Below are 456,323 nucleotides of genomic sequence, written 5' to 3' on the forward strand. Positions count from 1 at the left end.
GAGGGTGCCCTTTCGCTTTTCGCAAAAGGGAAAAGGGATCAGCGGAGTGAGCGGCCATATAGCAGCTGTGGTCGGCCTCAGCCCTTTTGGGGTTAAAAAGTTGAGAGGCGGCTGAATAGAAGTCTCAAGTCCGCCCTGTCGAGACTCTGCAATTTCTAGATCTCCGTTTCCACCCATCTCCCAAGCTAGCACGGACACGCGGGTGAGAGACCAGTCGAGCGAGCCGGGCGCGCCGGACGGAGAAGCCGGGAGGTGGGGAAGCCGCCCGTCGGAAGCGGAGGGAAGGCGGAGCCACGCCCCAGCGCCGGGCTGCCCTCGCTTTTCCGCTCCCCGCACGCTGCCGGGGCGGGGCTAAGGCGGAAGGGCAGGGGAGGAGGTGACGCTATAAGTGAGCGCCGGCGTCGCGGCGGCGGCTCCAAAGGAAGCTTGGTGGCTGTGGCGGCTGCGTGCAGGCCGGGCACCTCCTCACTGACGGGGCTTCCCTAGAACTGGTGAAGGCGGGGCCGCAGGCTGAGCTGCCGCAGTATCTCGACCGGCGGTGCGGCAGGTGCCGGCAGCGAGGGACGTAGGTAAGCAGGAGCCCGGGTGTCAAATCGGAATGAGTGACGGACCGGGCTGGCTGGCCATTCCCGCGCCAGTGCGCGCCAGCTCAGCACCCCGGCCTGGAGGCCTCAAGCGCTGCCCTCCCCCCACGCTCGAACCGGAGGCAGCAAATTTCTCCCTGGGCGCTGCTGTGCTTTTCTGGGGGCGGGCAGGGAGCTCGTCCCGAGGCACTGCTGTGCTCCCCTTTTTCTCCCCAGTCTGAACTGTACGACGCAGAAGCAAAGCTAGCGCCCCCGGCCGCTCCTCCTGAGGCCGGGGAAAGGTTTGAAAGGAAGAGCTGCTGTTAGAGGTCCTGCCGCTACTGGCGTTTTGGAAGCCAAGGGTTTATATTTGTTCGGACCGTTCGGCTTCCTTCCTGCCTTTGGTTCCTTCGCCACGCACTCCTGGGACCTTGTTGTAGTGAATGGGTATGGCACAGTTAAACACTAGGGTGGTGGGAAGCTTGTTTTCTATCATGCTTTCTGTTTTTCTGTCTCTACTAGGCAATATCAACCCCTGTTGCACTGGGCCACTCTGTTGGGGGAGGAGGGACGCGGAGAGGATGTGGGAAATGAGGGTTTTGTGTAAGAGTCGGAAGAGCTGAGTTAAAAATCTTAGCCTGCCATTTGGTAGTGCTTTTAATCTCGTGCTAGATACTTCGACATTTTTAACCACACGTATAGGGGCGCTTTCTTACGCCTATATAAATTGGGAGAATGAAGTGAAGTGAAGTGAAAAAAGCAGAACATCAGTCATTAAATGTTTTGGATTTAAGAATATCTTGGACAGTTAATGGTAGGTTCCTAATTATGTATTTTACGCGGAATAACTAAGCTTGGTATGGAGGAGGGTGTGTGGATAGAACCTAACTGCAGGCTCTGCTTTGGGTTGGGCAGCATTAGGAAGAGGTCAGACTCTCCTAGCCGCCCAGATGGCTCATGTTTATTGATAAAACATTATTGGTATATGAGGAATAAGCGAAATCAGTTTTGCTTCTTCCTCAAGATAGTTTTGCCCAGTGGACCCTTTCTAGGAAGAAAAGCTGGAGGGGCTTTATTTACACCTTGGCCCGCTCTAGAAGGAATTCTTTGCACATATTTCTGAGGACTCCTGCACTGTGCTTCTAACAGAGTTCAATTAACACTTCATGTTAATTGAAAATGTGCAAAGAATAAATACAAGAACTTGACCCTTTGAGTGGCTGGATATTATTATTTGAGGAGCTGCCTTTCTCTGTATTGGAGAAAGTAAAACAACACCACTCTGAAGTTTAATAGACCCTAAGTTAGAGGAGTGTTTGGGGAGGAGGGAGTGGATATGCAGTCAAGTGATTTGAGTGAGTAGCACCTGTTCTTAAAATTGCTTGGTCAGACAAATTAAGGATGCTTTCCTTTCCTCAGTGGAACATGATGATGATGGCTGCCATGCATAATGTAGCCAAGTGCAATCTCCAGTTCCTTTGATACAGAATTGTCAATTGGGAATTTTAACTCATGGACACAATAGGGACCTTGAGGGTCATCTAATCCAGTGGTTCCAAAACCTGGGTGGGCATTGGAATCATTTGGGGCATTAATACAAAACTCTAGGTGCCTGGGCACTATCTCAGGAGATCTCATGTGTGACCTGGGTATTTGTGGTTTTTAAATAGCTTCTCAGGTGATACTCATGTTTTGAAAATCCAGATGTAGAGCAGGTTTCACATATTAGTTTATGAACAAGCTCCGAGATGAAGTGTAATGCCCTTAACAAATAACTTTACTTGAATCAGTAGTACTCTTTCAGGTTTTGTACCACGTTAAGCCCAGAAGATAAGTCCTGTAAATCAGTAGCTCTGTATAATTTTGTTTTTGTAGTTTCCTATGCATTAAAACTTCCTAAAGCTCTTTGATGAAAGTATTAGATTTTACAATAAAGTTTCTTACTGAATATTGCTTAGGTTTGTTTTTTGGCCTAAGTATATAAAGGTTATATCACTTTGTACATCAGTATTTTAGTAGGCTTTTATGCCAAGCTTTCATAAACCATAGAAAAATTCCAATTTAAGACAATTTTGCTTTTGTTTTGGCTTATAAACCCAGTGCACTATATACAGATTGCTTTTTTTTTTTTTTTAAACCCCTTCCTCCATCCTGGTATGCACGACCACTTTGTATCATTAGTCAGCTTCCAGTGGAATACAGTTTGAGAACTGGGCTCTAAAGGTCTCTAATTGCCTATAAACACCTAATTTAACTAGAGGCTTTCAGTATTTAAGCTTGTCCTTGAATTTTTGGTCCCGTTCTCTTCTTGGTTTAGTTGTAATGTGCCACTGATTTAAAGAATATGGTAGATTCCTGGAAAGGATCAACTGATTAGGTGGTAATAGTGCTTCATATGTACTTTTCTTACAGTGGAAAAGCCTCATATATATATGTAATATTTTCAGAATTACCAAGGTAATAGGCCATCAGGCAGAGTTGAACATTCTCTTTAGGGAGATACACTTATTCTCAAATTATTCTTCAATAACCTCCTCAGTGCTTTAGTATTTCTATTCTGTGTTATTAGTAGACAATGGACCCTACTTTACAAATCCTCCAGAGGACGATGCTGAATTATTTTCTAAAAGTGACCCTGTTTATAGTGTGTTACCTTCCTACAACTAGATGACAAAGGGCATTCTAAACTTGCTGATTAAAGAAACCATGTTAGGGGCGCCTGGGTGGCTCAGTCGTTAGGCGTCTGCCTTCACCTCGGGTCATGGTCCCAGGGTCCTGGGATCGAGCCCCGCATCGGGCTCCCTGCTCAGCGGAAGCCTGCTTCTCCCTCCCCCACTCCCCCTGCTAGTGTTCCCTCTCTCACTGTGTCTCTCTCTGTCAAATGAATAAATAAAATCTTAAAAAAAAAAAAAAAAACACATGTTAAAGGGTGCCCAGCTGGCTTAGTCGGTAGAGCATGTGACTCTTGATCTTGGGGTCATGAGTTTGAGCCCCACATTGGGTGCAGAGATTACTTAAATAAATAATTAAAGCAAACAAACCATGTTAACAAATACATAGTCCATGAATTTGAGTCTAGAGAAACATATGATATGTGTCTGAGATGAAAAGCCAGGTCACTGAGTCTCTAAATTTATTTTTGTGTCTCAAATACCCTAATTCTGAGGTTTTAAAAATTGCTGTGTTTCAGATTCTGACAGAGCAAACTTTTCAAGTAGAGGTACTTAAAAAGGGTAAATATGGATCCAGGGTCCCAATTTTAATCTAAACTGATATTACAGATTTAACATAGAAACAGAGGCAGGGTGAGGGTAATAACTTGAACACCTAGTGAAAGTCATTTGCTGGTCCTTGAGGCAGTCTTCTATGTCTGTGAGGACTTGAGACCAAAACTGGATACTTAATCTACTTTATATCCAGTGGCTGAATGTGATGAAAATATTACCAGTAGGGGCTATAAATGTATAAGTCTCCAGTTCTCAGTCTTGGTCTTTTTTATGGTTCATTCATGTTCCCTGATGCCAATGGGCATTATTTTTTTTGTTTTTATTGTTTTTAATCTTGTTTCCTGTAGCCCAAGCCCAAGGTGGCATTGGCCTCAGGTGACAGGCAGAGGGTGAAGCCAACCTTGGGTGTGACTGGGACGGAGTTATCCTGAGTTTATTTGTAAGAGGGGCAAAAACTAGAGCTTAAGCTAAACACGCACATGAAAAGTGTTAAGATCCCCGCTGGAGGCTGCCTGGGTGGCTCAGTCAGTCGAGCGCACCTGACTCTTGGTTTTGGCTCAGGTCCTGATCTCAGGGTCCTCTGATCCACCCTCAGCGTGGAGTCTGCTTGAAATTCTCTCTTGCTCTCCTTCTGCTCTTTCTGCTCGTGCTGTTTCTCTAGAATAAATAAATCTTTAGTGGAAAAAAAATATCTTGTTTCCTACTACAAGCCATTCATTCTCTCATACTTCTGGGATGGGTAACCCCACCCCTATTTATTTGCTATACAACAGCTATGACTGTCTTATTACTTTTGCTAAAAAGAACTTTTTCATAGTGGTGCTTGAGTTAACATGGATAGTGGCTGCACTGCAATCTTTTACCCAAATATTGGGTCCCTTAAGGATTGTTCAGGCTTAGGGCTCTCTTAGAGTCAGTGAGTACCTCATAAAAGTTGAAAGCTCATTTTTTTTTTTAAGGTTTTTATTTATTTATTAGAGAGTGAGTGAGAGAGAAAGCACAAGCCAGGGGGGAGAGGCAGAGGGAGAAGCAGACTCCCTGATGAGCAGGGAGCCCGATGCGGGGCTCCATCCCAGGACCCCGGGATCATGACCTGAGCCAAAGGCAGATGCTTGACCGACTGGGCCACCCACGCACCCCTGGAAGCTCATTTTTGTTTTCCTTGTGTGTGTGTTTTATATTTGAACAAATGTTGGTATTTGGTGAATATGAACACAACAGCAGTGCCAAGAACACTGGGGCAGAAATGTAGAGAGACCCCCTGTGGAGGTTGCTTTTAATTTTAATTACATGTGCTCTGAGTGCATTCTTGGGATTTGTGGATTTTAGGGTGTACTGATGGACTCTTTTATTGGAGAACGTTCAGTAGCAGTATCTTTGGCTTTCCTCTTGAGTTAGATTCCTCAAAAAAGAATCTTCAGATCTTCTGCTTGGAGCTTATAAGCTGGCTTCCGGCAGTCTGGGATAGAGGTCTTAGCCCTTAGAGTGTAAACTCCACTTAATGTTCATTTAACTCAACTCTTTTCAGTATGAGACCCTCATTCTCAACTGGACCAGCTGTTTTCCAGTCCAGGAATCCATTGTTTTACCCTCTTGAGCTGCAGTGTCCAATATGGTAGCCAGTAGCCACATGGTAGCCACATGTAGCAACTTAAATTTAATAATTAAAATTAAAGAATAAGTTCCTCCTTTGCATTAGACACATTTCAAGGGGTCAATAACTGTATGTGTCCAGAGGCTACCATATCGGACAGGGCAGATATAAACTATTTCTATCACTGCAGAAGTTTTATTGGACAGCACTGTTCTAGTATAGAAAATAATGATCCATGTTTCTGCAAGGGTGGGATAGGGGTAGTTGGCTGGTTTTTGTGGAGAGTAGGAGGGTAAATGATTTGACCAATCTTGTTTTAAGCACCATGTTCATATCTCTTTTATAGAACCTGCTGCTGCCAATACCTGACCTGTTTTGGGGCACTGTTGTATAAATTGGATTGCTTTCCTCATTGCAAGCTTGACATTAACTTTCTTCAGTCTCTCTCTCTCTCTCTTTTTTTTTTTTATTAACTTTCTTCAGTCTTTAAGTCAATCTGCATTCCAACCTCCAGAAGGTTTTGTTGTTGTCCTCTCTTCCATTTTGTGTATGGATACTTAAAACAAAACAACAACCCAAACCCTTTGACCTGTACATTTCATTGTATATACATTATATCTTAAAAAATGAAGTTAAAATAATGTTTTATTTTTATCTTAATGGGATTTAGGAGGGAGTAAGAGTAAAACGTGTTCAGTCTGCCATCTTTTTCCATAAGTAAAGTACGCCATCAGCATTTAAATATGTACAACTGTCTCCATTTAAAAAAACTCTGCCTGTTTCTCTCCTATTTACTCGGGCTTCTTGAGCAATTTTATATATTGTCGTCTACTCCATCTGGGTTTTGTCCTCTTCATTCTACTAAAATTTCTCTTACAAATGTCATGAAAATCAAATGGAGACTTTTTAATTTTATTATTTTTTTCATTTTCAGAAAGTTTTTATTGGGATTATGATGGCAGTATATTTGAGATTAATTTTTCTTTTTTCTTTTTTTTTTTAATTCAGTTAGCCACTGAATGTATAATACATCATTAGTTTTTGATGTAGTGTTCAGTGATTCTTTAGTTGCGTATAACACCCAGTGCTCATCACAACACGTGCCCTCCTTAATACCCATCACTCTATTACCCCATTCCTCCACTCCCCTCCTCTCTGAAACCCTCGGTTTATTTCCCGGGGTCCATAGTCTCTCATGGTTCGTCTCCCTCTCTGATTTCTCCCCCTTTGGATTTCCCTCCCTTCACCTATGGTCCTCTGTGCTATTGCTTATATTCCACATATGAGTGAAACCATATGATAATTTTCTTTGTCTGCTTGACTTATTTCAGTTAGCATAATCTCCTCCAGTTCCATCCATGTTGATGCAAATAGTGGGTATTCATCCTTTCTGATGGCTGAATAATATTCCATTGTATATATGTACCACATCTTCTTTATCCATTCATCTGTTGAAGGGCATCTCGGCTCCTTCCACAGTTTGGCTGTTGTGGACATTGCTGCTATGAACATTGGGGTGCAGGTGCTCCTTCTTTTCACTACATTTGTATCTTTGGAGTAAATACCTAATAGTGCAATTGCTGGGTCATAGGGTAGTTCTATTTTTAACATCTTGAGGAACCTCCATACTGTTTTCCAGAGTGGCTGTACCAGCTTGCATTCCCATCAACACAAATGGAGACTTTTTTAATCCTTACCTTTTTTTTTTTTTTTTTTTTGAAGTGATCTCCATGCCCAACATGGGACTCGAACTCATGACCCTGATATCAAGAGTCTCATTCTCTACTGACTGAGCCAGACAGGCACCCAATCCTTATCTTGATTGACTTCTCAGTAGCCTTTGACCATTTCCCTCCTCCTGGAAACTTTCTCTAGCTTTCCTGACACCACACTAACCTAATTTTCTGCCTCTTTCCCTGTTCATTTCTTCTCACTTTCCTTTGCTTAAGTAGTCTTCTTCCTTTACCTCACTGTTACATCCTAGAGTTCCTTAGAATACTTCCGTAGGGTGCGTTTGCTTCTATCTCTTACAGATTCTCCGTAGGTGAGCTTATCAATTTCTGTAGCTTTAGTTACTATAAGCTGATGGCTTGAAGTGGAATTCCTGTGATACCCTCTTTTTAGACTTCCTTACCTGTATATCCAATAGTGTATGTCCACTTGGATTTCCTATGGTCACCTCAAATCTAACATGTCTAAAACTAAAGGCATAGCCAGTATAACTTTGCTCCAATCTTTCTCCATTTGTTCCATATAAATTATGCAGATATACAATAGAATATACAAAATATGTTTATTTTATATAATAAACATCTTATTAATAAGATTTTCCAGTGATTATATTACCTTTAAGTGTTGGGAAGAATAAATTCCAAATCTCCTTTCATGTTGGTAGTACACAATGAGAGTATATTTGAATTTCATATTAAGAAGTTTTATTTAGGGACGCCTGGGTGGCTCAGTCGGTTAATGGTCTGCCTTTGGCTCAGCTCATGATCTCGGGGTCCTGGGATTGAATCCCGCGTCAGGCTCCCTACTTGGTGGGAGTCTGCTTCTCCCTCTCTTCCCCACTCATGCTCTCTCTCGCTATCTGTCTCTCCTCTCTAAATAAATAAATAAATAAAATCTTAAAAAAAAAGTTTATATTAAATGTCCTTTTCCATTGATAAAGAAGTAAAGTAAAATACAGTACCCTAAACCAGAGGTTGCCAGACTTTTTGTTCACTGCCTCCTTAATGTCTTTTTCGTAGTGCCCTCAGGCCCAGTAGTTTATTAAATAATTAGTAATGCTTTAGGTAATCAGATCTAAACAACTTAATAAGTATGTTCTAGCAACCTAAAAAAATACACATAAATTGTATTTTTAAATTTTTTAATTTATTTAAAAAAAATACAGGGGCGCCTGGGTGGCTCAATCGGTTAAGCGTCTGCCTTTGGCTCAGGTCATGATCCCAGGGTCCTGGGATCGAGCCCCGCATCGGGCTCCCTGCTCGGCGGGAAGCCTGCTTCTCCCTCTCCCACTCCCCCTGCTTGTGTTCCCTCTCTCGCTGTGTCTCTCTCTGTCAAATAAATTAAAAAAATCTTTAAAAAAAATAATAAAAAAATAAAAAAATACACATAAATTGAAAGACTATAGTTTTTTTATTTCATTCTTAAATAACCACAATGACTTAATGCACTTGTTGGGCACTACAGAACTTCTCAAACCTTGGAACCATTAGACACTGCCACCCACATTTCCTGTTCCAAATTGATTTTTGCACAGTATTTTTTTTTTAATCATCACAGCAACCAACAAAAAACCAGCTTTGTAAAGATATATCATCAAAAGGAGTATACCAGGATATAATTTGAAACTGAACTATATTAAATTGTTAGTTTGTGGAGTGCTTCACAGGTATGACAGATAAAGAATATCATTTTTTCCCTCTGATTTAGAATACCTTATGACATCCCTGTGAAGTTACTGCAGGGTTAACCCCAGGGTACCTTGGTACACAGTTTAGGAATTTTGGGCCTAAAGTGTTAATAGTTTGTGTAAATTCTTTTTTTTTTTTAAGATTTATTTATTTGCAGGGGTGGAGGGACAAAGGGAGAGAGAGAATCTCAAGTAGACTCACAGGGCTCGATCTTACGATCCTGAGATCATGACCTAAGCCGAAACCAGGAGTCAGATGCTTAACTGACTGAGCCACCCTGTGGCTGAGCCTCTGGTGTAAATTCTTTTAGATGTTTTTTTCCCCTATAAATACTCAAAATATACACACATTTTTTTTTCTTTTTAACAAAAGTGGGCTCATACGTATTGTTTAGCAACTTTTTTTTTCATTCAACAGTGTATTATGGTAAAGAAATTGGGTTGAATGTACATATTTAATTCCACACCAGCCTGAAAACTCCATTAAAACTGTAGAGAAGTGAGGGGTCCCTGGCTGGCATAGTCAGTAGAACATGCGACTTGATCTTGGGGTGGTGAGTTCAAGCCTCATGTTGGGTATAGAACTTACTTAAAAAACTGTAGAATTGTTGTTAAGTTTTTTTGTTTTGTTTTTGTTTTTTCCCCAAATGACAAAGAATGGGAGCTGTGAGAATAACAGCATTCTGGAAGCTGGAAAGCAGAAGAGATTAGTGGTAGCTGGTTAGCAGACTTGAGAAAGCTGAATCCTAAACCAACAAGTGGAGAGAGCCAACAAGTAGTCATGTTTGTGTTTCAGAACCTTTTAAAAGTTTCTAGATCAGCGGTGTCATGTACCGTGGAAGTGAAGGTGAAAGTGAGACCAAAAAAATTTTGTGATTGAAAGTCTTTTTTTTATTTTTAAGTTTTTTTTTTAAAGATTTTATTTATTTGACAGAGACAGCGAGTGAGGGAACACAAGCAGGGGGAGTGGGAGAGGGAGAAGCAGGCTTCCTGCTGAGTGGGGAGCCCGATGCGGGGCTGGATCCCAGGACCCTGGGATCATGACCTGAGCCAAAGGCAGACGCTTAACGACTGAGCCACCAAGGCGCCCCTAATTTTTATTTTTCAAAGATTTATTTATTTCAGAGAGTGCACACGACCAGGAGGGGGAGAGGGACAGAGAATCTCAAGCCAACTTCGTGCTGAGCACAGAGCCTGTTGCAGGGCTCAGTCTCATACCTGGACGTCATGACCTGAGCTGAAACCAAGAGTCAGACGCTTAACTGACTGCACCACCCAGGGCCCCTAAAGATTTTAAGTAATCTCTGCACCCAACGTGGAGCTTGAGCTCACAACCCTGAGATCAAGAGTTGTATGCTCTTCCAACTGAGCCAGCCAGGCACCCCTAAATTACCCTTTTTTATTTTTGTATTTTTTTTTTTTTTAAAGATTTTATTTATTCATTTGACACAGAACACAAGCAGGGGGAGAGGCAGAGGGAGAGGGAAATGCAGACTCCCCACTGAGCAGAGAGCCTGATGCGGGGCTTGATCCCAGGACCTGGAGATCACGACCTTAGCCGAAGGCAGCTGCTTAACCATCTGAGCCACCTAGGCGCCCCTGAATTACCCTTTTTTAAATGTTACTTTTGATTTCCTAGTTTTAGGCTTTATCTATTGACTATGGAAGATAAAGATTTAGCTCTCTTTGACATGTGCTCCTCACTTCTATATACATGTACACATCTTATCTACCTTCTACCTATTCTCATTGTATAGTGATACTGTAATTTTGGCTAGAAGCAATTTTTCTCAGTAGGGGCAGTGTTGTCATTTTGGATGAGACCATTCTTTATCCTATTACATGATATTTAACATTACACTGGGCACTAAATATCAATGCCAACCTGAATTCATTTTAACAACCAAGAATTTCCCACACATTTCCATATGTTAGGTTAAGGTATGATATGGGGTATCTGGTTGAGAACCATTGGGTTAGATCAGTCTTTACCTTCTTATGATTAGGTAAATGGTAGTTACAGCTAAGCTATGTATTACTCTGATTTACAATGATTGTTTTTCCTTTTTTTTTTCTTTTTTCTTTAAAGATTTTACTTATTAGAGAGAGAGAATGAGCAGGGAGAGTGGCAGAGGGGTAGAGAGAAGCATACTCCCCGCTGAGCAGGGAGCCCCATGGGGGGCTTGATCCCAGGACGCTGGGATCATGACCTGAGCCGAAGGCAGACGCTTAACTGACTTGAGCCACCCAGATGCCCCTGTTTTTCCTTTCTTGTACAACTTTTTCTTGTCCCTGAAGTTAGTAGTCTTTTTAGTTCTCTGTACTTATTACTAATTTACCTTCAAGCTCTCTTCCAGTTGTATTTCCTCTTTGTATTCAGACACTTTAGTAATTCTGTCCATTTCACATTTTTGGAGACCTCTCTTCCAAATCCTTTTGACCTCTTTCTTCTGGATTGGTGGCTCTCTAGGACTGAGACACAGTTGTCACTTTGTGATCTTTCTTTGCCTTTTTCTTTAGTATTTCTCTTCCCTGCATATTGTTTTGGATCTCATTTCCTGGGTCTCCGGTCTTTCTTGATTTACTCCCTCATTTTGTCAGAGTACCTCCTCCTCTGGTTCCCTGAGAAAAAGATGCATGGTAGTTCTATATTTTGATAATTTACGTCTCTGAAAACCTTACTTCTATCCTGTTTTGATTGATGATTTGGCTGAGTTGCAAGTTCTGTGTTGAAAGTAACTTTCCCTCAGACCTTTGAAAGTATTTATACTTTCTCTTCTAGTTTATAATCTTGCTATTAAGATCATTGCCCGTCTTATTCTTGATTTTATATACAAATAAAAATATTTACATAAATATATTTATGTAATATATAAGTACATAAATTATATAAGTTAATTCATAGTTATAAACAATGAGTAAATAAGTTTATATGTAAATATATTTTTTTATATTTTTAAAATAATTTTTTTTAAAGATTTTATTTATGTGAGAGAGAGTGAGAGCAGGGGCAGAGGGAGAAGCAGATTCCCCGCTGAGTGGGGAGCCCGCTATATATATTTTTAAATTAATTTTTTAGTTGAAGTATAGTTGACATAATGTTACATTAGTTTCAGGTGTACAACACAATGATTCAACAAGTTTATATGTTATGCTGTGCTCATCAGTGTAGCTAACATCTGTCACCATACATTGCTATTATAATATCATGAACTGTTCCCTATGCCGTACCTTTTATTCCCATGAGTGACTCTTTGCCTAACTGGACACCTGTGTCTCCCACTGCCCTTCACCCTGGGATCGTGACCTGAGCCGAAGGCAGACACTTAATGACTGAGCCACCCAGGTGCCCCTAGGGGGGGATTTTTTTATATGTTTTCTACAATGGCTGTACCAATTTACACTCCCACCAACAGTACATGATGTTTCCTTTTTCTCCACATCCTTACCAACACTTGTTATTGTTTGTTTGTTTTTTCCTAGCCATTCTGAGAGGTGTAAGGTGATAATGTCATTGTGGTTTTGATTTGTATCTCCCTGATGATTAATGATGTTGGGCATTTTCAGATATTTTATTTGCAAATATCTTCTCCCATTCAGGAGGTTGCCTTTATGTTTTGTTGATGGTTTCCTTTGCTGTGCAAAGGCCTTTTATTTTGGTGTAGTTCCACTAGTTTATTTTTGCCTTTGTTTCCCTTACCTTAAGAGACATATCTAGAAAAATGTTGCTACGGCTGATGTCAAAGAAATTACTGCCTACATTTTCTTCTAGGAGTTTTATGGTTTCAGATCTCACGTTTAGGTCTTTAATCCATTTTGAGTTAATTTTTGTGTATGGTTTAAGGAAGTAGTCCAGTCTCATTCTTTTGCATGTGGCTCTCTAGTTTTCCCAGGACTATTTATTGAAGAGACTTTTTTTCCCCCATTGTATGTTCTGATCTCTTTTGTTGTAGGTTAATTGGCCATATAAGCATGCGTTTATTTCTGGGCTCTTGATTCTGGGATTGTGATACCTCTATCTTTGGTTCTTCTTCATCAGAATTGCTCTGGCTATTCAGGGTCTTTTGTAGTTCCACGCAAATTTTACTAGTATTTGTTATAGTTCTGTGAAAAATGCTATTGTTATTTTGATAGGGATTGCATTGAATCTATAGATTGCTTTGGATAGTATGGACATTTTAATAATCTTTCAATGCATGAGCATGGCATATCTTTCCATTGTGTCATCTTTAATTTCTTTCATCAGTGTTTTACAATTTTCACAGTAAGGTCTTTCACTTTCTTGGTTAAGTTTATTTTTAGGTATTCTTTTTCATGCACTTGTAATTGTTTTAATTTCTCTTTCTGCTACTGTTGTTAGTGAACAGAAATGCAATTGATTTCTGTGTGTTAATTTTGTATCCTGCAAAGTTACTGAATTCATTTATTCTAAAAGCTTTTTGGTGGAGTCTTTAGGTTTTTCTATGTATAGTATGTCATCTGCAAATAGTGACAGTTAACTTCTTCCTTACAAATATGGATGTCATTTATTTCTTGTGTAATTGTTGTGACTAGGAATTAACAGTACTGTGTTGAATAAAAGTGGTGAGACTGGACATTCTTGTCTTGTTCCTGATCTTAGAGGAAAAGCTCTCAGTTTTTCACCATTGAGTTGATGTTAGCTGTGGGTTTTTTGTGTATGGCTGTTATTATGTTCTGGTATGTTCTCTAAACCCACTTTGTTGAGAGTTTTTATCATGAAAAGGTGTTAAATTTTGTCAAATACTTTTTCTTTATTGAGATGATCATATTTTTGTCCTTCATTTTGCTAATGAGGTATATATCATGTTGATTGATTTGCAAATATTGGAGCCATCCTTGCCTTCCCAGAATCCATTCCATTTGATCATGCTGAATGAACCTTTTATCATATTCTTTTTTTTTTTTTTTTTTAAGATTTTATTTACTTGAGAGAGAGAGTGCATGAGAGAGAGCACGAGCAGGGGGTAGGGGTAGAGGGAGAGGGAGAAGCAGGGAGCAGCATGTGGGACTTGATCCCAGGACCCTGAGATCATGACCTGGGCCGAAGGCAGACTCTTAACTGACTGAGCCACCCAGGCACCCCTGTATTCTTTTTTTTTTTTAATTATTTATTTGAGAGAGAAAGAGCAAGAGAGCGCATGTACAAGTTGGTTACGTAAGGGCAGAGGGAGAAAATATCCAAGCAGACTCCTGAGCACGGATCCCGTTGCGGGACTCAATATCATGACCCATGAGATCAGGACCTGATTTCAGCTCAGGATATTCACTTAATCGACTGAGCCACCCAGGCGCCCCCCTTTTATTGTATCTTTTTTTTTTTTTAGATTTTATTTATTTGTCAGAGCACAAGCAAGGGGAGCAACAGGCAGAGGGAGAAGCAGACTCTCTGCTGAGCAAGGAGCCCAATGCTGGACTCAATTCCAGGACCCTGGAATCATGACCTGAGCCGCCTGGGTGTCCTGTTTTTATCATATTCTTTTTTTTTTTTTTTGTAAGATTTTATTTATTTGTCAGAGAGAGAGAGCACACAAGCAGGGGGAGCGGCAGGCAGAGGGAGAAGCAGGCTCCCCACTGAGCAGGGAGCCCGATGCGGGACTCAATCCCAGGACCCTGGGATCATGACCTGAGCAAAAGGAAGACACTTGCAAGCCTGGGTGGCTCATTGGGTTCTTTTTAGCATATTCTTGAACTCAGTTTGCTAATATTTTGTTGAGGATTTTTGCAACTATGTTCATCAGGGATATTGGCCTGTAGTTTTCTTTTTCTTTTTTAAGATTTTATTTGAGAGTGAGCATGAGAGAGACAGCATGAGTGCGAGGATGAGCAGGCAGAGGAGGAGGGAGAAACAGACTCCCCGCTGAGCAGGGAGCCCGATGTGGAGCTTGATCCCAGAATCCTGGGATCATGACCTGAGCCGAAGACAGATACTTAACGAACTGAGCCACCTAGGAGCCCCATCTTTGATTTCTTTGTTTATCCATTGGGTGTTTAGTAGCATGTTGTTTAACCTTCACATGTTTGTGTTTTTCCTTTTTTATAGTTATTTATTTATTTATTTATTTATTTTAAAAGTAATCTCTACACCCAGCATGGGGCTTGGACTCAACCCCAAGATCAAGAGCCACATTCTCTTCTGACTGAGCCAACCAGGTACCCCTTTTCCATTTTTTTTGTGATTGAGTTCTAGTTTCATCCTGTCCATTCTGGTTGGAAAAGACGCATGATAGGATTTTAGTCTTCTTAAATTTATTGAGACTTGTTTTGTGGCATCACATGTAATCTGTCCTGGAGAATATTCCATGTGCACTTGAAAAAATGTGTATTCTCTTGTTTTTGGGTGGAATGTTCAGTATATATCAGTTATGTCCCTGTGGTTTAATGTGTCATTCAAAGACATTGTTTCCTTATTGATTTTCTGCCTGGATGATCTACCCATTGATATAAGTAGGGGTGTTAAAGTCTCTTACTATTATTATATTACTGTCCGTTTCTTCCTTTATGTCTGTTACATTTGCTTTATGTATTTAGTGCTCCAGTATTGGACGCATAGACATTTACAATTGTTATATCCTCTTGTTGGGATTGATGTTATCATTATGTAATGCCCTTTGTTTCTCTCTTCTTTTTTCTTCTTTTCCTTCTTTGTCTCTTATTATGGTCTTTTTTTTTTTTTTTTAAAGATTTTATTTATTTATTTGAGAGAGAGAGAATGAGAGAGAGCACATGAGAGGGGGGAGGGTCGGGAGGGTCAGAGGGAGAAGCAGACTCCCTGCTGAGCAGGGAGCCCGATGCGGGATTCGATCCAGGGACTCCAGGATCATGACCTGAGCCGAAGGCAGTCACGTAACCAACTGAGCCACCCAGGCGCCCTGGTCTTTGTTTTAATATCTGTTTTGTCTGATATAAGTGTTGTTGCCACCCTGGCTTTTTTTTCCTCTCCCATTTCCATTTGCATTGAATATCTTTTTCCATCCCTTCACTTTCAGTTTGTATATGTCTTTTTTAATTTTAACTTTAAGATTTTTATTTATTTGAGAGAGAGCATGAGCACGGGGAGGGGCAGAGGGAGAGGGGGAGAGAGAGAATCTCAAGCAGACTCTGTTCCTATCACAGAGCCGGATGTGGGGCTTGATATCATAACCCTAAAATCATGACCTGAGCTGAAACCAAGAGTTGTTCCCTAACCAACTGAGCCACCTAGGTGCCCCTGTATATGTCTTTTTTTTGCGGGGGGGAAAGATATTTATTTGAGAGAGTGAGTGGGGGAGGAGTGGATGGAGGGAGGAGGAAAGAATCTCAAGCGGATTCCTTGCTGAGCGCAGAGCCCTACGTGGGCTAATGACCTGAGCTGAAACCAAGAGTTGGACACCTAACCGACCGAGGCACCCGGGCACCCCTGTATGTGTGTTTAGGTCTGAAGTGAGTCCCTTGTAGGCAGCATATAGATGGGTCTTGTTTTTTTGATTCTGCCATTTTGTGTCTTGTTTGGAGCATTTAGACCATTTACATTTAAAATAATTATTGGTAAGTATGTATTGCCATTTTTTAAATTGTTCTCTGATTATTTTTGTAGTTCTGTTTCTTCTCTTGCTCGCTTTGTGGTTGGTGACTTTTGTAGTGTTTTATTTGGCTTTCTTTTTATTTTTTTTTGTGTATCTGTTATAGATTTTGGGTATGTGATTACCATGAGATTCATATATAAGTATAGCCTAAGTATATAGCAGTGAACATATATTAAGTTGGTCGTTTAAGTTCAGACACATTCTAAAAGAACTTGTTTTATTCTCCCTCCACATTTTATGTACATGTTTTCATATTTTACATATTTTACATCTTTTAATTCATTATTTTCTTACATCTAATTATTGCCTTTTCCACTTAATGAAGTCCCTTTAACATTTCTTGTAAGGTCAGTTTAGTGGTAATGAACTCCTTTAACGTTTGTTTCGGAAATTTTCTCTCTCAATTCTGAATGATCATCTTGTCAGGTAGAATATTCTTGGATATAGGTTTTTTCCTTTCCACATGCTGGCCTGCAAAATTTCTTTTTCTTTTTTTTTTTTTTTTAAGATTTTATTTATTTATTTGACAGAGAGTGCACAAGCAGGGGGAGCAGCAGGTAGAGGGAGAGGGAGAAGCAGGCTCCCTGCTTAGCAGGGAGCCTGATGTGGGGCTTGATCCCAGGACCCTGGGATCATGACCTCAGCCAAAGGCAGGTGCTTAACCGACTTGAGCCACCCAGGCACTCCTGGCCTACAAAGTTTCTGTTGAAAAATCAGCCGATAACCTCATGGGGTTTCCTTTGTATGTAACTTTTTGCTTTTCTCTTGCCTCTTTTAAAATTCTCTCTTTATCTTTAAATTCTGACATTTTAGTTATTATGTGTTATGTTTTGGACCTCTTTGGGTTCCTCTTGTTTGGAACTCTCTATCTTTACTGAACCTGGATGTCTGTTTCCTTCCCCTAGTTAGGAAAGTTTTAACGTATTATTTCTTCAAATAAGTTTTCTGCCCCCTTCTCTCTCTCTCTTCTTTCTGGGACCCCTATGATGTGAGTGTTTGTTTGCTTGATATTGTCCAAGAGATTGCTTAATGTACCTCATTAAAATTTTTTTTTTCTTTTTACTTTTCAGCTTGGGTGCTTTCTATTACCTTGTCTTCCAGATGCTGATCGTTTCTTCTCATCCATTGATTTACTGTTGATTCCCTCTAATGTATTTTTCATTTTAGTTTTACTGTATTCAACTTTGATCGGTTCTTGTTTACATTTTCTGTATCCTTGTTGGAAGTTTTCACTGAGTTCTTTCACTCTTCTCTCCAGTCCATTGAACATCTTTAAGAGAATTACTTTCAACTCTTATCAGACATTTGCTTATCTCTGTTTCATTTAGTTCTTTTTTTGAGCTTTTGTCTTGTTCTTTTGCTTGGAGCATATTCCCCCATCTCATTTTGCTTGACTTCCTGTGTTTGCTTCTACGAATTGGGCAGAACAGCTACTTGTAAACTTGAAGGAATAGTCTTGAATATGGTGTTCCGTGTGTAGACTGTATGTGCCTGGTGACTTGCTGACTGTCTGGAGCTGTGGTTGGTGTGGCCCAGGGCTTGTGGTGCATTCTGCACTGGGGCTGCCCTGGTGGCATGGCCAGAGCTGAAGTGGGCTTGCCTGGGGTGGTCCTGAGGCTTTTTGCACAGAGGGGCCTCTGGCAGGACAGCTGAAGCTGATGTGGGTATAGGCCAGGGGAGTCCTGGGGTTGTTTGTGCATAGAGTACCCAGGCAGGGCAGCTAAAACTGAAGTGGGCATGGCTGGTGCCATTCCTGTGCTTTCTGCACAGAGGGTGCTCTGGTAGAACGGCTAAAGCTGAAGTGGGTGTAAGCTGGGGTGTTCTGGAACTGTTTGCACAGAGGGTACTCTGGTGGGATGGCTGGGGCTGGTGAAGGCCAGAAGCCCGGGGCTCACTGAGGCAGTAAGCCAGTTAGAACACCCAGACCGTGACCCCATCCATGCCATCAAGGTGGAGGGGGGATTGTAAACTGGCACGTGCTAGTCCCTTCAGCTCTGAGAAAGTCCCAGCAACTCCCTTACCTTTTAACAGTGTTGTAGGGCTAGTTCTCTTTATGTTCTAGTTGTTCTTTTATTTATTTATTTATTTTTTGTTTTTTTAAAAAAGATTTTATTTATTTATGTATTTGACAGAGCACAAGCAGAGTGAGTGGGAGAGAGAGAAGCAGGCTCCCCGCTGAACAGGGAACCTGACTTGGTGCTCGATCCCAGGGTTCTGAGATCATGACCCTAGCTGAAGGCAGATGCTTAACCGACTGAGGCACCTGTAAAGGACAGTATTTGTATACAGTCCTTTTGATTCTAGTCCTGTACAGTCAAAATGTTTTCTAAAATTTGGCTAATTTTTCCCTCCTCTACTTTTTTTCAGTGTAGTTAGGTTATCTATTTGTCATACAGTTAGGTTCATTTGTTATTTGTATTTCATTTTGGATTCCTCTTGCATTCTGGTTGATTTTAATTTTATTGGTATATTTTTTAAGTATATGAAGCATTAACATGGTTGCAAAAGTCAGAACTTTTCAAACAGGCATATTTAGAGAGGTGCCACTCTTCTCTCATCCCTCTATCATTTTCCTTTTTTTTTCATCCCATTCACATCTACCATGCCCTATAGGTTACTATTCTCATTAGTTTCTGGTTTATCCTCCTCATATTTATATTTTTATTTTGTCTTTTGAGGGGGTCACAAAAGGGCAGATACATGTTTATTTTCTTATTTTTTCTTTTATGAAAGGTGGCTGCTTGGTAAAGAATTTAACTTTGCCCCAAGAGAAATCCTTTGTCCTTGGCTTCTGGGAGGTAATCTCTCAGCCCTTGGACTGTCATCCCTGATTGGAATGTCTGTATTTGCCTGGGGGCCTTGGATCACCAACAGTCTAACAGAATTTGCGTGGGGGCTTTGGATATCAACAGTCTAACAGACAGCATGATTTAGGATGGGGGTTGGCCATGCCAGAAAGACCAACGGTATGATTTAGGGTAATGACTTTGGCATCAGTGGATCTCCAGAGGGGCTGAAAGACTGAGCTCAGTCATGTGAGCAATCATTTATGCCTAAAAACCCCCAATAGAAACTCTGGATATCAAGGCTCAGGTGAGCCTTCCTGGCTGGCAGTATTGTCACACACTGATATCAGGAGGGTAAAGCTGTCCTGGCTCCATGGTAAGAGGACAACTGGAAGCTCCAACACTTGTTACTTCTCTTGACTTTGCCCTATGTGCTTCTCCACTTGGCTGATTTTAATCCATATTCTTCAGCTTTAATAAGCCATAACTATGAATATAATAGTTTTCAGTGGGTTCTGTGAGTCCTTCTGGCAAATTATCAAACCTGAGGGTGGTTTTGTGAACTCCCTGAGCTTGCAGGTGTCTATGTGCTACCGTCATGGTGGCGCACGATTGATACTGATTTGAACTTTTTTTTCACCTAACCTGGAAATCATTCCATATTAGTTCATGGAGTTCCTCAAATTTTTTTAAGTAATCTTTATACCCAACGTGAGGCTTGAACTCACAACCCCAAGATTAAGAGTTGGGTGCTCTACCAACTGAGCCAACCAGATGCCCCTATCTTTATTCTTTTATAGCTTCACTCATTGTGTGGAAGAACCATACTTTATTCAGCTACGGTCCTTTTAGGTTTTCAGTATTTTGTAATTACAGTGTTGCAGTAAATAACCTTGTATTGTGTATTTTCATTATTATTGGAGGTGTATCTTAAGGATAAATTACTAAAAATGGGGTTGCTGGATTAGAAGGTAAATACTTACCTGGTTTTGTTAGGTATTACCAAATTCCTTTCCAGAAGGATTTTATTAGTTTGTATTCCTACCAGCAAAGTATGAAAGTTTCATTTCTGCCACCAACAGAATGTGTTGTCATTTTTGCCAGTGTTTTTATTGAGGTATAGTTAACATATAGTATTATATCCGTTTCAGTTGTAAAACATGACTTGCTATTTGTATACATTGCAAAATCATCACTATAAGTAAGTCTAGTTAACATTCACCATCATACATGGTAATCAAGTCTTTTTTCTTGTGATGAGAATTTTTAAGATTTACTCTTAGCAACTTTCAAATATACATACAGCATTATTAACTATAGTCACCCTGCTGTACATTACATTTCCATGACTGACTGACTTTATAACTGGAAGTTTGTACCTTTTGGACCTCCTCTACCCATTTTGGGCAACTCCCCAACCCCACCCTTTGCCCATTTTTTTTGAGTGAAGTTGAACATCTTTTCTTGTCTAAGGGCTGTTTAAAAATCTTTATTTGTGAATTGTCTCCTGTCTTTTCCCCATTTTTCCATCAAGCTTTTTTTGTTTTGTTTTTTTTTTCTTTTTTTTTTTTTTTTTTAAGATTTTATTTATTTATTTGACAGAGAGAGACACAGCGAGAGAGGGAACACAAGCAGGGGGAGTGGGAGAGGGAGAAGCAGGCTTCCCGCGGAGCAGGGAGCCCGATGCGGGGCTCGATCCCAGAACCCTGGGATCATGACCTGAGCTGAAGGCAGACGCTTAACGACTGAGCCACCCAGGTGCCCCTGTTTTGTTTTCTTTTAAGATTTATTTTTTTTAGGGGCATCTGGGTGGCTCAGTTGTTAAGTGTCTGCCTCAGCTCAGGTTATGATCTCAGGGTCCTGGGATCGAGCCCCGTGTTGGACTCCCTGCTCGGAGGGAAGCCTGCTTCTCCCTTTCCCACTCCCCCCGCTTGTGTGCCCTCTCTCTCTGTCTCTCTCTGTGTCAAATAAATAAAATTTAAAAAAAAAAATTTTATTTTTTTTAGAGCGCACATGCAGGGGCGTGGGCAGGGGCAGAGAGAGAGGGAGAGAAAGAACCTCAAGCAGATTCCCCGTTGAGCACGGAGCCTGATGTGGGGCTCAATCTCACCACCCTGAGAGCATGACCTGAACCAAAATCAAGTTGGTTGCCCAACTGACAGTCACCCAGGCACCCTCCCCACCTTTAAAAAAAAAAAAAAAAAAAAAGATTTATTTATTTGAGAGAGAGAGCTGGGGGAGGAGCAGAGGGAGAGGGACAAACCCTGACATGGGGCTTGATCCCATGACTCTGAGATCATGACCTGAGCTGAAAAGGATGCTTAATCGACTGAGCCACCCAGGCGCCCCAGCCCTTTACTCTCTATTGAGGTTTTTAATTCTGCTATTTTACATTTCCAAGGTCCTTATTGTTTTTGATTGTTCCTTAAAAAATACAACAGCCTATTCTTTTCTTTCCCTCCCAGTGGACGTATTTTTTTTCTTTGTAGATAGTGTTAGTTTTTTTCTTCCATCTTATCTTTTTAGTGTGTAGGTAAATATAGGTAGCATAACATTTACCATTTTAATCATTTTTAGGTATACAGTTCAGTGGCATTAAATACTTTCACATTGTTGTGCAACCATGGCCAACAGTCCATCTTCAGAACCTTTTTCATCTTAAACTGAAACCTGTACCCATTAAACAATAACTCCCCTCCCCCCCCCTTAGTTTTTTCAAGTTGACACTCTAAAAAAAGCAAAAACTTATTATGAGCTGTTTGTTTTGGTCCACTTTTCAAGCCTTAGAAATCTGGTGAATCTTGGTTATCCTGTTTTTTTTTTTTTTTTTTAAGATTTTATTTATTTATTTGCCAGAGAGAGAGGTGGGAGGGCATAAGCAGGGGGAGCAGCAGGCAGAGGGAGAAGCAGACTCCCCGCCAAGCAAGGAACCCAATGTGGGACTCAGTCCCAGGACCTTGGGATCACGACTGGAGCCGAAGGCAGTTGCTTAACCGACTGAGCCACCCAGGCACCCCTGGTTATCCTGTTATTTTAAAGAACAACCATTAAGAGGTTGCTTGGAAATTGTGAGCATGTCGTGGGACTTGTCAACTTTGGGCGCACTATGGGCCATCCTGGGCCATTTTGTGGGGATACCTGTATTTATGTATTGTCTTGTGGGCTAATCAGATTCTCCAGAGAAGAATCTTCTAATCTCCTACTTGGATGGATAAGAAACTACCAGGGTTCTGAGATGTGAGTGGGAAAGTGTTGGGGTTCATATATTCAGTGTATAATTCCATCTTCATATTATGCCTGAGATCCCCCTGGCTGCAGAGCTTCAGTTTTACTCTCTCTGAAGACTAAACTTCTAGACTTGGGTAGTGAAAGGGCAGTTACTTGCTATGTGGAGTTGGGGGAGGGATTTGGGATCTCACTGCTTCAAACTTTGGGGTACACTGTAGAGTAATTGTGCAGGCCTGTTTAGTTGAGGCATCCCCAAATATCAGTATCTGCCCCCCAGGGCTGATCTCCCACTTGGGGGTATATACCTTTTTTCTGGGATCTAAATGGGGAAGGGGGCTGGGGAGGGAATTCACTGTATAAAGTCATATATCCTGTTGTACTCCTGCCCTCAGTTGTGCATGATGTGCCTGACTATCCTGGTTCATCCTCCCCAGAAAGTAAAACTTTTGAGTGTAAGGAGAATGCGCATCTTGGGGTCTAACTGCTTCTTAATCAGACTTTAAACCAGTCCTTCCTTTTTGAGCTCCCCTCTTATCTTGCCCTTCTTGGGTATTGTTGCTTCTAGTTCCTGAGCGTTTCTGAGGTCCTGTGACTTGCTTCTGGGCTTCCCCTACTGTTGGCTTAGATTTTTCACTTATTTGGCCTCCTGTAAGTCTGTGATCGCTCAACTGTGTGCTTTCTTTCAAAATTGTATTGTTCTAGTCTCCTTTTTAATTTTCTTTGTCCTTGAGAGTTTTTTCCTTTCTTAAAATCCCATTTCTGTCATCTTACTGGGAGTTGGAGAGGGAATGGAGGTAAACGTGTGCTCAGTCCTTTTTTCCCCCCAGAGAAAACTGATGCACAGAAAGGTAATACAACTTTTCTTTCTTCCCTTTTTTTTTTTTTTTTTTTTAATTTTGTTATTTATTTGACAGAGAGACAGAGAGGGAACACAAGCAGGGGGAGTGGGAGAGGGAGAAGCAGGCTTCCCGCCGAGCGGGGAACCCGATGTGGGACTCGATCCCAGAACCCTGGGATCATGACCTGAGCGGAAGGCAGATGCTTACCGACTGAGCCACCCAGGCGCCCCTAGAAATGATTCTTAAAATTTATTTCTGTCAGAGGCAGCTATACCAAGTGGGGTCATGTGAGTGTATTCATGTCTTCCAGTTTTCAATGTGGGGAAAACCTTAATCAGGTAAGGCTTTCATTGTGTCTGATAGTCTGTTATTTTTTATTTTATTTTTTTAAAGATTTTATTTATTTGAGGGGCGCCTGGGTGGCTCAGGTGTTGAGCATCTGCCTTCAGCTCAGGTCATGATCCCAGGGTCCTGGGATCAAGCCCCGCATCGGGCTCCCTGCTCGGCGGGAAGCCTACTTCTCCCTCTCCCACTCCCCCTGCTTGTGTTCCTTCTCTCACTGTGTCTCTCTCTGTCAAATAAATTAATGAAATCTTTAAAAAAAAAAATTTTTTTTTTTTATTTGAGAGAGAGAGCAAGCAGTGGGGAGGGAGAGGCGGACTCCGTACTGAGCAGGGAGCCCAACGTGGGGTTCAATCTCAGGGATCATGACCCCAGCTGAAGGCAGTCGCTTAACCGACTAAGCCACCCAGGCGCCCCTATGTCTGATAGTCTAAATTGAATTTCATATGCTCTTCTTTTTCTTTGAATTTTGCAGCTTATATTGCTGTGATTATATCTTTATGACCTTATTTTTAGGGTAGAAGTGTAACTTTGCTTTCTCTTCTCTTTCTCAGCTTCATCAAGATCTCATTATGCATCAGAAAAATGAAAAAACAGAAGAAAATTCTATGGAGGAAAGGAATCCATTTAGCCTTTTCTGAGAAATGGAATACAGGGTTTGGAGGTTTTAAGAAGTTCTGCTTTCACCAACACTTATGCATTCTGAAAGCCAAATTGGGAAGGCCAATTACTTGGAGCAGGCAGGTGAAGCATTTCCAGTGCAGAAAAAAGGCCCTTCAAATCCAGAAAACGTGGATCCAGGATGCACCTTTTTTTGCTAAGACAAAGTCCAGTGTGGCTGCTCAAAATGTTAGTACTTTGTCCTCTAAAGTGAAAAGACAAGACTCTAAACACTTCATTTCCTCCTCAAGGACCCTCCTAAGACTCCAAGCAGAGAGGCTGCTGTCCTCAGCAAAGAACTCTGACCATGAATACTGTGGAGAGAAAAGTGTCTTGAAGGCAGTTGCTGACTTACCAGCAAGTAATGTTTTAGGTCAGGCCAATGGTCACAGACCTAGGACGGAGCCACAAGCTTCTGACTTTCCTATGAAGTTCAATGGGGAGAGCCAAAGTCCAGGTGAGAGTGGCACAATTGTGGTCACCTTGAGCAACCATAAGAGAAAGCGCTTTTGTTATGGCTGCTACCAAGGTCTGGAGCACCACAGGAATGGGGGACCCCTGATTCCAAAAAAGTTTCAACTTAACCAACATAGAAGAATAAAAGTATCTCCTTTTATGATGTATGAGAAATTATCCATGATTAGATTCCGGTACAGGATTCTCAGATCCCAGCACTTCAGAACAAAAAGCAAAGTTTGCAAGCTAAAAAAAGCCCAGCGAAGCTGGGTGCAGGTCACTGGGGACCATCAAGAGACCCTTAGGGAAAACGGTGAGGGTGGCAGTTGCAGCCCATTCCCTTCCCCAGAACCTAAAGACCCTTCTTGTCGGCATCAACCGTGTTTTCCAGATATGGACAGCAGTGCTGTGGTGAAGGGAAAGAACTCTCATGTGCCTGATGGCCACACTAAAGGAAGCCCTTTCTTGGGCAAGGAGCTTAGTTTAGATGAAGCATTCCCTGACCAACAGAATGGCAGTGCCACATATACCTGGGACCAGTCACCCTGTTCCTCTCCTAAGTGGGAGTGTACAGAGCTGATTCATGACATCCCCTTACCAGAACATCATTCTAGTAACATGTTTATCTCGGAAACCGAAAGAGAAGTCATGACTCTGGGTCAGGAAAATCGGACAAGTACTGTCAGTGATGACAGAGTAAAACTGTCACTGTGTGGGGCAGATCAATCTGTGAGTAGTGTAGATGGGCCTGTGTCTGAAAAGACTGCTCAGAATGAGAGCTCATGCCAGATGGATGAGGATGGATGTCTCAAGCAGAACATTCTTAGTTCTAAGTTGCTGGACCACCCTTACTGTAAAAGTCCCCTGGAGGCTCCCCTGACATGCAGTGGACTCAAACTAGAAAATCAAGCAGGAAGTGGGAAGAACAGTCAGAAAGCCTCTCCAGTGGATGATGAACAGCTGTCAATCTGCCTTTCTGGTATGCACTCTTCCTTTATTCTCCCCCAACCTCCAGCCCACAATTGCTGTCCATTATCTTTTCTAGGAGAGTCCGGTTTTCTCCTTCCACACATAGATTTCCCTTAAAGCAGTTAGACATTCCTCTTTGAAGCCTTCTAGATTGCTGTATGACCTAGATGTTCCATAATTTAAGTCTTAGTTGATAGACATTTGTGTTGCTTCCAGTTTCCTTCTATAAATGAACGTGCAACAAAATTATTCTATATACGTAAACAGTTTTTTTCTGTAAGTTAAATCTGTAGTAGTGGAATCGATGGTGAAAGAACACACTTAAAATTTTAAGAGAATTGTGAAGTTACCCTCCAGAAAGTTGAACTAGTTTACACTTGTTAAACTTTACTAATCTTCTAGATCATGAGAGTTTGGGGTTATTTTTAAGATTTTATTAATTTATTTGAGAGAGGCGCATGTGTGTGCATGGTGGGGATGGGGCAAGGGAGAGCAAGCATGTCAGGCAGACTCCTCGCTGAGTGCGGAGCCTGATGTGGGGCTCAGTCACACAACACTGAGATGACCCAAGCTGAAATCAGGAGTCAGATGATTAACCTACTTAGCCACCCAGGTGCCCCAAAAGTTGTTTTGATTTGCATTTTGTGTGGGTTTTTTGTTTTTGTTTTTGTTTTGATTTGCATTTTTAAGTTTAAAGTTCAAACATCTTTTTCTGTGTTACTTGGCCTTTTTTTGTTTGTATATAATTTTCCTTTGCCTATTTTTCTATTGGATTGGGTTATTTCTATTTTATTTATTCGGTATATGAAAATTTCCTATATGACAGGCACTGTGCTAAAGAATTTGGCAGTGAGCAGGAAACACTGGTTCCTACCTTCCTGGACCTTAGCATCATTCTAAAATGTTAAATTTTAATTATAAATGTCATAAGAGGGGTGCTTGGGTGGCTCAGCCAGTTAATCGTCTGTCTTTGGCTCAGGTCATGGTCCCAGGGTCCTAGGATCAAGCCCTGCATCGGACTCCTTGCTCAGCGGGGAGTCTGCTTCTCCCTCTGCCTGTCGCTCCCCCCCGCCGCTCGTGCTGTCTCTCTCAAATGAATAAATAAAATCTTAAAAAATAAATAAATAAATGTCGTAAGAGTTTAAGTTTTTCCTTCCCCAAAGGTAAAAGTACCCTGACTTTGTGTGTAGTAATTTTGCTTAAAGGAAATTATCAGTTCTTCATTGTGAAACTTACCTGTCTTTATGGCTTCAAGTTTTTACGTCCTCCTTTAAAAAGTCTTCTCGTCAAAATGTACCCCATGAGTAAGCTGATGTAAACATTTTTGGTAGACAGTGTGGCAATATCAATCTTTGACCCATTCCCCTTCTTGGAGTTTATCCCAGATATGAATACATTTGTACAGGGATATTACTTGTAGTATTGTCCTGGTAGTAAAAGACTGGAGACAACTAAAAAAAATTTCTATGGAAGTATAAGTTACAGCACATCCAGGCAATATTATAATATGAAGCTGTTAAAGAAGAAATTCAATCCATATTTTGAAACTGAAAGCTGTCTATATAAAGTGAAAAAAGCAAGTTGCAAAACAGAATGATGCCATTTTGTTAAGAGAGAGATGCATACATGTAGGATAAGTATATGTATATATGTGTGCACGTGCATTTGTATAGGTCATATCTGGAAAGATGTATCAAATTTTTTTTTTTTAATTTTTTAAAGGATTTATTTTAGAGCACACGCACACAAACACACACATGCAGAGGGGCAGAGGGAGGGGAACCAGACTCCCCATTGAGCATGGAGTTCAACCTGGGGCTTGATCCCCTGACCTGAGTGAAACCAAGAGTCAGATGCCCAACCAACTGAGCTACCCAGGCGTCCCTATCAAATTGATATAAAGGGCTTTTTCTGGGGAGTTAGGAGCATTACTTGTTGGTAGTTTAAACAATTCTGAACACTTGTTTTCCTAACCATTAAGTATGTATAAAAAGTTTTTCTCTACAAAAAGACACAAAGTACAGAGTCCTAGCAAATCTTTAAAAAAACAAAACAAAACTATTTCTGATGTTTATACTGCCCTAGAATAGAGAAAGACAAATTTCCCTACCATAAAGTTAGCAGAACCATGATATGATACATAAACCTGAAAAAGTGAGCATTTACACACAGATACCAGTTAACTTATAGAGATGTAGCTCTTCCAAAAGCAGCTGATAAATTGACTGTGGCATACAGTAAAACTATAGCGTGACATGAGGAAATAGGGGATTTTTACAGAATGCACACTTGGTGATCTGTGAAGTAATTAATTATCTTAATAGATTAAAGGAGAAAAGAAGAACCAGAAGAAACCATTTTGGGGATTTGCTTAGCATTTCCATGCCCACTGAGAAGAGTTCAAGGCAGAGCAATAGCTACTGCCCGTCACAGCCCTCCCCACATCAGCAAATTACCCAAGTACAGATAAGCCACAATCAATCACGAAACATCTGAGGAAAGCCAGCACAATGAAAAGGACAAATTCAACAAATAAAGGAACCCGAGTAATCAGGATTAATAGAGCAATTAGAATAGAAATCAGTATGGGACAATTGGTATAGTAGATGCTCCTTTAACTGACTTCTATAGCGTTAGCTAATATTAAGTTCCGTGGAATGCTGAATGCTGGCTCTTCTCTAATGTAACTGCGCATTATGCTCACTGCAGTGGACTGATATTTATCATGAGCCAGTTGTACTTACTACATTTTGTTTATTTCATAATTATATTAAATATTGCATAAAATTGGTTTTGGAAGGAAAAGAAATAGATGCCTATGTTAATATATTCCAGATGGATTAAAAATTTAATTAGAAACAAATACAGACATGCAAACTTGTACATAGTATAGATGAACCTTGAAAACGTGCTAAGTGAAAAAAGCCAGGCACAAAAGGCCACATACTGTATGATTCTATTGATTTGAAATGTCCAGAGTAGGCAAATATAGAGATACAGAAAGTAGGTTAATAGTTGCCAGGGGCTGGAAAGAGGGAGCAATGAGGAGTGACTGGTAACAGGTACACATTTTCTTAGTAGAGTAATGCAGATGTTCTTGAATTAGGTGGTAGTAATGGTTGCACAGCTCTGAATATACAAAAAAAAAAACTGTACACTTCAGGAGTGATTTTTTTTTTTTGTGGATGCGAATCACAGCTCAATAAAGCTGTTAAAAAGAAACAAATATAAGAGGCCATTTTATAATCTCACATTGATAATACATGTTAAAGCATGATAGGAACCTCAGAAGCAGTATACCAGTTTGACTCGATAAACATTACAATCCTGTACATATATGTAACAAGTCATAAAATTTTAAATTTAATTTTAAAATTAAAGCTTGTTGCCATTTCAAGTTTATAAAAATGTTCAACCTTGTTTTCTTCTAGATTATTAATGTGTTATTTTTACATTTTGCTATTTGGAAAAAAGTAAAGATGGATCCCTACCACATTCTTCACATCAAAATGAATTCCGACTGCAAATAAAATTTAGTTAATTGTTCTAATACTATTTATTGAGTAATTCATCTTTTCCCCGTGGTTATGAATTGCTCCCTGTTTTGGGGTCTTTTTCTGGACTTGGTTTTTCTGTTTCTATGTTAGCACTAGTCTGCTTTAATTACAGCAGTTAGGTTTTTTTAAAATTTTTTATTGTTATGTTAATCACCATACATTACATCATTAGTTTTTGATGTAGTGTTCCATGATTCATTGTTTGTGCACAACACCCAGTGCTCCATGCAGAACGTGCCCTCTTTAATACCCATCACCAGGCTAACCCTTCCTCCCACCCCCCTCCCCTCTAGAACCTTCAGTTTGTTTTTCAGAGTCCATCGTCTCTCATGGTTCGTCCTCCCCTCCGATTTCCCCCCTTTCATTCTTCCCCTCCTGCTATCTTCTTTTTTTTTTCTTAACATATATATATTACATTATTTGTTTCAGAGGTACAGATCTATGATTCAACAGTCTTGCACAATTCACAGCGCTCACCATAGCACATACCCTCCCCAGTGTCTATCACCCAGCCACCCCATCCCTCCCACCCCTCCCCCCACTCCAGCAACCCTCAGTTTGTTTCCTGAGATTAAGAATTCCTCCTATTAGTGAGATCATATGATACATGTCTTTCTCTGATTGACTTATTTCGCTCAGCATAACACCCTCCAGTTCCATCCACGTCGTTGCAAATGGCAAGATCTCATTCCTTTGGATGGCTGCATAATATTCCATTGTATACATATACCACATCTTCTTTATCCATTCATCTGTCGATGGACATCTTGGCTCTTTCCACAGTTTGGCTATTGTGGACATTGCTGCTATAAACATTGGGGTGCACGTACCCCTTCGGATCCCTACATTTGTATCTTTGGGGTAAATACCCAGTAGTACAGCAGTTAGTTTTATAATTTGATGGGACTAGGCCTTCCTTCTCTCTTGCCCTCTTTTTCACCTCCCTTCTTTAATCCTTTTAAAAAATTTCTAGGAATTTCTCACATTTTGGTCCCAAGATTTGTTTTTTCAGTTAAATAAAAATAATGGCTTCTGATTGGTATTGCATTAATTTTTAGACGAATTTAGGGAAAATTGCATTCATTACAATACTGAATTTTCCTGTCTAAAAACAAAGAATTACTCCATTTATTGACCTTTGTAGAATTTTGTGCTTTTCACTTAGGTTTGCACATTCCTTTAGTCTTAAGATATTTCATGCCTTTCTTACTTTAAGATTTTGTTTTTAAGTAGTCTCTACACCCAGTGTGGGGCTCAAACCTACCACCCCAAGATCAAGAGTTGCATGCTCTACCGACTGAGCCAGCCAGGTGCCCCATGCCTTCCATGTTTTTGATGGGACCTTTCTGACATGGGTATTGTATTTTGTTGGGAGAACCAAGTGGTTACATTTCTTGTATACCCAACACCGTGAACCCCATTCCACATTCATGGTGGGATGTGACCTGGCAGTTACCTCAAGAAAAAACTGTCCAACACAGTTGGTTTAACATGAGCAATTTAACTTCAGAAATAACACCTCTGGTTTTGTTTTTCATATTATTACCTTCTGTGGGGATTTTTGTTTTGTTTTTAAGTTCTTAGTTTATTAATCCTCTCATGAAAAATCTGCACGGTCACCACAGATAAAGTCACTGCAAAATCTACTCCTTTTTGCCAGCACCAACATTGGCTTTTGCTGTCCCCCTGACTTTCTTCATTCTGTTCTTGTGTTCCTTTTGCTGTTTTCTTGAGGTTTTTTTTCTTCTCATATAGGCCAGGTCTTGCAAGTCTGTCTGGGTTCATTTTTCTTTGCATAATCCAAGGAATCCTAAATCATACCAAAGCCAGTTAACTGTCTTGCCACCACCAAAATGGGTTCTAAATTCAAATACAAAGATGACATCTGGTGTGGTCTTGTACATTTTGGCTAGTGTTTGTCGAATTTCTGTCCTAGGTACTGTGCCTTTCTGGGGTGAAGAACCTCACTGACCCATTTGTTTCTGCTGAAGTAGTAGGTTGGTCATGAACTTCCTGGTCCTGATAGTTACTGTGTCATTCACGATGGCAGCCAAGCTTCATGCCGCCAGTGAGGAAAAGAGCCATATTACTACCTTTTGTACTTGCAGGATGGGCTCTAATTTGAATTGTAGTTTTTGTTTTGTTTTTTCCCCAACATTTTATCCTTTGTTTCTTGGTCACATTGAAGTTTTAGCACTTTGGGAGTAAGAGAAATTGTGTATCCCAGATGCATTTTTCCTTTTTGGTTTATTAGTTTGGTGAATGCAACTGGGTAAAGAATAATGGATTTAATTCTCATTTTAAGAAGTTTTCTGGGTAATTCTTGGCCAGTGGGTATTAAAAGGGAAAGATGAAGTGAAGAACAAGCTGCTTTTGTAGAGAAAAGATAATAGGTATTTCCTGCTTTGGATGTTAATAGGTATTTCCTGCTTTGGATATAGCATAGTGTAATAGTTAATGGTTGGCTTTCTGTGGTCATATAACCACATGACCACAATCAGAATCTTGTCTCTGCCATATGCTAGTTAAGGGTCCTTGGGAAAGTTCCTTAACCTCCCTAAGCTTCCTATCTCCATTTGCAAAATAGAGATGCTATCTTACACAGGGTAGTTATAAGGATGAAATGAGATGTATTAGTGCTTGGTTTATGATAGTGCTATTTGACTGCCATTTTACTTCTGGTCCCAGTGAGATGTGTTTATGTCCGTGAAGGGTTCTCCTAGAAGATCTAGGCAGAGCCTTTCTTTTCTTTTTATAATTTATTTGTTTGACAGAGAGAGACAACAGTGAGAGAGGGAACACAAGCAGGGGGAGTGGGAGAGGGAGAAGCAGGCTTCCTGCAGAGCAGAGAGCCCGATGTGGGGCTCGATCCCAGGACCCTGGGATCATGACCTGAGCGGAAGGCAGATGCTTAACAACTGAGCCACCCAGGCGCCCCTTTATTTCCTAGGACCTTTTTGGGTATGTTTCTTCAGTGGATCCTCTTGGAAGCCACCTGAAGACTATCCTATATTCTGGCCAAGAGGTCACCCTTTATTTCCCCTCTTAAAATGTGCCTCCCCAGCTGTTACCCAGTAAGTTCACCTTATAGGGTTATTCGGTATCAGGAGTATAGTAACTCCACCAAATTATATGATATTAAAAATGCCTTACATTTGTCCCTTGCTATGAGATGTGAAATTCACACACATTTACCAAATAATACAGTGACCGTGATATCAACAATTAAATTGTGATTGTGATTTTTAAAACGATAACTCCTTCAGTTACCAAATGTGATACACATTTAACCAGGTGATTAAACCCTTTAGATTTCACTCTTCGGGTGGTAGGATTCGTCTTCAAGGTTAAGCTATTGAAGGATGTCAGTCTTTTTTTTTTTTTTTTCTTAATTTTATTTTGTTAGTCACCATACATCACATCATTAGCTTTTGATGTAGTGTTCCATGATTCATTGTTTGTGTATAAGTGCCCTCCTTAATACCCATCACCGGGCTAACCCATCCCCCTACCTCCCTCCCCTCTAAAACCCTCAGTTTGTTTCTCAGAGTCCATAGTCTCTCATGGTTCGTCTCCCGCTCTGATTCCACCCCCCTTCATTTTTCCCTTCCTACTATCTTCTTTTTTTTTTTTTTTAACCTATAATGTATTAATTTGTTTCAGAGGTACAGGTCTCTAATTCATCAGTCTTACACAATTCACAGCGCTTACCATAGCACATACCCTCCCCAATGTCCATCACCCAGCCACCCCATCCCTCTCACCCCCCACCACTCCAGCAATCTTCAGTTTGTTTCCTGAGATTAAGAATTCCTCATATCGATGAGATCATATGATACTTGTCTTTCTCTGAAAAATATGGAACGCTTCACAGATTTGCCTGTCATCCTTGCGCAGGGGCCATGCTAATCTTCTCTGTATCATTCCAATTTTAGTATATGTGCTGCCGAAGCGAGCACTGAAGGATGTCAGTCTTTCATTCTAGCTAGCCATTCCCTCCATTTAAGCATCAGTAGCTTAAAAAGCCAAGGTGAAATGATACCTTTGGGCATTTCTCTTTAGATTGGAATGGTGAGGGCCTGATCTATTTTATTTTAGCCTTTACAAAACATAACTTTAAAAAGATTTCTTTATAGCATAATATACAATAATATAGGTTAAATGTGTGGTAAGTGTTATGTATAGGTTAAGTATTGGGACAATGACTTTATCTGGAAATGTTTTTTCCATTGTAATTTTTCTTCCTTTATTTAAGGATTCCTAGATGAGGTTATGAAGAAGTATGGCAGTTTGGTCCCACTCAGTGAAAAAGATGTCCTTGGAAGACTAAAAGACGTCTTTAACGAAGACTTTTCTAATAGGTTTGTCAATAATGCTTAAGTTAAGCCCTTGAAAATAAAATTATTGGCATATAGGACTTTTAATTAAAAAAAGTAGATACTTAGCAATAAATTGAGTGGAATTCATGTTTCTTTTCTTTCAAAATCTTTTTTTTTTTCAGAAAACCATTTATCAATAGAGAAATAACAAACTATCGGGCCAGACATCAAAAATGCAACTTCCGCATCTTCTACAATAAGCACATGCTGGATATGGATGATCTGGCAACTCTGGATGGTCAGAATTGGTTGAATGACCAGGTTAGTATATTGTAGGTTCTTGGTGTGGAAAAGTTGTGGAGGATGTTGGACCATAAAATATAATTAATCTTTGGGTTGGCCTCACAGTTATCTTTTGGAATCAAAGATTCTTTACCCTTACTGAAGTGAGTCATTCACCCCAGTAGCCAAATGTTAACATTGTCAGTGTTACTCATTCTGTGTGAGATGTTATGAATTGTATAGGGTTAGTAAGCTGGTTTTATGTTGGCTTTTTATAGGTCATTAATATGTACGGTGAGCTGATAATGGATGCAGTCCCAGACAAAGTAAGTGAAAAGTTACTCTTCAGGAGAGAATCCTTGTATATTGAGTTTTTTTAACGTTATGTAATTTTTGATATTCCTTAGATTTTTTTTTTTTTTTTAAAGATTTTTTATTTGTCAGAGAGAGAGCAAGCGAGCACATGCAGGGGGAGTGGCAGGCAGAGGGAGAAGCAGGCTCCTCGCTGAGCAAGGAGCCCGATGTGGGATTCGATCCCAGGACCCTGGGATCATGACCTGAGCCGAAGGCAGATGCTTAACCGACTGAGCCACCCAGGCATCCCTTTTCCTCACCTTTTGGTCTATCTTACATACAAGGGTTTTTTAATTTCCATTTTCTTTTGAAGTTAAATCTGGGCACAGCTTAATATAATGTGGATGCTTGTATTTGATGTCTCTTCTAGGTTCACTTCTTCAACAGCTTTTTTCACAGACAGCTGGTAACCAAAGGATATAATGGAGTAAAAAGATGGACTAAAAAGGTATTCCCTTTATTTCTTTTTGATTCTAAATCTGAAATGCAGATAAGCCACTTAGAGTAGAAGGATAACAACTTTAATGTCAATATGATATTAATTAGAAACAGACTCTTTTAAAAAAACTTTAATATGATAGTTGTTTTTAATACGATAGTTCTGGTTTTTTTACATCTTATTGTTTGAAACAGGAGATACTAGTAAAATTCTGAGTCTATCCAGCTGATTGGAATATTCTCTAACTGAAAGCACTGGGCTGGAAGTTCATGGTTCCAGCATTGCTATTAGCTTGCTGTGCAGGTTGGACAAGACAATTTTTCTGGGCTTTAGAATGCTATTTATAAAACAAAATGATAAAATCAGAGTAATCCCTAACCTTAATTTCTCCTTCCAACCTTAATTTCTCTCTGTAGCCATTGACTAATGCCAGAAACATTACTTTAAAAGCCTATTTATATTCTATTTTTGATATTTTGACAAGATTACCAGTGAGTTCAAATTCCAGTCATAGGTCTAGAGATACTGTAGCATTTCACTTTTTTGTACTGGATGGGTTATAGAAATTAAGAGAAAGTCTTGAGTAGCTATGGATGGAAGTAATTTTTTGCTAAGTACAAACACCTGATTGAACACTGCTATTTAGGTAATATGTGCAAAGCATCATCAGTAACTCCAAGATAAATGAAACGTGGTTGAAGAGTGCAAATCTGGGGGAATAGACAGAATGAACTTAGGACTCAGAGCTAGGTTCAGATCCTAGGCCAGCCACTTAACAAGTTGTAAGACCTTGGGCAGATTGCTGAATTCCTCTAAGCTTCAGTTTCCTCATCTGTCAAGTGGTAGTACCATGACTATTTATCTTGTTGAGAGGATTAAATGAAATAATTAGTGTAAACCATTAAGCGCATGGTAAACACACAGTGATGATTATTATATTATGATGGTAGAAGCATGTGAGGCAGCTAGCGTAGCTGGAATGCAGAGAGCAAAGAAGAGAGTGGCGTGAAGTAAACCTGATCAGAGATATAGGACCTTAAGGTCTAGGTTTTGAATTTTATCCTAAATGTATAGGAATCTATTGAAGGGTTTTAGGTGACATCATCCAATTTGTAGTCTTTGCTCTAGCAGCACTGAAGAAAATGGGTGAGTGTGGGAGCAAAGCTGATATGGGTAGAACAGAAGGCCATTGTAAAGTACCGTTGATGGTACTTTGGATTAGAATGGTAGGACAGATGGGATATGTACACAAATGTATGATCTGGGAAGTAAAATTAACAGGACTTGGGTGATAGATTGGTTATGGGAATGAAGGAGAAGGAAATGTGAAAGATGACTTCCAAGTACAGTATATGATCATCTTTCCTCATCGACATCACTCTTCTTGGTTAAGTAGCATCCCACTATATGGGTATCTATTTTTAATTTGAACAATCCCCTAATAGTTATCCTTAATTTTTCTTGTATAAACACCACTGCAGCCCATCCAGTGGTACAGGCCACATACAGGCGTATGTTCTTTTATTGTGCTTCACTTTATTGTGCTTCATAGATATTGCGCTTTTTACAAATCGACTTGTGGCAACCCTGCATCAGGTAATCCTGTTGGCGCTGTGCTTCCAATAGCGTTTGCTCACATTGTGTCTTTGTGTCACATTTTGGTGATTCTTGCAATATTTCAAACTTTTATTATTATATTTCTTATAGTGATCTGTGATCAGTGATCTTTGTTCCTATTATAATTGTCTTGGGGTGCCATGAACTGTACCCATATAAGATGGCAAACTTAATGTTATGTGTGTTCTGACTGTCCCACCCACTGGCTGTTCCCCCATCTCTCTCCCTCTCCTTGGACCTCCCTATTCCCTGGACACAGCAATATTGAAATTAGGCCAGTAACACCAAAGTGTGTTCAAGTGAAATTAACCCTCTAAGTGTTCAAGTGAAAGGAAGAATCACATGTCTCTCACTTTAAATCAGAAGCTACAAATGATTAAGCTTAGTGAGGAAGGCATGTCAAAAGCCAAGATAGGCTGAAAGCTAGGCCTTTTGTGCCAAACAGCCAAGTTGTGAACACAGAAGAAAAGTTCTTGAAGGAAATGAAAAGTGCTACTCCAGTGAACACATGAATGTCAAGAAAGTGAAAATAGCCTTATTGCTGATAAAACAAAAGTTTTAGTTGTCTGGACAGAGGATCAAACCAGACACAACACTCCTTTAAGCCAAAGCCTAATCCAGTGCAAGGCCCCAACTCTCTTCAATTTTATGAAGGCTGAGAGAGGTGAGGAAGCTGCAAAAGAAGAGTTGGAAGCTAGCAGAGGTGAGTTCATGAGGTTTAAGGAAAGAAGCCTTCTCCGTAACATAAAAGTGTAAGGGGAAGCAGCAGTGCTGATGGAGAAGCTGCAGCAAGTTCTCCAGAAGACCCAGCCCACATAATCCATGACGGTGGCTACACTAAGCAGATTTTCAGTGCAGATAAAACAGCCTTCTGTTGACAGAAGATGTCGTCTAGGACCTTCATAGCTAAAGAGAAGTCAAAATACTTGGCTTCAGAGCATAGGCTGGCTCTCTTGTTAGGGAGGGGCTAATGCAGCTGTTGACCTGAAGTTGAAGCCAGTGCTCATTTCCCATTCTGAAAATCCCAGGGCCTTTAAGAATTATGCTAAATCTACTCTCCCTGTGCTCTATGAATGGAACAACAAAGCCTGGCTGATAGCGTATCTGTTTACAACATGGTTTAATGAAGATTTTAAGCTCACTGTTGAGAACTACTGCTCAGAAAGATTCCTTTCAAAATAAGACTGCTCATTGACAACACACCTGATTACCTAAGAGCTCTGATGGAGATGTCCAACAAGATTAATGTTGTTTTCATGCCTGCATAAACTCTGTTCTGCAGCCCATGGATCAAAGGAGTAATTTCAACTGTCAAGTCGTATTATTTAAGAAATACATCTCATAAGGCTGTAGCTGCCATAAATAGATTCCTCAGAGGGATCTGGGCAAAGTTAATTGAAAATCTTCTGGAAAGGATTCACCATTCTAGATGCCATTAAGAACATTTGTGATTCATGGGAAAAGGTCAAAATGGAAACATAAACAGGAGTTTGGAATACGTTTATTCCAACTCTCATGGATGACTTTGAGGGGTTCAAGACGTTAGTGGAAGAACTAACCACAGATGTGGGGAAAATAGCAAGAGAAGTAGAATTAGAAGTGGAGCCTGAATGGGGCACCTGGGTGGTGTGGTCAGTTAAGCGTCTAGCTCTTGGCTTTGGCCCAGGTCATGATCTCAGGGTCATGAGATTGAGCCCCACAGCTGGCTCTGTGCTTAGTGCAGAGTCTGCTTCAGACTCTCTGCCTCTGCCCCTCCCCCCACTTGTACTACTTCTCTCAAATAAATAAAATCTTAAAAAAAAAAAAAAAGTGGAGCCTGAAGATACGACTGAATTGCTGCAATCTCATGATAAAACAGAAGAGGAGTTGCTGCCCTTTTTTTTTTTTTTTAAAAGATTTTATTTGAGACGGAACATAATTGGGGGACGGGCAGAGGGAGAATCAGGCTCCCTGCTGAGCAGGGAGCCCGATGGAGGGCTCCATCCCAGGACCCCGGGATCACAACCTGAGCCGAAGGCAGATGCTTAACTGACTGAACCACCCAGGCGTCCTGAGGAGTTGCTTCTTATGGATGAGCAAAGAAAGTGGTTTCTTGAGATGGAATCTACTTTTGGTGAAGATGCTGTGAAAACTGCTGAAATGACGACAATGGATTTACAGTATTACACCTAGTTGATAAAGCAGCAGCAGGGTTTGAGAGAATTGACTCCAGTTCCGAAAGAAGTTCTGTGGGTAAATGCTATCAAGTAGCATCGCATGCTACAGAGGAATTGTTTGTGAAAGGAAGATTCTATCGATGCTGTAATCTTCACTGTTATCCAATTTTAAGAAATTGCCATAGCCACTCAACGTTCAGTACACTGCCATCTTGATCAGTCAGGAGCCATCAACATTGAGGCAAGACCCTCCCCAGCAAAAAGATTACGGCTCGCTGAAAGCGAGTTAGCACTGATGATGGTTGGCATTTTTAGCAGTATTTTTTAATTGAGATATAATTTATTTAGATATAATACTGCATACTTAATAGACTGCAGTTTGTGTAAACAAGTTTTACATGTACTGGGAAACCATTTGACTCACTTTATTTCAGTGGTCTGTAACTGAACCCAAAATATCTCTGAGGTATGCCCGTATATGCTGTATATAACAAACATAAAATGAACAAGAAAGGTTGGAAATAAAGTGACAGTTAAAGAGGTACTAGGTAAATGTAAACCAAAAGAAAGGAGTGGTAAACAAAAAGAAGGAGTGGCAGTATCAGGAACAGATGAGGTAGATATTAAGGTAAAAGGTAAACTGTGTGATAAAATTTCAATATATAGAAATATAACAAAATTACAGAAGGAGACCTTGATAAAATAGTGATAGCAGGAGACCTGTCATAGTGGGACAGATGAGGTTGACATAAAATAAAATCATAAGTAAAAATAATACAACCAGTACTACATTTGGTTTAATAGATATATACTAGATTTTGTAAAAATTGATCATGCATTTGGCCACATAGAAAATTATTACCTATGTTATTCTTTGATCACAGTTCAGTCAAAAATAATAAAGGTGGCCAAAAAAATCTTAACAATCTGAAAATTTTACAGATATGCATATTACTGAATATAAAACACTTGGATCTAAAAATTAAAAAAAGGAAATTATATACCAACTGTCTAAAAAGGGATGGAAAGGGGGAACACATCTTACCAAGCACTGTGGAACATAATAAAAGCTGGTTTGAGAAGAAAGTTAATGGCCATAAATGCCTTTATCATTAAAGAAAAAATGAAAAATAGAAGAATTAAATACTCACTAAATTAGATTACATCAAGATAAATTACAGAATGACCAAGGATTTGAATGCGACAAAAATAAATAAAACAGGGCGCCTGGGTGGCTCAGTCGTTAAGCGTCTGCCTTCGGCTCAGGTCATGATCCCAGGGTCCTGGGATCAAGCCCCGCATCAGGCTCCCTGCTCCGCGGGAAGCCTGCTTCTCCCTCTCCCACTCGCCCTGCTTGTGTTCCCTCTCTCGCTGTGTCTCTCTTTGTCAAATAAATAAAATCTTTTAAAAATAAATAAATAAAACAAAGTACTAAGAAAATCCATAAAAGAACTTTAAAAAATAATCTCAGGGTAGCTAAGTCTATTCTGTGTACAACTTAAAAGTTTAAAAAGAAAAATGAATTCAGTTACGTAACAAGAAAAATAACTGTATTTAAAATAGGAGCAGTGTAGGGGCGCCTGGGCGGCTCAGTTGATTAAGCATCCCACTCTTGATTTCAGCTTAGGTCATGATCTCAGGGTTGTGAGATCAAGTCCCGTGGTCAGGCTCTGTGCTGGGTGTGGAGCTTGCTTAAGATTCTCTTCCCCTGCCCCCAGTCAGCATGCGCATGCTTGCTCTCTCTCAAAAAAATGAAAACCCAAATGGAAAATAGCAAGGTAAATAGACAAACTGGAAACAAAATTGCCATTAATGTCACAGAACTAATTTTCTTAATATATAAAGGGTTTATACAAATGGGTAAGACAAAGACTCCACCAACTAAATAGAAAAATGGATGGGTGAGGGGCGCCTGGGTGGCTCAGTCGTTAAGCGTCTGCCTTCGGCTCAGGTCATGATCCCAGGGTCCTGGGATCGAGCCCCACATTGGGCTCCCTGCTCAGCGGGAAGCCTGCTTCTCCCTCTCCCACTCGCCCTGCTTGTGTTCCCTCTCTCGCTGTGTCTTTCTCTGTCAAATGAAATCTTTAAAAAAAAAAAAAAATGGATGGGTGATATGAATGAAAAGATTTGTAGTAAAGAGAGGCTTATTACTGTTCTGGATATAAATCCTTTGTGAGGTCTAGATTTTGTGATTTCTCTCTGTGGCTTTTCTACTTATTTTAACCATGTGTTTTGGTAAAGATCTTTAATTTTGAGGATTTCTCCATATGGATATCCAGTTGTTCCAATGTCATTTGCATTGAAAAGACTTCTCTTTCCTAGTTTAGTTGCTTTGGCACCATGGTATAAAGTCAACTGACCACACACATATATATATGGGTCTATTTCTGCACTGTATGTTCTCTTCCATTGATCTCTCTGTTCTTAATGCTAATACCACACTGTCTTGATTACTGTATCTTTATAGTAGGTCTTGAAATCAGTAAGTTGGCCAGCTTTATCCTTTTTCCAGAATGGTTTGGGAATTCTGGGTCCTTTGCATTTTCATGTAAATTTTAGAATTAGTTTGTCAGTCTGTGTTTTTTAAATCTGCTGGATTATGATTGGGATTGTGTTTATATGTTCATTTGGGGAGGATAGACATCTTAGCACTGTTAAATCTTCTAGTCCATGTGGTATATGTTGCCTTTATTTTGGCTCTTTAATTTTTCTCAGCAATATCTTGTAATTCTTAGGATACAGGTCTTACACATTTTTAAAAAATATAACCCTAAGGATTTCGTATTTCTGAAATTTCTATAAACAGAATTTTTAAAATGTTATCTTCTAGTTTGCTGTGAATTGACCTCGTATCCATTGACCTTACCAGACTCACTCATTCTAGGAGCTTTTTTCCTTTTTTAAGATTTATTTTAGAGCATGCATACGTGTTGGGGGAGGGGCAGAGGGAGAAGGAGAGAGAGAGAATCTCAAGCAGATTCTCTGCTGAGCACGGAGCCCCACGCAGAGCTCAGTCCCACAACCATAAGATCATGACCTGAGCTGAAATCAAGAGTCATCCCTTTAACCAACTGAGCCATTCAGGTGCTCTTCTTCTAGGAGCTTTTTTGTAGATGTTAGATTTTCATAGATAATCATGTCTGTAAGTAGTGTTTTATTTCTTCCATTCTAAACTGTATGCCATTTTTTTCTTGCCTTATTGCACTGGCTGGGACTTTGCCTTGTTCTCAATCTTAGGAGAAAAGCATTCAGTCTTTCCCTACTATTTATGATGTCAGTCATAGGGTTGCTGTTGTTGGTTTTTTTAAAGATTCATTTATTTATTTTAAGAGAGCACTCGTGAGTGGGGGGAGGGGCAGAGGGAGAGAATCCCCACTGAGTGCAGAGGCCAGCTCAGGGCGCAATCCCACGACCCAAGAGATCATGACCTGAGCCAAAACCAAGAGTCAGACACTCAACTGACTGAGCCACCCAGGCACCTCTGTAGGGTTTTTTTTGTAGATACTCTTTATCAGGTTAAAGAAGTTTTGCTCTTATTTCTAGTTTGCTGAGAGTTTTTAGTCCTAAATGGATGTTGAGTTTTATCAAATGCTTTTCCTGCATCCAAGGAGATGTTCCCATGGTTTTTCATCTTTATTCCTTAAATGGAACCCAGAGTGAAGGAACAGCATCAATCTTGAGACATTAACAGTCTCAGGGCCACATGATGACTCTTGAAGTTTCAGCTTGATCATGACGTAAGTTCACTTCTGTTTACAGAGCATGGGTTAAAGCAAATCACATGACAGGACTACATTCTTCACCTGGAAGGGACAGTGAAGCTACATAACATCAGGCAGTTCTGTGTACTCCTTTTATAGGGAGGGCAATAAATAATTGGTATCTTCCACATATATCACCCTTAATTATATGTATAAAGTGTGTGTGTTGGGGGAGCTGGGTGGCTTAGTCGGTTAAGCGTCCGACTCTTGGTCTCGGCTCAGGTCATGATCTCAGGGGTCATGAGATCAGGCTCCACGTTGGGCTCTGTGCTCGGCACAGAGTCTGCTTGAGATTCTCCCTTTCCCTCTGCCCCTCACCCCACTCGTGTTCTCACACATGCTCTCTCTCAAATAAAATCTTAGAGGAAAAAAAAAGTTGAGAAAATGTATTAAAAAGAAAAATAATCTGGAAAGATACACACTGAAGTGTATTTTTTCTGTATTTCCTAATTTTTATTTAAAAATTTTTTTAATTAAAAAGTTTCTTTTTGAGAAGAATGTAAATTTGGTCTCATTTAATAATGTATTTTAGATGTGATTCCTTGTTTTAGATACTCACAATTTATGCATTGGAAAGGACCAGCTGTCCTCATATTTCCTTCCGTCCACGCCACTTCTCAGGTTTATGGATGCAGAAATTGGAAAAGTAGAACTGCTAAAGTGCTTTGCTCCAAGATCATGTTGACTAGTAGAAGATTCATCTAGAGCAGGACATTATCTAAATAATCAGAAAGCAAGGAAGGCTTGAGAAATACCTTCTAAGAATCTGATGTAGTTCAAAATAGTCTTGTGTTGTTTTAACCGAAGGAATCAGTAAAAACAAAAAACAAAAAACAAAAAAACTCTCAAAAAATACCTGAAAAAAATTTATTCAGTTTTTTACAGATGTTTATTGAGCACCTACTACTTTATCATCCAATCCACAACTGGGATTCTGAGTGGAAGAGTAAATATTTCTAGATTGTAAAGGATGTGGAAAGAATTATTAAGGATATTTTTCTTAATTTCAACATCTGGGAGACCGGAGGTAGTGATAATGGTAGTAGTTAAGATTCACTGGCTACATATAATGTGTGAAAGCAGTTTTATGCATCTTATATGTATTATCACTCTCAACAGCTTCATAAGGTAGATACTGTTATCTGTAGTTTATAGTTGAGGAAATCAAGGCACAAAGAAACTACAGAAATTGCCAAAGTCATCTTGCCAGTAAGTGGAGGAGGCACAATTTGAACTTGACCAGACTTACTTCTGAGCCCATGATCTTAACTATATGGAGTCTATAAAAAGAAGGCTTATGGTCTGTGCTATTTTCTAATACCATGATTCCTTTTTTTTTTTTTAAGATTTTATTTATTTATTTGACAGAGAGAGACAGCTAGAGAAGTAACACAAGCGGGGGGAGTGGGAGAGGGAGAAGCAGGCTCCTGGCTGAGCAGGGAGCCCGATGTGGGGCTTGATCCCAGGACCCTGGGATCATGATCTGAGCCGAAGGCAGATGCTTAATGACTGAGCCACCCAGGCGCCCCGCATGATTCCTTTTTAAATAAGAATTGAGTCAAGATCAAATATGTACACAAGAAAATTAAGCATAAAAATAAGAAGCTAAGTAATGTTAACTACTTGAAAAGGTGTATGTACAGGTGTATCAGGTTAAATTCGAAATGATGCTTTCTAGATCTTCAGTTTTCTTACTGTGTATTATGGCCTAGTAGTTACAAGCATGGGCTTTAGATTCAGACCTGGGTTCAAATTCTGGCTTCACCACTTGTTTTTTTAAATGGCCGTGGGCAGGTCAAAGGTCAGTAAATGGAAGCTGCTGCCATTGTTGTTTTGGATAGTCTGTGGTGATGGCTGCATTTCTTTCTTCTTCTTTTTTTTAATCAGGTGGATTTGTTTAAAAAGAGTCTTCTGTTGATTCCTATTCACCTGGAAGTCCACTGGTCTCTCATTACCGTGACACTCTCTAATCGAATTATTTCATTTTATGATTCCCAAGGCATTCATTTTAAGTTTTGTGTAGAGGTAAGTTAATATACTGCCTGTATTTTTTCATTTATCTTGTGATCAAATAGTATCTTAGAACAGCAAAAGTCAGTCTCATAGAGGATCAGTTTCTGTCATGCAAACCCTCTAAAATGTTGGCAGGGAAAAGACTACTACAAGAGGAATCCCCAGGTTGGAGGAGGTAGCTGTCTGTGATCTGGATCCCCCCTCTGAGATACATGCCCTATTTGGATTTTGTTACATATTTTCCTGCCTTCCCATAAAGCTACATTTTGAATGTGGACAGAAATCGTTTTCTTTGGTTTCTCTTAGAGCTAAAATTGGCTTTTATCTTCAAAATAACTCATGCAGAATGAATTATAATCAAGAGAATCCGCTGGTAAAATATGAGAGCTCAATTAATGGGAGTTCAGCAAGATGGTGGGAGGCAAAGCAAGAAAAAAATCAATAGGTTTCCTGGTTTTCTTTCACTAGCAAGGACCAGTTAGGAAATTTAGCTGAAAACAGAAGATTCCATTTTCAAAAGCAACAAAGATGTAAACTGCCCAGGAGTATACCCTCGCAAAAATTGTGGAAGTTGTTTAAGATGAAAACTCTATTTAAAGGAACTCTGAGCAGATGGAAAGATAGGTAGACTCAGTATTGGAAAGAGATCAATTCTCCTCAAACTAATATATACCCATTTGTCCTAATTAATTTCCCAAGAGGATTTTGAATGAAACCTGATAAGCTCATCCTAAAATCCATATTGCAGAATTCATGGCATGAACAGTGAAGGAAGGAATCCTTGGTCTACTAGGTATCAAACCGTAACACACAGTTTTAATAATTAAAACCGTATTTATATTGGCTTAGGAATAGACAAATAGATTGGTGGAACAGCACGAGAATCTAGCAATAATTCGTGTATATGAGGGAACCTGGTATATGATAAAATTGGGGAAAGACAGGCTATTCAATATATGCCATTGTGAGAAGCAGCTGTCTATTTGGAAAAGTAAAATACAGCTCCTTCATACTATTTATAAAAACAAATTCCACATAAAAATTCCTAAATATAAAACGCAAAACTGTAAAAGTTAGGATAAAACACAGAAGATGTTAAGTTCTTGGATTAGGGAAGGATTTCCTACATAGAACCATAAAAGCAAAAAAAGACATAAAAGATCAGGCTGATAAATTGGACCATATCATAATTTAAAACTTCTGTATGTCATAAAATTCAAAGATAAGGGTAGACCCGGAGAAAATGTTTGTGACATAGATAATAATCACTACCCAGAATAAATAAAGAACTCCTACAAATGAATAAAAGGATTTAATAGAAATGGACAAACGTTTAAGTAATTTTTAGGAAAAATGCCAATAACCTTTCAACACATGGAGAGATGCTCAGTCTTACCAGAAATACGGGAAATGCAAATTAAAACTACGTTAGGGCTCCATCTTTTGCCTATTAGGCAAGTTTGATGGTATTCAAGTGTTTATGTGGGTATAAGGAAACCAGCTTTCATATTTTCTGATGGAGTGTATGAATTAATAAAGCAAGCCACTTGGGGGAATTGAAATTCTGATCAGTTCTAAGTGTCTTATAAATTTATAAAAGATGTATGTCCTAGGGGCGTCTGGCTAGCTCAAGTCAGTGGAGTATGCACTCTTCATCTCAGGGTCATGAGTTCAAGCCCCATGTTGGGCATGGAGCCTACTTAAAAAAAAAAAAAAAAAAAAGGAAAAGGTGTATTCTATTGCACACCAGTTGTTTCTTGATATCTACTCCATAAAAATGCTTGTGTATAAGGGGTGCCCGGGTGGCTCAGTTGTTAAGCATCTGCCTTTAGCTCAGGTCATGATCCCAGGGTCCTGGGATCAAGCCCCGCATCGGGCTCCCTGCTCAGCGGGAAGCCTGCTTCTCCCTCTCCCACTCCCCCTGCTTGTGTTCCCTCTCTCGCTGTGTCTCTCTCTGTCAAATAAATAAAATCTTTAAAAAATTAAAAAAAAAAAATGCTTGTGTATGTATGTGCACAGTGATAGGGCATACAACCAGGATGTTCACTGCAGCATTACTGATGGTAAAAAGTCAAAACCACCTAAATTTAGCTCTACCAACAGAATAGCTAAATACACTATAGTATATTCATACTATTAAACTGACCATAGCAGTTAAAAAAATATATAGTAGATTTCCATGTCCTAACATGGAAAGATCTCCGAGACATAATGGGTTTTAAAAGGCAAGTTGCAGAATGATACGGTAGAATACGTGTGCGTACATGCATGTGTGCATAAACACACAGTTGTATATATAAATATACTTCTACTCCACCTTCAGGGGGGTTAGTTTAAGTCCTGTAATCTTTGACTTCACCCTTAGATGCAGAGAGAGATAGGCATGGATGTAGAGGGCATAAGGGGAAGTTTGAAACTCTGATAGGCTTCGTTCTGGTAGAGATTTCAGCAGTGGACTTGACTGTATTTAGTATCCAGAATGGGTTTCAGTAGAACTTTCTAGAAACTGCATGATACCTTTACCTGCAGCCCTCAAAATACAGAGGACATCTAAGGCTGGGAATGTTTTTCATTTAGTTCCAGTTACTGATTTCTGCCATGGGTTCCTTCTCTGTATTGAGCATTGGCAGTAATCAAGACTTTCTGTTTTGCCAATATTTATTTAAATTTCAAATTCAGGAAGTTGGCTTACTGCTGGAAAAGGCTGACCATCTTATAAAAAGTTCTAATTAAAACATATACGGGTGTCCACAGCCTATAGAAGGTCTGAGTCACTATGAACTGAAAGGTCAGAAATAAAGTTCAGCTTTAAACTCTTTAATGCAGACTTTGCCCGATGGTGGGGCCACAGCCTCCTCCTTTGCTTCTGTCTGCTGTGGGCAGGTTCCATTTTTCACCAACTGATGGAACACAGCATCTGTGTTGTGGTTTCTTTTTAACCAGAATATAAGAAAGTATTTGCTGACTGAAGCCAGAGAAAAAAATAGACCTGAATTTCTTCAGGGTTGGCAGACTGCTGTTACAAAGGTAAGTATGTGATAAAAATGAAAACTCAGGCATGTCAAGGGGATGGAATCATCTTAGGGGTGGGTGTCTTTAAGAAGCATTTTAAGACTGATGATGGAGATAACCAGTGAGAGTCTGGAGGCTGCAAGGAAGCAGCTGAGAATAAACCTCTGTTTAGTATTGACCATCTAGCCGCTTAGTTTCCCAGTGCTTGTGGGGAACAAATTTACTCATTTCATCCTTGGGGCAGGGGCAGCTGCTACTGATATGGTTGCCATATTGGGGGGAAAAAATAGATATGTAACTTTTTTCTTTTGGTGGCACCTGCCTCTTGCGTCTTTATTTCCAGATGACCCACATAGACCCAGAGAAATGCTGAAATGACCATTTGGATCCACTAAGGGAGGAAGTGCACTAGGCTTCTTACCAGGCATTTGGGGAAGACAGTGCCTTGAGTGTTTCAGTCTGAAAGCAACACTATGTTTGCCCTATAGATACTCAGGCTATATGTGGGGCAGAGTGCCCAGGCACGGCTTCTCCTTGCTGTCACAGATACCAGTGTCTTAAATTTTAGGGTCACTGCTTTATTGTTTTCAAAGTGTTTTTGCATGTGTGATCTCATCTGATCCTTACAACCTGTGAGGTAGGCAGGTTGGTCATTTAGGGATGAGCATCATCTTTATTCTGTAGATAAGAAAACTGAAGTGTAGGTGTGACCTTCCCTAAAGGCCATCAGAACTATTGAGAGTCAGGTCCTTGATCTCAGGTCTGTCTGGAATACTGAACACAGTCTTAGAGGCAGAATCTTGAAACAAACTTTAAGCCAAACCCAAAAGCACCAGATTTATTTGTTCATCCTTGACCTGTCCCAAATGCTAAGGTTTAAATAAACTAAGCATAAATTTTCTTTTACTAACCTAGTCTTTTAGTTTAAACCAGAATTGGACTTGTAAATTTTCTACACTTACCCAACTAGAATATCCAGGTAGTCTAAATGTAGTCAGGATCTTTCATACTCCCACTCTAGGCAGAATACGTAACCAGTTCTTTTGGAAACCTACTGCTTATCTTTATGATTTCTTTCAAAGAGTAAGAGTTGTGTAGGAGGAGATGAAAAGTGGAGACTGCTAAGCAGGATTGTTAGTAAGTATTCAGAGTCCAGGCATATGCTTTTTGATCCACAATTCCATTTTGATTCCATTGTCAATCTGATCGTAAAACTAGTTATCCAAATGGAAGTTTTAAAATAGGATTTTGATTTCCTATTTCTCCCATTTAGGCAAAATGTTCTATAAGTTACAGTTGGTTGCTTGCTCTTTTGATGTGGCTAGATGCCTCCATAAAATCCCATACTTTAAATACCAGAGGTACATACCAGTCCACCAGCTGTCTTGGACAGAGATGGATTTCTTGTCTCTTGCTCATTTTTCCATAAAAACAAATTATCTGAAGACAAGTACTTGGGTTTTATTTTAATGATCATTTTGTTTTTCTCTTTAGTGTATTCCGCAACAGAAAAATGACAGTGACTGTGGAGTCTTTGTGCTCCAGGTAAAGAAATCTGTTTTTCCAGAATTTAGGATGTGTGAATTAAATTTGTTGGGCTTAGACAGATGGGAGCCCCTGTGGTATGTACCTGGCACTAGGAACAGGTAACAGGATTTCCTCCTTCCCTTCCTTTGTTGATGGGGAGCTGTAGATTCTGCATTTTCAGATGTTATCATTAGAAGCACCACCTTCTAAAGCCAAGAATGAACAACTGGTATCCAGCTCTTATCAGAGGTTATTAGTAAGGCACAATAGAGACTGACCTGAATCTGTATTGTAGACCCTTGGCATTTGCAGAATTAACTATATTTTTTTAACCATTGGCAAGTGGTCTTTAACCACAGAGTAAAAAACTAATTACATTTTTATAAGAAAGGGCCACATTCAAAAACTGCTTTCTCCTGCTGTGGGTTCCGTTAGTGGTCTTAACGGGCTACTGAAAATTCTGTTAGACATTATACTTACAAAGGAAATCGTATATAATTCATGAGCTTAGAGATTTGCAGAGATCATGAAAGATGGGCTCATTCCTCTGACTCATTAATGTCTGGGGTTTGTAAACAAACTCAGGTTCCCACTTAAAGACCATGTTAGATCTAGTTGCCCTCTCCGCACATTACACCTTTAGAATAATTGGAGCCTCTTCATCAGTTTCTGCCTTTCACATATTGTGTGGGCAAAGAGGGGAGACCCCAAGCGATATACTTACTGGGAAAGGTGACTATAATTTGGAGGTAAATGTTTTAAAGCAATGTGTTTTACAACCAAACTTTAAAATGCTGCCTTAGACCCTATTCTGTTAGGTCTGCATCTGGGAAAATACACTGGGCTGCTTCCTAGCTCCACATGCCACTTACGTGTTTCTGGGACCTTTGCAGTACTGCAAGTGCCTCGCCTTAGAGCAGCCTTTCCAGTTTTCCCAAGAGGACATGCCCCGAGTGCGGAAGAGGATTTACAAGGAGCTATGTGAGTGCCGGCTCATGGACTGAAACTCAGCAGGGACTCTGGGAGGTCTGACCAAGTTGAAGCAGATGGTTTGTTACTTGAATCTCCAAACACTTATTTGAATTTTTATAGATATTTCAGATCAGTGGTGTTGGGCCACTATTGTTACCTCAAATTTGTTTTTTGCCCTATTCATTTCTCTAGCTACCGTATACTATTTTTTAATGTTCAGTTTGGTTTTATTTTTAATTTTATGGATTCCGTGTGTTTCCCCCATATTTAATATTTATTATCCAAACGCATGCATATAGACAGAGCATGCAGTGCAGAGTATTTAAAAAAAAAAAAAAAAAAAAAAGCCTAGTAGATTTGGTGCGGCTTTTGAAACTTAGACGTGAACTGAATACAGGTTTAAAATTTAATCCCAGAACCTAAAAGCACAGGATGTTTTCAATACAACCTAACTCTGAGAATGATAGTTGTTCCCTGGGGCGTAAAGGGTAGCTAGGAGTGGTGGTTTTGACAAAGCCAGTCCTGTTTTACCTGCTGCACCTTTCACTGACTTCCCTCTCCAAGTGAGTCTTGCCGAGTTGCGTTCCTTTTGAAGGGTGAGAAGAAAGTGGCCAAACCTGACTGGGGTGTTCTGTTTTTAGAGGCACACTTAGAAAGAGCAGTGCCTACTCTGGGAGGAGTGGATGAAGGTGTGAGAAAAAGACAACTTTGGGGGTCCAGTTATATTAACACATGAGAAATTTCGATCTTGGCTTTAAGAAGAATTATAAACAAATTCCTAGATCTTATAAAGGCTTTTGCTGGAACACTGAATTCTCTGGATTTTTGGTTTTGGCCCATTAAAAATGTTAATATCCATTAAACTAGTGGTCAAACACATGAGAATTCAGCCTTTCTAAGTACTTTACAAGTTGTGGTTATCCTTGTGTGATCTCCCATATGGAAGAAATTCAGATTTGCCAAACACCTTTCTTTTTCCAAGGGTGTTTAAAATATTAAATCTTCAAACTGAAGACTGACCAGGTCTTTTGCAGATGGGTGGGGAGGAGAGAAGAGGAAGGGTAACAAGACTTGACTACACAGGAGCATAGCAGATGTTGAGTTTTTTTGCTCTTAACCTCTAGTGATCTCAGCAGCATGCGGGGCTCCACATTTTGTCCTTTGCTTAGCTGCATTAGGATTAAAGTAATGGATCTTACATCTTTATTCTAGCCTTTTGTGATAATTGAAAGGAAGGGGAATCCAGAAAGATGCATGTTAAATTACCCAATTATCTTTTGAACTGGGGCAGAAAAAAACACAAAGGTGTGTGTAAGAATCTCAGAAGCTTACACAGAATACCAAGTTAATGATAGATGATGCTTGGCATTATGCTGGTTAGGTGTGGGGTATTGAAAATAAAAAGCTAAAACGTGCAGTTTAACTTGGCCAGAAGGCGAGGTTGCCAGCAGTTGAGGGTAGAGTCCCAACATGTTTACACGCAGGGTCCCCAACCCCCAGACATTCTAAGCACCAACACCAAGTGTTTACGTTGTAAAGAGCCCCAGCACTCTCCAGAGCCCTCTGGACTTACTGTAAAACCAGGTCAGTATTTCTTACTGAGATCAGAGGCACTTTATGCTGCTACAGTTAGGGTTATGTCAGCATTAGCAAAGATGGCCGTTTAAGTGGGGAGGGCATGTTCTTGAGGTTTTCCTACATGATTACGCAAACGTGAGATTTTTTCAGATCTGCATGTAAGACATTTGCTTAACTTTTGCGGGGGGGAGGGAGGTAGTTATACAAAGTAGCCAGTATAACTAGGCTGTGGATTCACAATATCTTAAACTTTAGAACTCCAGCTCACCTCCTCACCGACAGAACGAGGCATGTAGAAAAGACACACACAACTGTGTTCTGAATCTTCACGCCCAAAACTTGAGTTGCCATTTCCTCCAGTCTGAGAAATGGTCACCCTCTGAGGCAAGCAGGGGTGCGCATAGGTGACTAAAGCGAACTGTCCAAGGCCAGCTTCCCTTTCACTTCCAGTTTAATAAGGCAGCTTGAGGTGCATTGTCCAGCATGCTTTTGCCTAAATGTCAAATATTTTACGAATCTGGTTCAAAATGTTTCTCTGTTCATGAAACTTGGTTTTAGCACACATAGTCGCTTTTCCCCCTATTCTTGTGACTAGGTGTGAACCTCTGTTTAGTCCAAGCCCTACATCAGAAGGGCCTTTGTCCTCATGTTTGCAATAATTTCTTCCTTGCAACAAAGACATTTTTGAAATGTAGTCTGGGCTGCTGGTGGAAGAGGCAGGCATTGTTTTATTGTCACTAGCTTGGCACTGAATTGTTTGGGTGCCCACAAGGTGGGCAGCCCTTATGCTTTGGGGGTTGAGTGCAGGCCTTGTACAAACTAAAAGCTGCTTACGATGTGCCTTCAAGCTGTGCCCAGTCCTGTCCATCAACAAACTTACTAGTCTGTAGTTATTTCTTTCCAGTGATTTGTCCTTATGTTAAATCTGTAGCAATGAATGTAGATTTAATTCAACTTTTAGTTGAGTTCTCTTAAGAAAGGGGACTTCTTAAGGAAGGGAAAAGCAGCAGTTGCTGCCAAAAGTCCCCAAATCACTTTTTGGTTTTGCATCGTATTTTCTACTTATCACTGAATATGAGTGACACCAGTCATGCTGGATTCATAGTTGGAACAGAACAACAGCCCTAACTGGGACACAGCCAGCACTAGTCTAGAGCTGCCCTTTTTCTCTGCAGTTTTGGTTCACTGCTTCCCTGGGTTAGAAGTGCTGACTGGGAGAGCTCTGGGTGAATCAGACCCTTCAAGCGTGTTAATAGTGTGAACTGAATATACTGACTACCTGCTCTGCTTAATTATGTTAAGAAACCGAACTAATCAGCAGTTGTAAAGCACCTGCTTTTCTTATGTGTGAGGCTCTGCCTCCTGGCCTATAGATAATTAAGACCTAGGGACTATACCATCAGAGAAGTGCTAATTGTATTTGGGTGTTACAGAAACAGCCTAGATAAGCTGTTCACTTAAATGGTACCTTTTGGTCAGAAAAAGAATTTATTTAAAGATTGTGATCATCATGTAAAATTACTCAAACCTTCTAGCAAAAATATTTTTTTGAAAAATAAACTAAATGCCTTTATAAATGTGTGTTCTCTTGAATAACATGTACTGTTTGGTGAGTAGTTTCTCAAAGGGATGCTCTTGTCAGGACAAGGCTCATTTATGAACAGTGACCAGCAGCCTACCCTTAAATAACACCACCCAACAGAGTTTTCTGCAATGATGGCAGTGTTCTCTGAGCATAGCTAGTGGCTACCGTGTCAGGTAACTGTCAAATCAAAACGGACATGCGCAAATTCACCTCACTCACGGATAGTCCAGAGTACGAGTTCCAGTGTCACTGCTGTATAGGTGAGGCAGTGGGCAGAGACAAAAAAAACCTGGTCTGACAATGCAAACAGGAACCACGGTCTGTGGTTTTAAGGCCTGTAGAAATCTGAGTTCTATTTTACTACAGAATTCTAAAATACATTAATTCAAACTACAGTGTAAAAGAAATTTTCAAAATGATTATGTCCTCATTAAACATCTGCAAATGGTTCTTTCCTAAGCACTTAGAACTAGTTATAGCTCTTAATCCAAATAATCAGCTTGAACTTAATGAGAGAACCTGTACTTACTGTAATGTGAAAGATGTTCACATTGAGATACTTCAGCCCCAACTTTCAAAAACTCTAGTGGAAGTTAGGAGATACTCTGTTGCTAGATGAAAAAATTTCACTTATGTAAGGGAAAATTATATTAGACTAAGTTTAATGAGCAACAGTTGATATATATTAGAGAAATCACCTTGTGCCTTACAAATGCAAAATAAATTTGTAGACCCCCTTCACCACAGAGACTACCAGCTCACTATACAGGCTCTGAAGCTCGGTAAGCACAATTAGGGGAAAAAACAAGACAGACTTCAAATGAAAATTGGCTGAAACACATTTCCTGTGGGAAACAATTCTGATTTTTCTTGGTAAGTGTTCTCTTGATTTTTCAAGCTCTTTTTTAAACCCAGTCCATTCCTGAGATCACTCTGAGAATGAATCTTTAAGTAGAACACATCTTTTGAAAAATGTGTACAGTAAATACTAGTCAAGTCTTAATACATAAAGCACATAAACTGGTGGTATCTCCTAGGACAGTCTAAGGCTTACTTTTGCATCAACAATTTAGGGAGTTCCCTTGACTCCTCTAAGTTTGCCTTTAGAGATTAGAACTCAACACAGAAAACAAACTCAGTTGTCAAACATCTTACTAATTCAGAACAATACAACATAGCAAAACCCCATTTATTACATTTTTATTTCCTGCAAACTTAAAATTTTTGAGGCCCCAATGAAGACCACGAACCTATTATCAATTTTTAAAATTTTCCAACTTCCTAAAAAAAGTGTGGTGTTTTGGGCTGATAAATCAAATCTGTTGCCACAGAACACAAATTCTGACCTGGTGACATAAAATCATTCCAGCAACCTGACGTATGGCCAAGATTCTAAGACTACAGAATAAAGGCATTCTTTTGGATTCTGTCCTTTAATAGTTTTCAAAGGACAACCATGAAATGGCTTCGAGCTCAGTAGAGACCTTGATCAAAGCATGTTAAAAGTGGGCAGGTTTGCAGACCTTGGGTAATGCATGGCAAATTCAACAGGCCAAAGGAGTGAGTTTTCATGATGGGGCTCTCACCACTCACTGGTTTTGGGCCAGTTTTCCATAGCCGCCTCTCCCAGCATCATAGTCCTGCCGATACTCATCTCGTACCTTAATTGAAAAGAACATAAGTTACATTATAGAGGAGATTGGTGTAATGAATATGCCTCCCACAAACACATCAGCAGGCAAAAACTGTTCAGCCTTTTCAGGTGTCATAATGTGAACATTCAAGCAGGACCTAACATTTTTTTGAGCAACGGATGTAAAGCTCAACTGCCTTGCAAAATTAAGATTACGTGGGGCGCCTGGGTGGCTCAGTCGTTAAGCGTCTGCCTTTGGCTCAGGTCGTGATCCCGGGGTCCTGGGATCGAGCCCCGCATCAGGCTCCCTGCTCAGCAGGAAGCCTGCTTCTCCCTCCCCACCCTGCTAGTGCTATCTCTCTCTCTCAAATAAATAAAATCTTAAAAAAAAAAAAAAATTATGTAATGGTTTTGTTTGCTTACTTAATTAATAAAACTCTACACCCAACATGGGGCTTGAACTCGTGACCCCGAGATCGAGAGTCACATGCTCTACCATCTGAGCCAGCCAGGCGCCCCTGCCTATGTTTTTTTTTTTTTTTTTTTTAAACCAAACATCATGCTCATACTCAACAGCATTCAAAAGTAGCATATTCCAAAAAATAAGTACTTAAGCTATTTAAAAATTAAAAACTTAAAATTTATTTCAATGCATTTTCCTTTTGTTCTAGACACAGGTACAAAATGCCCCTAGCAGAAGTCCAATAATGGTTGCTTGTGAAAATGTATAGAATCTATAATTTACCAATCCTAATGGGTAGTTTTCAGAGTCACTTCAAGCGAACGGTTATAGGCACAAAATTATTTTCTAAAAGAGCAAACACAAAGTCACAAAGCCCTTGTCACTAGGACTGAGATACCAGGCAAAGACTGAGCCAAGAGAACCTTCCTGCATACCTGGCCCCCAGATCGCCCACGGCCATACTGCCTTCCCTCCTTAAAGCCTGCGTCCCAGTCTGTGCGAATGATCCGGTCATCCAGACGAGTTCCGTTTATGTACCTCATGGCATTTTCTGCATCTGCTCTTGAATAGTATCTTAAGTGTAAGTATTAAGGAACACTATATAGCATTTCTCCAAACATTTTTGGAAATACAGAAAACAACATCTAAATGAAGCTGAGTTAAGAAAGAGTACAAAAACAAATCCAACCAGATGGATTTCAAAGATAGTAATTTGGTTTGCACAAGCCTGTTTGAGGTTGGTCCAGAAGCACTTAGAGAGTCAACTATGATTTATCCAAGGCTACTGATCGTGATTTCCTAGATAATCCTGCTGATAATTATTTGGTCCCATTGTCCCCATATTTTGGTTTGTAAAGTATAAATATGTTCAGTGCAGGTTTAGAGCACAAAATGCACACTTCTTACCCAAGGAAACAAAAGCATCCAAATTTGGAACTGTATATTCAACCTTAATAAAAAGAGAAGGTTACAGTGCATATGGAATTGCCATTGCATTTCATTAGAAGGAAAGACTCAGTATCCTATTACTCAGGTTAGGTGTTCCCAAACCTATTTAATCAGATCCACTCAATCTACCTTTGGAGTGATATTAAAATCTATAAGCAATTATCATTAGCTGGGTTCAGGGAAATGCTGAACTCTACTGTCTTCAATTACACAGGTGGGGAAGCACTTGCTGAAATTCCAGTGTCCAACACCTACACGATGCCTAGCACATAATGGACATTCAGTAATTTTTTGCTGGATGAATGACATGATAAAAGGGCAAAGTGAGAAAAAACAGTGGCAATGGCAGCCTCTCTTGGCAATCATCTGCTATTATGATTGTGGATCTCTGACACACATGACAAATGCAGAAGCATTCAGTTCTCAGAGACTGAGTATTACCTACAAGGTGGACTTGCTTTGTGTCTTCTCGTTCTCCCTGTACCCTCTGAACTTTAATGCTATTGGCACCTGAGGCGGATGTAAAATCTGGGCACTCTTGTCCCTCGTGTCTGAAGGGGATGGAAGAAGCTTGTAGAGCCCAGAACTCAGACCCCAAAATCCAAAGTTTGGAATAGGTTCGAAAGTAGGGCTTCTAGTTCAAGCTAACAGAGTAAGCACATTTCTCATTTCCTTTTCAAGACCCCATTAAAATGACAGAAAAGATATATACAGCCAAAGAACAGAAGAGGCCCTCAGCAAACTAGAGGTTCAAGAAAGTGAAGGAAAAGTGCTAATGGATGAAACAAAGTCACAGTTTGAAATATTCTTGAAGGGGCTTAAAGGAGACAGCAAATAGGGTTTAATTAAAGGTCTGTATGTGGGAAGATGACCTGCTAGCAGGAAGGCATTTAAACCCAGGCAAATAAAAACAGAACGACAGAGTTTTGAACAAACCAACTGGAGGAACCCTATAGGGCAGTGTCTTTGATGTTAGTAAGTCAAAATAAAATCCCTTTTCATTCTGGCATTTAGGAAACCCACATTTACCAAAGGCGGGGCAGCAACTTGAGAGTTGCCTGGGCCCACAAAGTTAGCCTTCTTTTCCCTAATTATGTCTGGGAACCCAGGGATCACCAGATATTTAAGGAAAATTTACAGCATAAATACAACCCACCCCCCCCAGAAAAGAAAAAAAAATCCCCAGTAATTTGGGGCACAAACAAAATTTTTTGAAACATGTTAGATGAGGTCTGGGAAATTTCTCAGAAAATAAGACAAAGTGACCAAAAAAGAAAATGTTAGGAGAAAAAAACCCCAAGCAAAAAATCCAGGAGGTCCAATATTTACAGAATTTTCAGGGAGACGATAGTTTGGTTTTGACCTTATATAAAATCAAGCTATATACATCTACATAATGAAATACTATACAGCCATTTAAAAAAGACCTATGTGTGCTAACATAAAACAATCTCCAAGGTGGGGAAAAAGTAGTACATTCAGTATGCTACCGTGCATCCACAGGATCACTGCTGGAAAGATACCCAAGAGACTGGTAACTGTCTGGGTTTGGAACAGTACAGAGATTTTATTTTCCCTATACCCTTTGTACTTTTGTAAACACCATGAGCATGTATTTTCAAAAGATTGTTTCTTAAAGAATCAATTCTAAACAAAGCATGGATTTCAGAACAGAATGTAAATGTTAGCAGCTTTTACAACACAAGAGGGTGGACACTGGGCAGAAGGTAAGAGCTAGATGAAGGAAGGAGAGGTAAAGTACAGGGATGCTAATTACTGGATGGCCTCACTCATTTTTTTAAACTAGCCACTCCTGGCCCCACCCTCACCCAACAGCTACACCAGACACACAGGAAGGATACTCCACAAAGCAGAACCCACATGCTGTTTTCTTCATCTTATCCAGGCCCATAATGATTTTCTTTATGTCACCACTTTTGCTGAAGAGTTCATAGATTTGTTCTTCAGTTGTGTAAAAGGAAAGATTTCCAACATACAATGTACAGCTCTTCTTCAGTAATTTTTCCTGTTCTTCATTGTCACCCTGGAATGTCAAATAGAGAAAAAGTTCAGCAACACAATCTAAGAAGAGTCCTCCTTAAATAGCATTCCCAAGTATGGCAAAAACTGTCATTAATTCTAATTTGGGAATCAGCTTCTCTCGTCAACCCAGTCTACCACAAATCCCTTGCCAGAGAAAGAGAGAGAGACAGGTGTTCAGATTCTGTGACGCACTTCTGCAGGTCCAGACTGCCTTCAGGAGACAGCCACAGCTTAAGGGTCATGTTGCATTAGCCTTCCTCCTGTGCCATACTGTCATGCAGATGGCATGCCTTTTCTCCGCACGCTCCATATCCTCAGCACTGGAACCTTCTCCCGTTGCTTGAATTTAACTTCCGCATCTTGAACCAATATACTAGAAAGGATTTTTTGTACTGAAAAATAAATGGATTTTCAGAGATAGGGTATCCCTTATAATAATCCCATAGAGAATGTTCAAAACAACTGCTTAGATGGTTTACATGCTCATATATTTTTCTGAGTTTAGGAGAAAATGTAGTGATCACTAAAAATGAGAGATTATGGTTTTTTTTTTTTATAAAAAGGTTCCCTTACCTTTTATTTTTTTTTAATTTACTTATTTTTGTGAGAACAAGAGAGCATGAGAGAGAGAGAGAGCGTGCACAAGTGCACAAAAGCAGGGGAAGGGGCAGAGGGAGAAGCAGGCTCCCCACTGAGCAGGGAGCCCGATGCAGGGCTCGATCCCAGGATCCTGGGATCATGACCTGAGCTGAAGACAGACGCTTAACTCACTGAGCCACCCAGGTGCCCCGAGAACTTATGTTCTTGACAGGCTTCCTAATTTGGAAGACAGGATGAAGCCAGAGACAGGAATATAATTGGGCTTCAGCCAACCTACCTGACAATCCCTGGGGCTCGTCATGGGCTAGATACAGTATTTTACATGCCTGCACAGAAACTAGTTGGTCGTCCTCGGACCTTCTCTTCTGGCCTCCACATTGGGGAGGACAAATGCTAACTAAATAGAACACCTACCCACTGACCTGCTCTCAGGCTCTCAGGTTAAGGCTCTAACATCAACCATACAGTGGTATTCCAGTTTGGAAAGGAGCTGAATAGATCTACACTCAGGCCCCTAGAGCATTTCCCAAGAGACCTCCCTTCTTCATTTACTACTCCATATATAATGCTGATCCAGTTTCCTTCACTCTGAGAACTAGACTTTGCACTACTTGTCTTTGAAAGCTTTGTAGCACAGAGCCCAGACTAACAGGTCTCATGTGATCACATTCAGTGGCAGAATGGAGGGATAGAGAAACCGTCTAAAGGAAATCACAATAAAGGAAAATGATGAAATAAATTATGGTACATCAATAAATAATGTATACGCATATGCACATGCAGTTACAAGGAACATCTCTTGAGACAGTGATGACCATAGTGAAAAAAGGTACAGAGCAACGTGAAGGGTATGCTCCAAAAGAAAAATTTTTTTTAAAGATTGTTTTTTTAATCTACTTATTTTACAGAGAGAGAGAATACAAGCAGGGGAGCGGCAGGCAGAGGGAGAGGGAGAAGCAGGCTCCCCACTGTGCAAGGAGCCCGATGCGGGGCTCGATCCCAGGACCCTGAGATCATGACCTGAGTCGAAGGCAGTTGCTTATCCAACTGAGCCACCCAGGCGCCCCTCCAAAAGAAATTTTTTTTTTTTTTAAAGATTTTATTTATTTATTTGACAGCGAAAGAGGGAACACAAGCAAGGGGAGTGGGAGAGGGAGAAGCAGGCTTCCCGCCGAGCAGGGAGCCCGATGTGGGGCTCGATCCCAGGACCCTGGGATCATGACCTGAGTCGAAGGCAGACGCTTAACGACTGAGCCACCCAGGCACCCCCAAAAGAAATTTTTTTTAAAGTGTGAATATAAAGGTCTCATACACAAGAAATAGGCACATGTTCCTCTAGGCAGAATCAAGGGGTCGCAGGTCAGAGACTTCCACGTATGAAATTGCATTTAATTCTCAGAAGTGAATGAGGTAGATCCTAATTTATTAACTTTTACAACTGAGAAGGCAGTTTAGTAACTTGTTCAAGGTCATACTGCTACTCAGTAGTTGTAGCTGGAATCCAAACCCAGTCTCCCCACCACCACCCCCAAACTCAGTCTTATGCCCAATCCCATACTTCCTTGAAAAGTTCACAGGATAAAGAGTCATTCTACATTAAAAACAAGTTTTCAGAACTTTGGAATGAGACATTACATAAAGTAGATTCATCTTATTTATATCCCTGCTGTTAATGATTTATTAAAATTAACCGGGAGGCCTTTTCTTTTTCTTCCCGCTTTTCTCACACATGTAAGTAATCCAAACAGACTATTCCAAACAAACAACTTATAGCTTAAGACAACTGTGGTGTTAAGTCCTTACTTAAGGTATATTAACCTGGATTTCACTCAGAGAACATTAGAAGTTCCTCATGACAGTATCTTACTACTATCTAAATAAAGCTACAGGCCTTAAACTACATAGATGAATAACAGGTTGAAGCCTTTCAGTTTTACTCTCATAGGATGCCTGAAATTCAAGATGGTAATGATGTGGAACTTTCTAAAGTAATGAGAACTGTAGAAGTGATAGAAGTGAAAACCGTGCTTGGCATATAGTAAGCACTTAAAAATGGCTGCCTTAGCGAACGAATTTCAGGTCTTCCTCAATTTGGCCTCAAACAAAATTTCCGTTCCCCTACCCCGCTAACACGTTGTACGCACTCTCCACGCCCACCCTCTTCTACACGCGCTCCTCCTTTCCCATCACAAGCCGTCTCCCTTTTCTGAATCCTCACAGGACTCCCTTTCCCCTCACCATTTCTGCTCTAGATCATGATTACTTGCCGCCGTTTACAATCCCTACTGGAAAATTATAAACTCTTAGGGTGCGGAAACCGTCTTCCCTCTCCCTCTAGGACTTAGCAGGTTTAAGCAACAGTACTCAATAAAAGTTACCTAATAATCAGTGGTTGACGAGTGTCGCTCCACCTCGTCCCCAGCTTTGCTGAGACTGAACAGCCTACCTTGAATATTTGCTGCCTTCCCTTTTCCCACATAACCTACAATGACATGGGCCAAACTAAAACCTCCCTCTTCTGAAACCCAGCAGTTCTCTGAACTTGACACCTAGACTCTTAAAGTGCCTAGCTTGGACAGTCCACCTGCCCACTCCGAGGACTCCCTATGGTTGGAGTCAAGGCTCAACTTTGTGTCTCCCAGCCACCGCGTAGAACTCTGTAGGACGGTTCCACTAGACCAAGAAGGAAAGGGCTCCACGCGCCACAGGGCAGATCTAATTTGAAATTAAAAAGTAATACAAAGTATCTGGTTCAGGAAGACGCCCCCTTTCCCCGTACTCCAGGTGTCAAAAGGACACCCCTGCCCCTCATATCACAAAGTCACCTTCCCAAGGCATAGCCTGTGCAAATGCAAGCCACCACTACTACTGCCCCCGGAACCCCTCTGCACTGGCCTGGGAAAGGGAGCAGCTGCAAGGGAATGGGAAAGCGAGCCTCAAATTCTCTACGAGATAAGGGGATTCAGTGGTATCCAAACGCCCTTTCAGCTCCGTTCCCCAGCAGGCACCGGGGCCTCACTTCGCGTTTCGGGAAACCAAAGAACGGAAAACGACACAATGAGACAAGAGCAAGCCGATTCTCAGCGTTCTGGCCCTGGGCCTTCCCTTCTCGCGGCCCGGCCTCCCTCACCCGGAAGTGCTGGTCCCGGTACTGGCTCAGCTCCACGTAGGAGTCGCTGCGCAGCGCCTTCAGAAGGCCGCCGGACATAGTGCAGACAGGTGGACGAAGACACCGCCACTCCGGGAACAACGAGGCTGCCGCGGCGCTGGCGGAAGCGGAAACGAGCGGAAGCGGCTGCAAAAGGTGGGCATCCTGTGGACCAATCCAAGCGCAGCAGTGTCGTCAGCGGACGGCGCGGGCGCAGACGTGGTCCGTCTTTATTTGTCGCCCGTCGGAAGCGAGAGTGGCGTGCTGCGGGTTCCGGGACGTTCGGAGGATGGTTCTTCGGCGGCTGCTGGCCGCCCTGCTGTACAGCCCGCAGCTGGTGGAGCGTCTGTCCGAGTCTAAGCCCATCCGGCGTGCGGCGCAGCTCACGGCCTTCGCGCTGATGCAGGCCCAGCTGCGCGGCCAGGACGCAGCCCGGCGTCTTCGAGCCCTCGCGGCTGGGCCCGCAGGCTCCCTAGGTCGCCGCGCTGCCCGCTTCAGAGACACCTTCACTCAGGAGCTGCGCCGCGGCCTCCGGGAACGCCCGGGGTCACCGCGAGGTAGCCAGAGGGGCCCGGGCGCCAACCCCTAAACCCAGGCTGGGCCGGGCCAGGGTCGCCAGCTTTCCCTTCTGGGCTCGACGCGGGCCTCGGCGCTAAGCAGTCATCCTGGGCACTGAGCACGGCTTTGAATCCTGAGTCAGACTGTCGGCTTTCAGAGGTCTCGTTCATCAGAGAGCCCAGGCCAAACCGACATCCCCGGGGAAGCCCTGTGATCGGATTGGGCACGGCGTGAAGAAAGCCCCCCAAGCCCGGGCCCTGATACACCACGTAGAGAGAGCCATGACCCGAACCACAGCCCGAAGGAGTCTGCCCTGTGCGCATGGGACTAAAACTCGTGTTCAATGAAGCCGCCTCTGCACTGATAGAGCAGCGCGCTACTTCCAGGGGAGAGAGCATGGATGGAAAGACACAGCTGCCAAAATCCTCTGATTAAATGTGTGAGCCGAGTAATGGGTGTGAGTGTGGTACTTCTCCAGCGAGATGGGTTAGGGTTCCTGGGGACTGTAGGCCCACGGTAATACTCGTTAGCGCATTTGGAGTGCTTACTCTGTGCTGGTACTTGGTAATTGCACTCCGTGCGGGTTATCTCACTCCTTACAATCACTTTCTTTTCTTTTTTTAAGGATTTTATTTATTTGAGAGAGAGCACAAGCAGGAGGAGCGGCAGGCAGAGTAGGCAGAGGGAGAAGCAGGCTCCCCAGTGAGCAGGAAGCCCGATGTGGGGCTCAATCCCAGGACCCTGGAATCATGAGCTGAGCGGAAGGCAGACGCTTAACGACTGAGCCACCCAGGTGCTCTTACAATCACTTTCTTTTTTTTTTTTTTTTAAAGATTTTATTTATTTATTTGAGAGAGAGAGAGAGCACATGAGAGGGGGGAGGGTCAGAGGGAGAAGCAGATTCCCTACCGAGCAGGGAGCCCGATGCGGGACTCGATCCCGGGACTCCAGGATCATGACCTGAGCCAAAGGCAGTCGCTTAACCAACTGAGCCACCCAGGCGCCCTACAATCACTTTCATATGAGGAAGTGTAGGCCGCATCCTTGCAGAGTTGGGATGTGAATACATGCGTTTGACTCCAAGGCCTAAGTCCTTAACCACAAGTCTTTGCAGCATTTGCCCTGACCTTTAATGCCGGTCATTCATGTCCCCCACCCCGTTATCACCACTGGGCGTTGGACCTGCCTATTACGGAACAAGCTACCCGGATTCCTATTATCAGTTTTAGAGGGTCTGGGATACAATCAAGATAGCTAATGGACCCATGAGTAGGAAATCCATAGTATACAGAAATGCCTTGTCATGTGAAGCTTCTGACTGATTTTCTGATCACCTCTAATTAGGCTCCACAATTAATTGTGCAATCTAGAAAGCTTGAAGCCATGGGAGATGCTTTTAGGCTGGTGACCAACCAGAATTTATATCCTGGCCTTTTTTTTTTTTTAAGATTTTGTTTATTTATTTGACAGAGACAGATAGCGAGAGCAGGAACACAAGCAGGGGGAGTGGGAGAGGGAGAAGCAGGCTTCCCGCGGAGCAGGGAGCCTGACGTGGGGCTCGATCCCAGGACCCCGGGATCATGACCTGAGCCGAAGGCAGACGCTTAACGACTGAGCCACCCAGGCGCCCCATATCCTGGCCTTTCTGATAATTACAGAGAAGGAGCTGGATAGGGCCGGAGAGACCTCCTGTGGGGATGGAGAAGCTAAAGTAACATTCCTAATGTTCATACTTCTGATTTGATATCCCATCAGAGGTGCTGCTGTTTAATCCTCTCTGAGGCCCAAAGTCCCACTCTCCGAATGACCAAAGTCCTGGTTTGGCATCCTACCCTTCTGTCCTACCAAAGGACAAATACTCCTCCCAGACCATAGGCAACTCTGGATTCTCCTTTGAGGCTGGCAGTGAGGAGCCTGAGGAGCTTGTTCCTTCTATGACCTTTCTGCCACGTTTGTCTCTGGATCTCAGCGGCAGAATATTAGCAGTCCCCAGCCTGACTCCCTACCCTCAACATAGGTAAGCACACTCACTGGTAGGTCTTTTCTCCAGATGGGCAGGGACAAAAAGGGAAGCAGTGCTGGAAGCAATGAAACTACTGGACAAATTGGTCATTTTGGTAAGGAAGGAGAGAAAGCAAGAGAAGGGGGCAATTGTTTGTTTCTCATGGAGGAAGTGTGTAAGAACTAAGTTCCCTCCATTTTTTAGAGGGAGTCGGAGCAGAGAGAGAAAACGGTCCTTTCTGCTCCAGCTACAGGTCATTTGGATGCCTCCTGCTTCACTGGAGAAGCCTCCAGTGATTGTAGTCGCTGGCTTGCCATCCCATCAATTACCCTATTACTAAAGAGAAACATCAAATTCTTCCCACCACCCCCAGTGGCAATCTCCCAGCAAGATTTTCAAGCTTTTCTAAGTTCTGCCAGAAAGCGAAGCAGGGAAGCAACTTACCCTGCTATCTTGCAGGGCAATTCTGATTCACCCCTGGATGCTACATAGACCTAGATATCAACACTTCATGGACAAATTTATTAGAGGCCAGACCAACAATCTACACGGACTGCTACAACCAATTCCCTGGAATTCCTCCAGGGAATTCTGAGATTGTGGATGCAACTGGGGGAGAGAAGAGGCAAAAGTCCCAAGAAGCTTTGGGACCCTAGAGTCCGGGGTGTCTCCAAGATGGCACTTGGGCAGAAAAGCCATCTTTGGCTGCAAAGTAAACAGTGTTTACTGTGTGCCAGAGATGATGCTAAGCTCTAGGGATAGGAAGACAAATCAGAGGTTCATAGAAACATAAACCACAAGAGCAATGCATTGACATGAACGGGTACTACGGAATTTAAAAGAGGGAAATGTCCAGTGGTTTGCTGGAGCCAACATCTACTGGCTCCTGAGAGCAGATCTTTGGCATCTCCTCCCAACTTGGAGTTCAGTAGCATCATTTTGGTAGTTTGAAATCAGCCAAGGTGGGAGTATTTATGCCACAGAAATCGGCCAGTGCTACACATGGGGGCTTTTCTGCCCCCAGAGAGTGGGCTGTTGAGCACTGACCGGCATATCACTGACTCTGCTCTTGCTCGGGGCTGGAGTCCGGAGGAGGGCGTGGCGCCAAGATGAGCAGCTGCCCCAGAGCAGCACGACCGGGCGCCGTTGCTCCCAGTTGCCCCAAACCTCAGCCAGCAGAAGGCAGGACTAGAAGAGTGCTCAGGCTTGGTCATTAGTATCGGTTTGGTCTCCAGCTCTGCGCTGATTTCCAGCTTGCTGATTTCTGGGGCCTGCGTGCCGCTTATTTGCAGGAGGCGGTAGGGATTTGAGGAGGGAGGATGAGGACAGGTCGAGTGCCGTGGCTCCTCACGTTGCCAGTGGATTGGCAGCGGTGCCCCAAATGTGGGGAGCACTGCGCCTGGGCTGTGATGCCTTTCACCAGAGCAGCAGGTGCTCCGCTCCATCCTGTGAAGAGGTTTCTGAGCTTAGACAGTGACCAGATCGCATTTAAGAAGCCTCTGGGAGCACCAGAGTTCTCAAGTGCAGCCAGCTAACAGCATTGTGTGTTCTCCATTCCCACTCGGGCAGGCTGAGGAGGGAGAACATCTGGGTTCCCCAGTCCCAGAGAATGACCCTTAAAGGGTGAGATGCAGAAAGGTCCCACCCCCTCTCTCGGGGACAGGCGTAGAGGAGGATGGGGAGAAAAGTTCCAGAACTACTTGTTTTGGTAATAACCAAACGCTGAGACGGCAGGCACCGGAGGGCCACACCCATGCTGCTTAAAGAGCTTCGGGACAGATGTGCCTGTTTAGCCAGGGGACATGTGCTGCAGACCAGGGCAGGACGCAGTGTTAGCTGGCAGACACCTCTTAGATGCTTTTATCCACTGGAGAGATTGGGAACTGAAGCTAGGTGAGGGGAAGGGGCTTTCTTAAGACCACACAGCCAGGGAGTGGCAGGCAGACCAGGGACTAGACGTCGGGTCTCTGGAGTCGGAGCTGCGTGCTCTCTCTACATCACCACACTGCCTCCTTCCCGGTGACCCAGGAAGCCGGAGGGTTATCATGACAGCAAGAGGTAAGGCGTCCTGGAAGGTTTGAGAGAGGTCATTCAGGAATGTCATTAGCAGATCTCTCTCCTTTCATAACCAGGTGCTCTTACATACCCAAACATCACAGTGGCTAGAAGGGATAGGGCAGGAACAGACATGGGGCTGTTCACCAGACATTGGTTACACCAGCTTCTTTGGGGACCCTGGCCAGATCTTTGCTCTGTAAGGGGAAAAGGGTGCCAGCTCACCCAGAGGGCAGAGCAGCCAAAGCCTAGGCACAGGAGAGGCAGTAGTGGGAATTGCGGAAGGGAAAGGAAAGGAAGAGAACCAGGGCTCTGCTCCAGCCCAGCTACCCACAGAGAAGGTAGAGTGGTGCCTTCCCCTATGGCTGAATCGTGGGCGGTGGCTTTTCGGTCACATTGTCAGGCTTCTCCCCTAGTTCCAAGATGTGGAGGCTGAGATGGTCCCTCCAAGCCCCGCTCAGCAGTGAGGACAGGGCTGGTGGGTCTTCCAGGGTCAAGTGGGGAAACAGGAGTGTCTCACTCTTGAGAGGGAAGTGGCACTTCTCCATGGCAGGCCTGGCGGTGCCGGGGGTCACCACAAAAAGGCGGCAGAGCCACGGCCCACCAGCCACCTGGCAGGCTGGTTGTCTGGTGAAGTTGTTCAGGGCTCGGCACAGGACCCAGTCCTCGGTCCCGCCCATGTCCACCACCTCCACGGGCGAGCCCAGGCCCGGGAGGTGGAGAAGGTGCCGGGGGGGCATGTAGGTGTGGGTGAAGAGGAGTGTGTAGTGGGTGGGTAGGCTGGGGGGCGCAGGTGCATGAACCACCTGCTCCAGGTGCCCCAGGCCGGGCACTAGGCCCCCCTGATGCAGGCAGCCAAAGAAGAGGGCACCCAGGACATTGAAGAGGACCAGGGAGCCCTTGCAGGGCACAGGCTGGGTCTGTGGACTACAAAGCAGGACGAGGGGGACCAGGAGGGGGATCAGGAACCGAGCCTCCTGGTGGCTAAAGGCAGATAGCAGGGCCAGAGGCGTGAAGTAGAGGAGCAGGAGGTGAGACCCGGGGCCAGACAGCAGGCTCCGGCCCCCCAGGGCCCTCCGGAAGCGCATTTGTGCAAAGGCCCGGAGGCAGCCTCGCAGCTGTTGCCACGCCGCGCGCAGGGCCCGGGCATGCAGCATCCCGAAGAGCAGGAAACCATTGACTGCCAGGTGAGTGAGCCGCAAATGTGTGCCGTGCCTCGCCAGGTTCTGAGGATCCAGGTTGTAGTACAAGAAGTTGGCAGGTGTAAGAACAAGGGCACTGGATCTAGAGGGACTGGAGAAATACCAGCTGTCCACAGCCACAAACACGGCCGCCACGAGGCACGCCCCGGGGAGCAGCGCCAGGGCTTCTTTCGCCAGCGACCTGAAGCCAGGGTCTGCGGCCCCACCGGTGCTCCAGAGGAAGAGTGGGACCAGAGCAAAGGCCAGAAACGTGGGCCGGTTGAAGAAGCCAGCAGCCACGATGCCCCCCAGGAGCCAGCTGTGCGCCCACGGGCCCGGAGCAGGCTTCCTGGGGGTGGGGCTCCAAGCTAACCGGGGGGACACCAGCACCAGCAGCCCCGCGAAGAGCAGTCCCTCGATGGCGTTGGAGAAGGTCCTCGTGTAGAAGACCAGGGTGACGTAGGAGCCAGACAGCAGGACCAGGGCGTTCCAGCGCTCCGCCCCCCACAGCGGGGCCAGGCGGTACACGGCCAAGTCCAGGGCGAAGGAGAGGGCAGTGAGGAGGAGTCGGGGCCCCACCAGCAGCAGGTAGCCACTCATGGGGCCCGGCCACGGCCCCCACCGTTCCCAGAGCCGGAGCAGCCAGAAGGCGGAGCCGGAGGTCAGCAGTGGGAAGAGCACGGTGCGGCAGGAGCTGCGGGAGTGGAATTCCCAAGGCCGCGCAGCTTCGACGCCCAGGATGTCCTCTGCGGACAGAGAAGCGGAGGTGAGCCAGGTCCAAGCGCAGGGGATATGGCCCCAAGATGCTCCCACCCCCTCGTGAACGTGCCCCGCACAATCCCCGGGACTCTGGAGACGATGGGTTTTACTCCGGTGCTTAGGTTATGTGGCAGAGGACAGCGACCATTAGATAGAGGGTAACCCAGTGTGGGCCCGATGTAACCACACGAGCCCTTTAAAAGTGGAGAATTTTTTCAGCTGGTGGCAGAAGAGGACGTCAGAGATTCAAACCGTGAGGACTTGATGCATGTTGCTGGCTCAAAGGCGGAGGGACCCCTGGCAAGGAACATGAGTGGCCTCTAGGTCCACAGCAGCAATAAGCCGAATTTGTCCAACAGACGAGAATGAGCTTTGAACAGGTTCTCCCCCATAGCTTCCAGACAAGTACTCAGCACAGCCCAGACCTTGATTTCAACCCTGTGACACCCTGAGCAGAGAGCGCCTACCTGACCTCTGATTTGTTAGGCAGCAATAGAAATGAATATAGGAGAGCTCAGCCCTTCCTAGGTCTCCCTGTGGAGGGGGGCCGGGGGAAGCACGCCTGGGAAGTGAGGGGACTGTGTGCCCTGGGCAAGGTGTGTGGGGGGAAGGGGCAGGAGGAGGCTCCAGTCCCCTCCGTGGAGTGCTAAAGACTCCAAAGTCAGAGTCAAAAACCCATCCCTGTGATGATGGTTGTTATTCAGGACAGGCGCATGAGGCCGGGGAAGGGAACGAGCGATGACGGTTATGGTCAGAAGCGACTTTGGTGTTGTCTGTGATACTTAAGATGTTTAGAAGAATGTATTCAAGCAGTACTCATGTAATTAAAAACCTGCTTGGCTTCCTGGGGCTGGTCTGGGCTCCTGTCCCGCAGTGTCTCAGAGCTCTGAGGGGTGGGGTGAGCGAACCCAGCTCTTAATTTCTGCATCTCAGCTCCAAGCCCCACATCTCAGGCTTGATAACACTGCTGGCTGCTTGGGGCTCTTGACTTCTACTTATTCCTACAGCCTCTTCGCTGTCTTCTCTTTCCATGTCAGAAGGTGAAGGGGAGCGGCGCCTGGGTGCCTCAGTCGGTTAAGCATCTGACTCTTGATTTGGGTTCAAGTCATGATCTCAGGGTCCTGAGATCCAGCCCTGCTTGAGGCTCCGTGCTCAGCGGGGAGTCTGCTTGAAATTCTCTCTCTCTCCCTCTGCCCCTTGTGGCTAAAATAAATAAATAAATAATAAATAAATAAATACCTTAAAAAAGGGAAGGTGAAAGGGAAACAAAATCAAGGTCAGATCAATCTGTCTTTTTTTTTTTTTTTTTTTTACTGGCTCAGGTTAAAAAAACTGTGGCAAAGACTGGACCTTTCACCTGAAGAAACAAATCCAGCTGTGAGCCCTGTGGCAGGGCCAGTTGCATGTCTCCCCAGTATCCATTGCTTCCTTCCTTCCTTAGTCTCTTTAGTTGGGCATTTGGTCAGATATAAAGACTATTTTTCAGCTTCCTTCACAGCTAGGTGTGTTCACGTAATACATTCTGACCATCGGGATGGAAATGAGCAAAAAGTATGTGACATTCAAAATACGCCCTTAAAGAGGTGTCTGGCTCACTCAGTCAGAGAAGCATGTGACTCTTGATCTTGGGGTTGTAAGTTTGAGCCCTACGTTGGGTACAGAGATTACTTAAAAATAAATCTTAAAAAATATATATATGCCCTTAAAGAGAGCAGGCATGCCCATCTCCTCTCCAGTGGCTGGAAAGACTTCATTTTAGACTTGATGGCTGGAGCTCAAGCAGCCATTTTGAACCGTGAGGAGGAAGCCATGTGCCCACAGCATCTGAAAAGCCTCACAGTCCCTGGCAACCATTCTCATGATGTATCCTACACCCCTCTGCAGATAAATTCTAACAAGTGAGCATTCCAGGCCTGGATTCCCTTACACCTCAGATGAACCTAGAGAAGAAAAGTTTCAGTATCTCAGACCACAGGCCTGTGTAAGTTTCCCAAGCACCCAGGAAGCCCAACTCTAACATCTCTCCACTGAGAAGCCCGAAACAGCTTTCACTATGAATAACCTGTACTGTTGGTCCAAGCAGGAAAACATCAAAAGAGGCTGGCATTTCATTAGTATCATCCAGAAGGTCAATGTCACCAGTCAGGAAGGAGATGTGAAATCCCCACACCCAAGTTCTTATTCCAGAGAGGCGCATGGATTTACTGCTCAATCACACAGACGTAGTTTCTCCCTCCCCCTGAATATCCAAACAGCAACAATCCAGACTTTGCTGCAGCTTAACTTAACCGCACGCAGGGAATTTACCTGCCATGACCTCAGGTGATTGGAAGAACTCATCCGGGTGCACGTAGCCTGTCTGTGGCAGGAGGCACCACACCAGGCGGAGCAGGCTGAGGCTGCCCCACAGCGCCCGGACTGCCATCTTCAGCTCAAACTGCTAGCCAAGACCCCACGCCAAGAGCCTAGAATGGCTTCTCAGTCCGCTACAGATGCTGTTCTGGTTCCACGGACCTGCATCTGCTGAGGACAGCATTTGTTAGTTGTTATAAGATGAATCATAATATGTTCAGTTGTCTGAACCAACTCAAAACTCTACATACAATACGAGCTGCTATTTATAAGTGCCCACTAAGTAGCAGAACTTCATGTGTGTATCTCATTTCATCCTTTCTACATTCTGGGGCCGTGGGTCTTACTATCGCCATTTTTAAAAAAGATTTTATTTACTTATTTGTCAGAAAGACAGAGAGAGACAGAAAGAGAGAGAGAGAGAGAGAGCAAAAGCAGGGTGGAGCTGCAGGCAGAGGGAGAAGCAGGCTCGATGCGAGACTCGATCCCAGGACCCTGGGATCATCACCTGAGCCGAAGGCAGACACTTAGCCGACTGAGCCACCCAGGAGTCCTTTACTATCTCCATCTTACATACAGGGAAACTGAGGCCTCTGTTGAATGACCTAGTTACTTGCTAACCGTATTTGCTAGTGTCTAAATATGATATCTGCAAATAGGATTTAGGGTGGCCTCCAAATACAGGTCTCACAGCCCCATCCTGTTCACCAGCTCCTGTCCACAGGCAAGCATGGCAGCCTGTCTCTTGCACTTCTGAAAACTTTGGGACCTCAATGCATTCCATCCATTTCCCCACAAAAATAAACTACATTTGACCCCACTGTCTCCAGTCACTCCCTCCAACCTTCACACGCCCTGCAATTTACCTTTGGAAGGTGATGAGAACTTACTGCAACGGTCAGAACGTGTGTGCCCCACCCCATTAAGATGTTGACATCCTAATGACGGATGTGATGGTGTAAGAAAGGGGAAGCCTTTGCGAGGGAGCCTTTCTGGGTGGAGCCCTCATGAATGGGATTAGTGTTCTTAGAAAAGAGGCCCCACAGAACTCCCTCATCCCTCCCATCCTGTGAGGACAGAGTGGGTGTGCTCTGTGCCAGGAAGAGGGCCCTCACCATGCCAGCGCCTTATCTTGGACTTCCAGCCTCAAATCTGTGAGAAATAAGCACCCAGTCTGTGGTATTCTGTGATAGCAGCCTGAGCACACGAAGACACTTCCTCATCATGGGGATTCTTAACCCGCCCCCCGCCCCCCACCCCGGACTCAAAGATCAGGAGGAATCTGAGCCCATTGCATGATGGACCTATATCTCAGATATCAACACCCTCATATCATCTCTGGTGAACAGAAAAACAAGTTTGACTCTCCTCCAAGAATACATATGGTGACTGTTTCCTGACTTTGATATTTTAAAGCCTGACCTTAAACAGCCGTTGTTCTCAGGTGGAATACGTCACAGCAGAGGAGAGGAGAGAGAGTGAAGCAACATGACAGGAATCCAGCAGATGCTGACAAGGAGCATCTGGATACTAATACCTCAAGAAGTTTGAAAGATAACTTTTGCAGTCTCTGCTCGAGCTTTTGGACTGAATTATACAGACTCTTTTTCAGTGCCAGTGAATGAATATCCCGACTTTTAGAGAGAGAAGATGAGGCTACATTTGGGGCTGGGATGCAAGCAAGGATCCCATTCCTCCCCAAGCAATGCCTGAAAGAGGACTTCAATTTCCTCCATTTTGGTCTTAGTCTGTACTTCATCACTGATTAAATTCTTCTTTCCAGCTTATCTCTTAATTCAGGCAAAAGACCCTGCAGGCAAAGCATCCCCTGAGGGGAACCAAACCTACCGCTTCAAGCAATTAGGACTGCCCTGAGCCAGCAAGCCCCATGGGACTGACCCCAAGACAATGGCCGACCTGACCTTTCCTGCCCACCTGCATAGTCCCATGTCTTCCCGGTGTTGGCCTCCCTGAAATAAATTCCTTTCCTCTTTCACCACCACTTGTCTCTCTGCCTTTGGATTTTGTCAGCAGCGAGTGGCTGAACTGGTCTATTGGGGACCCTGGGAGTCAGGGGCTTGCACCTCTGTGCCCGCTCACATGCCCTCACTTTAACTTTCCTTCCAGGCTAGGATTCAAAGTGCATTGTAATTTAGCAGCTCACATGATGAGATTATGAGTTTGGTTTCCAGCAATTTCAGCCCTGCAAGTAACAAGAGAGAAGGGTCTCTTTCGGGGCACACACAGGTCATTTTATGAGGACCTTGAGCTGGGAATTTGAAGCCCAGCAAAGGCATCATATACATGGTCACCCAAAACCTTGCCTGGGGTATCTCAAATGCCACATCACTCCATGGACTACCAGTGCTCTCTTTACCACTCAAAATAGGGCCTTTAAATCTAATCAGTCTAGAGAACCAATTCCAGAAAACCCAGAACCTCTATTCAGAAAACTCATGAGATTCTGTTCCTCTAGAACCACTTACAGTTATAAAGTCTGTATTAGTCAGGTTCAGCCAGAGAAAGAGAAACCAAACCATAGGATATATACATTAAGATTTATTGCAAGGAATTGGCTTATGCATTTGGGGGCCTGGCTAGGCAAATCTGAAATCTATAGGGCATTAGGAAGGGCAGGCCACTTGGGCAGGAGATGAAGCTGCAGTCCACAGAAGGAAGTTTCTTATTCAGGAACATCTTGGTTCGTTCTAAAGTCCTTTCAACTGATTCTATCAGGTCTACCCAGATTATCTAGAATAACCTCCCTTATTTAAAGTCAACTGAGGGGCACCTGAGTGGCTCAGTAGGTTAAGCATCTGCCTTCAGCTCAGGTCATGATCCCAGGGTCCTGGGATCAAGCCCCACCTTGGGCTCCTTGCTCTCGGAGAGTCTGCTTCTCCCTCTCCTCCCCGCTCATGCTCTCTGTTGCTCTCTCTCTCAAATAAATAAATAAAATCTTTAAAAGGGCGCCTGGGTGGCTCAGTCGTTGAGCGTCTGCCTTCGGCTCAGGTCATGATCCCAGGGTCCTGGGATCGAGTCCCACATCGGGCTCCCTGCTCGGCAAGAAGCCTGCTTCTCCCTCTCCCATTCCCCCTGCTGTGTTCCTGCTCTCGCTGTCTCTCTCTCTGTCAAACAAATAAATAAAAATCAAAAAAATAAAAAATAAAAAATAAATTAAAAAAAATGAAGTCAACTGATTGTGGACTTGCATTGCATCTACAAAATACCTTCACAGCAACATTTAGATTAAGTTTGATTAACTGGGGACTATCGCTTAGTCAAGTTGACAAAAAAACCCTGACCATCACACTCTAGAGAATTCAGGGTTTATAACTGTGTCTGAATTTTATTTATTATTTATTTTTGTAAAAGATTTATTTATTTATTTGAGAAAGAGAGAGAGAGAGAGTGGTGGGAGGGGCAGAGGGAGAGAGTCTCAAGCAGACTCCACAATGAGTGTGGAGCCCGACGTGGGGCTCAATCTCATGACCCAAGATCACAACCTGAGCTGAAACCAAGAGTCCAATGCCTAACCGACTGTGCCACCCAGGTACCCTTCTGTGTTTGAATTTTATTTATTTTTTATTTTTTTAAGATTTTATTTATTTATTTGACAGAGAGAAAGAGAGCAAGAGAACACAAGCAGGGGGAGCTGTAGAGGGAGAGGGAGAAGCAGACTCCCTGCCGAGCAGGGAGCCCGATGCGGGACTCGATCCCAGGACCCTGAGATCATGACCTGAGCCGAAGGCAGACGCTTAACCAACTGAATGACCCAGGAGCCCCTGTGTTTGAGTTTTAGATCAATGGGATAATTCTTCATGTAACCTACCAGTGACTCGTGTCTTTTATTCAAGATTCTGGTGATGGTGTTCATGCTGTTCCCTGCAGCTGCAGTCCCTCTTCATTGCTCTGCGGTATTCCACTGGATGAATATACTAAAATTTATTTATCGTTCTGACTGTTGTTTATCTGCTAGAGCATCTCCAGGTGTTGACAAATTTTTCTATTCCTAAGAATGCTGCTGTAACATTCTTATACAAGAGTTCTCTGAACTACATACCTAGAAATGGAATCCCTGAGTCTTGGGCATACATAATCTTAACTTCATTAAACAATGCCCAACGGTTTTCCAAAGGTCCTGCCAACCAGCAGATATTACAGTGTCCCCTGCTTCATATGCTGATTTATGCTTGGGATTGTCTAACATTTGATTTTGTGAATCTTGGGGATATTTACATGCATTTCCCTGATCACTAATGTGGTCAAACACCTTTTCAAATGCTTGTGGAACATTTTTGTTTCTTCCATGGGATTCCTTCTGGCCATTTTTCTTACTCTGTGTAGGAATTCTTTATATATTCTTTATATTACCTGCATGACAAATATCCTTTTCCAAATTGTGGCTTGTATTCTTAACTCATTTCTATTCCTGTAATATTGGTTTCTTATGCTTTATTTTTGTTTCTTGATCCTTTTCACCAGCATTTTTTCAACTTTATGAATCTTTTTGAAAAATTGCGGGTGCCTGGGTGGCTCAGTCAGTTAAGCGGCTGCCTTCGGCTCAAGTCATGATCCCAGGGTCCTGGGATCAAGTCCCTTGTCAGGCTCCCTGCCCAGCAGAGAGCCTGCTTCTCCCTCTGCCTCTGCCTGCAGCTCCCCCTGCTTAAGCTCTCTCTCTGTCAAGTAAATAAATAAAATCTTAAAAGAAAAAAAGAAAAAAGAAAAATTGACTTCTGGCTTTGTTCATCTCCTTTTAATTAATTTTTCTTAGCTTTATTTTTTCCTTCCATTTACTTTTTTTTGGAGTATTATTTTGCTGTTTTATTTCAAACCTTTTGATATGGACACTTAGCTCATTAATTTTGAGCCTTTAACTTTTGAGCCCATTAATTTTTGAACCCCTTCATATTTAAGATAATACATATTTGTGTATATATATACCACATCTTCTTTATCCCTTTAAATACTGTATTAACTGCATCCCACAAGTTATGCTGTATAATCTTTTCATATTTTCATCACCTGTGGTTATAAATCTTTTCTAATTCTGAGACAGAGCAGGGACTGGACTGGAGTCCCCTCAATCCTGACCAGGAAATCCACTGTTCCTTGATAGCTGAAACCCTATGCCTCTTGACTAGCATATCTTGCGGGAATGCAGAAGCAGGATGCCTACCAAAGGAAGGGTTCAAACTAGTCTGCGCCAGGATGGACCCCAGCGCTGGCCTATCACTGACCTTTCCCCTCGTTATAATACTAAAAACCACACCCGGGGGTACAGATTTCACATACTAATGAGACATGCAACGCATAAGGAAGCATGTGCTGTCCATTGCGTCTGCGCACATGACTTCCTCTGTCTCTCTCCACCCTGCATACTCAGACGTCACTCCTTTCCTGCCACAATCTCTTTAAAAACTTTCCCCTGCTTTTGTTTGGAGGGCTGGCATGAAAAACACTTTCCTTTGTGCTGTCTCCCTGGTGCTGGAGCATAAACCCCCATAAAAGCCTTGCCTGGAACTTCCTTTTGCCTCTAGTAAACTTGACTCTAGTAAATTTCCATTGCTCGGAGAACCCAAGGACCCTAGTTGGTAAAAATTCCATTGTAATTTCTTCTTTGACTAATGCTTTATGGTTGAAGAATTTGATTTTTTTGATCAACACTTAATTTTTTATAGCAGTTTCATGTTCACTGCAAAATTGAGAGGAAGGTTATAGAGATTTCCCATATATCCCCCTCCCCCACACATGCATAGTGCCCTCCTCATTATCAACATCCCCCACCACAGCAGTACATTTGTTATAACTGATGAACCCACCTTGACACATCATCATCACCCGAAGTCCACAGTTTACATCACAGTTCCCACTCTTGATGTTGAACATTCTATAGGTTTGAACAAATGTATGATGACATATCTACCATTACAGTATTGTAATGAGTATTTTCACTGCCCTAAAAATCCTCTGTGCACTGCCTATTCATCCCTCTCCACCTCCAACATTTAATGTTTAATGGTCCATTTTTGTAGACATTCCATGGATGCTTGAGAACACCATATATCCTATAGTTACTGGATATAGAGTTCCATGCATGTTTGTTAGATCAAGTTTAATTGTGTTGCTCAAACCCTTTATATCCTTAATAATTTTCCACTCCTTATTCTACATATCACAGAAATCTGTGATGAAATAGCTCATATGGTAGTGAACTTGTCTAATTTTCCTTGTAATTTTGTCATTTTAGCTCATTTTTAAAGCTATGTCATTGTTTTTATAAAAGTTTAGAACTGTTGTACCTTATTGGAAAATTGAATATTTTATCATTATACAGTGTTTTTTCTAAAAATTTATTTATTTTAGAGAGAGAGTGCTTGTATGGGGGTGGGGAGGGGACGAGGGAGAGAGAGAGAGAGAGGGAGAGAATCTCAAGCAGACTCCCCACTGAGCGTGGAGCCCAATGCAGGGCTCCATCTCATGACGCTGAGATCATGACCTGAACTGAAATCAAGAGTCGGACGCTTAACCGACTGAGCCACCCAGGTGCCCCTATACAGTTATCTTTTTATCTCTAATGTTTTGTCCCTAAAATATCTTCTCTGATATTAATATAGTTATACGAGCTTCCTTTTATTTAGTATTTACTAGTATATCATTTTAATACTTATTTTTTATTTTTATGTTTTCTGTTGGAACCATTTTTAATATTTAAATACAAAAATTGAGCACTTTTTTGTTTCAGACACACACACACACACACACACACACACACACGCACACACGTCTCTAACAGCCAAAATGGGCAGAGAAAACGAGCTCCTGCTCCGCCGTCCGCAGTCCCCACCCTGTGGTTCAGACTGCCCGCAGCCCGCCCTCCTTGCCAATACAGAAATCACAGCGGCTGCTTTACAACCACAGCTGTAAAGCATTGTGCGCATGTCCCTTCCCGACATCTCCGCGCTTAAAACAGAAATGGCCGGGGCTGCATCCTTCCCAGTGGTATCAGTTCCTATGCCACAATGGGATGGTGAGGCGACCTTCCCGTCACGAGTTACTTAGTGAAAGGGTGGGATGGCCAGAGCTGGAGGAACCGTCGGCATTGCTGCGCTCTGCTGTCAGAGTGAGGACGGCAGAAATGGGACCGCGTGGAGGGCACAGCTGCAAGTTGGGGGTCTCCGTGAGGCACTGGGGAGCGTTCTCCACAGCAGGTGTCCATAGATCAATGTGCCAAAGTTAAAAAAAAAAAAAAAAAAAGAATCCAAATAATCAGCAGTTCCAACACTGTTGAATTTTCAAACTTGTCCCACCAAGACAAGTCGTAGAGTAACAATCCAGATGTTTCCCGGAAGTGAAGGTAGAGCCCCTGGCACGCCTCCTGAGAAGCCTACGTCAGGCACCACGAAGTATCTGCCGTTGCCGTAGCTGCCGCTCCATTTGCAACTTCTCGGTCTCGAGGACAACAGGGAGAACGGGGATCATGAGGGAGGTGGTCCCAATCCACAAGGCTGCCCTGGGAAATCTCTGTGGTCTTCGAGCCACAAAGACGGAGAAGATCAAAAGCGGCCCCAGCCCCAGACGGGACCCTCTCTGGGAACATCTCTGTTAGTCCCCACAGTCTCTCCAACCGGGTCTCATCTAGCTCCTCGTCATCTTCCTCCTCCAGCTCCAACTCAGTCTTCTTGGCATCGCTCTTCGACAGCAATTCATCCGGGGACGGGGCACCTCAGGGCTGCCGGTGGGGGCCAGTACTCTAATATTCAATACATTGTGTTCTCTGCTTTCACCATGTTATGATTCGGGGTGTCCATTTCTTTTTAGCATAATTGGAAACTTTTTGGCTTCCTGACTATGTGGATAAGGGTCCTTTTCCATCTATAGAAAGTAATCTTCCATTGTTTTTTTTCAAATATTACCTCTTCTCTCTTTTTTATTTATTCTCCCTCTGGAAGTATGATTAAATGTATGGTAGACCTTGTTGGTCTGTCTTCTGTGTCATTTTAACTTCTACTTTATATTTTCTGTGTCTTTGTCTGTCTGGGCTGTTTTCAACTAATTTCTTCTGTTCTATCTTCTACATCCCTAATCGTCCTTTCAGCTGTAGTTAGCCAGCTGTTAAACCTGTCTATTGAGGGGCGCCTGGGTGGCGCAGTCGGTTAAGCATCTGCCTTCAGCTCAGGTCATGATCTCAGGGTCCTGGGATTGAGTCCTGCATCAGGCTCCCTACTCAGCCGGGAGCCTGCTTCTCCCTCCCCCTTGTCTCCTCCCCCCAACTCATGCACGCTTTCTCTTCTCTCAAATAAATGATTTTTTTTTTTTTTTTTTTAAAGCCTATTGAGGGGCGCCTGGGTGGCTCAGTCGTTAAGCATCTGCCTTTGGCTCAGGTCATGATCCCAGGGTCCTGGGATCGAGCCCCGCATCGGGCTCTCTGCTCGGCCGGGAGCCTGCTTCTCCCTCTCCCACTCCCCCTGCTTGTGTTCCCTCTCTAGCTGTCTCTCTCTCTCTGTCAAATAAATAAAATAAAATCTTTTAAAAAAAAAATAAATAAATAAAAATTAAAAAACCTATTGAGTTTTACATTTCAATTTTATATTTTTCTTTCCTATGAGTTGTTTGATTTTTTCCACATTTGTTGCTCTTTTGTCATATTTTCAAGCCTCTTTTATTTTTTTTAATTTTTTTTAAGATTTTATTTATTTATTTGACAGAGAGAGACACAGCGAGAGAGGGAACACAAGCAGGGGGGAGTGGGAGAGGGAGAAGCAGGCTTCCTGCAGAGCAGGGAGCCTGATGCAGGGCTCGATCCCAGGACCCAGGAATCATGATCTGACCTAAAGGCAGGCGCTCAGTGACTGAGCCACCCAGGTGCCCCTAAGCCTCTTTTATTTTTATATTACATTAAGCATACTTATTTGATATACCATATCTGATAATTCCAACATCTAAAGCTTTTTAGGTCTGAATCTGCTGTCTTGTTTCTGCTGGTTCTCACTCATCATGCCCTGTTTACTTCTATGTTTACCAAATTATTTTATTTTATTTATTCCTTGGACATAACCTGTGGGAATTATTTGAGGCCAGGAATGAGGGCAAATTTCTGAATTCCACTGAAATGGATTTACACTTGCTTCTGTCAGGTACCTGGGGGCATCAAAATCTGGGACCAATTTTGGTCATATTATTGGCTCCATGTTTTTGTTTTTGTTTTCTTTTAGGGAAGGTGGTGCCTAATCATGTGAATTCAGGCTAAAAATCTATATGAGGGCAGGCTCGTGGTTACAATCTCAGAAACAGAGATTCCCCCACCTGCACCCTAATTCGATTAGCCTCAGGATCCAAGAAAGGCAGTTTTCCTTACAGTCCTCTGGGGATGGAATAGTTTATTTCTAGGTCCCCTTTACATTGAGAATGCAGTCCTCTGGAGTCCCAGCTTTGAGAGAGTCTCCTGTTAGGCTTCTCTCTCGAGTGGGCTTCAGGATTTATCTTCTGTCCTGCCAGTGTTGAGAGATCACAAAAACCCATGCTCATGTGCACTGGGTTTTGCATGTGTCCTTAGTCCAAATCTGGCTTCAAGGCTCTACATACCTCTCTTAGCCCCTACTCTGGTGCCTTAGCATTCCTTACCTTTTGCTCAGCTCACATATTATTATATTATAATTGATTTTATATAAATAATACAGAGGATTTCAAGAAAAACTGCCTTTCTTGGAATCTAATGCTAATCAGATTAGGGAGGGCACAGGTTCTCCCCTGAGAATGTGCAGCCATGAGCCTACCCTCAATATAGCTCTTCAGCCTGAATTCACATGATTAAGTACCCCCTCCCCCACAAGAAAAAAAAAAAAAACCCAAGCCTGGGGCCAATAATGATTAGAAATGGTCCCAGACTTGGGATGCATATATAGTAATAATACCAGATAGATTATATATGAATTATTATTTTATATTTATATACAGAGGGGTTGGCATAAGAAATAACCATGTTGAGAGATAAGATGGGGGTTGTGAAAAGCTAAGTTAGTTTAAACCCTGTCAGCTTATTTTCAAGGAAGTCACGCACTTAGGAGTCAGCCTTGGTCAGAGAATCTTGTCATTATTTGAGGGGAAACAGGAAACGTGAGGGGAACATGCTGCAAACACATCAGTGCTTTTTCAGGATGTGCCCCAAACTACTATGGGGAGTTTGGGTGTCTCCACAATTATTGAGGGTAGATGGGATGGGAAGATGCTACGTCTAGGCCTCTGAAGCTGGTTCTAGAACTGCTGAAGGCTGCTCCTCAGTGCATGGGAGGGTGGGCGACCATGGGACCTTTGGGACAATGACTTGAACATGAGGCCTCTGGAACAAGCCAGCCTGTGGCCATACGGCCTACAGGAGTAGAGGTCTGCTTCCCCCATCCCAGCCGAGCCCTCTCTCATCCTGCCCCTCTAGTTCCCACACGGTCTGCCCACGCCCGTGCCATTGGCTGGGCTGCTCCATTAGGGGTGCGGCTTGCACCCCTGGAATCGAGTTTGGTCTCTATGAGGGCTGTTTGACAATTCAGTGCGAATTGTTAGTGTATCTAATAGACTTTTAAGCAGGGAAGGAACCACACAATGTTTGTTTTATATGCTTTTGTCACTTAGCAAAATATCAAGAGCATCTTTCCATACATTGTGAGCGTCCCCTCCCACGAGCCACAATCTCTCCATCCGTTCCGTATCTCCTTGCTCCCTCTGTTCTCTGCAGTTGGCACCCTCCCTTCGTCATAAACATGTCTGATTCTCTACCATTCCTAGAAAAACAACCAACCAAAGCTCTCTCTGAAGCTGAGGTGTCCCCTATCCGCTGTCCCTCTCTCCATCGCCCTGCACAGGATTCCTTAAACCATCCACGTTCACCGAATTCGCTCCTCACATCGTGTTGGCCATTCAACCCGACACAGTCTGGCTTTGCCCACCTCCACTGTGCCGACACAGCCCCCTCAAGAGCCTCCTTGCTTTTCCAGTTGTCAAACCCAATGGGCACTTCAGGCCCCTACCCCGCATGCCATTTGACAACAGGGAGCCCTTCCACAATTCCTTCCTACACTATAAGAGGCTGGGAAACAAAAAGCTACCTTTTGTAGATCCCCTTGAGGTTGGGTTATGCAAATTAGGTTTTAGGAATTGAGAAAGCAGGGGTGCCTGGATGGCTCAGTCGGTTAAGTGGGGTTAAGCGTCTGCATTTGGCTCAGGTCATGATCCCAGGGTCCTGGGATAGAGTCCCCCTGTCGTTGAGCTCCCTGCGGAGGCTGCTTCTCCCTCTCCCTCTGCCCCTCCTCCCAACTCATGCTTGCTCGCTCACTCTCTCTCTAATAAATAAATACAATCTTAGAAAAAAAAAAAGAATTGCGAAAGCAGACGTGAGACAGGCCATATTTCTGCAGTTGGCATTGTCTTCTCTGGGCAAAGAAGGTTATGGAGACATGGAGTTTTTCCTGCAGCAGCCTTCCAATGTCTGTCCCCAGCTGTGGGGACAGAGACACAGCTGCAGTTAGGGTGGTGTCCTGCTCCTCAGCAACTAAATTTGCCTGAGTTCCAAGGGAGCCTTTACACCTGCCTGATTGTCACACAAATGGTGACTCCTCTAGTGAGTTACTCCTGGGTGTTCGAGAGTCTTCCTGGAGGCCCAAGCTACAACCCATCCTTCCAATGCACCTGATGATTTTCAGTCCCTGTATAAATTCCTTTTCTGCTGGCTTCTATTTCCCATACTGCACTCTGGTCATTTGGTACCAGAGGTAGCCGTAGGCAGTAAGCCCGCAAGGATGAGGACATGCCTATGCTAAAAGAAAATACCTCTGCACTGGCAGCAGGGGACACCTGGGCCCTGCGTAGGCCTCCCGGGCAGCGGGTGCTCTGGGCCATGGCTCTGAGAAGTGCAGCCTCCCCTTGTGCTTGTCCCCACGGCTCTCCAGAGCTTTGCAGTCCACCAGCTCTGTCACACCAGCGAAACCATCCCACACTCACCTGCTTTTCCAACTTGACCACGCATCTCATTCTGATTTCATCTAGTGCCTCCACGTCGAAGGGCCCCTTGTCACCCTTCTTCTGGACCTTCTGGGCCCCAGGCCCCAGCCCACAACTGGGTCCACCCTGTGGGGAAAGGGAACAGTAAAAGGGCCCAGACACCTGCTACCCTCCCTCCCACAAGAACATACATACATACATACATGGGGAAAAAAAAGAAAATGAAGAAAATAACTGGCAGTCTACCTTCCACATCCAAAAGTGTTTTTAAGAATGAGGGCAAAACAAAGATATTTCCTGGCAAATCAAAACTGAAAGATCTTCACAAGCAGACCCTCAGAATTTTCTAAAGGATATATAATATATATATTAGGCAGAAGGAAAAATGATGCTAGAGAGAAGATCTGAGATGGAAGTAGGAATAAGGAGCAGAGAAGTTGGTCATTAGATGGGAGATATTTGGGAAGTAGAAGCCAAGTAAAAGTCATCCTCCCTCCTGCTGTTTTCTTCTGGCAAGTAAGGTCAAGGCGATGGGTAAGTTTTCTTTCCTTCTTTCTTTCCTTCTTTTTTTTTTTTTAGACTTTATTTATTTATCTGACGAGAGAGAGAGAGAGAGAGAGCACAAGCAGGGGGAGCGGCAGGCAGAGGCAGAGGGAGAAGCAGGCTTCCCGCTGAGCAGGGAGCCTGATGCGGGGCTCGATGCGGGGCTCGATCCCAGGACCCTGGGATCATGACCTGAGCGAAGGCAGCCGCTTAACCGGCTGAGGCACGCAGGCGCCCCAACGGGCAAGCTTTCTGCCGCAGTGTTCCATGCTAACGCACCAGCTCCGTGGGTGCTGGCAGGCAGCTGTGGTGGTTTGGCCACGGCTGCCCGATCGTCGCTTTGCAAACACAGCACCGTGCTCTTGAAGTCAATGTGCCGGTGGCAGCCTCCTGTGTTGCCTTCTCCTGATAGAGCCACGGAGGCAGCAGCTCCTACAGTGGGTCAGTTTCGCAGTATTCTAGAAGTCCTTTCTGGAGGTTCAGCTAGACCCTGACCATCCAGCGCCTTCCAAGTTTCATAAGCAGCTACTTCCCTATATTTAACCCCGTGGTGATTAAAGTTCTTAATTGTTTGCAAACAAATCAACGATGAAAGCTCTGACTCACATAGGCTTAAACAATTCATCACATCATAAGACAAGACCACCAGAGCTTGGAGCTGATGGGGCTCCTTTGCTATTTCCCAGTGATCCTTCTGATTTCTGCCTCTCTCTTTGTGTGGACATCAGCCTCATGCTGGAAGCAAGATGGTTAACTCAGCCATTCCATCCAGACACAACACTGAGAGGAAGAGTCTATAGATTCTTTGTGTATCACTTTTTTTGTTGCTTCTTTCGAAACAGTTTTATTGAGATATAATTAACATACAACTCATTCATTTAAAGTGTTCACTTCAGGGGCGGCTGGGTGGCTGGGTCAGTTAAGCCTCTGACTCTTGATTTTGGCTCAGGTCATGATCTTAGGGTCGTGAGATCGAGCCCTGCATTTGGCTCTGTGCTCAGCACAGAGTCTGCTTGTCCCTCTCCTCTCTATCTCTCCCTCAAATACATACATACATACATACATAAAATCTTTAAAAAAAAGTGTTCAATTCAATAGCTTTTAGTATATTCACAGTTATGTGCGACCATCACCCCTTATCAATTTTAGAACATTGTGATCACCTCAAGAAGAAAACGCATACCATTTACTTAATCATCTCCCAACCCCCTGCCACCACCTCAGCCCTAAGCAACTGCTACCTACTTTCTCTCCATAGATTGCCCGATTCTGGACTTTCATTATGCAGTATGTGGCCTTTTGTGGCTGGCTTCTTTCACTTAAAATCATGTTTTCAAAGTTCATTCACAGTATAGCCCGGGTCAGTACTCACTCGTTATTATGGCCAAATAATAATAATTCCACTGTATGGATGTAGCACACTTTGTGTATCCATTCATCTGTTGATGAACATTTGAGTTGTTTCCACATTTTAGCTATTATGAATAATGCTACTACAAATATTTGTGTATAAGTTTCTGTGGGACATAATTTTTTCATTTTCCTGGGTATATACCTAGGAGTAGAACTGCTGGGTCATAATGGTAACCCTATGTTTAATTGTTTGAGGAACTGCGAGATTGTTTTCCAAGTGGCTGGTCCTTTTTATGGTCCCACTGGCAGTGTATAAGGGTTCTAAGTTCTCCACATCCTGGCCAACATGTGATGTTATCTGGCTTTTTGATTCTAGTCATCCTAGTGAGTGTGAAGTGGTATCTGCTTGTGGTTTTGACCTTCATGGGTACCTTTTTTTTTTTTTTTTAATCAAAGAAATTTTTTCCAGAAGTCCCTCAACAGACTTTCCATCAAGTCCCATTGGTCAGAAGAGGATCAAATAGACTTCATAAACCAATCACTGGCAAGTGCAATGGGATTACCAGGGGCGACCCAGCCGCTGGTTTGGAGCTGGGGCTGTGGGCTACCTCCTCTGAGATGCACAGAATCCAGAGGGTGCTTACCCTAACAACATCAGGTTCTGTTAGGAAGGAGGAAGGAAGACAGGGGATCAGCGGTGTGGCTCCTACATGTGGCTTCCACGGCACCAAGCTCTGGTGGTTTTCCTTCTTCTCTAACCATTTATTTTTAGGCTGCTTTTCCTCCGTCTACCCCTGAAATGTCAGGGCTCCTGGTCTTCAACTTTCACCTTTCTAAGCATCTACACTCTTTTTGGGTCATCTCATTTATTCTCCTGGTTTCAATTTCCATTTGATGACTTTAAATTGCTTCTTCTCTGAGCTCCAGATTTACTGATAATAAATAATAACAATGATAATAGTGTTGCCATTTTTCGATACTTATTTTGTTCCAGACACTGTACATTGTCTCATTTATTCTCATTTTATAACAACCCTAAAATTCTATTACTGTTCCTATCTTATGGATGAATTAACAGGTTTAAAGAGATCAAGTTTCTTGCCCAATGTGACAGAACTAGTAGGTTGATGAATGTAGGTGTTGGACCCAGTCTGTTTGACCCCGGAGCCCTGAGCCACTGCCTATTAGGCTTCTGCCCCCACCTCAAACACAGGGCAGCCAGCCAGAACTCATCGCTTTCCCATGCACCAGCCCTGCCCCCACATCCCCTGCAGCAGGGAGGGAATGACAGTTTGTCCAATTATTCAGTCCAGAAATCCAGGGGTCATCTTCCTTCTTCACCCCTTCACTAAGTGATACTAACTTTGTTTTCTAATTCTTTCTTTCTTTTTCTTTTTCTTTCTTTTTCTTTCTTTCTTTCTTTCTTTCTTTCTTTCTTTCTTTCTTTCTTTCTTCCTTCCTTCCTTCCTTCCTTTCTTTCTCTCTTTCTTTCTCTTTCCCTCCCTCTTCCTCTTCCTTCCTTCCTTCCTCCCTTCCTTCCTTTCTTTCTCTTTCTTTTCTTTCTCTTCCTTCCTTCCTTCCTTCCTTCCTTTCTTTCTTCTTTCTCTCTTTTTTTGTAAGTAATCTCTATATCCAAAGTAGGGCTCGAACTCACTGAACTCACGACCCCACAATCAAGAATGGCATGCTTTACCAACTGGTAACAGTTGGCTTACAAGGCTTACAAGTCCCACCAGTCCCCACTGGCCCCACTCTCCCCCACTGACCCCACTCTGTGCATGCAGAACTTGGCGCTCCAGAAACATGACGTCTTTCTGTAGTCGCCTCTTCTGTCCTGCCTTCTCACCCCAGCGTCTTTGCTCACATTGCTTCCTTTGCTGGATGTGCTTATAATATAAAAGTTAAAACCCTCTTTGGCGTGGTAGGCCCGGTTTCAAATCCTTGCTGTCACTTGCTCATGGTGAAAGGGCACTCAATCTGTAAACTGAAGTTAACAATAGTACCCACCTCAGAGCTCTTGTGAAGACAACATGAAAAAACAAACAAGGATGCCTGGGTGGCTCAGTCAAGTGTCTGCCTTCCGTTCAGGTCATGATCCTGGGGTCCTGGGATCGAGTCTCGCATCGGGCTCCTTGCTTAGCGGGGAGTCTGCTTCTCCCTCTGCCTGCGGTTCCCCCTGATTGTGCTCTCTCTGACAAATAAAATCTTAAAGAAAAAACAAACATAACAGTGGTTTCTTTCATTATTCATTTTGCTTCAACTGCCGAGATCCCCTAGAAGCCCTCCCCAACCTCATTTCCACAGAACCCTGTGCTTCGCGGAACACGGACCCCTGGCGCTGTCTGATTGCTTCTCAGCCTCGTCTGGTTGAGATTCCCCCAGGTGTGGGATCCGTTCGTATCTATCTCAGCCCCTCGAATCCACCTGATGGGCCTCCTGTGGGGCCAGGGCCAAGGACAGAGTCGGAGGTCCCCAGAGGAGGTGACAATATAAGAGGACACTGAACTTTACAAGTGCGGGAAATTCTCCAGAAAGAGCCAAGCGCCGCAGCCCTCGGTCCCGGGGCTCCAGGGGGCGGAGCCAACAGGACGGGGTGTGGCAACTACTCACCTTAACCCAATCAGGATACGAGGCTGCTAATGCCTGCACGGGAGCACGCTAAGCTACCTGCGTGGAGATCCAGTCCTGCGGCCACCGCTGGGTGGCCGTCTCCAGGACCGGGATGGAGGGAGGGTTGGGGGAGATGGGGGGCGGGGTGACTGTCTCCAGGAGGGCAGTGGAGAGGCAGGTTCTAGAATAAAGTGACAGCGCCCAGGTCACGGAGCTTTGTGGGGCCGGGGAGCGGGCGCTGATAGCCACAGACAGGGGCATTCCCAGCGCGTGTGCGGGGCTGGTGTGGAGGCAGGCAGCAGGGAGAGACCATCTCGGTGGCAGGGGTACTGCGAAGCGGAAACCACTGCGCTGGGCGCGGGGGGGAAGCTGGGGAAGAGATCGCTTTAGTGGGGCGAGAGGACGCGAAGGGAGGCCGCGCGGCTGCGGCGAGCCGCGGGTGTGCGGAGACACTTGTTTTTCTCGCTGAGTCAAGGGCGGGGCCGGCTCTCGGTGCCCCCCCCCCTTCCCTCAAGGCGCCAACTGTGTGCGCAGCCCAGAGTTGGCCCTGTGGACACAGCTGTGAGCCAGCGTGGCCCACAACGGCAGCCATTGTGTGGTGGCTTCTTCCAAGGAATGTCCCTACCTTCAAACTTAAACTCCCTGACAAAGCTCTGGGGCACTGCTTTCGGGGGTGGGGGTGGGGTGGTGATCCCATGGTTCGGCCGCTTCTGGGGATCCAGCATTTGGAACAGGTTTTGAAGACAGCAGGGTCGAGAGTGTCAGAGGCGGCGGCCCCGGCGCAACAGCCAAAGGCATCTTCACATAAGACGCACAAGGACCATGTCCGTCAAGGCCAAGATCTTGTGCCCAACTCTGAAGTCCATCCCAGGGGCAGAGGGTAAGAGTGGCTCTCCTGAGTCCTTTTGCCTGTTTGGCGTCAATTTCATCCTCATATCGACCCTGATGGCCACAGTAAGCCCTGCAGGGCGCCCCACCCTGGAAGCATAGGAAGGCCTGACTCTGGCTTCCCCCTTCCCCAGGTTGGCCAAACGTGCCCATGTTTATCCTTTCATTAACAGAGAATGCAACACACAGCACTGAACACACCTAAGGGAGAGGGGAAGACAGTAAGGTACGTCCACTAACTGGCATGTATCTATTAACTATCTGTGACGCAGGGCTCCCATCTGCAAAATGGGAACTCTGCTCTATAGCGGGAAGTTTCTGGGTGTTAATTCTGACAAAGGTTCCCAGTTTTATGAGTCGAAAGTGTCTGAGGGTGAAGAATGACGTTCAGAAGTGACGGTGAGGCATGTCTTCCTTAAGGAAAACTACAACCATCTCTGCCATACTGTGTGTTCACCATCCCCCTCCCCCGCAAAGGTCCGGACTGCCACCAACCAGAGCAGTAGGGGCTCGCCCGCAGGGTTGCCTGCAGCATCCTGGACGACAAGCTTCTGCCCTTGTCCCTGCCCCCATGCAATTCCTGGGCAAGGAGCCCATCTTCCCAGTCTGTGAAAGGGCAGGCATGACCTGAAGTGCACCTGGCAAGGCCGGAAGTGGAGATTCTTCTCCGCTGAATTAATGCAGATCTATCTGTGCTTCACAGACTTAGTGCTCAGCACTTTGAAGCGTCTTTTGGGTTCGTCCTCACAGGGACCCTGAAGGTAGCGTATTCCCATTTTATAGATGAGGAAAGCGAGGCTCAGTAAAGTTGCAGAACCACGCAAGAACACGAGCTGGTACCAGGAGAGGATTCAAGCCTAGGCCTTGGTCTGGGTCCAAAGCTAGCGCTCTAAAGTATACTCACAGCCTCGCCTCCCTTTCCCGAGAAAGCGTCACCGCAAGCCTCCTGACTCTCCTAGGTTGGGGCAGGTCAGTGCTCAGAGCCCGCAGACCCGGGTCTGGGGGACAGTGCCCGCGATGATGTGGGCTCCGCTGTCTGCCTCACCAGTCTCCAGCATCTGCTGGCCTCTTGGCAGCTAGCAAAAGTAGGAAGGGAAGCAACTGCCTGTCCTCCCTGCCTGGCCCTCCTACCTCCCTGACCCGCATCAACTCTCTGGAGCTGCTCGGGCCGACTCACCGGCGCGCGGCCTCTGGGCTGCACCTGCGGCGCTGGCGGCGTCCGCACCCCCCACCCCGAGGGCCTGCACTGGGGGTGGACCCGGAGCCGCCCCGACCAGAGGGCGGGAGGTGTGCGGTGTGTCCTCAGCGCAGCCGCCGCTCTGCCCGGTCCGGGGAACTAGGCGCACCACGCAGTGCGCCAGGAGGGGCGGAGAGGGCTGGAGACGAGTGCGCCGGCGGGCGGGGCTGCCCAAGTGCGTCCCCTGAGGTCCCGGGGTGGGCTGTGGCCGCGGGGGGGGGGGGGGATTACGGAGGGTCCGCGTGTCTCCCGGGCCTTGGCACGCCGGGCAGTGATTGCGCCCTCCCCTCCCCGCATTCCGGCTCATTCCCCTAGCAGCCCCGTACTTGGCGCGCCACGCCAGGGGAGCGCCCTTTTTAGCACGAGGGACAGTGAAACAAAACATCTCTAGGCCACACTTCGTTTGTCCTTCAAAATGACAATTTCTGAGTTGGGGGGGGGGATTTGCTAAGGCTATGATGACCTGCTTGGAAAGGAAGAAGGTCGGAGGAGAGGCGCCGCGGCGTCTTTCTGCGGGCCTTGTCGCAGAAGCGGCGCCAGACAGGCAGAGTCAGTTTCACCCGGGACGCAGCTCGGTCCCGGCAGCCGCCAGCTGGAAGCAGTCCCGCGGCGGGCGCCGCTATCCCCTCCTGCGTTCCGCCAGTCGGGGCCAGAGGGCTGGCCCACGGTGCCCGACAGCCAGGGCTGGAGGGGGCGGTCATCGTGCGCCCTGGGGCCCGGGCTCCTCTCTCGGACTCCAGGCCCTCGGAGGTGGCGGAGCAGAGTGTGCGGGTGCGGGTGCGGGTGCGGGTGCGGGACTGCGAGCCGGCCGCAGGGGGGCTGGGCGGAGGGCGTGCAGGCCCCATCCGCGCAGTACGCGGCGCGGGCACCACCTCTCCCGGCCCCCGCGGGGGAGAGAGCCCCCAACCCGCGGGCTACGGGGCGGAGCTCGGCGCGTCCTGGGGGTCTTGCGGCCCCTGGGCCCCTGCGGGCGCCGGGGGGGCTGTGGACGCGCGGTGGTGGCTGGCTGACTACGACACTGCCCCCTAGCGGGGGGAATGTTTCACTAAACCGCCCGGTGGAGGCTGAACCGGCATTGAAGAGAGCCTCCTTCCTTCTTTTCCAAATCAAATGCTTTCAGGAAGGTCTTTAGCAGAATCCCTGCACCTGTGTTCTCCATGCTTCCCAGCAGCTCTCTCATTAAAAAACAAAGCAAAACAAAAACCTACTTTATTGAGATATTCTTTACATACAGTAAATACCAGAAATTTTACATACTGTATACAGTTCTATAATTTTTGGCCGATGAAAACACCAGACTAACCACTGTCCCAGTTCAAGATGCAGCACATTTCCATTACCCCAGAAAGTTCCCTTCTGCCCCTTTGCAGTCAATCCTTTACCCTCTCTTCCCTGGCCTCAGACAACCACTCATCTGATTCCTATCGCTATACTTTCTTTTCCCTGGCATTTCATATAAATAGGACCATACAGGATGTGGTCGTTTGTGCCTGGCTCCTTTCCACCTAGCACACTGCTTCTGAGAGGCAGCCACGTGGTTGTGTGTATCCGTGGGTTCCCTCCTTTCATGGGTGAGTAGTACTGGGTTGTGTGCATTGACACAAACTGTTTATCCATTGGGACATGGGTGGGTGGATAGGGGAGGCATCCTCTGAGGACCCCAAAGGACATTTGGGTTGTCGTTGGACATCTGGGCTGTTCCTGGTTTTGAGATTTAGTGAATAAAACTGCCTTAAAAATTCCTATAAAAGCCTTTGTGTGGGGGCCCTTTGGCGGCACAGTCAGTTGAGTGTCCAACTCTTGATTTCGGCTCAGGTCATGATCTCAGGGTCATGACCTCAGGGTTCAATATCAAGCCCCATGTTGGGCTTGACACTCAGTGGGGAGTCTGCTTCTCTTCCTCTGCCCCTCCCCCTGCTCGTGAGTGCTCTCTCTCTGGAATAAATAAATCTTTAAAAAAAAAGTCCTTGTGTGGATCTGTGTTTCCATTTGTCTTGGGTAAAATACCTACAAGTGGATGGGATGGCTTGGTTGTATGGCGTTTTTAACTTTTGAGGAAGCTGTGTGTCATGAGCACACTATAAGGTGTACGCACGAGTTGTGTCTTTCCACAGTGTCAGCTTTATTCAATCATAAAGCAAGGTTACCGTAATTATAAAGCAGGTTCAGGATTCCAAACTCAATGACATTTCACCATGTGATTAACTTGGCTTCTTACACAGCACACAGAGCAGAACACAGGACAAGCCACACAACGAACAAGATAACAGAAGGGTGTAGGAAGTAAACAAACCAAATGCGGAGTCCGTCTGTGGGTGTGCAGTTGAGATAAGGCCTCGGGCTGGTGCAGGTCAGCTCTGGGCACTCACTGCTTCTTATGTTCAAGCAGGAAGGATCTCAGTTCCCTCCGGAGAGCAATCGGGCAGAGGCGTGGGCAGGAGCTGCCTTTTTTAAGTGGGCAGACATAAAGGGATCAGGTCTGAAGAGTCTGACAGTTTGCTGCAAAAATCCTCCCCCTTTTAAAGGAAATTAATGTGTTGGGCTCCTGCACATGTCCTCTGGTTCTGCTCATTATCAGTTCTGGGGTGTCAGCTGACGCTGGTCTCAGCAATATATCCTAGCTGCAACACCCTTAACTGCTTGCGTCATTGCTTGACCCAGGCTTCTGCTTGACATGAGTGACCCCATCTTGCTCTCTACACTGTCAAACTGTTTTTCAAAGTGGTTATACTATTTCATTTTAATTAATTAGTTAAATTAACTAATTAAGTAATTTTTAGAGAAAGAGCGCGTGTGAGGCTGGCAGGGTGGGGAGGGGAGGGTGGAGGGGGAGAGGGAGACGGAGAGAGAGAATCCCAAGCAGGCTTCATGCCCAGCAGGGACCTCAACCCAGAGCCAGCTCCATCTCACGACCCTGAGATCATGACTTGAGCTGAAATCAAGATTCGGCGCTTAACTAACTGAGCCACCCAGGAGCCCCGGTTATACTATTTTAATATTACCACGAGCAAATGTTTGAAAGTCCATTGTAGTTTATTTCTGCATTTTCTTAAAGGTAAAAAGCCAGTTTCTAATTATGACTGTGTCTAATTTATCAAAAATTTTTCTTGGTGGTTTATGTTTTGTGCCCAAAGAAGTCTTTGCCTACCTTAAGGTGAGGTCACAAAGATATTCTCCTAGAATTGTATAGTTTTAGCTTTTTGTTTAGGTCTTTGATACATTGGAATTGATTTTTATTTTCATATACGATGGGAGGTAAGGATCAAGGTTCGTTTTTTACCCCCACATGGATATCCAATTTTCCAGCCACCATTGAGGACCACTGGTCCAGGATGATGGCAGGTCTCGGAGACCTAGGCAACTGGTGAATGAAGTTTCCAGTCCCTAGAGAGGGAATATGGGAGGTGAGCAGATTTAGGGGGAAGATGTTAAGTTTGGTTTTGGCTACCTGGCACTTGGGAGATTTCCAGGAAGGTTTGAGGAATGCAGTTGAACGTTTGAAGCTCAGAAAAAAAGGTTCTGGATTGGAAAAACAGTCTGGTTGGCCATCAGCATGTGGAACAGTGGTTTCTAACTTGGGGTCTCTATACCCAGGAAATTATATGGAGAGTTTTGTGTGTATGCATATATCTGTATTGTTTTTCCTGGGGTGCATAATGGTTTCTAATTTCAAAAGGGTCCGGGGCCTGGTCTTTTGGAGCACAACACATCTGTAAATGGAGAATTTACTCCTTATTATAGTTGAGAAATTCTACAATTAGTCCTTGCAGAGTTTTAAACCACTTGGCAATAATAACCACACAATTTATAAATGGAGTGTTATAGCTGAAATGCAACCAAGAGAGCCCCTATTTTGAACCCCTCATTTTCAGATGAGGAAACTGAGATCCAGGAGGTAAAGGCAGTTTCTCCAAAGGTGGAGCCAAATTAGTCAGGGCAGGCTAAATGCTTTATCAAATAACCCCAAATCTCAGTGCTTTACCATAATAAAGGTTTATTTCTCTCTCATTGTCACAGTCCATTGTGGGTCAGTGGGTGAGAGGGGAAGGGCTCTAAATATACTAAAAACTATTACATCGTATACTTTAAATGGGTGAACTCTATGTTATGTAAATTATGTCTTGATAAATGTTTAAAAACAAACAAACAAAAAAACAAAACAAAACCAAAAAACCCCAAAAGGGTCCGGGACCCTACAAAGGCTAAGAACCACTGGAAGACAGTGGTGGATCCATGGGAACACTGTCAGGACAAGGGAGACACGGGCTCATGTCCCCCCTTGTGGCCCAGCTGGAAGGTACCGTCTGCCCCTGGGATCTTTGGCTCTCTAGCTGCCAGGGTAATGCTTTGTCATCCTTCGGTTTCTTTGTGTCTCATTGAAGTCCTTCCTGCTTTAATGTAATTTTTAAAAAAAAGATTTTATTTATTTATTTGACAGAGAGAGAGCACCAGCCGGGGAGCGGCAGAAGGAGAAGCAGACTCCCCGCTGAGCAGGGGGAGCCCAACGCCGGACTCAACCCCAGGACCTTGGGATCATGACCTGAGCGGAAGGCAGTCACTTAACCAACTGAGCCACTCAGGCGCCCTTTAATGTACATTTTTAATCAAAGTAATATACATGTACAGTTCACAAAGTTCAGATAGACACCCAAAGTTGACATGAGAAACAGCAGCCTGGTATGAGAGCCTTTCCTAAGCCTGAAGATGAAATGGAGTAAGCCTGAAGCCTTCTCTTCCCTGGGTCAGGGCTCAGCCTCCCATCTTCCCGTCCTCCAGTCCCCTGCCTCTTCCTTTGTCCCCCCTCCTCTTTCATCTCCTTCCTCCTCGCCGCCATCTTGGATCAGGGAGACTAGAAGGTAGGTGCGGTGCCTGTGCTGAAACCATTCCCCCGTTCTTGGCCCCCATGGGGTGGGACCAGAGTTCTCAGGTTGTGCGGGCTCGGGAAGAGCTGAGGTCTTGGCTCAGGTCCTCCTGTGGTTTTCCCAACTCACAAGTGGCAGGTCCGCTGTGCAGCAGTGCTTCTCAGGTGGTCAAGGGGCCGGAGTCGGTGCCTGGGGATGGAGCTGGCTCCGCTGCCAGCGAGCCGTGTGCCCCGGAGCAGGCTGATGATCCCCCTCTCTGGCCATCCCAGCGCGCCCCCGACTCTTGCACCCAGCGCGCAAGCCTTCAGTGATGGCGGACCTCCTGCCTGCTCTGTCGTGTCCTCAGCCGCCTAACAAAGCAGCTCATTCTCCTGTCCCCACGCGTCTCACGGGATGGAGGAAGCAGCCACGGCATCAGGGGAAGGAATGTTTGGACCTTGTCGTTCGGACATACCATTTGATTCAGGGGACATTTTTACCCCCAAGGAAGATTTGAATCAACACATTTAATCCAGATTACACAAATATTGGTTAATGTTTGGACAGAAAATTTTCCAGAGCAAACTTCACTAAGCTGACAATTACTTGATCAATGTTCTTTTTAGCACACAGTTTTCTTTTTTATTTTAATGAACTACTTTTTCTAAGTTTTTTTTTTTTTAAGATTTTATTTATTTATTTGAGAGAGCGAGCGAGCGAGCACATGAGCGGTGGGGGGGGGGGGGGCAGAAGGAGCGGGAGAAGCAGACTCCCCAGCCAGGACCCCGGGATCATGACCTGAGCCAAAATCAAGAGTGGGATGCTCAACCGACTGAGCCACCCAGGCGCCCCTTAATGAACTATTTTTAATACAGCTTTTAAAAACTACTAATTTAATGGCCTGTTTTTGTTCCACTAACATCTCCTGTTCCTGTGTGATGCAAAGTGCTCAGACATTAGGCGTGTGTACCTGGAACAGCCTGAGCTGGGACCTCCGAGGATTTGGATCTCCAGCGCGGGAGCCTCATCGTCTGTCTAAAACGGGAAGGGGAACCGCTGGATGTGAAGAGCGTGACTCTGAGTCAAGACTCAGCTCAAACCTGGGTGGGCCTCCCTCAGCTGTGCCATCTTGCATTCCTCACTTCAGTCCCCTGGGCCTCATTTTACCTCTAAAATGGGGATAAATACCTATCGCCTACCTCAGAAGAGCTCTTTGTGGTGCATCAAAATAAGTAATTATTGCCATAAATCCTAGTAGCATTCAATAATCACTTGTGCAAAGCTCCTAATCCCAGCATGTTGTGCGAGCTCCAGGAACGTCAGTTACCGTGTTGTTAACCGCGTCCTCCAGGAAACGAGTTCTGTATTTGCTCTGACCACTGGGTGGCACCACAGATTTGATTCTGTGACTGTTTCCTTCTCAAAGGCAGCTTTTGTATTTGAACCACAGCCGTTTTCTGGTAGGTCAAAACCAACGGATTATCAGCAGTTTCATCTAGTTCTACCTTAAGCTTGCGGTGCGGCTTGCCCTGGGCTGTTTTCATTTTGGCTTTTTTTTTTTTTTTAAGATTTTATTTATTTGAGAGCGAGAGTGTTTAAGAGAGAGATCATGAGCAGGGGGTAGGGGTAGAGGGAGAAGCAGACTCCCACTGAGCAGGGAGCTTGGAGGCAGGACTCATCCCAGGAGCCTGGGATCATGATCTGAGCCCAAGACAGACGCATAACCGACTGAGCCACCCAGGTGTCCCTCATTTTGGTCTTGTCTCAGCTAAACCCTGACCCTTTTCAGGGACTCGCCCACTAAAGCTTTTAGGAAGACTGGGCTGTGTCCCTGTTTGAGCCTGTCAAGAACTCCCACTCGCCATCAGCCAGGAATTGCTGCTAGACATTTCGGGGGTCAAGGACTCATCCAAACTGGAAAGAGAGAGCCAGAAAGATAGCATCAGAGTTAAGGACAGAACCAGACACACAGAGAAGCAGTAGGCTGGTGATCACAGGATCTGATTTGCAGAAGCAGAGGTTCCCCGTTCTACACACCATGTCCAGGTGACCCTGACCTCTGTTCCTTGCTTCCTGTTACCTCTCTCTCTCACGAGGGATGCTGGCCTTGTACCCCCAGGATTGTGAAAGAAGTTGAGAAACAAAGATCTCAGATCATTAACAGAATTGACTGGTGACCCTAAGAAGTGGGAGTGGCTCACCTGAAGGCTGGGTGAGGCTCCTGGCCCAGTACTCCTGGGCCAGGGGGCAGGTCCTCAGGCAAAAGAGCACATCTTGTCTGACCTAAAGCTAAGCAACGCTCCATATTTGTACGTGGGGCGGAGGTCCTTTGGGCCATCTGTCTGTGGCTCTCCAGCCAAAGGGACCCCAGGTTTTTCTGGGGTTTTTCTATAGATGAACTTGGATCTGTTGAAGGAATAGGAGCACTTGAAGAGTAGCTTTTCCATATTTGTGCATTTAACAATTTTTTCAGAGACAAGGGTTCAGATGAGAAAGTTTTTGTGTGTGTGAAGAATTCAAGTGGATTTCTTAAAAAGTGGCTATCTTCCAGAAATATAAAAATGGTTTACTATTAGGAAATCTATCACTATAATTTTTCATATTAATAGATCTAAAGAGAAAAATCATATGATAACCGCCATAAATGCTGACAAATTCAACAGTTTAATCTTGGTGAACACTCTTCAACAGTAGGAGTAGGTGTATACTTCATTTACATGATAACAGATATTTATTTTGGTATCAAAGGCAGCATTGTGCTTAATGGGACACACCAGAAGCTCTCCCCAACTTGAAGTCAGGAACAAGAGAGATAGGTCCCTTTTTACAGCTATTATTTAACATTTTTGTGGATGTAATAACCAATGTGATTTGATAAGAGTAGAACACAGAGGCACAGAAATTGGGAGAGGAGGAGGAACCATTATTATTTGCAGATGGCATAATTTTATACCTGGAAAACCCAAAAGATCTGACTCAAAACATATTAAACACCAAATGCTGGTGAGGACGTAAAGCAGCAGGAAATCTCATTCATTGCTGGTGGGAATGCAAAATGTAACAGCCACTTTGGAGGACAATTTGATGGTTCCTTACAAAACTAAACAAAGTCTTACATCCAGCAATTGTGCTTCTTGGTATTTACCCACATGAGTTGAAATGCCACACAAAAACCTGCAAGTGGATGTTTATAGCAGCTTTATTTGTAATTGCCAACACTTAGAAACAGCCAAGATGTCCTTCACTAGGTGGACAGAGAAGCAAACCGTGGCACATCCAGACGATGGAATATTATTCAGAGCTAAAAACAAATGAGCTCTCAAGGCACGAAAAGACAGAAGCAGCTTAAATGCATATCGCTAAGTGAAAGAAGCCAATCTGAGAAGGTAAATGTATAGCATTCTCAAAAAGGCAAAACTTCTTAGAAATAGTAAAAAGATCAGTGGTTCCCAGGGGCTCATGGGGAGGGAGGGAGGGATGAATAGGTATATACAGGATTTTTAGGGCAGGGAAACTATTCTGTATATTATAAAATAGATACATGTCATTATACATCTGTCAAAACCCAGAGAATATACAACACACAGAGTGACCCCTAATGTAAACTATGGACCTTGGTTGGTAGTATGTCAATGTTGGTTCATCAGGTATAATAAATGTACCATTCTGATGTAGGATATTGATGGTGAGGGAGGCTGGGTGGGGTGGGGGAGGGGAGGAGCGGAGGGTTTGTGGGGACTCTATACATTCCATTCAATTTTCCTATGAACCTAAAACTGCTCTAAAAAAAAAAATCTATGAATTAAAAAGAAAGTATTACAAACAGCAAAATGATTCAGTAAGATGTCTGATTTAAAATTAGTATTCAGTGGGGTGTCTGGCTGGCTTAGTTGGTAGAGTATGCAACTCTTGATCTTGGGGTTGAGTTGGAGCCCCACGTTGGGTGTAGGGGTTACTTAAAAATAAAATCTTTAGGGGCATGTGGGTAGCTCAGTTGGTTGAGCGTCCAACTCTCCCTGGTTTGGGCTCAGGTCATGATCTCAGGGTGGTGGGATCCACCCCATGTTGGGCTCTGTGCTCAGTGTGGAGTCTGCTTGTCCTTCTCCCTCCCTCTCTGTCTTTTGGCACTCTCTCTCTTTCTCTAAGTGAATAAATAAAATCATAAAAAAATAAATAAAATAAAATCTTTTTTTTTTTTTTTTAAGATTTTATTTATTTATTTGAGAGAGAGAGAATGAGAAAGAGAGAACACATGAGAGGGGATAGGGTCAGAGGGCAAAGCAGACTCCCTGCCGAGCAGGGAGCCTGATGTGGGACTCGATCCAGGGACTCCAGGATCATGACCTGAGCCGAAGGCAGTCGCTTAACCAACTGAGCCACCCAGGCGCCCCAATAAAATAAAATCTTTTAAAAAATTAATATTCAGAAACCATAGATTGCACATTTACAAACAACAACTAGTTAAAAAACTAATGGAAGAGGCAGCGCCTGGGTGGCTCAGTCGTTAAGCGTCTGCCTTCGGCTCAGGTCATGATCCCAGGGTCCTGGGATCGAGCCCCGCATCGGGCTCCCTGCTCAGCGGGAAGCCTGCTTCTCCTGCTCCCACTCCCCTTGCTTGTGTTCTCTCTCTCGCTGTGTCTCTCTGTCAAATAAATAAACAAAATCTTAAAAAAAATAAAACAACAACAGCAAAAAAACTAATGGAAGAAAATAATCTATATATAATAACAAAAACAAACAATAACAACCACAAAATGAAACAGCTGGGAATAAACCTAATGAGATTCATGCAGTACATTTATGACTAAAATTTTAAAATTTTACTACGGGATACAAAAGATGATCTGAACAAAGGGAAAGACATAGCCCATTTTTAGAAAGTCCATTTATTCTAGGTTGTATAAATTTAACGAGTCCCATAAAAATAGCAACAGGATCTTTTTTTGATAACCAAACAACTAAGAATATCCAGGACAAATGTAAAGACCTCAGACTTATTAGAGATTAGAGTGTCTTATCGAGCTAAAATAATTAAACTAGTGTGATACTGGGCCAGCAGTAGACAGATGAGTGGAACAGAAGAGAAAGTACAGGAATAGATTCAAATACAAGGGAATTCAGGATATGATAAAAGTTTTGCCGAACAAACAGGGTGGTCATCTGAAAAGCAGGGTTATATCCACACCTTCTACTTCACAGCAAAATAATTCCGAGACGGACCAAATATGTAAATGTTAAAACATGAAACCACAAAATAGTGGAGCAGCAAGGGGAGAATGAAAAAATAACTGTGGGCATGGGGAAGCACTTCTAAGTATGGCACAGAACCTGTAAGCTTTGAAAGAAAAGGAGAAAACAGCGCTACATACAAGGAAAGAAATTCACTATGCGAAAGACACCATAGTCACAGGCAAAGTCAAAAAACTAGGAAGGAGAAGAACCATGAGAGACGATGGACTCTGAGAAACAAACTGAGGGTTCTAGAGGGGAGGGGGGTGGGGGGATGGGTTAGCCTGGTGATGGGTATTGAGGAGGGCACGTTCTGCATGGAGCACTGGGTGTTATGCACAAACAATGAATCACGGAACACTATATCTAAAACTAATGATGTAATGTATGGGGATTAACATAACAATAAAAAAATTAAAAAAAAAACTAGGAAGGAATCACAAACATACCAACAGATTCATACTAAGAGAAATGTAAATCAGAACTCAGTGAAGTACCATTTTTACCTATTTGTTTAGGAAAAATCATAAAGTCTGGCAATAGGTGGTCAGAGAGAGGAGAAATGAGTATTTTCATATGTTGGGGGTGGTTTTGTCAGGGCAATCTCTGAGGGGCGCAATTCCGTAATTTCCATAACAATGATTATTATTATTTGTAAAGACAAATTTTGGTTTATATACGTTATTTCCATACATTTACTCAGCATTCCCTCCTTTATCTTCTCTCTTAGACTACTCTTCTGAGATCATTTCTGCCTGCAGTGCGGGTCTCTTGATGGTAAATCCTCAATTTTTACCACCCTCCAACTTGGAAGATAGTCTCTCAGAGTTCATAATTCTACATTGACAGTTATTCTGCATCTGTATTTGCAAAATTGTATTCACTAGCTTCTGACTTTTGCTGTTGAGAAGTTGGCTGTCTGCCTAGTTGTTCTTTGCAGGTGACCTGTTCTTTCTGGCTGTCTTTTTTTTTTTTTTTAAGATTTTATTTATTTATTTGACAGAGAGAGACACAGCGAGAGAGGGAACACAAGCAGGGGGAGTGGGAGAGGGAGAAGCAGGCTTCCCACCGAGTAGGGAGCCCGACGACGCGGGGCTCGCTCCCAGGACCCCAGGACCATGACCTGAGCCGAAGGCAGACACCCAATGACTGAGCCACCTAGGCTCCCCTTTTTCTGGCTGTCTTTACCATCTTATCCTTGTCCTTTTGTTTTCAGTTTTCGGTTTTCCTGAGCTGTGTATGGATTTATTTTTATTTATCCTGCTCAGTATATCCTGTTTTCCTTCCTAGACCTCTGATATAATGTTTTCTACCAGTTCTAAAAATCGGCCATTCTCTCTTTAAATACATTTTTTCCCTTCATTCTCACTATTCTCCATTCTTGAGGTTCTGGTTATGTACATAGAATTTATTAGAGCATTGTACTCTCACCTTCCTGTCTCTTACTCAGTGCCTCCTTTATGTTTTCCCTCTACTTGTCTCCTTGTTGCTTTTTGCTAGTTTATTTACTCCCAGGTCCCCCATTCTTTCTTTGTGCCTAATTGGTATTTTATTATGAGAATTAGATTTTCATTTCAAAAATTTTTTAAAAATCTATTCATGTCTGATCATCTCTGACTGCTTTATTATCTCATCTCTGTGATTGCTTTAAACTTTTCATATATAGCTGTATTTTAAAACTTTTATTTAAAAATAACTTCACATTCGCAGAAGAATCATAAAGACAGTACAGGTAGTTCAGCATCCCTTCATGCTAACATCTTATATGACCATGGCATATTTACCAAAACTAAGAAATTAACATCAGTGTAACACTATTAACCGAACTGCAGACTTTATTCAGATTTCACTCACTTTTTGTTCCAGGATCCCATCAGGATACTGTGATGTACTTAGTCATCATGACTCTAGATTCTTACACCTATGATTGTATCTCAGTTTTTCCTTGTTTTTCATGACCTTGACTTTTGAAGAATACTGGCCAAGTATTTCTTTTTTCTTTAAAGATTTATTATTTATTTGGCGGGGGGAGGGGCAGGCTTCAAGCAGACTCCCAGCTGAGTGCAGAGCCCAACGCTGGGCTCGATCTCGTGACCCTGAGATCAGGACCTGAGCTGAAACCAAGAGTGGGCACTTAACCAACTGAACCACCCAGGCTGGTCAGGTATTTCATAGAATATCTCTCAATTTGGGTTTGTCTGATGTCTTCTCATGATTAGACCTCAGTTTTGGATTTGGGTGAAGAATATCACAGAGTTGCAGTGCCCTCCTCATCACATCCTATTGGTATCAACCGTCATGATATCACTGATAGAACCATGATTTATTACTAGTAACATTAATCTTGTTTATTTGGTTAAGATGGTGTCTGCCTGACTTCTCCACTGTAATATTATTTCTCCCTCTCCAAATTCTATTCGTGAGAAGCCAGTCACCGAGTCCAGCCCACCCACAAGGGGAGAGGAATTAAACTCCTTACCCCAGAGGGAAGAGTATCAAAGAATTTGTGGATATATGTTAACACCGATGCAGTAATTAACAATATTTTGGAGGAAATACTTTGAGTCTTTGCAAATATCGTGCTTCTCCTTAGAGTTTGGCTCACTAACATGAGCATTTGTTTGTGGATCTTACCTGCAGGAATTATCACCAGTATACAAATGGTGATGTTCTATTTCACTCATTCCTTCTATAGCTATTATTTGAAATTCTTCTGTAAGGAAGATTTGCCCCTTTCATTCACAGATGTGTATTTTACATGGTTATAAAAAAAGACTTTCAAATCAGCAGGAAAAAATTGGACTGTTAAATTGAAGGCAGGAGAGGAAAAACCAACAGTAAAATGTATGGTAAATAGAATATACAAAATAAGATAGAAATAAGTCCTAATACAGCAGTATTTTTTTTTTTTAAAAGATTTTATTTATTTGACAGAGAGAGCACAAGCAGAGGTAGAGAGAGGGAGCAGATTCCCTGCTGAGCAAGGAGCCCAATGTGGGACTCGATCCCAGGACCCTGGGATCATGACCTGGGCCGAAGGCAGCCGCTTAACCGACTGAGCCACCCAGGCGTCCCCCTAATACAGCAGTATTAACAATAATTACAAATAAAATGGGGGCAGGGCAGAGAGAGAGAAAGGGAGAGGGAGAGAACCTCAAGCAGACTCCCCTCTGAGTGTGGAGTCAAACACGGGGCTCGATCCCACGACCCTGAGATCATGACCTGAGCTGAAATCAAGAGTTGGACACTTAACCGACTGAGCCACCCAGGTGCCCCATAGTTTGATTTTAATGAAGCCACTTCCTCAGGAAGAGATGTATCGAAGCAAAGCTATAGATGATTTGATTGACTCAGTTAATAATCTCAGGAGTGAAGATGTATCGAGAGATGGAGGCACCGGTTTCCATGTCCCAGAGGTGAAAGGCAGGATGGAATCCTCCGAATTAGAAACACGCAATGGATATGGATTGGTTTGTAAAACATAGTGTTAAAGATAAAGTGAGTAGGAGAATGAGGTTTATTAGTCCCGGACAAGGTTTGTTAGTTAAAGCCACGTGCACACAAAAACCTGCCTGCCTTGCAAAGATGCAGTGTACCCCTCAAACATATCAGAACGGATACCCAAGGTGGGGCTGGGGAGGGGTCCCCCAGGAATTGGGCCAAAGGATAAAGGGAGATGATAAATAAGTAAAACAGGAGAAAGGCCTTGTGGGCTGATGGTGTTAAACTCTGAGCTGAGGCCCATGATAAGCTCAGCCCTGTCCTTTCCGGACACACACCTGATGGCAGATCTTGCCTATCAGCAGAAAGGTTTGTGTGTGTGTAAATGATTCTAGTGGTCATGTGGCCTTTGGATAGGGAATTTCCCCCGGAAAATCGCAGGTAACTGGGGCCCGACGGTAGCTCCGGGGGTGGGCACTGCCCATTCATGGCACCAGGCACTGGGTCAGCTGCCCTCCCAGCCCAGGCAAAGTCCCTTCAAATTGCATCTCTCTGTCTTGGGGGAGCCACACCTGCTGAGCTGGAGCCATCCAGAAACTGACTCCAGCTCAACGTGAGCTTCTGTATTTCTTAAGCAGTAAGCGTGAAATCCTCCAGGCCGGCTTCCCAGGTGGGTGAGGTTTCTCCCTGCGGCTCCCTCTCCCCCTCACCTCCTGTTCCCACAGCAGTGTATGGCAGGGGAACAGGTCCAGCAAGAAATCTCAGAGAAAAATGGTCCCAAATGGCAACTTGCAGAGCATCAAGGAGTTTTTAAAAAATGTAAAATTGCTGAAGGACTTGAATAGACATTTTCCCAAAGAAGTTATACAAGTGGCCAGTAAGCACAGGAAGAGAGGCTCAACATCCCTGTCAGGGAGATGCAAATCCAAACCACAATGAGACAGCACTTCACACCCATTGGGATGGCTAGTCCAAAAAAGAAAAAGAGAAAAAAATAACAAGTGTTGGAGAAGATGTGGAGAAATTAGAACCATTGTGCATGACTGGGGGCAGTGTGGAATGGTGCAGCCACTGTGGAAACAGGAGGGCAGTTTCTCAATAAATTAAACATAGAATTACCATATGGATCCAGCCATCCCACTTCTGGGTATATACTCAAAAGAACTGAAAGCAGGGGCTTGGAAGAGATATTTGTACACCCACGTTCACAGCAGCATTATTCCCACTGGCTAAAAGGAGACAACCCAAGGGCCCACCGACAGCTGAACGGAGAGGCAAAATGTAGTATGTACATACAGTGCAATATTATTTACCCTTAAAGTGGAAGGGAATTCTGCAATACGCTACCATAAGGGGGGAACCTTGAACACTGCATGCTAAGTGAAATTAAACTCGTCACAAAAGGACAAATACTGTATGATTCCACCTATAGACAGTAACGAGAGTAGTCAAACTCGTAGAGGCAGGAAGTCGAATGGTGGTTCCCAGGGGCTGGGGGGAGAGGGAAACGGACAGGTAGTGTGTAACGTGCACAGAGTTTCAGTTGGGAAGATGGAAAAGTTCTGGACACGGATGGTGGTGATGGTTGCTGAGCAATGTGAATGTGATCATTGCCACAGAACTGTGCACTTAAAAATGGTTGAAATGGCAAATTTTTATGTCATGTATATTTTACCACAATAAAAAAATACAAAGGTGACTAAGAGGAGACTGTGCCAAGCAGATGCGTTTCAATCAATGCCACCTCCACCCTACCCCTCGGGGGTCCTTCTCAGTCTAGGAGGAAATCCTCGCCTGAAGCGAGGAAGCCTGGCTTTTAAAAGGTGGTTTAGGGGCGCCTGGGTGGCTCAGTCGCCTAAGGTGTCTGACTCTTGATTTCGGCTCAGGTCATGATCTCAGGGTCCTGGGATCGAGCCCCATGTCAGGCTGTGCACTCATCGGGGAGTCTGCTTGAGAATTCTCTTTCCCCCTCTCTACCTCTCTCAAGTAAATAAACAAATCTTGAAAAAAAATTAATAAAATGTTGTTTAGCCTCTGATGGAAATGGAAATGGGAAGAAGAATGAGGGCTTCAAAAGCTTGTGGTCCTGGGTGAGGATATTTCCTGTCATCCTCTGCTGAGCAGGACCCAGCTCCTCTGTCCTGTTGCAGGAAGAAGGGCTGGCAACAGGGGTCGGTGCTTACATTTGTGACGGCACATCCATAATGTATGCATGGGTGCTCGCACACACACTCATTCAGAGCTGGCGTCTTGCTGAAAGAAATCAGCTAATCAAACCGATCCTGGGTCTTAGGAGCGGGGGCATGTATCAGCCTGGATGCTCCTCCTCCCGAGCCATCTCCACTCTCCGCTGTGGGGCCAGAGACTCCTCAGCCAGGAGGGCTGATGGCCGAGCACATCTGCAGGCAGAAGGTGCTCTGCGCTCTTGGTACCCCCTGCAAGAGGAGGAAGGGACTTCATGCCCTGAACGGAGCTCAGCTGAGCAGCCAGCAGGCTGAAAAGGCTTTGCTGCAGAATTCCGACCTCCCCAAGATAAGCTCAGAGCCCCACCCGTCTCCAACCTCAGCAGGGCCAGCACTTCTGTTATCATGGCGAGTGTGGGCTCTGACAAGTGGTGACCCCGGCCTCCTGCTCTGGGTCAGGGGCCCACCTGACCAGGGCCCTGAGAAGATGATGGGGCTCTGGAGCACCGGAGATAAGGACAATTGCGCCTGGACTTTGGCTGGGGTGTCCTGCAGCCTGCAGGCCGGCTGCCCAGGCAGAACGTGGGGCAGATTCACTCCGACTGTGGTCTGACCCTTGCAGACTTGCCCCCTCCGTGCTCTGCAGCTGGTTGTGTCTGTGTTCACATCCCACCGAGCCCCTTGATTCTCAGAGCCTCCACCTGCCTGTCCTGTAGAATGGGGGCAGCACTAATAGCTCCCCTGGGAGGGAGAAGTTGAGGTGACAAGGAATGTTGGTGACTGATCGTCAGGACGGGGGTAGACACTGGCCAGCCATGATGCCAACAGTAACCCTTTCTTTGTCAGGCTATCTTTAACAGTCTGGGAGTTTCAGGGAGGACCAGGCCACTCAGCTCTCCTGGAGCTCCCTTGGGAACGGTCTGCCTTCCAGAATGCAAAATTAACATCGTATCTCATTCATTCATTCATTCATTCACCCAGCAAATCCCTTATTGGATCCCAGCTATGTTCTAGGTGAAGCTTGGCCCTGGGCATGCAGTTGGCAGAGGGCAGGCTCAGTCTCTGCCTTAAAGGGTTGTTTGGGGAGGCAGACCCTTCCCAGATAGAGACGCGTAACCGGGCGGGACGGAGAAGAGCCAGGCTAGCAGGCTAGCGCACGGTGTGTTTGTGCAGGTCAGGCTTTCCCGTGCAGCTGCGGGCTCTGGGACACGGGGCTCCGGGTTGCCATCACAGCCTCTCACAGGCCAGGAGGGTCCCACCCGCCGCAGGGCGGACTCATGCTGCTCTGAGGAATGTGGGGTAGCTGGCTGTCAAAGATTAGCTTCTGTTGGGACTGGTGGTGTTTGCAATGTGTATTATGAACATTTTTCTCCAGCAGCCTTTGCAAAGAGACCCAGAGGTGATGATAGCAATGAGCTGCTGTTTACAGCTCAGTAACCGAGGCTCCTAGACTTGTAGGCAGGGCTCTGCGGAGATCATGGGGCCGAAGCCCAAGCCTCCTGGTTGGTGGAGCTGCTCCGCGCAGACCTGGGCTGTGAGCAGGGCTGAGGGGTCAGGCTCCTCCAGGTGGGGCCGCACTCCCTGAGCATGGGGGGGGGGGGTCTCTGAGGGCTTAGAGCAGGGGCCTGTGGGGCGGCACAGCCCCGAGGCAGGCTCAGCCTCCTCCGTGGGCTGTCACTGCACACCAGTGGACAGCTTGTGGAGGTCAAGGTTCACCATGCTCTCCTCTCCAAAAAGCACTCAAAAAAATGCATTAGCCATGAGCTCCTGCGCAAGGCAAGGGTCCAGCTTGTCACCATGGCCTTATCACGTAGTGGCTCTGGGATCAAACTGCCTGGGCTCAAGTCCTCGCTTATCAGCTGAGTGACCTTGAGCAAGTTACTTATCATTTCCGAGCCTCGGTTGCCTCATCTGTAAACTGAGGCTATAACACTAATACCTCCTTCTGAGGGTGGTTTGAGCGGTAGGCCCCGGAACTCAGAGTCAGTGCCTAGTACCACAAGCAGCACAGTAAACACACCCTTAAGTGTTAGACATTCATAGGATCATTGGGATTAAACTGGGGGCTTTGGCCGGCTGGATTCGAATTCACTCCATCCTTTACTCCATGTGATCTCCGGCACATTGCTTCCCTTCTGTGTAGTGGCCACTGTGGTCTGCTGCCCAGAGTCCCCCGACCAGGACTAAGGGTCTCGTTCCTCTCCTGCAGCTGGCCCCGCTGAGCCTCGATTTTCGTCTACGTCCTTCAGGATGACCTTGGCCTCATAGACTTCTCTTTCTTCCCCCCAGGTCTATCCACAGGCTGGCAGGAAGCTGTGGGCTCAGGGTCACATGGAGTTACAGAAATTGGAAAAGTCAAAACTACGGTCCACACTTTAATCCCAATAATCATACAAATGTCTGATGCTTAAGGCTTCTGTTTCTGGTCTGTGAGGCCTTGGGTTCGAGTTCCTCGGTTGGCCGGGGCAGGCAGGGGCCTCAGTCTCTCCTTTCCAGAAGACTGTGTGGGCTCTTGGCCTGCCTCTTAGTCACGGCTCCCAAGCAGCCCAAGAAGCAGACACTCATGGAGGAAGCGGAGGCTCTGAACAGTTAAGTGGCTTCTCGGTGGTCTCACAGTTCGTGGTAGAGCCACATCCACATCCTGGAGTGCGTGGCTCCAAGCCTGGCTCCCTCCGCAGCCCTGCGCCGCCTCCTGGTTGGGGCCTCCTCACAGCTGCATGCCTGAGATGAGGACACGGGAAACATTAGGACGGTGATCCGGGCGGGGGACGGTTTTACCTTGTTTTTTGTTTGCTTGTTATGTATTCATTCCCAAGTGAAAATGATTCGTTATCTTGAATGCTTTAGATGTAAAATATAGAGTTTAAAGAAGAAAGTAAAAATTACCCTAAATTCCACCAACTAGAGATACTGTTAACAGTTTGGTGAACAGATTTCCAGACAGCTCTGTGTGCGTGTGTGTGTGTGATTTTATAATGGGATCCTATACTGTTTCATAACCTGCTCTTTTTACTCAACAATATGTCATGGGAATCTTTCCACATCAGTAAATATAGCTCTATCCTTTATTTAATGGCTGCAGACTATCCACTGTATTTCATTGCAAATAAAAGTATGTACCATCTTTTATTGATCCAACCCAGTATGGCTGGGCATTTAGATTGTTTCCAGTATTTTGCTGTCACAAAAACTCTAGGTCGAACACTATTGCATGTCCACCGACCGTCTTTGGGCACATTCTAGCAGGCTGATCTTAAAGAAAAATTCCCACAGCCCTGGCCACTGTTCTGCCGCCTCATTCCAGCAGCACATTCTTGCTTTCCAGGGCCTTCTCCCTGCGGGGCCAGCGGCCTTCCTCCCAGGTGGTCCTACAGCAGGCCGGCAGAGACATGTGCTCAGGAATGCCCCTTTATCCTTGGGTGGCTCTGGGTAAGAGGCAGGGATGTGCCTTGGTCTCCTAAGCTGTGAAATTCCCAAGTCCAACTCCAAAGACACAGCCAGTCTACAAGTTATCAGTCCTGCTGGAGTCTGGTGGGGCTTCTGATGGCCTGCAACTCTGAGGGGCTTAGATCTGCCCTCAAGGAGGCAAACGGGCCAGGCAGGGGCTGAAGAAACTCGGGCCGAAGGCTGCCAGCGGGCCAGCGGGGTGCCTGCCAGGAGGGAGGTCTGGGTTCAGTTCTCCATGGATTCATGCGTTTATTCATTCTTGTACTCAGCACTAGCCAGGTCTGTGGTCGGGGCTGGTATGTGGAATCGAAGAAAACAAGGTTCACAGATGGTAGGGGAGAGACCACAGTCAGATAACCATAGGGTGACAGACAATTCTCATGTGCTTGGCAGGAGAAAGGAGGACTGGAGGATTATTGGGGGTAGCCACTCCATTATCAGACTTTCATCCAGACCTTAGCCGGGCAAGGCCTGTTTTTTTAAATCTACTCTTCTTCTTCTTTTTTTTTTAAAAGACATTATTTGAGAGAGAGAGAGAGAGATGCCTCAAGTTGACGCCTAGCTGACTGAGCCACCCAGGTGCCTCAGAGAGAGAGAATCTTAAGCAGGCTCCATGCCCAGCATGGGGCTGACTTGGGGCTCGATCTCACAACCCTGAGATCATGACCTGCCCTGAAATCAAGAGTCGGATGCTTAACCGACTGAGCCACCCAGGTGCCCCTTATTCTGTATTTTAGGCTCTCCCTTTGGCTGACCACCGATAAGACCCCAGGATGTCACCATTCCCAAGGTGACTTCCTGCCCCATCACTGAAGTGTCCCCCTTGTGCCCAGCCCTTTCACCTAGGAGAGGCTCAGGGTCTTGATTCTGAGCCACAGAAAGGCATAAAGAGACCCTGAAGACTGGGTGGTTCATCCCCACAGATGAAGAAACAGGGGCCCAGAGGGGGCCCATGACTTTCCCTGAGTCACACAGCCTGAGGTCCCAGGGGCCCATCTCGTGGTCTTTCCACCCTTTCCACTGATATCAGGTAGGAATACATTCAGCTGAAACAACAGAATACCGGATTAACAGTCAGGGAACTGGATTAGGCCCGTGCAGGCCTGAGTACTTCCACTCGACCCTAGGGTTTCAGTCTTTCTCCTTTGCTCTGCTCACCGTGCCTTTCTCTGCTTGCTTGCTACCTCACACGGCAAGGCGGCCACTCCATTTTCCAGCTTTGGCCTTTGCTTTCTGGGCAGGAAAGGGGAAAGCCTGTGCTAGCCCCGTTCCTTTTAAAATGCCTCCCTGAAATCCATACCCTGGAACTTGCTCTGAGATTTCATCAGCCAGAACTGGGTGGTGTCACCCACAGTGAATCTTTGTGGCTGGGCACATTGCCGTCCTGAACCAAACTGCCAGGAAGGAAGCGGGGAGAAGGATATGGGGTGACCACAGGCACAGTCTGCCATGAAGCTGCCTGGATTGGGATTTTTCCCAGTAAGTCACCAGACCCTCCTCTTCGTCCCCCAGGGTCCCAAAGGTCAGCTACAGTAGAGAATATAAAGTGGGTTTTCCCCTGCTTTGGAGGTTTCTGGGGACATCAGCAGCTGGGAAGAAGAAGTGTATTCTGGCCACACAGGGTCCTTATGCTAATCTTGCAGTCTTCTCTTCCAGAGAGCCCTCCTCAGAGATGCCTGGGGCGGGCTGCAGGGCACCCAACCCGTGGGAGGACGGAGCCATGTACTGGGCAGGAGAGTGAAGTCAGATTGCTGCCCCAGTCCCTCAGCTACCTAGCTGGGACCCCTGGGCTAGGTGTATCGGCATCATCCTGCATATCCCACCTCTCCGCATGGACAGCACGGGGCCCGGGTCACACGGGCCTGCTCCTTCCTCTGGGCTGGGCCCAGCTTCCTCCATGAGGACCTCCCCTCCACTCACCCTTCCCACCCAAATCCTCAACTCCACTGGGCAGGCACTTCTTACGTTCTCCTGCGGTATGAGCTCACGCTGTCTTTAACAGTGGTCTTCAAAGCGAGGTGGCCTGATCAGCAGCATCAGCATCACCTGGGAATTCGCCAGCAATGCACATTCCCAGCCCTTGGAATCAGGGACTCAGGGCGGGGGCAGGACTCTGTTTTAACAAGCCCTCCAGGTGATTCCGATGCACTCAAGTTGGAGAACCACGGGCACATCATGACACTCAGGCTGTGAAACAGTTTCTGGCCTGTTAGTGGCAACACAAAGACAGCTGGGAAAGGCAGAAGTAAAAGAAGGGCTTTCCCGGCCCCTCTGCACTTCGGCACAGACCAGGCGATTATCCTGCAAAGACGGAGACGTTGAGTCTGAGAAGAACTGTGGGAACTCGGAACCACCGAGGGGCTGTCCAAGATTTCCCAGTGTGGATTTGGGAGCTGAGGTTGAGGCAGGAGAAAGTATTTGTGAATAGCAAGAGTGGAACTACAAGGCAAGTTTCCGGAACCCTTGGTAAGTGATCCATTCTTTTTTTCCAAATTGAAATATCTTTAAAAAAATAGTGATGGCTTTTATACGTAATGCATGCACTTTTTACAAGAACATGGCCCTAAGGAATCCATCCTCATCATAAACATGTAAAGCAAGACCGGGAGAGGAGTCTGAAGGTGGGGGTGATGTCTCATCTGTGATATGCTGTGGGGGCCAGGAGGACCTGCCTGTCCATGTTGGGGGGGTGGGGGGGGTCACTCACCTTGTCACCATTGTTGCTTCCACCACACATGCCCAGTGGCCTCCCCAAATGAGACCAAAGGCAGGGGCAGTGGACCTTAACCTGACTTCTTTTTGTCTTCCAGAGCCCTGAGAACAGGACTGTCAGCGCTAACAGCTCTGTGCACGGCAGGCTGGCCCACCCCAACCCTTTGTTGGGCCCAGGACAAGAGTACCAATGGAGGCTCACCTCCCATGTGGCTACAAATTTAGAAGTTACAAATCAAGCTAAAAAACTTAAAGAAAATGTGTCCTGTCCTTCTACTTTGACTGATGAACCTTTATAAAGATGTGGTGGACTGGAATAGGAGATGCAGAGAGAACAGGCTCCCATCTCATAGCTTCCCTGCTTCTCTTCCCATCCAGGCTCCATCCCATACTTTGAGGACCTCATGCACAGAGCCTCTTCATCAAGCTCATTCTACACCTCCTGTGGACAGCACCCTCCTGACCACCTTTTGGAGGCAGGACCTGAAGAAGTCCAAACCTGGAAGCTGGCTCAGGGCTCTTTGGAATGAGAAGCATGGTCTAAAAGATGCATTATGGGCTTTGGGCGAACACAGCCCCTTTCCCTGTGACTCTTCCCGCTGTGGGTGGGCTGTGGTCAGAAGAGGGCTTCAGCAGAGGCCTCTGAAGGCTTGTTTCTCAAAATGTGGTCCCGGGACCAGCTGTGTGGGCCCCACCTGAGTGCTGGTTAGAACTGCAGCCTCACTCCACACCTCCTGAATCACGATCTGTTTCTAACAAGATCCCTGGGAGATTCATGTGCACATCGAAGTTTAAAAAGCACTGCTCTAAAGCACAAAACCCAGGGCCAGGGTCCCTGTTGCCCCTGTCTAGGGGTGCTGACAGCAGATATCAATAAGCGGGTGCTCAACAAATGCCAGCCATCGCCTAAAGCAGGCCTGGTAGTTACCAGTTGGGGATGCTGCCTGGCTCACGGTGATTTCATTTGCTCTTTCTGTGGGGCCTCAGTGGTCCGTTTCCGCTGATGGCCCTGATGCTTGCCTGAGCTGAGTGGTCCAGTAGAAGACACCTGGCCCACATTGGGCCAATCAGGTGATTCTCCCAGGAATTTGACACTTAAGCCCCGCAAACGAGCTCTCGGAGTAATAGTAATAGCAGTAGTGATGGTGACCGTCCTTCCTGCACCTGGGATGTGCCAAGTGCGGTGCGGAGTGTTTTACATACGGTAGAATCCGATCTGCGCAACCACCTCACCAGGTGCATACCGTCCCGCTCCTGTTTCAGATGCAGGGATGGGGCTCGGATGCTAGGTAACTCTCCAAAAGCTTCGAGCCGGGAGCGGCAGCCCTGGGAGAGCCGTATGGCGCACAGACCGTGTGCACTATTTCTGAGGCCCAGGTCCCCGCCCAGCTTCATGGGATAGGGCAGACCACCCAGTTACAGGGCTGAGGGCTGTGGGAGTGAGAGGGCTGCAGGGATGGGGGGAGGGGGGCCTGGGGCAGCAGAGGAGGAGCAGGGGAAGGGGGGAGGCAGGGAACCTCCACCTCCCCAGCCAGAGCAGGGCGCGTGGACCAAGACCGGCCCGCTGCACCCTTCAGGAGAGGCAGAGGACGGCAGGAGGTCTGACTTCCCTCCCCTTCCCTCCTCCAGTGAGTTAGCAGCCAACTTGCCAAAGCAAAGGTGTGGGCTGCTTATTTTGGAGACACAGGGCATGGGTGGGTGCAGAAGTTTGCACCCTCCTCTGTATCTGGTCTCCAGAATTGCTGATCCCCAAGAAGGTATGGAGGTGGCTGAGATGTGCTGGGGGCCGGTTCGGAGAGGAGTAGGGAGTTGGGGGCCTCACCGGCTGGAGGCCTGGGCTGGTGCCCGACTCTGGCTCTCAGGGAACAGGGCTCTGAGGGGAAACGGCCATTCTGGGCAGGGGAGTGGTGTGGGGCAGGTAGGCCTCTGACCACCTAGGTAGACAAATCAACCCGCAGCAGAAAGTTTCTGTCAGATTCCAAGCGTCAGCAGGTACAGGGTTGTTTGGCTTTATTTAAAAAACAAACCAACATCTTTGATTAGCACGAACAGAGGTGGCCCCGTGCTGTCCCCTGAAAACCCCACATCACAGAGCAGTTACACAGGTCACACTTTCAGTGGCTTATAGTTACTGGTGTCACCCTAGCCCGGGGTAGCCAAACACACACACTCCTCCTGCACAATCTCCCTTAAACAAAACAAAACAAAAAAATCAAACAATCATCAGGTCAGAGAATCACTCAGTCCCCTCAGTGAAGAGGGTACAAAGCTTGGCAGCGGAGGCCGCTCCCTCCGGCCCCTCGGGGCGGGCTGTAGGCCCCCAGCATGGTGACGAGGACTCCTCGGGACGGCAGGACTGGGGCCAGGATGCTGCCAGGGCCTCCTTCGCGCCTGGGAGCTGGAAGGTATCTGCCCCCACGGATGGGGGCGAAGTACCAGGAACCAGCCTGTCATCGGCGTCCCCGAGGCCCCCGCAGATGGAGCCGCAAATAGCTCCAGAGCCACGCGGCTCCCAGTCTGCTGACAGGGTGGCTTGCTCTTGTTTCTTCTCTTTTTGCTTTTCTCGGGGAGCAAAATTCAGAGGCAGAGCTGGTATTTCCGGAAGCTTTTCTGGCTCCACAGACAACCGTGGCAAAAACGGAGTCGAGAAGGCCCTCTGACTCACAGGGGATGCAGGGGGGCCCTTCCCCCGCTGGTACGGGCCTGGGGGAGGAGAGCTGCTCACGCCGAGGCGGTGGGGCTCCCCACCCGTGCCTGTCCCCGGCCGGCGGCTCCTCAGAGGGCCACGGCCCGCTGCCGGCCTGGAGCTCTCTGGGCAGTCCCCTCAGGCTGGGGGCGACTGCTGTGCTGGATGCGCAGGCTGGCTGAGGCTGGCGGGGGTCACATGGGGGTCACATGGGTCACGTGGGGGTCGGGGACGAGGAGAATCTGAGATGGAGACTCGGGAGGGGATGCTTACGAGGAGCATCTCCTGTGTCTGAGGACCCCGTGAGGGCTGCACCCCTGTGGTCTTGGGCCGCCGCCTCCCTCCCCGGGCCAGCCCAGCACAGTCAGGCGGCCCGGGGTCTGGGCCAGGCCAAGCCACGGAAGCCAAGGACAAAGGGCCGCCTGTGTCCAGCAGCGTCACCTCCTTGGCAGGCCTGACTGTGGCCTCGTCTGGTGGCTGCCTCCCCGGACACACCCCGCGTCCTCAGGAGGGAGGCCGGTAGGGGGAGTCTAGAGCCGGGGCTGACAGGAGGCGGGGGGCTGTGCAGGAGGGGGACCCGCAGGGGAGGGCCCCCCGGGCAGCTCGGCAGGGCCAGGGCCGGCTCCCGCGGAGAGGGCCGTGTGGGAAGCCGGCCTCAGCCTGTTGCCTTGGGAACGGGCCTTTTCCAATGCGGGGCCCCGGGGCGGGGGGCGGCGCTGCCAGCCTGTGGGTGGGGGCGTGACTGGGAGGCCGGCCAGCGGCCGCCTCAGGTGGCTGAGGGACAGCTGGTGCCGGGGAGGCAGAGGCAGGCTTCGGGCGGGAGCCCGCTCACGTCCAACTCCACTCGAGCCGGGGGCCCTTTCCTTTCACGTTCATCTTTATTCCGGTTCGAAGCGGTCGCAGCAACTTCTCTTCGGTGTCGGAGTCGCAGCTCTCAGGAGCTCCGGGGTTTCTCACACCTCCTCTCGCGTCACACGCGGCGCCGAGGGGAAGAGCCTCTTCAGAGAGGGTTCCGAGCAGGCTCCCCGGCAGCGAGGGCCGCGGCCGCCCGGCGGCTTCAGAGCGCGGGCTGCAGGACGCCGGCCGGGAGGCCCAGCAGCAGCGCGGGCAGCAGCAGCGGGGACAGCCCGGGGGCCGCTGAGGGCGCAGACGCAGGCACTTAGGGCCCCGAGCGGCCGCCTGCACCTGCGCTCAGGCCGTGGCCCTGGGGGGGTTTCTGTGCGCTCGACCCCCCCAGGCCCCCTCTTTCTGCCCCATTACAATTCGTCTTTCCCCGGCTTTCTTTCCATACTCATTCCTTTCCAAATGAGCCTTCCCGTCTATGTCTGTAGCTGCCTCAGTCCTTCCCGGGCCATTACTTGCAGCATTCGCATCCTTTATCCTGGTGTGTCGGGGTTACACAGCCAGGTCTGCAGCCTTCCCGTGGGGACCACCCTCCCACCCCCACCTCACCCTGATGGTCTGTAACCACCCAGAGCATCCCTCAGTTCGCTGGAGGATTGGGGGTGCAAGGCTGGGAGGGATGCCGGGCGGGGGAGGGGGGACGTGGCAGGACCCCTGCTCTCCCGCTGGAGGGGTGAACCTGCCCGCCAGCAGGGCCTACCTGCGCCCGAGCACTGCTGAGACAGCATCCCTTCTAGAGCGGCCACGTAGTCGGGGCCCAGCCACGCCTGGTACGTGGTTTTCTCCCCGACGGGCACCGCCCGGATCGTGGCATCCTTGAAAAGCAGGTCTTGGCCATGATAGTTGGAGGAGTCGAACATTTTGAAGCCATTCTTATTGTAGTCATCTCCAAACAGGTCCTGAAAGCACCACGGCCACTCAGTGGCTGCTTGCTCTCCGGGGCTTTTATTCAGCGAACCAAGGAGCAAGGAATTTCAGGGCACCCAGGCTGACTTGACATCATAAGCCCAACAACTCATTGAGCTGTCATCAAAGGGGATTTGGAGTAAAGCTATGATGACAGCTACCACAGTAAGAAGGATCAAAGTGGCCACCAATCTTTTGGGGGGCTCACAGATGCTCGAGGATCCAAGGATCCGAGGATCCGAGGACCCGAGGACAGGTCAGCCTTCCCTCCAGGAAAATGCCACATTGCCACAGAGTTCTTCCCCATGTCACTTCCGAGGGGAGAAGGGGAGATGGGAGAGAGGAAGGGAGATGGGGAGGTGGGGGGTGGGGGGTGGTTGGGAACTGAGGGCCCTGTTGGCAGACAGTCTGGGTTCCTTCTAGATGTATATGGAAAGTACAGCCAACGGGATTCGTAGAGGGGCTAGCTGTAGAATGCGGGAGAAAGACAGGAGTTCAAGATGACTCCTGAGGAAATGGGAAGTCTGAAGTTGCCATTCAGAGCGGGGGCTGGGGGGGTCTGAGGGAAGCAGGGCAGGCCAGCTGAGGGCTTGTTCGGGCCGAGGAGCCTGTTAGAAATCCTAGTTGAAATGTTGTTCAAGATGGAGGGTGGGATGAAGGCAGGGCTGATGATGTGTTTGGAAGCTGTCAATATATAGATGGCTGTTAATGACATGGGGCTGGGTGATCAACAGGCGTGTAGGTGCAGGTGAAGAGGGTTTAGAATGGAGCCCTGGGGCAGTCCGTGGATAGAAGCCAGGAGAAATGAGGAGGAGAGCCAGGCAGGTGTGGACCCAGGAGCCAAGGGGAGAAGCTCCTCCAGCAGGCGGGAGCTGTGGCCAGTGCTGCTAAAGGGTCAGGGACATGTGGGCTGAGAAACGGCCCCTGGACTGAGCACCACGGGCCACTGATTTTGTTCCGGGCAAGTTCAAGGCCCTGCTGGGGGCCTGTCTAGAGCGGAGAGACCAGAAGGAGAGGAATTGGTGACGTGAGTAGAGATGACCCTTTGAAGGAGTTTTACTCTAAGAGGGGTGGGATTAGGGCTAAAATTAGATGTGGAATCAAGAGGGGGCTCATTTGTTTTTTAAAGATGATAGAAACAACAGCAGGTTTGTATGTTGGTGAGAACGGTCCGGCTGAGAAGGAAACAATAATGCAGGGCACAGAAGGGATAGTTAGAGGAATGGTTTGACTAAGTGAAAATCTCAGAACGTTCCCCCAGCCTTCCCCGGTTTGCTCCAGGTAGAGTGAGGCACCCAGGGCCCTGGCTCACCTCGTCGCCCACCCCGCAGTGACGAAGCCCCTGCCCTGGCTCACCTGGGCCTTGTCCAGCAGTCCATACACGGTGAAGATGTTGGTGTCCGGCCGGACCATGACGGCATGGGATGGCATCTGTGCCAGATTGCAGGCTGCGAACTGGGACACCTCGGCCCGGGCCCCATTGGGACAGAGCAGCTCATAGTCCTCTGACCTTAGTTCAGCAGCCCAGGGCTCAGAATTATGGCCTGAGGGGAGGGAGCAGAAGGACAGAGGAAGAGAGGCTGCTTTCCTCCTGGGACCCCAAATCCTTGACCTGGGAGAGGTGGCCATGTCTGGCCAGCTTCCCAACTCCATTCCCCAATCGCTCTGCTAACACTGGTCGGAGCGTCTGCGGGTGGGGAGCAGGGAGCACCTAGAACGGAGCAGGCATTTTACAAGCACCTGCTCTAGCCTCAAGACAGTAACACCAAGTGAGTATGATCACCCCCATTTCACAGGTGGAAAAACTGAGACTCTTAATCACTCCCAGGCAAAGAGCCCCATCTAGGTGTTCCAGGTCTTGGGCCTGAGGTGAGGTGGGCTTCTGAAGGTGGTGGGTGACATCTTCCCCTAATGGTTAAAGTTCTCAAACCGGACAAGGTAGAACAACATCATGTGTTGATCTGTGAGAGGCAGTTTCAAAGGTACGGCTAGGGTGGGGCCCAGGAATCTGTGTTTTAAACCAGCAACCCACTGAGGCTGAAGCAGGGGGTTGGCCCAAGGGCTTCCTCAGAAACACTGCTCTTGGGAATCCCATTAGTTTTGTGTCTTCGGGTATTCACTTAGTATCCACTCTCTTCCCATTTCCAAAAGGAATTCCAGGTGGGCCGCAAGTAGAGATAAAAATAAAGGGAAAGGAGCAGCCCTGGGAGGTGGGGGTCTTGGTGCAGGTGAATCTTGAGAGGGCCCCTCCAGCACCGGCCCCTCCCCTAGCCCTATCACAGAGGGCTGGGGCCAGACAGGGCTCATTCCCCCTCCCCTTTGGAACACATTATGCCTTTCTGCACTGAGTTTTTGGGAAGAATTTCTGAGTGGAGAAGACTGTGCCTCCAGCATTTGGGGTTTCAAAGCCTGGGTAGAGGCAGGGTATAGAGAAAGAACAAACAATAGGTGTTGGGAGGCAAAATGGAAGGAGGGAAGTGAGGCACTCTCAAGGGCCCTGCACCCTGAAAGGATGCAGGTGTGGGCTTAGGGGGGCCTGGGGCATAGAGTTTCGGGGCTCTTTTTCCCAGGTAGGGCCCAGGAAGGTGACTGCAGAGAAAAAGCCACCCATGTGATGTGAATGGGGGTGTGCCCTGCCTCGCATGGCTTAGGAGCTGCACAGTGATTTCCCCGCACGAGGCATTGACCAGCTCAGGACCAAAGCCCAGATGCCCACATGCACTGATGACCCTGCCACTCCCACCATGCACCTCGGTGCTACATAAATGCCCCAGAAGGAGTCTCTCCCAATTGACTGAGGTGGAGTTTTACCATTTTGGTGGAATGGAAATTTTGGTTTCTAGACCAGTAAAGACTGTCATGTGTCCTATGCACCTGGACATGTGGCCTGAGGTCTGTTCTTACTGAGAGGACCCTGGAGTCCCGGGGGGCCCCCCAGGGGCAGAGCCTTCTAGCCCCTCTTTCCCAGCTGCTGCTTCGCCCCAGTCCTAGCAACGCCCAGTGCCTGGACCATGTTGGAGATGGGGAAGAGCTCCCGGAGAATCTGGCCCCGCTCTGGCCCCAGCCCCCCTCACGTACCATTTGTGTTTTCGAAGACAGTCGTGTGCTTGACAAAGGCGACGTCCCCTGCATTCTCAGCCAGGCACCTGCCGCGCGAGAGGCCAAGGCCGGTGTTGGAGGGTGGCCCCGGCCCCTGCGCCGGCCCCGGGCCCCCCTGCCGGGCCACCGGAGTACCTGAAGGCGCCACTGTAGCCGTAGAACCTCTCCTGGCTGTTGCCCACACACTTGTTTCGGCCCCGCTCGTCCCCCACACACAGCGCGCACAGCGAGGACGGGTAGTTCTTGGCATTGTTCACGGGCACGCAGCTGGCGCTGAAGAACTCGCTCACGGCTGGGGCGGGCGGGGGGCAGGGCTGAGTCAAGGGGCCCGCCGAGGGAAGAGCAGCAGGGGGAAGAGGGGAGGGCCGCCCCCCACAGGTCTGCCCACTCTGCCTAGCCCTGCGGCTCAAGGCCACCCATCTGTCCACTGCCCACCCAGCTCAGGCACATCTCCTCCTGTGAGAATTGCAGGGATGAGGGAGTACAGAGGCTGTCCTGATACAGTAACCCCATGGACAACCTCTGGTTAGTCGTCACCCAGCCTTCCCTTGGACGCCCTCAGGGATGGGGAACTCACTACCTCATAAGCTCTTCTGTTCCAGTCAGGGCAACTGCCCAGCTGTGTAGGAGTGGGAGCAGCCGACCCTAACACTCTCTGTGTGCTCGTGGAGGTGGTTAGAAAGAAATGTGGTTTTTTCCTGAGGTGCCAGACAGGACAGAGGTGTGTGCACAGTCAGCCCAGGATCTTGCCAGCTTCCTACTGCCTTCCTTTCATCATGACTGTGTGTGATTTAACACGTAGGGAGGGCCCTGGGTACGGCATATGGTGGCCGCTTGGTAAATGCGTCTTCTTCAGCACTTATACAGATGGCTGGCCACTTTCCATAAAGGTCCCCCAGATGCCCAGAGGCTGCCGGGATATGGGGACAGCCCCATGACCGGACGGTGATCCAGCCAGGCCCACAGCCCACGCACACCCCCTGCTCCTCATGCCCACTGGAGCCAGGTCCACGCTGGGTAAGTGGGTTAGGGGCACCATGGCACCCTCCACAGAACAACCAGACACCCCACAGACTGTTACAAGTGTAGCCAAGAATATTTCCCAACCTTCCCAAGAGAATGGGGCACATCAGGAAGGAAGAGGAAACCTCTCTGGGCTGCTCTGTGGGACCCTGCTGGGGGGAGGGCTCCCAGACCCTCAGACCCAGCAGACCCCCAAAAAAGAGTTTGCACGTCTGTGTCCCCGCAGAGGGTGGTACCTGTGAGGACGTCGCAGTCCTTGGGCCGGATGAAGCCCCTCTGCACCAGGGCGCCCACGGGGACGTCCCAGCCCGCGGGGCTGCGGAACGCTGGGTGGCAGGAGCGCTTGCCCCGAAGCTCGTCCAGGGTGAAGGCGTAGGAGCTGTTCCGCTTCACGACGGCCACCACAAAGTAGGAGTTGCTGTTGTCCTCCGCTGTGGGGAGGGGACGCCAGTGAGGCCCCTCATCTGTGCTGGCCTGGCCTGGCCAGGCAAGAGCCCGGGGCACGTCCCCTCGTGCCCTCAACCCATTCCGTCAGCCGGCTCCTGCCTCAGAGCTGTGGTCCCACCCCGAACACCTCTCCCCGCTTAGTGTCGGGGCCCCGGCTGCACATCCAGCCGTGGGACCCCTGCTTGTCCCCCCCAAGGCTGAGTTCTGTCTCCCCCAACCTACCCCCTATCATTCCTCACCCAAAGGGACTTTTCTTTCCTTACACCCAGGTGGTACATTTCTCACTTCCTGGGAGAAAGGCGGGGGCACAGCTAAGGACTGCAGAAGCATTTTTCGAAAGCCCAGAGATTTTTCACATCCAAGTGGAAGGACCTGAGGTCACCACTTAGGAGGACAGAGCGCCAAGGTCCCAGCCCAGGCCACTGGAAGGGGGGTCCCCAGGGCCACCTTCTGTGAGCCACAGTGGGTAGGCGGGAAGGGCAGAGGAGGCCCTCTCGTCGAGGGGTGGCAAATACTCAGCCTGTTTTTGTACGACCTGGCTTAGAAGCATAAAACGGTTTTTATATTTTTAAAGGGTTGATTGTAAAAAACAACAACAACAAAACTAACAAGGAATATGTGGCCTGCAAAGCCTAAAGTGTTTACTCTCTGGCCTTTTACAGAAAGTTTGCCCACGCCTGCCAGACTTTTAATGACTCAGTGGGAAAACTGAGGCCTGAGGCAGGAGGGCTTGCCTGTGACAGACAGCAACCCGCCCCGGGAGACAGGCCGTGATGGGGAGCTTTGGAAAAGGGCCCAGGGGGGACACGGATACCCAGATGAAACTATCAGCTGCCTCCTAGCAGCGGCCAGGGCCCAGCCCCCGCACTCACGGGCATAGTGCTCCCCCGCTGCTGGGACCAGGCCGTATTTCTTTCCTGCCATGTAGATGTCTTCGCCCTTCAGGGTCACGGCGTCGATTTGCCCAGCCTGAAGGGGGACAGAAAGGGCGACCGGGCAGGGGAGGGGTCGGGACCTGACAGAGATGCCAGGGTTGGGTCTCTCGGGCTCTCTTCCCTGGGGGCCCCCTGCCCCGCACCCCTGTGAGATTGTGGGCCAGAGAGGGGTTTGGAGGACCAGAGGTGAGAAAGCCGCCAGCACTAATGCTCCATCCGGGGGGTCTGCCGCTCCTGTTGCCGGGCCCTGTTCTGAGCAGACCTGTGCACCATCCCTGCCCTCCCTGGGGACTGCGGCCCGCAGAGGCCTGGGCCATGGGCTGGCGCATGACACAAGGGCAATAGGTATTTGCTCAATGTGTGTGCGAATGTATGAACGAGCCAGGCCTCAAAAGACAGCAGTTTCGTGGTTAAAGCTCTGCCCCAGGAGACAGCAGGAGGGGCCCAGGGCCGCCTTCTTTCCACCCTCCTGAAGCGCCCCAGGTCTCCCCTGCTCCACCCATCTTGTCCATTCCGAAGCCTCTGGACAGGTGGCCCCTCGGACCCAAGCAGGGGTTCACTAATAATCAAGACACAGTAGTGTGACAAACCCCAGGGAAAGGGGGTGGGGCGGGGGGGGAGAGAGGGGACAGCTGCCCCCAGGAAGGTGCCCCACGCCGTTCAGGCCCAGGGGCATGAAGTTGTGATGCTGGAATAACAGGCAGGGATGTTGACTTTTGAGCCTGGAGCGTCCATCTCGGGGGGCCTTCTCTTCCCCCGACCCAGACCTCCTAGCCGCTGGGGGGGCACGGCAGAACCCAGTCTAGCTGACACCCCGTTCCCTGGGCCCCTGTGGCTGGGAAGGAGATGGGGGTCAGAGCTCCATTGGACACCACCCCTGAGAGCCTGAGAACTAAGCATCTCTGAGCCTTTTGCTGGGGTTCTCGAGGAACCCCCAAGTCCGCTCCTCTCCTCCCTTGGCCCTGTTTGAGTTTAGACAGAGAGAAGGCTCTTGCCTGTAGGGAGCTAAACCCTCCCTCCTGCATCTCTCCCTGTTCTGCAGCCCGTGGACCCAGCCACCCCACACAGGACGGCCTGCCCTCTACCTCCAGTCTCCCCTTCCTCCATTCCAGCTGAGCGCCCCCTCCCTCAGCACTACCCGTGGTCGGGGTCGAGGCCCCTGGCGCGAGGGGCTCCCCCACCCTGAGCTGGGTGACTGTGGGCAGTTGCTTCTCCAGCCTCTCCCAGCTTCGGTTTCCTGACAGTGATCACAGCACCCCAGAGTGCTGCTGTGAGGATTAAGTGAAGGGGTCCTCGGGAAGTCTTAGCGCAGCGTGCGGCACACGGCACACGCATGCTCGTGAGGCTGTCCTCTGTCGTGATCCTGGCCTCCTGTTATTCCTGCCCACTCTCCTCCTCTTGGCCTTTAAGTCAGTGTGGTTGCCTGGCTGGGGCAGTGTGGACACTCCCGAGGGGCAGTGGTCTGGCCTGCACTCGGGGATTGCCCTGATAGGGTTTCTGACCGGGCACCCTGGCTCTAGCTAGGTTTGCCCCATCCGTGCCACCTACGTGGCACGTGCTGTCTGTCACAGGCAAGCCCTCCTGCCTCAGGCCTCAGGCCCCACCTACGGGCTCTTAAAAAAGAGGAGGGAGGGGGCGCCTGGGTGGCGCAGTCCGTTCAGTGTCCCACTCTTGCTTTCGGCTCAGGTCATGATCTCAGAGTGGTGAGATCGAGCCCCATGTTGGGTTTAGCACAGAGTCTGCTTGAGATTCTCTCCCTCTGCCCCTCCCCCTGCTCGTTCGCTCTCTTTCTCTCTGAAATAAATAAAGTCTTAAGAAAACAAAAGGGGTGCCTCGGTGGCTCAGTCGTTAAGTGTCTGCCTTTGGCTCGGGTCATGGGATTGGCTCGGGTCCTGGGATCGAGCCCCTCGTCGGGCTCCCTGCTCCACGGGAAGCCTGTTTCTCCCTCTCCCACTCCCCCTGCTTGTGTTCCCTCTCTCGCTGTGTTTCTCTCTGTCAAATAAATAAATAAAATCTTAAAAAAAAAAAAAAAGAAAAAGAAAGAGGAGGGAGGAGTCCAGGAAGCCAGAGGCCGCTGGGACACCTGTGACCAGGGTAGCACGCTTGCCTGCAGGGCCCCGGGGCCACCTCCAAGCTCTGCCTCAGACTCCAGTAAGAGAAGCAAAGCAGGGCAGGGCCCTTAACTGCAGCTGGGGAGCGGCATAGTGGATGCCAAAGCAACGTAATGGGCCATGACAAGCTTAGAAACAAAGACTAGGACGGAATACGATGGACAGTGTCAGGGTACATTGTACTCAGTGAGGGTCAGTACTGTTTTGTTTCATGCCTTTCTACTGGAGACCACAGGACGAGCAGTGCCCAGCTGGGCTGGTCTCCTGATGTTCCTTCTGCTCTCAGCTCACCCACTCAGCGAGGAAGGGTTCCTGGGTTCCCTGAAAGGAAAGAGCCCACCCCCCCACCTCCAGCCCTGTCCACTGGGGTGGGGTGGCTGGTCCCTGCCGGTCCTTCCTCCTCCCTTTTCTCTGTGAGGTTGTCACGGGAGACTGCGTCCCCAGGCGGCCTCCTTCAGACCAGGTGGCACAGGGGAAGGGCTGGTAAGGACCGTCCCGGGCACGGCCCCCACCTGGATCCATTCCATGCAGCGCTGGGGAGACTCAGCCGACACGCACTGGATCTCTGGCTTGAGCCTCTGCCGGCTGAAGGCCACAGCCATGTCTCCACACTTCTGGATCTCGGGAGTGGACAGCACACACCAGCGTAGGTAGTGAGGTAGCCCTGTGTGTGTACGAGCTCGTGGTCACCACCACACTCACCTGCTCAGGGGCTAGCCCCGAGCATGGCCCGTGGGCTGGGGTCATGGGGACTAGTACCTCAGTAGGAAGAGCCTGAAGTCAGACCCAAGGGAAATTCTGGCTCTTTCCCTCATTAGCTATGAGGAGTAAGTTATTTAACCCTCTGATCCTGTTTCCTCTCACAGAAAGGGGATAACTGTGCCTCTTTCACGGGGCTGTGAGGTGGCTTGAGGCCAATCATGGCTGTCGTGCGTCTAACTGGGTGGCAGACCATGTCCCTGCTGTAGGGGGCAGGAAGCAGGAAGCCCATTTGTAGACCACTGCAATGGTCCAGCCAACACACAACGCCTGAGCCAGGGCCTTGGCTGTGGGGTGGGGAGGAGGAGGCGTGAGGCCCTGAGGGAGCATGCGGGGACTTGATGACTTCTGTGTGGAGGGGCAAGGAGACGCTTCCCAAGACAGACCCTGATGGTCTGGATCCCACCCCTTGGAGCAGATGGGGCATCCAGGGTACCGCAGGCCAGGCAACTCTGGGACAGCTGCCTCCCTACACCCCCAGAGGCAGGGAGGTGGAAGTCATCGGTTCTCATGGAGGCCGAGGGGCACAGCTCCCGGGGTGAGTGTCCTTTCCCAGCTGCCTCCCCACAAAGCACTGCCGTGCCTGTGCCCAGGCTGGCCCAGAGCCCGTGGGACGAGAGACGGGTGGACTTACGGTTGGGATCACAGAGGAGACCCTTCATGGCATGCAGGTACTCGCGGCCCAGCCAGGCCTCATAGGTCTGCGTGGCGATGGGCACCAGCTCGGAGGTGGAGTCTTTGAAGAGCAGGTTCTTCTGGCCGTAGGCCTCAGAGCTGAACATCTGGAAACTGCTGCTCTCATGGCTGAAGAGACGCTGTGTGTCCGGGGATGGGAGTGGGGGCTGGTGAGGTGCTGCTGGCAGGGAGGGCAGCACATCCCTTCCTCCCGGGCCAGCAGGCAGCTCCTTCTTCCTGCGCCCCCTGGCCGGGCGCCCACTCTGAGGACCAGGTGCGGCACCACCCCCCTCCGTCCTCCGTGCTCCCCCAGTGCACTCCGCCTTGTCATCCTCACGGCCAGGTGTGGAAGGGACTGAGGGTGCGGGACGGGGCTCGCCGTGGTGGCACGGATGGGGCAAACCTAGCTAGAGCCAGGGTGCCCGGTCAGAAAGGTGTTGTTCTTGTGAATAGTGATGGCAGCCCGACATTATTCACATTTAATTAATGGTGTACTTTGACGTTTGTTGGCTTTGTCATTCTGTTTATTCGCTCATATACTCTGGTTTTACTTTTAAGAGCCACAGACACGAGCAGCTTTCTCTGAGCGGTGCCTGCGTCCCTGGTCTGCCTCTCTGGCTGGCCCTCCTCGCTTCCCGAGGCCGGGCTCTCCCCTCTCTGGCTGCCAGCTCACACAGTTGGTCCCCCCTTCACACCGAGGTTGGACACCACAGAGACCTCCCCAGCTGTGGTCTGGCCCAGGGGAGGGTCTCTGAGTCCTGCCCCTCTTGGCCTGGCTGGCCCAGCCCCATGATGGCTCTAGCCCGTGCTCCCACCCTGGCGAGAGACAGGAAGGTTCGGTCCCATCTGGGAAGCTGTACGGGGTGGGGTGGGGGGGCTGCCCTGAACTCACCTGGCCGTCATTGAGCAGCCGGAACATGAGGCCCCCGTCAGTGTCGGCCCGGACCACCACGGCGTGAGCAGGCACGCGGGCCAGGTGACATCGCCTCCATTCGGTGACATCGGCCCGGCTGCCATCCCGGCATAACAACTCAAAGTCCTGGGACAGCAGCGCCTGGCCCCAGGAGGGAAGAGTTTTCCCTGGGAAGATGGGAAGCCTGTGGTGAGCCAACTTCTGTCCTGGGAGGGGTTTGGGAAGGGCCTCAGGAAGGCCCAGGAAAGGGAGCTGGGCAGGGGCTAGGGTGGAGAGGGCCACAGACTCATGGTGAAAAGAAACTCTTCCAGGAGGTGAAGACCCAGAGCTAGGAATGACAAGGAGCTTGGGGACTGCATTCCACAAGACCAGGTGTCTCAAGAGACTGTCATTATTGACTTGCATTTCCGACCTCTCACCAGTTTCTATAAAGCACATGGCTTGGAGGTATCTGACAATAATACAGCACATATAAACAGGACTGTTCATTAACGTTAAGAAGACTAAGAGAATCAGGGGAGCTCAGGGAGAGAGAAATGTACCAGGGGGTCCCTGCTGTCCTTGGGCACTCGATTTGGCTCTGAGCAGTGGGCAGGGGCCACACTGGGAACACAGCCAGACAGAATGGACCAAGAACAGTAGCCCGAGAGGAAAGGGTAGCTTTCCAAAGCTTTGCCCATGCATTAATCCAATATTACTCTATTCATGTTTTGGGATATTTCCTCCAAGTCGTTTTTTCTATTTTCTAATCATTTCTAACACGATTAAGGACATACCTGATAGGCAATCTTGTATCTTACTACTTTTTTTTTTTTTAAAGATTTTATTTATTTTTCAGCAAGAGATACAGCGGGAGAGGGAACACAAGCAGGGGGAGTGGGAGAGGGAGAAGCAGGCTTCCCGCAGAGCAGGGAGCCCGATGCGGGGTTCCATCCCAGGACCCTGGGATCATGACCTGAGCCGAAGGCAGACGCTTAACGACTGAGCCACCCAGGTGCCCCATCCTACTACTTTTTTTAAAGATTTATTTATTTACTTGACAGAGAGAGAGAGAGAAGGGGGAAGGGCAAAGGGAGAAAGAAAGAATCCCAAGCAGACTCCCCGCTGAGCATGGAGCCCGATACAGGGCTCTATCTCACGACCCATGAGATCATATCTGAGCCAAAATCACGAGTCAGACGCTCAACTGACTGAGCTACCCAAGTGCCCCACTACTTTTTTTAAAAAAAATTCTTTATTTAAGTAATCTCTACACACAATGTGGGGCTTGAACTCATGACCCCAAGATCAAGAGTCACACACTCCACTGACTGAGCCAGCCAGGAGCCACTCACATCATACTTTTTTTTTTTTCACTTGTCATTTTAAAGTATTTTCCCCCACCCTTTTGGAAATTTTCCATAAAACTCATTTATAATAGAAAGCCAGATTTATTTGAGTGAATATCGACACCAGACAGGAATATTAAGAAGACAAATTTTAAAATTGTAACTCAACAGATGGTCTTATATAACAATATTTTTATGACTTTTAAAATTTTCAAACGAGGAGGATAAGACTCTGCTAGGAAATAGGAGGGGTAAAAATAATTTGTGGGGTCCTGAAAACTCTTCACTCCAAAGCTATTTCAAAACAAAACCCCAAAACTGAGAGTCATAGTTTGGAAACCTCCACGAAGGTCACGTTCAATGACTGCGTGGTCGTTTATAGCACTCTCAATAATCACCCTGTGCCATATTCTCACCTCCCTCCCCAGCTCTCTACTTTTCAGCTGCTGCAAAGCCCTTGTGTAGAGCTCTGGGGGACCATCTGGCCTACCCCGTGACACAAATGCGCCAGTTAGGTATTTCAATTGGAGCCTCCTCACTACTTTAGACACTTACGTCAATTCCCGTTATTGCTCTTACCAAACTTTTGCATGAAGATCGTCTTTAAAAAATTACGTCCTTAGACTTCCTTAGATTACCATCAACATTTTATTCTATTTAATTAATTAATTAATGTTTAAAAAAGATTTTTATTTATTTGTCAGAGAGGGAGAGAAAGAGAGAGAGAGCACAAGCAGGGGGAGGAGAAGAGGGAGAAGCAGGCTCCCCGCTGAGGAAGGAGCCCAATGCGGGACTCAATCCCGGGCCTCTGGGATCATGACCTGAGCTGAAATCAAGAGTCGGACGCTTAACCAACTAAGCCACCCAGGCATCCCTACCATCAATATTTTAAAAGAGCCAATTTTAGGGGCAGCCAGGTGGCTCAGTTGGTTAAGCATCCGACTCTTGATTTCAGCTCAGGTCATGATCTCGGGGGCATGGGATCGAGCCCTGTGTTGGGCTCTGTGCTTAGTGGGAGTCTGCTTGAGTTTCTTTCTCTCCCTCTCCCTCTGCCTCCTCCCCTCCTCTCCCTCTTTTAAAATAAATAAATAAAACAGCCAATTTTAACCCAATACATCCCTATTCTTTCTCCACCTTTAATATTTTCCTCTGCTTGATCTTGAGGCCCAAGTCCTGGCTGCCCATTTTCGTAAGATCATCTTGCTCCGGAGATAACCCTATGTGCTTCCTCCTTTTTCAAATCATTTTTTTCTCTTTTTCAAATCTGGTTCATACTGTTTGCCTTTCTTGAATGTCAGACCACATGATGGACCTTCTGCTTTTAAAGGTAAAGGTTATGATAAAAAAAAAGATTATGATAAAAAAAAGACAATGATCACTATTGAACAGGCAAAACTATAGAGATGAAAGTGATTGGTGAATGCCCAAAGGGGGCATCAAGGAACTTGGGGGGTGAAAGGTCAGTCACAATCACTATCTTGATTGTGATGGTGGTGGTTATACAACTGTGTTTTTGGCAAAACTCACAGAACTGTAGTTCAGAAAGAGTGCATTTGCTGCATGTAAATTATACCTCAATTTAAAGAAATAAACGATCCTTACGCAAGTCCAAATTAGGGGATGTTCTATAAAATAACTGGCCTGATGCCACAAAAACAAGGAAAGATTGAGAAAATGCTCAGAAGTGAGAGGAAACTAAAGAGACTTAACAACTAAATACCGAGTGTGATCACAGATTAGGTCCTGAGCCTGGAAAAAATTGCTACAAAGGATAGAATTGGGACAATTAGTGAATCTGGAATACGTGCTGTAGATTAGATAATAGTATTGTGTCAATGTTACAATTCCTGAATTTGATAACTGTACTGTGGCTACATCCACATCTCCTTGTTTTTAGGAGATACACACTAAAATATTAAAGGGTGTGATGCAGGCAAATGTACACTCAAAGAAAGAATACATACAAGTATAGAAAGAATAATAAATCCAATGCGGCAAATGCTAAAAGTCGGAATCTGGGTTAAAAAAATAAATGGGGGTGGGGCGCCTGGGTGGCTCAGTCAGTCAAGCATCTGACTCTTGATTTCCGTTCAGGTCATGATCTCAGGGTCGAGAGATGGAGCCTTGAGCGGAGCTCCAGGCTCAGCAGGGAGTCTGCTTGAGATTCTCTCTGCCCCTCCCCCCAACTCTCTCTCTCCAAAATAAATACATAAATCTTTGAAAAAAAAAAAGGGAGTTCTTTGAATTATTCTTGCAACTTTTCTGAAGCTCAGTTATTGCAAAATAAAAAAAAAAAGTTAAATGACAATGATATAATGGATCTACACACAACACTAACCCAATTTCCTAAGACCTCCTTCAGGGATCGGGAATGGCTTCTCCAGATAACAGGAGAAGGAGGGGTAGGTGAGCGTTCATGCAGAGACTTGCAAATGTTCTGCACAATCAGAACCCAGTCTTGAAGTGGAAGCCAATGCCAGACACAAACCAGAGTCGGGCAGCTGTGTCCCCCAGCCCCTCTCGCCCCCCGGAACAGTTTGAACCCCTGTCAGAAGACCCACCCTTTCAGGCACAGTTACAGGGCCCGCGGCCCTGCTCCCGGGGCCGGCCGCCCGCACTCACCGTCCGTGTTCTCCAGCACCGTGCTGTGCTTCACAAAGGCTACGGCCCCTGCCCCTTCTGCCAGGCACCTGCGGGGAGAAACCAGTGAGCCTGGGCGGGGCCGAGCTCCTCTGCCCTCGGGAGGGCTGTTCTGGGTTGTAGGGCTCCGTCCTGGTGGGCCCAGATTTCACGGTCGGGCCGTCCCAGGGTCCAGCTCCCTGGTTTGTTTCCTGTGCGGCTTCGCCAAGCTGTGCAGCCCTCTCCTCACCTGTCCAGTGGGGGTGAGAAAGCTCTCACGGCGAGAGACCCTTTATGGGCAGTCCAGGCCCTGTACAGCCGAGCTGGGGGCCTAAGGGAGCAGGTGCTCACAGGGCAATGCTCGGGGTGTTTTGAAGATGCGTCTGCCCCGAAGCAGGGGATCAGACAAGACTTTCTCATGCCACACCAAACACCCCTGAGTGGAAGGGACCAGGACTTCCATGGATCCTTTATAGGTCACCGCCCCGTGAGGGCGGCAGACCAGGGCCTACTGGGCAAAGGCTGCCTGGGTCCCCGCAGGCAGCAGAGAAGCAAGGCCTGGACTGGGGGAACACCACGAGAGCGGGGTGGGCCAAAGTGTCTGGTTTGGAGGACTGAGGACTGTTTCCTCTCTGTGCGCCAAACTGTATTTACCCGGGTCCCACCCAGCTGTTTTTGCCATTTTCTCCTCTCTAAGCCCTCATCTCTCTAAATACACTAAACATGTTGACTTTGTGAGCAAACCCAAGTCTGGCATATTCCAGTTGGACGTTTTAAAACTAACCTGGTACCTGAACTATATAAAGGGCGCTTTGATGAGATGCAGCCAACATGCCACTCCCCTAGGCCCGCTCAGGGCCCTGCAGTTTTCCACCCGCGCTGTGGCCTCAAGGTCCCCGACTCCGCTCCCCCCGCCCCGCCCCCGCCCTCTCACCGGAAGGCCCCGCTGTAGTCGTAGTATCTCTCCAGGGGGCTCTTGTCACACACGCCCTCCCCAGCAGCGTCGCCCCTGCACAGGCGACAGAGGGACTCCGAGTAGCCGGTCTCTCCTGCCCCGGGGACGCAGCTGCCCCCAAAATAGTCGCTGACAGCTGCAGGAAGGAGGAGGGAGAGGGCGGTCAGTCAGCCACACACCAGCCCCCCAGGCAGGGCTCACCCACCTCAGGCTGCAGTAGGGCCGGGACCCCCCATGGACGCGCTGGACCCTCCAAGCTTCAGTCTGAGCAAAACGGGGGAACTGGCCCGGGTCAGTGATTCCCAAACTGGGGCCACAAAAGCAGCCTTGGGCGTTGGGAGTGATGTTGTTATTTTAAAATGGCTCAAGGGACGAAAACATTTATCCCCAAACAACCACATAGGACAACCATCAAATACATACTGTTCTCATCGTGGGTTTCACTTCGAATCAGTTATATGTTATCAATGAAAGTGGGGAAGGAAAGAAATTATTATGTAATGCTATAATTTCATAAACACTTTTCAAAGCACAGGGAGGGCAGGGGAACGGGGAGGAAGGCCTTATTGGTAAAGTGGTCGGGATCTGCATGGTTCTGGGGCCCCTGCGAGCACCGTGGCCCAGGATCCACCCTGTTGGCAAATATTTATCCTGTGCTAAGGTCACCTTAGTGCCACGTAGGGTGAGCAGGATGCTGGCGCATCAGCCAGCTAGACCAAGCTCTTCCAGAGTGGGCTGCCTTTCCTGGTCTTCTTTTTGCATCCTCCCAGGGGAGTAGAAATTTAATAAATGTGCCGACTAACGGTTAGACCACTCGTATCTGGCCAGCATCTGAGACGACCTGGCTTCCAAGCTCCCGTGGGTCGTGCTGGTTTACGTGGGAGCTGCGGTTGTAGGGGGCAGTGTGTGGGTGTGTATGCGTGCATGTGTGTGCTGTACGGGCTCGTGCACGTGTGTGCACATAGAGGTTTGTATGTATGTGCGTGCACGTGTCCATACGCAACAGCAAGGTGCCCCCGAGAGGTATGGAAGTTGAGCTCATAACAGCAGCCCTGCGCACTGAGGATATACCCTGTGCTAGGCACCGTGTGGAGATGTCCTGTGAACTCTCTCAGCCCTTCCAACACCGCAGCCTTGTACTCTTCATTGTCCTATTTTGCAGATGGGGAACTGAAGTTCAACGAGGCAGAGCCGCGTACTTGAAGGCAGACATGCTGAGCCAGGGCTGAAATGTACAGCCCTCTGACGGTGAAGACCGGGCTTTCAAAGACCATCATTATGCTCTCCCGCGGGCTCTCCCACCGGCCCCCAGCCCCAGAAGTACTGGTCACCTGGGGGACAAACCGGGAGGCGGCACACTCACTGACAAACTGTTGGGGCTGTGTGTGTGATCCCCAGAGGGCGGTTTACGAATGTGGCTGTCGTAGGTCAGGGGCCACATCATGGTACGGAGCCCACTATGGACAGACTGTCAGAGCGGGGTGGCCAGGAAGAGAAGCCCAAAGCATGAGAAGCGGGACTTGTGCCCTGGCCACCAGAATGAGGGCTGGGGGCTCCAGCCAGGTGCACAGGGCTTCACCTCACTCTCCTGGCGTGTTTTATTCTCAACAACCCCTCTTGGATCACTCTCAACTCCCTTCCACGGGAGAACATTCTATTTGCAGCACAGCCCTCTTTTCACTATAAATCAATCAACCTGGGAGCCGTAGGTCTCTACCCACTTGTGAGCTTTCTGGGTGCAAGCCGGCAGCTTGTTCGGGGTCCTGAAAAAACAGTTTCTCATCTGTCCAGCTGAGGACACGCTTCTGGAAACAGGGACCTGCACAGGTCTACAGCAGGTGAGAGCTGCTCCCTGGGCATCACTGCCTCCCCACCGTGGGTGGGCCTTGTGCTTGGCTGTGTCCTGGGGGACCGGCAGGAGCGAGCGAGGGTCATGTGTCAAGTGCCCCGGAGGGGCCACTCCACCAGAACTTAAATGGTAGCAGCACCAGGCCGGCCAGCACTAACGAGGAAGGGGTGATACCACCATCCAGGGGTCGGGGAGGCCCTGGAGGAGGCGCGATGGTGCTGTTCCTTAATTATAGGAGGCTCAAGGTGAGGGAGGTTACCCATCGGGGGAAGTCAGGGCAGTGGCGAGGAAGGAGACCCAGCGCGCCTGCCGGAAAAGCCCCTGCCGGGCCCGAAGCCCTTACCCTTGAGCACGTCGCAGCCCATCACGGACAGACGGCCGCTCTCCACCAGGTAGCCCACCGGCACGTTCCAGCCCACCGTCCTGTTGATGCCCGTGTGACAGGACTTCACACCTTTCAGGGTGTTGATGGTCACGTGGGAGCCCCTCTTGACCACGGCGACAGCATAATAGGAGGTACCGACCTCTAGGAGGAGGGACAGGAGAGGAGTGAGGGCGGCAGGCGAGAAGCCATGAGAGAGGCCAGACCCCTGCCTGGGAAGGCTGTGGGAGACGGGTGTGTGTGTGTGTGCGCACAGGCACCTGGGCACGCGTGCGCACGTACACGTGTGTACGGATGTACACGTGTCTGTGTGCATGGGCTTCCTAGTTGCCGAGAGAGCAAGTGGGTACAATCCACACGTCTTAGCAGGAGACTCTGGCCTCCTCCAGTCTCACGTAGTAGCTATCAGCCTGAGAGGCTCCTTTCTCCCTTCTCCTTCCCACGTCAGCTGACACTTAGCTGAGTCTACATTTGTGCATGTCAGCGGGGCTCTGTAGCTACACTGAAAGCAGAAATAGCCTGCAAGTCTTGTGTTCTCCAAAATCCCGGCCCTCTGGGGGAACGTAGAGGGATTGAGGGGATGGTATCGTGGTTACGGGGAGAAGAGTGGTGGGAGGAGCGGGTGGAGCAGGCAGGATCTTCACCCAGATTAGATGCTGAGAAGGTAGGAAGGAGGGAGGGAGGGAGGAGAGGGAGAGAGGGAGAGGGGCAGAGAGGGAGAGGGGGAGAGGGGGAGAGGGGGAGAGGGGGAGAGGGGGAGAGAGAGAATATATGAAACTAGCAGTGCCCCAAATCACTCAAAAACGTGAATGGGATATATGTGGGTGGGCAGCCTTGCAAAAGATTCCCCTGGGCCAAATGTGGCTCACAGGGGCCATTAAGACAAGACAGGGATGACTTATCTATGGGGACTGATGACAAGAGGGCATCACATCCCCCCTACCCGCCCCCACATTCGCCGCCCCCCCCCCACCCTGACTGCCCTGTAGTGGTGGGATGCCCACGGTCAGAATGAAGCTGAGTTCTAGAAAACAAAGCCAGTGTCATTTCTTGCACAGCTGAGCTAGCCCCTGCCAACCTAAGCAGCCTGGCCTGGTCCCACCCTCTGATTTACCCACCGTGCCCTTTCTTTCTGGTTCCTTAAACATACCAAATTCTGTCCCACCTGGGACACTTGTCAGGGTTCAGCTTAAAGGTCGCCTCGGAGAAGCCTTCCAGTCTGCTCTATTTCTAGGTACCCCCCACATTCCTTCTTTTCTTCCTGCAGCCTTTCCTTCCTCCACGGCACCTACCACATTGGTGGCTACATTTCTTTGTGTTTATTGGTTTATTGGTTCATCTGACTCCTGCTCTCCGAGGGCAGGAACTGGCTCTCTTTTGCTTACGACTCTGTGCTCAAGACTGGCCTGCGGCAGGTGCTCAGTGTGCTGAATTCCAGAGGGCCAGTGAGGTAGGGCAGTTTCTGGCCTTTGCGTGGGAAGGCCGGCTGGGTTGCAGGGTTAGGCTCTGTCCTGTGTCATCGGACGGTCATCAGTTCACCAAGAAGCCAAGTGAGGCCCTGTGCTGGGTACCAGATACCTGGGGCTTTACAGGGATGAGGACCAGGCCCCCCTCAAGGGACTCACTGTGGTGAGGACGGACAGCAAGACAGAAGAGGACAGGATCTTAATAGCGTGACTCAGAGCTCCGGGAAAGCAGGAAAGAGAAGCCCTTTCAGGGGTGGGAGAGGTCAGGGGAGCTCTTGGGGGTGACAGCTGAGCTGGGCTGTGATGGGGGCTAGCCCTCTGGACGAGTAGAGGTGGTGGGGGAGCTCCAAAGGGCTGGCTCGGTTAGAGGCATGTCTGGTGTGAGGTGCAGGGACTGGGACAAAGGAACTCACATTTCTAAGCACACACCACGTGTCCGGTGTGCATCTGCTGACTCATCTAATCTGTGTGACAGGACGGGGCTCACTATCCCCATTTTACAGTCAGGGAAGGAAGGTTGTTCAGGGTCACAGAGGATCACCGGAAGGGGTAGAACTGGGATGTGTTCTGGCTTTGCTGGGCTCTGCAGGTTCTAGTCAACCCCTCTGGCCCGGCCCTGTTCCTCCTCCATGCTGCTTCTGACAGAGGGCCACTGAACTTACGCCCAACTCTATGGCAGACATGGGGCAGCCCCTCAGTAAGAGCTTGTGGGCAAGTTACAGGGGTGAAGGGCTCCCCACAAGAACAGACTCCGGTCAGCCCTCTGTGTCTCTGGCACCCCTGCTCTGAGGGGGGTGTCAAGAGAGACTTAGGTGCGGGGGTCTCTGTAGGTTTGTCTGGCCTGGACCCCAGGACTGTTCTGGGGACAGGGCTCCTGACCAGCTTGAGGGCTATAGGGTTGGGCCAGGCCCAGTGAGGACACACCGCAGAGTGTCATCCTCTTGTCCTCCCGCCCCTCCAACCCGCTCAGCCCTCTGACCTTGATCATATACTTCGCCCACCACGGGCTTTAGGCCGTGCTCCTTCCCTGCCTCATAAATGGCTCCTCCATCCAGGGTGATGGCATCAGCCTCCCGGGCCTGCTGGGAACATCTGGGTCAGTGCAGCCCGGCCACCTCGGCCCATTCAGCCAGGAGCTCAGGGGTATCCATTAGCCTGCCTAGGGCCCCTTGAAAAGCCACGGAGGTCCATACTGGTCCTCTTTGTCTGGCCCGGGAACCCTGCCCTGGCTTGGTCTTGTACCACCAGGGCCTAGAGGGCTTACCCTTTACCAGGTCCTAGGTGACTGCTCTCCTAGGCCAAGGGCTTGCCTTGTTTTCTAATTATGTTATTTAAAAATGATTTTCTAGGGCTTCTAATGGCTTTCCATAGTAAAAAAAAAAAAAAAAATTAGACCGTACAAAATGGTACATAGTAAAAAGGGAATCTCCCTCATTTCCCTATTTCTCAGCGCCCTGACTCCACTGTTAACCTGTTTCTCAGGTTTTCTAGGAGGCAGACTGAGTCCCATAAATGCCCTCTTCATTTTTTCCCTTTTTATTTTCAAACACAAATGGCCTGTGGTGCCAATTGTACTTTCGAACACAGTGTCCTGAGATGCCTGATAAAATTCTAGTTCAATATAATTGCTTTCCTCGCTGTGGAGCCTGACCTAAGGCCACAGCCCATGTGGGACTTGGCTTAGGTCTGGGGAGAAATCAAGGGCCAAGCTGAAATGCAAACCCAGGTCCCCTGGTGCTTCCGTCCACACACTGTCTTGCCACTGAAGTCCCAGCTCTGAGGAGCATCAGGGTGAGTTGAGCAGCTCTGCCGCCCGCAGTCACCCACCCAGGACGGCTGGCCCCTTTTCCTCCTTCCTGAGAAACTGCACAAGCCCCATTCTGGAAAACCGCCACCGAGGGCTCAGCTGCCCGGGCTCCCCTGGGCAGGGTGGGTGCGTCCCTACTCTGGCAGGGGCCTTGGGGAAGGAAACCTCTGCCTCTTCGACGCCTTTCCCCACTGGGGCCCATCTGAGCCGGGGCCCCCCCTGCGGCCTCCCTGGCCTGCGCCCTGGCAGGAAGCAAGCTGGCCCCTGTTGCCTGGGAAACTCAGGAGAGCCTCAGCCTGGCCCTGGTAGGGCAAGTCAGCGCCCTTCTCCGTGAATGACGCTGTTGTGCAGCCCCTCCTGAGTCAGAGCCCTCCTGTCTGGCAGGCGGCAGTGGCGGGGCGGGGCGGGGGGGGGGACTCACCTCGATGAGCTGGATGCAGTGGTCAGTGGAGGTGCCCTGGATACACAGGATGGACGGCTGGATACCAGCTTCCTGGAAGGCTCTGCTCATGTCACTGCATTTCTGCTGCTCCGGGTCTGAGGTGGTGCACCACCGCACCTCCATCCTGCTGAGCGCTGGGGGCGGGGACAGTGAGGCCCAGCGCCCCTAGCCTCCCCAGCCCCTGCCCCCGCTCCGATCCCCCCCCGGAGGGTTGTGTGACCCCAACAACATGCATAGTCGGTCCTGTGCCACAGCCCTGCCCGCCCACTGGGAGGGACTGAGGCAAAGAGACGGGTCACAGACAGGAAAGGGGCTGGGCTCACTGGCAAAGCTGCGTGTGGGGCCATGCATATCCCCGCACTTGGGGCAGATGGGGCAGCTCAGAGCCTGGCCCTTTACAGAGGCCAAGGCCGGGGGGCAGGGGGGTCTCCTAGGGTAGCGCTCAGCTAGCCCCAACCTTGCTCACTGGCCTGGAGAGCAGCCTGCCGGGTGGAAAGAGCACTGGCTGGGGAGTCCTGTCTGGTTCTGGGACTAGGCCAGTCCCTGTCCCTCTTTGGGCCTCTGTGTCCTCCAGCCAGAGGATGATAGGTTCTTTCACTCAGGGTCCCTGAGCCCTCCTCATGAACTGGGAAGTGGTCGTGGCTGCCCTTGAGGAGTCTTGCACCCCCTTGGAGCATCTGTGATTATGCTCGCTGCAAACCCACCCTCAGGGTCACCCACCCCTGCCAAGGGGAAGCTGAGGAATCAGCAGGTTGAGTTCAAGTTTCTGCTCCTGGAGAAGGAGCTGGTGACTTCAGGCAACTTATTTGACCTCTCTGAGCTTGCTTTGTCATCTGAGAGCACAGATGAGAAAATCCACCTTCTGTGCTGAAGTAAACCTATGTAGAGAGCCAGGATGCACGGGGCCTCGGTGGCCTTTTGCTTAGGCCCCTCCTCCTGGTGGGGACCTTACTGGGTCCCCGCACCTGACCAGGTCAGAGTCCTGGAGAGCTCCCAGCCTGGGGGCCCAGCAGAAGTGGTGCCAGACTTCCTTGTGGTTGATGCCTTTGCAGACCCGAAGTTCCTCCATCCCCCACTCCTACGGCCCAGCTTTGGGTCCAGTTCCCGGCCCCCAGTGACCAGGTCATCCTCTTGTGGCAGCCTGTCCTTCCCATCCCCATGCCAAGGGTCAAGACTGCAGGTTCCTCCACAGCCTTCCGTTTGCCACCCAACTCCGGGCAGCACCCTGGAATGTGAAACTGCCGCCCCAGACTGCCTGCTCTCCAGAGCCCCAGGCCTGCACCTTGGTAGGCCTGGCAAGTGCAGAGTTGGGGCCGGGGTGGCAGGTCCAGTGTATTAGTGAGGTCAGAGCGGCGAGGCCACCCTTGTCCGCGGGACCCTGCCCGCAGCTCCCCCAGGCCCGGCCTCACCCCTCAGTGCGCTGGGCCCGGGCTCCCTTGGGAGCGGCGGTGCAGACATGGGGAGACAGGGCAGCGCCCCTTCCTCCTCCTTTGCAGGGCGCCCTGGGGCCGGCTCCCGGTCGCATCTCGCGCCCCTCCCAGTCCCTTAGAATCTTCTCCCGCGGGGGCTCGGGAGAAGCAGAGGCGCTCTGGCCCCCAAACCCTCCTGGAGCTTCCGCGCCTATCAAGAGCGTTCACCCTCCCAGCTCTCCTCCTGCCCCTCTAAGGCTCTCTCCTCCACGCCTCCGACTGCTCCTCTCCTTGGCCGGTCAGAAGGCCGGCTTTTCCAAGGCCCAGTTCAATGCCGTTTCCTCCAAGAAGCCCTCCAGACGTCCCAGTCAGCTGGGGTCAGTGCCCCGCCCCCCCCCCCCCCCCCCCCCGGTCGCACTGAGCGGCGCTTGGCGCCTTTCCAGGCCTCCCCCCTTTCCGGGGAGATACGGATTCAGGACACACTTCCCAGCGGCCTGGGACCCTGCTCGGGGGCTGAGACAACTGCAGGGCCCCCGCCCCAGCTCCTGCTCCCAAGGCCGGGCGGCGGGCGGCCGGGCGGCCGGGCCTCACCTGTGCGCAGAGCGAGGAACAGCCACAGAGCCACGCTCGGGCCCCTCATGGCGCGGTCTAGAGCTAGCGGGGGCCGGGCTGGGTCCGCCTGGGTCAGCAGCAGCCGAGGCCTCCCCCCTCCTTCCTCCCCGGCACTGGCCTGCAGCTCCTTAAGTGCGCCCGGGGCGTGCCTCTGCGGCGTCCACGCCCCTGGGGCCCCGCCGCCCAGCCCAGGCTGGACACCTGGGCTGACCACGCTGGTCTTGGCACTCTCTCTGGCGCCCCCTGCTGGAACCTCGGCCGCCGCCGGCTCTCAGGGTCCCAGGTGCTCCTAGCCTCTGGGCACACCCACTTATCTGTCCCTGAATGTCAGGTACCTGTTGTCTGGGGTCTGATTACCCCAGCTCACAGGCTGTTCTAGGGCTCTCTCCCCTCAACTATCGGCCCTCTCCTTGTTCTAGAAAGATCCTCAATATGTGCCGTTGAAGAGGGAAAAGCTCAGATTCAGAAGGAAGAAGTCAGAATCCCCTGAACTGCAAGGAGGCTGAAAGGCCCGCAAATTCATTCATCAGCCTCTCTGCAAGTACATACTGCACAAAGTGGGGCTACAGGGATGAGCCCGGGTAGATGTGGTCCTGGCTGGGGAGGAGCTGGGAGGGTGGGAGTGGGGGTGCCTCTCCTTGGGCCTACGCTGGGGAAGTGACTTCACCCTATGTTCACACATTTAGTCAGTGACAGAGCTGGAACTAGAACTGGGACCCCTGGCAGCTTGGCTCATTCCATCATGTTTTGAAAGATGGGAAGAAGACCAAAAAGAGGGAGGAGGAAGAAGCAGAAAAGGACAGAGAGGGACGTGAAAGGAGAGAGAATGAAGAAGGTGCGGGAGAAAAGGGTGGGTTGTCTATTTTTCTAGGCCTTGGGGTCTCAGAGTGTGTCCCCGGACCCCACAGCATGGGAACGTGTTAGATATGCACATTCTCAGGCCCACCTCTGACCCGCTAAATCAAAGCTCTGGAGGTAGGGCCAGCAATGTATGCTTCTGCTTCTGGTGCCCAGTGCAGTCTGAGAAGCACCCTTCTAGGTAGACCAGAAGTGCAGCTCTCCATGTGTGCTGGGGATGTGGGGAGTGGATTGCCGAAATCCTGACTTCTCTGCTTCCCTTTGTGCCCTTATTTTTTGTCCTCGCCCTCTCACGAGTACCCGGGAATGAGAGCCTCCCTGCCTTGGGTAGAGGACACATGTAATAAAAACACTGAGTGCGAGAGAAGGTGTCCCTGCGTCTGAATCTGTCAGTTCTCTAGCCTGCTCTGCTCTGTGGGGAAGGGAGGCCCGGCTCCTTGGAACAGGCCAGGACGCTGCTGCTTATCACACCCTGAGATGATCCGTGGCAATTCCACGGGCTGGACTTCAGGAGACCCGAGCTCTATTCTTTCGTTATCACTGGCCCACTGTGTGGCCTTGGGCAGGTTCGTTCTCCTTTCTCTGGGTTTCAGTTTATCCATATGTAAAAGGTAGGTCATGATGGCTCTGAAGTCTGCTCTGGAGAATCGGAGGGGGACATGTGTGGAAGCTGTTTTTCCATTCTGAGCTGGATCCATCAGGAGGGGGCACCTCTTTCTGATTCACACAAACAGACTAGCAGGTGGCCCTGGCAGAGGGGCTATGGCCTGTCCTAAGAGGATGAAATAAATAGAAGCATCCTTAGTAAGTCTCACCGTCCTGACCACGAGGATGAAAAGGCTCATTTTGTCACACTCCAGGAGCAACCAGAAGGTCCTGGCAAGATTTGTGTTCATGAAGTTATTTCTCTAGCAGAACTCCAGGTGACACTGATAAGGTGTCAGACAGCTACAACCTAAGAGCTTGGGTGAGCAATTTCGCAACTGAGGTCCTTTCCCTATCTCTGGGGAGTCATTCCCCTACTGTGACTCTTCGGTGAACTTGCTGTCTCTGGGCTCCAGAGGCTTCCATGTCTGACTCATTTGCTTGGCCTTAGCATGGACATAGCTTTGGCCATAGTCATTACACACATAGAGATCTATATGTAATGGGGAACTCTTGATTTGGCTTGAGCCTGGATCCTGCCATTTCTGAGGTATGGACATCCCTGGGTGTATCAGAGGCAATAAGAGAATGACGACCAGTAATTTAACCTAGAAACAGTCGTATAGAGGAGCAGAAGCACTGAGGATAGTTTGGTCCCTATTCTGGACTCATACTGAGGAGAGGAAGAGTGCCTTTGAGCTTCCTTCTAGAAACAAGAACTAGTTTCACTAAGACTTCTATGAGATGTTGGGACCTAAACAACACTGTTCTGGGACCATTCCCCCCCAGCCCCCGACTCTATTCCATTATATGAAATACAAAGAGCTCTTCTCCACTCTGCCCAAGACACAGCTCTGGCTCCCCAAGGATTCAGGGTGCCCCCCCCCCCCAACATGGAGATTGCTTGCCAGGGAACTGAGGAACAGTAGCAGATGCTATGGGATGGAACACATTAAAGATAGTCTCTGGGGACTCAGAAGGAAGAGGGGGCTTTGATGCAGGGGGGTGGAGAACCTGTGTTGACAGTTGGGGGCTAATGAGCCAGCAAAATATGGATGCACAATTCTTTTACCCAAAATCTTAGAAAAATTCATATTTTTTCATCTCAACAAACCATGGTTTATATTTTTCTATTTTTATGAGCTGTGATGTCTTTGACTAATTAAGAACAAGCCCAAATAATTTTTATTTGGGGAACACTTGGAAGGACTGGTATGCACAGAGAATATTAGCGGTGGTGAACACTATACCAGGGACAAGAAAGGACTATATAATTAAATAAAAAATTTGGCTGATTTAGAGATCTGTAGTCAGACTGTTTTATCTACTCCCATCCACTCTTCCCTCCCAACTGTACCGATTTGCAAATGAAGTGGCCGCTAACACTTTACACAATGATGTTTTCAGGTCCTGAAAAACCAAGGCAGTGAAGACTGCTGTTGTACAAGAGGCCCGCAGGCTGTGCACTCCGATCGCCTGCCATGGGTACCTCACTGGGGCAGACGAACACAAGGAGAAGGCCACCCAATCTGAGACAAACCACATACCTAAAGAGGTAAAAGCAGAACAGGGAGAACATGCTCAGTGTTAAGTGGATACTCAGTACGTACTGCCGGCGTTCAGTTTCCATGGGCTGTAACTAGGGAGTCTTCTGCAGGAGGAGGGATTTAGGGTGGGCCTTGAAGAAAGGTAGGGCTTTGCATGACCAACAGCCACGACAAGAACTGCTGAGGTATGGCTGGCGAGGTAGGTGGCAGGGGATGACTGACTGAACTCATACTATGTTCCAGAACTATACTAGACAGGGTAAGTTAATTGGTTTGGATTTAGGATCCATGAAGGTCACTGAAGAGAAACACAATCCAAGTTGCATTTTAAGAAAAGTCATCTGGTGATGGCTGGGTCAGCAAGGGGGCAAATTAGAGGCTGAGAGATGAATTAAGATGCCACCTCAGTAATCAAGGCTTGGGGTTGAGGGCGGGTTAAGGATTAGAGTGGTGACAGTGGAAATAATAGCAAGAAAAATATGACATTAAGGAATAATCAACAGTATTTGGTGACTGAGTATTTGGGGAAGAGAGATGTCAAGAAGCATTAAGGTTAAAATATGGGTGATGGAGAGAATATTCTATTAAGTACAATCATTATTAGCTACTGGTAGAAAAATAGTTAAAAGGTTAGTAAAGTTTTTTCCTAGTAAGAGTAAGTAAGGAACGTCAGATAAACTAGATCCAAAGCAAGCACTGAACTTTCAGAGAGAAAGAAAGGGATCTATTATTATTATTTTTTAGATTTTATTTATTTGAGAGAGAGAGACAGCGAGAGCAGGAACACAAGCTGGGGAGTGGGAGAGGGAGAAGTAGGCTTCCCGCCAAGCAGGGAGCCTGATGTGGGGCTCGATCCCAGGACCCTGGGATCATGACCTGAGTGGAAGGCAGACGCTTAACTGCCTGAGCCACCCAGGCGCCCCGAAAGGGATCTATTATTAAGACATATCTTTTCTAGTCTTAAATACCACTAGGGAAGTAGATATTTTTGATCAAATGACTGTCACAAGATTTAGAAAATCTTTTCGTAGAAATTCATAGTGTGAAACATATGGGACTTTCATCTTGTCTTTAGCCCTCCCATCTGTGAGGTGAATGAACCTGATTTTAGACATCCTAAAGAAAGATTACATCACTTGTTCTAATCTTTTCTTCCATCAGAGAATTCACTATGTCTTGTTTCACATGCTAATTGTTTTGTGCACAGACTTTTACACAGTTTAAAAAAAATCATTCTACTGTAGGTAAGAATTGTCCAAATGATATTGGTCATTAACAGTTGATTTGCAGAAACAGGGATGAATATATGCTCAATTTGAATAGTTTATTCCTATTTTGGGTAACATCAGTAGTTCCTAAGGTTTAGTTTAGCGCCAATTAAGAGGAATGACCTAATGTTGTTATTGTTGTCGTTTTCGAAAACACACAAGAGAAATCAAGTCATATTACGATCTGAATGGAAAACACGGACAAGGCCCGTTGTGCTAGCTGCATGCCATCAGTGAAGGGGATGGGCAGCTCTGGTTCAAGGATTCCTTAAATATACTGCTTTGGAATTAGATTTCTGTTAATCATAGAACATAAGTAATTTTTAAGATACGGAGAAGTTACCAGCTAAAGGAAATTGGTAGTCATTAATTTAAAAAAACAAGCTACAATCCTTTGGTGTTCAACAAACTAGATTTTCTTGAAAGATTAGGACTGTCTTCATGGACTGTTTTCTAAATCGTAAGGCTATTAATCTCACCTTTAACAAATGTTCTCATTGGTTGCTCAGACTATTTTCTTCTCATTTACTACTATCCTAACTAGACTACATTTATTTCCCTTCAGACACTAGCAATGAGAATCTGGTATGGGTCACTGGCACATCCAGCTTTTGGACCATCTGAGTATTATTCCTGGGAATTTGAAATTCTAAAAATTTGAAATTGCTTACTCTCGTACTCTCCTACTTTAGACATAATTTTGTTCTGTAAACAGGCTCTTGGGATATATTATTCTGCATTTAAAGTTTGTTTTAGGATAATAAGCTCCTGTACAGCCGCCTAAATGTGTGGATGCTCGCAGTAGACAGGGAGGTAGAGTGGGGGAGGGCCTGTCACAGCTGTCAGATCAGAAACCCATTTCTGGTTCTGATCCTTGCTGCTGCAGACCTAAAGTTGCAAAGAAGCACAAAAATGTAGAGGAAAAGACTAAAAACAATCCAAAAGTCCTTCAGTGAAGGGATAAATGAATTATACATCCATAAAATGGACTACTACTTAGCAATGAAAATAACAAACTTGATTCCTGCAGCAACATGGCTGAACCTCAGATGCATTTTGCTAAGTCCAAGAAGCCACACCCAAAATTATTTATAGGGTATGGTTCCATTTATAGGACATTCTGGGAAAGGCAAAACTATAGGCACTGAGAAATTATCAGTGGTTATCAGAGGTTGGGGGTAGGAGGAGGTACGGACTAGAAGTTTTGGGGGTGATTACGTGCTATATATACATGGGTCAAAACTCACAGAATTGAACAGCATAGAGAATTTTACTGTACATAAATTAAAAAGATATAAAAGAAAATTAGGGGGGCGCCTGTATTGCTCAGTCGGTTAAACATCTGACTCTTGATTTTGGCTCCGGTCACGATCTCAGGGATGTGAGATTGAGCCCTGCGTGGGGCTCCACATTCATCAGGGAGCCTGCTTCTCTCCCTCACCCTGCTCTCACTAAAATAAATAAATCTTGAAAAAAAAAAAAAAAAAGGATAGTGGCTTCCCTTGGAGTAGGAGTAATGACTGGGAGGGAGATGAGGCGGGGTACCTGGGGAGCTGGTTACGTTCTGTTTGAGCTTCATGCTGATTGTTACATGGGTGTTGGTTTATAAAAATTCATTGGGGTATATGTACACTTATGATATTCATACATTTTACATATGTATGTTATACTTCAATAACAAGTAAACAACAACAAGGGACAGTGGGAGTGAATTCTAGCCTTCACTGTCTTTTAGGCTCCTTCCTCTCATCTTCCCCCCCCATCTGTATACTCTACTATGCTAGAAAAATTGTAGTGTGAAACTCTCCCTGGTCAGGTTTGGTACCTGTTCCTAAAAGCTTCAAACAACATCAGTTTACCTGACCATCAATTCTGTTCACTATGCTGTTTGGCAGACCAGGATTTGTTTTGCCAACTCTCAGGTAACCATATTTGGGCATGGAATGAAGAAAGAGCTGGTAGTGGAAAGTCACTGAGAAAGTAATCACGGATAAGCAGTGACTATTCTAAGTCACACTGAATAAAAGAAAATGTATCTTACCTGGGTGATTTAAGTAATCTTTTTCAGGCCTGTTTCTAGACTCTTGACAAAGAGAGAACTGCTAGGGACTGTTGTGTTTAGCACTGCGCAGATGTGAGGATGGCTTATGAAATCTTGATGTCTTCCAGTTCCATGTTGAAGACTGAGGTAGAGTAGGCAAAAGTCCCATCTCTGACAGAGTAGGGATGCTTAGAAGAGATGAGTAAACATGATTATAGGGACTGAAATGTAAATAATTTCTTCACTCAAAGTCCATCAAAGAAAATTTCTCTATAGTTGATAAAGAATGGTGGACCATATTATTCTGTCTTCTGCTACCAATCATAAACATACTCCGGAGCAAAGTTGTAAGAGTCAAGTATCAGATGCTGTGATCAGTGTTTTGTACACATTATTTAATCCTTAAAATAATCCTGCAAGAAAGTCACTCAAATCCCATTTAAAATGAAGGCTCAAGGTAATCTGTACAAAGTGAGTTGCAACAATTCCAGGCTTCTGATTCCAAAGGAAAAGGGAATTAACTTTTAAAATGTATTATGTGCTAAGCTCCTTTATTTTAGTCTTAAAATATCTCCATTTAATTTGTGTGTGTGTGTGTGTGTGTGTGTGTGAGAGAGAGAGAGAGAGAGAGAGAGAGAGAGACCGCATGAGCAGGGAGAGGGGAAGAGGGAGAGAAGCAGACTCCCCACTGAGCGCAAAGCCTGATGCGGGTTCAACCCCACAACCCCAAGATCATAACCCTGACCCGAACTGAAACCAAGACTTGGGACACTTAACTGACTGAGCCCCCAGATATCTCCATTTTAGAGATAAGTAAACAGAAAGAGGGATGGCATGGCTTGTCCAAGGTTAGTTACATAACCAATAAGTGGTGGAGCTGGTATTTAAGCCCTCTGATTTCAGAGCCTACATTCTTCACATTATAGTACTCCACTGCCAAAGCCAATGGGAGCTATACTGTGCAATTCTGGAGGAAGATAAATGGAATCTTTGACATTGGACTAAAACACCAGATAATCTAAACTTAGGTCAGAAAAGTGACATTTGTTGTTTTTCCCTGATATCTTTCATATTCAAGCACCTCAATAAAATCTCTTAAGTTTACAGGTACTTACTTTCTTTTAATCAGTAATTCAAAGCTTGAGGGACTGAATAACCCACTAAATTCAGCTTACACCATGGGAAGAAAAGGAACTGGATGGTAGAAAAACCACTGTCCTAGGAACCAGGAATCAAAGGTTCTAATCCTGGCTCTGTTCCTGATTTGCAGTGTAACTTTGGTTAAGGCATGGGGATCTCTGGACTTGTTTTACCACATGTAAATTAAGAGTATTCAAGACAGAATTTTGGAAAGTAAACTGTTTACTCTAATACTTTAGAAAACAAATTTTTTCTCATGAGTAAAGCCCCCAAATTGCCATCTTGGAATTTAAATACTATGTAGTGGGTTACCAGGTGTTTGTGACAGTCTGTCTGTTCTGCAAGCTTGCTTCCATCATTTTTGAAGAGCCCTGGGAAGATGTGGAATAGAAAAGCAACCAGAAACGTGTAGTCACATTTAAGAGGCATTTTAGTTTTTACCAACTTAAAAAATATTAAGAATATTAAAATATGAGTATCTCATAAAAGATTTGAAATATTATTCTCTCTGTATCAGACTAATGGATTTTCCTAATAAACACTGTTCCATTTTTGGTTCTTTTTCTTTCCCCCCGCCTTCCCATTTTTGGTTCCAAAGAAGTTTTTTGTCACTGTGATGGTGCTAGGCTGATTTGTTTCCCAGAAACATGTTTTTCAGCTGTGATAGTAAGTGACTTGTTCTGTGGGTCTGTCCTTACTTACTGTGTGACTTGGGGCAAGGACTTTCATCTAAGTCTGTCTCTGTAAAGGGGCACTAACATAACATAATTTAAGTCATAGTGCCTTACATAGTAGGGGCTGAGAAAAACAAGGCAGCGTAATATACTAGAAAGAACATGGGGCAGAAAGACTTGGACACAAATACCAAGCACTGCCGCTTACTAGCTAAGTCATCTTGGGCAAATGATTTCATTTAAGCCTTACAGTGAGGCTAATAATTCTTCAATTCTTATTTTTTAAAATTAAATGATAATATACTAAAGTGGCTGTTACACAGAAGTACTAAGCAATTAGTACTTTTATTAATAATTCTATACAATCTAGAAAGCTGCACAAAAGTTAGTATTTTCTTACAAAAACATCACTTAACAAGGACATCCAAAAGCAATGTAATACACATTGTAACAGATAAATGGCATCATTTTTATAATCTCTTGCTATTTTAGAACATGTGACCAGTAAATACTTCAAAATGACTTATACTGGGGTCTTGCTGTAGAGTGATTTCTGGGACTCTTGAGATTATTTTACAATAATTTTCTTCTAGTTGTTTTATGTTTGGTAACAACCTACTATAATTATTGTTATAGCCATAGTATATATTTCAATGTGTTAACATACTCAATTCCAAAACCTACAGAAGAAAATTTGATTAGGTTCCCTAATGGCCCATGAATCCAATTTATAAATTACATGATGCTCCAAGTTGTTTCAAGAAAATATTTGCTTGTAAACAATATTTTCTTTCAGAATTCAAGACACATTTAACATATGGATTTTACAACAAAGTTTATTAGCTGTTCTCCTCTTTCTCATAAATGGAATGGATAATGTTGATAATCCTTTACAAACCAGTACTCATTTAAGAAACTGTAATGAGGAGGCTGTGAAAAACACATATTTAATAAACAACTCCAAAAAAGCAAAGGGAAGCCAAACAATATTATTAAAAGACCAGAAAAGTTGATTTCTGAAATCATATCTACCTTTCACTAAAATTTCTTAAAATTGCTCACCATGAAGATCTGTGCAACTCTAGTGCACAGCAGCTACGAGAGGTGAAAAGTGTGCAGTCTGAGGGGAAAACACACACGAGGCTTTTGCTTATTTGCCTATTAGTGAAAGGAGAACTGGAAGGAGAGGCAGAAGACCAAATCCAAACCCAATGACAAGAACAACAGGAACAAAAAACCCCAAAACAGAACCAGGAACCATTTGAAAACTTTTGTAGAGAAGAGGAGAACACGCCTATACTTCTGTATGTAATCTAATTTCCCTAAAGGTTTCTTTCCACAACCACCATACCCCCTTTTTCAGTTCACATGATTAAGGAAGATAAAGTCTAATCAATTAATATTTAATTTAAAAACCAAACAAAAAGTTAAGAGTAGGTGGCAAAAGAAAAAATATATTTTAAATATATATATATGTTTGTGTGTGTGTGCAACTATGTAAAGAAAATAATTCCCATAGTTACAGAGTTTAGTTAAAGAAAGTTTTATATATATTTATATATATATATATATTTTATTATAACAAAATAGGCAGTTACTGTGGGTAAAATATTCATTAAAATCTGATCCCTAAGAATACATTTAAAGTTTTAGACTATGAACTGGACTCCTTTTCCATTCATAATGATTACTCCATCACCACTGTAATGTCTGTTCTGTCTATATTTATGTCTATGAAGTTTCCTCAACCTTATGTGTAAAAGGTGAGCTCCCCTAGCACCTAAACATGGCCTCAATTCAGAGAATGTGATGATTATTATGTATGAACTTTTTTAAGACACTATAAACAGTGCTGCACAAGTAGATTAAAAACATTTTTAACACTGCTATTCCTAGCAAATGTGTTGAGAAAAAAACCCTCAAACAATAAAAGACATGAAGAACTATTATGAAAAATGAATATCCCTTGTGAAATTATGAAAGTTAATGCAGACATTAATTTTGAAATTAAAAAACATATTTTCCTTATTTGTCTATAATTAAATATTTGCTTTGATAACACAAGTCAATTGAGAAAAGGACTTGAGAGTTAATATATTGGCCAAACCATGCTATTAAAGTTAAGCGTGCACTGTTGCTCAAAGTTTACTAAATCACTGATTAACACTTTTCTTTCATTTATACTGAAATTTGAAAAGAATGTATATAAAGCTTTTCTGAAAATCTCTTAAAGTTACTTTCCCTTAAACATTAAGGAATTTTGCCACAATTTCCCAGTCTCCCCAAATCCTTAATAGCTGGTCAGGCCATTCCATCTTCAGTTCTGAAAAATGGCCACAAACCAATAGTGACATAAAATAATACAGATGCTACAACTTGAAGGAGACCCTAGATGTCAAAACTAAGCACGACTGTAGACCATGATGAGTGGGATATGACTCAACATGGAAGGTGTATTGTAGACAGACTCCAAAAGGAAAGGGCAAAGAAGTGTCAGAGAAAATGGATTGTGGAAAAGAGAAACAAGAGAAACATCAGTCCTCATAACTTTTCTTTTGCTGGAACCCAGATGTAAGGACCAGACTGTTCTTCTATGATCTGCTTCACTTGGTTATAAATGTCTTCCAGCGTATCTCCCTGTATAATAGCTGTAATAATAGAAACAAAATTAGAAACCTCCATTAATTATCTATCTTTACCATAACAATTATTGGTGAAATAGAAGCTAAATCTTAGAACTAGTTACTCATCCAGCAAGAGACCATTTATGTATTGTTTGCTCAGTAATAGCCACTCATTTCATTAATTTTCCTACTTGAAAAATATAAGAATTTTTATTTTAAATACTCATCAAAAAGTGAGATTTGGTGATTTTTATTTAGTTTTGTATATTTGGTAGATACACACTGAAGTACTTAAGAGGCAAAAGGGCATCTGCTGGCAACTTACTCTTAAACGTTTCAGAAAAAAATGAAATGTGGTAAAATGTTAACATTTAGAAAATATGGGTGAAAAGTGTATGAGAATTGCTGGTACTACTCTTTTTTTTTTTTTTAAGATTTTATTTATTTGACAGAGAGAGACACAGCGAGAGAGGGAACACAAGCAGGGAGAGTGGGAGAAGGAGAAGCAGGCTTCCCGCAGAGCAGGGAGCCCGATGCAGGGCTCGATCCCAGCACCCTGGGATCATGACCTGAGCCAAAGGCAGACGCTTAACGAGTGAGCCACCCAGGCACCCCACTGGTACTACTCTTGTGAATGTTCTGTAAGTCTGAAATTATTAAAAAAAAAAAAAAAAGAAAAAAAGCACATGGGTTACAACACCATGGCATTTGATGTACTTAGGGTGAACACCTGAAGAATAATTTAAAAGACAAAATGAATGAGAGATTATTTGGGAATTGCTACCCACTCATTTTTTTTAAACAAATAATATATTAAAATGGATCAAAATTTATAAAGCATAAGATCAGAAAAGTCATTTTCACAGAAGAAATCAAGTCTGAATCTATTTTTCTCCAGTCTAGTATGTCCTAATGAACCACTTAAGAAACACTATCTTTTAAGATTCCTCATCACCACTGCCTAGGTTAGATGAATTATTCTGAAAACCACAATATTAATTACATAGTATTAATACATAGTATTAATCAGAGTAATTAATTACTGGTAGATGTGGGCATAGTTCAAAGTTCAATGGGTCAGTTCATATAGCTCCAAATCAAAATTCTGTCAGGGCACTGACACACATGATGCCAACCTGTGAAATGTTCAGTAAATTCTTGTTCCAGTTTCATGGCTCTCTCAAATGTCTTTCTGGCTTGTTCTTCTGTTAGACGCTTATTCATTTCCCTATGCAAATAAATTTAGAAATTAGCAATTAGTACATTATAATACTTTTTGAAAAAAAGATGACAAAGGAGAAGAGACACATAAAACATAAAATCATGAAAAGTTGAGTTCTGTTGAGAATATGAATGTCATTAAAAATTAGATTCAGTCACTAAGTATATTAAGCTTTATGCTCCGATTGACAGAGGGTTTCAATACATTTTTGCATTCGCTCAAGGCAGCCAAAAAAACTAAGCATTAATTTGGTATTTTTCACTTTGATGAAAATTTCATATTAAGATATAGCTTAGAGATCTATCTACCAATTTATGGATAACAAAGATAACACATAAACATATCAAACAGCACCATGAGAAGGTAATCAACAAAATATAGTCTGGGGAGAACTCTGTAGAAGAAATGACGTGGTTTCTTTAACAACAATAACAAAAGAGCTATGGAGGGAGAATCTATAGATTAAAAGAATTAACAACCAATTGTCACAAACAGATCTTATTTGGAACTTGATTCAAGCAAATAAATTGAAGAAAAAAAAAAAGCAAAAGCAAAACTGATGAGACAATCAGGAAAATATGAACTATCTGATGATATAAAAAATCATTTTAAGTGTGACATCAGAGAGATGTTTTCTAGTAATGTAATTCTTATCTTTCAAATACATACTGAAATATATGGATGAAATCATGTAACGTCTGGGGCTTGTTTCAAAATAATCTGGTGTGGATGGGTAGGGGGATGGATGAAACAAGACTGGTCATAGCTGAGAATTATTGCTGCAGCTGGATGATGGGTATATGAGTTTGTTCCCAACTTAAAGGGAAAGCTTCCAATATTTCTTCATTAAATATGACATTTGCTTTGATATTTTATAAGTGACCTTTACTGGATTAAGGAAATTCCCTCCTATTCAGTTTGCAGAATGTTTTTTGTCATGAATGGATGTTTATTTTATTAAATGCTTTTTCTGCATTTATTAAAATGATCATATGCTTTTACTCATAAAATCTCTTAATGTGGCACACTTACATGGATTTTAAAAGATTCATTAAAAATTGTGAAAAAATATACATAATATATGTTACCATTTTTAAGTGTACAGTTCATTGGCATTAATATCTTCACATTGTTGTGCAACCATTACCACCATCCAACCCTACGACTGTTTTCGTTTGGTAAAACCAAAACCCTATTCCTATTAAAAATAACTCCCCTTTGTCATCTCTCCTCAGCCCCCGCTACCCACCATCATTATACTTTGTCTCTATGATTTTGACCACTCTGAGTACGTCGTAAAAGTGGAATCACACAGTATTTGTCTCTTTGTGACTGGCTTATTCCTCTGAGCATAATGCCTGCAAGGATCATTCATGAACATACTGCAGAATTTCCTTCCTTTGTATAATTGTGCCATATTTTGCTTATCCATGCATTCACTGATAGACACTTAGGTTTCTTTCACATTTTAGTTATTGGGAATAATGCTACCATAAACATGAATGTACAAGTATCTCTTCAAAAAAGCAGCATATACCTAGAAGTGGAATTGCTGGATCATATAGTAACTCTATGTATCTTTTCATGTGCTTATTGGCTGTATCTTCTTTGGAGGAATGTCTATTCAAATCCTTTCCCCATTCTTGAATTGAGTTGTCTTCTTGTTGTTTTAGGAGTTCTCTAAATATTCTGGATATTAATCCCTTATTAGATATATGATTTGCAAATATTTTTCCCATTCTGTGGATTGCCCTTTTACTCTGTAGACAGTCTTTTGATATACAAAACCTTATTTTATTATTTTTTAAAGATTTTAAGTAATCTCTACACCCAACGTGGGGCTTGAACTTACAACCCCGAGATCAAAAGTCACCGGCTTCACCGACTGAGTCACCCAGGGGCCCCTGATATACAAAAGTTTAAAATACGGGGCGCCAGGCTGGCTCAGTCAGTTAAGCATCTGCCTTCGGCTCAAGTCATGATCCCAGAGGCCTGGGATCGAGTCCTGTGTTGGGCTCCCTGTTCAGCCGGGAGTCTGCTTCTCCCTCTTCCTCTGCTCTGCTTGTGCTCTCTCAAAAAAAAATCTTAAAAAAAAAAAAAAAAAAGTCATGGAATCTAATCTTTGTTGTTGTTACCTCTGCCTTTGGTGTCATATCCAATAAACCAATGCCAAATCCTATGTTGTAAAGCTTTTGTCCTATGTTTTCTTCTAAGAGTTTTATTGTCTTACATTTAGGTCCTTGATTCATTTTGAGTTAATTTCTGTATATGGTGTTAAGAGTCCAACTTAATTCTTTTACACGTAGATACCCAGTTTTCCCAGCACCATTTGTTGAAAAGACTGTCCTTTCCCCCACCGAATGGTTTCGTATCCTTGTTAAAAATAAAAAATCATATATGTAACAGTTTACTTGTGACCTCTCTATTCTACTCCATTGGTCTTTTAAATTTTTTTCATCATGGTAAGTGTACTGTTTAATCCCCATCCCTTATTTCTTCCATCCCACTACCTACCTCCCCTCTGATAATCATCAGTTTGTTCTCTGTAGTTAAGTATGTTTGTTGGTTTGTCTCTTTTTCCTTTGTTTCTTAAATTCCACGAGTGAGATCATATGGTCTTTGTCTTTCTGACTGACTTATTTTGCTCAGCATATCTCCAGCTCTATCCATGTTATTGCAAATGACAAGATTTTTTTATTGCTGAATCGTATATACATTCCATTGTATATACATACCACCTCTTTATCCATTCATCTATCAGTGGACACTTGGGCTGGTTCCATAGTTTGGCTACCGTAAATAATGCTGCCATAAATATAGGGGTGCATGTATCCCTTTGAGTTAGTGTTTTTTTTAAAGATTTTATTTATTTATTTGTCAGAGAGACAGAGGGAGCACAAGTGGGGGCGGGGGAGCTGCAGGAAGAGGGAGAAGCAGGCTCCCTGCTGAGCAAGGAGCCCGATGCAGAACTCAATCCCAATCCGGACCTGAGCCAAAGGCAGACGCTTAACCGACTGAGCCACCCAGGCGTCCCTGAGTTAGTGTTTTTGTATTTTTGGATAAATACCCAGTAGTGGTGATTCCTGAATCACAGGGTTGTTCTATTTTTAATTTTTTTGAGGAACCTCCAAACTGTTCCACAATGGCTGTACCAGTTTGCATTCCCACCAATAGTGCATGAGGGTTCCTTTTTCTCCACATCCTTGGCAACACTTGTTTTTTGTTTTTGATTTTAGCCATTCTGACAGGTGTGAGGTGATATCTCATTATAGTTTTGTATTCCACTGGTCTTATATATCTGTCTTATGCCAATACTACAGTTTTGGTTACTGTAGCTTTGTAGTGAATTATGAAATTAGGAACCCTGAGTCTTCCAGTTTTTTTTTCTTTTAAAATATTGTTTGGCTATTTGGGGGTCCCTTGAGATTCCATATGAATTTTAGTATGGGTTTTTCTATTTCTGCAAAAAATATTATTGGGATTTTGACAAACATTGCATTGAATCTGTAGATCACTTTGGGTAGTACTGACATTTTAACAACCTTAAGTCTCCTAAATCCATGAACATGAAAAGTGTTTCCATTTATTTTATCTCCTTTATTTTCTTTCAGCCATGCTTTGTAGTTTTCACTGTACAAATCTTTCTTTCATCTCCCTGATTAAATTAATTCTTAAGTATTTTATTCTTTTTGATGCTATTGTAAATGGAATTCCTTTTCAGATTGTTCACTGTCCGTGTATGGAAATGCAATTTTTTTGTTGACTCTATATGCTGCTACTTTGCTGAATTTATTTATTACTTCTAAGAGTTTTTACGTGCAGTCCTTAGGGTTTGCTATAGATAAGATCATACTGTCTGCAAACAAATTTTATTTCTTCCTTTCCAATTTGGATGCCTTTTATTTTTCTTGCCTAATTCCTCTGGCTAGTATTTCCAATACCTGTGTTGAATAGAAGTGGTAAAAGCAGGGATCCTTGCCTTGTTCCTGATCTTAGAGGAACAGCTTTCAGTCTTTCACCATTGAGTATGATGTTTGCTGTGTGTTTTTCATACATGGCTTTATCATATTGGAGTAGCTTCCTTCTATTCCTATTTTAAGTGTTTTTAAATCATGAAAGGGTGCTGTTAAATGCCTTTTTAAAAAAGGTAATCTCTATGCCCAATGTGAGGCTCAAACTCACGACCCTGAGATCAAGAGTCACATGCTCTACTGGACTAAGCCATTCAGGTGCCCCTGTCAAAAGCTTTTTCTACACTGAGATGATTTGTGTTTTTTCCTTCATTTTGTTGATACAGTAGTATCATGTACTACTGTACATGTTGATACATTACTACTGTACATTAATGATACATTAACCAACATTATATTACGTTGATTAATTTTCATATGTCAAACCATCCTTGTATTCCAGGAATAAAACCACCTGGTCATGGTGTGTAATCCTCTTAGTATGTTGGTGAGTTCTGTTTGCTAGAATTTTGTTGAGGATTTTTGCTATGGGCTGAAGGTGGGGAGATGGGTAGCTGCTATCAGGCTAAAAGCTGAAATTAACCAAAATTAACCATTCAAACCTTCCCCTGGAAGCTGCAAGCCTTAAGAAGACTCCTGAGTTCCAAAGTAGTTACTTCTGACAGATTCTGTTAAGTCCAATTGTGTCTAGGTGGGGAAATGGATTCCTGGTGCTTCTTACTCCTTCTTTTCTCTAGCTCTACCACTGATTAATTTTTACATGTTTAACCTTGCATTCTTTTTTCTTTTAAAGATTTTATTTATTTATTTGACAGAGAGAGAGACAGTGAGAAAAGGAACACAAGCAGGGGAGAAGCAGGCTTCCCGTGGAGCAGGGAGCCTGACACGGGACGGGGCTCTATCCCAGGACCCTGGGATCATGACCTGAGCCGAAGGCAGATGCTTAACGACTGAGCCACCCAGGCGCCCCCAACCTTGCATTCTTGAATAAACCCAACTTGGTTGTTTATCTTATTTAAAAAAATTAATTGTGGAACTCTATTTGTATTTTGATAAGGATTTTTGCATCTATATTTGTGCTAAGACTGGCTTACCATTTTCATTTCCTATGAGGTCTCAGTCAGGTTTTGGTATTAAATTAATGTCCATAAACTTTGTTGAAGAATTTGTGTAAGATTTGTATTATTTAGCTTTTGTTTATATTTATATTTATTTATATTATATATTATGTATATTATTTATATTTATATCATATTTTGTTTATATTTATTATTTAGCTTTTGTTTATATTATTTAGCTTTTCTGAAAAAGAATTTTTTTTTAAGTATAACTTTCAAACATAGAAGAGGAATATCGTAAATATACAGCTGGATGAATTTTAACCAACTTAAACTTACCTGTGTACCATCTAGAACCTAGATCAAGATCTAGAACATTACACCAGTAACCCCAGAATCTGGGTGTGCTCATTCCAGTCACCTACCTACCTTTAAAGAGTAACCTCCATTTGACTTCTGTAAGCAATGATTACACTGGAATCATAGAATATGTATAAAGGGATCCTAGACTATATATACTTTTAGGTCTGGATTTCTTTTTTACTCAAATTATGTTTGTGAGATTCTTCTATACTTTTGTGTGTAGTTGGAGATGGCTCATTCTCATTATTGTAGAATATTTCATTGTGTAAGTATGTCGTAATTTATTTATTCACTGATGGACATTTGGATAGTGTTTTTTGGTTATTTTGAACAGTACTTCTGTCAGCAATATAGTACATGTCTTTGGTAAACATACGTAAACATTTCCGTTGAGTACATATCTAGAAATGAGACTTCTGGATCTTTAGTTATGTGTTGGTTCAGTTTTAGGAGATACTATAAACAGTTTACCAGTGTTGGTGTACCAATTTATACTCCCATCAGTGTTATGAATTTCAGTTGTTCCATGTCCTTGCTAACAACTCATATTTTCTTTTTCATTTTAGCTATTTTTGGACATTAGGGTTTTTTGTGTTTTTGTTTTTTAAGTAGGCTCCACGTCCAAAGTGGGGCTTGAACTCACGACCCTGAGATCAAGTGTCACGTGCTCTACCGACTGAGCCAGCCAGGAGCCCCGACATTATAGTTTTAACTTGTGTTTCCATGTTTAATTGAGTACCCTCTCATATGTTTATTCACTATTTGGGTATCTCCTTTCATGAATGGTCTAAGTCCTTTGTTCATTTTTCTATTGGGTTGCCTGTGTTAACCTTTTTAAGGTCTATCTGATGTGCGGTAATATCCCATTTCCATTCCTGATATTATTTATGCCTTCTTTATTTTCTTTTCTTGATCTTTCTAATTGTATACAGTATTTTTAAAGAAAACATTTTTTATTTTGTTGATCCTAACATGTTTGTTTTCTCTTTCGTTGTATTTCTACTTTCTTTGAGTTTCACTGACTGGTCTTTTTCTAATTTCTCAAGACCTTAGACTGCTAAAATTTATTTGACTTCCTACATTCTTTCCTAATATTTAGGGCTGTGGATTTTCCATCACCAAGGCTACTATACTCCAAATTCATTTACTTACAATTTTGTTACCATTTAGTTCAAAACATTTAACTTATGCTGTGATTTCTTCTTTGACCCATCCAGAAGTAAAATGCTTAATTTCCAAATATATGGGAATTTTCTAGTGATCTTTTATTGATTTCTACTTTAATTTCACCATGATCAGAGAATATTTGTTTTATTAATCACTGAAATTTATGGCTTAGCATATAATTAGTTTTGATAATTGTTCTATGTGCATTTGCAATTAACATGTAAATTTTGCAGATGTTGAATGCAGTGTTTTTTACATATGTTAGTTAGGTAAGGTTTTTACTTGGTGTTCCATATCCATACTGATTTTTTGTTTGTTTTCTTATTCTAGTATTTCCTGATCTGTTAAGCTCTCCCACTGTGATTCTGGAATTATTTTTTTCCTGTATAATTATCAATTTATGCTTTACATATTTTGAGACTGTATTATAAGTATAAATGTATAAATATACCATCCTGATGGAATGAACCTTTCTTTCATTTTTATGAAATGTCCATTTTTATGGCTAGTAATAATTTTTTGCCTTTAGATATACTTTGATAGCAATATAAACAAACTTATTTTTGGTTAATGTTTGTACAGTGTATCTTTTTTCTAGACTCTCACTTTCAGCTTTTCCATAGCCTAATATTTAAGGTGTGTCTTATGAAAGCAACATATAGTTGATGGGTATAACACACTATTCCAAAATATGGCACTTTGGCATACTGAATATTTTAAGCTGAAGGAATTTGCAAAATGGCAGGTATATGAATGACCTTCCCTGAGGCAGGTCAAAGATCCTCATGTGAGAGGTGACATTCCTCTATCTGGAGGAAGCAAACATCCTTATCTCCAAAGATGGAGGGACACTGAGAAGAATTTGAACTAACAGGCCTTGCTAAGTTTCCCTAGTTTGCTACTCTTAGCTTATATTCTTTGGTACTATCATATTTTCCTGTGACTATCCATTGGTCACCAAACCTAGTATAAAAATGTTCAAGTTTAACTGTTTTTTGGGGTCTTCATTTCCTTATGAATGCTCCCACGTCACACAAAACTTGAATTAAATAAATTTGTATGTTAATCTGAATTTTGTTACAGAGGTCCAAGTGAAAACCTAGTAGAGAGAAAAGAATTTTTCCCTCTCCTACAAAAGCAACATCTAGTTTATTTTTTCTTCAACTATTCTGACAACCCTTGTCTTTTAATCAGACCATTTAGTCTAGTATTTAGTTAATGAAATATTTGGGTTCATTTAAACCATCTTACTATCTGTATCCTTTTGGTCCCATTTGTTCTATGTTTCTATTTGCTCTTCTTTTAGTTTTTAATTTAAATTTGATTTTTGCTCTCTATTAGTAAGTAGTTATACATTATTTTATTCTTTTAGTGGTTACCCAGAGCTACACTGCTCCCATTCAGTAATTAGTAGCCACATGTGACTACTTAGACTTAAAATTCTAATACATATTACCTTATACACTTTAGTATATTAATGTTGATGATGATGATGATTGCTAGTATCACAGAATGCTTATTTAATCCTCATAATAATCCTATGAAATGAGTATACGATTACTATCTCCATTTTACAGATAAGGGAACTGAGATGCAGGGAAGGTAAGTAAACTATCCAATCTAGTAAGTGACAGAGACTGGATTTGTACATAGAGGCTTGTGCCTTAGGCATTTATACTTACATGATATTTTCCATGGATTTGGGTTTAATAAAAATGGAGATTGGGTAAAGTTGTGCAATCTGTAATCTCTTTATGGCATTTCCAGACACATCGAGGATACAGTGTTTGCCCTAAAATAGAGGAAATAAAGAAGAAAAACAAGTGAACCAAGTATTTTCAATTATATCAAAGGTACATTTCCTACAGATACAATATCTGGATTACGATATGTTTGGATCCTCTTCACTTTAAGCAAACTTGTCATTTCTGTTAGCAAATTTCAGAGGGGAAATGAAGACAATGAATAATGACTATGAATAATTAATTTCCATTTTCAAATATTACATTTAAAAAGGAATGAAAATACAGTTCCCTTACTCCTAACTTTCATAGACCAGTCTCAAAATGGCAACCAATATGGGGCTCCTAACTTTTATTTTGCCAAGAAAAACAACCGCCCTAAGCTACCATCTTACCATAATTATCATTTCATAAAAGAATATACAATCAACAAGAAGGTAAAAAAAAAGACTAAAATGAAGGAGAATCTTTAAAACTAAATAAATTTAAAATTTATAAAACCTCATTACCACTAATCTATGTCTCATTTTATTGGGGACTAACAAAAACTATCACAAACTGGCAATTGGGAATCCCACTTCTAGATTTAAGACATTTTTCTGACATGCTTATATTCACTTACAAAGGCCATTTGGATTTTTATCTTTATGAAAAGTGTTTCCATGTTAAATAGGGTAATAATCATAACTTATCAGATTTTATTATAACATATTTTAAATCAGGTACTGCCTCATAATGTATTTTTAAAGAAAGATTTGTTTATTTTAGAGAGTGAGAGAGAGCACGTGTGAGCAGGGGGAGGGGCAGAGGGAGAGAGAGAATCCTCAAGCTGACTCCCCACTCAGTGCGGAGCCCGATGCAGGGATCGATCCCCAGACCCTGAGATCATGACCTGAGCCAAAATCAAGAGTTGACGGCTTAACCAGCTGAGCCACCCAGGTGCCCCTGATAATGCATTTTGTAATCCAAGGGCTTAAGTATATTTCAATGAACAATTTCAATTTAGTAGGAGTATTTATTTATTTATAGATTTTATTATTTTACAGAGAGAGTGAGAACAAGGCGGGAGGGGAAGAGGGAGAGAGAATCTCAAGCAGACTCCCTGCTGAGCAGGGAGGCCAAAGCAGGGCTTGATGTCACGACCCTGAGATCATGAGCTGAGCTGAAATGAAGAGTCGGACACCCAACTGACTGAACCACCCAGGTGCCCCACGAGCACTACATCTTAATTTTATATACTGCTAACCTTACTCTAGTTTTTTAAAGTATCTTTCATTTAATAATGGTATTTTATTTTTTTTTAAAGATTTTATTTATTTTGACAGAGAGAGAGAGTACAGGCAGGGGGAGCGGCAGGCAGAGGGAGAGGGAGAAGCAGGCTCCCTGCTCATCAGGGAGCCCTATGTGGGGCTCGATCCCAGGACCCTGGGATCATGACCTGAGCCGAAGGCAGACGCTTAACCGTCTGAGCCACCCAGGCGCCCCTATAATGGTCTTTAGTTTTATAATGAATTTATAATTTATTTTACAAAATAATTTTATGATATTTTGTATGGTTTCCCAGGTATACTATTATTTGAAAATAGAGATAGTTTTACTTTTCCCCTCAATTTTTATGCCTCTAATTGATTTCTCTTGTCTTAACAGCACTGACTAATGCCTCAAGTACAATGAATACCTTGAGTAGAATGTTGAATAGCAATAGAGATAATGGACATCCTTGCCTTGTTCCTCAATAATGGAATTGCTTCATGTTTCTCCTATTAAGGATTCCATTCATCCATCTCAATCTCTCTTTTTCCTTTTTAAAAATATAACACCAATCTCTGTATTTTTGAGTTTTTCTCCTCCCAGGAAGGGTACTGAATTCTACCAAAAGCTTTTTAGGCATCTATGGATATATGATTTTTTTCTTTAGATTGTGGAAGATTACATTAATTAATTTCCTAACTTTGAGCTGACCTTAAATTCCTTTAATCCCATTTGGTCATAGTGTATTGTTTTTGCAATATGGTATTGGATTCTGTTTACTAAAAATATTTAATGTTTTTGCATTAATATTTGTAAATGATATTGGTCTATGATTTTTCCTGTCTCCAGCAGGCTTAGATATCAATATTATACTTGCTTCATAAAAAGAATGCTCTTGAACGGTATATGGGGGCTTTAGAACAATCTAACCTTTGAGATATGGTAGAATTTCCCTGTGAAGCCATCTGAGTCTGGTGCTCTTTATGGGGTAGTTCCTTGATAACTTGCTCTATTTCTTCTAAAGAAATTTTCCATTTCTAATAGGTCAATTTCGGTAAACCACATTTTTCTAAAAAATTATCCATCACAACCAAGTTTTAAAAAATTTATTTATAGAAAGATATAGTCTTTTATGATTTCATAATATTTCAATGGTATGTCCCCTTGTCATTTCTATTATTTGTGATTTTTCCTTTTTTTTTTTTTTTTTTTTTTTTTTTTAAAGATTTTATTTATTTATTTGACAGAGAGAGACACAGCGAGAGAGGGAACACAAGCAGGGGGAGTGGAAGAGGGAGAAGCAGGCTTCCCGCTGAGCAGGAAGCCCGATGCGGGGCTCGATCCCAGGACCCTGGGATCATGACCTGAGCCGAAGGCAGACGCCCAACGACTGAGCCACCCAGGCGCCCCAGTGATTTTTCCTTTTTAAAAAAATCAGGTCAGTTCATGGTTTGTCTATTGTGTTAATTTTTTCTAGACCTTCTATTTTTCTATGTTCTACCTTAAATTCTTTAAAAAACCATTTTATTAACTATATTTATTGTAAAAAGTATATGTGAGTTGACAAAACATTTAAGTAGTTCACCAAGGATAAAGTTAAAGTTGTAAGTTCTCTTTCCCCTCAAAGCACCAAGAGGATTGTCAGTTTTTATTTTAAACAGCTTGATTAAGGTATAACTGACATACAATCAACTGCATGTATTTAAAGCATACAGTTTAAAAAAATTTTTAAAAAGATTTTATTTATCTGTTTGATAGAGAGAGCACGAATGGGGTGGTGGGTAGAGGGAGAAGCAGACTCCCTGCTGAGCAGGGAGCCCCAGATCATGACCTGAGCTGAAGGCAGACTTTTTTTTTTTTAATTTAAAAAATTTTTTTTTAAAGATTTTTATTTATTTATTTGAGAGAGAGAATGAGAGAGAGTGAGCACATGAGAGAGGGGAGGGTCAGAGGGAGAAGCAGACTCCCTGCCGAGCAGGGAGCCCGATGCGGGACTCGATCCAGGGACTCCAAGATCATGACCTGAGCCGAAGGCAGTCGCTTAACCAACTGAGCCACCCAGGCGCCCTGAAGGCAGAGTCTTAACCGAGCCAGCCAGGCGCCCCTAAAGTATACAATTTAAGTTTTGACATGTGTATATACCCTGAAATCATCATCAAAATCAAAATAATAAACATATTAGTCACCCTCAAAAGTTTCCTCATGCCTCTTTGAAACTTCTCCCTCTAGTCCTTTCCCAAGCAACCACTGGTCTCCTGTTATTATAGGTATCTTTGCATGGACCTATGCTTTCTTTTTTCTTGGGTAAATATCCAGAAATGGATCATACGCTAGGCAACTGTTTTTCTTAAATCTCATTCATTCATTCAGAGAGCGCCTGCACACATGGGGCATGGCCGGTAGGTAGGGGAGGGGCGGAGGGAGAAGGAGACAGAATCTTAAGCAGGCTCCATGCCCAGTGTAAGTCTGATGCCAGGCTCAGTCTTATAACTCTGAGATCATGACCCGAGCTGAAATCAAGATTTGGATGAGTAACTGACTGAGCCACCCAGGCACCCCCAAACTGTTTTTCAAAGTGGTTGTATCATTTTATATTCTCACCTAGTAGAGTACGAGAGTTCCAATCGCTCCACATCTCTGTCAAAACTTGGTAATGGTCAGTTAAAAATAATTTAGCCATTCTAATGGGTGTGTAATGGGACCTCATTATGGTTTCAATTTGCATCTCCCTAATGACTGATTATCTTTTTGTGTGTTTATTGGCCATCTTCTTTAGAGAGATGTCTTTTTAAATACTTTGCCCATTTTTATATTGGGTTGTCTTTATTATTATATTGCAAGAGTTCTTTATATATTCTGGATACGATACAAGTCTTTCATGAGATATAGGATTTGAAAATATTTTCTCTAGTATATGGCCTGCCTTTTTATTCTCTTAAGAGTTTTTTCAAGAGCAGAGTTTTAATTTCAATGAAATGCAATTTGTCATTATTTTTTCTTTTATGGATTGTGCTTTTGGTATACTATCTTAGAAATCTTTGCCAAACCCAAAGTTATGAAGATTTTTCTATGTTTTCTTCTACAAAGTTTTTAGTTTTAGGCTTTACATTTCTGATCTATTTTTAAATATTTTTAAAATATTTTATTTATTTATTCATGAGAGAGAGAGAGAGAGATAGAGAGGCAGAGGGAGAAGCAGTCTCCCCAAGGAGCAGGGAGCCCAACACGGGACTCGATCCCAGGACCCCGGGATCATGACCTGAGCTGACGGCAGACGCTTAACCATCTGAGCCACCCAGGCGCCCTATTTTTAGTTAATTTTTGTATATGATGTGAGGCATGGCTAGTCAATCATTTTAGCATCTGTTGAAAAAACTTTTCTTTTCTTTTTAAAAGATTTTATTTATTTGACAGAGTGCGTGAGAGAGCACAAGCACGGGGAGCAGCAGAGGGAGAGGGAGAAATAGTCTTTCCTGCTAAGCAGGGAGCCCGATGCAGGGCTCGATCCCAGGATCCTGAGATCATGACCCGAGCCAAAAGCAGACGCTTAACCAGCTGAGCCACCCAGGCACCGCAAGACTATCCCTTTCTCCACTGAGCTGCCTTTGCACTTTTGTCCACAGTTGTCTATATATACTGTGGGTCCATTTAAGGATTCTCTAGTATGTCCTGATGATCTACCTGTCTGTCTTCATGCCAGTACCATAGTTATCTTGATTACTGTATTTTTATAAGTCTCAAAATCAAGTACTATAAGTCCTTCATATCTTCGATTTTTTTCAAAGTTGTTTTGGCTAGTCTAAATTTTTGCAGTTCCTATGAACTTTAGAATTAGCATGCCATTTTCTATTGCGGTTGTACTAAGTCTAAAAGTGCAACTGACGTCTAAATAATATTAAGGCTTAGAAACCATGAACATGATATATTTCTCCATTTATTTAGGTCTTTAATTTTCTCAGCAATGCTCTGTGGTTCTTAGTGTACTGATCTGTAAATCTTTTGTTAGATTTCTCTCTTAAGTATTTAATATTTTCTGATGCCACTGTAAATAATGTTGTTTTTCAAAATTTCAACTTATGACTGGTCTAAGTACATAGGAATACAACTGACTTTTGTATAATGAATTATACTGTATCCTTCATTCTTGCTAAACTTATTAATTCTAGTAGTTTTTTGGGTAGATTCTATCAGATTTTTAACATAGACAATCATATCATCTGCAAATGAACACAATTTTACTTCTTCCTTTCCAATCTGGGCAACTGTTCTTACTTCCTTTGAACTTACTGCACTGGCTAGGACCTCTACTATAATGCTGAAAACAAAATGGTAAAAATGGATATTCTTGACATGTTTCTGATGGGTGTTGGATTTTGCTGAATGCTTTTCCTGAACTACAGAAATGATTTTATGATTTTTCTTTTAATATTTATAAATCCTGTCATCTAATTCCTGATATTGGTAATTTGTTGCCTTTTCTCCTTTTATTTAACTGATCAGTCCGGTTAAAGGTTTATCAATGACTTTGATCTTCTCAAATAACTAGTTTTTGGTTTCACTTATTTTATGTATTGCTTTCCTGTTTTCTGATTTTTATGATTTCCTTTCTTCTGCTTATCACATAATTTGTTTTTATTTACATTATGTCCTCCCTTTCTCTTTTTCTAGCCTTTTACACCTGGCATTTACTCTTAATCATTTTTGCCTGGAAGTTTTTAAGGCTATGAATTTTCCTTTTTTTTTTTTTTTTTTTTTATTATTATTATTATTTTTTTTTAAAGATTTTATTTATTTATTTGACAGAGAGAGAGAGAGACAGCGAGAGAGGGAACACAAGCAGGGGGGATCGGAAGAGGGAGAAGCAGGCTTCCCGCAGAGCAGGGAGCCCGATGCGGGGCTCGATCCCAGGACTCTGGGATCATGACCTGAGCCGAAGGCAGACACTTAACGACTGAGCCACCCAGGTGCCCCTATGAATTTTCCTTTGATCACTGCTTTAAATGTATCCCATGGGGATTCTGATATGTACTGTTTTCATTATTAAGAAAATCTGTAATTTTATTTTGTATTTTCTCTTTCACATAAGAGTTAACAGTTTTAAAATTTCTAGTTTGCTGGGCCTGTTTTTGATTTTCTAATCATTTATAGCTTTACTGCTTTGTGATCAGAGTATTATTTGTAATATTTCTACTTTGTGGAACTTTCTGATATTTTCTTCTCTACATGGTTTGTGTAAGAAATAGCTTGCTGCTAGGCACCTGGGTGGCTCAGTCAGTTAAGTGTCTGCCTTCGGCTCAGGTCATGATCCCAGAGTCCTGGGATGCAGGGTCACATCGGGCTCCCTGCTCAGTGGGGAGCCTGCTTCTCCCCCTGCAGCTCCCCCAGTTTGTTCTCTCTGTCAAATAAAAAAAATCTTAGGGGCGCCTGGGTGGCTCAGTCGTTAAGCATCTGCCTTTGGCTCAGGTCATGATCCCAGGGTCCTGGGATCGAGCCCTCATCGGGCTTCCTGCTCTGCGGGAAGCCTGCTTCTCCCTCTCCCACTCCCCCTGCTTGTGTTCCTTCTCTCGCTGTGTCTCCCTCTGTCAAATAAAAAAAAAAGAAATAACTTGCTGTAACTTGGTGTTTACTTTTCCACTTGTCAGTAATTTGAAGTTTGCACATTATCTTTCAGGTAGGATGAGGATGCAGTTTTACTTTTTTAAAAAATTTAAAAGAAATACAACATTATAAATAAAGCTAAAGGTACAATTTCTTTCCTTCTCCTCCCAAAGAAAAACCACTGTATAGTGTCTATGTATACTTCTGAAGTAGATGTGTATCATTCCCATGAACGTTTTTATATTTACTAAATATGTATCCATAAACTATACAGGCTGTTTTGTTATTTTAGTTTATATAAATAGTATCATATTGTATATCTTCTTTTTTGAGATTTATTAATGTAGATACACCTCTCTAGTGAATATTATAGTTTATTCACTCTAGCTGCCATATCCCACTGCATGAGTAAGTAATAATTACGACTCCCCTTTGTTGATTCCAATTTTTCACTATTATAAAGAGCTACCATGAACACCTTTATACATGATCCTCTTGAGTAAATTTCTACTTAGATACCAAGAAGTAAATATTTGAGGGGCACCTGGGTGGTACAGTCAGTTAAGCATCTGACTCTTGGTTTTGGCTCAGGTCGGTTGTGAGATCCAGCCCCAAGTCGGGCGCCACACTCAGTGTGGGGTCTGCTTGAGATTCTTTCTCCCTCTCCCTCTCCTGTTCATGCTCTCGCTCTTTCCCTAAAATAAATAAATAAATCTTAAAAAAAAAAAAAAAAAAAAAGTAAATTTTTGAGTCATAGGGTATGAGCCAAACTCTTCTCAAAAGAAGTTCTATTAATTTATATCCCCACTATCTAAGATTTCCTATTTTCCCAAACTCTTGGCATCACTAGACATCTCCATTTTTTCAATTTTTAAAACTGATCAGAGCTAACCAAACCTCTCATATAAAAAAAGTAGTATTTACAGATGGAAAACTGAGATGCTGAATTACTGCTCTATGTTTTATAGGTGTTCCATTACTGGGTCTTAAACTACTAGTTTTAAAGGTATAAGACAATTTGTTGATGTTTATTTTCCAGGCCCAAAAAGTAATTTAAGCATAGCAGTGTGTCTGGAGTACAATGTTTTGGCTTCACCATAAAACTGCTTTAACCCAATGTTAATATATCATCAGACTACTCTGAAGGGTGTTTTAAGAAAATCTGTTGCTGTTATAGTACTGCTGAGTACTTTTTACACTTGTTAATTAAATATGACTCTCCAGGAGAAATTTTTATCTAGTCTCTGTACAGGAGCAACTACACTTATCTTGAACATCTGGTTCATTTTTATTGATGAACACTACTGGTCTTAGCTCTTTAATTACGCTAGATGTTAGAAAGCTATTGCTAAATACAAGGTCTATGTCTAGCAAATGTATAGAACCTTAAAATAGCAGGCTCCATGCCCAGTGTGGAGCCTGATGTGAGGCTTGATCTCATGATCCTGAGATCATGACCTGAGCCAAAATCAAGAGTCGGATGCTTAACCAACTGAGCCACCTAGTACCCCTGATCTACTTCATTTTGTATGCATTCTTCTAAGCCACCACAATTAAATATTCAGTTGAATAAATTCATAACATTAATTAAAATGATCAATGCTATAACATCTATATTTTTTCAAAAATATGAACTAGAAGTTTCTATTCCATCATTCTTTTATACTGTCGAAGGCAATCAGATTAGAAACTATATTCTGGGATCACTTTGGTGCCTTTTTCTTTTTTTTTAAAGCTTTTATTTTTAAGTAATTTCTACACCCAACATAGGGCTCAAACGTACAACCCCAAGATCAGGAGTTGCATGCTTTACCGAACGAGCCAGCCAGGCACCCCTGGTGCTTACCTTTTCTGCTACTTCCCGCACAGACTGAACACTTGTTCCATACAGATGGTTGTTATACTGGCCAGCTTCAATAAATTTATGTTCTTGAATATCTTTTTCCATCTGCTCTCTTGAAGTCACAAAATGATAATCTCTTCCATCTACCTCATAGTCTCGTTTTGGTCTAGTTGTATCTTTAATAGAAAATAACTTGAGGAAGTGTTTAGTATTAAACACAACAAATCCATTTTCTGCTTCAATAATAGTAAAGTTCAACACAATGGCAATTAACTGAAATTTAAAAAGGGACAATAATACGGAGGAATAACTGATAACTTAGTATAAACCATTAAAAAATGGTAATGTTTACTTTTACCACACATGATGACAAAATGTTAAGAGCAATAATTAACAATTTTTATGTGGGTTACTCACGAGGAACACATGATCCAAATTTGTCAGGAAATTCTGAGATCAAGTCATCATTTATCCTGTCTTTCATAGGTCCCAATATGATCACTGGTCGAGTATAATTAACTATAAAGATAAACTGCATGTTAAAAGGAATAAATATTCAACAAACATCAATGTACTTCAGACCAGAGAACAAAAGTATCCTTAAATATTATAAAAAATTTTTTTTTCTTTTCCCATCAATGATGCCTAACTTGCCAGTTTATAAACCTTTACTAAGAGCTTAAACAAGTCAGTCTCCTGTTGGAAGTCATATACTTGATAACTCAACCAAGTTAAATTCAGAATTTTAGCAGTGTTTCTATACATTGCTAATATCACCTCATTACAAATAAGAAAACACAGTTTAGTGTTTTACTGATCCTTTTTGAAGTAGAAATTGTTAGGAAGCAGATCAAAGAAGGGCAAAAAAGAAACTGGGCATAAGAGTTGATATAATCACAGTCGTGATCTAGAAAGATGATCTAATAGAAGTGGATTACACCTTACACTGGATTGTAAGGGATCATGTTAGAAACAGGGAGATTGATAGTAAGAACCAGAATTAACATTATGGTAGGAAGGATGAAAAGAAGATTATAAATAAGGAAGATATGAGAGAAGATAAATAGGGCCTAGAAACTGGACAAGGGAGATGAAAAACAGAAAGATCAAAGATGTTTCCAAAATTTTGAACAAGGGTCACTGAAGGACAGTGACACTACCATGAGCACTAGAAATAAGTTGCTTAGGAAATAAAACAGCATTATAAAACAATATAAAATGACTAGATTTCAACATACTGTGAACTAAACCATGTTTCATAAAATACATATAGCAAATTTCTGTATATATACTTACAGAAAAAAATATAACAAAATTCTCATAAAACATTATTTTGAGGTAGAATTTAGACCTATTTTCTAAACTAAGAAGTATATTTTTCTAGAAGATTATAAAACATCAATAGGCTTCACAAACCTTCTTGTTGATTCACTGGCTCATAAGACAAGACATATTCTTCTTGACCACCTATTAGTCAAAATACAGATGAGAAAATCTATTAAGGTAACTAATGCTAATTTAATTCTTCATACATAACATATAAATTGCTAGGACTTTCCTCAGAAAATAGCAAAGATGTAGAAAAAGGTACTTTATTTATGGCAAGATTAAGTTAAAAAGGTAGCAAATTATGAAGTCATAAGGATAAGTTTGATAAATGTAAAAACAATATAAATGTGCTATTTAACAACTACCTTTCTGTTATCCTGTGTTTTAAATTACCATTAGATCTATTTAAAATCTTCATTTGTGACGTCATGTATGTGATACTAATTTTTACTTAGAAGCTAAGAACTATTAAGTCTCTTAAAGATAAGTACTTTAATGAAAAGTTCTACATATGTGAGTATTTATGTAATTTACTGTTATTAAGAATATGCTGATGTTTCTGTCCCACCAGATGTAATATTTAACAGGATATATATACATTTTTATAATTATAACTATAATAAAAAATTGTTATGTAAAGGTAAAACTGTTGTCACTATTTCACTGATGAAAAAAATTCACTAATTGCTCTAATAATTCATTTATTCAATTAAAAAAATAATATTTACAATGAATTTAAAAAGCTTTAGATAAGGGTGCTGCTCCCTTCTACTTGCTGGAATGGGATGCTGCACAATTCATTAATTGCTTAATAAAGCCAATTAGAGCTTCAAAAAAAAAAAAAAAAAGCTTTGGATAAAATTAAATCCTTCCCTTCCCACTCCAACTATGAATCACATAGATAGCAAATGAAATAAGATATATTTTGCTTTGACTTGAAAGCACTTTAGAAGTTAAATCCTCTAAGATTAAGTTAAAGGTTTAGAGCTTAAAATATCGTCAATAAAAAACTCTACAAATTGTATCTTGACTCAGCGAAAGGAACTGAAAGACTTAAAAATTCAGTTCTTCACACACACACACACACACACACACACACACACACGTATAGAGAACAAACTAGGAAGGACTGTTACTTCAAGTGGTTCAATGAAAACAATCAATGTTGGATAACATATTTGAGGATTTTCTCCTTGATTATCAAGATTCTATAACAATTTTTTCACTAAATATGGCACTGGTTTATATCATACGTATGCAGCTGTAGATCTTTTAAACTCATATATTAGCTTTAAAAGTGTATTTCATTGCTTTAAAAGTGTTCTTTCCTGCTTTAAAAGTGTATTTTACTGTTTTATTGTCATAATATATAAAAAACATACCTAACAAGCTGCTTTTAAAAATATTGTACGTAAAACAGGGTTTACATATTAGCAAAAACATGCAATTTGAATATTCCACACCTAACAATTCATGCAAATGGTGAGACAGACAGTATATACTTTCATTACCTCTTTTTTTTTTTTTTTTTTTTAAGTCTAGAAAGTTACTCAACTACTCTATGGTGAGTTCTGATTATATGTTAATAAAACACTAACAAGAAATCACATTCCCACACCAAAAAAAGAAAATCATTATGTAACTATTATGCAAAAAATAACAACCAATCGAATGAGGGTTAAAAGTATATATTGTCAACATGAAAAATATCAGAGACTGATGTTAACAGGATGGACCTTTTGAGCAGCCATACTCATCTGTAGTAATCAAGATTACTTTCATATTAGACAGCAGTAAAAAAAAAGTTAGAAAAGCAATTTTAATTTTTAAGGAACCACAACTGATAATATTCATGTACTCCCCCCATGTCCAAATCTATTAAAAAACTCCAGATGCTTGTATAGTTCACTTAACAAGAGCAAAAATGTAACATAAGGACACCAAAAAGGAAATCAGTATTGTATGAGCAACTGCTGGAAATTTTTCCTTCATCGTTTAGGTTCACCAGGAGCTGGTAGTAAACAATAACTTGATCTAGATCATTATTGGTGACAAAGAATAAAAAAGGAAATAAAGCTAACTGTAATTTAGCATTACTGAAAAACATTTTATTAAAAAAAATTTTGTTTTGAAGATTTTATTTATTCATATGAGACAGAGAGATACAGAGAGAGAGCATGAGCAGGGGGAGAGGCAGCGGGAGAGGGAGAAGCAGGCTCCCTGCTGAGCCAGGAGCCTGGGATCATGACCTGAGCCTAAGGTAGATGCTAAACCATCTGAGCCACCCAGGCGCCCCTTGAAAAACATTTTAATGCTCATATTAAAAACAGATTTACTAAAGAAAATGACAAAATGCAAGTTTACCCCTCATTTAACTAGATATTTTCTTGTAAAAGACACACACACACACACACACGTACTATGTACACAAAGAGCACTGTTTGTAAAGAGGATTTTAGAGTTTTATTAAAATTTTGGAACTTTGTTAACTTTTGTACATAGTATGACTTTATTTTTCAATTCAGAATTTTACTTGGCTCTCTCTGATTTTAAAATGCTAAGCATCTGATATTCAGTTTTTAGAATATATCACTAAGACAAAAAACTCCCAAAGGATATATATTACTTGTGATTACAAAAGAAAAGTAACTTAAAACACTTACGGTAACTACTTTCACTATCGCTGGCATTAGAAGTTATATGCTCTGAAATTGCAGGACAATGGAAAAAATAAAGAAAACACAGTGTCATGAGTTTAAAAAAGCAAATTATCAAAATAAACACAAGGCGACATTACAAAATGTTGAGATATAAATACACATACTCAAAGAATTTTTAAAAAGCATTTTTGATTTTCTTTGAAAAAATTTTTTCCCCAAATATGAATTAGGAAGAAAAGAAATCATGTAATTAAGGACAATGCTCCATTTCTGTACAACACAGTTTATGAACAAAATCTACGGAAAATAATCAAGTAGAATATGACAAAGAGGGCAAAGTGATCCTAAATTAGTCCAAATGTAGACATAGAACCCAAAAAGAGAAAATGCAGTTGGCACCATTTAATTTATGAAACAGTAATGACCAACAAAAGAGACAAGTTATATTTGAGCAAACAGATGCCCATTTTAATGAAGGGATATCTTAAAAAAATAAGTGATCTTGCTTTTAGTTCAGCTTCTTTCTTGTTCCTGAAGAGAAATGAAAATCCAGGTCTCTGAGATCATACAGATAAAACATTTTAGATGTCATAGATGCATATGTTCCAAAAAAAAAAGTCAAATAGAAGGGAATTCTAGAAGGTGGGACTGTATTTTAAAATAGACTAGTATTTCTGAGAAGCTCTGTTTTGATAAAATTGACAATGGCTGCTTTGCAAAACAAAAAAGATAAAGCAAATACATCTACTTGCAAATTGCCTGGTCTCTCCTTGAAAGTGACCCCATTTCATAACTTGATTGTTCCATAAACACCAGGTACTCTTCCCATGTAAATGTAATCTTGAATGTTCTCTCAATAAGTATCTCCAGAGAGTAAATAAAATAAAATAAATTATAAAAACTAAAAAACAAAATTTTCCACAGGAGAAAGAGAAATCTAAATTTCTTATGTGAGGCAAACGAAAAAAAATTTTAAGGGGTAAGAAAACAGCTTGAGGAGAAATATCTGCTGTACCATACCACCCACAGAGTCTCCTAAAATCAAGATGCACTACTGAAAAGTTCTGAGAATGGTAGAATGTAAGATTTCAAATGAAGATAATAGTTCTTGAACTGCTGTCATGGTGAAAAATAAATCTGTTATTCTAACCTGCAAAGACAAGATATAATTTTCTTTCTTCCTTTTTTAAAATTGCAGTATAGTTAACATACAATGTTGGATTAGTTTCAGGTGTAAGGATATAACTTTCTTAATTATGATTATAAATATTTTAAATATAGCAGGGACATTAAAAATTGTAAGACTGAATAACATATGACAAGCACATGTAAAATGATGTTTTTTAAAAGTCTGTATTTAAAAATTTCTTCCCATGTTACATGTACTTCGAAATAATCATTTTAAATTGTTGCATAATATTCTATTGAACTGATAAATCATAATTTACCTTACTACTTATTACTCAGACATTTTACTTTGCTTTAAATTGTTCTCCACCAACATCAATAATTAGGAATGTCTTCATTTATACAACTTTTTAATCTCTTGTCCTATTTCCTTAAAATTCATTCCCCAAAGTAGGAACGACACATAAAAAAAAATTCTTATAAATCTGTATTAGGATTAGTATTGTACTCTACAATCTCTAATACATAAAAGAGAGAAACATTAGTTACTGCAATGGAGTGAAGGGGGAGAGTAAGTGGGAGTACAGAAGAGACAAAATTAACCATGAGTTGACAATTACAGGAGTTGGGTAAATGAATACTTGCAGGCTTTAATTTACTATTTTTCTACTATTGAATATATTTGGCATGTTATATAGTAAAAAGTTAAAGCTACTACAAATCTCTTCTGTCTTTTCTGGGGATTTCTCCTACTCATCTCAAGTTCTCTAAGATTACCGATAGCTGTTATGCAATCAAATTCTTCAAGTTCTTTCACGTATCCTTATATGTAACTCTACAATAAAATTCTGCTATTCAAAGCACGGCCCTTGGAATAACATCATCACTACGTGGGAATATTTATTAGAAAGGTAAAATGCTTTCTTCTTGATAATTAAAATACATTTTTTAAGAAACTTCACCAAAAAAGGTATTCAAATATCCAGTAAACATATAAAAAGGTGTTCAAGTTTTCCCTGTAATTTCCCCCTGTAATTACTTATCAGCGAAATGCAAAATAAAGCCACAACAGGTATCTCTACCACCCACCAGAATGGCTATAATGAAAAAAACCCAAAAACAGATACGCCAAACACAGAGAAGGTAAGGAGTAACTGGAACTCATATACTACTGAGGGTGGCGAAATTGGTACAACCACTATGGAAAACTATTTGGCAGTAACTACTAAAGCCCCACAGATGTATGTATGTATGACCCAGCAATTCCTTTCCCAGGTATTTCCCCAACAGAAAGACATATATATGTTGACCAAAAGACATGTGGAAGAATGTTCAAAGCAACACTATTCAAAATAGCCCTAAATATATGTTTATTTACAAGTCTTAGATGATATATGCAGTTTCATATTCTTTTTTTTCATTTATATTATGAGCATTTTCCCATGTCATGTTTTAATATGATTTTCAATGGTTATATGATATTACAAAATACGGATAAATCATACTTCATTAACCACTTCCCAAATATAAAGACATTTTAGGATGGTTTCAAATTTTTTTGACTGTAATTTCTCAATAAAATTAAAATAAACTTCCTGATATATAAACCTTTATCTCTATCTCTGACTACATACTTAGGATAATTCCTTGAAGAGGAATTAGTAGGTCAAAAGATACACTTTTCCAGATATGCATAATGTTAATATATTAAAACTAGTCATTTCATACAACTCTACCACTGGGTTCTCCTTTAAAAGAAATGTCTGTCAAGATGATGGGTAGAAATTATCATTTTGTTTACTGCTTACTGGGGACATTAAGTATTTTATATACTCATTTCATTTGTTATCTTTTGAGCATTCTTCTCACATCCTTTGTTCAGTTATTGAATGAAGAATTAGTCTGTTTCTTACTGATCTGTTAGAAATTCGTAAAGATATTATCCCTTTGACATACATGGTATATTCTTTAAGTTTTAATTTTGATTTTGTTTATGATGTTTGATGACCACAGCCACTTCAAATCTAACCAAGTCTCCCCTTTCTAATCAAACATTTCTTCCTGAGAAGGTATCATATGCCTTTTCTTTGCTCTCCCTAACTACTACCTACACATCACCAATCTTAAGCAATAGTACTACTCTTATACTTATTCTTTATACAAATAAAAATAAGTCTGGTTTTGGCATCTAAGAACTCCACACAACTTTGTTTCTATAAGTCCTTGAGATGAGAAGAAAGGCTTCCCATTACGTATCTCTTTCTTATGTGCCTGACAGAGTTTTTGAGGTGTTCTACAAAATGGAAAGCTGTAAAAATTGAGCTATAGGTACAAACCTCGTCTGAAACTGTATATCATGATTTCACTTCTGAGCACCTTACACAGCCCCTCCTGAACTTATTTCTTTTTAGTCTCTGTTAAAGGAATCTTACATTTTTCCTTTTCACCTTTTTCAAAGTTGCCTTAAGATATACAAGTTGTACACGTTTCTATTTCTAGCTTTTCACAAGCTATGATGATTTACTTGCATTCTCTCACACTTCCATCATATTCTAGTTAGTTGTTAGTCAAAATTAGGATTGGAAAGGCAAATTCTCTCATTGTTTCCTCTACTCTCAACAGGGCAAATCAATGATTTATTTGACTCTCTTTTGTAGAATCACTGAGTTCATGTCTATGAAAAGTGTTCAGGGTATCACACTTTTGTTTCTCTCCTCTTCAATTAAATACCCTATTTTTCACAGGTTATATGAAATTACACGTAGATGTACATCTTTCTTGATATTCAGTGTTATTCCATTTCTTCATCAGGTTTGTTTCTCTGAAATAATTTATGCCTTTTCTTCTCAGTTCCTTCATGAGTCCTGTTTCAACAAGGCTTGATGAATACCTATGAGTCACACTTATTTCTTTCTATTAAAATCTCACAGGATTCTGCTTAGTTTATTTCCTGTATTTGGAACTTTAGAATATAGATTACTGAGGCTACGAATAAAGTCCCTGACCACCCTTTTCCCAGCATTTTCTGTTGTATAATAACTGGCACCTTGTCAACTGTTAGTCATCTGTTTTATCCAGGTTTAGAATTTTTACTGGTATCTTCCTGTCTCCCTCATTTGATCATCAAGTTACCAGGTGAATAAATTATCTTAGTTCCTGTGAGATGAAGCACAAAACCCATCATTCAAGGGATCTTAAGTCTCTGTCCAGAAAATTAAATCCTTTTCTAAAGGACACTGTCTGATAATCAGTTACTATTTTTCATTTGTTTCTCTTCTCAAATCCCAATTGTCAAAATGAGAGATGGAAATAAGATGTGGCCAAGGTGTAATTATCATCCATCATAACAATATCAATATAGTAAACAAATTGTCCATTTAGTTTCTTTCCAATGAGTTTTCCACAGGTCTCTATAATGATTTAGCAGATAATAAAAATCTGTGAGTTTTTTTATGCTGAATCATACCACCTCTGAAACACATCATTCTCAAAATAAATTCTATAGCATTAAGAATCTATGGAAATATTTTCCAGTTTTAAAGATTTTCACTGATTATTTTCCCCAAAGGTAAAAGATTAAAAAAAGGTACCACCAGTAATAGTAAATTTGTGGCTCTTGCTGAATCATAAAAAGGCACAGGCAAAAATAACCAAGTGTGTCTATATAGAAATAATTACATATAAAGCATACTGCCTCCAATCTAATACAAACCTTTAATCGTTAAGGTTGAAATAAAAGTACCTATATTTAGATTAAAATTCCAGTATAAAGTTAGCATAAATCAAGGAAAAAACCTTCTATGAAATATAATGTTTATTAATGTAGATCTTAGAAAGTTAAAAGATATTGGTTTTATATGTACATATATATATATATATTTTTTTTTTTTCTTTAACATGCTGGACATGGAGCCCAATGTGGGGCCTGAACTTATGACCCTGAGATCAAGACCCAAGCTGAGATCAAGAGTTGGATGCTTAATCGACTGAATCACCCAAGTGCCCCGATATTGGTTATATCCTGAATGACCAATGAATTACAAAAAGTAAGTTTTCAATATGCTTAATAATCCAAATAGAAAGAACTATCCAGGAAAAAACTTTTGCCTAAGAGATTACTTCTATGAGTCGCTGTCACCTAAAATTACTTAGTAATATTCGGTAAACTTTCATATATAATCAATTTGAGAATACCTAAATTTAAAATTTTGTTTGCTAAAAAATGACTTGTTTCATCCATTCACTCTAACATTTACTGAATGACTCCTATATACCAGACTGTACCAAGTTTCATATGAAGATTAAGTACTAGTTAGAAAATTAAAAAAGAACAAGACAAACCCAAAACCACTGACATCTTGGTTAAAGGAAAAACAAAGGAAAATATTTCTTGTAATTCTTTAAGTAATTTACAACCTCCTTGAAAAAGAGATCTATAATTTCCATCCCCCTACATCAACTGCTACTTGAATTTGAGGTCCACAATTCTTTTCTATTAACTTAAGATTCATTATATTTTAGTTTCACATTATAGCAATGCTTTTCTAACAGAGAATCAAAGTGATTTTAACTTGTTTTAACAAAAAACCCGGTGGACATAAAACTGCAAGATTATTTTCTACATTCTAATAATGTAGGCAGGTAGTACTATGTTAAAAAGTTTAAAAAAATCCCTAGCAAAAGTAATTGCCATAAAAACTACAAAAAGGAAAACGTAATTATGAGCAGTTTTTCAAATGACATGTGAAAAATGGAGCATTAGAAAAACAAAAGGTATGTATTATAGAAATAAAAATCCCAAGCACATTATTAATATGAAAAGTCTAAAAGCAATCTAAATCATATACCTCCTCATGCCAGAAAGGCGCTACCATGAATCTCAAAATGTATCTGAAAAAGGTAGGTCTGTAGATGGAGGTTAAAAAATAACTTGGGAGTATTTTGATCACTTACTCAGGCCTTTTGATCCCATGTCGTCAGGGATCTCCTGTAGAGAGTAGTTCCCAGAGAGCAAGCAATAAAAAGATAATCAAAGAAAATAGTTGTCAGTAATGCATAAAATTGGTGCTACAATAAGAGACAGTTCCAAGACCATTACAGGTGTACATATTTTAGAGAATTTTTGTAGATTTCTGAAAGTTTGAAATAAGCTAGCAGCTGAATGTAATGTACTAAAGGAATCAAAGTTCTAGCTTAGAGGCTGATTTAGGGTAGAGAAGCAAAATTTGGTATTATTTCCTGTTATTTTAAAAGTAAAATTCAGATTGTCTACAGGTCCTGAAGACATAGGATAAAATGGAATGATTCCAGAAGATTTGTATCCAAGATTGTCAATGCTATACCTAGAAATCATTAAGTAGCTTCTCAGGTATCTAATTTTCCTTTAAAATAGTCTTTGAAAGCATTTTAAGTGTTTCTTCTAAGAACCCTTACATCAAATAATTCTATTTTAAACACATAACTTAAAAATACTGTTAACTTTAAATTAAGAATTCCTAAGGTGCCAGAAAAAGTTAAGATTGGTATGCAAATTAATTTATGTCTGTTAAGTTGCTCCTGGTTAAGACAGTTGGTAACCTGTTGCAGCTCTTGAAACTGTCTCCATGGTAACAACCAACTGCAGGGCAGTAGGTCCCTCTACATTTATTTTCAGTTGACCACTGGATCCACATACTTACGGTCAGCATCACTTGTTTCCTGCTCACTCTGGTCCTTGTTCTTGTAGAAGGGGAATTTTCGGGAAAAGAGGTTCTTTTTACGCTTGTCATTGAATGACTGCTGAAGAAGAGAAGGAGGGGCAAAACAAAGGGATGTCTACTATCTGTGTGTACAAAGGCCCAGCCTAGCAGCTCTGTGGAAGCTGACTCTTGTGACCACAGTGTGCAGTTTGTATATGAATTTTATTAATCACAAAGTGAATTTCTAACTTTGTATTAACTCCTCTAACATTTCTCAACTTAAAATATTTAAAAATTTAGTGTAATTCAGTAATACCTAGAAATAAGGAATAAGTGCTACCTGATTAAAAAAAATACCTAGAAATAAGGAGTAAGTGCTACTTGAAGAGTAACTCAAATTAGCTACTACTATAGTACAAACCAGCTAATATCTGTTATCAATCCATATTTTTCTAGAAGATTCCCAGGTATGAAGTGCTCTATAGAAGTTATTTTAAATTGTTATTCTAGGCTATTTAAGTATTTTTTATGCAGTAGGTAATAATCTTCATTTTCCTCTGACTTGAGCATATTCCCTCCCTCCCCCTTTTGTGGCTCCAATAAACAAAAAGTCACTATTAAAAAAAAACCAAGGGCGCCTGGGTGGCTCAGTCGGTTAAACGACTGCCTTCGGCTCAGGTCATGATCCCAGGGTCCTGGGATCGAGTACCACCTCGGGCTCCCTGCTCAGGGGGGAGCCTGCTTCTCCCTCTCCCTCTGCCTGCCACTCCCCCTGCTTGTGCTGACAAATAAGTAAAAAATCTTAAAAAAAAAAAGGAAAACCAAAACAACTGAGAAAGTTGCTAGTGCTGAATATTTAAAAACAATGAACCAATTTTTTTTTTTTTTTTAAGAGAAAAAAGATAACTAAATGCTTATAGTATGAATCAGAAAATGAGAAGAAAACTAAGAGGGGTCCATCAAGCACACAGAATCCAGCAAAAGATTTATCGATGCTATCCCACCAAGAAAGAAGAGTCAATAGCTCTCCTGGCCAACTTGAATGCCATCCTAACTGGTTTATTTGTCTTTAAGCTCTACTATATTTATCTATTTTTAAAAGTATAAATAAACTGGAACCAGATTTAATTCATTGGCACCATATCTTGAACAGGGAATGAAAAGTTAGGTGTTTCTAGAAGCCAAAAAGGCATTGAAGATTCTAACAGTTATACAGAACTGCTATGGAGGAGCTGCACAGCTGATCTGATGTCCCTTACTACACAGATGTTGGAAACAGATTTTTTCCCTTTTTCAATGTCCCATTTGTGCCTTCACAGATTTAAAACTATGCTGTATAAAGAAAGGTGATGTTATTAAAGAGGGATAACTTCTTTTGTAATTTCTGTCACAGACATCCATGTCTTGAAGGAAATGGCCTGACCTACCAATGACACTAGGAATTATTACTTTTTGAAGCAGGAACAATATAAAGGATAAAAAATCTGTTCTGACTTTTCTTGAGTTTAAACCAATGTCATAAAATGCTATCATTATTTTGAAGTATATCCACACCAGGAAGTATGTTTTGGCATGCTTGTATTTTTAAGCATGTGATGCCAGGCAATTAAGGTGCTGAGGCAGATTAAGTAATTTTTGGTCAAACTCTATTATTTGAAAGGATTTGTTTTGGTGGGAATCTTAACACAAAAACAAGATTAAACTTTTATTTTTACCTTTTCATATCAATAATTCAGGATTAATAAATTCATAGTTCGTTAGTCCAACAGATTGTCTTGATTTCAATCCTAAAATTTGAAGGCTCTGATAACGCTAAGCAGAAGTTAAAAATTAAGTTGATGAGAAAAATACTGTCAAGAAATTTGGACTTATAACTGTCAAGTAGCATTATTTAAATAAAAATCTTTGCTTGGATACAAATTTTAGAGAAGAGAAATGAAGAAAACTTAAGTTTCAATAGAGAAAAATTTACGATAATCTAATTTAGGGAAGGACTAAATCTTCTTCATGAAAATCATCAATGAATTTAGTAATAATTTTTCTGGTATATAATAAAACTGCTATGTTTTTAATAAAAGGTATTTATCCCTCCTACTGCATATATAGTGGCCAGAGTCAGTTTCACAGCAAACAACCAAAAGAAACATGAAGTTTAAAATGTTTTGATTTTTGATATCTTTGCAATTAGCCAAAATGAGATATCATAAAGATATCATAATATAGGACAGAAAGAAATGCCTGTTAGTTAAGAAAAGAATTAATTTTATTACATTTAATGTCCTCCAGATGAAGAATTTATTAAAAGTGAAAATAGCACAAAGCAAAGAAGATAAATATGTGTAGGGAAAACACAAAACTGAAGAAATATACTACCTTTGGATTGTCTACATTTTCAATACAAAATACTCTAGTTACTTGTTTATGAATGCTATATTGCAAGAGAGATAGTGTAATAAATATAAGAACTGATAAAATATCACAAAATCATGATATATATATAAAGTATAAAATTTCTATATGCGGTATGTCAAAATAGCTAAATGAATGTTAAAAATGTTAATGAGAAACTGAAATGTTACAAGTCTGCAGTGGAAATAAGTCCATAAACCACCATGTAAGGAAAGGAAAAGAGGAACTCAGAATGGGAGATGGTAGTGCAGAAAGAAATGCAGTTCTGCATCAATGGCAAGCGTATTTTTACCCCACTCAGTATCATGCATTCTTCTGGTGCTGTGTTAGGACACAGTGACTGTGTATAAGGTTGGTTACAGTCAACACACAAGACTAAGATTTAAATATGTCGTTAATTCAGTTAACTTCTTACAGTATGAAAGAAAAGTTATAACATGCAACCTCATTTTCAATACACTGACAGTGTATTTTATGTATTTTACTAAGTTATTTTTAAGGACATGTATAAAACAAGCACAAAAAGCATTGTATAGATTTCAAATCCTGTTACTTGGGATTTTTTCCCTCCCCCAAATTTCTCTTTTAAATATTGCTTCAGGTCACACTACGTAATTTTTTATTTTCTGAAAGCTGCAATTTTAAAGGAAATTATCATTTCTAAAATAATTGAATACATTATACAATTTACTTAGATTTAATTTCTTTGATCGAGGATATTGCTTATCTTATATTTTAAGCCTTTAAGTTTGAGTGCTTAGTGCTATCAGAGAAGCACAGATGATAGGATTAATTAATTTGCTGAGTTAACTTTCCACATTCATTTGAAATATGATCAAAAGATGTATAAAACTTTTGCTTTAGATTAAAAAAACAAATATAAAACATTCCTATGAATAGTATTTCAAAGCAACATATGTGTTCAGTTTATTTCTTCAGGCTATTACTACAATACCCCATTGTATTAATTATACACACAGCACAGGACAAAGCCTGCAGTATCTCTTTCATCTACTGGCATCCATTAGATTCAAGCAGAACTTAAAATGAAAACAAAAACATGTTTAAAATTATATATGAAAGAATTCAGAAGTATTTCTTGACCGTCTTTATATAAACTCGTCCTCTACTGTCCCTTTCTTTATTCCCTCAAAATAAAAATTCATATTGATTCAAATATTTAAAGCATGGATTCTCTTAATAAATTATATTAGGCATGAAGGAGGGAAATAAAAACTCACATTATGACCTAGTTAATAATATTCTGGGCATATTTTCTGAGAAGATGCATTATTAAATTAGCTATCATGATTAATACAAGTTTCTAACTGGACATCTGAAGGAAGGCTGAATTTATTTCACTTGTAAAAATAACCTCACCAAAGTATGTTGTTAAGAATATATCAAATGACAGTTTTGATAATCTGGAAAGGTTTATAAAATGAATGCTTTAATTTAATAAATTACTTACTTCAGCATCTACTATTACAAAGCATCACGGCAAGAGCTGTTGATAGTTAACTCTTACGGCAAGATCCTTCTAATTTTAATAGTGTAGTTCCAGCAAGAATTATGAAAAAGCCCATTATTCTCAACTATTAATATCTAGAAAAAGACATTTCATATACTCACCCCTTTATCTCCTCTTGTTTTAGAATTAAATTTCACTGTTTTTAACCGGGCTCGTTCTTTCTTCTCAACTCTGTCAAAGTACAGAATGCTATTTTTAAAGTATACCAAAATATCTAAGGGTCTAATTAGAAATCATCAGAACTGATAACTCTAGTATGGGGCATTTTTATATTCTAAAACCTTCAGTAACTGTCTAGGTTTGTATCCCAAAATTATAATTTCTGAAAATGAAATACAGGTCTCATTACCAAACAAAACCACTTGCGAAGTATCAAAATACAGTACATGTGTACTTATAGATGCACTCACATTCCATAATTATACTGAAATTATTATGAGGAACCACTTCTGAGTTTTGCAATTTTCTGGATTTTGTTTCTTTTGTTATTGTTGTTTCAATATTAGCTTAGCATGGGGCATACATATATGCTAAAAATCAAGCATAAGAGAGAGAAAGCAAACAGGGCAAAATGTTAACAATTGGTGAAAGTAGGTGAAGGATATGTGGGTGTTCCTTGTACTATTCTTCTTCTTGTACTTAATTTTCTGTAGCTCTGAAATTTTCATTAAAAAATGGGAAATACAAAAATCGAATTTAACTCCAGTGATAGATTTGTGTAAATACATGAAGTAACCAATTATAGTATACAAAAAGAGTTTTAAAGAGCTTTAAAGTATCTGTGGAAGGATATACAAGACCTGGTAACCTCAGTTATCCCTCTAAAAATGAAAAGGGTGCCAGGAGTACAAGGTTAAGAGGAAGCCTGTATAGCTTTTAGATCTTCTGATTTTTGAACCATGTTAAAGTGTTAACTATTCAAAATAAGTAAGCCAACAAAACTACATCAGAACAAATGTTTCATGTAGATTGTAATACCAATATGAACTTTGTAAAATTTCATGTCAATTAAGCTTTTTATCCTTAATTTCAACATAGCAATTATGTTAGTATATAGCAGAAAAACTTACCAAAATAGTCTATGAATAAATGCATTTTCTTCATTACCTAGCGATACAGTTTTACTGAGGGTACAGAAGAACCTTAGCAGTCATGGACTTAAAACTCGTTTTTACTATTCTAGAACAATCCATGACATGATGAGAGAGTCCACAACATGTTAACTAATTTGTAATTTTGCCTAGGCACTTACTGAGGGCACTGCAAAACTAACATTTAGTGAGTAAACGTTTACAACTCAAAATGGCTTTGTTTTCTCATCGTTACCTTGTTCACTAAGTAGCTGAGTGACTTAAATTGTGTTTATTTGTAAATACTGTTCCTGAATAAGAGCTGAGAACTATAGTAACTACAATTCCTTGTGCTATTAGAAGTAAAGAGGTCTAAGAAAGAGATAGTTCTATTTAAGAAAATACAAGTTTTGAATACATTCAAGAATGAGATGGCATAATTAGCTGTGGTTTCATATGTAGCTTATGGAAGAAAAATTATATTCTATAATTTTATTTATGAATTTGGAAATTTAGAGAGGTCTTAAGTCTCTTGCAGCACTTCTGACTTAAAAACCAACTTTACAGAATTTTTATACAAAATGAAAAGAATCTTTTTCCACCAAAGTCAGTGTATTTCTCATCTGTTGCAGGCACACATAAAGCCTATGCAAGATAGGAGGTGCCAAAGGATAAGACAATTTTTAGGAACTCTGACTCTGATATTTAAGATGTGAGGTTTCTACTGACTCAATGAGGCACAGAGACAGAGGAAGCATTTCTGAATTTAAAGTAGACTACGTTCTATTCCAGGAAAAAAGTTATGCTGAGGGCTGCATTGCTAAAAGAGGAGTTGCTACCAAATATACGATCTAGCCAAATAGTTGGATCTTGTTAAATACATGGATCTAGCCAAGAACAGTCATAAATCCCAAAGCCATAACTACAAATCTTGGTAATACCTTAATATTCCTACTCTTCAACTTCTATAAACAGTAATATAAATACATATAGGTAGAGGTCTATAAATAGGTATATGATTTGGCATGCTTATCAATTATAGACTCTTAAAATAAATATTACATCATAAGCTTGACCTGAAGTGAATTAACCAGCTAGAATAAACATTAATGTCTCATTAACGATTTTTGTTGGCTACCTTAAAACTTAAAAAGACTTTCAGGCAATGATTTGCACGAATTGGACCTCACAAATAAGTTATTTGGGGAGAATTATGAACTGACATTTTAATAGCTTTCCCACAAAAGTAGGGACATTCAGCAGTATTTCATAGACCTAGAGAGGGTTCTTTACGCTGGGATCATCCTGTTTAAAGACTATCTCCACTTAACCACTTTTGCCAGTAGATAGTAAGTATGCATCACTATAATAAATGGTTAAAAGCAAAGAGGAAAGACCAGTGAATGCACCAATACTTCTAAATTAAGCAAGAAAAGAGATGTGAAGTAAATACCAGATACTTCTAAAATTTTTTATTTACACTTCCAATTTTTAAGTCTAAAGGAGGCAATTCACACAATCAAAAATCCTGAAAGTACTTAGTAGGTTTCATTGCCACCTACATGGAGAAAGCACAGAGGCTTTTAAATCTTTTTCCCTCCAATGGTATAGATACACAGCAAAGTTATTTAAATACATTTATTTTGTTCTGAGCAACTAAGTAGGAGCTTTAGAGAGATTTCTCTTTGGAGGCATCATATTCTTTAATTATGTCACTGGTTATAATATAAGGTGAACAAAATTAAATGACTGTGAAAAATATGGAAAACTAAGCATAAAATCATCCTCAGTAAAATAATTTAAAAAATCAACAATTATTTGTCTATGTTGCCCTACTTTCAAGTGGTAAGACTGTAATGGACTTATACTTACCTGCGTTTACTGGGAATTACCCCAACTTCGTCACTCTCCCCATCTGGTGTAACCTGTCTGGCTTGCCACCATTCATCATCAGAAGCATTAATAACATGGAGGATATCTCCAAATTTGAAGTTTAATCCCTGACTGGGAAGGCCACTGTCTTTAGTCTTGTCATAATCAAAAAGGGCTCTAGATTAAGAAGAAAAAAGTGCACGTTTATTTGGTGTTTTTGTTGTTTGTTTTAAAGATTTATTTATATTTTAGAGCGATAGAGAGTGTGTGAGAATCTTCAGGCAGACTCCCTGCTGAGTGAGGAGCCCAACGAGGGCTCCATCTCACAACCTTTGAGATCATCACCTGAACTGAAACCAGAAGTCGGATGCTCAACTGACTGAGCCACCTAGGTGCCCCCCACCATATTTGTTATATTACCAATATTAAGTTAACATAGGATTCTGAAAGTGTATATAATCCAGATAAATAAACAACATACCACAGTAGGCAAAGTAATGCCAAGCTCAAGAATTTGCACTATATACAGAAAGACAAAGAGACAAAAAAGAAATAGCAAAATTGACTTACAGTAAATTTTTAAAATTAGGTATACTACCTTATTTCTCTCAATACTGAATGAGAAATTTTAAAAAATGCTTTTAGTATAATCCAATGGCAAGCCATATTGAATTCTAAAATGAAGACAAACCTAGAGAGTTACTCTAAATTAATAAACAAAGAGTAAATATTAAGAGGCACTCTTCTCTTTATTTTGGCTATACAAACTGGGTAAAACAAACTCCCTGACAGATTTGAGTCATTAGTTGTGGACTATAAGAATGGATTAACAGAGTGATTATTTTGTCAGTTAATTATTCCTTCCATTTGTTCACAAAGCTAGAGTCAATAGAATTTTCAGAGTCAGTAACAATGATGAAAACTAAGTACAGATGACTTTGCTGCCAAATATTTTGGAAAAAATACTGTATTAATATAATAATTGCAAAATGTTAATCTTTTAAAATTTGATAAAAAGAAAAATTGTGTTCTATTACTTAATGTACAATATTTAAATTCTTATCCAAAGTAGTTCTCTTAAGGAAAGAATCCTAGCAATTACATTTATAATACAATTTATTCATTTTTTGGTTCTAATTTGGCAACTGGAAATTAGGATACAAATCATATTCCTTTTTGTGTTAACCAACTTTTTTTTTTTTTTTAAGATTTTATTTATTTATTTGAGAGAGATCAAGAGTGAGAGAGCACAAGCAAGAGGGAGCAGCACAGGGAGAGGGAGAAGAAGGCTCCCCACCAAGAAGGGAGTCTGACGCAGGGCTCGATCCCAGGACTCCGGGATCATGACCTGAGCTGAAGGCAGATGCCTAACCAACTGAGCCCACCCAGGTACCCCGAGTGTTAACCAACTTTTTAAACCTATCTTTTTTTAAAGTTTTTATTTAAGTTCCAGTTAGTTAATATACAGTGTAATATTAGTTTCAGGTGTACAATATGGTGATTCAACACTTCCATACAACACCCATACTCATCACAAGTACACTCCTTAATCCCCATCACCTATTTAACCCAACCTCCCACCCACCTCCCCTCTGGTAACCATCAGTTTGTTCTCTGTAGTTAAGAGTCTGTTTCTTGGTTTGCCTTTCTCCCTCTTCCCCACCCCCATGTTCACTTATTTCTTGAATTCCATATATGAGTGAAATCATATGGCATTTGTCTTTCTCTGACTTACGTATTTCACTTAGCATAATATTCTCTAGCTCCATCCACGTTGTTGCAAAAGTCAAAGCAAAACGTTTTTTATGGATGAGTAATATCCCATTATACACACACACACACACACACACACCCCCTTCATTTTCTATTCATCAGTTGATGGACACTTGGGCTGTTTCCCTAATTTGTCTAATGTAGATAATGCTGCTATAAACATGGGGGGGGGGCATGTATCCCTTTGAATTAGTATTTTTGTATTCTTTGGGTAAATACCTAGTAGTGCTATTGCTGGATCTTAGGGTAGAACTATTCATTGCTGCAGATTAGAGAAAGCTTAAATGGGGTGTGTGAAGAGAGAGGTATTGAAATAATTTACTCCACAAGACTCTAGAAATGCTCAGGAAGTAGAAGTGTACAGAATCCAGCTAGGCAGAGGTAAGTTAAAGCAGTGAAAACAGAAGAACTGGTAGAAACACTTCATATAGCACTTAGACCCTCCAGACTCCTTCTCTTGTTCCCAAACCCATAGAAGACAAGAGGTTTAGTTTCTAAAGAAATTGAATCTGAGAAGCTCTGTACTTTGGAACTTGGTGGGGAGGCTAAAAACAGATTTTTTTTTTTAAAAGATTTTATTTATTTGAAATAGAGAGAAAACGAGTGGTGGGAGGGGCAGAGGGAGAGAGAGAGAGAAAGAGAAGCAGACTTCCTGCTGAGCAGGTAGCCTGATTCGGGGCTCAATCCCAGGACTTGGAGATCATGACTTGAGCCAAAGGCCCAGGCTTAACCAACTGAACCACCCAGGTGCCCCTAAAAACAGATAGATTAAAAAGGAATCTGCACACTGAAAACTGAAATTCTAGCAACTTGGGGTTTAATACTGCAGGCAAGGGATTAAGGATTCTTTTCTAGAGATATTTAATGACCCCAAAGAAAAGAATGACCTGGGGTGGGAGACGGCAATGAACAAAGATAATTATTTTCTAGTTAAATCTGCTAGCTTCATTCTCTATTCATAAGGATCACTAAATATTTAAAGATCGCCTCATATACAAAATACAAGAAAACAAGTAAACTAGGAAAAAGAAATACAGAGAAAGCAGAGAATGTGAGAAGCAGAAGAAAATATTAGAGAGACATGAGAAGATATTATGTCTATGAGATAAAAAGAGGATGACAAAACAAGGATCAATTAAATAAGAAGGGGCTCTCAGAAAATAAAATAGGATATTATACCCTCTTCCACACCCCAAATTCTCAATGAAGGAGAAGGCAAAATAAAGTCATTTTCAGACATGCTAAGATTCAAAAAGTATCCCCCACACACCCTTTCCTCAAGAATTTATTGAAGAATGTGCTTTGGTAAAATAAAAGTCAGTTGAGAAAGAAAGGTGCCATCTCAAAACCAGACTCTGACACAGCAGAGAGCTAAAAGGCAGTGGCAAAGGCAGGTCCCATGTGAGAACTACACAGCAAGTCTACAGAGCAACTAGTCCAACTGGAGCAGAAAGATGGAAAAAACTGAGGTGCCTGGGTGGCTCAGTTGGTTCAGCATCGCACTTTTAATTTCAGCTCAGCTCGTGATCTCAGGGTCATGAGATCAAGCCCCATGTCAGGCTCCACACTAGGCAAGGAGCCTGCTTAAGATTCTCTCTATCCCTCTGCCTCTCTCTGTGCCCTGGCTCACACACGCATCTCCTCTCTCTCTCTCTCTCAAAAAAAAGAAAAAAAAAAAGATGGAAAAAATCTGAAGTGGTAAGATCATATGTGCAACCACATGTTTCATCATGTGAAAAACTCTAGAGTTATGTAAGATAAAGAAAGATATTTAATAGTAAGTACATGGACAATTAAGCAAATAAAAATGACACAATTATTATGCCCAGGAAAAATGAAGGGTTGCAAGAGAAAGGAAGCATGGTCATAATATACTACTTGAGTGAGTAATGACAGATAACTACATAGTCACATAACTCTAAATGCTATTAATTTTATTAACAGTGATGGCACTATATTTGAGTGATAGAGGAAGAGGCAGAATGATTTGATATGAAAGAGAAAGTTGTTATCTACTATGACAATAAGTCCATAATGTCCAAAGTTGGTAAACTAGAAAACAGCAGTATATGTGGAAGGAAAGGCAAGGGAGTTTGCTAAGAAAATGGAGATGATTATTTTTAGAGAATGAAATTGGGGATTGTTGGGAGGTGACAGTTATTTTTCATTAAGTTTTTTGATAATATATAACTTGTAAAAATATTTACTTCTTTAAAAAATAACAAAAAGGAAAGATGATTCATTAAATGTACCTAAAACAAATATAACCTAATGTTTTGATTTTTATGCTTTTGTAAGTTTTTAATGATCACTTATTAAAGATGACACCTAATTATACTAAAATTAGAAAAAGAAGAAAGTGAAAAAAGAGTATAAACAGAAATGTTATTCCTTTTTCTGTGGATATCAATATCACATAAAATACTTTAAGGACTCCAGAACAGAAAAATTTAATAAATATTGCAAGAATTAGTGGAAGGAAAGAAAAATCTGATACACTAAGGATTCCCAGATCATTGGTAGGGCAGAAGGAACGAAAGGGGTAGGAAAAGAACAAGTGAAGAAAGTGAGAAAAATGTATCACAGAATAAAATTATTTGAGAGAATAAGTCATATCATATGTAAACAAGTACAGAGTACACGCTTGTTTGTATAAATGTTTTTATACACATATGCAAACATGTACGGGATACTTGCTAATTTTACTTAACATATATAATCTCTCATCAGAAGAATAAATAAAACATACTAGGAAATGTTCCCCAATAGCATCAGAAGGACTGAAAAATAATGAAGAATGGTAGAGATTACCTGTAATCATCTATTAAAGTTAAAATAAAATAATAGTATAATAAAGTGCTGAGTAAAAGCTCTGCTAAAAAAAAGTATACAGAATACAAATATGTCATCTGTATTAAGTCCTATTAGCCAGTAAAATAAAAAAGAACAGTTTATATACTAATGGTATCTATTTACTATTATTAGATTTATTCTATCACATTAATCAATTATAGAAAAATAACAAGCTTGTCTTCTCCCAAGTATTCAAAAAATACATGTAGAAATTTCCTGAATCTGTGTCCTTTACTGAGGCTATTCACATTTTAAGCCATTATTTACATATGCTCTCTTTGCTATCATGGAAATTGCTGTAATAATTAAATGTTACTCAGAGAACATTTTATTATGAAGAATATTAAGAAAAGTAAGTGTTGGATGTTGTGACATACCAAGCTACAGTATAGTCACTCATTATTATTCAAGAGGTTGTATAACTTTCATTAATACAATTACAATAACATTCCAACTCTTGAAAGACACACTCAGGAAATCAATCATAAAATAATGTTTCCTTGGTATGCAATATAGTTTTCTTTCTTTTTTTATAATATTTTATTTTTAAATAATCTCTACACCCAATATGGGGCTCAAACTCACAACCCCAAGATCAAGAGTTGCATACTCCACCGACTGAGCCAGGCAGGAGCCCCTGCAATGTATTTTTCTATAGTAAAACTAACTCAGTCATAGTAAAAAATGTGAAGGACTTTGCATGCATAAATAAGGACTGCCATAATTAGAAGTAAAAAAATTTACCTGACATAGAGGGATCGCTTCTGGCTAGTTCGAAGAGAACCTGATCCTGAACTAATGCTACTATTCATCATCTGCTCCCGTAAGTCATGTATTTTGGCTTCAAAACGACTGTATTCTGATGGGAAAAAAAATAAAATTTATACTTTACATTCTAAAATAAGTTACTTGAAAATAAAGTATTAAATATGTTAGCTGTCTTTTTTTGATTAAATGTGGTTAGAACCTTAACAGAGTAACCTATATAAGATTTTGGCCAAAATGCAAACTTCAAAAAAAAATTAACAATTTTCTAAATGTACCATAAGTTAGAATTGGCTGAATGAGAACTTTCTCATATGCTATTTTAAAGTTCATATCACATTTAATCAATTAAAAGACAACTGTCATGCATCAAATACCAGTATCAATCTCATATTACTATCTAATTTAACTGTAAATTTTAAAAACTAAAACTCATAATTTATTCTGATTTTTATACTTAAAAAGAACAATCCTGTAATGATTTGTAATAGATGCTTTGTTTACTGCCTTTAATACAGCAAAAATATGCCTTAAAAATTAATAAATTAAATTTACTTCAATTCATTTTGTAATTTATAAATTTTCAAAATGCCAAAATAAGACACAAAGCAATTTGAATAAACATTTTAAGAACGTTTTTATATAAAAACAGGTATGATTTTGAAGATGAACTATTTTAGACTATATCATAAAAACTACCAAATCTATTAAAACCTTAGGCACTTTTTCAAATATATTGCAATTATACACTTACACACTTTTATACCTTCTTCTCTATTTATAATAAACAAATTATTTTACAGAAATTAGGTTAGAGCTCATCAGATTTTCTTATAAAACCAGTCTTATATCAAGAGCAAATCCCTTGCTTGGGAGTTTGTATAGTTTAAGAAGACAGAGTAAGAGTAAGCGTGATTATTGTGGAGTTATTCTTCCTTTCACCATAGTGACCAAGTTTGTTTTATGGGTACTAAGATTAACTGAAGCAACAATTTATCAAAAAACTCAAAAACATTTAAAAGCTCTCATATTAATATGTAATAAAATGTTATCTTATTGTCCTTTAAAAATATAATAGAAAATTTAAAATATAAACGTTAGTAGACAATATAATGTATCCATTACAATTCAACAATTAACAACTCATGGCAAACCTTATTTGCGTAGACACAGCTAAGATACAGGCAGACTGATGGATGGAGATGTAAATAAAAATATAAAGTGAACTTTGAGTTTATACTGGTTCTTCTTCTTTTTAAAAAGTTTTATTTATTTAATTTCTACACCCAACGTGGGGCTTGAACTCACGACCCCTGGATCAAGAGTGGTATGCTTCTCTGACTGAGCCAGTCAGACGCCCCTAAACTGGTTCTTCTAATTAAAAATTAAGACTGTTAGATTTTTAATTAATCTATTCAATCATATCTGTATGTGCTTTCTTGCATAAGACAAATTCTAGTTCTTAAGACACTGGGAATAACAGAGTTCTGCATGGTGACTTAAAATTGTATCCACTATTACATTCACAACAGCTTTAAAATAACACCACCAACAACTAAGACCATGACATCATTACTGAAAACAGCTAATTACTTTCCCTACTTCTTTTTATCTTACTTAGAGCATGGTCTAATAGAGAGATATATATATACAGTTTAATGGCTATTTTAAAGTGACTCTGAGTAGTTCCTCCCTAGGTGTTAATGTTGCCAACTGGATATACATTTAGGTTCATTTGTTCTTATTTAGTTTCACCTTCAATTTTTAGGGGTTGCTTTTTAAATTTTTCATTGTTTTTAATAGGTAGGTAAAATAGTTCCAAGGTTGTATCTGTAAAACAAGGATATTAAAGATAAAGTTTAACTTCTAGCCCTCTCTCCTACCCTACTCTGTCCTGGTCACTATATATAAATATTTTAAGAAAGGATTATTATAAACATTTAAAGAAAGGCTTTTTAAATATTTATTATAAACATTTAAAGAAAGTTTTTTTCTTCCAGGGGCACCTGGGTGGCTCAGTTGGTTGGGCATCCAACTCTTGATTTTGGCTTGGGTCATGATCTCACAACGCTGAGTGTGGAGCCTGCTTAAGATTCTCTCGCTCCCTCTCCCTCTGGCCCTCCACCCGCCTCCACTTCCCTCTTCTAAAAAAATAAAAAAATAAAAAAAAAATAAAGGTTTATTCTTCCATTTTTTAAAGATTTTATTTATTTTTTTAAAGATTTTATTTATTTATTTGAGAGAGCAGGAACACAAGCAGGGGGAGTGGGAGAGGCAGAAGCAGGCTTCCCGTTGAGCAGGGAGCCCGACGTGGGACTCGATCCCAGGACCCTGGGATCATGACCTGAGCCGAAGGCAGACGCTTAATGACTGAGCCACCCAGGCGCCCCTATTCTTCCGTTTTTAATAATAGAAGCAGATACACATGCATATGTAAATGTATTTACACATACTTATTCTGTGTTATTTTAATATATATGTAATATATAATTATGTATATATTACATATTCACACATATATATACATATATATATACACGCATTGCTCCTTTCTAAACAGTAACCTACACATTTCTTCCGACATGCTTATTTTACTTAACAGAAAGTATAGTAATAGTTTTACTAACAGTAATAGTAAGGACACTGTATGGTAGCATATGTAGACATCTCTCATTTTTTTTTTTTTTAAAAGATTTTATTTATTTATTTTTGACAGAGAGATAGAGAGAGAGCACAAGTAGGCAGAGCGGCAGGCAGAGGGGGAGGGAGAAGCAGGCTCCCCGCTGAGCAGGGAGCCCGACGCGGGGCACGATCCCAGGACCTCCGGATCATGACCCGAGCCGAAGGCAGCCACTTAACGAACTGAGCCACCCAGGCATCCCTCTCATTCTTTTTTAATAGCTATATAGTTCTTTTGCACTTAGCCTTTATCTCTTTGTTAGGAAAAAATACTGTAGAGTTAGATTCTGCTTTATCAGCAAATCTGAAAATTGTTTTCTTTGAACAATTAAGTAACTTTTGATATAACTGAAGTTGTTTGATCTCAGTTCTATTCATACTATTTTATACTTTATTTATATATATGGCAAGCCTTCTGTATCAATAGTTGTGTCAGAGTATATTTTCCCAAGACATGTGCTTGCATCCCACATGTTCTTGTACTACGTGACCTTGACATTCCCCCATCAAGAGGTGGAGTCTAATCACCCTCTCCTTGAATTCTGGCTGGCCTTTGACTCACACGCAAATGAACATGGTAGAAATGATTATATGTGATTTTCAAAGTTAGATTAAAAGAGGCCATGAAACTTTTGCCTGTTTCTTTTTTTTTTTTTTTAAAGATTTTATTTATTTATTTGAGACAGAGAGAATGAGAGAGAGAGAGAGAGAGAGAGCACATGAGAGGGGGGAGGGTCAGAGGGAGAAGCAGGCTCCCTGCTGAGCAGGGAGCCCGATGCGGGACTCGATCCAGGGACTCCAGGATCATGACCTGAGCCGAAGGCAGTCGCTTAACCAACTGAGCCACCCAGGCGCCCCATTTTTGCCTGTTTCTTTAGGGATGCTTGTTTTGGGGTTAGTCAGATAACCATGGAATAAGTCTGATAATCCTCAAAGCACCATGCTGCAGAGGTCCCATGATGGTGTTCTGAGCCCCAACTTTTAGCCAGTATCACCAAAGCACAAGACAAGGGGAGTAAAGCCATTTTGGACCCTCATCCACCAGCTGAATCCTATTAAGTGACCTCAGTCTACGCCACAAAGACCATCCAAAGTCATGACTGAATTCCTAATCTACAGAATCCATAAAATGGTTACTGTTTTAATCCACTAAGCTTTGGAGTAGTTATGAAATAGTAACTACAACACACTCTCGCTGTGCAGTCTATTTGTTTACACGTACACAAACACGAAAGGACAAGCCTTCCTAAACTTAAAAATACATATTAAATTCCTAAAACAAGGAATTATATAAATATATACGTATATATAAAAACTAAATTTATATTTTATAACTATATTTATAAATGTATTAAATTATTTTAAACATGTTTAATATTTCATAAAAATATTCAAATATTTAATAAAATATTTTAAATAAATTTATATACTTTCAAAGACAAATATATAAATATAAAATTAGGAAGGTTTATTCTTCTGTTCTAATGGTAATCTTTTGTTTGGTTTTTGCCCCCTTCACCATGAGCAATCTCCACAGAGTCAAACTGAAGTATTATCCTTTTATATCCAGTTTAAACTTTAAAGCAATTAGAAAGCTTATACTATTTTCATAGGATCTTCAAATTTTCCCCATTTTCTGATAATTGTACTTCATCCAAATTGTCAGAGCATACAGTCTTTTCATATTATATATTCTCCTACTTACAACTAAATTAATTGTTAGCACCAGTCCTTAGGTCAGTATCTCTCCCAACATTTTGGGTGTCTGAAGTTTGTTCTTTCTTCTCAGAGTGACCTGAATATCAATCTGTTTATACATTTGACTGCACCCTTTATATATGAAAGTCTATTTGATTCAGTTTCTTTCTTTGATTGAGTATGCTGACTACAGTGTTTCCCATGAGCCACTGCTGAAGTTCTAATGACTACCTCATTTTCTTTCCTTTAAAGGGCATTTTTTTTTGGCCTGGAATTCCACTGAATTTTTTTTTCTTTACTTTTTTATTTTGAGATTTTTGTTATTTGTGAAGTTAAAAACAAGTGATAGAAAGTAAAAACTTGCATACAATTTTTGGTTTGTTCTCAATTTGTTTTTAGTTTCAATGTCGTCCTGAACAGATGGAACAGGACAGACCAGTCCTGGGAGTGAGGGGATCCCAGGGGAATGGAGCCAGGCAGAGGAGGAGAGCAGAGAGGCTGCGGGGCTTTTGGGGGGGGGGGGGGGGGAGGCGGGGGTTGGAGGGCAGGGTGTGTGTGTGTTTTTCTTTTAATCCCAATAATTTTATGAGAATTTTTCTCAGTGCTGGTTATCACCTTAGGTAAACAGAATGTCTTTTTGATATGTAGTTTGATTTTTTTTAAATTTCAGGACAGTTTTCTTGTTTATACACTGTTAGTATTTGTTCTATATGCATTGTTTTGGTTTTTTTTCCCTATGAAACTCCCACATGTATGCTGAATATTCTTTGCCTACTTTGTCATTCTCAAATCCTTTTTTATTCTCTGCTTTTCCTATATTTTCTAAAGCCTGAAGCAATCAGAAACTGTTTTTCCTGAGCCATTTGAGAGTAACTTGCTACCTTGATGTCTCATCACCCTTGAATACTTTGGTATATATTTCCTATAAATAACGATATTTTCTTATATAACAACAAAGCCATCAAAATCAAAAAGTAACATTAATACATTACTATCTAGTGCTCACACCCCACTGAAGTTTCCCCAATAATGCCCTGTATAGCAAAAGGATCTAGTTTGAATCATGAGTTGTCATATCTGAGCATACATGCATTTAGTTGTGAGATCTTTTTAGTTTCCTTCAGTCACAACAGTTCCTCAGTCTTCCCTTGACTTTGTAATCTTGATACTGTTGAAGATTATAGGTCAGTTATTTTATAGATTGTCTCTCACTTTAGGTTTGTCTGATGTTTCCACATGATTAGATTCTGGTTATGCAAATTTGGCAGTACTATCAAGGAAGAGATGTTATGTTCTCTCCATTGCACCCTGGCAGGCAGTTTTACAATTTTGATTTGTCTCATTACTAATGTTATTAACTTTCAGCACTTGATGGAGGTTGTATCTGCCAGGTTTTTCTACTGTGAAATTACTTTTTCCCTTTGCAAATAATAAGTTATTGAAATCATATATACCTCTCCATTCTCATCAAACTTCCAACTAATTCAATTATTTTTATTAGTAAAGACTCATGATTTCCGAATTTACTCAGTGCAGTATAACCTCAAATTGTTGCTCAATATAGCTCAAATTGTTCTCAATTTAGCCAGTGGGAACCCTTTCAAACTGGATATCCTGTCCTTTTGACACATCTCCATCATTCCTTGAGCATTTCCTTGCTTTCTGGCACAGAATATACAGAATAATCTAGTACTTTCCCTGCCCCACCCCTGGAACTGGCCATTAATCCAAACAGCCTTGGTAATTTTGGTGGGGAAGAGTATTTAGAAGCCAAGATCTGAGAGTTAGGTGTGCTCACTGCTATTGGGTCCAGGCTCTCTCAGTGGACAGAGCTAGAGAATTATGTGCATGCATGTATGTGTGTATATACACACACACACACACATTATATATGTAAAACACTTATAACTATATTTGTTTATATAAATTGAAAACCTTATGTTTATACCAATTTCTCCAATTCTAATCTAATATTATAGGTTTATATTTTAGTTTCTCCCTTTCCATATTTAGCACTTCTCTAAAAATGAAAATTATAGATAACATTACCTTTAGCATATATGTATTCATCGGATCAATCTCTCTATAGGTAAGGAGTCTTCTGTCTCTACTACCATCCACTTCCTTGACTGAACTCTAGTCTGCTCAGACTCTCCTCTTTGTTAAACTTAATTTTTGAAATAAAAGTTTTATTTCTAATAATTTTCTAAGTTTCATCAACTCATTTATGTTGTCCTTTCATATACTCCATAATTATTCTTTAACTTGTTTTGAAATATTAAGATTATACTTTTATTTCATGGGCATGTTTTCCTGGCATATTTTCACTGTGGAGATGTTATTCTGATCCTTATTTTCATTTTTCAAACAGGTTTCCACTGGATTCAATATTGATTCTTTTCTGTTGTTCCTTTTTATGTGGAATTAGTTTTCCTGAACTTTTATTTTTATTTATTTTTAAAGATTTTATTTGAGAAAGAGCAAGTGAGCGAGCACATGCACAAGCGGGCGAGGGTAGGGTGGGGTGGGGGAGAGGGAAAGCAGACTCCCTGCTGAGGAGGGAGCCCAACATGGGGCTTAATCCCAGGACCCTGAGGTCCTGGGCAGATGCTTAACTGACTAAGCCACCCAGGTGCCCCAGTTTTCCTGAACTTTTAGATAAGACTATTTTGGGTTAGGATAGCTTTTCTATCTTCACAGCTCTGGAGCTCCCTCTTTTGTTGTTTCTGACAAATGTTCCAAGATGTGATCTCATACACTGTTAAGATTTCCTGGTGGGGTACTTTCCTTCTACTCGTCCATACCTTCTATTTCCTTTGGCCCTATTATCCCTATCCTGCTCAATTTGGATTTTATTCTCAGAAGTTTTCTCTTAGTGTAGGACTTTGAACTGAAATGGAGCTATCACTGGTTAATTGTGTCAGAGGGCCCATCTCCCTCATACCTTATTGTAGATCCCCTGCACTTAAAATGTAGATTGTGCAAAAACCCTTACAGTTGTAGATACTGTTCTCAAATTGGCCACTGCATTTTCTAGTGAGTACTGACTGGCTTTTGGGCTTCTTGTGCTGCTTCCCCTTGTACAGATGCTGGTTATTATAGGGTCTCATAGCTGTTGATGACTTGTTTATACTTGCTTGTATTTTGGGGTTCATGAGATACTTTTCCTCTAGTTTTATTAAAGATCTGTTAATAAATTTTGGTTTTGCTATCCAATTTTATTTTTTTTCTGGGAATGGGGAGGCGGTAGTTCTGGGCAATTCAACTTTAAATCTACTATCTTATTTTTAATTTTCTATTTGTCCCACTGCTCTATCAATCCATTATTTTAGTGGTTGTCCCAGAAGATTATTAGGAAGTGATGAGTTTTCAGTATTTATTACTTTTGTTTTTAATATTTTAATCTTTTAAATATCTTATTTGTACATTTACTTATTCATTCACATATTTTAAAGATTTTATTTTTTAAGTAATCTCTACAATGTGGGGCTTGAACTTACAACCCTGAGATCAAGAGTCATGGGCTCTCCTGACTGTGCCTGCCAGGTGCCATTATTTTAATAATGACTGTATTTAACTACTTCGCCAAATTCCTGAAAATTCGATAATTTGGCTCTTCCAAGCCATTATATCACAGCTCTTATACAAAAGCGATGTCTGTGCTTCCTTACTGCCTTAACAGCTCTGTGATGCCTTTAATAAAAATGTTCATTATATTTCATGGAGCATTATTAGTTTTTTTCAGTGATTTTGCCAGTTGAAGTAATGAAAGCCCTAGTGACTTAAAACATTCTACATTTCAGAAATTTAAAAACCTTCTGTAAAAAGAACATGTATTTTTTTCACATTACTTTTTATAGTAAAGAAGAATACTCTTTCCTAAGAAGTAACTAAGTTACTAAAAGTAGCAGTTAAAGTCTCTTCAACATTTAAGATACTGGAGAGCTAAGTCAATTCCTGTTAATTTCTTAAATTTGTGCCTCACTTACTCTATTCAGATTTTCCTATTTATGGTCTTTACTTAATATTAACAATTCCTCCTAACCATCTGTCTGTTCAGAACATACTTCAACACTTTCCTCAAATTTACTTTTCCTTTAAACCTCCCATTTCATTTAAGTAGCTAAGATTCCTCACTTTCCTTTCTGTTCAATCAATTAATATTTTTAGCTCTATCAATTTCCACTGTATACACATCCTGTATACATTTTCTTAGATTTTATTTTCGGGGGAGAGTTTAATTTCTTTTTTCAGTGAAGTTATTTATATCCCTTTCCTAGAAATCATACCACAACTCATTCCAGGAAAGCTATACTGGAAGAAAACGGAAATGTTATACAGAAAGTTTTCTCCATTCAGCACTTCAGAAAGTTTCAAACTTGTCATGAAATATATTTAGGGAGTCTCTGAACCGCTGGCTGTAAGTTAAATAATATGTGTATGCTTATAAGAGGAGAGATAATGTTTAACAGCTTATTTTCTGCATTTTGTTCCCCTTTTCAACTTCTAATCTTTGTTTTGATTCTGCTAGAAGTGAAAAGATGGAAGAAATTAGGGGAAGAGAGTGGGGATAAATGGTATCTCCCCCAATCTCTTTAAACTTGCAATCCCAACTGTGAAGAATAAAACTCATTTATACTCTATAATGAAATGTATTAATTAAATGTAGAACTTAACAACTGAGAGCAATAACTCTCAGAGAATAGATACAACTGGTTTAGGAAAGAAAACGGGAAATGTTCTGAGTAAGAAGGCAGGCTGGTTAGGTAGTAGGAAAGGGTAGAAAGATACAAGAAGGAAAGTAAGAAACTAAAACAAAATTTAATTAGGAACCAGCTACAGAAAATCACTATAAGAGATGACAAATGCTTGTTTAACAAAGAAGTGCCACTCGTCCAATACAACCTCTCCATTTAGCCTGTACTTCTCCTCTCTTTGGTTGTTACCAGAAGAAATAATGGAAATAAAATGAGGAGACTGGGGTTAAAACTCTACCTCTGCAGCTGAGATTTAAATTGAAGCTTTGGAATTGAGACAAGTGGCTCTGATCAAATCTCTCACTTTTCTAGATTTCAGTTGTCACTTAAAAATTAGGAATAATAATATCAACTTCAAGGAATTTTTTTTCCTTGTGGAAAAAAAGATCACAAATTTATAAGACAACCGTGGGAAAGAGTAAGTTTCATGTTAAGTTTAATTCTTTTTTTCTTTTTCCTTTATATCATTGTAATATAATCAATATTTTTTGAACCAAAAATTTAGATTTAAGGTCTGAAAGCTGATATAGTGTACTTGAGGAACAATGAGATAAAATATTTAGGGCTTTTCAGGGTGTGGGGACCCACTTGGAACCCAGAGTTGTCATAAAGATTATTTTAAACTGAAGACACTGGAGATTCAACAAATGCAGAAAAAAAGCCTTCCCAGAGCTTCCCTTATCTGACCAAAGGAAATAAGGCTATCATAAATCCCCTCTCCTGGGGAGTATTATGGCTTTGAGAAGGAAATACATATATTTATATATAGACAACATTATTACAAACTTTCTCCTAAAAATCCGTTTGTTTTTCCTAAAGAAACCTATTTGTTTTTCCCATAGAAGGTTTTCCTCTCAACTCTTTTTTCCATACTAAGTTAGGTATATAAGCAATTAATGAGCCCTACTTCTTTTGCTGGCTCCTCATATGCATATAAAATAAACCCTTTTCTCATGTGAATCTGTCTTTTGTCAGTTTAAGTTGCAGGCCCCAGCAACTGAAACTAAAAGGTTAGAGAGAAAGTTTTTCCTCCTCTACAAAGAGGCTAGAAGAAATCTTAACTACGTAATAGCCGTATAACTGGCAAATTACTTAAACTTTTTGTGTCTTTGTTTACTCACCTGTAATGTAAAATGGAGATAACTGCCTACCTTATAGTTTTTATGGGAGTTAAAAGAGTTAATAAATGTAACATGGTTAGTACCATATCCAGCACACAATTTTTCTATTATATTCTATTACCCAACCCATAGGAACTCTTGAACTACATAGATCAGAAACTATTCGTCAGAATTTTGTAACTTCTGAATACAGAGTCAAACACTAGCATAGTAATTCCAGTGCCTGTGTTTGATTAGAGCTATAGATCCTGAAAGATAAAAACTTACTCCTACCAAAAGCTTACCTCTTTGCCTGTTTGTATGAATACATGTATGTCAGTTATCAATGAAGCAGAGAATCCCCAAAGGATTTATCATTAGTAAAGTGAAGATACTAACTGCAGAGAGATGCAGAGTGTCAGGTGACTCCTTTTATACTTCTTTTTTTTTTTTTTTTAAAGATTTTATTTATTTATTTGAGAGAGAGAGAGCACATGAGAGGGGGGAGGGTCAGAGGGAGAAGCAGACTCCCTGCTGAGCAGGGAGCCCGATGTGGGACTCGCTCCTGGGACTCCAGGATCATGACCTGAGCCAAAGGCAGTTGCTTAACCAACTGAGCCACCCAGGCGCCCTGCTTTTATACTTCTTAAAATGGCCAGTTCACTGAGAAAGAAAATCTGAGCCTTCAACTTATATCCTTGGCCCTCATAGCAGTTACACACTGATGGTGTGGAATATATATATATATTTTTAAAAAATGTTGTACAACAAAAATACATTTGTTAAAAATATATTATATTAAAATGAAACATAAAGCTATATAGCATCACTGCCTTATAAACAAACAACGTAAGTAGCAATACAGCAAGGAGGACAGGTGTCTTCAAAGTACCCAAAACATGCTTTTAAATTTTAACTCTATTTTTGGTCTCTGTTTTTTTTAACCTATGATGTCATTTCTTCTCTCTGCCCATTTAAATCCTATCCATTCTTTAGGTTTCCAGTTAAGCCCCAATCTTATTCTATGGTAGCTTTTCTTTTCTTTTTTTTAAAGATTTTATTTATTTATTAGACAGAGAGAGACAGCGAGAGAGGGAACAGAAGCAGGGGGAGTGGGAGAGGGAGAAGCAGGCTTCCGCGGAGCAGGGAGCCCTATGTGGGACTCAATCCCGGGACTCTGGAATCACGACCCGAGCCAAAGGCAGACGCTTAACCGACTGAGCCACCCAGGTGCCCCTCTATAGTATCTTTTCTCATGCCAGGCAACATGAAGTACTTTCTTTTGAATTCCTAAGGCAAAGGCTGTCTTCTGTGCTCTATTGGTACTTACCATGTTTTTCTTAGGCAATGGTACCATAAAGAATACAGTAAACATCAACATTGCCAGACTAAGCACTCATTAAAATATTCCCAGTGAAAAGTATCTAGATTTTGAAGGTAATAGATCGGGGACTGAATCCTAGCTATTACAAGCTTTGTTATCTGAGTCTATCTCATCATCTGTATGTATTTCATAAGGCTCTAGAGAAGTTTAAATAAGTAACAAACAGGCACCTAAATAAACATCTCATTATAAACTGTGCTAAATGTTATAAAGAAAAAATACCACAGTGCTATCAGAAATGGAATCATGAGAAAGAGCCAGCCATACAAAGAACAGGGAAAAAGAACACTCTAAGTACAGAATGATCAGAGAATTAGGATAGTATATGATGCAATAAAGGGTCTGAAAGAAGACCTGTACGGTTAGAGCCTAAGGAGCAAAGGAAGGAGAAGAAGCATGCAGTGATCACATGTGTTGTGCTGTGCTCAATCACACAGAGCCTTCCTTGCAGGTCCTATTAAAGGGTTTAGATTTTATTCAGCATTTAATGAAAAATGTTTTAAATGGGAAATGACACAATGCAATCTTTGTATTTAAAAAGATCACTTTGCTCGATGAACAGAGAATGAATTGGAGAAAATCATTTCTCAAAAGAAGTAATGAGACTTGTTAGAGGCTATCAGAATAGTTTAGGTAAGAAAGGACAGTGGCTTTGGTTAGGGAAGTATCTGGATACACAGAGATTGAGAAAGGGGCTCTGGGTCTTCTGGCTTAAGAATCAATGGAGGTACCATGTACTGAAATGGAAAAATAATTGTTTCAGGAATGCTCAGTTGCAAACACTATGGAGAAATACAGCTGGTGACATCAAATAAGATACATAATAAGTCTGGTGCTCAGGAGATGTTGGGGGAAAAAAATACATCTATAAGAGTAATCAACATAAGGGTCTAAACTGGAAACAGAAACACTTACTAAACAGTAGCTACTTTAATAATCAAAGTAGAATGCAAATTCTCCTTGATAAAAAAACGGCTCCATCAAGAGAAGAGTTTAAATTTTGAATACAACTAAAGAAAAAGTATCAATTAGAAAGGTTCTTATAAAAGTATAGAAATCTCAAAAAAAGAACAAAAGAGAAGAAAAACAGTATAAGCACAGAAAAAGACAATCTGAAAGGAAGATTCTTGGGCCCATTCAATAACTATCCTAGGAAAATGGGAGCCTACCCTTCCCAACCATCAGTGCAAGTGTATCTAGTGCATACAGATGTAAATTAGAATTATTTAAAAGCTGCTAAATATAAAAAATGGTAAAGTTAACTATCCTTGTTTTGGTCTATGCTTACCAAGCATTAGAGCAGTTCTTCCTCCTATCAATAAATTTTTAACTCCTTATTAAATATAACTCAGTATTTTTACCTGGGTCTCAGAAGATTCTTTCTTGGCAAACATTAACTAGAATATGTCTGAATTCTGATGATTCTGACTCAATTTCCTAGCATGTTGTGTCCTTTTAATAGAAATACTCACTTCTTTTTAATTCAGTAAAGTTTGCTTCAATGTATAATTTCAAACATTCTCTTCTTAAAAAATTTTTTTAGAAAGTCTAATTATGGATTGCATATACATTCTTGCCTGTCTTCCATTGCTAATATTTTCTCTCTAATCTTTTAAAATTCTCCTTATTTGTTTCATTTTATTTCTCCTCTTGTATCCTCTATGTCCTCTATTGATTTCTGCAGTATCTCTTTGTCTTTGTGTTCAATTTAAAAAATTGCTTTCTTTTTCTTTCCTGGGTTCTGCTATCTCAAAATCAATGTCTTGGTTGTGAAGCCATTTTTTCCATACAGTTCTTAAACTTCTATTTAGTGGTCTTCTTTCAAAGAAATGAATGTATTAGCTGTTGAAAATATTGAGATCAAATTTTCATCTGATCTATGCCAATGTTTTTGTGTGTGTGTGGCTAACTTTTATTTGTTGCCAAGCTTTGCTATTTGTTTCCACTTCTTAATATCTTTGTATGAATGCCAGGACAGTTACTTTTTAACTAGTTATTACTGAATGAGTTGGATTTTGCTGGACCAGCTATTTGGCTGAACCAGAAAGTTAAGGGGTGCAGGAGGGATAAAAGCACAGTATCTTCATGGCCTTTGAAACCAAAGGACTGTCACATTATCTGATGCTATCCAGACAGATTCTTTTACCCAAATACTACTACTCCACTTCTCTAAACCAAACCACATCAAGGAGGGCTTCTGTTTTAGCATGTTCACTCCAATTGTCATGAGTCTTGTCGAAACCAAAAGGATGATGTTTTTATACCTCAGAAAGAAGCTCCTCACCTTTAGAAAGAGTAATTTTCTGTCATATTCTAAGTTCTGACACCACTGAGAATTCTCAACATTCCATATTTTTACTCTTCCCTCTGTGTGGCTTCTGCCAGATCTCAAGCTGCATAAGCAAGTCTTTGCCTATGTTTTGTTGTCCAGGTCTTATATCTGTCATCTTAGTTTTGCTTAATGTGAGGTGGAGTTCTGTTGGTAGAAGTGTGTGTATGTTTTATTTTCCTTGTTGCTTTTGTATGTTTTCTGGGGGAGGTCAGATATTGACTTACCTTTAATCATACCTAAATAGTCTATATTCCTTATGCATCTATATAAATGAGAACCCTTCTATAATACTAAGAAGACAGTATCTTAGTAAATACTGAGAACTTGGCTTCCATACAGCACACCTATAAGGCAAGAATGTGTTGGCTAGAAGATAAAAGCATGCGTGGCCCCATTGGAGGTTTTGTTTCTCACTGAATTAACAAACTGGCATTCTGATTTCATATATTAGTCTCTATTTGTTTGGTTAATGTGAATTTATTTGGAGTTTATCATTATGTAAGTGGATTTACCTCTGTTCAGTTAATGGACCTAAAATGCTGAGGTTTACAACTGTACGTATTATGAAATAGCAAGGAAAGCCCTACATGCTACTTTGATTAGCTAAAAAAATTTTTTAGGTTTTGTTACAAAAATAAATTCCAATCTAAGAAACAAATATAAATTTAACAGTTGCTCAATTAGAAACTGTTTCACTGACTCCTTTAGTCACATCATTCTTTCCTTCTTCACCTTGTTGTTTATGAACACTAGCCGGTATGCTATGTATTCTTCTGGGTGTTTACGCTTTTTTTTTTTTTTTTTTAAGATTTTTTATTTATTTATTTGACAGAGAGAGACACAGCGAGAGAGGGAACACAAGCAGGGGGAGTGGGAGAGGGAGAAGCAAGCTTCCTGCAGAGCGGGGAGCCCGATGCGGGGCTCGATCCCAGGACCCTGGGATCATGACCTGAGCCGAAGGCAGACGCTTAACGACTGAGCCACCCAGGCGCCCCGTGTTTACGCTTTTTATATGCCGCTGAAGTTTTACTGGAGAAGTGGATATGTTGATGTACACCACTAGAGTTTTACCTATGTTTAAATATGGCATGACCTTAAGTTTTCCATTACCACATTCTTCCCCCCTAGGAACTTAGGTCATGTCCATGATACTTCACTATCTAGAAACACATTACATACCAAACTTGTATTTTTTTCTCTTTAAACAGCAATAAAGGGTATTATAAACGTATCTTAAATCTTGATATTAACAAACATAATCTAATTCAAAAGTCAGAAAAAATTGGGATGACCAAATTTTCTCTGGCAATGCTATCATTGCATATAGTTTTTATGATCCTTTGGGATCACTGAGTTAGTAAAGGTATGTGTTTGGTTAGAGGACAGATTTTAAAAAATAAACACTTAAAAATTAATCCAAATAACAGTGAAATACTCAAATTCCTACATCCTACTGAACACACTTTGACCTGGATTGTGAAGTAGGTTCAGACTAAACAAACACTAGATTAATAAAAGAGATCAAAACATAAAAATGTTAAGCTTGGAAAGTTAAACATTATTAAGAGGAAGAATTCTAAAACCTCAATTAAACAACAAACACAGACAGCAAGAATTTTATTACCTTCAGGCCGATATTGCGCAACAATCGTGACCGCTTGGCCAGCATTTTTCAAAGCAGCTGCTGCTTGCTCATGGCTGGCAGTTCTGAGGTCAACACTGTTTACCTGTAAATAAAATTGAATCTTAAATTTGAAAGAAATTGTTCATACTGATTAGAAACCACAATAGCCTGTTCTTTGAGTAGGCACAGAAAAAAAATTACACGCAATAACTTTATCACTAAAATATCTTCTTGTTCCAATTTACTAAAGTATATCATGGAGTAAAAATATTACTATCAATGAAAGCAATTTTATTCACTAAGAATACTTTGCTTAACATCAAGTGAGCAAAACCAAAACATCTTTTTAAAAAGATTTTATTTATTTATTTGACAGAGAGAGAGACAGCGAGAGAGGAAACACAAGCAGGGGGAGTGGGAGAGGGAGATGCAGGCTTCCCGCTGATCAGGGAGCCCAATGCGGGGCTCGATCCCAGGACCCTAGGATCATGATCTGAGCCTAAGGCAGTCGCCCAACAACTGAGCCACCCAGGTGCCCCAAAATCAAAACATTTTCTTCCAGGTTTTCCAGGAAGTTGCCTACCAATCTCTTGGGAAACATACCTTAATTTGATAACTTGAAATATCAACAAATGTCATCATATTGTGCAGCTTATTTCACTAGTAACTCAAACAACAGGAGGGACATTCATTTCGTATGCAGCATCCTTTCAATTTCTGCCATACTTTCACTCCTATTACTCATTTCAGTTCCAACTGTCTTCCCCAAACTAAGATTCCATTCTTTTGGAGTAAAGTATTAATAGCTCAAATTTCAAAGACTGACATTTAAATAGAGTAAATGTTATCAAATGAACAAGGAGACGTGTTTTGAAGACAGGGCCCTTCCTTGGGTAAATAATTACTGAGGTGATCAATTCCACTCGAAAGTAAGCAACTTAATTCTTATTTCTGAAAGGCTGCCAATACCTAGTATATACTGCAAGCACACTGTCTTAAGACACTGTGCCTTTTCCACTATTAGCAAAACTTAAATGGACATTCATGGGAGCATTATATTTGAATGGTAATAGCTTTAAATACTTAAGTTGTTTTTTCCCCCTAAAAATCATCAGTGAATAGGCTACAGTAATGCTTTCTTGAAACCTTGATCAAATATTTTTGGAAAGGAAGAACTGTCAAGCCATTTTTATATGAAAGTGTGTTTTGTCGACATCAAATCTCAAACCTGTTAAAGATCATATACCAATTTTGGAAAAAATGACTATGAGCCCAGAAATTCTTGGGATTATAAAATTTATATAAAAGAACATTTTAACCATGTAAAGACCTGACATTTGGTATTATCTATAAAGGATGTTATTATGCAGCTAAGTTAAAACAAATACACTTTTTAAAAAAAAGTTTTTATTTAAATTCCAGTTAGTTAACATACAGAGTAATGTGAGTTTCAGGCATACAATTTAATGATTCAACACTTCCATACAATACCCAGTGCACATCACAACAAGTGCACTCCTTAATCCCCATTGCCTATTTAACCCATCCCCCCACCCACCTCCCCTCTGGTAACCATCCATTTTTTTCCTCTATAGTTAAGAGTGTTTTATGGTTTGCCTCTCTCTTTTTCCCCTCTGCTCATGTTTTCTTTCTTAAATTCCACATATTAGTGAAATCATATGGTATGTTTTTCTCTGACTTACTTTGCTTAGCATAATATTCTCTAGTTCCATCTATGTCATTGCAAATGGCAAGAGTTCATTCTTTTTTATGGCTGAGTAATATTCCAGTGTGTGTGTGTGTGTGTGTGTGTGTGTGTGTGTGTACATAAATGTATATAAAATACCTCACATCTTTTTTTTTTTTTTTTATAATACACCACATCTTTATCCATTCATCAGTCCATGGACATTTGGGTTGTTTTTGTATTTGGCTATTGTAGATAATGCTGCTATAAATACTGGGGTACATGTATCCCTTTGAATTAGTATTTTTGTATTCTTTGGGTAAATACCTAGTAGTTCTTGAATGAAAATCAAGATCAAAAAAACTTTAATCTAAAGAAATGTAACACAATGTAATGTGCTTTTATTGGAGATAATTTCTAGCTGAAGGCTATAAAAAAAACACAATGTATAAATAGTTTTACCTTGAGCATAAAGTAGAATTTCTAATTCCCTGAAAAACAAATTAGTGAAGAAATATAAAAGAAGATAAATTTTCATAGATAATTGCAGGAAATATTATAATTCTTTTTTTCTTTAACATCTTCCTTCCTTCAGGGCGCCTGGGTGGCTCAGTCGTTAAACGTCTGTCTTCGGCTCAGGTCACGATCCCAGGGTCCTGGGATCGATCGAGTCCCGCATCGGGCTCCCTTCTCCGCGGGAGGCCTGCTTCTCCCTCTCCCACTCCCCCTGCTTGTGTTCCCTCTCTCGCTGTGTCTCTGTCAAATAAATAAAGAAAATCTTTAAAAAAAAAAAAAAATCTCCTTCCTTCCTTTCTCTGAGAGCGAGCGAGCAAGGAGGGGGGGAGAGAGAGGGGCAGGCAGACTCTGTGCTGAGTTCAGAGCCCAACATAGGGCTCGATCCCACGACCCTGAGATCATGACCTGAGCCAAAATCAAGAATCTGATGTTTAACCGACTTGAGCCACCCAAGCATCCTGAAAAGATTATAATTTTTAATGAATTATTCCTGAGCAGCAAATCTTTTTGCTACAGAAAAGATCTGGACATCTTGTATAGATTCAAAAAAGAATAATTTAGTAAGACTACAAATTATAAAAACTTTCTAAAATATCACCAAACATTTTAATAGAAGATACATTATCAAGGATATTTTAAAAGAAATCCTTGCACTGAGAGACATATTTGTGTAAACAGCCTTAAGGTTACTTTTTTTTACACTATCACTTAAAAAATTTACATAAAACCCACATTTTTGAAGTGTACAATTCAGTGGTTCTTAGTATCTTCAAAAGGATGTGTAATTAGCACTATGATCTAATTCCAAACATTTTCATCACTTCAAAAAGAAACCCACTACCCATTAGCAGCCATTCCCCTTCTCCCTTAGCTCCTGGCAACTACTAATCTACTTTCTGTCTCCATGGATTTATCTATTCTGTACATTTTAAATAAATGGGATACTATGATATGTGGCCATTAGTGTCTAGCTTCTTGCACTTAGCATACTTTCATGGTTCATCTTTGTTGTAGCATGTATCAGTGTCCCATTACTTACTACGGTTGAATAATATTCTATCATATAGATACTCCACATTTTATCTGCATTTTAACTTTATTCCTAGGTGTTTTACTCTTATAAGTGAAACTGTTTTCTTTCTTTTTTTTTTTTTTTTTAAGACTTATTTATCTTAAGGGGGGAGAAGGAAGGAGGGGGGAAGGCAGAGGGGGAGAGAGAGAGAGAGAGAGTGAGAGTGCAAGGCAGGGAGAGGCAGAGGGAGAGAATGAGAATCCTCAAGCAGACTCCCTGCTGAGCAAGGAGCCTGAAGTGGCACTTGATTCCAGGACCCTGGAAATCAAGAGTTGGATGCTCAACCGACTGAGCCACCCAGGTACCCCTTCTTAATTTCACTTTCAGGTAGTTCAATGTTGGTATATACAAATACAGCTGTTTCTTGTACAGTGGTTTTCTGTCCTGCAAACTTGCTGAACTTGTCTATTAACTCTAATAGCTTTTTTATTGTTATTGCTGGATTTTCTAAGATTGTCTGTATGTAAGAGATCATGACATCTGCAAATAGAGATAGTTTTCCTTCACTGTTTTAAATCTGGAAGCCTTTTATTTCTTTTTCTTGCCTAACTGCCCTGTTTAAAAACTCCAGTATGATGTTGAATACAGGTGACAAGAGTAGACACCCTTGTCTTGTTTATGATCTTAGAGGGAAAGACGTAATGGTGTTGGTTTCAAGAAGTGCTTTTTCTGTGTCTATTGAGATGATTGTGTCATTTATGTCCTTTACTCTATTAATACAGTGCTTACTTTGATTAGTTTTCTAATGCTGAACCAACCATTCATTTCTTGGATAAATTTCACTTGGTTATGGTATATAGTCCTTTTTTTAATTCTGGTATATAATGTTTTTTATCATTCTGTCTCCAGTTTGCAATTTTGTTGAGGATTTTTACATCTCTAAGGATGTAAGGAATATTGGTTTGTTGTTTTCTCCTATTATGTCTTTGTCTGGTTTGATAAAAGAACAATACTGTCCTCCTAGAATGAGTTGGGAAGTGTTCTTCATGCCTATTCCTTTTTGGGGGAAGTCTGTGAATGACTGGTGTTGATTCTTTAGATGTTTGGTAGACCGTACCAGTGAAACCATCTGGTCCTGGGCTCTTACCTTTGTGAAATGTTTTATCAATTCAGTCTCTTTAATTGTTATAGGTCTATACGGATTTTCAATTTCTTTTTGAGTCAGTTTCAATAGTTCATGTCTTTCTAGAAATTCATCAACAATGATATAATATATACAATATATACTATATCATATATAATCTATAGAACATACACATTATAAAATGTACTTTGTCTTTAGTAACAATTTTTATCTTAGTTTTCTTTGTATGACATCAGTATAGTCACTCCAGGTGTTTCCTGATTACTGCCTGCATAGTATATCCTTTCCAACCTTTTAATCTTTGTTGAAAAGTAAACCACTGTCTTTGAATCTAAAATGTGTCTGTCATAGACAGCATATAGTTGGATCCTGTTTTTTTTTAAAGATTTATTTGAGAGAGAGGGAAAGCACGTGCATGCACATGCAAGGTGGGTAGGGGTAGAGGCAGAGGGAGACTCAAACAGACTCCCCAGTGAGCATGGAGCCCGACACAGGGCTCGATCTCACGATCCTGAGATTGTGACCTGGGCCAAAACCAAGAGTCAGACGATCAACTGACTCAGCCACCCAGGTGCACCCCGGATCCTGTTTTTGTTTTTTTTTTTAAATCTACCCTGTTAATATCTGTCTTTTAATTAGAGTGTTTAATTCATTTACATTTAATGTAGTTATTGAAAAAGATTTGTGTCATCTATTTTGCTATTTGTTTTCTTCATGTCTGATATCTTTTCTGTTCCTTCATTCCTCCATTTCTACCTTCTTTTGTTAAACAGATAATTTCTAGTGTACCATTTTAACTCCCTTGTTTATTATATATATTTTCAGCTATTTATCTTAGTGGTTCCCTCTGGATTATAATTAACATAGTGTTCTACACTTTGGATTATACCATCTTAATTTCATTGGTATATAAAACTCTGTGCCCTCTACCTGCCTTGTGATACTACTGTCACATAAATTACATCTTTTTAAAATGTGTGCCCATCAGCACAGATTTAAATTATTGCTTTATTCAGTTGTCTTTTGAATCAGGAGAAAAAAGGAGTTACAAACAAAAAATACACTTCTACTGTATTACATTTATCTATGTAGTTACCTTTAACAACACTCTTTATTTCTTCATATGGATTTAGGTTACTGTCTACTGTCCTTTTATTTTAGTCTGAAGGATTCCCTTTAGTATTTCTTGCAGGACAGATCTACTAGAGATGAACTTCCTCAGCTTTTGTTTACTTGGGAATGTCTTGATTTGTCATTTCTGAAGGATAGTTTTGCTCCTGGATATAGAATCCTTGGTTAATAACTTTTTTTCTTTCAGAACTTTGAGTATGTCATCCTACTGTCTTCTGGCTTCCATGGTTTTTGATAAGAAATCACTGTTAATATTATTGAAGATTCCCTGTATGTAATGAATCATTTCTCTCTACTATCAAGATTCAATATTTGTCTTTTGACAGTTGGATTATGATATGTGCATAGTATGGATCTCTTCAAATTTATTCTACTTGGAGTGCATCACTAAGCTTCTCAGATGCGTACAATATTTTTCCATCACATTTTGAAAGTTTTCAGTCATTATTTACTCAATCTTTCTGGCACTTCCTAGCTCTCCTGTCATTCTGTGACTTCATTACGTATATGCTATACACTTGATGATATCCCCACAAGGTTTTGAGGCTCTTAATTTTTTTCTTTTCCTGTTCTTCATCTGGATAATCTCAAGAGATGTATCTTCAAGTTTGCTGATTTTTTCTTCTGCTAGCTCATAGCTGTTGTTGAGTTTGTCTAGAGCACTTCTGCTTTTTAGTTATTGTATCTTTCAACTCCAGAGTTTCTATTTGGTTCTTCTTTATAATAGAAATCTCTTTATTGGTATTCTCTACCTGCTGAGATATTGTTCCTTTATTTTTCCTTTCATTATTTAGTTCTTTGAACATATTTAAAATATCTGATTTAATGTCTTGGTTTAGTAAATCCAATGTTCTGCTTCCTAAGGGACAGTTTCTATTGACTGCTTTCCCCGCCCCGTGTATAGGCCACATTTTCTTGTTTATCTGCATGTCTCATGATTTTTTTGTGGAAAACTAGACACTTAAAATAATATAATGTAGCAACTCTAGAAATCAGATATGTCCTCCTGCCCAGGGCTTGTTATTGTTGTGGCTTACGATAGTCGGTTTTGGTGACTTTTCTGGTTTTGGTGAAATTTCTATGAAATTTGTATTTTTTGATGTGTTTGCCAATGAAGTCTCTGCCTGGTTAGCTTGGTGGTCAGTTAACGACTGGAAAGAGATTTTGTTTAATGCCTGGACTCTTTGCTCAAGGGCTCTGTTTACATGTTGGGTAATGCCTTCAAAACACAGCTAGGCAACTGATAACTCTGCCTTGTCACTTTCTGTCCACCCAGAGCCTCATGATCAGTCAGAGGTGAGAGGTTAGGACCTTTTCAGGTCTTTCCTAAATATGCAGTGTCCAGAACATACATGTGTCTTCCTAGAGTCCAAGGAATATGTCAGAGTTTTTCAAAGGCCTTAATGGAGACTCATTCCCCAGTTTATCCTTTTAAGCTTTTGATTAACATACTGTTTGCTTCAACTATTATCCAACGTCTCAGGCAGTCATATGTGCCTCTAATTGTTTTGACAAATACCCCAGGGAAAAACGCTTTTGCATTAGTGGAGCTCTGATTCAGGTCAAAACAGAGAGCTTTGCAAATGGGTTCTTAAAGAACCACCAGACAGGTCAAATTATGACAATTCTCTGGGAAAGACGCTCTGAAAGTTCTACTTGCATCTTGCTCTCTAGTGGCTGTGAGGTTACTGATTTTCACTATAAATGGACTATTTCTCAAGACTAATGTGATGCTGGAGAGCAGAGGATGGGACTTAAGCAAGTTAATACTCCAAAAGCTCCCTCTTATGAAGATTTAGCTTTTTTTTTTGGAATAAACTTCCTGAATTGCTGCAAGCCTTTGGTTAAATTCCAGAGTTCTGAACAACTTCATTTTGACAATTTTGGCTACTTTTCTCACTTTCTTTATAGAGGAGAGAAGTCTTTTGGGTCACTTGTGATTCTAAGATTCTATGAGTCTAAATTTTTAGCAAACATAAATTGTATTCTACACCATACTTCTCATAACTGGAATAACTGTAATACCTAATTTATACCATACTGAAAACTACAGTGTTTTATATATGTAATGAATCTTGATTTCAAAAGCTTCTTTCTTCAACAAAATTAAATTTATCAGAAAGAATATTTTATAAAACCTATGATTTATTTCCATGCTTTCCCAAATAACTTATTTATACTTTTCTCAGTGATGTGGGTTATCATTAAGAACACCAATAAAAGGGATGGTCTTTAGAATAGTAGTTTACAAAGTTTGGTCCCCAGAGCAGCAACATCAGTATCTCATGAAAACTTGTTAGAAATATAGAATTTTAGATCCTACCCAAGTCATACTGAATTGAAAACTTCAGGGATGGGGTCTAAGAATCTGTTTTTTTTTTGTTTTTTTTTTTTGTTTTTTGTTTTTTTTTTAAAGATTTTATTTATTTATTTGAGAGAGAGAGAATGAGAGAGAGCACATGAGAGGGGGGAGGGTCAGAGGGAGAAGCAGACTCCCTGCCGAGCAGGGAGCCCGATGTGGGACTCGATCCAGGGACTCCAGGATCATGACCTGAGCTGAAGGCAGTCGCTTAACCAACTGAGCCACCCAGGCACCCTAAGAATCTGTTTTTTAACAAGGCCTTGAAGTGATCCTGATTCAAGATGAAGACTGAAAACAGCTAAATTTTGTCTAATGAGGTACTTAAATTAGTTTCTTCCTGACTAACAGGCTTTTCTTTTAGTTTTGAGTATCTTTTTTCATGTTTTCCTCCTGAGGTTTTTCCTACTGCTCTCAGGCTACTTCCCTGGAGAAGTTTAGTAAGCATTAAAATGTTAAGGCTATTGATGCATATAGCCTAACATAAGGCTGTATGTAACTTACACTCACATTAGGGTGAGCAAGTGGCCTGGACTGTCTTGGATTTTCAGTTTTAAAATCAAGACTAAAGGCATTTCCAGACATGGGGCTTTCAGTGCTAAAGCTGGGAAAGTTCTGGGTGAACGAGTTTGCGCTGGTCAGTCTAACATACTGTAGCAGTATGTCAGTGACCCATATAAAATTGTCCCACATGGACAATTTAAAAAAACATCTATTTTTGCTTTGAATATTTTGCACCTAACTCTAAGCCAACTGAAAATTTATTTTGACACAAAGTGTGAAGTAAGGCTCTAAGCTAATTTTATTCCCCCAAACAACTAGCTAATTAGTCTAACATTTATTTTTAACAAATTCATTCCTTTCCACCAATTTGTCCTTATCACACTATAACTTATTTAAAAAATTTAAATTACAGTATGAAATTACAAGCAATAAAATGTAAAAATTTGAACAGTTCAGTTGAAAGAATTTTCAACAACTGTATACATGCATGAAACCACAAATGCAAACAAGATATATACATTTTCCATCATCCAACTCAGAAATTTCCATCATACCTCTTTATAATCAGTATAATTACCAGCAACCACTGACTTCTCTCACTAGAAATTATTGTCTACTTATGATTATCATGTAACTGGAATCTTACTGTATGTGTTTTTGTGGTGTTTTTACTCAATGTGATGTTCTTTAGTGTTATCTATGCTGTTGTGTTTCAGTAGTTTGTTATTTATTGGTAAGTAGCGTTATATTATATAAATGTACTCCAACTTATTTAGCTACTTGACTATTGATGGACACTTGAGTCATTTCCAGATCTAAATTATTATTAATAAGGCTGTTATGAACATTTCTCTGTTAAGTGTTTCTGTAGACGATTTCTTGGGTAAAATCTGGGTGATAAGGTTAGTTGTATGTTTAATTTCTCAAAAACTTCCCCCAAAATTCTTGTAGTGACTGTACAATATGCCCAACAGTAATGAATGAGAGCTACCAGTGCACCACATCCTCACCAATGTTTGTCATCAATTTTTTTTTTTTTAGCCATTCAACTGGGTGAGATATGGGATATATGCTGGCCCTCCACAGTTAAAAATCCACATATAACTTTTGACTTTTCAAAATCTTAACTAATAATAGCCTACTGTTGACTAGAAGTCTTACCAATTGTATATGTATTATATATTTTATTCTTACAATAAACTACAGAAAATGTTATTAAGAAAATCATGGGGGCGGGGGCGGCACCTGGCTTAGTCAGTTCTAAGTGTCTGACTCTTGATATCAGCTGAGGTTGAGCCCCGCTATCCCATCAGGCTCCCTGCTCAGTGGAAAGTCTGATTGTCTCCTTCTCCCTCTGCTCCCCCCCTCACTCATGTGCTTTCTCTCTCTCTCTCAAATAATAAATCTTAAAAAGAAAATCATAAGGAAAATACATTTAGTATACTAGACTGTATTTATCCAAAAAATCTGCATATAAGTGGACGCATGCAGTTCAACCCCGTTGTTCAAGGATCACCTGTATCTCCTTTTATTTAGGCATAATTTACCTTCAATAAATTCATCTTTTTAGCTTACAGTTAAGAGTTTGACAACTGCATATGTTGTGTAGACACTGTCACGAGATACAGAAAACCCTTAAGACTGATTTTTTTTTTTAAGATTTTATTATTTATTTGACAGAGAGAGACACAGCGAGAGAGGGAACACAAGCAGGGGGAGTGGGAGAGGGAGAAGCAGGCTTCCCGCGGAGCAGGGAGACAGACCAACGCAGGGCTCGATCCCAGGACCCTGGGATCATGACCTGAGCCGAAGGCAGACGCTTAACCATCTGAGCCACCCAGGCGCCCCTAGAAATTTAGTTCTATCATCCATTTCAAATTAATTTTTGTAGATGATGAGTGATAAGGACACAAATTTCTTTTTTCTTTTGTCTACTTATTCTATCAATTATGGAAGAAGGTGTTTAAATCCCCAACTTGACTGTAGATTTTTCCATTTCTTTCCTTAGTTCTGGCAATTTTTGCTTCATGTATTTTGAATGAATTATTAGGCACATGCACACTGAACACTGTTATGTCTTCATGATTAAATAATGTTTTTCATCATTATAAAAAAATCTATCAATAATACTATTTGTCTTGAAGTGTATTTTGCCTCACAGGAGTATGTCACACCATCTTTCATATTTTGTTTATATAGTTTACTTTCTTCTACTCTCTTACTTAGAACATATGAGTCTTTATATATTTAAAGTGAATTTCTGGTGAAGAGTATATATTTGGGTCTTGGTTTTTTTTTGAACCAAGCTAATAATTTCTGCATCTTAAGAGTGTTAACTGCAATGTAGATACTAACAGAGTTGGATTTCAATCTCACATCTTCATATTGCTTTCTACTTCCTCTTTTTTTCCCTCCTTTTCTGCCTCTGTTTGTAAGAAGCACGTATTTTTTCGTATTTCACTTTATTCCCTGTATTGAATTTTTAAAACTACAGCTCTTGGGAGTATTTCTAGGGCTTCCTCCAGAAATAATGACATGTAAATATAAGATCTCACAGTCCACTTTCAAATAATTTTATATCACTTCACAAACTATGAGAAACACTAGTATAATTCCATTTTCCCTGTCAATTTGTGCTCTAGTGCCCTTATATTTTACTTCTGTATGTCAATAACCCCTAGTATATAATGCAATTATTTTTGTTTTAAATAGCTAATAATCTTACCAAATATGTACAATTATTTTTTAAAAAATTAAAAAATGTATATTTTATATTTATCCAGGTACCCCTTCTGTTGTTCTTAATTTGCTTCTGCAGATCTAGGGTTTCATCTGATATAATTTCTCCTTAACCAGAACAATTTCTTCTAGTATTTCTTGTAGGTTTGCAAGGGACAAATTCTCTAAGCTGCTTGTCTGTTTGAAAATGTCTTTATTTCAACTTCATTTCTCTTAAATAATTTCACTGGATATAGGATTCTAGATTTACAGTTTTTTCCTTAAGCACTTTAAAGATATCCTTCAGTTGGCTTTGCCTTCTAATATTTCCATCGAGAAGTCAGTTGTCATTTGTATTGTTCCTATGTAGGTAATGTGTTGTTTCTAAGACTGCTTTTAACAAGTGCTCTTTAGTGTAGCTTTCTAGTATATCTAGGTCATGTTTGCTGAGCTTCATAGACCTGTGGGTTGGTATTTTTCATCAGTTTTAGAAAATAGTCATTATGTTTTCAGAGATTCTGTCTCCTCTTTATTAGATTGATGCTGTTCCATAGATCTTGGATGCTCTGGTCTGCTTTTTCTTCCCAAATTCTACACACTGCCCCTTAAGTTTCACGTTGGAAACTTTGTCTGTCTTATGCTCAAGTTCACGGATTCCTTCCTTTGTTGAGTCCAGTGTGCTATTAAGTCTTTTAAATAAAATTTTCATTTTTGACAGTTTTTTTTTTAATTTCTAGCCATTCCATGGATCCTTTTTTGTAGTATTGATGTCTTTGTCTAAATTCTCCAATCTTTTCATCCATATTTTCTACCTTTACTCCTGTATTCTTTAGTATTTTTCATCATCACCTCATCCTCATCATGATTTTATCATACTTATTTTCAAGTCCGTGTTTGATAAATTCAACATCTGAGCCTTCTCGATTTAATTCTATTGACTGCTTTCTGTCTTGACAACTAGTTTTCTTTTCTTCCTTTTTTTGCATGTTTTGTAATTTTTAATTGTAAAATAGACAATTTCAGATAAAATAACAATAGAGGCTGAAACAAGTACTATTTAATCCCAGAATAGGGAACAACCCTTGTGTTGGGCCACAACAGTGGGGGGAACTACAACTATATTTTATTGCAGTTTTAATTAAGTTTAGCTTCAGATGTTCTGAGAGCAGGATTAAGACATTTTCCCCTGAGGGACGTAAGGTGGGAGTATTAGCATTAGATCCTGGAGACTACCAGGATCACTTAGTGTTTTATAGCAGAACTACTGACTTTTAAAACTGTCTGCTTTATAAACCTGCTGCCAGCTTTAAGTTCTCTTTGTTCTCAAGATCTGTCCCAGGCTTGCTGTGTCTTGGAGATTTCACTCTGTCCACATAGTCTCAGAGGGCTTTTTCTGAACTCTCTTATCTCCCCCCAACCCTTATATCTTAACAGCTCAAGTACAGAGTTCCCAGGGCTGGTTTTCACAGATCTGCCCAAGGTCCCCTATTTTTATTGAGCAGGTACCTTGTATGATTCAGGAATGATTTTTTTCTCAGTTCTCTTCTGTTGGTTCCCAACCTTTGGTTTATTGCATCTGAGCACTCAGTGAAGACCAATGGGAAAGAGTTGACAGGTGTTAAGACTTGCTCTGTGGCTTCCTAGAATTTTTATTAGTTTTTCTAGTCCGTGATGCCATTACATGTTAGGTACAGTTTTGGCTGGTTTCCCCCGTCCCCATCTATTCTTTCTCTTTCTCCCATCACTCTATCAAGTACTACTGAAAACAAACTCACAATGTAAAATTTAGAATAAAACAATTTATCACAGGTCACATGTATTAGTTACCTATAAGCTTCAAAAAACAGAACTATTACTTATAGCACTTAAGATAAAATAAAGGAAAAATCTAAAAGAATATTAGAAACTATAAATAACAAAGACTCCACAAAAACCACCAAGACAGACTGAAAAAAAAAAACCAGAAAGAATTTCTAGAAAGCAAAGAGTACTCTGAAATTAAAAAATTAGTTTTGGCTTAAAGAGCAGATGAAGAAAATTTATGAACTAGAAAACAGATATGACTGAAATTAAGTACAAGGAGAGAGAGTTGATAAATATAAAATTGGGGTTAAAAGACATGCAGAACAGAAAGATAATATCCTCTCAAAGGAACTGAAGGAGGACAGAATCCACACAATGTGGGAAAGGCAAAATTTGAAAAAATACTGGCTAAGATTCCAGAATTGATTAAAGACAGGACTCCTCTGATCCAGGAAGCAGAATGAATCCCAAACAGAATAAATAAAATGCTAGACATAAACACATTTTAGTTAAACTGTAGTATACCAAAAAAAGTAAGAGACTTTAAAAAGCAGTCAGTGGAAAAAAAGAAAAACAAACCAAATCACTTGCAAACAAGATACAGTGCAGATCTTCTTCGTAAATAGCAACAAAAGAAGCCAGATAGCATAAAACAGTATCTTCAAAGTACTGATAGACAACAGCTGTCAACCTAGCACTTTAGACTGAATTATATTTACAAGTGAGGGTGAAATAAAGATAATTTGATGAAGCAAATATCAAGCCAAAAAGAGCCATATTAATATCAGGCAACATAGCTTCTAGGGTAAAAACCATTACTATAAAGAGGATTATTACATAATGATAAAAAATTTCAACTCACCAGGAAGGAATAATGATTCTAAACTTAGATGCATCTAATAATATAGTTTCAAAGATATAAAAATTAAACATCACTGCAAGGACAAACTGCTAAACCCACCATCACATTCAGAAGCTTAAAAAATTTCTTTTAATAATAGATCAAACAGACAACAAGTTAAAGTATAAAGAAGATCTGCACTACACAAATAAACATACAGATAACCTTGGAGTCAACAAATAGAGAATACATACTTTCTTCAAGCACATTTATAAAGACTGACCTGCTTACAGGTAAGTCAAATATCAAAAGAAAATCTATCCTATAGAACATGTTCTCTGACAACACTGCAATCCTACAATTCAGTTGCAAAATGGTAAGAAAATAACCAAAATATCTCCCATAACTTTAGGATGTAAAAAACAAAACTTTTAATAATAGGTCAGGTCATAGTTATAATAATAAAAACATAATTTGATTAACATATCCTACCGATATAATACGATCTCCTTTTCTGAGCTCTCCACTAAGATCAGCAGGTCCTCCAGCCAAGATAAAGGAAATAAATATTCCTTCTCCATCTTCACCTCCTACAATGTTGAAACCAAGGCCTGTTGAGCCACGATGAAGAACAACTTTCCTAGGTTCCCTAAAAAATTAGGAAAATATTGAACACCTTAGAAATTTTATATAGAACTTGACATTGTATCAGTGAGAATGCTCTACTGATAACTCTTATATTATCACACTATAAAGAAAGCTAGATGAAAGTTAAAAAGGTTTTCAAGACAGAGTAGAGATTCCAAGAGGCTTAGAAATTAAAAGGAAAAATTCTAATTTTAAATAAAAGCTAAAAACCCATGTTAAAAACCAATGATTTTTGTTAAAAAACAAACATGAAACTAAAACAAAAAGGAGAAAAAAATTGTGGTAATTAAAAAAAATAATGACATAAAGAACCTACTCAAGAAATATATACACTTAAGAAAAGCTGATGTTGTACACATCTTATTACCTAGGAAGCAGTCACTGCCCTTACTTCCTAGATGTTGTAAAAGGCAGATAAACCTTTGTCTTAGAAAAGGTAGGCCCTTTTTCCAGTCTCAAAAGGATGAATCATGACTAACCTAAGCCAGTCATAGCAATCTCATTCCTCTTTGCTAAGTTGAGGCTAAGACCCTATTTTGGCCTCTGAGAAATAAAGGTAAATTTTATTGTCATTTCCCAAGGAAAGATAGACTGTAACAAAAACAAAGCACATTTTGTTCCCTTCCCCACCCAAAATAACCCCCACACAAAAAATGAACAATAAAATCCCATTACTGATTTAGACATATTCTAACCATGAAGGTAAGACCAGAAGAATCCCAGGGACACCATGGACCTAAGGGTTGCTACACAATTGCTGGAACTGCCCATCTCTAAACTTTTTATATAAAATAATTATTTTTTACTTCTTAAGTCACATACTTCCATCTCTCTCTCTCTCTGCTGTTCACCCATTCTAAGATGAGCCTTCTCCCCCATCCCCTATTTTTTAAAATCTCTGAAATCAGAATATAGCTTACCACTACTAGTGTTTAACATTTGCTGCCAGTTATAAATGGTTGTGTGAATACCATTTATACCTCTGGTAAGACCATGAAAATTCCAGCAGCAGGTATGATGAGATACAGAATATCATTTGAAATTAGAATGTACCATATTTGGTAAATATTTTAAAAATTTAACTGGATTTTTCTAGAACATTTCAAAAAGCTATTGGTAACAAAAGGCTTAACAGAAGTAATTTTTTTTAAAAGATTTTATTTATTTGACAGAGAGAGAGAGAGAGAGAGAGAGAGAGAGAGAGAGAGCGCGCGCGTGCGCACAAGCAGGGGGAGCGGCAGGGAGAGGGGAAAGCAGACTCCCTGCTGAGCAGGGAGACCAATGTGGGCGGGGCTCAATCCCAGGACCTTTGGATCATGACCTGAGCAGAAGGCAGATGCTTAACTATCTGAGCCACCCAGGCGCCCCCAGAGGTAAGTATTTTTAAAAAATGAATTTTAGGGATCCTTCCATATAATGTGGAATTAATCTTAAGTATTTGCTAAAAGCCTAAACTGGCATTTTCTAGTCATACATAGGTTTTCATCACTAATCAGCTTTCTTTGCCAGTTCCCTTACAGGGTTAACAAAATTATACTTTCTTATCAAATATAGCAAAACCAAGTAATTGTTTAGAAAATATTAAACACATATACACATATATAAAAAAAATGGACTAATAAATCCAAATTCAGGAAAATAGTTCACTTGGTGAGGCAGTGTAGGAGAGGCAGGATAGGATCAGGGCACAAAATAGGTTACGCTATATTGATGTTTTATTTCACTGTTAGATGATGGACTCACAGTTTAGGGTTTCTACTACTTTAAAACATATATGGAGGAAGTGGGAGGGGGGATGGGTTAAATGGGTGATGGGTATTAAGGATGACACTTGTGATGAGTCCTGGGTGTTTTTTGTAAGTGATGAATCACTAAATTCTACACCTGAAACTAACATTACACTGTGTGCTAACTAATTGGAATTTAAATAAAAACTTGAAAAGAAAAAAATATATTTGTATGAAGCAAAAAGCCACACATATATATGAATTAGTTTTATATAAATATAAATTTTATATAAATAATAAAATATTCTGCTAAAATCCAGCAGTATTTCAGAGGAAAATAAATTCTGGTTTTTCAAATAACATAAGCACATGAAAAGATGTTCAACATTATTAGTCATTAGAGAAATGCATGAAAATCACGAGATACATCCCACCTACTACAATGGCTATAAAACAAAACGGAAGAGAAAAAACAAGTATTGGTGAGGTTGTGGAGAAACTGGAACCCTCATATATTGATGGTGGGAATGTAAAATGGTGTGGGTGCTATAAAAAACAAATGGTTCCTCATAAATGTAAACATACATTGACTGTATGACTCAGCAATTCCACTCCTCAGTATATATTCAAAGGAAGTGAAAACAAGAATGCAAGCAGATACGTGTAAGCCAATGTTTATCAGAGCATTATTCTCAATACCCAAAAGGTGGAAATAAGCCAAGTGTCCATCAACAGATGAATGGATAAATAAAATGTGGTATATACACATAATGGAATATTTTCAGCTTACATAAGGAATGAAGACTTTTTTTTTTAAGATTTTATTTATTTATTTGACAGAGAGACAGAGAGAGAGCACACAAGCAGGGGGGGAGCGGCAGGCAGAGGTAGAAGGAGAAGCAGTCTCCCTGCTAAGCAGGGAGCCCAATGCAGGGCTCCATCCCAGGACTCTGGGATCATAACCTGGGTCAAAGGCAGACGCTTAACTGACTGAGCCACCCAGGTACCCCAGGAATGAAATTTTGATACATGCTACACAACATGGATGAATCTTGAAAACACTATGCTAAATGAAAGAAGTCAGACACAAAAGAGTTGTAAGATTATACTTATATGAACAATCTAGAATAGGCAAATGTATAGGACACAAAGTACACTAGACTAGAGGTTACCAGGGACTGGGAGGAGAGGGAAATGGGAATTATTGCTTAATTTTGTTTGTTTGAGGTGGCAAAAAGGTTCTGGAAATAGATAGTGGTGATGATTTCCTAATGTAGGGAATGCAATTAATGCCAATGAATCGCACATTTAAAAAAATTAATAATGTGGGGCACCTGGGTGGCTCAGGCGGTTGGTTAAACGTCTGCCTTTGGCTCAGGTCATGATCCCAGGGTCCTGGGATCGAGTCCCGTGTTAGGCTCTCTGCTCAGCAGGAGCCTGCTTCTCCCTCTCCCTGCCGCTCCCCCTGCTTGTACTCTTTCTGTCAAATAAATAAAATCTTAAAAAAAAAATTCCTTAAAAAAAAAATAATGTAATATACAAAAAAAATTTTGAGTTTACATTTTAAATGGGAGAAGTGTATGATATGTGGATCATATCTCAATAAAGCTGTTAAAAAAATGAACTTTAGAATTATCAATTTTCTGTATGTTGGGATTTTTCTTTTCCTTTTTTATTTTATATTATTTTATTTGTTTTTTAAATATTTTACTTATTTATTTGAGAGACAGAGTGAGTGAGCGAGAAAGCACACGAATAGGGGCAGAGGGAAAGGGAGAAGCAGGCTCCCCTGCTGAGCACGGAGCCTGACACAGGGCTGGATCCCAGGAAGACCCTGAGATCATGACCTGAGCTGAAAGCAGACGCTTAACCAACTGAGCCACCCAGGTGCCCTCTTTTCCTTTTTTTAAATTGGTAACGTGAGATAAGCTCTCAAAGACTGCTTAGGGTCAAATTGTGGAGAACTTCTAATATGAGGGTAAAGATTTTTGTACTTCATATCTGGACAAAGTTGTGTAATTATCAAAAGGCAGTGATAAAACACATGTTTTAGGAAGGCATATGCAGTAATCAACCACCTGATTTTCACAGAAAAGTAGAGAAGACAGGTAGACTTGTGTAATACTAAAAAAGTCCAATACAATATTCTAGAGAAAAGATATGTAATGAAAAAAGATGGGGAACAGCAATCAAGACACCAGTATAACATACTTTTTAGTTTGAAAAATATGTAGAAATTAAAGGCTAGATAAGCCATTAACTATTTTTCCTCTTTACTTCTATAAATTGGCACTACTAGAAAACAACAACAAAGCCATGACAGATCAGTATAGGAGCACAGCCTAAAGACTAACAGCCTTGAAAATTCATATGACAAAGAGATAACCACAAACACTGTTTTTTCTGCTAATTTTCACTCCAAACACAATTACTGAGCATATATTTATAAATTAAGTTTTCAATAATGCTAACTCTTGAAAAAAAAAGGACATAGATGAATATTCTTTCCTACCTGACCTTAATGATCTCTTTAAGACTCCTAGAGTCAGGAGTCTGACAAGAGTAATTATAATTTTGAAAGCTCAAAATAATAATGCCAACAATGCAATTAATAAAAACATAAAACAGACATTAATCAGCAGACATTTAATGTTAAATGTTATAATATGAAATACTTGTACAAATTATAAAGCAATCTGTATAAATGTAACATTACTATATTAAATCGTGAAAAAGATCTAAAATACTTTTCACTTATTTTTTCCCACCTACTTAAGAGTTCTTTGGGAATAAAAAGACAGATTTACAAACTTTATTTAAAGATTATTTATTTATTTATTTATTTGACAGAGAGAGAGAGAGAGGACAAGTAGGCAGAGCAGCGGGCAGAGGGAGAGGGAGAAGCAGGCTTCCCGCTGAGCGGGGAGCCCGATGCGGGGCTTGATCCCAGGACCCTGGGATCATAACCTAAGCTGAAGGCAGATGCTTAACCGACTGAGCCACCCAGGCGCCCCTACAAACTTTATTTAAAACAGTAAAGTCAGATCAAGGTAAATTTTAGGAGTGAGGTTATCAAACATACATATTAAGCAAAGAAAATAGCACTTGTTGAATTCTAAACATGAATCAAATGATTGCTATAACAAATAGGAATATATGAAAAGTTAGTTTTAAATATACATATGTATATTCTTAACTCAGTTTTACCTATGCTAATTTCTAAGAACAATTAACCATTCCTGAAAAATAAGTAATATGTTTTTAAAAAGGGCAGTGATTTGGAATATAAAACATTTTTATATTTCAGCCTCTTCAATGAACACTCCAATGAAAAAAATTAAGGTTTAAGTTCATTATCTATCAGTAAAATTTTTTAGTCCTGAAAACTGTGGCTGAAAACTGATTATAACTGCTTCTAACAGTTGGCTTTTTTAAAGAAGGACAAATGTTCAGTTCCTTACCTTGTAATTTCATCATCTCCAAGCATTGCTTTTGAAACAGGTGAGTATCTGGCTGGTGATGCTGGTGTATGGCCCAAATAGGAAGATGGGCTAACATGGTTATCAACAGGTTGAGAAGAAGCTTCAAAAGAAAGAAAGTAAAAAGCACTTTAAGTGAAATGAGCCATTCAGTACTGCATTTGTGATTATCAATTTTAAGGTTAGTTAATGTATAATTCATATCTGCTTATTTATGTAAGTTCGTAGAAAAGACTTACCAGGTAAAAAATTAGACAAGCTCAAGTTTCCAGGTAAAAACTAGTATAGATATTCAGATCAGTAAAGCAAACTTATACCATTTGGTTTCTCTTGAGAAAACAGAACTAAAAAGTAGTTTTACATTAACTGATTTGCACAGTGAAATCCAGGAAAGGTCATTTAAAAGACTGTCCTAGAAAAGACTATAATACAAAATCTAAAGTACAGTAACTTAATTTTTGTGATGTCATTTTGCAGGTTAAGTTTAAAAAAATTTCTATTACTTCAAGTTTAATTGTAAATAATGAAAACCAAAAACTTAAAAATAGGCTAAGATTATGCTTGAAAATATTACAATAAATTAAGGGACTTCCGGCTTCCAGTTTGGCATATAAGAAGCTTAGAAGTCATCACTCTCTGTTCTAACAACAACTAAAAAGCTAAACAAACTAAAAATTCAGTAACTCTTCTTAGATCCTTAAGATAAGGGGGATGACAGGGCAAACTCCTGCCCCCCAAATTGGAGAAAATGGTAGGTGAATACAGAGAATTATAACTTACCACAGCAGAAACCTCGGTGGGAACTAGTGCTGGGGTAGAGAAACCTGAACTGTAACTGGCAAATTGCTGGAGGTTCAGTATGGGCCAGTAAAAACACTCCTGGGGAAATGGACCCTCAAATCTATGGTCAACTTTGACAATCAGGAAAAAATATCCAATGGAAAAAAGACAGTCTCTTCAATAAGTGGTGATGGGAAAATTGGACAGCTACATATAGAAAAATGAAACTGGGCCATTCCCTTACACCATACACAAAGATAAAGTCAAAATGGATGAAAGACCTCAATGTGAGACAGGAATCCATCAAAATCCTAGAGGAGAACATAGGCAATTACCTCTTCCACATCGGCCACAATAACTTCTTTTAAGACATGTCTCCAAAGGCAAGTGAAACAAAAGCAAAAATGAACTTCTGGGACTTCATCAAGATAAAAAGCTTCTGCACAGCAAAGGAAACAGTCAACGAAACTAAGAGGCAGCCCACGGAATGGGAGAAGATATTTGCAAAGGACATTACAGATAAAGGGCTGATATCCAAGATCTATGAAGAACTTCTCAAACTCAACACTCAAAAAACTAATAACCCAGTCAAAAAATGGGCAGAAGACATGAACAGACACTTCTCCAAAAAAGACGTACAAATGGCTAACAGACACATGAAAAAATGCTCAACATCACTAGCCATCAGGGAAATACAAATCAAAACCACAATGAGATACCACCTTACACCAGTTAGAATGACAAAAATTAACAAAACAGGAAACAACAAATGTTGGCGAGGATGTGGAGAATGGGGAACCCTCTTACACTGTTGGTAGGAATGCAAGTTGGTACAGCCACTCTAGAAAACAGTATGGAGGTTCTTCAAGACATTAAGAATAGAGCTACCCTATGACCCAGCAATTGCATTACTGGGTATTTACCCCAAAGATACAGATGTAGTGAGAAAAAGGGGCACCCGTGCCCCAATGTTCACAGCAGCAATGTCCACAATAGCCAAACTGTGGAAGGAGCCGAGATGCCCTTCAACAGATGAATGGATAAAGAAGATGTGGTATATCTACACAATGGAATATTATTCAGCCATCAGAAACAATGAATACCCACCATCTGCATCGACATGGATGGAACTGGAGGGGATTATGTTAAGTGAAGTAAGTCAAACAGAGAAAGACAATTATTATATGGTTTCACTCATATGTGGAACACAAGCAATAGCGTGGAGGACCATAGGGGAAGGGAGGGAAATCCAAAGGCAGAGAAATCAGAGAGGGAGATGAACCATGAGAGACTACAGACCCTGATAAACAAACTGGGGGTTTCAGAGGGGAAGAGGGTGGGCAGATGGGGTAAAAGGCTGATGGGTATTGAGGAGGGCAGGTGCTGTGATGAGCACTGGGTGTTATACTTAACTAATGAATTGTTGAACACTGCATCAAGGACTAATTATATACTATACAGTGGCTAACTGAACATAATAAAAAAAATAAAATAATATGGTAAACTGAAGGAAAAAAACCCCAAAAAACCAAACAACCCCTCCCCAAAACCCAAAACACTCCTGAGGGACCCTGTTACTGGGGGGAGCCGACACATTTTTGAGTTTTACCTCCTGGATCTCTACCAGGCTCTCACAGTGAATAGTAGAGAAAAATCTTGTGCTGCTGACAGAAGGAAGGGAAAACAAACCATTTTGAAATACAGAAGAGCATTCTGTTTTTCATAACAGAGTCTGCCCTCAGGAGAAATTATCAAAGCCTAGCCTGCTAGGGTTTTATCAGAGACCAGTGACCTGGGGTAAGGGAAATAACTCCAGTCCACTCTAGTCATCCTATCCCACCTAAGGGAGGAAGCGAGAATACTGAGAAGCACTGTGTAGCTTACATTCCAGAGGTGCAAACTCATTAAAAGACTTGAGACCTGATCACAGGACTAGGAACACTTTCCCTCCCCAACACCTTATCGTCACATTACTAATGGCCTATTTACAGCAGTTCCTTTTACCCAGTACATCATGCCTGGCTATCAGAAAAAAATTACAAGACATAATAAAAGGCAAAAACACAGTTGGAAGAGACAGGGCAAGCATGAGAACAGACTCAGATATAGCAGCAATGTTGGAATATCAGACCAGGAATTTAGAACAACAATTAGGGGTGCCTGGGTTGCGCAGTCAGTTAAGCGTCCAACTCTTGGTTTTGGCTCAGGTCGTGATCTCAGCATCATGAGATCAAGCCCCAAGTCGGGCTGGTGCTCAGTGTGGAGTCTGCTTGAGACTCTTTCTCCCTCACCCTCTGCCCCTCCCCCCTGCTCTCTGTCTCTTTCTAAAAAAAAAAATAAAACAACAATGATTAACATGCTAATGGCTCAAGTGGATAGAGTATGCAAAAACAGATGAGCAAGGTAAGCAGAGAGGTGGGAATTCTAAGAGAAACAAAATGAAATACTAGACATCAAAAACACTGTTAACAGAAATGAAGAATGCCTTTGATGGGCTTATTAATAGTCTGGCAATGGCTGAGAGAAGAATCTCTGAATTTAAGGATATCTCAATAGCAACCACTAACACTGAAAAGCAAAGAGAAAAAAGAGAATAAAACAAAACAAAACAAAAGAAACCCAAAACAAAATATCCAAGAATGGTGAGACAGCTACAAAAGGTGTAACATGTAAGAAATGGGAATACCAAATGTAGAAGGAGAGAAAGGATGGAAGAAATATTTGAAACAATAATGACTAAGAATTAACGTCAGACATCAAACCATAAATCTAAGAAGCTCAGGAAACACCAATTAGGTTAAATGCCAAGAAAATTACATGTAGAAATATCCCTTTCAAATGAGAGGGAAAAAGGTGGGGGGAAGGAGAGGAATCTTAAAAGAAGTCACAGGGAAAAAAACCCACTATACTGACAGAGGTACAAAGATAAGAATTACATCTTACTTCTCAGAAACTAATAGTAGTAACACTGTATTCAACTATATTTGCTTATGTGTATATATATATGAGTATTTGTATAAGTGAAATGAATGTCAGCAATGGTACAAGGGATGCGAGCGAGGAATTAGGATTATTTTAAGGTACTTACACTACCTGTGAAGCTGTATTGTGTTAGTGGACTTGAATTAGTTGATATGTATATTGCAAACTCTAGGGTAACCACTGAAAAAAAGTAAAGCGAGACTGTAACTGTTAAGGAAGGAGAGAAAATGGAATAAAATGTTTGAATAAAATTGTAAAAGACAGAAAAAGAGTGGATGACAAATACAGAAACAAGAGCAACAAATAGAAAACAGTAACAGATATAATAGATATTAATCCAACTGTATCAATAATCACTATGAACATCAATGGTCTAAATGCACCAATTAGAAGACCAAGATTATCAGAGTGGATCAAAAACAAGACCCAATTATATACTGTCTATAAGAAAGGCACTTTATAAAGGCACACATAGATGAAAAGTAAAGGGATGGAGAAAGATATTACCATTCTAACACTAATAAAAGGAAGTGGGAGTAACTACATTAATTTCAGACAGAGAAGATTCAAAATAAATAAAGTTATGAGGGATAAAGAAGGGCATTACATAATGACAAAAGGGTCAATTCTCCAAGAAGATATAACAATCCTTAACATGTATGCATCCAACAACAGTGTCAAGCTATGTGAGGCCAAAATGAGAGAACTGCAAGGAGAAACAGATGGATCCACACTCTTTTCTTATAAATGGACAGATATATGAGGCAGAAAATCAGTAAGGACATAGTTGAACTCAACAATATCATTAATCAACAGGATATAATGGATACCTATAGACTACTCCATCCAACAACAGAACATACATTCTTCTTAAGTTCACATGGAGCATTCACCAAGACAGACCACATCCTGGGCCATAAAACACATCTTAACAAATTAAAAAAAATAAATCATACAATGTCTGCTCTCAGATCACAATGGAATGAAAATAAATCAGTAACAAAATGATAGCTGGAGAATCTCAAAATATGTAGGGATTAAATAATACACTCCTAAATAATACATGGATCAAAAAAGAAATCTCTGGAGAAATTAAAAAATATTTTGAACTAAGTGAAAATCAAAGCATGGTGTATCAAAATTGTGGGACAGAGTGAAAGCAGTGCTAAGAAGGAAATTTATAGTATTGAATGTATTCAATACTATAAATCTAAAATGAGTCATCTTAGCTTCTACTCTATGAAACTAAAAAAGGAGCAAATTAAAATAAGGAAAGAAATAAAAAATTAGAGCAGAAATCAATGAAATTAAAAAACAGGAAATCAAGAGAAAATCAGTAGGACCAAAAGCTGCTTCTTTGAAAAGATCAATAAAATTAATAAGCCCTGAGCCAAGCTAACTAAGAAAAAAAGAGAAGAAAAATTATTAATATCAGAAATGACAGGAGGGGACATCACGACAGAGCCCATGGACATTAAAAGGATAATAAAGAAATACTACGAACAGCTCTATGCCCACAAATTTGATAACCTAGATGAAATGGACCAATTCCTTGAAAGACACAATCTGCCAAAACCCACACACACAAAATAGACCATCTGAACAGCCAGTATCTATTAAAGAAACTGAATCAGTAATTGATTGCCTTCCAAAACAGAATCTATCAGGCCCAGCTAGGTTCACTGATGAGTTCCACCAAACAAATATTTAAGGACGAAATTACACCAATTCCCTATAATCTCTTCCAGCAGACAGAAGCCAAGGGTATGCTTCCTAACTCATTCTACGAAGTCAGCATTACCCCAAACAACAGAACCAGACAGAGAAATTACAAGGAAAAAAAAAAAACAACTACAGAACAATATCTCTCATGAACATGGATGGAAAAATCAACAGACTATTAGCAAATCAAATCCAACAATGTATAAAAAGGACTGTAAACCATAAGCATATGGGATTTATCCCAGGTATGCAAAGGCTGGTTCAACATTTGAAAATCAATTAATACGATCTATCATATCAACAGGCTAAAGAAGAAAAGTCACATGATCAAATCAATGGATGCAGAAAAAGCACTTGATAAAACCCAGTATCAATTTATGATATAAACTCTCAGTAAACCAGGAACAGAAGGAAGTATCATCAACTTGCTAAAGAGTATCTATAAACTTAAGAGTGCGAAACTTGAAGTTTTACCATTAAGAAGAGGAACGAGTAAAGAACGTCCTACCTAATGTGGTAAGACAAGAAAAGGAAATAAAGGTATATAGACTGAGAAAGAAATAACAGAACTCTCTGTTTGCAGATGTCATGATCATTTATGTAGAAAATCTGAAAGAATCGACAAAAAAACTCCTGGAACTAATAAGCAATCTTAGCAAGTTTGCAGGATACAAGGTTAATATATAAAAGTCAATTGCCAAAAAGAGTCAATTGCTTTCCTATATGCCAGCAATGAACAAGTGGAATTTGAAATTAAAAAGACAATACCATTTACATCAGCACCCCCAAAATGATATACTTAAGTATAAATCTAACAAAACGTATAGAAGATCTATGTGAAGAAAACAATAAAATTCTGATGAAAGATATCAAAGAAGAGTTAAATAAAGAGATATTCCATGTTCATGGGTAGAAAGACTCAATACTGTCAAGATAATTAGTTCTTTTTTATTTTATTTATTTTTAAAAGATTTTATTTATTTTTTGACAGAGAGAGACACAGCGAGAGAGGGAACACAAGCAGGGGGCGTGGGAGAGGGAGAAGCAGGCTTCCCGCGGAGCAGGGAGCCCGATGCGGGGCTCGATCCCAGGACCCTGGGATCATGACCGGAGCTGAAGGCAGACGCTTAACGACTGAGCCACCCAGGTGCCCCTAATTAGTTCTTTTCAACTTGATCTACAGATTCACTACAATCCCAATCAAAATACCAACAAGTTATTTCGTGGATATTGTCAAATTAATCCTAAAGTTTATACGGAGAGGCAAAAGACCCACAAAAGACAGCACAATATTGAAGAACAAAGTTGGAGGACTGAGACTACCTGAGTTCAAGACTTCCTATAAAGCTAGAGTAATCAAGACAGTGTGGTATTGGAAAGAGAAAACAGAAAAATAAATAAATGGAACAGAACAGAGAGTCCAGAAGCATACTATAAATATAGTCAACTGATCTTTGACAGAGGAGCAAAGGCAATATGAGCAAAGACAGTCTTTTCAACAAATGGTGTTGAAACAATTGGATGTCCACATGCAAAAGAAAAAAAATGAATCTAGACATAAACCTTACAAAATTAACTCAAAATGGATCACAGACCTGAATGTGAAACACAAAACTATAAGACTCCTAGAAGATAACATAGGAAAAAATCTAGATGACTCTGGATATGGAAATGACCTTTTAGTTATAACACCAAAGGCAGGATCCATGAAAAAAAAAAAAGACTAAAAAAGCTAGATTTCATTAAAATGTTTCTGCTCTGAAAAAGACAGTCTAAAAAATTAAAAGATCAGCCACAGACTGGGAGAAAAATATTTGCAAGACATACCTGATAAAGGACTGTGGGCCAAAATATACAAAGAACTCTTAAACTCAACAGTAAGATAACAAACAACTCAATTTTAAAATGTGCCAAAGACCCTTAACAGACACCTCACCAAAGACCAAAGATGGTGAATAAGTATATGAAAAGGTGCTCCACACCATATGTCATCAGGAAAATGCTAATTAAAACTGTTATACATCTATTAGAATGGCCCAGATACCGAACAATGATAACATCAAATGCTGGTAAGAACGTGAAACAACAGGAACTCTCATGGCTGCAGTACAGTCAATTTGGAAGACAGTTTGGCCATTTCTTATAAAACTAAACATATTCTTACCATATGATCCAGCCATCATGTTCCTTGGTATTCACCAAAAGGAGATGAAAACTTATGTCCACACATAAACCTCCTCACCGATACTTAAAGCAACTTTATTCATAATTTCCAAAATTTGTAAGAAACCAAGATGTCCTTCCACTGGTGAATGGATAAATAAACTGTGATACACTCAAAGAGTTATTCAGCACTAAAAAGAAAGGAGCTATAAGCCATGAAAAGACATGGGAAGCCTTGGATGCATATTACTATGTGAAAGAAGCCAACCTCAAAAGGCTACATACTGTATGATACAAGCTATATAACATTCTGGAAAAGGCCAAACTATGGTAACAGTAAAAAAATCAGTGGTTGCTACAGGTTAGAGGAGAGAAAGAACAGGGAGAACACAGGATTTTTAAGTAAGTGAAACTACTCTATAGGATTCTATGATGGTGGAAACAGGTCATTATATATTTGTTCAAACCCATAGAATGTACAATTAAAAGTGAAACCTAATGTAAACTGTGAATTTTGGGTAAGATGTGGCAATGTAGGTTCATCAGTTGTAACAAATGTATCATTCTGGTGGGGGACATTGATAATAGGGGAGGCTATGCATGGATGGGGGCAGGTGGTGTTATGAGAAATTTCTCTACCTTCTGGCTCAATTTTGCTGTGAATCTAAAATTGCTCTAAAATATAAAGTCTATTAAAAAAAACCTCTATGCTCTGATACCAGCTCAGATCTGTCAACCCAATTTATAATTATGCTTTTTTAAAAAAAGATTTATTTATTTTAGAGAGAAAGCACGTAAGCATGCATGTGAGTGGGGGTGGGGAAGAGGGAGAGGGAGAGAATCTCAAGCAGACTCCCCACTGGGCACAGAGCCCAATGTGGGGCTCGATCATAACCTGAGTTGAAATCAAAAGAGTTGGATGCTTAACCAACTGAGCCACCCCAGGCACCCCTATAATTATTCTTTTTAATGCATGCATAAAAGAATGGAAACCTGGTAAAAAGCAAAAATAAAAAATAAGCAAAAACTATCTCTTGCTTGGTTCCTTTTTTAAAGATTTATTTATTTATTTATTTGACAGAGAGAGACACAGCAAGAGAGGGAACACAAGCAGGGGGAGTGGGAGAGGGAGAAGCAGGCTTCCTGCCGAGCAGGGAGCCCAATGTGGGGCTCGATCCTAGGACCCTGGGATCATGACCTGAGCCGAAGGCAGAGGCTTAACAACTGAGCCACCTAGGCGCCCCTCTTGCTTGGTTCCTTTTAATAATAGTAAATGTCATAGATAGGTTGTAATTCTAGTGAGAGCTAAGAATAGAAAATTATAGGGGTGCCTGAGTGGCTCAGTAGGTTAAGTGCTCCACTCTTGATTTGGCTTGGGTCATGATTTCAGGGTCATGAGATCAAGCCCTGAGTCAGGCTCCATGCTGAACATGGAGTCTGCTTAAGATTCTCTCTCGGGCGCCTGTGTGGCTCAGTTGGTTAGGCGACTGCCTTCAGCTCAGGTCATGATCCCGGGGTCCTGGGATCGAGCCCCGCGTCGGGCTTCCTGCTCAGCGGGGAGTCTGCTTCTCCCTCTGCCCCTCACCCTGTTCTCACGCTCTCTCTCTCATAAATAAAATCTTAAAAAAAAAAAAAAAAAGGTTCTTTCTCTCTGCCCCTCACCTATTTGCACTTGTGTGCTCTCTCTAAAAAAAAAGAAAATAAGCAATACATTTCAGTTGTAATTTTAAAAACACAACACATCTGAATTATTTGCATCATTATCAAAACACACTGAAAGCAGTATTTAATTTCCTGAGGCTTTATGATAAAGTTACACAGCATTTCCAAATTTAGCTGTAATATACATTACTTAACCATCAGTCTCTTCTTTCACTATATATGGTCTTCTATGCACAAAGCATTATAACACAATCAGGAGTATAAAAATACAAGGATCATTAGTTCAAATTATTATAGTGGCTTGAGAGGTAAAAGGAGTGTGAAGCGACCTATGAAATCATGGCGTACTGGAAAAAATGTATGCTCTATCAGCATGGGTACATCTCTCTCTAATCATACAAAAATGAAAAAGTTACAACGTCTACTGATAGTATAGGGCTTGAAGTTTAGTGTATCTTTCATTTTATAGGTTTGCAGTGTTCGACAGTAACTCTTTTCTGTCTAGTTCGTATTTAAGATGCTCTTCTGCATTCAAGCCAAAGGGCTTTCTATCATGGCTCTTGACTATCAAAGTCCAAAGTCTTTTCTGGGTGATAAGCAAGAATATCTGTGATTTTCAAGGGAACTGGCATGTTGCTCTAATGCAACAGACACTCATGTGAACCTCTGTAATCACCGGCCTTTTAAAGTCTAGAGTTTACTGATTTTTGACTCAAATTTCTTTGCTGCATTATCAATTCTGGTTGGAACAATGACAACAATATACAACTGGACAAGAAATTCAGTCAACTGCACAAACCAGAAAAGGTACTTTTCCCCCTGCCATATCCAGACTGTGTCTTTATTCAATGGATCTTTTCCAGGAGAGTCATTCTCACCTATAAGGCATAGTATCTCAACACAGCAGAGACTAAAAATTAATGTTCTTATCAAAGAAATGACAGCCCCAAAGAAGGATCAGATAAAACAATGCTATTTCCTATACCCCACATCCTAACTGAAAAGATTCCCCAGGGAACTACAAAACAAGGGAGCCTAATTTTTTGTCTTTAGGTATCAAGGTTAATGATCCAAGCCCTCCAAGGTTTAGAAGAGAAGCAAGTGGAAGTACTTGAAGTAAAAGTGGGAAGAGATCAGTGACCAAGTCAGAAGTTCAACGAGGCCTTCCAGCTGGGAAGAATATAAATTAAAAGCAAGAAGACACATAGTGCACCAGAATGAGCATTCTAATGTCAGCAGAGAAACTATGTTCTCTATTAGATCTAATGCACTTTTTTTTCCCTTCAATAAGAAACCTACTTTTATTCCTGGGTACCCTATTTTGGTTATTATCTATATTTTGGTTACAACCACAAGAGTATGACCCTATCTGAAATTTATGGTCATAACAAACTACAGTTTTGTACTTCTCTCCAGCGATGTTCTGCTTTTTTAGGGAGCAGGAATGAAGGAAGACAGCAAGCTGAACCTTGGCAGGGATTCTGCCAAGGAGGAAGTGGGGGTGGGGGCAAGGGAATAGAAGATATGTGCAAGGAAGAGAGTATCATAACAAATCATGGAAGCTAAGCTAAAAAATATAGACAAATGGAGACACAAGAGGGCAATCAAGTTGTAGTGTTAAAGGATGGAAGGTCAAAATAAGGATGAATTGCTAGAATAGGGATAAATGAACTGAGGTATGCAGTCAAAGAACTGAGGTGGTGAAGATACTGATAATGAAAACATCTAAAGATTTATTTATTATTAGAAATAGAGAAAGACAGAGGGAGAGAGAAAAGAGCGCATGGGGCTGGGGAGGGGCAGAAGTACAGGGAGAGAGAGAATCTCAAGTTGACTCTCCACAGAGCATAGAGCCTGACTCAGGGCTCAATCCCACAACCCTGAGAACATGACCTGAGCCAAAATCAAGAGTTGTGGGCTTAACCAACTGAGCCACCCAGGTGCCCAGATAATGATTAAGATCTAAATTATTATATGGAAGCATGTATTTGAGGTAGAGTGGAGGGCAGGATAGTTAGGAAGAAAAGAGATCAAGAAACAAAGAGGCCAGACTGTTGAATAAGTCATCAGTGTGAATTTTGGCTGGACATCACTAAGAATGACAACATGAATAGTAGTGGCAAGGACAATGGGCCTGACACTAAAATCTTTACTGACTAAAGCCAGATTGATGAGGAGGACACTAGAGGACAACATAAGGGATAGGTAGTAAGTTGGAGAGTCTGATGGCAAGGACTTCAGAAACGGTGATAGGTAAAAATAATTTCTGTAAAAAGTTTTTATTATTTAATTTAAAAAGATTTTATTTATTTATTTGACAGAGAGAGAGATATCACAAGTAGGCATAGCAGCAGGCAGAGGAAGAAGGAGAAGCAGGTTCCCTGCTGAGCAGAGAGTCAGATGTGGGGCTTGATCCCAGGCCAAAGGCAGACGCTTAACCGACTGAGCCACCCAGGCGCCCCTGTAAGAAGTTTTTAATCACAAATGCCTTTTTGAAAAAAAGAGTTTATATATTTATTAATATGAGAGAGAGAGAGAGAGAGAGAGAAAGCGTGTGCATTCAGGGGAGGGGGAAAGGATCTCAAGCAGATTCTGTGCTGAGTGTGGAGCCTGATGCAGGGCTGGATTTCACAACCCTGAGATCATGACCTGAGCTGAAACCAAGAGTTGGACGTTCAACCAACTGAGCCACCTAGATGCCCTGAATCACAAATGCTTTTTAAAAAACACATAGATAAATGATATGAACAGCCTATGTAGTATGAACATGGGCTGGAAGTATATAACAAAATTCATAATTGTAGTTGCCTAAGAAAACAGGGGAATGGAAATAGAACCTTATGAAAGAGCTGAACTAGCAAGGGTAAACAACTTTTTCACAATGTTCTATTAGTTCAATAGATGAAAAAAAGAAAGATTATATATCTATGCCTATAAGGAAAACAACCAATCATTATTTAATTATTACTCTTCAGGACTAGCTCTTCCATTTTTTATATATTATATTAGAATATGTAAAAAGGGATAATTCAATTAAAAAATAACTTTTTTTTTCAGTTCGACATATAAGCAGCAGCCTGGCTGTTTGTATATTTAGTCACAATCAGGACACCAATTCTCAGTTCACAGAACAACTGTTACAAATACGAATTGTTTACTTGAATAGATAAGGCAGCATAATGAATAAGACTGATATTTACACTGGTGCATAAAATAGTTTATTAGTGAATTTGCATGTCTAATCACAAATAAAAATACATAAAGCCCTTATATAAAGTTCATGTGTAAGACCAACTGTATGAGAATTTTAAACAAGTAGCAAAGTTCTGTTCTGACACAAATGAAGTATTAAAAAAAAAAAAAGACCTCATCCTTCTCCATTAAAGAGACTGAATACTATTTTTAAAAGTTCAGTTTTACTTGAGTAATTAATAAATCAATGATTAGATAATGAAGATGTATCACTGGAAGACAGTATATTCATTTCAAAATATAATTTATATTTAACTTATAATGATTAATGACAGTAATGAACTTTGAAAGTTTTAAAACTGGAATCTTGTGATTTATAAAACCACAAATATTTCTAAAATTCTACTATTTAAAGGAGGAAGACTTGGAAAAGCAGACTACAGAGAGTACATTTAAGGTCTCTGGTACACATGGGTGCTTCTAATATCAACTCAATGCACCAAAGAAATAAAACTTCCATTTTTCAACAAACACAAGTACATTATTTAAATCTTATCCCAGCTTGTACATTAAAAAAGAAACTGAAAATCAAACAGGAAACTTAAAATTACATTAGTACTTTTCATAACAGTTCATTTCTAGGCAACACAATTGTACTGTATACAAATACAGTTAGGTAATACACTAGGAGTTTGTACAAAAATAGTATCTGTGCTCACATAACAGAGCATAGAAAAGCCCAAGTTTTAGAAATATTTAATATTAGTATTTCTTAAAGTGTAGTCCATGAACTAGCAGCACCAGAAACCTCAAAATTACCATGGTTTTAAAAGAATTGCTTGTTAAAGTAAATTTCTGCACTACATTCCAAAACTATTAGAACAAAACAAGAATATGCATTACTTGCAAATACCTTTGGTGACTGTTACCTATATAAAACTTTGAAAAACGACACACCCTTCTTACTATCAAGATTCTGATTTAAATTTGGTTTTTAAAAACTATTAAGTTAAAATGCTTAACATAGTTCCTTTAAAATATTTAAAAATAGGGAAATATGAGAGATTTAAGCAAACAGACTTACAGCTGGTGATATCAGGTGGTATATAGCCATCATTCATATACATACTTGTGGGTTTTGCCACTTTCAAATAAACAAAATCAGACGTGTTCTTTAAGGCAGTTACTGCTTCTTCATGAGTAACTTCTTCCAAACACACACTATTCACCTAAGAGAAAATCCCGAAAGACATTTGTTTTAGGACATTTTCACTAGCTTTCTCCTTTTTGCTTATAAACAATTATACCAAAACACAGGGAAAAAGCAGGAGTGATTTAAGGAATATAAAAGTATGTGAAAAGAAAATACCCATTTTTACTATCACATCAGGAAGTTGTTTATGTGTGTTAATGAAATAGCCAATCTTTTTTTTTTTTAAGATTTTATTTATTTGAGAGAGCAAGAATGAGAGAGAGAGAGAGAGAGAGAGAGAACATGAGAGGGGGGAGGGTCAGAGGGAGAAGTAGACTCCCTGCTGAGCAGGGAGCCCGATGCGGAACTCGATCCCGGGACTCCAGGATCATGACCTGAGCCGAAGGCAGTTGCTTAACCAACTGAGCCACCCAGGCGCCCCTGAAATAGCCAATCTTAATTCCAGTCCCTACTCCTCCCAATCCCCAAGCCTATTCCTTCTTCTACTCTAAGGTATTTATGAATATATGTAGGTATATTTTAGATTTTTTTTTAAGAAAATGAGACTATATTAAAGTTTTTATTCTACAACTGGATTTTTAATTTAAGGTATCTAAGAGATCTTTCCATGTTGGGACACACAGAATTAAAAAACTGTTGCACAGTATACCATTGTGTGGTTATATCATAATATATTAAGCCATTCCAATATTAACAGGTATTTAAAACTGTTCTAAATAAATGACTTCTAATAAACTTATACTCACTACCATAGAAAATGAGTGTATCATACCCATCTACTCAGGCTTTTGCCAACACCGAACAGTATCAATTTATAAAAAAGTGTGTTTCAATTTGTACATTAAGTTTTTACTTTCACTGTTTAATTAACAATCGAGACTTTTTTCAGTTATTAGTCATTCATCTATCTCCTGTTATAGAAACAGAACTGACCTTGCTAAACTTACTAGTTCTATCAGTAGGTTCCTTAGGATTTTCTATGTACAAGTAAAACTATATTTGTAGATGTAATCTACTAATTTTTACTTTTTCCTTCCCAATCTGAATGTCTTTTTATTTTTCTGGCTAGACTCTTCAATACAGTCTCAATAAAAGTGGTAGTGGTGGCTTTCTAGACATTTGTCCATTTCATCTAAATTATCTAATATGTTGGCATATAATTGTTCATAAATAAAAGTATTTCCTTATGGCCCCTCTTTTATTCCTACTTTTAGAAATTTGAGCCTTTTTTTCTTGATCAGTCTACCTAAGGACTGCCTGCATTTTGAAATATACAGCTGTGGTATACTGTTCCTTTGGTGGCCTGCAGTGAGCCATGCATCTTGGTATTCATATCCCTGTAAAATCCCTTCCTACAGTGAACCTTGCTTGGCTATGTAACTAGCTTTAGCCAATGAGACATTAATAACTGTGATGCAAAGAAAGGACTGATAAATGCCACACACTGGAGCCTGTCTTTTGGTATGTCCCTCTTCTCACCATCCTGTGAGAAGCCTAATGTAGCCATGTGGGGAGACCACTGGCCAATAGTTCCAGCTGAGCTCTCACTTGACAGCCAACCCAACTTGTCTACCATATATGACTGAACTTGGAAGTCGATTTCCTGGCCCTAGCTCAGCTACCAGGTGACATTATGCAGAACAGAGACAGACTGTCCTGGCTGAACCCTACCCAAATTACAGAAGTGTAATTATTGTTGTTGTTTTAGCCACTAATTTTTGTGTTTTCTTAAGCAGCGTTAGATAACAGATAAAAGAGCTGACAAGATTTGCTAAGGGATTCAATAAGGAGTAGGAAGGAGAATGATCCTGAAGTTTTAGACCTGGGCAAATAGAAGGATAAAGTTCCCATTTCATGAGATGTGAAGATTGTGCAAGGAACAGGATTTGAGGGTGGTGGGTGGGGTGTAGGATGAAACTCAGAAGTTCATTTTTAGATATATTAAATTTAACCTGACTCTTGAGACATATGAAAGCAAACTAGATGAAATCTCCTAGGGCTTTTCAACAATTTGCCAAGAACCACTGTTAAAAATTTTTATATTCCAGCTGAGCACAAAATGTATGTGTGTGTAAAAATAAAATTGAAGTCAGAAAACAATACTTATGCCTATCATGTGCAATGAGACAGTAAGTTATTTGACCACCTATCAAAAAGAAGAAAAAGTACAAGGACCAAGTCCTGTCTCACTTCAATGTTTAGAGGTTAGGGAGAAGATGCACCAAAAGGGAGAATGAGAAGGAAAGACTAGTGAGGTAAGAGGAATACCAAGAAAGAGGGTGGTAACTGTTAAGCAAAATGGAAAAAGTGCCTGAAGGAGGAAACCGTGTCGAATGCCTGATTGTCAATTAAAATGAGAACTAAGAATTTGGTAATTTCAGTGGGATTATGACAACCAAAGCCTTACTAAATGTCAGTCAGCATACATTGCTGGCTTCCCAACCACTGAAACTGATTCTGGAAAAACTATAAAAGAAAACATGGTATCTAAGAAATTAAAAAGTACAAATGAGAAACTCAGTGGAGAAAGAAGGCTGTTTTCAACTGGTGTGTGTGTGTGTGCGTGCGTGCGTGCGTGTGCGCGCGCATGTAGAAAAGCAGTTCAAAGTCAGCTCTTTCCTCTTCCCCATTATTAACCTGAAAACAATCAGCGTATCTCCTTGCTGCAGCAATAAGCAGTACTGGACAGCATGTACAACAAAGAAATCATTTATATATTGCTGACAGGAGTATACATTTTTATAACCGGTTTGGAAAACATAATGTTTTTGCTATAATGTTACTAAGAGGACATTCCATGACCATTGCTTAGGATAAATAGTTAAGTGAAACTCCTGTATGTACATGTTCACCAAAACACACAGCAGCTCTCCCTAGCAGAATTATTCGTACTACCAAAAAAAAAAAAAAAAAAGGAAAATAACCCAACTCCCCACTATATTAGACCTAGTTTATGTGTCTTTTCAGATTTGCTTGAGCCTACCTGCCCACTAGGCTTTGGCTGTGTGCTACTGGAGAGTCCTGGCTACTGCTTCTCTCACCTTGTCTCCTGCCATCATCAGCTCTTTCACTCTCTTCTAGGGTAAGGGCTGTGCTTGGGCATGTTGTTCCATAGATTGAGAGCTGTAACATGTCAAAAGCCTGTGTCTGATCTGTCTAGATCATTGAGGCTCTGGTTCTTTCCACCACTTCTGAGTTCAGAGGAAGTACTATGCCACGGAGTATGGGAGCTGGCTTCCCTAGCATTTGCCCAGAGGAGCTGAGTAACAGTCCAGAAATTTGGGACAGTTAGCCCCATGGGGTAGACTCTACCAAAGAAGAGACAGGGAGATAAATCCTTTCTTTTCCCTGGATGGCTGGATCTAAAGTTTAATAGTGTTACATCACCTGCCTGGAAGACTGTCCTATATGACAGGCAATCAGAGACATTTTCTTATGAAATTATGGCCAGCTCAGAAACATAACAGCTTGTAATAACTTTCCCTTATTCTCTGCCTCTCATTTCATTTTCACTCACTCTAATTTTCTGAGATTATGCCTCCCAACAAAACCTTAGCATGGTAGCTTTTCTTCAGGTTATTTTTCCAGGGAACACAGACTCGTACAGTTATTGATGAAGACTGGACAAATAAACTGCAGTATAGTTCCAGAACAGAATATTATGTAGAGGTGAAATGAATATATTTTAGCTCTAGGCAACAATATGGATAAATCTCAGTAAACCAATATCGATTAAAAAAAGTATTAAAAGACCACATTCAGCACAACAGCCTTTAAAAAAATTTTCAGAATTAGTATTAAACAAAATATTTAGGCATATGTATGGGATTAAACAATTTTTAAAAAGCAAATGAATAAAAACCACAAATTGTTGATATTCTAGTTTGGGGTTGGGTAGACTTTAGGAATTTTCATTATACTATAATTAAGTTAAAAAAAAAAAAGGGAAAAAAAAGTCACATGAAGGATGACACTGTTTAAACAATTCTGTGCATCCAACTCCCTAACCCTTCAACAAAAAAGAAAAAAAAAGAGAGAGAGAGGAAAACTAGTGGGGGGGGGGGGGAAGGGCTAATAAGATAATACCAAGAATAGTTTTTCAGGTTTTGATTAAAGCATGATTAGTATTCACTTAAACATTTTTGGCAAGTAGAAATTCCAGTTTAAAAAAAAAAAGAAGACATCAAAATGATTTTTAAAATAACAGATTTCTGATACTCACTGCTAAAAGTTTATCTCCAATCTGAAGTTTACCATCTTTATGTGCTGCACCTCCTTCAATTATTTTGGTTACATAGATGCTATTATCCCCAGGAATATGTTGATTTCCAACACCTCCAGCAATGCTGAACCCAAGACCTGTTTAGAAAACACTAGTTTTGAAATTTCATCATTTAACGTGAATTTAAATCCAAAGAAATGGTTGAAAACTAGAAGGTGATAGTCTATTCACACTCATGTTTTAAAACACAAAAGAATCTATTTGCCTTTTTCTTTTCTTTTTTTTTTAAAGGGGGCTCAAACTCACAACCCTGAGATCAAGATCTGATTGAGATCAAGAGCTGGATGCTCAAATGACTGAGCCACCCAGGTGCCCCTATTTGCCTACTTTTTAAGTCTTATGTATTTGTTTTGTAGCCAGTGGACAATTATATATATATATACACACATGTTCCTATAGTTACAAATAAGTTCCTTCCTCCCCCCCTTAGGTTACTTCTTAAAAGTCTTTTTGTAAATGCATTTGTTTGTTTCAAAGAGGCATTATAAAATTATGTTTCACTTTTGCTGCCATCATGATTGTGCTTCTAACAGTTCTAATGCCTTCACAAGATTAAAACAATTGAGAAAAATAATAAAATTTTTGGTGGTGGGCAGAACTAATAGGCTTCAGATATGTGGATAATTTTGTTCTTTTTCCAATATTCTATGAATTACTTTTATTTTTTTAAAGATTTATTTTAGAGAGAGTGAGCTTGATTGTAGGGGGACAGGGTGGGGGAGGTGGGGAGGGGCAGAGGGAGAGTGAGAGAGAGTTTTAAGTCGACTCTGCCCTCAGCCCAGAGCCCAGCACAGGCAGGATCACACAACCCTGAGATCAGGACCTGAGCTGAAACCAAGAGTTGGATGCTTAACTGACTGCACCACCCACGCGCCCCTCTATGAATTTTTTAAATAAAGAATTTCTGTAATTCATAAATCCCATAGCTTTGAAACCAGACAAATTTGTAGCTCTCTATTCCTTGTTTCATTTGTTGGAATACTACTTCTTCCACGAAGCTACAAATTAGAATCAATATTTCCATTTATCTTCAATCCCATCAATGTTTTCAAAATTCAGAAATCAAATATGAACTGTCCTCATTGCAGATATAACTGCTAATGACACACATAAATATTTTCTTATTTTAACTTAGCCTGTGCATCTGCATTTAAATGTATTTTGTAGATTGATTAACTACAAGTTAATAGCAACACTATACATGACTTACAAGTGTTTAAGTAGAATTCTCCCGAAGACAAAAATCAGCAGAAATAATAGAGAAATTCCAAAAATTCACACACATTCTGTAGATTACCAGTACTGTTAATCTTAGAATGTGTGTAATAAATAAATTGATAGTTACATTTATTTCAGTAATTTCTTAATAATCTGTCTTAGTTTGATTATTTCATACCTTTAGGACCTTTTTTTTAAAGTTTTTATTTATTTGAGAGAGAGAGAGCATGAGCAGAGTGAAGGGCAGAGGGAGAAGCAGACTCCCTGCTGAGCAGGGAGCCCTATGCAGGGCTCAATCCCAGACTCGGGATCATGACCTGAGCTGAAGGCAGACGCTTAACTGACTGAGCCACCCAGGCACCCCATACCTTTAGGACCTTTAATGAGCTTTATTTCCATTATTTTTTCTGATACCGGTTTCCGTCTTTTTACGTACAAGCGTACGATAGACCCTGCTTCTTTCAATGCTTCAACTGCTTTGCTATGTGTCACATCACGAACATCTACTTCGTTTACTCGCAATATACAGTCATTGACCCTGAGAAAAAACCCAAAATATTAAAAATAAAAATTAAATATTAAAATATCTAATTTTCACTTTGATAATTTTTTTGTCATTTTCACTTTTAAGGTAAAGAGAATTATTAACTAGAGAAAATATATATGAAGAAACTTCATGTTAAATTCCACAGTATCAAATACTCATATAAATAAATACAAATATTTTCCGAGGGCCAGCAAAAAAAACAGTGCAAATAGCAGATTATCACACAAAAATATTAAATAATAATGACAGCTATAATTTGTACGGTTCTTGTATGCTTATTATGTGTAAGCGTTAAGTTACTTTATGCTTTATTTATTCAGCACTTTAGTATTTATTTAGCAATAACCACCTGCCAGGTACTTCTTTTAGTGTTTTAACCCTTACAACAACCTGAAGGGTAGTTATATATTTATATTCCTATTTCACAAATGGAGAAATTAAGGCACAAAGAGTTTAAATAATTTTCCTAAAGTCACCCAGATAATGACTGACAGAGCTGTGACTCAAAAGAAAATGGAGGTTCAGACTAAATAATTAGTTTAAGGTCACAGAGACAGTGGTGGCAAAACTGAGATAATCACTGATATATCTAAAAATAATTTTTTGACTTGCTTTTTCAAACTAGATACATTTAAAAAAATAAAGTTATTTCTTGACATTTATATGAAGCTAAAGATTACATTACATTTAGTTAAAAGGTTTCTCATATAATTTATTTTAATTTGACACAGTAATATATTTTTTTAAAGTTTGATTTGTTCTAGTCCTAACTCTCCCCCCCTAGCTCTGGTCTCACTTTAAATTGCATAACATTCCATTAGGGGGAAAAAAATCATCTGAAATTGGGCAGGGAAGGAGAACAAAAGACAATTAAAATATTAAAACTGATCCTGATAATAGCTTTCTTTTTTTTTTTTTTTTTAAAGATTTTATTTATTTATTTGACAGAGAGACAGCGAGAGAGGGAACACAAGCAGGGGGAGTGGGAGAGGGAGAAGCAGGCTTCCCGCGGAGCAGGGAGCCCGATGCGGGGCTCGATCCCAGGACCTGGAATCATGACCTGAGCCGAAGGCAGACGCTTAACGACTGAGCCACCCAGGCGCCCCGATAATAGCTTTCTTAAGAGGAAAGAAACTCTGTATGCGAAGACAGTGATACATTAGAGTAAGTATTAAAGGTATGTTCTTCAGTGAAACAGATGGGACACATTAATTTTCACATAAGCACAAATAAAAGACCAGTAACAGAATCGGGAAGTAAATGTCTGCATTTACACGAATGGTCAAATTATTAATTTTATTTCCAACTGATTTCATTAATCTATCACCCGTCATATCCAGTGAGAAGAAACTGAAGAGCTTCAGAAGGTACCAACAACAGCCTTAAAAACAGATGTTATTTTTAACAGACCATATAAAAATCCTTAGTCCTAACACTTATGACTGTTACTATATATATATATATATATCTATCTTTATATATAAAAACCAACAAACAAGGAAATAGGAAAAGTGCCATAATCTATGGCCTAAGGAAACAACCAAGTATCTTCTACAATGGAACACTGAATTTAAACAGACCAATATTACTTTCATTCACTCAATTAAGAAAATATATTAATTTATTTAAAATTTGCATAATCTTTACTTTTTTGTGGTATGGAATACAAACTCAAATATATATCATCTCTTGTATCCTAAGTTTATATACATGTTTCCTACCCAGGAAATAAATGAAAAACATTTTGTGAATATATTTAAAAATACAAAGGGAATTCTCTGATTTCTATAAATTTGCTCATTTTTTTTTTTTTAAGATTGTATTTATTTATTTGACAGAGAGACAGCGAGAGAGGGAACACAAGCAGGGGGAGCTGAAGAGAGAGAAGCAGGCTCCCTGCTTAGAAGCAGGGTCCTCCCTTAGAAGCAGGGAGCCTGACGCAGTGCTTGATCCCAGAACCCTGGGATCATGACCTGAGCCGAAGACAGACGCTTAATGACTAAGCCACCCAAGTGCCCCCAATTTGCTCATTTAAAACCATCAATCAAATTTATTATACAACATGTTATAATATGAGATAAAACTAAATTCCTAAATGAAAAGAGGGAAACAATGCTTAGTGCACAATTATCTCATTCATTTGTTTATTTGAGCATCTACCTTATGTTGGTTATTATGATAGTGTTTATTTGTATAGATGCCTTGTTCAATCTGCCTAAAGAAAAATATACAAAGTGTATTTAGCATCACAGCATAAAATGCAAAACATACCGTAATCTTCCATCTTGGGCAGCTGCTCCCCCTGCAATAATTTTGGTAATGAAAATACTTGAGTCATCTCCAATGTGTGGGTTGTCCGTACCTCCTGCAATGCTGAAACCAAGCCCTGAATTTCCCTGGGGATAAAGGAAAAAAAACTGAGCCTAAGAAAGAATTACCTTTATAGATAGGTTCCTGTCAGTTTTAGAACCTAGAAACTGTACTAACTCAGGGAACACATACATAAAGGTGTATATGTAGGGGATATGAAGATTCTAAATTAAGAAATATAAGGAAAGCTCTTTTTTCTTTATGAAGAATTCAAAGGCATTACTTCTGAGTAGGTACTAACTAAGTACTTTTGAAGTATAGTCTATTATGGTTCTTTCTTTCAAAGCATGTGCAATTTGCCCTTGGATCAGTCACCCGTCTGCAGGGGTGTCACTATTAGGTCTCTTTCTTTTAGAATGTATCTCACTCATGTTTGGTAAGGCAAATGTCTCCTAAGAGAAAAAAAGTGAAGTGATCTTCCCGCTGCAATTATTTCTGAGTAGGTAAAACTAACATTATTTCAGCTTTTTAAAAATGGGGTAGGGGATGGTACTTTTCTTTTACTAACTTTGCCATCAGATGACTTTAAAATGACCAAATTGTATCTGTTAAGTCATCATCCTTGATATGTTTTTTTCCCTATCCCTGACATCTTTAACCAAGACACCTGAATAGCAAAAGGCATTTTTTATTTTATTTTATTTTTTTTTTAAGATTTTATTTATTTATTTGAGAGAGAGAGAATGAGAGACAGAGAGCACGAGCGGGAAGAGGGTCAGAGGGAGAAGCAGACTCCCTGCTGAGCAGGGAGCCCAATGCGGGACTCGATCCCGGGACTCCAGGATCATGACCTGAGCTGAAGGCAGTCGCTTAACCAACTGAGCCACCCAGGCGCCCAAAAGGCATTTTTTAATACTGAAAGTCCAACCTGAGAAGTCAATTGGTGAGTTTTCTTGATAACAAAGTCAATTTTGCCAAAGCAATGCTAGTTTTTACATACTATATTTCTGAATAAGATTTTCTTTGAAGAAAAGTTTCTACTGCTACAAAAAAGCCTTTAAAGACAATTGTTCTAAGCAATAGTATTAAAAAATTGTTTATTTTTGCAAAACTGTTCTGACTCTGGCTTTCAGGCAATGCAAATAAGCAGATACATCTGAACTGATTACTTAACTGTTAATATTAAATAGCTTAAATATTCCCTCTACTATGATGTGTCCTAAAATTCTATTTTAATAATTTTTTTTGTCTAAACTCTTTAAGAGTTACCAGAATACGAATAATAGTATCAATGGTTGTGTGATGTTACCAAGTCATTCAGGTACTCACATTCTTTTTCTTTGCTTTTTAAAAAATTGAGATATAATTTACATATAACTGTATAAATTTAAGGTGCACAATGTGTTGATCTGACATATTTATATATTGCAATATGTTTATAACCACTGCTTTAGCTAACATCTCTATCATGTCACATAACTGTCATTTCTTCCTGTGGTGAGAACATTTAAGATCTAGTCTCTTAGCAATTTTTAAGTATATAATATAGTCTTGTTGACTATAATCACTATGCTGTCCATTAGATCTCCAGAAATTAATTCATCTAAGTTTGCATCCTTTAACAACATCTCCCCAATTCCTGGTACTCAAGTTTTTTAGCAAGTGAAAAAACAATGTCCAGTCCTAACTAAATAAATTTAAAAGGCACTGGGAAAGAATGAAGAATGAATAAGATAAAAAGTTAGAATTACATGTCAATTATATCTCAAGAAAGCTGGAAAAAAACCTAAATAAAAAAATACCATATTAAAATATGCGTACTACATTCTAGTAACCCAAATTCAGGTAGTGGGCAATAAAGATCTAGTATACATGTAAAAGACCCTCTCAGGTCTAGTTTCACTCAGAGGCCATTCTGGCTTCACATATAAACAAATCTAATTATCTAGAATTTCAGTCTTAAACAGACATTCAGTTACTTAGGAAATTTACTTCTGTGAAGCACTATTTCTCAAAATGCTTGTCAGACAACCTGGCATTACTGAAATACATCATCATTTGAATGCAGATATTCTGTTTTTTTTTAAAGATTTTATTTATTTATTTGACAGAGAGAGACACAGCAAGAGAAGGAACACAAGCAGGGGGAGTGGGAGAGGGAGAAGCAGGCCTTCTGTGGAACAGGGAGCCCGATGCGGGGCTCAATCCCAGGACCCTGGGATCATGACCTGAGCCGAAGGCAGACGCCCAGCGACTGAGCCACCCAGGCGCCTCCTGAATGCAGATATTCTTAAGAGGTAAATATTATAAGAAAATTTACACATCTAAATCGTACCCTTAAATTATTTTCTGACTGGGGGAGTGCATAAATTTTCAATAGGATCTTGTCCACTAGAACTATGGTTATCATTTTGTTAAAATAAAAACTGTTAACAATAAGCATATTACTAGCATACTAAATACTTTAAATCAATGTTTTATATAAAAAATAAAAATAAAACAAATAGAAAAATCTGAGAAACAGACTAGAGAAACGTAAGGAGACGTGATAACCAAGTGTAATGTGGTATTCTGGAAAGGATTCTGAAAGAGAAAAACATAAAAACTAAGGAAATCCAAATAAAGTATAGACCTCAGTTAATAATATGTCAATATTGGTTCATTAGTTGAAACAAATAAGATGTTAACAATAGGCAAAACTGAGGCCAGGATAAATGGAAACTTTTGTTATAACTTTTCTGTAAATCTAAAACTATTTTAAATAAAAATTTATTTAAAAAAAAAGGTATTAAAGAAAAGCAACATGTCCTAAAAATACCATGGCTAGTTTTATAATATGTATACTTAAAGAAACTAATATTACACGGTTCTGTTTTTGAAAGATCTTTTCCCTTGATTTCTATATGAAAGAGCAGTATATTTAAAGAATTCTTTAAGCAACAGATTTATGCATAAAAACTTAAGATAATTAAGCTTTTACCCTTTCAAGTGTGATTTCTTCATATTCATAATCTGCATCAGTGCCATTAACCTAATGGGGGAAAAAAGAAGTAGCATAGAAATTTAGAATATAAAATCTGAAATGTCAAGACATAATTTTTGTATGATTTATTAATGCAAACCTGTTAAATGTGATAGTAATCAAATAATTTGGCTTCATTTTAATAATTTTAGGTAAAATTTTCAAGGAATAGAAGGGTACAAATGTGATTAATGAGTTGACATTCATGATACTGACTTTCAAATACAGCATTTAAAAAATTTTATTTATTCATTTGAGAGCAAGTGAGCACATGCGAATGAGCAGTGGGAAGGGTCAGAAGGAGAGGGAGAAGCAGACCCCCCCCACCCCGAGCAAGGAGCCTGACGATGTGGGGCTCCATCATAGGACCCTGGGATCACGACCTGAGCTGAAGGCAGATGCTTAACCGACTGAACCCACCTAGGCGTCCCCATACAGCTTTTAACATTATGGAACTTCAACTCTTTTCACTGCCTTGATCCACACATCTAATCAGGTGCCAATTCTTATTGATTTGAATACTTCAATTTTTCTGAAAACCATCACCTCTTCATTCTCATCTCTATTACCTTGATTCAAGCCTTTGTTAATCTCCTCTGGACTACTGCCAATGTAATCTACACAACTCTTGGACTAGTATTCTCCGCTGCCCAAATAACTCTAATGCATTTTACACTGATGGATCTTTCTGGAGCCCATGTCTAATAATGTACTTGCTCCAAAACTTTGAGAGACTCTCATACAAGGCTCTGTATGAACTGACCCCAATCCATCACTTAGCTTCATTCCTAATATACATAATTCACTTCTTCATGAGTGTTACATACCATTAAATTTGAATGACTTGCTCTTTCCTTCACATATCTTGCAAGTTCCCACCTCTGCATCTGTTACTTTAGGTGATTCCCCCATCACAAATTTCACTTATATATTTCATGTCCAAATCTGATTCCCTATTCATGTTCTTGCTCATATCTTATAGACCAGGCACTTTATCTTATTCTTTCCAATTTATTCCCTACTCCCTCCTGGAAGTGGTAATTTCCACAGTGAGGGCCACTGGTGAAAGGTGAATAATCCTTGGAATCAGATTAATTCACGTTCATGCCATTGCTTTAACATCTCTGATGATATGATCAAGTCAAACAGGGATTGTGATAAACTGTATTTTAGATGCCTCCCATCTTCCATCCTAAATGTTTTTTTGCAACATGACTAAACCATCCTACCCTGAAGAGATGTCATCTATTTCTCCTTCCCTTGGATCTAGGCAGGTCCTAGATGAGCTTTGTTTAAAAAGAATGTGGCACAAATGATGCTGTGTGGTTTCTGAAGGTCATGTGATGCCTTGTAATATTTGCCTTTGTTTTAGAAGGTACTTTCTTAGAACTTAGGAGCTACAGGGGCGCCTGGATGGTTCTGTTGGTTAAGCGTCTGCCTTCGGCTCAGGTCATGATACCAGAGTCCTGGGATTGAGCCCCACGTCCAGCTCCCTGTTCAGTGGGAAGCCTCTTCTCTCTCTCTCCCTCTGCCACTCCCCCTGATTGTGCTCTCTCACTCTCAAATAAATAAATAAAATCTTAAAAAAACAAAAAAAGAACTTAGGAGCTATAATGTGAGGAAGGTCAAATAGCCCATGGGAAAATTCAAATGAAGGAGAATTAAGGCCTTTGGCCAAGAGCCCCAGCTGCACTCCTAACTAGCAACAATCATCAACTGCCAGTCACATGAATGAGACTATTTTGGATCTTCCAGCCTTTTCCAGTGCCCCAGCCAATATGAAGCAGAAGAACCTTCCAGTTAACCCGGAAATCAAGAGAAATAATGAACTGGTTTTTTTTGAAACAATATAATTTTATTAAACCTTAAATCTGAAATAAGCATAAAAGTCAGGGAGTAGTATTTTTAAACTAGGTTATGTTTTTTAAGCCACTAAAGTTTCAGGGTGGTTTGCTATACGGCAACAGAATAATGAAACAACAGAATAATGACATCTATGTAAGCTACTTTGCTTTCTTCACAATACTATAAGAAAACACCCCTAATTCAGGTCCAGTTTAGGGCCTAAGGGTTTTTTCTTGAGGGCTTTTGAAACCCATCTCTTCTACCTTTCTGGGTTCTCATGGCTCTAATGGATTCAAATCCAACTGCTACTTTCTTAACTCCCTTTCTCACCTAACTAGCTTTTCTTCTTGTTTTTGAGATGTTATGAATGTATATATATATATATATATATATATAAAAATATATATTTTTTTAATCTTTCATTTTATAGGAGTGCTGACAATACTGACTCCATCTTTGGCCCTTCATCTTGTTCATATGTTTGCTTGATGACTTCTGGGCACCGCACGTTCTATGCCCCTTGGAGATTAAAAGACGTATCTTAGAAATGCCCACCAAGGCCGGGATGCAGGGAGGCTTGCTTTGGCCTCCCACTAATCTGTTAAGAGGTAATACAGTCTTTCCCTTCCCTGATGTACAGATGGCGCCACAAGATCCAACTAAAGTTTAGTAATTAATTAGATGCATGTGAACCCTTGAATCTCACTACAATGTCCTTCTGCAAGTTCCCTCACTCTATATAATCTGTGAACTAAGGCCCAGACTTTATGGAGAATAGCCACGTGGCTGCCATGGATTGTCAACCACCCGAACCCACCCTTCTCTGCTGGTCAGTAAGTTACCCTGAATAGAACTGTGTCAACTGTATGGAGTGGCCAGCTTTGTTTTCTCATCTCAAAGTGCCTTCTCAGTTTAGGGTTATTTTACTGTCCCTCCCCCACCTTCTAACAGATTTCTACGCATCCAGAATGCAGGAGGTTTATACATATACCTAGCCTACCAACTTGACTGGAAGTTCTTTTTTTATGAGTAAAAATAAAACCCATATCTGCAGCTATACCACTTTCCTTATTCTAAAGGTTATCTGTATCATCTTTATTTTTCCTTGCTCAGACTTGCTAAAAGTCTCAGTCCTTATCAAAGTAGTTTTAATACTGATTAATATATCACATTCCATGCTAGTACTTTGCTTTTATTTTTATCATTCTTTTTCTTTTTCTTTTAAGAAATGTCTTTTTTTTTTTTTTTTTTAAGATTTTATTTATTTATTTGTCAGAGAGAGACAGCGAGAGAGGGAACACAAGCAGGGGGAGTGGGGGAGGGAGAGGCAGGCTTCCCGCAGAGCAGGGAGCCTGATGCGGGGCTCGATCCCAGGACCCTGGGATCATGACCTGAGCTGAAGGCAGACGCTTAACGACTGAGCCACCCAGGCGCCCCTCAATTCTTTATTTTATTCAGACTTTTTTTTTTTTAACTTCTTGAGCTGAACACCCAATTCATTTATGCTGATTACTCTTCTATTTTTAAAAACATCCATTAAAGTTAATAAATTTTCCTCGGCACATGGCTTTGGCCAAATCTCAAAACTGCTACACTGGGCTCTATTTTTGTTCATTTATTTCCAAATACTCTGAAATTTTATTCTGGAAAACATTCAACATAAGTGTGCTTACATTGCCCTTTTCGTGTTAATAAGTAAAATTTCTATACTGTGACCTTAATTTCTGTTTTTAGAAATTTGAGATTTTCACCATTAAGCCTTCTCAAAAGGTAAATATATGGTAAATATGTTTGGGTGCTTAATTTAATGCTAAGTCATTGAGATCTGGTGAGGATTCCAGGAAGCATAGAGTGATCATAAAAAGGTGAAAAGTGAGAAGACCATAGGAACTCTGAATGACTTTAGTCCTAAACCCTCAATAACTTAAAACTGTCTGATAATTTCATATACAGAGACAATTTGATAACAACTTTAAACATATTCAAACTGGGCTTCAAAATGCCAAGAGTACATTACCAAAACTACAAATTACTCTGTAGGTATCACTTCATTAGAAGTGAAAAAAACAATGGTGGTGTAATATTTTCAAGAGCAGTATGTTTTCCAGCAAAACTACAAAATGGTTGGTTTGCTTAGTTTTCTTTTTATATCTTTACAAAATGTGGCTTCCAATAGGAATAAAATGCTTGCCTAATATATTATTTATATTATTATATAAGGTTTATTACTCTCAATTAGCAGGATGGGGGAGATGTAACATGAGAATAAAACCAGAGGAGATTGATCTTTAGGCAAAATGAATATATTACTGACAAAATAATTTTTTCTTCTTTAAAAATATGAGAGTAGATCTAGAATACTTCCTGAGAACAGTCATTGCTAATATTTTCTAGGTTTTGAATTGAGGCCTATCAACAAAATGGGATTGTGTAGAGGATCAAAGCTGGAGCAGAAACTAGAAGTCGACTGGGGCCTGACTGTGAAAGGTCTGGAATGCTGTACTAAGCAATGAGAAATATTCTTGAAAGTTTCAGAGCATCAAATAGGTTTAATAGATTTTCCAGGAAAGAAGCTATGGTAGTTTGGAACAGAAGAAGAACAACTGGAGAAAAGTAAACTGGTGAAGATGTCATGGCAGCAGTCTGGGTAAAAGGCACAAATTACAACGGCGTTTAAGAATAGGTGGTAAATTCCTAAATATTTTAAATCCTAACATTCATGGAGAAAAAACCCTACAAAGCTGTAACGAAGAGCAACTAATCTAAAAGAAACCTGACCAGGAAAGAAAATCAGATTATACAACATATGTCTAGGTTAAGTTGTATTCCACTGATCTATCCAGTTTGGGACCACAACTCTGCTGCTTTAATTAATGATGCTTTATGGTTTTGTTTTGTTTTTTTGTGATGCTTTATGTTTTATCATTTGGTAGGGAAATCTCTCACAATTACTCTTATTTTAAATTTTACTTGACTAGGGGGCCTGGGTGGCTCAGTCGGTTAAGCGTCTGCCTTCGGCTCGGGTCACGATCCCAGGGTCCTGGGATCGAGCCCCGCATCGGGCTCCCTGCTCGGCGGGGAGCCTGCTTCTCCCTCTCTCTCTGCTGCTCCCCCTGCTTGTGCTCTATCCCTCTCTCTCTCTCAAATAAATAATAAAATCTTAAAAAAAAATTAAAAAAAAAATTTTACTTGATTATTCTTGACTTTTTACTTTTCTATACATGAACACTGTTCAACAGAAGTTTCTGTGATGATAAAATGTTCTATAATCTGTCTGGTCCAATACCGGAGTTACTACCCACATATAGTTACTGAGCACTTGAAATGTGACTAGTGCAACAGAGAAACTAAATTCTAAAATTCTTCCTCTTTCATTTTATCTCATTCCTTTCTCCCTTTCTTCCCTGACCCCCAAACACACTTGCTCTCTTTTCTGGGGCTATAACTGGTACTATACCAACTTTACAGATTCATCTGGGGAAAATGATGATCTCTACATTATCTTCCCGCTCAGCAGTAAGATCCGTTCTCTGCTTACTTAGGTATTCTTTGAAGCCATCAGCAAAGTTTTACAGTTTTCTTATTACAAACTCTATAATTTCCTGTTAAGCTGATTGCTAGGTATTTCATTTTTTTGTTGCCAGAGTTAATTGACTTATTTACAATTAGTTGCTGCTAGTATACTGGAATAGCACTTATTAATTTTTAAGTTGTATAAATTTCTTTTTAATACAATTTGTTTTAATTATGGGTACATATATGCCATAAAGAGGCAGAGGAAAATTTATAACACAGATGTCCTCAGTCCCTTACAAGCCCAAAGATTTTCATTTTCTCATCAGCCTATACCAATATATCTGAATAGGACAGATGAATCCTATTACATAATCAGTGTAAGCCTTCTCCAAAGGAAAATTTAAAAAGAAGCCTAATTTACTAATTTCTTGTTGTTTAGGTTCAATTCAGTAATTCCTTTCTAACTATACATTAATATTGAAAGTCAAGATTTTATCAAGTCATGTGACTCAGAGTTCCTATTAATGCATACTCTCAGGCAATTAAAAACTTCAAGTCTATATACCACCACAAGGTAAGAATCTAAAAATAAAAACGTATTGGAAGGAAGAAAATGTTCTTCCTAATAAAAAATTCACATAACTAAATACAAAAGTATTAACGTCAAAAGAATTTACTTTTAAGAGTTTACTAAATAATGAATAGCAACATTTAGGTTGATTTAAAAATATTGGGAGTTATCCATTATATTATATATGGAAAAAGTGAAGACACTTTTAGTATGTAAGAAAACTACCAAAGTCAAATTGAATGAATTTTCCTAACCTTCACTATTTGTAGGATGTCTTAAGGAAAAAAAAAGACAAACAGATGAGAATTATTTCAACAAATTACTTCATTTCCATCTATTACTGAACCCAGAAGAACTCAGAATTTTTGTTTTTAACTTTGCCTTCCCTTAATATTTTTCACTATTTAAAAAAAGAGCAGGAATGCAGAGAGACAGAATCAACCCCAATGCCAATGAAACTGTATCAATTAATACTAAAAATTGAGTATAATACATCATACTTAATGGTAAAAGACTGAAAGCTTTTTACCATGGATCAGGAACAAGATAAGGATATTTGCTCTTGCCACTTCTATTAAACATTGTAATGGAGGTTCTAGCCAGGGCAAGTAGGCAATAAATAAATACATACATACATACATACATCCTGATTACAATAGAAGAAGTAAAACTATCTCTACTTGCAAATGGCATGATCTTATATACAAAATTTAAAGGAATCTACACCAAAACATTAGTAAATAAATTCTGTAAGGTTGCAGGACAGAAGATCAAAATCTATTATATTTCTAAATGAATTCCTAAAAATCCATTATATTCTAATACACTAGCAATGAAAAATCCATAAATAAATTTTTTTTTTTTTTTAAGATTTTATTTATTTATTTGAGACAGAATGAGAGAGGGAGAGAGAGCACATGAGAGGGGGGAGGGTCAGAGGGAGAAGCAGGCTCCCTGCCGAGCAGGGAGCCCGATGCGGGACTCGATCCAGGGATTCCAGGATCATGACCTGAGCCGAAGGCAGTCGCTTAACCAACTGAGCCACCCAGGCACCCCAGAAAAATCCATAAATAAAATTAAGAAAACAATTCCATTTACAACAGCATTAAAAGAATAAAATACTCAAGAATAAATGTTAAACAAAAGAAGTCTAAGACTTGTACACCGAAAATGAAAACAACTAAGGATGTAAACAAATGGAATGCCATCCTGTGTTCATGGATTAGAGACATAATATTGATAAGATGGCAAATACTGCCCATATTTACCTACAGATTCAAATCAATTCCTATCAAAATCCTAGCTGTCTTTTTGTTGCATGCAGAAATTGACAAGCTGATCCTAAAATTCATATAGAAACACAAAGAACCCAGAATAGCCAAAACAAACTTAAAAAGTTGCAGGACTTATACTTTCTGATTTCAAATATTACAAAGTTACAGTAATTAATACTATGTGGTACTGGCATTTGGATACACATATAGATCACTAGTAGAGAATTAAGAATCCAGAATAAACCCATGTATTTATTTTTATTTTTTAGAGAGACAGAGAGAGTATGCATACAAGCAGTCAGGGGGGGAGGTACAGAGAGAGAATCTTAAGTATGCTCCACACAGAAAACCAGGGAAACACAGGGCTCTATCTTAATGACCTTGAGATCATGACCTGAGCCAAAATCAAGAGTTGGATGCTTAACTGACTGAACCACCCAGGTGCTCCAACCCATATATTTATAACTAACTGGTTTCCTACAAGATGTCAAGACCATTCAATGTAGAAAGAATAGTCTTTTCAACAAATGGTGATGGGACAGGACAACTGGTACCCACATGCAAAAGAATGAAGCTGGACCCTTACCTCCCACAACATACAAAATTAACTCAAAATGGATCAAAGATCTAGGTATAAGAGCTAAAACTATAAAACTCTTAGAAGAAAACCTAAGGGTCCTCATGCCCTTGGTTTAGGCAATGTTTTAAAGTACACACTGAAATCAACTACATTTCAGAAGTGGGGGCAAAAGGACTTTTACAGTCTATAAAATTATGTATCATTTGAAAAAAAAAAGCATGGGAACTACTTCTACTTAAACATCTCCAAAGACATTTTCCTTTGGAGTAAAAAATGTTGGATTAGATTCTGCTGTTCTGGCTGCTTATCTTTAAGGGCTTTTTAACAAAGTTAAGTTTATAGAGAAGCACTACTCAATTTAGTATTAAGTTATAACTATTTTAATATTTGAAGGTACATATAAACCTGGGTACTAAAAATCTAGTCACTCAACTAGATTTCTAAAATGACTGAATATATAGCACTGTGTAAGTGACCATTGGTCAGCGATAGCCTTTAGTGAAAATTAATAATTTTAATTTAAAAATAAACCATAAATTTCTATTTCAACATTTCTGCTTTACATAAATATGGGGGGAAAAAAAACAACCAAAAAGAGACAGTATTGCTTCACGTACTTTAGCAATTACAGATCAGTGAAAGAACATCACAAGTACAATGTATTAAAGAAAATGAAGCTGTGATCTTTGTATATGTATCAAAAACTGAACAGGAAAAGCAGAATTACTTAAATGTGTGGAGGAAATTGAACTTACATAAGTTGACGTTTCCAAGCTATCTGTGTTGACCAGTACTGGAGGAGGATTTGCCTTTAAGAAAAGAATTGTAAATGTGTTAGCTTAACAGGACAATTTATACATTCTGTATCAATATTCACAAATGTTAGAAGCAAATGAAAGATTTGCTATTTCTTAAATTATTTTATATGAGCTTTCCATATGTTAATCAATGAATCCAGTTTCCCGCACCAGATGAAAAGAATTAAGTATAAACAGTTACATTTAATTTGCTTTTGAGAAATAAATTATTTCTGCTAAAACAGACATAATTAAGATTTGTAAAGAAGTTTACCAGCCTTCTTAAAAAATCCACAAATACGCTTTGCATAAGAACTCTTCCGAAGTTGCTCAGAAATCATTAGCTTTTCTATTCCCAAGGATACCATGAAGATTCCAATCTATTATCACCCAGAAAAAAATTCTATTTTCAGTTGCAATTATTGCTTTCCACCTGTTATTCTAGACAACTCACAGAATAACAACAGTCAAAAAACTAAAACGAAAACAACAACAAAAAACCCAAGTAGAATAACATATGTCTGAATAAGTATGGACTGAAAGAAGCTTGGTTTTCTGGTTAAGCTGGAAAGTAATTATTATGTAGACGAAATAAAATTTAAAGAATAAAATGCAATAAATAAGAAATGAAAAACATATCAGAACATATTATGAATATACCAGAAAACTGACATAATCCCCTTCAAAATTATCTTTCTCCTGCATATTTAAGAGTATAAAAGTACCATTTCAAATGACATTTTCGTAGAATCCAAAAAACAACTATCCTTTAAACAAATTTTAGGAGGTATGTTTATAAACATTAATAATTCTGCTATTCCAATTAACTAAAGAATTAAACAAAAACTGTATGAAAGAAACATTATACACAAAATAGCCAGCCATTTTCTTCCAAGTGTATGGGCTTTTCTAAAAGGTTCAAATGTTTTACACTATTTTTAGCAAAGTACTAGATCTGGATGATATGATAAAATGCTTATAAAGACAACACAGCTGCATGGTTAAATAATTATATAATATGCATTTAGGCTACATGAAGTAGCCGGTTAAAAATGAGAATACTTTATTATATATAAACATGACATTAACTATTTTATATGCAGGTCCTACCTTTGAATGTAATAATCTATCTTCAAATGATTTAGTGAAAAACCAAACCTAGTAAATACAAATACTATTTGTTTTTTAAAATTTTTTATTTAAATTCATGAATCAACATGATACAAATACTATCTGTATGATTGTTATTTAAATAAACTAGTCAACTTACAGACATCTGAGATTTTATGAATATCTGAAATTATCCAATTACCTATAGAGATCACTAAAATTGGTAATACTTCATCAAAAAAATTAACGGCACAACTTCACTGTATTTTATTTAAGCAATTACAGAGGATGGCAAGAAAGAAAAGGGTACTTAAAGTTACAAAAGAAGTTACGTTCTTCAAAAATTATGGCAACAAAACCTTTTGGTTCCCTCTGCCCATTTATTACCAAACATACAGTGAAAAAAGTTGTTTTGTATCATCATCATTGTACAGAAGTTATCTTTTGATTCTAGTCATATAAAAAGTCTATTTGATATTGAAATATATACAAACAAAATGATATAAAGTATTAAATTTACTTCAAAATAAAATAATGACAATGAGAGGTCAGGAATAGGAGGGATTATCGATCATATGAGCGCACATGGGTTAATGATTGCTGTAGTTCGGTGATGAGTATATGTGAGAGTTCACTGTACTATTCCCTCTACATATAAGGAAGGTATGTTTATAAACACTAATAATTCTGCTATTCCAATTAACATTTTTTAATAAAAAGTAAAGCAAAAAAATTATAGAGTCAACTGCTCAGTTTGTAGGAGGTTAATAACTAAGGCAGTTGTAAAATACTATAGATTAGAGTTGCTATTAAGATATTAGCATTTACACCATAAAGTTGATTTCAATTTTGAAGTTCAGTTCAGAATAAAAAAATATAGACTAGTGAAATAATTTGTAATAATTTGTTCTTTGACTTAAAGAACATAATATATGCACAATAAGTTATTTTTAGATGTATCTTTAGAATTAACATGAGTGAATGATTATACTTGAAGGGAAATGATGGTAATAAAGAACATGAAATTGGACAAAAAACAAGAGTGTTCACATTGAGGATTAAGCAAGAATTTCAACCAAAAGTAATGTCAGGATAAGAAAACCTAGCTATTTTAGAAAGAAAGATCAAAAAAGATGGTCTCAAGTAAGAGCCTACATAAAGGAAGCTCAAGCGGCATGACCTGACTGCCTCCAGTTTAGCTGCCTAAAATAAAGATAAAAATATTTAAGACTGTGTTAGCAGGTATAGAATTAAAACATTTAACTTGGAATAAACTATATTTTTACTTAGTATAACTTGAGATTTTCTAAATTCTTGTGTTACAAAATACAGAAATCGTATCTGACAAAGTAGTAATACTCCCTAGCTCTCCAATTTGGAGGAGGAAGGAATGGAAATAAATGGGTAGGACAATTTGAATGGGTTGGGAGGGTACGATAACACAATTCAGAACGACACAATATCCTAGCAACAGAGCTAAAGAACAGGGTACTTCTAAAGGAAGAAATGCAGAAAAATTTGGTCACAGAAAGCACATACCTTATTTTTTTTTTAAGTTTATTTATTTATTTGACAGAGAGAGAACGAGAGAGGGAACACAAGCAGGGGGAGTGGGAGAGGGAGAAGCAGGCTTCCCACTGAGCAGGGAGCCCAAGGCAGGGCTTGATCCCAATACCCTGGGATCATGACCTGAGCCGAAGGCAGATGCTTAACGACTGAGCCACCCAGGCGCCCCAAAAGCACATACTTTAAAACAGCTGAGGTAAAGAGCGCTAAAATCAGAAATGGTAGCAAATCTGGCTAGTTTAAGACCTTGGGATCTGTAACCGGGCCAGTGGGTAGCAGAACAGGTGACATGAAATTATCAGCTTTACTTAGGAGTTAATCAAACAACAAGACTTGAGAAGAATCTACTTGAAAGTTATTTCAAATGAAGAAACCCCTTCCCCTGCACCTTGCTTCAAGTGATACTTATTAAAAGACTTGGTTCTAGTGCTGTCTCTATCTCACTCTACCATCTAGTAACTCTGACTATATAGGTAAGTCACAAGTGTTATTTTAACTCATTTACTCCATCTATAAAGAGATAACAACACATGCCTTTACCCAAGAGGACTATGTGAGGATACAGTAAAATACAAAGGAAAATTTACTGTAAACCACAGACACCTACTGTTAACCTATTATCAGTATATATTAGTATACTATAATCTAATATACCATTGCGTGTGTTTCAACTAGGACAATAATGAAGTCCTACAATACAATTAGAGATGCGGGTAGGGGTTAGTAAAGGGACAGGGATATTCTAAAAAAGAGGAACTAGCAAACCCCTAAAGAATTTGACCAAGTATCAATAACAAGACTTAAGAAACGTAATTTTGCCATGCAACTTTTAGTATTCCATTTCATTAATAATGGGTTTCACATTAGCACGTGTGCTACTGTAACACATTGCAGCTTCCTCATACAATTTCAGAAAGCAATATTACATTAAAAAAAAACCTTAAAGTAATTCTAAAATCCAGTTATTTAAAAACAGGTCAAAATTAGGAGTTTAGAAAACACTTTAATGCTGTGCATTGTATTCTCCTTTTATAATTTATCAAAGTTTTATTACGTTATTTAATGTCTGTCTCCTTCTCCCCTACTAAATTATAAACAAGTGTTTTTCATATGAAGAACTCACAACCCCCAGAGAACACATCTTGGATTCTAATTTGAGACACACTGCATTAAAAGTTAAATGCTATCACTCAGGGGATCAATGTAAGTTACAGTGTATGTAAAAACAAATAGGATGGATTCTGGGAAGATGGCAGAATAGGAAGCACCACAAATTTGTCACCCAGACAGTGACTGCACTGGCAGAATCTATGTGACGTAACTATTTTGGAATTCTCTTGAATTCCAGAGTGGTCTACTGAAGGCCTGTGACTTCGAGGGGAAGTACTGGATGGTACACTGTGGTTAATTCAGTCAATTTCAGCTCTTAGCACAGTAGCAGCTATCTAACTCCCACCCCTCTGCCCTTTAACAACTAGTTGGGCAAGTGTTCCTGGAGCAGCTGGCGCAAAAACTGCACAAGCCGAGGGGGCAAAAACAAACAAACAAACAAACAAAAACTATCCTCCAAATATAGGGGATCTGTGCTCTGATTGCTAATTGCTGCTTCTGATCACAGGGGTGCAGACAAAGAGGCAGTGGCCATTACTGAACTGCCCCTAATTGATACAAGTCTCTCTCCCCCTCTGGCTGAAGGGACTCCAGAGGATTTAAAGGGCCAACATCTCCTCCCACCATTTCATTTTTCTTTTTCTCCCCTTTTGAGAGTCAGACGCTGAAACCTAGGACATTCAAAGGCAGCCATATATACAAGGGAAATTAGAATGTTACTGTGCATGCCCCAAAAAAAGACCTGAGGAAGACCTTAAGTTTATACTGCAGACTGATTCTTGGCACAGAGATAACCTACAACAATTAAAAAAATCCCAAAACAACAACAAAAAAATAAAAACAAAAAACAGCAAACCTTAGGAAGGGAGGAAAATCTGATTTCCAGAGTTACAGCATCATAAGAGTCAAACGTCCAGTTTTCAGCAAAGAAATCAAAAGGCATGCAAAGAAACAGTAAAGTGTGGTCCATTCAAAGGAAAAGAGGAAGGGAGGAAGGGAGGAAGGGAGGAAGAAAGGAAGGAAGGAAGGAAGGGCCGGCCTTTAAAAAAGCTGGTGCCAGTTCTACTACACAAAGACTTTGAAACAACTGTATTAAAGATGTTCAAAGAACTAAAAGAGAAGGTGGACAAAGAAAATGAAAAAAAATGGGAAAATTTATAAAAGATAAAAGAAAAATCTATAAAAGATAGAAAACCTAAAAGAAAATCAAAAGGAAATTCTGGAGCAGAAAAGTTCAATAAATGAAATGAAAAATTCAATAGAGCAATTCAAAGGCAGATTTGAGCAAGCAGAGGAATTAACAAACTTGAAGAAAGGACAATGGAAATTATTAAGTCTGAGAAAAGAGAGAAAAAGAACTAAAGAAAATGACCAGACAATAAGGGACCTTGGGTCACCATGAAGCAGACCAACACACACATCACGGGAGTCCCAGAAGAGGAGAGATCAAGGAGCAGAGAAAATATCTGAAGAAACAATGACCAAAACATTCCCAAATTTGATGATAACAACAAACAACAACAACAACACATGAACACAAACATCCAAGCTCAACAAACTCATGGCAGGATGAACTCAAAGAGAGTCACACTGGGACACACTGTAATCAAACTGTTGAAAGACAAAGACACAGAATTTTGAGAGCAGCAAGAAAAAAGTGACTCACTATATACAAGGGATCTTCAATAAGATTATCAACAGGTTTTTCATGAGAAACTCTGGAAGTGAGAAGGCAGTGGGCCAATATATTTAAAGCACTAAAAGAAAAAAAAAAAACCCTCTGTCAACCAAGAACCCTGTATCTGGCAAAACTGTTCCTCAAGTGTGAGGGAGGAATCAAGATATTCCCAGATAAACAAAAGTGGGTGGGGGGGTGGGGAGGTTCATTACCAGTACAGCTGCCCTGAAAAAAAATTCTTTGCTAAAGAGAGTCTTGCAGGTTGAAAGGACACCAGAGAGTAACACAAGGTGTTTGAAGAAATAAAGATCTCAGTAAAGATAAATACAAGGGCAATTAAAAAAGCTAATATTACTGTAACAATTTTAACATCACTTTTTATTTTCTACATATTCTTAAAGGAAATGTTATCAGTCTTTCACCACTGAGCACAATGTTTGCAGTGAGTTTTTCACATATGAAAGATGAAAAGAGTTCTGTAGATGGATGACAGTGATGGTTGCACAACAGTATGAATGTACTTAATATCACTGATATGTAGGGGCGCCTGAGTGGCTCAATTGGTTAAGTGTCTGCCTTCAGCTCAGGTCATGATCCTGGGGTCCTGGGATGGAGCCCTACATCGGGCTCCCTGCTTGGTGGGGAGCCTGCTTCTCCCTCTGCTTTCTGCCACTTCCCCTGCTTGTCTTCTCTCTCAAATAAATAAAGAAAATCTTAAAAAAAAATATCACTGATATGTAAACTTAAAAATGGTTGTAAAATGGTAAATTTTCACATTATGTGTATTTTACCACAACTAAAAAAAAATTGGAAAAAATATATGACCTCTAATTATGCAAATGCATCAAAGACAAATTGAAATATATTCTACAAAATAACTAGCTTGCTTTCTTCTAAAATGCCACATTCATGAAAGACAGGCAGTGGGGCTACTCCAGATTACAGGAGACTAAAGTGTCATGAAGGCAATGTGAAATCTTGGACTGGCCAAAGGACCTATTTTTGTTTTTCCTATAAAGAACATTATTGGGGCAATTGGCAAAATATAATTAATGTCTGCAGATTAATCTGATACTAGTCTTACGTTAATGTTCATTTTCTGATGTAGCTCATATACTGTGGTAATATTTTTGTTCTTAGGAAAAAATATTTAGTGTTATAAAATCTTTGTATTTGGAGGTAAAAGCGACATGAGGGAAACTTCTTTTGAAATGATTCATAAAAAGTAATATAATTATATAGGAAGAGAAATGATAAAGCAAATACGGTAGGTAAAAATGTTAAGAATTGGGGGATTTGGGCAAAGGTATATGGGAATTCACTGCACTATTACTGAAACTTTCTTAAGTCTGAAATTACTTGAAAATGTAAAACAAACTCAAAATACAAATAGAATAAGGGCACTGCAGTCAGATATTAGTGGGTGGTTAAAAAGGCTCATCAAGATAACTCGAAGTATGCTCTTCTGTTTAAGATTACCAGTAAAATGAAAATACATCAAGTCATACTTTAGATTATACTAATGATCAAATGATTTGAGATTAAATGCTCAGATGTTTTGTGAAACGTGAATGGTCTAAAAGCAATAAAAAATGGTCTACACTGGCTGTACCTCTTATGTAACTACTCTCATGTCATGTGGGAATTGTTAACTTGTCTCTTGCACGGACAGTAGGTTCCTAGAGGACAAGAACAATGTTATATTCATCTTAGTAATGACATGATTGGAACAATAATAAAAAATCGAATGAACACCAATCCCTCCAAAGCACATATGTGAGTATGTACAAAGAATTTTACACAAACAAATTAGTTATAAAGCATTTTTAAAATATCTTAATTACATGACAGATCCCTACAATTGGTAGAAATAGAGTCTAAAGCATCTGGTTTTAAAGCAGAGTATTTACTCTGGGGTGGAAAAAAGACATTTAATAGGTCAATATCTGTGTGGAGAACTGGGGCTATGAGAAGCTGAAGTCATTTCTCCACTATCACACAGCCAGAAAGGGGTGAGGCTAGGAAGTGGTAGTCAGGTCTCACTATAAAATCTGTGCTCTTCATGCAACTTCAAGCAGCCATTCATTATGCCTTTTTCTGTACCGCTGTGAAAAAGCATAATAATTCCTACTGTGGAAAGCTTTCAAAAATTTAAAAGATCAATATAAAAGTACTCTGAAAAGTATAAAACTTCTACAATTAGACTATACACGCACACACACACACAGTCTATAATTAGGCTTTCTGTCTATCTAACTTGCCTAATCCTCAACCTCATCTTAAAGTAGTCAGGGAGGCATTATCCCCCATTTTAATAGATGAAGGGAGTATAAAATGTAGAGGTTAACTAACTTGTTTGAATTGCAAAGGTAGGACTAGACTCCAAATCTTACGTCTTCTACTTCTATTTCTATTACATCCTGATGCATCTAAAATGTAAAGTAGTAGATATTTAGAAGAAAAATTATTTCCATTTAAAATGTTAAAATTGGGTTATAGATTAAGTATAGCTTCCAAATGTATTTGAGGACATTTTAATCACTTATAACTAATTTCTGTAATGTCCATATTATACTTGATTAATCAGGAACACATGTAACTGATTCTGGAAAAATGAGGCACACCTATAGGCTTTTCACATTATACAACATAAATGATTAATCTACCCTACATGGACTTTCATAGTGTATTTAAAACTTAAAATGAGGCAAAGTAGAATAAATAAGCCTTTCTCTTGTGCACATATCCTCATTTGTTTTTCTAATTTGTTCCCTGGTTTACTGTCTCAAAGAAATATGAGATAACACTAATAATATGAACAGCCAAGATTATGTGCCAGCTGCACGTACATTATTATTCCTTCAACAACATCTCAAGCTAGTACTACTATCATCTTCAGTGTTAACAGATGAGTAAACAGAAGCGGAAACTGCTCAGAATTACACAGCTGGTAAAGTGGTAGGACTGGAATTCCAAACCTGATCAATCTGCCTCTAAGATCTATCATTTATAACTAAAAGGCTATGTAATATCTCAACAATTTCCAAATATAGTGTGATGTTGTTAGGGACACTTGGAATAAGTAAGTCAGAGGTCTTTGAGCAGGAAAGGACAGGTTCCTTATGGAATATAAGAACAGAAACTACTAAAAAATTTCAAAGGATTTTAGGAAACTATTTTAACATCAAAAGATGAATTGAAGTGACAAGAGTAAAATAAACTTCTAAATCCCCTACTTTAAAAAAATACTGTATTACTAAATCCTAGATGCTTGAAAAGATGTTATATTATTACAATATTACAATAACACATAGGCTGCTTACTTAGAATTATATTTTATTTATAAATTCAATTTCTTCTCTGCAACACAGAGAAAAAATCCATCTGGACTATCTATTCAATCATTTACAATGACTTAACTTTTAATGATTTTCATAAAGGGTAAAAGATTATGTAGGAGTAGTAACATAACAACACAGGCTGAAGTCTCAGTGTAGTATCTGTAATTTCCCCTAGAATCCTGTTTTGTATTGATTTTCATTTTTTAGGAGAGGGGAAGGGCACTGAGACAAGTAATCACAATTGATATCCCATTTTACTTCCAGTGGAACTTACACAATAAGCATACAATTTTTATCTAGATTTTATGCACAGATCAGTAATAGTAAAAATAGCTAAAGATGCATTTATTTATACTTTAAATGAGATTGAGATTGTTTACAACAGAGATCTGAGTTATTATATGCAATAATACTATCATTATTTTCACTTTGGATGACTTAGTTGATAGGGTAGTTAATGTCTTAATAAGTCATCCCTTGGAACTACTGAAGCTCTGAAGCTAAAAACGTTCAAATTCTCTAACATTTGTCTAGCATTTCATTTTATTTTTTGACTGTCACATGTTACCTTTTTATTTATTTTATTTTCAAATTTTTACTTAAACTCTAGTCAGTTAACATACAGTACAATGTTGGTTTCAGGAGTAAAATTCAGTGATTCATCACTTACATACAATACCCAGTGCTCATCATAACAAGTGCCGTCCTTAATACCCATTACCCATCTAGCCCATCCCCCCCACCAGCCTTCAGTTTGTTCTCTAAGAATCTCTTATGGTTTGTTTCCCTCTCTTTCCCACCCCCCATATGTTCATCTGTTTTGTTTCTTAAATTCCACATATGAGTGAAATCATACGGTATTTGTCTTTCTCTGACTTATTTTGCTTAGCATAATACACTAGCTCCAACCACGTTGTTGCAAATGGCAAGATTTCATTCTTTTTGATGGCTGAGTAATATTCCCTTGTGTGTGTGTATACACACACATTACCCTTTTAAAAATAAACTTTTATTAGAATAATTTCAGATTTACGGAAAAGTTGCAGAGGTAGCACGAAGAGTTCCCATATACTTTACATGTACGGGCTCTTTTTTAACTAATAAATGTGCATGTTATCTAACCAAATGACAGAAAAAGAAATTATTTCCAAAGAAGATAAATATATATTGGGAAACAAAAAGCTATATGAATGACACATCCTGTATGAGGATAATTTTTATTATCTTTAGAAAATAAAATTTCCTAAAGCAAATAAAAACTGGTTCAAACAGATTTATAAGTACAAAATACATGATAACAAGTCTAAGGAGGTTCAATATGATGAAGTTTAGAAATATGCCCTATTTCATAGTTAACCTAAAAAAATGGCACATATTGAACCTGTTTTATATTAAATCCCAAATATTTAATTCCCTAAAAACACCAGCTGAAGTCCAAAGTGAATTACTAAGGGAAATAATTAAAACAGTTTGAAAAGAATACAAATGAAACATTAAAAGCAAATGAAATTTTTATAAAGAAAAAAGAAACTAATAAAAACCTGTGGTATGGTGGGTAGGATGACAGTATTCTCAGCAGGGACTGGCAGGACAGGGATCACAGGGACAGTGGGAGAAGAGGGAGGTACAGCTTCTGTTGGCTAAAAATCATCAACGACAAAAGATCAGGAAAAATACCAAAATAAAAGAAAAACAAATAACAGATAATTTTGTCATAAATTATAGTTTTCAGAAATAACTGAGAAACAGGTAAAATATTAATATGTTACTTCAATTTAAATGAGAAAATGCTCTCCAGAAATTATTTTAGAAATCATTACGCCACTAATAAGTTTAATAACTGTAATTAAAATGAGTGACTACTTTTTAGAAGTTTCAATGAAAATAATAAAAGACAATGACTTAGAATTTTCCTCCTCTAGGAGACAAAACACTCACTTCAAAGACTACAAAGTATTTTTCCAGCATTCAGAATATTATTTGACTACTTTCCTCCTTGCATTCCAGGAGTCAAAAGCACTTTTATTAGCCCATCAGGCAGGCAACTGGGGCTTAGAAATTCACAAAAGATTCAAAGAACTTAAAAATTGAATCTGTATCACTTTTTAAAATCTATGCTATTGACCTCTACTATCAAGAACTGTAATAACCTGCCTTAGAGTTGCCTTTAAAGGGGCATCTGGGTGGCGCAATCAGTTAAGCGACGACTCTTGGTTTCGGCTCAGGTGGTGATCTCAGTGTTGTGGGATTAAGCCCAGCGCTCAGCACGGAGCCTACTTAAGTTTCTCCCTCCCTCTCCCTTTGTCCCCCTCCCCCTGTGCCCTCACTCTGTCTCTCAAATAAATAAATAAACCTTTTAAAACAATTGCCTTTAAAATCATTAATTCAACTAACATTCTTTGAATAACTATTATGTGCCAGACATATTCTGGAAAAAAATTAAAAAAAGAACTCTAGTGACATAAACTAAGAGGCTTTGATATTTACACTCAATTACTCTATCTGGCTTGATTCAGTTAATTTTACAAAGATGTAAATGTAAAACAAGAGGTGTTTCGTAACTTGTCCTAATCCTTGTAAACTGTATTCATAAACATTTATTATACCAATAACATATTCTAGTGTATAAGAAAAACATTAAAATCAAATTGATAACAGGACAAGGTGCATTAAAAGAGACTTAAAACAGGAAGAACAAATTTGCTGAAATCAAAGCTATGCTTTTCCTAACAAAGAAATACAAAATAAAATTATAATGTTGACCTTCTTGGTCTATCAAATCAGTCAATCAAAATTTGTCAAAAATGTATGGATTCTCTTCAACAATGGTGCTGGGACAACTGGATATCCACATGCAAAAAAATGAAGTTATATCACTCTCACATCATATACAAAAATTAATGAGAAATTAATCAACAACTGAAATATAAATACTAGAACTCATAAAACCAGAAAACATAGCGGTAAATCTTCATGACCCTGGATTTGACAGTGGATTCTTAAATATATCAAAAGTATAAGTGAGGGGCGCCTGGGTGGCTTAGTCAGTTAAGCATCTGCCTTCGGCTCAGGTCATGATCCCAGGGTGCTGGGATCATGCCCCGCATTGGGCTCCTTGCTCAGTGGGAAGCCTGCTTCTCCCTCTCCCTCTGCCTGCCACTCTGCCTACTTGTGATTCCTCTCTCTCTCTGTGTCAAATAAATAAAATCTTAAAAAAAAAAAAAAAAAGTAAAAGTGACAAAAATAAATGAACTGGACTTCATCAGAATGAAAGTATTTTGTACACCAAAGGATATTATCAAGAAAGTGCAAAGACAACCTACAAAATGGGAGTAAATGTTTGCAAGTTATACATCTGATGAGGGTTTAATAGCCAGAATATATAAAGAACTCTTACAACTCAACAACAAAAAGACAATTAAAAAATGGGCAAAGGACTTGAGTGGTCATTTCTCCAAAAGGGATATACAAATGGCCAATAAGCACATGAAAAGATACTCAACAAATTATTATTCATTAGAGAAATGCAAATCAAAGCTAAAACAATATATCACTTCACACCTACTAGGAGGCTGTAATAAAAAAAGAAAAACAAAAACAGAAATAAACAAGTGTTGGCGAGGATGTGCAGAAACTGAAATCCCCAAAAACTGTTGGTAGGGATGGAAAATGGTGTAAGCTGCTGTGGAAAACAGTTTGATGGTTCTTCAAAAAAGCTAACCATAGTAACCATATGACCCAGCAATTCTACTTCTAAGTATACATACTCAAAAGAACTGAAAACAGGGACTTGCATACTTTACATCACAACGTTCAGGATGCATTATTCACAACAGCCAAAACGGTGGAAACAATTCAAGTGTCCCATCAACAGACAAATGGATAAACAAAATGTGGTGTGTGTATGTATATATATATGTATATATACATATATACATATAATGAATAGTATTCGGCCATAAAGAGGAATGAAATTCTGACACATGGTATAACACGGATGTATATTGAAAACATTATGTTTTCAAGTGACATGACAAAAGACACAGGAGTTAGCTTGAAGGGTTTTCATCAGTCAAAATAAAGACAACAATGGCATACACTGAATAAAAACAGGATTTGAGATTCAAAATAAAGGTAACAATGGCATACACTGAATAAAAACAGGATTCCAAGAGTCCATATTGATTTAATAATTATAAAAACAAATGAAAAGAAGAGAAAGCATTTCCTTATAGTAGAATGCCAACTAAAAGATGTAGAAGAAATTCTGGAATTATAAATCATCATTTGGCAACCATCATAGAAATAATACATTCAAAAAAACATCAATGGATGTAAAAATTCCACTGCTGCTGAATGAACCTTCCATTTCACTCCAGTAGATGAAAGTTTAAATATTTCTCTTAAAAACATTTATTAATTACAGTGAAGAAATCTAGCAGATACTATCTTAATCAAAGTTAACATTACCAAGGATAGGACAAATCAAAATCATGCTACCTGATAGGATATAATAAGAACCTATCATTTCTGAGAAATTCCAGTCGAAGATGCATAACTTAAATCCAATCACCAAACATCAGACAAACCCAAATGGACTGATACTACAAAATAACTGCTGCAGTCATCCAAAGTATCAAAGAAAAAAAGTCAGTTTATCATTATTTTTAATAACTTCATTTTTTTAACAGCTTTATTGAGGTATAACTGAGATATATAAAAAACTTTACCTATTTAATGTAAACAACTTCATGAGTTTGGAACATATGCATGTACCTGTGAAACCATCACCACAATTAAGGTAACATATCTATCACCTCTAAAGTTTCCTTATGCCTCTTAAATAGGGTCAGATATTAGCTGATCAATAATCTACTTTAACATAAAAATAAGACAGAGCTAAATGCTTATGTCAAATTTCAAGGTCAAGCACAAAAATTTCCTCCACTAGGCAGCTGCTCTCCAAAACCCTTTATGATAAACTATAAATCCTTTAATATTACATTTAAACATCACTGTAACCTTGGCTCTAAGCCTCTTCTAAAATCTACCTCCTTTAGATAAGGATCTGAATACCATTTTTAAAAAATCCTAAAACAACTTACGCCATCTTAATCCACCCCACTCTCTATAGGGCAGTGAACAAGTACTTTGAAAAAGAACCTATGCTTCTGCCAGTTTCTTAAGAAAGGCAAATCCTTTTGAGAAAGTCTTCAAAAACAAGTAATGTTATCAATACATACAATTTCCTAGCCACAGCTGATAATCAATTCAGGTAACAAAGAATTATAGAACAACAAAGTAATTCATTTAGTTCCTCTGAAACAAAAATACAGCCCTAAACAAATAATAGGTAATCAAAGGAAGGCTGAGTGATGCGTAACAGCATAGATGTTAGATTTGATAACAGAGTAAAATAAAAAGGTAAGAGGATATCTTAAGCGCAGGATTTAGAGCAGGGTAAAATTCTGGGGAGTTGTAGAAGATTCTAAATTGGAAAATGTCACGCTTTAGATTCTAATGTAAACAATGAGGTAGCAAAATACAGTAACCATTATATTTGGGTTATTACAGAAAAGGGGAAATTCAGCATAAGCATTTTATTTATTTATTTATTTATTTATTTATTTTTTTAAAGATTTTATTTATTTGACAGAGAGAGAGATAGCGAGAGCAGGAGCACAAGCAGGGGAGTGGGAGAGGGAGAAGCAGGCTTCCCGCTGAGCAGGGAGCCCGATGTGGGACTCGATCCCAGGACCCTGGGATCATGACCTGAGCCGAAGGCAGACGCTTAACGACTGAGCCACCCAGGCGCCCCAGCAGCATAAGCATTTTAAACCTGAAAAATCTTATATATATATTTCATTAGACAGTAACTATTATACCATCATCCTTTTCCTGCTCCATTTGTATCACTCAATAAGATCAGCTCCAAAGAGTTTTCTTTTTAAATCATGACCATGTGACTAACAACAGTCTCAGTTGTTTCTATCCATAGCAACACCATGGAATCATTAGCCTCTGAGGCTGCCTTTAGAGACTTGTTTCCATGACAACAGAGGCTATAATATTAACAGTGTCTCAAAGAACATTGCATAAAATTGTAAATTCCTGTACAATAATTGGATTGTACATAATTTAAAAGTACTTTTTCTATGGCAGTATGAAATTGACAGCTTTTGGGAAAATGTTTTAGCAATCATTTTTAGAGATTCTTATTAAATTTTTTCATAGTTTTACATTTTAAATTCAATGTAAGATCTTAAAATTATGAAATCAGCTTTTAAAATGTAACAGATTTTCATTAAAGTGGTCTGAAGCCTTATTAGGTACAGCCACGTGCATAATGTGTACTGTACATCAACATTTATGACTATGCACCGCCCTCTTTCATTGCCATTCATGCAACAATAAATGCCCCTGGCCTCTTCCTTAAGAAGGCAAATACTGCTGAAAAACTCTTCAAAAACCAGTAACATATCAACACACACAATTTCCTAGCCACAGCTGATAATCAATCCAGCCGTAGCAACCAGTTCAGTATACGTTCAGGAACGTATACTGAGTGAGCCCACATTTATTAAATTGCATTCTGCTTAAAATAGCTCAAGTGTTTCTTATGTATGCATATGAATACTGACTGATACAGGAAGAGTCAGAAAGGACAATTAGGCTGCTGTGATAATCCAGATTCCTGAGAGGCCATCAGTGGCTTGGTGAAAATGGACATGAGTAGTCAAATCAAGATAGATTTTGAATGTGCAACTAATGTTATTTGGTGACTAATGGGAAATTGGGAGTTAGGAAGAACTATTAAGAATAACACCCACAATAGCTATTAAAAATGATCTTTTACATCATAGATTTAAGTATAAAAGATTTGCAAGGCTATCTCAATACATTTTAAAATGTTGTCTAATTATTTATTAAAATGATTTTCATAGCATAAGATGAAACTCTGAAGAAAAGATAACTGAAACCATACTACAGGATAATTTATAATTGTTTATATCTTACATCACATGTTATATGAATGAGGTAAACTGAGCTTAGAATATACACAAAGATTCAATAAGGTCTAAATAAATGTATACCACATTTAGGGAAAATGAAGTATGTGAATTAGCAAATCTTTTGTTAATATCTTAGATAACAAGGAAAAGTAATTACTCTTGTGCCACTGCTGGTCAGTAAGTACCTTATTTTGTTTTTGTATGGCATAGTTAATATTCTTAATCCAAGTTCCTTTGTTTAAAGATCTACTATGCTGTGATGAGATATGCTTCTCTGATCAAATGTCAAAGAAGCTATCTAAGAAGGGGGCAGAAAACAGAAAACCCAGCAAGCCTTTTGCATGTTTACAGAAGAATAAAATACAGCACAGATTTATCAAAACTCTGCTTGGGAATCACTGTACAACAGGAGTCTAGTATCTTTAGAATAACGGTATTTTTCATTATTTAAGTCTGACTCTTTATTTGATTCAGATGAATTTTTTTGGGCCACAGTTACTGTAAACAGCTTCAATATAAACTGGTGCAGGGGGAAAAATGTTATTTGAACAAGCTGCATGTGACATCCACGTCATAATTATCTCAGAAGCAAACATCAATAAACCAGGTACATTTTAAAACAAATCACTAATGGTGTTAAATTACAAAGTTTTGATTTTAAAATAACAAAGGGGAGATCAGAAAATAGATCTAGTGATTAATAATCCTATTATAGAAACATGGGTACAAATTTGTTACTTCACACAGATCACCTAGTTCATGAATCTATTTCTGCTTGCAAGATTCATGATACTGAGTTAAAGTTTATCATCCTTTTATTATGAAAAGATGGTATTCTATCAGCATTCAGTTCATCACTTTGTACTGGTAGAAGGATGAGTCAACAACCACTAATAATTTAAAGTAAAGAGACCTTAAACTTGGATTTAAAGATATGGTTACATAATTAACAAGTAGGTGTGAAACTACGTACTGCAATATACTTTAACCTGATTTTTAAACCAGAATATGGTTAGAGAAACCTGCACAGCCATGGACTTCATGATTACTAATGTAAAATGGGCTCTCAATGCTTCCTAGTAATCATGCATTTACCCTATTCTATTCATTCTTCTAGAAGTCCCTAAGGATTCCATCCCCTGTTGACTTTCTACTATTCTTCTACCACTTACTGTTTCAGCCATACTGACCTCCCTGCTGTTCTCCAAATATCCTAAACATGTTCTGGTCTCAGTCTTTTATTTACTAGTTCTCTGCCTAGAATGCTTTTGCCCCAGGTATCCACATGGCTCAATTCCATTACTTCTTTCATGACTTTATTCAAATATCAAATATACATAGCAGATATTACTAAAAGATTTTTCTTTGTGCCTGGGTAGCCACTACCAATCAGAAGGTGTTCAAAACGTTCTATCATTTGATGAACTTAGGACAGAAGTCTCAAAAATATAAAAATGCCAAAAAATTGCCAGTTTCATGTTTTTCTCTATCTAGCAATAGCTAATTGCCTAATAATGTCCTATTTGAAAATAAACATGTCTTGCTCAAGTATATTTGCTCAACAGATTTTCATCTTTTTTTTTTTTAAGATTTTATTTTTAAGTAATCTCTACAACCAACGTGGGGCTCAAACTCACCACTCAACATCAAGAGTGGCATGCTCTTCCAACTGAGCCAGCCACGTGCCCCCCTCTTCTCTTTTTAAAACTGTATTAGGAAGTATTTCTCACTGACAGCTTATATTTAAAAACTGTGGTGCCCATCTTCAAACTTCTAGGTTCTACTGATTTCAACTTGTCCCTAGGTCCCTACCACATGTGGCAGCTACTTCCTGTGGTTACTATCTGTTTTACTTTGGTATTCTCACTTTTCCTTTTCAGTTCTCCAATTCTTGTTTAAGCACCCCCCCCCCCAATTACATTCTGTTAAAATAATTGCTGTGGCTCCTGTTTTCCTGGCTGGACCCTGTCAAGGTTACCAATCCTCTGGCTAAAACATAATTCTTTATCATTCTACGATTAGATTGCTTCTCCTACCTCTAGATTCCTTATTTAAAAAAAAACAGAATATTTTGTGCAACTAATGATAATGGTGGTGATGAAGCTGGTAATGATGATTATCAGGTATTATTAGGCCTTTGCTTGTACTGTCTCATTTAATTCTCACTAGATCTTGATGTGGATAACACTTGCACCCCTATTTTCTGCAGGTGGAGGAAAGAGACTCAAGAGAATTTAGGTGTATTTGTCTAAAGTGCCACAGATAGTAAATGGCAGAAGAGATTTAAACTCAGGCCACCATCCTCTAAAGACAGTTTGCTCAACCAGTATGCTACACTGTCTTTTTAAAATACTTCAAAAAGAGTTATTTTAATTCTTATTGTTACTATCATATTTTACTACAAAGACAATATATAATACCCCAAAAAAGAAAAAGAATACTTTTTCAATCCTAAGCTCAAGGATTGGCAAACATTTTCTAAAAAGGGCCAGATAATACATATTTTAGACTTTATGGGCCATGTCTCTGTATTGTAACTACCCAACTTTGTGCTGTAGAAGCTTGAAAATAGCTATAGGCAATATACAAATAGAGACGTCTGTGTTCCAATAAAACTTTATTTACAAAAACAAGTGGCAGGCTGGATTTGTGCTGACTCTCACTTTGGTGATTTAAAAAAGAAAAAAAGGCTGATAAGATCGGTGAAGAAAATAGAAAATGACTTTAAGATACTCAGGCTAGTTTGTATTAACTACAATTGCTTTAATGTCTTGCAATGCTTTATCTATGATAATAAAAATATGCAACTCCTCCCATAAGATCATGGAAGTGAGAATAAAAAAGCAAATAATACATATGGAAATTTCAAGTCTCATCTATAGTTCTTTAAAATATTTTTACAAAAAAGGCCTATGTAATAAAGCAGTGTTCTTATAATTGAAAGAATTTAGGCTCTATACTGTTATGTAGCCTTTCAGTCTGGGAAGTGATTAAAATGACATGATTTTTGCTCTGCTTCCCATTCCTACCCCCCTCCAAAATCCTGCTTATGGTATTTAGTATAGATGAAGCAATTAATTCCTAAGATTGGTATGCATCTTGTTTATTTTACCTCTAGCTTTCAAAATACTTTCAAACTGATTTCTTTTTCAAATTTATAACACTTCGATACATTAGGTGGTTTTACCAAGATCAGTCAGAGTTAAATACAGAAAAATGAGCCTAGGGTCTGTTTTGATTCAAATCTCAGATTATAATCTCTAGTTATTTCTCTCAGGACCAACAAAAAATCTGTAAGGCAATCAATTGGTCCTATTCTGTCATAACAGTAACTGCTTCACACTCCATAGCTGCCTGAAATCAACAGCCACAATTTAGATTTCACAAAAACTAAAAAATATTGTTCAGAAATAGGATTAAATTGGGGTTTACTAAAGGATAAAGAATTAATAGGCAGGACTCCTTTTAAGAGGTAAGGAAGAAAAATCTTTTAAACACATTTATCTAGAGGCAGAAGAAGTTGTGTTTAGGCTTTCCTAAAATTCCACTACCTCCAGATGTCATTGCCAGTTGGTTTATACTTGCACAAAATAGGTCCAGTCTTTTTTGATTGATTTGCATATGCCTGTAAAATTATTACATCAGTTGGTTTATTTAAAGTTTGTTAAATAAGGTGATAATTGTAGGCTACTGTTCTCCACATGGTCTGAACAACTATTTTTACCTTTATAAATTTTAAATTTTGATATAAAAATGGAGGACTGAAATGTAATCTACATTAGAGTGCCAGGAAGTACAAAGAACACCACAGAAAAAAATCTTTAAAGAAAATGAATCTAAGTCAAATTTTAACGATAAGAATTTAAATTCTTCATATGTATAAGAATACTTCATATACTTCACATGTATAAGTAATCCAAAGTAATTTGGATTACTTTTGAAATATACATGATTTTACAAAATCTTGTAGTGTAGACTTTTTTTAATTAAAAAAATTTTTTTGCAAAATTTTAAGCCATAGTTCTATATAAAAATGGCTTGGGAAATTTACAGTGGCCAAACCATATTCAGAAGCTCCAAACTTCCTTATGGCCAGCATCAGATTAAATGAAAATAAACAAGTATATAACATTTGTTTATTAGTTCAACAAATATTTATCAAGTGCATTCACCATGCTAGGCTCTGGAGGGATACAAGAAAATACACATCTTGTACTATCAGCTCTTGTGACGCTTATGGTTCAGCAGCTAATATTAAACAAATCATTACCAACTGATTACCTGAAATAAATTGATTATAGTTGTGATAAGAGGTATGAAGTACAAATCTCATGAAAACAAACACTGCTTGAAAATACAGGCAAAAATGTTGCAAAGGCTGAATATCTTATCCTGACCCCATGAGAAGTAGATAATTTTCAGCACTGTTATTAACACATTATTTTAAAGGTTAACTTTAAAATTTGTTTCAATATATTAAAAATATGTAAGCTGCAGCTTGTGAAATTTCTACCTATCTGTCCTTGACAAAAGGGCCATCTAACAATTATGACACTATACAGAAGTTACAAAGATGTATACAACACATTTCCTATTTATAAAGAGCTTATATAAACAAATTTCATTAATTTAGTTCTTTAGTTCTTTATTTAGTTCTTTAAGCTATAGCCAATCTAATCTCCATTAAGATATTAATTTTTTAATAGGCTTTATTTTTTAAAGCAGTTTTTAGGTTCAAAGCAAAATCGAGCAGAGTTCCCATATAGCCTATGCCCACACACATGCATAGCCTTCCCATTATCAACATTTACCACCAGAGTGGTACATTTGTACAAATGATGAACCTACACTGACACATCACTATTATCCAAAGTTCAGGGTTCACTCTTGGACATTCTATGGGTTGTAACAAATTTATAATGACATTTACCTACCAATATAGTATCATACAGAATAGTATCACTGTTCTAAAAGTCCTCGGTGCTCTACCTATTCATCATCATTCTTCCCCAACCCTTGGCAACCACTGATCTTTGTACTGTCTCCATAGTTTTGCCTTTCCCAGAATGTCATATATAGTTGGAAGGATAGGGTATGTAGCCTTTTCAGATTGGCTTCTTTCACTTGGTAATATGCATTTAAGGTTCCTCCATGTCTTTTCATTTCTTTTTAGTGATAAATAAATTCCTTTGTCTGGATGTACCAGAGTTTATTTATCACATTTTGGTTGCTTGCAAGTTCTGGCAATCATAAATAAAGGTGCTATAAACATGTGTGCAGGTTTTCATGTGGACATAGGTTTTTAACACATCTGGGTAAATACCAAGGAGTGCAATTGCTGGACTGTATGGTCAAATTGGTATTTTTAAAAGGCTTATATAACCACTGTAAACAATTATTTTTTGTTTAATCTTCATCTCTACACTTTTCTAAAGTGTCCTACTGTACAAATGACTGGGTCTTAAACATCGTTTGAACAAATTTTTAGTGGAACACATAGGTTCCCTGTAAGAAATTCCACAATATTCTTCAGGTGAAAAGGGAACAATTAATTTTAAAATCTATTCATGGTATCAATCTTACCATTTAGCTTTAGTGGCCTTTTGAGTGGGCAATTAAACTTCGCCAACAGGCAGCATCTCACAACCAGTATAAAAGAGTTTTTATCCTAACCTTGGTTTCTTGGTTAGTCAATATCCAAAGGAGACTATTTCTAACTATTCACCTAGAAACTATCCTATCAGAGTCAGCATTTCCAAAGTAGTTTAAGAGGACTGTCTACCTACTTTCTATATATTCTAGTTTAATACAAAGGCATTATATTGCTGAATATAACCAACTTCATTCCTTAGAGATGAAGAAAAATACATAAATTTGATCTAACACTTCAAAATACAACTATCATTAGGCATGAGTCTAAATGTATGAAACATGTATAGAGGAAGGTTAGGCCAAATCAGAATGGTCCGAAGTGGAGATGTCTTGGTGTGACTATTTAGACCTGCTGCCTGGTGGGAAAAAGCAGCAGATAAATGGCTATAAATGATGTACCATATGCCTCTGTTTGCCTGGTAAGTCTATATTTATGCCTGTTGTCCCACTTTAATTATTAATAGTTTTCTCTTTCCATCAAAAGTACTCCAGTTTGGTCGATGAGTTACACAGTCATCCTAACTACAGGGAAACTGGTTTCTCTTTTCTCTCTCTGTCTCACCTCCTCATGAGTTATCTCTTCCCAGAGGGTTAAACAGGAAGAGAATCATCAGCTAGAGGATCAGAATAACACTAGATAAAGTGTGATATATGTTTCATAGAAGGTCTAAGGAAGAAATTCAGATAGATAAAAAAATTTATAATAATAAAGCATCAGATAGTATTGAATGCTATAAGGAAACAATTTTTTAAAGGTAAGAAGACAGAGTAATGTTTGGAGTGAAAGAGTACCTGCAACCTTAGATAAGAATCTTGGCAGGCCCTGTGAAAAGGCACAGATAAGGAGATATCTAAAGGCAGTGAGGGAATGAACCATGAGAATATCTAGGGGAAAGAATGGTCCAGGCAGAGAGAAGGGAACATCAAGATAAAGGCTCTTAAATGGCCACATGTGGTATATTTGAGGAACAAGAACAAGGCCAGTACAGCCGGAGCAGAGTAAGTGAGGGAGCACTAGCAAACACGACTGGATGTACTGCCGGGGCGAGATCATACAGGTGTTTTGGTCTGGGGTTAAGAAGGATTTAGAATTTTATTATAATTTGGATCAGAAGCCATGGAAGGGTTAAAAATAAGGTACCGATATTCTGAAAGGATGACGCTGGCTGATGGGTGAACAGACTGTTGAAAGAATAGAGACAGGGAGACCAGTTAGAGGTCTACTGCTGTAGTTCAGGCAACAAATGAAATAATTTAAACTAGAAGTTGTGGAAATTGTAAAAAGTGGTCAGATCATAAATATGTCCTGGACATAGAGCCAACAGGATTTGCTGTGTGGACCAAAGGAAAAAATAACAGAAAATGATTCCAAGAGTTTCTATCTTCAGCATCTCAGTGAGTGATGATGAAAGAAGGCGATGGGAAGAACAATCAAACTAGAGACTTGTTTTTGACATGTTAACTTTCAGATACTTAATCCAAGTGGAGATACTAAATAGGAAGTTAGATATACAAGTCTAGTGTGCGGGATTAGCTCTGGGCTAAAGATACAAATACTGATGTTGTTTAAAGGCACAGGACTGTATAAGATCACCTGAAATGTGAGTATAAAAAGACAGAAGTTCAAGGACTAAGCCCTGAGGCAATCTAGAATTTAGTGGCAGAAAGAGGTGGAGGATACTGCAAAGGAAACTGAGTTTGGGAGAATACTGGAAAGGTAGTGTTCAAGAGTCAAAGGCGAAAGGAATTTAAAGGAGGGAACAGTCAATTTTGTAAAAGCTGTTGTGTGGTCAACTAAAACAAAAACCTTGAACTGATCACTGGATTTGACAATCCATTCCAAAAGATTTTTTGGTTGGTTGTTTTAATGAGAGTATTATAGGAGGTATATATGCTGATGAGAATAATTCAGTAGAGGGAGAAAGACAGATAACACAATGAAGAAGAGAGAATTTCAGAAGTCCTTGAATAGTCAAAGGAACTAAGAAGTGAAGGGTGAGCTGTAGGAACACAGATGGATCATTCATTTTAACAGGCTAGAATACAGAGTAAGATAATCAATTCAGAATGAGGGCCAGGAAGCGAGTATTGGAAATTTAATGTGCAGCTTTGGAGCCAGTGTGGAGGAGGCAGAGTTGCAATTAACCAAGGTTGAATCTTACCAATGAAGTGACAGAGGGGCAAGAGTTAATGAAAGGCAGCACTTTTAGTCATGGACCAAGGAATTTGAGCAAAGCAAAGAGGGAAGTGAGAGCATGAAAGGAGTGATAGGTAACAGAAAGTTGGGCTGAAGGTCTTCAGAAGATAAATTTTCAAAAAATCACTGTAATGGGGAAGTGAGCTAAAAAGAAAGTAAGTGCTAGTCAGTTTGAAATGCTTGCAACTGAGATTTTGTAAGTGGTACGGTCAATGGTAATGAGGTCTTAAATGTAACTATTTAAGCGGGTCACCCAAGTGAAAGAAAAGACAAGATTCCTAGTGGTAAGGATATCAAAGAATCGAGAAGTCAAGATTTTGGATAGATCACACAAGGATACTGAAAATCACTAAGAATAATTACAGGAATAGTGGGCAGAGAAAAGATAGTAAACTAGGTGCTCAAATCATGAGTAGGAGTGACTGAGAGAGATGCATATGACTAGAAAAGGAGGGGAAGTGGAAAATATCATCTGATGGCAACTACATTTTTTTTTTTAAAGAGAGAGGAAATACAGTCATCCATAAATATCAACGATAAGCAAGGAAGACAGATAAAATTTCCACTTTTTGCGAGGGGTATAGAACAAAACAGTATCCTCAGGGAAATGCCAGGTGTCCATGAGAGAAAAAAAGGGTGAACCATCACAGAAGAGTTTGAGGATAAAGGAAATTTTGCTGATGACAAATTGGGAGTTCCAAAGGGCAGACTGAAAGGGCTTGGTAGGTCAGGGAGAAATGGGAGTTTAAAACCGATTAGAGATATACCAGAATCACTCAGAGGTAAGGAAATGAATGAGAGTGGTCTGGAAGGTTTGAACTTTTTGGAGTGATTAAAGGTAAAAGGATATAAAGTATAAAATTAGTCCTGATGGTATACCTAGGAAACTTCAAACTTAGTTGTCTACTTGTGACTCGTTTAAAAATTTGCAAAAGGGAATGTTGCGAGGAGAGGAAAAGTCAGGGAATTGGTGGCCTCACCTAGAAGTGAGGTGCTCTTTGGGCCCCCTTCCCCTTAAATCCCACAATTAAAGGTGTTGAGGTTTGGAGTTCTTAAAAAAGTGCACGCCTGTACTTACAGTTAACTTATTCAGTCAACACTACTTTACTGAATGTTTGAATAAACTGCACTACCCTAGGTGCTGTAATTCCTAATTATCTATATTTGAATTTGTTCATGGACTATCAAAAGTTAAGTAATATAAAAAGAAAATAATAATATAATGAAGTAATAGCTGCCAGGCACTGTTCTAAGTATGATACATATATTAAATCATTTAATACAATTAACTCATGAGGTTGATACTATTATATTCATTTTTGGACAATATGTCCAATGCACAGCTCTACAAAATTAAATCCTTTATAATCTAGAATGCATCTTTTTAGGACAAATAGTATTCTTTTTTTTTTTTTTTTTTTTTAAAGATTTTATTTATTTCTTTGACAGAGAGAGACATAGCGAGAGCAGGAACACAAGCAGGGGGAGTGGGAGAGGGAGAAGCAGGCTTCCCGCAGAGCAGGGAGCCCGATGTGGGACTCGATCCCAGGACCCTGGGATCATGACCTGAGCCGAAGGCAGACGCTTAACGACTGAGCCACCCAGGCGCCCAAATAGTATTCTTTTTATACAAATTAGCTTATATATTTTTCCACACATGGGTATCTGAAAAGTGTTTTCCTGCATTTTAATGTAGGACAGGTTTTTTCCTCTTAAAAAGACTATTCAATTCTTATTAAAATTTTATTGTTCTAATTCAATTATGACAAGTCATCATGTCCGTTCCATTCACTCCTAAGAAAAGAACTTTGTTGTTTTCAGCTCAATTTGGCTTGTCAGTTGTTCGGGGGAGGGCGGAATCTTGTTTGACTATTTATAATGATCCATGTTAGGAATTTTTGAGTAGTCCAAATATAGGCACAGCTGCTAAACACACATTCAGAGTGACCTACCACTTCACAGCTGTTCAAAGTTTATATGACTACTATACTCATTAATAAACACTGTTACCACCAAGGAGGAAAAACTTTTTACCTCGGGGCTAATCAAGTAGCAAAGACTAGAAATGCTGGAGTTCTTTAAAACCCTCATGAATATAAAAATTGGTCCTAACTGGAATAGAGGTGAGTGTGCTAAATAGGACAGGGCAGACTGGCATTAAATGATCCTAAATGCAAGAACAGAGGGAATTCTGAGGTAAAGAAATGAGGAAGGTTTGACAACATGTAGGCCCTTTTTTTCTGTAATAATTATTCAAAATTAAGAACATAAGTAGTATGAAGCACAAAATAGAAAAAACTTACACCAAAGTAAAAAAATTAGAAACTCCTCTTAATTTAACATTTTAAAAAAAGCCCCAAAAAACCAAAAACAACAACCCAGGGGCACCTGGGTGGCTCAGTCAGTTAAGTGTCTGCATTCAACTCAGGTCAGGATCCCAGAGTCTTGGGATCAAGCCCCGTACAGGGCTCCCTGCTCAGTGGAGAGCCTACTTCTCTCTCTCCCTCTACTGCTTCCCCTGCTTATCTCTCTCTCTCTGTCAAATAAATAAATAAATAAAATATTAAAAAAAAAAAAAAAAAAGGCAACCCAAGTGAACTTCTGGGATATAACCAAATGACAAAAATGAGAAATAGTTTGTAAGCTGTACAGTTATCATCATTGTGTGGGGACACAGAGGGGTGAGGAAATCAGGTACATCGGGGATTTGTGTGGCCTGAAGGAGATACGAAGAATGGAGGGGAGGAAAAGGGAGACAGAGAAAGAAATGGGCTACTGTGAGGAACTAAAGGCAGTGGTGAGGGAAGAAAAGTGGATCCAAGAAAAATAGGTACCCAGGAGGTTTAGGATTAGGTGTTATATTTTGGAAGGCCATAAACTAACAAGGTTCTGGTGACTGAAATGGAAAATGATCAATTCCATAAACATTTATTGAGCACCAACTATATGCCAAGCCCTATCCTAGAAGCTGGGGGTCTTACAGAAGTTTGTAACCACTTAGCTTCCTTAACATTAAAAAAAAAATTAATGACTTCATACTAAATTCCAGATAGTACAGAACCTGGCACATAATCTGAGTTATGAATGTGAATATTTCCAACACACAAGCAATTTAAATGAATCTCTAAATAAGTTCTCTTTTTATTTATAGAGGATATTTGGGGGTTATTAAATCAGAGTAATGACTTTCAAATTAATAAAACTTGATTTAATAGCAATTCTCCAAACTGCTAAAAGTATCATGCTGCATAGTTACAAGGAATTAGATTCAAACTTAATCTTGCTATTAAATCTTAGAAAAAATATTTCTAACAACATAGGAAACCTGGTAATCATTGCTGCTATTTATCAATCACAGAACAAAACACTATCATAGTACTATCTTCACAGATACGTAGTAAATGCTCAGTAAATTATGAAATTTCATTAATCTACCTTGTTTTTAATAATATGCAAATCCTTCTGTTGCTACAAATTAAAAACTGCCAGCCACGAGTCAGTAGATGAAACAGAAAAATGTAGTCTAGCATCAGACAAGATCCAAATCTGATGTTCTATCTTGGTCCTATCATATTTTACCCAGTAAAGTGAATTCCAGTGAATTACAACAAAAGACTTGGATATATAAAATATCTAACTCATCAGTTAGAAAAATATACAGAATGAAAAACAGTATGATGGTACTTCAGAGCAGGAGAAATAAAAGCTAAAACCTTTGACCTAATGTCTATACTTCTAGAGATGAAATACAAAGGTAATGAAAAAGACAAGTAAAAAGAAGTATGAAAGAAATAAAAACTAAGTCATTTATCAGTATAACAAATGATTTGAACCAAATGGAAGGAAAGTAAAATTTTAAATGGCTTTGTAGGATTAATTGTGAATTGAGTTTTTATTGAAATTATGACTCTACTTAGTACAATACAAAAGCAGCTTTTTCTCCAACTCCTAAGTAATTATAATGTAATTCTGTGGTTTCAATAGTTTTATATGTGAACTATTTTGCTTGCCTTTTCATTTGTACGCCCCTAATAAGATAATATATCAGTGGTAGTGTATATGTATACATATACAGTACTGTGTACTTATATAAACTACATGTGAGTTTTTAAAAGTTTTTAGCACATCTTTTTTTATTGACAATAGAAAATATCATTTAATATTAATCTATTATGAATTAACAACAAGCCTTAGTCTTTGCATCCCTTTTTGATATGTATAATTGTAGTCAAAATCAAGATAGTTAAATTCTTCAGGCAGTATTCAATCTAAGAGTTAAATCATATCATTGCCTCTGAAGTTTTGATTAAAACTAACATTGGTGCCTACATAAGAACAATTAATGACTCTCCCTAGCCCAGTAATTCCATTTCTCTCACACGTTAGAAAAATAAGTACAATTTCTTAAGAAATTTGACAATATTTTAAAATCAAAACTACTGAAAGACAATTCTAGTAACCAAAAGAAAGAAGCTGTTGACAGTTTATATTTATTGTGCTGCTTCTAATTATTAAAAAAAGATGGTTTTAAAGAAATTTATTTTAAAAAGCACTAGGCTATGTGTATAAATTTTATTAAGTATTATTGATGTCAAAGGACAAAAGCAATCTCTCCTTGTTTTTAAACTAGACTACTTCTTATCCTTTCATTTTTACCAAAGTTTAATACCTATAGAAAATATTTTAAAATATGAATAGTCCCCCAACCTCCTTTAATGCCAAATAAATATTTCACTTAAATTACTATTAATTTATATTTCCCCCATTATTTTTAATACTCATTTCCTCAAAAAGATTTGGTTTTACATGATTTTTTTTTTTTTAATTTGGGAGATTTTTAGTGCTTGCTCATCTGACTGTCTGAAAAAATATTTCTACAATTGTGTAATTACATAAGCTTAATGCTTTTAAATTAACCCTAGATAATATATATTTATAGAAATGGAAGGATTCATTAAATTCTTTGAATAAACCATAATTTAGTATAACTTTATAGGTATATAGCAATAGTCAACTGTATTCAATTTATTCTCAAAACACTAGAAAATAAAAATCTTTCTATATCTTCTGTTTCTTTACCATAACAATCTTCTTAAGGTTATCTAATGACATACAGAAGCTAAAGAGGTTTTTTTTTTTTTTTGTTAGACATCAGACTTTATAGCATTTAACAGTCTAAAAATAAGGAGACAAGCATTATTAACTTACATTGTAATTTACGTATCAATGGTTTGTAGTTTTAGAGAAGTCCCTCAACAGAATCAGAGACTGTTTTGTTTGGTATTACATAAGAGCAAAAGAGAAAATATTTTTTGTTTCCCCTTTCATGCTAAAGACCTACATAGATGGACTGAATACATGTATTTCTGCGCATCCAAGGTTTCAGTGCGTAAGACTATATTTTTAATAATAAGAAATCTCTATTAATACATTTGCAAAGCAAACGTAAACCAAAATATATTGAAAATAATTTCAACAAGTGGTATGTTACCTGGGTGGAGCTGGTGGCTACCGAGATGCAGTCAATAAAGCTGTGTCTTCGAGTGAAAAATGCAACTATCTGCTGCCAGCGTGAAGGTTCTGGCTCAGCTTGCAGTTCATCTGATGAACCCTTTTTTGCCCAATGTTTCTGCTTTGGGCCTACTGAGCCATGGCTAGAGCTAGTATTGCCTCCTCGACTGGCGCGAGAGTATAGAAGTGTGTTGTTCCCGAAAATGTAATTCATCTCTGCAGCCCTGCAGGTGGTTGCCAAGCAGTCTTACTTCTCTACCAGCTGCTGAGTGGTGAATGATCGGTAAAAACTGCAGCTAGAATTACAGCAGCATCACTTGTAGATCAGGGAAAATAAAAACCTTGAGAAATGATGCTCATTTTCTCTGTAATTTCTTCCCATGAAAGAGCTTGTATCTTCCCTCTGTACCTGTTAGTTGTATGATGGCTGAGTTTATATTTGCAGACAAAAAAGACGGCATAAGGTTGATGTCTTTCTCATGATTATTTTTTCACCAGCGTCTGCAGGAACCAAAAGCTGTTCTTTTGTTAGCTGATAACTAGACGGAATGAAATCCAGGAAGTGAGGTCGATTAGCAGGTAAAGAAGGATGTTATAAACACTGGACTACCAACACCCTTTGGGGCTGCCTGATTTAATGCACAGGGTAGAGAAACCCTGGATTATGAAGTTTCAATCACAGTCTGTAGTAAAATCCAGTGGCATCTTCACTGCTTAAATAATTATAAGCATGAACTGAATTTAAAAATACAAGAGGATTCTCTTGCCAATAGTTCTGATTGTTTAAATAATTTTACTGAAGAAGTCTTTGTCATTCACATATAAATTTCCACATTAGGAAGGAGCTCACATTAATTAGGTTCTAAGTTTTCAAAAGGTACTATTTACATTCAACTCTGAGGATCTAATGCTAGAGGAAAATCCATTTGTAATGTGGCATGATCATTTACGTAATATATTGGTTCTTAATGCTTTGGTAATTGAGTCTGGAGACAGAAACAGATTAATCAGCAAAATAAATATCTGGCTTCTGGAACTTTTGTGATAAAAAAGAACTGTTAAATTATCACCATCATCTCTCTCATATATTATAAACACTTAAGATTAACAAGTTATGAATTTTTAAAAATGCAAAAGAATTAAAGGTAAATTTTTTGTTTTATAACCAGCAAAGCATGTTTTATCCAACACTACATAAATAATACTCTGGGGTTCACTAAATAATATTGTTTGATTGCTAGACAGACATTTTCTAACATCTGATATCTAGGTCTGTGTTTCTCAACATAGTAGTCTACCTCAGAATCACCTAGGATGCTGGTTAAAAATGCAGACTGGGTATCCCCTCCTCACCAGAATTTTTTAGGGTAAGAGGGATCTTGAAATTTTCATTTTTAAAAAGGCCCTTAAGTGATGCTTAAGCAACCTCAAGTTTAAGAACCATAGATTCCTAACTCTGCCCTGTTAACACTGCTACATTAGTATATAATATATGGTTGTTTTATTTTTATTTTTATTTTTTTAAGATTTTATTTATTAAGTTGAGAGAGAGAGACACAGCGAGAGAGGGAACACAAGCAAGGGTTGTGGGAGAGGGAGAAGTAGGCTTCCCGCGGAGCAGGGAGCCTGATGCGGGGCTCGATCCCAGAACCCTGAGATCATGACCTGAGCCGAAGGCAGACACTTAACGACTGAGCCACCCAGGCACCCCTATATGGTCGTTTTAAAACAATATATGAATAAAAATGCTACTTGATAATTTACTAATGGTTGAGTAATTTAGTTTTTAAGTTGATATAAGCACATCACAAATCCCAACCTCAGCCATATACTTTTTTTTTTTTGAAGATTTTCTTTCTTTATTTGAGAGAGAGAGAGACACAGCGAGAGAGGGAACACAGCAGGGGGAATGGGAGAGGGAGAAGCAGGCTTCCCGTGGAGCAGGGAGCCCGTCAGCCATATACTTTTTCAGATGTGGACTGACAAAAAGTCTTGCTTACTATGTGCTTACCACACCAACTAAATGCAGTCTATTGGAAAATAGTATTGGCAAACTATGACCTCCAGAACCATTGCAAATCCTGCTTCAGCAAGCAAAGATGCTAATACTCTCTCTCTGATTCCATCCCTAAGATACAGACACATGCCCAAAAGGATTGCGAGTCATGTGGGACTCTTGAGAGCTAAGACACTTTGTGACAGAGATTATAGCACAAAGTTTGGTGCTTCTTCCCAAGGACTCTGCAGATAGTAGTTGGCAATTTTGTGACCCTAGACAGATTGGTCCTGTCCATTTGGAGGTAAGGGAACAGAGGAAAACACTAAGGGTAAACAGAGAACTAAGAATTCTCTGAAGGAAAAAAATTAAACCTCCTAAAAAAAAAAAAAAAAAACCGATAATATGGACCAGGTATTTAATAAACAACTGGCTGGTGTGGTTTATACAAATACTCCAGTAATTGGTTTGGAACCAAAAGATGTACCTTGATGATCCATGTCTGATGAAAAACCAAGATGGGGGGACCCTAGAACTAATATAGGTTCTGTTATTCTGGATTGGTATGGATGAGGATACTGTACACAAATGCTGAATGCAAATTTCCTACTTACATTGCAAACAATAATAACACAATGAATACTAAGCCATTTGTGTACATAGATTTCTTATCCTAGGGAGCCAAAGAGCTCAAAAACAATCTAAAGCTGATAGGTCACTCCATCCCATATATCCTCTAAGTACTGGGAAAAGTGCTTTTCAATGCACAGATTTTCTAATCAAATCCAATGACATTAAGAAAGCAACTCTGAGTTTTGAGAAAGGCTTCTTTATGAAAAGAACCCATTACCTGTCCTACAAAAATCCAAGGATCATCTCATCCATTGCCCAGTAGTCAATGCATGCCTACAAAACCATATGTGTATTTAAATCACAAATGGTTTCATATGATTTGATTGGGAGATGAAAGGTGACCAATTCCTCACTGATTTCTGCTTTAAAATAGCCCTACTTATATAGCAGAGCCAAAAAATAAACTCTATTCCATTAAAACAAAATTTAAGCTTATTATGGAACCTGGAAAGTCTATTTAAAATAAAGAATTAAAAAACATACACAATGTCAAAATCACCAAATAACTATTAACATTTTAATATGATTTAAATATTTTTTTCTGTACAGTTTACTTTTTTCACAAAATGATAATACTCTCTGTAATAGAACTCTAAACCATAAAGCTTAGGTAAACTGAGTACATCCATTTAGTGGATTATTAGATAACCAAAAATATGATTATGAAGAATTTATAACTGTGAGAAATTTATTTTGTAACATTAAATGAAAGGACCATTTGAAAATATATATAGAATAGGTAGGCCCTCAATTATTTATCATTCCAAACTCAAAAATAAACCCATAAGTCTTCAGGTATAGATACAAAGGCAAGGATTAAATAATCTCAGTGAAAAGCTTAGAAGGTTGAGAGGAAAAACAATATTAAAATTCTAAAATACTAAAAAAAATTACTAAGTAACTACAAAGCTACTATACTATAAATGCAACATAACATGCATTTTCCTTACACTTTTATCTTTATGATCTGGCCTATTAAATTTCAAAACGTGCAACTGTACTAAGATAAGACTTGAAAAATTTTTTTCTACTCCATTTATTTAAACAAAACAAAAGACACGCAGTTCACCCGCTTTTCCCACTCCCCTGCCTCTTATAACCACCAATCTTTTGTCCATGTTATAAAAGAGATCACTGGTATTTGTCTTTCTCTGACTTATTTCACTTAGCACAATGCCCTCAAGGTCCATCCATGTTGTTTCAAATGGCAAAATTTCATTCTTTTACCACATGTAGCCTATTTTCTTCATTCATTCTTCTGTTGATGGATTCTTAGTTGTTTCCATATCTTGGCTACTGTAAATAATGCTGCAATGAACATGGGGGTGCATATATATCTTTTTGAATTAGTGTTTTCATTTTCTTCAAATAAATACAGAGAAGTAGATTTGCTGGGTCATATGGTAGCTTTATTTTTAATTTTCTGAGGAACCTCCCATACTGTTTACCACAACAGTTTTACCAATTTACATTCCCACCAACAGTACATGAGGGTTTCCTTTATTGCACATCCTTGGCAACACTTATTATTTCCTATCTTTTTGTTAAGAGTCATTCTAACAGGTGTGAGGTAGTATCTTGTGGTTTTGATTTGCATTTCCCTGATGATTAATGATGCTGAGCATCTATGTTTTCATATATCTTGTTGGCCATCTGTATGTCTTCTTTGGAAAAATGTCTACTCAGATCTTCTGACAGTTTTAAATCAGTTGTTTGGTTTTTTTGCTACTGAGTTGAATCAGTTCTTTATATATTTTGGATATTAGCCCCTTATCAGATATGTGATTTGTCATTATTTTCTCCCATTCAGTAGTATGCCTTTTCATCTTGGTGGCATAACTTCCTTGGCTGTGCAGAAGCTTTTTAGTTTGATGTAGTCCCATTAGTTTGATTTTTGCTCCTTTTGCTTTTGGTGTCAGATTCCAAAAATCATCACCAAGACCTATGTCAAGGAGATTACTCTATGTTTTCTTCTAGGAGTTTTCTCCTAGGACGAGACTAAGCTCAGATGACTGATGACACAGATTGGTTATTTGCTTAGAGAAACTCTGCTCATATATACACAAATCCCTTCTGTAAGAGCACCATCTTGTGGTCAAATTGTATGCAGACTATAAGATTACCTTCATACACCAGGACCATCCAAAAAAGATAAAATTCAACATTTTAATATATTTCAGAGATGTGAAAACAAAATTGATATCAAAAAGTACCCATTATATACTCAAAATGGGAAAGATTTTATTCAATAGGCATATATTTGCTTATGTCTATTTTTCTGCTACCCCATTTCTCACAATATTTGAAAAATTACCAACTACTGCTGGTGATCTCATTTGATAGTATTCTCAGTACTACTGGAGGAAATGTATCCAGGCTAGGTGATATACTTATTTAAAATAATTATCTGTTCACCACTCTTCTATCTTCAATTTCAAGTCCTGCTTAACTATGTTTACTTTGCACATATTGGTTTGAACATATTTTCCCTGTCATTGAAAACGAAAGCCAAATATGAATTCTTTAATTTCCTCAATGATCAACACAACATCCCCTACTAAGCAGTGCACCTAATGTCCTCCTTGTCAATTCGTCCTGATTTAAATCTATTTTGAAATAGGCTGGAGTTTTATTTGTTCAATTTACTCTTCTGACCATTTTTCCTAATTCCTAGCTCATTTTCAGTTTTAGGAATCTTGACACAGTTCTTATTATGATATACTATTATATTCATAACTGTTTAAAATCTAAACTTTCTTTAAAGATTTCTTATACCACAAAAATTTACCCACTGCGTCCTTTTCTTCCACAGTAGAATTCTTCACCATTATGTTGTCAATTTCTTCCTTGAAACTGCCCAGCACTGGCAAGAAAGTTTCCCTTTCAGAGTCTTTTTTTTTTTTTTTTTAAGATTTTATTTATTTATTTGGCAGAGAGAGACACAGTGAGAGAGGGAACACAAGCAGGGGGAGGGGGAGAGGGAGAAGCAGGCTTCCCGCAGAGCAGGGAGCTGGATGTGGGGCTCGATCCCAGGACCCTGGGATCATGACCTGAGCCGAAGGCAGACGCTTAACAACTGAGCCACCCAGGCGCCCCTTCCTTTCAGAGTCTTAAATCATAATTATGTTTAGGCTAAATAAGGCCCGAATAAAGTAACTTTCAATCACTATCTTATTTCATTCATTATTTCAGTAATGAGAATCAGCACCAGTACCGCAAGAACCTGACAGATTATTTCATAGCCCATTTCATGGTGGCAAACCCTTCATAGGGCCACTCATCAGCTCAGGATTGAGGCCCTCATTTGCTAACAAGTTTCCAAAGCTACAGTATCATGAATTTTCCTGCATTTTTACAGTTTCCTCTGATTATCACCCTGCTACTGTACTTATTTTCCCCAGTAACAGCCTCCTCCTCTGAACTGGCATCCTGTCCACATCTTCAACACCTTGTCCAAATATCAATTTTCTTTTTTCAGAATACTCCCCAAATTTTTCTCTTTATTTTCTCATGTTACATACTGTGTTATATCTCTTCATAAAAAAAATATTAATCACTGAAATCTAACAAAGTTACTAGCATAGATGTTTAATAAATGTTTGTTAAATGTATATATTATTTGATAAAATTAATATTCTGGCAGATGATTTTTTTCCCCCAAATCTTATAATCAACTTTATTCAAAAGTTTTCAAAAATTTACACTTGACAACAGTCAATGCAAAAGTTCACATGTGCCAGATACTCATATTGGCTATAGGTGCATTCAATCTTATACTGAGTTAAGCAATGCCCATGGTCAACTCTGAGGGCTTTACATGTACTCTTTAATCTTCACCACAACCTTCTTCATTGTGATTTAACAAATATGCTTGTCTTTGTAAAGCTTACTTTCTAGCAGGAAAACAGACACTAAGTACACAAGTAAGTGAACAAATAATCTAGTTTGACCATGAGCACTGAATCCAAGGGCCAGCAACTATCAACCTTCTCCTGAAATGAAATTAATAAGACTCTCGCTTTTTTGTCAATTTGCTAAAATATTCATCAGTTTATTTATATTCAACTTTTAAAAAGGGGGTGGGACTCTCACTGCGCATGCCCCTGTCAGAATCTGCATACACATGGAAGTAACTACCAAAACACCCTACCAAAAGAGGAGTTGAGTGTGTGCAAAATGACTTTGCATAGTTTGTAACCATCAGAATGACCAGAAAGTCAAAACATCAGAAACAAAGAATTATATTTACCTGGGAGAGTTTCGTGACTAAAGTAATAGTTTATATTAATTCAGTCAAGAGAAAACAGGCATAAACAAGAACAGCATATAAAGCAGGAGAGAGTGCTTAGAATTCAAGTGTTCTAAAGTTCTACGTTATTCAGAATGAAGCTAGAAGGTATTTATTGACTTTAGATTTTTGTAAGTTAAAAATGTATATTAAAATTTCTAGGATAATCACTAAAGGAAGAGAAACAAATAACTTCCAAGTAAGTAAGATGGAGATAAGGCATGAGAAAATATAACCTAAAGTAAGATATGAAAGGAATAAATGTCTCCTATTGAGATAGAGAAGCTGAAGGAACTGCATTTTAGAAAGGCTCTATTTCTGCTGTTTTTCTGCTAGGCCCCATTTACTCATGTTCTGTATTTTGCATCTGAGTAAAAAACCAAAGAAGCTGTGTTCCCACTCCAAGAAGGGGAAGCAAGAAAGTTAATCATTCTCTGAGGTTTGTCGCAGGCCCTGCCCTCAAACACCTGATAACATCTAAGAAGAGTCAGATCCTAAACATGTTCTGGGACGTTAGCTTTCAAAAAACCGCATCTGACTCTGGCATCAATACTTTCTACCTTCAATGATTTATAAAAGAACACCTATTGTTCACCTGTTATTCGCCTCTGATTAGACCCTACCCTGGATTCCTGAAGGAACACTTATCCTGGACCCCTTTCCCAATATAAAACCTGAGCCCCAAGTGAAAAAGAGACTCATTCTCCTTTCCTTCCTGAGTCTTCCAGACACTCCACCTGCTACTCTCTACCTGTCACTTATGCTATTCAGTAAACTCTGCTTTCACGTGTTCGATTGTGTTGATTTCTATCCTGCACGAAGCCAAGCACTCTCTTGGCTGGTCCTGAAGGACCCCCACTTCTGGGTTCTCAGACCCAGACTGCCTGTATCACTATGTTTAAAAATTAAGAAACATACTCATAGGGCAAATAAAATCACAAGGGAAATTAAAAAAAATGTTAGAATGATAAAAAAACATTACATGCTAAAACTTGCAGATACAAGTAAAGTGATATTTAAAGGAAAGTTTACAAACTCAAATACTATTAGAAAAGGCTGACATTATTACAATACGCAACTAAAGAAACTAGAAAAAACAAAAAACAAAAAAACCCCAAACCCAAACAGAATAAACTCAAAGAAAGCAGAGGAGAATAATAATGGTAAGAGGAAAAGGGGGAAAAGAGAGAACTGTCTCTGTCACTAATAGCCACCAGTTTTTTCCTCTCTATATCTCTCATTTAATCTTCCAAGGGAAGGTCAGCTTGCTTCTACCAAACACGACCTTAGTTTATATGTAGGTTATCCACACATTTACAGATTTACATGAACACATCTATTATGTAGGTAAATGTGTGAAAACGGGGGGAGGGGGATGGCAGCACATGGGGGAGGGACACAGGAAGATACTTTAAAAAGAGATGGATCTTTGAAAAGACCATCTTTTGGCAAGAACAGTCAAGGGGAAAAACAAAAAACAAGGCACAAATAAACATTATTAGGAATAAAAAGGGGGCCATACCTAAATATGCTATTATAGACAAAACCCCCAGGATATTAATAATAATATTTTGAAATAAATATGAAATGGACAAATTCCTAGAAAAAATAACCTAGCAAAACTATTAATAGAAAATCTAAATGGTATAACCATTAAAATTTTTAACTAGAAATACTAAATCATCCCTCAAAGAAAATTATAAAACACAGGTTAAGTTTTACTAGGAAAAATTATCCTTATTCATAATACATACAACCAACAAAGGATTAGTATCCAGAATATATAAAGAACTTGTAGGGGCACTTGGGTGGCTCAGTCGGTTAAGCGACCGACCCTTCATTTCGGCTCAGGTCATGATCTCAGAGCCCTGGGATCAAGCCCCACGTTGGGCTCCACACTCAGAGCGCAGTTTGCTTGAGAATTCTCTTTCTCTCTCCCTCTGCCCCTCCCTCCACTCGCTCGCTTGCTCTCTCTAAATAAATAAATATTTAAAAAAAAAAAAAAAAAAAGGACTTGTACAGATCAGTAAAAAGGACACCAAAGACAAAAACGAACAAAAATCTTGAGAGCTTGTATCACAGAATAGAAAACTTGAATGACCAATAAATATATTCAACCACATTATCAAACAAGGAAATGCACATTAAAATCACAATGAGATACTATTTAAAGCCCCAAACAATGGCAAAAACAAGAATATCAGGTATTGATGAGAATATGGATCAGTTAAAACTCTTGTACACTGCTGCCGAAAATGTAAATTATTTAACCACTTGGAAAATAATCTGGTGTTATCCACAAAGATATGTATACATAACCTATGTTTTACACAGCACTTTTTATATTAGTAATATTCTGAAAATAACTCAATATCCAACAAAAGTAAGATAAATTATAGTGTATTCATAAAAGAAAAAACTCCAGAGCAGTGAAAACAATCTCAGGAATATAATGTTGTGCAAAAATGTAAAGCTGAGATTATATGCAGTATAATTCATTTATATAAAATTTAAGATCAGCAAGATAAACAATATATTGATTGGAGATCTAAATGTGTGCTAGAGCTTTATAAGAAACCAGGATTGTGGTTATTTCTGAGGGGAGTTAATGTTAGTATTAATGCTCTTTTTCTGTACCTACTAATATTTAAAACACATTTTAAAAATATTTCAATGTGTAGTATTTGAAATATAATAGTTATTTCCTTTGTGGGAATTTTTAGGCTTAAAGATAGTATCACTGAATAAAATTCATTTATAAAATATATCCTTAAAAATGTTTTTAGAATGCTAATAAATATTATGAAATTCCCTATAACTAAAAAACCATAAACAATCAAGGGGTGAAAATTCTACATGAAAGAAGAGTTCTCTCTGAGCATGAGCTACACTAGTAACAAAAGTAATACATAAATCATAGCAACAAAATAAAGTTATCATCCTACCTTTATTGGTGAAATATGAGAATGGGAAACAAATCCATGGACATTCTCAATTTCTGACAGGTTCTTCTCTGAGACATGAACTAATTCCGGACCTATCACCTCATTAGTGATTTGTGGGGATATGTGCTCTTGAGGAGGTGTGTCTTCATCCTGATACCGGTATTTCTGTAAAGAAAATTATTATATTTGATAAAGTCCTGAAAAGCAAAGTGCGTTCAATTTAAATCATGGTTTCATAACTAGCCAAATACTCAATAATATTTAACTATATGGAAAGTGTATTGTATAGTTTAATTCATAAAGTCTGAGAGAATAAGCCTCCATTTTTTTTATTTTTTTAAAGATTTTATTTATTTGACAGAGAGACATAGCAAGAGAGGGAACACAAGCAGGGAGAGTGGGAGAGGGAGAAGCAGGCTTCCTGCGGAGCAAGAAGCCTGATGCGGGGCTTGATCCCAGGACCCTGGGATCATGACGTGAGCCGAAGGCAGACGCCTAATGACTGAGCCACCTAGGAGCCCCTAGGCCTCCATTTTAAAGTCATGCCAATTTTTAATAAAATATTTGATTATTAAAACTAATTCAGATTATGGGAAGATGGCTGAGTAGGAAGCACAAAGAATTTGTCTTTCCATTTAGACAATTACAGAGGCAGAATCTGTCTGATGTAACTATTTTGGAACTCTGGAGTCAGTTGAAGGCTTGCAACCTGCAGGGGGGAAAGTTGGGATGGTAAATTGTGATTAATTTAGGTCAACTTCACCACTTCTATTCATCATAGTACTGAAGTTGCACCCAGAGCAATTAGGCAAGAAAAAGAAATGAAAAACACTCAAATTGGAAAGGAAGGAGCAAAATGATCTCTGTTTACAGATGATATAATGTTGTATGTAGAAAACCTTAAAGACTCAGCAAAAAAGCTGTTAGAACTAATGAATTCAGCGAAGTAGCTGGATACAAAGTCAACACACAAAAATCAGTTGCATTTCTATACACAAACAATCTAAAAAGAAAATTACAAAAACAGTTCCATTTGCAACAGCATCAAAAAGAATAAAATACTTGGGGATAAACAAGGTGAAATACTTGTACAATGAAAACTATAAAACACTGCTGAAAAATTAAAGATGACAGAAAAAAATGTGTTTATGGATTGGAAGACTCAATATCGTGAAGATGTCAATATCAACCAAAGCAATTCATAATCCCTGTCAAAATCCCAATGACATTTCTTGAAGAGAAAAACCCATCCTAAAATTCATGTGGAATCTCGAGAAATCTGAATTGCCAAAATAATCATGAAAAAGAACAAAACTGGAAGACTCACACTTTCTCATTTCAAAACTTACTACAAAGCCAAAGTATTCAAACCAGTTTGGTATTGGCATAAAGACAAACGTACAGACCAATGCAATAGAATAAAAGTCCAGAAGTAAACCTTCACATAAATGGTCAAATTATTTTCAACAACAGTGCTAAGACTATTCAACAGGAAAAAGACAATCTTTTCAACAAGTGGTGCTGGGAAAAGTAGATATCTACATGCAAAAGAATGAAGTTGAATCCTTACCTAATTTTACCATGGGTAAAATTCAAAATGCATCAAGGAGCTAAATGTAAGACTAAAACGATAAAACTCTTAAAACACAGCACACAAAAGCTTCATAACATTGCATTTGGCCATGATTTCTTGGATATGACACCAAAGGCACAGGTAACAAAAGAAAAAATAGACAAACTGGATTTTATAAAAATTTTAAAATTTTGTGCATCAAAAGACCCTATCCACAGAGTAAAAGGAAACCCACAGATTGAGAAAGTTTTGCATATCATATGCCTAATAAAGGATTAATATCCAAAATACATAGAAAACTCCTAACTAAAAGTCAGCAAAAAACCCAAACAATTCAAACATGGGCAAAGAACTTGCATAGAGATTCCTCCAAAGACAAATGAATGGTCACTAAGCACATGAAAAGATGCTCAACATCACTAATTGTTACAGAAATGCAAGTCAAAACTATGAGATACCACCTCACGCGAATTAGGATGATTCCTATCAAAAAAAAAACAAAACAAAACAAAACATAAAACAAGTTCCAAGAGAAACTGGAACACTCATGCATTGTTGGGAATATAAAATGGTACAGCCACTGTGGAAAGTAGTATGGTGGTTCCTCAAAAAAGTAAAAATAGAATTACCATATGAATCCAGCAATTCCACTTCTGGGTATATACCCAAAAGAATTGGAAGCAGGGTCCTGAAGAGATATTTGTACACCCATGTTCATATAGCACACAATAGCTAAAACATGGAAGAAACCCAAGTGTCCATCAATGGAGAATGAATAAGCAAAATGTGGTATAAATATACAATGGAATATTTTGTTTTAAGATTAAAAAATTGTGCAATATGTTACATGTGGATGAACCTTGTGAACATTATGCTAAGTGAAATAAGCCAGTCACAAAAAGACAAATACTGTGTAATTCCACTTATATGAGGTACTTAAGAGTACAGCTGATCCTTGGAACAACAAGGCGTCAGGAACACCAACCCCTATCAAAAATCTGTGTATAACCTTGACTCCCCAAAAGCTTAACTACTAATAGCCTACTATTGACTGGGAAGCTTTACCAATAACATAGACACTTAACACATATTTTGTATGTTATATGCATTATATACCATTTCTTACAATAAAGCTAGAAAAAAGCTGAGAAAATCATAAAGGATAATTATGATATATAATTATACTTTTATAATCATAAAAAAACAGACTAGTATCTACATATATTTTATATTCATAAATACTTCTTTCTTAATGTTTTTAATATTTCTAGGCTATGCAGTTCATCTAAGAGTTTTTTTAAACTGTTGCAAATCTCTAAAAGATTTTCCAATGTATTTATTGAAAAAAATCTGCAGATCAGTGCACCTGCACAGTTCAAAACCATGTTGTTCAAGACCCAACTGTAGTCAAAATCATAAAGACCTAAAGTTATAATGGTTGTTGCCAGGGGCTGGGGGGAGGGGATAATTGTGACATATTATTTAACAGACACAGAGTTTCACTTTTATGTGATGAATAGAGTTATGGGGATGGATGGTGCTAATGTTTGCACAACCATGTGAATGTATATGAATACCACTGAACTATAAACTTAAAAATGGTAAACTTTTTGTTATGTGTACTTTATCACAAAAAAAAAGAAAAAAGAAGTTTAAGAAATAATTCAGAGCTTGGTGAAAAAGAAATCTGAATACTGATTTGCTCATTTCTTACCAAATGTCATCTGAATGCTGTATCTCTAAATACACAGTTGTTTAAGGGAAGTCAAAATGAAAAGCCAAAGTTGTTTGGATAAATTAGTTTGGTTTTCTTATTCAGTTAACTGGTATAAAAATGAAAAAAGTCTTTTCAAACCCTAACTGAAAATTAGTCTATTAGAGAACAGTATTCTTCTTTTTATCTACAAGAGAACCTTGTCTCTTTCTCTCACTCTCACACACATATAATTCTATGCAATCTATTTTTAAAGGAACATAATTTTAAGAAAACTAAATCTACCTTACCCTATACACAAAAGTAAAGGAAATCATAATTATAAGGAACTGGGAGAAAATAAAAGTACATGTTTTTCAACTCAGGCTGAGAATGTGTATACATACACACAAAACCAAAACAAACTAAAATATTCTCTACCCTCCCCCAAGAAACATACTCATAAAGAAAAAGACACAAACAAGCCACGATAGAAACAAATTTTATAACAAATAAAAAATTATTAGCCACTGTTAGCAGCTCCTATAAATCATTAAAAAAACCATAGCAAACATAATAATGGGATATTCACAAAAAGCATACAAACGGATCAGTAAACTTCTAGGAAAAACATGCTCAACTTCCCTAGTAAGTAAAAATTACAGTGTTAGCATTCAGAGAAATGGGCATAAATCATCACATTCTTGGTAGGGGTCTTTTTCTGGTGGGCAGATTGGAATGTTTCAAATGTCCTGAAAATGTTTCTACTACTTGATCCAATAATTCCACTTCTAGAAACTAATCTTAGATATAGCAACAGTAAGGAGCAAAAATATTTGTTGTATATAGACAAACATGTACTTGGTAAAATATATAAAAAATCCCTTTAACTGTGAATTTGAGTGCTGAAAGTTATTACACAACCAGCCTTCTGCGAAATGGCAATTACCTGGAAAACAATCAGGCTCATATCAATATTAGCTAGTTCATTTAGCATGATATAAGAAATATTTTTGCATGTTAACTTCGAATTATTTTCAAAACCAATGAAAAGAATTCTCTAACTTTATCCTGAGGAAGGCTGAAGTTACAAACATACTCACAAAATTTAACACAGTTTAAATACTCAATTGGGCAGAAGCAAAATCTAAGTGCGCTTATGCTTTAATACTCAATACGATTATAAGGAAAAAAACTTGATTATCATCTTTTTTTTTTCTTTCCTTCTCCGCAGGCTCTCCCCATAGTCATCTTTTCAAACTTTATAGGTACTCCACAACTTAATATGTACTTTGGAGAGAGTACATGCAGAAAGATACTCACTATAGTAAAGTCTGGAATGAAGAGAAATTGGAAACAAGCTTCCTATCAGTACACCAAAAAAAAAAAAAAAAAGGTTAAATAAATTATGGTACATTCTATAAAAGTTATATAGACCTTAAAATGGGTAAAAATCTACTTCAATAGGAAAAGCTGAAAATATAGATTGCTGAATGAGGAAAGCATATTTTGAAGCTAACAGTTTGAACATTTTATTTTTTAGATTTTATTTATTTGAGAGAGAGGGAGCACGAGCAGGGGGAGAAGGGGCAGAGGGAGAGGGAGAAGGAGACTACCCACCAAGCAGGGAGCCGACATGGAACATGGAGCTAGATCCCAGGACCTTGAGATCATGACCTGAGTCAAAGGCTGCTGCTTAACTGAGCCATCCAGGTGCCCCAGTTTGAACATTTTAAAGCAAAGCAATAGTACACTTATGTATATGTATAATATGTAAATGCATATGCAATACGTGTGTAAATATATATATGTATCTTCATGTATATATATGTCTATGTGTTTATCTCTCTCCATAGCCATGAATGTACGTAAGTAATTTGAGGGAATCTAAAAGGATTTAAAACAAAAAAAATGGTTCAGGGGAGGGTGGGTGCTATGGTCAGGGTGGGTGCTATGGTGAACGCTGTGAATTGTGTAAGACTGATGAATCACAGACCTGTACCTTTGAAACAAATAATACATTATATGTTTAAAAAAGAAGAGAGAAAAGATAGTAGGAAGGGAAAAATGAAGGGGGGCAAATCGGGAGGGGGAGACAAACCATGAGAGACTATGGACTCTGAGAAACAAACTGAGGGTTCTAGAGAAGAGGGGGGGTGGGGGGATGGGTTAGCCTGGTGATGGGTATTAAAGAGGGCACGTATTGAATGGAGCACTGGGTGTTATACGCAAACAATGAATCATGGAACACTACATCAAAAACTAATGATGTAATGTATGGTGATTAACATAATAAAATAAAAAAAATGGTTCATTCTGAAAAGGAAAGAAAGAAATAACTAAAAGATCTTTTCTTTAAATATCTTTTAATAGATGTTACCCCTTGTAATTACTGAAAAACTCAAGGCATTTGACCTGGGGTTTCCCAGTAAAAATCACTCTATACTCACGGAACCATTCAATGTGGCCCTTTGGCTTTTGTATTTTCTGCAAAGTGGCAGCTGAATGCAATAGCTTGACCAGTCTCATGTTTAATCCTTTTGGCAAGACTATAGATAGTACTGTGTCCTTTTATCAAGAAGCACATAAGCTCTGGTTATCTCTTTTTGTGATGTTAGGAGCTCTTGATACTCAATGGCCTAAATCAGTTCATTTACTGGGGGCTGCAAAATGGTGACAGTCTAATTCTACTATTTCATTTTCATTTACTAAATGGTATATATAGAGAGAGCTATTTCTCTTCACCTACTATCTGGTTACCTATTGATATGGTTCACACATGAATAACAGGAGAAATACTTAAATTTGTTCCTTTATTTCCCAGTTTTCAAGACAGATTAAAAAAAAAAACAAAACTGGGGGGCACCTGGGTGGCTCAGTTGTTAAGCGTCTGCCTTCGGCTCAGGTCATGATCCCAGGGTCCTGGGATCGAGCCCCGCATCGGGCTCCCTGCTCAGCGGGAAGCCTGCTTCTCCTTCTCCCACTCCCCCTGCTTGTGATCCATCTCTTGCTATGTCTCTGTCAAATAAATAAATAAAATCTTTTTTTTTAAAAAAAAAAGAAGAGTTCAAATGTATTAAAAAAAAAAACAAAAACTGGTTCCCTATCATCCTCTTAAAGCAATTAGGAGGTTTTTAGGTATCATGCAATCCTGATCAAAATGTCTTCTGGCATCTGGCATCTGGCATTTTTTCAGCAATTGACATGCTAATCCTAATATTCATATAGAGATACCAAAGACCCAGGATAGTCAACACACCTTTAAACAGAAGAGCAAAGTGGAGGACCCACACTTCCCAATTTCAAAACATTCTACAAAGTTGTATTTTTTTTAAAATTTTTATTTATTTATTTGACAGAGAGAGACACAGCAAGAGAGTGAACACAAGCAAGGGGAGTGGGAGAGGGAGAAGCAGGCTTCCCGCTGAGCAGGGAGCTTGATGCGGGTCTCGATCCCAGGACCCTGGGATCATGACCTGAGCCGAAGGCAGATGCTTAATGACTGAGCCACCCAGGTGCCCCTAAAGTTATATATTTTTTTTTAAGATTTTTTATTTGAGAGAGAGCAAGCACAAACGCATGAGCGGGATGAGGGGCAGAGGGAGAAGCAGACTCTCTGCTGAGTAGGGAGCCTAATGTGGGGCTTGATCCCTGGATTCTGGGATCATGACCTGAGCTGAAGGCAGACGCTTAACCGACTGAGCCACCCAGGTGCCCCTACAAAGCTGTATCAGTCAAGATTGTGATACTGGTGTAAAGATACACATGTATCAGTGGAATAGAATTAAGAGTCCAGAAACATATCATTGCATTTATGGTCAAGTGATGTTCAACATGGGTGCCAAGAGAATTTAATGGGGGAAAGAACAGTCTTTTCAACGAATGATGTTGAGACAAGTGGATGCAAAGTAATTAAATTAGACCTCTTTCTAACACTATGTATAAAAATTAATTCAAAATGGATCCAGATCTAGATATAAGAGCTAAAACATAAAACTCTTTGAAGTAAACATAAATATACATCTTTATAATCTTGGATTCAGCAATGGTCTCCTAGGTACAACATCTAAAGCATAAGGAGATAAATTTGACTCGATATAAATGAAAAACTTCTGTTCATCAAAGGGCATATCAAGAAAGTGAAAAGATAACCCTCAGAATGGGAGAGAGTATTTGCAAATCATATATTTGATAACAGTATCTAGAAAACATAAGATGTCTGGTAAGTCTCCTGAACACATAATGAATTCTTACAACCCAACAATTAAAAACTGAATTTTAAAATGGGCAAAGAATTTAAACAGACATTTTTTCCAAAGAAGATATATAAATGGACAATAAACACATGAAAAGATATTCAACATCATTAGTTATTACAGAAATGCAAATCAAAACCGCAATGAGCTATCACTTCACATCCACCAGGATGGCCATTATCAAAAAGACTGATAATAACAACACATGTTGGTGAGGATGTGGAAAAATGGGAACTGTCAGTGCTGGGAGGAATGCAGCCATCCTGGAAATAGTGAAGCCATTCTAGAAAACAGTTTGGTAGTTCCTCAAAAGGTAAAAAGAGTTACCGTTTGAGTAATTTCACTCCTACATATATATCCAAGAGAACTGAAAAGATGCATCCACACAAAAACTTATACACAAATATTCATAGTATTATTATTAATAACAGCCCCAAAGTGGAAACAACCCAAATGTCTATCAATTTATAAATGGATAAATAAAATGTGGTATATCCATACAATGGAGTATTATTCAGCTATAATAAATAAGTTATTTATACATCCTACAACATGGAACTTTGAAAATATTATGCTAAGTGAAAGAAGCCAGACACAAAAAGCCACATACTGTATAATTCCATTTATATGAAATGTTCGGAACAGGCAAATTCAAAGAACCAGAAAGGAGATTACTGATTTCCAAAGACTGGGAGCAGGGAGAAATGGGAATCAACTGCTGGTGGGTACAGAGCTTCTCTCTGGGTGACGAAAATGTTCTGGAATTAGTGCACAGAGCTATACACTTTAAAAGGATGAATGTTATGGTATGTGAATATATTAATTTAAAAATTATTATTAAAATGTCATCATAAATGGATGGACTGATTACACATATCTGATTGGCTTAAATCCACTGCAAATATCCTTTTGGAAGCTCAAATTGTCTATCTCTAGCCAGTAGGGCTCTTTTCATCTCTGAGTCCCCTTATACCTGGCAATTTTAAGAAAGCTTAATACAACAAAATATAGTTACCAAAAGGAGAACTCCATTTTTTATTAATGATTCAAAAAAGGGATTCCCTGAGGTACAATTATTACTTGAGAAAGTATTTCCAAGTAGCTTTCCAGGCCTACCATTACACTGCATAGTAATATTCATCTGTATTTCTTATTATCTAAAGGTTGATCTCAACCAATTACCAAAAAATTTTAACATTGAAAACTTCATATAAAACCAGTCTGCTAATACAGTAGAATGCATAAAACTAAGCCTCCTACAAGGATGGCCCATGTCTAAATTAGCTAACACTTATACTAGAAAAGAATTACAAAACAGGGATGAGAGGATAGGGATGGAGAAGGAAGATTTAAAAATGACTGTATTAAGAACATTCTAAATACCCATTTAGAAACTTCTTTTTTATGTTTTTAAGGTTGCTATCTTCAGTATCAAACCTTCCACTGCTCTTCATCTTGGTTAACAATACTGGCAACATTACTACTTACTGACTACAGTGACTTGAAAGCTATTTTAATTTGGAATGTAAATATGTTACTACTTTACTGCTGTAACATATTTTTTAGAAATGTTTCTTAAGAAACAGTAAGTTTTCTGTTTTTTTGTTTCTTTAAGATTTCATTTATTTATTTGACAGAGAGAGACACAGCGAGAGAGGGAACACAAGCAGGGGGAGTGGCAGAGGGAGAAGCAGGCTTCCCGCTGAGCAGGGAGCCCGATGTGGGGCTCGATCCCAGGACCCTGGGATCATGACCTGAGCCAAAGGCAGACGCTCAACAACTGAGCCACCCAGGCGCCCGAAACAGTAAGTTTTCTGATAATGGACACCACGCAGATTCCCGAAGCTTTTAGAAAATTTAAAATGGTTGAAATTAAGACCAAAAACTTACTAAGTATTTTACTAGTATAAGGTTCTTAAATTAATGCCTATCAGCAGAATAAACATAGTTGTTAGTTTGTAAATATCTCCTTGCCTACCTCTCAACCTATAAATACTTGTTGTTCCTGTAATAAATTAAAAAGAAATATTTTTGCACCACATTTTACTAGCACATTGTTCCATGTACCCCCAACATACTCGTTATAAGAAAAGCAATAAATAAAACATCAACATTAAGTGCACTGGTGCGCTTTAATGTTAATTTCTAAAACAGATGAAGATTATCATATGTTGAGGAATGCAAACACAAAATCACCACCAGTTTGGAACCCAATATCCAAATTTCAATAAAAACTTACGTGCTGGGTATGTACTGTGGGTGTTTGTAAATATGGGGCTAAATATGTTGATATAAATATTTAAATATTTGTTAAAATTCAATGGTAAAGACCTGTATAGAAAGAGAACCCACAAACCATTAGGAGAGAGAAGAAATTGGAAGGAAGGAAGGAAGGAAAAAATTGAAAGAAGTTAGGAAATGGGAAGAGTTAAAACACATTCATGAAAACTATGATAAATATAAAATATGATGTGAGGAATTAAAAAATGAATAAGTACATTTAAATTCTATCAAGGAATAGCTCATTTCTGCATCCCTGAGGATGATGGAAAGCTTCTAAATTCATTAGACAACCAGTTTATAGAACCTTAAAACAAGAAACCAATCTTACTTCAAATATGAAGACAAAGATGTTTTGGAAGGCAGAACAGCAAATTAAATACAATGGTTCATGTATTCATTTTTTTTTTTAAACCATATGAACAGATCAAAGAACAAAGTACATATATATAATCATCTTAGTAGATGCTTAAAGAACACTCTAAGTATCTGCCACAAAGTTAAAGTTAAACCCATTCCTAACTACAGGACAGGGGTGGGGGCAGCTCTTATTAATAGAGAAAAAGAAACACTTAAAGTAGCTATCAGTAATCATCATATTTAATGATGAAGCATTTCTATAAATTGAAGATCAAGGCAATATCACTCTTACATAACATTTTTCTAGCATTTCTAAACAATCTGCTAAAAGCAAAAAAAAGAAAAGGGATGCCTGGGTGGTTCAGTAGATTAAGCGTCTGCCTTTGGCTCAGGTCACGATCTCAGAGTTCTGGGATCAAGCCCCATAACAGGCTCTCTGCTCAGTGGGGAGGCTGCTTCTCCCTCTCACTCTCCCTCTGTGCTCTCTCTCTCTCTCAAGTAAATAAATAAAATCTTAAAAAAAGAAAAAAAAAGAAATAACTTCCTAAAATTGCCCCCCAAAATTGCAAAGGGGTGCGAGCATTTTTCAGAAGAGATGCTCAGAGCTTTAATCAGTTTCTTAAAGAGATTTGGGATAATTAGTTTAAGTAAGTTTGGGGGCTTGGGTGGGGGAAAGGGCCAAGAACTGCTATACCTGTCAGAGAAAGACCCAGAATGATCACTTTTAGATATGCTATAAAAGTGACAGAAGGCTGTAAGGTGGGGAAGGGAAAATGTGTATGAATACTGTGTATAAGAATTGTAATTTTAAAATATAATATGCAAAGAAGTCATTCTTTTTTTAAAAGATATTTATTTATTTATTTATTTGGGAGAGGAGAGAGAGCATGAGTTCGGGGGAGGGGCAGGAGGAGAGGGACAAGCAGACTCCCTGCTGAGCGGACAGCCTGACATGGGGCTCGATCCTAGGACCCTGAGATCATGACCTGAGCCAAAGGCAGATGCTTAACCGAATGAGCCACCCAGGCACCCCCAAATAAGTCATTCTTATGTAATGAGACAAGTTATTACAAATGGATAAAAGGTAAAATCCAATAGGCATAATTCTAGTCATAACTTCCACTTTGCTCTATTAAATTATGCCTATAAAGAACAAAAACCTGAATTTTAAAATGATCAATTCTATAACAACCTTATAGAAAAATGGGATATTTTTCTTATTTAAATTTTTTTGTTTTAAAGGAAACTATTTTGTAGTTTCAAAGTTTACTATTTGTAACAAGATCTAAACTTCCATTTCATAAAATATTTAGAAAACATTGTCACAATCTATATTATGAACTTTTGGAAAACATAGTTCTAAAACCCACAGATTACAGTATGACCTTTGAAAGACTGGGTTTCCTGAAAAATCAGGATATTTTAATTTCTAAAATTGATCTACTAGCTAATACTGTATTTCACCCAATCCAGTACATACCATCAATCATACGGTACCCCACTTATTATATGTACCCCTTAAAAAGGAAAAACCCAACAAATTGTGAAGTCCATCAATTGCAAATGCTTCAAAATTCAAAAAGGTTAAAATTAGAAGTATCTTTTACAATCAATGAAATACATTCATTTAAAACCACAGAAATGTTCTGTATTTCTTCCATTACTTTCACTTTTTGGATCTTTAACAGCTAAAAATCATTACTTTCAAGAGTTAAAATATACTTTTAAGCTTCAAGGTCAAAATAAATGGCCTCAGTGACAAAGAAACAGGCATTTAATTTTGTCACCCAGGCAGCCTAGAGCCACAGCACAAATGACTAAAAATGCTGGCAACACTATACAGCTGACCCTTGAAAGTGGGTCCTTATATACAGCTTTTTTTTTTTTTTTTTGGACAAAGATAGGACAGTACTGTATTTTCTCTGATTTTCTTAATAATTTAGTTTTCTCTAGCCACTTTAAGAATACAGTATATAATGCATATAACATACAAAATATGTGTTAATCAACTCTATGTTATCAGTAAGGCTTCCTGTCAACAGTAGGCTATTAATCAAGTTTTGGGGGAGTCAAGTTATACAATTTTCAACTGTGCAGAGTATTGTGCCTCTAACCACCGCCAAGTTATTCAAGGGTCAACAGTAATTAAAACAGGGCTGGTGGGTGCCAAACTGGTACAGGTCAAAGACACAAAAGCAGTGGGGCTACTTGTAAGATAGGCACAGAAAGCAATGAAATGCATCAACTGCAAAGAATCATGCTGGGATTGGGAATCCCTAGGTAAAAGGCCCTGGTATAGGTAATTTGTCTTTAATTTTCTTAAATACAGTTCAAAGAATCCCTTGCTTTCAGGGTAGAAAAGAGCCAAGAGCTCTTTTACTTTCCAATTAAAAATTATAATCTTATTCCTATGGCTTATTTAGGAATAATTAGGTATGAACCAATGTGATTTCCACATTGCATTAACATCATTCTCTTCCTTACCAATCCTGAATGAGATAAATGCAATACAAAAATGCATACACTGTTTTTAATATGAAACTGCAGAAATAGAACAAAAGAATCATATAAATATAACCACTAATATCAGATTGATTTAGAGCTTATTTTTCTTGTCCATGACAAAAGCTGTTTCAAGACCATCTTACCGCCAGCTCCAGACAAACTGCTTTAAAGTGGGGTTGACTATGTTATTGGTAAAACATCTGCTGGTTTGGGATAGCAACTACAATATGGTTTTTCCTATTTCATTAGTTCATTAATAAAATTAACTATTACATGCATTAACTGAGAACTGGGATGAAAATTTTAGATACAATTAAACCATTGCCTGTGGTTAAACGATTCTCAGTTTTCAGCCAATATGAATAGAAACCAATCTATATAACCAAGGGAAACAATATGGCCAAAAACTGACTACTTCTTGTAGAAGAACTGATAAATATCTCTAAGTAAACAATTCTTTCACCTATTCACTTGCTTGGAATAGAAATAAATTTAAAATCCCTGGAACCACTGACAGTAATTGCTGAAAGGCTAAGGCCCAAGAACAGAATTACTAATTCAAAAAGCATTTTAAGAAAGGAATTGTGACAAGCCAAGATAAAAGATTTTCCCACACCAAACGATATTAAGCTTACCGATAATGTGTTTGGTCTTTATATGATAAAGCCATGCATGTGAGAAACAGTCTGCCTTACCAATATTGGTATTTATTGCCTTCACCTTCTCCCAGAAACAAAGCCTGGGTTGGAAAGGGGCAGGGGGAAGGAACAAGGAACAATAAAATACAATAAAAATAAAATTGCACTGTTTTATGATTTTATAAGAATATACACACTTCAAAATTAGCCATAGATGAGATAAAAACCTGAAACAATAACCATGAAAAAAAAAAGAACATCTTCAAAAAATAATTCCTCAGAAAGGACAAAAAAAATCTAGAAACCAATCTCACTTAGAAATGTAAATGCAGGGCTCCTGGGTGGCTCAGCCCCTTAAACCTCTGCCTCTTGGTTTTGGCTCAGGTCATGATCTCAGGGCTCCACGCTGAGCATGGAGTCTTCTTGAGATTCTCTCTCTCCTTCCTCTAACCCCTCCCCACCACTCTCTCTCTCTCTCTCTCTCAAATAACTAAATCTTAAAAAAAAAAAAAAGTAAATGCAAAATTCCAAAATAAAACATTACCAAACAGAACTTGGAAGAACATCAAAATAATATTAGAAACCAAGTAGAACATACTCCAAAAATGTCAGAATAGTTAAATATCAACAATAATTTAATATAATTGACCTCACTAATAAGGCAAGAGGAAAAAAATTATAGTAACAAATGCGAAATAGCCAACAAAAAACTTCCATTACTGATGGTTTTACAACCACTATCACCTCTTAAGAGTGAAACCCAGGAATAGATGGACAATTTCCTACATAAATCAAATAAAAAACCACATCATAATTAATGGCAAAATATCAGCCATACACTCACTAAAATCAGAAATAAAACCAACTGTATGCTTTTCTATGGATGCTACACGTTACCACAAATTTAGTGGCTTAAAACAAAACACATTTATTATTCTTTCAGTTCTGGACTTGAGAACTCTAAAATGGGTTTCACTAATATCTAAGTGTCAGCATGGCAGCACTTCTTTTGGAAAAATCTTGCCTTTTCCAGTTTCTGGAAGCTGTCCTTGGCTACTAGCCTAATTCTTCCATCTTCATAGCAAACAGTGTCAGTCAAAGTCCTACCACATTTATATCTTTGGTTCTGTTTTCCAATTCCTGTTTCCACTTTTAAGGAACCTTGTGATTACACCGGGTCTATATGAACAATCCAGGATAATCTCCCTATCTTAATATCAGGTGATTAGCAACCTTATTTCCACTTGACCTTAATTTCCTTTTGCTATGCAACCCTAACATATTTATAGATTCCAGGGACTAAAACGCAGACATCTGTGGGGGGGAGGGGACATTATCGTGCCTATCACAGTATGCCTTTGGGAAATAAGTAAGTAAATAATCTACAATGTAAAAAATCAAATAATTTCCATAAATTCTTCTAAGACATTAAAAAAAATCAGTATTTATTTATTTTTAAACATTTTATTTATTTGAGAGAGAGAGAGAGAGCACAAGCAGAGGGAGCAGCAGGCAGAGGGAGAGGGAAAAGCAGGCTCCCCTCTGAGTAGAGAGCCTGATGCGGGGCTTGATTCCAGGTTCATGACCTGAGCCGAAGGAAGATGCTTAACCGACTGAGCCACCCAGGCACCCCTCAGTATTTATTCTTGATTTTATAAAGAACTCCTGGGGCGCCTGGGTGGCTCAGTCGGTTAAGCATCCAACTCTTGATTTTGGCTCAAGTCATGATCTCAGGTTCTTGAGATCAAGCTCCATGTGGGGCATGGAGCCTGCTTAAGATTCTCTCCCTCCCTCTCCCTCTGCCCCTCACCACTAAAAAAACACAAAAAAAACAAAAAAACAAACAAAACAAAAAAACCTCCTAATTACATAAGGTATATCCTTGATTTAATATCCTTTTATCCAACCAAAAAGTGACCATTCTAATTAATGGAAAAACACTAAAGCTGTTCACATTAAAATCAGCAATAAGGAAAAATATGACTATCATAACTACAGCTAACATCGTCTAGGAGTTATAAGAAAAGAAATTAAGAGATATAAAAATTAGGGGCGCCTGGATGGCTCAGTCATTGGGCATCTGCCTTCAGCTCAGGTCATGATCCCAGGGTCCTGGGATCGAGCCCTGCATTGGGCTCCCTGCTCCGTGGGAAGCCTGCTTCTCCCTCTTCTACTCCCCCTGCTTGTGTTCCCTCTCTCTCTGTGTCTCTCTCTGTCAAATAAATAAGTAAAATCTTAAAAAAAAAAAAAAAGTTATAAAAATTATAAAAAAAATAAAATTATCACAATTTGCAGATGAACTAATGGTAAACCCAGAAAACCCAAGAGAAACACAGAAAAACTATAAATTCAAGTCAGCTATCCAGTCAGAAAATGAATGTATAGAAATCAATAGTTTTCATTTAAGTCAGGGATCTATAAACTATGCTGACCTACTGTCAAATTTGACTTGCTGCCTGTTTTTGTAAATAACGTTATACTGGAACACAGCTATACTCATTCGTAACATATGTATTGATTATTGTCGTTTCGAAGCTGCTTTTGAGCTGCTTTCTCAATACAATGGTGGTGCTGAGAAGTTGATGGTTCATAAAGCCTAAAATATTTACTTTCTGGCCCTGACAGAAAAGTTTGCTGACTCCCAATTTAAACTTATATAATCAATCAGATGATAGAATTAAATAAAAGACTATTTGGAATAGAAACAAAAAAGATAAAATGTTCAGGAATAAATACATTTGAGGTATTCAAATGTCCAACTACCAAATGGAAAAAGAAGACATACCATGTTCTTGGCAGGAAGAAATCAACTTCAAGATACTATCTCCCATGCTAGCTTTTAAAATATTTTAACATGATCCCAACAAAAAGGCCAACAAGAAATTTATTCATTTATTTAAATGTTTATGTATTTATTTAGGAATAGAAGAGGTAACTAAAATTCATGAAAACTAATCAGCATAAAGAAAGAAAAGCTACAAATAAGAGTAAAAAGTATGAATTATCTTCAACAAATTTTAAAACTTATTATAAAACCTTAATAATTAAAACATGGTGCTCCTGATGGGTGAACAGAAAATTCAGTGAAAAAAAGAAAATCAGTACTTTATATTAATAGAATTTTAGTACTATTTGATAAAGGTAACATTTCCAACCAGTATCATCATTGGATAAAAGATAGATTATTCAATGAATAGTAAGGGAGGAAATGGGTAGCTGTTACATAAAAATTTCCAAATGTATGAAAAGATTTTTAAAATGCAAACATAAAAACTCAACATTCTTCTAGCCAAATCTTTTATAACTACTGAGTTTAGAGATCCATATAACTATAACATAAAATGAAAGTCATTTAAAAAAATGACTTTTAATTATGATCAGCTCTCAAAAAGTAAAAAACTGAGAAAAAAATATTTGTAACATTAATCCAAAGGACTAATTCCACAAAATATATGAAAAACCTCAAACCCCTATGAAAAAGATAGCCTTCCAAGTCTCTCTCCTACACATGGGAAAGAATATAGTAAGTACAGACATAACTTGTTTTACTATGCTTCATTTTATTGTGCTTTGCAGACACTGAGTTGTTTTTGTTTTTAGACAAACAAAGTTTATGGCAACCTGGTGTCAAGCAAATCTATCGGTGCCATTTTCCAACAGCATTTGTTCAATTCATATCTCTGTCACATTTTGCTAATTCTCATAATATTTCAAACTTTTTCATTATTATCATATTTGTTACAGTGTTCTGTGATCAGAGATTATAATTTGCTGAAAACTCAAATGGTAGCTTTTTTTTTTTAGCAATAAAGTAATTTTAAATTAAGGCATGTGTAATTTTGGGGGGACATTATGCTACTGCACACTTAACAGACTACAGTATAGTGTAAACATTACTTTTATATGCACTGGGAAACCAGAAGATCCATTTGACTTGCTTTATTGTGCTATTTGCTTTATTTTGGTGGTCTGGAACTGAACCTGCTTCTCCAAGGTATGCCTGTATTGGTAAAATCCTTTTAAAATAATACACATAATCATTTAAATTACAAGTCTTACAGGGTTTATAAAATGTGTATAGATTTAATACATATGACCACTGTAGCATCAAGTATGGTGAGGTTGATGGTGGTGGTGGTGGTAAACAAACCTACACAATTAGAAGGTTTCTGCATTTTACGTGAAGTGGTACAATATAATATTAAAAGGCTGAAAAGTTAAGGATATATATTATAATCCTTACAGCAACTAATAAAAAAATGTAAAAAGGCATATAATTAAGAAGCCAATAGTTAAATTAAAAAGAAATATATGGGGGCACCTGGGTGTCTTAGTTGGTTAAGTGTCTGCCTTTGGCTCAGGTCATGAACCCAGGGTCCTGGGATCAAGCCCCGTGTTGGGCTCCCTGCTCAGTGGGGAGTCTGTTTCTCCCTCTCCCTCTGTCTCTTCCCTCCACCCCACTCATGCTCACTCTCTCTCTAATAAAAATCTTAAAAAAATGAAAGGAAGTATTTGAAAATATTCAAATAATCCAAAAGAAATTTTCTGAAGGCAATAAAGGAACACTAAATAAATGAAGACCACAGTTGTTCTCAGATAAAAGTCCAATATTTTAAATAGGCTGAATTTTCTGAGAAAGTAATGTATAATAAACTCAATGTGTCTGCAGTCAAAATATCAATATAGTTTTAACTGGGTTGGCAAGACAGCTTGACAGAATATTACTAATCATCATTTAAAAAAATCAGCATGTAGGGCACCTGGGTGGCTCAGTCAGTTAAGCGTCGGACTCTTGGTTTCGGCTCGGGTCATGATCTCAGGGTCATGAGATGGAGCCCCATGCCAGGCTCCTGCTGAGCGCGGAGTCAGCTTGAGACTCTCTCTCCCTCTAAATAAACTCTCTCTAAATAAATAAATACATCTTAAAAAACAACAACAAAAACAACAAAACCCAGCATGTTAAGAAGCCAAGAAAATTCCAGATTAAAATGAGAATCAACTGATTCTATCAAGTATAAAGAGGTGTTAAAAGGTCTCAATAAGGGCGCCTGGGTGGCTCAGTTGGTTAAGCGACTGCCTTCGGCTCAGGTCATGATCCTGGAGTCCCGGGATCGAGTCCCACATCGGGCTCCCTGCTCAGCGGGGAGTCTGCTTCTCCCTCTGACCCTCCTCCCTCTCATGCTCTCTGTCTCTCATTCTCTCTCTCTCAAATAAATAAATAAAATCTTTAAAAAAAAAAAAAAAAGGTCTCAATAATTAAAAGCTTAGTAACAGCACAAACATAAATAAATCCATTTAACAGAACAGAGTCCAACAACAGAACCAAATACAAATAGGAATTTAATAATATGAAAGAATAGTATTTTAAATCAGTGGGGGAATGATGGATTTTTTAAAAGATTTATTTATTTATTTGAGGGGTGGAGGGCAAAAGGAGAAAGAGAGAATCCTCAAGCAGACTCCCTGCTGAGTATGGAGCCCAATCCCAGGACCCTGAGATCATGACTTGAGCTGAAATCAAAAGTCGGACACTCAACTGACTGAGCCACCCCAGTGCTCTGGAATGATGGATTATTGAATGAATAGTGTTAGGTAATGGACATCTGGAAAAAATTTCAGGATTCCTACAGTGTAACTTAAAAAAAGGGGGAGGGGGGGCGTGCCTGGGTGGCTCAGTTAAGCATCTGACTCTTGGTTTCAGCTGGGATCATCTCAGGGTTGTGGCATCGAGCCCTGCATCTGGCTCTGCGCTCAGCCCAGAATCTGCTTGTCCCTCTCCCTTTGCTCCTCCCCTAGCTCGCTCTCTCTCAAATAAATAAATAAAATTTAAAAAAAAAAGTTAGCTAGATCACAGACCTAAATATATATAAAGAACTGAGCCAAACACTTATTTAAACAAAACACGGGTCAATTTATTCACAATCCCGGAATGGTGAAGTCTAAGTAAGAAACAATTACCTACAAAAAGAAAGGGGCTAATAAATTTGAATAAAGTTTAAAACTTCTAATAACCAACTTAAAAAGAAAGTTCTAGCCATTTGGGGTAGGAGGGAAGAGCGTGATTATATTAGAAAAGGACCAGTATGTAACATGATGAGGGTGTAGAAAAAACAGAAACTCTTAACATGAAAGTGGGAATGTGAATGAGAATAGTTTTTTCTTGCCATCAATTTAACACTTAACTATCAAAAGTAACACATACAGAACCCCTGACCCAGGAATTTTTCTTATGATAGCAGCAAAATTATCATCATTCACAAAGGATATTACTGTTTGTACAGAAAATACAAAATTATATAAATCAATAATTATAATTGGTATTATTTTAGCTGTGGTGATTAAAATATGAATTAGCATAGGGTTAAACAAACTGATGAGTGAAACAAAAGAATGAATCTAGAAACAGATTCACATATGAGAATTTATGATACAGTACAGATCACTGGGAGAATGGAAAGGATTTGTCAATAAATGCGCCTGGACAATTGCATAACCATGAGAAAAAAATGAAATGGGACTCCTATATCATACAAAAAAAATTAATTTCTGGCAGATGTGAAAGTTAAAACTATAAAACTTTAAGAACACTATATACGAAATATCTTTATGGCTCTGGGAGACTATTCAAAACAAGACATGAAATGTGTAAACCTTAACAAAAAAGACTGGTAGTTTGACCTTAAAATTATGTGATTCTAATCATCAGAAGATACCAAAAACAGCTGGACCACAGAATGGGAGAAGGTATTTCTAACCTTTATAACCAACAAAATATTCATACCCAGAATGTATTTAAAAACCTTCATAAAACAGTCAGGAAAAGAAAAACAACCAACAAAAAGGTAGGCAAAAGAAATTAATGGGCACACCATTACCCACTGGTTCAAAAATGTGCAAAACCATGCAACTTATTGTTTAGAAATTATAAAGAAAAGTGAAGAATTCCTAATATAGAATTCGATATAGAATTTATAATTCTAGTATATATAGAATATTTAATGTAGAATTTATAATTACTGTAGAAAAGGAATGGGATGGGATCTGAAGGGGGCAAATAGGGACTTCTAAAGGACTAGATACAAGCATACCTCAGATATTGTGGGTTCAGTTCCAGACCACCATAATTAAGTATCTCAATAAAGCAAGTCAAATGAATGTTTTGGTTTCCCAGTGAATATAAAGGTTATGTTTATACCATACTGTAGTCTATTAAGGGTGGGAACAGCATTATGTCTAAAAAACAATGTACATACCTTAATTAAAAAATACTTCATTGCTGAAAAATACTAACCACAATCTGAGCTTTAAAAAAAAAAAAGATTTATTTATTTATTTTAGAGAGCAAGAGCATAGCGAGCAGGAGTGGGGGACAGACAGAGGGAGAGGGAGAGAATCTCAAGCAGACGCCTCACTGAGCTTGGAACCCCAAGTGCGGCTTGATCTCATAACCCATGAGATCATGACCTGAGCTGAAACCAAGACACTTAACCCACTGAGGCACCCAGGTGCCCCACGATCTGAGCTTTCACTGAATCATAATCACCTATCACAGGTCACTATAACAAATATAAGAAAAAAGCTTGAAATATTGTGAGAATTACTGAAATGTGATGCAGAGACACAAAGTCAGGAAATGCTGTTGGAAAAATGGTGTCAAAAAAGACTTGCTCAATGCAGGGTTGCCACAAACCTTCAAAATTTGTTAAAAAAAAAAAAAGGCAATAAAGCAAAGTACAATAAAACAAAGGATGCCTGCAATATCCTTTGGTCATTTTTAATGTTATGTAGACATTCTTTACATCTAAAATATATTTCTTACATATGAGTTTGTATTTAATCAATATTTAGTAAATATAAATTTTAAATAGCACACAAATGACTAATAAACTATATTTTTATTTAATTTTTAAAGATTTTATTTATTTGAGAGAGAGAGAGAGCATGCGCGCACACACAAGCAGGGGGAGCGGCGGGCAGAGGGAGAGGGAGACAAAAAAGGCTCCCCAATGAGCAGGGAGCCCAACGATGTGGGGCCTGATCCCAGGACCCTGGGATCATGAACTGAGCCGAAGGCAGATGCCTCATCAACTGAGCCACCCAGGTGCCTGAAAACTACATTTTATTAAACCTTTGGTGAACTACCAGGGTTCAATGAACCCAATTCGTGTGTGTGTGTGTGTGTGTGTGTGTGTGTGTGTGTGTGGTTTAAGCAATTCTATTTGTAAGGACTGCTTTTCTATAATTTTTTTCTTCCTTAAGATCTTCCATAGAACAAAGAGGAAATTTACTTGTTTATATATAGAACAAAATTCATTCTATCTTGAAATAAGTCTTTATGATTGTATCATCCTTCAGATATCTTTGCAGGGTTTTTTATAGTTTATAGTTGGGAATTCATAATTTTTAACTTTCTGCCTGTATGTGTTGAAAGATCCCCAAGATCACCCCCAGGTCCAATGATTTTTAAGGAGGATTTATGAGACTGATTATAAGTCATTCCCACAGATATGATTACAGTGAAATGAAACAAGGTGAAAATCAACAAAGGGAAATTACCCATGAGGCAAAGTCTGGGGGAAACCAGGAGCAAGATTCTAGAACCCTCTCCCAGTGGAGTCACACAGGATGCCCTTAATTTTCCCACCTATAAGTTGTGATAACATATATAAAATGCTGCCAACCAGGAAAAATTGTGAGAGACTCAGAGCCCAGGGTATTCATTGGGGGCTGGTCACATGGGCTAGGCCTCTGTCTAGCATGTGACCAAATTCCAGACTCCCAAAAGTGTTTAACACAAACCATTTTGTTTGCACAGTTTAGGCACAGTGAAACACTCTTATCAGTTAGTGGTGGGCATCCTCTTGTAATGGAAGGAAAGGAAAGGGAAAGGAAAAGGAAAACGAAAAGGAAAACGTAAAGGAAAAGGAAAGGAAAGAAAAGAAAAAAGAAATGTAGTTCCTAGAGACCAGCCAAGGGCCAATCTTGCAAGCAGATCTTTTCAAGGATAGCAATTTAGGTTATGTTAACTTTTTTCTGCATACCACCAATAATGAAAAAGAAAAGAAAACTGACAAAGAAATTTTATAATTACTAGCTGATCAGAGGATGAATGCAAATGAAGTGACTAACACAGTAGATGAGATGATGGTGAATTTGGCTGTAAAAGTGAAACCTGAGGCTAGAAGTCTTCAGATAACAATATTCTAAATGTATTTTCTCAAATTCAAGAAGAGAGGAGTGAAAAAGTAAGGATAAAATGAAAATATGGCATTTTCATCCATTTAAAGACTTTAACATGCAACATTTTGTGAAAAGAACTCGGATCATCCCAGCACTTTAAAAGGAAGTGTGATAGTACTCTCATATTTTTTAGATTTATGCACCATGATTTGCTTCGTAAGTTTGTAAGTAGACTACTGTTAAAGCTATATATACAAAGGTGAACAGAAGGAAACAGAGAATGCAAAAATAAAATAATTCATCTTAGACTGATCATTCTAACTGGTGCTTATAAATCTAAAATGAAACTCTCTCTGCACTTATGGATCAAAGACGAATGAATGTCTTCTCTACTACAAAATTATAAGCCATCAAAGTCTACAAAAGTATCCTGCTTTAATATCAAGTGAAAAACCAAAACCTATTTGATATCTGGAATCAGTATATACCAAATGGATATACAGTGCATGTTCATGTATGTTAGTTGATGAGTGGTTAGTTACATTGCACATTTTGGATATAAATATCTTCAAAACCAAATGTTTCATATGCACATAATGGAATACTACTCAGCAACAAAAAAGAATGAACTACTGACATAGGCAATACTGCCGATGAATCTCAAAATAATTTAAAAGAATCCAAAATACAGAATCTAAAAAACAGAATGTATTTTATTATGTTATTTATATAAAACTCTAGAAAATTTCAACTAATCTATCGTATAATGACAGAAATCAAACCAGTAGTAGCCTGGGAGAAGAGGGGGTGGGGAAGGATGAGAAGGAAACATTGAAAAGAAGCTTGAGGAAACATATGGGAGTAATGGATATATTCACTACCTTGATTGTAGTGATGGTTTCACAAATGTATACATATGTCAAAACTTGTAAAATTGTACCCTTTTAATATTACAGCTTATTATATGGCAATTTTATCTCTGTAAAACTGATTTTAAAAATTGGGTCTGTTATGTTTAAAACCTAATCAAAATTTGTAATAAAGGTTTTTTCATTATTCCTTTATTCCTCTGCAAATTATTTATAAAAATGACTTTAATGAAAAGAATATAATGGAATTTATGACAATCAAAATAATTTAACATTTCAATTTGTAAAATTTGTCAAACTTGCACTGCTTCTTTTTTCTAAAACCAACTGAGGATCCCTTTTAAAAATTCTGCTAGGAGTGACGACATGATACTTTATGTGGAAAACCCAAAAGACTCCACCCCCAAATTACTAGAACTCATACAGCAATTCAGTAATGTGGCAGGATACAAAATCAATGCAAAGAAATCAGTTGCTTTCTTATACACTAACAATGTAACTGTAGAAAGAGAAATTAGAGAAACGGATTCCATTTACAATAGCACCAAAAACCATAAGATACCTTGGAATAAACCTAACCAAAGAGGCAAAGAATCTATACTCTAGAAACTACAAAACACTCATGAAAGAAATTGAAGAAGACACAAAAAGATGGAAAAATATTCCATGCTCATGGATCGGAAGAATAAACACTGTTAAAATGTCTATGCTACCCAGAGCAATCTATACCTTCAATGCCATCCCGATCAAAATTCCAATGACATTTTTTCAAAGTGCTGGAACAAACAATCCTAAAATTTGTATGGAATCAGAAAAGACCCCGAATCGCCAAGGACATGTTGAAAAAGAAAAACAAAGCTGGGGGCATCATGTTGCCCGATTTCAAACTATATTACAAAGCTGTGATCACCAAGACAGCATGGTACTGGCACAAAAACATATAGACCAATGGAACAGAATAGAGAACCCAGATATGGACCCTCAACTCTATGGTCAAATAATCTTTGACAAAGCAGGAAAAAACATGCAATGGAAAAAAGACAGTCTCTTCAATAAATGGTGCTGGGAAAATTGGACAGCCACATGCAGAAGAATGAAACTCGACCATTCTCTAACACCATTCACAAAGATAAACTCAAAGTGGATGAAAGACCTCAATGTGAGACAGGAATCCATCAAAATCCTAGAGGAGAACATAGGCAGTAACCTCTTTGACATCGGCCACAGCAACTTCTTTCAAGATACATCTCCAAAAGCTAGTGAAACAAAAGCAAAAATGAACTTTTGGGACTTCATCAAGATAAAAAGCTTCTGCACAGCAAAGGAAACAGTCAACAAAACAAAGAGGCAACCCACAGAATGGGAGAAGATATTTGCAAATGACACTACAGATAAAGGGCTGGTATCCAAGATCTATAAAGAACTTCTCAAACTCAACACCCAAAAAACAAATAATCAAGTCAAAAAGTGGGCAGAAGATATGAAAAGACACTTCTCTGAAGAAGACATACAAATGGCCAACAGACATATGAAAAAATGTTCATCATCATTAGCCATCAGGGAAATCCAAATCAAAACCACACTGAGATACCACCTTACACCAGTTAGAATGGCAAAAATGGACAGGGAAAGAAACAACAAATGTTGGAGAGGTTGTGGAGAAAGGGGAACCCTCTTACACTGTTGGTGGGAATGTAAGCTGGTATATCCACTTTGGAAAACAGTGTGGAGGTTCCTCAAAAATTTAAAAATAGAGCCACCCTCTGACCCAGCAATTGCACTCCTGGGTATTTACCCCAAAGACACAGATGTAGTGAAAAGAAGGGCCATATGCACCCCAATGTTCATAGCAGCAATGTCCGCAATAGCCAAACTGTGGAAAGAGCCGAGATGCCCTTCAACAGATGAATGGATAAAGAAGATGTGGTCCATATATACAATGGAATATTACTCAGCCATCAGAAAGGATGAATACCCAACTTTTACATCAACATGGATGGGACTGGAGGAGATTATGCTAAATGAAATAAGTCAAGCAGAGAAAGTCAATTATCATATGGTTTCACTTATTTGTGGAACATTAGGAATAGCATGGAGCACATTAGGAGAAGGAAGGGAAAAATGGCGGGGGGGGGAATTGGAGGGAGAGATGAACCATGAGAGACTATGGACTCTGAGAAACAAACAGGGTTTTAGAGGGGAGGGGGGATGGGTTAGCCCGGTGATGGGTATTAAGGAGGGCACGTACTGCATGGAGCACTGGGTGTTATATGAAAACAATGGATCGTGGATCACCACATCAAAAACCAATGATGTATTGTATGGTGACTAACATAACATAATAAAATTTAAAAAAATAAATAAAAATAAAAATTCTGCTAGGAGCTAGGAGCTGCCTCTGTGTATCACACCTCTTAATGGCTATGAAATTTATTTTTTTTCCCATTTTTTAATTTAAATTCAATTAACTAACATATAATGTATTATTGGTTTCAGAGGTAGAGGTCAGTGATTCAGCAGTCTTGTATAATACCCAGTGTTCATTACATCACGTGCCCTCCTTAATGTCCATCACCCAGTTACCCCTCCCCTCCAACAACCATCAGTTTGTTTCCTATGATTGAGAGTCTCTTATGGTTTATCTCCCTCTCTGGTTTCGTCTTGCTTTATTTTTTCCTCTCTTTCCCTGTTCTGTTTCTTAAATTCCACATATCAGTGAGATCATAATTGTCTTTCTCTGATTGACTTATTTCGCTTAGCATAATACTGTCTAGTTCCAACCACGTTGTTGCAAATGGCAAGATTTCATTTTTTTTTTGATGGCTGAGTAGTATTCCATTGTATATATATACCACATCTTCTTTATCCATTCATCTGTCGATTGACATCTGGGCTCTTCCATAGTTTGGCTATAGTGGACATTGCTGCTACAAACACGGGGGTGCAGGTGCCCCTTTGGATCACTACATTTGTATCTTTGGGGTAAATTCCCAGTAGTTTAATGGCTGTGAAATTTAAGGGAAGATTTCTTTTACTCCAGCAAACACCAACGATAGTTTAAAATTGATTTTAAAAAACAAAACACACAGCTGTAGTGTTAGAACAAATCCACTCCTAGACCTAAAGTCCAGAAAAAGAGCCAATTTGCTTCACTCCTCAAAAACATGCCATTAAACAAAAGCTATCATATTTTCTACTTCTGCAAGATTAATAAATAACCTGGAACTATGTTGGAGCCTAATATGTTTTTATAGAGACAGTTCCCAATTGATGAATAGGTTGTATTCCAAAAATCAGTACTTTCTGATTGTCTGAAACAACTTGAAATAACAATATAAATTATGATTAGATTGCTAAAGCCAAGCCATAAAAAGTCCACTTACCACAATGTACTGGAGGCATATATTAATTCAAACATAGGTGGCCATCAAACACATACATACACATATATGCATGTGTATAGATAATATGGTTATGCAATTAAAATTCAGAATACCAGAACATTCTGTTTTCTTCCCTACCTTCTATTCTCAAATATGCTCAAGATATTTCTTCTTTGGTAGCAGCAGATAGGCATAGGGTGGCCAAACTGAGCAGCAGGTCACACTGACTCTTAATCTGAAAATTCAAGTAATTTTTAAATTGTATATTTTTAAATCAGAGTACCCTTACTTATTCATTTGTCAATCTTCACTGACAGAATATGTTCAAGTTTATGAATGCTCAGTAAACTTTATAATGAAATGTTTTCCAATAATGTGATATGTCATAAAAATTTTACATTCAAAACTTCCCTCACATGCTTGTGGAACTTTGAAGTCCTAAATTCTTCCTTAATAAAAACATTGTTTTGGGCTGAATTGTCTCCCAAAATTCATATGTGGAAGCCCTAAGTCTCAGTACGTCAGAATGTGACTGTATTTGGAAATAGGGCCTTTAAAGGTGTGATTAGGTTAAATTGAGGCCATTAGGGTATGATAATCCAATCTGGCTGGTGTCCTTCTAAGAGGAAATGTGGATATATAGAGAGACACAGGGAGGCACCTGAGCACAGGGAAAATAGAAGAGGTGGCAAGAGGATGGCCATCTGCAAGCCAAGATAAACCAGAGAGAAATCAACTCACCAGAACCTTGATCATGGACTTCCCGCCTCTCAGAATAATGAGAAAAATTAATTTTTGTTGTTTAAGCCACTCAAGTCTTTGGTATTTTGTTATGACAGTCCTAGCAAACTAATACAGAGCTTAAAAAGCAATTGCTAGTTATGCACCTGGTAGAGTTTTTCCTGAGTTTTTATTCCAACATTCTCACCGATGGAATATCTAAATTAAGAGCTATACAGAGGGCGCCTGGGTGGCTCAGTTGGTTAAGCGACTGCCTTCGGCTCAGGTCATGATCCTGGAGTCCCGGGATCGAGTCCCGCATCGGGCTCCCTGCTTGGCAGGGAGTCTGCTTCTCCCTCTGACCCTCCTCCCTCTCACGCTCTGTCTCTCATTCTCTCTCTCTCAAATAAATAAATAAAATCTTTAAAAAAAAAAAAAAAAAAAAGAGCTATACAGAAGAAAAGTTACAATATGAAATATGATTAGAATATAAACTCCATGAGGATTTCCTTTGTCTACTGCTAAATCCCCAGCACACAGATGCTGAATAATTACTGAATGATGAGAGACTGCATGAAAGAATGAGTCAATCAATTAATGACCATGATTTTCTTTGTAACAATTAGAAATACATATATCCTGTTTTAACTTTCTGGAATAATTTCCTGTTTTAATGGTATATGGTCAAACAAGTGGTATTTGTTTAAAAGTGAAATATTCTTGGGGCGCCTGGGTGGCTCAGTCGGTTAAGCATCTGACTGTTGGTTTCCACTCAGGTCCTGACCTTGTGGTCATGGGATCAAGCCCCACATCAGGCTCTGCACTCAGTGCGGAGTCTGCTTCAGATTCTCTCTCCCTCTCCCTCCTGATCGCACTTTTTCTCTCTCAAATAAAGAAATAAAATCTTTTAAAAAAATAAAGTGAAATATTCTTTCAAAATTTATTGTCAAGTTTTCCATCTGTAACACAACTGTGAAAAAGAAAATTTCATAACTACATTGTTTTTTAAAAGATTTTATTTATTTTAGAGAGGAAGAGAGAGAGTGTACAAGCAGGGGGAGGAGCAGAGGGAGGAGAGAGAGAGAGGCAGAGAGAGAGAATCTCAAGCAGACTCCGTGTTGAGCACAGAGCCTGACACTGGGCTCGATCCCAGGACCCTAAGATTATGACCTGAGCTGAAATCAAGAGTCACTTAACTGACTGAGACCCCAGGTACCCCTCATAAATACATTCTTAAAGGAACATAAGAAAAACTACATTTCAAAGTGATAGATTTTTAAATAAAGAAATTAAAAGGTTAATTATTAATATATTACAGTATATAGTCCTAAATGGATATAAGAGAGCAATAAACAAGTAACTTGTTGCAGGCTTATTATGGGCCCATTGCTATTAGCAAAGTGCTACTAGAAACCATTTACCAATACATGAAAGAATTATTTGATCCATTCACTTTAAAGAAGGAGTTTAATATAGCATCCTGAAAGACTGAGGAGTTAGTTGGAGTCCCAGAGTCACTGAAGAATGATTTTTATCCTTTGGAGAAACCATGCAGTCAATAAAAAAAGGATTCCAAAATAGAACAGTACACTATAGATATTGGTTCAATGTCAAAGTTTGGCAACACTGCCAAGAGAAAGTACATTTAATCTTAGAACAAGAAGAAAGATATTAAAGGAAGCTTGTGCCTTAGCATAAGAAGGCATTTAATTTTGATTACTTTAAAATTATTCTAATCAAATTAGAATGAGCAGTGTGCTACTGGTCATTATTCATTACAGACTATTTCTCAATTTGAAATCTATTTTGAAAAATATTCTTGTTTAATAATATAGTTAAGTCACCTATTAAAGCTTAGTAAACTGGCTTGAAGAAAGCCTTAAATACTATATATCATAACCTAAGACTAATAGGACATGCTCCTAACACTTCAGTGTGTATGGAACTAACCCAAAGATAGCTTTTTGCAATGTTTAGCTTTGCTTCCGAAGGTTGGACCAACATGAAAGTGAAAAGTCAAGAGCCTCAGTTGGACTTTACTGCTTTATTTCAGCTAAACAGATACACAACTTGATTAGCAGTATCAATTAGCATCTCTGAAATTAATCAGACTTCAGTAAAAAATACTGCACTTACACACTAAGTCAGCCACTGTAAGTTGCTTCACCTAACACTACAATCTGTTTTCCTTGTTTTTCTCTATTACAGAAGCTTTTTAAAAAGGCAAATACTAGGTTTCCTACTCTCCCATACGACCATGAGAGTCCTTGTGACACATGAAATAGAAGCAGAAGCTTTCTAGTTTTATAGACCCCTCTCCCTTCTCTACCTCTTCTTCCTGTTTTTAGGGCTAAAGCTCCAATGAGGCAAAGGCCAAGAGAAAGGCAGAGATGTCAGCAGCTGTAGCAGCTGCATACTTCCAAACTGATTATAATTAGGAAAAAAATAAAGACCCACTTGTTCAAAGCCATTGTTAATTTAGTATTTAATTATTTGCAAACACAATCTTAAGCATGAGTGAACTAGGTGAAGTAAATGGGCCATACTGTTCAAATCTATGCTGTAAGACTTTTTACCCCAAGGGAGGAGTGAGAAGGGTAGAGCAATTATATAACTATAAAATAGTGATTCTCAAACTTTTCCACCGAATGTCTTCTGATAGCAAAAAACAAATCATTAACAATATGAGGAGATATAGCAAGGAGTCATAGCTACATGCACAGTATTTCTTGATAACCCTTTTATATGAATCCCACATACACAATTACACTTACACAAATCACACATTAACCTACCCAAATGATGTGCCACAAGTTTCAATAGGAAAATAAGATTTTAAAGTCTTTGTTTTCTTATTTAAAAATAAATTCAAGAAAAACCGATAAAATCCTGTTATAGGATGACTTTTTGGTATCCACTGATGCACCATGTTTGTTCCTAAAAGCTATTTGTATCTCAGGCCAAGAATCATGGCAGCATAGGAACTGTAACTCTTCTAACAAAATAGAATCACCAATGTTTAAGCACCTTAGATTATCTCCCCTGTGCAGAGAAGATACTCACAAAAATATTCCTTTTCCTGGGTGTGTTACCTTCTCTCTGGGATTCTCTCACTTTCATAACTGCTGCCACTAAATACACTTTAATGCTCTATTACAAAGAACTTTATGATGGCTTCCCTTAGGGACAGTTAGTAAAAGCAAGAGCTTATACTCTTATATTACAGAAGAACTAAATAAAGATAACTTCCCTTACAAAAGACAGGTTTCTGATCCTAATAGAGCTAATTTCCTCCCAAGGAATCTCAGGCTCTGGTCTTATTGCACCTACTATTTTGAAACAGCTAATTCTAACCTATGGAGTTAACATACCCTAGAAGTGCTTCGAATACACTCATTTCTGTCAACATCTACCCCCAAGGAACTGCATCCTAGACAGCTCTGTAATCTCTAGATTAGGAATGTGAGGACCCTCAGCATTCTTCCTACATTCCCAAGGGTCTTCTCTCTGACTTCTAATAGTAGAGCTAAGAGATAAGCAAGCCTTTCGGAAGACTGACACTAGAAATTAATTCACTCTTTGGTGATACTGCTCTACCTACCTATCTACCTCTACACACACACACACAGGCTTTAAGATTACAGTTGGCCCTTGAACAACACAAATTTGAGCTACGTCAAGTACACTTACATGTGAGTTTCCTTCAAGAAATACAGGACAGTATTATAAGTGTATTTTCTCTTCATTATGATTTCCTGAACATTTTTCTCTAGCTTACTTCATTGTAAGAATATAGTATATAATATATGTCATATTTCACCATGTGTTAATGGACTGTTTATGTTATCTATAAGGCTGCTGGTCAACAGTAGGTTATTTAGTAGTTAAGTTTTGAGGGAGTCAAAAGTTAATATGTGGATTTTTAACTGTGTGGGGGGGTTGGTGCCCTTAAGCCCCATGTTGTTCAAGGGTTAACTGTATATAGTAAACAGATGATTGCTTCATGACAACCTATTAGTGTAACTGTCTTGGATGGATGTCTAGTAAGGAATAGTATAGTTAAAGGCAAGCTCTAGTCACACAGAAATCTGACTTTTCAAAAAGATATTTCATTTTCAACAAACAAGGTGGTGCTTTTATTACTTTTCAAAAGTAATACAGCCATATATGAAAATACAAAGTTTATTTTAAAATGTAATTGGATTTTACATAGGTAGATTACTTGCTGTTTACCAATAAACTAAAGAAGCAAACAGTTAATAATTGATATCAAAAGTACCAGTGGTATCAGAAAATAAACCTCCTGAGTATATACAGTACTGGTATTATGTTTATGCATTAGGAAAAAAGATTTGCTTACCTTCATAATCTCAAGCTATTCCTAATATGTATTAAAACAAGGTGTAGGATGATTTCCCCTTTTTGCTAATAACTGCCCCTGCACCCACAAATTGTCCTGCTTTGACTACATATTAATATTTTTAACTTAAATTTGTTTGTATTTAAAGTTTTAAATGATGAATTTTGAATATACAAAAATACATTAAAGAAAACTACAACTAGGGCACCTATAGTCTTAGAAGCTGTATTTCTGCATATAGTCTTTTATCAAGGCTACCTGCTGTAAAATTCAAACATTTTGGAAAAGTTTTTAACGACTGAGCCACCCAGGCGCCCCTAAACATTCTGGAAGTTTTAAAAAATGCTATCCACAAAAGTTGAAGCAAAGAAAAGATTCTTTTTACTACCCAAATTAAGTTATCTGATGATTTCCTAAGAAGATAAGTAGATACCCTTCTAACTACCTTTGATTGCCAAGTAGGACCACAGCTTTCAACAAAATATTTTCTCAATTTTCCCACCAGGGGGCAACCAAGAACCGCAAGTACTTGGTGATGAATACCAGAGATCTAAGTGGGTTAAGGGGTGGGGGTGGTAGGGATTCAAAGTTCACAGAAATTATTACACTAATTATAAGCAATGGTATGATATTTTCTTAAGATGGTTCTATGATAAAGACAGCGATCTTAAAACATCTTACAATACTTCGTTAAGATGTTTAGTTTGCCTAAATATAAAAGGAGGGAAAATCTTAGTGTGGTTAACTTTTTAAAAATATTGTTTTAAAAATTTTAAACCCTTTTCCTAGACATCCTATTGTATGTATCACATGAAATAGCAGGCTTAACGTTCACGGGGAAACAAAAATGTAGCTTAAGCTATTTAAATCGTACATATGAATTTTACATTGGGGCTGACAGTTAAATGACCAATACAAATATAAAAAACAAACTAGTAAAATTCTGTTTCTATAAGCGGTATATTTTTCTTGTGAAACCATTTCCATGTTATATGTCAGAAAATATTTCAGAAAATTTCTAAAGTATCACTAGGAAAATAAGAATTCTCTGACACTGCGAAGAGTTCAAAGGAGGGTGGGGCGGGAGGGGAGGGAACTTAGGTTACCAGAAAAACAATATATTATTTAATAAAGGGGTAAAACACTGCTTCAATATAACTTATAGAGTCAACTAGCAATTTGGAGACCTCTTCACGTTTATCAAATTCGAAGTTTCAGTCCTAGAAAACTAAGAAAACAATACTTTAGAATAAGTAATTATTCTCCAAATACCATATTTATTAGGAAGCTCTTCCTGCTTTGAACTTGGTTTTAAACCATGTTGTTTTTAATTGTAGAAATCAGGTAAAAAAAATACATCACTTCTCTATGATAATTAATATTTTAAAGAAACCATTTATCTTTAAGGCCAACTTTGCATTTATTTCCTTTACTTAGATCACATCATTAAATTAATAACTACTGTTGCTCTTACAGGGGATGGGTAGGTCATGTTTCTCTTACTGTGTTTTGTTTAAAAGCTTTTTCTCCCTCTACACAATCTAAACACTAACTCTTGATTTAGTACCAAGTCACAAAGCCAATGGCATTAAACATAAAACCTTCCACCAACATTTTTTCCCAGCAAAATAGTATCAGAAGGCATTTGCAGTCCTGCCTATCAATGTTGTTTCCTGTATACTTAATCCCCATAGTAGCAAAACATTAAAATCAAGTCAATAATTAATCTTCATTAATGGAGAATGACAACATTTTACATGCAGCCTTCATAAAAATCAGATCTTTTTCCATTACACTTTCACTGTACATAAACCAATTCTTTAGTTGTCAGACACACAAACGACAGGGAATTATATGACATGAAATAAAGTCAATCAAGCCACCTAATCTAAATCATAATTATTTCTTTGCTGAAATACTATTGGATTTTATTTTTTTTAAAGATTTTATTTATTTATTTGAGAGAGAAAGAATGAGAGACAGAGAGCATGAGAGGGAAGAGGGTCAGAGGGAGAAGCAGACCCCCCGCTGAGCAGGGAGCCCGATGCGGGACTTGATCCCAGGACTCCAGGATCATGACCTAAGCCGAAGGCAGTCGCTTAACCAACTGAGCCACCCAGGCACCCTGGATTTTAAAACTAAGCTTTTTTAGAAGTATTATTCAAACCCACCTTACACCCAAACATTAAAGATATTGTGCTGTTCGTACATGCTACTTTACAGTGCCATAACATCGGAGAAAAACAATAAGTTTTTGATGCTAGGAGACATTTTTTTCAGACCATGAGCACTTCAATCATCAATCCAAGATTGAAATTCCAGAAAAAAACGCCTTGGTAAGTGTTGCTTGATGTCTTGAACATTTAATCTAGATCCAAAGCACTCTTTAAAAAAGATTTATATTACATGTTGCATTCTTCAGCTGTTTCCACCCCCACAGCAGAGATCCAGTCCAGCACATTATGAATGGAATTAAGATGCTTATTATATAATTTCTTATATAATAATATTGTTTCAATAAAATTACACAAATTCCCCAAAATGAAATACTCATTCAGCACCACTTTATAAGGGCCCAAAGTCTTGCTAATATCCTTAAAATTTAATCCAGGATCAGATTCATCATGGGAGTTCCACCTGCTGCAGTGTAAGCATTGCCATCTCCTCCATGAGAATAAGACACAACATGAGCATAACCACTATGCTCAAATATATGCTGGCGGCTTTGGAGGAGGGGCAAGCTGTTGCAGCAAGGGACTCATTACATAGTTCTGTAAGAGATGAGCCCAGAGCTTACTGTACATGATACTTTCTTACAACAACACTGAACATTGTAGGCTAATTTAAAATATAGTTTAATGGTAAAAAGAGTGCCTAATCACTTATATTTTGTAGTCTGATTCCTCTCTCTAAACCATTTAAGCAACAACCAAAAACATTTTCTAGCAAAATTAAACAGAATAACAACAGAATTCAAGTTGGAGAGTAAAGAAAGTTTAGTGAGGTAAAAATATTTTTTAATATATCAAAATAACAATATTTGGGGAAATGTGACTGAACCAATTTTGATGTACATCCATACCATGTATACAGTTTAAAGGCAAAAGATAGGGGGGCCCTGGCTGGCTCAGCCAGTTAAGCGTCTCAGGGTCCTGGGATCCAGCCCTGCCTTGGGCTCCCTGCTCAGTGGGGAGCCTGCTTCTCCCTCAACTTCTGCCCCTCCCCCCTGCTTGTGCGCAGTGCTCTCTGTCAAATAAATAAATAAATAAAATCTTAAAAAATATATCAAAGGCTAAAGATCAAGCAATTTAATTCACTTATATATCACAGATTTATTTGATCTTCCAAAGGCTATTTTCTGTACTTTAGCTTTTTAATCAACCCCTTAGCAGACAAATACAATTAGCAATTTGCATCCAAAGCAACAAAATACTGTGCAAATGTCATTCTTAGAGTATTTCATATTTAAAATCTTACACATAAAATGTTACATTTTATGCCATAGCTCTGTTGTAATTACAATGGGTAATATTTAAACTTAAAAGCTGTATTAACCAATGACAGCAAAAAGCTGGGTAACAGTGAAAGGAATATTACTGCTTCATCTATGTAATAATTATTTTCCTCTTTCCATTTTACTTGGGGCTTTCTAAGCAATATATGTATTTTTTTTTTTTTGAAGATTTTATTTATTTGACAGAGAGAGACACAGCGAGAGAGGGAACACAAGCAGGGGGAGTAGGAGAGGGAGAAGCAGGCTTCCCAATAAGCAGGGAGCCCGATGCGGGGCTCGATCCCAGGACGCTGGGATCATGACCTGAGCCGAAGGCAGACGCTTAACCGACTGAGCCACCCAGGCACCCCACAATATATGTGTATTACAGTTAGGAAATGACCAGGGTAACTGCTAATGAACTCTTGAATTTTATAAAACTAAAGTTATCAATTCATACGTTTGTCCTCAAAGACCTTATTCTCTAACTTAATAAATAAGCTTTTTATGGAAAGGTAAACTTCGCTATATCCCAGCGACCGTGGGCCACAAGATGAACTCCCTTATCACCAATTACTACTCCAATTCCAAACCTGCCAAAAATAATTTTAATTCTAATTTCCTAAAGGATCCTCTACTTAAGCAATTTTATAAGGACATGAAAAAAAAATTAAACGAGGTTAAATTTCTAAAACAATATAGAAAATGGCTGGCTCTCCAGTCTAATGACTCCAATAGGTAAACAGCTGCAAATCACATGAAATGCAAGGTCAAGTGTCAAATATAACTAGGCAATAAAAAGTAAACTATGCTCTTTAGAAGACTACAGTTGACCCCTGAACAACACAGGTTTGAAGTGTCCAAGTCCACTTACACAAGCATTTTTTACCATATGGTACTGTAAATGTATTTTCTCAATAACATTTTTTTAACTTACTTTATTGAAAGAATATAGTATATAATCCATATAACATACAAAATATGTTTTTTGTTTTTTTTTTTTAAGATTTTATTTATTTATCTGAGAGAGAGAATGGGAGACAGAGAGCATGAGAGGGGGAGGATCAGAGGGAGAAGCAGACTCCCCGCTGAGCAGGGAGCCCGATGCGGGACTCGATCCCGGGACTCCAGGATCATGACCTGAGCCGAAGGCAGTCGCTTAACCAACTGAGCCACCCAGGTGCCCCACAAAATATGTTTTAATCGGCTATTTACATTATTGATAAGGCTTTCAGTCAAAGCAGGCTATTAGTAGTTAAGTCTTTGGGAAATCAAAGTTATATGCAGATTTTTTACTACGTGGGGGGTTGGTGCCCTTAACCCCTATGTTCAAGGGTGAATGGTCTATATTTAAAGATACATTTATTAAATCAGAACTATAGTTATCAAGTTGTAATTCTCAGGATATTTCGCTGCAGTGCTTCAGGGGCCCCATCGATGTTCTTTCATTTTAAAACTTTCATTTTTGGGGCACCTGGGTGGCTCAGTTGTTGGACGTCTGCCTTCGGCTCAGGCCATGATCCCAGGGTGCTGGGATCGAGCCCTCCATCGGGCTCCCTGCTCCGCCGGCAGCCTGCTTCTGCCTCTCCCACGCTCCCTGCTGTGTTCCCTCTCTCGCTGTCTCTCCGTCAGATAAATTTAAAAGATCTTTTTAAAAAAATAAAACTTTCATTTTCACTATTTAAAAAAACCCACAGGCACAAATGTATAACAAGGTTTTTTGGGTTTTTTTTTTTTTTTTTTTAAGATTTTATTTATCCATCTTAGAGAGCGAGAGAGTGTGTGCGCGCATGCGCGAGTGAGGGGGTGGAGAAGAGCGGGGGGGGGGGGGGAGAGAGAATCTGAAGCAGCCTCTGTTGCATAGCATGGAGCCTGATCCCGCCAACGCAAGGTAACCACCTGAGCCGAAACCAAAGCTTGATCCCACCACTGCAAGATAAGGACCTGAGCCGAAACCAAGAGTTGGAGGCTTAGCCGACTGAGCCACCCAGGCACCCTTAACAAGTTTTAATACTGGTGTTTATAACAAGTTTTTTCCTTATACTACCAACTAAACTTGGTAGATCTCAAAATACAACTTCTCCAATTTTTGTACACATGTGGGAATTGTCTCATTGATCATGTATTTCTAGTTCTGCACTGGGCCTTCATAAAAATTCTATCCTGTGCATATATGTTCACCTAAAATTATATAGAAAGTACATTATTTTAGCATGTCTCACTAAATAAAATGCCAGGCAAAGTTCAAACAAATCTATGTATGCTCTTAATATGGTTTGGCTTAAAGAGTTTGCTGTACAATAAATGTGAACATGTAATGTATTCAGCTATAATAATACTGTGTTTTAACTGTTTAAATGATTATTAGGAATTTATGAGTGGTTCTTGTCTGACTTTCAGATAAAATGAATGAGGTCAATCTACATATTCTGAGTCAAATTTTCCATACTTAAAACTACAGAGAGAATGCGAGAAATGTGAATTTGGGTCTTAACATGCAAAATGTAATTTTAACCATTTTGAAACTCTGAGAAAACTTGATAGATAATTGTCCAAGGAAAATGCTGTTTTTAATAATACAAATAACAGTGTCATCTTTGTTATTAATAGCAGTTATTTAATAATTAGCTATTGTCAAAAATTGTGTAAAGTGCTTTACATGTATAAGAAAAATTATCAAAAACATGGAAAAGAGGGGAAAGACAGATGCATATTCTTTCAATGTTACATGGGAGCAAAGACCATTTACGATTATCTAGGACAATGATTCTCAATCAAGGACAATTTTGCCCTCCAGAGAACATCTGACATTGTCTGGAGAAGTTTTTGTTGCCACAAGTGAGGAAAGGAGAGACTACTGGCATCTAGTGGGTAGCCAGGCTAGTGGGCAGCCAGGCTACTAAAAGTTCTACAATGCACAGGACAGCACCCCAAGGCAAAGAATTTGCAGCCCAAAGAGTGAATACTGCTGAGATTAAGAAATCCTGATTTAGGGGAATGTACTTCAACTTACTATTTGCTATTGATTAAAAATGTCAGATTTAGTGAAGTTATATGTTTACTTGTAGATTTTTATCCAGTAGAGAAGTAAATAATTTTTCCCCAGTAGAAAAGGTAACCACAAAGATTAAGTCCATGGTCTTGTTGGACATTAGCCAGTTTCTTAATCTAACTTAGTAATTTTATGTCAACATTGCCTATAAATATCTAGATTCTACAAATGCACTCTGGACTGGTTTAACATCTTACTGGTTGCCTCATTAATAAATGAGTGAAATACAATGTGACACGTTTATTTTATATTTGCCTAAGAGAAATGATTTTCCATTTTTGAAAATCAGACTTTAACACATGTACTTAACTTATTTAATTTAAATACCTCTTGGAGTCAAAACTATCATAACGTCCATTTGGCAAATGAGGAATCCAAGGCTAGAGAGGTTAAATAATTTATCCAACTTGTCATAGCTAGCAGAAAAGAAAATCACATCTGACTTCAAAGCCCATTTTCAACAATTACTAAATGCAAGTAATGGTTAGATATTTACTGAGTCAACTTTAAAATTCAAAGTCCTTACTACTCTTTCTAGCTGCTAGAATGACAATTTAAGACTATAAGGCAACAAAATTATAAAAATATTAGATGCTGAGTCTAATAATATGGAAATGTTTGCATTATTCAAAACTGCCTTGCTGTTTACATTTATAATAACCAAATAAATCTGAACTTATATGGTAATAAAATGCTACTTATACATATTACAGTTCCATGTTTAAGATTTCATTTTCATTTAAAATCTTATAAAAAGGGGTGAGGGATTAAAACACAAGATGAATATAAAACCAAACTCTTACATATCACATTAACAAAAGATCAGAGTTCAATATTGTGGAAAATGAGATTATTTAGTCATGAAAAATTTCATTACATATAAATTCCGGTTGCTAAAAAATGCCAACTTATTTAGTATCATACAGCTAGGTTGGGCTAACAAATTTTTCTTATTAAGGCCACAAGAAGTTAAATTTGTAGACCAGCAACCTTTAAATGATCAGAGATGTGCATTCTTTTCAGATCCCTAGATGGTTTTGACATGTTCCAGTCCCCCATCCCACTCACTTTGAACACATTAAGACAGATCAATCTATCACCAAGGACAGTACTAGCCTCTTTTTTTTAAATTAACAAATACAACTCCTACAAAGAGATGCTACATCTAAAATACAAAATTTTAAATCTTAAAGAGTATCTGAATTTAATTTTCATGCTTGCCAAAAAACAACTAGATATTATCAAAACAGATAATATCTTAACTGCTAAGATAGGGCACTATTTGCCAGGACTCTTCCAATTGCTTTATATATATCGTTTCATCTTAATGCTATGTAAATAAATTATAGATTATAACTAATTGACATAACATCTAAATTTCCATACGTGAAGAACCAATGAACATTCATGGATTATTTCAACATTAGAAGCTACTCCCAAGAGAAGCTCCTAATAATTCTTACAGTAAAGAAAATAGTTAGATCACAATGCTATAAGTGGGCCATGTGGGATTCAAATGGTTAATGGAGTTAGAGAAACACTATTTTTCTTAAATCACATAAAGGAAAAATTAATGCTGGGGTTTTGCTTATTTGCTTTCTTTTTTAAACAACAGGAATACAGCAATAACATCATATACCCATGAATTTGCTATCAGTTTTTTTCTGCCAAAGAGTAGCCCAAGACATCTCTAAGTAGGCTTAAGATGTTGATATAGCAAAGGTACTATATAACTGATTAAATATTTTTTAAAAAAATATTTTATTTCTTTCTTTATTTATTTGACAGAGAGAGAGAGACAGCAAAGAGAGGGAACACAAGCAGGGGGAGCTGAAGAGGGAGAAGCAGGCTCCCCGCCAAGCAGGGAGCCTGACATGGGGCTCGATCCCAGGATGCTGGGATCATGACCTGAGCTGAAGGTAGACACCTAACAACTGAGCCACCCAGGCGCCCCTTAAATACATTTTGTTATAATTAAGAATACTAAATTTCTACTCCGTCAAAATGTTGAATAATAAAAATTAAAACTAATGTCAAAACAAATAACATTATTCGCTCTTGAGCAAACTGCACTACTTTAATTTCAACTAATCACAGAATTTCAACTGCTTTCACAGTTGAAGACAGCCAATTAGCAGAAATGAACAAATTAAACAGTGACTACAAACAATTTCAAGTAATGGGGCAAATCTATATGCTGCAAACTGTACCATAAAACCTCAGTGTTCATGGCCAAAAAGAGAGTAAGACAGTGGAATTACAGGAGCACCTCGCAAACAATTTGCTTTGTGCATATGGCTATTACTTATAAAGCAGTTCTAAAAGGAAACCTAGCACCACCTGAACACAAGAAAAATACACGTAAACGCTCTGCTAATGATACTGTCCATGGTAACAACAACAAAAAGCTATTATTTTAGAAAAAGGTGGAACTGGGCTCTTTCTTATTTAGGTTTTACTTAGATATTTTTAAACTGTTTTTTAAAAATTAGCATCATGGAAACAACAAAACTTTATTTTCATGAACCTAAAATTAACCTGGTAAATCTAAATTTTTATTTAGTGTTCATTAGAATCTAGTGCACTAATTAGAAACACATATGGCAGGCACTTCATGAATAGTTGTTGAATGAATGACAGCAAATCAACTTCCATGATTCTCATTTAAGGCTATATGGTATACAATGCACAGCTGATCCTAAAAATCACCACCCCTACATTAAAAAACAAAACATGAAGGGGCACCTGGGTGGCTCAGCCAGGTGAGTGTCTCTCTCTTGATTTTGGCTAGGGTCACGATCTCCAGTTGTGGGACTGAGCCCCACACAGGACACACCCCCCCCCCCGCCTCACTCAGCACAGAGTCTGTTTGTCCCTCTCCCTCTGCTGCTCCCCCTACTCATGCGTGCTGGCGCCTGCGCTTGCTCAAGCATGCACTCTCTGTCAAATAAATAAATAAAATCTTTAGAAAAAAGCATGTGACAAAATCTAACATCCATTCATGATAAAAATTCTCAACAAACTTGGAAAATAAAATTCCCCAGCCCCATAAAAGGCACCTACAAAAAAACCTACATCTAACACCATATTCAACGGTGAAAGATTGAATGCTTTCTCCTTAAGATCAAAAACATATAAAGAATGTACAAATTAGCCACTCCTATTCAAAACTGTACTGGAGTTCTAGCCAGTGCAATCAGACAAGAAAAATAAAAGACACCCGGATTGGAAAGGAAGAAGTAAAACTGCCTTTATTTGCAAATGACATGATCCTACGTGTAGAAAATCCTAAGGAACCCACAAAAAAAACAAAAACAACAACAACAAAACCCTCCTAGAACTAATAAACAAGTTCAGTAAGGATAAAGGACTCAAGAGCAACATACAAAAATGAACTGTAACTCTATATACAAACAATGAACAATCTGAAATTAATACTAAATCCATTCACATTACCATCAAAAAGCATAATACGTAGGAAAAAAATACGGTAAAACAGCAAGAGTCATACACTGAAAGATATAAAGCATTTAATAATGTAAATAATGTAAACTAAGATTTAAATAAATACATTCTAAATCCATGGATTGAAAGAACTACATGTAAAAGTAGCAACTACCATTTTTCAACTTCTTCTATTCAAAGATTTTTAAAAATCAGATTTAAAAACTTATTAAAAATATATTGAGTATACTCAGAAAAACCATAAAGTGAAAATTATAACTCAGAGTACATTATTTGAGAATCATATTTGTGTAATCATTTTAAAAATTTTATATAAGCTTCAACAAGCCATAACTCCTACCTTATACAGTTTGCAGAGGCTTCTCTATAGAGATAAGCCTATTACATATCAGAAGCAGAGCTCTGATAAGCTCTACCTGTGGTAAACATATTTGCTTTTTAGCATAAAACTTCTTTGAAACCACATCTGAGGTGGATGTCCCAGAAAACAAAACAGATAAAAAGCAAGAGAGGCTCTGGTTGAGGGTCAGTGAGTCCCATCATAAGTCCTGGGTATGTGCTCCTGAACCAATCAACACACAGTCTTTAAGGAATCCTAGAATACCAGAGATCAGGTTTTGAATAGTGGTTTCCAAATGGTGAGCTATCTGATTAAAATTCCCAGGTATTCAATCTAATTCAAACCTAGCAATCTTTATTTTTAACAAGCTCCCTATGTGATTCTAACAGACAAGCTTACAAACCCAGATTACCCAATTAAGAAAAGAAAAAGCACAACACTTCTCAAACTAAAATGAGTCCAAAATTTCTACACAGAGTACTTTTCTCAGGGAGGAGAGAACAGATGAAGCAAGGACAAAATATTCTGAATAATAGATGAATAAAAAGATGAATTTAGTATAAAAAATGAAATTTAGGAGTACAGTCCTTACTGACTGAAGTTCTTACTTTGGAAACAATAACAGATGTTTAATCATAATAAGGTCATGATCTCAGGCTCAGGTCATGATCTCAGGGTCCTGGGATCTGGCCCTGTATAGGGCTCCCTGCTCAGTGGGAAGTCTGTTTCTCCCTCTCCCATTGCCCCTCCCCCTTCTCCTGCTCTCTCTCTAATAAATAAAATCTTTAAAAAAAGAAGAAGAAGAAGAAGAACTGTGTCAGGCTACAAAGGAGTCGTAGAGAACTTGTCCTCCTGCCTAGAAACAACTAGAAAACAAGGAAAACATACACACAATGACAGTTTCCAGACATTGGGACAATAAACAGAGTGCAGGACTGTGATACCTGAGAGAAAAAAAAAATGAGGATGAGTGCTACTATTTTTCTGGCCTTCCACCGGGAGGCAGATCTGGGAACCTGACACAAAATGAGGAAACCCAAATAAACACAGTCATCTCACTGAATTAAAGAGATTAAGACCAGTTCTCAGGGAGCGTGAAGCAGTTGGAATTTGCAAGACAGAACACCAAAAAAAGGCTACTGGAGACCCAATTTTTTTAAAAAGTCTAAAAAGAACTCTTAAAAGAATCAATCTTATCTGCAAAAGATTTAACTGTCTGCCAAAAAAACTGTGTTACTCTTGACAGAAAACAATATTCAGCAACACTCAACAACATTCACAATGTCTGGCACCCAATGAAAAATGAAAAGACTATATGCAAAAGCAGCATAAAACTGTGACCCATAACAGGAAGAAAATTAGTCCATTAGAACATATCTAGAAATGTCATATGATGGAATTAGCAGACAAAAACTTTGAAATGCTTTTATAAATTACACGTTAAAGGATTTTTAAAAAATCAACATAATGACACAAACAATAAAAATGTAGCAAGTGGAAATTCTAAGTCATGAAAAACACAATGTCTGAAATGAAAAATCTATTAGATGAGATTAACAACAGATTAGACACCAAAAACAAGTGAACTTGAAGTCACAATAGAAATGACCTAAACTGGAGGACAGAGAAAAAATAAAGCAAAAATAAATAAATACAGCCACAGTGAACTATAGGACAGTATCAAGAAATCTAACAAACATGTAATTGAAATCCCAGGACAGAAATGAGATGAAAGCAGGGAAAAATGTTTTTTTTTTTTAAATAGTCAAAAAATTTCCAAACTGTATAAAACTATAAACACACTGCCCCAAAGGGCTTATTAGCAAATCCCAAACAGAACACACACACACACACACACACACACACACACATCCCTACCTCTACATACACGTATCAAGACACATGATACTCAAATTACTAAAAACCTGTCAAAAACAAAGATTAAAGCAACGAGAGGAAAAAGGACACATTATTTATAGGAAAAGAGAGAGAAGAACCACAGAAGACTTCTCATCAGAAACACTGCAAGTAAGGTCTTTAAAGTGTTGGGGAAAAAAGCTGTCAACCTAGAATTTTATATTCCTCAAAAATACCATTCAAAAATAAAGGCAAAATACTTTTCCAGGGGGCGCCAGGGTGGCTCAGTCATTAAGCATCTGTCTTCAGCTCAGGTCATGATCCCAGGGTCCTGGGATCGAGCCCTGCATCAGGCTCCCTGCTTGGCAGGAGGCCTGCTTCTCCCTCTCCCACTCCCCCTGCCTGTGTTCCCTCTCTCGCTGTCTCTGTCAAATAAATAAATAAAATCTTTAAAAAAAAAAAAAAAAAAAACTTTTCCAGGAAAACAAAACCTAAGAGAATTCATCAACAGAAGAAGTGCATTTCAAGAAATGTTAAAGTTCTTCATGATGAAAAAGAATCCACATGATCTACACAATACAATAAAAACCATAAAAAATGGTAAATATTTGCATGAATATTAAACACTTTAGTCTTGATTTTTAATATCTTTAGGAGATAACACTGTAAAACTCAACTCCTAGAAAAAAAACATAAGAAAATCTATGTGACCTTGGGTTTGACAATAACTCTTTAGATGTAACACCAAAAGCATGATTTATGAAAGAAAAAAATCGGTAAGTTGCACTTCATTAATATTAAAAACTTCTGCTCTTGCAAAAGACACTGTTCATATAATGAAAAGACAAGCCACAGATTGGGAGGAAATATCTGCAAAACACTTATCTGATGAAGGACTAATAACCAAAATATACAAACTCTTAAAATTCAGTAGTATGTAAACAAACAAACAAAAACAATGATAAATGGACAAAAGATCTGAATAGATACTTTACCAAAGTATACAGATGGCAAAACAGCATATGAAAAGATGCTCAACATCATACATCATTAGTGAATTGTAAAATACAAGATACTAGCACACACCAAACTGGAATGACTAAAAACCAAAACACCAAATGCTGGTGAGGATGTGGAGTAACAGGAACTCTCATTCACGGGAATGCAAAATGGTACAGCCGCTCTGGAAGACAGTTTGGCAGTTTCTTACAAAATTAAACATACTCAGCATACAATCCAGCAACCACACACCTTGGTATATACCCAAATAATTTAAAAACTTATATCCACACAAAACCTACACATGGATGTAGCAGCTTTACTCATCACTGCCAAAACGTAGAAGAAACCAAGATGTCTTTGAATGGATGAATGGATAAACTGTGAGGCATACATACAATGGAATCAATAAAACGAAATGCACCATCATTAAGCCATGAAAAGACACAGAGAAATCTTAAAACCATATTACTAAATGAAAGAAGACAAACTGAAAAGGCTATATACTGTACACTTCCAACCTTATGACATTCTGGAAAACAAAAAAACTACAAAGGCAGGAAAAAAGATCAATAGTCGCCAGAGGCGCAGGGCGGGAGGGAGAAATGAATAGGTAGAGCACTGGCGATTTTTTGGGCAACGAAACTATTCTGTGTGGTAATATAATGGTAGATACGTGTCATTATACATTTTTAAAACCCACAGAATATACAGCATAAAAGTGTGAACCCCAACGTAAACTATGGACTTTAATACTCAATACTGGCTCATGAAAAGCAACTGGGGATGAGAAAGGACTACTCTACCTTGCTACCACAGTGGGCGTGCCTTACCCCCACACTCACCAGTGGCCCCCCAAAAGCCAGCAGATGCACCTCATCCCCAAGCTCACCCTCAGCTCTGCTAAAGCCAGCAGGCACAAGTAGTCCACATGGGGGATGCTCAATGAGTACCTGGCCCTGGTGGCTGGGGGTGTCTGCATTTCTGGGCCCCATGGGTCTGAAACTGTGGCGGCAGTTCTTGGCAGGCTACCACCCCCAGGGCACTGCACAGACAGCAGAATGAAACACATCACCAGTTTTCTTATGAAAAAGGCCTATTTACTTGTCCTACAGATTCAGCCTGAGAGACAGGTGTCAGTTTACTACACACCTAGAGGCTACCAAAATGCTCTCAGGGAATGGGGGCTGGGGGACACCATCCTTGCACTCTCCCTTGACCTTGCTACAGCTCACTGGTACCTCCTGGGAAGGAGCTCATAACTTGTCTGGAGTCCCAATTTCTTCCCAACTGTTATGAAGGGGGCACCTCAGGTTGACTGGTCTGGAAGCCAGCAGGGTTTACTACTGTTGTGCCACAGGATGGTATATATTTGATGCTTTAAAAACTACTGCCTCAGAGTGTGGCTTGCAATCAACCTGAAACTAGCTGCTGACCGAGATGCCTTCCTCTGGAATACTGACAGGTATTGGCATACTGTCAACAAATGGGACCTAACAAGAATAAATCAGGATGATTAGACAATCACAAATATTTGAGAGAACCAAGAACTAGGGCAAAATTAAATAAGATTCAGTGATAACGTTCATCTCCTATATGAGGTCATTCCTTCAAGACTGGGAGAGACAGCTGTTTTGTCTATTACAGAGAAACAAACAGAGAGTCAAGCAAAAGGAAGAAACAGAGGAATATGTTCAAAATGAAAAAATAAGCTAAAATCTGAGGCAAAAAAACTTAATGAAATAAATATAATTTACTTGATAAAGAGTTCAAATTAATGGTCATAAAAATGCTCACTGAACTCAGAAGAATGCATGAACACAGTGAGAACTTCCAACAGAGATAGAAAATATTAAAAAGCACCAAAGAGAAGTCACAGAGCTGAAGAATACAATAAATGAACTGAAAAATATAGTAAAGGGGCTCAACAGCAGACTAGAGATGAACAGAAGAAAGAATCAATGATCTGGAAGACAGGGCAGAAGTCACCCAGAGCAGCCAACAGAAAAAGGAATGAAAAAAAGTGAAGACAGCTTAAGGACCCATGGAACAACATCAAGCAGAATAACATTCACACTTTAGGTGTCCCAGAAGAAGAAAGGGGCAGAAAACTTATTTGAAGAAATAATGGCCAAAAACTTCCCTAACCTGGAGAAGGAAAAAGACATGGAGATCCAGGAAGTCCAGAGACTTTCAAAACAGAAGAAACCAAAAAGATCCACACCAAGACACATTATAATTAAAATGTCAAAAGTTAAAGATAAAGCAAGAATCTTAAAAGCAACAAGAGAAAAAAAAATTTGTTATATACAAGGGAATCCCAGAAGAATATCAGCACATTTACTGGCAGAAACTTTGCAGGCCAAAAGAGAGTGGCATGATATATTCAAAGTGCTAAAAGGAAAAAACTTTTAACCAAGAATACTCCACCTGGCAAGGTTACCATTGAGAATTGAAAGACAGACAAAGTTTTCTCCAGACAAGCAAAAGCTAAAAGGAATTCATCACCACTAATCTGGCTTTACAAGGCCTTCTTTAAGCTGAAAAGAAAGGGCACTAATTAGTAACAAGAAAACATTCGAGAGTAAATATCTCACTGGTAAAGGTAAATATATAGTAAAGGTAGTGGATTAATCAGTTATAAAACTAACATGAAGGTTAAAAGACAAAACTAGTAAAAACAACCACAATAATTAATTAAAGAGTACACAAAATAAAAAGATGTAAAATGTGACATCAAAAACATAAATGGGGTGGAGTAAAAATGTAGACATAGAACGCATTGAAACTTAACTTGCTATCCACTTAAAATACACTGTTATATACATAGGCTGTTATATGTGAGCTTCATGGTAACCCTAAGCAAAAAAGCTAGTAGATACACAAAAGATAATGAGAAAGAATCTAAGCATAAAACTAAAGAAAGTCATCAAATCACAAGGGAAGAAAGCAGAAGAAAGGAACTGAGAGGAACTACAAAATAGCCAGAAAACAATGAACAAAATGGCACTAAGTACATACCTATTGATAATTACTTCAAAGTATAAATGAACTAAATCCTCAAATCAAAAGACATTAGTGGCTGAATGGATAAAAATACAAAACCCATCTATGTGTGGCCTACAAGAGATTTACTTCAGATGGAAGGACACACAGCAACAAAGTAAAGGGATGGAAAAAGAGTTTCACGCAAATGGAAACCAAAAGAAAGGTGGGGTCGCTATATTTATATCAAACAAATATACTTTAAAACAAAGATGGGCATTACATAATGATAAAGGGGTCATTCCAACAAGAAAATATAAGATTTATAAATATTTATGCATACAATATAGGCGCACCTAAATATATAAAGCAAATACTAACAGACATAAAAGGGAGAAACTGACAGCAATACAATAGTAGGGGAATTTAATGCCACACTTACATTGATGGCTAGATCATTCAGACAGAAGATCAATATGGAAACACTGGCCTTAAATGAAACATTAGACCAGATGGGCTTTCTCACCTCCCCTTCCTCTCTTTCTCCCCCGCCAATACACACACACAGACATTCCATCCCAGAGCAGCAGAATACACATTCTTCTCAAATGCACGTGGAACATTCTATAGGATACATGTAAGACCACAAAACAAGTCTCAATAAATTTAAAAAGACTGAAGTCATAGCAAGTATCTTTTCTGACCATAATGGTATGAAACTAGAAATCCATTACAAGAAGAAAACTGGGAAAATCACAAATACACTGAGATTAGACAACGAGCTACTGAATAACCAAGGGGTCAACAAAGAAATCAAAGGGGAAATGAAAAAAAAAACATTGAAACAAATGAAAATGGAACTACATATCAAAATCTATGTGTGAAAATATTAAGAAAAAAAATCTTGCTTAGAATGGAGTTGGAAGGCTAGCTAGCACAGGGAGCTCTCATCCCCACTCACTCAATGTCAACTGCAGACCCAACAGGAAGAGACAGATCTTGCATGTGAATTACTTTACTATGCCAGCAGGAGGCAGAAAATTTTTCCTCCTCCCCGCAGCAACACATCCCAGCCAATGAGAGGCTGTCGCAACTCAGCCAATGCAAAGCCACTATACTTCAAACTCCCAATTTACTCCAATGAATTTTTTGTTCACAAAGGCCTTCCTGACTTCCCCTTTCATCTATAAAGGAGCATCCCTCTCCCTTGTTCTACAGACCCGCCCATGGTTTTCGCTTGTCGCTTCCTTGTCCTCAACTGCAATTCTTACTATTCCTGAATAAAACCATTTTTCCTGCTAAAATAATTGATAGTTTTATTTTTAAGGTTAACAAAATAGATTCAGCAAAAGCAGTTCTAAGAAGAAAGCTCATAGCAATACAGGCCTAACTCAAGAAACAAAAAAATCTTGAATAAATAATCTAACTTTACACCTAAAGGAACTAGAAAAAGAACAATCAAAGCCCAAACTAGAAGAAAGGAAATATAAAGATTTGAACTAAATAAATGAAAGAGACTGAAAAGACAATAAAAAGTTCAATGAAACTGAGGACTGATTCTTTGCAAAGATAATACTGACAAACTTTTCAGCTAGACTCTTTAAAAAAAGAGAGAGAGGGCTCAAATGAATAAAATCTGAAAGGAAAGAGAAGTTAAAAATGACACGAAATAAATGCAAAGGATCATAAGAGACTACTCTGAATAATTATATACCAACAAACTGGACAACAATAATTATATACCAACAAACTGGGTAAGTTCTAGAAAAATACAATCCTCCACGACTGAGTCAGAAGAAATAGAAAATGTTAATAAACCAATTCCTAGTAACAGGATTGAATCAGTAATCAAAAACCTCCCAAAAAACAAAAGTCCAAGACCAGATGGCTTCAGTGGTAAACGCTACCAAACATTCAAAGATTTACTACTTCCCTCCTCAAACTCTTCCCAAAAACTAAAGAGGAAGGAATGTTTCCAAATTCATTTTATGAGGGCAGGACTACCCTATACCTAAACCAGACAAGGACACCACGAGAAAAAAAGAAAATTACAGGCCAATATCTGTGGTGAACATAGATGCAAAAATACTCCAAATATTAGCGCAGTGAATTCAAGAACACATTAAAAGGATCATACACCATGATCAAGTGACAATTATTCCAGGAATGCAAGGATGGTTCAATATCCATAAATCAATCAACATGATACACATTAATAAAATGAAGGATTAAAATCATTATGATCATCTCAATAGATGCAGAAAAATCATTTGACAAAATTCAACATAGATTTATGGTAAAAACCTTCAACAACGTGGGTATAGAGGGAATGTACTTCAACCTAATAAAGACCATATATGACAAGCCCACAGCTAACATCAGGTGAAAATCTGAATGCTTTTCCTCTAAGATCAGTAAGACCACTCTTGCCACTTTTATTCAACATAGTACTGAAAGTCCTAGCCAGAAAAATTAAGCAGGAAAAAGAAATAAAAGGTATCCAAATTGAAGAGAAAGAAGTAAAACTCTGTTTGCAGATGACATGATTTTATAAATAGAAAATGCCACCAAAAAACCTGTCAAAATACACAAATTCGGTAAAGCCACAGAGTATAAAATCAATATGCAAAAATCTATTGTGTTTTTGTACACTAACAACAAACTATCAGAAAGATAATTTAAGAAAATAATCGTATTTACAACTGCATCAAAAAGAATACCTAAAGATAAATTTAACCAAGGAGGTGAAAGACCTGTACACTAAAAACTATAAGACACTGATGAAAGAAACTGAAGAAGACACAAATAAACGGGAAGATATTCAGTGCTCATGGATTGGAAGAATTAATACTGTTAAAACACCCATATTACCCAAAGCATCTACAGAGTCAATGCAATCTCCATCAAAATTCCAATGGCATTCTTCACAGAAATAGAACAAGCAATCCTAAAATTTGTATGGAACCACAAAAGATCCTAAATAGCCAAAGCAATCCTCTAAAAGAACAAAGCTGGAGGCACCAAGCACTCTGATTTCAAACTCCATTACAAGATTATAGTCATTGTAACAACATGGTATTGGCATAAAAACAGACACAGAGATCAGAGAAAAACATTACATAATTATAAAAAGGTTATTTCACCAAGATGACATAGCCATCCTAAATCTAAATGTGCATGTACCCAACAACAAAGGTGCAAAGTGTGTGAAGCAAAAACTGACAAAACTGTAAGGATAAGCTGACAAATCCAAATTGTACTTGGAGACTTCAACAACCCTCTCTACAAATGACAGAACTACAAAGAAAATCAGGAAAGATAAAGAAAAACTCAACACCACCTGTAATTAGGATCTAATAGATTTATTTATAGAACATTCCACCCAACAATAGCAGAATACACATCCTTTCAAGTGTCCAGAGAACATATAGAAAAATAGACTATATATATCTTGGTTGTAAGACAAACCTCAACAAATTTAAAAGAAGTGGAATCATACATAGTATGGTCCCTGACTACAATGGAATCAAACTAGAAATTAACAACAGAAAGACAGCAGGAAAAATCTCCAACCACTTGGAAACTAAATAACACACTTCTAAATAATCCAAGGATGAAAGGGGCAATTGTGAAAAAATCCATTGAAATAAAGGAAAATAAAAATACAACACATCAAAATATGTTAGAAACAGCTAAAATAGTGCTGACAGGGAAATTTACAGCACTAAGGCACACCTAAGAAGAGGAAAAAGTCTCAAATTAATAATCTAAGCTCCCACCTCAAGAATATAAGAAAAAAACGAACAAAATAAGCCCAAAGCAAGCAGAAGGAAAGACAACAAAGATAAAGCAGAAAACAATGAAACTGAAAACAGAAAAATAGAAAAAAAAAGATCAATGAAACAGAAAGCTGGTTTTGTGAAATAATCAGTAAAACTGACAAATACCTAGGAAGACTAACAAACAAACAAACCAAAAAGAGAATCTCAATTAATTTTATGAAGCTAGCATTATCCTCATAACAAAACCAGTTTATATGGATAGCAAAAACAAAAGACAGTACAAAAAAAGAAAACCACAGACCAATAACCCTCACGAATATAGAAGCAAGGATCTTCAACAAAATATTAGCAAATAAAATTCAGCAACATACAACAAGTGTTATAAACCATGACTAAGTGAGATTATTTCAGGGATTCAAGCCCGGTTCAATATTTGAAAATCAATCAGTGTGATCATTCATATTAACAGGTTAAAGAAGAAAAATGATAGGATAACGTCAATCAATGCAGAAAAAGCATCTGACAAAATCAACACCCATTCATGATAAAAACTCAGAAAAAAAGGGAATAGAGGCAAACTTGCTCAACTTGGAAAAGAGCAGCTACAAAAAAAACTTACAGTAAATATTACAGTTAACTGGGAAAGATTGAATGTTTTTCTCCTAATACTGGGAACAAGGGAGGATGTCTGCTTTTACCATTCTTTTTCTAGCCAGTGCAATAAGGCAATGAAAGGAAATAAAGGCATAGGGAGTAGAAAGAAGAAATAAAACTGTCCCAATTTTCAGGGTTGTCTCAAATAATCTACAAAGAAACTCTTAAGAGTAGTAGGTTGAGTTCAGTGAGATCACAGGATACAAGATAAAAAATGCAAAAGTCAACTGTATTTTTATATAGTAGCAACGAACATATGAATATTGAATTCAAAAATACAGTATCATTGGGGTGCCTGGGTGGCTCAGTCGGTTAAGTGTCTGACTCTTGATCTCAGCTCCGGTCTTGATCTCAGGTTCATGAGTTCAAGTCCAGCACTGGGCTCCACCCTGGGTGTGGAGCCAACATAAAAAAAAAAAAAAATTACAGTATCATTTACAATCACTCAACACAAAAATGACACACCCTGTGTAAATCTAATAAATGTGTAAATCTAATAAAAGTGTACCAGACTTGTACACTGAAAACTACAAAATGCTGATGAAAGAAATTAATGATAAGTTAAAAAGAGAGCCATACCATGTTCACAGACTGGAACTCAATCAACATAGTGAAGATGTCAATTTTCACCAAATCAATATACAGATTTAACACAATTAAAATCCAATCAAAATCTCAAGACAAGTTTTGTAGATTATTACAAAATTTGGAAAGACAAAGAAACTAGAAAAACTAAAACAATTTTGAAAAAAAATAAAATGGATGAAATCAGTCTATCCAATTTCAAAACATATATATAGCTACAGTAATCAAGACTGTGTGTATTTGTGGTGAATAAACACATAAATCAATGGAACCAAACAGCTCTATACAATGCCCAGCCAATTTATGACAAATCTGTAAAAGCAATTCAATGGAGGAAAGACAGCCTTCTCAATAAATAGTGGTGGAACAAGTGGATATCTACAGGATAAAAAAGACAAAGAAAGAACCTCAACCTATGTCCCACATCTTATACAAAAACTAACTCAAAATAAATCATGGACTTGTTTTAAAAAAGAAAATCTTCAGAACCTGGGACCAGGCAAAGAGATCTTAGATTTGTTACCAGAAGTATGACACATGAAGAAAGCATTAGTTAATAAACTGGACTTCACCAAATTTAAAAATTTTTGCTCCATATGAAAGACCCTAGTAAGAGGATAAAAAGTAAAAAGACAAGCACAGACTGGGAGAAAATGTTTGCAAATGACGTTTCTGACAAAGGACTAGTATACTAGATTATGTACAGAACTCTCAAAACTCGACAGTAAAAAACAAAAAACAAAAAACAAAAAAAGCCCACAACAATCAGAATATGGGCAAAAGCCATGAAGAGGTATTTCACCAAGAAGAATATACAGATGGCAAATAAGCATATGAAAAGATGTTCAATATCATTAGCCATTAGGAAAATATAAATTAAAACCAATGACATAACACTACACACCCATGAAAGTGGCTAAAATAAAAAATAGTGACAACACAAAATGCTGATGAGGATGCAGAGAAACAGGATCATTCATACATTGTTGACGGGAATGTAAAATGGTACAGCCACCCCGGAGAGCAGTTTAGCAGTTTATTAAAAACCTACACATGAATGTTTAATAGGAGCTTTATATGTAATAGTCAAAAACTGGAAAAACTCCAATATCCTTCAACAGATGAATGGTTAAACAGTGTTTCATCCATATTATGGAATAGCACTCAGCAACAAAAAGGAACAACAATTTTCTGGACGAATCTCCAAAAAAATTATGCTGAGTTTAAAAAAGCCAATTCCAGAAGTTTATGTACTTACAATTCCATTTATATAAAATTTTTGAAATGACAAAATATTAGAAATGGAGTACAGATTAGTAGTGGCTGTGAATTATGAAGGGGATGGGGATGGGGTGGGAGGAAGTGGGTGTGGCAAAAGCAACTGAGGGATCTTTGTGGTGATGGAAAAGTTCTGTATCTTGACTGTATTAATGTTAATATCCTGGTTAGTGATATTATACTATGGTAACCATTGCAGGAAATTGGGTAAACAGCAAAGGAGACCTCTGTATTATTTCTTACAACCACATGAATCTATAATCATCACAAAATTAAAAAGTTTAACCAAGAAAAAAAATGGAAATTTCTGAATATAAATTAATCTAAAGAATCCAAATCCCAAAGAAATGAACCTTTTCTTAAGAAGGCAGACACTTCTATAAATGAAGTATTTGGCAAGTTTAGACCCGAGGAGGCAAAGGACTGGGCCTGATACGGTTAAGAAACTCTGCTGGGGTAAGAAGTGCATTTTTTTTAATGTAATCTCTATGCCCAATGTGGGGCTCAAACTCACAACCCCAAGATCAAGAGTTGCATGCTCTACTGATTGAGCCAGCTAGGCGCCCTAAGGAGTGGAGTTTTTAGTGACCTGGGGGTTGGCATGACAAGTTAGAACCTGGAAGAGCCTAAAATGGAGAGTTTGTTATCCCCACACCCTGGATCATGCTCCTGGAACATTTACTAATGGTAAATGGATCATGTTCCAGGAACATTTACTAATGGTAACTGCAGCATAGGAGGCTGGGAGTTGGGCTAGAAAAGCACTGAAACATTTCTGTAGTCTCAAAGTTCTTAGAACCCTAAAGTCCTGCTGGTTGAAAGGACCTATGAAAGACACAGAACTGATCTCACTCTTAGGATATTTGAAAATAGCAGTAAGTAGAAAGTAACTAATGAAGCAACCTAGCCCTACACAAACTCAACTCCTAACTGATTAGTTTCATTCTAGCTTCTGGAAAGGTAAAGAACAAGGGTTTAATCTCAATGGTTTTTTTTTTTTTTTTTACACACTATGTAAAGCACACAACAAAAACTTCAAGATATGAGAAAAATCAGGAAAACATGAATAAGGGAAGAACTATTAAAAGCAGACCCACAGGAGAACCACAGATGACACAGACATTAGAACTAGCAGAAGACAAAAACGGCAATTTTAAATATGTAAAATAACAACACAAGAGGAAAGGATATACAAAGTGGATACAATAATGAATTTAAAAAGAAAAATGGAATTTCCAAAAAAGAGCAAATAGACGTTCTCAGAGTGAAAAGTACAATAAGTGAAATTAAGGAAGTCTTATGACCTATCAAAACAAAGTAATTTTAAATGCTATAGAACTGTATTCAATGACATAAAAGAATTTTCAAAATATATTAAATACAAATGATCCCACTGTTCTGCCAAGTCCCCCACCCTACTCCAATCCCTCAACCATGACAAAGACTACTAATTTATGACAGCACTCTTTCCTTCAACCTGCTATCAGAATTCTCAGCAAAGACCTCTAGATACCCAATATCAACTGAAATTGACATCATAAATAAAACCTGTTCGATTCAGACAAAAGGTAGGTTATCTTAGTCACAGGGTTTATGAAGAAATGTAAAGTTACCACTTTATAATGGAGCAGGGGATAAACTTATAAAGTAGGTGAAACTGTGTCTTTGATTCCTCCCCCTCTACCTCCCAGGTATAAATACCCAAGAGAAAGACTTGTACAAAAATGTTCAAAGCAGCTTTATTCATAATAGCCCCAAAATGGAAACCAAAATTCCCGTAACAGAATAAACAAGCTGTAGTATATTCATACAATGAAATACTATATAGCTATAAAAGGGAACAAATTACTGACAAGCACAGTCACATAGATGTTGAGTAAAAGAAGATGTAAACAACCATATACACTGCATGATTACATTTATAACAAGTGCAAAACTAATTTACAGTGATGTGGGACAGAAAAACAGATTATCTCTGGGGAAAGCATACTGTTTCATAAAGAGCAAAAGGGAATCTTCTGGAGTACTGTAAATATTTTATATCTTTTTGTGGGCAGTGATCACAGTTCTAAAAAGGCATGAAGATACATACTTAGGATTTGTGCATTTTACAAAAAAAGTCAATGATGATGATAATAACAAGGCTGTGAAACAGGATATCATTAATGGCTGATAAACAGGAATCTCTAGGAATTACTGGAAGATGTTAATACACTACTGAACTGGGGGAATGGTGCTAATGATGAAAGCATATTTTTTTTATTGCGTGCTAACTTTACTTAAACTACTCCTGGCATTTTTTCCCATGTGTCCTTTATAAACATCAATTCAAAATCATCTTTTTAGTTATTTATCTTCCCCGCTAGTTCAGAAGTTCATCTGGGGCAGGGGTTGGCAGATATATTCTGTAAAGGGCCAGATGGTAAATATTTTCACTTCTGCAGGTCACATGGTTTCTGTTACAACTACTCAACTCTGCTGCTATAGCACAAAAGCAGCCATGACAATGATTAAATGAATGAGCATGATCTAATTTAATTTGGCCCCCTGGCTGACCCCTGATCTAAAGCAAGAACCATACTAATCATCTGTTTTTCCATGTCTTTCTTACAGACAGTATAGCACTACATATACAGTAAGTACTCAGTAAAACAAAGCTAAAGGGAATCTTAAAAATGGTTTCTTCTAATCCCTTCATTTTACATAAAAAACCATGAAATCCAAGTTAAAATTTGCTCAGTATCACTATTGTTTACGCAGTGCCTTTTAATAAACACACGAAGATTTAACATGGCTCTTTAATACTGATTAAAATTTGAAATACATTAACATAAGAAATTAAAACAGATTATTTTAGAAAAATTATCTTTACCTATAAAATTTATTTTTAGTTTGCTTATAAGCTATCAATACAAACTTTGAATCATGCAACCATAAGGAATCAATCTAGCACCTACTTAAAGCTCACCACAGAATGAAGTGAAAATGAAAACTAAACTGAACTTTGTTCCAGGATCCAAGTTTTTCTAAAAGCGAAAATGACAATGAACATATTTAATGGGAGTTGGCATTAAGCAATAAATACACTTTAACAACTAAGTTATCAGAATGTTTTATATAATTATACTCCAATCTAATAATAATATATACTTTAAAAAATTATCCTACTACAGGTTATTGAACACTTTTACCTGGCACTAAAACAATGAGCAAACGGTAGAGGGCAGCATTTCTATTTACTATTAAAATTTAGCTTTTAAAAATCTAAAAAAATCCTGAAATCTATGTACAGGGACTTTCTTTTAAAAGGTCTCACAACACCCCTTTCAAAGTTGCTGGCTAACATACAATTTTAATACAACCTAGCACAACTAAAAGTGCCCTGACATACAAATATGAACATTTAAATAAAAGACAGCTGTTTCACCCAAAGAAGCCAAATTTTCTATTTTAATTCCCAAGCAATAATAAGCCAACAAGTCAACATTTCTCTGGTGATTTATTTCCTACCACTCTATCAGCTATCTAGTTAAAACAACCAGTTGTTGAGTACCCAATGGAATCACAAATAAGTTTCTATTTCCACATATGGACAATCCTTTTTCTCTATCTATGTAAGACTACACACGAATCACCAAAAGAAGTGTCAAAGTTATTACATTCATGAACTTTTGGCAACCAAAGATTCAGCAAGCTGTCTCCAAAGATCGAGCATTAACCTAACTCTAATATCTAAGCAGCAAATGAAGAGGTAGATAAAATAGAAACAGGCAGGGGTAGAAGTGTCTTTAAATCCCACCCTTTTTCATTTTCCTTTTATTCCTATTTCCAGAATGCCTTAATGATAGAGCTGTACCATCTACCACCCCTAATAAGAACCAGCACACTAGTCATAAAAGGCAAGGAATAGGAATTAGAAAAGAAGGAAAACCTACAGTGTCAAACACAAAGAGAATGATTCAGAAAAAGACTGTTTTGTCCAACCAGAAGGTTATATATTGTATTACTATTTAATAAAAATTATAAAAAATCTAACAATTAGTAAAGTCTTACTAGGTAGTCGTCCTTTCACACACTTGACAATTAATCTTTAACAACCCTGTAAAGTAAGTGCCATTATTTTCCCCATCTTAGAGATGAGGAAACTGAAACACAGAAGGATTAAGTGACTTGTCCAGGAATCAAGCATTGGTACTAGAACTTCAAAGGTCTCTAGAGCCTGAGCTCTTAAATATTTTTCTTCACTCTCTCTGCCCAAGCTAAGTGACACAACTTCAGTTGGGTGATTGCTACAGAATGCAGACTACAAGAAATTTTAAAACAAGAATAACAAAACAGGAAAAACATTAGTCTTAGTCCTCATTCACTTGAAAGTCCGATTGTAAAAGGACAGGGTAGTACTTGAAATGCAATCTCTATTATTCCAATTCAGTAGGTCCTAAATAAAGTGAACCCCAGATGAACACTAACTGCATATAGAAAACTAACGAAAAGGTGAAATAGTCAAGAAACAAGACAATACATTCTGGAAAGTTCAAAGAAATTTAATCATGAATAAGATTAGGAACTGTAATGAGCCTTTCCAGATGTAAATGGAGAAACAATTTAATGAAAACACATTTAATATAAAATAGGGAATTTTAACCGGGAAAAGTCTGAAGGTGAAAGTTAAGATACTGTGGCAATATTTATGAAAACACTGAAAATGCCCATACCTTTTATACTAGAAATTCCTCACATAAGAATCATGGTTATGGTCAGAGATTAAGCAGAAAGTACATCATTTTAAGAGAAAAAAAATAGAAATTAATTCAAATGCTTACTCATTAAATAAATTATAAAGCATCCAAATAATGGAGTCATTTTTTTTAATGGAGTCATTTTAAATGCTATTAGGTGATCACCCAATAATGTGTAAGGATTTTCAAAATATATTAAATACAAATGATCCCATTGTTCTGCCAAGTCCCCCGTATTTCTCCAATCCCTCAGCCATGGAAAAGACTACCCGATGACAGCACTCTTCCCTTCAACCTATTAGAATTCCCATACAGACAGACCTCTGGGCATCAGCACTAACCAGAGTTGGCACTAGAAATAAATCTGTTTCATTTAGTCAAAGGCAGGTAACTTTAGTCAACTGGTAAAGTCATGGAGCAAAAGGCTAGGCAAAATTTATGAAATAGGTGAAATGTGCCTTTGATTAAACAAAACCAATTGTTAAGAACTCTAAGAGATTAATTTAAAATCCTGCTCCCCAGGCTAGGGAATCAAGACTATTGTCTAGTCTCTTAGTGGGAGTTTATACTAATAGTTGGGAAAGGTATATAAGAGAGAAACTTAACCAGCTTTCCTGCCTCTCTCTTATGGGCAGGAAACATTTCCTTAATGTGCACTACTTATTTAGAAGGTATTTCTAATACCAAAAGACTTTTTTTCTTGGCTATTTAAGTTGATTCTAAAGTTTATGTAGAAAAACAACCAGGAAAAAATCCTCCCCACCTCCTTTTTAAGAAAAGCTCAAAAACAGAGATCAATGAGAGAGAATATATTAGATGCTAAGGCATATTAAAAAGCTTCAATAAGTAAAACACTGTCCAGTTGGCTCATGAACGTACAGACCAATGGTACAGAATTGAACGTCCAGAAGTGGACACAAATACTTAAGATAATTTATTTGTCAGAAAGTGGCATCTCAATTTAGTGGAGGTAAATATGGACTTTTTAATAAACAACACTGGAACAAATGGGTAACCACTGGAAAAACAGTTCCAACTAACACTATACATCAGGATAATCTTCAAATGGTCCGAAAATTTAAAAATGAAATTCTAGAGTATAAAAGGGGGAAAGGGAAGGGGAGGAAAAAAAAAAACCCTGCAACTCCTATCACAAGGACTAATCTCCTTGCTATAAAAAGAGCTCCTAAAAATTAAGAAAAAGACCAACAACCCAAAAGAAAAACTATAATAAATCTTGTCTGAAAATATGAGATGCAAATTAAAACTATATTTATACAACATTTCTCACCCAACAAATTGTCAAAAATCCAAAAATTTGAAAATCTATTCTGTCAACAAAGTTTCAGGGAAACAATCACTTTGATACATTGCTGGTGGGAATCCAAAATGGCACAATTCTAATGGAGGAGAGTCTGGCAATAGTTACTAAAATTACAGATGCCCTTACACTCTAAAGCAGCAATCCTATCATCATACAGATATACCTGCACAAATATAAAATGACATACATACAAAGTTGTTTACCAAAGCACTGTTTTTAATTGTAGAAGAAGGAACTTTGGTGCCCAGCAAAGATACATTTGTATCTTCTGAATATTTTGGAATTTCTCATGATACACAGTATTAGGTGTGGATCCAACTTTAATCTTTCCCCAATTAGAACCAGTTGTTATATGCCATTTACTTAAAAGTTCATGTTTGGTTAAAAAAAGTATGATATATCCATACAGTAAAATACTGTATTTCTGTAAAAATAAATGAGGAAAAGCTGTGTGTCCTAAAATGGAGAACTTCAGGGTATTTTAAGTAAGTAAAACCGGTGAGGGGCACAAGATTGTAAAAACATGAAAAACATAGGACTTACTGCATAAAGGAGAAATAAAAACGTTCAAGATAAATAGAAACAAAAGCAGTTTCTTGTGGGGACTGGGGGGGAGAAAGAAATGAGACATCGCTATATAAACTCTTTAATGACAGTTTTGATACTTGAGTTTATTTTGAGTAGTATGTGAGTTTATTACCCACTCAAAAAAATGCTTAAAAAATTCAGGGGGAGTAAGTAAATGAAGGGTTGGCTGGTATATGGGAATAGGTGTTATAGATCAATAATCTAAGTCCCATTTAAATTAGTTAAATTAAAATTAAGTTCCCCTGTCAAACTGGCCACATTTCATGTGCTGGTGGATTGGACAGATATATAACATTTCTGTCACTGCAAAAAGTTCTACTGGAGTGCTGAAGCTGTGAGTTAACATTTTCAGCCTAGAGACAGAAGTAAGCCCGAAAAAATGGAAAAGGATCTGTCTCTCCCAAATTAGGTATAAGGCACAAAGAAAATACATACTTTATATATAATCAGTCAACAAATCAGCCAAATATTTAAGTTACTAGTAGTCAAGTGTCAAGACATGTACATTACATCCCCACGATAAACTAAGAAAAAGGTAGAAAACATTGGGAGATAGGCCACTTTCTGGATCCTTTTGGATCTATCATAGAGAGAGAAATTTTAGTGGAAATTTTCTAGGATGTCAACATATAACCATATTCAAAATAGGACTTAAAATCCATTATAAAGTAAAATATTCTTCTTTAATCCACAAATTTGGAACATCTGTACCAAAGCTTCATTCATTCAACAATTATTTACTGAGTATCCACTGTAAGTAGATACTCAGACACTTGGTTAGGCATCCGAGATACCTTGGGGAAAAAAGTCTTACTTTTAAAGCTTATCAAACACTGAGAAAAACACACATTAATAAAGAATCACACAAATATATGATACAGTGTGTGTTATAAAGGAATAGTAAAGTATACTTGTAGAGAAACCTTTTTTAATCTTGGGCATGAATGAAGGCTTCCTTGAGGAAGTCATATATAAGCTGGAATCTGAAGGGTTAGTAAAATTTGGGGTAAGCACTTGCAAACTGAGGAAATTATTATTCATGAAGATCTCAAAGAGGAAGGAAACACCTCACAGGAATTGACAAGAAAAAAAAAAAGGATCTGATAACAAAAATAATGAAAACCTGGCATACAACTCCTAAAACATATGTATTGGGAATCCTTAATTGAAAGAACTCCCAAGACTGCATGTATCAACTTCAAATATCACCCCAACAGTAGTATACAGACTCCAAGTTTTGGAAAATAAGTTAAATAATAAAATAACAACAACTGGTACTGAGTATAAGAGAGTCTCCTGAAATATAAAAGTTCCTTTTCTCCTTTCTAAGCTTAATCAAGAACATACAGGATAATTTTTTTATTCTTTTCAGGTCTTTCTCCTACCACCCAAACTTTTGCTAAATGGTCCTAAAAGAATAGAGACAGAGAACATCCCTTTTATACTTGATAAAGAAGCAGTATAACAAAAGATGGAAAAGGACATGATTCTACTGCAAGAATTCTCGTACTAAAGTTATGCAACTCCCTTCTCTCAGAAGTGAATGGACAGCTGGGAAACCTCTCTACTAAAGAATATGAATGCCCCTACCTGTAGTTTATATAGCGCTTTACTGCTAACAAAAGAAAACATACATATATAACAATACTACCAAATCATTCTGGTTGGACCTTGTTTGCTCCTCTGAATTAATTTTCCTAAGTGATAAAGGAGTCTGACAAAACCACACTTGTCTGCCTGGCTCCCTGACAATATTAACTTCACCCCAACTGACATATATTTACAAAGAAGCTAGCTAAGAACACAAAAATTTACAAACACAAAAATAAGTATCTTTTATAAAGACATTATGTGAAAAGCACAAAATATTGTATCCAAGCTGATTAAACTATATAAATATCTATGTATGTATACTAACAATAGTCATAAATACTGCTATGATAGAAATGCTCACTAGGATTTTTTCCCCTGCAAAATACCTGAATTCAGAACAATACTTTTTAAAACTCAAAGAGAAAGTACATTTTCATTTTCACTAAGAGGCAAAACAAACATCTGTGTTTAAAACATATTAATCAGAAAAAGAATGTAGAGCTATTTATGATCATCTTAAATTAGTAAATGACATTAATACTACTGAAAATAGAGGCCAAGATTTAGCAGTTCAGTAGCAGTGATGATTTAGTCATCACATCTCACAACCTAGTCATTTGCAAACATTTTAAAATAAGAGTCTTCATTATGAAGAACATACAGTTATGGGGAGAAAAAACCCAGAAAACTAATCATCATTGCTTTAGCTCAACCCACATGCCTGTTCTTAAGGGTATCCATGGTAGCAGTGATGCAACATGCCAACCCAGCTCCCCGTGCCTACACAAGTGGGAGAGAGGGGAGGCGGATGATGGAAAAAAATCTCACTTGGAAAGGTGTTTTAGTAATAACATGATAGAATTACATCAACTATATTGTCAGACTTTAAAAACACATATAAAAACCATAAAGCTCTCTAAAGATCAGAAAAAAGAAAAGATCCAAGAGAGAAAACATGTAACAATTTAGCTGAAAAGAAAATTAAGAATTTTCCTCTTCCTGCTGTAGTCATTAGTTAAATGTTCAAGGGTTTTATTTCTAATAATAGATGAAATTATTTTAATTTAGCTCTTTCAAAAGTAACTACAAATAATGTTTTAGGCTTCCTAATTTCCAACCTACATCTTTTCTATTTTTTCTTTAACAGTTACATAATAAAAATGTAGAAAAACTTTACGACTTTCCATACAACTTTTTTTTAACAATAGCAGCTCTCTTTTGTTTAGAAAGGGTCAAATGCAAAAAAAAAAATTTTTTTTTTAATTAAGAAGGGTAAGGATGAGAGAAGAGTGAGCATTTCAAATAACTTGGCTATAATATAAAAAATAAAAAACAAAAACCATAAAAAGAACTCCTGGAGGAAAAAGAAAAAAAAACCAAAACCTGTCTTCTAGGCTTTTTGCCCTTTAAACATTAAGAATATTTAATAAGACATTTTACATAGAGGTACACAGAAGACATCCCCTTATAAACAGGATGGGACCAGATAATGAGCATGTTTGTATCTGATTAAAACTCCTACTGTTGGAACTATAACTCTTTGAGCAACAAGCAAAGAAAACTAATTTCCATCAATTTTCTCACTTTTCCTTTTGTGAGAAATAATTCACTATACAGGAACAGCATACTTTCAGAATTTACAAATTTACTTACTCTTAGTACTGAACATTATTTTATAATCTCAACAATTTTGTCTAACAATCACTGTCATCTTAAGTTACGGAAATAAGAACCAACAAAGTAAACTATTCCATAAAAAACAATATGTAAATTGAAAATGTAAGCATCCTGAATCTTATACAATCATACAATGTCCACAAACTGGTGCTCAGAAATAAAAGAAACCAAACTTAGAGATTAAGTAAAGTATGCTGCACTTTGAGGACAAGGAGTAAAACAGATTTAAAAACAAGTATTTCCTTAAGGAGTACTTGTACAAGTTTAATCATTTTAAATCCAAATCAACATCTTTCCAAAGGCAACACAATCAGAACTATTTTTAAATTTTGAAAAAAAATTAACTATTTTTACAATTGATGGGAGAGTCCAGAAAATGTTCTCAAAATGAGTTATACTTTAAACCAATATGACATGTTGGGGCAAAAAATAAAATAGAAGGGGAGAACTTTCAGAATATATTTGTAAGATTTAAATATAATCAAGGCCTTATAAACCTTTGCTGTTGGGAAAAAAAGCTTCCTATAGGTCTCAGAGAAAAAAAAATCCATTCAATACACTATTTTTAGCTATCTAAAACACATTTCAGATTACCTTCCCTAAAGAATATAAACTAAGCATCACATGGATTCAACTATCTATTTTCAAATATATAACAATGTTACACTTTGTTTTCAAAATACATTATGAACAAAAAGGCCTCTCACATTCTGTCACTAACAATGAAATGGAGAAAGCATACTGTGTCTTACCTTTGTGGTTACAATGCACAGGCAATCCATTACTTTACCATTACAATATTTTATACATAAAGCAGTTTACTGCAAACTATTTTAAGTTCCATATGAATAAAAAAATTAAAGTTGTGAGATAAAACCATAGATAAAAAGTTGTAACTGTGATCAGATCTCTCCAGGATCCATTCTTAGAGGTATCAATTTTTCTACTACCTAAAATACAAGAAACCAGAATGTGTCACGTGCCCTCCAATCTTCTTTATGTAATCTATATCTGAAGAACTTGAAATTATCCCACAAAACACCATGGAAGATGTCAGGGTTTATTCCATAAGAGTTCACTGCTGCTTCAGATGCTATTTCATTAATCCCTCTTTCCAAGATATGAGGTTGACAAGGAGTCATCTGATGAAATGTTCCACAAAGAGGTTTCCCCGATATAAATTTAAATCTGCTTCTTGCTTGCTACAGTTTGGATATTCAAGAAACAATTTCCAAAAAAGAAAAATCACTAAAAAAATGCAAGCAAACATTTCTTCCACTAAACCATTTCAGCAACTGCAGCTTGCAAAGTAATGACTTTCTCAGGCAGTAATGAATGGAATATTCCATGTGGTATTTTTGAGAAGGGGAGAAGGAAGAACAAAATGCAATAATTTAAAATAGTATGTCTAAAACTTACCTCTTCTCTCTTTACTAAAAAAAAACCCAACATTTTACCAATGAAGCCAGATTTTAACTTTAGTGCCTAACTAAATCCATTTCACCTAATCCCTTACAAAAAAAAATTAAAAATTAACACCACAAAAAGATAATTACAACTTTGTAGCATTTTAAACTCTTCAATAAGACTTCATTTTAACCCAGCAGAGTAGCCTAACTACTTATGAATTATGAATTAATGTCCTGTCCTCAAGATCACTGAAACAGAGCTAGATAGGCTGACAGGGGACGAGGCAGAGGGATGCAACTGGCTTTCAGTCTCATAAGTTTGCCGCCTCCCTTTAAAAATGTACAGTAAGGGGGCACCTGGGTGGCTCAGTCATTAAGCGTCTGCCTTCGGCTCAGGTCATGATCCCAGGGTCCTGGGATCGAGCCCCGCATCGGGCTCCCTGCTCGGCGGGAAGCCTGCTTCTCCCTCTCCCACTCCCCCTGCTTGTGTTCCCTCTCTTGCTGTGTCTCTCTCTGTCAAATAAATAAAATCTTAAAAAAAAAATGTACAGTAAGGAAGAGAACTACTTGCAATTTCCATCCACCAGGTTTCCTCATGGTCTACAGGTATTATGAATGACCTCAAATTCAAATTACTAAACTGTTGCCATTTGCCTCTTATACCCCAAGTCCTATGCCTAATGTTTCAGATATCATGGGCTACATCAGCAACTTTCATTAACAAGGGTTATAAGAAAGAGTTAATACATGTATATCACTTATATCTATCATATAATAAGCAACATCATCATTATTATTGATTGGCTATCAGGTGATAGCTTTTTGTTTCAATCCTAACAGGATACACCTAAGACATATCCAGTAAAGTTTACCTTGAACAGAGTCTAACAGGACTATTGCAAGGATTAAATTAAACAATATGTGCACAGCACTAAAAATATTGCCAAGCTTGTTAAGTGCTCAATAAATGTCAGTTACAGCTGTAAATCTACATACATAAATGTAACTATAGGGGCTTGGGGTGGCCAGAAGTAAATTTCACCATGGGTGAACAGATCCTTTCACACATGCAGAACAGAGAGAGCCTGGAAATTACACGCTTCGTTGGAGACTGAGAGTACCCCCTTCTTCCCTTCCTACCACACCAACAATCTTTAGCTCCCAACATGAAAGAGTAAAGCCCACTTAAGGCTAATGACTCCTCAAATAATTAAACTTTAAACATTTTTAGGAAAAATACTGAAAACAACTTAGGTAATAGGCAAAATAAAGAGGCATGTGAAACTCTTTGGCTGGTTTTAGTGTTCTGAAATTTATGTGAAAATTTTATTATATCTAAAATAGTCTAGCCCAGAGAGAACACATTCCTACGTTTGGCAGACCTCATTAACAGCGGAGGTTGAAAATCACCATACCAAGAGTCAAAAACAGGCTCTGTAATTTTAAGGAGTCATTTTCTTTTGGGGCAGGAGGTGCGCCTCAATTTCCCCCTTTACAAAATAAAAAAAACCTCAGTAGTTTCTAAGAGTCTTTCCACTTATAAAATTCCTATGTCTCAATTTCTCAATTCATTGTATTCTAAGCTCCAATGGGGCAAAACTCAAGAATGTCTCATGTGTTTACCACTTTATCCCTAGCACCTGGTAACCACAATGTAACAGGGGTTCAATAAATATTTGTTGAATGAATAGCCTTTCTGATATCTAAACTATAAGTGATTACAAAATTCAAGAGTTCTGAAATGACCCTGAAAATCAGATATCCCATTTTCCCAGTAAAAACTAATCAAAATAGTTTTGCCAGATCAAATATAAGCCTGTGAGAATATAAATGAAATAATCAAATACCTATTTTAAATTGACTCAATTAATATATTTAACAATACATATTATTAAAATAATATGGCTAAAATATTTTATTCCACTCACATTCAGAGAACAATTACAGTCAAATTTTTCATATTCACCTTAAATGTTAGGGTCGTCATTGTAATACAGCCACTTTTGAAATCATCTAATCATTTTGATCTCAAACATCAATTTCACTTCCATCTAAGTCATTTAGATGCTGCACTTTTTGAATCCATATATTAAAATGTCACCTGACATTTTATCTCAAATCACTATTAGTACCTATTCACGTAATACACAATTTTCCCCATTTGTTATGTAGGTATATATTAGAATCTCTATAATACAGCCACTTACTTTTATTCATCAACATACTTTTTAATCTTTCAAAAAGGCTTGTATATAATATCCAATATTTGACGATTTTTAAGGTCATACTCAGCCACGATTATTTAATCTGTGTTATATTCTACACTCACTGCATTTTCTATAAACATCCAAACTTGCATGAAGGACATTTCAAGCCAGTGTGTTCTTCTTAAACTGTCATTTGTGTGCAAAATAATTTAGAAATTACCCTGTAATACGAGCAACTTTGGAAGGTCTGAAATATAAGCATTTTGGGATGGCAACATCTCACCTAATATTCAGGCACATAAGATAGTTAACAGTATTTTAGAATACCAACAGCTTTCTATATATAGGCAACTGTTTCAACCATGACAGAACAGAGAAAGGATCAACTCTCCTACCTTAAAACTAAAGAACAGGACATATAAGAAAAAAATGATTTTTAAATATTGAACAAAGGCAGTGCAAAACAGTGATCCTTGTGAGAAGAAAAACAAGTGAGGTGAGTCCCATAAATGCCTCAGGTAGACTGCCTGCAAAAAGTCTCCAGGCTGCAGCATAGGGAGGGGGGAAATAAACAAAGCCCAGCAATCTAAGGTAAGGAGAGAGATGAGAATTCAGGAAGGCCAAGGTGTCTAAAATTCATAGGTAAGAGTACCAGGGAGAAGACAGCTACATAGGGAGAGCTCCACAGATCTGGATAATTCTTCTCAAGTCTTCAGATTATTTCTGCTCAGTCAGACATATAAGGACACTTGGGGAAAGAACTGTAGAAAGAAGCAGGTAGAACAATCCCAAGAGCTCTCACAGGGCCAAAAACAATGGAAAAACTCCTAATATATAGAGCTGGGTAGAGCAGTCAGAAAAGTATAGGCACACCTCTTACTGCACTTTGCTTTATTATGGATTTTTGTTTATTTGTTTTACAAATTGAAGGTTTGTGGCAACCCTGTGTGTCAAGCAAGTCTACTGGCACCATTTTCCCAACAGCATTTGCTTACTTCGTGATTCTGTGTCATATTTTGGTAATTCCGGCAATATTTCAAACTTCATTATTCCATTTGTTATGCTGATCTGTGATCAGTGATCTCTGGTGTTACTAATGTAATTGTTTAGGGGCACCACAAACTGCACCCATATAAGACAGCAAACTTAATAAATGTTGTGTGTGTTCTGACTGCTCCACTGACCAGTTATCCCCCCCATCTCTCTCCCTCGTCTTGGGCCTCCCTATTTCCTGAGACACAACAATATTGAAATTAAGCCAATTAATAACTCTATAATGGCCTCTAAGCGTTCAAGTAAAAGGAAGAGTCACATATCTCTCACTTTAAATCAAAACTAGAAATGATTAAGATTAGTGAGGAAGGCATGCCGAAGCCAAGACAGGCTGAAAGCTAGACCTCCTGTGCCAAACAGCAAAGTCGTGAATGCAAGGAAAAGTTCTTAAAAGTGCTACTCCAATGAATGCATGAATGATGAGAGAACAAAAGAGCCTTATTGCTGACACGGAGAAAGTTTTAGTGGTCTGGATAGAAGACAAAACTAGATACGACATTCCCTTAAGCCAAAACCTAACCCAGAGTAAAATCCTAACTCTCTTCAGTTCCGTGAAGGCTGAGAGGTGAGGAAGCTGCAGAAGAAGTCTGAAGCTAGCAGAGGTTGATTTATGAGGCTTAAGGAAAGCAGCTGTCTGCCTAACATAAAAGAGCAAGGTGAAGCAGCAAGTATGGATAAAGAAGCTGCAACAAGTTATCCAGGAGATCTAGCGAATTCATGAAGGTGGCCACACTAAACAACAGATGTTCGATGTAAATGACAGCCTTCTATTAGAAGAAGATGCCATTTAGGACTTTTCATAGCTAGAGGAAAGGTCTGACTTGAAAGCTTCAAAGGACAGGCTGATTCTCTTGTTGGGGCAAATGCATCTGGTGACTTGAAGTTGAAGCTAAAGCTCATTTGCCATTCTGAAAATCCTAGGGCCCTTAAGAATTATGCTAAATCTACTCTGCCTGTGCTCTATAAATGGAATAACAATCCCTGGATGACAGCATATCTTTTTACAACATGGTTTACTGCATATTTTAAGTCCACTGTTGAGAGCTACTGCTCAGAAAAAAAGATTCCTTTTAAAATATTACTGTTCACTGATTATGCACCTGGTCACCCAAGAGTTCTGATGGAAATGTACAATGAGAATAATGTTCTTTGCATACCTGCTAACACAACAGCCATTATGTAGCCCATGAATCAAGGAGTAATTTCAACTTCCAAGTCTTAAGAAATGTATTTTGTAAGGCTATAGCTGCCATGGATAGTGACTCCTCTGATGGATCTGAGCAAAGGAAATTGAAAACTTTCTGGAAAGGATTCACCATTCTAGATGCCATGAAGAACATCCGTGGCATGAGAAAAACACTCTTCATGGGAAGAGTTCAAAATATGAACATTAAGAGGAGTTTGGAAGAAGTTGATTACAACCCTCATGGGTGACTTTGAGGGGTTCAAGATTTCAGTGAAGGAAGTAATTGGAGATGTGGCGGAAATAGCAAGAGAACTAGAATTACAAGTGAAGTCTGCAGATGTGACTGAACTACTACAACCTCATAACAAAACTTAATGGATGAAAAGTTGCTGTCCAAAATATAACACATAGGGAAAAGACTGAAAAAAAGAGGTTCTTTATCCTTTGCTACATCAAGAAATTACTAATGAGTATGCAACATTTTAATACAAATAAAGATTCTTTATTTTTTTTTTTTTTAAGATTTTATTTATTTGTCAGAGAGAGAGAGAGAGCACGCACAAGCAGGGAGAGCAGCAGGCAGAGGGAGAAGCAGGCTCCCCGCTGAGCAAGGAGCCCGAATGCAGAACTGGATGCCAGGACCTTGGGATGACCTGAGCCAAAGGCAGACGCTCAACTGACCACCCAGGTGTCCCATAAAGATTTCTTGTTTTTAAAATTTACCATTTATCAAACACTTGATATGTGTATCAGACTCTAAGTTTTGCATAAATTATCCCATGTCATACTACAAGCACCATATGAGGTGAGCTCTGTTATCATCTCTACTTTACAGATGATGAAAGAAGCAAAATTAAGCAATTTTCTCTACATTATATAATGTACAATATTTCTAAATACACAGATTCAGAAACCAAGTTACAAAATGATATGTATGTATCTCTCATTTTCAATATGTATGTATGAGCTAAATAATAATTAACATATAGGATTAGCTGAATAAATATATATCAAATGGTTAAAAGATATCTCAGAGAAAGAATGTTTAAAAAAGACTTTCAGGGGGCACCTGGGTGGCTCAGTTGTTAAGTGTCTGCCTTCAGCTCAGGTCATGATCCCAGGGTCCTGGGATCGAGCCCCGCATCGGGCTGTCTGCTCAGCGGGAAGCCTGCTTCTCCCTCTCCCACTCCCCCTGCTTGTGTTCCCTCTCTCGCTGTGTCTCTCTCTGTCAAATAAATAAATAAAATCTTTAAAAAAAAAAAAAAAAAAAAGACTTTCAGTAACTTTTTGGGTATATGTATATTTTAAGATATGCCAGGATTACGTTTGTAATCACAGATTTTTTTTTTTAAGGTAAATAACTGAAAATGAGAGAGAGCAGCAACTTTGGAAAAGGAGTGTCAGAAGCCAGGTTACAGTGTATTAAGAATGAGAAGGAAAGAAAGAAAAAAGAAGCTTAGGTAGGAAGAGAAGGTAAGCTATCGGGTCCTACTAAGAAGCACTATTTTGTTTTTCTTTTAGCAGAATCTTTAAATATATTTATAGGATAAAGAATGGTGCAAAGGCCCAAGAAAGAGAAAGAGGTTATAGATATTAAATGAGAAGAGTAAAGAATGAGATTCCAAAGAGAAAAGCATCAAGAGCAAAACAGAAGCTGTTAGCATTAATTACCTGACAAGGTGACTTTCACATAATTGAAAACATACTTTTTTTTAAAAAAAGATTTTATTTATTTGACAGAGAGAGAGAGAGACAGTGAGACAGGGAATATAAGCAAGGGGAGTGGGGGAGGGAGAAGCAGGCTTCCCGCCGAGCAGGGAGCCCGATGCGGGGCTGGATCCCAGGACCCTGAGATCATGACCTGAGCCAAAGGCAGTTGCTTAACCAACTGAGCCACCGAGGCGCCCCTCACATTCTTTTTTTTTTTTTTTAATTTTTATTCTTTTTTCAACCAACTTATCAATTCCTTCTTTAAAATCTTTTTTAATTTTCATCTTTACAGTCATATTCCATCCCTTCATCGTATTTACCCTTAATATAAGTTTTTCTTTCTTTAAAATTTGGGGAGGCAATTTCTTCTAACAGACCAAAATACACCCAAAATCTAGTATGTGGCTCTGTTCTAATCACCAGCCTGATCATATTCTTTTTTTCTTTTTCCCCCTTTCTTTTCTCCCTGGTTTTGAGTCTCCTCTGATTTGTTTAGTGTATATTTTTCTGGGGTTGCTGTTACCCTTTTAGCATTTTTTTAGCATTATGTTCTCTCATTCACCTGTTCTCCTCTGGACAAAATGACAAGACAGAAAAACTCACCTCAAAAAAAAGAGCAAGAGGCAGTACTGACTGCCAGGGATCTAATCAATACAGACATTAGTAAGATGTCGGAACTAGAGTTCAGAATGACGATTATAAAGATACTAGCTGGGCTAGAAAAAAGCATAGAAGATACTAGAGAATCCCTTTCTGGAGAAATAAAAGAACTAAAATCTAACCAAGTTGAAATCAAAAAGGCTATGAATGAGGTGCAATCAAAACTGGAGACTCTAACTGCTAGGATAAATGAGGCAGAAGAGAGAATTAGTGATTTAGAGGACCAAATGATAAGGAATAAAGAAGCTCAGAAAAACAGATATAAACAACTACTGGATCACGAGGGGAGAATTCTAGAGATAAGTGATACCATAAAGCGAAACAACATTATAATAATTGGTATCCCAGAAGAAGAAGAAAGAGAAAGATGGGCAGAAGATATATTGGAGCAAGTTATAGCAAAGAACTTCCCTATTTTGGGAAGGAAACAGGCATCAAAATCCAGGAGGCACAGAGAACCCCCCTCAAAATCAATAAAAATAGGTCAACACCCCGACATCTAATAGTAAAACTCACAAGTCTCAGAGACAAAGAGAAAATCCTGAAAGCAGCTCAGGACAAGAGGTCTGTAACCTACAATGGTAGAAACATAAGACTGGCAACAGACCTATCCAGAGACCTGGCAGGCCAAAAAGGACTGGCATGATATATTCAGAGCACCAAATGAGAAAAATACACAGCCAAGAATACTATATCCAACTAGACTGTCATTGAAAATAGGAGGAGAGATAAAAAGCTTCCAGGACAAACAAAAACTAAAAGAATTTGCAAACACCAAACCAGCCATACAAGAATTATTGAAAGGGGTCCTCTAAGCAAAGAAAGAGCTTAAAAGTAACACAGACCAGAAAGGAACAGAGACAATATACAGTAACAGTCACCTTAAAAGCGATACAATGGCACTAAATTCGTATCTTTCAATAGTTAACCTGAATTAATGGGCTAAATGCCCCAATCAAAAGACAGAGGGTATCACATTGGATGAAAAAACAAGGCCCATCAATATGCTGTCTGCAAGAGACTAATTTTAGACCCAAAGACACTTCCAGGTTTAAAGTGAGGGGGTGGAAAACCATTTACCATGCTAATGGACATCAAAAGAAAGCTGGGGTGGCAATCCTTATATCAGACAAATTAGATTTTAAACCAAAGACTGTAATGAGATGAGGAAGGACACTACATCATACTTAAAGGGTCTATCTACAAGAAGATCTAACAATTTTAAATATCTATGTCCCTAACATGGGAGCAGCCAATTATATACGTCAATTAATAACAAAATCAAAGAAACACATCGACAACAATACAATAATAGTAGGGGACTTTAACAACCCCCTCACGGAAATGGACAGATGATCTAAGCAAAAGATCAACAGAGAAATAAAGGCTTTAAAGGACACACTGGACCAGATGGACTTCACAGATATATTCAGAACATTCCATCCCAAAGCAACAGAATACACATTCTTTAGTGCACATGGAACATTCTCCAGATTAGATCACATCCTGGGTCACAAATCAGGTCTCAACCAGTACCAAAAGACTGGGATCATTCCCTGCATATTTCTGGACCACAATGCTTTGAAAGTAGAACTCAATCACAAGAGGAAAGTTGGAAAGAACTCAAATACATGGAGATGGAGGCTAAAGAGCATCCTACTAAAGAATGAATGGGTCAACCAGGAAATTAAGGAATTAAAAAAATTCATGGAAACAAATGAAAATGAAAACACAACTGTTCAAAATCTTTGGGACACAGCAAAGGCAGTCCTAAGAGGAAAGTTTATAGCAATACAAGCTTTTCTCAAGAAACAAGAAAGGTCTCAAATATACAACCTAACCCTACACCTAAAGGAGCTGGAGAAAGAACAGCAAATAAAGCCTAAACCGAGCAGGAGAAGAGAAATAATAAAGATCAGAGCAGAAATCAATGAAATAGAAACCAAGAGAACAGTAAAACAGATCAACAAAACTAGGGAGCTGATATTTTGAAAGAATAAATAAGACTGATAAACCCCTGGCCTGACTTATCAAAAAGAGAGGAGAAAGGACCCAAATAAATAAAATCATGAATGAAAGAGGAGAGATCACAACCAACACCAAAGAAATACAAACAATTATAAGAACATATTATGAGCAACTATATGCCAGCAAATCAGATAATCTGGAAGAAATGGATGCATTCCTAGAGACCTATAAACTACCAAAACTGAACCAGGAAGAAATAGAAAACCTGAACCACTAAGGAAATTGAAGCAGTAATCAAAAACCTCCCAACAAACAAGAGCCCAGGGCCAGATGGCTTCCCAGGGGAATTCTACCAAACATTTAAAGAAGAATTAATACCTACTCTTCTGAAGCTGTTTCAAAGAATAGAATTGGAAGGAAAACTTCCAAACTCGTTTTATGAGGCCACCATTACCTTGATCCCAAAACCAGACAAAGACCCCATCAAAAAGGAGAACTACAGACCAATATCCCTGATGAACATGGATGCAAAAATTCTCACCAAAATACTAGCCAATAGGATCCAACAGTACATTAAAAGGATTATGCACCACGACCAAGTGGGATGTATTCCTGGGCTGCAAGGTTGGTTCAACATCCGCAAATCAATCAATGTGATACATTAATTAAAGAAAGAACAAGAACCATATGATCTTCTCAATAGATGCAGAAAAAGCATTTGACAAAGTACAGCATTCTTTCTTGATTAAAACTCTTCACAGTGTAGGGATAGAGGGTACATACCTCAATATCATAAAAGCTATCTATGAAAAACCCACAGTGAATATCATACTCAATGGGGAAAAACTGAGAGCTTTTCCCCTAAGGTCAGGAACACGGCAGGGATGTCCACTATCACCACTGCTATTTAACATAATACTAGAAGTCCAAGCCTCAGCAATCAGACAACAGAAAGAAATAAAAGGCATCCGAATCGGTAAAGAAGAAGTCAAACTCTCACTTTTTGCAGATGATAGGATACTTTATGGGGAAAACCCAAAAGACTCCACCCCAAAACTGCTAGAACTCATACAGGAATTCAGTAAAGTGGCACGATATAAAATCAATGCACAGAAATCAGTTGCATTTCTATACACCAACAAGACAAAAGAAAGAGAAATTAAGGAGTCGATCCCATTTACAACTGCACCCAAAACCGTAAGATACCTAGGAATAAATCTAACCAAAGAGGCAAAGGATCTGTACTCAGAAAACTATAGAATACTCATGAAAGAAATTGAGGAAGACACAAAGAAATGGAAAAACGTTCCATGCTCATGGATTGGAAGAATATTGTGAAAATGTCTATGCTCCCTAGAGCAATCTACACATTTAATGCAATCTCTATCAAAATACCATCAACTTTTTTCAAAGAAATGGAAGAAATAATCCTAAAACTTGTATGGAACCAGAAAAGACCCCAAATAGAGGAATGTTGGAAAAGAAAAGCAAAGCTGGTGGCATCACAATTCCAGACTTCAAGCTATTACAAAGCTCTAATCATCAAGACAGTATGATACTGGCACAAAAACAGAAACACAGATCAATGAAACCGAAGAGAGAGCCCAGAAATGGACCCTCAACTCCACGGTCAACTACTCTTCGACAAAGCAGGAGAGAATGTCCAATGGAAAAAAGACAGTCCTCTTCAACAAATGGTGTTGGGAAAATTGGGCAGCCACATGCAGAAGAATGAAACTGGACCATTTCCTTACACCACACACAAAAACAGACTCAAAATGGATGAAAGACCTAAATATGAGACAGGAATCCATCAAAATCCTTGAGGAGAACACAGGCAGCAACCTCTTCAACCTCAGCCCCAGCAACTTCTTCCTAGAAACATCGCCAAAGGCAAGGGAAGCAAGGGCAAAAATGAACTACTGGGACTTCATCAAGATAAAAAGCTTTTGCATAGCAAAGGAAACAGTCAACAAAACCAAAAGACAACCGACAGAATGGGAGAAGATATTTACAAATGACGTATCAGATAAAGGGCTAGTATCCAAAATCTATAAAGAACTTAAACTCAACACCCAATGAACAACTAATCCAATCAAGAAATGGCAGAAGCCATGAACAGACATTTCTGCAAAGACATCCAAATGGCCAACAGACACATAAAAAAGTGCTCAACATCGCTCGGCATCAGGGAAATCCAAATCAAAACCTCAATGAGATACCACCTCACACCAGTCACAATGGCTAAAATTAACAAGTCAGGAAACGACAGATGTTGGTGAGGATGTGGAGTAAAGGGAACCCTCCTACACTCTTGATGGGAATGCAAGCTGGTTCAGGCACTCTGGAAAACAGTATGGAGGTTCCTCAAAAAGTTGAAAATTGAGCTACCCTATGACCCAGCAATTGCACTACTGGGTATTTACCCCAAAGATACAAATGTAGTGATCAGAAGGGGCACCTGCACCCCAATGTTTATAGCAGCAATGTCCACAATAGCCAAACTATGGAAAGAACCTAGATGTCCATCAACAGATGAATGGATAAAGAAGATGTGGTATGTATGTATACACACACACACACACACACACACACACACACACAGGAATATTATGCAGCCATCAAAAAACACGAAATCTTGCCATTTGCAACGACGTGGATGGAACTAGAGGTTACTATGCAAAGCGAAATAAGTCAATCAGAGAAAGACAAATATCATATGATCTCACTGATATGAAGGTAGACACTCAACTGACTGAGCCACCCAGGAGCCCCTATATTAGACTATTCTTATTCATAGGAAATGTATACTGAAGTTTTCATAGTTTAAGTGCTTGATGTCTGCAACTGATTTTCACATAGTTTACCAAAAATACACATACACAGAAAAAGCATGACAAAATGTTAGTAATTGCTGACTCTATGGATATTTGGAGGTTTGCTGTACTACATGGATGTACTATTCCCTTCATTTTACTGGAGTTGGAAGATTTTTATGATAAAGTTAGAAAAAAATATAATCACCTTTAGCCTATTATGTAATTACAGTATGGAAAAGAACACAATTCTCACTTCATTTGAACAGATACTACATGCAAGTACTACATATATTTTAGTAAATACGACAGTCTCTAGCCTCAAGGACTGATAGTCTAGTAGAGACCAAAATAACACAAAATACTATACATTTCACAGCATTTAATTACAGTAGGCATGAATACTATCAAGCAAAGGCAGAAAGTGCTATAATAGAGGCTCTGATAATCTGAGAGGTAAAGAAAGGCTTCTATCAAGAAGTGACCTCACAGTCATCCTTAATTCTCTTGTAGTGATCTCCATCTTACTCTCACAACCCATTTCCAATCTGTCCCAAATCTTTGTGTTCTACATTTAAAATATCCATAATTCAGCAACTTAGCACCCTCATTATCACCACTCTGGCTCACGCCTACATGCATCCTTAACTGGATCACTGAAACAGACTCTTAACAGGTCTCCTGCTTTTACTCTTACCACAGACTATTTTCAACAAAACAGCCTAAGTGATCCTTTTAAAGATTAAGTTAAATAATGTCACTCCTCCACTCCAAAACCCTGAAGAAGCTTTACATGATCTGCCTCTGCCTTACCCTTTGTCCTCATCTCCCACCACTCTTTCCCTTACTCACTATGCTCTAGCCATACTGGCCATCTTGCTATTTCTCATACATTCCAGTCTTATGCCTTACAGTCTTTGCACTGATTATTTCCCCAAATAGCTGCATCAACTTCCAACTCCCTGTACAAATATCATGCTCTCAATCAGGCCTATCATGAATACCCTATTAAAAATTGCAAAGTGTACTGCAAAGTACTTTGTAAAACTGCAAAGGAATCTGACATTCCTGATACCCTCACTCTGCTCTTTTTTTCCCTCCCATATCACTTACCACCTTCTAACATATTAGATAATTGATTAATTTATTGTTTATTACCTGCATTGCCACTAGATGTATGCTCCATGAGGACAGGGATCTTTGCACTTATTCAAGCACCTGGTTCAACGCGCGATACATAATAGGGGCTCAATATCTGTTGAAGAACTGACATTTAAAATAAAATGCTAAAAATAAGCAGGAGTTGGCAAGAAAGAACTTCCTATGCCGAGGAATTATTATGTGGCAACCCTGAACTAAGAGGAACCAGTGGCCAAAGAATGAAAGAGGTTTTTTTTTTGTTTTTTTTTTTTTAAAGATTTTATTTATTTGACAGAGAAAGACACAGTGAGAGAGGGAACACAAGCAGAGGGAGTGGGAGAGGGAGAGGCAGGCTTCCCGCTGAGCAGGGAGTCCGATGCTGGGCTTGATCCCAGGACCCTGGGATCATGACCTGAGCCGAAGGCAGACGCTTAATGACTGAGCCACCCAGGTGCCCCAAGAATGAAAGAGTTTTAGAAGATGAGTGGAAAAACAGGCAGTGGTCAAATAATTTAGGATTTCTGAGTCTCATTAGGGATGTCTCACCTCATTCTGAGAGGAATAGAAGCCAATGAAGGGTAATGAAATGATTTGCATTTTATAAAAATAATCTTGGAGGCAAAGTGGTCATAAACTCAAAAGGTACAAGTGTGAATGCAGATAGGCCAATTAAAGGGACCATTACAATAATCTAGGCAAAAATAGAGGGTGGTTTATACTACAGTGCCAAGAATAGAGATGCACTGAAATGCTGATTTCATGTGAAGTTTTGCAAATTGCAGTATGGATTACAAATATAAATGTGAAAAGCAAAATAAAAAGTTTTTGACAAATAATAAAGTAGGGTGACTTTACGACTTTGAAGCTGAAAAACATTCCAATAGGCACAAAGAGCATTAACCATAAATTGGTTATATATTAGATTTATTAGATTAAAGAAATATTGAAAAGATATCATTAGTAAAAGCATGCCTCAAAGTGGGAGAAAATGTACATTATACATATGTATTATACATATATCCAACAAAGGAATCGTATCCAGATAAGAGATCTACAAATTAGTAAGATGAAAGACAATCCAGGAAAAAAAAAAGGTAAGAAACTTAAATAGACACTTCACAAAAGATAGCAAAATGAACAATAAACATATGAAAAGGTATTACTATTAATCTTGTTAATGATAGGGAAAATGCAATACAACAATATGAAGTACCACTACACACCTACTGAAATAATTTATATTATTAATAAAAAGACTGACAATTAACAAGTGTTGGTAAATTTGTAAAGCAACTGAAACTTACACATACTGGTGGTTAATTATAAAAATCAGGCATAACCATTCTGCAAAACTGTTGTCATTACGTTCCAAAACTAAACATACGTGTATCATTTTCACAACTGGGTATGTAAACAACAGAAATGCATACACGGGTGCACCAAAAACTACGCACACAGTTCTGCTATAACATTTTGAAAAAGCAAATTTGTTCCAATGCAATTGATGTGTTAGGGAACAATACTAGCTAACACAAATTTCATGTTTGCTTATGTCCAATCTTGTCCACGAGAAACACTTGGTGAGAACAGAAAATTGCACCCAGATGAAACAAACCATATAGAAATACACAAAAAACACAAATTTCAGACCTTAGCTTATTGAATGTTAGGATTCATACTCACCCACACCTGTTGTGTTAACAACTCTACATCCAATTTCAGATAAATTCCTGGGCCAGCACTGCGCAATAACTCACAAGCTGCAACCCTGACACACACTCCCATAAGAAACAAGATTTTTTTTTTTAAAGTAAAATGCCGTATTTATTGTAGTACGTATGTACTCCTTAACCATTTAACATATATGAAACTGTGCTGCCATTTTTATTAAGATATATCTTTTTTTATGTATGTCACTCACCAAGTTTTGAGCTTTGAGTCTCTAACTCCATTTTCTACATATGCCCTGTAGTTTTTATTGCACAATTTTGCATTGTGTAGTGATTTTTAAGAATATATAGGTTGTGCTATGGCAAAACAGACTATAAAAGAATGTTCAAAGCAGCACTAACCTGAAACTGAAAACACAAATAGCCATCAATATACTACAGTATATTTATCTGTCATACAATGGAATATTATACAGCACAGAGAACAAAAAAACTTCCACTTGTGGATGAAATTCTCAAATTTAAGAAAAAAGAAGCTAGACATAGTACATACTGCCCGAATCTGTTAAATACAGTTTTAGGAGAGGCAAAACACATCTATGGTGTTAGAAATCAGGATGGTTCTTTGAGAAATAGGATACAGGTAGTGACTAGGAAAGGTACAAGGAAGATTTTGGGGGTACAGGTATATTTCTTTTTTAAAATGTGATATAATGTACATACCAGGAAATTCACCAAATTTTAAAACATACAACTCACTGGTTTTTAGTATACTCAGAGTTGTGCAACCATCATCACTATCTAATTCCAGAACCCATTAGCAGTCATTCCATTTTCTTTTTCTTGACCTGGTATATTCACAATGCAGTAATTCATCAAGCTATACATTTATGATTTGTGCACTTTTATGTATATATACTACCCAGTACTTCAATAATTCAAGTCAATGTTTAGAGGACTTCAGATTAAACCTGGTGGACTAAATATATGCTTTTAGCTCTGCTATCTCCTAAAATTCTACTTAAATTAAAGCAGATGGATTATTTTAAAGCACTAAATCATAAGTCAAAGAGAAGGGAAAAGAATTTATCTTCCCTACCCAGTCAGATGATTTCCTTCCCCTGAAGATGAACTCAGAAGCGCTGAAACGTGGAGCATGGAGATAGCAGGGATAACTGAAAATGAGTACATTACTGAAAGCAGACTAAGTGTGTAAAACAATACTTTTTTTTCTTTTTATAGTCATATTATACCTCCTGGTATGTAATCATTTAATAACATATAAAGGATATATAACCTGTACTTTTATGCCTGCTATTTTATATCGCATTAAGTGGCTGTACCATAATGTGTTTATCCAATTTCCTTTTTTATAAAATTTTTTAAAGTAATCTCTACACCCAATGTGGGGCTTGAACTCATGACCTCAAGATCAAGAGTTGGATGCTCTACTAACTGAGCCAGCCAGACACCCCTATCCAGTTTCTTACTGATAATCATTTAGATTGCCTCCTTGTTGATTTTTATTAATATTACAAATAATACTGCAACGAACATGCATATATATATAACTATATATTAAAAATTTTTTGTGATTAGATCTCTAACATATGCTAGATCAAAGGATATGAGTATATACTGTTGTCTTTCAGAAAGGTTGCACCACTGTACCTCCTACCAACAGTATGAGTTTCTGTTTCCTCATATTTAATTAATCTTTGACAATCAAATTAGTTAAAAATACTCCCATTATCGATTTGATATGCATGCTTTTAAAGTGAGGTTGAGCATCTCTTCAAAGGCTTATTTGGTCCATTGGTATTTCTTTTTCTCTAAACTGCCCACTCACATCCTTTGGTCACTTTTCTATAGAATGTTGATGTTTTCCTTACTGATCTGTAAAGAGGTTTTTTGAATTGAGAAGGGAGGGGGATTAGTCCTTTTCATAAATGTAACAAATTCCCCCCCAGGATATCATTTCTCAAATGTTTAATGTATCTTTTCAAGATACAGAAGTTCTATAATCAAACTTCAAACAATCAAACTTTGTGATGTTCACAAGAAATTCCACAAAGTCAGCATTCTTTTTTTTTTTTTTAAATTAAGTGGCACCATACACAGGGCTTGAACTCATGACCATGAGATCGAGACCTGAGCTGAGATCAAGAGTTGGACACTTAACTACTGAGCTACTCAGGTGCCCCCAAACTAAGCATTCTCAACGCTTTCTTTTAATTTTTCTGGATTTTGTTTGTCGTCATGCTTAGAAAAGCTTTTCCTGGGCACCTGGGTGGCTCAGTCAGCTAAGCGACTGCCTTCGGCTCAGGTCGTGATCCTGGAGTCCTGGGATCGAGTCCCACATCGGGCTCCCTGTTGGGTGGGGAGCCTGCTTCTCCCTCCGGCCCTCCCCGCTCTCATCCTCTCTCTCTCTCTCCAATAAATAAATAAAATCTTAAAAAAAAAAAAGAAAAGAAAAGAAAAGCTTTTCCTATCCAAAAATCATTAAAATGGTCATTTTATGGTTTCACTTAAAAAATACAAAACAAAAAAAACCTTTGACTCTTTGGTCTGCTTGCAATGTATTATCAAAAATAGAACTGCCATAGACTGAATGTTTGTGTCCCCACAAAATTCACATGTTGAAATGCTAAACTCCAATGTGATGGTATTAGGAGGTGGGGGCCTTTGGAAGGTGATTAGGCCATGAGGGAGGCAGCTTTGTGAATGGAATTAGTGTCCTTATAAGAGACCCTGGTGAGCTCCCTCACCCCTTCCTCAATGTGAGGACATTGAGAAAAGGGCCAACTATGAACCAGGAAATGGGCTTTCATTGGACAGCGAATCTACCTGTGACTTGATCTTGGACTGCCCAGCTTCCACAACTGTGAGAAATAAATTTGTGTTGTTTATAGGCTACCCAATCTGTGATACTCTGTTATAGCAGCCCAAAAGGACTAAAACAGGATACTGCATCCTTTTCTGTTGGAATTTCTCATTAAATCAGGCAATTTCTCCTACTCTTGCATCTTGCTTCCTGTCAAATATTCTTCCTTACCATTTCTAAAATTCACTCTTATTTTAGGATAGATTTGTTTCCATAAAAATGACATGTGCTCATTATTTTTAATAAAGTAACAAAGTACTAAAAAGAAAAAAGTCCCCATCACCTAGAAACAATCACTAATATTATGCAAACATTATTCCAAACAACGTACTAGGTAGGTACATGTTCAAAGTAGAAGACAGACATACCAAACACAAAAAAGTTCTAAGAAAATGGGATACTATCATGTCACTGTAAAAATAAATGGCATTAATTTTCATTTTACTACATAGAAGAAATAAAGTTACAAGGGCACAAATTAACTGACAAATGAGAATCTGGCAAGTTATACCAGTTACCAACTATAAGAACAACAAAAAAAGGACAAGAAAGAAAAGTGAACAAATGTTTTACAAGACAAAGATTTTCACTTTGAATAAGAGAAGCATGCCCTGGAAATTGCTCAATCTCAAATACTTTTTTGCAAAAAAACCCTCTTTATAATAACCCTATAAAAGCGAACATGAAGTAAAAGAGACAGTAAGATTGTGTTGCATGCAACTTCGTCACAAAAACATTACCTTACTATCTATCTATTTATTTATTTTAAGGAGTGGGACAGAGAGAGAGAAGGAGGGGAGGGACAGAGGCAGAGGGAGAGAGAATCTTAAGCAGGCTCCACACCCAGTGCAGAGTCCAACTAGGGGCTGGATTTCATAACCCTGAGATCATGACCTGAACTGAAATCAAGAGTCAGACCCTTAACAAACTGAGCCACCCAGGCGCCCACATTACCTTACTTTTTTATCCAAGAAGTAGTGCACAAGTGCAATAATAACCTAAATTTTGTACGAGATAAAATATTTTCATGATTCGCATATTATTTTTCAAGTTATAATCAAATAAAAACTTCCTCTGCATTTGTTTTAATTTGGGTCAGTGGATTCTCCTCAACTACAAAACTATTTCTTTAAAAAGATTTTATTTATTTATTTGACAGAGAGAAAGACAGCGAGAGAGGGAATATAAGCAGGCGAAGAGGGAGAAGCAGGCTTCCTGCCGAGCAGGGAGCCCGATGTGGGGTTTGATCCCAGGACCCTGGGATAATGACCTGAGCTGAAGGCAGATGCTTAACAACTGAGCCACCCAGGCGCCCCTACAAAACTATTAAATAAGGTGAATTAAATGATCTCTCTTTTCAGTCCTAAACATTACGCGTCCAAGAATCTAAAGAGATCAAGTCAAGGTCACTTGGCCAAGTTTTCTGTCCAAATTAAGCATAAATAAATGGAGAACAGGGGAATATACTTTCCTTCTCTTACAGTACTCTCAAAAAAAATAGAAATGAAATCTCTAAACATTCCAGGGTTTTTTTGTTTTGTTTTTTTTAAGTCCTTATGACTCTCATCCATCAGTGTGTTTCAAAACTACTTACATTTTCAGACTAGCATCTATCAGGGTATTCTGTCCTCTCTGCAAAACAGTACTTCTTTTTAACTGAACTTAGCTTGCACTCAAATTTGACATACACAGATCTTTCCCTTTTTAAAAAAATCTAGGACTTGACGGACACATCTTCATGATCCCGTTACTAAGTCCATCCATGAATGGGTATAAATTTCAAGCATACTAGAGCATTTTCCATGAGCCAAGCCCTCAGCAACATTTTAATCATATTTCCTTCTCATCCATTTTCCTAACTAATAATACCTGCCATTTATGGTCTGAAAATTCTTATTCTCCTATTCTCCTGTTAACATGTCCATAATACACCCTTTAGGAGATACAGAAACCAGCACTGCAGAGAGTATTTCTAAGTACCAGTGCCTCATTTTATAAAAGTTGAAATTTTCCAATACTGTTTTTTTTTTTTCCTTAAGATTTTATTTTTAAGTAATCTCTACACCCAACGTGGGGCTCCAACTCACAACCCTGAGATCAAAAGTTGCACGTTCCACTGACTGAGCCAGTCAGGCACCCCTGAAATTTTCCAATACTTTTGATGGAATTCAATGCATTGTTTATCTTTCTGACTGAAATCTATATGGAAATTAACTTCCAGCTTGCAGTATTATCCACTTATTTACCTTAATGAACATTTACTTTTACTGGTTACATTGAGCCAGTCATTAACTGAACAATCTCCTATAAAAATAGGCAAACCAACTATAAGAACTCTATGCTTTATATTCATAGTTGAACATAATAAATCAGACAATAGAAAAAAATAGTAAGTAATTAAGTAAGAAACTCAATTCTCTTAAAACTTAACATGTTTCCTCAAAGCAAAATTTTTAACCTAGGACAATAAATGTGAAATAAAAATTGTATTACTGGTTAATATTTAAAAAATCTATTTGGAATCAATCATAAGTGCAAATGATGTATCAACAAAAGGGAATGAAAACTTAATGATCCAAGAGTGATTAAAAAAGTAAAAATAAAAAAATAAAGACACAAAGCCAATACAACACTAGAATCTCTCTCTAATCAAAGAAAAACATGTAAGTGCAGACCAGGATTAGTAAAGAGAACTGGGAACTGGGTGTTAAGAGGTCTGAAATCCAAGGGTAGACTTGCCCAAACTAGCTAAATAAGCTGGGTCAAGTCATTCATTTTCTTTTGGATCTCAGTTTCCGAATCCTTAAAATGAAAAAGAGGGATCAGATGTGCTCCCTGCTCTAAAATTTTACAGTTCTATGTGACATAACATAAAAAAGAAAACTTAGAAACTGTCTACTTCATTACCAAAGGGTTGTCTGGTTGCCGCCCACCGCTACTTTTGCCTGATTTATTACTCGCCAAACAGAGGCTAATTCAATTTTCCAGGCACTTCTCTAGTACAAACTAGAAGGGACTAGAATCAAATTCAGTCAGACAACCACATTCAAATGACTAATGTTTCTCAGACAGAAGTCTCATTACAAAATGCTTCATATATCTCTGTTCTAACTCCACCAGCAACGGTCTGTCACAACAAAAAAAAGAACATTACTAAAATAGTTTTTAAAACTTAAAGAAATACAGTTTTAACTACAGAAAAATGCAGAAACCAATGCTAACCTTAAGATTTACTAATCAGTCTTTAGTGAGTTTTATTAATTCAATCTTCAAGTCAAATAAACAGAGAATCTTTGGGGTAAATGTAGCAACTAATCTGCCCAGGATGACAAAACTATATTCTATTTCTCAAAAAAAAAAAACCAGAGCAAAACCACCTTTTCAAAATACGATTTCACTGAGGTCTCTCACACAAAGTATTTTTTTAATAGTCTAAAGCAAGTATTTCAGACCTCAAACCAATTATAACATATTAAGAAAGGGGCACCAGAGATTCTGAGCTTTTCTCTTCAAAAATATTTGTAATCCAATGATATTTCCAGATAATATCCATTTTAATAAAGTGAAAAAACTTAACAGCCCCAATAAATTGATTACTGAAAAATAGCTTCAGGAAAAATTTTATCTTACCTCCACATTAGGGCTAAGGCTGCTTGGCAGTGTTTCTGAAGTCACAGTAGTGCTTGGAAGGCTGGAAATTTCCCAAGTATTTACAGGCTGTATTGGTTCAGACTGCTTTGAATGATCTATACATTTTGGATTATCCAGTAAGGTCACTTCATAAAATTCTTGAATATCTAGAAGTGAAGAAAAGAAAAAACAAAATCAGAAGTATTTAGATTTTCTAATTAAACTATGCATTGCTAAACAACATAACTCAAAAGCAAAATTTTAGTCTTGATTAGTAAAATAAGCCCAATCTTATAATGTAATTAAACAATGAATATTTTCTCACTTTATTATGTTGCAATCACATCAGAACTTGCAGGGCATAGTGTAAAAGTCATAGGCTTTTTACCCTTCAAAGTCAGTGCTGAGTTCAAATCTCTATTCCATCACAAATTAGCTGCCTGTTTAGAGAAGTTACTTAACCTCTGATAACTTGCCTCTTTTATCATGTGTAATTGTTACAAGGACTGAGTATAATACATATAAAGTGCACAATGGCACATAATAGGCTCCTAACCGACAGCAGCTAATATCGTTACTATGAGTTTTGAAGACATGAGTCATTACTGATATTTTATCTTTATACCACCAGTATCTCAATATAAACCCCTTCGCATAGTTTTAACTGTCCTTCTAACCAAAGTAAAGCAAACAAAAAAGTTAAATAGTAAATTAAATATTGTACATTATTTTAGAAACAATCAACTAAACATGACAAAACTCTTTAAAAATCCATGAATTTACTTAAAGTAGCACAGGATAATTTAAAAGATCAAGTTACTTCGCTATCAGCTGGAATTATATAAACTTAGCATATTAACACTGATTGATTCTTCATGCCATTCAGAAAGCTCTGAGTGATAGTTATATAATGCTTAAGTTCACCATTATTAGTTCTTTATTCACCTAGTGGTATATTTTGAGTTGATTTTTTAAAGGGGAGAAATTATTATTTTAACAGCAAAGGTGGGGCATTATCCTGTACAGAATCATGCACAATTGCAAATAACATTTAGACAGAATAACTTTTACTTATTTCTATGATGAAAAGATTAATATTTCCTTTAAAAAACAATGTCAGAAGACAGTAGAGACAAAATAAGTCCCTTTTAATAACCAGTAGAATTGCAGAACTTTCTAAGAGCTCATAAAAACTAAGATCAGCACAGTGAAGATAGTATTAAGGTGTTAAGAATATTACTAGAGAAAATTGTATGTGGAAGTATTTTATAAACCATGAGTTACTATATAAAACTTTTCACATAACCATCATGAAAAATAATAAACTCAAATTCAGAGCATCAGCTACAAAGTGTTCTTACCAAAAATTGCTTAACCTGAACCTAAATCAAGCCTTCAGAACCAACTTGTAGTTCACAGGAAATACAGAGGCTAGAGAAACAAGTTAAATGACACCAAAAAAGCAAGGGAAAAAAAACAGATCCATAAGGCGACATTCCACAAGACAACTGGCCAGTTTCTTTAGCAAGTCAATGTCATGAAAAGTAAGAGAAATTATTTGAAAGGATTTTTTTAAAATACAGGAAACGAAAAAGACATAGCAATCAACTGCAATATCTGAGGCTTGACCGGTGGGGAGGGGTAGGGGAATATAAAAGACATTGTGATAATTAGGGAAATTTAAATATGGACTATTTTCTGAAAATACTACAGATTTTTTTTTTTATAGAAGATATACATATGAGAGTATGTATACATTTCTGTGGTAGGACATATATTCCTATATATGTAAGAAACATATTTTGTATATGTAAAGAATATATATTTATAGATCTATAGAGAGGGAGAGATATCTTCTACAAGAAAATAAAGATGTCAGAGCTCCTAGTGTAATTATGCCCCCAAAAGCACTAAATGAGTGTTGAGTAATTGGATGATTACCAATCTCAAGGTAAATAGCCCACATCACTACATAAAAACTTCATTATATTTTCCATTATTGTAAGACAAGTTTGAAATCTTAACCTTCTGTGACCTTTTATTCCACACTTAACAGAAATAGTGCTGTATTACCCTTCAATAACATCTCTAACAAATATCCAGGTCAGTGCTGTCCAATAGAACTTTCTACAATGATGAAAACGTTCTATAGCTGCACTCTCCAATATGGTAGCCACTAGCTACATATGGCTATTAAGCACTTAAAATGTAACTAGTGTAAATGAGGAACTGATTTTATAATTTTATTTATGTTTAATTACTGTAAATAGCCACAAACAGCTAGTAGTTATCATACAGGACAACAGAGATCTAGACTAGTATAATCTGGAGTAACGTTTTACTATCTAGGAAGATCAAGGAATAAAGCGCTCCCTATGTGAATTTTCCAAAAGTTCACTCACATCCTGCTGTCAACTGAAATGCCTCATCTCTTAAAAAAGTCCTTTCTAATTTGTTGTATCTGAGCTCTTATGGACTGGAGAATATGCATATTATTTTAACTATATCAGGCTTAAAATAAGCTGAGTAAACACCCATTAGATTGGCTATTATCAACAAAACAGAAAATAACAGGTATTAATGAGGATGTAGAGAAATTAAACCCTTGTCCATCACTCGTAGGAATAGAAAATGATGCAGCCATTGTGGAAAACAGTACAGGGGCATCTCAAAATATTAAAACATAGAATCACCATTTGATCCAGCATTAGATTCTGGGTATATGCCCAAAAGAAGTGAAAGCAGGGACTCAAAACAGATATCTGCACATCAATGATCACAGCAGCATTATTCACAGTATCCAAAAGGTGAAAACAACCCAAACATTCATCCACAGATGAATAGTTAAAAAACAAAATGCAGTATATACCAACAATGTAATATTACTCAACTTTTAAAAGGAATAAAATTCTGATACATTCTACAAAATGGATGGATGGATTTTGAAGATATTATGCTAAGTGGAATAAGCCAGCCACAAAAACACAAGTATTGTATAATTCCACTTATATGAGGTACCTAGAATAGTTAAATTCAAAAAGACAGAAAGAACAGTTGTTACTGCGGTAAGGAAAGAATGGGGTAAGGAGGGACTGGGGTAAGGAGGAAATGGGAGTTATTTTTTAATGCGTACAGGGTTTCAGTTTGGGATGATGAAAAGGTTCAGGAGATAGAGTGAGTAGTGATGGTCACAAAATAATGTGAATGTATTTAATGCCCCGGAACTGTACACTTAAAAAATGGTAAATTTTGTTACATATATTTTATCACAAAAAAAAAAAGCTGAGGGCGCCTGGGTGGCTCAGTTGGTTAAGTGACTGCCTTCGGCTCAGGTCATGATCCTGGAGTCCCTGGATCGAGTCCCACATCGGGCTCCCTGCTCGGCAGGGAGTCTGCTTCGCCCTCTGACCCTCCCCCCTCTTATGTGCTCTCTCCCTCTCATTCTCTCTCTCTCAAATAAATAAATAAAAAAACTTTAAAAAAAAAAAAAAAAAAAAAAAAAGCTGAGTAAGAATCTAAAGGAGCTTAAATGAGTAAAGTGCACAGAATTTAATATGTAGGTATTATAGTATCTATTTTAGCTATTTAGATATCTTTTGTTTCTTACTGAGGTCAGGATAACTGTCATTGCCAAACTGTTACCAGATTATTATCTATCCCCAACTTAAAAAGAGATTTGTTACCACCCCTGGCTAACTAAAACCATATGCAAAAGTACTGAAATAGTTAACACATGTACAGCGTGGTGCCATTTCTGATATGACAATCTGTCACAGTTATTATCACTTTTCTTTAAAATATACAAATATACACATCCACACCTTTAATTTTGACCCATATCCCATCTTGATCCACCACACTTCTTCATCTTTAGGGTATCTCAGGACTATAAAGATGAGCAACATAGTAACACTTCTTCAGAGATTATTTCTCCATCACAATTTTAGTTGTATTAGTAAAGATTTTTCAAAGGTGCACCTAATCAAAAAGGGCACTCTGGAAAAATGACCCAGACTGAGCTTTTCTTATGACTCCAAAGTACTTATATTTTATATTTCCCATGCTATCAGCAGTCACTGTTCTTTATCATCTACATTTTATATGTCAGAAGATAATTATATCACTGATCATAACTATAAAGATTTAGCAAAGAAAAAAGTTAGATTATTACTGGGACAAGAGAAGTATTTCTACAACAACATTCTAAGATTCAAAACATTACTTTCTACTTTTTCTTTAGGTTTTTCTAAACTGGGGAGTATAATATTGAGTTCCATAAGCTAACTAGCTAAAGTACAACAGAAGTTATTACTATAAACAGAAGTCACTACTATAAACAGAAGTCACTACTATAAACAGAAGTCAAATGTAAGACAAAAACAAATTCTAGTATAATCCCAATCTCTCCTAGTTCTTGAAAATCTGTTTAAAATGCTGGTCTGAAATTCCAAGTTATTCTCAAAAGACCAGCTTCATGAAAAGAATTAAACTAATGAGTTTACTCTGAACACTTAAGACATTCAATCAATGAATAATAATGGAGTGAATACATTTTGGAAGAGGAATAAAAGAATTAAAAAATGAGATGTGATATAACAATGTCTTTGAGAGATGGAGAAAATTGAGGAAAAAAATATATTAACACTGAAAAACCAAATAACACCATTTAAAAACAGTTAAAAAAGTAGATTTCTATAAAAACTTGATGGCTATATTTTAAGGTGCTACAGAACCTTACACACACATTTATTTTAAATTTCTATTCCTTACACATGTATTACAATTTTTTTAAAAGATTTTATTTATTTATTTGACAGAGAGAGACACAGCGAGAGAGGGAAAACAAGCAGGGGGAGTGTGAGAGGGAGAAGCAGGCTTCCTGCTGAGCAGGGAGCCCGATGCGGGGCTCGATCCCAGGACCCTGGGATCATGACTTGAGCGGAAGGCAGACGCTTAACGACTGAGCCACCCAGGAGCCCCCATGTATTACAATTTTTGAAAATTAACCAGCTCTTTGATAGACAATGAAAAATTATTTTTCAATTCTGGTTTACATAAGTCATTTTATATGTTTCCGTGCCAATTATATCCAACGTCAATAATAAGGGCTACTCATAACTGTACCAAAATATGTAGACTATGAAAAAATGTAACCACAGCAAAATAATATTTCAATACAGAAACAGCCAAATTTAGTATCACATGTGAAATGACAGAGTCCTGGGACGCCTGGGTGGCTTAGTCTGCCTTGGGCTCAGGTCATGATCCCAGGATACTGGGATGGAGAACCACACTGGGCTCCTTGCTCAGCAGGGAGCCTGCTTCTCCCTCTGCCTGCCCCTCCCCCTGCTTGTGCCATCTCTCTCTCTCTCTGACAAATCTTTAAAAAAAATGACAGAGTCCTTCAATAAACCTATGTAAACATTTCACTTGAGTCAACTCTAATCTTAAATCTTTAATATGAAAATGTACAGAAAGTGGGATAATACAGAAGTAGTCAAAATGACTGCCACTTAAGACAAGAATAATTCCATACTCATCTGAAAATCCATATAGCTCACCCAGATATACACCACATATAATTAAAATGACTGATTACATTTTTATTTACTACCCTGAAAAAACTTATTTCCTTTTTAAAATAATGATACACTAAAGCAAGAATACGAGAAAATGCAAGAATACTAAAACACGTATTAGAGAAAACTACCCTTTAGTTGATTCACAATTGGAAACATTAATTTTGTTGAGCCTACTGGATCAGTCTTAACACAGTCTATTCCTATTTACCATTTATAGTTTGGCAAGTGCTTTCTCTGTTTTGAACTAAACTGGGTTCCCACAAGTACAATTCCTGAACAAAGATCTAAATTATAAAACCTACAATACTTACAATATATAAAATCAGAAATATAGAAACAATGGAACAAGAGAAATTTTCTATAGAATTGAAAATTCTAAATTAAACTTGGACACACAATTAGTCCAATGGAACAGAGAAGACTCGTTCCTACTACCAAAAAATATGTATTTCAGGGAAATCTCAAGATCACATATTTCAGACCTCTCCAAATTTAAATAAAATTTTAAGTAAACCATTTTCATTTTATTTATCTTTGTTATTTTCTTGCAGAATTCAAAGTTTGCAAACACTAGGAATAAAGGAAGTACAGAATTCCAGAAATACCCTCGAAGGAGGTTGAGGAAAGTTTTCTAGCTTTTAGTTACCACTTTTATCATCCTAAACAGTAAAACTCACAAACATTTCTTAAACTAAAGAAATAAGGATCAGAGTAGGAAGTCTAAATAGTCAAGAATCTGTAATAATTTAACACAGTATAGACAACATCTCTAATCTATGAGAAAACAACCTTATTTCATGGGAAAATATTAAGAAAAGACCTTAACAGAACAATTTTATACTTCTAAAAAAAAAGGCGGAAAAAAAGTGGTGGGAGGGGCAAATGACATGAACAAATAATTCACAAAAGAAATTTAAATGACATAAGAAAATTCTTATATAGTTGAAAATTCTTGTATCGTTGGTTGTTTAATCAAATAAATATACAAGAAAACATCAAAATGTCTAAAAGTACATTCCACACATCAGAATAGAAAATATTAAAAAGGATGATACCTATATTGTTTAAGGTGTAATGAATTAGTCATTCCACATACTGCCTAAAAAATTAAATTGAATATAACCTTTCTGAGGGTAATTTAAAAAATTACATCAAAAACCTTTTAAAATGCAAATCCCCTTTTACCAAGCAAATCATTTCTAGGAATCTATCCAAAGGATAGAATAAACAATGTAGAACAAAGAGGCATATACAAATGCAATGTTTTTTAAAATTCAGAAAAATTATATACCTAAGTGCTCCTAGGAAATCATTAATAAAACTACACCACATCTGTAAAATGTAAATACAGTCATTTAAGATGGTACAAATCTACTGATATGGAAAGATATCCAATGATAAATTTTGAGATAAAAATAGTTAATATGATATGCACACTATATACACTTAGGAAAATTTAACTTCAGCACCTCCCTTCACCAAAAAAGGCAATTCTACCTATCAGTCCACCCAATAAATCAACATCACAAATAAAAAATGAGAAGGGAGAAAACTGTTCCCTCAGGTAGTCTCACTTTCATGTGCCTCTAATAATGGGAGCATTTCTATAGACCTCACTGCACTGAGTCTGATTCTAGAATTATGTGCTTTTAGTACAAGAGATCACATAAACACAAGCCAACTACTATGTCCGTTGCCCAACTGAAGAAACAATGATTTCTTTCCACTAGAGAAAAAACAACTATATTGTAGTTAATGAAAGACAGTGTTAAATTCTAGAAGGATCTTCAAGGGTAATTTTAATCTGATACGATTTTTCACTTTACACACTGATTTTAAGTATCAATTCCTATGTAGGAAACAATTCTATTATGTTTCACTTGTGTAGGGGGTTTGTTTTACAAAAGGAAAGTGTGTATAAATACATAAATAATAACATTCTAGAAGGATAGATTCATCCTATGGAAGAAGTAGGTTACCTTTGGTGTGAGAATTTTCTTGATTATAATTATTTTATATAAAGTACATTTAACTGATCTTAAATTCTTTACATGGAACATGCATTATTTTTTATAATAAATTCTGTTTTGGAGTTAGAAAGAAGGCAACTGGAAAGCTGAAAAACACTGAAATATAACCCAGCCATTTCAGAGGGAAAAAATTTTATCAGTTAATTGACTAAAAGCAAGTACAATGTTTTCATAAACTAAAATATACAATAGTCAAGTCTACTCAAAAATAGATACTCTGCTTTCTTCTAAACTTATGTACATTTAAAAAGCCATTTTGATCCCCAAAAAGAGTATCATATAAAATTTTAAAGTATGTATTACAATGTGTGTTTTGCACCCTAGAAACAAGAAAAATGTCAAGCCAATGTCCAAAAATACGTTATTTCCACATTTGAAATACTATTTGACTAACAGTCATAGGGTATTTTCACACACATACTTCTTAAAACAAGGTATCAACAGAAACCAGACCTTCTCAGAGAGATGGCTGATTCCAAGGCTGGGGCAAGATATGTACAAGATAAACCTGAATATCTTGTTATGCCAAAAAGTGAGAAAGTACTCAAAGTGATAAGGCATGTCATAAGGACAGAAGAGCAAGCTGGAGAGAGTTCTGACCAAATGAATCTGAAACAATCTGAGCACCGAAATCATTAAAGTTAGCAATAAATTATCAACGATTAAAAGAAAAACAATACAGACATATACATAGATAAATGGGGAAGGAGAGCTCTTACAGTAAAATGCCAGGTATTAATTGGAGAACATAAAAGACTGCTATTTTTTACAAAACTGTCATTTTTCAATTGTCATTTTCAACACAGTAAAAACTGGTCATCAATGGATGCTAAGGCTAGGGGGAAATTTTGCTAAAGAGCAGGGCATGCGCAAGGTATTAAAGTGTCTCCCCCACATACTGCTTACAAGATGCAAGAAAAAAGTACTAACTATAGAGAAATCAAGCACCTTAACTGGGTGATCAAAATTAACAATGCCGATCAAGAGCAGAAGACATCTTGTACTTCTGAATGTACAGAACCCTAGAGATACATAACCTGAATCTAATCACAAACAAACATCAGACAAACCTAAAATTAGAAACATTATATAAAAAAAATAGCAGTGGGGAACTGTATTCTTCAAAAATGTCAATGTTATAAAAGACCAACAAGGGCTGTGGAAATGTGCCCAGACCACAGAGACATGACAAATAAATGAAATACCTGGTCTTAGACTGGACAGTGTACTGAAAAAAATTAGAAAAGAAAAAATTTAGTAGGAAAAATTTGACCTCACACAGATGAAATAAACTAGAAGAATTATTTACAGATGCTTTTACCACTCTGTTGATTACAAGGTTCCAAAGAGAATTCAACCAGATTCAACATAAAGCACTACTTCAGAGCAGAGCAGTAGTAAGCAAAACTATTAGGAAATAAGTAACAATCCAGGTTCAATCAAAACCACTAACTGAAAAGTTAATAAAATTTTCCTCCAATTCTATAAACTTTTAGCCAATAGAATGATCCATATACTGTCATAAACGTTTTCCTTTCTAAAACCTAGCCTGCAAAGTCACACACACGAAGTTAGCAACAAACTAAAATATGACTGGAACCAATAAATAACAACAACAACAACAAAAATCTAAGAAATTTTGACATTTTACTATTACAGCTAGAAGTTTGCAAACCTTGATTACTAAATAAATACTTTTCAAAATGTGTAAATTCCATAATTACAAGCATCATTCCATCATAAATATTCTCCTTCAAAGTAAAAATTAAAAAAAAAATGCCATTGACCCTACAGATCAACATCTATGTTAAACACACTTGTTAGTGTTTACCACATTAAAATATTCAACTTATGATAAAGAACATAAATCCTAATAACTAAACATGAGGAGAAGCTCTGGATTCAGATTAGTTGAGTTCAATTTCTGGCTCCACAATTTAGTATCTGAGGGTCCTTGCACAAGGCACATGTAATCTCTCAGTGCCTCAGTTTTCTAATCTATAAAATGGTATAGGTGAATATACACTTCATAGGACTATGATGACTAAATGAGACACTTGTATTACACACAAAAAGTGCTTTTTAAATACACTTTTTACATACACTTGAAAAAGTCAAAATCTCACATTCATTAGGATGGCTATTATTAAAAAAACTTAAAATAACAAGTGTTGGCAAAAGTATGGAGAAACTGGGACCTTTGTGCACTGTTGGTGGGACTATAAAATGATGCAACTGCTATGGGAGGCAGTATAGCAGTTCCTCAAAAAATTAAAAATATAGGGGTGCCTGGGTGCCTTCGGCTCGGGTCATGATCCCAGGGTTCTGGGATTCAGCCCCACGTCAGGCTCTCTGCTCAGCGGGAAGCCTGCTTCTCCCTCTCCCACTCCCCTTGCTTGTGTTCCCTCTCGCTGTGTCTCTCTCTGTCAAATAAATACACTTGATCTTAGCCAAAAGGCCGAGAAGCAATCTGTCAAATAAATAAATAAAATCTTTAAAAAAAAAAAAAAATGTGTGTGTGTACACACACACACACACACACACACACACCCCCAATATGATCCTGCAATCTCGCTTTTGGGTATCCCAAAAATTGAAAGAAGTGTTTCAAAGAGGTATCTGCACACCCATGTTCAAAGCAGCACTATTCACAATAGCCAAGAGGTGAAAATATGGGGCGCCTGGGTGGCTCAGTCTTTAAGCGTCTGCCTTCGGCTCAGGTCGTGATCCCAGGGTCCTGGGATCGAGCCCCGCATCGGGCTCCCTGCTCAGCAGGAAGCCTGTTTCTCCCTTTCCCACTCACCCTGCTTGTGTTCCCTCTTTCGCTGTCTCTCTCTGTCAAATAAATAAATAAAATCTTTAAAAAAAAAAAAAAAAAGTGAAAATACCCCAAATGTCCATCAATGGATGAATGCATAAACAAAATGTGATATATACATACAGTAAAATAAATTCAGTCTTAAACAGGAAATTCTGTCACATGCTACAACATGGAGGCACTTTAAGAACATTAAGTGAAATGTCACAAAAAGACAAGTACTGTATGATTCCCCTTATATGAGCTATTTACAGCAGTCAAAATCATAGAGACAGAAAGTACAATGATAGTTACCAGGTGTTGGGGGCAGGAGGAAAAGCTCCCGGGAGTATTGTTTACTGGGTAGAGTTTTGGTTTTGCAAGAGGAATAAGTTCTGAACTGTTTTTACAACAATGTGAATATACTTAACACTATCAAACTACATTTACAAGTGGTTAAGATGATAAATGTCATTTTCTTTTTACAATTAAAAAAAAAGGAGTCATACTTCTGAAACCCAGTATCTACAAATTTAAATGTCCTTTACCATGTTCACAAGGCCTAGTGAAATTTAGTTAATAGAGTAGCAACAAATGAATGGAGCCAAAAATCTCAAAAGTGGATAGTGTTATTACATAATCCATCTTCATTTTGAAAAATTTCAGAACTAAAAAACCGCATTAAAGTAAGCTTGCTATTTATTGCAGACAAACTATACAAATCTCGTGATTTAACTTACTCAAGTCTCTAAAGACAGCCTGATCTTGAGCCCAGGTTTTTCTCCTGTGCGCAAGAAAAGCAGACGAATTCTCTGACCCCATAAGTAACTCCAGGGATCTAGACTAGTATGAAATCTTTGAAGACTACTAAGGTTGTCTCAGATTCCAGACAAACCTAAGAATCATAAATGACCTCAAACCAATATGGACCTGAACACCTGGGCTCTGACTTGTAATCAAACCATATCCAGTCTACTTTACTGACAAATTTTCAAATATAAGTACAGGAAATGAGAATATAAAATCAAATATATTAAGTTTTCAAATTGTTCTCATCTAAATCATGGATTAAAATTAGGCAGACTTTATTTTCCATTTATAGAAAAATGATCACCAGATACTTGGGGAATAAATTTTAAAGAAGTCTATATAGCTCATGGATTTTTTTTTAGATATAACTTTAAATATTCAGTTCTAAAGAAACAACTTACCAGCTGAAATTCAAAATTAATAAAAACTGTTCTACTTTCAATAATTTTTAAATCTTCAAGGCATCCTTCAACGTTACTAGCAAACAACATAGCTAGGACAATGACTGCCATGTTTCACTGAATCGACGATATTGATTCTAAGATGCACCATTATTTCATGTGCCACTAAGAATGTAAAATCACTTCCAACATACATCAGTCATAAAATGTACCCCAAATTCAGAGAGATTAAAATATTTAAAAATTGTTATCTCAGAACAGATGTAATGCAATATGTACATGCCTATTCCTCTGAACAAGCCCCAGGTACCAGAAACATGATCTAATTAACATATTTCAACTACAGAGGGAAGGAGAAAATAAATCAACATTTCTATAACACCAAAATCCCAGAGCCCCACACAAACTTCTTTTAAATGTGTGAAAACAGTCAATACAAACTACAAGCTCAAAGAATCAATAAATAATTATGCAGACAGCAAATCCAAAGAAGTAACTACATAATTCACTACAGCTAAGGAAATGATTTCCAAACTCATGCAGTGAAGAACCTAAGCACCAAATGACTTTCAAACAACTCAGGTGGTCAAGACCCATGTCTCCTTAAATCCAATGGTCCACAGGTAACCAGCTCAGAAAACAGAGTGCCACCTACTAAAGGAAAAAACAGTTAATCCAGCATTTTTCAGCACATACTATGAACACAATATTGACACTAGTTTAGCTTAGGGCGATGTACAGGTTTAAAGTACACTAATATGCTGTTTCAAGAACAATGATACAGGTGCAAAGCAAAAAGAAAATCTTACCTAAAAATTTTCACAAACTGACAAAAGTAATAAAGTTTAATAAATTAACCCAATTTCAGTAAATACAAAAGAATGCATTTATTAATTTAGTAAACAATTCAATTACAGTATGGAAACACATAAAAATCTCTACTAAATTTACCCATTTCAAAATTCCTAAAATCTATTATTTTTCTTACACCAAAATTTGATATCACATCCTATAAAACATTAAAATGTATGTAAATATAAATATCAAGGTAAATTCATTCACAACCAATGAAATTATACAGGACTAAGACGACTGACAAATACAAACTTATTAGAAGACTAATTCTCTTAAAATTCAATTATGTGTAAGAACAGATAAACATTCAAAACAGGCAAGGCGAAATATATTTTAAAAATCCCTCCACACATACCCTCCAAATCTACCTCCAATCTACAGAGAAATCTAAGAAGTGTAGAATCTGTTTACTTTACTGACCATTTAATTTTCTTAAGTCGCAGACTTCACACAGAGAAGGACTACACCCATCTATGTCTATAGGTAAACAAGGACATACAAGTCATACTATTTTTTTTCTAAACAGTGACTCTACTAAATAAAACATTCCTAGGTTTAATGTTGATTTAGAAAACCAAATAACTAAAAATGTTTCCCTTTCTTTTTGGCTGTTTTTTCAGAGGAATCCAATTTGATCATCCATTTGTACCTTAAACATCAGAGCTTAGAAATTCAAATGTAAAAAATGTCCATCAGTTTAAACAAAAAAGACAGAATGTTGATAATTTTTGAAGATGGGTTACAGTTAATTATATTAATTATACTGTTCTCTATTCTTGTGTAGGTTTTTAAAAGTCTATAATAATATTAGATTTAAAAATTATTCAAGGGGCGCCTGGGTGGCTCAGTCGTTAAGCGTCTGCCTTCGGCTCAGGTCATGATCCCAGGGTCCTGGGATCGAGCCCCGCATGGGGTTCCCTGCTCTGCGGGAAGCCTGCTTCTCCCTCTCCCACTCCCTCTGCTTGTGTTCCCTCTCTCGCTGTGTCTCTCTCTGTCAAATAAATAAAATCTTTAAAAAAAAAAAAAAAAAAATTATTCAAGTGTACTGAGAGGTCTTCCTTAAAATCTTAATTTTAAAACAAATTTAGTAGAGAGTATCAATAGCATTAAGTTTTTTGACAAAGTACACTAATTTGAAGGTAGTCCACAAACACATCAAAAGTTACTCTATTAATAAACAGATGTTAGGTACATATTGACTTGGAAGTTACTAAGGAAATAAATGTAATGCAATGAAGTACATGTCCTATTTATATAGTCAGTGATTAATAAAAAAAATTTCATTCTTAGAATTGGAAGGGACAAATTTTCTAGTTCTGTGGTGTAGACCACTTTTCTAGGTACCTATAGGAGAGGGCAGAAACCATCTTGTTTCATAAATTGGGAACTGTGTACAAAATATGAGATTTTGTTTTAAAAAAGAATCTAGCTACTTTAAAATCAGGGTGGAGGAAGGGCTAAAAGCCATTGTTCTACTGCATTCACATTCTACAGAAAATATAGGGACCTAGAAAAGGTCAAATGACTTATATACCATTCAATTAATGGCAGTGTAAGGAATAGAATTTAGGACTTTTGACTGTTTGCCCAGTTCTACTTTAAAACAATGCACCACCTTAAATTTAAGTTAGTTATGAATAATATTGTTTCAATTTTCTTGGCTACAAAATAGTATTAGACAAATTGACAAAATCATCTCTAAGATAATTTTCCAGGTCTAAAATTCTGACTCCATGAATGCTAAGTTTAAACAGAAGTCTATATTAAGGAGATGTATGTCCTTAAACATAACAGAACTCTTCAAACATTTTCAGGGACTTCAGAGAAATAGAAGTCAAATATAGAAACAAGCTAAAAGTTAGTTATTCAGTCTTTATTTTTTGGATCCTGAAACATTTCTGCAACTTCTCCATCTTTTAATAGTTAATGCTGAGGATATAAAACACTGTCACCAAAGACCACTGAAATAATCATACTGAAAGTTTTTTTGGTTATTAGATATTTGGTTATTAGATATTTTTGGTTATTAGATATTTTTGGAAAGGATATTGGCCTAACTATCAAACATACAAGTTTGATGTTCAAGTTACTGAACGCCTATAGAGAACCAAATACATCACTCTGTTAAGTTTAAAATAAATGAATTCAGAAAAGCATTAAGCCTAGCTAACACATAATGGTCACGAATAAAGTTTTAATTCCCACCTATTAAAGCCTGAAAGAGGTTGCTCTGAAATATGTTAATAACCCGTTCTATGGAACTTCTGAGCTGTCTGTCTTCAGTTTGGCTTAGTTTTGAACGATATTCTTCCAAAAGGTGCAATGCTCTCTGGGTGTCTGAGAAGAAAAGAAGAGTCTGATTAAAATTACACACTACTTATGCAGCAAATAATTCTGCAAGACATCTAAACACTTCCCCAAATCCTCTCAATCAATGCTACCACATTCACAAACATATGTATTCCCTAGAATAATCAAAAAAATTTTTAAATGTCACAGAAAAAGGATGATAAGCAGTTGCTAATAAATGTGTACTAGTAGCCTACCACAATAAAAGACTGATCAAGATATTAGTTAACATAGCTTCAACTGATCTGATATGCAAAAGCAGATTATCTACAATTTGTCATTATAATACAAATCTTAAATGTTTCAAAATACTAGCTCTTAGCCTGGATCCTACAATTGCTCACAAAAGAGTGTTTAGTAAGAATCACAAAGTAAAATATTAAAACACCAATTCAAAGTTTTTAAAAAGACATTTCAGAGTGAAATTAACTGCCTCTCCAGTCACTAGAGAGATGTCAAAAAAGAAAGTTTGAAAAACATTTAGATGTTTCCCTCTTCTGAAGGGTATGAGACTTAGATTCCCTAAGTAGTAAGGCTAAAACGATGTTGTCTCATCAGAGTTAAACATTTTTAAAACACAGCAATCACAGAACAGATACACACACACACACACAGGAGAGTTCCGAAATAAATTCTCACCTTGCTTCCGGACTGGCATTTTTCTCCAGTATCAGGAAGAGGGCACACACCTTTAAAAACAGAAAAGAAACAACTAAAGCAAAGAACAGAATTGTGGTTAAACTAGTATTTCCCCCTGAATCTCAAATCGAAAAACTCCCAGCCCTATTTGAAAAGGCCACCACCTGGCGAAGTTTTCCTAAGTGAAAGAGCGAGCCTCAAACCCCAGCAGTGTTAGTCAATCTAGAAAGCTTTTACCTAAGGGTGAGTACCCCTACAAATTAAGAGCAGACAGAAGCCTGCTTCCAAATTCTCCTCGAAAGCTGCTCCCTCTCCAAAGGGTACTAAATGCCTAGACGTGGGGCCACCCCTCTCCCGGCGTAAGTATGCATATTCCCCACCTGCTACGGGGGGGGGGAGGGCGGTGCAGAGGCGCTCCGACCCTTGGCCCCTAAGCTAGTAGCGACCGTACAACGCTGAGACAGGACCAGCTAGGCTGGTCACCCCACCCCACTCGGGCCCCCTCCTCTCGCTTGCCTTTCTCCTTGCTCGCTGCCTCCGGGCTACTCCAGCGGGGGCCGGACAGGGCTGCGGCCGCTCTCCGCGACGCCCTCACGCCCCACATGCACACCTCCGCGGGCCCCCACACCTGCGGCGCCACCACAAAGTTCTTGCAAGCGGCGTGCGCTCGGAGCTGGGGTGCGCCCCGGACCAGTCGGGGCGGCTTCCCCGCCCTGCCCCGCTCCACGTCCCCCCGCCCCGCCCGGGGCTCGGGGAGCTGAACTGAGGGGGGTGAAGGAACGGGGGAGGAGTTCCCCTTGGCGGCCGCACCCCCGCCGCCGCTTCCTCCTCCGCCTCCTCTGCCCGGGCCGCCTCACTCGCCGCGGCCCACTACCCGTTCGCCCTCTCCCCTCCAGCCGCCCCACCCCCGGAACCTCGCCTCCTTCCGCGCCCCCAACCGCTCTCCCCCCAAACTTTCCGCCAAGATGGCGGCCCCGGAGCTGGACTGCCGCGCCCCCACGTGACCGCTTTCCCGGCGCTCTCAGCCAATGGGAAGTGAGGAGGCGGCTGGCGCCGAGCCCCGGGCTCTCAGCGCTGCTACCTTTGGGTTGGAAGGGGGAGGAGGGCCGGGAGGGGGCTGGGGAACGGGAAAGGGGACCCGGGGAACATCCCAAGTGAGTCTCCTCTCTTAAAGGGGCGGCCACCGAAGTGGCTCTCAGGACAAAGGAGTTGACACACAGACTCTACAGGTGGTCCGTGGTGGCCCTGGAAGAGTCCGCCTTTACCTCGCCCTAGCCCACCGGTGTGTCCCGCGGTACAGAGCGAGTAGCGCGCCAGGCCCGGAAGGGTCTGGGTGTCTGAAGAGAGACGTGACCTCACCTACACCAGATCCAAGACACACGTTCCGAGACACCCTTTAACCTCACTAAACACGTGCTGTTTTCAAGTCCTAGGCAGGAGAGAGTGCCTGGCGCCCCCGGGGGTAGATCCCCAACCGGGAAAATCGGCCTTGGGAAGGAGTAGACTGCAACACCCACATTAGGGGCGGGGGCGGGCGGGGCCTGGAAGGGGGGAAGGGGGAGGAGTTTGGGCGGGGGCTGGGGGGTGCAATCTCTGCACCGTCTTCCACTTTGTACTGATTTTTTTTTTTATTCGCCCTTCAGCAAAAGTCTTTTGGGAGGAGGGGGGTTGAATAAAAAAAAGGCACGTAAAATAGGGAGATAGATTAAGAGTTTGAGGGGTTTACTAGAGGGTTTTTAAGTCTAAGTGATTAATTCTAAGTGTGAATGTATTTAAGAGTGGAAAGAGAACATTTGTTCCTTCTTTCACTCGCTCATTCATTCACACCCCCTTGCCTGTGCCCCCCGCCCAGTCATCAGTCTCAGGTATTAGCCAAGCTCTGGCGGCCCCTTTAAGAACTCACCTGTAGCTACCTCCTCCGAAAGCCAGCGCACTCGCGGCTGGTTTAAGTTTAGACTGCACGTCAGAGAGGGACTTTGGGTCGGCCAGAACCCGGCTCTGGGTCTGAGCCACCCGGGTTGTAGAAGGAGAAATTGCGACAAGCTGTCCAAGTCACTGTTCAGATCTTTGAGCCTCGTCTGCATAACAGGGACCTCCCTCCTCTGAAGTCCAGAGAGAATTTGCCCAAGGTCACTCAGAGTTAGTAACAAAACTGGAAACGCGAAGATCGTCTTTCAAAACCGGAAGACTCTTCTGGTAAACCTGACAGCCTTTCGCCGAGGCCATATGCTGGGGCTAATAAAGGGAAGTCCCTGAAACCTTGTACTGTAACAGTAACAGTTACTCAGAGGCGTGCTGACCACGGGTTGCACTTTAGGATTGCACCTTGGAATTCTAACTTGAGCAAATCCAATGACTTTAGAGCTCATTTAACCCAATCTCTCAGTTTAAGATAAAGAAACTGAGGTTCAGAGAGGGGAAGCAACTTGCCCAAGGACATATAGGCTAATCAGTGACAGCAGCCCAGAATTAGTTCTCCTATCTCTAATCAGGGCTGTTTGCACTGTGATTTTGGACAACCTGACAGTGGTATGTTGGTATATTAGCAGCAGATGTCTGTGCTCTCCTAGGCCAAGCATCTTGGGAGCTCGAGCAACAGTTTAAAGCAACATTCTGTGGAAGAAATGGGATGAAAAAGTGAAAGGAAGCTCCTAAATGCAAGGAGCGTAAATGGAGAGATTTTTAAAATAGTGAACTAGGGAGGTTTGTAATCGTGAAAATAACTGATGGTATGCATGCTGTTATTGTCAAGACTTCATTGATGAATTGTGAATGGAATAGTTCCAGTTAAGGAAGCATTCTAAGAATGGAATCCCTTCAGAATTCAGGAGGAAGGAGGGATTTTGCCCTCACCCTTAATATCATTCATTATTCATATACGTTCACTTGCTAGGCAATGAGGATAGAAATAGTTAAGATCCAAACCCTGCTCTCAAGGAACCACAGCCTGTAACAAATGGATAAAGGCCAGTAAAGCTTTTCCCAAGGGCCACTGTAAAGTCAAAAGCAAAATTTGTGTGAGTTCTCAATGTCATCCTAGTCTTCCATTAAAGACAAAGAGGAGGGAGAGGAGGAAGAGGATGACAAGAGGGCACGAAGCCCTTCCTTCTTGTCATCCTCTAGCTCTGTTGGTTGTCAGCAGTGTCCAAAAGCAGAAATGAGCACTTCTTCCATCCTTGGGGGCCAGGACAAGTCCAGGCCTAGAATGAGAGGTCTTTATTCCTTATTCCTCCTTTCTATTCACCTGTATTAGTTATCTATAACTGCATAATAAATTCCTCAAGCTTAGTAGCTTAGGAGCTTAAAACTTAGTAGCTTAGTAACTTAAACAGCAATAAACATTATCTCACAGTTTCTGCAGATAAGGAATTCAGGGGGACCTTAGCTGGATGGTTCTGGCTTAGTGTCTCAAGAGATTACAGTCAAGATGTCTACCAGAGCTAGTCATCTAAAGGTTTAGTGGGGATTAAGGGAGGCTCTTCCAAAATGGCTCACTCATACGGCTAGTAAGTCAATGCTGACTGTTGGCAGGAGGCCTCCTTTATTCACCATGAAGATCTTTCTATAGGGCTGCTTGAGTGTCTTCATGACATGGTTGCTGACTTCCTCCAGAGCAGGTGATCCAAGAGGGCAAGAGAGCAGCCACATCTTTCACGACCTAATTTCAGAAGTAACACTCCATCATTTCCACAGTATCTTATTGGTTACTTAAGTCAGTCTCAAGAGTATGAGTACCAGGACCTAAGAATCATTAGATGCCATCTTGGAGGCTGCCTGCCACATCACAACATACAAAGCCATAACATCTGGATTTCTCCAAACAACTTTTATTTCCTTGAAGTCTTCCTTACTTTATGCAGGTAGCAGCTGCCATTGAATAGGATCCAGTATAACATCTGATTACTTTTCCAAACGCCTCATTAAATTTTTTTAAAAATATATAAACTTTCCAGCCCCATGTTAACTTTTCTTTCAAATAACTTAAAAGACTTTTGGAGTCAGAGGACCACAGGGAAAAGCTCGAAGCTCGCATTCTTCTATTGAGTTGTCAGAGAGTTGATCTCTAAGAATATTGTCTCTCAGTTCTAAACTTTCCCTCCCCTACTACCCTTCTACCCAAGCCACCCATAAGCTTCACATCTCTGGCTTTTCCTTTTCCCTGTTCAGGTCCCCAGCCTATCCTCTGTAAAGGTGTTGAGGTCCTGCCGGATCCTACTGCATCATTTTCTCTCAGTCTGGCACAGTGGCAGCATACCACCTGTGCCAGGGCAGTCACTGAAAGGAAAGAATTTGGTGCTGTCAAAAATGCTTATGCCAGCTTAGGCTGCAAAAAGAAGAACAGTGCTGAGGATGTGAGAGTAATCATGCTGGTCGATCTCCACAAATTGCTCAGGGGGCATTTCCTGGCAGCAAACTTTAAGAAGAGTCTACCTAAACTAGCATCTGGAAAGAAGAAAGTAACCAGAACAGTCAGGGATATGAAGCTTTAACCCAGGAGGAACAATTGTAGACTCTAGAGTCATTTCTTTGAGAAAAGAGAGGGATCTGGAGAGCTTGACTTCAATCTTCAAAGAGGCTTATTCTGTGTATCTGGGGGGCAGGACTAAAGTTACAGGGACACAGGAAGTTCTTCTTTAACATGATTTGTCAGAAATGTCCAAAATTCCTAAGAGCTGCCCCAAGATGGTGAGAGTTACCTATCAAGCAGAGACCAAAAGAATCCAGCAAAGCTTCCTTGTCAGAGGGAGGTTCATACCCAGGACAGAAAGTTGGGCTAAGTGACCTCTGAGACCACAGTTCTAAGCATTTGAAACTTCAGTCTCTGCTGTGGTATTGTACCATTTTATCTTCATCAAGAATCCATTCTATTCAGTTTAAGTGGTACCGTGACTGATCTCCTACTGTATAGATAATTCTTATCAGAATAAAAGGTACAAGTTGAAATCAATTCCCTTTAAAATGTGGACAGTCACTCATCTCCATGACAATTAGTCCCTGAACTCATGCTTTTTTAATGGATAATCTACCTCAAATTTCTATATATGGTGTAATGTGTTCCTAAGTGGGTATTGGACAAAACTGGTATACTTTTAAACTGGTATAGCCCTTCATATAGTGTTCAAAGACAGAATGGACAGAGGCAGAATGTAGTCTCACAGCAACCTATTAGATAAACTTATTGGCTGTGATCTCCCAATTTGCAGAGGAAGACACTGAGGAAGAAAGAAAGAAGGCTGTCTAGGACACCAAGTTAGCTGGAAATGGAGCGGGGACTGAACATTAGTTCATTGTTTTTTCCATTAGACAGTTTTCCTTTTCTCTACCTGACTCCTTTCCTTAAAAAAAAAAAAAGCACACTGTGTGTGTGTGCATGTGTGTGTATGAGAGACAGTCAGCAAGTCAGAGAGAAAGATACTAAGAGAAAGAAAGAAAGGGACTGCTGAGAGATATTCTGATAGAATAAAGCACACATAATAGGCTGGTCTTTACCTATTTATCATATATTTGAATACCTTTAACAGCTGAGACAATTTTGATGGAAATAGAAATATTACCTATTTCTGACCACAAAGAAATAAATATCCACACCCTAGTTACATGTTATGACTAAATGAGTTGGGTTTTTTCTTTTTTCTTTTTCTTATTTATTTATTTGACAGAGAGAGACACCTTCTCTGGTGGGAACACAAGCAGGGGGAGTGGGAGAGGGAGAAGCAGGCTTCCCACGGAGCAGGGAGCCCGATGTGGCCTCGATCCCAGGACCCTGGGATCATGACCTGAGCCGAAGGCAGATGCTTAACGACTGAGTCACTCAGGCACCCTGGGTTTTTTTTTTTTTTTTTTTAATGCAAAAGGCATTTATTTAAATGACTTTAGCTTCCTTCTCTCCTTCCTTTACCCTGACAAGTAGCCTTGAGTATAAATGAGAGGTTCCACAAACATATGGGACATCCAACCTGGAAGGGCCATCAGACACTATCTAATGCCTTCCTCACCTTTGTCAGACAAGTGGAGTAAGCTCCAGAAGAGCTCCCAGACAGTAGCAACACACAATTATCAAAGGACTTTTTAGCGACAGCAGCATGCCACCAGCATTTCAGGAATAATCCATCTTTCCCTTGGCTGGGAGACAGACTGAGAATTAGTAATCTTTTCTAAAGATACATGTCTAAGTTTAACCAAATTTGCCGTTATGCTTTTGAAGAACTTGGGATATTGACAGAACCATGGGATCCCATATTGAAATCTTTGGGATTAATACCCAAATCTCCTTACATGAGACAGCCTCCTCACCCAACTCCCTGCCAAGAGGATTACCAGTGTCTATTCAAAGAAGGTTCTGGGTAGGGCCCCTTGGCCAGATTATCCTTTTCATAGGCAAAGAACACAAATTTGGAAACTTAATTGGAATTTGAAGAAGCACTATTAGAATTTTGGGAAGTCGTTTGTATTCGATTTTTGAGATGTGGTTTGGCTAAAAGAATTCTGATAAGCAATACAAGCCAAAAGATTCTTCTTAATTGGACATGAATTAAGTCCAGTGACCAATCTCCTGTAGCACAGAAAACTGCCACCGTCTTCCAAAAGCTTTCTGTGCCAGTCTTTCATTGTTGGGAAATGACACTCACTAGAGCTGTAATTTTCCTGTTCCTCATGTTGCACAACCCTGAATTCTTTATTATTCCCTTATTTTAAGCTCACAAGAACAGTAAAGACAAAGAATCATTTAAATCTTACCTTCTATTTAAATTTTCTTTAAATTAGATTCATTTATTTCAAAAGATAACTTTATCAAGTGAGATTAATTATTTGCAATCAAAACATTCTCTACCTTTTACAAATAAATTTGGCTACAGTTGAGGAAACTTCCAAATATGCTTTTTAAAAATCCTGCAAAAATTCCCCCAGTTGGATATTATTTCAAATTGCAAATTGCTATATGAATAAATAAAGTAAAACCCAAGACTGGTGGGAGACAACAAAATAATAACTACAAGAAGAGAAATAAAAAGGAGGAGGCATTATCAATTGCTCATGAAGATGAATAAAGTAATTTAAGAATAAGAGAGGAACAAATATTTAATAAGAAATGCTGCCATAATGATCTAGAGAAGTTTGATTCAAGGGAACGGAATAAATCTATGTCTCTATTCTTTTTTCCCCTCAGAAAATCACTCCCCAAATATTAGAACAAGAAGAAACTTGTTCCTCTAACTTCAATGAAAATAAGAGTGCTTAGTAACCCCACCAAGACTGAAAGTAGTTGGAAAATTGGTCAAATTTAAGTGCCTGAGTTGGGATTTGGGGAAGTGGTAAATACCCCCCACTCAAAGGTACAAAAACCAAGTAGGGAGAAAAAAATGTACGGTGTGTGTGTATGTATGTGTGATGTTAGCATGTTCATGGTAAATACAAGATTGTCTCTTCTACTTATTCTCTGTATTTTGTGAATATTTGAAATATTTCTTAAGTAAAAATTTAAATCCCCCCCCAAAAAAGCAGCTATACTTGTCTTAGAGAACCCTAAAGAAGGTGAAGAAATAAAGGCTCAAGATACACTGATAATGAGGTGCCGCTAGGAATGGTGGGGCAGGATCTGAAAACAAGAGAATGATTAAATACCTATATAAGGAGAACTGAGATGCTAGGTTCCCCCACACTCAGGCGACCACCTTTCCCTTTTTCTTCAAAAGACAAGAGCTTTATTTACTGGAGAAAATGAGAAGCTTTAGATTCGGCGACACTAGCGTGGAGGAAGATGGTGGTTACAGTACGAAACCAGGAGACTAAGGGAGAATCTGCACACTGAACACAGAGAGGTTCCCTCACAAGCCCCATCCCCAAGAGCCATGGCTGGGCTGAAAAGTGAATTGCCAATGCAAAAAAGATCAATACATAGTTAGAGTTGAGAGGGTCACAACAAAAGTTAGGGTGAGCCATCAGGAAAATGCAAATCAAACCCACAATGAGACCCAACTTCACACTCACTGGGCTAACTATAATCAAAAAGACATAACTGTTAAGACATACATATTATTATAACAAGTGCTGCCTAGGATGTGGAGCAGTCAGAACTCTCATACATTGCTGGCGGGAATGTAAAATGGTGCAGCCATTTTGGAAAAGTCTGGCAGTTTCTCAGATGGTTCAACATAGTTACCATATGACACAATTCCACACCTAAGTATATATCAGAGAATTGAAAACATATGTCCATGTAAAACTTGTACACAAATGTTCATAGCAGCAGTATCCATAAGAGCCAAAAAGTGAAAACAACCTAAAAGTCCACAAACTGTTGAATGGATTAATAAAATGTGATATATCCATACAATGAATTGTTATTCAGCAATAAAAAGAGATGAGGTACTGATATATGCTACAAAATGAATAATCTTTGAAAACATTATGTTAAGTGAAAGAATCCAGTTAAAAAGGACCACATGTTATATGTTTCTATTTATATGAGATGTCCAGAATAGGCAAATCTATAGAGACAGAAAGTAGATTAGTGGTTGCCTAGGGTTGAGGGACAATAGAAGGGGAGGGAAGGCTAAGGGGTGACAGTTTGTTTTCTTTTGCTTTGTTTTGAGGCTAATGGAAATGTCCTAAAATTGATTGTGGTGATGGATGCACAACTGTCAATATACTAAAAAAGCCACTGAATTGTATACTTTATATGGATGAATTGTATGGTATGTGAATTATATTTCAGTAAAGCTATTTTTTAAAAAGTCAGGTTGGCCACCTTATTGCCCTTCAAGAATGCTGACCAGTCAACAAAGCGCCTCAACAAAGGGGCCTTCCATCAGCTCAGCTTTCAACAGTAAGGCAACCAAAGATCACTAGACATCTGGGGAATGCCTCCGTCATGAAAGATAAGACCAAAAAACTGACAAACCAGGGGGAAAAAACTCAAAGAAAATAGGAGTTCAGAGTCAATGCGAGGAATAAAGAAAAAAACAAGAAATTATAACTCATATCTTCAGAGATCTTAAACCCATGAAGTAAAGACTATAAAAAGAGAGTTCTTTGAAATTAAAATTTGAAAACAAAACATAAAATTCAATAAAAGGTTGGAAGACAAAGTCACAGAAATTTCCAAAAATATAGGACAGTGAGAGCTTTGGTAAACAAGGGACATCAAATGATAAGCATTCTAGAAGAGATATCAGGGAAGGAAATTAAGTAAATAATACAAGAAATGACTAAAATAAGGGGAGGAAGATAAGCAAATCATACAAAACATTTTTCAGAACTGAAAGACAAAAGTCTATAAATCAAAAAAGGTCTCCTGAGCATCAGCAATAATGAATGTGAAGAGACCCACACCAAAACACATTGTGATATTTGGGAATACTCAAAATGCAATTTACATCCTAAATGCTTCCAGAGAAAGAAAAAACAGTCCATGTACAAAGAATCAGAAATCATAATGGCATCAGAATTCTCAATAACATTGGAAGTTTGAAGACAGTAAAAAACAACGCATTCTAAGGAAAAATTACTTTTCCTCAGGATTATATATCTAACCAGATTACCAATCTGAGTAAAATTTGAAAAAAAAAATGGTTTTTGGTGTCTCAAAAAATTGACCTCCCATGAATCATGCATGGTTTTTTAGGAGGCTTCTAGATGAATGTGCTTTAGTAAAACGAGGGCATAAAGCAAAAAAGGAGACACGGGATCCAAGAAACAGAATCCAACATAGAATGGGGGCAGGGGAATTCCCAGGATGTTGGTTTAATGCAATTTCAGGCCCATAGCAGCTTAGTGCAACTTTGCGAGGAAGCAGTATAGATTGGAAGGTTGGAGGACTTCAGGATCAATGTATCCAAGATAGACATGGAATTGGTAAACTAGTTTTGGTTATATGGAAAAATGTATCAAGAGTTTTTCAGAGCTGTTGGAGAGTGTGGGAAAACTTGAGATGTTGAAAGAAAACTAAACAAACTATTGGGCGCAAAAGTGCAATATTTTTGGGGTGTCTGGGTGGCTCAGTCATTAAGCATCTGCCTTCGGCTCAGGTCATGATCCCAGGGTCCTGGGATCGAGCCCCATGTCAGGTTCCCTGCTTGGTGGGGAGCCTGTTCCTCCCTCTCCCGCTTACCCTGCTTGTGTTCCCTCTCTCACTGTCTCTCTCTGTCAAATAAATAAATAAAATCTTTTTAAAAAAAAAGTGTAATATTTTTGTAGCCCTAGTAATAAAAATAATAAACTGATTCGATAACAAAAAGAGAATTGTGATAGGAGGTTGAGAATCAGTAAACTGATAGTTTCAGAGAGAGAATAGATAGCTAGAAAGGCAATTGATAATTTCAACTGATGAACAAGTCTCAGTCTCCTATATGATTTAGTAATATAGAAGTAAATTCCAGTAGAAACAGCTAAAAGAACTGAAGATTCCTCTCCAGAGTGGGATGGGGGCAGGAGGGAGGGGAGGAGAAGGCAAGGAGCTTTTTATTATTATTATTACTGTAAAGCTTTAGCACTCTTTGACCTTTAAAAAAAACTATTTGCATGCAGTAATTGGATTCATGATAAAGATTATTTAAAATTTATATAAAGAGAAATCAAATGATGCACATTGACTTCCGTGCCACATTGAATCCTTAGGCAGAATTCCATTGCTAAATGTAGATGTAAAGAATCTGAAAACTCCAATTACAGCTGCCGTCTGGCTCTTGTCACTGCTGTGGCAGCCATCCCTCCTGAAGAATGAGACCACCGGAGGAAGTGGCCATCACAGGACCAGAATGACAAGAGTGCAGAATTTCCTTTTCTAGGGGTCTCTGATGTTCTCTCTAGGAAGGTTTAAATGTGGTTCTGCTTGTCGACAATTGTAAAATCACTTCTTAGAAACTTTCCAATTTAATATGTGTGTAAATCTCTAAAATTCCTCAAAACAAATAGAAGATCCTTGGAGAGTGAAGATGTCATTTCTTCCCCGCTAAATCATAAAAACTCCAAGTAAAATCAGTCCTTATTAGCATGTATTAAAATATTAGTATGCCTGGGGCCCCTGTGTGGCTCAGTCAGTTAAGTGTCCTACTCTTGATTTCAGGTCAGGTCAGTCATGATCTCAGGGTCTCAAGATCAAGCTCCACGTTGGGCTCCATGCTGTGTGTGGAGCCTGCTTAAGAATCTCTCTCCCTCTCCCCACCAAAATAAAATAATAAAATAAAATAAAATACTAGTATGACTTAGTTCATATTCTGATGCTTTCTTTACAGGTACATATTTTATTTTTTTTGAAGATTGTATTTATTTATTTGAGAGAGAGAGAGAGTGAGAGAGAGCACAAGTGGGGTGAGGGGCAGAGGGAGAAGCGGACTCCGCTGAGCAGGGAGCCTGATGAGGGGCTCGATCCCGGGACTCCGGGATCATGACCTGGGCTGAAGGCAGACGCTTAACAACTGAGCCACCCAGGCGCCCCTACAGGTACATATTTTAAATAAATACACAATTTTTAAATTATATAACTGATATCTGTTTATGGTTAAGAAATAAAACTTCAAACAGTTGAGAAGCATGTATACTTAATGTAAAATTTGTCCTTCATTCCTATTTTTGTCTCCCTTCTCTGACTTCTGCTCTTTGGGAGTGGATTTCAATAGCTTGGTAAATCACTTTGCATGCCACTACATTTTGAGATTTCAAGAAGGATGGAGGTGAGAAAGCAATTCAAGAAATTGAGTGCTATATATGATGAGAGAGTGAATATATAGAGAGATTGGCTAGACTATATATGAAAATAGGTCTCTGACCCACAACCTCTGCAGCAACCAGTCCGGAGAGTCTAACGACAATCTCTGCTGCAACTGGTCTAGAATGATCAGGACTTGCTCAATGATTGCCCACTTCCCTATTTTCTGCTCTTGCCTTTATCTCAGGACTAACCAGAGACAACCAAATATCCTCCCCAAATCTGTATAAAATGTCCTACTTCTAGGTATCCTGCTTTCAGCTTTCCCATGTCCATAACCTCCAATTAAAGCATAGCTGAAGCGTTCCCTTTTTTTGCTATAAAGTTTGTCCACTCCTCTGCCTACCTTTGAGTCCTTGCCAAACACAAGTGATAGTAGCTGACTCCCAAGCTAGAGCAAGCTCTGAATACCTAGCCACTGTTCTCATTTAGGTGTTCATCATTTATTTCTGCAATGACAAGAAGTTCCCAAAAGGGGCAAAAATGATATCAGAATCACTGTTTAGTCTGCTACTTCAATAGAACCTTCATTCATTGGGTTCAACTAATATGTATCATGCGTGTATGAACCAGGCGCTAAAGTAAATTGTATTTCACTAGGACAAATTTGTCTAAAAAGGACACTACATAGCTGAAGCCTTGGGAGTTGGAAATTCAAATTTTCAGTCACTGTTTATGGTCGAAGCAGGCAAACTATTTACTTCAAACTTCCCAAAGTACTTTCATTAAATATGAATGAAGAGAAGGCCTCAGCAATTAATATAATGGCAGAAAAGAATTACTAACAATAATGTGTTTCATGCTAGTCTTATTTTTAAAAAATCTCTTAGTACCCCTGAAGGTTGGTAACACTATTGTGGGTTATTGTTAAGAGTTGTTTTTAAAATTATATAAGTAATTACTTGTCTAAGGATGATTGTCCCACCCCCACCCACCAAAGAATTATGTTCAGTTTACTAATGCAGACCACAAAGTTTTTCATTAATAAAGTTGGCAAATAAAAGCATCTGAAAACATCCAGGGAATGATATTCTAGTAAGTTTTACTGAAGATGACATTTTCATTAGCACTGCTAATGAACTATGCTTATTCCTATGGGGAGCTGTGATTTATTAAAAGAATTAAAAGTTTGGAAAAACGCCCAAAAGAATTACACTCATTCATTTTGAATATGACTACAGTATTTGCAATAGAAAAATTAGTGAGTATTCCCTAAAGTCATGGTGGCTTTTAAACACTGCATAATTCTGGGTATTGCCATCAGCAAAGCATTGCACCATTGCTCATTAAAAGGATAATGTCATTATAATAGCTTTACTCTGAGGCATAAACCAGTTAGATGAAGCACCAGAAAAATAAAGGCAAAAGTTTGTTTGGTGAATCATTCTTGTTCTACAGTTTGGTGACTCTACATTAAAGCCAGAAAGAAAAGCAGTCCGTGGCTTAATTTGAAGGATCTTCCAAGGAAATGCTGCAAGAGTATACAATTCTTATAATTGGTCTCTAGGTTTCATTATCTCTGTTCATGAAGTTGCCTGTTCACACTTAACTTTGCAACTTAACTGTGAACAAATCAAGAGAGAATAAAAACAAACATAGCACAGCATTTAGAAAGATCTCCTTCGACCAGTGCATTTGATTCCCTTTTTCTCATGGTGACCTTATACTGGAAACTTAGGTGTGACTAGTGCTGTTCTGGCCCAAAGTGCCAGGAAGTTCAGCTCAGGTCAAGGGCAAGTTCAGGCCAGGTCGACTCTGAGGTTAGCCTATTCACTTGTCCTTTTTCAGGCTGGAATCACATGAGGAACACAGGTTACTGGGGATCAGTAGAGTGGTTCTCCAAAGCCTAAACAATTGGCTGGTCAGCAAAATTGTACTGTGGGGTGGATTTGGGCTCTGAGCACAGAATCTCATTGAGCACCTTATAAATCTGGTCATGGTGAGAAGGCTGTGCAGAAGTGTGCAAGGGAGAGCCCTATTCAAAGGTCTTACCCTAGAATCCTCCATACTCAAGGAGCAGCCTGCTTTAAAATTCTTAACTCCAGTCTTCTTAAAGGTAAAATGTTGCTTTCTAGAGAAGTGGTTAGGTCAGGGATTTATATTATAGGATAACAGACTTTAGACAGTCCAGAGCTAGTGCTAGGAGCAGGGGAACTGCACGAGTCCTTCTGCCCCAAGGAAAACCCTCGTGTCCAAAGGGCTCAGTACAGGATGCTCTTGGAATGGTGCCAATGGGTAGTACCCTTGGTGGTTCTAGATGGAGGCTGGGTCTCTGGAGGCTCTGGAGGGTGGTCAATGTACCAAGCTCAGTTGTCAGTGTAAATGTTGCTCACCCTCAAGTAGAAAATGTGAAAGTGTTAGCAACAAGAGAGCCGTAATTCTTTGATCAGGTCAATTCCATCCAAGCAATACTTAATACCACCTATTATGTTTTGGGCACTATGACCACAAAGGTGACTATAACCCAATTCTTGCCCTCAAGGAGCTATGGTTAAATGAAGGAACTCAGTACAGAGAACTTAAGTATAATGTGATACATGATAAGAAAGCAAACCCGGGCTGAGCTTTGAAGGATAACTTAGCCAAAGGAAGAAAGGTGGAACATGTTTCCAGTCTGGAAAGAGGAGGATGAAAAGCAGCAACGACGCCTTGGGAAATCAGGGGCAAGCTAGGCACAGTGAGGGTCCTTTCTATTATTACAGATTTAGAATTCTAGATGTCTCTATTTTCTGAGAAGAGCAGTCTGAGTCTTTCCAGTCACATGTGATAGCATGATGACCTTCATGATCAGAAGCTGTGGTCCGCATCTCACTAAAGTCCCTCCTGAAGCAGGTGCTATGCTCTCATGCACAGAGGGTGGGGTTTAGGCTTCATCCTCCCTCCCTCCTTCCTTCCTTCCTTCCCCAGAAGCTTCTCATGCCTTTTTTTTTTTTTAAAGATTTTGTTTATTTTTTGACACAGAGAGAGAGAGTGAGAGAGGGAACACAAGCAGGGGGAGTGGGAGAGGGAGAAGCAGGCTTCCCATGGAGCAGGGAGTCCGATTCCGGGCTGGATCCCAGGATCCTGGGATCATGACCCGAGCTGAAGGCAGATGCTTAATGACTGAGCCACCCCTTCTCAGCCTTTTGACATTACTTTGTCAATCTTGTTTCCCTCCCTTTCCTTTGCTTCCCCAAAATGACCTCCTTTTTTAAGGCAAGGAATTCTGAACTGAAGGTAGGTCTCTAACATGGCGTCATTGGTGAGAGACCTTGGAGTTCCCAGCATACTTTGTTCCTAGGGTACTTAAGCACTTTTTTTTTCCAAGTAGGCTCCATACCAAGTGTGGAGCCCAATGTGGGGCCCAAACTCACGACCATGAGATCAAGACCTAAGCTGAGATCAAGAGTCAGATGCTTAGCTGACTGAGCAACCCAGGTGCCCCTTAAGCACCTTGATGTCAGGCTATATGGGGAGTGATCCCATCAAGCAGGTGTTAGTTCTAGAAAGACCACCTAATTGAGCAGGAGAATGAAAGGGATGGATCACATAGGGAGGAAGGGAGGGAGCGGGGGACGATGGGGGCACTGAGGGCTGGGATCTTCTTGGGTTAGGAGCTGCTCTCTGACATCCCCAACTTCTGCAGATTCATGCTGACCTGCCAGGAGATTATTAGCTTTTGACTCAAAAGAATCAATTGACACAGTTGCCAAAGTATTCTTGAAAAATTTGCCATCTGATAGAATGAACCTTAGAATTACTTTTTCTTTACTAATGTTTTCTTCCAGTTTATGTGCTCAGTGAAGAAACAAAACAAAAAAGCACTAGGAAAATAGATAAAAATTAAACAAAATCACACAACCAAAAGATAACTACCAGCATTGTTGTAGATATTTCTAGTATTTGTCATGCATATATTTTTTCTTACAAAAATAATATAATACATGTTATTTTGTAGCCTCCTGTTTTTAAAGGGAACTTACACTTTTTTGTCAGCTTCAAAGGGCTTAATGAGTGACGATAACAGGAAATTAAGGATCTGTATGAGTGATATTTATTCCTTGGAAAATGTGTGCTACAACTTAATTAATGGGTTAAACATTAAACATTGCAGTATTGGTGTTTCATATAGATGTTTACCCATTTAAGATGATTATTAAACACAAATCCTATATCTACACAAATATACACCCGGTAACCCGTGAATCAGGAGATCGGAGTGATCCTGTCAATATTGTGCCCTCGACTTGATAAACAACCTTAAGCAAATCAATTCAATATTGCTTTTCTAGATGAAGTCCAAATTCTTAAACATGGTGTATGAGGTCCTGTATTGTCTGGTCTCTGCAGCCATATTAGAATCACATGCAGTTCCCAGAATGTACCATGCTCTCCTGTGCTTGCATATTTTTTAAACTTTTTTAAACCTGAAACACTCCTTCCCATATGCCTTATTAACTCCTCTTCGCTTTAAAAAAATTTTAATTATAGTAAAATACACATAACACAAAATATACCATCTTCACCATTTTTAAGTGTATAGTTCATTAGTGTTGGGTACATTCACATTTTGCGCAACCAATCCCAAGAATTCTTTTCATCTTGCAGAACTGAAGCTCCTTACCCATTGAACAACTCTCCATTCCTTCTTCCCCCTAGCCCCCGACAACCACCATTTTACTCTCTGTCTCGATCAATTTGATCACTCTGGAGGCCTCTTGTAAGGTGAATCATTCAGTATTTGTCTTTTTGTGACTGGCTTTTTTCATTTAGTATAACGTTCTCAAGGGTCATTCATATTGTAGCCTGTGTCAGGATTTCTTTCCTTTTGAAGACCGAATAATATTCCATTGTATGTATATACTACATTTTCTTTATCCATCCACTTGCTGATGAACACTTGTGATGCTTCCACCTTTTGGCTATTGTGAGTGCTACTGCTATGAAGATGGATGTACAAATACCTCTTCAATATCCTGCTTTCATTTTGGGGGGTTATATAACCAGATGTGGGATTGTTGGATCATATGATAATTCTATTTTTGTCACCTCCTTTTAAAACTTTGCTTTCTTATACTTCTTTTCCCCAGATTAATAGTAAGCTACTCGCTTACAGAATGACTTTTATTATTCGTATTTTATCAAATAACTACATAATTGGTTGCTTCCAATTTTCCACTATTAAAAACAATGCTAGATGAGTAACTGTTCATTAGATGAATTCTTAGAAGTGGAATTACTGGGTTAAGGGGTAGACATTTTTCAGGCTATGATGTACAGTGTTACAGTGCATGCACAGTCTTCTAAAAGCTCCTTTGTATGACTTGTCCGCCTCTGTTTCCAGTACCCTTTATCAGCAGGGCAGGGTGCAACAGCAGATCCTGTGGTCTCTTTAAACTTTGCCCCCAAAGAAAATATATTATTATACCAAAATTCTTTTTCAGAAGTAAAAGGCATTATGTAAGTCATCAGTCATAAGAAACAAAATGAATGCTCATTGATATCACTTAATATCAAAATGCAGCTCCCTACATATTCAATTAAGTGATATCAATTCCATTTTTAAATGGTCCTCCCTAAGTAAACATGAAAAGACCCCTCAAGTTTGTATATTACTTTTCAGTTTACAAACCACTTCCACTTATGTTTTCTTATATATTCCTTGCCATTAGTTATTATTTTTCCCTGGTTGATACATGAAGAAAGTGAGGCCCAGAGAAGTGACTTGCCTGAAGTCACAGAGCTGATAATCAGCGTCTTCTGGTTCCACGTTCATTGCTTTTCAAATTACAGATGATTCATTTACCAATCCTTGAGATCTGATCATAATGAGTAAGCGTAGTATAGATGTTTCTAAGACTTCTTTTTCAAGCTAGAAAGAGGCGGTAATGGTTTGGAAAAAGTGGCTGAAAGCTGTGATTTAATAGGAAGCCATTTTGCGACTGATACATAGTACAGAAATACAAACAGTATTTCTCTTTGCCCCTGGAATCCTGTGATAACCTTCACTGAGCTGCTAGAGTTGTGGTGTCAAGCGTGGTGGGCTCTGGGGTCAGCCTGTTGGATTCGAACGTTGGCTTTACAGAACAAATGACGTGATCTGAACAAATTAACCTCTCTGTGCTACTGTTGCTTCACCCATATAATGAATAATAATAGCTCCCACCTCCCTGGATTACTGTGAAAATTAGATGAGATCATGTGAGTGCCCGGCACATGCTAACTGCCTGCTACATGACGCCTCTTATTGCTAAGTGTTGAGGACTAGATAATACTGTTCCTCTGTTTTATCCTGAGGAGGAGGGGACATGGAAGAGGCTCGTGCAGAACAAGTTCAGAGTGAAAATAGCCTTCCCTGCTGCTGGCTGTTTAAAAAAGATAATTAAAAGTCTTCTCTAGTAGACTATAACTGGCTTTCAGAAATTTGATTACGATATGGTCTAGTGTAGTTTACTTTGTGTTTACTCTATCTTGTGGTTTGTTGAGCTTCTTGAATCTGTGGGTTTATAGTTTTCATCAAATTTGAAATATACTTGGCCGTTATTTCTCCAGTGATTTTCTTCCTTCCCTTCTGGGACTCTAATTACGAGTATATGAAACAGCTTGAGACTGTCTGACAGATCACTAAGACTTGGTTTGATTATTTTTTCCCAGTCTTTTTTTCCTCTCTGTGCTTCAGCTTGGAAAGTTTGTATTACTATGTTTTTGAGTTCACTGACCCTTTATTTTGCCATGTCTGATCTGCTATCAATCATGAAATTAAAATAATTTCATTTCAGATATTGTACTTTTCAACTCCACAAAGTTCCATTCGGTTCTTTATTGTATCTTCCATTTCTCTCCTCATGACATTCATTTTCTATCAAATCTTTGGGCATATTTGTATTCGTTATTTTAAGGTCCTTGTCTGCTAATTCCATCCTCTGTCATTTATGGGCCCATCCCTCTTTACTGTTTTTTCTCCTTGTTATAGGTTGTGTTCTCTGGCTTCTACACATGTCAGGTGTATGCCTGCTCAGGAATGGGCTGACTCCCTGGAATCTGAGGCAAAGAGAGAAAGAAGGAGAAGAAGAAGTAAGGAGGAACAACACAGGCTTCTGTCAAAGAAAGGTCAAGAACAACAAGATTCCAAGCAGAAGCAACAGCAGAAGCATCTTTCATCTGTATGGCACTTCAAGGTTCACAAAGCACCTTCACCTTCATTACCCTCCATAACTTACGGGACATCCTTTCCTGGAAATTGGGACAGATATTATTATCACCAGTTTACAAGTGAGAAAACTGAGCTCAGACATATTTAAGTGACTTGGCCAGACTCACATATGCTCAGAAGTCTAAGGGCCATTGTTAACATTCTTATTCACCTATGTCGTCTTCCATTCAGGTGTTTAGAAAAAAAGCTTAGAATCTTTGCCTCAAGAAATTTTGAGGCACACACAAACCTGATAGACTCTCAGAGTTCTTGAAACTGCCTCCATTCCTTTGTTAAATTATTTATGGAAGACTAAAGGATATTTGCTACCACCACCAATATCTTAGCTTCTCCCAGAGCGTGAAAGACATGTGAAATAGATTAGGAGGATTCTAGTGCTTTTTTCATAAACATGTTGGCATTTACTAGCAGGGAGTCCACGGATGTCTTATCATGATCCTGGGACATCTGCCTCACCTTTGGTCATTAGTTAGCCTTGCGTCATTGGTATATTGCAGCCCTCGTTTCCAATCCTGGACCATAGTCTAAAAATGGTTGAGTGATTTATACCTAGTGGAGTACAGATTGCACTAGGACTCATTTTTTTCCTCTCTTTTCAAGGAATTATACCAGCAAATTGGTATCTATATCAGTAGTTTTAAAACTTTTCATTTTTACCAGAAGAATACCTTTTTTAAAAAATAGAATCTTATGTGGAGCCCAACTATGTAACACAGATAAAAATGAAACTGGTCTGGTCGAACAGGGTGGGGATGGGAGACGTGGAGCTGCCAGGGTCCCAGCTACTTGGCAAGCCCCTTACCACTCACATGGTAAACTTAAGGCCCTTCTCTTGAACCCTGTAACTCCAAAGAACTGGGAGAAACCACTGGCCTGTATAATAAAATTAAAACATCAATTTATCCTTCCTTTTATCCAAACAATATTTACTGAGTCCCCACTCTATGTGAGATACTGTGTTAGATCTTCCGGGGGATGGGGGACAGTGGTAACAGATAGAGGGGAGAATACGAAGATGGGACACACCTCAAGTAGTTCACAATTTAGGAGGAATAAGTCCACAAAGGACTACAGTGTAGGGTAGAAAGCCTAAATGCCACAACAGAGGTTCAGATCAAGGGCCTTTAGAAGCATTCTCCTGAAATGAGGGCTCTAGCTAAAGTTCATAGAATACAACAATAATGCCACAAACTACGGACGGGGCCTTGGTCCTGGTGAAGCATCCAAGAAAAATTTCAATGAATGATAGTTATCTCAGAGAGGAAAGATTATGGCCAGTTTCTAACTGTCATCATGCTTTGTAAAAAATACTTTTCAAGTTTCTACTTCTACATTATACATATTATTTTAGCATTCAGAGAAGAAAACCTTAAGAAAAATAAAAGACCATCATTACAAATTGCATGAAATGATTTATCTTTACTTTTTAAATGATGTCATCTTTAATGTTAAAGAAAAACAGCAGGTGAAATACTATTTTAAACTTTCCATGTATTCTTTTATTTTGGGTAAGCTTGAAAAGAGTACCAGATAGGAAACGGGACTGAAGCGGTAAGCACCTGTTTAGAGACTTCCCGGGCTCCTTTGCTGGGCTTTCTGGGTACTGCGTCTCCAGCATCAGCCCTCACTGAACTTGCCAGCCATAGCAACGCCGCCACCCCCACTGCACCCCACGCCTGGTTCCTCCTGCAGACGCTACACTCCAGGGACACAGGCTGATGCTCCCCGAGCAGGCTCTGTACGTGCTCATTCCACACCGTCACTCATTGCTCCTTCTGCCGGAACACGCCTTCCTTCTCTCCACTTGATAAAATCTTACTCACTCTTCCAAGCCCGGCTCACCTGCCGCCTCCTCTGGGAAACCTTCGATATATCCCTGTACAGCTTACGACCTTCACTTTCAACCCAATAGAATGATGCTCTCTTCTCTATTGTCATTGGTGTTGCTTATTTCTCTGTGGTTGAATTTATCAGAGTCTGCTTTGCAATGTGTCGTTGTACATCCCTGTCGCTGGTATAGAACTAAGAGCTCTCTGAGGGCCTGGATGGTGCCCTTCTCATCATTTTCCCCACAGTCCCTGGCAGAGCTTCTGGCACCTGGTCGATGCTTGATAAATATTGCAGAGAATGAGGAGAAGGAAGCCTGAGGAACTGAGCCTGAATACAACAAGAAGAATTTTGAGACTAAAACAAAAAAGGGGATCAAGACAGCAGGTGGGGAAGGCAGAAAAAACCTTCACACAGGTGTCTCCTCCTCAAGGAAGGCATCTCATTGAGCTCACCTGGTGCCAAGATCTGCTGCCACCTCATTCCCTCAGTTTCCACAATGCTACTTCTCTTTACCTCACAGTGGGGTCAGAATTAGTTAGGGCTATGTTGCTTTAAAGTAACAGAAGCTTGGGGTGCCTGGATGGCTCAGTTGATTGGGCGTCCAACTCTTTTCTTTTTTTAAGTTTTTATTTATTTATTTGACAGGGAGAGAGAGAGCACACAAGCAGCGGGAGCAGCAGAGGGAGAGGGAGAAGCAGGCTCTCCGCCGAGCAGGGAGCTTAATGTGGGGCTTGATCCCAGGACCCTAGGATCATGACCTGAGCCCAAGGCAGATGTTTAACTGACTGAGCCACCCAGGTGCCCCTGAGCATCCAACTCTTGATTTCGGCTCCTGTCATGATCTCATAGGTCATGGTATCTAGCCCCACATTGAGCTCTGTGCTCAGCGGGGAGTCCACTTGAGATTTTCCTTCCCTCTCCCTTTGCCCCTCCCCAAACACTCCCTCATGTGCTCTCTCTCAAAATAAATAAATAAATCTTAAAAAAAAAAAAAGGTAACAGAAGCTTAATCTGCCAATAAAAATATAAAATAAAAATAGCATGGGGAGAACTTTTATTGGAGGGATACTTGGGAAATTCTTAAAACTTAATAATAAGAAAACAAATACCCCAATTTAAAAAGGGTAAATATTTGATTAGACCCTTCACCAAAGAAGATACGTAGATGACAAATAAGCACATGAAAAGATGCTCAACATCAACAATCATTAGGAAAATGGGGATTAAAACCGCAAAGAAATACCTGAACTACTAGGATGTCTACAGTTAAAAAGACTGACTAAACCACGTGTTGGTAAAGATGTAGAACAATCAGAACTCTCATATACTTCCAGGGGAAAGTAAAAATGATAAATGACTGTGGGGAAAATGGCTTGGCAGTTTCTTAAAAAATTAAATACGTGTCTACCACATAGCCTACCCATTCTATTCCTAGGCATTTACCCTGGAGAATGAAAGCGTGTCCGCACACAGACTTTGCATGTCAGTGTTCATAACAGCCTTACTTGTAATAGCCTCAAACTACAAACCACCCAAATGGTAATCAGCAGAAGAATGGATAAATAAATTGAAGTATATCCATAGAGTAGATTACTACTTGGCAATAAAAAGGAATTAATTATTGCTATAGGCAACAACATGGATGAATATCAAAATAATTTATGTTAAATGAGAGAAGTCAGACACCCCCCATCCCCTCAAAGAACATGATCTCATTTATATAAAATTCTAGAAAATGCGAACTAATCACCATGACAGAAAGCAGATCAGTGGTTGCCTTGGGATGGTTGGCAGGGGAAGGAGGCAAGTAGGGGCAGGAGGAAGGGATTGTGAAGAGCCATGAGGAAGCTTTTGGTGGGTAAAGTTTATTATCTTTATTGTGGTGATGGTTTTTGGGGTATATACTTTTGTCAAAACATAAAATTGTAGACTTTCAATCTTGCAGTTTATTACATGTCAACGATATCTTGATAAAGCTGTTTTTAAAAAGCTAACAAACAGACCGTTTCTCTTAAAACTAAATATGCACTTACCATACCCAGAAATTGCACTCTTGGGCATTTCTCCCAGAAAAATGAAAACTGATGTTTACGCAAAAATCTCTACACGAGCGTTCATAGCAGCTTTATTCATATTAGCAAAAAACTGGAAACAACACAAATGTCCTTAAAGGATGAGTGGCTAAACAAATTCTGGTGCATTCATCCTATGGCAAACTACTCAGCAATAAAAAAGAATGAATTATTCATATACGCAACAATTTGGAAGGATCTTAAGGGTATTATGCTTAGTGATAAAAGGCAATCTAAAAAGGTTAAATACCATGTGATTCCATTTAAAAGCATCCTCAAGTGACAAAACTGTAGAGATGGAGAGCAGATTAGTGGTTGCCAGGGGCCAGGGGTGGGTTAGGGAAGTGTGACTCTGAAGAGGAAGCACAAGGGAGTTCCTTTGTGGTGATGGAACAGTTCTGTATCCTGATTGTTGCAGTGGCTACACCATGTGGGGTCAAATTGCATAGAACTATACACACCCACACACACACACACACACACACACACACAAATGAGTGTGTGTAAAAACTGATGCCGACTGAATGAGGTCTGTAGTCTACTTAGCAGTATTACACCAATATCAATTTCCCAGTTTTGGTATAGTACTGCAGTCCTGTAAGATGTCCTCACTGGGAGAAGCTGGGTTCAAGGGAACCTATGAGCTATTTTTGGAATTTTCTGTGATCTATAATGATTTCAAAATAAAAAGCTTAGAAACATGCATACTAGAGATTTAAAAAAACAAACAACAACAACAATAAAAACCTCTTCTGGAGACTTCAGGTTGGGCTGGTGAAGTTAAAGCTTCCTAAGGCACATTTCTCCCTGAAAGTTCTTCCTGAACACCTTTAATTAATTAGCCAGTATGAGACAAAGAACAAATTCATATTCCCACCCATATTAAACAAAGGCAAAACCCACAAATGTTGAGCAAGTCTATGAACATGTAGTCTTGACTGGTCTTATTTCTTCAAGGCAGAAGGCACCAGAATGGGAGTTTACAGAGGTCAGGGACACTGTCTTTCCAATTCTATCACCTAGGATAAGGCCTGGTTCATAGGAGGAGCCCAGTAAAAGCCTTTGGAAGGAAAGCCAATGGGGAGGGAGGGAAACAGAAGGGTAAAGAAAGGGAAGAAACCTCTGCTTGACTTCGGACAGTGTCTTCTCTTTAGTGTCAGTGTAAAAAGGTTGGTGTTTAGGTTTAGTTAATGACAGATCTGGGTACAGGACCAATTCCATGTAATGGAGGGAGTGAGGGCAAGGAAGGAGAAAGTCCACTGTGTAAACCTCTGCATCCTTAGACAATGAGAATCCTAACTCCTGCTGGACTTCCCTTTTGCTGGGGGCAAGGGTGCCCGGCTGAGGCTGCATGTGTAGAGACTAGAGCCAGGCTGGGTATGGGAGGGGCTGAGAGGGTCACTGAAGCCATCTACAGTGGAAGATTTTAAGGATGTATATGAGCTGAGGTCTTGACAAAGAGCCCACATTCAGCCAAAGATGAACAGATTCCAAACCCAGTTCAGAAGTCCAGTGTGGAACCCAAGGGGAACCTAGAACCAGAAGTCAGAAGGGGACAGGACTGGCACCATCAAAGACAAACGTGGAGCATCTAAGTAGTTGGGGAGGCACTCCTTGCCCCCCTCTGTTCATGTGCCCACCTGATGGCTGACTTACTAACACAATCAGAGCTGACTACTTCATATTTTGTAAAAAAGTTACAATAATATGAAACTTTTGAGACTATCTTGGACTCCTCAAAGTGTTAGTAAAATAGTTAATATTTATTCAGATTCTTAGGGCTTCTTTACTCAACACCATTCTGAAGATTATGTAATTCGGCTTTAGTAGGTTGACTGGGTTCAACGTGAGTAACATAACCAAATTGCCATCTTGTTCTAGTTCATACCTCCTTCTCCCCCAGGACTCCAAGCCTTTGTGTTTTAAATAGTGTGAGCCTGGGGTGCCTGGGTGGCGCAGTCAGTTGAGTGGCTGGCTTTTTATTTTGGCTCAGGTCATGATCTTGGGGTCCTGGGATCAAGCCCCACATCAGGCTCCCCGGGAAGCCCCACATCAGGCTCCCCGGGGAGTCGGCTTGGGGATTCTTTCTCCCTCTTCCTCTACCCCTCCCCCCACTCACACTTGTACTCTCTCTCCTGAATAAATAAAATAAATCTTTTAAAAAAATTAGTGTCAGCCTGTTCCCACCTCATTATTTACTAATATAGCCTCCCCCATGCTTGTGTGACTTAAAGTTACACATTTTTTCTTAAAGTCCTTTACACCTTGGCATAGCTACTCAAGTTTACAAGCTTCAAAATTTAGATTTAGCAGAAATATGGGTATCTGGTTTTTCTAAGAAATACATTGAACATAAAACTGTGAGGCTATGTTTTCCATCATGATAGCCCTTGTCTTATCTTCTCATCCATCTTAACCTTTCACATCATTTCCTAAAGCCATTTCATCTTCCTTCTAAAATGCCAACCTAAAAATAAGTAATCACACTGAAAAGGATCCAGATGGAAACAGAAAAACATGGACACACTCATTTGGTACGTGAAACATTTTCTATATTTGTCAGTAGACTGAAGTTTGCTTCTCATCTTCATTTCTGCCTCATCAGAGAGGAGTATTAGAGATTAACAGGAATGCTTTGACCCACTGGAACAAAATTCATTCTACATGGTTTTTGACTTCAGGTGATAATAGTTGATTTTGGCATTTAAGCTCAAAAAAATTATCTGGAAATAGACATGACTAATTTATACTTTTTATTCAATCAAACTAAGACTTCAGATTATTGTATTGTATGCATTCTTAAGAAGCATACTTTTGTTTGTTTATTTCAATCAGTTGGGGAAAGAAGGCTGCATCAAACTCAGAACTTGGTAAATCCCCTCATTTTTCTTGGTGTAAGAGTATGGAAGACTTTCTAAGGCAGCTTCCTAAACGTAGACAAGCAGGACTTTAGACTCATGAAAACAAGATGAATGCTGTAGAGTACATGTAAAGTCAGAAATGCAAAATACCAGACTAATCAGAATCCCTAATGAGCCATTATTTTAAAAATTCTCATTTTTATTAACTTTTTGGAAGAAAGGAGAGCATTACTCTCTCTCTCTCTCTCTCTTATATTGGGGGGCAGGGAGGACTTAGTAATTTTTTTCCAAAGGAATCATCTGGTGTCAGTACACATTTACCTAAAATACCTATATCTTCCTTATTTACAGTCTTGTTCAATGGCAACTGGCATTCAGAATGAGAAATGTGAGACACCACAAGATATTGAATCACCAAAGGAAAAAAATAATCATACTTATTATCAAAACAAGATACCTTTCTACACCGTATTAGAACAAATATCAGAATAAAACACTGAAACCAAAGTGTTTACTGGATAACTATCTTTTAGTCAGGACAGGTCTCATTCCCTAGGCAGGGTGACAAATCTTTGTTAAGAGTGTATTTAAGGGTTATAAATTTTAGGACTAAGTTAACAGTTTAAGCCATGGAGAGCCACAAATTATCCCCCCACAATTTGAAAAAAGCATCAGCCCCTAAATTGTGTGGCTTTGGAAACGGCCCAAGTGTGAGACTTAGACCTGCTATCAGTAGGTTTAATTCTACATGAATTATTGGCCACAAATGATTATCTCCTAGGCTCCAAAAATGTTCCTAAATTTCAAAGTACGGGTGCTGCAAAGGCAATCCAAGTGTTGGTAGGAATGTCATCCCGAAAAAGATGTTGAGCCTCAATAACAGGAGAGCACACCTTCAAATACTTTGAAGGTAACAAAAGTAGAGCCACTCGGTCCTCCATATTTACACGTCCAAATTCCACCACGAGTCCTGTCCAGACATAGCTCTGATCCCAAGGCCGAATGCGGCATCTCCCTCTCTCAAACTCTCTGAACCATGAAAGTGCTGGCTTGGGACTCCAGGATAGCTGTACGTTCCCTGGTCAGGGAATTGTTCTTTGCCTTACGACACGTACCATATTCTATTCTGCAATGCGGAAACTTCTCTACAGGCTTCATCTTCCCTACTGTATTGTAAACTTTTGGAGTGCAAGGACAGTGTCTGTGTTATCATCTTTGAAATAACACAAGCGAGGGGCGCCTGGGTGGCTCAGTCGTTAAGTGTCTGCCTTCGGCTCAGGTCATGATCCCGGGGTCCTGGGATCGAGCCCCCCATCGGGCTCCCTGCTCAGCGGGAAGCCGGCTTCTCCCTCTCCCACTCCCCCTGCTTGTGTTCCCTTTCTCGCTGTGCCTCTCTCTGTCAAATAAATAAATAAAATCTTTAAAAAAAGAAATAACACAAGTGAGAAAGCTCAGTGTAAGTTACGAAATGCTTTCACGGGTCTAAGTTTCTATTCTTGCAAAATTCTTTGTTGTTATTAGTGCCTTACACATTGTAGGTGCCCAGTGAAGATTTGTTGACTGACAGAATAAATGAATGAACGCCTTAAATGATTTCCTCTTATCACCAGAATTCCACGTGGTATCTAGTAGAGAGAGGCCCAGCAAACAGAAGGTCAGCTCTCTAAAGGGCATTCGTGGGAATGAAGCCTGGCAGGCTGACCTGCCATCTTCAGTTTACTGCTCATCAAACACCAGTGCCGCCGCTGATTCTTCCATTTAACGCTATAGGATTTGGTTGCACCCCGTGGCGCCCTGGCAAGCTGTCCAGGCAAGTGTCCTCAGGGAAATGTGGATGTCTGACCCCATGCTTAAAAGGTATTTCAGGACTGGTGAGTGCAGAGGTTGCCAAAAACTACCCCCGCCATTTGGATGTGCAAATAGCCAACATTAACACAACTCTCCTCCCCCAGGAAGCAAGGGGAACTAAAAACAACTAAACGCAAGTGAGCATCTAATTAAAAGAAACCAAACTGGGCATTTTGCTCTGTTGCTCTCTCTATGCCAAATGCACAGGACTACCTACATAGAGAAACGTGTTCTGCTTTCAAAATGCTTCAAAATTTTGCAAGGCTCTCTAAGCTGTTTTGTCATGTGTGATCTGTCCCAGAACAGAGATGTTACCTTTAGGGGAAAAAGCACAACCTGTTTTAGGAGCATATGTGGAAAAACTCTAAATAAATCACTTTCTCTTTATGGAGCACTTTCTCCTGTTTTAAAATTTATAAAGGAAAAAATTAAGGAGGAAAAACAATGAGATTTCAGAACGGTCATTTTCTGTATTGAACTGATAATCCAGAGGTCTACTGGTCACCCGTTCATAGCCAGTCCTTCATTCTTAGCCAATCACAGGTGAAGTCAGAAGCCCTCAGAGTCGATGACACATTCCCAATGCTTCACTTAGAACATTTCCCTGCTGTATTTTTTTCCACAGAGTCTCACTATTTCACTATAAAAAACTAAAAGAACAGGCCCCTTGTTCTCAGGCAAGAAAACACAGAAGCTTCATTTGTTTATTATTTTTAGCCACTATGCATTTTGTGTGCTTTATGGCTTCTTGAGTGATTGTTTAATTGTGAATATATTGGCATGTGATTTGAGGTCAGCTGTTTGTTCCCTGGATGGTACAGTCAGTCGATCCATAACACTGACGAGGAGAAATCTCATTAAAGTTCAAGCTTCAAATTCTAGGCTGTCAACATATAATCTTCCTCTCTTCAAATCCTCTATGTCTCTCATGAAAAAATTTCTGAAACTATTTAGTTGTCCTCGAATATAGTTTCTAAAGCAACTTTCGTCTTCTTCATTGCTATAAAAAATGCAGATTGGCAAACAGAAAAAAAAAAAAAATTACCTCCAATTCTCCCATCCAAAGGTAATCCCAGTTAAGATTTTGGTGTCCAGTCTTCTCAGCTGGATGAAAGAATTCTTTGAACAACCACCGAAACGAACTCAAAGTGAGCTTCACCAGGGCTTTACTTGTGGTCATGTTCTTCAAAATCTTTTTTTAAAAGCCAAAACCACATAAAGTAAGATTTTTCTTTCATTTAATGTTTTCAGTTTGCCACCAGTATACAGCTCAGGTGGGCCTTCAGTCTCCGGGAAAATGGGCATTTTTTAAGAAAAACATGGATTTCTGCTGTTCCACATCTCATTACAAGAATGCCTGAACTGATTACATTTCACCCATTTCCTGCCCCTCCCAGATGCACCCCCACCCTACTCTGGCACTTCTTAAATACCTACTCTGGGATCCCTTCATCTGGTTCTTTTGCTTCCAATTTTACCTCTGAGGGTAGGATCAACAGGGTGAGATTGGAAGTAAATACAACACGATATTAATGGTGGTCAACTCATGGCAAGTGGAACACAGGTGTTGGTTGTATTAGTTTCTGTATCCTTACAGATTTTTTTAAAGTTCTAAATATTAGCAAGTCTAAACAAAACAAAAGGTATGCTCCTTGTGCTCAAGGAACTCAGGATCTGACATAATATGCAAACTGTTACAGGACATTCAAGACTTGCAAACAGATCATTACCCTAGAGAGCTTTCTAACAAAAGTTAGTACAAGTGCTAGACTCTAGCAGCTAGGGGAACACGGAGTGGGGATCACTACTTCCCTCCCCAACCGTGTCTTCTTAGAGAATGTAGGAAGGCTTCTGCCAAGAGACAAAGATTGACTTGAGGTTGGGAGGATGAGTAGTTTTCTGTGGTTTAAAGTGTAAGTAAGTGCACTGCAGAAAAAGCCATGGCATGTGTGAAATCAGACTCTGAGACCATGCGTGTGCTTGGGGAGGGGAGCGTGTTTTCAGTATAGTTGGGGTTGTTCTGTGTCAGCGGATAAACTTGGAGAAGTGGGGATTCACCAGGGGGTGAAGAGGCCAATATGACAAGCTACCCGATGGTTGACATGAAACCAATAAGGCAACGAAGGGCATAATGCAACCTTTGTGTTGGCAATGTCCTCCAAGGGACAGTGTGGAAGATAGATGGGAGGGAGGAGGAGGGAAGCAGAGAGACTAATTAGGAGGTTACTGTGGTGATCTAGGTGAGCAGTGATGATGGTTTATGATAGGGCAATGGCAGAGAGGGAGTAGGGGACAGTTGGGGAATCTTTAGAAGATAGACTCCAGGGGCGCCTGGGTGGCTCAGTCAGTTAAGCGGTTGCCTTTGGCTCAGGTCACGATCCCAGAGTGCTGGGATCGAGCCCCATATTCGGCTCCTTGCTCAGTGGAGAGCCTGCTTCTCCCTCACCCTCTGCTTGCTGCTCCCCCTGCTTGTGCTCTCTATCTCTCTCTCTGTGTCAAATAAATAAAATCTTAAAAAAAAAAAATAAAAGAAGAAGATAGACTCCATCATGCATGGAGACAAATTGGATGTGGTGGAAGGGAGAAGGTAGACTCGAGAGGGACTGCTGGGTTTCTGGCTTGGCAGTGGGTTGGATGATGTTATAAATGCACTGAGATAGGAGCAGAAATAGAGAAGAACAGATGAGTAAAATTTGCAACATGTTGAGTTTGCAACATCTTGGAGTTGCCCAAGAGACCATGGGGTATAGAGATTGGGAGTGAGCGCAGCAAGTGTGCTCTCTAGACTGGAAGCAGACTCATCGCTACAACACCACCACAGCTGAGGCCATGACTGTGTGGAAGGTATGCTGGGAAGAGTGAGGGAGAGAGAATAGAGGTGGGAGATCAACATTTAAGAGATTGGGGGGTGGTCCAGGGAGAAAGAGGAAGATCAGGACAGAGTGATGTCAGTGTTGCATTTGCTAAAGGAGGAGATCATTTCGACAAGGAAGAGGTGCCAGGTAAGAGTGTGCAGACAAGTCATATAAGACATGGTGTTGCCTGATAAAATACAGAGTGCCCAGTTAAATTTGAATTTCAGATAGAAATGAATTTTTTTAGTATAAGTATGTCCCCTATTTTTATTTGCTAAATATGGCAATCCTAGCAAGATAAAGACTAAAAGTGCATATAAATGTGGTAGTTAAAGCAGGTAGTTAAAGCAGGGAACAGAAGCAGGAGGGGGACTAAGAGACAACGCATGTGAACCATTCTTTCTAGAAATCGGGCTGTGAAGCAATAGAGTAGGGGGCAGAGTTAAGACAGAGAGGGTTTTCTTAAAGTGGGCAGGCACTGTATGTCTCATGCCCCTCTCTCCACCAGCCGGACACCATGTGAGGTTCAAGACCATGTCTTATTTGTCTTTGCAACGAAAGTGCTCACCTGCCCAGACCCTTTCTCTTGTGCATCAGAAACTCAACAAATGGCTGCTAAGTTAAATCCTGAGACTGGGTTTCTCCAAGCCTGTAGTAAAGAACTGAGATAATCAAGAGATGCATCACTTTTGCCTCTATCTGAAAATTATGACCCCAAATACTTTGGGCACATATAGTTCATATTTATCAGAGCGATCTGGGAGATTGTCTCAGTTCTGCATTTCTACTTACCAGTGAAGGCACATCTGAGAGGCCAAGTGTCCCTCCTGCCCACCTGCTAATACAGAGCAGCCCCAGCAGCAAGCTATCTCTTAAACGCCTTGTGCTTGTCAAGAGTATGCAACTTTCCAGGTGAGTGAAACAGATTGCGACCGTCTGGCTGAGGGGAAAACAAAATAAAACAAGGTATGCACCAAACCTGCAGAGTAAGTTTCTCAAGAGGGTTTCTGGGTCAGTGGGCAACTTCAAAGTCCCTCCACCTCGTCTGATGTTTGCTGCTCCACTGGGCCGGCGAACTGCCTTTCTTCCTTTGCACAGCTAAGTGAAATCCACTTACCCCGTTGGAGGAATCCACCAGCCACAAAACTAACCTATTAAGAGGCTGTTCAAGCCTGCCTTAAGTGATCCAAAGCAGGTAAGCAAATGCACAGGTGCTCTCAAAGACAGGTCTTCCAGCATTTCTGCCCCTAACGTACTCGGCCAGCACGGGAGGCACTGCGGACTCTGCTCGGCCAGGAGGGAGGAAGCACGCTGGTGACCCCTGCACCTGCCCCAGGATATATCTGGAGGGCACAGGGCCTGAGATGCTTTCTGTTGGTGGGCAAAGAAAGAGAAAAATGGCTTGATGGGAAAGTGTGGATTTTTTTTTTACCATTTTATTTTTTTTTAATTCAATTAATTAACATATAGTGTATTATTAGTTTCAGAGGTAAAGCTCAGTGATTCATCAGTCTTATATAACACTCAGTGCTCATTACGTCACATGTCCTCCTTAATGCCCATCACCCAGTGACCCCATCTCCCCCCACCTCCCCTCCAACAAGTCCTCTTAGGATCATAGGATCATGTTTCCTATGATTAAGTGTCTCTTACGGTTTGCCTCCCTCTCTGATTTCATCTTGTTTTATTTTTCCCTCCCTTCCCCTACGATCCTGTTTTGTTTCTTAAATTCTACATTTGAGTGAAATCATATGATAATTGTCTTCCTCTGATTGACTGATTTTGCTTGGGAAAGGTTGGATTTTGGGATTGGATTAGACCTGGGTTCAAATCCCAGATCTACCCTACTCTAGTTTTGTAGTATTGGGCTCCATAGTACGGTGGTTAAAAGCAAAGCTTTAGAATTGGACACGTTGGATTTAATTCCTAGAGCTACAAGTGGAATGCAGGTAATATTTTTCAAAATGCCTTCCTCACATATTCTTCTTGCAGTCATTCTACCATTATGGCTCTAAGAAAGAAAAAAAAAGATGAATGGCACCTCAGGAAGGAGAGAACAGGACACAGGGACGCAGAGATGGTTCCAAATAGCGGGAGGGACAGGAAGCCCTTTCACCATGGGGAGGAGGAGTGGGAGGTGAGGAGGGACAGAAGGAGAGGGGCAAGTGGTGAGAGGGCAGCATTAGAAGCGGTCAGTTTCACTGAAGGTTCCAGAGCAGTAGTCTGTACCCCCTTCCTGCTTAAGAGACTCTGTGAGGAGACGGCCTTTAGAGGACCCTGCACTGACCTGGAGTGGCTCATGGAACAGAGAGCGGGCCTGAGGTGGGGCCTAACCCTCAGCTTGGCGCTCTCCAGCCGGACCTGAAGCTCCTGAGGGCCCCCAGTGGGGAACACAGGTCACTGAGAGCTGAGGCCAGCCGACCTGCCATGGGCCTCTGTGGCAAGGGGAAGTGACCCAAAGCAGAGATGGTGAAGAGGACTGCCCATGCCGCAGGGGTCAGGCTGAGACCCAGGTGGGCTGTACTAGTGAGAGCTGGGATGCCACCGAGCCAGCAGCAGGAAGGAGAGAGGGAGGGGACATCACATGGCGCCCAACCAGGCCGGGAGAACCAACCGCAGGCTTCCGCAGCATCGACTTCAGCTGCAGGTGTGACTATAGTAGGGGCTTCTCCACTTCGGGCGGTGAGAACCCAGAGAAGAGAGCAGAGACCAGCCTTCCTGGGAGGTGGAGGGGAAATCTCCTGGTAGGGAAAGTTTGAGCCTGGAATTACTTGAATACTTGTTCAAAAGAAACTGAGAAACTGGAAAAAACAAAAACAAAAACAAATAATCTCTGAGAGCTGTGACTTGACCAGTTTTTTTTTCCCCTGCTCCTCAGTGGGATTTGGGTCTGTAGAGGACAAAATGATCAGTTATGGGGGGAAAAAAATCCCACCAGTGACGCATACTTGAGGTACAGTGTATGAATTTACACCAGCACCTCCCAGGTGAACTTTGTAAACTTGGGCTATCTACTTAACTTCTTTGAGTGTCAGTTTCTGCATCTGCAAAATGGGGATAACACTAAGTAATAAGGGATATTGTGTGTATTAAATGAAATGACGCACACGAAAATGCAGGCAACAGCCCCCAACACATAGTTGTACCCATGAATGGCCCCATAACATTGTTACTTAGCTTCCGTGAGCCTCATTGTCTATCTCTGTAAATTGGGGAATGCAATTTCCATCTCACACCATAGGTATGCAAATAGTGTTAATTTTTGTTTCCCCTCTGTTCCTTTTTCTGAAGAGCTACAGTTTATCTTATCTCGTCTTCTACCTCAAGTAAATACATCTCTATTCATTTATCTAATCGAGAATGTGTTCTTGAGTTTTTGCTCTGGGTCAGTCACTGTCCTGAAGTTTCCCCAGATGATATGTGTGCAGTGTATATCATTCACAGGCTGCTGGTGGTGAGGGAGGGGGCAATATTCTTACTTCTTTCTAGCAGAAACGAGAAATGATAAGCGAGACAGCAAAAGCACTGTGGTGACTCAGAAGAGAGCGTGTGATATCCAGTTAGAAGCCAGGGAATGCGTCCTGTGTAGAATGGCATTTGACCTGAACCTTGAAGAATAAGAGATACTTAGGCAGGTAGAGATTGGGGAGGGTGGTCTAGACCAAGAATTATGAAAACAAGGGTACAATATAATGTAGGGTGTGTCTTGAGGATGGATGGGTGGTTCTGTGTGACCAGATCAAATAAGACAGAAAGTTGAAGTGTAGTAATAGGATGGAGAGCTGGCTACAGGCTTGATATGGACCCATGATGCTACCAAGCTAACAATCATCAACTTTTCACTTTCTCATAACATTTTGTGAAGGGAAGGAGAAGGAACCAAAATGTATTGAGCTTCAGATACATGTGAGCCACAGCACTGAGACCTTTGGTCTATATATAGTATTTCTAAGCCTCATGGCCAGGCTGGAAGGTAGGTATACCTACCTACTGAAGTTCAGAGAGGTTAAGTAACTTACACGAGGCCACACAGCTAGAAAGTAATCCACTGAGAGTCAAAATCTGGGTTTGCCTGATCCAAAACTAGTATGATAAGACAGGGCGTTATGCTTTCCTGTTCTACTTGTTTCGTTATGAAAGCACCACTACTTTCTAGCCCCTGTGTTGAAGGAAGTTCTCTTACCCATAAAAGTTACCAATGAAAGCACCACTACTTTCTGGCCCCTGTGTTGAAGGAAGTTCTGCTACCAATAAATTAGCAGGAAGGGTGGGCTGGAAGCAGTCTGAGGAATTGAGACCCAGTGGGGAGATGTTTTTTGTTCCAGGATTCAGGGTCTTAGAAAACCACCAGAAGGAGATATATCTTCTCCTTCAAATGGCCTCATGGATGTTCTAGAAATCTTGAGCTACTCACGGAGAATAGTGTCAGGGACTGGGGCCCATCTTAAGAAGGTAATAGGAGCCTAAAAGTAGGAAACCCCAAGATACTTTCATCTTCTGTACATTTATGCTCCATTTAAGTCCTAGGGGATTACATTTTGAGGTGGATCTTAAGTCAGGATATATGATAGACTCACTTTTATTTGTGACAGAATGTCCAAGAGAGAAGACTCAGAAGAGCCTGTCTTTTCAGCTGGAACTGATACAGGGAGACCCAAGACATTCTTGGTTTTGTACCACAAAGCTGGGGAATGGGAAACCAGATCTGACCTCGTGAGCCTTGGGGAAGTGACTGAGGCTCAGAGAAGCATGTTGACTTACTAAGGGTCACACAGAGGCAGAGTCAAGATGAGAACCCAAGTTCTGTGGTCCCGGCTTTTTTACTGGGCTGCTCAAAGGAGAATAAACTCACTTAAATGGAGGACTAAAAATAGTTTACGCTCTCAGTGGCCTGTGATTGAGTTTACGAGAATCACAGAGTGTTTTCAACTAGAGGAGATGGTAAATATCATCTTATCCAATTAATTCATTTTATAGATGAGAATGCTGAAGCTCCGAATAGGAAATTGACTTGCCTAATGTCACAACATTTTTGGCGGGGGGCCTGGTCTAGGTCACAGATCTGCTGCCTGTGCTTGGTGCTCTTTCCACAAAGGTTTAATATTGTGCCCCACTGGTTATAACTCCCCCCACTCTGGCACCCCCACCCCCACATACTCACATGTGGAGAGTCAAGAGCTAATCAGTTACTTCCTTATGTTTAGACAGGCATACCTTTCCGATTTTATGAAAGAGACAAAAATACGTCCTACTTTCAAGTCAACCAGGGAAAGCAAGTCCCCAGACATCTGGCACTTTGCTGGTTTAAGAGTCCCTACATTTTCAGCACAAGTCTCAGAAAGTCCAAGCAGAGTTGGCTCCCAAACTCCATCTTCTTTTTCATGAAGCTTCCCAAATGCTAAGCAGATTTCCCGCACTGCACTCCCAGTGACAAGAATCTCCTCTCTGGCCAAAATCCTGCCCCCACCCCCACCCCCACCCCCAGGAAATATGCGTGGCTCCGTGGCCATCTCCTGCCTGGGCAGCCAGCAAGCCACCCAGACTGTTCTGCCCTCTGGAACAAAAGGCCTGGAGCCCACCTTCCTCCCAGCCTCCTTGTTCTAGGAGGGGGCCCTGAAGTGCTCCCATTAACCTGGGCGGAGCCTGTTTCCCATCGCTTCCTGCAGTGAGGGATTGCATGGAGCTGAGAGAAGGAAAGCTGGACTCCTCCCCCTGGAGATTAGAGCTGCGCCCCGCCCCCCGCCCCCCCCCCCATTCTCACAGAATTCCCTTTCTCTAGGTCTGACATGACTTTCTTCCCCATGGCCAGCCTGGTAAGGATCCATTTGTGTTTCTGCCCTGCATTCCAGCAGAGTCCCCTGAGCACTGTGGCTGGAAATGATTTGTATAGGGCACTCGTCCAGCTTCGCTTTTAATCACTCACATACTCACAGACACAGGGAGTCCCGCCCTGCTCACCCAGGGGGAATGGAAGGGACCTCCCTCGCTTTGACAGGGTCTCACTAAGTGGTGGGGTAAACAGGGATTCTAGTCTCCAGGAAGGATGTTGTAAAGAGCCTCCTTCCGGGGGTCAATTATGAAATCGATATCTCCTGGAGCCCCTCCCCCTTCCCCTGACTGCCTGCAGGGCAGACCCTGCTCAGACAATATTCGAGCAACCATTCACCCAGCAGGCTTCTTAAGCACCACTCTGCCTGGGGGAGGAGGCCGGGATGGAGCTGAGCCTGGGAAAACGGGTAAGATTTGCTCAGGACGTTCAGGCTGAGAGGTGACGACGTAAAGCCAAGGCCCAGGGAATGAGTCACCTGGGGGTGGGATAAGGAAGGGAGAGAATCAGGGAGCAGGTGGAGGGGAACAGAGGCGCTTGTTGGGGAGGAGGGAGTGATGACTAGCCAGGGTCCCAAGAGAAAACAGAGAGGACACCCAGAATGGGCTACCTTGAGGAGGGTTTGTTTGCAGAGGTATGGGCCTAGAGGAGCCTTCAACAGTAGTGCAATAAGGAGCCAAGGCATGAGAACCTCTGGGCACAGAGGACAGTGACCAGGACAGAGAATCATGCAGGGCAGCTGCCTTAGGAGGAACCGACCTCTTCAGTCAAGGACACATCCTACTTGAGGCCCCCTTGAGGGGAAGATCCAGGCAGAAGCAGATTTACAGCAGGTAACGTTTAAGCTACAGGGCCCCCACATTTGCACAGGCCCCTTCTCAGGCCTGAGGAAGAACCCTGGCGATGTATTCCCATGTCACATGTTTTTGTAAATGGGGGAGGTAAATTTTGCAAAAAGTAGGATATTTTCTATCCCAGTTTCCCTCCACCACACACTTCATATGTTGGGTGGCTTAGAGTGGTCGTGGGCATTTCTAAGATCTGGTTAGGGGGAAGATGAGTTTGGGCTTGGTGGGATGTATTGTGGTCACCCACAGTCACTTCTGTGTATATTTAATTCATTGCTAGGGGTCCTCATGTAGGAATGGCTCCCAGGGATATTCCCACCTCCAGCTCATCGGAGGTCATGACTTGAAGGGACAAAGAAATCACACTGTAATGTGAATGTGTCCTTTGGTGCCCAGCATGGCTATATGTGGGTAGCAAGGACAACAGTGGCTTGTCATGTGAGGAACCAGAGGCTGCAGCTAAGTAGCATGACACCAGATTATGGAAGCCTTGAATGCCAAGCCAGCTCAGCTTGTATTTATACATGGAAAAATGAGATCTGAGTGACATAAAGACAAAAGTATAAACTGAAGGAGCCTTTACTCTGGGGTTGTAAAACACCTCTGTCATTTACCACTTACCAGCAGCCCACCTGAAGCAAAGCCCTGCGCCCACGTAGAGGCGGGAAGAGCTGTTCTTCTCTTCCATGGCCTGGGGATGGTCTGAGCCCCCACGCAAGCCACAGGGGAGGACAGTGAACGACAGTCTGAAGGCAAGGGGCAGAGCACCACCCCCGGGGATGCGGCCCCTAATCAGAGGCTGTGGTGACACCTTTCATTATCTGGCAGCCCTTCCATCCTGAATGCCCAGTTTACATCCACCCTTCTTCCGTGCTGCGGCTGAGGACTTCTTGTCCCTGCCTCCCTCGGTCAGCTCCCAGGTGCAGCTCTGCACACATAGAATCAGATGGGCCTCCTGCCTTGGAGAGGGCAAGCCCAAGTTTGAGGTGGAGAGGTCAGAACTGAATTCCTCTCTGAGCGCCTCTGTGACCTTCCCGGGTCATTGAAATCCTGGCATCATTTCCTGGATCTTTTCTACTCTGCTGAGATCCCATGAGATTCCAGAATGACTCCCCTTTTCTCGTCCCACACCAAGCACTCTCCTGGACTGATCTCTCCAACGCTTTGTCCTCCTCCCCCCCGAAATGAGGACTCCTAAATCAGCTATATCCAGCCAGCGGGCCTTCCCGAGATCCTCTTGTCCAACCTGCTCTTTTATCTGACACCCCTCTGCTTGAGTGTCCCCAGATACTTCCCACGCAATGTGTTCAAAACCAAGCTCACTAAGTCCCAGCAATTCTTCCTTCATACTATTGCTCAGGCCTGTTCTTTCCTCTTCTTTCTCTCTGTCACTCCCTTACAAGGTCTGATCGCCCCTGGTCCAGCCCATTGTAAGCACCTGTTGTAATCCCCCGGCACAGTGCCACTGTGAATTTCCTACAACAGATCAGGCACTCCTCCTCAAAAACCTTCTGTGGTTCCTGACGCTTTGTAAATTGCGCCCACATCTCTCAGCCCGGCCACATAATGAAGAGTGCATGTGACATTGCAGTTGTTTGTAAATACCTACTCTCATATGTATTGCTTGCTCCTGACAACATCTTCCCCTCTCCACATCAGGCAGTGAAACTCACCAGCACTCAGGAAGTGTTAGCTAAGTGAACACTTTTGCCCTGGTTTCTCTTTCTAGCTTTATCACCCACTACTCGCCCCTTCTCCCCCCACTGCCCTCGGGCTACTCAAATGCCAGTGTTCCCTGTTCTCCCACCTCTCCCACTCAGGTTCTCTCCTCATCTGCACTTGTACATGTAGGTCCCCTGTTGGGGATCTTTCCTAACCCAGCGCGCACGTGCACACACACACACACACACACACACACACACACACACACTGCTTCCACCATGAAGACCTTCCTGTTTCTTTCTCCTCCCCTCTTCTTTCCACGGGAACTAATCTCCTCTCAGAACTCCCTCAGCATTGGTCTGTATGCCTGCTAAGGCTTGGATCATATTTTGCTGACATATTTCACATACTGGTTTACAAGTCTTATCTCCTCTACCAGACACAGAATGCCTCCGGGACGCAGCTGTATATGAGTCATTTTTTTCTCCCCAACAGCCACTGGCCTACAGTGGGCATTCATGAATGGATTAATGGACACGTCTGCCCTTCAAAGCATGAAGGTATTTCTTCTTGTTATGGGTAAACCTATTTTTTCATTACACATATACGATTCATGATTACTTTTTTTATCGTAAAAACTCAAACTATATAGATGAAACTAGTATTCCCTTTGCTTGTCCCCAATCCCAGTCCCCTCCCCATTTACCTACTTTAAAAAAAGATTTATTTATTTTATTTTAGAGAGAGAGAGAGAGTGCGAGCAGGGCGAGGGGCAGAGGCAGAGAGAATCCCCAAGCAGGCTCCCTGCTGAGCACAAAGCCAGAGGTGGGCTCCATCCTAGGACCCTGAGATCATGACCAGAGCAGAAATCCAGAGCTGGCCGCTTAACCGACCGAGCCACCCAGGCACCACCCCGCCTTTACATACTTATACACTAAGGGTATAATGTAATTTTGTGGGATTTTGTTTACAACAGTGACATACTATATAAATGACTCTGCAGCTTGCTTCTTTCACTTTACAATATGTCACAAATATCTTTTCATCTTTCTTTACATTAGGTATATGTCAACTCATTCTTTCTAAAAATGGCTGCAAGATTCCATAGTTTGGGTTTGCCACAGCTTATTTAACCATTCCCTTACTCATACATATTTACATTATTACCAGTGTTTTGCTGTGAGCATGCCTCCTTGCACACATGTGCCTTCTTCTAGAATAAGGATGACAAAAATAGAATTTCTGCGTCAAAAGAAATGCACTTTTACCATTGCATTTGATTCAAGCCAAAAATATTGTATTAGATATTGTCAATTTGACTTCCAGAGAGACTGTACTTATATTCCCCCAACCCTTGCCATAGTTTGGGGTTATAAATCTTTAACACTTTGGCCAACCTGATGAGAGAAAAATGGCATTGTGTTGTAATAACATGCATTCCCCCATTTACTCTAAGTAATACGGAGCCTCGTCTTATGGGTGTATTGACCATTTGGCTTTGACCATTATCCTTTGCCCTTCGCTGCACTGGGCAGTTTTCTTTTTCTTACTGATTTGTGGGATATCCTTACAAATTCTGGATATTAGTTCTTTGTTGTAAATATTTTCTCTGAATCAGTTGCTTGCCTTTTAATTTTCTTGAGGGGGCCTCGTTTCCTACAGATATTTTCTTTTTGATCCAACTTTGAATTTTCCCTAGTACATATCTGAGTCCCAGCACTCTTTATGAAATACTCATCCATTCTGATGATGTGAAGTGTCTCTTTTACCAGATAGTGAAATTTCCTCTCTATATGGATCTGTTCCTAAACTTTTAAATTTTTGTTGTCACTTTAAAGTATGCTTCTTCTAAACGCATTAAGATAGATTTGGGTTTTTTTTTTCCCTAGCCCAGTCTATAGATTTTTTAAAATATATTTTATTTATTTATTTATTTGACAGAGACACAGCAAGAGAGGAAACACAAGCAGGGGGAGTGGGAGAGGGAGAAGCAGGCTCCCGGCTGAGCAGGGAGCCTGATGCGGGGCTTGATCCCAGGACCCTGGGATCATGACCTGAGCCGAAGACAGATGCTTAACGACTGAGCCACCCAGGCGCCCCTATAGATTTTGTTTTTTAAACAGAGAATTCAGTTCATTCACACTTAGCCTAACAACGATTGTACTTGATTTGACTCCTTATGCTTGTGACGATTCTTTTTCTTTTTCTCTTCTTTTAATTTTGCTAGTTTCCTCAAATTGCTTTTCCATTCCAACCTTGCTAATGTAGGCGTTCCCCTGCACTCTTTCCATCTCATTAATGGTTATCTCCCCTTTCCTTTTCTGGTGCTCTTCTTCTTTACTATTATAGGAATGCTATTATAGGAAAAGGAGATATTTTTCTCCCACTTAGATGCTCTATTCCCTTATTATCTTTCCCATTTAGGTGCTTCTTCCCTCCACCAATGAGAGATTTAGAATACTTTCATGTTCCCTGTGAAGTAAAAGTATTCTACCCTCCTTACCCCAAGAGCCTTTAGGATGCTTTTACTCGGCATGCCCTGCCCCCAACTCCTAGGTTTTGTTGAAATTGCACAGTACTTTTCTTTCTAGGTCTTCTTAGCATTTCCTTTGCAGTATTTCACCTCTATTTTAAGAATCCTTATTCAGCATTACACATTTTCACACAGTCTATTATTATCGGTTTATATCGAACGATATATACGTGTACATATCTATGTGCACATATACACGTACGTGCGTATATACATACATAAGCGTGTATATATGCGTGTGTATGTGTACAGATAGTTAAACATGGCTTACCGATCATCCTGTTTTCTCTCTTCTCTATTATAATTTGTTTGATTTTGGTTGCAGTCTTTTAAAAACTATTTTCTTCAGAGAGTCTTATCATTTTTCAATCCATGCATATTTATAAAAATATTTATGTGTATATATTTCAACTCTCGTGGGTGAATGACAACTTGTCTAGGTATAGGATTTGGGGACTGCTGTTCTTGACCCTAAGAGTCTGTAGATGTTATTCCACCATCTTATTTTGTTCTCTGGGACTCAATTAGTCCTGTGTTAGAGCTCCTAGATCTGCCCTCCAAATCTCCGGATTTCAATTTCTTTGTATTTTTCTATGGTTGGTGATATTTCTCCCACTTTATCTTCCAGGCCACACCAATTCTAGTCTCAGCTCTACCTTTCCCTTAAATTATTCACTTTTTTTTTTTTCCTAAAAAAGCATGGTTTTTGGTTTCAGGATGTTTTCACTGGGGTCTTTTTGTGGTTTTGTTGTTAAAGTTGTCATCTGTCTCCTCCGCTGGCTCTTCAGAAGCCCGTTCTGGATATTTGGTAGGTTTCTCTCCTTGGGGCTATAGGTGTCCGGGGTATGTTGTTTCCTTTCTTTGCCTGCTCCCTGTGGCTCAGTGGCTGGAAAACTGATGGTTGTGGAGGGGGCTCATGCAAGAGCAGACAGACAGGTAGGCCCCTGTTGAAGCCGCAGGAGGAGCTCGCTGCTCCTGGTCTCAAGGTCCCAAAGATGTCATACCCTCAGCTCACCTGTTGGGTCCCTCCTTAGCTTCTTGGGGGTAGGACGAGAGGTGGGATGGGGTAGGGACTTGCCTGGGTACACGTGACCAGAGTCGTGCTTCCTTCAGAATCTCACCTGAGGCTCTCCTAGGGCGAGAGAGCCCTGGCTCAACTACCCGGCCTGTTTCCCCCGGTCCCTTGCCTGCCTGGCAGCCCTCCACAGCTGCTGGGCCCAGAAGAGGCAGGTGGGTGCGGCAGGAGTTGTAGGGAGGGCAAGGAGACACGTTAAACTGCTCCCAGCATCCATTTCTTCACTCTCTGCTGGCTTCTCTGGTGTCTTTGTGTGTTCCTGTGCTGCCACGGCAGAGTCGGAATCACCGTAGCATCAAAATCAGGTTTGCTTCCCTCTTTCCCATGTCCATTTGCTTCTCTTCTTCACCTTTACTTGGCTCTGCCGCTGCATATCCTCTTCCTGAGGAATATTAGAGTCATCCTGTTGTTCCTCAGAACAGTTTCCTTTTGACTTTTTGGAAAAATGGAACTCAATTTAAAGATAAATAAAGAAAAAATGGACCTCACTCCAAGAGTACATCTTCCCATCCAGGAACAAGGTAACCAGATTTGTTCAAGACCTCTGTTATATCCTTTAGCGAAGTTTTATGGTATTTTTTAAAAAGATTTTATTTATTTATTTGAGAGAGAGAGGCACAGCGAGAGAGGGAACACAAGCAGGGGGAGCGGGAGAGGGAGAAGCAGGCTTCCCGCTGAGCAGGGAGCCCGATGCGGGGCTCGATCCTAGGACCCTGAGATCATGACCTGAGCCGAAGGCAGATGCTTAACGACTGAGCCACCCAGGCGCCCCAAGTTTTATGGTATTTTTAATATGGACCTTGCACATTTCTTTTTAAGTTTATTACTAGATTTTTAAATAAGTTCTGTTGCTATTGTATATGAAGCATTTTTAGCATTGTTACCATTAGCTTTCTGTTACAGAAGATTTTGAGTACAGTCTGAAATAGACAGACTAGTATAATGAACACTCATATGACCATCACTCAGCTTGAAAATATTTTTTTCTTTTAAATTTTTAATTATGGTAAAATACATGACATAAAATTTACCATCGTATCAATTTTAAGTGGACAGTTTAGTAGTGTTAAGTACATTCACCTTGTTCTACAAGCAATCTCAAGAACTCTTTCAATCTTGCAAAACTGAAACTCTTTACCCATGAAACAACAACTCCGCATCTCTCTTTCCCCCTCCAGCTCCTGGCAGCCACTGTCCTCCTTTCTGTCTCTGTGAATTTGACTACCATATAGGTGCCTCTTGTAATCAAAATCAGACAGTGTTAGTCTTTTTGTGACTGGCTTATTCACTTAACACAGTGTCCTCGAGTTTCATCCATGCTGTAGTGTGTGCCAGGATTTCCTTCCCTTTGGAGGCTGAATAATATTCCATTGTGTGGATAGACCACATTTTGTTTGTCCATTCACTTGTCAGTGGACACGTGGGTTGCCTCCACCTTTTGGCTTTTGTGAATAATGTCCTCACCCAGCTTTAACAATGGTCAACTCAGAGACAATCCTGTTTCATCTATAATCCCACCACGTTCCCCTTCCATATTATTTTGACGCAAATCTGAATGGGGTATTTTGCAAACGATATTTTCTATTTGGTTGAAGTGTATTCCCAGGGAGACTCAGAGCCTGGAAACCGATATGATTTCACCCCACATAGTGTAAATCTGTTTGGCATAAAGACGAAGTGCAGATGATGTGGGAAAGCTGCCGCAGAAAGGGTGGATGAGGAAGAAGTAGGTCAGAGTGGCTAAGGCTAGTCACATGTGTGTGAATGTCTGCTCTTCCTTCCTGTCACCCTCTTCTCCTTCAAACCTTTAGTCCCCAGGCCCCTGAAGCAGGGAGGACTCCAAAGCTCACAGACCACTGCAACCATTCTGGTTTGTGGGGCCTCAGGAAAGGCTCTGCAAATCTCCATCCACTTGCCTAGAGGCGGGTGTTTTGCTTTGGCAATGTTAGGGCTGGAGTCAAGCTATGCCTTGAACTCACTGATACTGTCTTGGGAGCCAAGGTCTATTCCTGGAGAAGAGATTAGTAGAGACTCCTCAGGAAGAAATTGGCTGCCTCTGAATGCCAGGAGGCTTCACAACTAGATAACTTACCCAGAAACCGGGGTTCTGATGTTCATATCACTTTAAAATTACACTGAGCACCTGGGTATGGCAATTTAATTTAAGTAAATTAACGTGGCCTCTGTTGAGTCCTCCTCCAGGGCAGACCCTCTCTGCTGGGACTTAGATTGGACGTGTGGTATCCCTCTGCCCTTCTTACCTTGACTAATGGGACCTCGTGCTGAGGGAACATGGCAGTAGCCATTCTGAAAGGGCCTGCATTTATCTCCCCAGCAGCCTTGGAGAAAACAAACACAATAATTCTTGCCCTCCCTTAAAGGCCCCTTTACTTACGACCCGCATTTTTCTCTTCCTCATCCCACTAACATCATAAATATCCCTTTATTTTCCCACGGACAGCTCAAACTTGGGGTAATGTATATCCAAAGGAAATCATTGTTGCTACAGAAATCTTCTGGTCTCCTCAACCAGACCAGTAGCCCCGACTTCTTTCCCACTCCACAGACCTGAGATTTCTCTCCACCCTTGAGAGGAGCCTCAGTAAGTGCAGGTTAGTCCAGAGTTTGATCTTGAATGTTGTCCAACAGAAGCTAACGCAGCTGGGCCTATTTGCCCCCCGAACAATTACTAGGCATGTGTCTTGAGCTGGTGACATGAAGTTGCTCTTGGGTGTCAGAGACGCAGCGTCCTGCCCTGCAGACTTGGGCTCTACCTCATTCTTCCATCAACTTTCTGATAAATGTAGACCTATCACTTCTTCTCCTTTGGCCTCAGTTTTCCAGTAAAATCAGGGGTTTTGAACTGGATGGTACCAAAGGCCCCTTCTAGCTCTGGGGCTGTGAAAAAAGTCACAAAACCTGGAAATTAGAAGCACCTGTGTGGCTCCAGGCCCTAACTCAGACTCTTAAAGGCCTCCGGGGCCAAAGACAGAGCTGAGAGGGAAGTAGGAGCTCCTGATGGGGCTCCCCAAGATGGAATCTGGAAGGTGTTTTGGCATGAATGAGGAAGAGACTGGAGTGCCTGGAACAGCAAATGAGCTGATTCAGCCTGGGGCGGTGCTGGGCTGGGCTACGTCAGTTAGAAGGACTTGGTCCTGACATTGCATGGATAGAGCTGGGACACCACAGAGTTTAGGTGGCTACAGACCTGAGGCCCGAGGTAGACTTGGGGCCATAACAGCAAAGAATCCTTTTTCTTCGTGTATAAAGACGGCTGTGGAGATCGACTAGCACCCAGGATCAAGAAAGCACTGCAAGATTTGGAACCTAAGGAGACTGACAGCAGGTGCAACAAGGAATGTCCAGAAGAGAATAACAAAGGTTCTCCACATATTCTAAAGCAGTGGTTCCTCAAGCCTTAGCACACATCAGGAACTCCTTTCGGGCTTGTTAAAAATCCAGAGTGCTAGCCTCCCCCCTAGAGTTTCCGATTCAGTTGGTCTCTGGTGGGGATTAAGAATTTGCACTTCTAACAAGTTCCCATGGGGGTGCTGATGCTGCAGGTCTGGGGGGGCACCCTTTGAGAATGACTTCACTGAAGAGATTGGGAGGACATGCCAAGGGGTGATGGGGGTGGTAAAGAGCTCAGCTCGAGGTTCTGTCTTTTCCCAGATGTGTGCAAGCTACGTAGCCTGCCCAAGCCTATTTCTTCCTCTGTAAAATGGAATTGATCATAAATGAGGAGTAAAGAGTTGGTGCAGGTAAATAACTTGGAATAGTTGCTGGCACAAAGTAAATGCTCTATAAATGTTAGCTAGTTGTACCTCTCAGTGTGATGGCTAATGAATAGAAAGCCTTTGGCACCTGTAAAGTGCCCAGTTGTGCTAGTTTATACGTATTAGTGCTTGTGCTCAGATACAAGTAAAATACGCCAACTAGAGTGACTTGAACAATGAAGGGATCTTTTGCCTCCTGTAACAAGACGCCCAGGGGTGAGTCGTCCAAGGCTGGTATTGCAGCTCTGCAAAGGCCTGTCGGGACCCCCCGGGGTCTGTACTGCCTCCGGGCCTGACTAGCTTGGGTGTGGCTTTGTCCTCGTGGTTGCAAGATGGCCGCTGTACCTCCAGTCTTTGTGCCAACTCTTGTGACCATCCCTAGCGGCCACTAAAGCTAGGGAGTTAGGTAAGTGTTTTAGATTTCTGGACTCCATGCTGGAGATGGCAAGAAAAAGGAGGTTGAAGTGGGTGTTGAGAGATCCAGCCAAGGTATCTGCCATTTGATGGTTCAAAGCTAGAAAACCATGGAAGTTTGAAGCCCACAATTCATCCTATGCCCTTAACTGACTGTAGTGTGTGTGTGTGTGTAATTGAGAGAGAGAGAGAGGGAGATGTTGCTATTATTCACTCTTGTTTTGTAGGATAATTGGTGAGCAGGACTTTTGTTCCTTACTCCTTCTCCATCTCATGTCCATCCCCACAGTCTGTGAGCTTCCCCAGATTCATGATTTTCTTGACTACTCACTAGAGCGGACACCGTCTCAGCATTGGAGACATACCGTGCACAAGGCATATCTGTAGCCCAGCCCCTGGGAAGCTTAACAGTGTGGCAAGAAAGACATTAAAAAATCAAAATTAAAAGGCATTACAATCATTTTTAAAAGTTCCTAAATGATAAGAACTTGTCCATAAAATTGGACTGAATATGGTTTATATGATCAAAAAGTGAGTCAATTTACCATCAGATGTCCTCCCCAAACCCTTTTTTGGAATCCCTAGTTCTGCATGCTCAGCACCTAGTGGGGCCCTCAAAACACATTTGTTGACTGTCCAATGGGCGCTCCCTCTCCAAGCAACTTCTGTGATCTCTCTTCCCAGAGGTAATGAGCTCTTTTGGGTCAGAGGGCATGGCTGGTTTATATCTGCATCCCCGATGTCTAATTCAGCGCTGGCACATAGTAGGAACTCAGGAAATATTTGTGGACTGGAATGGAACCAGGTTGATGTCATCAATAAAGACAGCCACATTGGCAATTAGGCCAAAATCCACTCTGGGTGTGTACTCTCCGGGTCACGGCTGTATGATTAGAGACATGAGTTCTTTCAAAGCTCATAAGCTTTTTTTGTGTGAAGCCACAGCCTCATCCTGGCACCAGATATACACATCTTGTCCCCATGAGGTCACTTCAGGGAGAGATTAACTCCATGGGCCTGGGCAGGTTTAAATATCCCTGAGTGTGTGCGGCATGTTCCACGCCTGGCTTCCTCTCAAGCCGCCCTGTCTCCCTTCTGGTTTGCAGAAGCAATCACAGTGACTGGAAGTGTTCCCCCCACTGGAAGTAGTAACAGGGAGTCTGGACATAGATGGATCAAATGTCTTCCCCTCCCCCCACCTTCTTGTTTCTGAAGTCCTCTCTGACCTGCAAACTCTAAGGCACATACAGGTCTCCTAATCACTGCTGACCAGAAGAGGTGCTACACTGGGGAGGAAGTCTCCAGGGGGCCCTACCTTTTCTCCTTAGACTCTGAGATCAAATCTAGTGGAAAAAGTGTTCTGCCACAAAATGAGAATCCTATCAGAAAAAAAAAAATAGAATTTTATCAATTGTAAATTTTTCTTCCTTACATTTTTCTTCCTTACATTTTTCTTAAGATGTCTGTGTTTTGGTTTTGGTTTTTGACCACTGGTAAGATGAAGGCGCAGCAAGTGGGAGGATTTTTCCAAGCTCCGCGGACATCGCTGTGGGCCTTTGCTACCTGGACTGATTGGAAACAGCATTGCTCCCGGACATGCTCAGAAACCACCTGCTGCCTGGAAGGCAGGGAGGGGAGGTCAGCTTGACCTGATGCTTAGTTGTGTCCATGTGTTTCTCTGTTCTGATCCACCCACAGAAAGAACACTCAGATATGAAAAGAACCATCTCTGCTTGACTAAAAATTTTTCTTTGGTGTAAAAATGGAGCAAACATGAGACGTGGAGTCTGACAGTCCGAGGTTCTAATCTTAGCTGTTCCACCCACTAGTTATAACTTTGGGCAAGTTACTTAATCTCTGTGAGCCTCAGTTTCTTCTTCCGTAAAACGGAGAGATGACTACCTACCCAGGATTTTTGGTGGGATTGACTAAGGTAATATATGAAGAGTGGCTGATCGTACCCCTAACTCAAGACAAGTGGACATTATTATTACTCCGATTTATATGTTGGGCGTTGGGGGGCTATGGTGGGGGAGGGTTAACTTGGCCACAGGTGTGCATAGTCAGAAGCCCTGGCTCCAGCTGTCCTTTCAAAAGCTTTCAGGTTATGGGGCCCTGCGTTGTTTTACCTATGAAGCTCTCCTTAACACTATATCCATTTTTCAGCCCCAGCTTTGCCCCTTCCCACTCAGAAAGCAGAAACCTGGGGTTTTCCTGCTGGCATTCTGTACACACACTGGCTTCTAAAGGTCCTTCATGCCACTTGGAAGGACCAAAGAACAGCGGGAAGGAGCACGTGGGCTCCTCGGAGGGAGCCGCGGGGCTCCCCAGGGCGAGCGGCCACAGCAGGAATGCCCTTCCGGCCGCTCCCTGGCGGGACAGCAGATGTGCGAGAGCAGATGAAGCCGGAGCTTCCCCACCGAGGTGGCGGCGCAGCCCTCAGCAGCCCACTGGGAGTCGTGCGCGGACGACACGCTTCGGACGGCGGCTGGGCGGGCTGGGCGGGCGTGCAGGCACAGCCGGGCTGCCGCTGGGCTTTTCGGCGGCCAACACTTTAATCCCTGGGCTGGGGCTGCAGGCTCTCCCCACGGCTCCCCACGGGACCCCGACAGGGACCCTGGCCCCCGGGGGCCTGGTCTGACGGAGCTGAGGGCGAGGAGTGTGTGCGTGCACACTCGGGCTTGTGTCGGTCAGGAGCCTGCAAGGGACCTGGGGCCGGCACCCTGCAGCTGCTGGTCTGGCCCTGGCTGCAGGGGCGGAGGGAGGGGGGCAGGCCTCTATCGGCTCGGGAATGCAGGGAGCAGCGAGCCCACTTCCTAAGCGAACTCCTCCCCACCGGGCAGGACCGTGCCCACAGAAACATACACTTGCCAGTCAGCCAGCACAGAATTTCCACAGTTTCCACAGGGTGGGGCCAAGTCAGGTGGAAATCCGGCTGGTTTCCGCATGGGACCTCTGGGAGGCCCCAAAAGGCAGGGGCCCTGGGGGGGACTACCCCCCCACCCGACACCTGAGATACTACCACATCATTCCAGGGCCTTATTCCCAGAGCCTCTGCCTCCCCCCTGCCTCATCCTCACTCCCTGACCTGTCCTGTGTCCCTCCCTTTCCTGCCTGCTCCCCTTCATGCCCAGGACTCCTGAGGCTTCCTTCCTCCTCCCAGCGTTTCCACCCCCTACCACCCCAGACTCTCCAGGGGCTGGTCTTCAGCCGGGCCCTGCTGCAGGTGGCCAGTTCCGTTGCTGGGCAGACCCATTCCCCGACAGGGGCACGAGGCTTTGCCTCAAGGCCGCGGGCGATGGGCTACCATCTTTCTGTTGGAGAGGGAGGTGATACCCCAAAATCGCTGCTCCTCGGACTCTAGGAAATAGAAGTTGGAATTGAAACAAACCCGTCAGAGAAATCCAGGCCCGCCTGTGGATTAGGAAACTGAGCTCAGGTACACTTGCAAGATTATCGCGTTCCCGTGCCTGGCCTCACGAACCGCACCAGTCCACAGGGGTTTGAAGCAGCTCCGTAGGGTCAGTTCCCCAAAGCCTGAGGCCTGTGTGGGGCCTCGGTGTAGGGTTACTGCGGGGTCAGATGCACCCCGGGGAGGGTCAGGGAGCTCGTACAGCCTGTGGCTTCATCAGCAGGCGGCTGGGACCTCTCATCCATGACAGCCATCTTACTTTCTGTTTCCATTGTTCTGTGGTTTGCAGAGCACTTTCCTGGTCCTTAGGAGGTAGGGCGTACTCCTTTTTGGTAAAGAAAGTGAAGACGAGAAAGGTGTGTGTCTTCTTCAAGTGAAGAGTGCTGGGGCCATAACCCAAAGTGGATCTGGATTCCCATTGCAGAGGGCATTTCCACTCTCTTCGGCTGCTTTTATGGTGAGACACTGCCCGGCCCCTGCCAGCATCCTACTCTTACTTTATTTTCTCCTGAAAAAGAAAAGCCGAAGTGGCAGAGAAGGTCTTGCTTGTCATTCCTCAGGGCAATAGACAGTCCTAGAACCCCCACAGAGAACTTCCAGCTTGAGGGTCTCCTTTGCAACTTCAGACCTCCCAGGCTTTCCCCGGGGTACGTGCAGGCCGCCCAGCCCTGCATGCAGGCCAGAAAAAGGCACAAATGCTGGGGTAGGCTGAATGTAGGCTGCTCCCTACATTCCCAGGGTAGCACAAGGGGGGCCCTGGGGGACAAGGGGAATTTGCTGGGTCTTGGAGCTGGTTATTGCTGACCTATGGGAAAACTACTTCTCTGAGGTGTGTGTCTTAGATCCAGCCCTTTGCTGAAATCTTATTAATGCTGATACAGAAAATGCATTGGCCTTTATTTTTTTAAAGACTTATTTATTTATGAGAGAGAGAGAGAGAGAGAGAGAGAGAGGGAAGTGTCAGAGGGAGAGGGAGAGTCCTCAAGCAGACTGCGCTGAGTGTGGACCCTGATGTGGGGCTTGGTCCCACAACCCTGAGATCATGACCTAAGCCAAAATCCAGAGTAAGCTGCTTAATGGACTGAGCCGCCCAGGTGCCCCTGCCTTGGCCTTTAGAGTCTCTGAAACAGAGGGAGTTTAGGCAATGCACATGTTCCCGTCTTCCTGCTGTTCAACAGCGCCTCTGTCATCCGAGCGGTCAAATCTTACTCTTCCGTCACTCACTGACCTATTCATTTATCCAGGTGTTCAAGTAACACTTCTGGAACGTTGAGGCTAGGCCCTGTGTTGGAATTTGCTGTTCAGGACCCAGAGATAGGTAAGACGTGTACTCTGCCCTCTGAGATTTCACAGTCCATTTGAGAAAAGTCGGTGGGTAGTTGGAGGACCAAGGGACTCCAGAGAAGACCTCATTTTCTTCTGCCTATATCTTCCCCCCCACCCAAAAGGGACCCAGTGAACTCAGCAGGGACACTGACTGCCACAGCAGGGACTTGAAGGAATAAAAATAAGGCCTAGAGGCTGATGTGCAGCAGAGCAATGCACAACCTGTGCAACGGTTCATGAAAGCCCTGGTACTGATCCAGGCAAGGTACTTATCATGAGCTGCTTGGAGGAGCAGAAACAAAGGGGTGGGAGGCTTTAAGGAAGGAAGTCAGGAACCAGTGCTTAAGGAGGTCAGGTCCAAATGAGTCTTGCCAGCCTATAATCAGGAAAGCAGCACAAGAGAATAGGCGCTGAGAATAGGAACAGGGCAAAGAATGGCACATTGCATGGGCAATGGGCAACGGTTGGGCTGGGAGTATTGAGGGCTGCTTCTTATGGTACAGGGACAGATGAGTGAGGAGTAAGAAGAAATAGTTTGGGGACAGTGTCATTTTTTCTTTTTCTTTTCTTACCTACAAATCTGTATGGCAACAAGGGTGAAAACCAGAGCTAATACTGGAAATTAGAGGGGTTGAACTGCACCCAAACAAAGAGAGGAGATGCTAACAAGCCAGAGCGCACTCACAATAGAAGAGGCTGTCTGGGGGATGCCAAGCTCAAAGTCATTTAAAACGCTTAGACAGAGGCTGGACGGCTCCAGGCAGAGGTCTGTTTAACAGCTTGTGGAAAGGGCCTGACCCAGTAGGTGCTTAGAGCACGTATGTGGATCCTTCTTGTTCTTTGATATATTTAAGTAAAGATTTTCTTCTGCCCTTTCTCAGATCTCCAGCCTAATGAAGCATAAAATGAGCTAGGGGCCCAGTGTGGAGAGCTGGGTGGCTGAGAGTCATCTCCGTGCTGGCCCCTGGTCCAGAGCATCAGGCTGGCAGTCTTTCCCATGTCCCATGGGGGGGAGGTGGAGGGGAGGGCTAAGACAGAAAGCGTTATCTGAAGAAGGTGTTTGGCCCCAACCCTGTCAGAGCCACAAGCCCTTATGACGCACTTGTATGGATGAGAAACAGGCACCCTCTGCTCTAGGTGGACACAGCGCCTCCACTCTTTTGATTTGAAGCAAGCGGGAGGTCTGGACTTCAACTCCCACTTTCTCCCTCTTGTGCAGTGGATGACATGCACCATTGTACTCAGTGGCCCTGATCTCGATCCCCTGCCCCCTCCAAGCTGTGTCTCCTGTGTGCTATGAGCTCAGAGATGGACATAGTAGAAGACTGGATCAATTAATGAGAATGAGTGGGAGGCTCCAGAGACAGTTCTATATCAGAAATCAGCCATCTGGAAGACAAAGCCAGTGTCTAATATTAAGACTGATGTCTTGGCCCTTCTGGGCCTTTCTCAGAGCTGCAGAGCTCAGGGAAGGCCGAGGACAGAGAGAGACCTTCCAGGAACAAATTCCCAGATGACTCCTTCCCTCACTGACCCATTGAATGCACTTATTCCTTTACTTGCACTTAAATACTTATGTGTTAAACAGTTTTTGATTTATGCATATGTTTAATATGTGTCTTTACTATCTGTCCATAATTTCTTTGTCTTGAATTCTAAGCTCCTAGAAAGTGCAGACTCTGCATTACATGATTAATATTGCTCAGTAAAATGCCTGGCACATTGCCACCTGGTGCTTTTAGCCAACAATAATGATGATAAAGTTTCTGTTTCTCACCCTGGGCATTCCAGACCTTCCATCCTCTGACTCCCCCTCCCTCAGCCCCCTCCCTTCCCCACTTGCCATTATTCAGCTTCAGCATCCTGTACCACGAGCCAAAATGGCCTACGTTGCTGGGGCACCCCATCTCAAGGTGTTTCTTTTATCTGCACAACACCTCCCCCTTCTCCTATCCCCGAGTGTCCATCTAACCCAACTTTGGAAGGTCAACTCTAATACTCTTCCCCATGATTCCTGTCCTGATTCCTTGTGCAGGAGTGACCTGGCGTTTTTGCTCTCCCATGCAAATTCGTTTCAATTTTTTATGCACCTAATTACATTCTACCTATATCATTACTGTGTTCGCAAATGACTGCTTCCCCTGCAAATCTGGGGCTCCTTGAAGGCCGAGGCTGTGTCTGACCTAACTTCCTCTCCGCAGGGTTCACTCCAGGCCTGAGCACCTGGTATTTTAGCTCTGCAACCTGGACAAGTCCTGTCCCTGCTCTGAGTCTCAGTTTGCTCATCAGTAAGTGAGGGGTTGGACAAGGTGATCTCTAGGAGCATGGTGGCTCTGAGGCCTACAGTCCATAGCCCGCTAAAGGCTCAGTGACTGGCTAGAAGATCAGGAGGAGGACATCGGCCACCAGAAGGAGTGCTTTGGGGACTTCTGTTTATTGACACCTAAAAATTCGTGGATCACCAAGAAGTTGGAAATTTGAACCAGTTACTCTTACGCACCAGATTTCTCTCTTCCCATGAATGGGAGTGACAGTAGGTGACTCAGAGAGTAGTTGGCACAGAGATGCTGTCTCTGTCCCCTGAAGGTGGTGCTGGGGGCTTCTGCTGCAGTTCCCCTTCCTCCCCTCAAGAAGCAAAGGTCAGGTCCACGACACGCCCCCTGTGGTGGCTAGGGGCACCCTACCCCCTGAAACCCAGACCCCCCCCCACCGTGGCCAGGGTGGGGCCGCACACGTGGTGTCCAGGCCCCTCATTAGAGGAGTTGCCCGTGACAGAACTGGACACCCCGGGCCAGTACCTATTTGTGGCAATAATTATCAAGCATTTTCTAAGAGCCTGGGTACACCAGCAGATCTTTTAAAAATAGGCCTATATTGTCTCCCCAGGTTCCTGGTGGTGACTCAGCACACCGTACAGTAGCCGTGACTCACAGTGTAGGCCTGGAACCCGGAGACTCACAGCCCAGGAGAGGAGGTACGCACACCCCACACCCCCATTCGTCCGGAATGCCACTCTTGCCGCCAAGCCCAGGCTTCTCTGCCTTACAGACGTGGCCAACCATCAAGGCCAAGGGCTTTGAGCAGGACAGCTCCAGAGCTGGGATGGGGTAGGGAGGGAGACACACTGGGACTCGACTCTGACAGCCCTGTGTGTGGGGGCAGAGGCCCACCTAAGTTCTGGGGGAATGAGGAGAAGGGGTCCACAGGAGAGAGGGTAGGAGGAGGGGACAGGGAATGTCTCAGCTGATGGAGGCCCAGCCAGGAGTCTTGGGCTTCAACCCGGGCAGGGCTGCTGACTCACGGTGGACCCTTAATCTCCTGTGGAGGGCAGGCCCAGCTCCTAGAAGCCCAGAGGGCTTAGTGGTGTTTGTGCAGCTCTAGACACAGGGCCTGTGGGCTGGCACAAAGCCCTGCCTGGCCGTGGACAGGAGGGCGGGAGAGCTGGGCAGGGTGGGAGAGAGCAGGGAGAAGCAGGATGAGCCCTCTGCAGAGACGGGGGTGAGCCTGGACCAGCCTGCAACAGGAGTATTTGCAGAAAGGACTGACAGAGCCACAGAATGTGGGGGTGGGGGTGGGGGAAGAGTCAAGCAAGCTGACACCCATGAAATCAGTCCAGACTGCTCACCCAGCTTTAAGAAGAGATGCCTTGTGCATCTTTCAGTTTTCACAGCTGAGCCAAAGACTTCAACTTTCTCAAGATATACCAGATCTACTCAGAGGCTTAAGGAGGCTAATAAATTAAGTACATTAACAGAAACTCAAGACCCACTTCAGAGCCCCTGCTTCTGTCCTTCTGGCCTGACTACCCCATCCCCCATCCCCTGCCCTCAGGGCCTGGTAGTCACTTAACTGCCTCCTCTGTCTCATTGTACAAATAGGAGGTGGGAATAAAAATATCCCCCCTTCTCCCTGCCTCTCCAATGTCGAGGGAATGAGTGGAGACCCGGAAAAGAGGCTTATGCCTCCCGAGGCTCTGTATAAAATGTTGAGTCTTGGCACAAAATGTGTAGAGTGGAGATAATGTGCTGAAATCTTTTCAGAAGTGCTTCTATATCCTATGAATCTTGTTGTTCTGGGGCTTCCCGCTCATGGCAGCAGGGAGTGTCAGCGTTTCCGGGGAAGCGCCCATCGCTGCCGTTCCCGAGCTTACACTGTCGCACTCGATTTTTGTGAGTCCCCAAAGTGACAATCGGCTGGAGACTTGAGAGCCAAATGCTAAGCAGAGAGGAATTTCTCAAGGCCTGGAGGATCCAACTATGGAACTTTATCAATGAACGGCCCCCATGAGGCAGGAGGAGGAAGAGGAGCAGCCCATCCCCTTGTTTCTGAGGAAAGGGCCGGCAGAGAGGGCGGGCAGGCGGTCAGTCCGGCCCCGGGTCTCCACCCCCCACCCGGGTTTACAGTCTGGGGGAGACGTGTTCGGTAAGTTGAGGAAAACACTTTGTCCTCTTCCCGGCGCCTGCAAGGACCACCTCGGCCATTCGCTGCGCCACCGCGGGGTTGTCTGCGGCCACATCACAGGAAGTGCCGCCTGGCAGGGGCAGCTCTGCGGCTCCTAGAGGCTGGGGAGGAACTTGGCTAGAGGTCTCGCTGGGGAGTTGGGAGCGGGGGTGCCTGGCACTGCAGCCAAGATCCGACGGCCTGGTAAGTCTGCCTGGAAGTCCAGCCAGCCCTCAGGGCTTGTGGGGCCAGAGAAAATCCTGGAGGGGCCAAGTCGGCACAGAGGTCACTGAGCTGCGGCCAAA

At 39.8% G+C, this 456,323-nt stretch overlaps 6 protein-coding genes, 1 long non-coding RNA gene and 1 other non-coding gene across 44 annotated transcripts; 2 read left to right on the forward strand and 6 right to left on the reverse strand.

The window, feature by feature from the left end:
- Positions 1-376: 376 nt before the first annotated feature.
- On the forward strand, positions 377-52,829 carry SENP5 (SUMO specific peptidase 5). 5 transcript variants are annotated; one of them, XM_078067473.1, is made up of 11 exons: positions 377-569; positions 14,896-14,973; positions 24,135-25,675; positions 33,478-33,583; positions 33,724-33,862; positions 34,102-34,149; positions 34,548-34,625; positions 44,038-44,175; positions 47,107-47,190; positions 48,670-48,720; positions 49,596-52,829. In XM_078067473.1, the coding sequence occupies exons 3-11, from the start codon at positions 24,166-24,168 to the stop codon at positions 49,704-49,706; spliced, it is 2,265 nt and encodes a 754-aa protein (XP_077923599.1). In that variant the 5' UTR covers positions 377-569; positions 14,896-14,973; positions 24,135-24,165; the 3' UTR covers positions 49,707-52,829. The 5 variants fall into 5 exon arrangements, with proteins under 5 accessions (XP_077923599.1, XP_077923594.1, XP_077923616.1 ...); XM_078067468.1 differs by lacking the exon at positions 14,896-14,973; XM_078067490.1 differs by lacking the exon at positions 14,896-14,973 and having other exon boundaries at positions 24,135-24,697.
- LOC118545653 (U6 spliceosomal RNA) lies at positions 33,075-33,181 on the reverse strand. Its single transcript, XR_004922186.1, has one exon. It is a non-coding gene; the product is annotated as a U6 spliceosomal RNA (small nuclear RNA).
- A 1,192-nt stretch (positions 52,830-54,021) lies between the features above and the next one.
- Positions 54,022-61,836, reverse strand: NCBP2 (nuclear cap binding protein subunit 2). Its single transcript, XM_036108011.2, has 4 exons — positions 61,655-61,836; positions 57,744-57,925; positions 55,368-55,506; positions 54,022-54,498 (listed from the first exon to the last, which is right to left on the reverse strand). The coding sequence occupies exons 1-4, from the start codon at positions 61,730-61,732 to the stop codon at positions 54,427-54,429; spliced, it is 471 nt and encodes a 156-aa protein (XP_035963904.1). The 5' UTR covers positions 61,733-61,836; the 3' UTR covers positions 54,022-54,426.
- Positions 61,837-61,852: 16 nt separating this feature from the next.
- Positions 61,853-62,678, forward strand: NCBP2AS2 (NCBP2 antisense 2 (head to head)). The gene has a single exon (XM_036108012.2). The coding sequence runs from the start codon at positions 61,962-61,964 to the stop codon at positions 62,259-62,261; it is 300 nt and encodes a 99-aa protein (XP_035963905.1). The 5' UTR covers positions 61,853-61,961; the 3' UTR covers positions 62,262-62,678.
- A 2,057-nt stretch (positions 62,679-64,735) lies between these two features.
- PIGZ (phosphatidylinositol glycan anchor biosynthesis class Z (Gwada blood group)) lies at positions 64,736-89,366 on the reverse strand. Of its 8 annotated transcripts, none has more exons than XM_036108009.2 (6): positions 89,139-89,366; positions 86,471-86,668; positions 82,568-82,693; positions 76,399-76,466; positions 70,535-70,747; positions 64,736-68,214 (listed from the first exon to the last, which is right to left on the reverse strand). In XM_036108009.2, exons 5-6 carry the CDS (start codon positions 70,650-70,652, stop codon positions 66,647-66,649), a joined length of 1,686 nt encoding a protein of 561 aa, XP_035963902.1. In that variant the 5' UTR covers positions 70,653-70,747; positions 76,399-76,466; positions 82,568-82,693; positions 86,471-86,668; positions 89,139-89,366; the 3' UTR covers positions 64,736-66,646. The 8 variants fall into 8 exon arrangements, with proteins under 8 accessions (XP_035963902.1, XP_035963903.1, XP_035963901.1 ...); XM_036108010.2 differs by having other exon boundaries at positions 70,535-70,750; XM_036108008.2 differs by lacking the exon at positions 76,399-76,466.
- A 23,678-nt stretch (positions 89,367-113,044) lies between these two features.
- On the reverse strand, positions 113,045-138,541 carry MELTF (melanotransferrin). 2 transcript variants are annotated; one of them, XM_036108015.2, is made up of 16 exons: positions 138,357-138,541; positions 136,336-136,490; positions 135,087-135,186; positions 132,603-132,785; positions 130,390-130,546; positions 129,459-129,526; positions 125,488-125,675; positions 124,555-124,735; positions 123,674-123,825; positions 120,988-121,084; positions 119,905-120,099; positions 118,781-118,937; positions 118,625-118,692; positions 116,903-117,090; positions 115,341-115,539; positions 113,045-114,874 (listed from the first exon to the last, which is right to left on the reverse strand). In XM_036108015.2, the coding sequence occupies exons 1-16, from the start codon at positions 138,403-138,405 to the stop codon at positions 114,795-114,797; spliced, it is 2,217 nt and encodes a 738-aa protein (XP_035963908.2). In that variant the 5' UTR covers positions 138,406-138,541; the 3' UTR covers positions 113,045-114,794. The 2 variants fall into 2 exon arrangements, with proteins under 2 accessions (XP_035963908.2, XP_077923668.1); XM_078067542.1 differs by lacking the exons at positions 113,045-114,874; positions 115,341-115,539 and adding an exon at positions 115,546-116,721.
- Positions 138,542-141,047: 2,506 nt separating this feature from the next.
- LOC144379854 (uncharacterized) lies at positions 141,048-145,274 on the reverse strand. Its single transcript, XR_013443332.1, has 2 exons — positions 144,737-145,274; positions 141,048-141,427 (listed from the first exon to the last, which is right to left on the reverse strand). It is a non-coding gene; the product is annotated as an uncharacterized LOC144379854 (long non-coding RNA).
- A 2,094-nt stretch (positions 145,275-147,368) lies between these two features.
- On the reverse strand, positions 147,369-401,788 carry DLG1 (discs large MAGUK scaffold protein 1). 25 transcript variants are annotated; one of them, XM_078067560.1, is made up of 27 exons: positions 401,700-401,788; positions 400,341-400,390; positions 399,558-399,689; positions 384,878-385,044; positions 298,317-298,481; positions 269,623-269,721; positions 259,235-259,288; positions 250,652-250,702; positions 247,633-247,757; positions 245,183-245,352; positions 243,537-243,673; positions 239,186-239,330; positions 225,583-225,703; positions 220,239-220,395; positions 206,032-206,134; positions 190,437-190,551; positions 185,067-185,243; positions 182,226-182,295; positions 178,185-178,284; positions 171,382-171,423; positions 170,455-170,493; positions 168,806-168,856; positions 167,807-167,908; positions 167,393-167,565; positions 158,638-158,747; positions 150,311-150,402; positions 147,369-149,198 (listed from the first exon to the last, which is right to left on the reverse strand). In XM_078067560.1, the coding sequence occupies exons 2-27, from the start codon at positions 400,357-400,359 to the stop codon at positions 149,092-149,094; spliced, it is 2,823 nt and encodes a 940-aa protein (XP_077923686.1). In that variant the 5' UTR covers positions 400,360-400,390; positions 401,700-401,788; the 3' UTR covers positions 147,369-149,091. The 25 variants fall into 25 exon arrangements, with proteins under 25 accessions (XP_077923686.1, XP_077923687.1, XP_077923692.1 ...); XM_078067561.1 differs by lacking the exon at positions 401,700-401,788 and adding an exon at positions 400,857-401,238 and having other exon boundaries at positions 178,185-178,281; XM_078067566.1 differs by lacking the exon at positions 401,700-401,788 and adding an exon at positions 400,857-401,238 and having other exon boundaries at positions 170,455-170,475.
- Between the last annotated feature and the right edge of the window lie 54,535 nt (positions 401,789-456,323).

The sequence above is a fragment of the Halichoerus grypus genome, chromosome 1 (genome assembly GCF_964656455.1).
Source record: "Halichoerus grypus chromosome 1, mHalGry1.hap1.1, whole genome shotgun sequence".
Classification (NCBI taxonomy): domain Eukaryota; kingdom Metazoa; phylum Chordata; class Mammalia; order Carnivora; family Phocidae; genus Halichoerus; species Halichoerus grypus.

Coding starts and splice junctions, on each gene's coding strand:
- SENP5 (XM_078067473.1), top strand. CDS start 24,166: ATGAAAAAACAGAAGAAAATTCTATGGAGGAAAGGAATCCATTTAGCC. Junction 33,584..33,723: donor AACGAAGACTTTTCTAATAG/GTTTGTCAATAA, acceptor TTTTTTTTTCAG/AAAACCATTTATCAATAGAG. Junction 48,721..49,595: donor GTGGAGTCTTTGTGCTCCAG/GTAAAGAAATCT, acceptor GGACCTTTGCAG/TACTGCAAGTGCCTCGCCTT.
- NCBP2 (XM_036108011.2), bottom strand. CDS start 61,732: ATGTCCGGCGGCCTTCTGAAGGCGCTGCGCAGCGACTCCTACGTGGAG. Junction 55,507..57,743: donor TGTGGGTTCTGCTTTGTGGA/GTATCCTTCCTG, acceptor CTTACACTTAAG/ATACTATTCAAGAGCAGATG. Junction 54,499..55,367: donor GTGGGCGATCTGGGGGCCAG/GTATGCAGGAAG, acceptor TTTTCAATTAAG/GTACGAGATGAGTATCGGCA.
- NCBP2AS2 (XM_036108012.2), top strand. CDS start 61,962: ATGGTTCTTCGGCGGCTGCTGGCCGCCCTGCTGTACAGCCCGCAGCTG.
- PIGZ (XM_036108008.2), bottom strand. CDS start 70,652: ATGGCAGTCCGGGCGCTGTGGGGCAGCCTCAGCCTGCTCCGCCTGGTG. Junction 68,215..70,534: donor ATCACCTGAGGTCATGGCAG/GTAAATTCCCTG, acceptor CTCTGTCCGCAG/AGGACATCCTGGGCGTCGAA.
- MELTF (XM_036108015.2), bottom strand. CDS start 138,405: ATGAGGGGCCCGAGCGTGGCTCTGTGGCTGTTCCTCGCTCTGCGCACA. Junction 135,187..136,335: donor ACTGCATCCAGCTCATCGAG/GTGAGTCCCCCC, acceptor TGTTCCCAGCAG/GCCCGGGAGGCTGATGCCAT. Junction 114,875..115,340: donor TCAGCAGTGCTCGGGCGCAG/GTAGGCCCTGCT, acceptor CTGCGCCCTCAG/CGGCCCCCGGGCTGTCCCCG.
- DLG1 (XM_078067560.1), bottom strand. Junction 190,552..206,031: donor TGCGCAATATCGGCCTGAAG/GTAATAAAATTC, acceptor TTTTCCCATCAG/AATACAGTCGTTTTGAAGCC. Junction 171,424..178,184: donor GGAAACAAGTGATGCTGACC/GTAAGTATGTGG, acceptor CTGCAATTTCAG/AGCATATAACTTCTAATGCC.